The 576,716-nt window shown below is 38.8% G+C and overlaps 2 protein-coding genes across 2 annotated transcripts; one reads left to right on the top strand and one right to left on the bottom strand.

Moving 5' to 3' along the window:
- Positions 1–7,424: 7,424 nt before the first annotated feature.
- Positions 7,425–8,171, bottom strand: LOC131668551 (uncharacterized). Its single transcript, XM_058942836.1, has one exon. The coding sequence runs from the start codon at positions 8,169–8,171 to the stop codon at positions 7,425–7,427; it is 747 nt and encodes a 248-aa protein (XP_058798819.1).
- An 85,189-nt stretch (positions 8,172–93,360) lies between these two features.
- On the top strand, positions 93,361–531,764 carry LOC131668549 (low-density lipoprotein receptor-related protein 8-like). Its single transcript, XM_058942835.1, has 4 exons — positions 93,361–93,593; positions 276,329–276,620; positions 435,761–436,241; positions 531,499–531,764. Exons 1-4 carry the CDS (start codon positions 93,523–93,525, stop codon positions 531,762–531,764), a joined length of 1,110 nt encoding a protein of 369 aa, XP_058798818.1. The 5' UTR covers positions 93,361–93,522.
- The last annotated feature ends 44,952 nt before the right edge of the window (positions 531,765–576,716 follow it).

Raw genomic sequence — 576,716 nt, 5'->3', positions numbered from 1 at the left:
TTGCACGTTCTCACTTTTAATGAATCGCGTATTTATTGAGATCAAATAATATAGTTTGACAGGTAATAATTGAATAGTTAGCCAAATTGTCGAACAGGCTTGCAGGCGACTGTAGCGTCGATACGTAGAGTTTATTCGTCAATTGTCGAACTGACGTGTACGGAGTAACAATAAAAGATGACTGACTCTTTACAAGTGGTTTGTCTTATATACATAGATTTGTGCTCAATTAATCGCTGATGTTTCTGTGTAATTGGGTAATTTTTCCTTTTGAGTTCAATGTGTGTTGTGAAATGCTGAGTATGGTCTTTGTATTTTGCTGCCGTGTAGTTTTCTGGTGGATGTGTACATAGTTTTGATTTTACGAAATTCGGGATTGCACTTTTTAAAGAATGTGAATGAGTAAAGATATGTCTTGAGACGTAACACCTCGGGGCATAAGATATTGCAATTAATTTGTATTGATTGCAATGGTTGGTTTTCGGTGGAAAGGATTATTTCATTATATGCATTTCCGAGTTTCGGAAGTTTTGGAATTTGATTGCGTCGGTGGAATCATTTTTCTGCAAGATGTACAAATTATTTGGTATATAAAGGCTGCGTCGCTTCAATAGTTTACAAAGTGTTCTCTGCGCTTGTGACGAGAATATAGAATTTAACATGTATGGTTTCCCGAGAAAACGTCGTTCGATGGTTTGCGTAAGTATTTTGCTTATTTACAGTATGTATGTGTAAGCGTCTATAGTGTATATATATAATTTTGGTTTTTCTTTCCTTTAGTTTGAAGACTGGAAGTATACTCGTGCTGTCAGGCGTGCCAGGAGAGAGGATTTGTCCATGCCCGTTGCGCCGAAGCCTGGAACGAGGAACTATCGTAGGATAGAGGAAAGTGTTTCTATTTTCCAATTCTTGCTTGATTGTTGGTTTTATTCTGTTTTCTTGTTATTAGTTTCAGGATTGGACTGTTATCCGGGCCCTAAGGCAATGTGAGTGGCTGACACGTACTTCGTACTACCTTGGGGAGTATGGACCGGACGAGGACACTTGGGGTCTTCGTGATATGTTTTTTTATGAATTGCGTGTATATTGTAACGAATTTCGTAGAGTTTATAGAAGTGTTTGACGATGATTATAAGATTTTTATCGGGCCAAGTATATCGCATCGGTATGATTGTAACTGTATCTAGTATGTATGGCGAGTCATTATTCCCGTTTTCCTGGCTTTTTACGATTTGTATAAAAAGGATTATTTGTGTTTTATAAATACAAAAATCGAATTTGAAGAATTTTTTTTTTTTTATTGTCGTAAACCTATAGCGAATATTTCGCTTCCCTACCCGCTTAAAATTAGGGTACATTTGAGGAGTGTCATGTTTGTATTAGTTTAATTCTAGTGAAAACAAATGTTTATTTGTAGTTGAAAGAGTGGTTTGATTGTTGAAGGTAAAAGGTGGTCTGTTTGGTAGAGGAGGTGGCGTTATGCATCTAGGTGTTGAGATAGGCATTCTGGGATAATCTTAATTTCTTGCAGTTCTATGTGTTTTTCTTTGTCGTTGTCTATTCTGTATTTGCTTGGTTTCTCGAGTTTGATGAGGAGGTGTGTAATAGAGCTGAAGATGGCTCCGAGTAGGTGGAGCGACCAGCCGTAGATTGCGTGTAGTGTGTATCCTGTAATTATTGTATCTATTATTAATTTTATTGTGTTTATCAAGATCAATATCATAATTATTACTGAAAAGATTGATCCGCAAGTGATCATTTTGTTTATGATCATATTCCAGGTGTTGACTGCAATGTTTTTTATGGTATTTTCTGAGAAGATGCTTCCACTCGTTGTCACGTCTCCCGTTATTTCTCTTGCTATGTCATTGAGTATTGATGTTCTCTCCATAGGGAACATTATTTGTTGTTGTAGTTCGTCTAGTTCGTCTTGAGAATATATTCCACTTGTTGCTAATGAATTTATTGATTTGAAGTTCCATCCTATTTTTGTGTTAGGTCTAAGTGTGTTTGGTGCTGCACATGGTTGAGGTTTGGGTGTGAGTCTTACGGGCCATTCTTCTTCGAGTTTGTAGTATGTTGGGACGAGTGCGTTACAGTTTATTTGTTCCCCTTTCTTTTTGAGGATGTGTGTTTTTGGTGTCAGGAACTATGTTTCGTTTCCAGAGGTTACTGGGAGTTCGTTGTAACATTCTTCTAATTTAATTATTTTTACTGTTTTTGGTACACATTTTATTAAGTGTACTGCTTCTCCTGCAACTCTTGCGATGTATCCCGGTTTTTTCATGATGTCGTATGCAAATTCATCAGGGGAGAGGGTGGCAATGGATAGGGCATTTTGTATTACCTTTCTTTCAACTTCGCATCTTTCTGTTATTAAATTCAAGTATAGTTTGTTCAATTGACTCCTTAAATGTTTTTCTACGTATACGAATTTTGAATTGACATATGTAAATAGGTCTAGGTTTACGTTGCTTCTTGTGCTTACTAAGTCATTTTCTAGTTGGTATGCGTTTATGTAATTGTCTTTTTCTATGATAAATAGTTTCGGGTGTTCCGTTCTTACAAGTTCTCTGTTGCAGCGTTGTATTTTGTTTCTGGCGCTTAGAGCAAATGTTATTTCACTAGAATTTAATGCGTAAATTATTTCGTGATCGTAGTCGCTAGAATATTTCGTTGCTATGCCTTTAAATAGTACATCGAATTCATTTTTGAAGCATTCTTCTCCTGGTAAAATATCCCAGAAGGTATAGCCTGCTTCCATGTCTATACATGTTTTGTTAGAGAACTTGCATACGGTCCCTGTGTTTAGTCTTAATTTATCGTTATCTAAGTTTACTTTAGCTCTACTTTGTATTAGTGTTATTTTGATAAAGCCATGAACAAATACCTTATTCCATGATCCGAAGCTATCAGCGTAGGCTGCTCCATAGCAGGAGTTTCCTTCTGCGCTACCCGCGAAATCGATACTTTTTGAAGTAGTTGCGTTTATTTTTAGATTAACAATTTTATGAATATTGTCATATACGAAAGTTCCCGTTTCATGGATAAATTTACATTGTTCATGACTTATTTCGTAATTGTATTCCTGTTCTCCAGTTGGTGTGGGTATTAAGTGCCCGAATATTCCACATGTGGAGACAGTTCTATGTATTTCTATTTTACATTGTAGTACGGAAATTTCGCGGAATTCCGCGGTTTGTATTAATTCTATATATACATTTGATTTATTTACGGGAGTGTTGTGAAAGTCGCATTCTCCCGTGTCTACTAAGGAGTACGTCGTGATGTTTGGCGTTGTTGTCCTGCAGTCGTATCCAATGATGGCTGATGTTGTTTTGATAATTGTAATTATTATTAAGAATTATTGATACATATTGAAATGGTCCTAGAACATAAATTATTGTTAGATTTTTTTCTTATGCATAATTAATTTATTTGCATGCACTGTATTTGCTTTTCCACCTTTATTTATGATGACATTATTTTTGTCTGTAACCTTTAAGATTTCAAATGGTCCCAGGTTTTGGTTCTTTTCGAGTTTTCCTGGTTTAGGTTCTTTTATGAGCCAGACCTGGTCTCCAATTTTGAAATCTGTTGGGTTTATGAAGCGATCATAATACTTTTTTGATCTTTCCTTAGTAGTTATTAGGTTTTCTCTTGCAAAATTTGCAATATCTTTCATATTTGTGATTAAATGTGACAGGTAATTATTGAAAGTGGGTAATTGTTCTGAAGCTTTTCAAGTTTCACTTGAAGGTAATCGTGGTGGATAAGCAAAAACTAGTTCATGTGGTGTGAATCTGTGGGCGCTGTGTACGCTTGTGTTATAATGGAATTGTGCTAGTTCTAGTAATTCGTCCCATTCAATTTTTTTGGTTGAAAAATTTTTTAAGTATTCGCACAATGGGTGATGGGCTGTTTCTAATGAACCGTTTGATTGTGGCGAAAAGGCTGTTGTTTCTATTTTCGTGAATTTAAATCTGCGCGCTATGCATTTCAAGAGTTTGCTTGTAAAGTTTGCCCCTCTGTCTGTGAGCACGATTTTTGGTGAACTGAAAACACATATAAATTTTTTTATGAACGCGTCTGTGATTGATTCGGCAGTTTGATCGGGTAGAGGTATACTATTAGAAATTTTGATAATAAATCTTGAATGGAGAGGATGTATTTATTTTGATTTTTGGTAATATTTAGTGGACCTACTATATCCATAGCAATTTTGTCGAAAGTTTTAAACGGTGTTTCCGTCATAACCATTGGTTGTCTTGTCTTTACTCTTTTTAATTTATTTCTCTGGCAGTCTTCGCAATTTTTTATTCTTTGTTCTATGTCTGTTTTTAAATTTTCCCAATAATACTTGAGTTTGATGCGATTTAATGTTCTATTTACTCCTGAGTGTCCTCCTAAGGCGGATGAGTGGTTCAGATTGAATATTCTATATCGGTCTTCGATTTCGATATATTCTATATAGTTTAAGCAAATAACTATGTTAATTCCTGAGTTCTGAAAGGTTTTTGTGATTATTTCTTCTATTTCTTGCCAATGGATACTATTTATCTGTAGGTCTTTTGAAATGCTGAATCTATTTTCTTTTTGTTGTGTCATAATTTCTTTCATGGTTCCTAGGATGTGGGTGATATTTTGTTTTATTGTTATTGCTGATTGGCCTGAGTCTATGCATAGAATGAATAATTTTTTTGAATTTATTTTTATAATTTCGATTTCATTTGTGCTAAGGTCTTTATTGATATTGATTTTCTTTGACTTTATAAATTGTTCCATTTTTTTGTCTAATATTTGTCGTGATTGGTTTACAAATATTGCAACGTTGTCGTTCCGTGATTCTATGGATATTTTTGTGAAGACTACATGTTTCTGTTTTTCTAGATCTGCTTTGCTTGTCGTGATTTCTGGTGGGTAATCTTGAATGTTTACTATTGTTTTTTCCTTTGGGCTTGTTTTTTGTTTTCTTTTTTTCTTAATTGTTCTTTTTATTGTTGTATTGTTATTTTGTATGTCTGTTGTTTGTGTTTTTCCTGTTTCTTTAGCTTTTTGTGCTCTGGTTACGACTGTTACCATGGTATTTTCTACGGGATTTCTTGATAGTGCGTCTGCGTTTGTGTTTATCTTCCCAGGTTTGTAGATGATATCATAATCGTAATCCAGTAAGTTGAGTCTCCATTTTTGTACTCTGGAGTTATTGTCGGCAGATTTGAAAGATAGCAGTGGTTTGTGGTCACTTACTATTGTGAATTTATTTCCATATATGTAATTTCTGAATGTTTTTACGGCGAATACAATTCCTAATGCTTTGCGTTCATATGTGTGGTACTTCTTTTCTGCTGGTTTTAGCACTCGTGATGCAAATGCAATTGGTTTGTCCTCGCTTATTTTGCCTTGTGAGAGTACACACCCTAATGCGAAATTTGATGCGTCTGTTGTTATTATGAAGGGTTTTGTCATGTCTGGATATTGCAGTATTGGTACAGAGCATAAAGCTTTCTTTAAGTTTTCGAATGATTTTTGTCTCTCTGTATTCCAGACAAATTCTATGTCTTTTTGTAATAGCTGTATTAATGGTTTGGCTATATCTGAAAAGTTGTCTATAAAGCGTCTGTAATAGCTAGTAAGTCCCAAGAATTCTCTAATATGTTTAACTGTTTTAGGGATAGGAAATTTCTATATTGCTTCGATTTTCTTTGGGTCAGTTTTTACGCCTTCTTCATTTATGATATGTCCTAGAAATTCTACTTCTTTTTGAAAGAATTTGCATTTGCTGGTTTCTAATTTGAGTCCTGCTTCCCTTAGCTTTTGTGCTATGAGCTTGAATCTTGCGTTGTGTTCTTCTACCGTATTTGCCACAATGATTACGTCGTCAATGTATACATAGCAGAAGCCTTTTTCTCTTAAATCTCCGAGTACTGTTGTTAGTGCTCTTTGAAAAATTCTTGGCGAATTGATTAGTCCAAAAGGTAGCACTTTAAATTCGAAGCGTCCTAAGCCAGGTATGCTGAAGGCGATTTTGTGAATGTCTGATTCTTTCATTTTTATTTGATGGAATCCAGAAACCATGTCAATAGTTGTAAAAAATTTGTTTTTTCCTATACAATCAAAGATTTCTAATATGTTAGGTATCAGGTAAGGGTCTGGTATTGTTTTAGCGTTCAATTTTCTGTAATCTATGACTAATCTCCATTTTTTTTTCCCCTCTTTGGTGAGTCCTTTTTTTGGAACGACCCATACTGGTGCATTAAATGCGCTTGTTGAAGGTCTAACTAATTTGTTTGCGATTAGTTTTTTTGTTTCGTCTAATGCCACTTGTTTCAGTGTGTAGGGCAAAGGAAATTGTTTGATATATACTGGTTTTTCGTCTGTTAAGTTGATCTCGTGTTCTTCGATATTGCACATGCCGAGTTCATCTCCTTCTAGCCAGCATATATCTTCGAATGATATGATCAAGTTCTCTATTGCTCGTTTTTTATTGTGGGTTAAGTGATCTAGCTTTACTGTCTCAATCAGTCGGTTTCGTCTTTCTTTCGTGTCTTGAGTTTCTGGGGCTTTTTCTTGTGTGATTTCCTTTTGTATTTCTTTTTGTGTATCTATAGTTTCATTACCTGATAATTCTACTTCTTGTATATCTATATTTTGTTTTGTATTGTCCTCTATTTTTATTTTTTGTTCTAATATCGAACAAAAGGTATAATAATTGTCCATGATGTATTCTTCTTCTGTTTGCTCTTTTTTATTTTCGAGAGCTTCGTTTATATTTTCCATGAATTTTGCTAAATTTTCTTGATACGTTTATTTCGTTTACTGTCGTTAATATTTTTTCTAGATCTTGATATAATGATATGTCCTCATCTTTTGATGTAGTGTCATATTTTCCTGTAATTTCTTCTGTATTGTTGACTTCTTGGTTTGAAGTAACAATCGATTTTTCTTGTAGTGTAGTAATTGTGGGAGTTGTGTGTTTATCTTTTGTAGATTTTATGAGTATTTTTTCTCCATTGATTTCTAGGTATCCTTCATCTAGTCTCACCTTGTAGTCTAAGAAAATGTTTATTCCTAGAATTCCATCGTATGGAATAGAGAAAGTGTCCGGGGCTACATGGAAATCAAAGTATGTGTTTTGTATTGGTATCTTCGTAGATCCTAGGGTTTTGATAGACTTATCGGTTATTCCGGAGATCAATATCTGTTCATTGCTATTTATGTCTCGTTTTGAAATACTGTTATTTTGTATGATGTTTAGTTGAGCTCCGCTATCGATCAACAATTTGAGTTTCTTGTGTGAATATGGATCATCGACTTCAATATATTGCAGTAAATTTTCCATTTTCAATACGTATGTTTTTGCTTCTATGTTGACTGTGTTTTTGTATCTTTTTGTTGTGGGAGCGCTTTTTCGTTGTGTTCCCTTTCTAGGCGTTCCCACCAGAAAGGGCCTCGAAGTTTCCCGCTCTTCCTTTATTTCTAAAGCAATTCTGTGTTGTGTGACCGGCTATTTTACATTTTTCGCAGAATTCGCCGACTTGTTTTTGTCGTGACAAAATTATTTTGCATTCATCGATTACGTGGCCGTGTTTCTTGCAAAATTCGCATGTCTTTTGTTGATTTGTTGGTGTGTTGTTCATTAATGCGCTTAGTTTCCTACACTCGTTTATATTATGTCCTGGACTTTTACAGTAGGCACAGCCTTTCCTTTGGAATCCATTATGATTTGAATTATATGATAGGTGTTGGGTTTGCTGAACTTGCTGCGATTGCGTTTTTAGGAGTGGGCAATACTTAGCTGTGTGGCCTGTGTCTTCGCAATACTGGCACTTAAATTTCTGTTTAGCTTTGAATTCTGTGAACATGATTTTTACTTGGTCACAGGTGTCTTGTTCGTGGCCTACTTCTTCACAGATAGCACATATTTTGTATAGGGACTTTTTTATTTCTCCTGCTTTACAATCTTTTACAAGGTGGCCCATATTATTGCACTTTCTGCATATTACTTCGGGGCATTGTTGCATTGTATGTCCAATCTTGTCACAATTTTCACATTTGTTTTGTTTTGAAGTTTGGTCATTCTTACAATTTATTGGGTTGTGTCCTGTTTCGTTGCATTTCCAGCATGCTTCGTAGTTACTGATGTGTGGGCATTGATCTACTTCATGTCCCATTTCTTGACAATATTGGCAGTGTATATTTTGTCTTTTGTTTAAACGACAGGCACTTATTGGCTTGGTTGGCTACAGAATTTGCATATTAGATTAATTTTCTTTGGCACTTTCTTGCAACTATTCGAGAAATGATCTGTTCCTTTACAGTACACGCAGGCTGCCGTGCGACAAAATAGGGCTTCATGTGAAAATTCTCTGCATATTTAACATGTGAGAATTTTTGTTTCCTGAAATTCTTCTTTATTGTTCGAATATGTATAGTTTCTACTTGGTTTTGTTGTGTATTTCCTTTTTTCTATGTCGCTTTCGATGTCTATTGCCCTTGTCGACATTTCTTGTACTGTGGTTCCTGGGCCTATTTCATATCTAATTTCTGCTTTTAGTCCTTTCCTATAGCTTTTAGCTGCTTCTTTGTCTAGTGTAGCTTCGAATTGTGTTCGTTCTATTGCTGTAGTGTCTTCCCATTTATTTAGTTCTTTTATTCTCAATACTAATTGTCGTATTCTGTTAGTATAGTGTACAACTGATTCATCTTCTTCTTGTGATATCTGACGAACTTTTGCATATAATGCGTGTATGTCTTCTTTGATGGGGTATAGAGTTCTGATTGCATTGATTAGGTCTGTTATATTTTCCACTTTGCTTCCTCTTATGGCCTCTTTTACTTCACCTTTAATTTTTATTTTTAATAATTTTGTAAGATTTCTCTCATCGATGTCGTCTATAATATCCTTTACTTCTTTTAACATGGAGATGTATTCCATAGGTGATATGTTTTTGCAATCGAACTCCGCGACGAAGGCTTTCGATTGTAATTTCATTGGTTTTTCTTGGTTATCCATATTTGTAGGTAATTCATTAATTGTTGGCGTAGAATTTTCTCTAATGATTTTTGTTTTTTGCTTTGTGGTAGACGGGTCTTTGATGAGTGTGTCGATGTTTACTAATGCTAAAAAATCGCTTTTCCGTGGGTTTTCCTTCTGTAGATTATTTTCAAAATTTTTTTGAATTATGATTTCTTGTTTATCTTTTTCGGCAAATGTTTTTCCTTCCTCTTGACTTTGTAGTTCGAGATTTAATAATATATCTTTTGAAGTTCCTAAGATCAGGCTTTGTTCGTTGTAAATTCCTCCAAAGTCTGAGTATCGTTGATTTCTATCAAGGTCTATTGTGGTATTTATTGTTGAAAAGTTGTTTTCTTGTAAAACTGAAACTTGTTCTTCTGTTTGAGTTGCTGATGAATCTTCGGTTCTTGAAATTTCTGTTTGTGTTTCCTTGGTTTTCTTTGTAGGTGAGTATTGTATCTTGCTGCTTCTTCTGAATGCGTTTTTTTCTAACTCTTTATGTAGGAGGCTTTTCAGTTGGGGATTGCTGCGCGTTTGGGATCGCGTAAGTTTCTTTTCGTTTGAAATTATTCTGCTAGATGGGATAATTTTTTTACTCATTTGGGCATTTTATTCGAGAAAAGAAAAGGAAAAGTAAATGTATTGAATTTAGATTGTATTGAACATTATAAGAAAGTTCGAAAGAAAATAATGTGGACTTAAAAAAAAACTAAAAATCAATAGTTAAAATTTGTTCTGTTATTAGGAGGGAGTCACGAAAAATGATTCGTATATTGTTTGATTTATAATATTATGGCATTCATATAATTATATAAGCATGCATATATATATATATATAAGCATGCATATATATATATATATATATATATAAGTAACAAATTCGTATATGAGTAAGTAAGGAATTGTTGTTTTGACCTACTTTTTCTCTACTCTTTCCTTATTTCAATTCGAGTTTTCAAAAAAAATTTTTGCTGAGTTGTAGATTCTACCAAGTCATATACTCGCGATGATCAAGTTACTACACTGTTTTGGCTTATGAAATGACACAATTTGATATTATGTGTTTTCAGTTCAAGAGAAGACGATTGAAATGTAATTTGTTTGTAAGAAAAATTTTTTCAAAATTTGAAATTATTAATTTGTTGTTAATTAATGCCTTGAAGATTATATTGAAAAGTTTGAATTGGTAAGATAAAGTAATTTATTCCGATTTTGCACTTTGGATTGATAGAATAGAATGATTTTTCTAATTTTGTACCGGAACCAATTTGTTACGTCTCGTGCATAAACTACGAATAGCGAATGTGCGAAACGTACCAATATAGTACTAGTGGCTGATTGAGGCTCACAAGTAATGAGGAATATACGATATATGAATAAGAATGAATGTGTTTTATTATTTTGTTGTACTTACAGTTTCTAGAGTACTTTCAGTATCGTAGATCTCGGTATTTGGATAGGTTCAATAATGAAGTTGCACGTTCTCACTTTTAATGGATCGCGTATTTATTGAGATCAAATAATATAGTTTGACAGGTAATAATTGAATAGTTAGCCAAATTGTCGAACAGGCTTGCACGCGACTGTAGCGTCGATACGTAGAGTTTATTCGTCAATTGTCGAACTGACGTGTACGGAGTAACAAGAAAAGATGACTGACTCTTTACAAGTGGTTTGTCTTATATACATAGATTTGTGCTCAATTAATCGCTGATGTTCCTGTGTAATTGGGTAATTTTTCCTTTTGAGTTCAATGTGTGTTGTGAAATGCTGAGTATGGTCTTTGTATTTTGCTGCCGTGTAGTTTTCTGGTGGATGTGTACATAGTTTTGATTTTACGAAATTCGGGATTGCACTTTTTAAAGAATGTGAATGAGTAAAGATACATCTTGAGACGTAACAGTAGATCATTTGCGGGATTGCGGGTGTCTTTCCTTTACCAGTTGGGGTCATTTTGAGAAACTCTTCTTTTTTTATTACTAGCTTCATTAACTGGGTTACCATCTTATGACTATCTGTCCCGAATTTGGTAGCCACTTTTTCCAATTCTAACTTAACTACGTAAATGTTAGAACCTTCAACCAGTGGTATCTATGAAATTTTTTGATCATAAATAAATGTATTAACATGTGCATATGCTTGTAAACATACGTTTTAAGGATAGCACGAATAACTGCGGTGCATGTAAGTTCGTGCGTCTTTATATTACGCGTAGTGAAAGTGATGGGCGTATGCGTGTATGTGCCCGCGCGCGTGTGTGTGAGTGTGCGTGCGCGCGCGCGCTTGTATGTGTGTATTTATGTGTATGTCTTTATTTACGCGTACGTGCGTATCAACGTGTTTTTCATTGTATTTCTGTGAGTCTTTGTCCTTATGCGTCATGAATGTTTAGTATATACTTTTCCATCCCCTGCTTCGCAGGCTGCGACCTCCAGCCTCAATATGTCCTTTAAATCGTGTAATTTATCTTCTTTATAAAAGAATAAAGAGAGCCATAAGTATTTATAATTTAATATGAAAGATGAAATGATGCAAGTCGGACTGTTATATTTAATTCCGTTCAATGGTAAATTTTAAAGCTTCTTCCAAAGAGGAATTTCGGTGGGAAATAAAATAAAGATTAAATTTCTATGGCCCACACTCTTATCGGCATGATAGCGCTTCAAGACACATACGCGATGATGGGAGGATCCTATCAACACATGCTAATGGGACAAAGCAGGATAAAACATCGATTGTAAGGCCGGGTATACGCAGGCTTGGGCCACAATCCAGATTTACATAAACACCTTATTCTTGATCTGTTTTCATCATAGGAAAAAATAAAAAAACTCTCGACGAAGTCCCCCAAAAAGTCCTCCAAAAAGTCCTCTTATTATCAATTATTATTAATAAATTTCCGAAAATAGGTGTTTGTAGCAGTACTTAATTGCAATTCAACATTGTTACTTAAGACTAGGGAATCAATAATAAATTTATATGACACAAAAATACAGAAATCATATGATTAATTATTTGTGAACTCGTCTGATTTATTATGAAACTACTATGGCTGCTAAAACACTATTTAGTTTTTTTTTATTATATTAATTACAATATTTGTTTAGTTTTAAATACTATGATTTGATTCGGAGCTTAAAATGAATTATTTTAATAGACTTATTATTTTATTCATTTAACATTATTTTAATAGACTCATCTTAACGGCCGTAAAACGAAAATAAAAATTTTCCAGTATTTCGGGGAGAAATTTTCTCAGGAAAATTTACGCAACTCCAGGCTAGTCGAAAAATTAACCTGACACTCAGAACCCAACCCCAAGAACATCACTCTACAAGTGACGTAATTACATGATTGCAGTCTTGTAATTACCATAATCTTGGTGCGAATAATCACGTTGACGAATTTATCATTTAACAATCTGGCTTTTGGGCGCTGCTTTTCGCATGGATTAAAGCGTATGTAATACTATATTATTTACATGGTCTATGAAATAATTATATTTGGATTATTGATTTTGTCAATTAATCGTGCGTCCTCATAATTTTATATTATTGTCGATCAATCGATAGGACTCGATCTATAAAATGAATATGAGTCTATCGGCTTGGGGAGCTCATGTCGCGCATCAAGGTTGAGCATCGCTTCCATATAGCCGCGGCGCGTACTGGCTAGCCCCCCTAGCCGCTCCGCGCTCGCCCTAGTTTTTAAAGCCGCGCGCTGATTGGTCGATCTTTCAAGTTAATTATTTAATTACCTAATTGTCGGAAAAAAAACTAATAATGGCGTCTTAAATAACTTTTCAAGACGAATCTAACGGTATCCATATTTACATATGTTTTTGAATCACCCTGTATATATGTCATTATTTTTTATGCTTATAATCCAAAGAATTACGCCTGAAATCCGCACTTACAGTTAAGTACTGATCAAGTAATATTGTACCGTTATTGAGCTTAGTGTAACGGCGGCTCAGAAAAAAAAGAATAAGACAAAAAATACCGACACACACTTAGCTCGTAAATTACGATGAAAAACTGCGTACAGCTGAATAAAAACAATTTTTCCTGTGAACGGCAGTTTTCGGCTCGCGCATCTGGCAATTTAAGGATGCTGGAGACAATCAGAGCGATTTTACGATCGCGTCATCCGGAGTAGCCAGATTGCGAGCATCTTTAGAAAGTAGAGATCTGCAGCGCACATGTGCGTCCTGCCGATAGTACTATTATTTTATCTTAAATAATTTTTTCTCAATATCACTAATTTCTTTTAAATTAAAAGAAGCGCATTTGCTTGCAAGTCTCTTAAAAAAAATTGCGAAATTTATCTATTGTAAATAACTTTCGAGTAATCAACAAGGACTATTTTAATCAATAGTTTTTGTTTATTGCTCGGATGTATTTCAATTTTATACCTAAAAATAAATATGAGAATAATTCATTATCTTTCCGTATTTATTAGAATTTTCTGTTTATTACGAATTTTGTATGATTAATTATTGAATGCGCTCAACTTTGTTTTAGAAAATTTAAGAGTGGCTTGAACGAAAGTTAATGACTATATTTATTATAATTAACTCTGATTTTTCAGCATTTCTTAAGGCTTTTAATAGTTAATTAATAGTTAAAACTACAATGTCTTGGTTGTTTTCAGATGAATATAGTTATTGACTTTTGTTCTGTACTTTAGTTTTATTATAGATTAAGAAATATTTTTGTAAAATTAGAGTACCACACACACAATTGATTTTAAATAGAATTAGTTAAATAATTAAAGGTCAAAATAGTACATAGACGGCCATCTATGTGAAGAGGGCCCAAAGCGCTTAAATGAGGCCACTCCCGCACACTCCGCCCCCGACTAATTAGGGCCCGAATTTCACCCACGCTTGGGACACTCCCTAAATTTTCCAGCCAATTAAGCAAGGAAAATTTTAAGTTCCTCCTACCTAAAAAGATCAAAATTTAGGAGTGGGATCCTGGTGCGAAAGGGCATAAAAGGAAGCCCCCGTGAAAATTAGTCGAGTTCCACCCCAGTTATCCGAGGACAACAGTGGTCGAAGCCAAGAAGCCTAGATGCCAGCAATCCAGCAAGTCAAGAAGCCTAGAAGTCAGCAAGCCAATAACCCAAGAAGGATAACACCCAAAAACGGATCGTCGAGGGACTACCGGACGAATCCTACAGTGTGTGTGTGTGTGTGTGCGGTACTCAAGCGTGGATAAAGAAACAAGGAAAAATAAAGAAAAAGTAAGTTAAAATTCTTGGTTGCTGTCTCTCACTTTCTCTTATGTCCTTTACCAATAGTCAGAAGTTCATTAAGCGAGCGTCTGGTGAACTTCTCTACCCTTTTAAGAACACATTAAACGAGTGTCTGGTGTGATCGTGATAACACTTTGTTATCACAGTCCTGACAGGAGTTTTTCCCTCGTAACAATATTGCTCGTCCCGGCTTATGCGCTGTGCGCAAGCCAAATTAGAGCAACCTGAGAAACACGTCTTCCTTAGACGTACCTGAGAGTGACCCTGACGTCACATTAGTTTAACCTCAATAACGCCATTTCGGTCCAAAAATTGTGTTTATCAGATTCATTCAAAGAATCTTTTTTTCATCATTGACAAAAAATGAATTTCTACAAACAATGAAATGACAAAGAATGAATGTATAACACGAATGAAAATAATTGAAAAAAAATGTCATAATGAATATTTTGGGATTGTCAGATAAGAAATGTAGAAGTAATTGTTAATTCTCATGCGTCGCCATCTCAGTTGCACATCATTGAAGAAATAACCAAAGACATTGGGTTTTTAAAAAAAGAATTGAATAGAGTCCGAGACAGTGCCAACAAATATAAAAGGGAAAAACGAATAATTGATAAACAAAATGAAGTTCTAACACAAGAAATTAGCGATTTGATGACTGAGATTCAAAAGTTAAGACAACTTAATTACCATCTTTAGACAAAAATAATCGAGAGGTTTGAAGAGCAAAAACGTGAGTACATTTTTTTAATATGCAAGAGAGAATTTAATATTCTCAATGTGTTATGTGAACTACGAGGTGTGTTCAAAATATAACCGGAATTTTTAAATTTCGCGGGTCTGGAGAGTCCGATTGTCAAAATTTTTTTTTATTGTGTTGGTATACATGCCCCTGAAGTATAATAAAATTTTCAGCTATATTCACTGTTTACTTTGTCTGGGATAGTCGCTAAGGTTTGACGTGTTTTTATGAGCTCGGCGATTTTCGTTTTTTAAAAGAAATGGATTAAAGAATTTGTATTAAATTTTGCATAAAAAATGAAATAAAGTGTAACAAAGTGTGTGAAATGTTACAAAAAGCTTATGGTGACTCTGCTATGAAAAAAACAAGTGTTTACGAGTGGTATAAACGTTTCCAAGATGGCCGCGAACACGTTGAAGATGACGAACGCTCCGGTCGACCCAGCACGTCAACAATCGATGAAAATGTGAAAAAAGTGGAAAAAATGGTTCTGAATGATCGCCGAATCACAATTAGAGAAGTTGCTGATGAAGTTGGCATATCAATTGGCTCATGTCATAACATTTTTTCAAATGTTTTGGGCATGAAACGGATGGCAGCAAAATTCATACCAAAACTACTAAACTTTGACCAAAAAAAACAATCGCATGAACATCGCTCAGTAGCTGTTAAACGGCGTCAACGACGATCCAAGTTTGCTTGAAAGGGTCATAACTGGTGATAGAACATGGGTGTGCGGTTATGATGTCGAAACCAAAGCACAATCGTCCACCTGGAAGCATTCAACGTCACCAAGAGCGAAAAAAACACGTCAAGTTCGATCAAATGTGAAGGTTTTGCTTACACAATTTAATTCATTTTTTGACTGCAGGAGCGTGGTGCATCATGAGTTCTTATCACAAGGTCGTACGGTTAATAAGGAGTATCACCTTGAAGTTATGCGACGTTTGCGTGAAGCAATCCGAAAAAAACGCCCCAATTTATGGAAAAACAATTCATGGCTTTTGCATCACGATAACGCACCTGCTTACTCGTCGTTACTTGTTCGTAATTTTTTGGCCAAAAACAACACCGTAGTCGTGCCCCAACCTCCATATTCGCCAGATATGGATCCGTGTGACTTTTTCCTGTTCCCAAAGTTGAAGAGACCCATGAAAGGACGGCGTTTTTCCTCGATTAAAGAAATAAAGGCCGAATCGCTGAGAGTGCTCAGGGATATACCAAAAAGTGAATATCAAGAGTGCTTCGAAGATTGGAAAAAACGTTGGCATAAGTGTATTATATTTGGAGGGGATTACTTTGAAGGGTACCGCATTGATGTAAACGAATAAATAAATATTTTTTTGGAAAAACGATAATTCCGGGTACTTTTTGAACACACCTCGTATATTGCCGACAGTCATCAGTTTATACTTATAAGTTCGTTGAAATCGCAGCGTAGCGTTTAATTAATTTTTTATATTTTTTTAAAATTTTTAATAATATTTAACAAAATTTGTAGCTTTCAATAGATTTTAATCGTCTTTTAAAAATTCGGAATAGTTTTCATAACTTTTAAATCGATACGAATGTATTGGAACAGAATTCAATGGTTTATATTACATTTATAATACCTGTACTAAAGATAGACTCTAATATTATGATAAAATAATCGTTTTCCGTAATAGTTCATTTATTTTTATGCCGTAGTAATGAATTCAAAATAAAGAGAAAAACTCCTTGTTTACATGTACGAGACAAATTATCGCGCGAAGGAAAATTTACACGTAAAGACGGTACCTTGTTCGCTTATATATATATATATATATATATATATATAAGTTATTTATGTGCCTTGGTCGAGCCAAACGCGAATACACCGGGGAAGAATGTTTGTAGCGCTGGATAGCATACGGCTGAGATAGCGAGCGGAGCGAGTAAAACGGTTCGTGTTAGTGGCTAGCAACTTTAAGAATCATTGATTGTTATAATTTATTCATTAATATTTTAATTTATGTATGAGATTTTATGCATGAAATAGTAAAATCATAGAGAGCCGCGGTGACTCGGTGGATAGAATGCAGGACTGTCACGCGGGAGGCCTGGGTTCGATTTCCGGCGGGTACCAATGGTTTTTTTTTAAAAAAGTATATATGCCAAAATCAACGCCGCTGTTCTGTGTCGTTCGGATTCGACTCGTTAATAAACAGTAGGTTCAGTAATCGGGAACTGACAGGCCCGATTATCTATAGGGGGTAGTCGTTAAGTATAAAAGTCCGTGCAAAAATAAAAACTGCTTGATTTTTTTAATAAATTTTTTTTATTTTTCAACATAGTCTCCTTTTAGGCTTAAACACTTCATCCAACGCTGCTTTAGTTTGTTAATCCCTTCCAAATAATAGGATTTATCCAAGTCTGTAAAATAGGCATTCGTTTCTGCAATCACCTCCGCGTTTGAATAAAATCTTTTCCCCGCTAGCTATTTTTTAATATTAGGGAACAAATAGTAGTCCAACGGAGACAAGTCTGGATAATAAGGGGGATGTGAAACGAGTTGGAACCCTATCTCCATCAGTTTTGCGGCCAACTGCTGAGGCGTGAGCTAGGGCATTGTCGTGGTGGTAGAGGACTTTTTTGTGGGCCAATCGTGGACGTTTCTCTAGCAACTCGGTTTTCAAACGATCTAATAACGACGAATAATATTCGCCTGTAATGGTTTTATCCTTTTCCAGATAGTCGAAGAAGATTATTCCTTGCGAATCTCAAAAGACAGTCGCCATAACCTTCCCGGCTGAAGGAATTGTCATCGCCTTTTTCGGAGCAGATTCCCTCTTGGTAACCCATTGTTTAGACTGTTCTTTGATCTCAGAAGTGTAGTGATGTATCCATGTTTCATCTACAGTAATGAAACGATGCTTAAAGTCTTGCGGATTTTGCTGGAACAGCTGCAAACCATTCTTGCAACACTTCACACGATCTCGTTTTTGGTCAATCGTGAGCAATCGCGGCACCCATCTAGCGGATAGCTTTTTCATGTTCAAATGTTGGTGCAAAATATTATGTACCCGTTCGCTTGAGATGCTTACAGTACTAGCAATCTCACGCACCTTCACTCTTCTGTCAGCCATCACCATATGATGTATTTTTTCAATGATTTCTGAAGTGGTAACCTCAACAGGATGTCCAGAACGTTCAGCGTCTTTTGTGCTCATATGGCCACTCCGAAAATTTTGAAACCACTTATAGACCATTCTAATCGAAGGTGCACAATCACCATAATGATTATCAAGCTTCTGAGCTTTACACTCCTGAGGCGTTTTGCCTTTGAAAAAGTAATGTTTAATCAATACACGAAATTCTTTTTCGTCCATTTTTTTACAACCACACGATTTTTTTGATTGAATCGAATGTAAAACGCAAAGTAATTGGCCGATCTGGCTGAAACTTGGTGTGTGCTCTTCCAAGATATGCCACTAACTGAAAATAACCTTGATACGAACAGTAGCACCATATCTCTGACTTTGTACGGACTTTTCAAACGACCCTCGTACAATGTTGTAGCTTTCGTAGTACTAGTTGACTTATATATTATGAATCAAGTCAATTATATCAATAAAAAATCTAACATAAATCTTATTAAGAAAAAACAATTTTCGATATTTTCAGGTCAAGATGCTGAAGAAAATAGTATCGAACGAACATACTGCTACCGCGGAACGGTTTTAGTAAGACAATTTGTTTTGTGGATTATATATAGGTTATATTCACATCTTTTAGGGAGTGGTGTTTTTATCTGCATGTGTTGTCATTCATAAGCATTTTATTTTCATTTTATATTTATATAATCGATTTATGTGTGAAACTAAACTATCTAAATAAGGAAATTGTATTTCTTAACAAATTTAATGGAACAGCGCTAAATATTTTTATATCCACTGCATGCTGTTGTAGTGCTCTTTGATAGAATAAAGTATAGTATTAATGTGAAACTAAGAGAAGCATCAAGATTGTTGTATTAAGAAATCAAAAGCTTCGCAATAAGCAAAAGCTGAAATATAATGGTTTTGAAATGAAATATTTAGCACTAGCCATGTTAACTTGGTTTTGGATAAAATTATATAAATAACAATAATAGAAAGATTTAATATAGTAAGACATTATTTCACTATTTTGTTTGTAGTATCACGAGGAAGCTGTAGAAAAATTTACTCTTCGGTAAAAAACGTTATTTTCAAATAATCACAACTTTACAAGAAAAATTGAAGAACAGCCGTAGTCTTTGAATCATAAATTACCCGAAATAACCTTCAGTACTATGAGTTTGCGATAAAACTAAATATTTATCGCAAAGAATGAAATCTACGAAACATTTTTACGGAAGACTCTACAATAGCTAATTTCGTAACCATTGATTGCTATTGAATGTACAGTTTTGATCAATCACTGAAGTTAACGCGGATATACGACGAACACATATTTTCTTGTTGTTAATCAATTTGAGTAATGCTATATCCGACACAGGAAAAATATAAATATACTTCGGGCTTGTATGCTTGTAAACAGCTGATTCGCTTGTAACGGTCCTATATATGAGCTATTTATTAAATCACTGAATGACTGCAACTAGTCTAACGTATTTATCTGTTTAGTCAAAACAATACTTTAAGCGGCGCTACCTCACTGTTTACGCGACTGTATACAAATAAGAGTCAAATCAAAATAAACAGCGTGACGTCACAAAATAATAGACATAGATATAATGATTCATGATATTGAGAAAAATATGTTAATTATAGATAATTTGAATATAACAAAGTATCGATTATATAGATTTTAACATGTAGATTCATAATATCTCATTCAATTATAAATTAATAATGAATATCAATATGCAAAGTCAATTTATTTATTAACATATGAAATATTAGAAAAATATAAATAATTTATATGCAAAATGAATAAGCATAGAACATGAGTAAGAATTGGTTTCATTAATAACAGCTGAATGACAACTGTTATTAATAAATAAACAATTAATAATTTATTTAAACAATAAGCTATATATAGAACGAAAATATTAAGTTAATACTTGATAATGATAACTTTATGATTTTGAAATCTTAGATAATTAATCTAATAATCACATATTAAGATTAGAAAAAACCGTTACAAATATGAAAAATTAGTCATAATTCAAATGTTATTAATTAATTTAAATAATTAATTTTGGAAAATACTTCCAAAATTAATCAACTATAAAGTTATATAAAATTTTTATAATTTTCTATTGTAAATAATGTAATATCACGTTAATTAACTTTATTAGTTAATAACTTTTGACGACACTATTGGCGATAATTGTATATTGTATAAAATCAACAAATAACTAATTCTGTAAAGTTTACATGTGTTAAAAACTTAATATTAATGGTTATTTACTTGTAAATTAAGAAAAATCATTTCTCAAAATTCGCGAATGTCTCTCGAATTTTTGATGAAATCTCTCCTGCAAAAATAAGCGGGAAAATCTATGTATAAATAGGCCCACCTTTGCACAGGCTAGCATTCACTTCTAGCTTTGCAAGGTGAGCGCATGTGTCTGAATAATCTTGGATTAATACCTAAGTTCTTTCTCTCATTGTGATTAACTAAGCAAGACTATCCTTTCCTTATAATTTGAGCTCGACTTATAGAACATCTCGCGCTATAAGAAACTTGGGCCGAATTATATCCTATCAAAGAAAGACTTTAGCTCTGCTTATGGGACAATTCGCACCATAAGAAACTAGGGCATTGTCTGACTTTCCTCAATATATTGCACTTACTTATGTATATTTGATTTACTTATTTATTATATTTGATTCATTTATCTATTTTCTTGACAATTAGAGTAAAATCATTGGAAACAAATTCTTACTCATTAGCTAGATTACGAGAGTTCGAATTATTTTATTTATAAGTGATACGAACATCACACGCTAGTTGATTATTTTGTTTGATGCCCGGTAACGTCGGTAACATCGGTACCTATATAACCCTACAAATATATACACTTGAGACTCATACAGATCAGCTGTTCATTTTGTGCGTAGGAATTAGTTTTGATGATATATGTGTACATACATCTATGGAGTTTGTCTATGAATGTTTATGATCTTTGTACCGTGTGTGAAATCCCTCCCCCTCCAATATACCTTCCAGGTAAAACTGCCATATGAGTAGCTGCAGAGACTGTCTAGAAATCAGTGTGTAAGACGCAATCAACACGGCAAGTGTATAGAAATTAATTTCGATTATGCCTACGACGCGTCAGTGTCTTGTGAAATTGAAAATTAGCGCGATGTAGGTATAATCGAAATTAATTTCTATACACTTACTGTGTTGATTGCGTTTTATACACTGATTTGCAGACAGTCTCTGTAGCTTACTCGCATGGTAATTTTACCTGAAAGATATATATTAGAGGGGCGGGGGGTTTGATACGATATTCAATGAAAACCTGAAATGAATTGAGTATAATTATTTTTATCGATTTATAGTTTACGACCCGCTATGGCCTCCTCTTACATTAGAAAAATAGTAGTTTACGATACTAGTGCGCGAAAACCGATTTTCGTCTCATGTGATGAAAAGATCACACGAGACAAGAATTGTTTTCGTGAACATGTATCGTAGACTGCTTTTCGATACACCGCGTGTAAAGCGAGATTTTGAGCACGCTAGCTTTCCTGAGCGCGCACAAAGTCGTTTTCAATAAATGATAAGCCAGTTTAAAACAATGTTTACTTTCATTTTTAACATCTTTGTAGAGTACGTGTAAAATTTTTGTAGTTTCTCATCTCGATGCAGCTGAAGTATTTCCCTTACTTTACGTCACATGCTAATTTTTCAGGCTCTATGTTATTTTCACCAGGCACTGATATTCATACAGCACTTTTATAAATTTCATTTGCAAGTCTAATAATTAAACTATCTGCTCGCTTTATTACATTCTGGTTTGAAGAAAGATCTACTTGGACTTGGATGATACATTTATCACACATTTCTCCGAAACGGTTTTGAAAGCTTTTATGTAAAAAGTATATTTCCTTTGCTACAACAAGCTTATTTACCTTACTCTTTTTTTAATTCAGTAGTGTTTTAATTTAGTATTCATTAACAACGTACAAAATTTTTCTGCTAACAAAATAAGATAAAATCTTTCAATGTTTATTAAAAATATTTTTCATTATTTCTTTTCTTCCATTTGTAACTGTGACTGAAAACATTTATAAAAATAGTTACGGAATATAGATATTATTGACTGAAAATATAATCAATTTCTATTGCATTGTATTTTGTTACAAAAGGAATTCGAACATTGCTTATCTTCAATATTAATTTTTAAAATTTATGGCTGGTTTATGAGAGATTATGCGTGTCCTAACATTTATGACAAATTCACATGCATTGCCTTTCATAGTAAGAGTTGAGTTACATATATTTCATCAATATCAATGCATCATATATTTTATAATTTAATTTAGAATAGTTTATTCTCCTCTTTTGAGAATTTGTATTTTGAAACATAATTGTACAATTTTACAGTCACTGATGAACAAATCAAAGAGTCAGAAAGTGAACCGAGTGCAGATCCAAATAAATTGCCAATGGGTTATGGAAGAAAAAATAGAGATATAAGTATCTTGAACGCGAAAAATTTTTTTTGTGAATAGCAATTTTATTAAGGGGGCTCTAGCGTGGAGGGTATTGAAAAGTTTCGAGGTCAACTATAGCGGTTTCAATAGATGAAAATGCGCTTAATCAAACGATATCTTTAATTACCCTTGTATACGTGGAAAATTTTGAGATATTTTATCTCGAATTTTGCATATTTTTAGAGGTTATACACAGGCTCTGAGGGAGCGTAGCTAGAATATTTCAAAAATTATTAATTTACTAAGTGTTAATTGAGGAATTACGCATTAGGAAACTAATATTTTATAAATAAAAACTTGAACTTTCTGATGGTATCTTACAAAGTATAGCTAGCCATGAGTTTTTTTATTGTATCAACAAAGATGTTGCCAAAATCGCTACTGCGGCGTGGAATCGGTGCACTAATTTGTTTCTTTATTGTTTTCTTATGAATATTATGACTTCAAAATTAATGTACACATTTTGAGGATAATAATAAATAATGTTCTATTAAAAAAAAATTAGATTTTTAAAAATTTGAAACAGATTTTTATCGATCAAAGTGTCGTATTTTGTTATTTTTGGACGTTACAATTTTTTCTGAATAAACAATACAGAATATTCACTTTTTTTAAAAGCTACAGAAAATTAAATGATATAAGTAATATTTCCATTTTTTTACGTGGATTGTTTAATAATTATTGAAATGATAAAGAGTAGAAGACGAAAAGTGTTTTTTTTTAATGCGCGAAAACGGTATATACGAGGGTGGTCCGATAAGTACTTAGCCTACAAAAGAAAAACGAAAATTTTGGAAAAGTGGCGTTTTATTTTCCAACATAGTCTCCTTTTAGTTCGATACACTTGGCCCAGCGATGCTCCAACTTCTTTAACCCGTCTGAAAAATACGTTTCCTCGAGGTCTGAAAAGTAGGCTTCCGTGGCAGCGATTACCTCCTCAATCGACTCAAATTTCTGCCGGCGAGTGACTTTTTCAAGTTTGGAAACAAAAAGTCGCACGGGGCTAAATCTAGAGAATACGGTGGATGGGGCAGCAGTTGGTAGCCTAATTCGACCAATTTGGCCATGGCGACGACAGAGGTGTGAGCCGGTGCGTTGTCATGGCGGAAGAGCACTTTTTTCTTTGCCAAATAGGGCCGTTTTTTCTGCAATTCGACGTCGAATCGGCCCAATAATTCGGCATAGTACAGCCCTGTAACCGTTTTGCCCCTCTTCAGGTAGTCGATGTAGATCACACCTTGTGAATCCCAGAAAACGGTAGCCATCACCTTTCCGGCCGATGGGGCAGTCTTCGCCTTCTTCGGAACACTTTCGCCGGGTAAAGTCCACTGTTTGGACTGTTCCTTGGTCTCTGGTGTATACCAGTGGATCCATGTTTCGTCGACTGTCACGAAACGACGCAGAAACTCCTTTGGATTGCGCTTAAACAGCGTCAGACATTGCTCTGAAGTTGTCTCACGGTTGCGCTTGTTGTCCGAAGTGAGCAAACGCGGCACCAATCGCGCCGACAGCTTTCTCATGCCCAAAATTTCATGCAGGACATGATCCACGCGGACTTTTGAAATGCCTACGATCTTAGCTATCACGCGCACCTTCAATCGTCGATCTGCCAATAAGAGATCGTGAATTTTTGTTACGTTATCCTCCGTGGTAGCCGTTTTCGGAGCACCTGGACGTGGCTCTTCAAAAATCAACGTGCGACCAGGTTAAAACTCGTTAAACCAATTTTTGACGGTCGCCATCGAAGGAGAAGAGTCACTGTATACAACATCCAAGCGCTTTTTGATTTCGCTGCGCGATTTCTCTTCCAAAAACAAGAATCGAATCACCGACCGATACTGCTCTTTTTCTATTTTTCAAAAATCAACGGACACACTTGCTTTCACACGCTCTCAAAAATAAACTACAACTCCAATCCGGCTGAAATCTTGACAGTAACCTTCGAGAAGGTTGTACTACGTGATAGAATATTTCTTTTGCGAGAGTGGCGCCATCGGGCGGCGAGGCTAAGTATTTATCGGACCACCCTCGTACCGAGCACATAATGTAGTATATAAAACAGACGAAACTATATCACGACGCTGGAGCTTCGATTCCTTAAAGTATCGTTTTATTCATATGCAAAATAAAAATAAATTATTAAACAGGTACACCTTGGCAACAATATATTTATCAATGGAAAATCCCTCAGTAATGTATTGTGTAACTTTACAACTCCATCACAGTTCGTGGGAAATTTATTAACTTCTATGTTTTCAGAGAAAGTTTTAATGGTTAGCACATTGTCAGGAAGACCAAGCAATAAAACCATTGGAACTGCAAAAAAAAGTGGCATCAATGCCAATGACATTGATATGGATGATGATGCGAAAGAAAAGAAAGAATTCGCTTCCAAGTTAACCCCAAAACAATCGGATCAAACGATCGTTTCAGCGTGCAAGCGTAGGTTTCTCAAACAATACGAGAGAAATTGATGTTTTTCCGTAAAAATGTTTATGCAACGAAGTTCCTTACCTCGGGTTAGTCTCTTAAATTCATATTCTCATTCGCATGCTTGTTGTCTATCTCACTGGTACTTCCATTATAAATTGAGGAGGGAACACGTTCTTTTCTTAAATAAATAATAATATATACGTAATTCATGTATTTCATATCTTTTCAGTTTATTATCAGTTTTGACTTGATACACGTTACAAGCGTAGTTTAAAAGAATCAGCGAAAAAAATTTGACTCTTCCATAGAATTCAAAAAATGGAAGACTTACGGATCGACAAAAATTTCAAATCTTAAAAAGAATTCAGAAAAATCGATATTGAAAGGTAATCATAAATTATTTCAATTCTATATAAAGACAAAAAAAATTTTTCTGAACATACTAATTTTTTCTGTTGTACTTTGAATTTGTTATATTCTATTATATATTCGTGCATTATTTTTCCTAATAGGTACGAAGGGTGATAAAGATGTTGAGACAATCAATGGTGATTTAAAGGATTTAGACAATGAAGAGACTCAGTCGATTGATAATACTCTCTCATTTCTCTATACGGATTATAACAGCAGTGATGAGGAAGTCGATGAAGCGTAGTTAATCGAGGAAGATGCTGTTATAGGTCCTTTACAAATGGATGTGTCGCAAAAAGGTTTGAAAGAAAGACGATGAGTATAAAAAATCTGATGAAACGAATAATGACGAAGATTAGATTAGTTAACCCATTAAAGACGAATAATATCGATGGCTTTCGTAGCGTTAAACGGTTGAATGATTAAATTTAAGTGCTTTTTTAATGGTTAAATTTTTATCTTTTGAAGATTCATAATTTGATGTAATTTGAATGTACTAGCTGAAACAAAAGTTTTTGGTATTTTTGAAATAAAGATATAATAGAAGATATTTCAAAACTAATTTATTAAAATTATATACAGGTTTACAAAATAAAAAAAGAGTTGATGCCTATGTAACGGATAAAGTCAATTTAATGAATTTGAATAATAAATTCAACCCGATATTTATGTTAACTAATTATTTACAATGGGGAAGGGAGGCACGAATACTCCTAACACTAAATGATATGCATTTGTAATCTTATTTTTTAATTTTGTAATGTGTTAAAAGGGAGTTATTCTCCTGTACAAATAAAATGAAATGAAATGAAAATGAAAATATGCTGGGCGCTCATAGCAATCAACCTTGAGATAGAGACTCGGGAATATATGCAGGAAGAAAGGCAAATAAATTCACACATACTCTTTATTATTACCAAATTTGCAATCTTTATTGCAACGTCTCAGGTTAAATGTGTTTAATAGAACGGCGAATTAACCTTGAAATGACCTTGACCCCAACTCTATGGGGTTAAATACATTCCATGTTTGTATTTAGGATACAAAGATACATGATAGTATACGTGACAATCGCTATATACTATACTATGAATATATGAACAAATTGGTTTTATAGCATGATTTTTTTCCGTTCTTTCAATTATGATATATTACGTAAGTACCATAATATTACCACATTAAGTATTTCAAATAATTCGACATAGTATTTAATCGCATTCATTGAAAGTTATTCCAATATCACAAAATCTACAGAGAATAATTCAGTACCCGATCAACAGAGATTTTATAAAAACCTATTATCATTTATATATTGTATTGAGATTTTTACTATTGAATACCAATGAATTTCCAAAAAAATCGACTACCAATTATAATTATTTATATATGTATTTGACAGTGACTGCGGGTGATCAGATTCATGAACTTATTGATTCAAAGATTCCCGATAATATTGAGAACCATTTAATACGGTGTAAACGAAAACGGTACAACATATTATTAAAATCTATTCTTTTAAATGAGTTTCAAACTGCTCAATATCTTTGAAGTAGTAGGATTCAAAATATTTATTAAAAAATGTTTAAAAATATTCTCCACTTTTATAAGTACGTTATTGAAAATGATTAAAAATAATTCGAATTTCAAAGTATAAGATTATTACGTTAAATGCTGTTCGGTATAGATCCTACTTTTGACACGTTGAAACTATATTAAAACTATTCAATGAAAGTCAATTAGAAAACTATTTTTGTAAGAACGATTCGAATTTATTCAATATGATTGCATTAAATACGATTGAATACTACTCCCCTTCTGTTTACATTAAAATTGATAAAAAGCTGTCAAGTCCCATTGAATCATATTCATTCAGAGTCATTTTATTACTAAAAACTACCAATACTTTAAAGCGATTCGATATTCAATAAACAGTGATGTCATAAAAATCTACTCCCATCATTCAATAGAGTTTTCACCTGTTCAATACCATTCGAATACTGTAAAAAAAATATTTATTGACAAGTATTTGAATTTATTCATTAAAAATTATAATTGGTAATTGAATATTATTGAAAACGGTTCGAACTTCGTAGTGCAAAGTAACTGCTGAGTACCGTAGAAAATTATTTATTTAGACTATCTATTGGAAACAATCCTAGTGTTCAATAAATAAATATATATTAAAAACCCATTGATTTGTATTCGTTCAATCACGATTTCGACTATTGAATACTAATACTTATTGGTTTATAATTTGAATGAATTTTAATCCTCGATTGGAATCGCAGAAAGTATGATTCATAACGATTAAATAATATGTGAAATAAGAATTATTCAATCCCATTGTTACGATGGCTGCCCATTCTCGTGCGCGAGCTCCTTTTCTTTATGAGTCACCTTCCAAATAAAAAGTAATCTATTGGCCATATGATTTCTTTGAATGACCACTTACCATTATTAGCATTAGTATTATTATTATTCAGTATTAGTATTACCCTGATAAGCAATTTTACTATAATATAATCTAATACAATGTTATTATAATAAAATATAAAATGTTATATAATCCGCATAGTAGAAATTCCTACTATATACCGACATATGAAATGGATAATAGATATAAGGACACCAACTCGCCCTATTATTATCGTCAACTGTTTATAATTAATGACTAGAGAATTCATACGCACGCATACACCATTTCAGTAACAGAATCGTTTACATAACACATATATACTCGCACAGTAGCAACTCGTAGTATAAACGTCATTCCGCCAATTTGCATTCCGCGCTCACCTCAACAGAGACGACTCGGGTGCTACCAAATCCGTCTGGAAGATGAGCTTATCAAGTCTAGACGCTTCGCAAGCTCCACCTGCTTTGTTACCAAGGAGAAAATGCTGACCGCATCCAACCAAGGAATAGAGGAATCCTTGTCCGAGTCAACTCGGAGAGCAGTAAAAAGTCAGTCAGTACCCATCACTTGACTCGGTCGGACGTTCCCTTTAACTTTACATTCTTCGCTACTTGCGCGCGTATAGTTCTATTATCGTATATCTTTGTATCGTCCTCGTACCTTTTACTTGATTAAGATGTTCACGGAATAAAAGCGACATTGAATTCTATTTTTCGCGTTATTAATTTCGTGCGATACCTTCCTCATCGATCGAGTTATCGAGCGATTAGTACGAGAACCATCGACATCACTGCTGGGACTCCTGTCCAGCACCATCCAATAAACAGAAACGGTGACAGCGACATTCCAACCCGAACCTAGGACCCGAGTTTCGCAGAGGCAGTCTGCCCTACCTGAGCGATTAAGGACTACTTGGCGTCGACGAACTCCACCACGCCCTTTCGGATCAGCTAAGTCCCCCTTTCTACATTTTTCGTGAATTTTGACGTAACACCATTCAAAATGTTACGTTCAATAGTAGTTTCTTATTGGAAACCATTAGAATAGTATAGCAATGTATGTTCCATCAAACCTGCGGGGGGTCCGTAACCCTTTGGTCCGCCCCTGGCTTAACCTTTTCATGTTAATAATAATTGTTAATGTTAACAATTATTATTAACAATATTCGTGGGGGTCCCTGGTTTAACCCTTTGATTCCCTCGCCTAACCCTTCCCCGTTAAATATTATTAATGTTAATAATTGTTTATAAGGAATTGTTCTGAGGAAGGTTTCTAGGGCTCCTAGTCCCTAGGGACCCTATACCTAGTGCTTTCTGTCTAATTAAATTTAAATGTATTTTTTAAAAAGTTATAAATATATATTATTGAAAATTTACTTGCTACATTGAAAATGAAACGAATAGAAAATAGCGACGATTTTTGAAAAGAATGAAGAGTCAGACCGGAGAATCGAACCGGAGTCCTTTAGGTTGGCAGGCTAGCGCTCTACACTAGAGCCAATGCTACATGTACCTTAGAGGATGCATATTGTGTGTATTAGCTACACGCGCATACATTTGGTATAGGACCCGAGCGTGCGGAGGAGGGGGGACCGCATGCTGTCTACAGGGTGTCCAAAAAGTTCCGAGACACCCCAGTAAGTCCTGAGATATAACTATTTCCGAGGAGATTAAGGTCATTCCTTTAGTAACCTTGAACGAGGAATCCAGTGGTGACCTTGGTTTTGACCTTGAGCTTGAACTTCAAGGTCATTTCAAGGTCAACTTTTTTTTTCAAGTGGGAACCCCTATTTTTGACAACGGCAATCGAAAGAGCGGGAAATTTTACGTCCAAAACGGTATTTTAAAATTTTTTTTCATGGCCTTGAGAAGGTCGATTTAAGGTCAAATGCTTGAAAAACTGCCTAAAAGCGTTTTTTTAAAAATTTTTAAGATATCGAAAAATGACCTCTAGAAAATTTGTTCAGAACAAAGTGGGCCACTCAATGCACCAAAAACCTTTGACCTTCAACCTCATTTTGAAGGTCATTTCAAGGTCGAAGTGTTTTTTGTAATGGAAACCCCTCTTTTTGACACCGGATTCGCACATAGCGCGAAATCCGACGTTTGGATAAGGTATTATGTTGAGTTTCGATTGATCCACGACGTTCATCGCTAAGGTCATGTGAAATTCAGATCCAATATTATTCGCGAAACATTTACAAAATGTTTCGGGCTAAATTTATTAAATTCTACTGGGAGCATGTTACAGTGACATTATCTTTGACCTTCAAGATCATTTTAAGGTTATTTCAAGGTCACCTTTGATTGTTTGAATAATAAAGTAACGGGTATTCCAAACCGAAAGTCAAGTTGTTTTAAATGAGGAGCAAGCAGAGACATAGGTACAGTTTTTTTGCCGGATAAGTTTTTTCCAATCACTGTGTTTTGAATGTTTCTTTCTGATTTCGCGCTATGTGCGAATCCGGGGTCAAAAATAGGGGTTTCCATTACAAAAAACACTTCGACCTTGAAATGAGCTTCAAAATGAGGTTAACGGTCAAAGGTTTTTGGTGCATTGGGTGGCCCACTCTGGTCTGAACAAATTTTGTAGAGGTCATTTTTCGATATCTTAAAAATTTAAAAAAAAACGCTTTTAGGCAGTTTTTCAAGCATTTGACCTTAAATCGACCTTTCAAAAATTTTCAATTTTTGAAAGGTCGATTGAAAAGGAAAGTTTGAAAAGAAATTTGAAAAGAAAATTCTTTTCAAAAATTTCAAAATACCGTTTTGGACGTAAAATTTCCTGCTCTTTCGATTGCCGTTGTCAAAAATAGGGGTTCCCATTTGAAAAAAAAAGTTGACCTTGAAATGACCTTGAAGTTCAAGCTCAAGGTCAAAACCAAGGTCACCACTGGATTCCTCGTTCAAGGTTACTAAAGGAATGACCTTAATCTCCTCGGAAATAGTTATATCTCAGGACTTACTGGGGTGTCTCGGAACTTTTTGGACACCCTGTATAGTTCTAACTTGAGGATGCGTGCTCTCTCTCTCTCCTACGCTGTAGCTAAGCGTGGACCACGGTGCGCGCAGCGGGCATATGCTGTCTATAGTATATATATATATAATGCGTATATATAGTATATATATATAGTCTATATATATAATGCGTGCTCTCTCCACGAAGGGAACTTCACTTAATATCATAGCTGTTTTCGTGAGAATGCTAGAGACTACGAGTGCAGTCGCTCGACTGACACCTCCTTGAGATGTTCCTGCTAAACATCTCTGCTTGGAGAGAACCTTATTTCCATCCGTTCGCTCTTTCTTGCAATCGTTATGATTATTTTATTATTTAAATAAGTTCACATTTTATTATTTATTTAATATTTATTACTTTTTAATTATACATTGAGTAGAGTACACTTTGTCTATAATATTTATGTTCTGTCTCCGACATAGCTATTTTTAAATATTCAATTTTTATTTGAATTTTTATATGAATTATAGTCGTCTGTAAATCGTTCGACTGTATCGATCCCTTTTGATTTTGCTTTTTTTTGTCTTTCCATCATCCAATCCTGTATCTTTTGTGTATTTATCGCAGCACATACTATATTCTCGCAATTTTGACTATGATATATGCATGATGATTTAAATTTAAGACTTAAATCTTACAATCGCGGACATCTCATTTCAGTTTCTATATCTAAAATATTTCTGTAATTAAAAAAAAAAACTAATTAAATTCGAATTCAGAATTTTGTACTATTGTATATTATTTGAACCTTCTTTTCAAGAATAATTTTTTTGAGCCATTGCTTCTTTTGTAATCCTTTCACATAAATATTTCTACAATTATGTAAATAAGTGCGAATAGTACAATTTAAAAAATTATATGATAAAATACCATTTCTCCATAATATACTTATAAAATTGATTATATTAAATATTTCAAATAAAATCAATGTTAATTAGCGATGATAAAAAATAAATACCATGATGATGTAATTCCAACCACTTATTAACACCTTGATATTCAATAGGTAGTTTGAGCTAATGATATGAAGGTTTAAAAAGTAGTACTGTAGATGACGTATTAGAACAAACTGGTAAATAGGCAAACAAATAAAAATATTATTAAGACTCTGAAAGCCTTGTATATATAAAATATAGTCCCTCTTAGAGTATAAATCCCATTCTTCTCTATAATATGTGAGCTGAATCGTATCTCAAAGCAATAATGACTATATTTTTATTCTGAAGATCTATATATAAACCCTTTAATACTAAATTAATAAGTTAGAGGGTGCTACAGTCGGTTCACCTCCCCCCCCACTCTTTCGTTTTAGCTATCTCTTCCATATAATACCTACAGCGCCCTCAGTTTGTAGGTAGCGCCCTCAGTTTGCTGGCAGCACCCTCATTTAACCTTCAAAAACCGCTTCGACCTAGCAAAAGAGCGCAGTCTCTCGAGACAGCCTGCGAGCTAAGCTTGCCTTACCTTACTCCATTTGCAAGTAGTTCCTCAGTAGTTAGTTGAATCCTTATTGATTTGTTAAACAAATCAACGTTAAAGATATTATATTTAAACAAATCGAAGAATTTCAAGAATGAGACTCAGGCTGGTCGTTAAAAACTATTGTTGGTCTCACTATTAATATAAATAAGTATAATCCATTTAAACCATGCTCATATATACCATTATCGTCAAGCATAGATAATATAATAGCCTGTGTTAATGTTAAAAATGAAGACAATGAATGTTTTAAATGGGCTATACTTTCATGCAATCCAAGCAGAGTGATTAAGTACAAGCCCTATGAGAATGAACTGCATTTTGATGGTATAAGCTTCCCTGTAAAAACAAAAAGTATACCTAAATTTGAAAAGTTGAAAAATATAAGTGTAAATTTATATATACTTGAAAAATATGGATCGAAATATAAAGTTTCACCGTGCTATATAACGAAATTAAAACAAACTAAACATGTGAACTTTCTTTTAATACAAAACGAATATATTGATGAAAATAATACTAATAGACCTCGAATACCAATAGATGATGAAAAATTCAAATTAGAAAGTCACTTCGTATGGATTAAAACTTTATCTTCTCTTCTTCGTAGACAAATTACTCAACATACTGAAAAAATGTATCTTTATGAACGTTGCCTTCATTATTTTACTAACGAGGAAAATTTGTAATCTCATGAAGATGACTGTTCCAAAATAAATAAGTGTCGGATTAATTTACCTGACGATGCTACTTTAGAATTTAAAAATTTTAAGCATAAAGAGGAAGTTCCATTTATGATATACGCTTTTTCTGAATGTCTGTTAAAAAGTATAGAAGATCCGATTAGAAATCTCAATGTTAAGAGACATAGTTTCCAAGAACATGAAGCCTATAGTATTGGATTATATATAAACTGCGGTTATGATGATAGTAAGTCAATATATAAGTCATATAGAAAAAAATTAAATGAAGACGAATCACCAGCATTATGGTTTATAAAGCAATTGAAGTCCCTAGTGATTGAGTTAGAACAGATATATAATAATGCAATAAAAATGGATTTATCATTTATTAATGAACAGGCATTCAAAACGGCAAGAAGATGTCATATTTGCAACCGATATTTCCAAGATAACCAAAAACGAGTTCGAGATCATTATCATTTAACAGGAAAATTTAGAGGTACAGCTCACAATCATTGCAATTTGAATTATAAAAATGCTGCTTTCATACCAGTCGTATTTCATAACTTTACAGGGTATGACTCACATTTTATAACAGAAATTGCTACTAACTCAGAATTTGAAGGAAAGATCTATGTTCTTGCTGAAAACAAGGAGCGATATATATCCTTCACAAAAGAAGTTGCAAACAGTCGAATTAGCTTTCATTTCATTGATTCCTTTCGATTTATTACTGCACCTCTAGATAAATTAGCATATTATTTACCTCAGCGAGATATTGTACAGAGAGAATTTCAGAAAGATAATTACACTTTAGAACAGATTAATTTACTCAAAAGAAAAGGAGTTTTCTCATATGAATACATCCAAAATTTAAATAGACTAAGTAAGACAGAGTTACCATCGATTGAAAAATTTCATAGTCGATTGACCGATAGTGATATTCCTACTGAAGAATACAAGCATGCTCAAAACGTATGGAATATTTTCGGTAGTATTTGGAAGAAAATAGATTTAGGAATGTATTCTGATCTCTATATAAAAACTGATGTACTTTTACTATCTGATATTTTTGAGAATTTTCGATTTACCTCTAAGAATGCATATGATCTTGATCCTGCTCATTATTACACTACCCCGAATTAACGTGGGATACGATGTTATAATATACAAATATGAAGCTTGAACTATGAATAGATATAGATATGGTTTTATTCATTCAAAAATGTATTCGTGGAGGTATTAGTCAATGCTGCAATGGATTTTCAAAAGCTAACAATAAATATATGGGTGAAAAATTCAATAAGGATGAGCCAAACAAAATTTTAATGTATTATGACGTAAACAACCTTTATGGTTGGGCTATGACTCAATCACGACCTTTTGAGAGCTTTAAATGGGTTTCAAATGTAGATATGTCAAATTTTTATAATGTCTCTGATGATAGCGACGTAGGCTATATTTTAGAAGTAGATCTAGAGTATCCACAAGAGCTACATGATGATCACAAAGACCTACCTCTTTGTTCCGTACATACTAAACCACCTGGATCAGAACAGAAAAAACTTTTGACAACGCTTTTGATTGATAAAGAACGATACGTTATTCATTATAGAGCGTTAAAATAAACACTCAAATATGGACTAAAACTCAAAAAGATATATAGAGCGCTAGAATTCAAACAAAAACTATGGCTGAAACCATATGTTGATTTAAATCCTGAAAAAAGAAAGCAAGCTAAAAATGAGTTTAAAAAATTATTTTACAAGCTAATGATTAATGCAGTATATGGAAAAACGATGGAAGACGAAAGAAAACGAAAAGATGTCAAACTGATCAATCAATGGGGTGGTAGATATGGCGCTAAAGCTCGAATTGCCCAACCAAATTTCCATAGTAGTTCCATCTTCCATGAAAATTTAGCTGCTATTCAATTATTCTGGACAACTATCAGTATTAAAAAACCTATATACGCGTACACCGATCTATGTGTATTAGATCTTTCAATAACATTAGTCTATGACTTTCATTATGGTTACATGAAGCAACGAATTGGTGAAAAATATAAATTACTTTATACTGATGCTGACAGCCTCATTTATGAAATTCAAGATGTCGATATGTATATGAGATCATGAAAGTAGACATTGGTAAATTTGACACATCGGACTATCCTGCTGATAATCAATTTGGAATGCCTCTAGCTAATAAAAAAGTTCTTGGTGTTATGAAGAATGAGTGCAATGCTGCTATTATGAGAAAGTACATTGGGGTACAAAGTAAACTATGCAGTATTGAAAGAATAAATAAGGAGCCCTTGAAAAAAATAATAAGAGTGAAAAAACATACAGTAAAATATACAATCACTCACTCAAATTATCGAAAGTGTTTAAACGAAATAGAAATTATTGAACGTACCAAATGTAATATTCGATCTAAATTATATCAAGTAATAACAGAGAGAGAGGACAAGACAGCACTAAGCCCTCATGATGATAAACGTATTTTTGATAATAATCCGGACACACTTCCATGGGGGCATTATAAAACTCTCGAAATTGCTGAAATGAAAGAAAGAGTTGAACAGCTACGAAGAAAGAGGTATAGAGAAGAAGACGAAGTTATAGAAGAAAATAATTCTAGAGGGCAGCACTAGCGGAAGAATTGTACTCCTTCGACAGTTACTAGATGGCGCTGATGACTAGTATTGGAGAAGGAGAAACAATGGATACCTGAGTCTACAGAGTGGGTGAATGGTTTTAGATGAAGAATCATGAGAGAGGGGAGACTGAAAGAGAGGGAAGCGGCGACGGTGGCTTGAGCTTTAAGAGTGGGATTGCCACTTATAAAACTGAAAGCTCACTCTTGTTCGAAACAGTTGCTCAGCTCTCACTCAAGCAAGTCTAACCTCAACCTCTAATACATCTTCCACTTACCATTGAAACAAGTAAGATATTTAAATAATTTTAGTTTATTAATACCTTAGTAATAAATAAATAAATAATTAATTCTTTGATTTTTTATTTTACAGAATGGATTTCTCAGCAATAAATAAAATTTCCTAGACGACTTTCCTTCCTCGGAAGGCGATGTCCCAACTAACATCGAATACATTATATCAAGTTACTAAAGTTAGATCATTAACAACGAAATATGGATTTAGCGTTGTTATTACAATTGATGACGAATTTGATGTGTTCTTGCCTAAAGAGTTAATATAGTACTCGCAAAAGATGAAGAAATGTTGAAAAACCTACATCAGACTAGCGAGAAGGATGAGTTATTTATTTACCATATTGTCGGTTCAAACTTCGAATTTAAACATAATTGTATTTTCAACGAATAGTAATTAAATGTATTATAATACTAATGTAAATAGCTGCACTATGAATAATAAAAAAAATATATCTAATTGAATATTCTTTTTTTTCCTTTATTTAACTATCCTCTTATTTTCTTTTGTGGAGAGGTAAAAAAAAAGTTCATAATGTAGCCCTTTCCAATAAATTTTATCTCATTGTAAAGGTGACTCATGAGTGACGATTCGAAAGGAAGTACCTCACAGGTGAGAGCGAAAATTGAGGCTCTCACTATTCCTATAATTAACTTTAAGTTCCGATAGAGGGCAATCATTCGAGTTCTTATATATTTATAAGAAGGATACATAGCTTGCATTACCACCATTCAGTGAGAAGAAATAGCTATAGCAAGACTATCCTCTTGTGATTCATCGTGGCGCCTATTAGAAGAAACTAGAATAGCATTCGTGCTTCGAAGTATGTATGGTTCTCGGATAATATTCAAATTCATCATCTTCCTATTGAAGACAAAGACTCGAGGAAAGGAGTGTGGGAGCAGCTTGCACAAGACATGCAACTAAGTAGTATAATATCGCGAGCACTATTTAAAAAACGTATAATAATGGTGAATCATATTATTGAACCTATACTAAAAAATCATTGTATAGTATATACACTTAACAAACTAAAAATCTAAGTTGAGGTGGAAAAAGCAGCAAGTGGAGGGAGGCGGTCGTGGCGGCTAGAAAAAAAGTGTAGTAGTGGGGTAAAGGTCTTAAGAGAGAGAGAGAGAGAGAGAGAGAGAGAGAGAGAGAGAGAGAGAGAGAGAGAGAGAGAAGAATTCAAAAAACATCATTCTGTTAGAAGAATCATCACCAGTAGTATCCACTTCCTTCTCCACTATTCTCAAGTCTTCGATAGCAAGATGGATTTAGAAATGTTAAATAAAATAGCTATGAAGCCCTTTGATTCACTACAGTAGAAAAATCATTATGAACTTGGAGAAAATCATTGTTATTTAGTGACCAACATTAAGGATGAAGATAACAATCGAATCATTCTCGAGCTCGATGCTGAATTCCAACTCATTTTAATACATCAAATTTCAAGAGCCATCATGAAACACTATGACCTTTATATATTACTTTCAGATCTTGTACAAAAATATTGTTTACAGATTGAATATCATATAGAGCTTGTAGATTTCAATTTATTATTTAATGTAACAAAAATGTATCTTTATTTCAATAAAGCATGTACAATAAATTTATGATAAAATATATTGTGGAGAGGTAAATGAGTTACAGGTGTTTCTACTAAAGCAGGTTTCAACTTGTTCTAATGGACTCACAAGTGTTGATGCTCAAATGGAAGTACCTGACAGGTGAAAGTGAAAATTGGGGTTTTTACCATTAAAATGAAACAAAAATTATTTATTATTATTATGGTATTTATTTCAATAAAAGTTACTTTATATAAACGTCTTTATTCTTTCATACGTATAAAGTCTTATCTATCCATGAATTGTGCGAGTTGTCGAATCCCAACCATTTAACGTATACTTGATTACCACGTTTCCTTAAAACTTTTTCAATGAGATAAACATCAGGATACATAGTTTTCTGTAGTTCTTGCTCGTAAAAACCTCCAACAATTGGATTATCTTTGTAATCTCTTAAATGATAAGTGTTTTCGATTATTGTAAGATTTCAATAAATCAGCTAGAATGTCGATCCATTTGTAATTTCCTTGTAGACTGAATTTTTTCCAGATGACATTTTTTAGCGTGCGATTGAAACGTTCACAACTAAATGCCTTAAGTTAATAGATATCGAAAGCCTTTGTTCTCTCTCGAGTAGCCTTGCATCTCTACAAGATCAGTTTGCCATGTCTCATCTATTCCGCGTACATCAACTTTTCTACGGGGATAGTTTCGACGTGCTGGTTTATGTAACTCATCCACCACTCTTTGATGTTTCATTTCAATCTATTTTTTAAATTGATTAAAAAGTCAAACAATGCAATATTTCTTTCTTTCTTCTTATTATTATTATTAATAATATTATCTTCTTCCAACTATTTAATAACTACTCGATGCTTTACTAAATCTAATCTCATTGTATCCAATGATTTTATAAGATCATTTATTGTACTCGTAAGCGTAGTTACGTTAGCTTCACTAGTTCTTTGCAACGTTCGTAAGTTTACAGCATCGTTACTCTCCTGAGGATCGGCTATATAACAAATTCTTTTGTCATTCGCGTCGTATTGTCCGTCTTCAGTGATATTATACCCTATACCGGGAGGACCTCGATTACCCTCCTTTTTTTTATTCAATATACGTCCAAACACATCAACACTCATTTTATTACTGAGTAATATTTAGGATTCTCTTAATATATATAGCCAGCTTCACGTAATTCTTCAATAATTGAATGAATTTCATTAACCCATTAAAGCCCACGCTAAGACTGGTTGAGATAGCGACAAACAAACTGTGCTATCTTTTGCATAAGTGAAAAATAAAATATACGTATTTTTTTTTATGTTATTTTCAATTGTTTATAACAAATTATTTAAACAAATTACAAAAAAATTCATAATTATCAAAATCTAAATGCGGGAATCGATTCTGGAGGTGAAATCAAGACGAAAACCTATATAACACTTTTTTGTCAGAATTCAATTTGTTAGTGTAACGTAGGAATAAACAATTGCATGTTGGGGAGAAAAAGTGACCATGTCAAGTCCCAAGCAAAATCTATCTGGAATAGCAAAAAATAAACTGTGCTATCCTTTGCATAAGTGAAAAATAAAATATATATATTTTTTCTTATGTCATTTGCAATTGTTTATAACAAATTATTTAAACAAATTACAAAAAAATTCATAATTTTCAAAATCTGAATGCGGAAATCGATTCGGGGGATAAAATTGAGATGAAAACCTATATAACACTTTTTTGTCAGAGTTCAATTTGATATCTTTATGTAGAAATAAACTATTGACAAATAAGTGTTTTCATTCTCACACATGGTATCTGGAATCATATCAGTATTTTTTACTGATAAATTTTGAGATCTTATACTGTAATTGGATAAGTTTATTTCATTTCGTAAATCCTTCCGTGTTAGAGATCACGTTTGAGTGGCGGGCTAACGGTTGAAAACATTTATACATTGGATCTATTCTTTGAAATAATAATTTCGGAAAACTTTTAGTTTTTATTTTGTTCTAAATTGGTAACGTTACTGATAATGCCGAGACGGAGAATTAGCGATTTACCAAATTTAGTTGAAGATTCTGATAGTGATGAAGGTCAACATATTGATATAGCATTCATTCCTAATGAATATGAAAGTTCAGATGGAGATTCGGACGGTGATCCAAATGAAGATACATTATCAAATGAATTACCATCAGGTTCTTACGAACATGTTAAAAGTACATACACAAGTACTCAGAAATTGTTGGAACCGAATCATAAGTACAGTTGGAAAAATGATGCTTTGAATGATATTTCTCCGCATGTCGAGAGCAACTTCAATATTTCACCTATTTCATCATTGCAATCCAAAAATGCTTTTGAGTTGTTTGAGGTTTTCTTTTCGAAATCAATGAAAAACCATATCATTGAAGCCACTTCTGAAAATCATTTTGATTTATGTATGGATGATCTAGAAAAATTTATTACAATCATAATGATTACTATCTTCAATTCTAGAAAAAGTATTCGTGATAACTGGTCAAAAAAGCGAATACTTCAGTGTCCAGTAATTGCGGAACTTATGTCTAGAAATAATTTCGTTGCCATAAAAAAGAACATACGATTCTATAAACTTCAAGAAACTGATCAAAATGATAAAGTCTGGAAGGTTAGAACTCTGTATGATATGTTTCGTGAGAATTGTATGCAATTTGGTTTCTTTGACTATAATTTATCAATAGATGAGATAATGGTAAAATACTTTGGTAGGTTTGGTATCAAGCAATGTATAAGGAATAAACCCATTAGATTTGGAATAAAAGAATGGGCAGTCTGTTCTTCTGATGGGTATATATATGATCTTGATATTTACACTGGTAAATCAGGAATCGATGAACGAAATCCTTTAGTTGCCGTTGGTTTAGGGTCTAGAGTGGTGATAAAGTTACTTTCGAATTTATTAGAAAAAACACAGAGAGAAGAACTGAAAAAGTATCATATTTATTTTGACAACTTTTTCACAAACCCAGATCTTATGATTCATTTGAAAAAAAAATGGTTTATCGGCGACAGGAACTGTTCGGCATAATCGTGTGAAAGTGAAAGTCGAAATGCCAAAAAAAGCTAAAAGAGGATACACTATTTCAATGCATGAAGTGAATTCAAAATTGAATTATATTACAGTTATGGACTCAAAGCCAGTATCGATTCTCTCTTCGAAATATGGAAATGAACCAAAAGTTGAAATGCAGAGATGGCAGGAATCATCGAAAAAATCTATTCTTTTTCCTCATTGTTTCTCTATGTATAATGAACACATGGGTGGCGTCGATCTACATGATCAACACTGTAATGCTTTGATGCCTACAATTCGAAGTAAGAAATGGACATGGTGCCTTGTATTACGGCTCATCCAAGCATCCTTAGCAAACGCTACAGTGATTTACAATAAGTTACATCCAGACGAAAGAAAAGGTTCCAAAGATATTGTTCAAGAAGTTTGTGAATATTATATTGACAAGTTATCTTCCAAACGTCCCCCCAAACGACAGAAACAGAGTGAAACTTCATCCCAAGAACACGTGATGAAACATGGGAGTCTTAGGAAATGTGGAATTTCAACATGTCGGACAAGAACGGAATGGTATTGTGAGAAATGTTCTATGCCTGTTTGCAAAAGTCATAAAGAAGGACATGGCAATGAACAATAATTCAATCCCACCGATTATATTTACAATAATTCATGCCAATATTGATGGATAAATACAATAATTAGCTTCATTTTATACGATTTTTTGAAACACTCTCAGGAGGCCGAATGTTTCTTCCTTCATTACAATAACTAATTGGCCTCTGACAGAAAAGTGTTATATAGGTTTTCGTCTAAACTTTACCCCCAGAATCGATTTCCGCATTCAGATTTTGAAAATTATAAATTTTTTTATAATTTGTTTAAATAGTTTGTTATAAACAATTGCAAATGACATAAGAAAAAATATATATATTTTATTTTTCACTTATGCAAAGGATAGCACAGTTTATTTTTTGCTATTCCAGATAGATTTTGCTTGGGACTTGACATGGTCACTTTTTCTCCCCAACATGCAATTGTTTATTCCTACGTTACACTAACAAATTGAATTCTGACAAAAAAGTGTTATATAGGTTTTCGTCTTGATTTCACCTCCAGAATCGATTCCCGCATTTAGATTTTGATAATTATGAATTTTTTTGTAATTTGTTTAAATAATTTGTTATAAACAATTGAAAATAACATAAAAAAAAATACGTATATTTTATTTTTCACTTATGCAAAAGATAGCACAGTTTGTTTGTCGCTATCTCAACCAGTCTTAGCGTGGGCTTTAATGGGTTAACACGACTAGAATTACCGGCGGTTTGTTCGGCAATAAGAAATCTCAATCGATCAACGAGCTTGTTTGGATCAACCCAATATACATAATCAAATAATGTTCCTTTTCTAGCTATTTTATAGTTAGGAAAAAGACCTCTTCCATCAATAGCCGATTTTCACTTCTTAGCAATCTTAGCATTCTTAGCAAGATAGCTATTGCTCAAAGATAAATTTGGACCTATATACTTTTTGAATTTATTTACATGCTTATTGAGATATTCTCCATTTGTTTTGTATTTCTTTCGATGAGCGTTAGTGATTTCAAGAATATTTATAAATATGTTTCAATATCCGATGAACTGATTAATTTAGAATCAGGTTCTTTACGAAAGAGAAGTTCCATTAAACCAGGCGTCTTGCTGTATGCTTTATCATTCACAGTCACGTTATCGTTTTGGAAGGAAATTGGAGAATTGCCTATGACATATGTATTTTCATGCAAGCGAACAACAAATGTCTTGTCTAAATTACTTTTCTGGTGAGGTTCATGCAATAGTCGAACATAGTTTCCTACAATCGAATCCTCCAATAGCTGTTGTCTCTGTTCTGTAGTTACATTTGATACAACTACTTTTGTTCAAATTTATAACAGTTGTATCAAGTGATGATTCATCATCATCATCATCAATATAAATAGCAGACTCAAATATAGTATCAAGCGGTTGCAATGTAGAATTTAATTTATTAGCAGTACTATTGAAATATCTAGATTTGTAGGGAATGTCAGCTGCTAATTCTGACTTGAAAACATTATTGAACGCAATTTTCTTTTTCTTTTTCGTTGGCTGTTTAGCAGTAGTAGCGTTACTTTTATCAGTAGTTACCTCTACGAGTTTCTTCAATGTATAAACCATAGGTTTAAAAGTTTCAGGCAATGTCTTTTCTAAATCAGCTTTACCACGTTTTATTAGTTGATACTTGCGTCTTATGGCATCACGAGCCATAGATAATTGCTCGAGCACCTTCTTTTCTTTTTCAAAGTCAGCAATGTTTACGCTTGTAATTTCTAAAGTTAAATAATCTTCATCCACTCACTCCTTTATATTTAAAGCAAAAGAATCAAATCTCTTTCTATATCGTCCATGATTTATTGGTCTGTCTGTCGATAACCAAAAACCCATGATTATCGTTTCTCCAACATTTTGAACAAATTGTTTTAAACTTCTCAGAAGACATATCTGAGTTAACATGATCATTGTGAATATGCTTAATATTCACGTCGTCATCTTGTCGAAACAAAACAAGTAAATTCACATTATCTCAAATGAGATGCTTTGAAATGCGAGCGTATGATTGACAGAGATAGAAACTATCTACGTTTTTATGTCTACCCATACACAAGAATGCTCTTAGGTTATCTTGCTTCTCAGTGGCTATATCGTCAAAAATCATGATATAATTTGGTCGTGTTTTATCTGGTGAAACAACTGACTCATGCTCGCTGAAAACATGATATTTTATACCATTAATAGGCTCTAATAAATCTTTCAAAAATTTATATTTAGGCTAATTAAGGGATTTTGAGTAGACATATACGTTTTCAAATCTAAGACCATTAGGATGAGTAATTAATGTTAATAAACAATTAGTTTTTCCACAATTACTAGGTCCACAGAAAACGGCACGGATACTATTAGGCAATAGTTCGCCATGTCTTTTTTCTTGTTTTTTCGTCTCTACCGAAATTAATGACTTGAAGCTTAAGAGTCTGTTCTTTGAAATCCATTTTGTTTACTCATCATCGACACCTCAATGAATGAGTTTGTAAGGTATAAAAAGTCTGCTTGTATATCGTTTATTTCATTAACATGCTGTCTTTCGAAAAAGTATGATCACGTACTATAAAAGAAAGACTGGTGGTGATCTAGTGAACAAGATTATAAATAACTTGCTTATTGAAGCATACTTACCTGCATATCAGTATTGTATTCCTGATTCAAATTTGAACAAACGATTGGCAGATCCTGGTAAAAATCCACTAGACGTTGCTTGTAAAGAACACGATATTGCTTATGCGCAAAATCTAGAGGATATTGCGTCAAGAAATAAAGCTGACGAAATTCTAGCTAAAAAAGCTTAGGAAAGAGTGCAAGCTAAAGATAGCAGTTTTGGTGAGAAAGCAGCTGCCTTCACTGTAGCCAACATTATAAAAGTTAAAAGTAAGTTTGGTATGGGTGTTGATATGAAGAAAGATAGTAAAAAACCAGGTAGAGAATTCAAAAAACGCCAAGCGCGAAAGAATTGTAGAAAAATCAAAAAGCCATCAGTTATATTGAATAAATTTACTAAGGTGCCCTCAGTAGTGTGCCTAACAATGGAGCTCATGTAGTTATTCGTTCGGCTATAAGAGGAGCCAAAGAATTTGTGAAAAACGCTGGCGGGAGAAGTAAAATAAATATACTACGTATTTTAATAAAGTGTCTCTAATAGTTATAGACTGTTCCAAACAAAATGAAACATTAAAAAGCGCTTCAGTCGATGTTCGCCTAGAATTTGAAACTCGGACTGATTTTCCTGAAGATACTACAGGCTACTGCTTAATATTACACGATCGTATTGTACAATATAATCGAATTAGCGGTGATATTAAAAAATTAGTTTAAAATTAACAAGACATTATGTAATCAATATACACGATGCTTCTCAATAAAGAAAGAAAATAAAAGATATATATATTGTTAGAGTTTAATACAAACTACCTATAATCATAGAGAGAGAGAGAGAGAGAGAGAAGCATCCACACTATACGGTGTACGCACCTAGCAGCTAGAGACGCTACCCCTTTTCCGAGGGCCCAAACTTAGCCAGCATAAGCTTACTATGCTCCCTACTATAGAAGGAGAATGAGAGAGACCATCATATAGCTTACTAAATACCCTACCAACTTCTACAGCATCCTACCTTAAGAACCTCTATAGGTGGATGTGGGTGGGTGGGTGGGTGAGGGTAGGTAGGTGGCTGGGTGTGGGTGGGAGGAGTAGGTGAATGGGTGGTGGAGGCACTCTGTCGGAGGGCCCACTGGCAGATCCTAAGTAAATTAACACATTATTGATTTTTGAATTTAGTTTATTTTATTACTTTTTTTTTTATAAATTTTACAGTTTTTTTTTCTTTTTTTAATATTATTATTATTATTTAAATTTATTTGATCCAACGATCTTCGAGGGGCGAGTCGGTTTCCTCACTGTTGGTTGGGCTGGAATCAAAATAACTTTTCGTCGAACACACTCGACATTCTTCACCAACGGATTTTGGTTCTGTAAAAAACAATTCTTTAATTATCATTTTTAATTTATATTTATTAATTATTTCTATAATTTAAGTACTTACAGTAGCAGTCAAATCGAGTGGTACATCGACTTGTGCATCGTCTCTTTGACAGCCCGCGGATGTTGCTGTAGATGAGGTTGCTGTTGACGTCGCTGGTGATGTTGACCTTGACGTTGCTGATGATGATGATAATGTCACCGATGCTGGTGATGTTGAAATCCTCGAAGATGGTACATTATCTTGATTCACCATGGTGGTTGTTGATGGTGCAGCTCTCTCATTAATGTTGGAAAGCCTTCGTTTAACTTTCGAGCAAGTTCATCTTTCTCCGCTTTAGCTAAGTTCGCTTTCCGATTCCGCTCCAGTAGATAAGCAATGTATGTTCTGGGACACAAAGGAGCCGACAAAGGATGCCGCCAATGTATAAGGATACGTGTATGTTCTGGGACACAAAGGAGCCGCCCGATGAAGGTGTGAAGGTAGTGACACCTTTTAATTTATGGTCAGACCCCATGGTGAGTGTCTAAAAGGCATTTGATGTACCTTTGACACCTTCCGCGTGCCAGTGGGCCCCATGCTGAGTGTTAAGGGGCATTTGATGTTAGTTTGACACCTTGCGCGCGCCGTCAATGTATAAGGGATATGTGTATGTTCTGGGACACAAAGAAGCCGTCCGATGAAGGCGTGAGACCCCATGCTGAGTGTTGCATTTGATGTTCGTTCGACACCTCCCGCGTGCCAGTGGGCCCTTCGAGGGGGCCAGTCTTCCCCCCCCCCTCATTCGATAGTAGGACGCTTCACCCACCCACGCACCCACCCACAGAGGTTGTTAAGGTAGGATGCTGTAGAAGTCGGTAGGGTGTTTGGTAAACTATATGCTTATGCTGGCTGAGTGTGGACCCTCGGAGAGGGGATAGCGTCTCTAGCTTGCTAGACGCGTACGCCGTATAGTGCGGATGCTGTTCTCTCTCTCTCTCTCTCTCTCTATCCCTGTCTCTCGCTCTCCTTCGATAGTAGGGTGCTATGGGGCCCCTTCGACAGAGTGAGACCCCATGCTGAGTGTCTAAAAGGCATTTGATGTACCTTTGACACCTCCCGCTGAGTACCTAAAAGGTAATAATCGATGTAGCTTATGCATTGAAGATGCGCCGCCAATGCATAAGGTATATGCGTATGTCCTGAGACAGAAGCCAGTGGGCCCTTCGATAGTGCCCCCCCTCCAATTCACCCACTCTCCCACCCACCTACAGAGGTTGTTAAGGTAGGTTGCTGTAGAAGTCGTTGCTAAGAGTCTAAAGCATAACCGATGTTCCTTTTTAAATGAAGATGCGTTCTAGCAGCGTGAACTATCCTTTTTCAGGGTCACACATATAATTTAGGAAACTTTCGACCACCCATACCAGCTTGCACTTTCTTCAATAACGCTTTACCTCATGCTGAGGGTTAAAACGCATTCGATGTTCCTTTTTCAATGAAGATGCGATCGAAAGTATGTACTCCTTGGAGAGAGGGTAGCATATAGCTTGGTGAGCTATATGCTTCTCTCTCTCTCTCTCTTTCTCTAAGCAAGCGCTATAGTATTTTCATTAGATTTCGGGAACCTTTCAACCTCACAGTTGATTTTATTCGAATATTAATTAATAAAACTTATAGAATTTTCGTTTAATTATTAATTTATTGTTCATTCAACTATACATTGAATATAATACAGTCTGTCTATAATCTTTATTTTCAGTAGTTGACATCGCTATATTGAAATATTGAGTTGAATTTTTATATGTAATATTGTCCACTTCATCAATACCTTCCATTTCAGATTGCTTCAGTCTAGCTTTTATCCATGAAAACAATCTTTGTGCATTTGTAACGGCACATACAAAGTTAGCTGGTTTATTGTAATGATATGTACATATTGTTTCTAATGGGTAAGGTAATGCGCTCATTGGTAGACTCTCACCTCGCTTTCAAGTTCTAAAATTTTTATAAAAAAGGAAAAAAATTTTTAATTAATAATGATCTTAATTTCTAACAAAAAAATAAATAAATAAAAATACCTACTTTTCAGGTAAAATTTTTTGTAACCATTGTTTCTTTGTTAATCCTTTTACATAAATATTTCTAGAATTATTTAAATGATTGTTTAGTACACGTGCTAAATTTTTATATGGAATAAGACCGGATCTCCATAATAAACCATGATGACACGTTTCTAAGAAATGATTCACTTTTCGATACTTGATAGGAAGTTGAAACCAATGATATGGTGGTTCGAAGAAAAACACAGTTGGAACAGTATCTATATCTAATGGGAGATATGCGAGTTCTTTACAAACAAAAGTCTCGTTTAAACTTTGAAAGCCTTGAAAATCTATTACGAAATCCATTTGAAAAGATGCTGAAGTTAATGTGAACTCTACTAGTTCCCAAAACCGTTATGAGAGTAGAGGCACGTGTTTGTTCTATATAAAGCCTATACCTTACTATTTGAAAGTAGAGGGCGCCATAGTCACCATACCTCACCAATCGAAAGTATAGGGCGTCATAGACACTATATAGTATGGTTATAGGTAGTTTTTATTAAATTCCAACAATATATATAATTTATTTTCTTTTTTATTGAAAAGCATTGTATACATTGATTACATAATGTCTTGTTAATTTCAAACTAATTTTTTAACATCACCACTAATAGGGTTATATTGTACAATACGATCGTGTAATATTAAGCAGTAGGCTGCAGTATCTTCAGGAAAATCAGTCCGAGTTTCAAATTCTAGGCAAACATCAACTGGCGCGCTTTTTAATGTTTCATTTTGTTTGGAGCAGTCTATAACTATTAGCGGCACTTTATTAATGAAATCTTTATTATTGAGTAACGGCTCGTTTTCTTTACCATAATAAGGGTTTTGAAAATTAGTATACATATCGTAGAGAACAGCATATTGATTTTGATTGATATTCAAATTGAGATTACCATACGGATAGCATTGTGAATTGAGGAATAGCTTCACATTACTAATATTACAATGATCAAAATTACTAGAATTAACACTCGCTGAACTTTTACGTTTTGTTTGAAAAGCTAAAATAACAAAGCGAGGCTTTTCCAATTGATTGGAAGTCTTAACACTCCAAACATGCTTTGATGTACGTGGTAATTTTGGATACTCATACATTTCCCAAGTACGATAACTCATTGTAATTGCACGATCTCGTCCGATCTGATTGAGTAATTTGATTTTTTCTTTGTCTGCAACCAACACATATGGCATCAGCCATTCAACCTTAAATAAAGTAATTTTTGTTTTTTCTGAAGCAGCAGGATTCCCAATTAGAGCAGACAAAATAGCATTCAAATCATCTCTTGATTTTGTGAGAATAAGTTCATGCTTGACATTGACTACAATTTTCCGATAATCTTCAGCAAAGCCCATCAACATACTGAGAGGTATAGTCACATCAAAAAAACCTTGAGCGTTACATATTAAAACTTCATTGTTATCACAATTCCATCCGGCATTTTCAGCGATAGAGCTCTGACATGGATTGAGTGAAAGCCAATTTTTCATGAGAGTTGTTAAGCCTACATTTTTCACTTTATCAATTTCAATAGCATTTATTTCATATCGTACTTCCTCGAACAAATGACAGAGGGCGTTGTTGACTAATAAAGTGTTCTCCACTGGCGTAGTACCGTCCGGCTTGGTTAACCTACCACAAATATGAATCATACTGCGCGATGGAAGCAGAGATAAATCTTGATGTTTAATTGCTATATGAATTTCATCGCTATTATTGAAATATGATAATGAATAAGGCTGATGCGCATGAACTTCATAATGAGCTATAGACTCATCGAAAGCGACAGCTGAATGAATGTCTAGAATTCCCTCCATATTGTTGTTGTTGTTGTTGTTGTTTTATACAACACACTAATATGCACAATATTTTCTTCCACGATTTTCGACGACTTCTAGTCTCAAGCTTTTCAGGAATTGAATGTTCTGAGGTGTGAGCGGTCTGATAGCTCGCTGTTGACTGATTGCTGTTCGACATTTTTGTCTTTTAATATAGCCTCGGCCGCTCTTTATATTGTAAATGATACCCATTACTAAGATATGGTCTTTATATGCACTCGCACTGTGATGACTTCTCCTCGAAAGTTAACTAGGTTTCCGTCTTGATCAACTATACGAATTTGAAAATGATCAATGCTCCTCACAGCGACTGGAAGGTAAATGATGTGAGAGGGAACTTCTATAATCTTATATCCAGGTGGGACTGCTGGGAAAAATTCATGTATAGTATGTACTTTGCGATCGTTTATGTAAGAGCCTGTAGTAATATTACACTCTACACGTAAAGCATTGACTTTGAGTATAGTGACGGGTAAGTCAGAACTATGTGTTTCGTTTTCAACGAGCGTGCGTTTAGTGAAGCCTAAAATTGATCCAATAGAATCTTCTGGTTCAAAATGTATTTTTTGACTGCACCGAATGACACTACGTAAAGTATTATTATTTGGTTTTAGGCTAAACGATATACCTGTAGGTGCTAATTCATCTATGAGAAAGCTTTCAATATCTTCTATTTCGTAGCTACCAGTCGGTAAAGTGATAGCTTCTTGACCTTCAATGTAAAATTTATTACAACCAACGTCAATGTTTGGTATTGAATTAAATGTCAATAGCTCAACTAGACCAAGAACGTATTTTTTGTTTGCTATCAATTCGAACGGTGGAAAATAATATGATTCGAGTACGGATGATGTTCCCGAGAGACTCAATGTTAGTGTATTCTCCATGACAGATTCATATCAAATGACAGTCATTCTTTGAATGAGTATTTTATATACTAGTCGTCTTTTCTATAGTTTGCTTAAAAGAAATTTGAGACAAAGATGGCCGCAATTATATGTATTAAAATCTTGATATCTAATATAATTATACATGATTCTATTAACTTTGAGATAAAGCAATAGATCTATAGGCGGCTGTAGATTACCAAAACTATCAAAATACATAACCTCATCGCCTTTCTTTTTATATGCTACCCAATGAGTACCTGGCCACCGTTTATTATCTAAATTTACAATAGCTGCCTCTTTATATCGTGGTCCATCAGCTGGCAGAGCATTACGCATGAAAACACCTCGAAAATTTGCAATTTTTAGTATTTTAGCATATTTTCTTATATCATGATCTGTCAGTGCTCGATTAGGTAAAGTGTTTTCGAGCTTTTTTTTTTAAACCTTTTCCACTTGAATATGGTTTCAGATGAAGACCATAACCTTTACGATGTGGTTTCAAATAAAGTTCTTTACCAATAGCAATAGCTTCCATAGTTTTATTGTGTCTATGAGCTTCTTTCAATTCATTTTGAGCGGCCTTAGCACTGTTAACGGCTTTTGCTATTGAAGCAGCTCCTCCAGCTAAAGCTTCAGTGGCGCTCAAAGCGGCAAATAATGGAATTAAAAAAGGAAGAGCTCCACCCACTTTACTAGGAATTGGTAGAATACGAGGAATATTTATTTTTCTTCTTCCTCCAGCCTTCTTCACAGCTTCTTTAGCGCCTTTTATAGCCGAACGAATGACAAAGAGTGATTTATTACTAGGTACAACACTTCTCGAGGCAGCGTTAATAATTTTTTTCAATGCAATTGATAGATTTTTACTTTTTACATATGTCTTTCGTCGCTGTCGTTGTTGTTGGCGATTTTTTAATCCCTTACCTCGTTTCATTCCTCGTTTTAAAATTTTAACACCCATACCAAGTTTACTTTTAACTTTCATTATGTTGGCTACAGCAAATGCAGCAACTTTCTCACCAAAACTACTATCTTTCGCTTGCACTCTATCCCAGGCTTGTTTAGCTAGAATTTTGTCGGCTTCGTTTCTCGCCTCAATGTTCTCTCGATTTTGAGAATAAGCAATATCGTGATCTTTACAAGCAGCGTCTAGCGGATTTTTTCCAGAATCACCACAAGCAAGTCGTTTTTTCAATTTAGTTCCCGGTCCGCAATACTGATAACCAGGAAAATGAGCTTCGAATGGTAAGTTATTAATGATCTTATTCACTAAGCCAGCACCACCAGTCTTTCTTTTGTAACAAATGATCATACCTCATCAGAAGACAAAGTCTTAATGAAACTAAAAAAATATAAACAGTCTTTTTATAGTTAGTAGTCTCATTCGTCCTTCGATCGGTGATTAGAAAACAATATGGACTTCCAAGAGCAACCACTTAAGTTGCAAGTCATAAATTTTGATAATGTGGTTGAGACGGAAAAACGAGAAAAAAGACATGGTGAACTACTGCCTGACAGTATACGAGCAGTTTTCTGTGGTCCTAGTAACTGTGGGAAAACTAACTGTTTGCTAACACTAATCACACATCCTAATGGACTTAGATTTGAAAACATTTATGTTTATTCAAAGTCCCTCAATCAACCAAAGTATAAGTTTTTAAAAGATTTATTGGAACCGATTGATGGTATACAGTATTATGCATTCAGCGAGCATGAGGCAGTTGTTTCACCGGATAAAGCTAATCCAAATTCCATCATGATTTTTGAAGATATAGCCACTGAAAAGCAGGACAACGTGAGAGCATTCTTCTGTATGGGAAGACATAAAAAAGTAGATAGTTTCTATCTCTGTCAATCATACGCTCGCATACCGAAGCATCTCATTCGAGATAATGTGAATTTACTAGTTTTGTATCGACAAGATGACGTGAATATTAAACATATTTATAACGATCATGTTAACTCAGATATGACTTTTGAGAAGTTTAAAGCAATTTGTTCAAAATGTTGGAGAGACGATAATCATGGATTTATAGTTATTGATAGAGATAGACCAATCAATCATGGACGGTATAGAAAAGGATTCGATTCTTTTGCTATAAATATAACGGAGTGAACGAATGAAGATTATTTAACTTTAGAAATTGCAAGCGTCAACATGGCTAATTTTGAAAAAGAAAAGAAGATGCTCAAGCAATTATCTGAGGCTCGTGATGCCATCAGACGTAAGTATCAACTAATAAAACGTGACAAAGCTGATTTAGAAAATACATTGAATGAAACTTTCAAATCTATGGTTGATCCATTGAAGAAACTTGTGGAGGTAGCTATTGATAAAACTAACGATAATACTGAACAGGAAACGAACAAGGAGAAGAAAATTACGTTCGATAACGTTTTCAAGTCAAAAACAACAGCTGACACTCCCTATAAATCTCGATATTTCAATAGTACTGTTAATGACTTAAATTCAACATTACATCCGCTTGATTCTACATTTGAATCCGCTATGTCTATTACTGATGATGGTGATGAAGACGAATTTAGTAAGACTAGTGAATCAACACTTGATAGAACTGCAATAAATTTAGACAATGTTAGTTCAAAACAACAAAAAGAGCTATTGGATGACTCGATTGTAGGAAACTATATTCGACTATTGCATGAACCGCAACAGAAAAGTAATTTAGACAAGACATTTGGCGTTCGCTTGCATGAAAATACATATGTCATAAGCAATTCTCCAATTTCTTTCCAAAACGATAATGTGACTGTGAATGATAAAGCATTCAGCAAGACGCCTGGATTAATGGATCTTCTCTTTCGTAAAGAACCTAATTCTAAATTAATCAGTTCATCGGATATTGAAACATATTTATAAATATTCTTGAAATCACTAACGCTCATCGAAAGAAATACAAAACAAATGGAGAATATCTCAATAAGCATGTAAATAAATTCAAAAAGTATATAGGTCCAAATTTATCTTTGAGCAATAGCTATCTTATATATACGATATGGTATATATATCAACATCTTTAAATTCATATACGAGGCTATCTGTATCAGTATAAAGTAATTTTGCTTTATGAGGTAGTCTTTCTTTTATGTAGCCATAGTGGAAGTCATATACTAATGTTTTTGAGAGATCTAGCACACAAAGTCCAATATATATTGGTTTTTTAATACTAATAGACGTCCATGATAACTGTATTGCTACTAAATTTTCATCAAAGATTGAACTACTATGAAAGTTGGGTTGTGCGATCCGTGCTTCTGCTCCATATCTACCACTCCATGCACTAATTAATTTAACGTCTTTTCGTTTCCTTTCATCCTCCATAGTCATTTTGTATACTGCATTAATCTTGAGTTTATAGAATAACTTTTCAAATTCATTTTTAGCTTGTTTTCTATTTTCTGTATTCAAATCTTCATAAGTTTTAAGCCAAGGCTTTTGATTAAACAGAAGTGCTCTGTGTATTTGTTTTATTTTGAGTCCGTATTTAATAGCCTGCTTTAGCGCTCTATAATGAATGACATACCGTTCTTTATCATACAGTGTTGTTAAAAGTTTTTTTTGTCTTGATCCAGGTGGTGTGTTGTGTTCAGGACAAAGTGGAAGGTCCTTATGTTCGTCGTGTAGTTCTTTTGGATACTCTAGATCAACTTCTAAAATATATCCAACCTCATTGTTATCGGAAACATTGAAAAAATGAGGCTCATCAATGTTAGAGACCCACTTAAAATTTTTATATGGTAATGACTGCGTCATCGCCCATCCATATAAATTGTTAACGTCAAAGTACATCAAAGTCTTGCTAGGTTCTTTTTCATTATATTATGAGCCCATATATCGATTATTAGCTTTTGAGTATCTATTACAGCATTGAATACCATACCTCCTCGAACACCTTTTTGGATGAATAGAACCATGTCTATATCGGTTAAAAGTTCTAGCTCAATTTTTGTACACTTTAACATAGCATCCCATGTTAATCCAGGAGTAGTATAATAGTGTGCTGGGTCGAATTGATATGCGTCCATACACGTTTTACGAAAATTTTCAAAAATATCGGCCAAGAGTAATACGTCAGTTTTTAAATATAAATCAGAATACTGTCCTAAATCAATGATGTCAAATGCATTCCACACTTTTTGAGCATGCTCATAGTCAGCTTCAGAGATGTTGCTATCTATCAATTGACTATGAAAATCTTCGATAGGTGGTAATTGAGTCTGTTTTAATCTTTCAAAACTGTTAACATACTCATATGGAAAAACGCCTTTTCTCTTCAATAATTCTATTTGTGTTTTTGTATATTTATCTATCTTGAATTCATGCTCTACGATATTTAGTTTGGTTAAGTATGAAGACAGTTTTTCGAGAGATGATGGCATAAAACGAAACGAATCAATAAATCGAAAATTTATAGTACTACCGTCCACGTGTTTTATGAAAGCTATATATCTTTCCTTGTTTTCAGCTAAAACAGTCACATTTCCCTCAAGATCAGAGCTAGTAGCTATTTCTTTTATTATAAAATGAGAATCATATCCAGTAAGGTTATGGAAGACAACTGGTATAAAATAAGGATTCTTATAATTTAAATTACAGGATACGTGAGAAGCACCTCTAAATCGACCCAGTCAAATGACAATGATCTCTAACTCTTGTTTCATCAGGTTGAAAATATTTTCTACAAATATGACACATTTTGCTCATCTTGAAATCCATTTGATTACGCCACGAAAGATTCATTTCTATTGCATTCTTATATATTTAATTCATTTCATCTAACAAAATCTGAAATTGTTTGATAATCCATTGTGCGGGTGATTGTTCTTCATTCAGTTTTTTTCTATACATCTTAAAGACTGATTTGGAATCATCATAACTACATTTTATATAAAGCCCCACACTAAAGGCTTCATGATCTTGGAAGGATCGTCCGTTATTTACTGGTTTCAATAAGCACTCTAAATCAGCATAGATAATAAACGGAACCATTTCTTTTCGATCATAATGATTAAATTTCAGAAGAGGAAAATTAGGTAGATTAACTCTATATTTATTTAATTTTGAACAATCTGTCTCATGAATATTCAATTTATCTTTATTATTAAAATAGTGAAGACAGCGTTCACAGAGATAAATTTGTGCAGTATGTTTCGTTACTTGACTTCTAACAAGAGCAGATAAGTTTTTAATCCATACATAGTGGAATTTTAATTTGAAATTATCACTGTTATTTGATCTATTAGATTTTTCTGTTTCATTCTCATCAATATAATCGCTTTGTAGTAACAAAAGATTTACATGCTTATCTTGTTTTAAAGTTGATATATAATATGGTGAGACTTCGAATTTAAAACCGTATTTTTTTAGTATGTACAGATTTATTGAAATACTATTTAATTTTTCAAATTTAGGAATATTCTTTACCCTAACAGAAAAGTTTATATCATCGAATTTCAATTCATTCGCAAAGGTCATATAATTTTGAACTCTTTCGCTATGAAATCTAGCTGGATGAAGACAGGCAAGCACAGCCGATTTAAAACATTCATTATCTGTATTTTGAACGTTGATAATTGCTTTTTTATCTGCTATTTGTTTTGGTAGTTGAATATATGAGCCAGGTTTGAAAGGATTAAATTTATTTATATTAACAGTAATACCGATGATAGTTTTTAATGTCCAACCGGAATCTTTTTCTTGAAATTCTTCTAAATTTTTAAGTATAACATCTTCAATATTTTCTGTAAACCATAATTTAAGATCTGTCGTTTTATACATAGAAACATTTTCGGGGTTGAAATACTTTACTTGAATGTCCTCTACATTATCTTTTATTACGGTAAATTGAGCTGACATTTCTATATTTATTTTTAGAGCATTATGAATTGAAAGATATTTTGGTATTTGTAGTTGTAATAATTTATTTGCTGCTTTTAAGAATGACTTTATATCTCTATGTTCTTGATTGGCTATGAATGCAGTAATGATACGATTTTCAAATGCTGAATTTATTTCACGCCAAATAACTCCGTCCCCTTCAATGTGGTTTGGAATGACTCGTAATGAATTAATATTTCCTCCGACTTTTATGGAATTATTTAAATTAATTTCGATTGAATTCAAATGAGTAGCGCATGTTTGACATCTCTGTCGTATTGCTCTACTTAAGTTAGGCCGTAACATATATTCTTCAAGAGAATGCAAAGCGGTAATTATTATATTTTTCCATCTAATAAAATCATCCTTATTAGCGTCTGAGTTGTAATAGGCTTTCCATAAATCGCGTACTGTATTTTCAAAATAAGAAATAGAAGCCATTGTAATGAAAATGTACGTAGGATAACTAGTAATACTACTACTACTACTAGTACTACTACTACTACTACTACTACTGCTTGTCACTGCTAAGAAAGCTAGTGAAGCGGGCTGTCTCGAAAGACTGCGCTCTTTTCCAATCGAACACGGCTTTTAAGCACTATGGTGGCGCTGAAAGCAGCGGTTTCGGCGCTGTAGGATGAAGAGGGAGTAGTCAGACGAAAGGTAGGAGGTGGGTGGGTGGGTGGGTGGTGGCTGCGCCTAGCAAGCTAGAGACGCTACCCCCTCTCCGAGGGCCCACACTCAGCCAGCATAAGCTTACTAAGGAGAGCGAGAGAGAGAGAGAGAGAGAGAGAGAGAGAGAGAGAGAACGGCCCCACACTATACAGCGTACCCGCGTAGCAAGCTAGAGACGCTACCCTCTCTCCGAGGGCCCACACTCAGCCAGCATAAGCTTACTAAGGAGAGCGAGAGAGAGAGAACAGCATCCACACTATACGTCGTACGTGCCTAGCAAGCTAGAGACGCTACCCCCTCTCCGAGGTCCACACTCAGCCAGCATAAGTGCCCTACTATCGAAGGAGAGCGAGAGAGAGGGATAGAGAGAGAGAGAGAGAGAAAGAGTGAAAACAGCATCTGCACTATACAGCGTACGCGCCTAGCAAGCTAGAGACGCTACCCCGTCTCCGAGGGTCCACACTCAGCCAGCATAAGCATATAGTTTACCAAACACCCTACCGACTTCTACAGCATCCTACCTTAACAACCTCTGTGGTTGGGTGCGTGATGGGTAAAGCGTCTTACTATCGAAGGAGGGGGGGGGGAGATTGGCCCCCTCGAAGGGACCACTGGCACGCGGGAGGTGTCGAACGAACATCAAATGCAACACTCAGCTTGTGGTCTCACCTTATCGCGATTAAAAGGTGTCACTATCGCGACACCTTCATCGGGCGGCTTCTTTGTATCCCAGAACATACACATATCCCTTATACATTGGCAGCGCGCGCGAGGTGTCAAACCAACATCAAATGCCCCTTAACACTCAGCATGGGGCCCACTGGCACGCGGAAGGTGTCAAAGGTACATCAAATGCCTTTTAGACACTCACCATGGGGTCTGACCATAAATTAAAAGGTGTCACTACATTCGCACCTTCATCGGGCGGCTCCTTTGTGTCCCAGAACATACACGTATCCTTATACATTTGCGGCATCCTTTGTCCGCTCCTTTGTGTCCCAGAACATACATTGCTTATCTACTACTCGCTCCAATCGAGCGGATTCTTGCTGCTTCCTAATAGCGTCCGCACGTTTACGTTTTTCCAACTTATCTTTCACGCGATTATTGACAATCTTGTCAAATTGATACGCGACTTGGTGCGCCATCATTCTGGCTGCAATGAATTCCTCGATTCACTGAAAAATAGAAAAGACAATTAAATATTAATAAAAATGGATATAATTTTATAATAATACTTACTTGTTGGACAATCGCCTTTATTTGTTGGATTTGCAGTGCTTGAGGACTGCTCTCGTCTACAACTCGTTGTAACTGAAAAATAAATAATAATAAATAAATAAATAAATATATACTGAGAAAAAATACTTACAGATATTAATATTAAAATTAAGAGCCGATATAACGGCTCTCTTGCTACAGTCTGAACGGTAGGATTAGTAAGCTCAAATTGAGTAATAACATTATTATTAAAAAAAATTCTAAAATTTATTTAAATTATTTATAAATTATTTAAAAATTATACTTACATTTTCTAAAAATTCACACGCTCTGATGATATTGTCCATGTTTTTTTTTTATTAAATAAATTTATAAAATTATAAAAAACTTACTAAATGTTTAAATAATAATAAAGGATCACCACTTCACTGTGAACAGCTTGAATTTTCCCTTAAGACTGAACAACGAAAATCCTACCGAATGCACACACTATTATCAGGTATATTTTTCTACAATATACGTAACCCTACACACAAACGTAGACATTCTTTGAGTGAGATAGGACGTTTGGCGTGTCCTTTCCCTCCCCATGTGGGCTAGAAGGTTTGCCACTTTCTAAAAAACTTCATAAATCTTGAGCGACGTGCCGGTGACTTTATGGTCATCCGCAACAAACGCATTAAACGCAGATGGTCACGCGTCCGCGCTAATGAGCTTGTTTGATCATCCTTAAACTGTCTATGATCTGCATTTGTGATAGTTTGGTAATATAAGATAAGAGGGTAGGTAGTAAGCATAGATGCTCTCTCTTTCTGAAAGTAGTGGAGAAGCTTGATGATCACCCTCAAACCAGCTGTGATCTACATTTATGATAGACATAATCAACTTAAGATAAGAGGGTAGGTAGTGAATAACAACAAAACACTTTTAACAAAGTAAAAAGTTGCATGAATGGTTTCTTTTGAAATACATTATTTTATTATTTTATTTCATTTATTATTAATCTTATTTCAATACCATAAAAATGTCTACCAAGTAATGAATTACTTTAATGATTTAGCTCTATTAATTTTTTGTACTTTAACATTATTTTTTTTAGTTTTACTTCATGTTTTAATAACTGGTTGTATAGAATTTGTTTCAATATTGTTTTTAAAATTTTGAAAGTAGTGAAATCTATCTAAAAACGGCCCGAATACTGTAAATTACTTTTAGAGGCTTTACATAACTTATTAAATAGTAAGTTTACTTTATAGCATAGCAAATATTACATTAAAATAAATAATCTACTGTTCACAATCATTATACAAAATTGAATATAGTATCACAATTATGACAATTACAATTTTGAGATACGTATAGAGTTTCGGAAGTAATGATAGACTTCAAATAATAGTACAATGTTATAAGTAATTTATACGTTAAATGCTAGTCATGAAAAATTTATATAAATTTTAGATAACTTTCATTCTTGCCGGGCCTCTTGCCAGATTATAATATATCGATGGAAATTTGTCATCTGATGAGTATTAACAAAAATTTACTGTATTTAAATTGTTTTCCATAATATTAGACTATACCATAACATACATATTTATTTTAATTACATATCCAATAATTACTACATATTATATTATATGATTACTACATATCATATTATATTATATAAAATAATTTTTTTATATAGAATATAAAAATTAACTTCAACTCATTTTGCTGGGATAAATATTCTTAAAATGCTGTGTTATTATATTACTTATTTAGGATATTTCAAAACATTTTTAATCTAATACATTTATCTTATAAGGAAAGCTCAAGTTAGGTTTTTCGTTTATGAAATCTTTTTCGAAATAATAATGAACAATAACGTAAAGAAATTGAGAAGACGGTTAGAGCCCACGCATAGCGTGCTAAACACGTTATAAGTTTTAGTATAGAGTGGGATCAAAAAAACTTATAGAATAATATGTCTAAAATATTGGGCTTAATTTCGATGTTTATTCTTCTCACTTGCTGTTAATTTTTAGCTTTCTTGAAAGTTTTTTGGGGTTGGGTAATGAATTATTATCTTATTTTCTCAATAAATTATTTTATGTCTTTGGTAGCAACTGCGAATAATATGTATTCTTTGAAACTTAAATTTATACTCCTGGATCGAACCTGATGCTGTTGGCGAAGAGGCCCGGCAAGAATGAAAGTTATCTAAAATTTATATAAATTTTTCATGACTAGCATTTAACGTATAAATTACTTATAACATTGTACTATTATTTGAAGTCTATCATTACTTCCGAAACTCTATACGTATCTCAAAATTGTAATTGTCATAATTGTGATACTATATTCAATTTTGTATAATGATTGTGAACAGTAGATTATTTATTTTAATGTAATAATTGCTATGCTATAAAGTAAACTTACTATTTAATAAGTTATGTAAAGCCTGTAAAAGTAATTTACAGCATTCGGGCCGTTTTTAGATAGATTTCACTATTTTCAAAATTTTAAAAACAATATTGAAACAAATTCTTTACAACCAGTTATTAAAACATGAAGTAAAACTGAAAAAAATAATGTTAAAGTACAAAAAATTAATAGAGCTAAATCATTAAAGTAATTTATTACTTGGTAGACATTTTTATGGTATTGAAATAAGATTAATAATAAATGAAATAAAATAATAAAATAATGTATTTCAAAAGAAACCATTCATGCAACTTTTTACTTTGTTAAAAGTGTTTTGTTGTAGATTTCATTTATTTCAAAGTAAGCTATAGTTATTTTAATATTGCAAAAGTATTGATGCAACTTTTTACTTTCAACACTTCATTAGATAATAGTCACCTCTAATATATATTTATAATTTAATAAATTCTAATTTCATTTTTTAATTGCATTTTGTACATACAATAAGACAACTTACAGTTAGTCTACAATAAGAAACTTTTAAATACGCTTAATTTAATTTAATGTTTTATAAATACGTCGAGATATTTCTGAAATTCAAATTAAATTATATTACTTTTTCAAAATTTATCGTTTAGAACAATTTAGAATAATTGTGGATTGTTGGATCATAGAGAAAGAAATATATTAATGAATAAATAAAAACTATATTATAGGTCAATGTCTATTTTTAGACACTTTAACTTGTTCTAAAAATATTATACATATAAATATCTTTTGAGCCTTTAGGCCATGGTTTTTTAGCGATAGTAGAATTTGGAACATGAAACCAGTTAGTATTGTGGGGACTGCACAGTCGCGTCCGGATGACGCATCGCGGCAGCATCGGCGAAAGCAACAGCTAGCGCCACGGACGTGCTCGTCGTCGTTCAGTTCAAGCAAGATGGACGCAGCACTCGCCCACCTAGAACTTGCGTCCCGCTCGATTCTTCCGATAGATATACGATACTAAGTAGATTAATAAAATAATTATTTATTGCTACGCCGCTGGTTGTCGCCTTCATCATTTCCCCCGAACACGTCCCTAAAGTATGTTAGCGTAGTACATTGAAATACTCTCCATACTCAAAATTTCGTCCTGAATGAAAAATGGCATTTATTACTCTAAAACATTTTTTATCGTTAATAAGTTTCGTCTTTGGTACTTCATTAATTTTAAATCCAGTTAATTTATTTTTATCTGAAAACAGTGATAATTTAACTATCAAAATCTTTTCAGAATCAATACGTAGAGATACTTTTTCTTGTTTTTCATATTTACAATTATTATGACAATGTTCTTGTATATCTCGCCAAACAATATTTTCATCAAAAATTTGCTGCAAAGTACATGTTACATTGCTTTCTAAATTTAAGGACAAAGTTAAAATATAATTACGTGTTGTAATTGGATCAGGTCTAAAATCACATCCCGGGCATCTTATCCCAATTATGATTTCATGTTTTGTAAGTTTTCCTATTATTTCAAACTTCGTACGTATATCTGACAAATAATCTGCAGCATCTTTTTGAATAAATAATGTATATTTATCAGTATCAAGAAAATTTGAAAGCGGTACTAAATCAACCGAAGTTTTGTTAACATATTTGTTGAATATTTGTAAAAGTATATCTACTGTAGATGCTTACATTCAAGCAAACTTTTTCTGATTAAATGACAATGAAATAAACTATGTACGCACGATTTAGCGTAAGATAAGCTATTTTTGCAAAGTATCGGTTGAATGAAATCATTCAATAGACGTTCAAGAATATTATTATTATTATCAGCTTGAATCTGCAGTGTATAACGTGAAACAGACCATGTACTGTCAAATATTTTGTTATTTTTATATGTATCGTTATGTGGTATATTATTATAAATGTTAATATCTGAGCGATATTGTTTTCTTAATCTATTATATTCTCTTATAGCTGATTCATCAGCTTTTATACTAGAAGGATCAAAATTAACTAAATGCAAACCTTCTAATTTAGTAATTTTAGATAATGCTACATAAGTTTGACCACAAGTAAAAATGTTGTTTCCTGCTTCTACAACAGCATTGTCCAAACTTAAACCTTAACTTTTATGGATAGTGATAGCATAACTCAGGCAGAAAGGAAATTGTTGTCTTGTAATATATATCTGTTCCATTATTTGGAATTGGTATTCTAATCGTTTGATACAATATTCTTGTTGATTTGACTGAAGTTTAAGGGTAACGCTCTCTATACCGGTTTTTCCTTTGCTTACTGCAACGACTGTTGCTATAGTGCCATTAACTAATCCAATAGACACATCGATATTCCTTCGTATCATATTTTTGCAGCCTATTTTGATTGTAATAACTCGAGAAATACCACATGCATCGTCATCGTCATCATTTAAGATTTTCTAACCTCTTCGGGCATTTATAACAATCATTAGCAAACAGCTTTATCTCTTCCGACTCAAGTTTATTCAGCATGGTATTATTAAGTATTGTACACATATCTTTAGTTGGCATGAGACAAACTGTATTGCTTGGTAAATTATTGAAATATTCATATAATTCGTGAAGAGAGACTGACGGAGTATTAGTTGAAAAATGAATCTTTCTTTTTTGTAAAGCTTCTGTATCAGAATTGGTTAAATAACCTAACCTTATTCTTGTCAGAATGTCTGAATAAATGTTATCATTTTTTTGTCTCATATTTATAGTGAGTTCGTCGTAATTGAACATTGTCCATAAATTAAAATACATTATGCCTTTAATATATTTATCAATTTGTGATCTAGTCATTGCAACGAATGGAAAATCTTTCCATACAGGTGGTAGCTGTTGAAGTAAATCACCAAATACTACAATATGTATCTTCTTTGTCTGATGTACAAAATATTTCTGCAAGTCGTAAATGAATATACATGAGCGTTATATCTGATATCATGGAAATTTCATCAATGATGATAAAATCAACATCTTTTAAACTTTGCCGTATTCTTTTCAGCGAATTATCTGACAAAGGTTTATATTTTGCCGTGCCTCCTTGCTCTACAGGTAATTGCAACAATCTATGAATTGTAAGTCCCTGAATATTATATGCTGCAATACCAGTCGGAGCAGCCACAGCAGTATTTTTATTTCTCTTTACTTTGTTCCATAAAACCAAATTTTCAATCACGTAACTTTTACCCGTACCTCCAAATCCGCTTACAAACATTCTTAATACTTTATTGCTAGATATTGTACAAGTAATTGTATTGAATATTCGTAATTGATCGATATTGACATTTATAATAGATTGTTCTATGTCAATTTCGTTTTTGTTTTCCGTAACTTTTTCAATTAAATCTTGAACATCTTTAATAACTTGGATTGCATCAAGAGGATCAGCATTATTTAGATATTCTGATTGTTGGGTTAAGGTCTTAGCCAATTCTTGTTGCTCGATTAATTTACTGGCCTCATCCATAGCATCTTGAATCATTTGCAATTTATCATGATATTGAAGTGCTGCAGATAAATCATCTTCTATTTCAATAAAAGCATTATAATATGTATCTTGATTAGCTTTTAGTTCCTCAGTTTTTCTCCACGATTTAAATAATATAAGTATGGAAAAATAATACGCTTCAGGTTGCGTTTGAGGATTGTACTTCATATGAAGAATTAAATGAGCTCGTTTCCTTCTTTTGCAATATAAGTTTTCACCCATCTTGTAATATTCAGCTTTATGAATTGGCTTTTTTTTTCCATATATCGAAAAACCTCACAAAATCGTATAAACACATAATTTCTAATTCTTTAGGGCGCTTTGGATAATATGTATCCACTAAATTATCACAAAAGATTTCAGTTGAATCTGCAGGTAATTGCTTCATTTCATTGTATGATTTTAATTTTCTCTTTTTCTGAAAACCAACATCGACCTATAGAAAAGTAGTATTTGGATTAGTTTCATGAAGTGGGTGAGCCAATAAAGTATCGACAGCTTCAATAGCTCCACATTCTCTATGAGTAAGTCCGCGCATACCAATGGTCCAAAGTCTACTACAAAGAGACTTATTTAATGCTATTTCAGAAAGATCAAGATTACTTTTTTCACCTTTTGTTCCATAACATGTAACGTAATGCGTCAGAAGATATGTAGATTCACCAATAAATTAAGCATCGGTGTTTCCTTCCTATAAAACTATTATGGCAGGAATGATGTAATCATTTGTATACCGTTCATTAAAATCTCGAGGTAAATATCATAAAGCCTACTATTATTTTTCAATTTCCTGCGATTTGTTATAGCCGTAATAACAGTATGTAAAATAAAATCTTTTGTTACGTTTCGAGGAAATTCGAAACGACAAGCGCTTATAAAACCACTACATGTTTTTCTTTTACGCGTACAATAGTCATTATGTTTATGTTGTTGATATTCCATAACTTTACAATGTATATCAGGAGATGTATATTTATTCGGTGTGCGACACGTAATATATTGCAATATAAATTTTTTTACATCATTCGAAGATATACCATATACTGAAGCATCTTTTATCCAGAAAATACAATGAAAATGAGGCAATCCTGGATTTTTATATTCACGAACATAATAATAGTGATCAATTGTTCCTATAGGTTTTGCATCAGAATGAAAATAAGCCATCATTTAAATTTTTTTTCAATGAAAATTGCAGCTGGAACAGGATAGTCAACGATAAGTTGACTATTAAATCTACTATCGTTATCTAATGATTGATAATCTCGTATAAGTTCACCTAAATCTGGCCAGTTCCATTCTGCCGGACTCAACGTTACGAAAAATGTAACAGGGCCATATTCTTGCGCCATACAGTTCAGTTCTCGTCTTGGTCTTCGCCAATATGCTTCAGTTCCTCTTATACGAGAAAATATTGAATAAAGATTTGATTCCAAACCATTGTCATTTAATTGTTGTATATAATTTTCGGCAGTATATTTGTGACGTGTATCTAACACATGTAGCATGTGATAAATTCCTGCATTAAGGCTCCTCATATAGTTATCATGTAAGTAATAAAAAAGTAATTGTTTACTTTCTCTAAACTATGAATGTTTAGAAGTTAATATATGTTTAATAAAATCAGATTCTTTTAATTTGATTTCTCTGGGAACACGCTGGCCACATTCACCATAAGGAAAAATATCTCGAAAACATTTCAAATCCAAATCTTTCTCGTGATAAACCAGAGGAGTTTCATAAACTTTTTTCATTTGATACAATTTAGTATCCGATTCATTCTACAGTGCCGGCTGACCGGCACTGTAGATCCGAATAGCTGCCGAGATCGGTGATATTGAACGTTCTCCAAACCTCTTCCGGGTGAGCGTACTCCTCATCGCTGATATGCGAATCAGAAAAACTGCTGTAAAAGTCTTGTTTTTGTGGAAGAGATATCTCCTCGAGCTTCATCAATGACGACACATAGTCATAAGGAAAAACACCTTTTCTCTTTAATAAAGCGATCTGCTGCATGATGTATCTATCTTCTTGTTGGAAGTAGTACTCTAGAATATAGATGTTTTTCCAAGTACGATGGCAGTTTGTTGAGAGACAAAGCCAAAATCGGAATAAATCAACGATCAACGGATTTGAACGGATGAATCGTAGATTAATGTCACTACCTACCACATGTTTGATAAAAGATATATATTTTTCTTTCGTTTGAGGAAGAAGACTCACTCGATCTGAGAACTCATTCGCAATTTTTTTAATGAATAGGTGTGCATTGTATCCGCTGAGATTATGAAAAATTACAGGTATATGTAGTTCTTCGTTTATAATAAGCATTGTTACATGTGCTATTAGCAGATCCTCGATACCTTCCCGTAAAATGACAATGATCGCGAACTTTTGTATCCTTCTAATCGGTGTCGAAGGACTTGTTCCGTATGTGGCATTCTGTAGCATGAGGAAAATTGAATGCTTCGTCAAAAGTTAAATTTCTCATAGGCTTTGGATTTTTGTATAAATTCTGTAGGTACATAGCTAAGTCATAGAGATGATGTACGAACCACTTGGCTGGACTGATCTCATCGATAGTTTTCTGTCTGTAGCTTCGGTAATGTAAATTAGAGTTATCATAGCTACACATCACGAAAAAACCAACACTATACGGTTTGTGATGCTGATAGGCGCATGCATCATTAGACACCGGCTTCAAGACACTCTCGAAATCAGCATACACCACGTCCGGTACAGGACACACATTTTGAAATTGTTAAATTGTAAAACTTTGTTTTTCTCATCAGGAAGCACAATTTTACACATATTCACATTTTTACAGTCAATATCGTGTATTTTCTTCAGTTTGGAAATAGTGCAGACAACGATAACAAATATATGACTTGCATCTCCTGGATGATAATTGTCGACACATCAGTCGAGACAAGTCCTTTATCCATACATAGTGTACTTTATAAGGCATATAAGGATGCTGTATTTGATTTTCATTCTTTTGAGCATTTACATCAACGTAATAATTCTCCACTAGAAGAAGGTTCACGTGCTTTTTCTTTTTCTCAGCGGTCAAATGCCGAGGCAAAACTTTGTAACGGTCCTATATATGAGCTATTTATTAAATTATTAAATGACTGCAACTAGTCTAACGTACTTATCTGTTTAGTCAAAACAATACATTAAGCGGCGCTACCTCACTGTTTACGCGACTGTATACAAATAAGAGTCGAGTCAAAACAAATAGCGTGACGTCACAAATAATAGACATAGATATAATGATCCATAATGTTGAGAAAAATATGTTAATTATAGATAATTTGAATTTAACAAAGTATCGATTATATAGATTTTAACATACAGATTCACAATATCTCATTAAATTATAAATTAATAATGAATATCAATATGCAAAGTTAATTTATTTATTAACATATGAAATATTAGAAAAATATAAATAATTTATATGTAAAATGAATAAGCATAGAACATGAGTAAGAATTGGTTTCATTAATAACAGCTATATAACAACTGTTATTAATAAATAAACAATTAATAATTTATTTAAACAATAAACTATATATAGAACGATAATATTAAGTTAATACTTGATAATGACAATGTTATGATTTAGAAATCTTAGATAATTAATCAAATAATCGCATATTAAGATTAGAAGAAAACCGTTACAAATATGAAAAATTAGTCATAATTCAAATGTTATTAATTAATTTAAATAATTAATTTTGGAAAATACTTCCAAAATTAATTAACTATAACGTTATATGAAATTTTAATAATTTTCTATTGTAAATAATGTAATATCACGTTAATTAACTTTATTAGTTAATAACTTTTGACGACACTATTGGCGATAACTGTATATTGTATAAAATCAACAAATAACTAATTCTGTAAAATTTACATGTGTTATAAACTTAATATTAATGGTTATTTACTTGTCAATTAAGAAAAATCATTTCTCAAAATTCGCGAATGTCTCTCGAATTTTCGATGAAATCTCTCCTGCAATAATAAGCGGTAAAATCTGTGTATATATAGGCCCACCTTTGCACAGGCTAGATTTATTCACTTCTAGCCTTGCAAAGTGAGCGCATGAGTCTGAATAAACTTGGATTAACACCTAAGTTCTTTCTCTCATTGTGATTTACTAAGCAAGACTAACCTTTCCTTATAATTTGAGCTCAACTTATAGAACATCTCGCACCATAAGAAACTAGGGCATTGTCTGACTTTCCTTGATATATTGCAACTACTTATGTATATTTGATTTACTTATTTATTATATTTGTTTCATTTATCTATTTTCTTGACAATTAGAGTAAAATCATCGGAAACAAATTCTTACTCATTAGCTAGATTACGAGAGTTCGAATTATTTTTATTTATAAGTGATACGAACATTACAACTTCGTAGATGCTATTTTTCAAATTTAGAAAATACACATTTACTGAAACATCATTTTCCTTTTCAAATTTAACGACTTGCCTCGGATCCACGGGAAATGTAAGATTCCTAAAATTATACTTATGCTGATGCATAGTATATGCGCTGATACGATTTGGATTCATTGCAAACGGATGTAATGCCCATTTGAAACCCTCATCATCATAGTTTTGCACATTTAGACAGGCCCTCCTTTTTCTGATAGGTTCTGGCTATTTAATTTAAGAACCAGCCCTCATAGGATTGTATTAACTGATATTGACAGTTAAATTTTGTATAACGGGAAGAGACCACCCTGAATCTTGCACTTGGAATTTTTCCATACTAGTGCTAATAGGCTCGAGTACATTCTCAATATACCATTCGTTTATATTCGTAGTTATGTATATTGGCATCGTCTTAGTATTGAAATGCTTTACATCGAGTGTTTCCTCGTGATCCTTCGTAACTGCATACTCAGCATTCAATACAACATTCACTTTTATAGAATTATGTCGCTTCAAAGCTCCATCGATTTGAGCTTGAAACATTCATTTGGCATGTCTCAAAAACGTAGCCAAATCTAAATGCTTAAGATTGGTAATTACACCAGTTTTGATTCTATATTTGAAACCACTGTTAATGTCACTCCAACGAACTGTTGCATCTTCGGCTACATTTATCGTTGTACATACGAGCGCGCGTGGTGGCGAAATGTGAGCGGCAGCGAATAAGGCGACGACGCCACGCAGCGCGCCGATCTTGTCAGCGACTAAACAAGATCGGACAACGAATTCGCTTAAAGCGGCTCGAGGCAAGACGCAATGCCGAGCAAAACGACAGGGTACGTAAGTCGGGCGAAAAACTAAAGTGACAAATGCAGTTAGCAAGCAATAGGAGAGAGAGAGCCTTAGAGAGAGAGAGAATCGAGTAGGTACTTACAGTAGTTGTCGCCGATTATTAGAACGGCAGCAACGCACGAACAGTAGATCACGATCACGCTTACTCCTACCCTACACTCACGCGGGCGTTCTCGCTTTCTAGTCTTATAGCTGACGGAATTCCTGTCAACATCAGCTATGTGCCTTCGCTTATCGCTGGCGATCTTTGGACTCGTATAATCGCCACTGCGTACTCGCTTACTCCTTCGAGATCTCTCGTAACGCAAAAAGAAAAGACGTTACTGTCAAACTATGTTAGCGTCCGTACTTGTCTCTGCTCGCATGCCAACTGACTCATTGCGCGCTCTCCTTCTCTCTCCCCTTCGCGATCGCGGTCTCTCCGCGACATCCGCGCTAAGGACTATCAATAGTATAGATCATAGGACTCGACTCTTACCTTGTTCGCTGACATTTCAACTGCGCTACAAATTACAAATTTTTATAATGCATGGTAAAGTATAAATATGATTAATAAACAAACTGGCTGCAGGGAGAGAGAGACATAACGAGAATGCGACTCGTTATAGTATACGAGGTGTGTTCAAAAAGTAAGGTGACTTTGTATTTTTAAGAAAAAATATTTATTTATTTATCAATATTTATACTGTCCCCTTCAAAGTAATCTCCCTCAGATACAATACACTTATGCCAACGGTTTTTCCAATCCTCAAAGCACTTCTCATAAGCACTTTTCGGTATAGCCTTGAGCTCTTCCAGCGATGCAGTCTTTATCTCTTCAATTGTTGCAAATCTCCGTCCTTTCATAGGTCTCTTTAGTTTTGGGAACAAGAAAAAGTCACATGGGGCCAAATCCGGTGAATATGGTGGCTGAGGCATGATTGTGGTGTTGTTTTTGGCCAAAAAATCTCTCACAAGCAAAGATGAGTGAGCAGGGGCATTATCGTGATGCAAAAGCCATGAATTGTTTTTCCACAATTCTGGGCGTTTTCTTCGTATTGTTTCTCGCAAACGGCGCATAATTTCAAGATAATACTGTTTATTGACCGTACGTCCATATGGTAAGAACTCTTGATGCACCACGCCATGGTAATCGAAAAAAACAGTGAGCAAAACTTTGACATTTGATCGAACTCGGCGTGCTTTTTTCGCTCTTGGCTCATCTGGGCTCTTCCATTGGGATGATTGGACTTTGGTTTCGATAACATAAATATACCCATGATTCGTCACCAGTTATGACCCTTTTGAGTAAATCTAGGTCGTCGTTGACGTCATTCAATAATTCTTGAGCGATGCTCAAGAACTATTGGTCTTCGGTTCTTTTGGTCGAAATTTAGCAATTTCGGAACAAACTTCGCTGACATACGTGTCATGCTCAAAACGTTAGAAAAAATTTCATGGCACGAGCCAAGCGATATACCAACATGCTTAGCAACTTCTCTGATAGTGATTCGATAATTTTCCAGAACAATTTTCTTCACTGCTTGAACGTTTTCATCAGTTGTTGACGTGCTTGGGCGTCCAGAGTGAGGCTCGTCATTGGCATCTTCCCGGCCATCTTGGAAGAGTTTGTACCACTTGTAAACATTTTTTTTACTCACAACAGTTTCACCGTATGCCACCATCAACATTTCAAGTGTTTCGGAGCACTTTATTTAATTTTTTACACAAAATTTGATGCAAATCCTTTGATCCACATTTTTCGATAGCAAGAAATCGTCGAGCACGCAAAACACTTATAACCTTTACGCCTCTCACAACCAAACAAAAAATGCTATACACTTGAAACTTGGTACAGATGTTCGGGAAGAGTGTACCAACATAACAAAACAAAAAAATCGATAATCGAAAGTACGTTGCCCGTGAAATTTGAAAAGTCACCTTACTTTTTGAACACACTTCGTATGTAATTAGAATTTTTTATAAAAATAAGACAGACTTTTGACGAAACGGTAATTAAAAAATACATACCTACCTTATACTTACCTATTTTCTTTGCTAAAAACTGTATAGGAAAAAGAAATAGCGCATATAACTTAATTTAAAAAATACCTACCTTATACTTATCTATTGACTTTGCTGTAAATTGGATTGGGAAAAAGAAAAAACACTAGACAAAGTTTTTTATAATTTTTTTTGATTTAGCACTGAAAAGTGCCGTTTTATGGAAAATTTCATAAATTTTTCGTATATAATTCGTTTATTTATTGAACAAATATTTTTTCATATTTTTCATTTTTTCGCTGAAAAGTGCTGTTTTATATTTCAATTGAACGTTAGAATAACTGTGCGATCGTCTTGAAAAATGGTCCTCAAAAAAAGAGCCGTTTAAATCGTTGCAGCTATACCATCCATGGCCTGTTCGTTGATTTTTACGACTGCTCTGCTGTGTGTTTTCATTGAAAATACAAATAAAAATCAGCCGTTGAACTGACGTTTATGTCTTGCCTACTGCGTGAAAAGCGCACGCACGACTAAGTACACATATTAATATACCCAACCAAGCTACTCCGCACAAATCTCTTTAGACTTAGCTACTCCCACTACTATTTATATTCGACTTATGCGAGCGACAAAATCAGTGCTCTTGCATAACCCCGACCCTTGACTAGTGGACTAATGAATGATTGGAGATATTCCCCTTTTGAAAATATGAAATCAGTTACTTTGTGTCTTAATCATAATGGTAAATACGTAAGGACGTGCGTACATCAAAATGTCAAATTTATGAAAAAGTTTTACTTAAATGGTTGTTGCATGGATTGGGAAGAGAGCGATGAAATTATTGAAGGCTTTCTAGAAATATTCTTTTAATATAAATGACTTGTAGAAAATAATAATAAATTAATAATAATAAATTCATAATAATAAACTCATAATAAATTAATTAATAATAATAAATTCATAATAATAAACTCATAATAAATTAATTAATAATAAATAAATTATTAATATATAAAAATGCACTCACCAAGGTAGGCGTGAACGATGATGGTGTATCTCTTGGATAAGCACAGGCATTCGGGTTTGCAGTAAGTATCAATGTGTTGCACACACACACATACACACGATAACGCGTGATCTTAAAACACGTGCACACATACGGTAGAACTCGCCGCGGGGGGATGCCGTAGTCCAGTCACTTTTTGGTTATGTGTATCTATTATACGCAATAAGAGATACCAAGAGCTATAAGCAGCCGTGGCTCACTTGCTAGAGGCTACGGTCTATCAATCCGTAGGACGCGAGATCGATTCCCCGTGGTGTCTGCTCATTGTTTTCACTATATCTATGCATTACACGTAATTCAACTGCGTCAAATTAATTAAATTCAATTAAATACATAAATTTTTTTAATATTTAAAACGCATTTTATATTGGGTGGGGGGGGGGACTTTTGCGCATGATCTAACAGTGCTGATCTCATAGATCATGCAATTCAGATCACTGACTTGAGGCCTCCTCATGATCTGAGGCCCCCCTAATCTGTGACCAGCCTAGTTTATCTACTAATACTTTTAGAATTTATTTTCGTTGATATATATCTATATATTGACTCAAGTCAATTAGAACGAATTCTTACTCAGTAACACGAGAGACTACGGGAATACGAATATAATATAAATAATAGGTGATTTGTAACATCACAATATTGTGTAACTTGTAACGAGGATCTATAAATCCACCGTTTTAGCTCACCTTCCCCGTCTACGCGTCTTCATCATCGTGAGGGTGTATTTTTTTAAACAAACTTATGCTTGGTTTTCGTATATTTGAGGTGCCGAATTCTATACTGGTCTTTTTTGACGACGTAGGATCTGATGAAGCGGAGAATGACGTTCAAAAGAGAAGAAGACTTTTGTTTACAAATTTTTGTGATTTGTTATAAAGGCTTTGGACAAATAATCGTAATAACTCATATGAACGAATAAAATTTTTAATTTGTTTAATTCTTTCATATAGAAATACAATGAGCCCTATACATATAGTTTACTGTATACCGATTACAAAAATTAAAATCTTACCGCTCTTTTCTTAGTATAATTCAAAAATTAAACGTAGTAATGACCATCCTAATGCGAAATATAAGGATATTACGCTAAATAATATTATTCCAATACCTGCATCATATATCAACTTTGATATCAGAGCGTACAGTACACTGAGTTTTACTGAATTCGGACCATTTATCCTCCTGTCCATTGGCTACGGCCTTCATGACTTAATCAATATTTGTTTCTTCCCATAACAATCAAAGTTGTAGATTCGAGGAACAAATTAAAGTATATAATGAAAATTAGTATTTCAATTGAACAATCACACGTTGATTCGGACTTCGAACTAGAAGTTATAAGTACGTTATGTCGTAATTGATAAAGAGTTTTCGCCTTCAAAATCTCATCGATTTGAAACATTAGGTAGCTTAGAAGTTCGATCTACAGTTCTATAATTCTGAAAGAGTAAATTTAATGACTCACGGTAATTTTTACGGTAAACTACTCCGTTTTGGTGTCGAGACTTTTTCTAGCACTCTGTTGGTAGAGTACCTCACGATTTGAAGATTATTCATATTCCATTTAAAACAACATTATTTGCAGCAATTTGGGCAAAGCGATTAAGGGTATTTTGACTTATTGACCAAATTCATATAATGCTGCGTAGCTTGACACCAGAATAGAAAGACGGTGAGTTTTTCACCGAATTACATATTCATCTCAACGGTGAATGGATCAAATTACGATTTACACGTAAAATGGCAGTACACTTGTTGAAGTACTGATTGCAGCGATTAGCAATCAGACTATTACTATGAATATGAATATACATTTTTATTCACATGATCCTAGTTCCATTTCGTGGAATAACCCACAAACGTGGTTTTTACATCACGATGCAGCATTCAAGGAAAAAACACTCTTTTAAGAATTCGGCTACCGTGTTCATGTACCGAAAACAATTGTGTCCCATGCATTTTGCATTATCTGACATATTCCGTGCATCAACCACCGGGTATTAGTTACTGTGTATCGTGCATGTGCGCCATTTTCCGTGTACCGTATCGATCGTTCTTCACCAATACTTCAACCGCTTAAAGAGCTGGAGGAGTTGTAATCGTTTTCTTGAAAATAGTCATTGTCGATTTGCACGAGAATACTTTTCGATTGTTCGCGGCATCTGCGCTCTATGTGCGTAGCACGAGAGTAGAGAGCGATAATTTATAACATTTTTTTTGGTTGCTGTAAAAATGAAAGTCCATTCGGAGATGCAGTTCATTGTCGCTTAATTGGGTTTTTTTGCGGACGGGGAAAACCCAGAATACGAACACGTGCGGTGCGCGCACGATGCAATAAAAAAAGGGTATGGTTAACTGGTAATTGTCGCGCAGGTAAACGCTTGGCGGGGAATTCGGCATTATAATCCTTGCAGCTCTAATTGACCTCACGATCAGGCCCAATGTGTCAAGAAAACTCTCTGATCCTTCTCTGGAAGGAGAAAGTTGTCAGATGTTCTCAAGAACCCGATCCCTACACCTCGTTGCTCTTTCAGCACCTCGTTGCTCTCTCAATTAGCTCGTTGCTCTCTCAGTTAACTTGCTGCTTTTTTAGTTCTTTACTTCGTTGCGATCTCTGATGGTAATAGCTTTCACTGGTAACGCGTGTGCTGAATGTGAGTGCGAGTACCTGGCTTTACATCACGTTCTGTGGACAACAGTTGCGTGTGGGCATAGTGTCGTGCTTTTTTGTGTTAGTAACTTGGAGAACCTGCGATCGCAACAAGGGCTACCGGCACCCGTTGGCCTAGCTGAGAAGGTCGGTTTCAAGGTCAGAACTGCGTTGGTTGTTCTTCTCGGTGTTCGTGTCAAATTTATCCTATTCGTTTCCTATTTTGTAGTATTGGGGAATGATTGTGTTACAGTTTATTTCTGTTCCTGTTTTCATTAAGATGTGTGTTTTTGGTATGAGGTAAAATGTTTCGTTTCTTGAAATGACTGGAAGTTGCGAGAAACATTTGTCTGTATGAAGTAGTTGAACTTCTGTAGGCGTACGATGTATAATATGTACGGCTTCCCCTGCCAGGCGAGCTATGTACCCGGGCTTCTCCATGATGTTGTACGCAAATTCATCTGGTGAGAGGGACGCCAGGGATAAGGAGTTATATAGGACTTTCCTTTCCAATTCACATTTTTGTTGCAATATATCAATATAGAGGCTTTTTATTTCGACCCTGAAATGTTTCTCTACATACACAAATTTGCTATTGAAATACGTGAATAGATCATAGCTAAGTATCCCTTGCTTCGTTTGAATATCATTGTCGTACAAAATATTGAATTGGGTTCGTTCATATATAAACAGTTTTGGATGTTCAGTTGTGATTAAGATTCTGTTGCAAAAACTCATGTTGCCTCTAGTTAACAATGCAAAGGATACTTCGTTCGTACTTATGCTAAAAATCGTTTCATGATTGGGTGAGCTTATTTTAGTGACCGTTCGTCTATACAGTATATCGTATTGATTCTCGAAACAGTCCTCGTGCGGTAGTAATGATCAAAAGGTGTAACCCCCTTCCATATCGATACAATGTTGGTCCGAAAACTTACATACTGTACCCGAATTTAATCTTAATCTATCATTGTTTAATTCGACTGGTGCATAGCTTTCTAACAAGGTTATTTTTATAAGTCCCTGTACGAGAACATCGCTCCACGTACCAAATCGGTCGGCGTAGGCTGCCCCTGAACCAGTTTTTCCCTTAACGTTTCCTGCTAGATCTAAACCTACACTTTTTGTCGAGTTAATCCTTAGGTCGGCTATTGTGCGTGCGTTATCATATTTAAAAATACCCGTATCATGTATAGCTTTACAGTTGTCGTGTGATATTTCGTAAATGTATTCTTGAATTGCATTTTCGGTTGGGCCTAAATGACTAAACATACCGCAATGAAAAATTGTTCGCCTTATTTCTATTTTACATTGTATGATTTTCATTGATTTGAATTCCGTTTTTTGTAATAGTTCGATAGTGGCTATGCGATGGGTCTATCGTACCTTAATTCTCCCTGGGAAAGGACCGCGGCCAAACTATGATTCGATGCGTCTGTTCTAACGATGTAAGGTTTGTTAAATTGTGGATATTGTAGGATAGGTGCTTCGCATAGTAGTTTTTTACATTTATTTAAAGCTTCCTGTTGTTCATTGTTCCAGAAAAATTTTGCGTTTTTATGTAAGAGTATAGTTAATGGTTTTGTTACTTCTGCAAAATTTGAAATAAAACGTCTATAATAATTGTATAGCCCTAAGAACTCTCTAACGTTTTTCGTAATTGTCGGTGTTGGAAAAGCTTCAACAGCTTGTACTTTTTTTTTATCTGGTTTAATCCCATATTCACTGATAATATGTCCCAAAAAGGATACTTCTGTTTTGAGCCAATCGCATTTTTGAGGTTCAAGTTTTAGGTTAGCTTCTCTTAGTTTTTGAGCTATTTCAGAAAAACGTTTATTGACCTCATCCACTGTTTCTCCAAAGATGATTATATCGTCAATAAAAACAAAGCATGTATTGGCGATTAAGTCCCCCAAAATTGTATTAAGAATTCTTTAAAATGTTCTAGGCGAGTTTACTAATCCGAATGGTACAACGAGAAATTCAAATCTTCCTAATGGATGTATGCTAAACGCTGTTTTGAAAATATCTTTGGGGTGCATTGCTACCTGATGGAAGCCGGATTTTAGATCGATAACATGATAAAATTTTGCTTTCCCGAGTTGATTAAATATTTCTGTTATGTTTGGAATTAGATATGGATCAGGAACGGTTTTTTTATTCAATTTCCTGTAGTCAATTACTAATCGCCATCTAGCTTTCCCGTCTGCTAAGCTCTTTTTCTTCACTACCCGTGTTGGTGCATTGAAAGTACTTTTCGATTTCCTTATTAAATTATTAGATATTAATGATTTTACTTCTTCAATAGCAATATCTCGTAATTTGTGTGGCAAGGAAAATTGTTTGACGTAAACCGGTTTGTTGTCTGTTAAATTAATTTCATGTTGTTCTATATTACATGTACCTAATCTGTCGCCATCGGCCCAAAATACATCTTCGTTTTCCTCAATAAGTTCTTTCATTATCTTATAGTTGTTTCCGATTAAATCTCTCAAATTTATTTTTTCTTGTGACGAGAGCAGGCCGTTTGCCCGTCTCTCGTCCGCGTTTCTCCCTCCCCCACTCGGCTAAGCGTGGTGGCCAACGTTGGGCGCATTTAAGTATGCGCCTAACACTTGGTCTTTTGTTTCAGCGCTAAGGACGAGCCAGCGTAGTTGAGCGCAAGAAAAGTTGAAGAGCGCGGAGAGAGAGTGAGAGAAAGGGAGAGAGAGAAAGAGAGCATTAGGCCTATGCAGGGATTGGCAGGCGCGCAACGCGTGACCGATAAGCGACGCGTCGCGTGCCGCCTAACTAATAGGTCAAGGTAGGGAGAGGAGCGAGCGCAGCAGAGCGACTGCAAGAATGCGCGTAAGAATTAGTGCGTGAGAGAGTCGCAGCCGAGCCTTACGAGAGTGAGGGAGTCTACGCTTAGTCTTGCGAGAGTACGGAAGTCCGAGCGCTGCAGAGAGAGCAGTTGGGATAGCCGGAAGGAAGGACGACTAACCCTACCGGCAACGGCTTTGCCAGCAACAACAGCCAGCCCGCCTGCCAAAAGAGAGCCAACGCCTCCGACGGAGACCTGGTCAGCGACAGCGGGTAGCGACGATCTGACCAGTGACGCCCGGTACGTCCTGCGGCAGCACTTCGCCCAGGACTCTCAACGTTGCAAGGAACAAAGAAAAAAAAGGTCAAGTCTTCCTTTTCTTCTTTCTCTCTATACTCTCTCTCTCTCTCTGTTGATGCGACGACCGGTATGCGGTGAAAGAGATAGCCTGGCACTCACGTGCCGGCTATCTGAAGGTTCGCGCTAATATTAATTTGTAGTGATATAAGTTGCGACCAGTGAATTGTCCAGGCGCCCACGTGCCGGGCAATTTCCCGGTATTAATCCGCGTAGTTTTAAGGAAGTTTGTAATAGGTTAAGTATGCGATTTGTTATTAGTGAGATGCGAAATGTTCATTTGTGATTATCTTAAGTAGTTCATTGTTCGATTTTTAGTTTGTTAGTCGGTAATTGAGATTATGTTATGCGCGCGCGTTTGTTTAGTGTGAATGATTATTAATAATAATAGGTTATAAGTGAGATTTGATTCGTATCTGTATATAATTTATTATCAACCTCCCCTCATTCTCCCCTCTCAATTGTCATGAGCGAAAGCGCCTCACTTACCCCGCAAAAGAATTGGTAACAAGGATCAAGTTTTGTTACATTCTAATACTCTTACCTTGTGGCTTAATTGATTTCCTTCAATTTTATTTTGTTCCTCTCCTAAAAAGTTTATGCTACCCGCGTATACAATTTCATTTTCATTGACATCGAAATCTATATTTTCCGTTAGTTCAATACTGCTTGGAAAGTTTTCTAAGTCGAAAGATATATATTGATATGTTTGGATTTCTTCTGAAACAGTATTTTCCGAAGGGAATTCTATTCCTATATTTTCTTTTATAACCGATACAAATTGTTTATAATCATAAATCTCTGCATAATCATCCTTTGTGTTAGTCATTTTATCAGTACTCATTGCTACATTTATATCGTTAATTATGTGTTTTATTTTGGAAGGGTCTTTTTCTAATTCAGCTTCCAAGTTCATTATTCCCTTGAAAGAAAAAGGTATTAGTCATGAGTTTTTACAACTTTCGATCTCACGTTCTACTTTTAAATCCTTTACAGTCATTGTTTCGGTATTTATTTTATCCGTTGTTGTTGTGCAAGGAAATGTAACAGATTCGGGGTCCTCTAGTATATTTTCTCTTTCTAGTGGATAAAATTTGTTATTTTCCTCAAAGATTTTCAATTCTTCGTAGTGTTTTTCTTTTTCATTTTTTGTTTTATTTTCCTTATTAATGCCATGTAAAATTTGACTTAAAAATCCCTTTTGTTCTTCTGTTATCCTTGATTCCTCTTTCTTTTTGTTTTCGGTAAAAACGATTGAGTTCATTTGAGTCAACGGTATTGATACAAGTTTTATTTTCTTACTATTTATTTCCAAATAACCTTCATCTAATCTTAACTTATTTTCTTTCAGAACAGGTATGCCAAAAATGCCGTCATAAGGGATTGAAAATTCTCTTGGTACAATATGAAAATCAATTAACAACCCATTAATTGTTATTTTTATCAAACCTAAACAATGTTTGAATTGTTTTATCAGTAATACCGGATAATGAAATTTTTTCTGAGTCCAAAATAGCGTTTGATGGTATACAATCGCTTTTTATGATATTGATTTGAGCTCCGCTATCTATAAGTAAATTAAAATTAACACCCGAAAACGGATTCGGTACGTGTATGTATTGTAACAAATTTTTTAATTTTAGGAAATACATTGGCATTTTAGTTTCAATAATATTTGTAAGTTCTATATTGTCATTATATTCATTATAAAGTTTCTTTTGTTTATCATTTTGGAGGCATACTTTATTATTTTTTTCCGTTTTGGTTTGCGACTTATATTGTCCTATTAAATTTAATGCGTGAGTTTCATTTTGGTCATTAATGTCCATGTTTCGTGTTGTCGTTTTTTCGTCTCCTAATTCTGCAGCGAGTGACTTTTTATTTATTTCCTCCGTGCACTCATGTTCGGAAGAATCTATTCGTTTCCCTGATTATTACGTCTGAAACAAGTCAACTCTGTATGATCGGTACGTTTACAAATTGTACAAAATTTTTTTTGGTTATTTTCTAGTGATTTTATAATTGGACGTGATTCGACTTTATGACCTGATTCCTTGCAATAAGTACAAATACTAGTAGTTTTTGCGTTTCTTTCTAAAGCTCTCAATTTCAAACAATTGTCAATTACATGATTATTCATGTGGCAATAATCACACTTAGTGTTATTATTTCTTTTCCCAAAATTATTGAATCGTGAAGGTCTGTTATCGTGATTAAAATTTCGATTTCTGCGTTTATCGTCACTAGAATTTGTATTTGAACTGATTTTATTATCGCTATTCTATTGTTCTTACTATAGCTAACCAGGATTCTTGCCAATTCACAATTATTGGCTTCATGACCTTTTTCTTTACAGATTGTACACATTGCAAATCTACATTCTTTCGTTTCGTCCGCGTTTGGGCAATATTTTACTGAGTGACCGATTTCATTGCAATGCCTGCATGTCACATTCGGGCAATTGCGTATCGTATAGTCGCTACTGTCGCAAGCAGCGCAAAAATTCGTGATTTGAAAGATTTTGAACAGTTGTGCGGGGCGTGTCCGCTTTCCTTACATTTCCAACATACTTCAAATTCTATAATAAATGGGCATTGTGTAACCGTATGACCCATCACCTGACAATATTGACAATGATTTCCTTTGACTCTGTTAAATTTACAACCGTCTATAGAATGCCCTTGAGCATTACAGAATTTACATATTAATTCGATTTTTTTATTTACAATTTTACAATTGTTTGACAGGTGATCTTTGTTTTTACAATATACACAAGCTCCTTTGTAACAAAATAAGGCTTCATGGTTATAGTCCTGACAAATTTGACAATTATATATGTGAGTAACATTTGCTGAAGCAGTAACCGAGTCTATATTACTATGAAAAGGACTAGCGATATCACCCCTCAATAATCTTTGTTTTTTTAAGTTTGTTTCAATTTCATTAGCGTCTTGTAAAACAGTACCCAAATTAATGTGATTTCATAATTCTAAACGAATGTCTTGTTGTAAACCTTGTTTAAAAATTTTTAACGCGTCAGCATTTAATACTGTTTCGTACGTTTTGAAATCTTCGTCAGTTACGTCTGCTTCTAACTTTTTCATTTCTTTAATTTGCAAAACTATTTCCTGTAAACGGTTAGTATATGCTAAGACGGGTTCATTTGGTTTTTGGATGATTTCCGTAAATTTCCCATATAAACTATGAATGTTGTCAAAGGAGGGAAATAGCTGCCTTATCACTTTGATATAATCATTTATCTTATCTATTTTTATGTTTACTAATGCTTTGTAAACTTCTCCGCCCAATTTAATTTTCAGAATTGATATTAAACTTGGTTCATCTAACTCAGAAACAATTGTTTTTACGTGTTTCAATTTTTCAATATATTCATTAGTTGTCATATTTTTTCCATCGAACTTTGGAACTAAATCTGCAACGTATTTAAGCGGTAAACGTAACGGTTGCGTCATTTTGTTGCTTATTTCTACACCGTCGTTATCGACTTGTTCAAATTTATTTATTTGAATGATTGGATTATAGAGTACTACTTGTCTGTCCGTTCCGTTCGTATTTATTGTACGTTTCGCGTCTTTGCAAATACTCTCTTCGTTACAAATACCACCAATATCTGTGTATTCGTTATTATTAAATGAAAATTCCTAATTCTGATCAAGAGTAAAGTCCAAATCTAATAATGAATTTGAGTGTTCAAAATTTTGTGTTAATCATTTAAGTGGATTTTCTACAGAGTTGTTTACGTCCAACGTATTAAATACTTGAACTTCTTGTACCGTGCTTTCGTTAGGTGTTACTATATTATTTAATGTCTCTTCCGTATTTTCCCTACTAATTCCTTTAGGAGGAGAGTGTACCAATTTCCTTGATCGTTTGAAAGGATCTATAACGGATGTGCTCGGTTGCACTATATCACTTTCCAACTCTGGTTTATTTTTTACCTGAAGTCGCGTGAGTCGTTTTGCTTCAATAGGGCTAGAGAGGTTTTTGTTACTCATTAAAATGTGATTTCATCTAGAATGTTATTTTATATAAAACAAACACCCATTTAGTACCGGAACCAATTGTTATGTCGCGACTACGTAGCCGTGACGTATAGTTTTAGAATATGTATGATCATTCATTTATTAGAAATAATTATAGTGACAGGAACTTACCTGAGTTATTATTTCGAGTTAAATTGGCTGCTTAGCTCTATCTCGATGAAGTATATGTGAGGTCGGTCGGTAATGATGCACGAACACTCGATTCAAGTAATTATTTATTTATTCAAAGACAGAAATGATTTCTCAAAAAATAACAATAGGTAAATTGTACGTTATTCGGCCGTCGCGCGTCGCGAATCAGCTCGTAAGAACTTTAACAAATTTTAATGCTATTGAGTAGTCGCGCGTCGCGAATCCGCTGCCGAAAAGTCGAGTCTCTGTTTTTATATTGACTCTTCGGCCCGTATTAATGTGTTGAGTAATCAGAAAATCAAAAATGACCCCCCCCCCGTTCCAACCTGCACAATTTCTGAAAAATCGTGGGAAAAAATCAAAATTGATAGATTTTCATTTGCCCAATTCAAATATGCAATGGGATTTATTTGCCCACCACGAGTTCATTAAATAAAAATTATTAACTACCAATGACTATTCAACCAGCTCTCCAACCAACTCTATTTCATTTATTAACGAATATATTGATCTCACCAAAATTGTAAATAATTGCCCACGAACTAATTTAATTTGTCCAGCTAAAAAAGATCGTCAACAATAATTCCTTTCTTTTCTTTAATAATTTAAACTATTACTGGAGAGGTTTCACGATTGTGCGTCTACTGCGCATGCGCCGACAACGGAGCGGCCGTCCACTCATGATGATGTCGCGGATATATTCTCCATGCTCTACCTACAGTTAAAAATGCTATCTCATCACGACTACATCTTTCAGTAATTATTTATTTATCAAGTTGATCTTTATAACATACTGTACTTAGTTCACTTACACATGCCAGTACAGATTTCACAGCTTTACAAAAATATTTGTGTCTACTTTCATATTTTCAGCAGCAGAGCAGAGGCGTTTGGAGTTTTGTTTTGGGGTTTTTCCCCATTTTCATTTTGGAGCAAGAAAATAACGCCGCAACTTTTACAAACCATGAAATTATAAGTTGCATTTTATTTCAAGCTATTTTCATTTTACAGCTTTCTGATTTAAACATTACAATATTTGTGTCCACGTTAGAATTTATCTACTTCATAAGTAAAACGATGAAACAAAATGAAAGTTTACAAACTCAGCTATTTTTACTGACTAACTTAACCTATTTTAAAAGCAAAAATGGTAAATAAAACACTTCGTGAGTTCACCAACTCAGCTGTTTCTATTAATTAACTAAATGTTTGTGTTGGTGGTTCTATTACTAATTTATGTTTTTCATAGGTATACTCCAAATAAATGCAAATGGAACTGTATGGCAAATAAATGCAAATGCAACTAAAGTGGAGTTAGGTGTATGCTTTTTGCATAAAATAAGCTGCTCATCTTGATTGGCGGTATGTTAACAGGTAAAATTTTTTTGTATGTTACTACATCATTCCTTTCGGTCCAGTTAGTGTTAGTTAAGCAATAAGCTATATAGTGACCAACACCGTTTTCAATCAAAGGTGGTATGAACTTGACTATTCCACATAACACAAAGGTGTTATTTTTTACTGTAATGGTTCGAGGCACAATACGTATATCAGTAGCAAACTTTTCTGATTCTATTTGTAGTTCGTCTTTGGCATATGTGCTAGCTCGATATGCCTCATCAGTATCTATCCATAAATATGGCCCCATAGTATATGTAATAAATAAGTTCAATGTTTTACACTTCTTGCAATTCAAAATTTTGTCTTGGAAAAACATGTTTAATTCTTGCTCTAAACTTTGGTAGTTATCTACCCATGCAATACGTAAGTCTGGCAAAAAAGTTATTATTTTTTTAAAATCTTCTTTGAAACCACAGTTGTTGCAACTCAAATTTTCAAGTGTACAGTCATAGTTAATCATTAATGTTTGAAACAACTGAGTAATATTGGTGTTGCACTCAATATGACTGGTGTTTGTATGGAAAATATAGTAGAGAATGTGGGCACGGTTGGTGTAGAATATGCTAGCTACTCCCGTTAAAGAATAATCATACACTGTGTTGGCGTAACACAAGTATTGATTCGATTTCCTGTCATCAATACTTTTTTTAATAAAATCCTTGAAATCTATTACTTTAAAACAAGTACTACTTAATATTTCAGTGATTGTATCAAAGGCACAAGTATTTGATAATGTGATTCTGTCATTTTTCATACGCTTTCCTGGCTGCTTAGACCCATTGACAAGATTTCTTTTGCTTGCGCTATTTGAACGAGTGTGATGTTTTTGTTGCAGGTGCAGAGCAATATCAGGACAAGGCCGAACATGTATTCCTCGAATCTTTGGAGTTGAGTTGGGTTGAGCTGGATTGACTAAGGCTGGTATTGAGACTGGAGCTGAGACGTTGGCAACAGGTACGGTAGCAAATTCTAATTGTTCATCGATTATTAATGAAGATTGCTGGACTATATCATTTTTAAATTTGGCATATTTATGGTCCTGAAGTGAATGATCTAACTCCTGTACATTTAAACTGTCATTGTTATTCACAACTGATAATTCTATAATTTGGTCTGTATTTGGTAATTGTGCATCTGGAAATTGAAAAATGTATATTTTATGTTACCTATATAACAAAGTACAATACTTTAACTATAATTTGATAATTATACCTGAAAGATTTGATGCAGCAGTTTCCTTAAAAATATCGTCTTCATTAATGAGCAATTTATTGCACTTATTTCTCCATTTTTCTACTACTAGAAGATGTTCTTTATCATATTCCTCTATATTCTCATTAAACTTAATTTGCTTCTTATCTTTGATTATTCTATTTATTGCAGCTCTGGCCAGTAATATGTCAGAATGAATTTGCCGGCAATGCTTTACTAAGAACTTGTCAACCCTCATCACTGTGTTTTCCATTGAAGCCTTTATGTCGCCAATACATGCCTCAGCTCTAGCTGAGATTGCTACATCATGGGGATTATTGAAAAACTGTTGCATTACATTTGTCCAGTAAACAAAATCTTTGGCTAAATCTATCAATCTATTAGCAAAATCAGGTAAAAAATAATCATTCTTTTGAATTCCTAACGATAAGTCTATATCACCGTCCTTCTTGACTTTAGATAATGATTGATTCTTGATGATCTGAATGTATGTATATGTCAATGTCCATTTTTCATTACTTTTTTTGGAATTTTTACTGTGTTCTTCTTCATAACTATTTTTAATTTCACTCGGTTTTATTGTAGTGGAAGTATTCAAATCGAATTCATAAGTTGCAACTAATTTTGTTATATATTTCATAGCTTGTTGACATGTGTTATCAAAAAATGGACTATATGCAACAATAAAAACACATTTTATTACTTTTTCAAAGTGATGCAACTGAGAAATTGTGGATATATACCCAATGAATTTCACAAAAAGTTTTTTAACTTGGGGATTGTCTTTGGGGTAGCAGGGCCATTCGGCCACTGCATGCATAAGATGAGCAATATCAATCCTTGTCTGTGTACACAATTTCAAGAACATTGACTCTCCAAATATAATTAATAGGCAAACATCTTTGTATGTCTTGAATGTGATATTGTTAAAAGCTAAGCAAGAACCATTCTGAATAGCTTTTCCCCTATCCATATTAAGTTCTCTAGGGGCCTTTCCTCCAGATTGTATCCACGTTTGTAGCCAATTTACATAAAAAATCGTGTCATTCTTTTCAGATAGAGCTTGTGCAATTGGTACTATTTGATCTCCTATATGAGTGCACATTATGGATAAAAAAATGTCACTGGAATCTCCGTCAGGTCTATTGATTTTCAATGCTATCGATGATGTTGCATCAAGGGCCACTTTTCTCTGATGATAGATTTAGCTAATTGCTGTAATCTTATTTTCTTCGTATGAACAGTGCGTGAAGTATCGGTAGTGATAAAGTTGAATTTTACATCAACGTCATTACCGACGACTTCGTGGCATACCAAGATTATTCTTGCTTGGCATTCAGCTTCTGTGCAATGCCCTTCGATCTTAATATAAGCACTATCACTGCCAACGTAGTGTCGGTCGAAGCTGTACGCACAAGGCAGTTTTTGAGAATGCCAGATGCATCTTCTCATTACATCTGCCCAACCTTCTTGCAACACACTAGTTGAACGACCACTCTTGTATACTATACTTTTAGGGCTGATTAATGACCATTCATCACGTAGAATTATGATTTAAAATTTTAGATTTGATTTTTTAACGTTGCCATTTGATGGTAATATTTTTGTGTCATCAAGATCTGCTTCATAATTACTGACATGGAAATCAACATTTTCTACTTCATCTGTTATACCTACAATGATTTCTAAACCTTTTTGATCATTATAAAATGTTCTAAGCCCGTGTCTATTTTGCTGTACCATTTTGAACAGATTGAGAGGTTTGATTTTACTTCCAAAGAAATTGCAAATATTCACCCAAACTGGGTCATATCTATTTTTCAGTGTGTAGTCGGAGTTGTAGATTATTTCTGTTACAATTTTTTTTTTTACTTCTTCATGTGGAACAGCTGGCTTACGTCTTGGCATTTTGTTAGTAATTAATATTTTCTCTATAGACATGTTATGAAGAAATGAATATTAATAGAATTATATCATTTAATTAATTATACTAGTTGAAATTCTTAACTCACATGAATATATAATAATTTTCAAAGCATGAAATTTCTTGAGCTCTTCCGTTATGCAGTGCTATTGCATGTTTAAAGATAACTTCCATCTCTTCAACTAGGTAAAATATTATATCAATTAGGTGTTCAATGAATTTTACAATCGAATAAAATTAATGGTGATTGATCTTACCATTTAAACCTTCAATTCCTTTGTTGCCCAAACCTAACCATGACAAAAATATACAACTCGAAAAAATATTATATGGTATGACATTAGAATATTTTATTTCTCTTTCTTCACAGTCAAATTTGATGTTCGATGCAATTCTCTCTATAATTAGTTTATCCTTTCCTTGTTGTCTCTCACGTTGTGAAAAAAATTCCAGTGCCTCGTAATACTGATTTATTACGTTCATGATGTTCTATTGCGATTTATATATAAATATTATAATATTTAATTCCATTTGCAGGTACAAAAACAAACAAAGCCAACAAAATTGATGAACTGTTGAAGAATGACCGGAAATGTGCAACGACGACGGAAACCGGTGGAAAGCCTTTGACTCATAATGACGAGCATGGTATTTCTATTGGTTCTTTCCAACGACAGCGGCAAATATGGAAATTCAAACGTACGGATTGAAAAGAAATCTAAATTAACGTTGAGAAAATTATTGTACGACCACAATTATTTTCTGATCTCATTTACTTAGTACTCTCAAGTGATATATTTTGTATATGTAACGCAGTATGAAAAAAAAGCAGACTACAAATAAAATGAACCATCTTGAAAACTTAGTTTCTGTTATATTTCATTTACTTTAATTCAATTGATTTTATGCAACAAGATTTGTACATCCGCAGCTATAAGATTAAAATAAAAATGAACAAGGTCTAAAAAAAATATTGGGTCGCTGTATGATTAATAGAACCATTCTACCGTTCAAAATGGGTTTGAAAACGTATGTATGTATGTATACATAAATGTTGTTTTATTCATTTTTGTGTATATATTTTTGTTCTATCACTCAAATTGTAAGCCAAATAATTTCAGTAACTAACAATTAGTATCCGAGTAGGTATGGAATTTGAATTGTAGAGAAAACCCCGCTGACGCTGCGTTGCGCATGCGCGTTCAAGCTAGGTATGCGAGAATAGTTTATAATAGCTTTCAACAAATTACTATCCATTTTTGATAATGGTTCTCAACTGGGCAAATTGAATTGGTCTGTGGGCAATGATTTACCACTTTGGAGGGATTAATTTATTCATTAATAAATAAAATACAGCTGTTCGAATATTTATAGGTAATTAATAATTTTTATTTAATGAACATGTTGTGGGCAAATAAATCCATTTACATATTTGAATTGGGCAAATGAAAATCTATCGATTTTCATTTTTCCCCATAATTTTTTGGAAATTGTGCTGGCTGGAACGGGGGAGGTATCAAAATGTCGGGCGCCCCAAATTTTCGGACTACTTATCTTTTAATTTCGCTAAGTTTGTATTTCGTAAAAATGCCGTTCGTCGTTTATACATTATTTCGTTTTCAATCGATTGCTGATGAAATCAAAATGAAGAAATATTTACGTCTCAGGACGTAACACTTACATGAGACTTATAAATTCTTTCTTATAGGTGACTTGAATTTCTGTGCTGAATGTATTTAACTTGGAAATTTTACTAAAGTAATTGTCCAAATTGTTCATCGATGATCAATTATTGTCGTCTGCCATCTAGACCGATTGCGCTGCCTTTGCTATGAATTTAGAGAATCCGGATTGATGATGGTGTAAGAAATCTCGAAGCACTGCCACCTATCCCGTCAGGCGAGACAATCGTTGTCCGAGTCTACCAAGCTGGAGGTCTTGTTGATTCAAGAACCACGGCAATTGCCAAATCAAAATTTGTCGATCATTCTAGTATTAGCTGCGATCTAATTAAATACGAGGTGTGTTCAAAAAATACCCGGAATTTTTAAATTTCGCGGGTCTGGAGAGTCCGATTGTCAAAATTTTTTTTTATTGTGTTGGTATATATGCCCCTGAAGTATGATAAAATTTTCAGCTATATTCACTGTTTACTTTGTCTGCAGTAGTCGCTAAGGTTTGACGTGTTTTTATGAGCTCGGCGATTTTCGTTTTTTAAAAGAAATGGATCAAAGAATTTGTATTAAATTTTGCGTAAAAAATGAAATAAAGTGTAACAAAGTGTGTGAAATGTTACAAAAAGCTTATGGTGAGTCTGCTATGAAAAAAACAAGTGTTTACGAGTGGTATAAGCGTTTCCAAGATGGCCGCGAACACGTTGAAGATGACGAACGCTCCGGTCGACCCAGCGCGTCAACAATCGATGAAAATGTGAAAAAAGTGGAAAAAATGGTTCTGAATGATCACAATTAGAGAAGTTGCTGATGAAGTTGGCAATCAATTGGCTCATGTCATAACATTTTTTCAAATGGTTTGGGCATGAAACGAGTGGCTGCAAAATTCATTCCAAAACTACTGAACTTTAACCAAAAAAACAATCGCATGAACATCGCTCAGGAGCTGTTAAACGACGTCAACGACGATCCAAGTTTGCTTGAAAGGGTCATAACTGGTGATGAAACATGGGTGTACGGTTATGATGTCGAAACCAAAGCACAATCGTCGACCTGGAAGCATTTAACGTCTCCAAGAGCGAAAAAAGCACGTCAAGCTCGATCAAATGTGAAGGTTGTGATGATGCGTCATCACACGAAAATATTCACTCCCGGCACTATGCGGCAGAATAGCCACGACCGCATACACTCGCCCACTTACGTCCGGATCTCGCGAACTATGACCCCCAGAAGTCTCCCTGACCAATTCGCACGACCCTTACGCTCGCGTATAACCCCTCGCGCACTCACGACCCGATCCGACACTCCCCCGGGGAGCTGGAAGCCCTTAAAGTTTCCAGCCGCGATCAGCTGATCGCAAGCCCCCGTTAACTAAGGCAGACCTAGTTAGACTAAGGTAGGGGCGACCGAGCGCGTGATAGCGAGCGAGACCGCCGATACTAGACCGATCAGACGCGAGTGAGGGGAATCGGTTAGACCAGCGAGCAATGGATAGAAAAAGATAGACAAGCGACGCTAGTTGACCGGCCAATCGTTATCGGCTTAGGGGTGGTTAGGCTAATGAGACGAAACCGACGCTATCTCCGCGACCAGTAGGCAAATTGGGCGCGAAGAACCGACCAATGAATAAATTACGCGGGCTAGGAAGATCGGTATAGACGGCGCTGAGACCCGGCTTAGCAACAAGCCGACCAATCAACAAACAGTTAAGGAGAGGTAAGCTAGGAGAAGCGGCGCGTCGCCGAAAAACGGCGCGCCAGTACCCGTTGAGCCTTGCTGACGAGCGGTACCCGAGAAAGAAGCAGAGAGAAGCAGGATAGAAGCAGAGAGGAGCAGAATAGAAGCAGATAGAAGCAGAGAGAAGCAGGATATAGAAGCAGATAAAAGCAGAAAGAAGCAGGATATAGAAGCATATAGAAGCAGATGGAAGCAGAAAGAAGCAGAAAATAGAAGCAGAAATGCAGTGAAAGTAGTGAAAGTAGTGAGAAGTAGTGAGAGGTAGTGAAAAATAGTGAAAAGTAGTAGCAAGAGCAGTGATAGAAACAGTGATAGCAGCAGCGATAAAGATAGTGATAAGGAGATAGTGATAGAGGAGCGGAGTAACAGGGCAGCGGCGACAGCACCCGCAACAGTAGCAACAACGGCAACGCCAACGACAATTTTAGCGACCGCTACAGCGGCCTTGGCGGCAGTGGCCGCAACCGCAATCGTCCTCAAGTCCTATCGGAGTAAGTACGCTTTCCTCCCTTAATTCTTATACGACCGACAAACGCGAGATTGCCGCGTAATTGTTGACCGCCGCGTTTCGGGAGTGCCGCACGACCTTCGCGCGTTCGATGATGCGACATTCGTGCCTACTTATTGCCGACCTTTGAAAATCTCTTTGTCGAGCCGTGGTATTGCCTATTGTCCGGAAGACAAGTTGCCGTGTGATTGCCAAACGTACGCGGCACGGGAGTGTCGTACGACCTTCGCGCGCCTTACGCTTCACGAAAGACGAAATCGCCGCGTGATTGCCGAATGTCCGCGCGCGGGTATGTCGTATGACCTTCGCGCGCCCGTCGTCGTTGCTATGCGTGTTTTCGCCATCGACCTTCCGAGCATCGTCTTGTGCGTCGTTATACCGTTGCCATCCGAGAAACGAGTCTCCTAAGTGTGCACGTCTACGAATTCCTTTTCCGAGCCGATCGAAAACATTACGCGAGTCGTGCTAGACATTCGCTTGACCGGCAAAGTCTCGGACACATTGTCGTCTTTGTTTCGTTCGCGATCATCGCTACAAAGTACCAACAACACCGCGAGCAGTGACTAACCTTCGCGCGACCGACCGAATTCTTACGCGTATTTACCTCGAATGAGCTGGAACTTTCGCCGCGAGTAAACAACTTAAAATTGCGTAATCGTATCCGAAACCCGAAATTATTCACCCGAGCTATTGTCTGCCTAGATCGACTTCGCGTCGTAGTACGCCACTCGCGTCCCCCAGTAACCTAGACCAGGCTGACCATCGCGAGGGATAGATCACTGGGGTTGACCTGGGAAGTTTTGGCCTAATAAATCTGAGTTACCTTTAAATTTGATTTGTTATTGACTACACCCACTTGATCGCCTCATCCCCCGTAGCTTTCGCGACCGGTTTGAGATCGGTAGGCGCGTGCGCGAACGACCTGATTGTCATCTAGCCGATAGCCGCCGTCGCGGGAACCACGCTACCAGTCCAGGGAAGGAGCTATCCCCTAGTCTACTAGTTCGTCAGTCGGGGCGCCCCTGTGACGCCCCCTCGATGTACCCGCTTCTGAATTAAGAGCCGCCATGCCCCGAATTACACCTAGCTAGCCGAACGAGCCGCAGCCGTGGGTGGCCTTGTAAACCACCCGTTGCCCCCTTTCCCCTTTCGCTCGATGTGTCTCCCCGCTTCAGACTCGAACGAATTCTTAGCCTAGGACTTCGCGCTCCCACTTCATCCTTCACAGGTGATAGCCAGCCGCGCGCACAAGACCGACGGCGACGAGGAAGGAGGCAGCGGGGAAACCACCCGACCATCACAGCGATCAGCAAGACCACGCCGAACCAGCTAACGCTGCAGCGCTACCTGCTCTCCTAACGCGAGAGCACGGTAGCTGGCGCCCAACAAATTAAATAAAGCTGCACGCGTTATTCGGCTCCCTGTGCCGCTGGCGACAGTGCGAGACCGGAAAAATTGGTGTCATTTATTTTTCCCCTCCCTCTCCCTCGTCGCAAGGTTTTGCTTACAGTTTTCTTTGATTGCAGGGGCGTGGTGCATCACGAGTTCTTATCACAAGGTCGTACGGTTAATAAGGAGTATTACCTTGAAGTTATGCGACGTTTGCGTGAAGCAATCCGAAGAAAACGCCCCGATTTATGGAAAAACAATTCATGGCTTTTGCATCACGATAACGTACCTGCTCACTCGTCGTTGCTTGTTCGTAATTTTTTGTCCAAAAACAATACCGTAGTCGTGCCCCAACCTCCAAATTCACCAGATATGGCTCCGTGTGACTTTTTCCTGTTCCCAAAGTTGAAGAGACCCATGAAAGGACGGCGTTTTTCCTCGATTGAAGCAATAAAGGCCGAATCGCTGAGAGTGCTCAAGGACATACCAAAAAGTGAATATCAAGAGTGCTTCGAAGATTGGAAAAAACGCTGGCATAAGTGTATTATATCTGGGGGAGATTACTTTGAAGGGGACCACATTGATGTAAACGAATATATAAATATTTTTTTGGAAAAACGATAATTCCGGGTACTTTTTGAACACATCTCATAGTTGTAATAGAGTCGGTCGGCGTTGATCAACAATGCTCTTTCAATAAATTCAGTAATTATTTTAAAAGGGGAAAGATAAGGGAGGCAGTGTGTCGCTCCCAGCAGGGGCAAATAGGAAATGTGGATACAGTAGACGAGTATAGTTTATTAAACTCACTTTGTATTACATGCGCACTTTCCTAAATGCCGAAGGAACATACAAGCACACTTAACTTATTGACAATTGAGAATTATTCTAAGACAAGAAAACCGGCATTAAATATTTATGAAAAATTTAATATTTATAATTTAGTAACTTAATTAGTTCCCTATTTTTTGTATTTTTAACAATTGCAAGCAAAATTATAAGACAATTATAGTACGTAATTGTCAAGTTATTCGAAAAAACTACAAAAAAATTGTTATAATCTTATGTATTAATTATCATGGACTATGAATATTCTATGAATTAAAATGGTTGCCTTAAAAAATAAAGTCTAAAAAATTTTCTAGATTGCTTGGATATCACCTATTTTATTCACTATCATAAGACAAATAAACATAGTACTTACAATTTTGTAAAATGTTATATTATTATATATAGATATTGATGAATGTCAAATATATGGAAGCTGCTCCCACTATTGCAAAAATACCAATGGTACTTTCAAATGTAGTTGTGCCACAGGATATTTGAAGGATCCTCAAGATACTACACGTTGCAAAGCTGCTGAAGGCCATGCGAGTCTCATATTTACTAGGCGCCATGATATAAGGAAGTATGCACTGGATCGAAAAGAAATAACAGAACTTGTCAATGGCACTAGATTAGCGATGGCTTTTGATTTTGTTTTCAGAACGGGTATGTTATTTTGGAACGATGCAGGTGACCAAAAGATTTACAAGTATGTTTCTTGTTCTAGGGTGAAAAATTATAGTGGATTCTAATACTTCCTATGTATTTACTAAAATTTTATCATTTTGTTTTTGAATTTTATGATTGTAGCTTAACATCACATTATTCCAATATGTATATGAATCATACTATGAAAATTAGGTACAAAAGTTTCCATCCAAGTGCGTTAAAATTCTAACTTTTTCTTTCAAAATATACCTTTTTTCTTGCAAAATATAATATTGTTAGTTAAAAATAACTATTATGTCATTTTATAAGCAGCATATAAGGATGCATACATACGCGCTGTAATAATCAAATAAAATTAAAAAAGAGAGAGATAAAATCGAACTCGACCAAGAACACCTAACGATAGCCAAATTTTCGCGAATAATCACTAACCCGAAAATTGAAGACCTTGACGGATGTATGAAAAGAGAACTATAATAACTTTTGTCTCTCTTGCATGATTTGAGCCCATAATTCATGATATCGCCCATATTTTCGAATCTACGAAAGTCTATTATTGTATCTAATAAACTTGCTCATCCGAAACGTATAACTGATATCAAAATCTTCTTGAAATAACCGAAGCTCACAAATGAAATCAATAGACTAGACGTAGAACCAGACCAAGATCACTCTTTGACAAAGTTTCGAATGGCTTATGTAAGTAGGCTCAACTTCACTCTCTCAAGCGCGGAGTCTCGGTTAAAACTCTTAATTACAATAAGAGTCAAAAGCCTTACCTACATATAATGCAATAACTTATGAATTAATATCTCATTTATATAACTACAGTAGGTAAACTAGAGAGGCCTTAGCTCAGGGGGGTATCAGCTCAGTGAGCTGATGTCCTCCCTGAGCTGATGCCCGTGCATTTTGAATTTGGCACTGTCAACTCACCTCCCCGTCGGTTACTGAACTAATGCCTGTGCGTTCTGTGTTCTAAGCATTTATTTCATTGTATGTGAATTAAATTTTTAGATGTATTAAAGTAAATTTTATTGAAAAAATATGAACGGACACGTCGGAGGATCGAACTCGCGTTCTATGGATCCGCAGGCCGGTGCTTTACCGCTAGAACCAGTGCCACTAGTACCACGGACAATTCTTATTGTGTATATTGGCTACACGATTGGTATGGGACTCCAATCGTTAATATATATATATATAAATAATAATGCTATTTATATATATTTCTTATAATTAGTATTAATTAAATTTTTTTATATTATACACAAATTATAATAAATATTATATATATTTCTTATAATTAGTATATATTAAATTTTTTTATATTATACACAAATTATAATAAATATTATGTAAATTTATTAAAATTAGGTTATTTGGTTATTGTTTAATTAGTATATGATGAATTTTTTTTTGCAGTTCAACGCGCGTGTGTGTGTGTGTGTGAGTGTGTGTGTTACCTATAAAAAATGGTTTAATAAAGAGAAAATTCAAGTAAATATGAAGACTAAGAAAAAATATATAACACGAAATCTTGCTTACTATCTTTTATTTGAAGCCTTCGTGGTTTTAAGCTACTATAAACAGCACAAGAATCATCGAATCATTTATCAACCAGTATTCCAGTAAAATGGATCGCTATCCTAAAGTAAAGTACTCTCATCTTTCACAAGAAGACCCAGACAAAAAGAAGAACAAACAAACATCGACATGGAAACAAACTCTTTCTAAATTTCCGAGCAATACAATATAATTTTCTTAGATAAAAAGGCTACCGACAGTTCAATAACGAAAAGAAGAACTAATAATCATATGTACACATGTCATCATTGTACACCATCTCAACTACAATAAATAAATATTTTTTTTCATCTAAATTCTATGTTGTATAAATTTTTTTATTGATAAATATACAAAATTTGTTATAAAAAGTTGAACTGCTGCTGCTGCTGTCGTCGACAGAGTCAGAGAAAAATTTCGCTTTTTTGGATGATTTAATAAAAAATAAAAGAATATTTTTTTGTATCAATCAAAACATTTTTTTACTGATTAAAATATATCTTATTTTACATGTTTTAAAAAATACATGTTATTTTACATATTATCTTTTTAGGAACTTTTGGGAAAGCTTTTGCTTTCCGATGACGATTGATGAGTGGAGTTCACCGTGTTGACGTTTTCAATTCCTGTCGACGACTGATGGTGGATTTGCATTTTTCAGTGCTCATATAGCACTTACCACTCTTTGAATCGTAAATCATTCCTATCAAACGCTTTTGAGATGTAATCTAATGGTTATAACTTCACCAATAAAATTAATTAAATTTTCGTCTTGATCGACGATGCATAATTGTGCATAATCTACAGCCGTTTTTGTAACTGGAAAATAAATCATGTCAGAGGAATTTCAATAATTTTATATCCAAGCGGTACCGCTGGAAAAAATTCGTGAATATTGTGAACAGTATTTCCGTTCAAGTAAGCGCCAGCGGTTGTTACATGGAGTCTCACAACGTTCTCCTTAAAAATACTGATGGGAAGATCGGAGTTGTGAGAATTGTTTGCCTCTAATATACGTTGTGAAAAAACCCAACAATCGTACAATAGAATTCTGTAGATGAAAATATACAGGTTCAGAACACTTAATTGTACAATGCAAGGTGTTGTTGTTTCGTTTCAAATTTAATGTTATATTATTATCAATTCAGAGACGCTACAAAGCTCTTCGAAGAAATTTATCAATGTCGCTGATCTCGTAGGTCCCGACAGGTATGTTGATAACTTTATTTGTGACGTAAAATTTATTGTTATGTATGTCAATGTTAGGTGTCGTGTTGAACATTAGGAACTCGACAAAGCTATGGCGCCAGCTAGAGTACCAGTTGCACTCAAGCCTGCAAAAAGTGATATGGAAGGGCAAATTCACCTATCTTCGATGATATTGGCAGAATTCGTGAAACCTTGATGTTTGCTTTTCCACCAGCTTTTTAACGGTTGTACGAGCTTTCTTTAAAGCAGAACCAATAACTTTGCTAGCATATTTATCCTTGGACCACTTGAATGTTTCCGCTTTGATCACACTACTCAAATTAACTGACTTTTTAGTTTTTTTCGTCCTTTCAGCTTGGTCTTTTTCCTCTTCTTGAAACACATACCAAACTTTGATTTTAATTTCATGGCGTTAGATACAGCGTAAGAAGCTGCTTTTTCACCAAAACTAGAATCCTTAGCGAAGACCAGTGATGAGAATCGGATAATCCAATCAAAAATGTTATTTTTGAAAGTCGTGATGAATCTAGGTCTGTTTCATAAGCATGATCGATACTTCGTCACTGCTGTTCCGATTTCATGTCCCACAAATGATTTTAATTTATAAATAAGATTAGCTCACTACTTCAAAATATAATAGTTTTCAAACCTCGAAGATGGAGCAACAATAAATTCAGATAAGTTTGTGAAATAAAATATTATATATATATATATGATTTATCAATTCTAATAGTGAAATTCAAATACTTATAACGGGGTTGTTACTTGCCTGCGTTATTTCGCGAGAGAACGAAGAATATTATGTGTAGCTCGATGCGGGCATACAATAACCGCACGAGGCTATGCCCGGATGCCTAGTTATGCCTTAAGGCCCGCGGGAGCGTCCTGGATCAAGCAGCTAATCTTCGTATTAATTTATCGACGGGGGAACGTGGAAGACAGTAGAGTTAGGTGTAAATAAGAGGAAGGTACATATAAGATAAAACGGCGTTTATATAACATAAGGGTTTACAAGGACTGCAGTGCAGCGATAAAGAGAGAGAGAATAACAAGCTAGCTAGAGAGAGAGACAGAGGATACGAGAAGGTACTTACATAGGACGACTGGACCACGGATGAGCCCTACTTGACGCTCAAATACAGCGAACCTAGCGATAACCTAGCACTTGCTTAATCCCACGCACTCTTTCACACAGTACTCTCGATGCACAAATTACAATCGGTTGTCTCTCCTTTGAGCTGCCACAAGGCCAAGTTGAGAGTCGAAAAGGGTTGTCAATCTACAATGCGAAAGCCGGCCGGCGAGAACACGTGCGCTTTCGGACACGATCAACAAGCTAGTGCCGCGGAAGAGCTCCCCACTCTCTCCTTCTCTGCCGAACATATATCGGTTCTTATCGCGCAACAGTCTCTCCTCTCGCACATGAGCATACCTTCAGTTTAAGCCTACGCGAGTCTATCCTCCCTCTTGCTAGTTCGCGTTGCATTGTATGTATTCTCTCTCTCTCTTACCTTGTATTCTATTGCACGCTGCTGCTGCTACTTCTAGACATTGTACATAAGTTAATATTATTCCAAGTAAAGAATATAGATATATATAACTATATAGGTACATAAATAAATATGGTCGTCTGAGAAAGAGAGACATAACGAGTGATTTATCACACGTTATATACTTCGTGGAAATATAAATTTTATTATTTCAGATAACACACAATATAAACTTTTTAATAATAATTCAAGGTGAATGTGAAGGTGACTAATGCAATTTTCTATGCTATATTATGGAGAAAATTGAAGTAAAAGTATGTACATCATGTTTCTAGTTGCATATGAATTTGATATTAATAAGGTTAATTTATATAATTGCTTTATATATATATCGATACAGCCTACTTATTTTCTGAATAAACATCAAGCTACGGTCGAAACTCTTGCCTAGTATCTCTGGAAAAATCATGTGTTGGCAAGTAGAGATGGCTCAACAGGTAGAGAGAATGTCAATAGTAGATATTATTTTATTCAAACTTTTGTTTATTTGAAACAGAAATCCAAGACAAAGCAATAAATGAATAGTAGATTATAAATAGAGTCAAATAATAAAGTGGAGCCATTAAAAAAGATAGAAAGAAATTGAAAGAAAAATAAAATAAAAGAAAGATGATTAATATTTGCTTTGTTTCAAATGTCCTATATTTTAAAATTAGTTTTCTTCTAGATATAGCCAGTAGTAAAGACGAAGCAAACAAAGGAGATAAAAAGAAGCAGAAGAAAGGTACATCAGTTGTTTTGGCAGCGGGTGCTACAAATGGAAGTGATACATATTGTGTCTGCATTCAAGTTACATATGACGAAGTGATAAAGGTTGTGATAATCCTAATGTAAGTATAATTCATTTCTTCCAAATATTTTTCTTTTACGGAAATTGGTTATTATAATGAAAAATTATTTTCCAGTGTAATATTGAAAGGTTCATTTTGCCTGGTTCGAGTCATCCTAAAAAATACTTTTTAGGTGACGTGACTCAGTGATTACAAACATTCATGAACAACAAGAAAGTATTCCTGTAAATGATTAGATGAATTAAGAAAGGAGACGATAAAGCTATGAAAAATTTATCAAGATGAATTATCTTGGAAGTGGCTATAAATTTCCTTTTCTGGAATGATCTCTATTGAGAAAAAACATCAATCGTTTTCATTTTTATTATTGAAAGATATCTTTTGTTGTCTGTTGCATCCATATTATAAGCTAATTTTAAGGTGTTTGTCGACTATTTTAAACCTAATCATTGAATGAGAGTTACATATGATAACTGTCATAGGTTTAATATGAAGTACAATAAGTTGCAAGAAAATCTAGTCAACATAAAAAATTGCGAAGGAACAGCAATAATAGACGTTTTTTTCATAAACATTCATTAAATATGTATTTTTGTTTTAACAATGTTTTTAGATTACATTTCATAATATGCATACATTTTATATAATGTTTAGAAAAAATTGAATCGTAAAAGATCGATTTAAAAATCGAAGAACCATAGTTCAATGTTGTAAATAATTTTATATGATTGCTGATTTTCGCGTTCAGTTTTACAAAATTTCTGAGCGTTGGTAAGCAAAGTGCCATGTGTAAGATTCGTTTTTTTCATTGAATTCAATGTAGAAACCCGAAGATTTTTCAAAAGCTCAAGTACAAGTAATATTTTTATGTTAAATATATCTATTAAAAAGTGTTTTTGTTCTTTTGACTACACACAACTAAATTCTGCTGCATATGAATAATTCGATAAAATTTTTTCTTAACATTAGGAATTCTATTGATCGCATCTTAAATATCGATATCTTAATGTTTTGAAGAAAGAGATGTTTCAAAATAATTTTTACAATGTACAAAATACTTTTAATAATTTTCAACTCTTTTACGAAAAGACGATTCGATTTATCATATTTACATATTCATTGATGTAACTTCATACTATGTATAAATCTATAAATACTATTTTTCTTAGTTTTAAAATATTTATTTTATATAAATCAGAATGTTATTTTGTATTTTGTACGAGATATTATTGTAGCAATCAAAGGTAATTTAGTTTCAACCTTTGAGGAAAGGTACCCAACCCGAACTCACCGATTTTGATGATTTTGATACATATTGTAGGACATAAAAAAAATTTTTTTTTTATGGGCTAATTTTCACTTTTAAGGGGTAAAAACCTCCCCTAAAGTTAAAAGATTTTTTCTGATATCTCGGCTTAAAATTGATAATTTTCAGTGAAACAAATTGGAGTTTATTTCTTGCAAAAGAAGCAAGTATTTCATGGTGATTTGAAGAGTAAGGGTAGCATCCCCTACATTTTAGGGGTTGAAAACATATATTTTTTGGCATAATTTTATAATAAAAAAGTTTAAACCGACTAAAAAAAATTAGAAAAAATGTTTAAACATCCATAATAACAAACTTTAGTTGACGTCTTTCGTTGTTTTAATAAATATTACACCTAAGGGGGGTAAACCACCCCTAACACAAAATAACTATAAATATGTAATTCAATACATAATATTTCGTAGAAAGTTTGTATATAGAGGTTTTCGAGGACGCTGATTACAAATCTGATATCAGATTTTGAAAATTTAAAATGGAGGAACCAATGTGGTGTACGAAAGTGTCGAAAAAAATTTTAACTTTCATAAAAACTTGTTTATAAATGTATGATCTTTGTAGCCTGTACATATGAACTAAAGAGCCTTAAACCCTGAACCCCTAAACAACAAATAGGCTAAATGGTTGTGCTTTTTAACCAAACCACCTCAAAATTCCTAAATTTATAAACAAGAAAATTCTGTGTGTGAAACAGTTGCATAATTTCCGTAGAAATTGTTATCAGAATGTTATTGAAATTCCTTTATTGTAAATTGTTAAGCTTCTTGTGCGCATGTGCGCACACGTATACTACGCCACCTTCGCTGAGTTCAACTCCCGCGGAAACTAGCGCGGCATTCCAACCGTGATCATCTGTGGTGTTAGAGCTCCTGACATTTTTAGAGCATCATTAGAGTATTATCATTGTAAGAGAGATTCAAATAAAATAACTTAGTACTTTCCATTTTTAACTAAAAACTAGTGTGTGAATTAATTTACTTCGATCCAAAATTCCAACAGGTTATCGGCCCTGCAACGCTTCCGCTGCGCAACAAATAAAACTTATAGAGGTATGTCAATTGAATTATTAAAGTGTTGCAAAATAAAGAAAATCATTCGCTTAAGCTACATGAGCTCGCGACAAAGAACAACGAAACATTCTTCTTTGTATAGTAGCTGGAAGCTCTACAAACAAAATAAAGTAGAGAAACAATAGTGAAATACTAACACAGAATTAACACTGCAATGAAAAAGAGAATATAAGTTGCCGGAATCGCGATAGAGATAGAGATAGTAACAGTGAGTCAGCGTTACAGAACAAATAAAAATAATTAGAGAATAAACAGAAAAGTGCGGTTTTTCTGTCGCGTTCGTTTTTAAGAAATAAAGTGATAGAGAAAGTGAATAAAATTATACGTCAATTAATTAAGATTAGAAAAATGAAAATTAGATGCATTCCGTGAGTGACATAACATATTTCGCGAATTATAGGTGAATCAAATGTCGATGTCATGTGTGACAGTTAGTGTATGTGTGTTGTTCACACTTTTCCGCTTTGAGGGTGGCGCAGCGTAATCAAACATTACCACCGCTCTTTCTGGGCGCCAATAGGTTGGCATAGCCCTCTGTCTTTCACTCCTTCGCTTTCAAACACATTGGAGATCCGGAAGTCAAGTTTGCTACGACATCCCTGACGCAAACAGCGAGTCGGAACCTTTTTGATCTAAGGCGGCGACCTCCTCGAAAGGAGTACCGATCTTTTCACGGTTCAACGCTCAAGGAGAGCGGAACTAAAGGCTTGACCCTCGGTTTGGGCGCGACGGGACTCTAGTTGCCCCAACGTCTACTACGTCGGAAGCACGCAGCATACAAATTTTACAAGATTTGCTTGAACTGGTACGACTACCCAGCAGAGGCTAACCCAAATTGGGATGTCAGAAGAGAAACACAGCTAGGACAGCCAGAGGAAATTCCTAAGACCATCAACCAGCTAAGCCTCCCCTCCTGGGCTCGCGTTCGAAGAACATCCCACCCTGCGTACCTGTATTAAGGGGTTGCTCCCGCGACTCACAGGTCCATCGCTTTGACGTACCATGGCGCGTCTCCCCATTGCGTTTCGGTCATCCCCGCTCACGCTGGTGGGTATCCGTTATTCGAAAAGAAAGTTGTATCCTGATTTTCGCTTGAGTCTTGGTTTTCGCTTTCTATGGAAGGCTTTTATGACTCGCTGATATTGATGTCTGCTCTTTCGATTAATATTTTCTGACTTGGGTCAAGGGCGGGGTCTCACCTAGCCGACAAGGCGACTCCCCAGGCAGTTTTCAATATTCGTGCCAGTCATGCCACTCATTTGAATCAATTTCCGAGATCCAAGCTTAAATCAGGCGTTTTAGCGTTCGAAATTAGCGTTCAAATTCTGTTTTCCCACATAAAGGTGTTGGGCCTTACTCCAGGAGCTCGAGGCAAAGAACTTTGGGTGGCTGCTATGACCGCGGCCGCGACTCTTTAATCACAATAGTGGCACCTACCGATTGCCAGTCGATAGGGGGTAATTTATTATCTACCCGAATTAAATTCGGATTGCCGGGATTGGTCCTCTGCATCGGGATTGGTCCTCTGCAATAAGTTCTCGGAGCGGTCTCCCGTCCTCTAAGAGGGCGCGCGGTACCACAATCCCGATAGATTTACCCTCAAGTGACTCCCGGATTTTGGCTTTTCTGGGCTCGAGTTGAGTTCTTGAGGTGTGGTAGACTCCGCGTTGAATATTTGGGCGTTTTACGTGCTGTCATGGTCCGTGTTGTTTATTTTTGTTTGGCCGATTGGCCTTTTGCCCTAGGGGCAAGCATTGTGTGTTTTGCCTACTGTTTTTTTACAGAGACAGCGTTTTCAGCCCAACCACGTGAAGGTACACACATCCGCACTTGTGATTACAAGTCTTCATTCAAATACACATTGCATTCACTTCGGGTCGACTAGCATTGGTTGCTAGTAGTATAGCAATGTATGTTCCAGCACACCGGAAGTCACACCTGCGGGGGGGTATTGTTAATAATTGTTAATGTTAACAAATTGTTAAGGTTAACAATTATTATTAACAATATTCGTGGGGGGGTCCCTGGTTTAACCCTTTGATTCCCTGGCCTAACGCTTCAGTGTATATTATTATTAATGTTAATAATTGTTTATAATTTTTTGAGGAAGGTTTCTAGGGCTCCTAGTCACTAGGGCTTCTAGTCCCTAGGGACCCTATACCTAGCGCTTTCAGTCTAATTAAATTAAAAAATTTTTTTTTTTTTTAAAGTTATAAATATATATTATTGACAATTTACTTGCTTTATTGAAAATGAAACGAGTAGAAAATAGCGACGATTTTTGAAAAAAATGAAGAGACAGACGGGAGATTCGAACCGGAGTCCTCTGGGTTGGCAGGCTAGCGTTCTACCACTAAAGCCAATGCCACATGTACCTTAGAGGATGCATATTGTGTATATTAGCTACACACGCATACATTTTGTATAGGGCCTGAGCGTGCGGAGGAGGAGGGAAGCGCATGCTGTCTATAGTTTTGGCCTGATGGGGATGCGCTACTATAGTAGTAAACGTATGCTCTCTCTCCTTCGCTCTGACTCAGCGTGGACCACAGTGCCCGAAGGAGGAGGGGAGCGCATGCTGTCTATAGTTCTGGCCTGATGGAAATGCGCTACTAGTAGTAGTAAACGTGCGCTCTCTCTCTTTCGCTCTCTCTCTTTCTCTACGCTCTAGCTAAGTGTGCCTATAGTCAATACGTGCTCTCTCCACGAAGGGAACTGTTTTTTGTGAGAATGCTAGAGACTACGAATGCAGTCGCTCGACTGACACCTCCTTGAGATGTTCCTCCTAAACATCTCTGCTAGGGGAGAACCTTATTCCCATCCGTTCACCCTTTCTTACAATCGTTATGATTATTTTACTATTTAAATAAGCACACATTTATTATTTTTAATTATACATTGAATAGAGTACACTTTATCTATAATCTTTATGTTCAGTGTCTGACATAGCTATTTTTAAATATTCAGTTGAATTTTTATATGAATTATAGTCATCTGTATATCTTTCGACTGTGTCGATCCCTTTTGATTTTGCTTGTTTTTGTCTTTCCATCATCCAATCGTGTATCTTTTGTGTATTTACTGCAGCACATACTATATTTTCGCGATTTTGACTATGATATATGCGTGATGGTTTACATTTAAGACTTAAATCTTCCAATCGCGGACATCTCATTTCAGTTTCGATATCTAAAATATTTCTGTAATTAAAAAAAACTAATTAAATTCGAATTTAGAATTTTGTACTATTGTATATTATTCGAACCTACTTTTCAGGAATAATTTTTTTGAGCCATTGCTTCTTTTGTAATCCTTTCACATAAATATTTCTACAATTATGTAAATAACTACGTATAGTACAATTTAAAAAATTATATGGTAAAATACCATTCTCCATAATATACCTATAAAATTGATTATATTAAATATTTTAAATAAAATCATTATTAATTAACAATAATAAAAATAAATACCATGATGATGTAATTCCAACCACTTATTAACACTTTGATATTCAATAGACAGTTTGAGCCAATGATATGGAGGTTTAAAAAGTAGTACTTAGGTGAAGTATTAGAACATACTGGTAAATAGGCAAACTCCTTACAAATAAAAGTATTATTAGGACTCTGAAAGCCTTGAATATCTAAAATATAGTCCATCTTGGAGTATAAATCCCATTATTCTCTATGATATGTGAGCTGAATCGTATCTCAAAGCAATAATGACTATATTTTTATTCTGAAGATCTATATATAAACCCTTCAATACTATATTAATAAGTTAAATGGTGCTACAGTCGGTTCACCCCCACTCTTTCGTTTGAGCTAACCCTTCCATATACTGCCTACAGCGTCCACACTTTGTAGACAGCGCCCTCAGTTTGCTGGCAGCGCCCTCAGTTTGCTGGCAGCGCCCTCAGTTTGCTGACAGCGCCCTCACTTAACCTTTAAAAGCCGCTTTGGCCTAGCAAAAGAGCGCAGTCTCTCGAGACAGCCTGCGAGCTAAGCTTGCCTTACCTTACGCCATTTGCAAGTAGTTCCTCAGTAGTTAGTTGAATCCTTATTGATTTGTTAAACAAATCAATATTCATTACCAACTGAGAACAAGTTCATTTTAGAGCTGTTCACTACCTTTTCCATCCTTTCATCATAATAATCCTTTATACAACTATAGACAAGTGACTCTACAAGACAATAAAAACTAGATAACTAACAACCTGACTTCTATCGCCTATTTTGAAGAAACAATTAAAAATTTATGGAAAGCTTATAATCGTTCGAACGATTTAGATATAGACTATTGTATTAGATGGAAAAATCTAACAGTTAATGCTATAATTTCAATTAATGAATTTATGAAACGATCTGATTTAAGTAGAGCAATTCGACAAAGGTGTCAAACTTGTGCTTGTCATTTGAATTCTATTGAAGTCAATTTAAGTAAAACTATAAAAGTTGGTGGAAGTATACAACCATTAACAGCTATTCAGGATGAAATTCTAGGAGATGGAGTTGTTTCGAGACCAATTCATTCAACCTTTGAAAATCGAATTAGTACAGTCTGCATAGTTAATCAACATCATTTAGATATAAAAACATTTCTAGTTGCCGCAAATCAACTATTACAAATTAAAATACCTCAATTTCTTGCTATCCATAATAACTTAAAAATAAATACAGAAATGGCATCACAATTTATCATAAAGAAAAATCAAGAAGAAGATATTCAAATCAAGTATTTCAATACAGAAAATGTTTGCATTTATAAGACTACTGATCTTGATAGATGGTTTCAAAATAACGTTAAAGATATTATACATAAACAAATCGAAGAATTTCAAGAAAGAGACTCAGGCTGGTCGTTAAAAACTATTGTTGGTCTCACTATTAATATAAATAAGTATAACCCATTTAAACCATGCTCGTATACGAGGTGTGATCAAAAAGTAAGGTGAATTTTGAAATTTAGCGGGCTACGTCCGTTCGATCTTCGACTTTTTTATTTGGTTATGTCGGTACACTCGTCTAGAACATACGTTCCAAATTTCAGCTTTGTAGTATGTTTGGTTTGTTTGTGAGAAGCATCAAGGTTAGAAGTGTTTTGTGTGCTCCACGATTTGCTGCTGTCTAAAAACATGGATCAAAGAGTTTGCATTAAATTTTGTGTGAAAAATGGAATCAAATGTTCCAAAATACTTGAAATGTTGAAAGTGGCATACGGTGAGTCTACTTTAAGACAAAAAAATGTTTACAAGTGGTATAAACTCTTCCAAGAAGGCCGAGAAGACACCGACGACGAACCTCGTTCTGGACGCCCCAGCACATCAACAACTGATGAGAATGTTGAAGAAGTAAAGAAAATAGTGTTGGGAAATCGTCGAGTTACCATTAGAGAAATTGCTGATGATATTGGCATCTCATTTGGTTCGTGCCAATCAATTTTGACGAGTGTTTTAGACATGAGACGTGTGTCAGCGAAGTTTGTTCCGAAATTGCTCAATTTCGACCAAAAGAAACGTCGCATGAGCATCGCCCAAGAGCTAGTGCATGACGTCAACGATGATCCAGATTTACTCAACAAGGTTATAACAGGTGACGAAACATTGGTATACGGTTATGACGTCGAAACTAAGACTCAATCGTCCCAGTGGAGGCATTCTGGATCACCAAGACCAAAAAAAGCACGCCAAGTTCGTACAAATGTAAAGGTTTTCCTTACAGTTTTCTTTGACTGCAGGGGCGTGGTGCATCATGAGTTCTTGCCACAGGGTAGAACAGTAAATAAGGAATATTACCTGTAAGTTATGCGCAATTTGCGCGAAGCAATCCACCAGAAACGTCCGAATTTGTGGAAAAATAAAAATTGGCTTTTGCACCAAGATAACGCCCCTGCTCACACATCGTTGCTTGTGCGCGAATTTTTGGCTAAAATCAACACAGTAACGATGCTACAGGCACCCTATTCCCCAGATCTGGCCCCCTGTGACTTCTTCTTGTTCCCAAAACTGAAGAGGCCTACGAAAGGACGGCGTTTTGCCACGGTTGAGGAGATAAAGACGGCATCGCAGGATGAACTAAACAAGATCACAAAAAATGATTTTTTGAAATGCTTTGAGGATTGGAAAAAGCGTTGGCACAAGTGCATTATATCCGAGGGGGATTACTTTGAAGGAGATAAAATAAAAATTGATGAATAAATAAATATTTTTTGAGAAAAATAAAAATTCACCTTACTTTTTGATCACACCTCGTATACCATTACCGTCAAGCATAGATAATAAAAGAGCCTGTGTTAATGTTAAAAATGAAGACAATGAATGTTTTAAATGGGCTATACTTTCATGCCTTCATCTAGTTGAAAGAAATCCAAACAGAGTAATTAAGTACAAGCCCTATGAGAATGAACTGAATTTTGATGGTATAAGCTTCCCTGTAAAAATAAAAAGTATACCTAAATTTCAAAAGTTGAATAATATAAGTGTAAATTTATATATACTAAAAAAATATGGATCGAAATATGAAGTCTCACCGTGCTATATCACGAAATTAAAACAAACTAAACATGTGAACTTACTCTTAATACAAAACGAATATATTAATGAAAATGATACTAATAGACCACGAATATCAATAGATGATGAAAAATTCAAATTAGAAACTCACTACGTATGGATTAAAACTTTATATGCTCTCCTTCGTAGACAAGTTACTCAACATACTGAAAAAATTTATATTTGCGAACGTTGTCTTCATTATTTTACTAACGAGGAGAATTTGAAATCTCAGGAAGTTGACTGTTCCAAAATAAATAAGTGTCGGATTAATTTACCTGACGATGCTACTTTAGAATTTAAAACTTTTAAGCATAAAAAGGAAGTTCCATTTATTATATACGCTGGTTTTAAATGTCTGTTAAAACCTATAGAAGATTCGAATAGAAATCTCAATGTTAAAAGACATAGTTTCCAAGAACATGAAGCCTATAGCATTGTATTATATGTAAAATGCCGTTATGATGATAGTAAGTCGATATATAAGTCATATAGAAAAAAATTAAATGAAGACGCATCACCAGCATTATCGTTTATAAAGCAATTGAAGTCCCTAGTGATTGAGTTAGAAAAGATATATAATAATGCAATAAAAATGGATTTATCATTTATTAATGAACAGACATTTAAAACGGCAAGAAGATGTCATATTTGCAACCAATATTTTCAAGATAATCAAAAACGAGTTCGTGATCATTGTCATTTAACAGGAAAATTTAGAGGTGCAGCTCACAATCATTGCAATTTGAATTATAAAAATGCTGCTTTCATACCAGTCGTATTTCATAACTTTACAGGCTATGACTCACATTTTATTATAACAGAAATGCTACTAACTCAGAATTTGAAGGAAAGATCTCTGTTCTCGCTGAAAACAAGGAGCGATACATATCCTTCACAAAAGAAGTTGCAACAAGTCGAATTAGCTTTCGTTTTATTGATTCCTTCCGATTTATGCCTACATCTCTAGATAAATTAGCATATTATTTACCTTAGCTAGATATTGTACAGAGAGAATTTCAGAGAGATAATTACATTTTAGAACAGATTAATTTACTCAAAAGAAAAGGAGTTTTCCCATATGAATACATACAAAATTTAAATAGACTAACTAAGACAGAGTTACCATCTATTGAAAAATTTCATAGTTAATTGACAGATAGTGATATTCCTACTGAAGAATATAAGCATGCTCAAAACATATGGAATATTTTCGGTAGTATTTGAAAGAAAATAGGTTTACGAGTGTATTCTGATCTCTATCTGAAAACTGATGTACTTTTACTAGCTGATATTTTTGAGAATTTTTGATCAACCTGTAAGAATGCATATGATCTCGTTCCTGCTCATTATTACACTACCCCTGGATTAACATTGGACGCGATGTTAAAATACGAGGTGTGTTCAAAAAGTAACGAGAATTTTTAAATTTCTCGGGTTTGGAGAGTCCGCTTGTATAAAATTTTTTTTTATTATGTTGGTACACGTGCCCCTGAAGTACGATAAAATTTTCAGCAATATTCATTGCTTACTTTTTAAGTGGCAGCCGCTAACGTTAGACGTGTTTTTCGAGCTCGGCGATTTTCGTTTGTGAAAAAAAATGGATCAAAGAATTTGTATTAAATTTTGCGTAAAAAATGAAATAAAGTGTAGTAAAGTTTGTCAAATGTTAACAAAGGCATATAGTGAGTCTGCTATGAGTAAAGCAAGGATTTATGAGTGGTATAAACGTTTCCAAGATGGCCACGAAAACGTTGAAGATGACGAACGACCCGGACGCCCAAGCACATCAACAACCGATGAAAACGTGAAAAAAGTGAAAGAAATGGTTATGAACGATCGCCGAATCACAATCAAAGAAGTCGCTGATGATGTTGGCATATCAGTTGGCTCATGCCATCAAATTTTTTCGAATGTTTTGGGTATGAAACGTATGGCAGCAAAATTCGTTCCAAAATTGTTGAATTTCGAACAAAAACAGCGGCGAATGGAAGTTGCTCAGGAGTCGCTAAATGAAGTCAATAACGATGCAGAACTACTAAAACGTGTTATAACAGGTGACAAAACATGGGTTTATGGATATGATGTCGAAACTAAGGCTCAATCGTCCCAGTGGAGGCATTCTGGATCGCCAAGACCGAAAAAGGCTCGACAAGTACGGTCGAATGTGAAGGTTATGCTCACTGTGTTCTTGGATTTTAATGGCATAGTGCATTATGAATTCTTGCCACAAGGTCAAACAATCAATAAGCAGTACTACCTACAAGTTCAACGTCGTTTGCGTGAAGCAATCCGAAAAAAACGCCCGGATTTGTGGCAAAACAATTCATGGCTTTTGCACCACGATAATGCGCCTGCTCACACTTCATTGCTTGTTCGTGAATTTTTGGCCAAAAACGAAACTGTAACGATGCCTCAGCCTCCATATTCGCCAGATATGGCTCCATGTGACTTTTTTCTATTTCCAAAAATAAAGAGAACATTAAAAGGCCGTCGTTTTACAAGCATAGATGACATTAAAAGCGAATCGCTGAAAGAGCTAAAAGCTATTACAAAGATCGAGTTTCAAAAGTGTTTCGAGGATTGGAAAAAGCGTTGGCATAAGTGTATTGTATCCGAAGGTGACTACTTTGAAGGCGACAACATTAATGTAGATGAATAAATAAATATTTTTTTCATAAAACGAAAATTCTCGTTATTTTTTGAACACACCTCGTATATAAATATGAAACTTGAACTATTAACAGATATAGATATGGTTTTATTCATTCAAAAGGTATTCGTGGAGGTATTAGTCAATGCTGCAATAGATTTTCAAAAGTAAACAATAAATATATGGGTGAAAAATTCAATAAGGATGAGCCAAACAAATTTTTAATGTATTATGATGTAAACAACCTTTATGGTTGGGCTATGACTCAATCACTACCATTTGAGGGCTTCAAATGGGTTTCAAATGTGGATATGTCAAATTTTTTCAATATCTCTGATGATAGCGACGTAGGCTATATTTTAGAAGTAGATCTAGAGTATCCGCAAGAGCTGCATGATGATCATAAAGACCTACCTCTTTGTCCTGAACATACTAAACCACCCGGATCAAAACAGAAAAAACTTTTGACATCGCTTTATGATAAAGAACGATACGTTATTCATTATGGAGCGTTAAAATAAGCTCTCAAATATGGACTAAAACTCAAAAAGATATACAGAGCGCTAGAATTCAAACAAAAACAATGGCTGAAACCATATGTTACTTTAAATACTAAAAAAAGAAAGCAAGCTAAAAATGAGTTTGAAAAATTATTTTACAAGCTTATGATTAATGCAGTATATGGAAAAACGATGGAAGACGAAAGAAATCGAAAAGATGTCAAACTGATCAATCAATGGGGTGGTAGATATGGCGCTGAAGCTCGAATTGCCATAGTAGTTCCATCTTTCATGAAAATTTAGCTGCTATTCAATTATCCTGGACAACTATCAGTATTAAAAAACCTATATACATCGGTCTATGTATATTAGATCTTTCAAAAACATTAGTCTATGACTTTCATTATGGTTACATGAAGCAACGAATTGGTGAAAAATGTAAATTACTTTATACTGATACTGACAGCCTCATTTATGAAATTCAAGATGTCAATATGTATGAGATCATGAAAGTAGACATTGATAAATTTGACATATCGGTCTATCCTGCTGATAATCAATTTGGAATGCCTCTAGCTAACAAAAAAGTTCTTGGTGTTATGAAGGATGAGTGCAATGCTGCTATTATGAGGGAGTACATTGGGTTACGAAGTAAACTATACAGTATTGAAATAATAAATAAGGATCTCTTGAAAAAGGCAAAAGGAGTGAAAAAACATAAAGTAGCAAATACAATAACTCACTCAGATTATCGAAAGTGTTTAAACGAAATGGAAATTATTAAACCTACTCAATATAATATTCGAACTAAATTATATCAAGTAATAACAGAGAGAGAGAGAGAAAGGAAAAGACAGCACTAAGCCCTCATGATTATAAACGTTGTATTTTTTATAATAATCCGGACACACTTCCATGGGGGCATTATAAAACTCTCGAAATTGCTGAAATGAAAGAAAGAGTTGAACAGCTACGAAGAAAGAGGTATAGAGAAGAAGACGAAGTGATAGAACAAAATAGCAATATGAAAAGATTCAGAATTGAAGAAAATAATTATAGAGGGCAGCACTAGCGGAAGAATTCTACTCCTTCGACAGTTACTAGATGGCGCTGATGACTAGTAATGGAGAAGAAGAAACAATGGATACCTGAGTCTACAGAGTGGGAGAATGGTTTTATATGAAAAATCATGAGAGAGGGGAGACTGAAAGAGAGGGAAGCGGCGACGGCGGCTTGAGCTTTAAGAGTGGGGTTGCCACTTATAAAACTGAAAGCTCACTCTTGTTCGAAACAGTTGCTCAGCTCTCACTCAAGCAAGTCTTACCTCAACCTCTAACACATCTTCCATTAACTATTGAAACAAGTAAGATATTTGAATAATTTTAGTTTATTAATACCTTAGTAATATATAAATAAATAATTAATTCTTTGATTTTTTATTTTACAGAATGGATTTCTCAGCAATAAATAAAATTTCCTAGACGACTTTCCTTCCTCGGAAGGCGATGTCCCAACTAACATCGAATACATTATATCAAGTTACTAAAGTTAGATCATTAACAACGAAATATGGATTTAGCGTTGTTATTACAATTGATGACGAATTGGATGTGTTCTTGCCTAAAGAGTTAATATAGTACTCGCAAAAGATGAAGAAATGTTGAAAAACCTACATCAGACTAGCGAGAAGGATGAGTTATTTATTTACCATATTGTCGGTTCAAACTTCGAATTTAAACATAATTGTATTTTCAACGAATAGTAATTAAATGTATTATAATACTAATGTAAATAGCTGCACTATGAATAATAAAAAAAATATATCTAATTGAATAGTCTTTTATCCTTTATTTAACTATCCTCTTATTTCCTTTTGTGGAGAGGTAAAAAAAAAGTTCTTAATGTAGCCCTTTCCAATGAATTTTATCTCAATGTAAAGGTGACTCATGAGCGTTGATTCGAAAGGAAGTACCTCACAGGTGAGAGCGAAGGTTGGGGCTCTCACTATTCCTATAATTAACCTTAAGTTCCGATAGAGGGCAGTCATTCGAGTTCTAATATATTTATAAGAAAGATGCATATTTTGTTTTACCATCATTCAGTGAGAAGAAATAATATTGATTACCACGTTTCCTTAAAACTTTTTCAATGAGATATACATCAGGATACATAGCTTTCTGTAGTTCTTGCTCGTAAAAACCTCCAACAATTGGATTGCCTTTATAATCTCTTAAATTATAAGTGATAGGCTTTGTCTTCGCAACTTGTTGAATAGTAAAAATCTCAGTAGACCAGTTAGGAGTATATCTTTTTTCGAAAACGTGTTTAGACTTGCTCACACGTACTTTATCACCTACTTGGAATTTACGGCTCTTAACGAAAAGTCGTCGGTCGTAAGAGTCAACACCTGCATTTCATTCTCTTTAGTTACGTCTTTAGGCTTCACATCTATCGTATGATGTTTTCGATTATTGGAAGATTTCAATAAATCAGCTAGAATCTTGATCCATTTGTAATTTCCTTGAATACTGAATTTTTTCCACATGACATTTTTTAGCGTGCGATTGAAACGTTCACAAATAGTTGCCTTAAGATTGCTATAGGTTGAATATAGATTTATTTTATACTTTGTCATTAGTCTTTGAAAATTTGTATTGTAGAACTCTTTGCTTCTATCCACTTGGAGATTTTTAGAAATGCGTCCCTTTTTTCCATTGCGTTAGTGACATCTGTAGCAGTTTTTTGTTTTACTGGAACTCCCTAAGCATATTTAGAGAACGTATCTATAATAGTTAATAGATAGCGAAAACCTTTATTCTCTCTAGAATAGCTTTGCATCTCAACAAGATCAGCTTGCCACGTCTCATCTATTCCACGTATATCGACTTTTCGACGAGGATAGTTTCGACGTGCTGGTTTATGTAACTCATCCACCACTCTTTGATGTTTCATTTTTTCAATCTATTTGTTATAATTCAATGAATGAAAAGTCAGACGGCGTAATCCTTATTTCTTTCTCCTTATTATTATTATTATTATTTGTTTGTAAATATTGAATCGCTTCTCCATACGATCGTAATTGTGTTCTTATTATATTTAAAGATTTTTTAAGATTATTTATTGTAGTCGTAAGCGTATCGACGTTAGCTTCACTAGTTTGTTGCAGATTATTTATTGTAGTGGTAAGCGTAGCGATGTTAGCTTCACTAGTTTTTCGCAACGTTCGTAAGTTTACAACATCGTTACTCTCCTGAGGATCGGCTATATAACAAATTATTTTGTCATTCGCGTAGTATTGTCCGTCTTCAGTGATATTATACCCTATACCGGGAGGATCTCGATTACCCTCCTTTTTTTTATTCAATATACGTCCAAACACATCAACACTCATTTTATTACTGAGTAATATGTAGGATTCTCTTAATATATATAGCCAGCTTCACGTAATTCTTCAATAATTGAATGAATTTCATTAACATGACTAGAATTACCGGCGGTTTGTTCGGCAATAAGCAATCTCAATCGATCAACGAGCTCGTTTGGATCATTCCAATATACGTAATCAAATAACCTTCCTTTTCTAGCTATTTTATAGTTAGGAAAAAGACCTCTTCCATCAATAGTCGATTTTCGCTTCTTAGCGCTACTGCTCAAAGATAAATTTGGACCAATATACTTTTTGAATTTATTTACATGCTTATTGCCATATTCTCCATTTGTTTCGTATCTCTTTCGATGAGCGTTAGTGATTTCAAGAATTTTTATATAATTTTCAATATCCAATGAACTGATTAATTTAGAATCAGGTTCTTTACGAAAGAGAAGTTCCATTAAACCGAGCGTCTTGCTGTATGCTTTATCATTCACAGTCACGTTATCGTTTTGGAAGGAAATTGGAGAATTGCCTATGACATATGTATTTTCATGTAAGCGAACACCAAAAGTCTTGTCTAAATTACTTTTCTGCTGAGGTTCATGCAATAGTCGAACATAGTTTCCTACAATCGAATCATCCAATAGCTGTTGTCTCTGTTCCGTAGTTACATTTGAACTACTTTTGTTCAAATTTATAGCAGTTGTATCAAGTGATGATTCATCATGATCATCATCATTGTCATCAATAGAAACAGCAGACTCAAATCCAGTATCAAGCGGTTGTAATGTAGAATTTAATTCATTAGCAGTACTATTGAAATATCTAGATTTGTAGGGAGTGTCAGTTGCTACTTCTGACTTGAAAACATTATCGAACTCGATTTTCTTTTTCTTTTTCGTTGGCTGTTCAGCAGTACTAGCGTTACTTTTATCAGTAGTTGCCTCTACGAGTTTCTTCAATGGATCAACCATAGGTTTAAAAGTTTCATGCAATGTCTTTTCTAAATAAGCTTTACCGCGTTTTATTAGTTGATACTTGCGTCTTATGGCATCATGAGCCATGGATAATTGCTCGAGCACCTTCTTTTCTTTTTCAAAGTCAGCCATGTTTATGCTTCTAATTTCTGAAGTTAAATAATCTTCATCCACTCACTCATCTATATTTATAGCAAAAGAATCAAATCCCTTTCTATATCATCCATGATTTATTGGTCTGTCTCTGTCAATAACCAAAAACCCATGATTATCGTCTCTCCAACATTTTGAACAAATTGCTTTAAACTTCTCAAAAGACATATCTGAGTTAACATGATCATTGTAAATGTGCTTAATATTCACGCCATCTTGTCGAAACAAAACAAGTAAATTCACATTATCTCGAATGAGATACTTCGGAATGCGAGCGTACGATTGACAGAGATAGAAAATATCTACTGTTTTATGTCTACCCATACAGAAGAATGCTCTTACGTTATCTTGCTTCTCAGTGGCTATATCGTCAAAAATCATGATAGAATTTGATCGTGTTTTATCTGGTGAAACAACTGTCTCATGCTCGCTGAAAGCATGATACTCTATATCATTAATAGGCTCTAATAAATCTTTCAAAAATGTATATTTAGGCTGATTACGGGATTTTGAGTAGACATATACGTTTTCAAATCTAAGACCATTAGGATGAGTGATTAATGTTAATAAACAATTAGTTTTTCCACAATTACTAGGTCCGCAGAAAACGGCACGGATACTATCAGGCAATAGTTCACCATGTCTTTTTTCTTGTTTTTCTGTCTCCACCACTCTATCGAAATTAATGTCTTGAAGCTTAATTAGTTGTTCTTTGAAATCCATGTTGTTTACTCATCATCGACACCTCAATGAATGAGTTTGTTTGGTATAAAAAGTCTGCTTATATATCTTTTATTTGATTAACATGCTGTCTTTCGAAAAAGTATGATCACGTATTATAAAAGAAAGACTGGTGGTGATCTAGTGAACAAGATTATAAATAATTTGCTTATTGAAGCTCACTTACCTGGATATCAGTATTGTGGTCCTGGTACAAAATTGAACAAACGATTGGCACGTGGAGATCCTGGTAAAAATCCACTAGACGTTGCTTGTAAAGAACACGATATTGCTTATGCGCAAAATCTGGAGGATATTGCGACAAGAAATAAAGCTGACCAAATTCTAGCTAACAAAGCTTGGGAAAGAGTGCAAGCTAAAGATAGCAGTTTTGGTGAGAAAGCAGCTGCCTTCCATTGTAGCCAACATTATGAAAGTTAAAAGTAAGCTTGGTATAGGTGTTGCTATGAAGAAAGTTAGTAAGAAACGAGGTAGAGGATTTAAAAAACGCCAAGCATGAAACAAATGTAGAAAAATCAAAAAGCCGTCAGTTACATTGAATAAAATTATTAAGACGGTCTCGAAAAGTAGTGTGCCTAACAATAGAGCTCTTGTAGTTATTCGTTCGGTTATAAAAGGAGCCAAAGAAGCTGTGAAAAAGGCTGGCGGTAGAAGTAAAATAAATATACCCGGAATTTTACCTATTCCCAGTAAAGTTGGTGGAGCGCTTCCTTTTTTAATTCCATTATTTGCTGCTTTAAGCGCCACTGGAGCTCTAGCTGGAGGAGCTACTTCAATAGCAACATCCGTTAACAGTGCTAAGGCTGCTCAAAATTAATTGAAAGAAGCTCATAGACTATAACGAGTGAGATTGCCAACCCGTTATATCTCTCTCTCCCTAGTAATGACATGTAAATATAACATATTTCTCCGAACCTATCCTATATATTTATGAATTTATTATGCTTATATTCATTTATTATTAATATTTATATATGTAATTACCCTTCGGCTCGAATATAGGGTAAGAGAGTGAGAGAGACACGAGTACGCAGGGATACTTCCGCGCGCGACCGCGAGGCGCGGAGAGAGAGAGAGAGAAAGAGACATAGTCGCGCTTTAGCGAGTGACCGCGGGCACTAATCGACGAGAGGCAGAGCAGAACGAAATCGAGAGCCGAGCAAGTATCACGCTAAAGAGTTGCCATCGTGCGGATTGGTCAGCGGGCGAGTAGATTCTTTTGTCTCGACGACTTTCCCTGCTGAGATCTTGGCTGTGACCTGGTGTTTCCCTCTTCTGCAATCTCGGAGTTGTGGCCTTTATCCGGAGAGGAGTTGCCACGTCGCCCGGCCCCGCAGAAGATCTACGCTTGCGTGCTGTAGCTGTTAAAGCGAGAGTTCGTCAGGAGGAAACGAGCCGCGGAGTGCACGTGGTGCCCGATAACTTGTGCGTGTGCGTTTACGCAAACTGTGCGACTCGTTTGCGTACCTAGAGGACGAGTACCGTCATTGTAAGTACCTGCTAGTTGGTTTACTCTCTCTCTATCCGTTCTCTCAGCGTACTCTCTCCCTCCTTCCGACCGCTTTTGTTATCTTCTACTGATTAAAAATACTGTTTACTGTTAGTCTCTTTTATTTATTCGTACCCCGACGCCTTATTCAAACGCTCTGCCCTTTCGCGCCTACACCCGCTTCCGAATCTTCGGCTTTTGCGTTCTTCCGCCAACACTACGAACCTGCGCGGATTCGGCCGTCCTGTCACCGGCGTGACGAACACCGGACCTGAGAAGACGGACAGTCCAGGAGGCTCCAGACTTCGCTCGGATATTCCTCATTTAACTTTAATTAATTCCTTTTTTTTATATTTACGAGACTAACCGGGCTAAATCCCCGTTATAAGACATAATAAAACTATGGAAGCTATTGCTATTGGTAAAGGACTTTATTTGAAACTATATCATAAAGGTTATGGTCTTCATCTGAAACCATATTCAAGTGGAAAAGGTTTAAAAAAAAAAGCTCGAAATAACTTTACCTAATCGAGCACTGACAGATCATGATATAAGAAAATATGCTAAAATAATAAAAATAGCAAATTTTCGAGGTGTTTTCATGCGTAATGCTCTGCCAGCTGATGGACCACGTTATAAAGAGACAGCTATTGTAAATTTAGATGATAAACGTGGACCAGGTACTCATTGGGTGGCATACAAAAAGAAAGGTGATGAGGTTATGTATTTTGATAGTTTTGGTAATCTACAGCCACCTATAGATCTATTACTTTATCTCAAAGTTAATAGAATCATGTATAATTATATTAAATATCAAGATTTTAATAAATATAATTGCGGCCATCTTTGTCTCAAATTTCTTTTAAACAAACTATAGAAAAGACGACTAGTATATAAAATACTCATTCAAAGAATGACTATCATTTGACATGAATCTGTCATGGAGAATACACTGACATTGAGTCTCTCAGGACTCCGTACTCGAAACATATTATTTTCCACCTATTGAATTGATACCAAACAAAAAATACGTTTTTGGTCTAGTTGAGCTATTAACATTTAATTCAATACCTTACATTGACGTTGGTTATAATAAGTTTTACATTTAACGTCAAGAAGCTATCACTTTACCGACTGGTAGCTACGAAATAGAAGATACTGAAAGCTTTCTCAAAGAAGCATTAGCATCTAAAGGTATATCGTTTAGCCTGAAACCAAATAATAATAATTTACGTAGTGTTATTCAGTGCAGTCAAAAAATACATTTTGTACCAGAAGATTCTATTGGATCAATTTTAGGCTTCACTAGACGTGTGCTCGTTGAAAACGAAACACATAGTTCTGACTTACCCGTCGCTATTCTCAAAGTCAACGCTTTACGTGTAGAGTGTAATATTACTACAGGCTCTTACATAAACGATCGCAAAGTACGAGGTGTGTTCAAAAAATAACGAGAATTTTCGTTTTATGAAAAAAATATTTATTTATTCATCTACATTAATGTTGTCGCCTTCAAAGTAGTCCCCTTCGGATAAAATACACTTATGCCAACGCTTTTTCCAATCCTCGAAACACTTTTGAAACACGATCTTTGTAATAGCTTTTAACTCTTTCAGCGATTCGCTTTTAATGTCATCTATGCTTGTAAAACGACGGCCTTTTAATGTTCTCTTTATTTTTGGAAATAGAAAAAAGTCACATGGAGCCATATCTGGCGAATATGGAGGCTGAGGCATCGTTACAGTTTCGTTTTTGGCCAAAAATTCACGAACAAGCAATGAAGTGTGAGCAGGCGCATTATCGTGGTGCAAAAGCCATGAATTGTTTTGCCACAAATCCGGGCGTTTTTTTCGGATTGCTTCACGCAAACGACGTTGAACTTGTAGGTAGTACTGCTTATTGATTGTTTGACCTTGTGGCAAGAATTCATAATGCAGTATGCCATTAAAATCGAAGAACACAGTGAGCATAACCTTCACATTCGACCGCACTTGTCGAGCCTTTTTCGGTCTTGGCGATCCAGAATGCCTCCACTGGGACGATTGAGCCTTAGTTTCGACATCATATCCGTAAACCTATGTTTCGTTACCTGTTATAACACGTTTTAGTAGTTCTGCATCGTTATTGACTTCATTTAGCGACTCCTGAGCAACTTCCATTCGCCGCTGTTTTTGTTCGAAATTCAACAATTTTGGAACGAATTTTGCTGCCACACGTTTCATACCCAAAACATTCGAAAAAATTTGATGGCATGAGCCAACTGATATGCCAACATCATCAGCGACTTCTCTGATTGTGATTCGGCGATCGTTCATAACCATTTCTTTCACTTTTTTCACGTTTTCATCGGTTGTTGATGTGCTTGGGCGTCCGGGTCGTTCGTCATCTTCAACGTTTTCGTGGCCATCTTGGAAACGCTTATACCACTCATAAATCCTTGCTTTACTCATAGCAGACTCACTATATGCCTTTGTTAACATTTGACAAACTTTACTACACTTTATTTCATTTTTTACGCAAAATTTAATACAAATTCTTTGATCCATTTTTTTTCACAAACGAAAATCGCCAAGCTCGAAAAACACGTCTAACGTTAGCGGCTGCCACTTAAAAAGTAAGCAATGAATATTGCTGAAAATTTTATCGTACTTCAGGGGCACGTGTACCAACATAATAAAAAAAAATTTTATACAAGCGGACTCTCCAAACCCGCGAAATTTAAAAATTCTCGTTACTTTTTGAACACACCTCGTACATACTATACATGAATTTTTTCCAGCAGTCCCACCTGGATATAAGATTATAGAAGTTCCCTCTCAAGTCATTTACCTTCCAGTCGCTGTGAGGAGCATTGATCATTTTCAAATTCGTATAGTTGATCAAGACGGAAACATAGTTAACTTTCGAGGAAAAGTCATCACAGTGCGAGTACATATAAAGACCATATCTTAGTAATGGGTATCATTTACAATAGAAAGTCCGGTCGAGGCTATATTAAGAGACAAAAATGTCAATCAACAACCAGTCAACAGCGAGCTATCAGACCGCTCACACCTCAGAACAGACAATTCCTGAAAAGCTTGAGACTGAAAGTCGTCGAAAATCGTGGAAGTCAATATTGTGCATATTAGTGTGCTGTATAAAACAGCAACAACAATATGGAGGGAATTCTAGACATTTATTCAGGTGTCGCTTTCGATGAGTCTATAGCTCATTATGAAGTTCATACGCATCAGCCTTATTCATTATCATATTTAATTATTTAGTGTGTGATGTTCGTATCACTTATAAATAAAATAATTCGAACTCTCGTAATCTAGCTAATGAGTAAGAATTTGTTTCCAATGATTTTACTCTAATTGTCAAGAAAATAGATAAATAAATCAAATATAATAAATAAGTAAATCAAATATACATAAGTAAGTGCAATATATCGAGGAAAGTCAGACAATGCCCTAGTTTCTTATGGTGCGAATTGTCCCATAAGCAGAGCTAAAGTCTTTCTTTGATAGGATATAATTCGGCCCAAGTTTCTTATAGCGCGAGATGTTCTATAAGTCGAGCTCAAATTATAAGGAAAGGATAGTCTTGCTTAGTTAATCACAATGAGAGAAAGAACTTAGGTATTAATCCAAGTTTTTTCAGACTCATGCGCTCACCTTGCAAGGCTAGAAGTGAATGCTAGCCTGTGCAAAGGTGGGCCTATTTATACACAGATTTTTCCGCTTATTTTTGCAGGAGAGATTTCATCGAAAATTCGAGGGACATTCGCGAATTTTGAGAAATGAGTTTTCTTAATTTACAAGTAAATAACCATTAATATTAAGTTTTTAACACATGTAAACTTTACAGAATTTGTTATTTGTTGATTTTATACAATATACAATTATCGCTAATAGTGTCGTCAAAAGTTATTAACTAATAAAGTTATTTACGGGATATTACCATATTTACAATAGAAAATTATTAAATTTTCATATAACTTTATAGTTGATTAATTTTGGAAATATTCTCCAAAATTAATTATTTAAATTAATTAATAACATTTGAATTATGACTAATTTTTCATATTTGTAACGGTTTTTTCTAATCTTAATATGCAATTATTAGATTATTTATCTAAGATTTCTAAATCATAAAGTTATCATTATCAAGTATAAACTTAATATCTTCGTTCTATATATAGCTTATTGTTTAAATAAATTATTAATTGTTTATTTACTAATAACAGTTATTATTCAGCTGTTATTAATGAAACCAATTCTTACTCATGTTCTATGCTTATTCACTTTGCATATGAATTATTTACATTTTTCTAATATTTCATATGTTAACGTAATAAATAAATCAACTTTGCATATTGATATTCATTATTATTTCATAATTGAATGTGATTTTTGTTATATTATTATGAATCTACATGCTAAAATCTATATAATCAATACTTTGTTATATTAAAATTATCTCTAATTAACATATTTTTCTTAATATCCTAAATCATTATATCTATATCTATTACTTTGGGACGTCACGCTGTTTATTTTGATTCGACTCTTATTTGTATACTATCGCGTAAACAGTGAGGTAGCGCCGCTTAATATATTGTTTTGAATAAACAGATAGATACGTTAGACTAGTTGCAGTAATTCAGTGATTTAATAAATAGCTCATAAATAGGACCGTTACAAGTCATGAAATCCATATAGCAATTCAACATCAAGATTTATCTCTGCTTCCATCACGAAGTATGATTCATATTTGTGGTCGGTTGACCAAGCCGGACGGTACTACGCCAGTGGAGAACACTTTATTAGTCAACAACGCCCTCTGTCATTTGTTCGAGGAAATACGATATGAAATAAATGCTATTGAAATTGATAAAGTGAAAAATGTAGGCTTAACGAACCTCATGAAAAATTGGCTTTCACCCAATCCATGTCAAAGCTCTATCGCTGAAAATGCTGGATGGAATGGTGATAACAATGAAGTTTTAATATGTAACGCTCAAGGTTTTTTTGATGTGACTATCCCTCTCAGTATGTTGCTGGGCTTTGCTGAAGATTATCGGAAAATTGTAGTCAATATCAAGCATGAACTTATTCTCACAAGATCAAAAGATGATTTGAATGCTATTTTAAGTATTCCAGTAAGGAATCCTGATGCTTCAGAAAAATAAAAAATTACTTTAACTAAGGTTGAATGGTTGATGCCATATGTGATGGTCGCAGACAAAGAAAAAATCAAATTACTCAATCAGATTGGACGAGATCGTGCAATTACAATGAGTTATCGTACTTGGGAAATGTATGAGTATCCAAAATTACCTCGTACATCAAAGCATGTTTGGAGTGTTAAGACTTCCAATCAATTGGAAAAGTCTCGCTTTGTTATTTTAGCTTTTCAAACTAAACGTAAAAGTTCAGCAAGTGTTAATTCTAGTAATTTTGATCATTGTAATATTAGTAATCTGAAGCTATTCCTCAATTCACAATGCTATCCGTATGGAAATCTCAATTTAAATATCAATCAAAATCAGTTTGCTGTTCTCTATGATATGTATACTAATTTTCAAAACGCTTACTATGGTAAGGAAAACGAGCCGTCACTCAATAAAAAGGATTTCATTAATAAAGTGCAGTTAATAGTTATAGACTGCTCCAAACAAAATGAAACATTAAAAAGCGCTCCAGTCGATGTTCGCCTAGAATTTGAAACTCGGACCGATTTTCCTGAAGATACTGCAGCCTACTGCTTAATATTACATTAATATTAATATTAATATTAATATTAATATTAATATTAATATTACATCGTATTGTACAATATAATCCAATTAGTGGTGATGTTAAAAAATTAGTTTAAAATTAACAAGTCATTATATGATCAATGTACACAATGCTTTTCAATAAAAAAATAAAATTATATATATATACATATACACTATATATATTGTTAGAATTTAATACAAACTACCTATAATCATAGAGAGAGAGAGAGAGAGAGAGAGAGAGAAAGAGAACAGCTTCCACACTAAACGGCGTACGCACCTAGCAAGCTAGATACGCTACCTCCTGTCCGAGGGTCCAAACTTAGCCAGCATAAGCTTACTATGCTCCCTACTATAGAAGGAGAATTAGAGAAACCATCATATACCCTACCAACTTCTACAGCATCCTACCTTTATAATCTCTGTAGGTGGGTGTGGGTGGGTGGAGTAGGTGGATGGATATTTGCGGAAGGCACTCTGTCGGAGGGCCTACTGGCAGATCCAATCAGCGGTGATGTGAAGAAATTAGTTTATATAGTTTACTCTCTAAATAAATTGGAATTAATACAATTAAATATAAGCTAAATAAAATTAAATGTGTAATATACAGTACATCACGTTAAATTTTATGAATAAAAGCTGCAACGATTGCCGAAAATCGTTAGGACTCACGTAGACTGTCGAGCGTGGCTAAGTGTAATAGCCGTGATCGGCTTGGGTTAGAGAGAGAGAGAGGGCGTGTTAGGGGCAATGACCGGGAGGGGAGAGGTAGCGAGCAAGTATGACTGTGTCCTTTAGTCCGGCGACATCGCAACGTATTGCCTTTGAAGCAACGACGTGTGTTTTTCCTTCCGAGTGATAGACAGGGTGTTTGGGTGGATAATTGGAGAGTGGCGAGGCGAGTGCGCACACTGCAAAACATGTGCGGCCTCGGCAGCAGCGAGCTCAACCTCGGCAGCATCCACAGCAACGCAACAACATCGGCGAAGGGCAGCCGCAGAGGCAGTTCGTTATTCGTAGTGTAATCGTATACGGTTGGCCACCGTATCCTCATCGATTCAGCGGTAAGTGCGCTGCACTTTGTGTTACGTTTTGCGTGCGATCCCGCGCAGCGTGCGCGGTGAGTTTTAGGTAGCGTGCGTGCGATTAGTCCGCGACGTCCACGAAAACTACACTCTCTCTCCCCATTCGATTTATTGTGTCGATATAGTGTGCGTTTAGACTCTCGGCAAATCGTTCCTTGTACAGGTTAATTTCGTCAAATAAAGTGGTTGAACATCAATAAGAGACGATCTTATTATTTCGTCTCACCTTGTCCGGTGTCGGTGTTATTGTTTACATTTGATTCGAACGCGCCGGTAGTCCAACACAGATCGCGAATACTATAGAAGGGGCTGTTGGTCGAGCGAGGTGCCTGCAGTGGCGGACGGAGCGCTAGTAAGCTAGCGCACCAGCGCCCTCTTGCGCCCTCCCCAAGTTGGATCGCTGAGAAGACACGGCGCATGCGTACACCGGAGCAAGGTGAGTAAGTGTGCTTGGAGCATACAGCTAACTAAGCACCGTTTGGCCGTATTGATAACCACAATTACCCAGGGTTTGCGACTAAGCGGTAGCCTGTTACAAAGCATTTAATTTTAAATATAATAATAATTTAATTTTAAATATATAATACCTAATCATAACAGCATATGTAACTCTCCCTCTCTCCCTCTCTCTATCTCTCTACCACTAGTTCTCTCACTCTCTCACTTCATTCTCTCCCTCTGTCTAATTAAAAAAATTAAGCATTTAATTTATTTTAATTTATTTTATTCATAATTTATATTAATAATCACAAAAACAATATTATTTTATTTTATTTTGTCTTCTTTCTTCTTATACGTTACTACTAGCTTAAGGGGGCGAGTCGGCTTTCTCGTTGTCGGTTCAGCTGGAATCATTATTTGCAACGATTAGCGAAAATCGATCGACTCGCGCGAGGTTAATGAGCGGCTGATCGAGAAAAGCCGCGATCGGTTCACGAGAGAGAGAGGGCGCGTAGGGGCAATGACCGGGAGGGGAGCGTTCAACAGGCAGTATGACTGTGTCACTCAGTCCGCCTGTATCGTGCAGCTAACCTGTTCCCGAGCCGTTTTAAGTTTTCGTGTGGTGGTGCGAGGTCAAAGGTACGAACTTTGGTGCGGTGTGCTGGGTGCAGCAGCAGCAGCAATAGTAGCAGCAGTAATAGCAGCAGCAGCAATAGTAGCAACAGCAGTAGCAGCGACAGCAGCAACAACAACAGCAGCAACAGTAATCGCGGCGGTGCGGCGAGCAGCGAAGCGGCGTTTCAGCAGTTTGTTGTTCGGATACGGTTGGCCACCGTATCCTCATCGTTCTCGCGGTAGGTGCACCTTCCCCTTTTTATTATCGTTAATAGCGTGCGATCCCGCGCAGCGCGCGCGAGGAATTTAATTGTTACGTGCGAGCGGTTAGTTCGCGGTGATCGCGGTTTTCTCTCTGTCTCTCATACGGCGTGTATTGTCATTCGCGCAAGCGTGCGCAAGACTCTCGGCAGATCCCCCGTGTATTTGATTTTGTTGAATAAATCAGTCAATCGTCATTGTTCAATCAAGTAGTCGTTATTTTGTCTTTCCTTTGTCCGGAGGTCGCGTCTATATTTGTTTACATTCGATTCGAATTCGCCGGTAGCGTAGCACGGATCACGCGGATACCGGTAGGCAGGAATCGTCAACGGAGTTTCCAGCAGCGGCCGCGCGAGCGCCACTAAGCAAGGGCGACAGCGCCGCCAAGCGGCGAGTTGGGGGAACCCAACTCGGAATAGTGAAGAGACTCTGCGCAGGCGCACTCCGAGACAAGGTAGGTTGATGTGCTTTGAGCACATAGATAACTAGGCGTCGTTTAGTAATTATATAGATACGTTCCAGAGGTATTATAGACTAAACGGCAGCCTGTTACATGGCGTCCAATTAACATTAGGACTCACACACAAGGGAATTTGCACAAAAAGAGAGAGCGACGCGCGGGAGAGAGAGACGTTTGCGCGCGTGCGTAATAAGGTGCGAGCGGGTAAAATAACGCGTGGCTCGTTCGGTACGTGCTCTGCGGTAGGGAAAAGACGCCTCTCCAACCCAATAAAACCTGCTTTTGTGAGCCGAGAGGTATTATAGACTAAACGGCAGCCTGTTACATGGAGAGCACATTAACCCCAGGGGTCGAAGAGACGTCCGGAGTCGCTCTAACGCGAATAAAAGAGGTGACAACTCATATTTTGGTTTACTTTTTGCTTTTTAAGTGGTTATATACACGTTAAAGCATTTAAGTGGGGGTTAGTCACCGAGCGACAGTACCTGCAGAGCGCGCAATTGGGGTGTGTGTAGGGTTAGATTTACTAACCCGGTGGAGCTAGCAAACAGTTAGCCTCCACCTATAGGCAGGTAGTTGCGAAGTGGAAGTTCGTACTTCCTTAGAGTACGCGGCACCTGCACACACCCACAAGCCACGTGTATTGTTGCCTTGGAGTTAAAGGCGTGTTTGGGTAGTTGCCGATAAAAATCGCAACACCCCGCTCGTGCCTTAGGCGATAGGAGGCGGTAGTGGTCGACTAGGGAAGTTAACCTCAACCGTCACCTACGCCCCAGCGTAAGCGAAATGGAGGATACCGCCGACGCGATAACCCGGTGGGCTTCGGAACTGCCTTCGACACAGCTGGATAGATACCTGACGCAACTGGAGTTGCGTACAGACGGTCCCAAGCTGATGCAGGCAGTTCGACTAGCATATTGGTTGTTAGGCGAATATATCGACCTAGACTTCCAAGGAGCGGCGTTGGATAGGGAGGCGACACAACGCAGGCGAAGGAGCCGAGAAAGGTGGCTGGAGTCCAGGCGACAAGAATTAGAAGCAGCTGATGCCGAGGATCTTGTCGCCCACCCACTCATGCTGCTATATAGGGATGAGGTGGCAGAGGCGAACCTGACGCGGACTCTCGCGGTCTACGACAATCTAGAGGAGGAGAGTCAGAGCGAGACGGGGGAGCGAGAGCCCGCAGAGCAAGGGGTGACCGGCTAGGTCAAGGGGCCCTCGGAGGGGGTCAGTAGTGAGCACAAGGGCTCCACCGGATCGCCAGATAGGCGAAGAGCCCGACGCTTCGAAAATGAGGAGCTACGACCTCAAGAAGAAGAAGAGGAACGGTGCGTGACAGAACGATTAAAAGAAGAGATCGAGCGCAACCGTGTCGGGATTAACCGCATACTAGAGATGCTGGAAAGGCACGATCAGGTATGCGCGCGGTGGAGCGACCAGGTGAACGCCCTGCAGGTGGAAGTCCAGCAGCTGAGGAGCAGGGATCCCACCAATCGACGAACGGTCATACCAGAGCGGCCCAGGAGAACCGTGGACTTCCAGTCCACGTATACGTGCCACTACGACCCAGGAGTGCCGGGAAGTACCCCGGAACCCCAGAGGTCAACCCCTGGCGAACCTCGGGAGGTTCCTCAAAGGCAGGCGCCTTTACGGACGGAGCAGCCGCTACGCAGAGGACCAAGAGACGCCGACATGGGGAAAGAGCAAGCGATCCCTGAAGGATCCGCCTGGTATGACGCCAATGCGGCGTCAGGGTACTATGCGACTCGGGATGCGGGTAGGATAGTCCGTGGATGGAAGCTGCGATACTCAGGCACGGCTTCAGAGTGCGTGGACACCTTCCTATCAAGGCTGGAGTATCTACGCGCGGGCTCCGGGCTAGCGGACGGCGAGATCTTGTGCTCGGTATCAGAGCTCCTCGAAGGTGTTGCGAGGACCTGGTACGAGCTTAACAAGTTTAAGTGGAGGAGTTACGCCGACTTTGTGGCTGGCGCTAGACGTTGGTTTGGGTTGAGTGAGCTGCAGCAACAAAGATTGCTGCAAGAGGCCCAAGCACGGTACCAGGAGAAAGGAGAGCTGGTACGGGAATATGCCTACCACCTCCTCTTCATGCTGGCCCAGCTACGCCCGCCGTTACGAGCGACGACAATTAGATTTGCTGTACGCAAATCTTCTACCCGCCATCCGTATGCAGCTGCGGAGGAACGCGTTCTCCAACGTGGACGAATTCCACGCCCGGGCGACCGAAATCGAGACCGCTTTGCGGGACGACGAGCGCCCGAGGACCAGGCTGGAGCCTACGTCCACGTTATACCCCGAGCACATGGGGGTGTCAGCAAAGGCACCACCGCCCCGGGCAGGACCCCGAACGGCGGCCATGTCCAACAAGCCTCGGGGTAGGGAACAGCTGCAACCCGAGTCACCGGTTAAAGCCCATGCCAGGAAACCCGAGGACCGGCCCACCATCGCTGCAACGCAGGCGACAGACCGCATTGAAGACCTGTCGTCGCAGATTGCGACCCTGCGACGCGAGATGGACCGGTACTTCAAAGAGAGGAAGGCTAACTCTCCCAGGCGGCCGAGGGGTTGGCCGCAAGAGAAGGGGAGGAATAAAACCCCCCCTGGGTCTCCTGGCCAGCGACGAGAGGGTCAGCGGAGGAAAATAGATTACTCCCAACCAATCAAGTGCTCGTCTTGTGGCAAGCTGGGCTTTACCAGGAGGTACTGCCCGGATTGCAACAAGGGAAACGGGCAGGGAAACGGAGGACGGAGGTCCCCTCCGCGTCCCCAGTAAAGGTGACCTCTCGTCGCGGGTCGCTTGAACGTGGCAGGGGCCCGTCAGCGACCCCAGGGTTCAGGGAGGTCTCGCCAGGGCTATCGGACCCCACGAGACCTGGCAGTGCGGTGGCGTTGGAAGCGACAGCGACCGAGCAGATGCCTGATCTGGGTAACCGGGCGTTTTGTATCCTCGAAGGGTACGGAGGCCGGATTCAGGTGGTGGAGCAGGGGTTTGAATGGGTCGGAGAGGAGACCGTCAGACCCAAAAGCTCCAGGAGACCACCTGACTCTCCAGAGGATACACCGGCGACCCAGACACCAGCGGGTGAGAGCACGTCGACGCGAGTAGCGGCTGCCCAGGGCAAAAAGAGCCGCGAAAGCCTCCCGTCCACAGAGGAGAGAGGGACGGAGAAAGCTCCCCGTAGGTATAGACCCGAGGATGAGACCAGATGGTGGCTTCAGGTGGGGATAGGTGCCTACAAGTTGAGGGCACTCTACGATACCGGGGCCTCATCGACGGTAATGGGTCAACTCGGGCTTAGATTGGCATCGGACATGGGGCTGGGCCTGGACGTCACGCGTGCGGGAGAAGCGAAGCTCGCCGACGGTCGCCCATGTCCTATCTTGGGTCATGTGATTTTCCCCTTCACGGTAGGGGGAATCACAAAAGATGTAAGGGTCGCTATAACGCCACTGCTGTCTGATGACTGCTATGTCGGCGCGAATTTCGTAAGGGAATTCAGCGCCAACCTGAACCCTGACACGGACCAGTTGTACTTGGCGAAAGCCAAAGTGGCGGTACCGTTGGAAGTGGCAAGCGTCACTGGTACGTCGTGCCTCGCACCCGTAGGCCTGGTAGAAGCCACGGAAGCACAGCGTCAAGAAGTGGCTAGCCTCGTCGACGGATTAATTCCAGACTGAGGCGAGTGTTTGGGCTGTGCTGTGGGGGTCGAGCATGAGATAGACATCGGAGACGCTCGACCCTGTAAACAAAACCCTTCAGGAACAGCGCAGGGAAACTGAATGACTCGTTGATGAATAATATTTTGATTTAGTTGGTGATATATTTCAGAAATCAACATCACCTGGTGTATATGTGTTATAAATTATAAACAAATGTTCAAAAATCATAAGTCAAAAAAATTTCATAAATAGTTATCCACTACGATTTCATCAAATATTTATGCTGGACTCACTCACTCATGAACATGAAGAGTTAAAAGATCAATATGTAAATTCTCTATCAATAAAACCTGGTGTACAAATATATAATTACTAAATTTTGATAATTAACAGTTAATAATTACATTTGTAAGATTCCTTTTTTTTATTTTATAATATAATAAAGATATCTGTAATATTTTCAATAAAGGTAACAGTGATATTTTGAAACAAACTTTGAAATAAGTTAATTATCTAAAAAAGATTCTCATAAAATATTTACCAAGTCAATATTCATTTCCTCGTTGTTCAATAAATGATTGTCATCCTCTATATTGAAGTTTAAAAAATTATTATTTTCGATATATTCTTCATGCATATAACATAATAGTATGTCTTTGTTGTCCATGCACATTCGTTTATATAACTTCTGGAAATATAACTTCCTCAGTTTGTAGCCAACCATTTAAATCCTGAACTACTTCTAAAATGAAAATAAGGAATTGTATTGTGTGCCTCTTCCCCATGATCAAATACACTTGTAGTCCTCTCGACTTCAGATCGACCTGGCCTAATCCCACCATTTTTTAAAGCTTAAGGCTTTTAATTGAAAAAAGCGATAAGACGAGGCGCTAACAGCGCCTCCGTGGAGCGCCTTGCGCTCGTGCGACGCCGGCGAGAATTCGTGCTCGCTTCCCTCACTCTTTCGCTTTGTGCCGAACTGGCCGATTCGCAACAAAACGAGTTTCGTTGGTGTATTGTGAATGTCACAATGATTGGTTGGAAAAGACACAATTCTGACTCTAGTGAATACGGATCAGATGTAGAAGATCAACTGGTCTCAGTTCCGTTGTAAAAAAAGATCCGTTTTAAAAAAATAAGTTGTTAAAAAAGATTAGGAAAAAAGGCCGATCGAGAAGCAGATCATCATGCCGATCATCTCGCAGATCAAGATCATCGCGTGGATCATCACGTAGATCGAGATCACCTTCGAACAAATCTCAATGCTGTAAGTAGTTTACATTTCTTGGTTGTATTCAAGAAGTTCCATATAAACGTGGATGATGTAATAAACCTACACGTCGTTACGGGCATATAACTCAGCCCGTTAAGGGCGAAAGAAAATTTTTCTCTTTGTTTTTAGGCAGAAACAACAACTTGTCGTTCACCCGAACTAATTATTGTCGACTCTAATCGATAATTTGAGTTAAGGATATTCCTTCCTTGTCCGCATAAAGCATGCGTGAATCACAGGCGTCGCCGGCTCTAACCGGCGGCTGCCGTAATCCGAGAAATCGGACTATAAACATCTACGCATAGAAGGAATATCTCGGCATAGAGGTCACAATGAAAACATTTCGTTGCCTTCTCCATACTATTTCACGTAAAACTCTAAGTTTACGTTGAATTTCGATTTAATCGAAAATTATGGATACATGCATTATCCACGTTGAGCTTTAAGCTTACGTCGAATTCGATATAATCGAAAAAATAAAAAATGCAAGGTCGAGTTCAGAGAACTGACACAATTGAAATTTTTTGCAGCGAGAAGCAGCAATGGATTACCCAACGAAGAAAATCCAAGAAATGTACGTAGTAATTCTAGATCTCCCTCTGTTTCCGGTTCACGCTACCTCTCACGCACACGTTCAAACTCGCGCTTGCACCCCCATCCTCATTGTGGCAAGTCGACGAGTCCGACGAATTCTGAAGTACCCACAAAAGTAACTGACAATAGTTCTGAAAAATCCAAAACAGAACCAACTACCTTTAGAGATGAGGTATTAAAGAAGCTGGGTAAAGATGTCTGTCGAAAAGACATTCGAGCGCCGTCAATGAATTGATCACTCGCCGCTAGTCGGGCATTATTAAAAAAGGTCTTTCGGAACAAGAGCGCATTGACATCATCACACTTTACCCGACTCCAGAGAATAACCTTTTATAGGACCCCCCAAAGCTGAACACGGAGATAAAATCTTTTCTGCAAGACTCAGCGTCACAACGCGACTCGCGCATAAGCGCTACACAATCCAAAATCTCTGCTGCCTTGGCTATCATCGCCAGCTCAATGGAAGATCTCATGGGTCAAAAACCATCAGACTTCAACAATACTCTTTTAGGTCGCTTAGGTGATGCGGGAAGTCTTATCGCTGACCTCTAACACGACGAATCCTGTACCCGTAGGAGCCTCGTCTTTGCTAATGTTCGGAATCCGGGTACCAAGAAGATCCTAGTAGATTCAGAAATTGGTGAATTCCTATTTGGTGACAAACTTAACGAAGCTATCAAATCAGCTAGGTCAATAGCAGCGACGTCGGACGAACTACGTCTGCCCCAAATAAAAAATACTTCCAAGCACCAGCCAAAAACTCGAAGGGTCCGCCCCGCTGCTCGAGAAACAATCAGAGAACGTTAACGGGCGGACACCGGAATTACCATCGAGACTTACGCAATCAATTACAATACCGGAAACAAGGATCTCCACACCGCTCGTCGAAGAGAGAACATACCAAGAGAGATCATCATCACTACTCTCGTCGTCATAGGAGATAAGCCCTGTAAGTTCCATAGCTGGTAGGCTAAAAATTTTTCTGCAACATTGGCGCATAATAACCACAGACAAAACTGTTTTGTCATGAATAAAAGGTTATAAGATTCCGTTTATTTGTAAACCGGTTCAAAACTTTATAGCAGCACTACGCCGCTGGTCTCTGAACGATAAGAAAAATGTTGCCTCAGTACTCTTAGAACTACAGGACAAAGGTGCTATAGTAAAATGCAATCCTACCATAGGTCAATACGTTTCAGACATATTTCTTATCAAAAAACCTAACGGTAAAAATAGACTTATATTAAATTTGAAAGAATTGAATAAATTTTTATTACCGCAAGGTTTTAAACTAGAAGACAACCCAACTGTGAAAAAATCATTAAAACAAAATTGCTTTATGGCGACTCTTGACCTACAAGACGCCTACTATCTTGTTGCTATTCATAAGTACTGTCATAAATATTTACGTTTTATGTTTGACAATCAGCTGTATGAATTTATATGTCTTACTTTCGGTTTAAGAACAGCGTCTTATGTTTTTACAAAAATATTAAAACCAGCTGCGGCGTATCTACGAAAAATAGGCTTTCAATCGGTAGTTTATTTGAACGATTGGTTACTTATCGGAGACTCATTCACAGATTGTCTAAGAAACCTCAGAGAAACTCGTATACTTCTGTCCTTTTTAGATTTTATTTTCAATGACGTAAAAAGCTCACTAGAGCCCAGTCATCGATGTACGATCTCGTAAATTCCTCGGCTTTATTTATGACTCAATTCATATGTCAGCAGAGCTTCCAACGGAAAAGATAACACACATTAAATCCTGTTTAAAAAACCTCTATGTATCCAAACAAATTGAATTACTAGCGGCCTTCCTTGGGCTTTAAGCATTTGCAAAAGAATATAGTCATTGCCAAATACTCCTACATACCGACAACACAACTGCTATCGCTTATATAAACAAAATGGGCGGTGTACAGTCCGAAAACTTAAATGTTATTACTCGGAAAATTTGGTCTTGGTGCGAGAAAAGACTAATATGGATTTTTGCTACATACATATCTTCAAAGGATAATATCGAAGCTGATTTCGAGTCAAGAAAAACAGAATCAACAGCTGAAGTCGAATTGTTCAACCAAACATTCTATCGTATTGTCGAAAAATTTGGCACACCCCAAATTGATCTCTTTGCAACACGAGTAAATGCAAAATGTTCAAAATATGTGTCATGGAAAAGAGACCCAGAGTGCTTTGCTATCGACGCTTTTACATTAGGCTGGAAAAGATTCTTTTTCTACGCCTTTCCCCCTTGCTCGGTTATTTTAAAATGTTTGCAAAAAATTAGAGACGAGCGAGTACAAGGAATAATGGTCGTACCAGATTGGCCAACACAGCCGTGGTACCCATTGCTACAGCCTGCTTATTTCTAAACATTTTAAGATTAAAGCTAAAAATAACATATTTTTTGCTAACAGGGAAACGAATCAATTTTGGAACAATTTTACCCTGGTGGTCGGAATCTTGTTAGGAAAGCTTACGATACAAGGGGAACTCCACAGGCGGATCTAGATATCTTGCTCGTATCTATTTCTGAGTCTTCATATAAACAATACGAAATCTGCCTCAAAAAATGATGGATATTCTGCGTAAAAAATTATATTGATCCGTTTGCTATTTCAATCCCTCACTTATGAACTTTTTTATCATATCTTTTCGAGTGTAAACTCTCCGCATCAACCATAAATTGCTATAGATCAGCCATTTTCCTTCTTGTTGGTCGTGAAATAGCTCAGAATGACAGTGTAAAACGTTTTTTCCAGGATTTACAAAACTTAAGACCATCAGCCCTAAAATATGATACGACTTGGGACCCAAAAATTGTTCTTGACTATTTATCATCTCTACCTAATAATGCCGATTTATCCATACAAGAATTAGGTAGAAAACTTATCACCCTTCTTGCTCTCATTACAGGACACCGAATGCAAACTTTTTCCTTAATGGAAATAGAAAATATCGAACAAAATGAAGATGCAATTCATATAAAGATACCTATGCGTATCAAAACCTTAGGCCATAACAAAAAACAACCGACTTTGATTTTACCCTTCTATCGCGATAATGAAAAATTATGCGCAGCATCAACTTTAAAAACATACATAGAAAAAACAATTCAAAGGAGAAACAACCAAAAATTTCTTTTTTTAACTAATAAGAAACCGTTCATATCAGTAAAAGCTACAACCCTAGGTCATTGGGTTAGATATACTTTATCCAAGAGAGGTTTAGATACTAACATCTTTACTGTCCATTCGATACTATACGCATCAACTTCGGCAGCTAAAAGGAAAGGTGTTGACATAGATACCTTGCAAAAAACAGTCGGTTGGACAAAAACATCAAATACATTCACAAAATTCTACGATCACGAAGTTACTGTCACAAAAAACGCGTTTGCTAATGCTATTCTTAATAATTAAAAGTCTGTAAATTATTTTTCTTTCTTGTATCCTATTTTCTCTACCAAATAAAGTATTGATCATCAAGGACGTTTAATATACAATTCCGTCGCAACTGCTTCAAACAGCTACAAGTGTATTTCATCATGAGGAAGAGGCGCACAAAACAATTATATAATTAAACGAACTTACCTGTAAGTGAAGTTCTATTATAATTGTATGATCGCCTCTTCCGAAATGATCTAAGTCCCACCTCTTTCATATCCATTCATCTCGAAAATATATTCGTTATCCTACTAGTTTAGTTCTGACGGAGCTTGAAACTATTGAGGGAAGCGAGCACGAACTCTCGCCGGCGTCGCACGAGCGCGTGGCGTTCCGCGGAGGCGCTGGCAGCGCCTCGTCTTATCGCTTTTTGCAATTAAAAGCCTTAAGCTTTAAAAAATGGTGGGATTAGGCCAGATCGACCTGAAGTCGAGAGGACTACAATAGAACTTCACTTACAGGTAAGTTCGTTTAATTATATAATTATATGTAGCATAGAATTATTGGTGTCCTTAATTGTTGAAGAATTTGGATTTCTTGAGGATTATCTGGTTCGTCAGCTAATGCGGCTTCAATGACCATCATTTGATCTTTTATTCTTATAAGAGATGGGAGACCACCGTGAATCTACGAACCGCATGCACATTTAAGTTCAGTTATTAATTATATTATTAAGTAAATTAATTTAATTATTAATTATTAATTTTTATTATTAATTAAGTAAATAAATTCAAATTATTAATTAATCTTTGTCTGATCGAATTCCTTATTCCTGTCATGGTATTGCAACCGTCAGTACTCACAGATAAATAATTATTTCTTTAAAGGTGAGCTCTATTTTCATTCTCTGCCTGCTGCTATCCAAACAATGAATGAATGGTAAAATTGTAAAAAGATTCTGCTGTCGCATCACTATGTTCGTCATCTGCTCTATAAACAGGCATCGAATCCCAAAGTCTTATTTTACTTTTATACGATCTGTGATCCGCAAATCGTATAAGTAGACAACCAGATTTGTCTTTACATATTTCGGTGGATTCGTAAAAATAATGTTGAAAATTTCGTTCTTCGAATTTGTTTTGCCAACTGTTGCTTACGAGGGTAGTGCGATAAGTACTTAGCCTACAAAAGAAAAACGAAAATTTTGGAAAAGTGGCGTTTTATTTTTCAACATAGTCTCCTTTTAGTTCGATACACTTGGCCCAACGATGCTCCAACTTCTCTAACCAGTCTGAAAAATACGTTTCTTCGAGGTCTGAAAAGTAGGCTTCCGTGGCAGCGATTACCTCCTCATTCGACTCAAATTTCTGCCCGGCGAGTGACTTTTTAAGTTTGGAAACAAAAAGAAGTCGCACGGGGCTAAATCTGGAGAATATGGTGGATGGGGCAGCAGTTCGTAGCCTACTTCGACCAATTTGGCCATGGCGACGGCGGAGGTGTGAGCCGGTACGTTGTCATGGTGGAAGAGCACTTTTTTCTTCGCCAAATGGGGCCGTTTTTTTCTGCAATTCGACCTCGAATAAGCCCAATAATACGGCATAGTATAGCCCTGTGACCGTTTACCCCCTCTCCAGGTAGTCGATGTAGATCACACCTTGTGAATCCCAGAAAACGGTGGCCATCACCTTTCCGGCGGATGGGGCAGTCTTCGCCTTCTTCGGAGCACTTTCGCCGGGTAAAGTCCACTGTTTCGACTGTTCCTTGGTCTCTGGTGTATACCAGTGGATCCATGTTTTGTCGACTGTCACGAAACTACGCAGAAACTCCTTCGGATTGCGCTTAAACATCGTCAGACATTGCTCTGAAGTTGTCTCACTACGTGATAGAATATTTCTTTTGCGAGAGTGGCGCCATCGGGCGGTGAGGCTAAGTACTTATCGGACCACTCTCGTATGAACAGGAGCTATCACTTTATATTGATAATTCACTCCATATCTGTTCTTGACAGACGAACTGCCTGTAATGCACCTGGACTACGAGCAAGCCATTTTATTAATGGCAACAAGGTGTCAATTTTTGAATAAGCTATGCTTTCATCAGCAAAATAATTGCAGAGAAGTATTTTAATCGTGGCAACTTCGTTATCAAATTCTTTTCTATTTAAATGAGGATCATAAACACCATTAAGAGGTACAATTATATTTAACATATTCTTTTGATGTCTAAGACTCTGCTCATGACGATCAATATTGGTGATAGTTGCTCGCAAATAATTAATGTGACAGACAATACATCTTGCATACATATTAATAAAAATATTCATGCGCATCCAAACCTATCTATTATTTTCCGTTTCCCAATGATGCTGGTAATACTGGACATGTTCTTGTTGGTTATTACGACTATCACGATCAGGATTAGGTTCATATAACGATTGGCTCCTTGTAGACGATTAATATTGTGCAATCTAAACCGTCTGCGATATCCGCGAACCGCGGGTTGTCGAAAGTTCACATTAACGTTCATTATACATAATATATATAAATATACTTAGCATAAAAATATATATATATTTATCATAAAATAGTTGAAACGAAATTTTTAATAAAATTACACATATTATTGCACAAAAATATAAATTATTATGTTTTACACAGCTATCAATATAATAGCAATGAAGCTTGATTTAACTAGTAAATGTTGAATCTCATATTGAAAAGAGAAGAAATTGATAAAATTATATTATTTACACTTTCATATTTCTTTAATTAGTAGAGAGAAAAATAATGTCTATTGAAATCATAGATCTTTTGAAAAATTTATTAATTAATCACAAACACCTGTTTTAGCAGTAAAAAAACGTTATAATTATCTAAAAAATATACGTTAAAGCTGTATTTTTTTCTGTTTTTTATAACACTTTTAACAGCACAACTGAAATCAATTGTTTATACATCTGAATTTGCATTTGAGCGAACAAACCTCCGCCGGTGCATTGCATTTTATTCTCACGTATGCAAAACAAGATCCGATCAGTTATTACATGCTTATGTTGGTAGTGAAACTTTTGCTTAATGTACGATCTATATATATATTTCAGATTTCGACTTCGGATAAAAAAAAATGTTTATTTACCTTTGGACCTTCGTTCCTACTAGAATTTTCATAGAATATATTGTGACGGTAAACGTCAAATTAGCGTTAATTACCTAACCTAGTAGCTGCCTGCGGGGGCAGCACTTACCGGGAGACGAAAAATTCGGCACGCGAGCAGACGGAACGCGCGCGATTGAAAACGAACCAGTGAAGAACCAGCTGTCGGTGCGCAAGCCAGAAAAGTCGAGGTTCGCGAACCAATTGCCGATACGTGTACCAGAGTCCAGGATAATTGTCACCGAGCTACACGGCGTGCAGACCTGAGCCAGCTGAAAAAGCAGCATCGTTACCTGCGGCATCAAGAGTGTGTGTGTGAGGTTTCGCCATCGAGGGCGAAACCACGTGCGCGCGAACTCGCGATCCGCGACAAAAAGAACAAGCAGACTTTTCCGCAGTGCGAATTGTTCCCTTCGTCTTCGGGCGTCTACAAAATAAAGGTAAGCTGGTCAGCTTAATCTCGCGACCGCGATTGCATGCATGTTAATTAATCTTCCGTATTCGATGCGAAGCGTGCATGTAATAGCTCTGCCAACAAAGAGCGGCGAGCGATCTGACACTGCATGTTGTCGTCGTGCGAGCGCTACCGTAAACATAAACACGCGGGCCAATGCTAGTGTAGTATTATGAGAGGACAATAAAGAGTTTTCTCGTTCGTGATATTAACAAGTACTTTCGACGTAGTTATTCCGTATTGATTCCACTCCTGTAGATTCGTAGATTTGTTGGTTGACTGACACCTATTCCCTCTTGCTCTCCGACTTTCGTATTTGATATAGGCGATTACGCGCGCCCGTCTACACGATCGTCCGAATAAATGAATTAAACGGTAGCAACCCCGTTACAATATAAAAAATTTCCATATTTTCCAACAACCCTATATCGATCTCGTCCCTTTCAGGAAGCTTGCAGCATCCATAAAATTTTTCCTACTTTGATTATGGAAGAACATTTAATACTTTCGGGACAGATCGACACATTTCTAAATCTCTGCTACTCCTTTCGACAAATATGTTTGATCTTGCTAAGCGAGGAAAAGTCGGCGTAGAAGTGCGTGGAGGATGCAACAACTGACGAAGACTCATTAGGGTATACTCAGTAATGGAATTTATAATTAAATATACGTATATAAATATACCTCAACATACTGTACGCGAGAATGAGAGCTATGCAAATTTTCCTATTACGATCATGATTCGAAAAGTTGTATCTATCATAATTATTGCGATTTGCTTCATTTCTAGACCTTCCCGTCAAAAGAGCAGTTTCAGGTTGAGAGACATCATTATGTCTTCCACCACGTATAAGATTCATGTTTCTCAGGACTGCACGTTATGTTGACCTTGTTGCAGGTTGATTGCGAGGTTTAGAGCTTGACATTATGAGGATTTTTTACATATTTGACAATCGCCGGTAAAATGATAATGATTTCATTGTTCTAAAAGTTAATTTGACAAAAATGCCTAAATTTAAATTTAACTTATACTCACACCACAGTATACCTCTATTAATGATTATCGCTGTATATTATTTCACAGCGTTACAATGTCCCTCAAGCAACGCTTTCGTAAACAAACAGAACTATCGACTGATCCCTTTAGTACTCGTATTAAGTGTACCAGATAATGTAGATCACCATTTATAGAATTCATGTTTTTCAGGACTGCACGTTTTACAGTCATGTCAACTTTTTTCTCACTTGCGATGATGTATTTGATTTACTGATTTTCTGTAGAAAGAAAAAACAAAAACAAATTAGATTACTTTCAATGTAAACTTGATAAAATAATGTATACACTTTTACTTTTGAAATATTTACAGAACTTCCAATTTCATTGCCTTCACTGCCACTCTCGATAACGTGTTTCCATTTATTTGCTCTCTGAAATGAAGAACTTAATATTTATTTAATCAATGAAACTATATATTATCTACAATAACATTTATAAATATATATAGTTGACATCGTAATCATGTTTTGAGACTGAGGAACGTTAGATGAATTATTTTCAGATTCAGTCTGTTCACGTGTTGTATTTGCTGAGTTTCAGAACCAGATAACTATCGAACAACTTCTTGCACGTCGCTTGTATTGAATTTAGTAGTTTTCATCTTTTTTAAAAGGTTCATTTGTTTGAACCTGAGGATATCTAGATCTATAACGAAATTACGGACATGTAATGATATTAATCTATGAAAGTTTATAACGAAGATATCCAGCCGTTCCCATTCGGATAGCTGGCGACTGTGACATTTCGAAGTCAAATTTATTATTTTCTTCATCTATGCACAGGGATGATTGGGCAAGAGTAAGATTAAGATTATTAACCTAAAAACTCAAATAACCCAGTTTAACTTTCTTTCCAAAACCGAAATAAACAAATGAGATGTTTTGAGTAGCCGACTTGGTAGCCAGCCAAGTGAGGAAAACTTGTTAATAATAACGGAAACTTATTTTCCATTTTTTATCCATTTTTCAAGGCTTTATTAAAGGATTCGCTCAAGATTTATTGAAGATTACGTACAATTTTATTTCATTTAATTAACGAAAGCATATTTTCCATTTTTTATCTTAGGCGCCGTGTAAACTTCCTAATTGTTGACATTCTGTTATCTCTCGGAGCGATTTGTGGTCGACGTCTCTCTCTTCGTTCGATGATTCTGATTTCCACGTGGTTTGGGTACCAAAGCTTCCCTGGGTAATTTTGACGGTCAAGGCCGATATCGTGCTGCAGCAAGATATTACCGTCTAGTTATTGGGTTGGGGAGGCAAGATATTACCAGCAAGTTGTTGGGTTATTACAATTAATCTTATTATATCATCCCTGTGCATAGATGAAGTAAATAATAAATTTGACCCCTACATGATCTTACGCGGGGGGGGGGGGGGGATTTAACCGCACCCCACACATAATACCTAATACATAATACCTTATCTAAACGTAGAATTTCTCGCTCTTTCCGTATCCGGGATCAAAATTATAGGTTCCTATTAAAAAAATGATTTTGACATTCAAATGACCTTGAAAATAAATCCTAATGTTTAATCTGATATCTGGATAAGGTATCCCTCATTGTCCCAAACTACTTTTGTCTGAACAATTTTTTTGTAGAATGCCAACCGTAGAAAATTTCGGGGTGGTTCCTTTAAAATGGGACACCCTGTATAGTTCCTGATTAATTAACAGCAAAATCTTATTCTTCTGTTGAATAAAAATGTTACAATATGAAGCGACGATTGCATATCTTACATATGATATAACATATGAAAGTTTAGAAAGACTATTTATTTTCATAATCTTATCTTAATATAATATTGATAAATTCATACCTTTTTTCTAATTAATTGCATTTTTATTTTATATCATTTATGATACACTCGCTATATTCAACATATTTTTTTCCAAAAAAATTTTATTCTATATAATATTATGTAGTATATTACTACACGATTATACGTATAAATGAGTAATTTAATTATTATATACATGAATGAAATCGTAACGTCAAATAAAGTGAAATTTATTTTTTTGAAATATAAACATAACTACAACTATAGGAATACAATGTAACTTTCATTATTTACTTTAGATTACTTTCTGCATTGTATGTTCTATTCACATAACTTAAATAGAATATAAGCTACGTATGTCGTGGGACACAAGGGATGCTGTCAATGTATAAGGGATATATATATATGACCTGGGGCACAAAGGAAACCGCCAATGTATAAGGGATATATATATGTTCTGGGAGACAAAGAGACCACCCGATGAAAATGTCGCGGTATCGCGATGTGTTATGGCGATAAGGTGAGATCCCATGCTGAGCGTCGAAAAGGTAATCAATGTACCTTTTACATTGAAGATGCGTCGCCAATGCATAAGGGATATGTATATGTCCTGGTATAGAAAGAGGCCGCTCGATGAAGGTGTTGCCTTTTGGCGATAATTTAACAGCTTTTTGTCCGCCAGTGGGCTCTTCGACAGAGTTCACCCTCCCCCCCCCCATACAGGTTGTTAAGGTAGAAGTAAATAGGGTGTTTGGTAAGATATGTAGTGAGCGCACCGAGCATTCGAACCAACATTCGAACGTGGTTGAGAAACAAAAGTGTGAACATAGCAACGAACATTCATTTCATTTAATAAAAAAACATTTCTATAATCAGTCTGTCAATTGTATTCTTAATAAACAGACGGTTTAATATTAACCAATTGATTTATTACTAATAGGAGTAAACTACTCGAATAAATAGTCATTTATTCCTATATTGGTGACCCCGACGTGACGACACGCTTTCTGACATCACTAATGAAGTAACAAAATTTCATTATGTTGTTTCTCAATGCTGACGCTCGCATTGCATTGGAAGTCGAGGATGTTATTAAAAATCCTCCTCAATTAAACCCCTACATATATTTACGCACAAAAATAATTGAGCAATTATCTGCGTCTGAGGAACAACGTGTCCGACAACTCATTAGTGCGGAGGAGCTCGGCGATCGTAAGCCTTCCCAGTTTCTTCGGCATCTCCAATCCCTTGATGGTACAACTATTGTGCCGGATAACCTCTTACGTCGGTTTTGGTTTCAACGTCTTCCACAAAACGTCCAGGCTATCCTTACATCACAGTCTGAGTTGGCGATCGATAAACTTTCTGAGCTCGCCGATAAAATCATCGAAGTATCGCCTTGTCCTCCGAATTTCTCGGTCAACGCTGCATTGAACAACAAAGATACTGAAAACGATTTATTAAAAGCGGTTGTTTAACTGCAAAAACAAGTCGCTGAATTGGCTGCTTCTCGTTCGCGTTCTCGAAATCGTCACGGTTATCACAACAATTCTCGTAACTGAATTAAATCTCAAAACCGGGACGATTCTAACAAAAAAATAGACGAGGTTTGTTGGTATCGCAAAAAGTTTCAGCAAAATGCTAAAAAGTGCGTCAAGCCTTGCAAGTTTTCGGGAAACGACCAAAGCAGTCCGTAGGGACGGCATCTGACTGCTCTTCATCTAGTAGCCGTCTCATTGTTGTTGATAAAGTAACCAAAAATTGTTTCCTCGTCGATACAGGTACTGATTTATGCTGTTTTCCTCGTCGTTTATTACGAGACCGTCGTTCTCCTGTTAACTACGAGTTGTGTGCTGCAAACGGAACCAAAATAAAAATGTATGGTTTTCTAAACTTAAATCTTAACCTAGGACTTCGTCGTGGTTTTCCATGGAGATTCATCGTCGCTGACATCGATCTGCCGATAATTGGGTCTGATTTTCTCGCTCATTATCACCTTTTACCGGACTGTCATACAAAACGTATCGTCGACGTAACCACTGGTCTTCGAGTACAAGGTTTATCTCAGCCTTTTTCGCAGAGCAGTATCAAAGTGGTTCAAGATTTTTCACCATACGCTGCTCTTGTGTCTGAATTTTCTGAAATCACTCGTCCGCCGGGTTTACCTCGAAACATCAAACACGAAACCGTCCATCACATTCGTACTACTCCTGGACCACCGGTTACAAGTAAAGTTCGCCGATTATGTCCTGAAAAATTAAAAATCGCTCGCAAAAATTTGACTACATGTTATTAGCTGGCACAACTCGTCCTTCCGAAAGTTCTTGGTCTTCTTCACTGCATTTAGCACCAAAAAGTGACTCATCTTGGCGTTCCTGTGGTAACTTTCGAAAACTAAACGCTCGAACGATTCCGGATCGTTATCCGGTTCGTCATATCCACGATGCCACTTATTTTATCGATGGTTGCATCATCTTTTCTAAGATCGATCTTGTAAAAGCTTGTCAACAAATTCCAGTTGTCGAAGAAGATATCGGTAAAACTGCCATCATCACACCATTTGGTCTTTTTGAATTTCCATTCATGACGTTTGGACCATGCTGGCCAAACTTTTCAAAGGTTTATTGACGAAGTTTTGCGTGGTTTGGATTTTTGTTTCACCTATATGGACGACATTCTCGTTTTCTCTCGTTCTAAAGAACATGAGCGTCATCTTCGAATTATTTTCGAACGTCTTGCAAAGTACGGCCTAGTTATCAATCCACAGAAGTGCATCTTTGGAGTTCCCGAGGTTCCTTTCATTGGTTACACCATTTTTGCTACTGGCATTCGAGCCCCAGAAGAACGAGTAAAGGTGATTCAAAATTACCCTTTACCAAAAACAGCTCAAGATCTTCGCCGTTTCCTGGGAATGTTGAATTTCTACCGCAGATTCATACCTCATGCCTCTGAATATGAAGCTTCTCTGCACGGTGCAATCAGTAATCCATTATTGAAAGACGCTCAACCAATCACATGGACACCTGAACTTGAAGAAGCTTTCATAACCTGCAAGAACTGCATTTCATCTGCTTCACTTCTTGTTCACCCTCGCATTGGTACACCTCTTGGTTTATTTACAGATACCTCGAATCACTCTGTTGGAGCTTGTTTACAGCAGCTTGTTGGTGACGTATGGCAGCCTCTCGCTTTCTTCTCTAAGAAAATGTCAACAAAAGAATGTTCTTGGCCTGCTTATTATCGTGAACTTCTGGCTATCTACGCTGCGATCCAACACTTTCGCCATCTTCTGGAAGGGTACCAATTCACGATCTTCACAGACCACAAACCATTAATTTACGCCTTACAGCAAAAACGTGAAAAGCTCCCGCCAATTCAACTCAATCAACTTTCGTTCATCGCAGAATTTTCAACGGATATACAACATATCAAAGGTACCGATAATGTCGTTGCCGATACTCTTTCCCGGATCGAAGCCGTTTCTGCACCATTTGAATTTGAGTTGCTAGTTAAATCTCAAGAAAAAAACGAAGAACTCAAGAGAATTACTAAAAAAAACTCTTCTCTTAGCATTGAACGTGTGCCGATTCCTGGTACCTCACTTACGGTGTTTTGTGATACATCGACAGGATAACCTCGGCCTTTCATCACACAGCCTTTTCGTCGTGACATATTCAACCAACTACATACTTTGAGTCATCCCGGCGCAAACGCTTCACTCAAATTAATCAGCGATAGATTTGTTTGGCCTTCCATGAATAAAGATTGCTGAAATTGGGCTCGTATTTGCAGTGATTGTCAACGATCAAAAATTACTCGTCATGTTCACGCTCCACTTGGAAATTTCGAGACTCCAACGAAGAGATTTTCACACATCCACATCGATCTGATTGGCTCACTTCCACCTGCACGTACTTTTCGATATTGCTTGACTGTCATCGATCGTTTTACTCGATGACCCGAGGTTTATCCTTTAGAGAACATAACTGCAGACACTGTGACTCAAGCACTTTTAGATTGCTGGATATCTCGTTTTGGCTTTCCAGAAACTTTATCCTCAGATCGTGGTCCTCAATTTACCTCACACCTCTTCAAGAATTTTATCAAACTCTTCGGAATCCGACACAACTTCACTACAAGTTGGCATCCTGCTTCGAACGGTTTGATCGAACGCTTACACCGCCATTTAAAAGCTGCAATGATGGCTCATTCTGACATCAATTGGGTTCAAGCTTTGCCTCTGGTACTTCTTGGTATTCGTTCTGCTTTTAAAGAAGATATCAAGGCTACTTCAGCAGAGATGGTCTATTGAGGAACTCTTCATTTACCTTTTGAACTGCTATCTTCAAACCTTGAAAACAAGAATCTCGGCGATCCAAGCAGCTTCCTCTCAAGCTTACGAGAGTTCATGTCACGCTTACGCCCAACTCCAGCATCAAGACACTGTCAACCTGGCGTTTTCGTTTTCAAGGAGCTCTTCAAATGCAGTCATGCCTTTTTGAAACAAGGACCTTTTCTAAAGGCACTCCAACCACCATACACTGGCCCATACGAAATCATGGATTGAAACACAAAAACGATTACACTCAAGATCTGTAACAAACCTACCAAAGTCTCTATTGACCGAGTGAAACCTGCATTCATTTTGCAAGATGATGTCACACCTGTTCCTGTTTCTGTTCCTGATGCTGTACCTACAGTACCAATTCCTGTTCCTGTTTCTATTCCTGATTCTGTACCTACAGAACTAATACCAGTTCCTGTTCTTGATGTTGTGCCTACAGAGCCCACGCAAATTCCCGAACGTACTACGCGATTGTATTCACTACGTGAAGTGTATGAGCTATCAGATTAGCACTGTTAGATCATGCGCAAGAGTCCCCGCCTGCTCAATGTGAAATGCGTTTGAAATATTAAGATTTACTTATGTTTAATTGAATTTAATTAATTTGAAGCAATTGATTTACGTGTATACAGTGTAATGCATAGATTGAGCTCAGTGAAAAAAATGAGCAGACACCACGGAGAATCGATCTCCCGTCCAATGGATCGATAGACCGTAGCCTCTAGCAAGTGAGCTATGGCTGCTTATAGCTCTTGGTATCTTTTATTGCGTATATTCGGTGCACAACCAAAAAGCGACTAGACCCGCAACGAATTCATTCATATGTGTGCACGTGTTTTAAGATCACGCGTTATCGTGTTTGTGTGTGAGTGTATGTGTGTGTGTGTGTGTTTGATGGCATATATTCATATATATTGTTTTCATATATGCATATATATACTGATTATTAATTCATGAAATAGTAGAGTAGAGGGGGGTAATAGTAAATACAGAATTGTTTTTTCTTAAAGAAATTTTTTTTTATTGATAATAAATAAATCTTATTCTACAAATCATTCACATTAAAAGAATACTTATAGACATCCTTCAATAATTTCATCGCTCTCTTCCTAATCCATGCAGCAACCATTTTAGAAAAACTTTTTTTAAATTTGACATTTTGATGTGCGCACGTCGTTACGTATTTATCGTTATGATTAGGACACATAGTAACTGATTTCATATTTTCAAAAGGGGAATATTCCCAATTATTCAAGTCGAAATCTTTGAGGCCATATCGTTCTAACCACTCATTTTCAGATCTCCGGAAACAAAATTTTCGTAGCATCTTTGAGCGTGTCTTTGATGATGAATTTATGCTCTTCGTACTTGAAATCACCAAAGTCCCATTTGAATCCATGGTAGTAGAATTCCATCCAAAGATTATGACGCTTACATTTTTCAGTGAGTCTTCGCTATGGAAACGGCGGTTTGAATAATCGTACGAGTGGTTCTTCATCGTAGTTAAGCGGAGGTATCGCTAGCTCCTTTAAGGCATACGTATTGCTAGGTATCATGAAACCTTGCATATCTACTATGTATGCCATTCTGGCTGCTACTGAGCTGCTTGAGGGAAGAGTCATCTCTTTGATACATCGATCTCCACTACCTCAATAAGTTTCTTCACATCCCTATTTATTGGGTTATATTGAACGTTGCGATCATGTAAAATGAGACAATACGCTTATAACGAATTTAATTCATTCGTTATATCTCTCTCTTCCCACGCATGCATATACCTAATTTATATACTTATACTATATTTGGATTTACATTATATTATACAGCAGCCTGCAGCAGCCGACAACGCAGAAGTATAAGGTAAGAGAGAGAGAGAGCGCGCTAGGTCTATTAACGAGCCTATAAGCAGGGAGAGTCGCGTCCGCGTGTATGCGTGTAGTCGCGCTGCCGAAAAGCGCGATGAAAGAGTAGGGACGCCTCCCGGGGTAATTGACTGGCGGACGTAACACGGGCGACACGTGTTTGAGCGCGCGCTAAAGAGTTTGCCTTTTTTGCGTATTCGGACTTTCGGTTTGGCGTTGCCTTGAATTATTCGCGAGTGCGTGCAGTGGTGCGGCGTTTCGACAGGACAGTCTGCGTGTGCAAGGACCTAGCACTAGGTAGTCCTACGCTTCGTCACCACTGCAACCGGCGTCCGGGAACGCCGTTCAGCGAGCGAACGCTTATTGTACGGAGGGCCTGGCCATTGTCGCCTCATTGTAAGTACCGACTCGTTTAGCTCTCTCTTGCTCGCCTGCTCGCTTCTCTCTCTCTTTACCGATTTGTTACTCTGTACGCTTTCTCTTTGATGCTTTATATAAATTATTCTTATCCTTCTTATCCTCTGCGTTTCTTTGACTTTGCGCCCGACTCTCATTCCCACGCCTTGGCGAATTCTCTGCGCTCTTCACTACTTTTCGCGCTTTTCAGCCACTGCTACCTACGACGCTCTACGTGGGCCACGAGGCTGCTTGACGTCGTGGCTGGTTAAAAAGGCTTGGCCACACAGGTGCCAGTGCACCAGCCTCGTGGCATTAGCTGTTTATTAAGCCGAGCTGACAACTAATCCAACCTCTCGATTGTAACGGCGGGTTAGCCAAAACCCCGTTATATTGGCGCCCAACCTCTGATTTGGCAATTTTTCTTTGTGTGGCAGACAGTGCAACGAGAGGAAATCTTCGAGAGCGCGGACGTTTTTCGAGAATTCCAGCGCTTATGGAATTCGAAACTCGGCGCGGACAACAACAACGTGCGCGCCTTCCCCCCTTTGTTTACGTGCAAGAGTCAGGCCGCGCAAAGTAATATATACGCAGCGAAATATAAGCCGCGCTATACTCATAAGCTCCGAGCTTGGCCTTGAGGCATTTAGAAACAAAATTTCATATACTGAAAATTTCAGTTGTACGTTCTCAAGGCTTGGCCGAATTACGAGTAGAGTACGATAATCGACTCTACCGAATTTCGTTCGCCGGCCAGTCAATTCACGCAGCGTGCGCACGGTTATGTGTGTATATATATGCGTATACACACATAACAGGTATAGTTTGTAAGTTGCAGCGCTCAGCTTTTACAATAGTTAGACTTTTTTTTTTGTCCTTCTAAAAGTAACTTGTTGTCATTTTCTTTTTTTTTTCTCCTCTCCTTCGTTCTCTACTGTTGTTGTTGTTACGAGTGCGTTCAAGTATAAAATTTCTTGCGCGTTAGTTTTTTTTTTGTTACACTGACTGTACCGTGTAGTCTAGTTGTCTTATAAAATCCACGTTATTTTAGCATTGCCTTTTTCGTTCCTTTTTTTTTTCCTCGTTTCTTCTGTTTTGTTTTATTGTTGCAAATAGTATAACTCTATTCTATAATAATGGCTTCCAATTGGTCGCTGAGCGAATTAACAATATTTAAAGAACAAATTGACGAAAAAATTTGCAAGTGGATAAAAGACCTTTCTAGTACAGACGTGGGTTGTATGCTAACTCAACTGGAACTACACACGAACGGTACACTATTCGCACTATTGCCGTAGTCTAGAGTAGTGTCTGGATTCCCTTTCATCCAAACAGGGCTAGATTTCTTCGGTCCTATGTTAATCAAGGAACAGAAGGAACGAAATCGCAGTTTCCTCAAAGTTTACGGTTGCGTTTTTGTATGTATGGCTTCGAAGCTGTTCATATCGAGCTAGCGTCTGACCTCTCTACCGAAGGTTTCTTAGCGTGTCTTCGTCGGTTTATCGCGACCCATGGGAAACCACAAGTTATCAAATCCGATAACGGAACAAACTTTGTAGGCGCTAACAACGAGTTAAAGCGAATATACGATTTGCACTCAACGCAAGAGTTCCGGGACGCTAGTCAAGATTTTGCTGCGTCCGAACGTATTGAATGGCAGTTCAATCCGCCCCTCTCTCCACACTTCGGGGGATTATAGGAAGCCGCGGTTAAGAGCTTCAAACATCACTTGAATCGCGTTATTAAAGACCATAAATATACTTACGAACAGCTCGAAACCTTATTAGAGGAGATCGCGGCGATTCTGAATTCTCGTCCCCTCTACGCGATTTCCGCAGACCCTAATGATGGTCTAGCGATAACGCCCTCGCATATTTTAATCGGTCGCCCATTCAACTTCTTACCCGATTCCAACCTTGTTTCAGTTCCTGACAATCGCCTTACTCCATATCGGCTTGTCACCAAGGCCAGACAAGACTTTTGGGACAAATGAAGAAAGGAGTATCTCCACGAGCTTCAGACTCGCCAGAAATGGTTGACGTCTACCGCCACACTGACACCTGGTCAGGTGGTAATATCTATGGAGGACAACTCCACCTGTGCACGATGGCCGTTGGGTGTTGTGATCGAGGTCCACCCTGGGAGTGATGGCATTGCTCGAGTCGCGACGGTGAAGATGGCGTCGGGCACCTACAAGCGTAACATCACTCAACTCTGTGGTCCGCCATAACTGAGTTGGACCATGTCGTATTCTGTGTGTACGATTGAAGGCCTGGCCCGCGTGAACGGTGAGAACGGAGTTTTCACAGCCAGAGGTCGGCTGAGCCGAAACGCGACACCTGACCGGGTTCAGGTCCCTCCTTTGATGCGATGCTCGGAATTCTGGACCTCGGCGGGTCGCACTCGAGTGGTGTACTATCGCTTTGATTCGGATCGGTTTATGTAAAGCGAGTTCTAATTGTTCAACTTACTTATTCATTCGTTATATTAGAGTAATCTGTCTGCATGAAATAGCACTATGTGTTTATAGGTTGAGAATTATTTCTTCAAGGTTAATTCGTTCTCTTGTCTGTTTATATAGCGTTTCTAGTAGAGTAACTTGTTCTGTTTATTATTTCTTAATTAATATATTGTGATAACGATGCTAATCATCGGAGCAGTCTCTCCAACGGAAACTGACTCCACGTAAATCTAAATAAACAAAGATTTGGTCGAGATTCAAACGACTCGATGTAGCCTATTTGCTAATTACTTTCATATCATTAAGTTAAGTTTAACCTGCGCTATTATTAATAATGTAAATAATCTCGCAGCCGTGGCCGGCAGTATGTAGCGGTTTTTTATGCCTTTCGAGGCTTTTTCCCTAAATTGTACGAATATTATTTTCCTAACCATTTAAAATATCAACTTTAAATAAAAAAGCGCATTCATAAATATAATGAAAACTTAACATTAAAATTCAATAAAAAACAACAAATAATAAATTTCAAAAACTAGGGCAGTTTATTTCGCCTAATAAGCTGCTCAAGCTAGAATAGATCTGTTCCTTTATTTCAAAGGTAATAGAATCATGTATAATTATATTAGATATCAAGATTTTAATACATACAATTACGACCAACTTTGTTTCAAATTTCTTTTAAACAAACTATAGAAAAGACAACTAGTATAAAAAATACTCATTCAACGAATGACTATCATTTGATATCAATCTGTCATGGAAAATACATTGACATTGAGTCTCTCGGGAACATCATCCGTACTCGAATCATATTATTTTCCACCGATCGAATTGATACCAAACAAAAAATACGTTCTTGGTCTAGTTGAGCTATTAACGTTTAATTCAATACCAAACATTGACGTTGGTTATAATAAATTTTACATTGAAAGTCAAGAAGCTATCACTTTACCGACTGGTAGCTACGAAATAGAAGATATTGAAAGCTTTCTCAAAGATCCATTAGCGCCTAAAGGTATATCGTTTAGCCTGAAACCAAATAATAATACTTTACGTAGTGTCATTCAGTGCAGTCAAAAAATACATTTTGAACCAGAAGACTCTATTGGATCAATTTTAGGCTTCACTAAACGCACGCTCGTTGAAAACGAAACACATAGTTGTGACTTACCCGTCACTATACTCAAACTCGACGCTTTACGTGTAGAGTGTAATATTACTACAGGCTCTTACATAAACGATCACAAAGTACATACTATATATGAATTTTTCCCAGCAGTCCCACCTGGATATAAGATTATAGAAGTTCCCTCTCACGTCATTTACCTCCCAGTCGCTGTGAGGAGCATTGATCATTTTCAAATTCGTATAGTTGATCAAGACAGAGAGACCTAGTTAACTTTCGAGGAGAAGTCATCACAGTGCGAGTACATATAAAGACCATATCTTAGTAATGGGTATCATTTACAATATAAAGAGCGACCGAGGCTATATTAAAAGACAAAAATGTCAAACAGCAGCCAGTCAACAGCGAGCTGTCAGACCGCTCACACCTCAGAACATTCAATTCCTGAAAAGCTTCAGACTAAAAGTCGTAGAAAATCGTGGAAAAAATATTGTGCATATTATTGTGCTGTATACAACAACAAAATGGACGGAATCCTAGACATTCATTCAGGTGTCGTTTTCGATGAGTCTATAGCTCATTATCATGTTCATGCGCATCAGCCTTATTCATTATCATATTTCAATAACAGCGATGAAATCCATATAGCAATTCAACATCAAGATTCATCTCTGCTTCCATCACGCAGTATGATTCATATTTATAGTCGGTTAACCAAGCCAGACGGTACTACACCAGCGGAGAACACTTTATTAGTCAACAATGCCCTTTGTCATTTGTTCAAGGAAATACGATATGAAATAAATGCTATTTAAATTGATAAAGTGAAAAATGTAGGCTTAACGAGCCTCATGAAAAATTGGCTTTCACTCAATCCATGTCAGAGCTCTATCGCTGAAAATGCCGAATGGAATGGTGATAACAACGAAGTTTTAATATGTAATGCTTTAGGTTTTTGTGATGTGAGTATCCCTCTTAGTATGTTGATGGGCTTTGCTGAAGATTATCGGAAAATTATAGTCAATGTCATGCATGAACTTATTCTCACAAGATCAAGAGATGATCTGAATGCTATTTTAATTATTCCAGTAAGGAATCCTGATGCTTCAAAAAAATCAAAAATTACTTTATCTAAGGTTGAATGGTTGATGCCATATGTGATGATTGCAGACAAAGAAAAAATCAAATTACTCAATCAGATTGGACGAGATCGTGCAATTACAATGAGTTATCGTACTTGGGACATGTATGAGTATCCAAAATTACCACGTACATCAAAGCATGTTTGGAGTGTTAAGACTTCCAATCAATTGGAAAAGCCTCGCTTTGTTATTTTAGCTTTTCAAACTAAACGTAAAAGTTCAGCGAGTGTTCATTCTAGTAATTTTGATCATTGTAATATTAATAATGTGAAGCTATTCCTCAATTCACAATGCTATCCGTATGGAAATCTCAATTTGAATATCAATCAGAATCTGTATGCTGTTCTCTGCGATATGTATATTAATTTTCAAAACGCTTATTATGGTAAAGAGCATGAGCCGTTACTCAATAAAAAAGATTTCATTAATAAAGTGCCGCTAATAGTTATAGACTGCTCCAAACAAAATGAAACATTAAAAAGCGAGCCAGTCGATGTTCACTTAGAATTTGAAACTCGGACGGATTTTCCAGAAGATACTGCAGCCTACTGCTTAATATTACACGACCGTATTGTACAATATAACCCAATTAGTGGTGATATTAAAAAATTAGTTTGAAATTAACAAGACATTATGTAATCAATGTATTCAATGCTTTTAAATAAAAAAGAAAATAAATTATATATATTGTTGGAATTTAATAAAAACTATCTATATTCATACTATATAGTGACTATGACACCCTATACTTTCGGTTGGTGAGGTATGGTGACTATGGCGCCCTCTACTTTCGAATAGTGAGGTATAGGCTTTATATAGAACAAACACGTTCCTCTACTCTCCTAACGGTTTTGGGAACTAGTAGAGTTCGCATTAACTTCAGCACCTTTTCAAATGGATTTCGTAATAGATTTTCAAGGCTTTCAAAGTTTAAATGACTTTTGTTTGTAAAGAACTCGCATATCTACCATTAGATGTAGATACTGTTCCAACTGTGTTTTTCTTTGAACCACCGTATCATTGGTTTCAACTTCTTTTCAAGTATCGAAAAGTGAATCATTTCTTCGAAACGTGTCATCATGTTTTATTATGGAGATCCTGTCTTATTCCATATTAAAATTTAGCACGTGTACTAAACAATCATTTAAATAATTCTAGAAATATTTATGTAAAAGGATTAAAAAAGAAACAATGGTTACAAAAAATTTTACCTGAAAAGTATGTATTTTTTTTTTTTGTTAGAAATTAAAATCATTATTAATTAAAAATTTTTTTCCTTTTTTAGAAAAATTTTAGAACTTGAAAGCGAGATGAGATTTCCACCAATGAGCGCATTACCTTACCCATTAGAAACAATATGTACATATCATTACAATAAACCAGCTAACTTTGTATTTGCCGTCACAGATGCACAAAGATTGTGTTTATGGATAAAAGCTAGACGGAAGCAATCTGAAATGGAAGGTATTGATGAAGTTGACAATATTACATATAAAAATTCAAGTCAATATTTCAATATAGCGATGTCAACTATTGAAAATAAAGATTATAGACAGACTGTATTATATTTAATGTATAGTTGAATGAACAATAAATTAATAATTGAACGAAAATTCTATAAGTTTTATTAATTAATATTGAAATAAAATCAACTGTGAGGTTGTAAGGTTCCCGAAATCTAATGAAACTACTATAGCGCCTTGCTTAGAGAAAGAGAGAGAGAGCAGCATTCTCACTATATAGCTTATGCGTCTAGCAATCTAGAGACGCTACCCCCTCTCCAAGGGCTATACAATGCACGCTTCTAGCAAGCAGCTAGAAACGCTACCCCCTCTCCAAGGGCTATACGGCGCACGCTCCTAGCAAGCAGCTAGAGACGCTACCCCCTCTCCGTGAGCCTAGACTCAGCCAGCATAAGCTTACTAACGAAGCGCTCTACTATCGGAGGAGAGCGAGAGAGAGAGGCTCTTTTTATTATGTAATTTATTTATTTTTTATTTATTTATATAACGATTAAATATAATATTAATTATTACAATTATTTATTTATTTATTTACATAATGTTTTCTTTAATTTTTTTTTACCGTATGGTTTGGAAGGTTGTGTTGGCCTTCGAACCATTCTGGGATACATTATATTCACGGTTTCTATTTTCTTAAGTTTTATTTTCCGCTTGTTGGTGGCGGTGGTAATGGGGGTGGTGGTGGTGGTGGTGGCGGTGGCAGCAGTGGTGGTGGTGGTGATGGTGATGTTAGTGGTAGCGATGGCATTGGTGGTAGTAGTGGTGGTGGTGGTGTCAGCGGCAGTAGACTTTGCCCTGTGAAGGGCATTTTCAATACTGCATAAGGGCTCTCGAGCAACATCGTTTATCTGAAAAAAAATAATAATTTTGTAAATTTTAATTTTATAATTAATGATATGATTATTAAAAAATTATACCTTAAAAAAATTTTTTTTTGGTGGTAACGACGCGAAGGGATTCCTCCTTTTCCTCGCTGTTTCCACCAACACCTTTTCGGATGCAGGCTTTTCGACTGCAGGCTTTTCGGCTGCAGGCTTTTTGGCGGCAGCCTTTTCGATTGCAGCCTGTTCGGCTGCAGCTTTCTTGACTGCAGCCCTTTCAGCTGCAGCTTTTTCGGCTCCAGCCCTTTCGACTGCAGCCCTTTGAAAAGCGGCTCTTTGGGCATCAGCCCGCTGTCTTGCTAAGCGCTCAGCAAACTCCAATATCTGCTACAACTAAAAAACAAACAAATATTTATATATTTATATGAAGCAAATTATAAAAAGTAAAATTTCTTACCTCGATCACTCCCTGCAGCAGCTGGCCAATCCTCAGTTTTTGAGCAGGATCGACCATGATTGAATGAAGCTGAAAAATAAAATATATAAGACTATAATAATTAAAAATAAATATTTAATAAAATTACTTACGACTGATAAAATTGCTAGTAGTAGATGGTAAAATGATGCTGTCGGAATGCCCGCCAGCAGGTTTGGAGGAGTCTAAAAAAAAGATATATAAATTAAATTATAATATTAATATAACCCTTTGCGGCACAATGGGAATACGTATTCCCACCGTTTTTCATAGCATTTTTTGCAAATTTAGAATAGTTCTTGATGAATTTACCCTGAGTTTTTTGTTGTTTTACGATTATAGGATGATATACAATTGAAATTTACGTCAATTGGTGCCACAACTTTTATTAATTTGTTAATATTGTTAAACAAAGACGAAAAGACAGCCCTATTTATAAACAAAATTCATTATTGAAGAAATTTTCAGTTATAATTTTACAAAAATTTATACAAAGGAGTTTTTTGGATCGCTAATCACGATTCTGAACTCAGAATTTTAAAATTTAAAATGGCGGATCCAAGATGGCGGCATAAATTCAGTGTATATTTTTTATTTCATTGAAAATTTGTATACAAGGGTTTTTGGGATCGCTAATCTCGATTCTGAATCCAGAATTTCGAAATTTAAAATGGTGAATCCAAGATTAGATTGATTTTTTTTTATATTTTTGTTTTTTTTTGTTTTTTTTTCACTTTTATATTTTTATCTTCTCACCTTCAATTTTTTAATTATCTTAGCTTTCGAATTCATTTCAATCTTTCATGAATGATACTGTAACGTGGTTTTCGGAGACACGTTACACATCGACGAGCGGATAAGGAAGTGTCAGGAGCCGCGCACACTAGTGATAGGTAGCGCGACAAATGTAAGGACAGAGAGAGAGCTAAACACAAACGACGCGAGAGAAGAAGTAGCGCGACGCCGAAATCACGAGCGCGACCGCAAGGAAAACCGCTTTCCGGCTCCGGCTACGGGACGCATCGTACACGAACAGCGACGACCAACGTGTTCTAAGGGCGCCTGAGCAACTCTATAACCCAACGAGTAGCACGCGGAACAAACCCTTCCTGGCAGCGCACACGAGGAAGTAAAGCCCGGAGACGAGATCGAGATTCAGCGTAATTCGACGAGCGATGTGAGTCTGTTAGACCGATTACTCTCTCTCTCTCTCCCAAATATTAAAGCTGTAAATGCGCTGCTCGGCGGAGCAGCAGCGATTGTAATAATCCGCGGCGAAACGAGCGACCGACTGGCGCGAGACAATCTCAGATTTTGTATCATCACACTACAATAAAGATAATCGCTACCAAAATCTTCGTCATTGACGTCCGCTAATCTAAGCCACGGATCCCTCATCAGTCGACGCATCAGCAGGAGCTCTTCAGACCACGCCTCTCCGCGGAAAATCGCGTGCAGACGCGACTGCATACTATCTGAACGAGCCAGGCAAATATCCTCCTGCAGGGAGACTTTCGCGGATAATTCTAACACCGAATTATTAGGTTCTAGGGGATCCCGCACGCGAAAAGTACCTCCTCACAATACTTCAAAAAGAAATTTCTGTCTACTTGTAAAGATAATGGTACGTTGCACGTACTACATGACCATTTAGTTCGCACATCTTTTGTTTTTGTACTGCAGTGAGTGCATCTCCTATAATTATAAATTATAAATGGGTGTTGGAATATGAGCAGATAGAGAGCGTCTTTTTTCAACAGAAACTTGTGGTTTGTGAAGATTGGTTTGTGTAGGTTGTCGCTTTCTTCCTTTTTTAGTTAGAATTTTGCGAGAAACCAATCGATCCACTAAAAGTAGTCTGAACTTCTTCAATGTTATAGGATTATCAGCGTTTATTTTTGAAAATATGATGAATGAATTTGTAATAGTTAGATCAATAAAATGCCAGAATAATCTGTGCCACCACTTTTTGGACTTTCGATCTATTTTATATGTAGATAACAAACGATCAGCGTTATCGACAAATCCCATGTATTTGTTGTAATCAGAGCACATGACTGGACAATTTACCTGCACTCGTGTGCCATCTTTCTGTGTTCGATTTACTGTTGTCACGTCGGATGGATCATGGTAATTTGACAGGAAACAAACACCTTTCTTATCTATCCATTTTATCCAAGTAATACCAGTATCAGACGTTCGAAAATCGTATTGTCCATATTTCATTTGTTTGTCAAGCATTACAGATTTAGGTAACCCAGTACGATTGGAACGTACAGTTCCGCAAGCAAATATTTTGTCTTCTTTCAGTGAAATTAATAGATCGACACCAGTGAAGAAATTGTCAAAGTACACATGGTGATTTTTACCAACAAGTTCACGCGTCAAATCTTTGACAACTTGTGCTCCTAACTGTTTCTCAGAACTTTCGGTTTTGCTAGTATAAACTTGGAATTCACATACGTAACTGGACTCATCCGCACGAACCCAACATTTATATCCTCGTTTTATTGGTTTTGCTGGCAAGTATTGCTTCAGGCTACTTCGACCTTTGAATTTTATCATGGATTGATCGATAGATTGATATTTGCTTGGCTTCCAGCAAGTTTTGAATGTTTCTTGAAGTCTATCCAGCAATGGTCTCAATTTATACAATTTATCATAATTAGGCTCACCTTTTTTAGGTTCTGTGCTGTTGTCGGATATATGCAAATTACCTAATATGAATCCGAAACGAACAACCGGCATTAGCGAGCTTATATATGAATCCTTCAACTTTGGGTCACTCGACCAATAGTCGCGATAAGAAGGTAGTTTTTTTATTCCCATCAGAATATTAATTCCTAGAAAAATCAGTAACTCTTCTTTTTTGATCAATTGCTTTTTCTAAGTTTTCTCCTGTGTATATTTATTTGTTTGCTTAACTAGTAAATCCAGCATGTCGTCAGGAAAAAGACAAAAAAATATCTAGTGGAGATTTTGCGTTTTCGGGGATATTTGGTCCGAAATCAGCAGTGAATTGATCATCATCTCTATTTTTTCCTTTTTTCATCCATACTTCATTGCCAGAGCGTTCTCCTTGATCTTCATCTGAATCGCTGTCACCTTCATTCTCTTCAAGCTGATCTTCGGGTTTCTACATTTATAGCATCCTCCTCTTGGTCTAAATCAACAAGTCCATCTTCTGACTCCGTGTCGCTAGGAATATCAGTGATTTCCATTTTGTATGAGATACGTTAATATTTGTAATTATAAGAAAACTCGACTACTTGATAAAAAAAATTTTTAATGCTACAGGATTGGTACAAGTTCTTACGAAAATTGCAACTCACAACAGATTTTAGTGTATTATACTACAATGATCCGTACGAATCTATTTTATCGCTCTAAAATTGTTTTACCATCGGTCTCCAATAGATAACTTGAAATGTTCGATGTGCTATATAACTGAAAGAATTTTTAACACTCGCTATATTTTTACTCTTATGTATACGTTTATAATTTCACGATTATTGAAGTCAAGTAAGTTTGGTAATGATTTATCCTCTGATTTACTGAATTGGCATTGGATCTAATGGAGTACCAGCATACAGAAATTACAACATTTGTGACGGTGTAGGCCTGTCATGGCCTGCACCGTGTGCTTGCCTCCCTCTCCTTCCTAGGCAAAGGCGCACGGCCGGCATCAAGCGCACGTTGTTATCACGTGCCTGATGCCTGCCCTTTTATTTTTCAGCAACGCACGAGAGTGGAAGGAGAAGCCGTGGACGCGACGACGCGCTCGAGTATTGAGAGTGCGAGAGAGAGAGAGAGAGAGAGAAAAGCAATAGTTTGAGTGTTGGGCTTGGCGCGCGGCACTTGTCGCGACGGGCATTGCCGCGTGCCGCCGATTAGGCGAGTGGTGGGAGAAAGCGTGAGAAGCTGGCTCTCATGCACTCGCGACAGAGAGTTACGCGACGCGCGCGACAGTAATCAGTCGTACGAGAGTTACGCGACGCGCGCGACAGCAATCAGTCGTACCAGAGTTAGCTGGTGACCATCGCTGCCTGCCCTTTGTTCGGGAAGAAGTCAGCATTCCTCAGCAGATCGGCCGGACGGCACTTCCTCTGCCAGCGACGCAGAAGTTGCCCTGCAAGAAGCCGTCATCGAGGCAGAACCCGACAGCCTTTTCTGCCAGGTCGCCGGCCACGCAGCAGCGAGGAGTTTTCCAGCCTAGTCGCCGGTGGGACACCTTCGAGGCCGCCAGCAACAGCGACGTCCACCAGAATTTGGTCAGGTCACCGATTCCTCTCTCTCTATATTTCTTCCTTTCCTCGGCGATTCTCACGGTTCGCGTTGCTACGCCAGGCTTTTCCGAGCCGGCGTAGTTTTCGGCAGTGTGTAATTTAAGTAATTGTTTCAGCCGGTTAACGAGGTGACATGGCGCTAACGTGCCGGTCATCTCGTTTAGACTAAGTTTCGCGTGTTATTAGTGATAAGTGATTTGTACTCTCGTCGGCACTCTAGGTAGTGCGTTGTATTAAACGGTTTGTCAACGAGTTGAGTGTGTGAAATCATTAGCCCGCTGTTCTCCTTCCTGCTTTGCTTGGAGCGATACACCGCCTCCCTTGCCTTCCCCCTTTATAAATAATTGGTAATAGTAGTGAATATATCGGCGTTGCACGCCGACGCTATTACATGGCATCCCTTGTGGGGATGGGCAAAGCAGAATTGAGAACAGTGTTTGAATGTGTGTGCGCGAATAGTTAGTAAGTAGCATTAGTAATTACATTTTCTTTTTTTTTACGGTTAATTCGGTAGTATGGTTTGTGAAAGTGATTTTGTCGCGTTTTGTTAGCAAGGGCAAAGCGTGTTAAAAACAACGCGCCTTTGTTTGAGAGAAAACGTAGAAATTTGAAGCATCAGTATCAGGTCGCGACGCGCAAAGGTCGCTCGCGCCAACACGTGTTCGCTTCCGAGAATCTGAGCGTCCGAGTGTGTTTACGTTCGAACGCTGCATTCCTTTCTCGTTCTAGGCAAGGCGATAACTTGCCGGCCTAGCACATTTAAGGAACATAGTTTTTGTATTATTCTATTCGTTTATTGTTTATTTCTTTCTTTTTTTGGTTGGTTACATATAGTATAGTTTTCCCGTGTTAGCTGTCTGTTGGCAACTCGCTGGCGCGCGTCATTGGATTTGAAAATAGTTTTTTTTTAAATATTTATTTCATTTGAATTTTATTTTTTTTTAAGCTAACGATTCAATCGCACCATGCCGCTTGCATGTAAGGATCGCGTAACCATGCGTAGAATTCTCCGTGATACTCGCGTCAAGGAAGTCAAGCGCCGTATCGACTCAACAGAGCCGGTCGCATTGTTACGGTTAATGCGACATAGGAGACTTTCTTTACACGGCGAAATCGAAGAGTTGAGGGAACGCTACTTGCGCTTTACGCTTGCGATAGAAAGGCCAGAGTTAGGAGCGCCGCTTCAACCAAGCGATTTTAAAGAAGGTCGCGTGCCTGATCTTTCGCACCGCGAACCCACACACGCGGCGGTTAGCAGTGACGAAAGCCAGACTGGTCCGGTCGAATACATTAGAGTCACGTCACCAAGGGCAGTAGAGCCAGGCTTGCCAGGGCAAGCGACTTTGACACCACAAAGTGTTGCCGCTCTGCATCGGCCAGCTCAGCTGCAAGACGCTAGGCTTACGACTCCTGACCGCGGGGAGGTAATTTTGCCAGCAACTGGCGCTGTCAGTACGGCTCAGCCTCAGAGTGCTAGAGCGATGACGCCCATTCGCGAGGAGGTTATTTCGCCGGTAACCAGTCCAGTAAAAACTACCCCCCCAGAGCGAGGCGCGCGCGCGACGAATGCGTCCGACACAGAGAGACGTAGTGCCGGCACCTTGAGCCAGGTAAGGAATGCAATAACAGCTGTTCCGCGATGGATATACCGGCGGGAAGTGCAACAAGGCATCACTGACGGCACAAATACCGTGTATAGGGTAGAGAGAGAGGCAATGCAGGGTGGTGCGGATCAGGCTGCGCAACAGGCTCGACAGCCGTTGCAAGCCGATCCGACGACCGGCCGCGCGGCGCTCAACGTGCCAGCGGCCGCCAGCCCTGTTTACCAGGTTCACTCAGGTCAGGTCCTCTTTCCTGAGTGCCCACCATCGGACAGGGAGTCATGGATCTCTGAATGGGAAAGAGCTGTGCGAGCGCCCGTTAGCGTAGGCGCGCGAGTGTTTAGGCGAGAAAAAGGAGACTCGGACTCGGAGTCCAGAGCTTCAACGAGAGTGTCGGAGTGTAAGCCGGTCAAGGCGAAAACTTTGCCGGACCATGGCAGCACCGTAGACCTCTCGAGTTCCTCCGAGTCAGAGTTCGGAGAGCATAGGAAAGGCGCGTCGCGTAGAAGCGACAAGACGACGAAAGCTGAAAGGAAAAAGAAAAGTCCAAAGCACGTTAAATATATCAATGGCGTGCCAGCCGATGGTGTTAGTGCGCTAAATGCCTGGTCGCTTCGTTTTTCGGATGATGGTAATACGAGCGCGATTAGCTATTTATCAGGACTAGAGGACTGTCAGCGCTTTTATAGAATTCCGGATAAAGAGTTGCTAAACGCAGTAGGCACTAGTTTGCGTGGTAAGGCGCGTACTTGGTACGAGCTTAATCGAAAGCAATGGGCGACTTTATCGGAATTTAGAAAGAGTTTTTCAGCTAATTTTTGTCGTCGGCTTAGTAGGCAGCAGTTGTATAGGGAATTGATGCAGAGGTCGCAAGGAGAACGCGAACGCATCTCTAAATATGTAGCGGCCTTCCAGTCGATCTTGAGACGTTTTGATCCGCCGGTTTCGGACAAAAAGCAAGTAGCTATTATCGTGGAAGGGTTACATCCGCAGTATAGGCGATACCTTGAAACCAAAGCGTTTAAAGACCTGAGCCAATTAAAGGAAGCCGGCCTAGCGTTAGAAGATCGTATGATAGGTTGGAGAAGGTAGCAACGTCCACCGAGCGCGGACGTTACGTTCGTACCAGAGTCTGCTTATACCGAGCCTAAGAAATTGGCCGGAAAGAAAGCAGTCGTCGCGGTAGAACAGGTCGCGAGCGAATTAGACGAGGTTTTAACAGTAGAACCGGCTAAAGAAACGCGCGCTAGCAGAAAAAAGGCAAAGGCCAAGGCAAAGGGCCGAAGAGCGAAGTTGCCGCGGCTAATACCCAAGGCACGAAGCCGCAGGCGACGAACCGCTCTTCGCAGCAGGCTGCGCAACCGAATGTTGCAGCGCAACCGAATGTTGCAGCTCAGCAGAACGTTGCGGCGCAGCCGCCGGCCGCCCAGGTGCCGATGTTTTCTGCGCCGAGTTTGATTCCACAACAGCGTGGACAAGCTAATGGCGCTCAAACAGGTGCTGCGAGAGGACCACGTCCTTTTGCAGGCGCGTGTTTCGCGTGTGGTCTGGTTGGCCATCAAAGGTCTCAGTGCCCGGCTGCGCAGAATTCGCAGCCGATTGTTTGCTGTAAGTGCCGTCAACCGGGGCACTATGCGAACAATTGCCCGCCGAGACCGACGGAGGCCAAGCCCGAAGTGCCAGGTTTGCGGGACCGTTGGATTTGTCTTCCGAAATTGTCCGACTTGTAGTCAAGTAAGACAGAGAAACTCGGGTGCAGGAGCCGCCTACCGCTCAGCGACTCATGCTTAAAGCAAATCGAACGGGCGGTTTGGATAGACGAGTTGCTAAAAAGGATAAGCAACTCGGTTGTTGCGTCGGAAATAAGGAATTCCGATCGCATCATTAATGTAAGGTTAGAAATAGAATCGGATACAGGCGAAAGAAAGCAAGTCGTCTGTAAGCCGGTAGTTTTAGATATAGGTGAGAAGTTAGAATCGGATGCAAACGAAAGAAAGCAAGTCATCTGTAGACCGGTAGTATTTGATGTAGATGAAAAATTAGAGTCGGATGCAAACGAAAGTAAGCAAGTCGTTTGTAGGCCGGGTAGTGAGGTCGTTTACGATGTAGCTGATGAGAAGCTGGAGAGACCAGATCTCGTAGTTAGTGGAGAGTCTATTTCCTCGGCGTTGAACGGGCCCCTAAAGCCAGAGAACCAAAAATCTAGCATTTCGCGCGGCGGAAAAGCCTCGATTCAACGCGTTAGTGCTAGGGCCGGTCATGAACAACGGGACGAGGCGACAAGCGGAACTTTGTTTAAGTACAATGCGTGGGATGCGGTCGGAAAGAACAAAACTCAGCTGAACGTTGACTCTTCCACATCTGACGACACGGCCAGTTCAACAAATTCGCGCATAGATAATGCGCACATATTTGACGAACCCGCCAACTCCGTAGCTTTGAGCAAGCGTCCGGTTGTCTGTACAGACGCACCGTCCGTTTCGGTGAGGGGGGAGACTGAGGATAGCTCAGTACCTTTACTAAGAACGGAAGAGTCGGATCAAGCGTTAGTAGCCGTGACAGAAAATAGGTTTTTCTTGAAGGTGAAGATAGGCAATGAAGTCTATAACGCGCTGCTGGACTCAGGTGCTCAGGTGTCAGTTGTAGGACCGAGACTTGCACAAAGATACGAGGAACGTTTGAGGTCGCCAACTATATTCGTGCAAGGTATTTCAGGTGAAAAAGCGCGAACATTAGGCGATCTCAGACTGTGTGTTGAGATAGGTGGTAGAATCGCCTGGCTGACCGTGACGGCCGTGTCAACTTTAAAACACGACCTAATATTAGGCGCGGATTTCTGTAAGAACTGGCAAATCAACATTGATTTCGGGAATCGTGCTTGGCGGTCAGGTGATCAGAGTGATTGGTGTCAATTTGCCGACGAAGGTAGTGAAGCAGTTGACGTGTTTGTGGAATGCGCAGGTTTGAATAGGTACGAAGAGACTCAGCGCGAGACGATCATGGCGCTTGTTCGCCGGATCGTCCCCGAGTCTGGTGATTCACCGGCAGTCACTAACGTTATCGAACATATTATCGATGTAGGTGACGCGCGCCCGATTAAAACGCCAATGCGTCGAATGTCGCCGAAAATCTTGGCCTTCCTGCAGGAAGAAACGATGCGCCTGTGGAAGGCAAAGATAATCAGGCCGTCGAACAGTCAATGGTGTAGCGCGCCGGTAGTCGTACGTAAGCAAGACAGCGGTTATAGATTTTGTCTAGATTTTAGGCCGGTTAATAAAGTGACAAAGATTGACGCTTATCCAATGCCAAGCATGGACTCAATCTTAGACAGGTTGCGCGGCGCGGTCCATCTTTCGAAAATCGACTTAAAGTCAGCATTCTGGCAGATTCCGCTCTCGGAGATAAGTAAGCAATATACGGCTTTCGTAGTACCGGGGCTAGGTTTGTGGGAGTTCGAAAGAATGCCCTTTGGGTTGGTGAACGCGCCAGCAACGTTCATGAGGGTAATGGACGCACTTTTCGGGCCTGAATACGAACCGTACGTTTTTTGGTATCTGGATGATTTACTAGTGGTTAGCGCGGACTTTAAAAGTCAAGTCTTTTGGCTAGAAAAGGTGCTGGAAAGGTTAGCGAGCGTAGGTCTAGAAATCAATCTCGAGAAGTCGGATTTCTTCTGCACAGAAGTAACGTACTTGGGCTATCGCTTAGACAGTGAGGGTTTGCGTCCGGACGACAATAAGGTGCAACCGATCGTAGACTATCCGGCTCCGAGCAATGTAGCTCAGTTGCGTCGCTTTCTCGGGATGGTAGGCTGGTACGCTAGGTTTATCGAACACGAAAGTGATATTAAAGTTCCCCTAACAAAATTAATTCGTAAAGATCAACCGTGGGACTGGGGTGAAGCTCAGCAAGTCGCATTTGAAAGGTTGAAGCGCGCGTTGACTGAGGCGCCTGTTCTTGCGCGCCCGGACTTCGCGCGCCCTTTCTACTTGCACTGCGACGGTTCATCTTTTGCGGTAGGCGCGTGTTTAGTTCAAATATTCGACGATGGCGAGCATCCGATATGCTATGCCGGCCGAATGCTTAACACCCATGAGCGTAACTACACGGTTAGTGAAATAGAGTTTTTAGCCGTTCTATTCGCGGTAAAGAAATTTAGACCGTACATAGAAGGGTCACACTTTATTGTAGTTACTGATCATAGCGCGCTTACGAAAATTTTGAATAAGAGAGAACTTACAGGTTGGTTAGAGAGGTGGGTACTCGAGTTTCAGCAACACGATTGCGAGATAGTACATAGGAAAGGGGCATTACACCACGTGCCAGACGCGCTATCTAGGGAATTCGAAGATGAATATGAGGTATGCGCGTTTGAGGATACGAGCGATAAGTGGTATCTGCAACGAATACAGGATGTGTTGTCTAGGCCGAAAAAGTATAGGACGTGGAGAGTAGAAGGTAACATGCTCTATAAGTTTATGCAGAACTATTTGCTCGATCCGATCACTAATAGAGAAGAGTGTTGGCGCATGGTAGTGCCGGTCGAGCATAGGGAACGCGTGTTGCGCGACGCTCATTGCGAGCCCTCCTCTGGACATTTAGGCCGGGAAAAGACTTACGATAGGATAGCACGTGAGTACTACTGGCCGGGCGTTTGGTACGACGTTAGTACCTTCATTTCCAACTGCAAAAAGTGCCAGGAGTACAAAACTGTACAACAGGCGCCGCTCGGTCTGATGGGAAAGCGTTCAGTAGAACGCCCCTGGGCCGTAGTAGCCACAGACGTAGTCGAGCTACCGCGTAGCAAAAACAGGTTTCGGTATATGGTCGTGTTTCAAGATCTATTCACCAAGTGGATAGAACTGAAACCGCTTAGGTCGGCAGACAGGCCTGCTCTCGCCGCTGCCTTGGAAGAATTAATTCTATTTAGATAGGAAACGCCAGAGTACTTGATAAGTGACAATGCGAAAGCATACAAGAGCGTGATCTTCCAAGGTATGTTGCGAGAGCATGGCATCGAGCATGTTTTGTGCCCTGCCTATTACCAGCAGAGCGATCCGGTTGAACGCGTCAATAAGACGCTGAAAACCATGATTGCTATGTTCGTTGATAAAGACCACCGAAGCTGGGACCGTTATTTGCACGAGTTTAGGCACGCTTTAAATACCGCGACGCAGTCGTCGACTAAGGTATCACCGGCGTTCTTAAACTTTGGTAGAGATCCTCGGCCGGTTAAAAGTCTTAGAAGAGAGTTAGAAAAGAAGTTGCCTATCACGAAAATCGATACGCAAGCGTGGATGGATCGGCTAACGCGATTGAACGCGCTTCGAGACCTAGTGGCGAAACATATTGAAGAAGCTCAAGAAAAGCAAAAGCGTCAATATGACAGAGGTAGGAAGCAAGTACTTTTCCAAGTCGGAGACTTAGTCTGGCGGAAAGTCCATTCGCTCTCTAACGCTGCCGCGGGTAAGAACGCGAAATTAGATCCGAAGTACGACGGTCCGTTTAAGATTATTAGCGTAGTTTCACCCGAGATTTATGAGTTGCAAACAGATAGCAAACACCGTAGCACGAGAGTACATGTATCGGAACTGAAGCGATACATACCACCTCGTAGCGTTAAAGGTTGTGAGTAGACTGTATATCTGTTTATTTTAATTGTTTAACGTATGTACTGTTTTATTTTGTTTGTAGGTTTTATATTGTTAGTACTATGGAAGGTACGCCGATGGAGTCAGGAGCAGCCGCACCCGTCGAGCCTGATCGCTCTGCGCAATCCGTTGCCGCGATCGAGTTGAGCGCCGCGCTTCGCGCCGAACAGTCGATGGCGCTGGAGCAGGTGGATTCGAGCCAGGTTGAGAAACCTGCCGCTCTTCCTTCCCAGGAAGAGCAGGCGGCCTCTCAAGCCGAGGCTCAACCACTGCCTCCAAGTGCCTCGACTGTCCAGCTTGGCAGTGCCGGTTCGGGCCGCGACGTGCCGATTCCTCCCCCGTTGCCGGCGGGACCGGTCCCGGCCGAAGTGGGTAGCCAGGTACACCTCGCTAGGAAAGGCAAGGCTCCGTAAACGGTACTCCGTTTAGCTAAGCCGGTGCAGACCTGGTCGGAGGCAGTGAGGAAGTGCGCTTCCTTCCGACTCACAACTCTCGCGATACGCGAAGCAGCGGAGAAATCTCGTGTGATGTCCGCCTCGGCAGGTTTGTTCCAGCCACCGGCTGGAGAGGACTCCCGGAGTGATTCGTCGCCGGACCGACTCCCCGCGGCCAGTTGCGCCGTTAGACCGGTAATAGAGAGAGCCGCTAAGACGCACGCGAATTCGCGAACACGAGTTGGCCGTACGCCGTTGCCATCTCCGTCGGCACGTTCCACAGGCACCAACGGGGTACTCGAAATGCTCGACGACGACGGTGGTTCGGCCGAGAAGAGTGCGCGGGCCGCTGATGCGCCTAAGGTGGCGCCTCAGAGGCACGTACACGAACCACTGCCGTCGAAGCCTCTCGAGCTTCAGAGGCTCGACCCGGCCTACCAGTTCGTAAGAACTGGTGGCCCGGGTGGCTTCGCACCTGCTGGTTACTCGGCCGACGAGAGAAGGCGCGAACACGAGGAGCGCGTGAACGCGGGACGGAGGCGAAATCGAGGTCGGCTCAACCTATCCTCGTGCATTATAGAGTCGCCGCTGCACTCGCGGGACCCAATGCCGCCGTCTTCGGCTCGCCTGGTCGCGGACGTTGCGTCAATTGACCCCAACCAACGTACCGGGGCTTCGGCGAGTCGAGCGGCGAGTCACGTTGTGGCTCGAAGGCTTGGGCCCTGCGGGAGTGGTGTCGGCGCTATGGAGGTGGACGGGCCGTAGGTGCCCTCGCCGTCTCCTCTGTCACCGTTGCCGGTTCTCCCCGTGCCGACTGTTGAGCGCGCCTCGACATCATCAGAGGCGTGCCCACCAGTAAGGCGCGAGGGTGCACGCGCGGGAAGGTCGTTGCCGATGAATACGCCGGCTAGAGTAGGCGCCTCGACCCCTGAGGTCGGGCTTGCGAGGGGAGTCTTCCTCTGCGGGTTGGCTTCGGTGCCGTGGGATGATCAACTAGATCTCCCACCGTACCGGTGTTTCAACTGTCGGACGGGCTTCCACCGCAGGACTGACTGCACGAGGCCGCCACTCAGACGCGACTTTTGTCGGAATTGTGGCCGTTTGGACACGATTGTCGACAACTGTCCGCGTTGAAGCCAGGCGTATTCACGGGAGCAAGCACAGTTGCGAGCGATTCGGGACGCCCAGACCTCGGCCTCGAGTGAGCCGCTGGCGAGTGTGGTGTCTGTCCCACAAGACAGGCCCACGCCACAGCAGGCTCCTCGAGAGCCGGAGCCCCAAGTTTCGGTTCCATCGACAGTCGCGACGGCCACCTCGGGATTGGCTAGGAAGAAACGCCATCGTTCGGGAAAGGCGTACCGCGAAAGGTTGGCCTGAAAAAGCGCCCGGCAGCAGACGAGCGACGTTGAGTCTCGGTCGCCTAACGGGTCGAGCTCGCTCCCGGCGGAAGTTGCCCCGATGGAAACATCGGAGGCGAGCCCGCCGGTAGCAGCTGTCGCGAGCGGTCAACGGCTCAGTGGTGCTGGCTCCCTTACCCCAGTAGCGGAGGAATTAAGAGCTCTCCGCCTTAAGTATTTGGAGAGGAGAGATTAGTTTCCGAAAGAAAGGTATGGTATTCTTTATGAGGCGGATACGTGCGTGTGGCGTCCTAGTGCGCCGTTGATTCGATCGAGTTTTGCGTTAATTAAAAGCTCTTTTTTTTTGGATTCATTTTCTTTTAGAATAATCGTTTTGCTCTTGTGTTTGATGTTGTAAGACTTAGCGCGTATAGATCGGTCATTGATTTGAATCTTCGTTTAAATAATGAAACTTAGATTAAGCTAGTTTAAGTGTTATAAGTTTATGTATAAGCTATTTTTAGTTTGTAGCGTTTGACCGAGCCGTGAGCCATTTGCCGGAAAGAGAGAGAGAGCTTAAAGAGAGGTAAGGCCTTGTCTCCAAGGGAGAGCTTTGGCCTTCGGAGGGGCTGTGACGGTGTAGGCCTGTCATGGCCTGCACCGTGTGCTTGCCTCCCTCTTCTTCCTAGGCAAAGGCGCATGGCCGGCATCAAGCGCACGTTGTTATCACGTGCCTGATGCCTGCCCTTTTATTTTTCAGCAACGCACGAGATTGGAAGGAGAAGCCGTGGACGCGACGACGCGCTCGAGTATTGAGAGTGCGAGAGAGAGAGAGAAAGAGAGAGAAAAGCAATAGTTTGAGTGTTGGGCTTGGCGCGCGGCACTTGTCGCGACGGGCATTGCCGTGTGCCGCCGATTAGGCGAGTGGTGGGAGAAAGCGTGAGAAGCTGGCTCTCATGCACTCGCGACAGAGAGTTACGCGACGCGCGCGACAGCAATCAGTCGTACGAGAGTTACGCGACGCGCGCGACAGCAATCAGTCGTACGAGAGTTAGCTGGTGACCATCGCTGCCTGCCCTTTGTTCGGGAAGAAGTCAGCATTCCTCAGCAGATTGGCCGGACGGGACTTCCTTTGCCAGCGACGCAGCAGTTGCCCTGCAAGAAGCCGTCATCGAGGCAGAACCCGACAGCCTTTTCTGCCAGGTCGCCGGCCACGCAGCAGCGAGGGGTTTTCCAGCCTAGTCGCCGGTGGGACACCTTCGAGGCCGCCAGCAACAGCGACGTCCACCAGAATTTGGTCAGGTCACCGATTCCTCTCTCTCTATATCTCTTCCTTTCCTCGGCGATTCTCACGGTTCGCGTTGCTACGCCAGGCTTTTCCGAGCCGGCGTAGTTTTCGGCAGTGTGTAATTTAAGTAATTGTTTGAGCCGGTTAACGAGGTGACATGGCGCTAACGTGCCGTCATCTCGTTTAGACTAAGTTTCGCGTGTTATTAGTGATAAGTGATTTGTACTCTCGTCGGCACTCTAGGTAGTGCGTTGTAATAAACGGTTTGTCAACGAGTTGTGTGTGTGAAATCATTTGCCCGCTGTTCTCCTTCCTGCTTTGCTTGGAGCGATACACCGCCTCCCTTGCCTTCCCCCTTTATAAATAATTGGTAATAGTAGTGAATATATCGGCGTTGCACGCCGACGCTATTACACATTTGAACAGATGACGGTTTGTTACAGCCTCTATTGATGGAAGGAGTTGACTTTTAAAAATATGGAATTTCAGAACTTTCCGCAGAAAGAAAATTTTCGAAGAAATATGATCACCCATCCCGAAAACCTCTACATGCACATTTTCAGAAGAAATTCTGAAATATCAATATTTGCTGTCGTCTTGGATTCGTTATTACGAATTTCGGAAATTTGAGTTTAGATTCATAATTAGCGACCGCAAAAACCCTTGTATACCAACTTTCAATAAAATAAAAAATATACATTGAATTTACGCCGCCATCTTGGATCCGTCATTTTGACCGCCATTTTAAATTTCGGAATTATGAGTTCAGAATCGTGATCAGCGATCCCAAAAACCCTTTTATACCAACTTTCAATAAAATACAATATATACACCAAATTTTTGCTGCCATTTTTGATCCGCCATTTTTAATTTCAAAATTCTGAGTTCAGAACCGTAATCAGCGATTCCAAAAACCCTTGTATACAAATTTTCAATGAAATGAAAAATATACATTGAATTTACGCCGCCATCTTGGATCCGTCATTTTGACCGCCATTTTAAATTTCAGAATTCTGAGTTCAGAATCGTGATCAGCGATCCCAAAAACCCTTTTATACCAACTTTCAATAAAATAAAATATATACACCAAATTTTTGCCGCCATTTTGGATCCGCTATTTTGAATTTCGAAAATCTGAGTTCAGAATCGTGATCAGCGATCCCAAAAACCCTTGTAAATCAATTTATACGAAAACTGGTTTCTCTGAAAAATGTATGCCGCAAAGGGATAAAGATTGCTTTTTTTACTTACATTCGCCATGAATACGATCATAGCATTCATTGTTCTTATAATTTCGATTGGATTCATGATACGCTTTTTCTTTAATCACTTTACACACTTTTTAAGAAGTATTTTCTTGGAGACCTAGTCTACTAATGAAAGATTTTCTGAAAATGAAGACGGTTTTATTTCGTTCCTCCCAAAAGTTTCCTACTCTCGAATCTCCATTGAAAAATAGAGAAGGTATTGTTTTTAATGGAAGAGGTAATAAATTTAGTTTTAGTTGCTCAGTATGCGATTCGTAATTAAGATACAAGGTAACTTTAAAAGAAAAAGGTACAACGATTACGTCTTAAACCCTCAGCATGAAGTAAAACGCCGGCAGAGAGTGCATTCTGAGAAAACACATAAGCATGCGACTCTGAAAAACAAAAAAACAAAAAAAAAAAAAGGTGGGGGGGGGTGGGGGCTCTGTGGAAGGGGCCCACTGGCACGCGGGAGATGTCAAACGAAAAACAAATGCCTTTTAAACACTCAGCATGGGGTCTCACTACCGTGACACCTTTATTGGGCGGCCTCTTTGTGTCCCAGAACATACGTACACATATCCCTTATACATTGGCTTGTTTCCCAGAACATACACATATCCCTTATACACTGGCGGAACGCGGGAGGTGTCAAACGAACATCAAATGCCCTTTAAACACTCAACATGGGGCCCACTGGCACGTGGAAGGTGTCAAAGGTACATCAAATGCCTTTTAGACACTCAGCATGGGGTCTGACCATAAATTAAAAGGTGTCACTACCGTGACACCTTCATCAGGTGGCTCCTTTGTGTCCTAGAACATACACGTATCCCTTATACATTGGCGGCATCCTTTGTCGGCTCCTTTGTGTCCCAGAACATACATTGCTTATCTACTCTTATACAAGTTTATTTCGCTATACATGGTAAAATATTTGTATAAATTATATTATAAGTTAATTTATTACTTATAGTGTCACACTTAGATTTTAACGTTACAATCTTTAAGAAATGCGACAACATATTTACAACCTTGGATATGTGGCTTCGCTATGATAGATTCTATACAAAGAGAAGGAAAAAGCATAAGTTTCTGTAGGTTTATTAGTAATTTTTTCCTTTGTTTATCGTATAATGCGCATTGCCATAACACATGATTAATATTTTATTTTCCCGGCCGCATTGACAAAGAGGGCTACTTATAATTACAATTCTCGCTAAAGATTTAGCCATATGATAGTGGTTTGCTCTGGCTCTGTTAAATGAGACTATAAGATTTCTGGGAAACTTTTTATTTTTGTACCATGGATGGTTTTTTTCATCGAAGTCTAGTTCAAAGTAAATTTTCCCTTTGTTAGCCTCAAGAACCTTTATTTCATTGTTGGTATTTTGGATAGCGATCGAGTTTATTTCACCATAAAGGTCTGAGCATGAAATTTTATTTATTTGGGCGCACTGTTTTTTCATGGCTTTTTTCGCACGTTTATCAACATTTTCACTGCCCGAGATGCCCAAGTGAGAGGAAATCCAGTAAATCGTTAAATTGGAGGTAGGATATTTTTCTATAAATTTTTCATATTTTTGTTTAATAAGCAGGATATAACAGTTCGTCTTATTGTCGCAATTAAAACTAGATAGAGATTTGAATACGCTCTGAGAATCGGAAAAAATGAGAATGTTGGTTTCATAGTTTTCCAATGTTGTGTCTAAAGCTAGATTGAGGGCAATTGCTTCGGCAATAAAAATGGGTGCACTTTTATTAATGCTCTCATTTACCTCGATGCCCATATTCGGAGCTGAACAGGCTCCTCCAACGAGTCTATTGTCATTAAATTTTCTGCCATACGTATAAATGGCCATTCCCTGATGATTGTTCAGAAAAGAGTTAAAGAATTCATTTGACTTTTTGGACGTGTTATTTCTTTGGCCAAGTTCAAAGTCCATTGGGATAGTTGTCAGTGAAAGGTCGTAGTAAATATGGAAGACTAAAGACTGATGGATGTCAACAGACTTTATCCGAGGAGTCATGTTGGTTAGACGGGTAATCAATAGGCGCTCATTATTTTTATTATTCTTAGGTATGTGATAAATGGCATCTCTACATCTTAAGCTTCTTGTGCGCATGTGCGCGCACGCATACCACGCCACCTTCGCTGATTTCAACTGCCGCGGAAACTAGCACGGCATTCCAACAGTGAGCGCCTTTGGTGTTAGAGCTCTCGCAATAATTAGAGGATTACTATTATCATTATTATTAGAACATCATTAGAGTATAACTATTGTAATAGACTTTTAAAATAAAATAACTTTGTATTTTCTATTTTAACCTAAAGCTAGTGTTTAATTAATTCACTTCGATCCAAAATTCCAACAGGTTATCGGCCCTGCAACGCTTCCGCTGCGCAACAAATAAAACTTATAGAGGTATGTCAATTGAATTATTAAAGTGTTACAAAATAAAGAAAATCATTCGCTTAAGCTACATGAGCTCGCGACAAAGAACAACGAAACATTCTTCTTTGTATAGTAGCTGGAAGCTCTACAAACAATACAAAGTAGAGAAACAATAGTAAAATAGAATTAACACTGCAACGAAAAAGAGAATATAAGCTGCCGGAATCGCGATAGAGATAGAGATAGTAACAGTGAGTCAGCGTTACAGAACAAATAAAAATAATTAGAGAATAAACAGAAAAGTGCGGTTTTTCTGTCGCGTTCATTTTTAAAAAATAAAGTGATAGAGAAAGTGAATAAAATTATACGTCAATTAATTAAGATTAGAAAAATGAAAATTAGATGCATTCCGTGAGTGACACAACATATTTCGCGAATTATAGGTGAATCGAAAGTCGATGTCATGTGTGACAGTTGAACAAAAGATTCGACGCCATGACACCCGGCTAAACGTGAGCGAACAAGAAAGCACGCGACAAATATACCATTCCGCGCACGCGCCAAATAGAAAGAGAGAGAGAGTGCGCGCGCAACGAAACGTTAGAGAAAGGGAAGGAGAAAATATAGAGAGCGCGCACTACTAAGGTGTGTTCACAACGGTAATTGTGACACAACCTAAGGCTTACAATTCTGGAGCGACTCGTCAGACACTAAGTAGTGACCCGGTATGGGACTGCCTGTACGTATGACATGCATGCATTACAATTAAAATAAAAGGGATACTAAATAATGAAATATTTATAAACTCAATATCTATACTTCTGAACATAACATTAATATGTATAATAATAATAATATAAACATATATGTATATATAATTATAATTATGAATCTAGTTAAATCTTTTAGCAGAACGATATATTTTTTAGAGATACCCAGAGTCTAAACTAAAAATTATACATATATACTTTTTAATATCTCCTGATAAAGTTGAGGTTGTTGCGCTAAGTACAGTCAACACCTCTCGCGACTTTGACAGTTGGTTGGATGATTGGTTTGATGTTGCAAACGTGAGCGATCGCCTCTCCCTAGTTATTTGCGTCATGTATGGCCACTAGAAAAGGAGGGATCACGGGTGTAGTATCAGCCGATCAGATAACTAATTGTCGGCTTTCGGACTGTATCTGATGGATATACCTGACAGATAGAAGGAAGAAACCTATTGATAGCCAGCTTTTTACAAACAATTAGACGAAATATTCGGTCATTTTATTTTAGATGAACAGCAAGGCTAATCGGGAGATCGGGGCGGCAATGGAGGGGGACCGTGTCGTTGATCAAGAATCAGGGGCGGATGATACAGGTATATAAAATTTAACAAATACTATATGTTTAGAGTTTTAGAACAGCTATCGAACAATCACGGAGAAATAGAGTGCGGATCCGCGATTAATCAGAGTTTTTCTTTAACAAATCAGAGTTTAGCACCGAATGTTTTGTAACATGGGACAAGATCAGGCAGCGGTAGGCTAATTGACCGCTGCTGACTCTCTCATGCGCAATGAACACTATTGGCTCTCGCGACGTATTTGACAAAGTACAGGTCACACGATATTTTCATATTTTGTATTTATTTCATGTTTCCCTGAGTCAAGGCCATATGACGTCACACCACACTTACAACACACTTACCAAGTACACACAAACAATTACCAAGCCCACTCTCGGAAGCTAAGTACAACGAGATGAGGGGCAATGCTAGCAAAGACGGAGAAGAAAAGGAATTCGGCAGAGAGTTCTAGGCTGCGGTCAACACCGGACGTTCTAAACCCGCGCTTGTATTACTGCGCCGAGATAACGCTTTCTCCGGCATTCTAAATTGCATCACAAAGTCAGTCTTTGATTAGCTAAAGCGTGCCTCATTCAATCATAAGTGATCACGTTGCATTGTTTGCCGTTATCTTGTCTAACTGATCAACTACCGTCAAAGGTCTTGTTCCGTGTTAATCAGCGAGCTTGTATCAGTAAGTGGATTATCCGAGCTTTATAAGCAATTAAGGTAACAGTCATCTCAAGCTTATTAAATTGCTTCAATCGTTCATGTGTGTGACTCAAATCTTATTTTAAACGGAAACTTGACTAGCGGCGAATCAATTGTATCGTTAGCGATTGTAAGTGACCTCGCGCTATTAGAATATTTTGTTTTCCTCTATGCCTGGCTTGACTACTGTACGGTCAAGCCGAAGAGAGCCAAAGTCTCAAAATGGCAATCTTGAAATATTTAATTTAATTAGTCGTCGAGTTAGTCGAGTAAGTCGAAGCTCATTATCACGCTAGTACTCGTTCTAACTCCATATTAATTGCCTAATTTAATTAACGATTATTTGTTTGTTCAATTTATAATAAATCTTATATGTATCATTTATTTTAATTTTTATTATAAACATTTAATTGTATGCAATCCCCAGTTCCTTATCCCATTCTCTTTAGGTAAATTCACAGGAACCTGCTCCCGCTCTTCAATATTAGAGCTAGCCATATCTAAAGGAGAGGCACTGCTCCCTCACTTCCCCTCAGTGCCTGGCGCCCTTGCGCTAATCGCGTGAGTCACCGTACAGTTTTTGCCTTACCGTAAATACGCTGTTACAGTTTATATGAAGATATTGTTCCTTAGCACCTTCAACTATGGCCAGCGACACCACTATATAAAGTGTCGGATCATCCGCACCCGATACCGCTACGGACGACCGGGGCCCCGAATTCGTCGTGCCTTTAGGCCCCAATCAACACACGGCTGCCAACAATGCGAGGGCAAGAAACCCTCGCATGATAGTGCCCCTCAGGCCTCCCCAGAGAACTGGTGCAGTGAACGCACCACCCAGGGAAGACCTGAACACTGCTTACACCACCCGCCTCGAACACATAATGGAGTCTGCGGAGAAAGTGGCGGAGCTTCAGGCCAAAGCGTGGCCCCAAATAAATGAGGCAATCAGACAAGCCAGGATAATCCTGGATGCTTCTCTCGAATCAAAGCGACTCGAGATAAGAAGACTCGAGGTAGGGTCGAACTATAAAAATGCAAACACTAACACTAGCGCGATAACCTCTTCGCCACTTTAAAACGGTGGGAATCATCCATTCTCCATCGACAGCATTTTAGACCCTGAAAACAACACAACCTCCAATAACACTAGAGCCCCTGATATAACTGCTAGAGAAAACGAAATTAACCCTGATCTTGCATATACTGAGGTTAACTGAAATAATCTTACCAGCGACATTAGGAGTCAATTAAATTAAACCTTTGGTGCACTAGCTAAAACAATAGAGAGCACTAATTCCATGTCTAAAGCATCCTTTAAAAGGGATTATACCCTCACGTCAAAAGCTAATGTCAATGTATGGTTAGATCGGTTAAACTCAGAACTATCAGCAAAAGAATTATTAGATGTGATAGATTCAAACACTACACCTAAAAGAATTTTTGATATTGATGAAATTGATAAAAGAAATAGACTGGTTAGAGATATTATAATCATTCATCTAGATGAGAACTATCACAAGATGATTCTCAATATTAATGACCCCAAAGAAATATTGGCAAAGATTAGAGAATACAGAAGAATAGAGGCAAACACAGATGATGCTAAAGTGAGGGAAGAGCTGTACAGCATTAAGATCAATAAGAAAGATAAAGTCTCAGTATTCTTGGAAAAATTTGACTCCATTATTAGAGAGTATGAACACTGTGATACAGCTATTCCTCCCACTGACGCAGAGAAAACGTCTGCCTTTATGAAAGCTGTGAAAGACACGTACCCCCGAATTAGAGAAATGGAAATAATCACTAAACAAACAAAAGGCAAAGGAATGAATATAGAAGAGATGAAAAATTTTATTTGACAGCTGGAAGCTGACTCAAGGAGCTCTGGCATCTCGGAGGGAGCCTCTGCCAATGTCGCGAGAACTGGCGCAGCGGCCGCAGCCGGTACTGGTCCCAGCGGTGGGGGCAAGTGCTTCAGATGTGATCGACAGAATGTTGATCACATCTCGGACTCTTGCCCGCTGATCCAGTATGGGTTGTGGTTCTGCTATATTTGCAGAGACTTCGCGCACCACACGGGCAGAACCTGCCCTCGTGGAGATGGATCCCACCGCGGTGGAGGGTACGTTGCCAATAAAAATAATAATAGAGAGCTGAAAGAATCTAAAGAAAAAGGTACATATAGAGGTAACAGGGGAAATTTCAATAGAGGTAATGGTAATAACAAAAGAGGCAAAGGTTATTGCGAAAACAATAGAGATAACAAAAATCGAAACTCTAGAGGTCACAACAATGGTAGAGTAGGTAAACGGGGCGCAAGCAGAACTTATTACCCAAGCGGAGATAAAAAGAAACAGAAACTGGCGAACGCTGCAGTCGCACATATTGAAGGTAAGAATAACATTGATAAAGTAAACAATATGATAAGCTTCTTATTAGATTCCGGAGCGACGGAACATATTACAAATAAAGCGTTCATCTTGCAAAATTTTAAAAGAAGCTCAAGAACTTATATTAAGAGTGCGAACCAAAATAAATCGGCTGATATCGAGATAGATGGAAAAGGAGATCTGTACCTTAAAAGTTTAAATGAAGAAGGTCATACCATTAGACTATCTAACGTTATAGCTGCCCCTGATATATCCGAAAACCTAATGTCCCTTAGGAAATTTGTCGACGCCGGATTTAGTATATACTTAGATGACAAAAACTTAAAAATATTTGATAAAAATGATGGATCTATATTTCTAACCGGGTACTATAAGAAACCAAACTGGCTAATACAATTAGAAGTAAAGAACACAATCGAGAATCCGGACAAACAAACATACAATAAATATTCTTGTAGAGCACGATTAATAACATTAGAAGATTTTTCAAAAGACTCACAAAATATAGAGATAGAAAACAGTAAAAATATAGACTTAGAGATTGGGAGGGAGATTATTACGAATGAATCTATACCTATACTTAGCCAATACAGAGACTTTGAAAACTACTCACTAGATGACCTTAAAAACGAAAAACCAATGGATGATTTATTTACATCATTCGAACTCGAGAAAAGATACGCAGAGGAGTTAGATGAAGGGATGCTGTGGCATGTACGATTGGGACACCCATCATATGACTATTTAATAAAGTTACAAAAGACAAATAAAGAACTTAGCAATGTCAAATTCAATGAAAACATCCAAAACTGCGAAGTTTGTATAATGTCCAAAATGAGCAAACAACCATTTAAAGAAGTTAGAACTAGAGCCGATCATCCACTTCAACTAACTCATACTGATATAATAGGTCCCTTCAAAACAATTACTTATTCCGGTAGGAAAAGATACATAATAGTCTTTGTGGATGACTTCTCGAAATTTGCCAAAACATATGCTATTGTCAACAAATCCGAAGCAGGAGATTGTTTAGAAAACTATTTAAACACAATGAGAAACTTAGTTTGGAAGAATCTTAGAGCTTGCTATGTAAGAGCAGATAACGCCAGAGAATTTACAGAAGGAGAATTTTTAGAAGTTATGAAACGATAAAATTTAGAGTCAAACTTCTCTAATCCATAGACACCACCTCATAATGGTACAGCTGAAAGATTCAACAGAACAATATTAGAAAAACTAAGATCTCTGATGATAGAATATGGATTACCAAAATTGTTATAGAACTTAGCCCTGGAAGTAGCTGTAGATGTGTATGACAGAACTCCAAATTCGTCCATAGAGTACAAAACTCCTTTAAATATAATATCCCCTAACAAGAAAAGCCATTTAGAAAAGATCAGACGCTTTGGATGCATAGCTTATGCAAAGAAACCATTATCTGAAACCAAATTATCGCCTAAGGCCATAAAGGGAATTTTATTAGGACAAACCACCAATGGATATATACTATGGCACCCTCAATCCGGAAAATTAATTCTCACTAAACACGTAAAATTTAGAGAAAAGCTAACTTACAAAAACATTGATAAAAATGACGAAATAACTAAAGAATATAATAAATATTTGAGTTCTACTTCCGAAGAATACTAGAATGATACACTAGAGACAACTATAGATGTATTCGTAACAGATGGTTCTGAAAAACTAGATAAATTAACCGAATTAGAGCCTACAGAAAACAATACAAAGAAAATTAAAATTAGTAAAAGAAAATCAGAAAATAATAAAGAAACAGAGAGCCAATCTAGAGTACAACCTAAGCGCGTTAGTAAAATAAAATGAGATTATAAAGCGATGGCTGAAGGAAAAGCTAACTTGGTAGATAATAGTTTCGCGTTCTTGACCCGATGTAACGAAATTGAAGTTTTGGAAGAAAATGAAAAAGGATTTTGTTTAATGACTACCCTAAACTCAGACCCAACCAATTATAGAAAAGCTAAGGAAACTGAAGATAAAATGAGCTGGACTAAAGCAATAAACGATGAATTAGAGTCCATGCACGAAAACAACGTATGGAGTATAGTAGATAGACCTACGGTAACTCCGAAAGGCAATAAAGCCAACATAATAGATAGCAGGTGGGTACTCAAAAGAAAAATTGATTCAGACGGAAAAACAACCTTCAAAGCTAGATTAGTAGTTAGAGGATTTAAAGATACTAATGAGTACGAACTTAGAGAAACTTATGCACCTGCATCTAGACTTTCTATAATCAGAGCTGCATTTGCTATAATCAATAAATTAGATCTTGAAGTCTGTCAGTTGGATGTGAGAACTGCATTCCTAAATGGCGAACTAGAAGAAGAAATATATATAGAAATACCTGATGGAGTAATAGTAAATAAACACGCGAAAGAAAATAAAGTTTGTAAACTACATAATGGAATCAAAGGTTCTCAACAGAAGTAGAAAAATTAGGTTTACAAAGAGATATAAATGAACCCTGTTTATTTACATACAGAAAGAATGGCATAATGATCTTGCTTATTCTATCTGTAGATGATATACTTCTAGCTGGAAATAACTCTGATAAGATTAATGAAATCAAAAGACACTTAAGCTCAGTGTTTAAAATGAAAGAATTAGGAGAACCTAAAGAATATTTAAGTATTCAAATCACTAGAGATAGAAAAGCTAAAGAAATAATGCTGAGCCAAAGCAAATATACAGAAAAGATGCTAGAGAGATTAAAATGGATGAAAGTAAACCACAAAATACACCTATGATAACTAGACAAGTCAAAGTCAGAAATGATAAGAATATAGAGAAAGCGGAAAAACTTGGAAAACCAGAGGTTCCTTATAGAGAAGCTATAGGTAGCTTAATGTATCTTGCTAATGTCACAAGACCAGACATTGCATTTGCTGTAAATTTATTAGCCAGAAAACAATCGAACCCCACTATAGAAGATTGGATCGATGTAAAAAGGATCATGAGATATCTTAGAGGAAGTTCTGAACTAGGACTAACATATAGAGGTGTTACTGAAAACTTAGAAGTATTTACAGATGCAAACTTTAGAGACAATGCAAACTCATCCTCGACAAGTGGAATGGTTGCTCGATTATTCGGAGACTCCATTATGTGGAGAAGTCACAAACAAAGTGTAATCAACTTCTCGACCTGTCATGCGGATTATTACGCAATGAGCGAAGCATGTCAGGAAAAGATTTCATTAGATAAAGCTCTTAGAGACATGTTAGGAATAACTATGTATCCTATAATTATAAGATGCGATAATAAATCCTCAATCAGCTGTACACAAAAGGAAGGAAATCATAAATTAAAGAAATTTGATGATTCTATTGATGAAATTATTATTAACTTAGAGAATAGAGAGAAAACAGGAATTAAAAATAAGTTATCTAAAGTACATGGAGATTATATTAAGCAGTGCGTAACTGAAAGAAAAGTTAAATTGATTTGGGTACCATCTAAAGAAAACTTAGCAGATATATTTACAAAGCCTCTTCCATTCGATTCTTTTAGAACTCTTAGAGATAATATATTTAACCATTGAATATGCTCGAGATAATTTTTTTCAATTATTTACAGACGCGGAAACCAACGGATCTAACTAAACTGCTTGTGATTGCACGCATATGCACACAAGGGAGGGAGTGTTAAGCTTCTTGTGCGCATGTGCGCGGACGCATACCACGCCACCTTCGCTGAGTTCAACTGCCGCTGAAACTAGCGCGGCATTCCAACAGCGAGCGCCTTTGGTGTTAGAGCTCTCGCAATAATTAGAGGATTAGTATTATCATTATTATTAGAACATCATTAGAGTATAACTATTGTAATAGACTTTTAAAATAAAATAACTTTTTATTTTCTATTTTAACCTAAAACTAGTGTTTTATTAATTCACTTCGATCCAAAATTCCAACACTACACATAGGATTTTTTTTATTCGCTAGCATTTTGAGGGCATATCTGTATCCCAAGGTCTTTGCCCAATCTTGTATTAGCGGAAGTTTAGCTTCGGCGAGCAAGACATTGGTGGGCTTACTTATTTTGAGACCTAATATGGCTCTTAACGCTTGGAATTGTATTTGCTCTAACTTTTTAATAAACTTTTTTTGGTTGGGAAAGTAAATGAAACATCCATAGTCAATAGAGGAGCGAATATAGCTTTTATAGAGCGTAACTAAGATCTCCGGATCAACGCCCCGCCAAGTTCCGCATAATAATCGTATAATATTCATTAGTGAATTACATTTTTCTAAAATATTACTCATATTGGGAATAAATGACATGTCAAAAGTTATGCCTAGAAAACGAACGCATTCACTGGATATAATTTGATGGTCGTTAAAATTAATTGTTGTAGCGCCAGGTATAATTTTTTTCTTATTAAAATGTATGAATATTGTTTTCTTCTCCGACAAATTGAGACCGAGTGACAAGAGGTGAATACGTATAGACTCGATTGTTATTTCTAGAAGCTGGAGAGCGTCCGTCGTCGAGTGAGAAAGTGTGATAACCGCAATGTCATCCGCAAATTCTAGAATAGTAATCTTGTCATTTTCTCGTTGTTTAGAAATTTTTGACGTATAGATTATACGTCATAATACATATATACAGGAGCGGCGGAGGTTAAATTTCACTCGAGGGGAGTGTAGACGTGTCTTGGATGTGAGCGCGAGTTTTGGTGATAAAGTCAAAGAGGAAAAGTGTTTGAGGAGAGAAATAGAGGTGAAAAGAGCATGGAGGTGGTGGAGGAGTAGAGAGGAGAGAGAGAGGCCTGGAGAAGAGCAGGAAAAAGCAGAGAGAAAGGAATAAAGAAAAAAATAAAAGTTGAGGTTAAGAGAGAAAATCAGAAAGCGGAAAAGGCAGGCAGAGAGGAGGGGCGGTAAGAAGTAAAGGCAGAGACAGAAAAGGTAAGGCAGGGAATAAAGGTGGGATCACGGGTAGTTATAGAGCGTCGAATTAAGGCGTACGGGATAGGATGGAAAGATTTGTGACAACAGAAAAATTAAGAGATAAAGGTGGAACGTTGGATAAGAAAGGCCCAGAGGAGGAAAAGAAGAAAAGAGCAAAGGTGGTGAGGGGGAGAGAAAGCGGGGAGGGGTTGAGGGAGAATAATAGAGGAGAAATGAGAGAGGCAAAGAGATGCAAGAGTGAGAGCGAGGGAAGCGAGATGGATGGGGAGGGGGGAGAATTGGACAACACGTTAAGAGAAGTGGGAAAAAGTAGTGGTGCAGAAGAAATAATGGAAAAGATACAGACAGACATAAGGGAATTAAGAGAGGTATGGGAGGAGGAAAGGAAAGAATGGTCAGAAATGTTTAAAGAAATAAGGGGAAAAATGGAAAGAATGGAGGCAGAGGGGAGAAGAAGAGAAGAAAGGTGGGAGAAGGAAATAGGAAAAGTTAGAAAAGAACAAGAGAGAGAGAGAGAGAAGAAAGAAAGAAAGAGACGAAAGAAGAAAGGGAAAAAGCAGAACGTAGAGAAAAGAAACTGCAGGAAAAATGGGAAGAGAGGATGGACCAGTTGGAAGAGGATTGCGTGAAACTAAAAGAAAGCATAGAAGGAGGAAACAAGAAGCAAAGTGGAAAAGAAGGGAGAGGCAGAGGTCTGGTTAAGGGAGGTACTAGAAATGAAAGGAGAGATAGTGAATCTGAGAAGAATAGGAGGAATAGCGGAGAGAGATGATCGGAGAGAAAGAAGAAAAAACATGTGGCAAATTAGATGCGCGTCATGGGAACAAAAAGAAGGAATTATGAAGAAGAAAAAGAATCTGGCACAGAAAAAGATATACATAGATCAGGACTGGACGTGGAAGCAGAGAAAGATAAGAGAGGAAGTAAGAAGGAAAGCGAAAGAAATAAGAAGTAAAGGTAAAGATGTAAAAATGTGGCATAAGGGGGTGAAATCAGAGGAAGAAGAATGTTGGTGGAGCGAGAGAGAGGGAAAAATGGTAGGAAAGGGGGTGGAAGGGTTTCGAAAACAATAGGGATAAAAGAGAGAGAGAGAGAGAAGAGAAGGGAGAGAGAGGGCAGAAAGGCAGTAAAAATACTATTCTGGAACGTGGCAGGGGTGAGGAGCATGGAGGAAGACGACTGGGAATATGTTAGGGAATTCGACATAATAGGGCTAACGGAAACAGCATAGAGCATGAAAGGGTACAGCATAGAGTTGTGGGACTCAAGAAGAGAAGGAAGAAGGGGGAGAGAAATAGGGGGCAATAATGCCGGTAAGAGAGATGAAAGGGATGAATAAGGTAGAATGGAAGAAAGAAAGGACAAGTGAGGTAATAGTAGGAGAAATAAAGATCGGACGGAGGGAATACATGATCGCTTCGATGTATATGCAAGGAAAACTATGAATACCTAAGTGAAGAGATAGAGGAGAATAGAGGAAAAACAATTATAGGAGGAGACTTCAACGCAAGAACAGGAAACGAAGGAAGGGAATGGGAGACAGAAGAAAACCTAGAAGAAATTAAGGCCAAGGATAAAGTGTTAAATGCAGAGGGAGAAGAAATGATAAAATGTCTAAGAGAAATGGGCTTAGTGATAACGAATGGGAGAAAAGAAGGAGATGAAGAGGGAGAAATAACATATATAGGAGCGAAAGGAATGTCAACGATAGACTATGTAGTAGGTAACGGGGAAGGTGATGAGGCGATAAAAAAGGTTCAAATAAAGGAGAGGGTAAAGTTGGACCACTTACCAATAGAGGTGGAACTGGGAGACAAAATAGCGAAGAAAGAAAAGAAGAGGAAGAAAGAATGATAGACGACTGGAGTGAAGAAGGTATAAGGGAGTATCAGAGATGGTTAGACGTAATAGACGGAACAGATAAATGGAAAGATATAAAAAATAGAGTGAAGAACGTAGTTGTAAAAAAGAAGATAAGGAAAAAAAAAGGATAACAAAAAAGCTGGTGGAGAAAAGAATGTAAGGCAAAAAGGGATAGGGTGATGGCAGAGTTAAATAAGGTAAGAAAAGGGGAAAGAGACAGAGGAAAATACCTAGAAGCAAAGAGAGGAAATAAGAAAAGCAAAAGAAGGTGAAGGGAAAAGAGTGGCAGAAGAAATAAGAACAGATAAGACGAGAAGAAAATTCTGGGATAAAGTGAATGGCAATAGGAAGAAAAGAATTGGATTAGACGAAAATATAGGAAAAGAAGAATGGATAAAGCATTTCAAGGAACAATTGGGAGAGAAAGAACAGGAAGAAATTAAAGGGGAAGAAACCGAAGACAGCGAAGGAGCGGAAGGTGAAGAAATTAAAGAAAGAGAAGTAAAAGAGCTAATAAGAAAAATGAAAAAGAAAACGGCGACAGGAGAAGATGGTATAGCAAATGAAGCGTGGGTGGAAGGCACGGAAGGCTTGATAAAAGATATGACAAAATGCTTAAAAGGAATATGGAACGGAGAAGGATATCCGGAAGAATGGAGGAAGGGAATAATATTATAGTACCAATATATAAGAAAGGGAGGAAAGAAGAAGTAGGAAACTATAGAGGAATAACGCTGATGGATACCGGATATACAATATATGCGGAAATACTGAGAAAAAAGCTGGAAAGAGAACTAGAAGCTAAAGAAACGCTAAGTGATACGCAGATGGGATTTAGGAAGAAAAAAGGAACAATGGACGCGATATTTATATTAAAAACAATAATAGGAAAGGAAATAAGGGAAAAACGAGGAAAACTGTTCGTATTCTTTGCAGACATGAAGGCCGCTTTTGATAAAATAAAGATGAAGAAAATATGGGAAACAATGAAAGAGAAAGGGATTAATAGAAAAATTAGGATAAGAATAGAAGAAATATACAAGAAAACAGGGAGTAAGGTGTGACGGTGTAGGCCCGTCATGGCCTGCACCGTGTGCTTGCCTCCCTCTCCTTCTTAGGCAAAGGCGCACGGCCGGCATCAAGCGCACGTTATTATCACGTGCCTGATGCCTGCCCTTTTATTTTTCAGCTACGCACGAGAGCGGTGGAAGGAGAAGCCGTGGACGCGACGACGCGTTCGAGTATTGAGTGCGAGAGAGGGAGAAAGAGAGAGAAAAACTATAGTTTAAGTTGGGCTTGGCGCGCGGCACTTGTCGCGACGGGCATTGCCGCGTGCCGCCGATTAGGCGAGTGGTGGGAGAAAGCGTGAGAAGCCGGCTCTCATGCACTCGCGACAGAGAGTTACGCGACGCTAATGCAGGGGTCAGTGCCGCCCTGGCGCCTAAGTTTGCCTCCGACTGGTACGTCTCTGCGGTACTGTCACCAACGGTCGTACTTCTAACTAATGCAGCGGGTCGTAAGACCACCAAAGTCCACATCAAGGATCTTAAACCTTATGTTCGTCCACAGGTGGATACCTAGAGAATCACCCCGTCTACCTCAACCTCCTCAAGTGCCCCAGCAAAAACAAAATGAACCAGCCCCGAGAGCAGTAATAAACCTGCCAAGAGCGCCTATCGCTCTAAAAGACATTAAAATAATAAAAACCACAAAATGCTGGAATTGCCATGCATTGGGACATGGGTATCCTGAGTGCACCAAAGCCAGAAGAATATTCTGCTTCGGCTGTGGCAAACCGTACGCCACCCTCAAGACCTGCAATAATTGCCAGGAGCAGTATGGAGATGGCACAGGGGTGAGAGGTCCTTGCAACCCATTGGGAGAGAAGGACCAATGGCGCATTACGCAGCAAATCAGGAAACGCTAGGCGTGGAAAAACGACCAATGATTTTTTTTGTTTCTTTTGTTTTTATAAAATGCCTTATGGTCGCCACTACCTTTTTTTTTTTCCCTTTTTTTTCTCTTTCTTGCCTTTTTCCTTCTTTTTTTCTTTTCTCTTTTTTTTTCCACGATTCGCCATAAATGTAACAATTAGAATAAACAAATCTTAAAACATACATTTGCACGTCCGTTTAATTAAATAAAAGCATTATCGCGGCTCGAGTCGTTAATTTCCCCCCCTCGCCGCCACATATATATTTTTGCCTTTTCCTTATTTAAAACGTGGCATGGCTTGCGTCTTCGCCAAATGCCTGCTACCATTTACCCATCCTATGCACTCCCTTCCTAATCCGGAAACTGGTTGCATACAGTCTGATGGGAATCTCGTTTTTTTTAATTTTCTTTTTTTTGCTTTAATATAACATCATGATGTGATTTCGTTATATATCCTTTTTTTTTTCCCTCTTTCATTATTAGTATCTTTTTATGATTTTTTTTTTTTTTTGAATGCCTGCCTACTTTGTCAAACGTCCGCACGAGTTACAGAACACACAAACGGACCGAAATAAGGGTCATGTAGTTTTTTTTTTTCTCTTCTTCACGTTTGCCTTTGGCTGTGCTTCCTTTTTGCTTATACGAGCCCTGGTGATTCGCTTCCACCCCCAGGCCTCCGTCTGGCGGGGGGGAGTGTAACATGGGACAAGATCAGGCAGCGGTAGGCTAATTGACCGCTGCTGACTCTCTCATGCGCAATGAACACTATTGGCTCTCGCGACGTATTTGACAAAGTACAGGTCACACGATATTTTCATATTTTGTATTTATTTCATGTTTCCCTGAGTCAAGGCCATATGACGTCACACCACACTTACAACACACTTACCAAGTACACACAAACAATTACCAAGCCCACTCTCGGAAGCTAAGTACAACGAGATGAGGGGCAATGCTAGCAAAGACGGAGAAGAAAAGGAATTCGGCAGAGAGTTCTAGGCTGCGGTCAACACCGGACGTTCTAAACCCGCGCTTGTATTACTGCGCCGAGATAACGCTTTCTCCGGCATTCTAAATTGCATCACAAAGTCAGTCTTTGATTAGCTAAAGCGTGCCTCATTCAATCATAAGTGATCACGTTGCATTGTTTGCCGTTATCTTGTCTAACTGATCAACTACCGTCAAAGGTCTTGTTCCGTGTTAATCAGCGAGCTTGTATCAGTAAGTGGATTATCCGAGCTTTATAAGCAATTAAGGTAACAGTCATCTCAAGCTTATTAAATTGCTTCAATCGTTCATGTGTGTGACTCAAATCTTATTTTAAACGGAAACTTGACTAGCGGCGAATCAATTGTATCGTTAGCGATTGTAAGTGACCTCGCGCTATTAGAATATTTTGTTTTCCTCTATGCCTGGCTTGACTACTGTACGGTCAAGCCGAAGAGAGCCAAAGTCTCAAAATGGCAATCTTGAAATATTTAATTTAATTAGTCGTCGAGTTAGTCGAGTAAGTCGAAGCTCATTATCACGCTAGTACTCGTTCTAACTCCATATTAATTGCCTAATTTAATTAACGATTATTTGTTTGTTCAATTTATAATAAATCTTATATGTATCATTTATTTTAATTTTTATTATAAACATTTAATTGTATGCAATCCCCAGTTCCTTATCCCATTCTCTTTAGGTAAATTCACAGGAACCTGCTCCCGCTCTTCAATATTAGAGCTAGCCATATCTAAAGGAGAGGCACTGCTCCCTCACTTCCCCTCAGTGCCTGGCGCCCTTGCGCTAATCGCGTGAGTCACCGTACAGTTTTTGCCTTACCGTAAATACGCTGTTACAGTTTATATGAAGATATTGTTCCTTAGCACCTTCAACTATGGCCAGCGACACCACTATATAAAGTGTCGGATCATCCGCACCCGATACCGCTACGGACGACCGGGGCCCCGAATTCGTCGTGCCTTTAGGCCCCAATCAACACACGGCTGCCAACAATGCGAGGGCAAGAAACCCTCGCATGATAGTGCCCCTCAGGCCTCCCCAGAGAACTGGTGCAGTGAACGCACCACCCAGGGAAGACCTGAACACTGCTTACACCACCCGCCTCGAACACATAATGGAGTCTGCGGAGAAAGTGGCGGAGCTTCAGGCCAAAGCGTGGCCCCAAATAAATGAGGCAATCAGACAAGCCAGGATAATCCTGGATGCTTCTCTCGAATCAAAGCGACTCGAGATAAGAAGACTCGAGGTAGGGTCGAACTATAAAAATGCAAACACTAACACTAGCGCGATAACCTCTTCGCCACTTTAAAACGGTGGGAATCATCCATTCTCCATCGACAGCATTTTAGACCCTGAAAACAACACAACCTCCAATAACACTAGAGCCCCTGATATAACTGCTAGAGAAAACGAAATTAACCCTGATCTTGCATATACTGAGGTTAACTGAAATAATCTTACCAGCGACATTAGGAGTCAATTAAATTAAACCTTTGGTGCACTAGCTAAAACAATAGAGAGCACTAATTCCATGTCTAAAGCATCCTTTAAAAGGGATTATACCCTCACGTCAAAAGCTAATGTCAATGTATGGTTAGATCGGTTAAACTCAGAACTATCAGCAAAAGAATTATTAGATGTGATAGATTCAAACACTACACCTAAAAGAATTTTTGATATTGATGAAATTGATAAAAGAAATAGACTGGTTAGAGATATTATAATCATTCATCTAGATGAGAACTATCACAAGATGATTCTCAATATTAATGACCCCAAAGAAATATTGGCAAAGATTAGAGAATACAGAAGAATAGAGGCAAACACAGATGATGCTAAAGTGAGGGAAGAGCTGTACAGCATTAAGATCAATAAGAAAGATAAAGTCTCAGTATTCTTGGAAAAATTTGACTCCATTATTAGAGAGTATGAACACTGTGATACAGCTATTCCTCCCACTGACGCAGAGAAAACGTCTGCCTTTATGAAAGCTGTGAAAGACACGTACCCCCGAATTAGAGAAATGGAAATAATCACTAAACAAACAAAAGGCAAAGGAATGAATATAGAAGAGATGAAAAATTTTATTTGACAGCTGGAAGCTGACTCAAGGAGCTCTGGCATCTCGGAGGGAGCCTCTGCCAATGTCGCGAGAACTGGCGCAGCGGCCGCAGCCGGTACTGGTCCCAGCGGTGGGGGCAAGTGCTTCAGATGTGATCGACAGAATGTTGATCACATCTCGGACTCTTGCCCGCTGATCCAGTATGGGTTGTGGTTCTGCTATATTTGCAGAGACTTCGCGCACCACACGGGCAGAACCTGCCCTCGTGGAGATGGATCCCACCGCGGTGGAGGGTACGTTGCCAATAAAAATAATAATAGAGAGCTGAAAGAATCTAAAGAAAAAGGTACATATAGAGGTAACAGGGGAAATTTCAATAGAGGTAATGGTAATAACAAAAGAGGCAAAGGTTATTGCGAAAACAATAGAGATAACAAAAATCGAAACTCTAGAGGTCACAACAATGGTAGAGTAGGTAAACGGGGCGCAAGCAGAACTTATTACCCAAGCGGAGATAAAAAGAAACAGAAACTGGCGAACGCTGCAGTCGCACATATTGAAGGTAAGAATAACATTGATAAAGTAAACAATATGATAAGCTTCTTATTAGATTCCGGAGCGACGGAACATATTACAAATAAAGCGTTCATCTTGCAAAATTTTAAAAGAAGCTCAAGAACTTATATTAAGAGTGCGAACCAAAATAAATCGGCTGATATCGAGATAGATGGAAAAGGAGATCTGTACCTTAAAAGTTTAAATGAAGAAGGTCATACCATTAGACTATCTAACGTTATAGCTGCCCCTGATATATCCGAAAACCTAATGTCCCTTAGGAAATTTGTCGACGCCGGATTTAGTATATACTTAGATGACAAAAACTTAAAAATATTTGATAAAAATGATGGATCTATATTTCTAACCGGGTACTATAAGAAACCAAACTGGCTAATACAATTAGAAGTAAAGAACACAATCGAGAATCCGGACAAACAAACATACAATAAATATTCTTGTAGAGCACGATTAATAACATTAGAAGATTTTTCAAAAGACTCACAAAATATAGAGATAGAAAACAGTAAAAATATAGACTTAGAGATTGGGAGGGAGATTATTACGAATGAATCTATACCTATACTTAGCCAATACAGAGACTTTGAAAACTACTCACTAGATGACCTTAAAAACGAAAAACCAATGGATGATTTATTTACATCATTCGAACTCGAGAAAAGATACGCAGAGGAGTTAGATGAAGGGATGCTGTGGCATGTACGATTGGGACACCCATCATATGACTATTTAATAAAGTTACAAAAGACAAATAAAGAACTTAGCAATGTCAAATTCAATGAAAACATCCAAAACTGCGAAGTTTGTATAATGTCCAAAATGAGCAAACAACCATTTAAAGAAGTTAGAACTAGAGCCGATCATCCACTTCAACTAACTCATACTGATATAATAGGTCCCTTCAAAACAATTACTTATTCCGGTAGGAAAAGATACATAATAGTCTTTGTGGATGACTTCTCGAAATTTGCCAAAACATATGCTATTGTCAACAAATCCGAAGCAGGAGATTGTTTAGAAAACTATTTAAACACAATGAGAAACTTAGTTTGGAAGAATCTTAGAGCTTGCTATGTAAGAGCAGATAACGCCAGAGAATTTACAGAAGGAGAATTTTTAGAAGTTATGAAACGATAAAATTTAGAGTCAAACTTCTCTAATCCATAGACACCACCTCATAATGGTACAGCTGAAAGATTCAACAGAACAATATTAGAAAAACTAAGATCTCTGATGATAGAATATGGATTACCAAAATTGTTATAGAACTTAGCCCTGGAAGTAGCTGTAGATGTGTATGACAGAACTCCAAATTCGTCCATAGAGTACAAAACTCCTTTAAATATAATATCCCCTAACAAGAAAAGCCATTTAGAAAAGATCAGACGCTTTGGATGCATAGCTTATGCAAAGAAACCATTATCTGAAACCAAATTATCGCCTAAGGCCATAAAGGGAATTTTATTAGGACAAACCACCAATGGATATATACTATGGCACCCTCAATCCGGAAAATTAATTCTCACTAAACACGTAAAATTTAGAGAAAAGCTAACTTACAAAAACATTGATAAAAATGACGAAATAACTAAAGAATATAATAAATATTTGAGTTCTACTTCCGAAGAATACTAGAATGATACACTAGAGACAACTATAGATGTATTCGTAACAGATGGTTCTGAAAAACTAGATAAATTAACCGAATTAGAGCCTACAGAAAACAATACAAAGAAAATTAAAATTAGTAAAAGAAAATCAGAAAATAATAAAGAAACAGAGAGCCAATCTAGAGTACAACCTAAGCGCGTTAGTAAAATAAAATGAGATTATAAAGCGATGGCTGAAGGAAAAGCTAACTTGGTAGATAATAGTTTCGCGTTCTTGACCCGATGTAACGAAATTGAAGTTTTGGAAGAAAATGAAAAAGGATTTTGTTTAATGACTACCCTAAACTCAGACCCAACCAATTATAGAAAAGCTAAGGAAACTGAAGATAAAATGAGCTGGACTAAAGCAATAAACGATGAATTAGAGTCCATGCACGAAAACAACGTATGGAGTATAGTAGATAGACCTACGGTAACTCCGAAAGGCAATAAAGCCAACATAATAGATAGCAGGTGGGTACTCAAAAGAAAAATTGATTCAGACGGAAAAACAACCTTCAAAGCTAGATTAGTAGTTAGAGGATTTAAAGATACTAATGAGTACGAACTTAGAGAAACTTATGCACCTGCATCTAGACTTTCTATAATCAGAGCTGCATTTGCTATAATCAATAAATTAGATCTTGAAGTCTGTCAGTTGGATGTGAGAACTGCATTCCTAAATGGCGAACTAGAAGAAGAAATATATATAGAAATACCTGATGGAGTAATAGTAAATAAACACGCGAAAGAAAATAAAGTTTGTAAACTACATAATGGAATCAAAGGTTCTCAACAGAAGTAGAAAAATTAGGTTTACAAAGAGATATAAATGAACCCTGTTTATTTACATACAGAAAGAATGGCATAATGATCTTGCTTATTCTATCTGTAGATGATATACTTCTAGCTGGAAATAACTCTGATAAGATTAATGAAATCAAAAGACACTTAAGCTCAGTGTTTAAAATGAAAGAATTAGGAGAACCTAAAGAATATTTAAGTATTCAAATCACTAGAGATAGAAAAGCTAAAGAAATAATGCTGAGCCAAAGCAAATATACAGAAAAGATGCTAGAGAGATTAAAATGGATGAAAGTAAACCACAAAATACACCTATGATAACTAGACAAGTCAAAGTCAGAAATGATAAGAATATAGAGAAAGCGGAAAAACTTGGAAAACCAGAGGTTCCTTATAGAGAAGCTATAGGTAGCTTAATGTATCTTGCTAATGTCACAAGACCAGACATTGCATTTGCTGTAAATTTATTAGCCAGAAAACAATCGAACCCCACTATAGAAGATTGGATCGATGTAAAAAGGATCATGAGATATCTTAGAGGAAGTTCTGAACTAGGACTAACATATAGAGGTGTTACTGAAAACTTAGAAGTATTTACAGATGCAAACTTTAGAGACAATGCAAACTCATCCTCGACAAGTGGAATGGTTGCTCGATTATTCGGAGACTCCATTATGTGGAGAAGTCACAAACAAAGTGTAATCAACTTCTCGACCTGTCATGCGGATTATTACGCAATGAGCGAAGCATGTCAGGAAAAGATTTCATTAGATAAAGCTCTTAGAGACATGTTAGGAATAACTATGTATCCTATAATTATAAGATGCGATAATAAATCCTCAATCAGCTGTACACAAAAGGAAGGAAATCATAAATTAAAGAAATTTGATGATTCTATTGATGAAATTATTATTAACTTAGAGAATAGAGAGAAAACAGGAATTAAAAATAAGTTATCTAAAGTACATGGAGATTATATTAAGCAGTGCGTAACTGAAAGAAAAGTTAAATTGATTTGGGTACCATCTAAAGAAAACTTAGCAGATATATTTACAAAGCCTCTTCCATTCGATTCTTTTAGAACTCTTAGAGATAATATATTTAACCATTGAATATGCTCGAGATAATTTTTTTCAATTATTTACAGACGCGGAAACCAACGGATCTAACTAAACTGCTTGTGATTGCACGCATATGCACACAAGGGAGGGAGTGTTAAGCTTCTTGTGCGCATGTGCGCGGACGCATACCACGCCACCTTCGCTGAGTTCAACTGCCGCTGAAACTAGCGCGGCATTCCAACAGCGAGCGCCTTTGGTGTTAGAGCTCTCGCAATAATTAGAGGATTAGTATTATCATTATTATTAGAACATCATTAGAGTATAACTATTGTAATAGACTTTTAAAATAAAATAACTTTTTATTTTCTATTTTAACCTAAAACTAGTGTTTTATTAATTCACTTCGATCCAAAATTCCAACACTACACATAGGATTTTTTTTATTCGCTAGCATTTTGAGGGCATATCTGTATCCCAAGGTCTTTGCCCAATCTTGTATTAGCGGAAGTTTAGCTTCGGCGAGCAAGACATTGGTGGGCTTACTTATTTTGAGACCTAATATGGCTCTTAACGCTTGGAATTGTATTTGCTCTAACTTTTTAATAAACTTTTTTTGGTTGGGAAAGTAAATGAAACATCCATAGTCAATAGAGGAGCGAATATAGCTTTTATAGAGCGTAACTAAGATCTCCGGATCAACGCCCCGCCAAGTTCCGCATAATAATCGTATAATATTCATTAGTGAATTACATTTTTCTAAAATATTACTCATATTGGGAATAAATGACATGTCAAAAGTTATGCCTAGAAAACGAACGCATTCACTGGATATAATTTGATGGTCGTTAAAATTAATTGTTGTAGCGCCAGGTATAATTTTTTTCTTATTAAAATGTATGAATATTGTTTTCTTCTCCGACAAATTGAGACCGAGTGACAAGAGGTGAATACGTATAGACTCGATTGTTATTTCTAGAAGCTGGAGAGCGTCCGTCGTCGAGTGAGAAAGTGTGATAACCGCAATGTCATCCGCAAATTCTAGAATAGTAATCTTGTCATTTTCTCGTTGTTTAGAAATTTTTGACGTATAGATTATACGTCATAATACATATATACAGGAGCGGCGGAGGTTAAATTTCACTCGAGGGGAGTGTAGACGTGTCTTGGATGTGAGCGCGAGTTTTGGTGATAAAGTCAAAGAGGAAAAGTGTTTGAGGAGAGAAATAGAGGTGAAAAGAGCATGGAGGTGGTGGAGGAGTAGAGAGGAGAGAGAGAGGCCTGGAGAAGAGCAGGAAAAAGCAGAGAGAAAGGAATAAAGAAAAAAATAAAAGTTGAGGTTAAGAGAGAAAATCAGAAAGCGGAAAAGGCAGGCAGAGAGGAGGGGCGGTAAGAAGTAAAGGCAGAGACAGAAAAGGTAAGGCAGGGAATAAAGGTGGGATCACGGGTAGTTATAGAGCGTCGAATTAAGGCGTACGGGATAGGATGGAAAGATTTGTGACAACAGAAAAATTAAGAGATAAAGGTGGAACGTTGGATAAGAAAGGCCCAGAGGAGGAAAAGAAGAAAAGAGCAAAGGTGGTGAGGGGGAGAGAAAGCGGGGAGGGGTTGAGGGAGAATAATAGAGGAGAAATGAGAGAGGCAAAGAGATGCAAGAGTGAGAGCGAGGGAAGCGAGATGGATGGGGAGGGGGGAGAATTGGACAACACGTTAAGAGAAGTGGGAAAAAGTAGTGGTGCAGAAGAAATAATGGAAAAGATACAGACAGACATAAGGGAATTAAGAGAGGTATGGGAGGAGGAAAGGAAAGAATGGTCAGAAATGTTTAAAGAAATAAGGGGAAAAATGGAAAGAATGGAGGCAGAGGGGAGAAGAAGAGAAGAAAGGTGGGAGAAGGAAATAGGAAAAGTTAGAAAAGAACAAGAGAGAGAGAGAGAGAAGAAAGAAAGAAAGAGACGAAAGAAGAAAGGGAAAAAGCAGAACGTAGAGAAAAGAAACTGCAGGAAAAATGGGAAGAGAGGATGGACCAGTTGGAAGAGGATTGCGTGAAACTAAAAGAAAGCATAGAAGGAGGAAACAAGAAGCAAAGTGGAAAAGAAGGGAGAGGCAGAGGTCTGGTTAAGGGAGGTACTAGAAATGAAAGGAGAGATAGTGAATCTGAGAAGAATAGGAGGAATAGCGGAGAGAGATGATCGGAGAGAAAGAAGAAAAAACATGTGGCAAATTAGATGCGCGTCATGGGAACAAAAAGAAGGAATTATGAAGAAGAAAAAGAATCTGGCACAGAAAAAGATATACATAGATCAGGACTGGACGTGGAAGCAGAGAAAGATAAGAGAGGAAGTAAGAAGGAAAGCGAAAGAAATAAGAAGTAAAGGTAAAGATGTAAAAATGTGGCATAAGGGGGTGAAATCAGAGGAAGAAGAATGTTGGTGGAGCGAGAGAGAGGGAAAAATGGTAGGAAAGGGGGTGGAAGGGTTTCGAAAACAATAGGGATAAAAGAGAGAGAGAGAGAGAAGAGAAGGGAGAGAGAGGGCAGAAAGGCAGTAAAAATACTATTCTGGAACGTGGCAGGGGTGAGGAGCATGGAGGAAGACGACTGGGAATATGTTAGGGAATTCGACATAATAGGGCTAACGGAAACAGCATAGAGCATGAAAGGGTACAGCATAGAGTTGTGGGACTCAAGAAGAGAAGGAAGAAGGGGGAGAGAAATAGGGGGCAATAATGCCGGTAAGAGAGATGAAAGGGATGAATAAGGTAGAATGGAAGAAAGAAAGGACAAGTGAGGTAATAGTAGGAGAAATAAAGATCGGACGGAGGGAATACATGATCGCTTCGATGTATATGCAAGGAAAACTATGAATACCTAAGTGAAGAGATAGAGGAGAATAGAGGAAAAACAATTATAGGAGGAGACTTCAACGCAAGAACAGGAAACGAAGGAAGGGAATGGGAGACAGAAGAAAACCTAGAAGAAATTAAGGCCAAGGATAAAGTGTTAAATGCAGAGGGAGAAGAAATGATAAAATGTCTAAGAGAAATGGGCTTAGTGATAACGAATGGGAGAAAAGAAGGAGATGAAGAGGGAGAAATAACATATATAGGAGCGAAAGGAATGTCAACGATAGACTATGTAGTAGGTAACGGGGAAGGTGATGAGGCGATAAAAAAGGTTCAAATAAAGGAGAGGGTAAAGTTGGACCACTTACCAATAGAGGTGGAACTGGGAGACAAAATAGCGAAGAAAGAAAAGAAGAGGAAGAAAGAATGATAGACGACTGGAGTGAAGAAGGTATAAGGGAGTATCAGAGATGGTTAGACGTAATAGACGGAACAGATAAATGGAAAGATATAAAAAATAGAGTGAAGAACGTAGTTGTAAAAAAGAAGATAAGGAAAAAAAAAGGATAACAAAAAAGCTGGTGGAGAAAAGAATGTAAGGCAAAAAGGGATAGGGTGATGGCAGAGTTAAATAAGGTAAGAAAAGGGGAAAGAGACAGAGGAAAATACCTAGAAGCAAAGAGAGGAAATAAGAAAAGCAAAAGAAGGTGAAGGGAAAAGAGTGGCAGAAGAAATAAGAACAGATAAGACGAGAAGAAAATTCTGGGATAAAGTGAATGGCAATAGGAAGAAAAGAATTGGATTAGACGAAAATATAGGAAAAGAAGAATGGATAAAGCATTTCAAGGAACAATTGGGAGAGAAAGAACAGGAAGAAATTAAAGGGGAAGAAACCGAAGACAGCGAAGGAGCGGAAGGTGAAGAAATTAAAGAAAGAGAAGTAAAAGAGCTAATAAGAAAAATGAAAAAGAAAACGGCGACAGGAGAAGATGGTATAGCAAATGAAGCGTGGGTGGAAGGCACGGAAGGCTTGATAAAAGATATGACAAAATGCTTAAAAGGAATATGGAACGGAGAAGGATATCCGGAAGAATGGAGGAAGGGAATAATATTATAGTACCAATATATAAGAAAGGGAGGAAAGAAGAAGTAGGAAACTATAGAGGAATAACGCTGATGGATACCGGATATACAATATATGCGGAAATACTGAGAAAAAAGCTGGAAAGAGAACTAGAAGCTAAAGAAACGCTAAGTGATACGCAGATGGGATTTAGGAAGAAAAAAGGAACAATGGACGCGATATTTATATTAAAAACAATAATAGGAAAGGAAATAAGGGAAAAACGAGGAAAACTGTTCGTATTCTTTGCAGACATGAAGGCCGCTTTTGATAAAATAAAGATGAAGAAAATATGGGAAACAATGAAAGAGAAAGGGATTAATAGAAAAATTAGGATAAGAATAGAAGAAATATACAAGAAAACAGGGAGTAAGGTGTGACGGTGTAGGCCCGTCATGGCCTGCACCGTGTGCTTGCCTCCCTCTCCTTCTTAGGCAAAGGCGCACGGCCGGCATCAAGCGCACGTTATTATCACGTGCCTGATGCCTGCCCTTTTATTTTTCAGCTACGCACGAGAGCGGTGGAAGGAGAAGCCGTGGACGCGACGACGCGTTCGAGTATTGAGTGCGAGAGAGGGAGAAAGAGAGAGAAAAACTATAGTTTACGTTGGGCTTGGCGCGCGGCACTTGTCGCGACGGGCATTGCCGCGTGCCGCCGATTAGGCGAGTGGTGGGAGAAAGCGTGAGAAGCCGGCTCTCATGCACTCGCGACAGAGAGTTACGCGACGCGCGCGACAGCAATCAGTCGTACGAGAGTTAGCTGGTGACCATCGCTGTCTGCCCTTTGTTCGGGAAGAAGTCAGCATTCCTCAGCAGATTGGCCGGACGGGACTTCCTCTGCCAGCGACGCAGCAGTTGCCCTGCAAGAAGCCGTCATCGAGGCAGAACCCGACAGCCTTTTCTGCCAGGTCGCCGGCCACGCAGCAGCGAGGAGTTTTCCAGCCTAGTCGCCGGTGGGACACCTTCGAGGCCGCCAGCAACAGCGACGTCCACCAGAATTTGGTCAGGTCACCGAATCCTCTCTCTCTATATCTCTTCCTTTCCTCGGCGATTCTCACGGTTCGCGTTGCTACGCCAGGTTTTTCCGAGCCGGCGTATTTTTCGGCAGTGTGTAATTTAAGTAATTGTTTGAGCCGGTTAACGAGGTGACATGGCGCTAACGTGCCGGTCATCTCGTTTAGACTAAGTTTCGCGTGTTAGTAGTGATAAGTGATTTGTACTCTCGTCGGCACTCTAGGTAGTGCGTTGTAATAAACGGTTTGTCAACGAGTTGTGTGTGTGAAATCATTTGCCCGCTGTTCTCCTTACTGCTTTGCTTGGAGCGATACACCGCCTCCCTTGCCTTCCCCCTTTATAAATAATTGGTAATAGTAATGAATATATCGGCGTTGCACGCCGACGCTATTACAAAGGTAAAAGTTGGAGGAGAAATAATTGGGGAGTTTGAGACTTACAGAGAGAGAGAGGAATGGATGACCTGACCAATTTCGGCGGACGTCGCTGTCGCCGGCAATCTGGAAGATGTCCCACCGGCGGCCTGGCAGGAAAACCCTTGGCTGCTGTGCAGCCGGTGATCTGGCAGAAGAACCAGCCGGGTACCGTCCTGGTGGTGGCTTCTTGCGGGAAAACCTCCTGACTGCTGCTTCGCTGGCAGAGAGAATCCGTCCGGCTAATCTGGCGAGAACTGCCGACTTCTTTCCGAACAAAGGGGCAGGCTTCGCAGCGATGGTCACCAACTAACTAATGCGGCCGATTACTCTCGCGTGCGTCGCATAACTGTCGCGAGCGCATGAGAGCCGGCTTCTCACGCCTTCTCCCACCACTCGCCTCCTAATCGGCGGCACGCGGCAATGCCGGTCGCGACAAGTGCCGCGCGCCAAGCCCAACCACTAGACTATAGTTTCTCTCTCTCTCTCTCTCGCACTCTCAATATTCGAACGCGTCGTCGCGTCCCTGGCCTCGTCCTTCGCTTTCGTGCGTTGCTGAAAATAAAAACGGCAGGCATCAGGCAGGTGATAATAACGTGCGTTTGATGCCGGCCGTGCGCCTTTGCCTAGGAAGGAGAGGGAGATAAGCACACGGTGCAGGCCATGACAGACCTACGCCGTCACAATCAAATGCAGGAGAGGAGGAGGAAGGGGGAAGGCAGAAGAATTCGAATGGGAAGATAAGAAGATAGAGATGGAAAAAGAGTACAACTACTTAGGATATGTGATAAGCAGAAATAACGGAAATAAAAAGCAGATAAAGAAGGTAGAAGGGAAAATAAATATGGGACTCGGAAAGTTATGGGGGCTAGGAGAAAAGCTATTTAGAGAAAACTGGGAGCTAAGGATGAACCTGTTCGATGCTCTGGCGAAAAGCGTGATTATGTATGGAGCAGAAATCTGGGGATGGAAGAGATATGAGGAAATAGAGAGACTACAACTAAAATACGTAAAGTGGGTATTAGGATTAGATAGAAACACGCCGAGTTACCTAATACGATGGGAAACAGGAAGACAAGAAATGAAAGAAACAGCATTAGAAAGAGCAATGAAGTATGAAAACAAAATAAGAGAAGAAAGAGATGGCTCAATAAGAAAAGAAGCATGAAGAGAATTAAAGAAAAGGGAAAGAAATGAAAAAGATAAAAAGGGTAAGAAGGAGGAGAGAGAGGAAAGGCTGGAAAAAAGTAAAATATACAGAGAGAGAGAAGAGGGAGATGAAATGAGGGAAGAGTTTTGGGAAGAAATAAGAGATGAGCTGAAGAAAAAAAATGAAAAAGAATTAGAAGAAAAGCTAGAAAAATCAAGATACATAAACGAGTGGAAATAGCTGAAAGAAGAAATGAAAAGGTATAGGAGAGGAAAGAATAAAAGGCCTGCAAATAAGGGAAAGGTTTAGGTTGGGTAATGAAACGAGAGGAAGCAGGTATTGGGAAAAAGAAGAAAATAAGAGATGCAGAATGTGTATGAAAGAGGAAGAAAATTGGAAGCACATGGTAAAAAATGTGAAAAAACTAGAACGAAAGGGGAAGAATGGGAAAAAATAATAATAAGAAGCAAAGAAAAGATAGCGTGGATGATGGAGATAAAATGGAAAAGAAGAAGAAATGAAGAGAAGAAAGAAAAAGAAAAGCAAGAAGACGAAGCTACAAGACCCTAAGGAGAGACGGAAACAGAAGACAGAGAAACAAGACTCGCAGACACATCTACACACACATACATACACACACATACACACAAAACACAAACATACGTGCAAACATAAACATACACATGCACACACACACACACACACACACAAGACACAAGTAAAAGCAAATACACAAGCAAGAGGAAGCAGGTATTGGAGGATGGAGCAAAATGGAAAACAAGAAGAATCGAAGAAGAGAAAGAAAAAGGTAAACTAGAAGGCAAATCATAAGATACTAAGGAAAAATAAGTGAGGTTGAGGAAAGGAAAGGCAGAGAGAGCAATAGGAAACAAGAAAAAGGTGTCAAAGCCTTAACAAGAAGAAAGATAGATGAAATGATTAGCAAGAAGGAGAGCAAAAGCAAAGGAAAGGCAAAGGTGAAAAGGCAAAAGAAAGTAATAAAGGAAAAGCTGAAAAGAAAACAGAAAAGCGGAAAAGGCAGATCTTGGAGAGAGAAAGAGGAAGAGAAGATTAATTAGAAGAAAAATGAGAAGAAAAGAGGAACAGGCAGGCGCAGAAGACAGGGACACAAGAGTTGCAGACACACCTACAAAGGCACATATTTACACAACACATACACACACACATGCACGCGCGCACTCACACACACACACACACACATACACAAAACACATACATAATCAACTACACAAACTGGATACGAGACACAAATAGAAATTTAAGAAATGTAAACCAAATGTAACATATAAGTTGTTAATAAATAAACTAACTAACTATACAGGAGCTGCTTAGAACCCCTCGTTGGAGAACACCTTTGTTGACTATTGACTGTTCGTATCCTTCGACGTTAGTGTGTATAAATCTTTCGAAGGTCAAGAATTTCGTGAATCTGATCATTTTTTCGGAGCAATCGATTTTGGCAAGTTTGTCTAGAAGGGGTTCGAGTATTACATTTTTGAAAGCGTCAAATATATCGAGGAAGGAAGCAAAGGCTTCATTTTTATTGTCTAGAGCGTTGTCGATCAAAAGGGTACGTTGCGCCACATTGTCTTGGCATGACCTGCCCTTGCGGAAGCCCGATTGAGAAGCGGGAATGAGATCATTTGATTCTAAATACCATTCGAGTCTATCTTTTATTAGTGCTTCGAAAAGTTTACGTGTACAGGATGTTAATGCTATCGATCTGAAAACACCTTTGTCATGCTTGTCGATCATGTGAATAAAAAAGTGTTTCCATGCTTCGGGAAAGTCACTATCGCGATACATCGCGTTGAAATGTCAAGCATTTCTAATTTATACTTTATGGGTATTTTTTTTAGAATTTCATAATCAATCCCGTCAAGCCCCGGAGATGTAGAGTTACTTCGAGTGTCAAGTACTTTGTTAAATTCCGCAAAAGAAAAGAGATTGTCGAGAGTCACATTACCTCTACAAGTAGGGAAGCGATCGGGATCGTTGCCTACCCAAGGAGGGCTAAGTTTTTCTAGACAAGTAATGTCCATTTCTTTTTTTTTAATGCTGTCATTCTCATTGCTGCAATTAGTTCTGCACCAGATATTTTTTTAGAATTTTGCACTTGTTCCAGACAAAAGACCGATTAGTAGATAAAATGATGGTTTAAAAATAGAGTCTTTTCTTTTTTTATAGATTTTTTGTTGCGATAGGGTAGTTGTGAATACTCGTTATTCTACCTTTCGTAGTACGGCAATTGATAGTTTTATATATTTCCGTTAGTATCGGACAAAGTCCTTCAATATTATTTGTATTCAAATACGCAGTGTCAAGTACATTTTCACAGCCGCGGGTGCTTTCTAGGAATGAAACCATCTTGTCGAAATCAAAAGGCGAATTTCTGTTTTCGTGATTGATAATGCTTTGAGGTGACAACTCCATTTCGTTGTCTTCATGGGTAATCAATGCCTCAGTTGAGGTTGAAGGAGGACGTTTGAAAGTATTAGGAGGAACTTCTTTGTGCGAGTCAGCTTCGTTGAAAATTTCAGTGGGATGTTCTTGAGTGCTTTCAGGAGTCGATGTTTCTGATTGAGAGTTTTCAATAGTAGTATTGCGAGGGAAAAACTTCGCAAAATTCCCTTCTTCGTTGCATTGAAAACAGGTTATTTTCTCTGACGAAAAGTATATCCAATAGCTGATGTCCTCATGCGTGACCTTCAGCTTGCTAGGAATTTTTGCAGTGTCCTCGGGCTTTACGTACATCTGTTTGCGAAAGCTGAGCAGATGGCTGAGCTCAGGGATGTGCTTGCCAGCCTTGATAGTAGTAATTTGTGAAATAGGAAGAATTCCCATTTTACTGAGTTTATCTAAGATTATTGAGTTGGGTATGCATGGTTATACATTGGATATTGAAATCCTTTTTGCTTTGGAAGTTAGAGACCTTATTTGCAGTAATTCGTCGTCGATCTTTAGCTTGATTTTTCTTTCAATTAAGCTATCTACAGTTGCTGGTTTGTCGAGGTAGAAACAAACTCTGCTTTGACTGATTCTTGATACATACAGAATTGCTTTTGGTGGAATTACTTCGGCTAGGGCGACAACATATTGTTCAACAGTTTTTCCTTCGATGAAGTCAACAACGATAGCGTGATCACGGGAAATGACTCTTTCTTGCAAAACAATACTCGAAAAACTTTTCCTAGAGGTTGAGGGAACGTTTTTGTTTGACATTTTTTTAAACTGCTTGTGACTCTTCGCAGAGTCACTAGAACTTCCCTGTACAAACCAACCTTATCCTTATTCAGAAGTCACTTAAACTTAAACAGAAGAAATAAATACTTCAGTTAAGCCATATATAGGCATAGAATGCCTTGTAGATAGATGGTAAATACTACTAGGCGTGAGCGTGAATGTAACACGTCTGTATGATAACACGCCTGCCTGAAGACTGGAGATCATTCTCATCGAGAAAATGTTTCCTGCAACGATAAATAGTGAGCAGTAGCAGCATCAGCAGTCTTTCAATTTCATGCTTAGTCAACTTGCTCCAAGAAAATGAAAGGTACTGAAGGCTCGTTTTGTCGATAAAATTTAATAAAAAAAAAAAGTTTCTTGATTGAAATTACTCGAGGTAACTATGATTTAATGAATTTTTTTTTGTATTAAATCAACTGAGTTCAAATATAATTTTTTCTACAAATGGATTTTGCGCAGTTGAATAATATAGCTTGTCATCATTTCAAACCAACTAAGAAGATTCGTGAATTGGAGACAGAATCCATATACGTCTGTGATCAAACTGAAATGAATTGAAACACGATTCGGTGTAAAAGTAGTAGTTGATGTGAATGGCGAGTTCCAGTTGATTCTACCAAACAAGGTATCGATTGCATTGATCGTAAATGAAAAGCTGCTAAACGATATGGCAGATTACGCTATTAAACTTAAATTATTTCTAACTTATAAAAGTGATGGTTATATAAAATTTATTATGACATAAATATATATCAATGTACGCATAAGAAAAAAAAACACTTTTTTTATATTTTTCAAGTCAAATGCGTGTTTATTTGTAACGGTGCCGGTTGGTTTTGACCTGCACCGTGCGTCCCTTATCTCTCTGCCATCGGCAAGGGCTTATGGCGGACATCTGGCGCACAGTTTTACGTGCCTGATGCTAGCCTTTATTTTTCAGCATTGCTTTACCGCAGCAAGAAAGAAGAGGAAAGAGAGAGAGGCAGCGGTATTGCTCAACAAGAGTGCGCAGTAATATACGCTCTTGTAAGAGAGAAAAAGAGAGAGAGAAAAAAAGAGAGAGAAAAGAGAGAAAGAAAAGAATGCGGCTATAGTGCGGGTAGGCGTGTGACACTGGCCACGCTTGGCGGTACCGCGTGCCGCCGATTAGGTAAGTGAGTGGGGAGAGCGTGAGAGGCAGTTTCTCACGCATTCGGAAGTATACCCGCGAGGCAGTAAGAAAGTTGCCCGCAGCAGAGAAAGGTGTATAGACCCCCAGCAGTTAACAAGGAAAAGGCAAGGAAACCAAGACGGCAATAGTAACCTGCCCCGGTCCAGCCTACTACTTCCAGCGAGCCCTTCCAGCCACAGATTTGCCTACGGGACACCGTATCACCATTACCGGCACGGCGCTGTATCGGAAGGAATCTACATACATCAGGTCGTTCTCTAATCTCACTCTCTCTCTCTTAAATTTTTATCTAACGGCTACTCGCGGCTTGTGCGCTGTGCCAGGCTCTCACGGGCCGGCACAGCTAGTTTAAGTACAAAGGTAAGTTAGATTTATATCGAGTTGGTAGTGAGATGGCAAGGCGCTAACGTGCCGGCCATCTCCTTCAGCGATCAGAGATTGTTTGTATAGGTAGATAAGGCGCGCGATAGAGTGATCGAACTGTTAACGCTCAAGGTAACGTATTATAATAAATGGATTTACTGAGATAAAGAGAATAATCTTTGTGTTCACTCTTTCTCTTTACCTTGTTAGGAGCGACACACCGCCTCCCTTACCTTCCCCCTTTAAAAAAATTAGTAATAGCAGTGGATCTATCGGCATTGTAGGCCGACACTATTACATGGCATCCCTTGTGGGGAGGAAGGCAAGGTAAATCAGAAAGAGTGACTGAGAGTGTGCGTGCAAAATTTAGTTAGGTGTGTGCAGTGCAAAAGTGTTCGCGTTTCTTGTTAACAAGGGCAAAGCGCGAAGAACAACGTGTCTTTGTTCAGAGGTGTCGGGTCGCGGCGTGACGGGGTCGTTCGTGCTGTGGCGTGTTCTTGTTGTGGAATTCGGCTGGTTGAGGTGTTCAGTTACACCCGTGTGACGCATTCCTTTATGTTCTCGTGCGAGGCGATAACTTGCCAGCACATGACTCAAGGAAGGCGCGGCTAGTTCAGTTTACTGTGTTTACCATCATTTTTTCTTTTTCTTCTCTTTTTTTTGTATGTTGTTGAATTCCTAGCGTGTTAGTTACCGCGTTCCGCGCGTTTTCTTGATTGTCCGTTGCCAATGTATCTGCGCCGTTGAAAGAAAAAGAATAATTTTTTTTTTTGACAACATGCCGCTCGCGTCCAAAGATCGGCTTGCGATGCTTAGGTTGTTTCGCGATGTCCGCGTTAAGGAATTCAAGCGCCGCATTGATTCGACGGAGCCGGTTTCCCTATTTGAGTTAATGCGTTACCGTGGGTTAACGTTACACGACGACATGGACGAACTTAGGGAGAGGTACTTGCGCTTCACGATCGCTTCGGAGAGGCCAGAACTTGGGTCGCCCTTACAGCCGAGCGATTTTACGTCGGGTCGCGTGCCTGATATATCGCACGACGAGCCGATGCATACGGCAATTAATAGAGATGAGATCGAGAATAGGACGGTCGAATCGGTTAGGATTGCGCCGCCAAGGGCGGCAGAATGGCGATCACCAGGACAGGCGACGCGATCACCTGAACGTGTTGCCTTTCTGCCTGAGCCAATTCGGCCTCCGGGCGTCCACCAAGTGCAGACGTTACGCTTGTGCCGGAGTCTGCTTATACCGAGCCTAAGAAGCTGGCTGGAAAGAAAGCAGTCGTGACGGTAGAACAGGTCGCGAACGAATTAGATGAGGTTTTAACAGTAGAGCCGGCTAGCAGAAGAAAAACGAAGGTCAAGGGCAAAGGGCCGAAGAGCGAAGTTGCCGCGGCTAATGCCCAAGGCGCGAAGCCGCAGGCGACGAACCGCTCTTCGCAGCAGGCTGCGCAATCGAACGTTGCAGCGCAACCGAATATTGCAGCTCAGCCGAACATTGCGGCGCAGCCGCCGGCCGCCCAGGTGCCGATGTACTCCGCGCCGAGTTTGATTCCACAACAGCGTGGACAAGCTAATGGCGCTCAAACGGGTGCTGCGAGAGGACAACGCCCTTTTGTAGGCGCGTGTTTCGCGTACGGTTTACTGGGCCATCAGAGGTCTCAGTGCCCGGCTGCGTAGAATTCGCAACCGATTGTTTGCTATAAGTGCCGACAACCGGGGCACTATGCAAACAATTGCCCACTGAAACCAACGGAGGCCAAGCTGGAGTGTCAGGTTTGTGGGACCTTTGGGTTTGTCTTCCGAAACTGTCCGACTTGTAGTCAAGCAAGACAGGGAAACTCAGGTGCGGGAGCGCCGACCGCTCAGCGACTCCTGCTTAAAGCAAATCGGACGGGCGGTTTGGATGGACGAGTTGCTAAAAAGGAAAAGTAACTCGGTTGTTGCGTCAGAAATCAGGAATTTCGATCACAATATGGGGGTGAGATTAGAAGTAGAATCGGATGCAAACGAAAGTAAGCAAATCGTTTGCAGGCCAGTAGTATTTGGTGTAGACGAAGGGTTAGAATCGGGTATAAACGAAAGAAAGCAAGTCGTTTGTAGGCCGGGTAGCGAGGTCGTTTACGATGTAGCTGATGAGAAGCTGGAGAGACCAGATCTCGTAGTTAGTGGAGAGTTTATTTCCTCGGAATTGGACGGGCCCCTAAAGCCAGGAAACCAAAAATCGAGCATTTCGCACGGCGAAAAAACCTCGGTTCAACGTGTTAGTGCTAGGGTCGGTCATGAAAAGCGCACGGTGTTCTGTAGACAATTTAAATGAATCGGTCTCCCACCCCGCCGATTCTTGCGTCATTATGTTTCTTATATCATATACAATGAGAATTAAGTTGATTCAAAATCGCGAATGATACACTTTTTGAGAAAAACAAATAAAAGCGTTTCTTATGAAAAAAAAATGTAAAGTATCATTTTACGGATTCAAATTAATTAAAAAAAACATGCTTACAATGACATATGTAGGCGCATATTCATATAGATATGTACATCGTAAATACACAGACACGCACATATACACGCATACATACACATATATATGTGGGATATTGGATAGTGATAATATTTTTAGATTTAATGATATACGCTGTAGCAACAGAGCTTGTAATATGATCATGCTTGAAAATGCTTGGTTGGCTACCGGCGACTTTGTTTTGATTCTTTTGTGTACATTGAGATATATGTATACATGGATGAGGCGGACAGCTGGTGTAATATTTGGTCAATATCATAACACATTACAGAGACTTTTCGTAGCTTTCCCAATTAGTATTGATTAATAATTGTCAGGCACAAGATGCTTTTTATTCACTGTGTATGGAAATCAATGTATTTCCAATAATTACAACAAAATGCCACTTCCGGTTTCGAAAAAGTGTTACGTTTCACCATCTCATGAAGATAACAGGAAAAGACTCTGTTTATTATGTCTATCTTCAAGTAAGACATTGAAAACAATTCAAGGCAAGCTTCAAGTGAAAATTGAAGGCATAGTGGGCTTCAAAATTGATGCATCTGCGCCAACTGTAGTAGTTTGCACCACATGCTACACTAAAGTTTATAAAAAAGAGAAGATTATTCTGCCTGACTTTTCAAAAGTTAATTTTCGTTCTACGAGATCGAGTCATAGTGCGTGCAACTGTTTTCTTTGTGAAACAATTAGAAATCGAAAACATACCAAAGTTGAAAAAGCAAAAAAAAAGCAACAATCTGTGGAAAAAAGGTGTACAAGGTGCTTTTCAGTCATTCATAGAGGTGTTATACATAAATGTGTTGGTAAAGTGAAAAATATTTTGAAAGTAGCCCAAAAACTTGAAAACAAGGAATCAGATCATGTCGTTTCTTCGTTACTGACAGAAAAAATGAATCTTGTCGAAGAAAATACCAATGCAGATAGCAGAAGTATTTCTCTCTCGCAAACTTACGATAAACCGTTAAAAGTGTTGATAATACCGGTGAAAGCCAAAAATAAAACAATCTCTGTCGAAGATGTTTCAAATTTACAAAATACCTATAACTTCAGTTTGAGAACTACAAAAGGCGTTGTTTCGTTTTTCAAAAATGCCACAAGTGATAAAAAAATTTTTGAAACAGATGTCATAAATAAACTCATATCTAAAAATCACGATGTGGATAAATTTTTTCAAATGGAAAAAATTGAATTTATTCATTCGAAAGCGACAGTTGAAACTTCAGTAATGGAACCTTTGGTGTATTGTAATGACGTGATGGGCTTCATTGATCATATTAAAAAACAGCGACGAATTACCAACGAAAAAGTTCATCTTAAGATCGGTACAGACGGCGGTGGCGGTTTTTTTAAAGTGTGTTTATCAATTCAATTAATGAACAATACAGAAAAATGTAAAAAAGAAATATTTAAAGACTCAGGCGTAAAAAAAATATGTCTACTAGCTGTTGCACCTGTACAAGAAAATTATTGTAATTTAAATAAAATTTGGAATAAACTGAGCTTGAGTAAATTATTGGAAAATGATGCAACTATTTCCACTGATTTAAAACTAGCTAATTTGCTTTGTGGCATTGGAACGCATGCCAGTAAATTTCCTTGTACATGGTGTACAGCTGAAAAAAATAAATTACATTTGAAAGGTACGCAGAGAAAAATTAGTAACATAATAAATAATTATAAAAACTACTCTGCTGCCAGTTCGAATCCAAAAAAAGCTAAAGATTTTGAAAGTTGCATCAACATGCCTATTTTTCATGATATTTCTGATAAAAAAATTTTGGATGTATTACCTCCTCCCGAATTACATCTCATGCTAGGAGGTGTTAATAGTATCATTGATCATATTCATAATGATAAGCAATGCAAAAATGATATAGATGAATGGATGAAAGAATGTTTTGTAGAGAGAAAAGTCACTTATCATGGTTGTTCTTTAAAAGGAAATTCATGTAAAAAATTACTTACTTCACTTGACACTCTACGATCTAAAAAAAATATTTTTCTCATAAAGTATGTACAGATATTGCAAGATTTAAAAGATGTAATACATGACTGCTTCGGGAACGATTTTAAACCTACATTCGAAATAAGGATTAAAAAATTATTTATCGACAGGTTTATCTATTACACCAAAAATTCATGCGATATTTTTTCATGTTCTAGACTTTTGTAAAGATAATAATCGTAGCCTTGGATTTTATAGTGAACAGGCTGGCGAAAGCATTCACCACGATTTCAATAAAATATGGTCAAACTATTTAGTAAAAAATCGATAGAATCCTAGATATGCCAATTCTTTACTAAAAGCAATTCGGCAATTCAATGCTCGTCATTTGTGAAAGTACTCTTCCATTGTTATATAGTTGTTACATGTAAGAATAATGTATATACATTGATCGTAAATATAATCAAAGTTAATAGATTTATAACTTGTTATAATGGTTTCTATTTATAATTGTATTTTCATCTTTGCATGTATTTATATATATATGGGACGATCCATGTCAACCGGATCACTGCTGTGTCCAAAATTTGATGTGACCAAAAAAATCGCGCAACGACTCATTTTAAAGCTTAGGATATCTACTTTCTGATGCTGTGTGCGCCTTTGCAAAATCCAACATGGCGGCTCCAATATGGTGGCTACAAGAGACAAACTCGTAAACAAAAAATTTTATTTTTCAAATTTTTAGTAATAAATGTTAAAAAAATTAATATTTCATATTTTTTTATGAAAATCTGGCTCACTTCCTACAAAAAAGTAACAGAAACCATTTTCGCTAAAATGAAAAATAAAAAAGTTATAATTTTTTGAAAATTTTCAAAAATAAAAAACTTTGCGATTTTTTTACTCAGAAGGAAATGACTTTTGAAAAAAAATTTAAGGAACAAAATTGCTTGAAATTCATCAAAACACAAGTGTGAATTTTTTCGAATTCCTTTGAGCGATTTTTTGCTTTTTGGATTTATCGGATTGTTTGAAAAATTAAAAAACTTCACAAGATCTTTTACAAAAATTCAAAAAAATCGCTCAAAGGATTTCGAAAAAATTCACACTTGTGTTTTGATGAATTTCAAGCAATTTTGTTCCTTAAATTTTTTTTCCAAAGTCATTTCCTTCTGAGTAAAAAAATCGCAAATTTTCATTTTTGAAAATTTTCAAAAAATTATAACTTTTTTATTTATCATTTTAGCGAAAAATTGTCTCTGTTACTTTTTTGTGGGAAGTGAGCCAGATGTTCATAAAAAAATATGAAATATAAATTACATTTATTACTAAAAATTTGAAAAATAAATTTTTTTGTTTACGAGTTTGTCTCTTGTAGCCGCTATATTGGAGCCGCCATGTTGGATTTTGCAAAGGCGCACACAGCATCAGAAAGTAGATATCCTAAGCTTTAAAATGAGTCGTTGCACGATTTTTTTGGTCACATCAAATTTTGGACACAGCAGTGATCCGGTTGACATGGATCGTCCCATATATATCTATCTGTGTGTGTATGCGTAAATATGTGTACGATGTACATATCTATATGAATATGATGTAATATCTATATAAAATGATACTTTACATTTTTTTTTCATAAGAAACGCTTTTATTTGTTTTTCTCAAAAAGTGTATCATTCGCGATTTTGAATCAAATTAATTCTCATTGTATATGATATAAGAAACATAATGACGCAAGAATCGGCGGGGTGGGAGACCGATTCATTTAAATTGTCTACAGAATACCGTGAGCGGGACGAGGCGACAAGTAGAACACTGCTCAAGTACGATGCGTGGGATGCGGTCGGAACGAACAAAGTTCAGCTTAACGTGGACTCTTCTACATCTAACGACACGGCGGGCTCGACAAATTCGCGCATAGATAATTCGCACATATTTAATGAACCCGCCAACTCTGTAGCTTTGGGTAAGCGTCCGGTCGTCTGAACAGATGCACCGTCCGTTTCGGTGAGGGGGGAGACTGAGGATAGCTTAGTAGCTTTGCCAAGAACGGAAGTGTCGGATCAAACGTTAGTAGCCGTGACAGAAAATAGGATTTTTGGAGGTGAAGATAGGCAATGAAGTCTACAACGCCCTGTTAGACTCAGGTGCTCAGGCGTTAGTTGTAGGACCGAGGCTTGCACAAAGATACGAGGAACGTTTGAGGCCGCCAACTATATTCGTGCAAGGTATTTCAGGTGAAAAGGCGCGAACATTAGGCGATCTCAGACTGTGTGTTAAGATAGGTGGTAGAATCGCCTGGCTTACCGTGACGGCCGTGTCAACTTTAAAACACGACCTGATCTTAGGCGCGGACTTCTGTAAGAACTGGTAAATTAATATTGATTTCGGGAATCGTGCTTGGCGGTCAGGTGATCAGAGCAATTGGTGTCAATTTGCCGATGAAGGTAGCGAGGCAGTTGACGTGTTTGTGGAATGCGCAGGTTTGAATAGGTACGAAGAGACTCAGCGCGAGACGATCATGGCGCTCGTTCGCCGGATCGTCCCCGAGTCTGGTGAGTCACCGGCAGTCACTAACGTTATCGAGCATATTATCGATGTCAGTGACGCGCGCCCGATTAAAACGCCAATGCGTCGAATATCGCCGAAAATCTTGACTTTCCTACAGGAGGAAACAATGCGCCTGTGGAAAGCAAAGATAATCAGGCCGTCGAACAGTCAATGGTGTAGCGCGCCGGTAGTCGTACGAAAGCAAGACGACGGTTACAGATTCTGTCTAGATTTTAAGCTGGTTAATAAAGTGATAAAGATTGACGCTTATCCAATGCCAAGCATGGACTCAATCTTGGACAGGTTGCGTGGCGCGGTTTATCTTTCAAAAATCGATTTAAAATCAGCGTTCTAGCAAATTCCGCTCTCGGAAACTAGTAAGCAATACTACTGTGGGCAAAAAGTAAGGTGAATTTGTTTGTAAAATGAAAAATCTTTATTTATTCTTCTACATCAATGTCATCCCCTTCGAAGTAATTCCCTCCCGATAAAATACACTTATGCCAACGTTTTTTCCAATCCTCGAAACATGCCAAATAGTCCCTTTCCGGTATAACCATCAGCGCCTTCTTCGATTCAGCTCTTATCTCCTCAATCGACTCGAAACGCGTTCCCCGGAGTGGTCTCTTGAGTTTTGGGAATAGCCAGAAGTCACACGGAGCCAAATCAGGCGAATACGGTGGTTGCGAAACGATATGCGTCGAATTTTTGGCGAATTTTTTGCAAGAAATTGAGCGTTTTCGGTACCAAACGAGATTTGACTTTTTGTAGGCCCAAATGGTCTTTCAAAATTGTTTTCACAGATCCTTCTGATATTCCGATCATATCAGTAAGGTCTCTAACAGTCAACCGACGATTTTCCAGCACTAATTCCTTCACTTTATTGACGTGTTGGTCATCTGTTGACGTCGATGGTCGTCCGGAGCGCTCCAAGTCATCAACACGTTCTCGACCCTCTTTGAAGTCTTTGTACCACTTATAAACATTTTTCTGCGACATGGTAGAATCACCAAAGGCCTTCCGCAACATCCTCAACGTTTCCGCAGCCGAAATTTCATTCCGCAAACAAAATTTGATGGCTTTTCTTTGCTCAATTAAATCAGACATTGTAAAAATCGAAACATGCACTTTTGGTCGTTTGGTAAACACAAGCGTAAATATATTACTGATGATGACATTGACATGAAATTTGTCTCAGATGTCATTCGCAGTCCTACCAACTCAAGAAAAAAAGAACTAGCCCGAAATGTTAAGCCCGCGAAGTTTAAATTGAAAATTCACCTTACTTTTTGCCCACAGTAGTATATGGCTTTTGCAGTACCGGGACTAGGTTTGTGGGAGTTTGAAAGAATGCCCTTCGGTTTAGTAAACGCGCCAGCAACGTTCATGAGGGTAATGGACGCACTTTTTGGGCCTGAATACGAACTGCACGTTTTCTGGTATCTTGACGATTTATTAGTGGTTAGCGCGGACTTTGAAAGTCATGTCTTTTGGTTAGAAAAGGTATTAAAAAGGTTAGCGAGCGTAGGTCTAGAAATCAATCTCGAGAATTCGGATTTCTTCTGTACAGAAGTGACATACTTGGGCTATCGCTTAGACAGTGAGGGTTTGCGTCCGGACGACAATAAGGTGCAACCGATTGTAGACTATTCGGCTCCGAGCAACGTAGCTCAGTTGTGTCGCTTTCTCGGGATGGTAGGCTGGTACGCTAGGTTTATTGAACACGAAAGTGATATCAAAGTCCCTCTGACTAAGTTGATTAGGAAAGATCAACCATGGGAATGGGGCGAGGTTCAGCAAGTTGCATTTGAAAGGTTGAAGCGCGCGTTGACTCAGGCGCCTGTTCTTGCGCGCCCGGACTTCGCGTGCCCTTTCTACTTGCACTGTGACGGTTCATCTTTTGCGGTTGGCGCGTGTTTAGTTCAAATATTCGACAATGGCGAGCATCCGATATGCTATGCCAGCCGAATGCTTAACACTCATGAGCGTAACTACACGGTTAGTGAGATAGAGTTTTTAGCCGTTCTATTCGCGGTAAAGAAGTTTAGACCGTACATAGAAGGGACACACTTTATTGTAGTTACTGATCATAGCGCGCTTACGAAAATTTTGAATAAAAGAGAACTTACTGGTCGGTTAGAGAGGTAGGTACTTGAGTTTCAGCAGCACGACTGCGAGATAATACATAGGAATGGGGCAGTACACCATGTGCCAGACGCGTTATCCAGAGAATTCGAAGACGAATACGAGATATGCGCGTTTGAGGACACGAGCGATAAATGGTACTTGCAACGGATACAGGACGTGTTGTCTAGGCTGAAAAAGTATTGAACTTGGAGAGTAGAAGGTAGCACGCTCTATAAGTTTATGCAAAATCACTTGCTCGATCCGATTACGAACAGAGAAGAATGTTGGCGTATGGTAGTACCGGTTGAACATAGGGAACGCGTGTTACGCGACGCTCATTGTGAGCCTTCCTCTGGACATTTGGGCCGGGAAAAAACATATGATAGAGTAGCACGTGAGTACTACTGGCCGGGCGTTTGGTACGACGTTAGTACTTTCGTTTCCGAGTGTAAAAAGTGCCAGAAGTACAAGACTGTACAACAGGCGCCGCTCGGTTTAATGGGAAAACGTGCAGTAGAACGCTCCTGGGCCGTAGTAGTCACGGACGTAGTTGAGCTACCGCGCAGCAAAAACAGATTTCGGTATATGGTCGTGTTTCAAGATCTGTTCACTAAGTGGATAGAATTGAAACCGCTTAGTTCGGCAGACGGGCCTGCTCTCGCCGCTGCCTTGGAAGAAATAATTTTATTTAGATAGGAAACGCCAGAGTATTTGATAAGTGACAATACGAAAGCATACAAGAGCGTGATCTTCCAAGGTATGTTGCGAGAGCATGGCATCGAGCACGTGTTGTGCCCCGCATATCATCAGCAGAGCGATCCCGTTGAACGCGTCAATAAGACGCTGAAAACTATGATTGCTATGTTCGTTGATAAAGACCACAGAAGCTGGGACCGTTATTTGCACGAGTTTAGGCACGTTTTAAAAACCGCGACGCAGTCGTCAACTAAGGTATCACCGGCGTTCTTGAATTTTGGTAGAGATCCTCGGCCGGTTAAAAGTCTTAGGAGAGAGCTAAAAAAGAAATTGCCTATTATGAAAATTGATACGCAAGCGTGGACGGATTGGTTAACGCGATTGAACGCGCTTCGAGACCTAGTGGCGAAACATATTGAAGAAGCTCAAGAAAAGCAAAAGCGTCAATATGATAGAGATAGAAAGCAAGTACTTTTCCACGTCGGAGACTTAGTCTGGCGGAAAGTCCATTCGCTCTCTAACGCTGCCGTGGGTAAAAACGCGAAACTAGACCCTAAGTATAACGGTCCGTACGAAATCGTTAGAGTACTATCACCGGAAGTATACGATTTGCAAACGGACAGCAAACATCGTAGTGCGCGAGTGCATGTATCCGAATTAAAACGATACCTTGCACCTCGAAAGGTTAAAGGAGATTAGGCATAACGTTCACGCTGAAAGTATATAATGAGATATGTAGATATAGGTGTGATAACTTAAATGACTGTTGTTTCATTTGAAGGTGTCGATAACGACGATGCACAAAAGAACGATGGACCTGGCAGCCACAGCACCCTTTGAGCCTGACCGAGCCGCGTAGTTATCTACCGCGATTGGGATGAGCATCCCTGACGTGTCGCGGCAGTCGATGGAGTGGGAAGCTGGGGAGTTGAGCCGGACCGAGGGACTAGCCGCTTTTCCTTCACAGAAAAAGCGGGCGGCCGCTTTGGTCGAGGCTCCGCCACAGCTTCCTGGCACCTCTAGCGGAACGGTTGTTAGTACCAGTCCCGGGTCGTGGAGAGTGCCGACTCCTCCACCGTTACCAGTGAGTCCGGTCCCCTACGAGGCGTCAAGTATGGTGAGCCTTAAAAAGGGCAAGGCCACGTCTACGACGTTGCGCTTGGCCGCTCCAGTACGGTACTGGGGAGGGGCCGTACGCAAGTGCGCGTCGTATCGCCTCACGTCTCTCGCGATACGTGAAGCAGCGGAGAGATCGCGTGTGGCTTCCGCCGCAGAGGGCTTGTATCAGCCAGCGGTCGATGTTGATGCCCGCTTGGGACCGTCACCGGATCGACGACGTGTTTCGATCGGTCGGACGAGTCGGACGCCTTAGCTCTTCGCTGGGTTCTTTAGGTACCAACGGATTATTAGAAACATTGGACGAGGATGGCGATTCGGCGGGGGAGATTTCGCGGGCCTCTGGAGTACCTCGAGTGATGCCTCATAGGCACGTGCATGAACCCTTGCCATGGAAGCCTCTTGCGCTCCAGAGACTAGATCCATCAGTTCGTGAGAACTAGTAGACCGGGTGATTTTGCGCCTGCTGGTTACTCGGCTGATGAGCGAAGACGCGAGCACGATGAACGCGTTAACGCGGGAAGGAGGCGGCGGCGGGCACGGTTTGACATGTCCTCCTGCAACTTTGAGTCGCCGTTGCACTCGGGAAACCCGGTGCCCCCGCTATCGGCTCCCTTGGTTGCGGACGTTGCGTCATTAGAAATCGACCAACTTTCTGCGACCGGTGCGAGTCGAGCGGCAAGTCGACCTTTGACTCAAGAGCCTTGGCCCCGGGGGCGCGACGGCAGGCCGATGGAAGTGCGGGAGCCGTTGTTTCGCTAGTCGTCTTCTCCGATCTCGTTACCCGTCCTCCCCGTGCCGACAACTAGGCGTGCCTCAACATTACCCGAGGCCGCCCAGTCTGTAAGGCGCGGAAAAAGGCACTCAGCCGAGTAGGCCCCACCGAGTGTGCCAGATAGGGCTGGCGCTCCAGGTGCGGGGTTCGGGCTCGTGAGGGGAGCCTTCCTCCGAGGGTTGGCGCCTGTGCCGTGGGATGATCGTTTAGATCTCCCACCGTTTAGATGCTTCAATTGCCGAACGGGCTCCCATCGCAGGGCCGACTGCGCGGAGCCGCCGCTCAGGCGCAACTACTGCCGCAACTGCGGGCGGTTGGACACAGCCGTCAGTGATTGCCCGCGGTGTCGCCTGGCATACTCGCTGGAACAGGCAAAAATCAGCTCTAACCGGGATGCCCTGGCTCCGGCCTTGAGTGAGCCGCTGTCCAGTGGGCCGCCTGTCCCACAAGACAGACCGGCGCTACAGCAGGCTCCTCAAGGTCAGGAACCTGTAACGACGGGATGAACGGTCTCCCTGGTCACTACTCCGGAGGTCACGCGAAAGCCGCGCCATCGATCAGAAAAAGTATATCGGAAGAGGCTGGCACGCAAAAGCGCTCGTCAACGAACGAACGACGCGGAGTCGCGGTCGCGGGATGAGTCCGATTCGCTTTCGACGGGGATCGCCCCGATGGATACAACGGAGATAGTTCCGGTGGATACGTCGGAGGCGCCCCCGGCGACGGTCATCGGCTCAGCGGTGTTGGCGCTCTTACACCTGTGGCCGAGGAGCTTAGGGCCCTCAGGGTCAAGTACCTGGAGGGTAATAGATAGTCGTCGAACTTTAAGGTATAGTATTCCTTTTTTTTTGTTGCAACCTAGCTAACTTTAGGGGTGAATACGTGCATGGTTCGTCTTGGCGCGTTGTCGACCCGATGATTTAATTTATTTTCTTTAAACTATGTGGACTCCGCGTTTGCCCTTGTGATTAACCCTTGTAAATTTAGTCGTTGTTATTAAGCTAAACTTTAGTTTGTTCTTATGCTAACCTAGAATTAAGCTAGTCATAAGTTTATTAATTTACTATAAGCCAAGCTATTGTTGCACCAGGCCAAATCGTGAGTCTGTGCCGAGAGGATGAGAAAGAGAGTCTCGAGGTTGGAGTAAGGCCTTTTTAATTTTTCAAACAATCCGATAAATCCAAAAAGCAAAAAATCGCTCAAAGGAATTCGAAAAAATTCACACTTGTGTTTTGATGAATTTCAAGCAATTTTGTTCCTTAAATTTTTTTTCAAAAGTCATTTCCTTCTGAGTAAAAAAATCGCAAAGTTTTTTATTTTTGAAAATTTTCAAAAAATTATAACTTTTTTATTTTTCATTTTAGCGAAAATGGTTTCTGTTACTTTTTTGTAGGAAGTGAGCCAGATTTTCATAAAAAAATATGAAATATTAATTTTTTTAACATTTATTACTAAAAATTTGAAAAATAAAATTTTTTGTTTACGAGTTTGTCTCTTGTAGCCACCATATTGGAGCCGCCATGTTGGATTTTGCAAAGGCGCACACAGCATCAGAAAGTAGATATCCTAAGCTTTAAAATGAGTCGTTGCGCGATTTTTTTGGTCACATCAAATTTTGGACACAGCAGTGATCCGGTTGACATGGATCGTCCCATATATATATAAATACATGCAAAGATGAAAATACAATTATAAATAGAAACCATTATAACAAGTTATAAATCTATTAACTTTGATTATATTTACGATCAATGTATATACATTATTCTTACATGTAACAACTATATAACAATGGAAGAGTACTTTCACAAATGACGAGCATTGAATTGCCGAATTGCTTTTAGTAAAGAATTGGCATATCTAGGATTCTATCGATTTTTTACTAAATAGTTTGACCATATTTTATTGAAATCGTGGTGAATGCTTTCGCCAGCCTGTTCACTATAAAATCCAAGGCTACGATTATTATCTTTACAAAAGTCTAGAACATGAAAAAATATCGCATGAATTTTTGGTGTAATAGATAAACCTGTCGATAAATAATTTTTTAATCCTTATTTCGAATGTAGGTTTAAAATCGTTCCCGAAGCAGTCATGTATTACATCTTTTAAATCTTGCAATATCTGTACATACTTTATGAGAAAAATATTTTTTTTAGATCGTAGAGTGTCAAGTGAAGTAAGTAATTTTTTACATGAATTTCCTTTTAAAGAACAACCATGATAAGTGACTTTTCTCTCTACAAAACATTCTTTCATCCATTCATCTATATCATTTTTGCATTGCTTATCATTATGAATATGATCAATGATACTATTAACACCTCCTAGCATGAGATGTAATTCGGGAGGAGGTAATACATCCAAAATTTTTTTATCAGAAATATCATGAAAAATAGGCATGTTGATGCAACTTTCAAAATCTTTAGCTTTTTTTGGATTCGAACTGGCAGCAGAGTAGTTTTTATAATTATTTATTATGTTACTAATTTTTCTCTGCGTACCTTTCAAATGTAATTTATTTTTTTCAGCTGTACACCATGTACAAGGAAATTTACTGGCATGCGTTCCAATGCCACAAAGCAAATTAGCTAGTTTTAAATCAGTGGAAATAGTTGCATCATTTTCCAATAATTTACTCAAGCTCAGTTTATTCCAAATTTTATTTAAATTACAATAATTTTCTTGTACAGGTGCAACAGCTAGTAGACATATTTTTTTTACGCCTGAGTCTTTAAATATTTCTTTTTTACATTTTTCTGTATTGTTCATTAATTGAATTGATAAACACACTTTAAAAAAACCGCCACCGCCGTCTGTACCGATCTTAAGATGAACTTTTTCGTTGGTAATTCGTCGCTGTTTTTTAATATGATCAATGAAGCCCATCACGTCATTACAATACACCAAAGGTTCCATTACTGAAGTTTCAACTGTCGCTTTCGAATGAATAAATTCAATTTTTTCCATTTGAAAAAATTTATCCACATCGTGATTTTTAGATATGAGTTTATTTATGACATCTGTTTCAAAAATTTTTTTATCACTTGTGGCATTTTTGAAAAACGAAACAACGCCTTTTGTAGTTCTCAAACTGAAGTTATAGGTATTTTGTAAATTTGAAACATCTTCGACAGAGATTGTTTTATTTTTGGCTTTCACCGGTATTATCAACACTTTTAACGGTTTATCGTAAGTTTGCGAGAGAGAAATACTTCTGCTATCTGCATTGGTATTTTCTTCGACAAGATTCATTTTTTCTGTCAGTAACGAAGAAACGACATGATCTGATTCCTTGTTTTCAAGTTTTTGGGCTACTTTCAAAATATTTTTCACTTTACCAACACATTTATGTATAACACCTCTATGAATGACTGAAAAGCACCTTGTACACCTTTTTTCCACAGATTGTTGCTTTTTTTTTGCTTTTTCAACTTTGGTATGTTTTCGATTTCTAATTGTTTCACAAAGAAAACAGTTGCACGCACTATGACTCGATCTCGTAGAACGAAAATTAACTTTTGAAAAGTCAGGCAGAATAATCTTCTCTTTTTTATAAACTTTAGTGTAGCATGTGGTGCAAACTACTACAGTTGGCGCAGATGCATCAATTTTGAAGCCCACTATGCCTTCAATTTTCACTTGAAGCTTGCCTTGAATTGTTTTCAATGTCTTACTTGAAGATAGACATAATAAACAGAGTCTTTTCCTGTTATCTTCATGAGATGGTGAAACGTAACACTTTTTCGAAACCGGAAGTGGCATTTTGTTGTAATTATTGGAAATACATTGATTTCCATACACAGTGAATAAAAAGCATCTTGTGCCTGACAATTATTAATCAATACTAATTGGGAAAGCTACGAAAAGTCTCTGTAATGTGTTATGATATTGACCAAATATTACACCAGCTGTCCGCCTCATCCATGTATACATATATCTCAATGTACACAAAAGAATCAAAACAAAGTCGCCGGTAGCCAACCAAGCATTTTCAAGCATGATCATATTACAAGCTCTGTTGCTACAGCGTATATCATTAAATCTAAAAATATTATCACTATCCAATATCCCACATATATATGTGTATGTATGCGTGTATATGTGCGTGTCTGTGTATTTACGATGTACATATCTATATGAATATGCGCCTACATATGTCATTGTAAGCATGTTTTTTTTAATTAATTTGAATCCGTAAAATGATACTTTACATTTTTTTTTCATAAGAAACGCTTTTATTTGTTTTTCTCAAAAAGTGTATCATTCGCGATTTTGAATCAACTTAATTCTCATTGTATATGATATAAGAAACATAATGACGCAAGAATCGGCGGGGTGGGAGACCGATTCATTTAAATTGTCTACACTACACCGTGTAATAGGAATACCGCATACGGATTTATTTCAATATCGAGATTAATATTTTTATATGAATAGTATTGAGAATTGAAACATAGTTTTACATTACAGATATAACACTGATCAAATTTACTATCATCAGCAGAACTTTTTCGCTTAGTTTGAAAGGCTAAGATGACAATGCGAGGCATTTCCGAATTGAGCTTTTCACATTCTAAACATGCTTTGATGTGAGAGGTAATTTTGGATACTGTATGATTGAGTTGCTTGACTTTTTTCTTATCAGCCACTATTACATATGATATCAGCAATTCTACTTCAGTCAAATTATTATCAAATTATTAACAATTCAACTTTGACTGGGATTGAGCGAAAGCCATTTCTTCATAAGATTCGTCAAACCAACATGTTTGGCTTTATATATCTTAAATGCTTTAATTATATAACGTATTTCTTCAAATAAATGGCAGAGAGCATTACTGACAAACTCGGCCTTTGTTACTGCTGTATTCCCAACATTTTGCGTTAATCGACCACATATATAAATCATACTACGGGATACTAAGAAACATAAGTCCTAATGTTGAATTACAATATGAATTTCATTACTATTGTTGAATTGTAAGGATGAATAAGGCTGATGTGTATTGATTTGTGACGAGAGCAGGTCGTGCGCCGGTCTCTCGTCTGCATTTCTCCCTCTTCCACTCGGCAAGGCGTGTTGGCCAACGTTAGGCGCATTAAAGTATGCGCCTAACACATGGTCTTTTTGTTTCAGCGCCAAGGACGGGCCAGCGCAGTTGAGCGCAGGAAAGTTGAGGAGCGCGGAGAGAGTGAGAAAAAGAGAGAAAGAGAGAGAGAGTACTAGGCCCATGCAGGGATAGGCATGCGCGCGACGCGTGACCGATAAGCGGTGCGTCGCGTGCCGCCTAACTAATAGGTTAAGGTAGGGAGAGGAGCGAGCGCCGCTGAGCGGCTGCGAGACGAGCGCGAGAATAAGTGCGTGCGAAAGAGTCGAAGCCTAGTTCTGCTAGAGTGCAAAGAGTCGAAGCCTAGTCCTGCTAGAATGCAGAGAGTCCAAGCCTAGTCCTGCTAGAGTGCAGAGTGTGCAGTATTGGGATAGCTGAAAGGAAAGCCAATCCTACCGGCAACAGCTTATCTGCGACTACAGCCAGCCCCACCTGCAAGGAGAGTCAACGTCGCCTGCAGATACTTTGTCAGCGACAATAACCAGCAGCTAGCAACGATCTGACCAGCAGCGACGACCGGTACTTCCTGCAGCAGCTCATCGCTCGAAATTCTCGACGTTGCGAGGAGCAGTGGATAAAAAGGTTAAATCTTCTTTTCTTCTTTCTCTCTACACACTCTCTCTCTCTGGTGATGCGACGACCGGTACGCGTTGAATAAGATAGCCAGGCATTCACGTGCCGGTTATCTAAAGGTTCGCGCTTAAGTTTAATTTATGGTAGTGTAAGTCGCGACTGGCGAATTGTCCAGGCGCCCACGTGCCAGGGAATTCATTCGGTATTGGTTCGCGTAATTTTTAAGTAAGTTTGTAATAGGTTAAGTATGCGAATAGGTATTAGGACAAAATGCGAAATATTTATCTGTAATTATCTTAAGTAGTTTACCGTTCTATTTGTAGTTAGTTGGTCAATAATTTAGACTATGTTATGCGTGCGTATGTTAGTGTGAATAATGATTAATAATAATAGGTTGTAAGTTTAATTTAATTCATGTCATTGTATAATTTATTTATGACCCATCCTCTCTTTTCTTCCTCAATTACTTTGAGCGAAAGTGCCTCACTTACCCCGCAAAATAATTGGTGACAAAGGAAGTGATTCTTGTCACAGATTTTGTAATGAGCAATAGATTCATCGAAGGTGACACCTGTAAGAATATTTAGAATTTCGTACCTTTTGTTGTTGCACACTGTACGCTAATATGCCCAATATTTTCTTTCACAATTTTCGACGACTTTTAGTCTTGAGCTTTCCAGGAACTGAATGTTTCGAGGTATGAGCGGTCTGATAGCTTGCTGTTGACTGATCGCTGATTGATATTTTTGGTTTTTAATATACCCTGGACTGGTGTTTATATTGTAAATGATACCCATTAGTGTATGGTTTTTATATGTACTCGCACTGTGATGACTCCTTCTCTAAAGTTAACTAGGTTTCCATCTTGATCAACAATACGAATTTGAAAATGATCAATGCTCCTCATAGTAACTAGAAGATAAATAACGGAAGAGGATACTTCTATGATCTTATATACAGGTGAGACTGCTGAGAAAAATTCGCGTATAGTATGTACGTATGTATGATATTGAATGTTTGATATTGAATTAAATATTAATAGCTTAACAAGACCAAGAACGTCTTTTCTATAGGTTGTTCAGAAAAATTTTGAGACAAAGATGGGCACAATTGTACGTATTAAAATCATATCTAATATGATAATATTTAATTCTATTGATTTTAAGAGAAAGCAATAAGTCTATAGGCGGTTGAAGATTACCAAAACTATCAAAATACATAACCTCGTTACCTTTTTTTTATATGCTACTTGATAAGTACCTGGACCATTTTTATCATCTAAATTTACAATCGTTGTCGTTTGATGTCACGGTTCATCAACTGGTAGAGAGTTACGCATGAAAACACTTCGAAAATTTGCAAGTTTTAGTAATTGACCATATTTTTTTATATTGTGATCTATCAGAACTTGATTAGGTAAAGTTATTTCGAAATGTTTTTTTAAACCTTTTCCACTAAAATATGGTTTCACGTGAAGACCGTAACCTTTACAATGTGGTTTTAAGTAAATTTGTTCACCAGTAGCAATAACTTCCATAGTTTTATTGTGTCTGTGAGCCCCTTTTAATTCATTTTGAGAGGCCTTAGCACTGTTAACGGCTTTTGCTATTGAAGCAGCTGCTCCAGCTAGAGTTCAAGTGGCGCTCAAAGCGGCGCATAACGGAATTAAAAAGAGAGAGCTCCACATACTTTACTGAGAATTGGTAGAATACGATGTATATTTTTTTTTCTTCTACCTCTAACCTTCTTCGCATCTTCTTTAGCGCCTTTTATTGACGAACGAATAACGAAGAGTGACTTACTATTTATAAGTAAGGTTAGAGTGGATTATATTTATTTATATTAACTGTAAGCCTAACAATAGTCTTTAATGACCAACTAGAATCTCTTTCTTGAAATTCTTTTATATTCTTAAGTAAAACGTCTTTAATATTTTTTTCATACCATTCAATTAGATTACTACTTTTATAAATGCATTGACTTTTTATATTAAAGTATTTAATTGAAATATTCTCTTTATTAATCTTTTTAATAATAAACTGAGCTGAAAATTTTATATGTACCTTCAAGCATTGTGGATAGCTAGAAACTTTGGTATTTGTTTTTGTAAAAGTTTGTCCGCTTCAATAAAAAATGATTTTGCTAAATTGGATTCTAGAGAAATTAAGTGTGTAGCACAAGTTTGACCTCTTTGTAGTATTGTTCGAGATAAATTGTTCAGCTTCAAATATCGATTAAAAGCAAGGAAAGCAGAATTTTCTAAAATTTTTCCATCTAATAAAATCATCTACGTCGACTCCTTTGTCAAAAGATTTATAATAGGCTGATTACAAATCTGCGTATTTCATTGTAAAAAAATACTGATTTCTTTTGTGCTGCTACAAAAGTGCATAAATTGTATACTTGAATTAAAAAGACACAAAAGTAAGCTGAACCACAAGGAATCGACATAATAGATTCATTTGAAGATGATTATAATTTTTATAAAAATTCATCTGTACATTTTGAAATAGAGATCTATGTCAACTATAGAAAATAAAGATTATCAACAGAGTGTTTTCTAGTCTATTTATAATTGAAAAAGTAAATAAATGTATGCAATTAATTTCATTGTCTACATACTATTAATTTTATTGTCTACTTATACATTTAAAATAATAAATAAAAAAAAAAGATAATTGCTAATAATTACATTATCTGTTTACTGTAAATAAATATATTTAAGGGAGGTGGAAGAGTGTAAAGGAGAGTGAGTGGGTAGGAAAAGACTACTTTCCGAGCTGAGTGCGGACGCGGCACTGAGCTCTGTCTCTCAATAGAAGCTTGACGCTCGCCCTAGCAAGCATACCTCCTCCATATACATCCCAAGCTAGAGAAAGATGTTGAGCCAACATATAGCTTAGCGAGTGTATCTCAAGAGCTAGAGATGCTACCTCCTCTCCAAGGGTCCACGCCGAGCCAGCATATAGCATACCAAGCGCCCTACCAACTTCTACTTTAGCAATCTCTATAGGAGAAAACTAACTTGGCAGTTGATATATTAAAATTTATTATTTTATTATTTATTATTAAGGGGGTAGGTTTTGGGGGAGGGGATCGCGACTAAGTCAGTGAAAGACTCTGGGGTAACGTCGAGAGGTACCACCCACTCTCTGGTTACCCACGACGCGTGTCCAGCGCGCGTGTATGCGTAAGCCCCTATATATGTTTTAAGCAATCTGGATCTCCCACGAAGTGGCCTAGAACATAGACTGCTTATCTATTGACAAGTAATATGTAAGTCACTGAATTGCTGAACAAGTTAGTACACGAAGCACTAACTCTGAACTGCTGCAAAAGCATATGCAAGTCTTTTTATATCGTATGTATTACATTGATCATCTTCGAAATTTGGAGTTAGCATCACGCTGAAGTAGCATTTGCTTGCTACATCCAAGAAGTGTTTATTCGTGACAAAGATTTTAGGCAAGTCTAACAATTTTTGCAAACGCTCGCGTAAATTTGATCTTTCTTCAATTGTTACACATAGTTTTATTACCTCATTTTTAAATTATAGATCTAAATCTTCATTCATCAGTGTTACACTGTCGCTATAATATAGTACGTAATTTTTCAAAATTTTAAAACCATACACATCCAAAAGTTGAATTTTTTCAGTTGTATCTTTGGGAATCAATTTAACATTGACATTTTTATTTAGAGGGACTGTTTCCTTTATTGCATTACAACAATGTCCACTTCAAGAATTGATTAGTAAAATACTTAATTGTCTAACAATAGGGAAATACAAGTCTTTGAATTATTAATATATCTTAAAATGTTCGATAAACATTACAAAAATTGCTGTATTTTTATATTAAATGTTATAATAATAAGTTTAATATATCTGAAGTTAATTTGCCTAATTTGGAAGCCATTACGTAAAAATTTAGTGGTTTAAATAACGTACTTTTAATAATCCAGAAACAACAAGGTTCAAATTGTCCTTTTGTTTCTTTCAGTATAATAAACAAAGGCCAAAGTAGTTTCTCGTCATCTGATATTATAGGCTGAACAGTGTAGCTATGATCTGTAGAATTCACAGATTCTACAAGAAATTCGACTTGTTTTTGTTCTTCCATCGATAATGTTCTTCTTGAATACATTTCAAATTGAAATCCACTTTGATCGGAAGTGAAAATATTTTCTATACCATTATTTTTAGATATTTCTTCTACTTTGAAAAGAAAATTGTTAACTACCTATTGTAAGTATATCGATCCCTCCAAAATTTTCTTTCTTAAAAATTTGTTTATATTTCTGCTGACTATTCTATGAGCTTTTTTAAAATTATGTAACCAATTATTGGAAGCTTATATCTTTTTTCCTAATAATCTTTTGATCCTGTAAAGCTCATTTTTCAAATCACTATCATGTCCAGCGTCAATAGCTGCAATAAATAGAATATTCAATAATTTAGAAATTTTTGATATTTTGTTCTTATACATGCCTACTTTATTTAAAGTATGCACCTATCATTTCAATTGTATGATTAACTGAACTTTTTGGAATCTATGTTGTACAGTTTTTAGAGCAAGGTTTTTTGTAACAGTGTTTCTTCATTGTTCTATAGCTTTTGATGTATAATCCCACGTTAGACCTAGCGTATCCATTATACAAAGTTTTTTGCTTTCATCAATATCTACTCTCCATATTCTATCATTATCTTCAACTATATTCATCTCAACATTTTTGAAAGGCTCGTGAAATCTAAAGTTTCTTGTACAATTAATTCTGGTTTATGAAAGCCATTCATACAGTCAATTAATAAATTTGCTTTGTCGTTCTTCAATACGATTTCGTCCTTCGTAAGAGAACTTTATTTTATGTGCTGTGACGGTAAACGTACGGTTTGTGCTACCGTCTCGATCGCGTGGCTGCCTGCGAGGGCAGCACCTACCGGCCGGGGGAAGTTGAAAACGGGAACTTGGTCCGAAATGGGGCGGAACACGCGCGAAGAAAGAAGGAATAGTCGAGGAGTAACGCGAGATTGCGTAGCAGCGGAAGTCGATGAGTACCGCTGACTTTGTCAACAGCGCGCGAGAGTTGAGGAATAGCGCGAGATTAAATAGCTGCGAGAGTAGCAGAGTATCTTGAAAAACGTTAATAGCGTGCCACAGTGCAGGGGCATCTCGAGAATCAACAGCAACGAGAGTGAGAGAGTAACGCTAGTGTCGGCAACAGCGCGAGTGTAGTATCTGTATCCAGAAATCAAAATTGCGGATAAACGAACTCGCGGATTGCTAATAGTTGTTGTTGTTGCTGCTATCAATAAATCCATAATGTTGATCGGGTTGATCATTTTTCAAGTTGTCTGACTAAAAATAAATATTTATTAATAATATTAAATTTTTTAATATTAATTATTCAATATGATTACATAAACGAAATATTAGCTTTCATCAACTTGCACAATTGTTTTAAAATTATTTTCATTAAAGTAAATAAATAATTTTCATTCAGGTAAATAACGTATTTATAGGAAAAAGATCAACGCTCTGTTCTTTATAGTTACTACCCGGGTGATATGATTATGTTATTGTTAAATGTCAAGCCATCAAATTTAACCTGTCACCCTAGATACTATACGTTCACAATTTTATAGTACAAGAGATATAAATCCGCTCTTCGTATAAAGATGCAATTCCTGATTAAAATAAATAAACATATAAATAGGATAATCATGATAAAATTTGTTTATTTTTATATCAAGTGTGATTTCAATATGAAACATTTTTAAATATAATGAAGTTGGTAATCCGGGCGGTGAGAAGGGTGGTTCGGAGCAGGGAGGGGCCGCAGGCTTCCCGCACATGTAAAATAATGTATCGATAAATCAAAAATTCATAAAATAATTTATATAAAGAAACATATAAATAGAATGGATTATAAAAAATTTGGTTGAATTATTTAATTGATATGTGCAATCTGTTGGCATGTTTTTAAATATCCTATGTCACATATAGGCTATTTATTTATACCCTGTAAGGTCCCTTTTATGTTAACATTTTAATAGTTTTGAGCATAATTGTTTTTAAGTTACAATTAAAGACAATTGTTTTACGTTTCTATTTACATGGTGTAGTATAAAACAATTATAATATAATATATTGTTTTTTTTAATTTAACCTAAAAAATTAGTAAAGAGCATAGCCGGATAATATGGTAAAAAGTGCCCTATGCGTTATCGAAAAAATAAATATGGGGTGATGTTTGGCATAAAAAAATATGATGATTCTGAAATTTATAGCCCAAAATTTTAACTCTGAATTTCGGAAACCTCTAAAACGTGAAAAAATCATTCTTTCTTAATAACTCTCCCAATTTTAATCGTAGAGATTTTTTATTTCAAATGAAAGATTTTCTTTTATGCCCTATAAGATGGTGCAGGCAAAACATTTTTTGACGCTAAATTCGAATAGTTATATGCATTTAAAAATTTTAAAGTGGCATAAAAAAACTAAAATATATTCATCGTCAAAAAAATTATATATATTTTAAAACTAGTAGAACTAGCACTATGTACTTTAGCAGAAATTTAAAATTAATGAAACACTGTTGATAACGTAAAAAAATTGTTTTTTTATGATTTGTATCCATTTTTAGGGCTATTTTTGACTTTATAAAGAGCCTCACTAATAAAAAAAATTGTCGTTTTACGTGAAACAGTCGATTAGTATCGCAAAGGCCATTTACAATACGTCTGAAACAAACAATAATTCATTTATGTAGTTTTGGGTCCTGCAATGGTTCGGTCGGTAGAGCGACGGACTTGCACCCGGTAGGCTCGGGTTCGATTCCCAGTCCCTGCTAATTGATACAAGAACCACTGAAAAAAGTTTCATGTGCTTTGTCCTTAAATATATTACAAGCCTCCGTCGCTGATTAGCACTAATGCAGCATAAATAGACCGACGTTAAAAAAAAAATGTATGGAGATTTCATGCGAAAGATTGATCTTGCCAACTGCGATTTGGCCTTAAAAATTTATTTAAACATTTTGAACCTTGCTGATGTTACGATTTTTTGAACGTGCAAAGTCAACAAATTTTATTTTTCTGAAAGCTTGTATGACTTATAATCCCCAAAGTAACACGAGATTTTTAAAATTGGACAATGCAATTTAAAACGAAAAAAGAACGTTTCTTGCAATTTTTGTCAAATTTTAAAATTATTACCGAACTCAGCAAATTATGAAATATAGCGTTAATGATATTATAAAATTAATAACTATTCTCATTCCAATCATACTGGTTTAATTGAAAAAATTCAACTTTTTCAACGACTTCATGGATTGGTTGAATTGTCAATTTATATTTTTTCTATTATTATTTAGAATAAGATAGAATTTCAATAAGTTTTAGCGTATTTCAAAGAAAAACTTCCGTGACATCTTCTATGGTACATTTAGTAGTAAGTGCCTTCTGTAATTTCTTCAGGCTTGGGACTGACATGGTGTACTATTATGACTGCATTACACTCACGTACTGTGAGTGCTGGCGTAAAAATATGCTATTTGGATGTCTTTTTTAGACAGTTGGAAAAAGACACCGAAATTATACATTTCACACCTTCCCTTCACATACTTGGAGTAGATAATATAATTAAGCTATCGTACAATGTCTACAGTTTACGGGGCTCTCAATTGGTCACCAAACCAAGTACTAACCGCTTCAAACACTTTTCCGCTTTCTAAATAACTTGAACTATGAATTCAACCCCCCATAAATGATACGATAAAAAACCTGAAAGAAAAAAAACCTAAAAACATAAAATATATATTATCTCGAAACTTCGACTAATAATACACTATATTAATAGTCTTCTTCTATAACTGCTGATATTCCTTCTTTTTCAAAGTATTTTGTTAGTTTTTCTACTGGTGTCATCATTTTAAATACGAGGGGGGGTCAATAAATCTTTACAAAAAGAAGGAAAAAAAAGTTTTGCGTATGAAATTTTTTTTTTATTTTTCAAGATAATTTCCTTGAAGGTCGATATATTTTATTAAATGCTTTCCAGTTTTTTAAGCCATCAGAAAAATATGATTTCTGAAAACCCTCAAAATAGGCATTTGTTTCGGCGATGACTTCTTCATTCGACGTGAATCGTTGTCCGGCAGGTCAAGAAAAAGTCAATGGGAGCTAAATCAGGCGAATATGGTGGATGGTCAATTAATTCGAACTTTAAATTGTTAATTTTTGCCATCGAAACTGCACACGTGTAAACTCGAGCATTGTCTTGAAGAAAGAGGCATTTTTTTTATTCAAGTGAGGACGTTTTTCTCTGATTTTTTCTTTCAGCTAACCTAATAATGACGCATAATATTATCCAGTGATCGTCTGGCCCTTTTCCAAGTAGTCGATGTAGATGATTCCATACGCATCCCAGAATACCGTGGCCATAATCTTGCCAGCTGACTTTACTGTCTTTGCCTTCCTTGGGGTTGGTTCTCCTACGGTAATCCATTGTTTGGACTGTTCTTTGATTTCAGGAGTGTAGTGGTGTACCCATGTTTCGTCTACAGTTACGAGTTAACGCCAAAAGTCTTCCGGATTATGACGTATGCTTGCCAAAAGAGCCTCAGAGGTGACCACGCGGGTTCGTTTGTTTTCAACAGTGAGCAAACGCGGCACTCATCTTGCTGATATTTTTTTCATCCCCAATTTTTCATGCAAAATTAAAATGATTGTATCCTTTGATGTGTGGCCTCAATTAATTCTCGCAATTTTAATCTTCTATCACTCAATACCATATCGTGGATTTTGTTGACCATTTCGGGCGTACTCACTTCTACGGGGCGTCATGAACGAGGTTCATCTTTTGTTGTTGTACGGCTGCGTTTAAATTCATTTACCCAGTTATAAATAGTTATAAATATAGGGGCAGACTTGCCATGAATGGCGTTCAACTCAACTGTGATTTCTTTTGGTCTAAGGTCTTTCAAATGAAAATGTTTTATCACCGCTCGAAACTCTGTTTTTTCCATTTTTCAAATAGACCAATAACTGTTTGTTCACCCAACGCTCACAAAAAAATGACTTAATGAATCGAGCTGAAACTTTGTACGATATCTAGTTAGTAGTATTGCTTGCCAAATACATCATAATTTAAGCCTGACGAGTGCCATCTCTTGGATTTTGTAAAGACTTATTGACTCACCCTCGTAAATACCGTCCATGAGACAAATAGTAAACTACGACTGTTATGAGGGAGCAGCAATCAATTGTTCTCATGTTTTAAATTAATATTGTTTTGTTTTAAAGGTTCAAAAATTGTACATGCTTCTCTCCCTTTCAAGTCTTTTGCGCAACAGAGGCTAGACCTCGCTTACCAATTCGTCCGAAGGGGTGGAAGCAGTAGAATTCCCTATTGGAATGCTTAAAATAGCAGTCAAATCATCTCTTGATCTTCTAAGAATAAATGCATGCTTGACGTTGACTACAATTTTCCGATAATTAATCTTTAGCACAGTCCAGTAACATGCTAAGAAGTATAGTCACATCAAAATAACTTGTAACATTACATATAAGAACTTCGTTGTTATCACCATTTTCAGCATTTGCAGCGATAGAGCTTTGACTTGGATCGAGTGAAAGCCAATTTTTCATGGGACTTATTAAGCCGATATTTTTTACTTTATTAATTGCAATAGCATTTATTTCATATCGTATTCTTTGCAATAAATGATAGAAGGCGTTGTTGACTAATAACGTGTTATTCACTTGCGTAGTGCCGTTCGGCTTGGTCATTCGACTGCAAATATGGATCATACTACATGATGGAAACAGAGATAAATCTTGATGTTGAATTGCTATACGAATTTCATCGCTATTATTGAAATATATTAATGAATAAGGCTGTGGCGCATGAATTTCATAATATAGACTCATCGAAAGCGACACATGAGTGAATGCATTTTGTTATAAGCAACACACTAAAATGCAAGATACGAGGATAGGTCAATAAGTCCGTAGACAAAGATAGAAAAACAATTTTTTTTGGTAGATTTTTTTTATTTTATTACATAATCTCCATTTAGCTCAATACACCTCTCCAAACGTCCTTCAAGTTTTTTTAAGCCATTAGAAAAAAATGATTTTGAAGTTTCTCAAAATAGCCATTTGTTTGTGTTATGACCTTCTCATTCAAAATGAGAATGTTTCTCCTTTATTTTCTCGCTCAACCGGTCCAAAAATGACGCATAATACTCTCTGGTGATTGTTTGTCCTTTTCTCTAAATAGTGGACGAAGATAATATAATATAATATTATATTATAATATATATATATATCATAATTCCACGTGCATCCCAAAAAACAGTGGCTATAACCTTGCTGGCCGATTCCACTGTCTTCGCCTTCTTTGCAGCTGGTTGACCTTTCCACAATCCACTGGTTTGACTGTTTCTTCGTCTCAGCAGTGTAGTGGTGTACCCAAGTTTCGTCTACAGTTATGAATCGATGCAGAAAGTCGTCCGGATTACGGTGGATGTGCGCCAAGAGGGTCTGAGCGGCCACCACTTGACTGCGTCTCTTCTCGACTGAGAGCAAACGCGGCACCCATCTTGCCGAAATTTTTCTTATGTCCAATTTTTCATGCAAAATTGAAATGACTATACCTTTTGAAATTGCTGTGGCCTCAACTATTTCGTACAATTTTATTCTTCAGTCACTCAACACCATATCATGGATTTTATTGATCATTTTCGGAGTACTCACGTCTACAGAACGGCATGAGCGATGTTCATCTGCAGTCGATGTATGGTCACGTTTAAATTCATTTACTCAGTTGCAAACACAAGGGCAGATACACTATAAATTGCATCTAACTCATATTTGATTTCTTTCGGTGTAAGGCCTTTTAAATAGAAAAGTTTTATCACTGCTTGGAACTCACTTTTTCCATTGTTGACAAGAAACAAAAGTGGTTCACTTTGATCGACGATAAAAATGGAATTACTCGATGTATCTGGTTGAAACTTCGGCAACACTCACTTTAATAGTGACGCTTACTGATGCAACATAATTTGGGATGCTTTGAGCGCCATCTTTTGGATTTTTTAAGGACTTATTAACCCACCCTCGTACTTTCTACCACGAGGATGGTTTTCGATAACTGTTAGTTTTACTTTTAAATGTTTTAGGAACTGAATGTTGCGAAGTGTGAGCATTGGGATAGTTGGCAGTTGACAGACCACTGTCTGACATTCCGGTCTATTAATATATCCGAGTCCAATCTTAATACTCTTTTTGTTATTGTTATTGTTGTATACAATTCCCATTATGATATTATAGATTGTATATGTCATGAAATAGAATAGAATCAGCTTTGAAAAAATATTTAAGTCAAAAGCAAACAGTTCTAAGAGACATCCATACTTTAATAGCACTACAAGTAAGATTGATACTACTCTGTAGCCGTTAGATACGTACTACGTTTGAATCTCCTATTGATGCCAACGATGACACGATAAGTCTACTGATGATGAATCTATAGATACTACTATTATAAATGTAGACAAAACGTATTCATCGTAGCCGCTCAATATTTCAATTTCAGAAAGCTATATTAGACTCTTGCACAAGCCTGCTGTGAAAAGTAATCTAGATAAAACAATTGGTGTCCGTCTAAAGGAAAATGAGTACGTAATTGGTAATTCTCCTATTTATTTCGAAGGTGATAAAGTGATAGTGAACGATGAATGATACATCAATACTCTTGGTTTAACGGAACTTCTATTTTGTAAAGAATCCAATCCTAAATTAATTAGCTCACTGGATAAGGTAAATTATATGAAAATTCTTGGAAACATTAACGCTTATCGGAGGCGATTTGACTCAGATAATGGAGAATATCAAAATAAGCATGTAAAAAAATTCAAAACTTACAATGAGCCTGATTTATCTCTTAGCAGTACTCTCGGTAATACACAGAAATGCAAGTCTATTGGTGGAAATGGTCTTTTACCTCGTTACAAAGTTGCAAGAAAAGAAACATTGTTTGATTACTATATATCTACTGGGATGACCCGAATGAGCTTGTTGATCGACTAAGATTACTTATAGCTGAACAAACTGCTAGTCATATTAATAAAATTCACTCAACTATTAAAGAATTACCTGAAGCAAGATATACGAGGGTCGTTTGAGAAGTCCGTTCAAAGTCAGAGAGATGGCGCTACTAGTGCGTATCAAGGTTATTTTCAGTTAGTGGCATATCTTGGAATAGCACACATCAAGTTTCAGCCAGATCGGCCAATTACTTTGCGTTTTACATTCGTTTCAATCACAGAAATCGAGTGGTTGTAAAAAAATGGACGAAAAAGAATTTCGTGTATTGATTAAACATTACTTTTTCAAAGGCAAAACGCCTCAGGAGATTAAACAGAAGCTTGATAAACATTATAGTAATTGTGTACCTTCGATTAGAATGGTTTATAAGTGGTTTCAAAATTTTCGGAGTGGCCATATGAGCACAAAAGACGCTGAACGTTCTGGACGTCCTGTGTTGAGGTTATCACTTCAGAAATCATTGATAAAATCCATGATATGGTGATGGCTGACAGAAGAGTGAAGGTGCGTGAGATTGCTAGTACTGTACGCATCTCGAGCGAACGGGTACATAATATTTTGCACCAACATTTGGACATGAAAAAGCTATCCGCTAGATGGGTACCGCGATTGCTCACGATTGACCAAAAACGAGATTCTCTAGACCAAAAACTATTCTCCAGACTTAGCTCCGTCGGACTACTATTTGTTCCCTAATATGAAAAATGGCTGGCGGATAAAAGATTTTACTCAAACGAGCAGGTGATTGTAGAAACGAATGCCTATTTTACAGACTTGGACAAATCCTATTATTTAGAAGGGATTAACAAACTAGAGCAGCGTTGGATGAAGTGTATAGCCTAAAAGGAGACTATGTTGAAAAATAAAAATGATTTATTAAAAAAAATCAAGCAGTTTTTATTTTTATTTTTTTATATATATATTATATATACAGGGTGACCCATTTTAATCGCTATACCTGGATTTTTCGAATTCCAAGACAGATAGGAAAAAATGGTTCAGACAAAAGTTGTAGGGGACGAAAGGGGCCAAACAATGATTCTATCAAATTTGACCTTGAACTTGACCTTCAAGGTTTTTTCAAGGTCAAGTGGTTTTTTTGAATAGGAACACCTATTTTTGACCCCGGATTTGGAAAGAGCGGAAAATTTAACGTTCAAAACCATATTGAGACATTTTATTCACGGTCATTTCAAGGTCAAATCAATGTCAAACTCCGAAAAATCCATTTTAAGTCGTTTTTCCACGAGTCACAGGCTTAAGTGGCTCAAATTGATCGTTGATTTAAAACGGAAACTCATACACCCAAAACTTTCACATCCTAGTAAACAAAAATCGAACTTGCACATCCGAACCCCATTCTCTTCATAGCCTCACATGCTAAACTGTTACACCAGACATCCCCCAGTCCCACACATCTCTATCCCATGTATGATGTTTGTTTAACGGAAACTTCATGATCATTAAAGCTTCTGTTGTAAATGTGTCAACCTTACGTTTAGCGCTACCCAGAAACAACGACGTGGACGTAGTAAGGACTGTTTCCTTTGGGGTGCTTGAGTGAGTCCCCGTGCCTCTCACTGTTCAGGGGTGCTTAATTAAAGTGAGTCCCTTCGCCTCTCACTGTTCGGGGTGCTTAATTTAAGTGAGTCCCCGTGCCTCTCACTGTTCAGGGTGCTTGATTTAAGTGAGTCCTCGTGCCTCTCACTGTTCGGGGTGCTTGATTTAAGTGAGTCCCTTCGCCTCTCACTTATGTGTTCATCTAGCCTCGAAGCAAATGTTCGAAATTACGATCATTTGCTTCCAGGCACATAGTCAAACGCCTTTGGAAGTGTCGAACGGTGTTTAGCAAAGTTTGCCTTGGAATGGCATCGCAAGCTCGACGAATTCTGTCCATCATGTCTAATCTTGTGGTGGGCCTTCCCGCAAATAAATACTAATATTGATAATGTAATCATTAAAAGCACATTTACAAATAAATTCTGTTCAGTCAAAGATTCTTGTAATAATATCTGAACTGCTGACCGATTTTAATATTTTCCGCACATTTTTAATATAAAACTTTATTTTTGATAGTTTGATTCTAGAAAAAATAGCTTTGATGCTTTTGTAACAAAACTTAATCCTTTGTTACCAATTCTTTTGCGGGGTAAGTGAGGCACTTTCGCTCATGACAATTGAGCGAGAAGAACGAGGGGAGGTTGATAAATAAATTATGCACAGACAAGAATCAAACCTCATTTACAAGCTCTTATTATTATTAATTATCACACTGAACAAACGCGCGCATAACATAATCTAAATTACCGACTAACAAACTGCACATAGAACAATAAACTACTTAAGATAATCACAAATGAACATTTCGCATCTCATCTTAATACCTAATCGCGTACTTAACCTATTACAAACTTACTTAAATTACGCGAACCTATACCGGATGAACTGCCCGGCACGTGGGCGCCTGGACAATTCGCCTGTCACAACTTACTCTATTACAAATTAATCTTAGCGCGAACCTTCAGATAGCCGGCACGTGAGTGCCAGGCTATCTCTTTCACCGCGCACCGGTCGTTGCATCAACAGAGAGAGAGAGTGTAGAGAGAAAGAAGAAAAGGAAGGCTTGACCTTTGTTCTCCTGTTCCTCGCAACGTCGAGAATCCTGGGCGATGTGCTGCCGCAGGACGTACCGGGCGTCGTCGCTGGTCAGATCGTCGCTAACCGCTGTCGCTGACCAGGTCTCCGTCGGCGACGTTGACTCTCTTGGCAGGTGGGCTGGCTGCTGTCGCTGGCAAGGCCGTTGCCGGTAGGGTTGATCGTGCTTCCTTCCGGCTATCCCAAACTGCTCTCTCTGCTGGGCTCGGACTTCCGCACTGTAGTAGGACTAGGCTTCTACTCCCTCACTCTCGTAAGGCTCGGCTGCGACTCTCTCACGCACTAATTCTTGCGCGCATCTTGCAGTCGCTCTGCAGCGCTCGCTCCTCTCCCTACCTTGACCTATTAGTTAGGCGGCACGCGACGCGTCGCTTATCGGTCACGCGTTGCGCGCCTGCCAATCCCTGCATAGGCCTAATACTCTCTTTCTCTCTCTCTCTCTTTCTCACTCTCTCTCCGCGCTCTTCAACTTTTCTTGCGCTCAACTGCGCTGGCTCGTCCTTGGCGCTGAAACAAAAGACCAAGTGTTAGGCGCATACTTAAATGCGCCCAACGTTGGCTACCACGCTTAGCCGAGTGGGGGAGGGAGAAACGCGGACGAGAGACGGGCAAACGGCCTGCTCTCGTCACACTTTTTGTACAAAAAAGAAATGTTGCATATTTATTGTTTCGAAAGTTATGACTATTCTTTTTAAATAATCACATTATTTACAGCTTATATCTTCAATTTTCTCATAACTTTCGAAAAAATAAATAAAGATACATCATTTCTGTTTTTTACAAAAAGCATCAAATTAGTTTTTTATAAAATTTACAATTAATAAAGTGTGACGTTTTTCTTTTTTAGTCGCAACCACATACAGGCGAATATTATAATTATTAATATTTTTGATACCATTTTACTATTTAAATTTAATAGTAATTAATGGCTGGCTCTTAAATGGTTGACTACCAGCCTAAAAAGATTATTGACACGACGTCACTTTTAGGAGAAAACTGAAGTAATTATCGTGGTGCGACAATCGGAAATCAGTATTTCAAGGTAGGGGCGAAGGGACTCACTTAAATCAAGCACGCCGTACAGTGTGAGGCGAAGGGACTTACTTTAATTAAGTGATGTAACTAAATCTACGATCAGTTTGAACCACTTAAGCCTGTGACTCGTGGAAAAAACGACTTAAAATGGATTTTTCGGAGTTTGACCTTGATTTGACCTTGAAATGACCGTGAAAAAAATGTCTCAATATGGTTTTGAACGTGAAATTTTCCGCTCTTTTCGAATCCGGGGTCAAAAATAGGTGTTCCTATTCAAAAAAAACCACTTGACCTTGAAATAACCTTGAATGTCAAGTTCAAGGTCAAATTTGTTAGGACCATTGTTGGGTCCCCTTCGTCCCCTACAACTTTTGTCTGAACCATTTTTTCCTATCTGTCTTGGAAAAATCCAGGTGTAGCGATTAAAATGGGTCACCCTGTATATATATAATATATATATATATATTAGGAGAGCTTGATCGATCTATCAATATTAATACGAGCGTTGAAGTGTTTAGACATACTCGTCAATTAAACAAAGAAAGGGGCTCTCGCAGTCCCCCCGGTATTAGGTATAAAATCACTGTAGATAGTCACTTAGATACATACGGAAAAAAGGATCAGTTAGATTGCTCAGACTATACAAGCTGAAGACGCAGTAAATTTATACTTCGTATCTCGATTAATTGAAGCGGAGATTAGAAATATTAACAAAAAAGTTACTTAGGTACTACAGAAATTTGAGAAGGAGGTTGCAATAGTAAAGCATGTATTAGATCAACAGTTGGTACAATGTAATGAACTTCACAAAAAAAATAAAAAATAATATCTGAAAAAACACAATAAAATAATTAATAAGCAACAAAACATGAAACATCGAAGAGTCGTTGATGAGCTGCACAAACCAACACATCGTAATTATCCACGTCGAAAATTCGATAAACGCGGCATACATGGTACATGGCAAGCTGCTCTTATAAAGATGCAAGAATACTCGAGAGATAACATAGGCTTTCAATATCTATTAACTGTATTTGATATTTTTTCAAAGTACGCTTGGGCAGTTCCCGTGAAACAAAAAACTGGTGTAGATGTTGCTTATGCAATGAAGTCTATATTAAAAAAAGGACGCACTCCTAGAAATCTCCATGAGGACCACGGCAGAGTTCTATAATTCAAGTTGTAAAAATCTAATGACAAACTATAAAATAAATCTATATTAGGTCTATAGCAATCTTAAGGCATCTATTTATGAACGTTTCAATTATAGGCTAAAAAATGTCATGTGGAAAAAATTCAGTCTTACAAGGAAATTACAAATGGATCAACATTCTAGCTGATTCATTGAAATCTTACAATAATCGAAAACATTGTACAATAGATATAACGCCTAAAGACGTGATTAAAGAGAATAAAATGCAAGTGTTGAGACGATTCTCTTACGACCAACGTCTTTTCATCAAGAGCCCTAAATTTCGAGTAAGCGATAAAGTACGTGTGAATAAGTCTAAACACGTTTTTGAAAAACGATACACTTCTAATTGGTCTACGGAGATTTTTACTATTCAAAGAGTTGTGAAGACAAAGCCTGTCACTTATCATTTAAGAGATTATAAAGGCAATCCTTTTGTTGGAGGGTTTTACGAGCAAGAACTACAGAAAGCTGTGTACCCTGATGCTTATCTTATTGAAAAATTATATACTTGGTGGTCTCGAGTAATTCGTACCGGCCAATGATCTGATGATAAATCTAAGCATTATCACGCTTCAAAATAATTTTTGTTTATAATTTTTACTTTAACAAAGTCAATCAAATCCAGAAGCTTATAAATATCTGTAAGCCAGTATGTTACTTCTCCAGTGAATATCGGAATATAGTAATTTTATTGTTGTATTTCATAGAGTACTCTGACTGTTGGAGTTGATGAAATTAATCCCCACCACGGATGTTTTACATTATAATCGCTTCCTACTATAAAGCGATTTCCTAGTGTGCTGAAAAACTCAGTCCAGTTTTCTTTTGTAATTTCTTTGTTTGGAGAACAGTAAACAGCTGATATTGTTATCGATCCGTCTATATATTTGATAATAACACTAATTGCTTGTAGACTTTACTAATGTAAGTGTGGATGTAGTGGTTTATTTTTGTTTTGATTATAATGGCAGTACCTTTGTATGCTTTATTAAGACTTTCTGAGTAGGTGTCATGCAGTGAAGCTCTTCTCTCTTAATCAGAAGACCAATCAGTTTAGTTACCATCTTTTAGCTGCTGCTCTAAAATTTTGTGGTTATGTTGTCTACCTCAAATTTGATAATATAATCTGTAAAACTCTCACACAGATGTATCTATTAAAAAAAATATTTCTATCACTATTGAGTAAATATAAGTTGATATGAGTCTAAATAAATCTAATGAAATTCCATCAATCTAATTTATTTAACAACGAAGTACATCATGACTGAATTGAGGAATCAGTGTTATAGCTTATGAGATTCGAAGGTCTACTCCATAATATAACTAAAAGATTGCTTGTTGTTTAATAAATTGGATTGATGTAATGCCGTTATATTCATTCATACACATACAGTATCGGTCATAAAAATCTGAAAATTTTATGAAAGAAAAGCTATTCTTTAAACAAGAATATCTCCGATTCTCTTGATCGTAGAATAAAAATTAAAAAAAAGGCAAAATATTAACTTTCTATTTTTAAAGTCTTTTTTACTCTTTTTAAATTATCACTTTAAAAAGTGTCAATTTTCCTAAGTTTTTTTAATTTTGTCAATCACTACATTTTTAAAAATATCAGTGATAAGGAAAAATTTTAATAGAGGTTGAAAGACCTTCAAAAGATCTAAAATTTATTATCTACGATCTCCTTCGCTACGATGCTTTTTTAAAAAGTTACAAGCGATTGAATGTCACCATTGACGAAAAGTGATATGTCGATTTACCTTTTTTTAATGTACACACTGTCACTTGAATAACTCCTCTGGAACGGTAAAAGTCGGAAATATAGTCATTACAGGAGTTATAGGGTTCAGAGGGCGGTGTCTTATGATGAATTTGAATTCTTGAACTCAATCTTCAAGGTCATATAAAGGTCAACTTTTTTTTTAATAGAAACTCCTATTTTTGATTGCGAAAATGAAAAAAAAAAGAAAACTTTACGTTCAGCGTAATTCTACTAATTAGGGGTCCCAAGATCATTTCAAGGTCAAAAAACCAGTTTAAATAAATCCACTTTCATTAGGCCAAATCGGAAAAAATGGTCAATATAATGCAATATATTATATACAGTCAATATACAGTCAATATATTTCGAAAATAAACTACCCCTGAACCTATTAATACTATATAAATAGTTGCCGATCATCAATTTTCCTGATTTTTCATTTGCTATGACGCTTAAAAATTGATGTGAAAATTATACTGTTGTTGTGCTAGATAAGGAATTTGGGATCTGGAAACCACCCTCAAAAGCCACCCCCAAAACTATGTTACAGCAATATCTTCATATCCTCTGTTTGATCCCAACCGAATACCTTCTGATCAACTTCACCTCCTGATTAACCTCTGATATACATACACCCTGCATGGTGCATACACCCTGATCAAGCCCACTCGTATACCCTGTGAATAACTCCACTCGTTAAATTAACCCTCATAAACTTAAGCCCCCACTTAATCCCCTAGACAGTTTTACCTCTAGAAGGCTGAACCTAATGAATGGTTATCGGCCGGATTTACTCCAAGGTCGGTCAACTGCTTGACAAATATTTCTGTAGACAGTGTAACCTGCAGAAAAATTCACCCCTATTTAAGTTGACTCAGGACAAGTGATGTATATTTATTTATTTTATTAATACAATATTAGTACCTTTGATGGTATAATCATATTTTTCTTAAAATTCAATTAAATTTTGAAAGTTAATGATTGTATTGTACATAAGATCTGTCTTCTTGTCACTGTTGATATTGTGAGCAATAATAATAATCTATAAACAAATGCCGCAGACATAATAGTGTCTTGCACCATGCACATTTCATAATTGATATATTTTCACAAATCTTGCAGAAAGAATCTTGTTCAAGCAAAGCAATATTCTGCAGGATTATCGAATTTAGAATTATTTAAATACGTTTTAGAATTTCGATGAAGATAATTGATTACGTGTAATAGATTGTAATTTTATAATATTATTTCTTTCATGTAAAGACTATAGCAGGATAAGGATGTTAAAATTGCCCCTGCCTGTATTTTTATTTGAAGTTGGTTGTTCGAAAGGACATACTTGAAAACTTCTTCAGCCAAATTTTTAGCCCCTAGATGGTAATAAGACTCTACGATGTGTGATGGTAAACGTCTTGTTTGCGCTATCGTCTCAATCCCGTGACTGCCTACGAGGGCAGCACCTACCGGGCGGGTAAAACAAAAAACGTGAACTCGGTACAAGACGGGACGGAACGCGCGCGAAGGTAAAAGAACCAGTCGAAGATTAGCAATCCGAGTGTAAGCAGCGAAGAGCCAGATCAACCAGGACACAGTTACGAGGAATTAAGTGATAACCCAGCTTTTGTTTGTTTGTCGTGACTGTCTTGTCAAGTGCGTGGTGTCAGCGCCATCGTAGGCCAACCACGAGGCTGTGGAACCACCCCGCACGTTAATATAAACATTTTCGTGGAGAGAAGGTGACCTGAGATATCGAAAGTGGCAACGACCTGTTCCCCCTGATAGTGCGACCGTGTATTTAAGGTACGCTGGCCAGCTTTACATCGCGATTTCCGACAAACGACCGCGATTGATTACTCTCCCCACGTATCGGCGATTCTATAAAAATTGGTAGCGTACATGAGAATTAAAATTGCGATCAAAGAATTGTAAGCGAACTAGCGATGCATGTTATTGACGCGCGCGCGCCGTATAAATATAAACACGCGGGCCAAGCGTCTTGTAGAATTAACAGAAAATAAAATAACTCACATTTGCAACGGAAATTCATGGTCATCATTAGTAATAAGTTGGTTGACTGATTCCCGTTCCCTCTTGCTCTCCGGTTAGCAAACGCGAATATTTTGATTTCACCGCGCACATTCCGGTACGATTGCGTGTCGAGCGAAATAAAGAAACAAAAAAGGATTCTCACCTCGTTACAAATGATAAAAAAAGAGTTTTTTCGAGAATTATTTTTTTTTGCTTCACTGTTTGCACGGAAAAATCTGAAAAAATTCATGATAGTGTATACTATTGTACTAAAAGAGCCTGATTTTGTTCAGATTTTTTGGATCAAAAATGAAGTCAGAAAAATTTTTGAATTTTTCGATGAATTTTCTAATTATGAACAATATACTTGACTAACTTCTGAATATTACTTTTTTATGTATCTTTTCCCATTCTTTTAAATACCGGCATCAGAATCATCATTTTCCAACCGGAACTTACTTAAAATATGAAAAACCGATTTTTTTGGCATTTTTACCATGTTCTTGGCACATAACTTAAATAATAAATAATTATAAAATAATATGAACATATTAAATGTGCTATACTAACAGAAACGCGTTCACACACACATACAAATCGAAACATTGGTGACGCTTTCAGAATATATTTAACAATAAGTTCTCTTCTACAATTCTAGGCAATGTTTTGAAGCGTTATCGTTAGTTTCCTTATACATAAAAATATATGTATATATATATAAGAGTGAAAATATGGCAAAGGTATATATATATAATGTAACAGGGTGGATTAGCTGTTACAAAATGATTTATTAAAGAGCAAACTCCCACGATGCAGAGCTAACCATCACTCCGTTAAACACGTATGAGTATACGTGTATTCGCCTTTCCATTTGATACATTCGTTTCGATATCTTCTTTCCAACCGAGTTGAACTCACCTTCAGTCACCTGACTTGTGACATACGATCTATCTTAGGTGTGATTGACCTAATGTTTACTCAAACTATCCCAACCCCTGGATGAAATCGGTTGAAAAATTAACCGGTGACGGATCCGTTAAGCTAAAAGGAAATAAAATAACGTAATGTGGCGAATAAAATTAATATCGATTATCTCTAATAAACTATAGTCTTTGAGAGACCGGACGGTTTATTGACGTGAATAGGATTTACAATGTGTCATAATAATACGGGGGGGAGAGAGATAGAGAGGGAGAGAGAGAGAGAGAGAGAGAATTCAAAATTCTACCGCGAAAATTAACGCTCGGCGCGAATACAAAAACGGTTGCGGCTGTCAAAATACTATCTCCAGTATTTTGTTACGCAGAAAAAGGGAGGTGCACCTACCCTGCAGTGCAATAACGGTGATCAGACGTAATTGTTGAAGAAATTTATTGTAGGCCAACGAATTCCTCCCTAGAAAGGCTGCGTCGGTTCACCTCGCTACCAATCTACTGTTGCTGCACTTAATGCTGCTGCTCATTTACTGCTGCTGTGATTGTCTCATACGATCACTCGCGCACGTATCAAATATCCCAGGAAACAACTTTTGATTAGCAAAACGGTAGGAACACAATAGAAAAACTACTTGGCGGTATTTTAACGCAAAGCAGCTGAGGTTTAACTGAAACTTTGAAATCTCGTGCACCTCCTCTCTCTTAGACGTTCGATGTTACTTTTTAAATGAAGATGCGTTCTAGCAGCGTGCACTATCCTTTTTCAGGGTCACATTTAATTTAGGAAACTTTCGACCACTCACACCAGCTTGCACTCTCTCCAATAACGCTTTACCTCATGATGAGGGTTAAAACGCATTCGATGTTCCTTTTTCAATGAAGATGCGTTCGAAAGTATGTATTACGCAGCAGGTGATTGGAGATAGAGTAATCTTAATGACGAATTGTCTGATAGTCATTTTATTGCTTTTTGCCTTACAGAATAGGTTTTTGAGTTAGCCTTGTTTAGTTAACATCCCCCACTTGCTGAGCGTCTAAACCGAAATCAATGTTCTTCTTTCTTTAAAGATTTTTATCAATTTGACTAGAGTTTCTTTTGGAGAGTAGGAATCATCCTGATTTTTCCGAAAATCTTTTCCGGAGTCAATCGTTCGGTAGTGCTCAAGAAGAATACATCAACGAAGCATTTAGTATTTTTCAGTAACTGTTCTTTGGTTTTTATAAAAAAAATTAAAGAAATGGATAGTACACAAATAATTAGTACAATAAATGCCATGATTATTTTCTGAAGTATTTTATGTATAAATTCTATTAATTATTCAAGTTTTTATAATAATTTTTTTATTTTTTTAGACTCCGCCGATCCTGCTAGCTAGTTTACCGACTAACATATTTTATTATTTATTGATTGCGATTTTAAGAGTGGTAAGCATTTTTTATATAATATCAAATATATTTATTTTTAATCTTTTTATTTTTTCTTTTCAGCTAAATATAATCGTGACGGAGCAGTCGCATAGACGACATATTCAACATATATTAGAAGTAGTTATAAAGGTATGTATATATAAATAATTATATTTAAATAAGTATATTTAAATAAGTATATATATATTTTTTCTTAGTTACAGAGCGATGTTGAGAGAATAGAAAGGGCTGCGGCCGAAAGAGCTGCGGCCGAAAGAGCTGCGGTCGAAAGAGCTGCGGCTGAAAGAGCTGCGGCCGAAAGAACTGCAGCCGAAAGAGCTGCATCTGAAAAAGCTATAGCTGAAAGGGCCGCAAGCGAGAGGGCCGCTGAGCTCGAAAGGGCCGCGACTGAAATGACCGCAAAGGCTGCAAAATATACAGCTGAAAGGGCTAAAAGGGCTGCTGCGCCAAATGTGTTGACGACACGATAGTGACGAAAACTCAAAATGTCCCATGGAACTAAAATTTTCCCTTTTCCGACTTATTTCCACGGCTCTCGCTCGCTACTCCGCGAATTCGCCGAAAAGCACTGATCGGCCGAGACACCGCACTGTCCAAAACTTATCACCAAGGGAATTATTGCGATCACCTTTTCCCAACCAGAACAAAGTGATGCGAACAACGAAACCCGCCGAAATTAAACAAGGGATGCCATGCGAGAGGGGACAGCCACCGTGCGCCTTGGGCTGGTCTCTGCTAATTTTTCTGGGTTCTTTCTCGGTAAAGAAAGCCGGCGCTGACTTTCACAGGCCGAAGTTCGCTCTGGTTCGGGAGGTTGATACAAATAATCGAACAGTTTAATTCTCTTATATTACATATGGCGATCCCATTTATGCCTTTTCACAAATATCGCTACAAGATCTACTTAACCGCAGTGAGCGCGCTCGATCAACCTTTCCGCGACCAGAGTTCGCGGGATCACGCAAGCGAGATCGCTCAGCGTGCGCGATAAATTTCTCACAATACGCTAATGTCTGTAATCGAGCGAGAGCTGGCGCGAGAGAGATAACTGGCTTTAGACCCACCGGATGCCGACGGTCCGTCGGTAGAGAGGCGACGCCGGCGAAAGCGTAGACCCGCCGGAAACGGTGCCCTGGCGTCGGTCAAGGTTTCTGCAGGAAGGGCCGCAGCACAGCCTTTGCCTCGTGGACGGCGAATGGTCGCTGCTTGTCCGGGCTCGGCCTTGAACACCAGGTTCTCCTGACAAGTGGCAATCGCACTCCTGGCAGTAGTTCCTCTTCTGCCAGAATCTTGTCTCCACCAGTCTCTCCTTAGGCGGCCCTAATTACTCGATAGCTCGCGCCTAACTGCCCGTCCTCTCTTAATTTTCTAAGCCTCACGCCGCCGCGCTCCCACTTCTCTCGCCGTCAAAAATCACTCAAAATCGCTCTCTCTCTCTCTCGCTCTTCTCACTCTCACTCTCACTTACGGCGACACCTCGCCAATCGTCGCGCTCCTCTCTCCAGATCCTGCAACGACACAAGTATCTATTCGCTATATAGCGTACACTTGATCGCTGCGCTCGCGCGAGGAGAGTGCCGCACACGGGGCTTAGCGAACATCGCTATAACCCAGTCACATATTAATTTATTGTTCTTTCAACTATACATTGAATATAATACAGTCTGTGTATAATCTTTATTTTCAGTAGGTGACATCGCTCTTGTTCTACATTATTTTCTTCAATTTCGCTTGCATTATTTTTTAAATCATTTTCCTTGTCTAAGACTTAGATTTCAAACTCTTGCTGTGCTTCTTTTAATTTATATCTTTGTAAACTAATTTCTCGTTAAATTTAACATTTCTCGAGGTTAAAAATTGATTGGTAGTGGGTTCCCATAAAAGGTATCCTGTATTTGTAAAACCTACTAAAATTACTCTTATTGCTCTTTTTGAAAACTTACTTTCAATTTTTGGTAAATGTACATAACTTACACATCCAAATCTCTTTATATTCTCTAAATATGTTTTTAAATTTGGATTCAATTTATTTAAAGGGGTATCAAAATTTTATCTCTTATGTGGTGATCTATTATATACATTAACAGCTGCTTCAGCTGCTAATGCCCACATTGTCTCTGGTAAGCCTGAGTCAATCAGCAGGGCTCGTATTTTCTGCTGTATTGTTTTATTAAACCTCTCGGTTGTACCATTGAGTTCTGGGGTATAGGGTGGGGCATAATTACCTTCTATTTTCTCTTTCTCCATTACTTCTAAAAATTCGCCTCCTGTAAATTCTTTCGCATTATCTAACTTCAAATAGCAAATTTTCTCATTTTTACCTAATAAATTTCTCGTCGTAGCTATAAAGTTCTCTAGACTTTTTGCTGCTTCGCTTTTATTTTTTATTGAATATAACTTTGCGAATCTCGAAAATTCATCAATAAAAACTATTATATATTGAAAATTGCCAGGAAAGGATGTTGGTGTGATTTTACCCATAATGTCAGTATTTATAGTATGTAATGGTCTATCTGCTAAAGTTCTCGTCTCTTTATGTGGTAGCCTTTCCATTTTTGCAAATTTACAGGTTTCACAATCTAATATATTTTTATCAAAATTAATATTTCTTAAAATCTCGTTTTTTCTCTTTAAGTTATTCAGATATTGTAAATTTGGGTGACCTAATCTAATGTGCCAAAGCATGCCCATGTCTATTTTATCGAATTTCTCATTGTTGGGATTTAACTCTATCATTTTTATTTTTCTTAACTCCTCTGAGTGTTCTGGTAAATCTAAATTGCATATTTTTCTATTTAAAATTTGGGCATCTAGGTCAAAATCGGTAATTTCTGTATTCTCTATGATTTTACTACTCTCTTTCTCCCTCCCAACCTCAAATGGTGTCAAATCAGCTTGTAATTTCTTTTTTTCTCCCTCCGTATCTTTTTCATTTACATTTTTTGATACAGTTTGAGGTTGTGGTGTAAAATCATTTTCTGAAGTTATTTCTGCAATACAAGTGTATGCAGTGTATGTTGGGTCATTTTTCTCTATGTTTTTAACTTAAAAATTAATTCTCCAATTGGGTTTAACATATTCTCATGATAAATAGATTTCTTTAGTAATTTTATCAAAAATTTCTAGTTTCTCGTTATCAAGATAAATTCCTAGATCTAAATCAGCAAAACGTCTTAGTGATATTAAATTTTCTGAAATATTATCTGCTGCTAATACGTTAGTTAATTTTATTTTATTATTTCTTGTTTTTAAATATAATTCTCCGATACCGTGAATTTCATATCTGCTGAATGGTCTTTATTCGCGCTCTTAATTACTCCTTTAGTACTCTTTTCAAAATTACTTAAAATTAAGCTCTTATTTACAATGTGCTCTGTCGCTCCCGAATCCGCTAGGAAAGATATATTATTTAAATATTTTAAATTATTATTGACATTACCTTGTATCTGTGTTTTCCTTTCTCTTTCTTCCAGTGCTGCGTGTGCTGCTGCAAGTGCTACTTGTGCTAGTTTGTTGTTCTTAAAATTTCCCCTATTCTTCTTAAATAATCTACCTCTATAATTTCCTCTACCATTTCTCGTGTTATTATTTTTATTAAATTCTTTATTAGGTTTATAATTTCTCTTACCATGGCTACCTTTATTAAATTTATACCCTATCCCTCTACCGCTCCCTCTATCTATATTATTGATATTATTATTCTCATTATTATTTTGACCATACCATTTTCTTGTTACGTCTCGTGCATCAACTACGAATAGCTAATGAATGAGACGTTCCAATATGTTGACTAGTGGTCGGATATGTCTCACTTATAATAAATATATGTAGAAATGTATGTCTGATGATTGTACTACCTTGATAATTGTAGCTTTTAATTGTTGATAAAATGTAGCAGGCTCTAACTGCTTGTTGGATTGTATGAGTGTAGCAGGCTCTAACTGCTTGTTGAATTGAATAGGATAGGTTGTTGAATAATACTTGCACGATATTACTTTGTAACAGTCGTGAGTTTATTAAGTAAAATGATCACCAATTGTCGGACCAGTGTGTACGGAGTTGAGTCTTACAGGTACTTATTGACTGACTGACTACTGATCAACTGACTCGTAATGATGTTCATTGCTTTTTATATGTTAATTTTCAGGTCAGTATTGAATTGTGACATTTTGTTTTTTGCTGAATATACATTCTTGTGCTCGGTGGCTTTATTTCGGAGTGCTATTTGTTTTGCGTTTTGTCAGCTTTCTGCTGACGTGTGAATATTTTAGCAGTTTTGAATTTCCTGAATATGCATTTGTTACAAAAGAGGATGTGTCGCAAGGTGTAACAACTTTATTTCGAAGTGTCATTTACCTCGCGTTTCGTCAGCTTTCTGCTGACGTGCGAATAGTTTTAGAAGCTTTGAATTTCACGAGTGTGCAGTTGTTACAAAAAGGATGCGTCGTAAGACGTAACATTCTCGTTCGGCAATCAAGTCCCTTCTCGTGAATTTTGCTACAGCGGTAGCAGTACCGATTGTCTTCTGGTAAGTCGCAATCAGGCTCCCAGTGACCGTTCCTATGGCACCTGTTGCACGTTGATTTCGTGCGGTACTGTGCCACGTGGACTTTCTTGTCCTTCTCGTCTGCAGGTGGTACTGTGGCATTTCTCTTCGCCTCCAGCTGTAATGCAAAGCTCTTTATTTCTGCTAACGTTAATTCTCTTTGGCTAGATTGCAGATATGCGATACTATGTAGTGTTAATTCAGGTATCGCTATATCAAGAGCTGGCAATAGAGCTGATCTTTTTTCTTCATCTGTGAGTGGTATAGCTTTATCACAACATTCATATTCAGTAATTAAATTGTCAAACTTTTTACAAAAATCTCCAAATTTCTCATTTTTCCGCATTTTTATTTAATAAAGCTTTGTCCTCACCGATGTATGCGTTACATTATTGGCTACTCTAACACATTCTCCTAATTTTTCTAGCATTTCTTTTGGCTCTTTTAATGTTAAAACCTGTAAAATAAAATTGATCGTCAATATGACTAGTTATAATATTTCTCACTGCTAATTTTCTCTTTGTTTTTAAATTCTCATTAAGGTTTTCCGGTTCATTTACTCTTTGGTCAATAATGTCCAATAGATCTTGTGCTTCTAACTCTGACTTTAATTTATCTAGCCAAATTATTATATCAGATTTTGCGCTTAACGTATATTTTCTCGTATAGCTATTTAAATTATTCATTGCATTCGCGTATATATTATTCTCTAAAGTATTTTTGAAACTATTTAACGATTCCGACAGTTTATTTGAAACGTCATAATTTAATGTTAAATTCTCCCGATCGATTACCGAAATATTTGACTCGTTATTTAAAATATTTGCATTATGAGCAGTAGAGTTTAGAATATTTCGAGGTACCTTGGTTTTCAAGCTTTCAATTTCCTGGGTTCTCTTTTGAAGTTGCGTACGGAGGAGCTCGTTTTCATTTGTCTTTTCCTCCAGTTCTCTTTCTCTTTCTCGTTCTTTCCTTTCCACGTCTATTAGCATTCTCTTCAATCTTTCTATCTCTCTTTCCTCTTCCGTATCTTGGACTTCGTTTGACTCAATTTCCTCGTCTCCAGCTAGTCCTCCTATAGCTTCATCCATAGCATCGCACTCTAGCTTTTCGCCTCTATCCCTTCTTTTCTGCCTTTCTCTTTCGATTAGGGTATTGCGTAGCTCTGCTTCGTAGGCTTCAAGCGCATCTTTCTTTTCCTGGTTTTCAGGATAGCTTAATTGCGCTTGTCGCAATTGATTAAACTTCCTCGTCTCCGAGGGAGTTTTTGTACCCGGCTGTAATGCCGTCTTTAAAATGTCTTCGTCCGAGGTGCGTTTATCCATTTTGTTTTCGTAGCTAGTGAAAAATTTAATTTATTACTCTTTTAATTATTTCTCTTTTCTCTTTATATAAATATTTTTGAAATTCAAATATTTATATTTTTCTCATTTATGAATATCCAATATAAATTATGAAAAACACACTATACCTTTTGCCTAATGCTGTTCTTATATATTCTCCTCTTTCTTTGTAGTTTAGTATGTACTTCTCGTTTGACGTTATTCTCTTTGAAAATATCTATACAGCATAGAAAAAAAATAAAATCTATTTAATTTAGGCTTTTGACAAAATATTTTTAACAAATTTTTAAATCGCACCGAAAATCTAAAATTTTCGCGTTAAAAGTCTGATGAAGATACCACATGCCCGATATATCCAACACGCACACTCCCCCACGCCTGGTTTTCAAGCACCGCTAACGAAAATCTTTCGGGGAGAGGCGTACGCGCACGTGCTATACACACCCATAGCTTGCTCGAAAATTCACCCGACGCCGAATGAATGTTATCCCTGTACCACAGATTTTCGCACGAATTCGACATATTCTGTCAATGGTATTTCAATTTTCACTTTTCTCCCCTTCTAGTTTACTATTATTTACTTTTCTTAATAATAGCCTCTTTTCTCTATTTTTAAAAAAATTTATTTTCTCGTTCTCATTACGTACTACTTCGATTAGAAATAGAAACTATCTCGTTTTGGCACTCTTTTATCATAAAAAAAAACGTGATTATTAAATCGTCTTATTTTTGAATCTTTTTTTTTAAGTAAACTCGTTCAATTTATTCTCATTTTCTAAAAATTTAACTCGTTATCTTACTTTAGTCTTCAAAAAAAATACTCGTTATATTTTCTCTCGTAAGATCCCGAAAATTCTCTGTTTTATTCTTTATTATTTGTTCTATATTATTTAATCTAAAACTTCTCTTCTCGGAATCCGCCGACCATTGTGTGTTTACGTTGTGTAGCTTATACAGCATGAGCGTGTATAGCTATATCTCTATTTATTGCGCGCCAGTTTCGACCTGCACGTTGGTCGTCGCTTTGTCTTAAAAAAAAAACACGCAACGAGTTTCCTCAAAATTTTACGGCTTTCTCGAATAATCCTGTTTTCTCGTTTGATCCATTTATCCTATTTTCCCTTGTAATTCACTTTTTAATCGCTATTTACCTATTTACCTAATCTTTTTATTCACTTACACTATATATTTCTCTTTGTTTCACACTTTTTCTCATTTGTCCATTTTTACGCTTCCCCTATTAAAATTTTACTATTCTAAGCACTTTTCGCACTGCACTTTTAACACACACTTTCTCTTATATTCAGCATTTTACTTACTTGGAAAACAGCTTTTCTCGTAACTAACATCCACCAAATGCGCGGGCTGGTCCGTAACCTATTGTAATGTTAGGCTCGTGGAGATTATTTGCAGGATATTTAAATGAAAACACTTTTGTTTTATCAAACTGAACTCTTAATCTTTATTTCTACTCTAAGAATAATTCTCTTTATATTCTCTTTTTAATAAAAATTCTTAATAGAAAAGGCTAATGCACGCTGTTCAGCACAAGCTACTCTCTCTGTTCTAAACAAGTCCGTTACCAGAGACAGAAAACTCATAAAGAGAGAGAGAGGCAGCGCTGACTAATAGGTGGCGTCCTCTATCGCTCCTATTTCAAGCCCTTCATTCTAACACTTTGTAAAATGGCTTGGCTTTGATAATACTCACAATTCTTGGATAAATAAAGAGACTATATAACACTGAATTACAAATATAAATTTATATGTATCTACCTTGTATTTAAATAAATAATTGTTTTCATTTATAAATATTACATTGTTTTTTTTTATTTTAAGGATAAGAGCCCCAACCTTCGCTCTTACCTGTGAGGTACTTCCATTTTTTATATTCGACACTAGTGAGTCCATTAAGACAAGTCGAAACCTGCTTTAATAGAAACACTAATGACTCATTTACCTCTTCAGAAAATAAATTTATATAATACAATATTTATTGAGATTTAATAAGATATACAAATACATTTAATTAATATTAAATTGAAATCGATCACATCCATGATATTGAATAAATAATGCATATTTTTGTACTCTATCAGAAAGATAAATAATAAGATCCAAATGATGAATACTCTTGACATTTAGTCCAGTAGAACAATTTCGAACTCACAACCGAGTTCAAGAATAATTCGAGATTCATCTTGTCTCATGAATGTTATTAGATAATTCTCATCTTCATGCAATTCATAATGACTTTTTTCAGGAAGTATATCGAAAAGCTTCATTCCAATGTTATTCAACATTTCAAAATTCATCTTGCTGTAGGTAAAGAGATCTAGAATGTTTCGTATTCTTCTTCTAATACTACTTCTACTACTACTTCTACTATTGCTCTCATTGTTGTTTGTACTGATGCTGCTGCTGCTGCTGCTACTACTACTACTCGATTCTTGAGGCAGAATGAAGCTCTTCGAGGCTCACAGCTCTTTTAAAACCTTTCCCCACTACTTTGGTTTTCGAGCCGCCACAACTGCCTCCCTCTACTTTAAATTAGATTTCCATTTTATTTAACATATATGTAGTGTGATGATTTTCTAATATAGGACCAAGCGTTCTATTCATCATCAATATACGTTTCTTAAGTAATACTCGTGATATAAATTTATTCAATTCAGCAATACGTCTTTGGAAACGTTCGTGATCTCGTGCTAACTGCTCCCAAATACCTTTTCTAGATTCTTTTTCTTCGTATGGAAGATGATGTATTTTAACTTTCTTCGCAAACCATACATGCTTAGAAGAGGAGTGAGATCTCCTGTTGTCTCTTATAGGTGGCATGGCTAAGCTTCTACTACTACTTCTTCTTCTTACCACTGCTTCGAACAGAATGGTATTTCTATTAACATCTTATCGCTATTTTAGAATATAACCCAACTACTTCGCTTTTCGAGCCGCCGAAATGGCTCTCTTCTCTCTTTCTTATTTTTTTGTTAGGGAATGGTGAGAGCCCCAACCATCGCTCTTACCTGTGAGGTGCTTCACTACTAACATTGTTTATGAGACCTTTACACTAAGCCAAAACTCGGCAGAAAGAACGCATAAGTAATTACTTCAACCTATCCAAAAAAAAAATAAAAGGATTTGAAGGAATAATTAAATTAGGATTAAAGACATAATTAAAATTTTAAATATAAATTTATTTACTATGTATCCATTTACACATTATACTAGATTAATTTTTAAATTCAAAATTCGAGCCTTCTCGATGGTAAATAAACAACTCCTTTTTCTCCATAGTTTCGAATAATTTCTTCAACATATCTTCGTCTTTTTCTAACGCTGAGCTTACTCGCTTAGGTAGAAAAATTTCAAATTCGTCGTCTACGGTTATAACAACACAGAATCCATAACGAGTATTCAGCCATCTTAATTTCGTTATCATATAGGTGCAGTTATTTTCTAATTGCGACATTGTTTTTCTAGGTAAGAATGCCGATTTGGTTATTTTGTTAATTGATGAAAAATCCGTTCTACAATAAAAAAATCAATCAATAATTAATACTACTAAGATATAGTTAGAGAGCTACTCGTATACAAGAAACTTACTTTTAAGAGAAAATCTAGAAGTCGAATAGGAGAACTAGGAAGACACGGCGGTCCTGAAGTAGGTTTAAATCGAAGGTCCTTGCACTCTCAAAATTCCAACGGGGTATCTTTTTAGGATGTTTCCTGAGCAGTTTGAGCTCAAAACGAAAATCGATTATTGGGCCGTTTTTGAAAAAACTATTTTTTAAGTTTTCAATGCAAAAATAATTCATTTTTTTATGAATATGTGAAATTTATCTATTGAAATACAAATGTATGCCTTCCTATATTGAATTATCGTCTCTTTTCATTAATGTGCGTTCATAGATAAAAAATGTGTTCATGCAAAAAAAAAATTTCAATTATAATTAATATATGAAATTTAATTTATTCTTATAAATAATGAGTTATTACGTTTTGATATATTTTACTTGACAAAGGGATTAATATTATTTGCTTCCAAATTTAATTCAATTTCTGAATACAGATTTGACTTCGACGCATTATACATGGGTTGTTTGTAAACAGAGCGCGAAACCTCGATAGTTCACACGTACGGTTTTCTTGGAATTTTCAGTATTGACTCGATCTGAAAATTTGCGAGGACAATATTATTATAACAGTCGTAAGAAGTCAATCTACGAAATAACATTCGGTTAGTGATATTCTTTCGCGCTACGATGTTGCATAAAAGTAAATAGCATTTGCGCTCACACCAAGAAAATCGTGATATGGTCTGTTTATTATGCTTTGACAAGAAAAATGTGATGGTGAATATTACGACTGTGATACAAAAAAAAATAGAAAATTTGTTCGATAATTACGATTCTACAAATGAATGCCTCCCGCATGTGATTTGTGCCAGTTGCAAGAGAAATCTTTACCGCTTTGACTCAAAGCAACAAGTTGAGCAAATTGTTTTTCCAAAGTTCGACATCAGGGACAGTACTAAATCTCGTGAAAATAAAATATGTCAATGTGAATATTGCACAGTAGGTAGAATGAATGGGAATGAGTGGAGATGGAATGCTCCTATTCGAAAGGTTTTTCAAATCAATCCAAAATCATCTGATGTAAAAAAGAATACATGTACTCAGAAGAAATGTTCAAAGTATTTCGGAGTAATTGCAAAAGGCAAAAGTCATGTCTGTAAGAAATCTAATCGTAAACCTAATTTGAGTAATTTCATCAAAGAGTCGTGTAATTCACAGGAAAAGGAACAACTTACTGGGCTAATTTTGGAAAATATTGAAAGTGATAAAAGTAAATCGAGTGATAAATCAAAAGAATGTGTAGTGTTATTATCTCAAAGACGAGGGAAAAAACTTCAAGTGGCTATAGAAAAAAATAACAATATAGCAAAGTTCGAGAAACAAAAAAAACAGTGTATATTGAGTGCTGAGGATTTTCTTAAAATTCAAACTAATTACAATATCAGTTACAAAACTGTATGTGGTATCGCCTCTTGTATTCGGATTGCTTTGAAAGATCGTAAAATCATCGAACCTAATTTGAAAAATAGGCTGCTATTGAATAATCACTCCGTAGATGACTATTTTGATGCAAAAAAGTTCGAATTTGTTAAGAATAAAGGTGATGAAGTTTCTGAAAAGTTTGAATCTGTGGTATATTGTAATAATGTAAAAAAATTGATTGAACATGTCAAAGAATCACGCGAAGTTGACGATGTACTTTTAAAATTTGGTATTGATGGAGGACGCGGATTTTTGAAAGTTTGTCTTTCCGTTCAGTCGAAATCCCAATCAGCGGCACAGACGTCCGAGAACAAAAATACTCGTCAATCTTACAAAGATGGCATTGCCGCTAAAAAATTTAAGGACTCAAGTGTAAAAAAAATATTTATACTTGCATTGGCGCCTTACACGCAAGAAAACTATGCTAATATTTATCAGTTGTGGTCTGAGTTGAAGATTAATAATTTTGAGGGAACGATAGCAACAGATCTTAAACTTGCTAATATTATTGTTGGAATAATGACGCATGCAAGTAAGTTTCCATGTACATGGTGCTATGCAGAAAAAAATAAATTGGATGAAATTGGAATTCATAGAACTATAGGGAATATTTTTGAAAATTATGCAAATTGGATAAAATCAGGGGGTAAGAAAAAAAGCAAAAGAGTACAAGAACTGCACGAATGTTCCTATTATACAAACTAAAGAAGATAAACTGGTTTTAGAAGTGATACCACTTCCAGAATTGCATTTAATGTTAGGGGTAGTGAATACTTTGTATGATCATATGCTTAAGCAATTTGAAAATGATGCTGAGAAATGGGCCAAGTCATGTCATGTGGAACGTGAAATAACGCAAGGAAACTCAGGTTTCAAAGGCAATTCATGTAAAATCTTACTAAGTAAAGTAGATGTTCTAAGATCGCTTTGCAGTATAGGGTGTCTCAAATTCGTTAAGGCGTTTCAAACATTCAATAATGTTGTAGAAGCCTGTTTTGGCGTGCATTTACAACCTGAATTTGAAAAATGTATTTCTGATTTTTAACAGAGTTATTTAGATGTATATATCCCAGTGACACCAAAAATTCATGCAGTTTTTTTTCATGTGCGCGATTTTTGTGTAAAAATGCAAAAGGGTTTGGGTTATTACAGTGAACAGGCCATGGAGACTGTGCATTTTGACTTTTCTAAGACCTGGGACAAGTACAAGGTTTCAAATAGAGCAACCCGAATTATGAAAAACAATTGTTGAGAGCTGTATGTGAATACAATTCACATCATGTATGATTTTTTTGTGAATATTAATTTTTCCTATTGTTGAGAAATAAATTCTTTTTCATAAAATTATTTATTATAGCCTTATTAATTATAAATCCGAAATTCTAGTGACCTATACTAATAATATAATTTAAAGTAGCATGAATTGTGTATTTGAATAGATACTGATAAAAAATGAATTATTTTTGCATTGAAAATTTCAAAAATGGTTTTTTCAAAAACGGCCCAATCATCGATTTTCGTTTTGAGCTCAAACTGCTCGGGAAACATCCTAAAAAGATACCCCGTTGGAATTTTGAGAGTGCAAGGACCTTCGATTTAAACCTACTTCAGGACCGCCGTGAAGAGAGACTACTGCTGTTGCTTCAACCTACTGCTGAATAACTGCGACGGACTGAGGTGTGTTCTCCGTTTTGTACCTTGCGTCCCCGCTCTGAGAACTCGAGCCGCCGTAATTTTTCTCTCTTTTCGCCTTATCCCCACTTGAGTAATTTCTCATATGATTTCATTACCCATACTCCTTCGACTTCAGTCGCCATGTCTGCCGTTGTCCCCCACTCTACCGTTATCCCCACTCTCTCACTATTCTATCCTTAGTCTTTTCCTAACTAAGCCTTCTTCTTCCCCACTATTACTACTCTATTCTGAGCGACTTCTATCGGAGGTTGGAAGAAGCTTACAACTTTCTGGAGGATTTTCTTCCATTTCTATGATCTTTCCTTTCCTGCAATGTTCCGCACTCTTGATTTTAAGCTTTGACGTTTCAATAGTTTTGTAATAACCCCATGGAAGTGTATCAGGATTTTTATCGAATATACACCGTTTATCATCATGGACTTAGTGCTACTTTCTGCACTCTTTCTGTTCTTACTTGGTGCAATACACTTCGTATATTGTATTGTTCACGTCTAATAATTTTTAAATCCAATAAACAGTTTAGAAAATCTTCATGATCTATTGTTTTTATGACAGTATGTGTTTTTACGCCTTTTGCTTTCTTTATTGCTTGATGGTTTTCTGTTAGTATACTATACATTTTACTTCGAAGTCCAATGAATTCTCTCATAATATTACCATTGCATTCATCTTCCATTATACCGAGAACTTTTTTATTAACTAACGGCATATTAAACTGATTATTTTCTGAGTAATCTGATGTATCAAATTTATTGATATCTTCTTTCATTATTTCATATATATCAACATCTTGAAATTCATATATGAGGCTATCTATATCAGTATAAAGTAATTTTGCTTTATGAGGTAGTCTTTCTTTTATGTAGCCATAGTGGAAGTCATATACTAATGTTTTTGAGAGATCTAGCACACAAAGTCCAATATATATTGGTTTTTTAATACTAATAGACGTCCATGATAACTATATTGCTACTAAATTTTCATCAAAGATTGAACTATTATGAAAGTTGGGTTGCGCGATCCATGCTTCTGCTCCATATCTGCCACTCCATGCACTAATTAATTTAACGTCTTTTCGTTTCCTGTCATCCTCCATAGTCTTTCCGTATACTGCATTAATCATGAGTTTATAGAATAACTTTTCAAATTCATTTTTAGCTTGTTTTCTTTTTTCTGTATTCAAATCTACATAAGTTTTAAGCCACGGCTTTTGATTAAACTGACGTGCTCTGTGTATTTGTTTTATTTTGAGTCCGTATTTAATAGCCTACTTTTGCACTCTATAATGAATGACATACCGTTCTTTATTATACAGTGTTGTTAAAAGTCTTTTTTGTCTTGATCCGGGTGGTGTGTTATGTTCAGGACAAAATGGAAGGTCCTTATGTTCGTCGTGTAGTTCTTTTGGATACTCTAGATCAACTTCTAAAATATATCCAACCTCATTATTATCGGAAACATTGAAAAAATGAGGCTCATCGATGTTAGAGACCCACTTAAAATTTTTGTATGGTAATGATTGCGTCATCGCCCATCCATATAAATTGTTAACATCAAAGTACATCAATGTCTTGCTAGATTCTTTTTCATTATATTCTGAGCCCATATATCGATTATTAGCTTTTGAATATATATTACAGTATTCACTAATACCTCCTCGAATACCTTTTTGGATGAATATGACCATGTCTATATCGGTTAAAAGTACTAGCTCAATTTTTGTACACTTTAACATAGCATTCCATGTTAATCCAGGAGTATTATAATAGTGTGTTTGGTCGAATTGATACGCATCCATACAAGTTTTACGAAAATTTTCAAAAATATCGGCCAAGAGTAATACGTCAGTTTTTAAATATAAATCAGAATACTGTCCTAAATCAATGATGTCAAATGCATTCCACACTTTTTGAGCATGCTTATAGTCAGCTTCAGAGATGTTGCTATCTATCAATTAACTATGAAAATCTTCGATAGGTGGTAATTGAGTCTGTTTTAATCTTTCAAAACTGTTAACATACCCATATGGAAAAACGCCTTTTCTCTTCAATAATTCTATTTGTATTTTTGTATATTTATCTATCTTGAATTCATGCTCTACGATATTTAGTTTGGTTAAATATGAAGCCAGTTTTTCGAGAGATGATGGCATAAAACGAAACGCATCAATAAATCGAAAATTTATAGTACTACCGTCCACGTGTTTTGTGAAAGCTATATATCTTTCCTTGTTTTCAGCTAACATAGTCACATTTCCCTCAAGATCAGAACTAGTAGCTATTTCTTTTATTATAAAATGAGAATCATATCCAGTAAGGTAATGGAAGACGACTGGTACAAAATAAGGATTCTTATAATTTAAATTACAGGATGCGTGAGCAGCACCTCTAAATCGGCCCGTCCAATTTCAATGATCTCTAACTCTTGTTTCATCACGTTGAAAATATTTTCTACAAATATGACACACTTTGCTCATCTTGTAATCCATTTCAGTACGCCATGAAAGATTCATTTCTATTGCATTCTTATATATTTGATTCATTTCATTTAACAAAATCTGAAATTGTTTCATAATCGGGTGAATGTTCTTCATTCAGTTTTTTTCTATACATCTCAAAGACTGATTTGGAATCATCATAACTACATTTTATATAAAGCCCTACACTAAAGGCTTCATGATCTTGGAAGGATCGTCCATTATTTACTGGTTTCAATAAACACTCTAAATCAGCATAGATAATAAACGGAACCATTTCTTTTCGATCATAATGATTAAATTTCAGAAAGAGGAAAATAATTATTAAAATAGTGGAGACAGCGTTCACATAGATAAATTTGTGCAGTATGTTTCGTTACTTGACTTCTAACAAGAGCAGATAAGTTTTTAATCCATACGTAGTGGAATTTTAATTTGAAATTATCATTCTTATTTGATCTATTAGATTTTTCTGTTTCATTCTCATCAATATAATCGCTTTGTAGTAACAAAAGATTTACATGCTTATCTTGTTTTAAAGTTGATATATAATATGGTGAGACTTCGAATTTAAAACCGTATTTTTTTAGTATGTATAGATTTATTGAAATACTATTTAATTTTTCAAATTTAGGAATATTCTTTACCTCAACAGGAAAGTTTATATCATCGAATTTTAATTCATTCGCAACGGGCATATAATTTTAAACTCTTTCGCTATGAAATCTAGCTGGATGAAGACAGGCAAGCACAGCCCATTTAAAACATTCATTATCGGTATTTTGAACGTTGATAATTGCTTTTTTATCTGCTATTTGTTTTGAAAGTTGAATATATGAGCCAGGTTTGAAAGGATTAAATTTATTTATATTAACAATAATACTGATGATAGTTTTTAATATCCAACCGGAATCTTTTTCTTGAAATTCTTCTAAATTTTTAAGTATAACATCTTCAATATTTTCTGTAAACCATAATTTAAGATCTGTTGTTCTATAAATAGAAACATTATCGGTGTTGAAATACTTTACTTGAATGTCCTCTACATTATCTTTTATTACGGTAAATTGAACTGACATTTCTATATTTATTTTTAGAGCATTATGAATTGAAAGATATTTTGGTATTTTTAGTTGTAATAGTTTATTTGCTGCTTTTAAGAATGACTTTATATCTATATGTTCTTGATTGGCTATGAATACAGTAATGATTCGTTTTTCAAATGCTGAATTTATTTCACGCCAAATAACTCCGTCCCCTTCAATTTGGTTTGGAATGACTCGTAATGAATTAACATTTCCTCCGACTTTTATGGAATTATTTAAATTAATTTCGATTGAATTCAAATGAGTAGCGCATGTTTGACATCTCTGTCTTATTGCTCTACTTAAGTTAGGCCGTAACATATATTCTTCAAGAGAATTCAAAGCGGTAAGTATTATATTTTTCCATCTAATAACATCATCCTTATTAGCGTCTGAGTTGTAATAGGCTTTCCGTAAATCTCGTACTGTATTTTCAAAATAATAAATAGAAGCCATTGTAATGAAAATGTGCGTAGGATAACTAGCAATACTACTACTAGTACTACTACTACTACTACTGCTTGTCACTGCTAAGAAAGCTAGTGAAACGGGCTGTCTCGAAAGACTGCGCTCTTTTCCAATCGAGCACGGCTTTTAAGCACTATGGTGGCGCTGAAAGCAGCGGTTTCAGCGCTGTAGGTTGAAGAGGGGGTAGTCAGACGAAAGGTAGGAGGTGGGTGGGTGGGTGGTGGCTGCGCCTAGCCTATCAGCTAGCATAAGCTTACTAACCGCCCTATTATCGAAGGAGAGCGAGAGAGAGAGAGAGAACGGCATCCACACTATACGACGTACGCGTCTAGCAAGCTAGAGATGCTACCCGCTCTCCGAGGGCCCAGACTCAGCCAGCATAATCTTACTAAGGAGAGTGAGAGAGAGAGAGAACAGCATCCACACTATACGGCGTACGCGCCTAGTAAGCTAGCGACGCTACCCCCTCTCCGAGGGTCCACAATCAGCCAGCATAAGCGCCCTACTATCGAAGGAGAGCGAGAGAGAGGGATAGAGAGAGAGAGAGAGAGAAAACAGCATCCGCACTATACGGTGTACGCGCCTAGCAAGCTAGAGGCGCTATCCCCTCTCCGAGGTTCCACGCCCAGCCATCATAAGCGTCGTACTATCGGAGGGGAGAGAGAGAAAAAGAGAGAGAGACCGTCATATAGTTTACCAAACACCCTACCGACTTCTACAGCATCCTACCTTAACAACCTCTTAGGTGGGTGGGTGGGTGGGGGATGGGGGGCTCTGTGGAAGAGGCCCACTGGCACGCGGGAGGTGTCAAACGAACATCAAATACCCTTTAAACACTCACCATGGGGTCTCGCCTTAAATTAAAAGGTATCACTACCGTGACACCTTCATCGGGCGGCCTCTTTGTGTCCCAGAACATAGACTTATCCCTTATACATTGACGGCACGCAAGAGGTGTCAAACGAACATCAAATGCCCTTTAAACACTCAGCATGGTGGCCCACTGGCACGCGGAAGGTGTCAAAGGTACATAAAATGCCTTTTAGACACTCAGCATGGGGTCTGATCAGAAATTAAAACGTGTCACTACCGTGACACCTTCATCGGGCGGCTCCTTTGTGTCCCAGAACATACACGTATCCCTTATACATTGGCGGCATCCTTTGTCGGCTCCTTTGTCTCCCAGAACATACATTGCTTATTTACTACTTAGTGCACGCTACAACTTTCGCAGGATCAGCCAGCAGCACGGGTGGATGCAGTAACGCCGATTAGTTGTGACAGGTTATGTTAACATTTCATTGCATTGTTTAAAATCCAAAATAAGTGGTTCAAAATGTTACCAAGATCGACATATTTTGGTGACGAACCAGGTGTTTTAAAGTCACAAACAAAATAAACTTGGAAATATTTAGCAGCCATCGATATAACAAACAGCGGAATTGATAGTTTGTCAGATATTGAAAAATTAAAAAGATATATCATGTTTCCAAACGAATAAGCAGCGATTTTTAATAAAGTAGCAAAGATTGTTTCACTGAACGAATGTCCCGAAACAGAATTGTCATTTTATCATATGCTCGACGAAAAAGCGCTGGAAAAATTAGCTGAATCTACATGGTTAAAGTTATGGAGAAGATTTGAGTTTTAGCTCAGTAAGCGCAGGCATTATTTTCGTAATTATGTTTTTTCGCTTGATAAAGTTTATATTTGATACAATTATTCATGGGTACGCGGTCTACTTGTTTTTCAGATGGTCTAATCAAATAATAGGTGCAGTATGGTATTCACTGACGAATTTACTTGTTCATCTAGCTCGGACTATTATGAAAGAACGGGAACCAGATAAGAATCATAACAATATCGAGCAGAGATTAGTGGCCAACAGAAACAAACCAATCTCCCCTCCAAATTTCCCAACTTCTCCGAGTTCCCCGTACGCACCATCGCTGAAAGCGAAACTTATCGAGTGTATCTTTAAACCTAACACGTAGTATGTAGAAAATCGCTTGGTGGATACTAGACTTTATTACTAGGTACTTTAGTGCTTTATTACTAATAATAGACTTTATTACTAATACTAGGTAAATTTTCAACCCCTTACTTCTTTTTTTCAACAAAAAAAAATTTTTTTCTCGTGTAATAATAAAAAAAAAACAAAAGAGGGTCTTGAAATTATGAATACCCACAAAAAATACTACAAGTAGCGAAACGTGTCAAAAGTAAACCAAACGATATTCAAAGAAAAAGGCTATAAATATGTAATGTCTGTGTTGCGTTATATCAAAATATTTATCGATCCTTTAAATCGTTACATAAAGAAAAGAAATTTACATATGATTAACTGTAAACAAGATGTGTTAAATCGATTATGTAAAATTTGTAAAAGAATATTGCTTACTTACGAAAATTATAACAAGTGTGAAAAATGTTTCGCAGCAATACACGATTTAAGTTAAGCAGGGATTAAACGATGGTGTAATTGATCTTAATGATCCTATAGTCTTGTAGCAGTAGTATAAGTTTTTGAATAATAATTGTAACTTATATCGTATTACGATATAAGTTACAATTATTTATAGACGAAGACTATGCCGAATTATTGGGCCGATTCGACGTCGAATTGCAGAAAAAACGGCCCCATTTGACGAAGAAAAAAGTGCTCGTCCACCATGACAATGCACCGGCTCATACCTCCACCGTCGCCATGGCCAAATTGGTCGAAGTAGGCTAGGAACTGCTGCCCCATCCACCGTATTCTTTAGATTTAGCGCCGTGCGACTTCTTTTTGTTTCCAAACTTGAAAAAGTCACTCGCCGGGCAGAAATTTGAGTCGAATGAGGAGGTAATCGCTGCCATGGAAGCCTACTTTTCAGACCTCGAGGAAACGTATTTTTCAGACGGGTTAAAGAATTTGGAGCATCGCTGAGCCAAGTGTATCGAACTAAAAGGAGACTATGTTGAAAAATAAAACGCCACTTTTCCAAAATTTTCGTTTTTCTTTTGTAGACTAAGTACTTATCGTACCACCCTCGGATCCGGCTGAAATCTTGACAGTAACGATCGAGAAGGTTATACTAGGTGATAGAATATTTCTTTTGCGAGAGTGGCGCCATCGGGCGGTGAGGCTAAGTACTTATCGGACCACCCTCGTATGTAGCTTCGAGATAATAGAAAATACTAAAGCATCTTGCAAGTTCAACATGTTAATAAAGCCAAAAATCAAAACTTTATATCAATGTAATGTTAAATTGAGTTAAGATGAAGATTATTTTTTAATCAAACCTGCTAGCAGACATCTCTGGTTAATTTTCATACGAGAATACGATTCATTAAAAATTAAATGCACAAACAAATTAAAATCAATTCCAAAGCTTATAACGAGTGCGTTATCACTCGTTATGTCTCTCTCTCCTCTACATAACAATAAATGTATCGTTCGGTTACATAATTTATCCCATTATCATGTGACCCTACTTTCAGCAGCCAGGAGCAGGTAAGTGGGACAGAGAGCGCGAGCTAAGAAGCCCGCGAGGAAGAAAGGGAGAGAGAGAGCTACGCGCCCCCCGCGCGTCATTGGCCAATCACGCATCGCGACATCTCGCGGCACGCGCGAGGGCGCGAGAGAGCGCTTACCGGCCGAAAAGCCGACAGAACAGAGAGCGACCTTCCGAGTGAGCGCACGTGCCTGCCTCGGTCAAGAGAGGACTTCGCCGACGCGCAACCGATCGCCTCTCGACCATGCCGTTACGCTCCCCCGCGACCGAAACCGGGCTTGTGCTCGCACGTGTGTGTGTGGACGGTGACCGTGACTGTTGCTGCGGGCCAGCTTTTGCTGCCCGCTTCCCGCCGGCGCCGCGCGCCCCAGAGCGAACGCCTCCTGAGTCTGCCGAGCCGTCGCACCTGCCGCCGATCGAGCCAAAGCCACCGAGCAACGGTTCAACTTGTAAGTGCTAGCTCGTACCTCTCTCTCTCTCTTGTGCTCGCTGAACGCTTCTCTCTCTCTCACTTGCGCTGCGCTGCGCCTTTTTGTATTCTACTACTATTCGTTCATTAAAGCTTGTATTATTTGACGCGACGACTTTCCTTCCAGCTAAAACCTAGCCCTCAGCCTTTCCCACATACTCCCTCTGCACGCCGCGGGGAACTTTCGCGCTTTCAGCCCGGTCGTACCCACGACACCGCCGCGGGCCCATCGGCCTTGACGCCGAGTAAGCGGCAGAAACTGCGCTATCGGGCCGGGCTTCGCACAGCCCTCAAGCAGCCCGCAACTTGCTGCTCGTTGCCGAAAGGTTATTCGCACGCCCTCTTCCTTGTTGAACGGGGAAATCGCGAAGGCGCATACAAATCCCCGTTATAAGCTTTCTTCTGGCATAGTTGAACTTCCAATGTCATGCAATATATGGGCCGACGGAAAAATTTTATAGAGGCGCGGTACGTAGTAAAGTAATAAGAAATCTAATTATTCCGCCTATTCAACTCTTTTAAAAGTAGACGTTAGCGTTTTTAGCGAGTTGTTAGCGAGTAGCACGAAGGTTGACATGAAACCAATCAGTACCTTAGCAACAAAGGTAGAAAAAAAAATAATTGACTTATAACCTTGGAACATTATATTTGTCGGCGTTGTAAGTTTATGTTTAACGACAAGCTCTCTAATTGTATTGATTATATACCGTTATTCCAACAAAAAACAAAGTAGAAAAAGCACTGCGGTGAGTGAAAAATATATACCAATGTCACGATTAGATACCGAATTTAGATACGATTTTTCAGGGCTACCGTTTTACAAGATACCTCGAATGCCTGCTAAGAAAGTCCATGTTTACGAACATATGTTATCAACTCTATCAGAAACAGCCAAAGAAGTAGAAGTAGCTGAAGATTCAACACAACAATTATGTATTGAAAGTTCTGAATCGATAATTAACAAAGAATAAGCACTAACCTTAAAAAAATAGGTATGTTTGTTGTCAAAGGAGACCACTGGCTAGTTGCAGTTTTTGTCATAGTATTAATGATTAGCATTTGTTAGAAGCTTAATAACGCAGAAAAATTTTTAATTCTCCAGATGTGACAGGGCTATAGCGATGCTCGCTGGCCCTGTGTACGGCACTCTCCTCGCGTGAACGCAGCGACCAAGTGTACGCTATATAGCGACTACATACTTGTGTCGTTGCAGGATCTGGAGAGAGGAGCGCGACGATCGGCGAGGTGTCGCCGTGAGTGCGAGTGAGAGCGAGAAGAGCGAGAGAGAGAGAGCGATTTTTACTGATTTTTGACGGCGAGAGAAGTGGGAGCGCAGCGGCGCGAGGCTGAGAAATTAAGAGAGAAGAAGGGCAGTTAGGCGCGAGCTCTCGAGTAATTAGGGCCGCCTAAGGAGAGACTGGACGAGACGACATTTTCGGCCAGAGAGGAACTACTGCCAGGAGTGTGAGTGCCACTTGCCAGGAGAGCCAGGAGTCCCAAGCCGAGCCCGGACAAGCAGCGACCGATCGCCGTCCCCGGGGCAAAGGCCGTGTCGCGGCCTCTCCTGCAGCAGTCTCGGTCATCGCCAGGGCGCCGTTTCCAGCGGGCCTACGCTTTCGCCGGCGTCGCCTTTCTGTCGACGGACCGTCGGCATCCGGTGGGTCTAATGCCTGTTTGTCTCTCTCGCGCCAGCTCTCGCTCGATTACGGACATTTGCGTATTTTGATTTATCGCGCACGCTGAGCGATTTCGCTCGCGTGATGCCGCGAACTCTTGTCGCGGAAAGGCTGAGCGAGCGCGCTCGCCGCGGCGAAGTTAATCTTGTAGCGATATTTGTGAAAAGGCGTCAATAAATGAGATCGCCATATGTAATATCATTGAATTAGAGTGTCCGATTCTTTGTATCAACCTTCCCCAACCATCGCGAACTTCGGCCTGTGAAAGTCAGCGCCGGCTTTCTTTACCGAGAAAGAACCCAGAAAAATTAGCAGAGACCAGCCCAAGGCGCACGGTGGCTGTCCCCTCTCGCATGGCATCCCTTGTTTAATTTCGGCGGGTTTCGTTGTTCGCATCACTTTGTTCTGGTTGGGAAAAGGTGATCGCAATAATTCCCTTGGTGATAAGTTTTGGACAGTGCGGTGTCTCGGCCGATCAGTGCTTTTCGGCGAATTCGCGGAGTAGCGAGCGAGAGCCGTGGAAATAAGTCGGAAAAGGGAAAATTTTAGTTCCATGGGACATTTTGAGTTTTCGTCACTATCGTGTCGTCAACACATTTGGCGCAGCAGCCCTTTTAGCCCTTTCAGCTGTATATTTTGCAGCCTTTGCGGTCATTTCAGCCGCGGCCCTTTCGAGCTCAGCGGCCCTCTCGCTTGCGGCCCTTTCAGCTATAGCTTTTTCAGATGCAGCTCTTTCGGCTGCAGTTCTTTCGGCCGCAGCTCTTTCAGCCGCAGCTCTTTCGACCGCAGCTCTTTCGGCCGCAGCTCTTTCGGCCGCAGCCCTTTCTATTCTCTCAACATCGCTCTGTAACTAAGAAAAAATATATATATACTAATTAAATATACTTATTTAAATATAATTATTTATATATACATACCTTTATAACTACTTCTAATATATGTTGAATATGTCGTCTATGCGACTGCTCCGTCACGATTATATTTAGCTGAAAAGAAAAAATAAAAAGATTAAAAACGAAATTGTTGGTAAATATGCGTATAAAATACAACAGTTCCAGTCGACCAATATTTATGAAATGATCAAGGAACTTCTGTACTTAAACTCGCCGGAGTTCTAAGAACTGTCCGAAAAGGGTGCAATGAAGATAGGGTACCACCTCCTAGGTCCAATAATACCCGGACTCAAGTGGGGCAACAATGAGTCAGAGGAAGACCCTTCGTGTTAAAAAGTAATAACGAACTTTTACAACATCCAGAATATACCACAGTACCGAAAAGGAGTACATACCAGAATCGAGAAGAGTGGACGATAGAAAGGGAGCGCTGGAACCAAGATTTACTTTACTGTTCATCTCAAGCAGTTACAGAACGTACTAACACATTCATTCTGCATCTGTTCAAGATCGACTACGAGAGCTTTAATCGGGAAGATCGAATCACCTTTGGATACTGCGCTCTTTCATCAAGGTGGTATGGAATTAATCGAGGCAAGGACTAGAGAGGTGGACGAGTTATACCGGGAAACGGTAGCTATTTTGGCAGATATTTAGTATAAAAAATTTTTTTATGTATTATTCTCACTTAAATTGCTCTGGATCCTCTATTAATTAATTAATTGCTGCAACAAACCGATAAAGCTCCTGCAAAAACAAGTATCGACGGTAGCAATGGCTGAACACATGGTTCTCGAATAAATTAGCTAGTCATATAAAGTTATCTAGCAGTAGGAAAGAACTGAAAGTAAAATTTTTATGGCGAGATTAATGATTAACCTCCTGATATGAAAAGTGAGCCAGAATAAGAAAAGAGCTAATTGTCAGTGAGACGTCGTAGTGTCAGCTAGTTCATTCGTGAATAGAAGTGCAGGTCACAGTTCAACATGTTCGTGCGAAAGGTTTTACATTAGAAAAGTTAGAATCGACCCTCGGAAAAGAGTATGTATTTGTCATCACGGAAGAAGGAATATTAAGTGATCCATTAAATTTATATAGTCATAGCACTGAACTCTACGAAGGTGTAATGTTGCCGGAGAGGTATCGGCGTGGTATTGTAATGTGGCTGATCAGCGAAGCAGTTAGGATGGGGCGGCCGTCCAGAATAGGGAACTCGGCAAATCAAGGTCAGATTAGTTATAAAAACTGTGCGAACTATCGAAGAGCATCGGAACTTTCTGCCCGAATGATGGGCTACAATCTTCTTCTGCTGTTAACTCCTGGAACAGAAGTACAAAATAAACACCTGAGAATCTTTATGAAAAGATAAGAGTTGAGAAAATAAAACGACCAACAACAGCATGTAGAGTTTGTTCCACGATCGCACGAAGGAAGCATTCGAGCGGATAGACAGAAGTAGCTGGATTATACGGTGTTATATTTTTATATGTCGGACCGTCGAACGTCAAGAAAAGAAGATCAGAAGGTTGCCAAGCAGTTGTTGTTGTCGTAAAGTTAGTTAGTTGTCGGGTAGCCTTAAATCGTGTCACTAGGGTTATATAGTAAATAAAGTTACATCCTTTTTTTTTATAATTATTTCGTGTTATTTCTTATACGGGAGTTGGTGATCGTTACAATATTACGAGGGAGAAGAAGTTGGCCGTGGAAAAACATGAATCAAAAGCTATAGAAGTAAATCTTGTTTACGATAATAGAAGAAAATCCAGACTTCTTAAACTATATATCACATTAAGAAATCGATACGTAGAAGCATGGAAAAAAAGGTATAGTCTGTTTGACAAATCTGACTTTTCTCCATTTTACTGTATAGTGTTGCGGTCGATCAGCAGTCGTCGTGGCCACTTCGTACTTATTCGCCTACGATTCTCGACCGCGACCCCTGATATTAGGCTCATTGATTTGCCGTGATGATGTTAATATGTAACAGTTTTGACGCGCTGCTACCTTTTTTTAAAGGGAAAGGTAAGAGAGGCGCTTTCGCTCTAAGTGCAATCTGAAGAGTAGGCGGAAAAATAAACCAATTTTATTAATACCCAATGACAAATCTTTTAATACCTTATAATTCAAACAAACGCTCGCTTAAACTAATAAAAAATCTAAACACCTTAATCGTATATCTACAACATTATACACCTTAACCAAATAACAAACGCGACTTATTCTAACACAAAGAAACTTGTAGAGTAGCCGGTGAGTGATCGCCTGGCTACCGCGCAGTTACAACTAAACGAAACACGCATTATAAATTATTGACAAAGAGGAATTAACCCATTAAGGCCCAGGCTAAACCTGGGAAAGATAGCGCCAAACTAACTATGCCAATCGTAGCTAAATCGTCAAAAAAAATACCCGTGTTTTTTCTTTTGCCATTTTCAATTGTTTATAAAAAATTATTTAAACAAATTATCAAAAAGTTATTATTTTCAAAAAACTGATAGCGGCAATCGATTCTACGGGAAAAAACATGACAGAAATGTATATAACGTTTTTTTGTCAGACGTCAATTTGTTAGTGTAAAATGGCTATAAACAATTGCAAGTCTGTCAGGTAACTGTGTATACGCCAAATCCCAAGCAAAATCTATTGCCGATAGCGCCAAACTAACTATGCCAATCGTAGCTAAATCGAAAAAAAAAATACCCCTGTTTTTTCTTTTGCCGTTTTCAATTGTTTATAAAAAATTATTTAAACAAATTATCAAAAAGTTATTATTTTCAAAAAACTGATAGCGGCAATCGATTCTACGGGAAAAAACATGAAAGAAATGTATATAACGTTTTTTTGTCAAATGTCAATTTGTTTAAGAAAATAGGACAGAAAGCTTTGAATTTGGATGAAGCTTCATACTATAGAAATTTGAATGTATTATAGAAAATCGCTATTTTACAGTTATTTGTTTTTGGAACAAATTGACATTTGACAAAAAAACGTTATATACATTTCTTTCATGTTTTTTCCCGTAGAATCAATTGCTGCTATCAGTTTTTTAAAAATAATACCTTTTTGATAATTTGTTTAAATAATTACTTATAAACAATTGCAAACGGCAAAAGAAAAAACAGGGGTATTTTTTTTTTCGATTTAGCTACGATTGGCATAGTTAGTTTGGCGCTATTGGCAATAGATTTTGCTTGGGATTTGGCTTATACACATGTACCTGACAGACTTGCAATTGTTTATAGCCGTTTTACACTAACAAATTGACGTCTGACAAAAAAACGTTATATACTTTGTAACAGGCTGTCATTTAGTCGGAAATCACCTGAAAGTACCCGTACTCTAACTATATGAAGCCTTGTTATCTATGCGCTCGATGCGCATTAACCTACCTTGCCTAGGAGTGCGCCTGCGCAGAGTCTCTTCAAAGTTCCGAGTTGGGTTCTCCCAACTCGCCACTTGGTGGCGCTGTCGCTGCTTGTTGGTAGCGCTCGTGCGGCCGCTATAGGAACCTAAATTGAGGATTCCCGCCTAACGTCTCGCACACTTCGTGCTGCGTTACCGGCGAATTCGAATGCCAACGTAAACAATGCGAGGCGCGACCTTCGGGCAAGGGAATAACAAAATAACGACTAATGAACTCGTTTAAACGAAACAAAGGGTGATTTATTTACTCCAATAAATTACACGGAGGGTATGCCGAGAGTCTCACGCACGCACGCGTGAATGGCAACACACGCTTTTTGAGAGAGAGAGAGATAAAACCGCGATGCCGCGAACTACCTGCTCGCACGCAAAACAATACACTCTTCGCGCTCGCTGCGCGGATCCGCACGCAAAATCAACAACAATTAATACGGGGAGAAAGAAGGTGCACCTACCGCAACGACGGCGTGGATACGGTGGCCAACCGTATCCAAATAGCACGTAGATCTTAACTGCCCCGCTACTCTGCCTCTAACGCGGTTGCTGCTGTTGTTGTTGCCGCTGCTGTTGCTGCTGTTATTGCTGTCGCTGCTGCCGATGCTGCTGTCGCAGTTATCGCTGCTGCTCCCGCTGCTGCTGCTAACGCACCCACGCACTCGCTCGCGATGTCACCAGGGAAAACCAAAAAAACAACAACGAACGGCACGGAGAATACGGAGGTTAGGCGCACGGATCGACTGAGTAGCACAGTCATACTGGCGCTCGGAGCCTCCCCTCCCGGTCGTTGCCCCTTACGCGCTCTCTCTCTCTCGCGAACCGAACGCGGCTCACCTCGCTTAACCGCTAATTCCATCGCGCGAGTCAAACGATTTTCGGTAATCGTTGCAACTTTTCTGTCATGTTTTTTTCCGTAGAATCGATTGCCGTTATCAGTTTTTTGAAAATAATAACTTTTTGATAATTTGTTTAAATAATTTTTTATAAACAATTGAAAATGGCAAAAGAAAAAACACGGGTATTTTTTTTTCGATTTAGCTACGATTGGCATAGTTAGTTTGGCGCTATCTTTCCCAGGTTTGGCATGGGCCTTAATGGGTTAAATTAAGGTAGCCGACAAGTGATCGTCTGGCTACTTAATAATTCGCGCGGCTACATATCACTGCGAGAGAGAGAACAACCGAAAGACAGAGATGACCTAACCTTTGTATTCTCTTCGATGATCTCTGGGAGACGAGGGTGGCAACTGCAGGGCAGGCCGATTGTCCATCTATTAGCCCATTTTTAGGTAGTGTGTGACAAAACGCTAATTGCAGTCTCTTTCTCTCTCTCTTTTTCTAGTTCTCTCTGTCTCTCTCTCTTTCTTCAACTACAGCGTCTTCTTACGTTTTCCTTCTGCAACGATTTGTGTCGCTCTCTTTAGGCTATCTCAGCCGGGTCTGGTAATTTATGGCAACTGAAAAAGAGGTACAGTATCAAGCGTATAGAAAAAGTGAGCTCAATATTGACCATTGAGCCTTGCTGAAGGCAAAGGGGAAAGGCAGAGAGACCAACAAGAAACAGGCAACTGCCTATTTTCGTCACAAATAAAAAATTCATACAATCTTACTCAATTTATGTAAGCCGTTTATAAATGAAAATAGTATCCGTACCGTTATAAGATTGATTTTACTACATTCAAAAATTTTTTTTAAATAAATAAAACGCAATTGAAATACATAGTGAGATAAGTAAGAATTAGCGATGATTCAAATAGAGATTTGATAAAAGTAGTACAGTAAGTAATAAAGCAACTATTTACGCAATATTTGGTTTGCAAGATTTGTTATAGTGATATTTAAATAAGATTGATACAAAAATAGTGTATTTGAAAGAATAGTAATAATAGAAAAAAATAAAAAATATAATATAATTATAATTTTTGTTATAGTAAAAAAGCTTTCGAGTAACTTTTTACTTTGTCAAAAGTTTTTTTTTAGATTTCACTTGTTTCAATGTAATCCAAAATAATAATAAAATACGAATTAAAAAAATTCAGTTAGTCACCATATGCAAATCATTCACATAGAATAGTTGTTAAATTACATAAGTAGTTTTTTTATTTTTTTATTTGAAGACTTTTGAATGGATAATAATTTTTCTTTATAGATATATTATAGGTTATTGTCTTTTTTGAGGGGCATCAGTTTGTTATAAAAATATTATATAATTATCTTTCTACCCTTTCGCCCATGCCTTTTTAACGATTTTCGAATTAGAAACATGAAACCAGTTAGTGTCTTCGCATAGTTTAATATTAATTGAAAGAACTGAATAATGTGGAAACTCAAGCTGAAAGCCGGCTAACAAGCTCCATACTTATCAAGTACTTGATCCAGCATGCGCAATAGAAAGTGTTGAATAAATTTTTAGACGGATATTATTCATTTTTCATTTAAAAATCACATATAGTAGAAATAAACACATTCGATTCACAGAAACTGACATACCTTGATACCTTGCACCTTTTGTTGAAAACTTTATCTTATTTGAGGGAACTATTTTAAGTAATTTGTACGCATAATTTGAAATGAAAACAATAAATAATAATTTTAGTCTGGGTGCAATCCACAGTTCTCATTCCACTATTTCCCTTAAATCTAGAACTTTGGTAATTTTCGATTTCGGTCTTTCAAGAACAGTTATTCATATGGATCACTGTAAATTAGATATTGCACCTTAAAATGACATTGTATTTGGTAAAATATTATACTGTATTCAATTTGTTAAAGTTGAAATGAGAAAAATTCATTAGTAACATAAATTTAAATGAAAATAGAAAACAATCAACGCATACGAATGAAACAGAAAAAAAACTTCAAATGCAAAATTGAATTAACTAGACGTAATGTCAGTGTTCGAATTCAAAATTAAACAACTACAAATTACTCAAGTCTATTGATAAAGATTTTTTCGGATTTCGTTCTTAATTTGATTTCGGTATCTTTCTTAATTTCATTCTTAATTTGGTTTCGATCGTAAAATTTCCAGCTCTTTTCAAATCCAATAAGGGTTCTCATTAAAAACAACTTTGACTTTCAAATGACCTAGAAATCGAAGCTTAATATTAACACTGAAATGACATGTAGATGATCCCACTGTCCTAAACAACTTTCGTCTAAAAATTTTTTTTATCACGTCAACTTTTCGAGATATTCAGATTCGTCATTCAAAATAGGATACCTTGTATAGATATTATATATACACACATACGTAGTTCTTGAAGTCACAATAATAAAACGTAATCGTAAAAAGTAATCGTACCACCAAATACTATTTTATAAGTGATTATATATATATATATATATATATGTGTGTGTGTGTGTGTGTGTGTGTGTGTGTGTGTGTGTGTGTGTGTGTGTGTGTGTGTGTGTGTGTGTGTGTGTGTGTGTGTGTGTGTGTGATAATAGTTTTTGAGTGGAGAAACAGTGTCAGAAATTAATATTTTCAATGTATAATGTAAAATTTTAAGTTCCATTTTAATGATTATTTGTATTTTTCAGATCTCCTATCGATGAAGGCAATGATAAATCAATAGTTATTGATGAAGACCTAACTATATGCGATGGCTTAGCTATTGATTGGATTTACAATCACGTATACTGGAGCGATGTAGGAAAAAAAACTATTTCGCTAACTGATTTTGATGGTAACATGAAAAAAACTCTGGTTACTGAGTACATTGAGGAACCTCGAGCTTTAGCACTTAATCCATTAGACGGTTGGATGTTTTGGAGCGACTGGGGTGAAACTGCTCGAATAGAAAGATCTGGAATGGATGGTTCTCACAGATCAGTAAGTTATTTTTTTATATTGTAGAGTTTCATGAAAAAAAACATAGAAACTATTTTTATTCTGATATCCTCCGGGATACAATTATAGGATAAGGAAATATAATGAATGAATGAAAGATAAGTAATGGAAAGAGAGATAACTATGACTTCATAATTATGGGATAAGAAAATGTAATGAATGAATGAATGAATGAATGATGAATAATGGAAAGAGACAGAACTTTAGATTTTACTGAATTCCTTAATTTTTTACATCGCAAAGTGAAGCTATTAAAAAAATTTCATATAGCCAACAATTATTTTTACTGTGTAAAAGTTGTCTCTATTCTAATAAAACTTTCTTCTCGTAAGATCTTTGTAAGTGATTACATATTGCTCATTTTTCCAAATACTTCCTGCTTTTAGACATTACGCATAATTTAGAATTTTGAAAAATCTATGTGTTTATTTCGTATGTCAATTATACAACGATCTTAACTTGTCGAGAGATTTGGTCGCGTGCAACGATGTAAACAAATACTTGATTACGTCTACTGAACACAATAGAGAGAAAGAGAGAGAGAGAGAGAGAGAGAGAGAGAGAGAAAGAATCAAAATAAATACCGTTTTTTCTCCGTGAACTACATAAATGAATTTATAGCATTCATTCCGTTCTATGATTTAACTAAATAAATAAGTCTTCAATCTTTTATTCATCTTAATAATTAAAATAAAATGAAAATTTATATCACACTTCTAATGTACACGACTTATCCAATATTCTGCCGTCGAGCACTCGCTAACGTCCACGCGCCGTGCCGAACTGAGCGTGTGTGCACACTCATAGTTGTTTGTATGTTTTGAAGTCCAACGCAAGGACTGGCGAGGCAGAGAGGATCACAGCAGAAGAAAGAATGAGACAGCTAAGAGAGAAGAAGCGCGGCGAAGAAAGAAGAACACGGTGATAGAGAGAGAGAGAGAGGGAGAGAGAGAGACAGACAGACGGAGAAGGAACCCTAGTCACCGAGTTTCGGTAGTATCTGCTAAGTATTAACAGAGGCCGTCAAGCTAGCTGACTTCTGCGTTCTTTTTCGAATTTTTTCCACGACCTCGCCGATAAGTTCTTAAGGATACACGCCTGGTATGCGGACGGGATTCATGATGCACGCTTGAATTTCTATTACTACCGGCAGTACAACCGAGCAACCGCAACAGTAGTAGTGAGGGCAGCAGCAACAGCAACAAGGACAGCGAGAAACGGAGGACGGCGAGGCAACGAGAGGAGTCACTAGTAGTTTTGCCACCAACGACCAGGAAAACAACGGGCGAGGACGGTACCGTATTTTTTTCTTCTCTATCTCTCGTATACTCTGGGCGCTGGCTAACGGCATGTAGCGTGGTAGACCTGCCAGCTACATCATCAGCCGCGGACATTGAGCGTAGTGTATGAACGAGTATTGTGTTAGATTTAAAGCTAATTTGGACAATCGGTGGTCAGATCTTTCTCTTATCCACTTCCGCAATCACGTTTTGCTGTTCGTACGTAATTTAGACCAGCGTTTGATCATCGGAAGTATACAAATCTGTCGTTATCGAGTAAAGGCCTTAAATTTAAATCACTGTCATGTAGGTTATTGCCTGAGTCACTACTCATCCCGAATCCTGCCCCATAAATAGATAAATTAGAGAGACCACAGATCAGAGGGGCCTTAGATCAGTTCGAGCCTCAGACCAGTTATCTGAAGTGCATGAGCTATCAGATCAGCAATCTTAGATTACGCGCGAGAGCCCTAGACTCACCTCCCACCCCACCCAATCTGAAATGCGTTTAACTATTAAAATTTAATTAATATAATTAAATATAATTTATCTATATGATATAAAATATTTATATAAGTTAATTATGTTTATATCTAACATAATTCAGATTAAGCTCAGCGAAAAAAATGAGAGGAATAGTGAGGGTGTGACCCAGCAGACAGGAGTGAGCGCCCAAATAAGAAGACTGCATTTTTTCCTACTGAAGTTAAGTCTATAATTGGAAATATAAGAGTTTGAGAATATATGAGTTTGAAAATATAAGAATTTAAGAATATAAGAGTTTGAGAATATAAGAGTTTGAGGTTTAATAGAATATTAACAGTGTCGAATACAATCATTTCAATAATTTTTTTATAAATGAAAATTATAAGAATTATCATTTTATTGTGTGCTATTACATTATTGGTAAAAAAAGGATATATTGGACCAGTAAATCTGACCAGATTCAAAGAAAGTCATTACCCACAAAACGAACTTAATAATATTTCGGACCAATTTATATTTACCATATTAATAGGAAGTGAGTACCATTTTTTTTATGTCATAAAAAAATAATAAACAACTCAAGGCGGAAATTATGCGTCTAAATATATATATATATATGTATTTCTCTCTATCTCTTCTTCTATTTCGCTTAACTATTTTATGTTGTAAAACTGACTCGAATAAATATTATAAATATAAATGCCTAGGAGCAATCTTATTATTGCCCTATCTGGAATTCATCAAGCAAAATGAGGTGACCCACACAACCAAGAGTAAACTCCACACGGGGTCTGCAGCCTTCGGGGAGCAAGCTCGGCGAATCTGAAAATTTTGGCTTCACGGCCACGTAACGCATCCTGCGCTCGTGCACGTCCATGGGTCGAGTTTGATCTCCGAGTGCAGTACCGCTGACTCATTCGGGGGTTCGCGACAAGCCGTCCCGGTATACATCATCGCAACATTCGTTATCATCTATTTTCTCACACTCTACATTGACGATCACACTCATACGTCTACTCCTCTCTCGCGATCGATTACAATAAATTTGTCGTAAACCGTTCGACCCTAGATTCGCTACAACTTATCCTCTAACCGCAAGCTAAAACTAATCAGTTACTCCACTGTGGATTCATTTTCATAATTGTCGTGTCGCGTGATGGTGCCCAGACCCGAGAGCAGCAGTTAATTTTTTATTACGTGTCTTCGAATTTCGACCTAAGGTTCGAAGTCGAGCAGTGTGTACACACTTCTCGTGAACGCGCATGCCTCATCTCACGCGACCCATTTCCTCCATTCTTTTGACTTTTAATGCCTAGCGATATTTTGAGTACCTATCAGCTATTTGAATTCTCCGTATTTCCTAGCTTGCGTCTTATTTAATTTAACGGGCTCATTTTACTAAACCAATACTTCCCGTTCGCGTCTCTCGCGTGGTGTCATACTCGTCGCTCTGAACTGTTCCCGAAAATAAGACCGTTTCCCTGACGTCTTTTACAATTATTTCATATATTATATATTATTTTATTTCCGTACAATATCTATGATAATTTGTATTTAATTATAATCATGATTAAATATATATATGATTTATGATTAAGTACTTTTGTGTAAAAAAAAATTACGATTATTTCTTCCCGTGTATTACACGATACGGCTGAGTGAGACGCTCATCTCTAGGCGGGCTAAAGTCACGCCAGAGACGAAAATTGTTTTTCTCGTTCACATGTTCGAGCGCATAGGAAATCGGCGGAGGTTCATTTTTCGGCGACGGTCGAGTAAACGTAATTAGACCTTTCGCTTATAAGATCGGGTGGATTTTCTTGCGGTCCCATATTTTCTGCCTACTCGGCTGAGTGGAGTTGGCAACGTGATTTTTTTTTAATATTCGAAATTAAACACAGCTTAACAAAAACTGAGTATTAATTTACATATGACATGAGCATCTGAAATTCGATGTGTGCGCTTGCAAATGTTCCTTTTTGCGAGATAGTCAGAATGTTTTTTTTTTCCTTCTTCGTTGCTTTGTGTCCGCCGCATTAAATGATTAATACTTTTATATTATATTATATTATTCTTTGTTGAAATATTCTTCGACTATTTCTATTTTTATTATCTTCATTTGATATACAATACGGTATAAATTATTAAGTATAATTGGTATCTCGTCAGTAATTATTTAAGGAATTTAGAAAAAATTTAAAATTTTTTCGGATATTATTATTATTATTTACTTTATTTTTATTGCCGACGATACATTTTTATATTGTCGTCCCAACGTTTTTTTTTTATTATCCCAAAAGGGACCCTGGGCCATAAGTTATCCGTGAAGCGCTGCCGGAGAAAGTTTAGTGAGGCTCTGTATTAAAAGAAATTAAATACGAGTGTACGTTAGCCTATAAGTGAAATGGCGATTGGAGCGGCTATTTTACAGCTACTGACTAGCATGACAGCCAGCTTTACCTTACAGAATATTGTACAGGGAATTACTGAATTCGATGGAAAAAATGTGCCGCTTAAGGATTTCATTCAAGACATTCGTAATTGAAGGGCACTGATATCGGATGGACAGGAACAGAATGGTGTTCATTTAATTATCGCTAAATTACGAGGACCCGCACGCAATTGCATTTACGGAAAATCTATCAAAGCAGTCGATGATTTGATCAAGATATTGAAAGAGCGCTTCGCACCCTGCAAGGACTTTGCGTACTATGATTCTAAAATTCATAGTTTACGCATGAAGCAAGGAGACTCGGTTGGTGATTTCCATTGGTAGAATCAACATTTTGATAAATTGCGCGCAGAATGCGCTGAAGGAAGAGCACGGGGAAAACTTCACCGAGACAATGATGACTCCGATGCGGAATTCAACTATAAAAATCTTTATAGATGGACTGCCAAAGGAAATCGGGCATCTAGTGGATATTAAGCAGCCTAAAACCCAGGAGGATGCGTATAAAGAAACACTTCGCATAGAAACAAGGAATAAATCGAGGGCAAGGCATGGCGAGCCAAACCCTAATAAACGGACGAGTTTACTACGCAGTCTTAACATAAATTTTGTACAAGATCAACAAAACGACCAAGAAGAGCAATACGGAGATGAGTGGGATGAATTATCCGCGGAAATTCAACAGTTGTTCATGCAGCGAAATAATGGACAACAATCATACATAAATAATCAGAATAACCAAGGATAACAGCAGAATCGACCTCAAGGGCAGAGGCAGTATCAGAATAGTAACTGGAAACCTCGCTATAAGAATTATCAGGAGAATAGACCGCGAGCATGGCGTTTATATAATCCTGATACGGACTCATATCACCACCCCTCCGGAAAGTGCTATGGAACAATAGCGTATGACCAGCAACAAAAGGGTGAGCTTAGACTCAATCCAAGATACCAGCAACAGAGTAATACAGATAATTTAAACTCAGGTGGGGCTCGCCCAGCAATAAATGGAGCGAGACACTGTCAGACGTGCCGCCAGAATCAGAACAAGACCCAACATCAGCAACAGAATGCGAAGACAATGTTGACGAAAATTCAAGAAGTACCGACGACCGAGAAACCAGGAGTATTTCCGGCAAAAGTGATGACAATGTTAAGGAACTTATTGAATCAGATATCGCAGTTGCCTCGAATTGGGGACTTGGCACAAGAAATCATCGAATCTATGCGTTAACAAGAGTAAGATTTCGTATACCAGAGACCAGCAAAAAATGGATCGTGTTTATGGTCGATAATGCATCAGCTGTGAACCTAATTAAGTTTAGTGCATTCATGAGGTTTGATCCTAGGGAAGATACTACCTTGAGTGGTATTACGGCACACACCGTTCAAACCATAGGTATGGCGATACTGACTATAAATGGAAAGATTGCAAAATTTCACATAGTATAGAATAATTTTCCTATCGAAGAGGACACAATGTCATCAACGATCATGAAACCTGTAAGATTATGGTTATTAACACCCATAATGAGAGGGAAGTAACGATAGAAGTGGACCCGAAGGAAATTATTCCATTTGAATATTATAAATCGGAATTCTCTAGCTATATAAATTCAGACCAGAAAGGTAGTCTTCAGGGACCAGCACAGGGTCCCTTAAGGATCCCATATTGGATCAATCCAATAAACGATGTGATTGTTGCAACTGATAAGAACAGGACACCTTAGCTCGCATGAACTCAAGAGTGTTAAACGTTTATTGAAAAGATATCCGAATGTGTTCCTACTTCCTGGAGAACCCTTACCGTGTACTAATTTAATAGAACACGAAATATACTTGGAGAATAGAGTACCAGTCAATACCAAGCTATATAGGCATTCACCCGTGCACCGGAAATTTATATAGGACCAAATCAAGAAACGTCTAAGGGAAGGAATAATCGAAGAATCTAACTCATCCTATAATTCACCGCTCTGGATTGTTCCTAAAAGCCCGGCGAGCGATAGCACACCATGATGGAGGATGGTTATTGACTTTAGGGAATTATTAGAATAAAAGACCATTGGTGATGCCTACCCTTTACCCAATATTGATGATATTCTAGATCAGTTGGCAGGTTCGATGTACCTCTCGACGTTCGATTTAATTAGTGAATTTCAACAAATTCCCTTAAGGGTTGAGGACAGAGAGAAGACGGCATTCTCGACCTTTGATGGACACTTTCATTATATCAGAATGCCAGAAGGACTAATTAATGCGCTAGCGACTTTTCAACGAATGATGAATGCGTTGTTGCGAGGACTATTAAATGTAGAAATGTTAGTGTACCTAGATGACGTGATAGTTTACGCTAAAAATTTACACGATCATGAAGTTAAGGTAGGAAAATTATTTGAAAGACTTTCTAACGCAGGGTTAGTCTTACAACCGGACAAAGTAAATTTTCTACGTTGATAAGTAAAATTCTTGAGATACATTGTTAGTACTCGAGGAGTCGAGCCAGATCCTAAATTGGTTGAAGCTGTAAAGAAATTTCCGACGCCTAAGGGAGTAAAAAGTGTTATATCTTTTCTTGGACACTCCGGATATTACAGACGCGGTAATATCCGTAATATCTCGAAATAATATATTGAAATATATATTCAAGAGCACTCAAAGATAGCCAAGCCTCTTAGTGATTTAACAAAGAAGGACCAAGTATATAACTGGGGACCGCCGCAAGAAGATGCTTTTGAAAATCTCATGCAGATGCTTTATGAGGCCCCTACTATTTTGAGAAGACCTTTGCCTTGACTACAGATGCTTCGAACTATGCAATAGGAGTGGTTTTATGAACAAAGCAGAAAGAAATTATACTACGACAGAAAAGGAGTGTGTTGCAGTTTTATATGCGATGAATTAGTTTAGACCCTATCTCTTATGCAAGAAGTTTACTCTGATTGCTAACCATGAGCCTCTGAATGTTATGCATAATCGCAAGGACCGAGAACAAAGGCTCATGAGATGAATGTTTAAGTTTACATAATACCAATACACATTTGAGTATAAGCCCGGAAAATTGAACTACAATGCAGGCGTACTGCCCAGAAACTCAATTAATTTACAGGAACATTTAGATGAAAAGGTTCAGAAAGAGAAAGAGCTGAATGAAAATATTCCAAAAATTTAGGTAATGATGTTAAGATATATAACTGAAGGAAAAAAAACGAATGAATCCACGGTAGGAAAACGGGATTCAAGTAGTAAGGGTAAGAGGGCTCATACGATCTCAGATGAACCAAGGCCAAAAGAGGGCCAATCAGGGCCAAAATGAATAAGGAAAAACTGAATTTAGATCATAGTTCTATCGCTGAAAGGACTAGAAGTAAGAAATCTGTGATAACGACAGATAAAACCTTCCAACTACCGAATGAACTTAGATCCGGCACTTATAGACTTGGATCGGAAGTCGGGAAAGGGGACAAGATGAACAAGAACAAGCCCTTACTCAAGCGACTGCAGATATTGCGAAAGACTACATCGGACGCTGCGACAGATGACTCCGGATTGAAACCTAGTGAACTGGACGAAGAAGCCTCGCCTAAAGCTACAAGGCAGGAGGAAGTAACGCTGACTGATGAATCTACTATCAAAGTTGCCATGAAAGGCGTTGATAACAACAAGTCTGCAAAAGACTCGTCTTTATATGCTGAGTGGTCGACACAAACGAGTGCAAGACATCTTAGATCGACTGGAGAGGGAAAGCATGAGTATCAGTGTTTCGGACTCGGATAGCGAGATTGGCGTGAAACGGGCGAGTTCCTCTCGGCGATCCTTATTATCCTCAACTAGAATGGAGGATAAAGATCCGAAAAACGTCTAAGACAGTACAGATGACAGAGCTCCGATAGAGGACCCGTGACGTAGTGGGCTAAGAAAAGGGACCGAAACGGAACAAGGAAAAAACGCAAGTGATGAGGTTCAGAGTGATAAATTAGAATCTACTGAGTGAACGGAGTTAGAAGTAACTGAACCTCAAACTAGTAGGAGTTCCGGAAAAGATGATGTGTTAGCAGGAAACAAAAGTGCAACTAAAAGATGTAAGGAACGAGCCCCGGCACAGGAGTTTATTGGCGAATGGAGTGTGGAGATCGGCAGAAAAAGTCGAAGCCAGTTTGCGACGGCATAAGAGTTTGGTTAATGAGACATACTGCTGGGATGACATGAGCCTTGTACGAGACAAGTGAACTATAGAAATACCTTCTCACTTCTCAGATAGGGACGAGCCCCCGCCAAAACTACAAGAGATACTATGGAACCTTGATCCATATGATGAAATAAACGATTCTGATGAAGTAATAGCGAATAGTATAACGAAGTTAGTTTTCATTAGAGCCTGCGAGATATATTCTGCAAAATAATGTAAGCAAGAGCCAACTATGCTTAACCTATCAACGAGATAATATTGTACATTTTATATCTCGAGACTTCAACGATCAAACCGCTATTCCAAAGCTATTAAGTAAAATTGGGGCTATATATCTACGCAACTTGGAAACCTTGAAACCGAAAGTCGGGCAAATCGTAACGACTAAATATAAAAACCGTAATATTTTCTCTGTTGTTATAAAGGACAAATATAATGACTCTATTACTATAGAAGCTATGAAAGTCGGACTTATAAATTTGAAAAGAATATTGATTAAGAGAAACGTAGTAAGTTTCCGGATTGCTAGATGAGGGGATTATACCGATGATCTTGGACCTGGACTATTAACAGCAATACTAATAAAAACTTTTGAAAAGAGCCCTATAAAGGTGATTATATGTTATGGGAAGACAATTCTTCCACCGCCAGAACAACGGACGAAAATAATTAAGATTCTACATGACAGCCTAGGGGGTGGTCATAAGGGTGTTAATCAGACGTATCAGAAAATTCGAGCGCGATATCATTGACCAGGATTACGAAAAGATGTATTAAAGATGTATTAAATCATGTACGGAAATGCCCAAGTTGTCTCGAGAAGAAAATTGATCGCCACAAGACTAAAGAACCGATGCAAATCACGGATACACCAATTGAGGCATTCGACAAGGTATCAAAGGACATTGTAAGGAAATTCCGGACCACTAGTTGTGGAAATTGTCATCTGCAGACCATGCAATGTAATCTGACAAAATACTTAATCATAGTACCAATAACGGATATTAGAGCAACCACTATTGCTGATGCGTTGGTTAGACATTTAATATGCCAATTTGGAGCCGGAGAGCAATATTGTCAGATCGTGGGACGATCTTTCTTTCAGAGATTGTGGAATCGTTATTACACTTGTTTAAAATTCACCATTTAACGACTTCCGGATATAGACCTCAGACTAATGGCTCTCTCGAGAGAAGACATGCGCCCTTGATCGATTTCTTACTAATATATTCGGATCGATTCGACGACTGAGACCGATTAATCCCCTTTGCCGTTTTTACATATAATACGAGTATACATAATGGAACTAATTACACCTCCTTTGAGCTAGTTTATAAACGAATCATTCGTTTCGCTATGAAAACTTAATAAATACGTACGCGATCTAGTCTTACGCTTGACAGAGCTAAAGACAGCGGTGGGTGAGAATTAAATCCGTGAAAAGGAAAAGTCTAAAGACCGATACGACAAACACGCTAGACCCTTTAAAGGAAAAGTCGGCGATTATGCCTGAATATTGAACGAACCTCGGGTAGGAAAAGCCGATAACTGTTATAAGAAACCCTTAAAAATTGTTGAAATTTTAAATGATATAAACGTCTTGTTAGAATTATTCAATGGAATAATAATACGCAACCATATCGATAAACTTAAGCTTCAGGCGTAACTATATAAATTAAAATATTCATATATTTTATCTATTCTACACTCTTCATCTATACTATTTACTTTGTTCTATTCTTTTATATACTATTCATCTTTTACATTTAATATGTACCTGATTTTACTTTCTTTGCTCTTCGTATTCGCCCCGTCTACTACTGTGGGCAAAAAGTAAGGTGAATTTGTTTGTAAAATGAAAAATCTTTATTTATTCTTCTACATCAATGTCATCCCCTTCGAAGTAATCCCCTCCCGATAAAATACACTTATGCCAACGTTTTTTCCAATCCTCGAAACATGCCAAATAGTCCCTTTCCGGTATAGCCATCAGCGCCTTCTTCGATTCAGCTCTTATCTCCTCAATCGACTCGAAACGCGTTCCCCGGAGTGGTCTCTTGAGTTTTGGGAATAGCCAAAAGTCACACGGAGCCAAATCAGGCGAATACGGTGATTGCGGAACGATATGCGTCGAATTTTTGGCGAAATGGTCACGAAGAACGAGTGCAGTGTGAGATGGTGCATTATTGTGATGCAAAAACCAAGAGTTGTTGGCCCATAATTCTGGTCTTTTTAGACGAATTGCTTCACGCAAACGACGCATAACGCTCAAATAATATTCCTTATTAACAGTTTGGCCGGGTGGAAGGAATTCATAGTGCACCACACCACGAAAATCGAAGAAAACTGTCATCATGACCTTGATTTTTGAACGACTTTGACGTGCTCTTTTCGGTCTGGCCTCGCCTTTAGCACGATATTCGCTTGATTCGTCGGTTGTTTCAGGGTCGTAAGCATAAATCCAAGTCTTATCTCCCGTAATCATGCATTTGAGCTTGTCCTGATAGTCAGAAAGCATTGTTTCACACTCATCAACGCGGCGACTTTTTTGCAAGAAATTGAGCGTTTTCGGTACCAAACGAGATTTGACTTTTCGTAGGCCCAAATGGTCTTTCAAAATTGTTTTCACAGATCCTTCTGATAATCCGATCATATCAGTAAGGTCTCTAACAGTCAACCGACGATTTTCGAGCACTAATTCCTTCACTTTATTGACGTGTTGGTCATCTGTTGACGTCGATGGTCGTCCGGAGCGCTCCAAGTCATCAACACGTTTTCGACCCTCTTTGAAGTCTTTGTACCACTTATAAACATTTTTCTGCGACATGGTAGAATCACCAAAGGCCTTCCGCAACATCCTCAACGTTTCCGCAGCCGAAATTTCATTCCGCAAACAAAATTTGATGGCACTTCTTTGCTCAATTAAATCAGACATTGTAAAAATCGAAACATGCACTCTTGGTCGTTTGGTAAACACAAGCGTAAATATATTACTGATGATGACATTGACGTGAAATTTGTCCCAGATGTCATTCGCAGTCCTACCAACTCAAGAAAAAAAGAACTAGCCCGAAATGTTAAGCCCGCGAAGTTTAAATTGAAAATTCACCTTACTTTTTGCCCACAGTAGTATTATGGACCCCCGAGATTATATTATAGAAAAGCTAGACAGCAATCCAGGAATATACTATGAAAGAATAGATCCAATGAGAATAAATAGGGCAGACTGCAAACTATACATATCTATCGATACCAACTTATTCCTGGCAATGACCACTACTATAATTGACCTTCGCTCGCTATTACGAAATTGTACTGGGCATCTCAATGAGGAAACATGCAATAATATAATTGGCAAAGATTATATTGACCTGAAGATAATCGCTCTTGAGCAAGTACAAACGAACATCAAAGGAGCTATCGAGAACATGGGATATATATTCAATCCCCCGATATTCAAGGACCTAAAAATATCAGGTCAAAAAGATTGGTACCTTTTGGAGGGATAGGAAAGCTAAGTCATAGTTTATTTGAATTGGCAACTATTGACGAGACTGATAAAAGAAAAACCAATATAAATCAACAGTATGCAGACCAAAAGGATATCATTATTAAAAAACAGCGACGAATTACCAACGAAAAAGTTCATCTTAAGATAGGTACAGACGGCGGTGGCGGCTTTTTAAAAGAGTTTTTGTCAATTCAATTAATGAACAATACAGAAAAATGTAAAAAAGAAATATTTAAAGACTCGGGCGTAAAAAAATGTGTCTACTAACTGTTGCACCTGTACAAGAAAATTATTGTAATTTAAATAAAATTTGGAATAAACTGAGCTTGAGTAAATTATTGGAAAATGATGCAACTATTTCCACTGATTTAAAACTAGCTAATTTGCTTTGTGGCATTGGAACGCATGTCAGTAAATTTCCTTGTACATGGTGTACAGCTGAAAAAAATAAATTATATTTGAAAGGTACGCAGAGAAAAATTAGTAACATAATAAATAATTATAAAAACTACTCTGCTGCCGGTTCGAATCCAAAAAAAGCTAAAGATTTTGAAAGTTGCATCAACATGCCTATTTTTCATGATATTTCTGATAAAAAAATTTTGGATGTATTACCTCCTCCCGAATTACATCTCATGCTAGGACAGGTTAATAGTATCATCGATCATATTCATAATGATAAGCAATGCAAAAATGATATAGATGAATGGATGAAAGAATGTTTTGTAGAGAGAAAAGTGACTTATCATGGTTGTTCTTTAGAAGGAAATTCATGTAAAAAATTACTTACTTCACTTGACACTCTACGATCTAAAAAAAATATTTTTCTCATAAAGTATGTACAAATATTGCAAGATTTAAAAGATGTAATACATGACTGCTTCGGGAACGATTTGAAACCTACATTCGAAATAAGTATTAAAAAATTCCAAAAAAATTATTTATTGACAGGTTTATCTATTACACCAAAAATTCATGCGATATTTTTTCATGTTCTAGACTTTTGTAAAGATAATAATCGTAGCCTTGGATTTTATAGTGAACAGGCTGTCGAAAGCATTCACCACGATTTCAATAAAATATGGTCAAACTATTTAGTAAAAAATCGACAGAATCCTAGATTTGCCAATTCTTTACTAAAAGCAATTCGACAATTCAATGCTCGTCATTTGTGAAAGTACTCTTCCATTGTTATATAGTTGTTACATGTAAGAATAATGTATATACATTGATCGTAAATATAATCAAAGTTAATAGATTTATAACTTGTTATAATGGTTTCCATTTATAATTTGCAACGATTACCGAAAATCGTTAGACTCGCGCGAGGTTAACGAGCGGCTAAGCGAGAGGAGCCGCGTTCGGTTCGCGAGAGAGAGAGAGCGCGTAGGGGCAATGACCGGGAGGGGAGGCTCCGACCGGCAGTATGACTGTGTTACTCAGTCTGTCAGCGTCGCGCTAACCTCCAATTCTTCGTGAGTTTCTCGTTTTCCTGGTGACTTTGCGAACTTGAGTGCGTGGGTGCAGTAGCAGCAGCAATAGCAGCAGAAGTAGCAGTAACAGCAGCAGGAGAAACAGCAGAAGTAGCAGCGACAGCAGCAACAACAACAGCAGCAACAGCAATCGAGGCGGTGCAGCAAGCAGCGGAGCAGTTTATTAACAGCGTGTTAATCGGATACGGTTGGCCACCGTATCCTCGTCGTTCTTGCGGTAGGTGCACCTTTTCCCCCTTTTCATTTGTTGTTAATTTGCGTGCGAATCCGCGCAGCGAGCGCGAAGAATTTATTTGTTGCGTGCGAGCAGGTAGTTCGCGGTAATCGCGGTTTTCTCTCTCTCTCAATCTGTGTGTCTTGTCATTCACGCGAGCGTGCGTAAGTCTCTCGGCCAGACCCTCGTGTAAATTAGTCGCATGAATAAAGTGCATTTTAATCGTTATTTTTGAATCAAATAGTCGTTATTGAGTCTTTCCTTTGTCCGGAGGTCGCGTCAGTGTTTATTTACAGTGGATTCGAATTCGCCGGTTGCGTAGCACGAATCGTGCGAATACCGATAGACGCGAATCGACAACCTAGGTTCCAGCGGCGGCCGCACGAGCACTACTAGCAAGGGGCGACAGCGCCGCCAAGCGGTGAGTTAGGGGAACCCAACTCGGAGTAGTAAGGAGACTCTGCGCAGGCGCACTCCGAGGCAAGGTAGGTTACTGTGCTTTGAGCACATAGATAACAAGGCTTCGTCTAGTCGTAATAAAGGGCACTTTCAAGAGATTATCGACTAAGCGGCAGCCTGTTACAAATTGTATTTTAATCTTTGCATGTATATATATATATATATATATACAGGGTGATTCAGAAGGATTATAGTTCCCGAAAATGGGCTGTAGAACAAAATTTTGCCGTTTTCAAAAAATCTTTATCATCAATACTTTTCGAGAAAATTAATTTCAAAAATTAATAATTTCGACCAATCAGAGTGCCGTTTCGGTCGACGACCAAATATCTCCTCTTTTGCGGTTTTCCCCTCCACTTGGCCGTAGCAACCGAAGCGGTGATTGAGACGACGCGGTAACTAATATTGCAAAATATCATTGACTGCTTAACAACGCATCGAAGAAAGAACCGCCTTGTAAAGACGCCATTTTCTTAGAATAAACCGTCTAACAATGTCTTATAATTTATTTTTTTTATAACTTTATAATAAACATATAAATTTAAAGTAATTTTTCTAATCAATAGAAAAGTGACTCTTTTAGATATTTTTAGAAATACAAATTATGAGCATTTAAGTAAAAATTTAATACTAAGACTTTTTATTGAGTGATATTAATTGTTTCTCGCTCACAATTCAGTATTACTGACGGTGACATTACTATTCGTAAAACTTTTGCAGACACTTTTATCGACACTCGGAAAAGCCTCTCACGTTAGCTACATAACAGGGGAAATACGCGCGGACAAGCGTACGAAAGTACGCGACTTCGATGTCGATCTTGGCAACATTTTGCCACTTTTATTCAAATGAAACCTTTTGCATTTGAAAGGTCATGATAAGATGTGTCCACCAATCTTTTTCCGACGCTCGGAAAAGCCTTCGACATTAGCTACAGAGGAGAGGGTGAATGGCGCGCGGACAAGCGTACGAAAGAACGCGACTTCGATGTCGGTTTAGGCAATGCTTTGCCATTTCTATCGGAATGAAACTTTTCATTCGAAAGATCATTAAATTGAAAATTTATGCTACATAGCGTTAAATATACTATGCTATTTACTTTAATCATATTGAAAAATATCATATTGAAGTATATTGAATCATATTGAAAAATTATTTTTTCTTTTATTGTTGGGAATATTCGAACAAATCGATGTCCTAGTAACTGTTAAATGTTTATAACCAAATTGCTGATAGCGAAGTGGTTAGTTAGCAATTGTATTTTCTTTGGCTATGGCGGAAAATAAGTATATTTTGGTTCTGTGGAAAGGTGACCCGAAAGAGTATAGTGTTGTGCAAAGCAAAAACGTGAGACAGAATAGGAATAGAATCGAAGTAAAATTTGGGAAGAAATGGTTTGAAGCGGAAATAATAGAAAGTAGTAGTGAGTAATTAAAGTTATTATTTTATTACATAAAATTATGCTGAAACTGGAGATTTATGCTTTTTGTGGCGCAGTATGTACAAGTTACTTGGTTTAATATGGTATCTTCTGCATCGTATAAAAAATAACAATTATATTATTATTTGGTGACATTATTCGTATAAAAATATTCACTCTGCCCTACGAACTAGCAGATGACCCGACAATTGCTTCGCTGTCGCGATTCACCCGAGAATACCGAGCCCATGTCGCAATAATGGTCGCAATAACTGCTAGTGTTCGCGCGTGAGCGAGAGAGAGAGAGAGAGAGAGAGAGCGAAGGGGCTCACCGTAGTTGAGGCTGTTAATACTGTTGTTGCTAAGCTGTTGCTGAGTTTTTGTTGCTTAGCTGCGGCACTCAGGTCTAGTTGCCCTCTCAAATGTATCGCCCACGATACTTCGTCGTCGTCGTACACAAATCTTGTGTTGTTCGCTTGTTGCTGCGGAATGCGTCTGCTTGCCACTACCGCCGGATGGAGAAGAACATCTCCGCTCGCGGCGCGGACACACGTAAAGTCGCTCTCAACGCGCGGACCCCGCTGCGTGCGCGTGCACCACACATGCTTTTCTCTTTTTTTCTCACGTCTTGGCTTTGCCATCCTCGTCGCCGTTGTCGTTGCCGTTGGTCCGTCGCATCTCCAAAATGAATACACAACGCATCAGCAAGAATTCTCCTTGCTCATGACCTTGTGGCGACGGATAGGCACGGTGGAGCGAGAAACTGGGTAAGCTCGTGAGCGAGCATTCCCCGTTACATACTTTATAACTTAGATGTATATGAGATCAAACCCGATCAGCGCTTTGATGATTTTACGTCTTTGCAATCTGTAAATTTTACTTGCTATTAGACTCGATTATCACAAAGCAAGTCGACGCCAGAGAGTGCGCGGTGACGGGATTTAAAGTCAATTATAAAAGATAGTCAGCGAGCACTTTTCTTTTCGAACTTGAATTTTATTTCGGCAAACAAAACATTTCGTTTCTCGTTTTCATTAAAATCGTGTGACAATTATATTAATCTTGGAGTCGAGTCTTTATCATCATATTCGGATTTCCGTGGCGCATTAATTCGCAAACATTGCTAATTTACAGACCTTATTAAAACCCCGTATCGGAAAGGCGATTTGATGCTTACATGGCATGAAGATGTTGAGTCCTCTGTTACCTAAGTTAATCGGGTTCGCTGCGTTTCTGGTGATAATGCGATGTTTCAGATGTTGATAAGGGAAACGGTCTTCGTCCGATGTACGTCTTTTGACATAGCTTGCCAATAGTAATACCGTTTCAGGTAGCATGTTATTTTATAAATACCGGGGTGTTCTAGTTGCAAATGCCTTATCTCTATTAAATCTTTTTCTAATTCGTTTGGGACTATTATGCGCCAACATTTGTTTTTATTCTCTTTTATAAGTGGTTTGACATTGTACTCGTTGTATAACTGCAAACAGTTATTTCCATTTCCTTTACTTTCTATTATCTCTAGAATCTTTTGACGGGTAACATCATTTTTTTGCATTTTGCCGATGATTTTTATGATTAGTTTGCTGTAATTATGTAGCGATGAAATAACGATTGTTTCCTTGGTGTGTTCATGTAATGTAATTTTACGTCGGAGTTTCTACTAAAAAAATCAATTATTGTGTTATCCTTTCCCCAGGAATGTACAATTGTGTATGTAAATTGTTGAAGGCAAACGACTACCTGATCAAACGAGAATTGTGAAAAATCGTAGAATTCAAAAATTCCAATGATTTGTGATCGGTCACGATTTCAAAGTTCTGTCCGATCAGATACATATTAAATTTTGATATACTGTAAATGATTGCTAAAAGCTCCAGCTCTGTGGTCGTACACCTTGTTTTTGTATCTGTCAAACATCTACTCGCGAGGGAAACTATGCATCTATCCCCGTTTTCGTCAATCTGAAAGAAGACTTCCAACTACACATTCGGCATGACATGACTCAAACAAACGGCGTTATAAAGTTTTACTTGAAAACGTCAAATGCGTTGTTATGCTCCTTTGTACAAAACCAGCCATTATCATCCTTCAATAGATCACGAAAAGGGATAATAAAGTCGTTATATCTTATCGCAAAACGTCTGTAGTAGTTGCATACGCCAAAAATATGTTGCAGCCGTTGTTTGTTTCTTGAAATTAAAAAATTTACTATTACCTGAATACGATCCGGGTTAGCTTTGATCCCGTGAAATCATAAAACGAAACTGAGAAAAAGGATTTTGCTTGATAAGAATTGACATTTTTTTAAATTAATAGTAAATCCGCTTACCAATAGTTTCAAGAAAATCATTGCAGGACTAATATTTGATGGTTGAAAGTTTGCGTTCCGATCGCACAGTCATCAACGTATGTGGTTGATTCTTTGTAAATATTTATATCCTTGGGGCTAACAATGTCTTTCTGGTCTTTATTAACATAACTCTATAACTCCGGATGTATTTCAAAGATATCGATTATTTTTACTTCTTTAAGTAGCGACAAGGAAAAAGCGCGAAAACAAGCGCTGCCCGCAGTACTCATTCCAAAAAGGACGCGAATCAATTAGTACATTCTACCTTTTAAAACGAACGCTGTAAGGGGACGTGATTGTTCGTCAAGCAGAATCTTCCTATAGCCCATTGTTATATCTACCTTCAAGAAAAATTTATATCTGTAAAAAAATTGCATTTTGTCATCTACGATAGGTTGGGCCTCATGATCAGCTTCTAAGTATTTGTTCAGATTTCAAGTGTCAAGACGGATTCGCACTGTGTCATCGTCCTTGCGAACGATTCGGAGCGGATTACAGTACGGACTTACTGCTGGTTCGATAATTTTTGCTTCCATCATTTTGTTTAGGCACGCCTCGACTTTGTCACGCAGAGCATACAACACAGGATACTTTTGCTTTAATGTAGGATTTTGATTTTTTTATCTCAGTTTGTGTGTAATTATTTACGCATCCAGGTTTGTCGGAAAACAGATACTCAAACTGTCTTAACATGGTGAAAAAAATCTGTTTTTGTCTTTCGTCAATATTTGAAAAATTTTTCGTGACTGAATCAAGTTGTTTAGAAAGGCTGGTTCGCTCTTCACTTTTCCGCGTGCATGTATTTATTCCAACTTTCTTTGTATTCATTATCCTGTCTATTCCATTTATATATTCATCAAGTTCAATTGCTTTATTTCCTTGGATAATTCACCATTATGCTCTTCATTATTTATATCATTTAGTTGCAAAGTTTCATCCTTTTCACTTCTTTCTTTTTCTGATATTTTTTCATTTTCGATGATTTCTCTATCGCAAATAATTTTGTATATGAGTGTTTTATCTTTTTCCTTTATTATGCATACCCTCTCTGACACGTCTGGTTCAAACAAAGTCGACGAATTTGGTAATGTTTTATTTTTTATGTGTATTGACATATGCCAGCAATTTATGAGCAAGCCTATCGACGTGTGAATATTATTTCCTAATATGATTTAACTTGTTAAGAATACAACAACCAAAAAGATAAATTCATAAATGGATGAATTGGATTTTCAGTTGTGTTTGCTTTTTTATTGTAGTTTATTTCTTTCTTAAAGCCACTGAAACTTGTATGCCTGTTACTGGAAGCTCTAAACATTTCCTTATTTTACTAATTTTCTTATAAAATTCTTCAGAAATAACGCTGATTTATAAAAATAAATAAATAATAGTTATTTTTAAATAACTCCCCGTATAGATAAGCGACCATACCGATATTTCATTTACTTTGTACAATAAGTGCGGTGAAAGTAGTATTGTTTTTTTCGGCGTTCCATCAAAGGGGTCCTTATCGTTTATTCCCATATGTATTTCGGAAACAACATCATTGTGAAATTGACGCGCTGACGGACCGCACCTAAACGTGCGTATTTTGCGTTTAAATTATTTTGTTGTGTTTGGACATTACTGGCTGTGTGATGATTTGTATTGTTATGTATTGGAGGCGGAAAACGAGTGCTGGGTATTAGTGAAGATAATGGCGTGCGTTAATTGAACTGATGGCTTGTGTATGTTTGAGTCGGATAGTTATGGCTTAGAGGGATCTGATTAAAAACGTTTTCAATCGACAAATTTCGATGATAAAAGTTTCGATTGTATGAACCACGTGGCCTACCACGTGTCCAAAGTCTGTTATAATTTTGTCTACCTCTATAATTTGAATTATAATGCTTTTTTAATGATAAACTGGCTAATTTGAATATTTTCTTGCTTATTATATCTACATCTATCTTGCCCGAATTCATAGTTTCTTATTCTTTCTGTAAACAAATTGTCTAAATTTATCATTGACTTTATTAGATCATTTGAATTATTGCAGTCGATAAGAACTAAACTTCTTCTGACTAATATAGGGAGTTGCCTGATTATAGTTATATTCTTTTCTTATAACGTCCATACCGGCCTTAGGAAATTAGCTTGTTTCAATTGTCTATAGTTTTTGAGGACTAATTTGAGGACTTTTTTGAGGACTTTTTTGAGGACTAATTTGAGGACTTTTTTGAGGACTAATTTGAGGACTTTTTTGAGGACTTTTCTGACGACTATTTTGAGGACTTTTTTGAGGACTAATTTGAGGACTTTTTTGAGGACTATTTTGAGGACTATTTTGAGGACTTTTTCGAGGACTTTTCTGAGGATTTTTTGAGGACTTTTTTGACAATTTGATTTCATTTGTTTATTTATAATTAATAAATACTAATAATTTTTTGTCATAATAATAAATTAGATATAATTTTGTAATTGTTCGCGGCATCTGCGCTCCATGTGCGTAGCACGAAAGTAGAGAGTAATAATTTATAACATTTTTTTTGGTTGTAAAAGTGAAAGTTTATTTGGAGATGCGGTCCTTTGTTGCTTAATGTTTTTTTTTTTTTTGCGGATGGAGAAAACCCAGAATATGAACATGTGCGGCATTTCCAACGGTGCGCGCGCGATGCAAAAAAAAAAGGGTATGGTCGTCCAGTAATTGTCGCGCAGATAAATGTTTGGAGGGAAATTCGGCACTATAACCGTGGCATCTCTAATTGGCCCTACGAACAGGCCCAATGCTGGAGAAAATTCTCTGATCCTTCTTCAGGAAGGAGGAAGCAGTCAGTAGTTCTCGAGATCTCGATCCTTGCACCTCGCATCTCTCTCTCTCTCGGCACCTCGTTGCACTCTCTTTCAGTCACCTAGTTGCTCCTAGCTGAGGATATGCGTGATATCCTCTGAGGCGTCTCTGACCCTAGGTAGCTCAAACAGCAGCAACTCGGCCCTACTCTTAGGGGTAGTATAGTGCGGGCTGTGCCCGTGACCAAGACGTTGGCACTGTGCTGCTCTAGGAGACGACCTTCCTTCTCGTACAAGGTGCAATTAACGTCGTGTGGTAAGCGAGTAGTTTTAACTTGAATGGCCATTCACAGGCAAAGCGAGCCTACCGAAATCTATTAATTGTAAATAAGTAGTATAACTCTTTGTACATTTGTCGATTGTATTTGCTCATATTTAGATGGCTTTTCCCTACTTATGACTAGGGTTTTTATGCCGGATAAATACGAGCCTAATATACTTGATAAAAATATAATAAAATTAAATCCATATCCTTTATTTATTCAAGATTCACGCACCATATCCGTATTAATTTTCAAAGAACTTGATATACATGAGACGTATAAATTCTTTCTTATAGGTAATTCGAATTTCTGTGTTGATTATATTTAATTTGGAATTTCTACTAAAGAATTGTCCAATTTGTTCAGTAATGATTGTTTTTATTTACACTACGCTTATCGCGAACAAAGGTCGAAAAACCAAATATATACAATTCCTTGAGTATGCTGATCTGAAATAATACGACACGTTTATAATCTCAAATTTGTTATTATATTACTTTGAAAATTATAATAACTAACTTAGAGACAGTTTTCAAATTGTCGTCCTCCGTTTTCAATGCAGCACTGCAGCCGGCGTACAAAATTTCGTCTTACTGCATCTAACATTTCAGGCTTTACGCTTTCAAACGCCATTGTTATTTTGTTTTCCAGATCTTCTAAATTTTCTATCTCTGTTCCGTATATACAATCTTTAAAATAACCCCATAAAAAAAATCAAGTGGGTTTAAATCCGGTGATCGTGGAGGCCAATGGATTTCTCCACCTTGGCCAATCCATCTGTTCGGAAACATATGGTTCAGCAGATTAATCACTCCAGCAGCTCGATGTGCGGGAGCTCCATCATGCTGATACCATATGTTTTGCCGATCTTCATTAGGTAAATAGCGCAACAATCTCGGAAGCTGATTGTGCAGGAAGTCTATGTAGTTATCAACGCCCAAATAATTGGGCATTTGTACTGGACCAATCTGAATGTGAATATAATAAAAAAATTGTATTTTCAATATACTTGAGATACAGAGACTGATTTAAAAAAAATTGTATATACATCAAACGTAATAACATTTAAGTTTAATTATTATTATTCATTATTGTATTTATTTACCAGGCTGATTTACAAGTGCTACACAAAAGCCCAGTAAACACTCCAACAATAATAACACAAATAAACTTGAACATATCATGCAGCAGCTGATGCAAAGAATGAACACTATACTCAATCCCTTAACCGTATTAGTAAACAAACTATCAAAATGAGTAGTTTAAAACTCGATATCTGTAACGCAAGTGGTCTAATGCAAAGGTACTTGGAATTAAAATCGTTCTTAAACTATGAAAATATAAACATCATGTTGATATCAGAAACACACTTTACAAGCAAGAACTATCTCAGTATACCAAACTACACCTTATATAAAACGAATCATCCACTCAATAAAGCATACGGAGGAAATGCAATAAGAATCAAAACAAAAATAATCCAATTTACCTTCAAGCAATCAATGTAATAATCGAGGATAAACAAAGTACTATACGAAATATTACAATTAAACAAATACATTTCAACATCCACTGGAGAACCAACATATTAGCCAACGGACATGTTCAGGAAACCAGATTTGATTGACTTCGCAATAGTTGAAGGTATGAATAAAACACATATGTAAGCTTCCTCATGCATTGACCTTACATTAGATCATTCACCGTTAATAGTCACTCTAAACTCTACCGTGCACAAAACTGTAAACAACCTCACAATAACAGACTGGAAAAAATATACAAGCTTCCTAGAGGAACGTATAAATGTAATGTACCTCTCAAATCAACTACTGTCATAGAAAACAGTATACAAACATTAAACTCATTCCTAACTGTAGCTATTAACCAATGCTCCACTACTGTAATGAAGACAGAATATCAACAAATCATCTTTATAGTTGTAGTAGAACAAAAAATCAAAGAAACACGACTACTGAGAAAAAGGTATTAGATTACAAGATTGAGCCAAGATAAAACGAATCTAGAATAGAGCTTTTTATTTGCTGAACAAAATGGAGAGTGCTAAGAATAACATAACTAGAATAGAGCAGTTAAAGAACTGAAGAAAGTATTGTTCCTACAGAAAAATGCAGAAATACAGAAGAAGCACTTTGTCCAATCGAAGTAACGGATTACTCACTATGAAAAGCGACAAAAAGATTAAATAGACCAACCTCATTTCTTCCACCCATACGTAAAAACTGTGGAAAATGGGCCAGATCGGACGAGGAAAAAATGGCAACTTTTGCAAATCATCTAAGCGAAGTGTTCAAACCACATCAGCGTATAATCACTGAACAAGAAAAAGAAATCTTACTAGAAGATCATAATGCACAGGATAACACTCCATCGAAACCAGTTAAACTAAAGGAAGTACTCAAAATCATTAATAACATAAATAATAAAAAAGCCCTCGGTTATGATATCGTTACAGGAAAAATGATTAAAAAGCTTCCCACGATAGCAATTCGATATATAACAATAATATTTAATGCATGCTTCCGTCATTGCTATTTACCTTCTCAATGGAAAGTAGCAGAGATTATCTTAATACCTAGACCTGGTAAAGAAAATGAACTTGTGACCTCATACAGATCAATTAGTCTACTGCCTGTACTCTGAAAAGTCTATGAAAAAAATATACCAACAAGAATAAATCAAATCGTAATAGATAGAAAACTTATCCCGGACCACCAATTCGGATTCAGAAGTCATCATTCCACGATCGAACAAGTGAAAAGAATAGTATCAACAGCAAGGAAATCCATAGAAAACAAACTGTACTATACAGGCATATTTCTCAACATAGGGGGATTTTTTCCCAAATGTTACAGTGATTTACTACAATCTTACCTGCAAGACAGAACATTTCAGGTAAAAATCAATAAAAAAGTATCAATATGGCAAATAATAAAAGCAGGTGTACAACAGGGCAGTGTTTTAGGATCAACGCTATACCTGCTATACACATCGGACCCATCGGACCTACCAAAGTCTCCAAATATTCTGACAGTAACATATGCAGACGATACAGCAATATTAACAACACATCAAGAAACAGCAATAGAATGGGAAACACTATAAAATTACGTTAATAACTATCTCCAAAACTGGCTAAATACGTGGAGAATAATAGTAAACGAGAGTAAATCAATTCACACCACATTTACTCTCCGTAAAAATACATGTCCACATATTACGTTGAATGACAAATACATACGCAGAAAGACCATGTCAAATCCTTAGGTATACATCTGGATAGAAGGTTGACATGAAAAGAACATATATTCACAAAGAGGAAACAACTAGGATTGAAATGGAGGAAAATGTACTAGCTTATTGAGGAAAAATCGGAGCTAACAATTGAAAATAAACTTCTGCTATATAAAGCAGTATTCAAGTCAGTCTGGACCTATGCCATTCAACTATGGGGAGCCGCTTCAAACTCGAACATTAAAATCCTAGAAAGATTCCAATCGAAAGTCCTACACAGCATAACACACGCGCCGTGGTTCGTTCCAAACGAAATTATTCCAAATGATGTACAGATCGCAACAGAGAAAGAAGAAATTCAAACTTTATTCGCAAAATACTACACAAAACTAGGAAACCATTCAAACAAACGTATTAGCAAACTTCTTTCGGAATCGATTACTAATACAGGACTTAAGAAACGTAAAATAAAGAAGACACAATATAACTTCAGATAAAAAGCAGTACCTTCGCATTACAAGATCATTAAGTTTGACGGATTGTAAATAAATTTTGTAAATAAATAAAAAATATATAGTTTTGTGTAGAAATATATTTGTATGTACGTACAACTTCATTTTTCACGATTCCACACCAATAATTTAAGGAAAATCGATTCTGGTGTCTATTTACAATAGCTAATCTTGGATTTTCTACAGCATAATAATGGTTATTATGCATGTTGAACGTTCCGTCTCTCCCAAACGTCGATTCATCGGTAAATAAAATATTTTCTAAAAAATTTTCATCGTTTTCGATTCTACGTAATAACCTTTGGCAAAATTCAACCCGCACATGGTAATCTGCTTCGTTCAGTTGTTGAAGTTTGCGAAAGTGATACGTATGGAGGAAGTTGTCCTTAATGATCCGTTGTACCTAAGTCAAAAATATAGAATAGTGATTAGATATAAATTATCGAATATAAATTAGATTAATCTAACGACAAATAAAACATGTTTTGTGGATTTACATTTACTGCTATTACTAATGTATTACAAATGAAACCATTTAACGATGATACTGTAAATGTAATACACAAAGGCTCTACACATAAAATTATTTGAGCAGCCGGCCACTTTCTCTTAATTGTTTTATTCTAAGTTTCTCGTTGGACATTGGAAAAACTACTAAACAGAATAGCCAAAGAAAACTCTTTTGAAAATATTGGGACAAAACAAAATAAATATGCAACCAACAGCATCTGAAAAATATCTACCAATAATAAATGGATGAAAAGAAAAAAAAACATAACAGCGTAAAGAATAGAAAGGATTTCAAGTGATATTGAGAAGTCTATGCATCCGTCAGTCATCATTGACGATTTGAAATCTGCCATACGGAACGTAGATATAAAGTCTTAAGCATTCGGAATATTCGGCATCGCATAACAACCATACCACTACCATTATTCACTGAGTAAATTGAAGATGAATACGTTTTCTCCCACACCTCTCTGGTTAATGTCAGAGGCTTTTCCGAGCATCGGCAAAAGTTTCACGAATACTTTATGTCCGAATGAAGACGGTGCCATTCCAATAAAAGTGTCACATCTTTGCCAAAAACGCCATCGAATTCGCGTAATTTCGTATTCTCGGCTGCGCGCTTTCCCTTCTATGTTGCAAGGGACAGAGGCTTTTCCGAACGTTGGCAAAAGTTTTGCAGCCTCTTACAACTATGATCATTCGAATGAAAAAGGTTTCTTTCTGGTAAAAGTGGCAAAACATTGCCAAAATCAACATCGAAGTCGCGTAACTACGTATTCTCGGCCGCGCGCTTTCCCTTCTATGTTGCAAGGGACAGAGTCTTTTCCGAGCACCAGCAAAAGTTTTACAGCCTCTTTCCACTATGATCTTTGGAACGAAAAAGATTTCATTGCAACAAAAGTGGCAAATCATTGCCAAAAATGCTATCGCAGTCGTGTACTCCGATATCGTCAGAGAGCGAACTAGACTCTTAGGGTTAGTTATTTCAGGGCTGTTATTAAGGGTTATTATTGATTAATATGTAGTTTTATATCACTACTAAGGTCACACGAGTCGACTAAAATAGTTAAAAATTAATTTAAATATAATGTTTTACGTGCAAATTAATGTTACGAACTTCACATTCATAATTTGTTCCGGACGTTCCAAATATCGAGCAAGGGATTATGCAGACGAGAAAGAGTTTTTGAGTTGTACACGTGGTGTGCAGGACGGACCTTTGAAAATGAAAGCTTAGCACATTGGGAAATAGGGAAATTAACGCGCCCGAGCGGGTTAGGCACACGTGTAAGGGTTGTGTTCACTTTCGTCTGTTTTTTTTTTTAAGAGAAAGTATAAGGATTGTATTAGCTATCACCTGTTTTTTTTAAAGAGAAAGCGCAAGGGTTGTGTTCGTTGTCGCCTGTTTCCTCAAAAGAGAAATTGCTTCAAAGACACCGAAGAACAATTTAGGAAATTAATAACACTTGTAAAAAACATCGAGGAAGGCATTAAAAATCAAAGAATGGACGAAACGGGTCGCGTGAGATGAGACATGAACGTTTACGAGAAGTGTGAATCATAGTCACCGCACACACTGCTCGACTTCGAACCTTCGGCCGAAATCCGAAGACGCGCCATAAAAAGTTAACTGCTGCTCTCGAGTCTGGGTATTATCACGCGGCCCGACAAGTAGGAAAATGAATCCACGACTGAATAATTGATAAGTTACTTTAATTATGATAGTTAGTTTAACTTGCGGTTAGAGGATAAGTCTGTAACGAACTCAGGATCGAGCGGCTTACGACAATTTCTTGTAATCGTTTGCTTGATAGGAATGGACGTACGAGTGCGATCGTTGATGTTGAGTGTGAAATGATAAACGAGAACGAATGTCGCAAGGATGTACACCGGGGCGGCTTGTTGCGAACCTGCGATCGAGCCAGCGGTACTGTTCTCGAAGCTCAAACTCGACCCATGGACTTGCACGAGCGCGGGATGCATTACGTGTCCGTGAAGCCAGAATTTTCAGATTCGCGGATCTTGCTCCCCGAAGGCTGCAGACCCCATTTGGAGTTTTACTCTTGGTTGTGTGGGTCACTTCATCTTATTTGATGAATTTTACGGATAGGGCAATGTTGAGATTGCTCCTAGGACCGGCAGGCTGGCGAGTGAGAGCGAGCGAGAGAGTCGGAGGGCAAGAGAGCGGGAACGCGATAAGCGTGCCAGAGTGCCAAAGCGCTCCTGCAAGGCCCAAAAAAAAATATCTGCACGCGGCGCGGCAGCGTTGACGGCGAGGCTGGCGAGAAAATTCGGCAATATACGACGTGAAACTGAGATGCGAGTCACTTTACGTCCAGATTCTAACGAGGCGAGTTGTGCCTCTCTTTGGACTCGTGCGCGTTAACTCGATCCTAGTTGAGATCTTTAATTTGTAAAATAGCGGCTTTTTCCTCACACGGTGAGGTTTTTTACGCCGACTATTTAGTTGTAATTTAATTGTAACTTAGTTTATTAAAAAGAAAAGAAATATTAAACTAAGTGTACTCCTTTATTCAATCTCTCCCGCACAATTGCTCACCCCTAACAAATTGGTGTCCCGGGTGAGGAACATCGTTTAAATTGTGCGAAGTCGAGATTGCTGCTATAGTGGTTTGTTGTGCGGTTTCTGGCGTTCGTGAAGTTCATCTGTGTCTCTACGATGATGATGAGAAAACGACGCGCGTCGGCCAACAAGCAGGGGCCACCTGCGAAGCAAGTCCAGCGAGATGTTGTCGCAGTTATGCCAGCAGCTGCACCTGCAACTCCTGTAGCAGCTCCGCCAAGGGAAGTCACCCGCACGAGGTCAGGACGCGGTGGTGCGCAAAGGGCACCAAGGCCCACCCGCCGTCAACGGAAGCGAACAACCGAGCCATCTGTAGTGTCACCGACAGAATCGACTCCATCTGATGAACGGCAACGACCACAGCTGAGTCCTTCGCTCGAGCCGGAGGTCAACGTCACTAGTACAGCGTCTTCAACAGCAGCATCAACGAGTTACGTGGTCACCAGCGAGGCGAATCGTTAACTTCACGATCAAGGTAGCGCAAGCGTTAGCGATTTTCAAGGCGTAAATTTACTTGAAAGAGCGGTATCATTGTTATCCGGTAGTTTAATCAGTACAGCCAATGTCATCCGCGAGAGCGCAGCAAATAACGTTCTGGCGAGCGATCAATTAGATTATGACAGCCGATTACCGGAGTTTTCCGGAAAGCCTCTGCAATGCATTCATTTTCATAGGACGTACGCCGAGTCCACGAGTAATTTTAGCGATCGTCGTAACATCGGGCGCTTGGAAAGAGCGTTGAAAGGACGAGCCTACGACCTCGTGAAGACACTTTTGGCAACAACCGAGGATCCGGAAGATGACATAACCGAGTTAGAAAAACACTTCGGGAACAGGTTTATGATAGCTGAGGATTTCGCTCGTGACCTGTATGCGCTGCCGTGTCTGAAATCTGGCAAAGGCAAATTGGTTTCGTTCGCGACTCAGCTGAAATGCAGTATTGACGGGCTGAAGTTGCTGAAACTGAACGAATATTTGCATAGCATGGATTTGCTATTAAGCGTGGCTAGTAAGATCCCGGACGAATTGAAATCGACATACTATCGATACGTCGAAAATGCGAGCGACTTGCTGTCCGACCCACCGTCTCTGGAAAAGCTCACGAAATTTATGAGCAGGGAGACGGATATGGCAGTGTGTGCTTGGATATTCGACATCCAGATCGCGTCATGAAGGGGCAGCGACGGTTCAGCGAGGAGGCCGAGAGCTGCCGTGATATGCGCTGTAGCGGAGGGACAAGGGGACGATAAGAAAGACCACCTGCGGGGAACAGATGTCTGCATTGTCGCCGCGAGAACCATGAATTGAGAAACTGCCGCGAGTTTAAAAACGAAAGTACTAGGCGCAGGTGGTTTTTGGTCAAGCAGTGGCGACTCTGCTTCAAGTGTCTGGGCGACAAGCATTCGCGAAGGGACTGCGACGCGAAGGAAACTTGTGAAACTTGCCGTAAACACCATCACACTCTTTTGCATTCTTTCAGTAGCCACGACCGCCGGAATAATTCTGACCGCGGAGGCCGACGTGATAATGCTGATCGAAGGGAAGATCGCGACAAGAGGGGTCGCGACAATGAGAGAGACCGTGGCGACAAGAGAGACCGCGATGAGAGAAGGCGTCGCGACGAATCACGCACCCGAGATCGCAAGTCAACTTCTCGAAGAAATTGACTAGCGGCTCGCACGGGCCTTTTACGCACCGTACCGCTAAACATCGACGAGCCAAAAAGGAAAGCGACGACGTGCGCATTGTTGGACTGTGGAGCAACGGCTACGCTAATCGACAGGGGATTCGCGGATCATATCGGTTTGACGGGGGAGCCCTTTAGGACAAGCATACGCGGCTTGTATGATATGAGTGTGGTTCGTTGCGAGAGAGTTAGTTTTTAAGTCAGCGGGCCGTTTGGCCAAGAAAAGATCGCTCGTACGCTAATTGTACCAAAGCTAGATCTGTCTCTGCAATCGTTGTCGATAGAGCTCGTACAGGACGTTAAAAAGGAACACGATATCCCGTTATACCCGTACAAAGACGCTAAGTTGAGCATCTTGATAGGACAGGACTTTTGGCCGTTGATTATGTGTGATGAATCGCGGCGGATTGGGGATAGCGGACTCGTTGTTTCACACACGCGATTGGGCTGGTCGGTACACGAATACATCGAAAACAGGCAGAATTCGAACAGAGATTCGCAAATACTCGCGAAATGTTTTATCGCTACCGAGGAGGAGATGACGGAACAACAAAAGCTCGCGGAATTAGAAAAATTAGTTCATGACTATATAGAAATGGAAAATTTCGGAGTAGTTAAAACCGAATCGAGAGACAAAAACAACGAACGGGCTTTAGTGATTTTGGAGGCGACTTCGCATAAATTTAGCGAGGGATGGCCGTACACCTTCCAGACGTTTTATGGATCTTTTCTCTATTTCGCGATTTTTGAGTAATTCAAAGTTTGCGTATTTTGTTGCATAAGCGTTCTTTTTGTTTTTATATCTGTAATATTCTCGTAGTTTTAAATTGCTTGTTTTTTGTAATATTCATCGTCAAACGGTTCCTTGTATTTGTGAAATTAAATAAATCTAGAGTGTTATAAAAATTGAATCATGATTCGATTACTTTCACCCACCTCACCTGAACATAATTTATGTTACTTACCGTAGAGTAGGTTAGATTCAGCATGCCTGCCACGTTTCTAATGCTCCTAGTCGGATCCTCTTCTAAACACTCTAAAACATTTTCTTCATTTTCCACGTTGCGTACAACACGTGGAGCACCGACTACTTCTTGTCCAGCACCTCGATGAGCAAGGGGAATGAGGTTATCGTCCTCTCGACCACGATGTACCGCTCCCAAAATGACATTTGCATCCGGACGTCTTCTGAAATCAGGCGGTTTCCTGCGGTCCAACGCAGCCGCGTACAAACGCGCGGCTTCGTTAGCATTGCGCCCGGCCTCGCCGTAAAAAATGACCATCTCCGTATACTCGGCTCCCGTATACGGTGCACCACGACCGATAGGCCTTCCTCGGCCACCCGCACGACCTCCAGCTCGACCTCCACCTCTACCGCCACGACCCCCGTGATCACCCATAATTAATGCCAGAATGTTGTTTAGAAATTTCCACTTTTATTCGCACCGAACGCAACTTAAACAAAATTGGTTGCATACTATGATGAAACTTATTGTAAAGGATAGCGCCACCACATGTTTGTAAAAAAAAAACTTTGACAACAAAAACGCATCAAATTTATCAATAAACATGTTCTGATATTTAATTTTAAATACAAAAGTTTCCGTAAAATTTAAGATTTTAATTTATGAAGTTTGTTTTTTTTTTGTACTTTGAATTTTTAAAAATAAAAAATTGTTGAATAATTGATTCAAAATATTTTTTATAAACAACAGCGAATGATAAAGAAAAAAAGTTTTATTCCGATAGAAATGGCAAAAATTTCCAAAATCGACATCGAAGTCGCGTACTTTCGTACGCTTGTCCGCGCGCTTGTCCCTTCTCCTCTGTAGCTAATGTGAGAGGCTTTTCCGAGTGTCGGCAAAAGTTTCACGGATAGTAATGTCACCGTCAGTAATACCGAACGGTGAGCGAGATACAATTAATCTCACTCAATAAGCAATAATTGAAAATAAAAAGTCTCAGTATTAAATTTTTACTTAAATGCTCTTTATTTGTATTTCTAGTAATAACTAAAAGAATTACTTTTGATTTGATTAGAAAAATTACTGTAAATTTATGATTGTTATAAAGTTATTAACAAAAATTAATTATAAAACTTTCCCTCTCTCCTCTCTGATTAATGTCAGAGGCTTTTCCGAGCGCCGGCAAAATTTTACAGCCTCTCTCCTCTATGATCATTCGAATGAAATAGATTTCATTTGAATAACAGTGGCAAAACATTGCAGAAAACGCCATCGAAGGTGGATACTCACGAGGATGCGGCTGCGCGGCTTTCTTCCTCTCCTCTCCGGTTAATGTCAGAGGCTTTTCCGAGCGCTAAGAAAATTTTACAGCCTCTCTCCTCTATGATCATTCGAATAAAATAGATTTCATTCGAATAAAAGTGGCAAAACATTGCCAAAAACGCGATTGAAGGTGGATACTCACGAGTGTGCGGCCGCACGGCTTTCTCCCTCTCTTCTCCGGTTAATGTCAGAGGCTTTTCCGAGCGTCAGAAAAAGATTCGTGAACACATCTTATCATAACCTTTTGAATGAAAAAGGTTTCATTCGAATTAAAGTGGCAAAATATTGCCAAGATCGACATCGAAGTCGCGTACTTTCGTACGCTTATTACGTAAAATTATTATAAAATTACGTAAAATTACTTTAAATGTATATGTTTGTTATAAAGTTATAAAAAAAAATAAATTATAAGACATTATTAGACCATTTATTCTAAGAAAATGACGTCTTTACAAGGCGGTTCTTTCTTCGATGCGCTGCTCAGCAACCAATGATATTTTGCAATGTTAGTTACCGCGTCGTCTCAATCACCGCTTCGGTTGCTACGGCCAAGTGGAGGGGAAAACAGCAAAAGAGGAGAAATTTGGTAGTCGACCGAAACGGCGCTCTGATTGGTCGAAATTATTAATTTTTGAAATTAATTTTCTCGGAAAGTATTGATGATAAAAATTTTTTGAAAACGGCAATCGATTCAGAAAATTTTGTTCTACAGCCCATTTTCGGGAACTATAATCCTTCTGAATAACTCTGTATATATATTATAATGGGGTTTTGGCTAACCCGCCGTTATAATCGAGAGGATAGATTAATTGACAGCTCGGCTTAATAAGGTACTAATGCCACGGCGCTAGTACGCTGGTGCATGTGTGGCCAAGCCTTTCAATCAGCCACAATATCAAGCAGCCTCGTGGCCCGCGTAGAGCGTCGCAGGTAGCAGTGGCTGAAAAGCGCGAAAAGTAGTGACGAGCACAGAGAATTCGCCAAGGATTGGGAGTGGGAGTCGGGCGTAAAGTCAAAGAAACGCAGAGAATGCGGAGGATAAAGATAATTTATATAAATTAGTAAAGAGAAAGCGTACAGAGTAGTAAATCGGTAAAGAGAGAGAGAGAGAAGCGAGCAAGCAAGCGAGAGAGAGCTAATCGAGTCGGTACTTACAATGAGGCGACAATGGCCAGGCCCTCCGCACAGTAAACACTCGCTCGCTGGACAGCGTTCCCGGACACCGGTTGCAGTGGTGCCGGTTGCAGTGGGCTACCTAGCACTATATCCACGCACGCACCGTCGTGTCAAAGTGCCGCACCACTGCACGCACCCGCGAACAAGCTAAGGCAATGCCAGGTCGAAAGTCCGAATCCGCAAAAAGGCAAATCCTTTAGCGCGCGCTCAAACACGTGTCGCCCGTGTTACGTCCGCCAGTCAATTACCGCGGGAGGCGTCCCCACTCTTTCATCGCGCTTTTCGGCAGCACGATCACACGCATACACGCATACACGCGGACGCGACTCTCCCCGCTTAAAGGCTCGTTAGTAGACATGCCGGGCTCTCTCTCTTACCTTACACTTCGACATTGTCGGCTGCTGCAGGCTGCTGTATAATATAATGTGAATTCAAATATAGTATAAGTATATGAATTGTGTACATGCATGCGTGGGAACAGAGAGACATAACGAATGAATTAAATTCGTTATTATATATATATATATATATATATATATATATATATATATATATATATAAGTATGTGGAAGAGCGCTTCAGACGACTTTTTATAGATTAAAATAAAAAGTATATAGATTAGTATAGATTCATTACTGCTATTAATCTATAAAGGTTTTAAGCTATTTCAAGCAAAAAAAGGGTTCCGTAAAATAAGCGCTATAGAGGAACTTAACCTATAAATCCTTTAGAGCGTTCAATTATAAGAAAATAAATATATGAAAAATAATGTTAGTATAATCAAGTCCACGTCACAAATAAAAACCTGAAAGAAAGTTGAAATATTGATGTTATTATGAGCTCTTTAATTAAAATCATAAATTATATTATATTTACTGTATCAGAACATTTAGCCTACACTATGAAAGGAACTGAGAATTTCTGCTTAAGATTAAGATAGTTTAATAATAATTTGAAAACGTCGAGTTCCAGCGAATTTTGCCAAGTCAACTGAAGCATCTACAAGGTAAATACACTCATACTCATACTAAATACGAAATACTGACAATTAATTGTTTAGGTAAGCATAATGCTGTAGTAATATTTTTATGCAGGCTGCATAACATTAGCTATAAATTCGGATTGCAAAGAACGATTATAAGAGACGATGGATTTTCATATAGTATGTACAAAAATTTTTCCCCCAATAAATGCTTGAAAACTTTGCACATTTAAAACCATCTCAAAGTCGTCTGAAGCACCTTCATGTCAGATATAGATTCAGTATTATTCTATACAAATCGATTATAATCAGTTGATTCAGTAGGCATAATGATATACGATTGTTGTTTTTACGCCAATAAATAATATTAACGGAATCGATACGTATGAACAAATTTAATTAGATTGAAAACATTCCACATTTTAAATCATCTTAAGGTCATCTGAAGCACCTTCGTGTCAGATATAGATTCATTATTTTTCTATACAAATCGTTTACAATCAGTTTGGAAGGTAGGTATGATTGTACAAAAATTTTTTCGTCAATAGATGATTGAAAACCTTTCACATTTTAAACCATATCAAATTCGTCTTAAGCACCTTCGTGTCAGATATAGATTCAGTGATATTGGATACGAAGCGTTCATAATTAACAGGTAATGTAGGTCATATGTGGTACAATGTAGTGTCATGAGTGAATAATATACGTGGAACTGTTTTGTGGTTTCAGAGAAAAATTAACCTATTGAACAGAATGCATTACTTAGTGCACATTGAAAATTTGAAAGAGCTGGGAGTATGATAGAACTGATAATGAATATTGCAATGAAGTTTTCATGATACTTTAAAATACTTCATATCGCCTATCACTATCCTGGTACTGAGTAGTGACGTGAAATAGATTTTAGCCAATTATCTGTTCTTGAAATTTCTTAAGTCGTCTGAAGCACCTTCGTGTCAGATATAGATTCAGAATTTTTCTATACAAATCGTTTACAATCAGTTGGTTAAGTAGGCACAATGATGTACGATTCTTGATTTTACACCAATGAATAATATTCACGGAATCGATACGTATGAACAAATATACTTCGATTGAAAACATTCCACATTTTAAATCATCTTAAAGTCGTCTGAAGCACCTTCGTGTCAGATATAGATTCAGAATTTTTCTATATACTATAACGGGGGATCGTGCCAGTTGATCCCCGCGGTTATTTATCAAAGGGTTGGCGACGAGAGGAATTGGGAACGACACGGTGCGGGCCTCGTCGAGAACTACTCGAAGTTCTGCCCGGTATCAGCAGCCTCGTCGTCCGTTGATCAGCGTGCTCGTCTCCGGGGTTCAGTGTGTGGAAAGCCCTTTTGGCTTTGTTGAGTCGGCGTGTTATTCGCGAGGGAAACGCGCAGGGAAAGGTAGAGGGCTGGGCGTGTGAGAAATAAGGCGTGAATTAGAGAAAAGCAAAGTTTATATAAGCTGAGGTTTGAGATAACAAAGAAGCAGCGTAAGCGCGAGAGAGAATGCGGTGGCAAAAGCTGGGTGAGAGAGAGAGAATACGGGCTAGCACTTACAGGTAGGTCGCAGGCCCTGGAATCGCTCTCGGAGAAGCTGCGCTCGTCGCTCAAGGTCACGGTAGCCGGAGATCGCGGGATCGCACAAACTGACACAGTCCACGTTGGCACGAAGGTAACCGACGCGAGTGAAAAGCAAGAAGCAGGATGGAGTCGGTTGCGGAAAAGTCGAGTCCTCGCGGAGGGCTAACGGCCTAACGAAGCGCGCAGTACGGCTGTCCGGCAGCAATTAATATTCGACGTCGGCGGCGGCTTTCTCTCTCTCTCCTCGAATCTCGGCAAAAGTCAAGCACGCGGTGCGTAGCTAGTCTCTCTCTCTCTTTGTATATGTGCGACTCTCTGTCGCGCTTACCGCTATAGGAAGAAATACATAGTAATAAATATATATATGTATATGTGGTTATAATAGTTTGTAATGAAGGGAGAGAGAGAAATAACGTTGGCTATGCACACGTTATATGCCCCTCCCCCAGACGCTGGTTAGCCAGAGCGTGCCAGCTCGAAAATTCGTCTCTCTCTCATAAATAAAAATAAATTTTAGTAGACAAGTTTTTTATGGGAGTTTTTTCTACATAGGAAAAGAGAAACAAAAAACGTACTTTTCTAAGTATGAAAAAATAAATTAAATTGGTATCAAAAAGAACATCTCAAGTAGAATCACTTTACGGTTGAGGAAAAAGTAGGTAGTATCAAAATGTACGCATATTCGCGACCGCCTCTCTCTCTTTAACAATGAGTAACAATACTTATGTGACTAAGCGTGTTTGCATCGGGCTAATTTAAATAGAACTAATGATGGCAGTGGTGCCTAATTACAAAAAAGAACATGCCCATTATCTTGATGCGAAACGCGCGTAATGCTAACGCGAAGGAACATTAAGAGGAAAAGAAAATCGGAAGCGAAACGCAAGTCTTCTTTCTTGAAGCTTCGAATTTGGTCTAGACGAGGAATAGTAGCGAGAACAGCAGGATCGTTGTAGTTGAAGGTCTCGAAGCTGTCGTCGCGGAAGTATAGCTGACTAAGTGTCGCGCTTGGCGCGTGATGGATTTTTCGACCTCAATCGTCGAGGAGATAGGCTTACAGGCGGAGGCGCAGCTTTTTTGGAGCCGAGCGGTCGACCTCGCCTTCTTGGTGCAGCAGCAGCTGGGGCCTCGACTAATGGCATCGGTGGCGAAACGTTCGCTGTAGGCGCGAGCCGTTCGCGTGATGCGCCAATAGGCTGCGACGGAAGCGCGGGAGCATTGCTTCGATCGTGTCTTGCGGATGTAAAAAGATCCGCAATCAGCTGTTCTTCCTCACTTTCGACGTCAAAATTTGAGTCGGCGGGATCGTTATCGGGGAATTGGTCTTCGTCTCTGCACGGACGTAAGTCGCCCAGTGCAACCTTGCCAATGTCAGTTCCGTTTTCGGATTGAAGGCGATAGGAATTTGTTCCTATTCGCGCTGTCACGATAAACGGTCCCGCGAATTTAGGGCTTAGTTTAGCCGCTATTTGCTTGGCTGCATTCGAAAGGATGCGGTTCCTCGCCCAAACTTTATCGCCGACGTCATAGCGCACGTCGCGATGTTTTGCATTGAAATACTTTTCTTGACGGTCTTGGGCGGCACGAGAGTTCTCCTTGGCTCTTTCTCGGAAGCCTTCCATTTTTTCCATGCGTGTTCGCCAATTGCTCACTGCCTCTGACTGTAGTTCGGCAGTAGCCTCGAGTTCTTGCTCTCGTCTTGTAGAATTGGGCGAAACGGGGTGAAAGCCATAGTTGAGAAAAGCGGGAGAAGTATTTATGCCCTCGTGAATTGCTGTGTTATATGCGAAAGTCAACTCGGAGATGTGGTCACTCCACGTGTTGTGTTTTTCGTCGATGAAGGCAGTGAACATCGTCTTAAACGTGCGATTCACTCTTTCGGTAGGATTAGTTTTTGCGCAATAAGGGGCGCAAGTCGCATGAACGACTCCGTGCGATCGGAGAAAATCCTCCACGAGCTTATTTTTGAAGGGTGTGCCATTATCTGACAAAAATCTGTCGGGCAAACCGAATCGCAGAAAAACACGCTCATTAAGCTCGCGCTTAATAGTTTTTGAGTTGGCTTTGCGCACTGGAATACATTCGATCCATCGCGTGAATAGATCGAGAAAAACGAGTAAATACTCGAAGCCTTGGGGCGACTTAGGAAACGGACCCATTAAATCTCCGGATACTATTTCCCAAGGTCGCTCGACGATATATTTACCCATGACGCCGGCAGGGGCGAGTTGCTCAACTTTAATTTGTTGGCAAATTTGGCAGTTACGCACGAAGTGCGCAACATCGCGGTATATGCCGGGCCAAGCATAGCGTTGGATCACTCTTCCGTGAGTCTTGTGTCTGCCGAGGTGGCCAGCAGTGGGCTCTTCGTGGCATTCCGCAAGCACCTTTGCGCGTTGCTCGCGGGGCACGACGAGCTTCCAAGCGTCGTAGTCCGCGCCTAGAATGTCGTCGACAACTTCGTCGGGCCTGTAATTGTAGAGGCGTCCTCCCACCAGTTTCCAGTAGGGGTGCTCGCTCGGAGCCTCGGATACCTGTTGTGCCTTTTTGCGATACCAGCGATCACGGATCGAGTCGTCGATGCGCAGCGAGGAGAGCGCGAGCTCTTCTTCGTCTTCTTCCGTCTCGAACATGCGAGAGAGCGCATCGGGCACCACGTTGTCTTTACCTCTGCGATGTACGACGTCGAAGTCGTACGACTGTAGTTGAAGGGACCACCGTCCTAGCTTGCCATTCGGATTTTTAAGATTTTTAAGCCAGATTAGGCTATGGTGGTCGGTAACCACTGTAAAGTGATATCCTTCGACATAAGGCCGAAACTTGTCGATTGAAAACAATACAGCAAGGCACTCGCGCTCGGTTGTCGATAATTTTCTCTCGGCTTTCGTCAACACACGGCTCGCGAAAGAGATTACTCTGTCTTCGCCATCGATGTTTTGTATTAGAACGCTACCCAAGCCGGTATTGCTTGCGTCGCATTCAATGACGAAAGGAACATCGAAGTCTGGTCTGGCCAAAACGGGCGCAGTCGCTATGAGAGCTTTAGCTCGCTCAAAAGCGTTTTCCTGCGGCTCTCCCCATACATACGGAGTTTGTTCGTCAGAGAGCGACGTAAGGGGCTCTACCAAGGTCGCGTAGTCCTCGAGAAACTTGCGGTACCAAGAGCACATCCCAAGAAACGGCGCAGTTGCTTGCGAGTTCTTGGGGCTGGATACTCAATGATCGGCTGTATCTTGTCGGGATCAGGGCGAGTACCATCTCGGTTCACTAACACGCCGAGATAACGAACCTCGGTCATGCAGATCCTCGATTTTTTTAGATTGATGGTCAAGCCCGCTGCATGGATCCGTTTGAGAATTATCGTGAGCCATTTTATATGCTCCTCGAGAGTATCCGTGGCGATTATTAGATCGTCTAGGTATGCAAAGGCATACGGCTGCATTTTGTGCGGAATTAGCTTATCAGCGAGCATTTGGAACGTAGCCGGAGCTCCAGCACAGCCGTAGGGCATCCTAACGAATTCGAATAAACCCATGCCAGGCACAGTAAATGCTGTAATCGGAATCGATCTTTCAGTGAGGGGTACCTCCCAAAAAGCGTTAGAAAGGTCGATTGCACTGACATTTTTCGCATGCTGAATTTTGCGCAGAATATCGTCCATGAAAGGGAGCGGATATGCGCATACGCGAGTTACAGCATTGACTTTTCTAAAGTCGATACAAAATCGATACGAGCCGTCGGCTTTCTTAGTCATCACGACGGGGCTCGCCCATTCGCTTTTCGACTTGCGAATGACGCCCATGCGCAACATTTTGTGCACATGCTCATGCATTTCTTGCTCGACCTTATGCGAGACAGGGTAATATTTTTGCTTAATAGGGCGTGCACTACCAACGTCTATGTCGTGGTGGATCCAGCCCGTGCAACCTAACTTTTCACAAGTAGGTTCTGGCGCGAGCTCGCGCATCAGCTGGTCGATCTCTTTGCGCTGGCTCTCTGATATTTCCTCGATACCGAGGGAGGCGAGAGTCATCAGCTCGTCAGCCCGCATGGACGACAGGACAGCTGGTACGGGTTCCTTTCCGCCTTTTACTTTTAGCAAGTTTGTTTCCGGATCCAAACTGGCTAAGAAAGCGAGCTTAAAATCGGCACCTAAGGTGCATCGAGTATCGGCCTCGTTAATAATAAGCGCGTCGATCACATGCCTCACTCCGGCCACTTCGAACGGCAATTTTACACTGCCGACGATGGGCACGTTGTGTCCGTCGATCGCCTTGGCTCCAGGTCCGACATACTTGTTCACACGAACATTCAGCGCAGAAGCTATCTGCAAGCCAATCGGACCGAGCACGGTGCGCGACGACCCTGTGTCGTATAAGGCACGAAAAGTGAAAGACCCGACGTGAACGTCGAGCCACCACCGGGGATGCTTACTGACATTGGCACTAGCCGCAATCTCCCCATCGCAAGGCGACGACGCTGCACCATGATCGCTCAAAGCTAGCATTGATGAGTCGATCTCTGCAACAGACGGCGCCGGCGCGGAGTCCGCGACGACCTTAGTCTCGAAGCCCTCGGTGAATTGAGGGGAGGAGGGAGTAACGGCTTCTATTACTCGCCTCCTCCGTCGTTTTTTGATTTCTTCGAGCACTCGGGACACGTGAACTTAGTGTACCCCGGCCAACTGCAGTCCCAACACGTCAATTTTGGGTCAGGGCCGCACTCTTTGCCCTTATTGTGCAAGGACTTGATCGTGATAGTTTTGGCCAGTTCTTCTTTTTGGCCACTCGTAGGGCTACCACGGCCTCGTCCTCGCCCTCTACCCCGGTTGCCTCCGCCAGATCGGTGCGGGGTTTGGGCTGGTGCGTTATCGCTGGCAGGACTTTGAGCGCTAGAGCCTGTATCGACTGCAGCGGCGGATGCATTTGCAGCCGTGGAATTCGACTTGCTCGAAGAAATTTCTTTCCACTTTTTCTCGAAGAAGGAATTCACGAACTTCTCCATATTAAAGTTCGGTTGCGCAGGTTGTTCGCTCATCGACGAGAATCTCGTTTTTGATTTTTGCGGTTGCGCTTTGGGTTTGTAGGCCGATTCGGGAAGCATACTCAACTCCGGAGCCGGTGGCATTTGCCACCAAGAGTCGGACTCATCGTCCTCTATCTCTTGCGCTGTAGCCAGCAGTTGGTGTACACTCGTGCACGCCAGGCTCTCTTTTTTGATTTTGCCCTTGAATTTTGGGAGCATATTGTCGATCATTAAGTCGACTTGCTCTTTCAACGACCACGGAGGATCGAATCGGGCGAGGATGGCGAGAACTGCTGTGATGTAGTCTCGCACAGGCTCGTCAGGGCCTTGGGTGCGGCGTAGCGCTTCCATGTACAGAGATCTCTTGCTTCGACGAGATCTACTGTACGACTGCATGGCAGCGAGCTTGAACTCTTGATACGAGCTCCATTCTTTGCGGCAAGCGCGGTACCAAAGTAGCGCGGAGCCCTTGAACAAGGTCACCAAAGAATCCAGTAACTCGACGTCGTTCAATCGATCGACTCGACGATTTTCTTCGACCTGCTCCAAAAATTCCTCGATGCTGGTCTCGATGCTTCTCCGGAAAATTAAATTTTCCACTCTCTCATCGTTTTTCCGAGGGGTTTACTAGAAGCGTTTGAGCGAAGATTCGTCGTACTATCAGCATGAGTATGGCACGATGCTGCTGTTGTCGTCGGAGTGAGCGTGTCTTCCGGCTGCGAGCACGCAGATGTCGGAGCTTGCGAAACCCCCCTCCCCCAGGCCGATGCAGCCGGGTAGTAGCGAGGGTACGATAGAGAAGGAACGGCAGGAACAGCCGTGGCGGGCGTATTTGTTGGAAGCGGTCTTTTGGCGCTCGTCGAGTGCCACCACTGTGATATCACATTATGTGATCGAGCTTGTGTTGTTGGTATGGCCTTTGCCGTTGAGTGGAACAAGGGCGCTTGCGCGTTGAGCGGCTGCTTCTCTAATCGAAGCTGCGAAATTTCGGTATTATCCGTTGTTTCGTCGTAAATCACGCTATGCGTGTCTTGAAACTGAACGCTTCTGCCGGTGCGGGCGGCATCCATCCGATATATCGCCTCTGCTGCACTTTTGTTTGCGGCATCAAGTGCAGCTTGTGCTTGGCTTCGAAGCTCTGCGTTCAAGCGAGTCAGTTGATCGTTAGCAGACAGTATGACGGTGGTATATGCCTCTTGTTCTGCTAACTGTTCAGCAAGCTCTTTCTTTGAGAGAAGCGCTTCCTTTAGCTCATTCCACACTAGCTGTGGCACATGGACTTTTGTGCCATTGGGCAGTAAACCCCACACCAAAACATCGCCGGTAGCGCTATATTTCGGCTCGCGATATTCTGTTCGCGACACAGCACTTGCCGGAGGTCTAGTGTTCGACGGAAAATTCGTCGGAGGCTGTGTGTACTTGGGGTATGCGCCGGCTGTAGAAGCGGCGGCGGCGCATGTGGCATTAAAAGCCGTGTGCGATACTTGCGCTTGTGTGTATGACGGTGTTGTTATTGTTAAGGTGTGCGACGTCGTTGTCGGAGGCGGAAAATCGTATGGCCCTCGAGTTCGATCGTGGCGGCTGAGCGATCAGCTGTTGGTGTTGCGTTGTCGCGTTTGTCACGTCTCTATGTGTGATCGCATTGAGTGTGTCTGCGGTAGTCGTCAGGGACATGTCGATGTGCTGGTTAGGTGAGCTTGCCTCGAATTGGATATCTTGCTCGTCTGAGATGTCGCTTTCATTTTGCATTACATCTCTGTGCATCGTTTCTACCATTTTATCTCGGACAGTCTCCGGCATGTCCTGAACCATAAATGTGGCACATAGGTCGTTACGTCGCAACCTTGTCTCGTTTGCGTAGGGATTTTGAGTCTGCACAAAATCTCCTGCTGTGTAGTCGCCTTGCAGACGTGTGTATAAGCGATTCGCGCGAACGAGAAACGAACCGTCGCAATGGAGCTCGAGTTTACTTAAAAGTACGTTTAAGTCATTACTAGGAATTGTTTTAATCCATTTCGATACATCGTCATCTATCGATGCTTTAAGAATTTCAAAGTCCATATCAGCAAATTCGCTTCCGTAAGTCATTTTGTAAAAAATAAGAAAAACGACTTTCGAGAGAAAAAAAAATTAAATGCATGAAAATGAAAAAAAATGATCGATTTGAAACAAAATTCAAAATTTTCTTGAAATGAACAAGCAAAAAAAACAATTTCAAAATCGTAAAAAAATTAATTTGTTGACGACTTAAATGTCAATTAACGAAAACTCAGTGTTATCGCATAAACCACGTTTATGCACGCTTGCATACACACAATCGTAAACGCAAAAAAGTACAAAAAGAAGAAAATGAGTAACGCGAACGCGACACTCATACAAACAGTCAGCTGTGAGCGGAACGAAGCAGTCGACGCTCTCGTAGCTAAGACGTATATACATAGATGAATTGCTGGCCGGGCCGTGAGTTACCGCGCGAGTATATTTCGTCGGTAAAGGTGGACCCAATGCCACCTGCGAATCGCGCGAGAATAATTTTGTCGGAGACCGTTTGTCTCTTTCTATCTCATGTGTGAAATTTTCGAACTTAGTAAGGCGCTTTTCGTATATGTCGCGCGCTGCCGAGCTCTCTCGCAAGTATAAACACGCGCGCAACTATAAACATGCGCTCGCTCTTACACACAAATTCCGATACTCGTAGAAGTCCACGAACCACACATTCGGCACACAAAGAAAACTCGCAAAAGTTTCCACACGAACCTAACACGAGTTGGGCGCCAATATAACGTCGTGCGAGTTGATCCCCGCGGTTATATATCAAAGGGTTGGCGACGAGAGAAATTGGGAACGACACGGTGCGGGCCTCGTCGAGAACAACTCGAAGTTCTGCCCGGTATCAGCAGCCTCGTCGTCCGTTGGTCAGCGTGCTCGTCGCCGGGGTTCAGTGTGTGGAAAGCCCTTTTGGCTTTGTTGAGTCGGCGTGTTATTCGCGAGGGAAACGCGCAGGGAAAGGTAGAGGGCTGGGCGTGTGAGAAATAAGGCGTGAATTAGAGAAAAGCAAAGTTTATATAAGCTGAGGTTTGAGATAACAAAGAAGCAGCGTAAGCGCGAGAGAGAATGCGGTGGCAAAAGCTGGGTGAGAGAGAGAGAATACGTGCTAGCACTTACAGGTAGGTCGCAGGCCCTGGAATCGATCTCGGAGAAGCTGCGCTCGTCGCTCAAGGTCACAGTAGCCGGAGATCGCGGGATCGCACAAACTCACACAGTCCACGTTGGCACGAAGGTGACCGACGCGAGTGAAAAGCAGGAAGCAGGACGGAGTCGGTTGCGGAAAAGTCGAGTCGTCGCAGAGGGCTAACGGCCTAACAAAGCGCGCAGTACGGCTGTCCGGCAGCAATTAATATTCGACGTCGGCGGCGGCTTTCTCTCTCTCTCCACGAATCTCGGCAAAAGTCAAGCACGCGGTGCGTAGCTAGTCTCTCTCTCTTTGTATATGTGCGACTCTCTGTCGCGCTTACCGCTATAGGAAGAAATACATAGTAATAAATATATATATATGTATATGTGGTTATAATAGTTTGTAATGAAGGGAGAGAGAGACATAACGTTGGCTATGTACACGTTATAACACATCGTTTACAATCAGTTGGTTTAGTAGGCACAATGATGTATGATTCTTGATTTTACACCAATGAATAATATTCACGGAATCGATACGTATGAACAAATATAATTCGATTGAAAACATTCCACATTTTAAATCATCTTAAAGTCGTCTGAAGCACCTTCGTGTCAGATATAGATTCAGTGATATTGGATGCGAAGCGTTCATAATTAACAGGTAATGTAGGTGATATGTGGTACAATGTAGTGTCGTGAGTGAATAATATACGTGGAACTGTTTTGTGGTTTCAGAGAAAAATTAACCTATTGAACAGAATGCATTGCTTAGTGCACATTGCAAATGTGAAAGAGCTGGGAGTATGATAGAACTGATAATGAATATTGCAATGAAGTTTTCATGATACTATAAAATACTTCATATCTTCTATCATTATCCAGGTACTGAGCAGTGACGTGAAATAGATTTTAACAAATTAATCTGTTCTTAAAATTTCTTAAGTCGTCTGAAGCACCTTCGTGTCAGATATAGATTCAGAATTTTTCTATACAAATCGTTTACAATCAGTTGGTTTAGTAGGCACAATGATGTATGATTCTTGATTTTACACCAATGAATATTATTCACGGAATCGATAAGTATGATCAAATATAATTAGATTGCAAATATTCCACATTTTGAACCATCTCAAAGTCGTCTGAAGCACCTTCGTGTCAGATATAGATTCAGTGATATTGGATGCGAAGCGTTCATAATTAACAGGTAATGTAGGTGATATGTGGTACAATATGGAGTCGTGAGTAAATAATATACGTGGAACTGTTTTGTGGTTTCAGAGAAAAATTAACCTATTGAACAGAATGCATTACTTAGTGCACATTGCAAATGTGAAAGAGCTGGGAGTATGATAGAACTGATAATGAATATTGCAATGAAGTTTTCATGATACTATAAAATACTTCATATCGTCTATCATTATCCAGGTACTGAGCAGTGACGTGACATAGATTTTAACAAATTAATCTGTTCTTAAAATTTCTTAAGTCGTCTGAAGCACCTTCGTGTCAGATATAGATTCAGAATTTTCTATACAAATCGTTTACAATCAGTTGGTTTAGTAGGCACAATGATGTATGATTCTTGATTTTACACCAATGAATATTATTCACGGAATCGATAGGTATGATCAAATATAATTAGATTGCAAATATTCCACATTTTGAACCATCTCAAAGTTGTCTGAAGCACCTTCGTGTCAGATATATATTCAGTGATATTGGATGCGAAGCGTTCATAATTAACAGGTAATGTAGGTGATATGTGGTACAATATGGAGTCGTGAGTAAATAATATACGTGGAACTGTTTTGTGGTTTCAGAGAAAAATTAACCTATTGAACAGAATGCATTGCTTAGTGCACATTGCAAATGTGAAAGAGCTGGGAGTATGATAGAACTGATATTGAATATTGCAATGAAGTTTTCATGATACTATAAAATACTTCATATCTTCTATCATTATCCAGGTACTGAGCAGTGACGTGAAATAGATTTTAACAAATTAATCTGTTCTTAAAATTTCTTAAGTCGTCTGAAGCACCTTCGTGTCAGATATAGATTCAGAATTTTTCTATACAAATCGTTTACAATCAGTTGGTTTAGTAGGCACAATGATGTATGATTCTTGATTTTACACCAATGAATATTATTCACGGAATCGATAAGTATGATCAAATATAATTAGATTGCAAATATTCCACATTTTGAACCATCTCAAAGTCGTCTGAAGCACCTTCGTGTCAGATATAGATTCAGTGATATTGGATGCGAAGCGTTCATAATTAACAGGTAATGTAGGTGATATGTGGTACAATATGGAGTCGTGAGTAAATAATATACGTGGAACTGTTTTGTGGTTTCAGAGAAAAATTAACCTATTGAACAGAATGCATTACTTAGTGCACATTGCAAATGTGAAAGAGCTGGGAGTATGATAGAACTGATAATGAATATTGCAATGAAGTTTTCATGATACTATAAAATACTTCATATCGTCTATCATTATCCAGGTACTGAGCAGTGACGTGACATAGATTTTAACAAATTAATCTGTTCTTAAAATTTCTTAAGTCGTCTGAAGCACCTTCGTGTCAGATATAGATTCAGAATTTTTCTATACAAATCGTTTACAATCATTTGGTTTAGTAGGCACAATGATGTATGATTCTTGATTTTACACCAATGAATATTATTCACGGAATCGATAAGTATGATCAAATATAATTAGATTGCAAATATTCCACATTTTGAACCATCTCAAAGTTGTCTGAAGCACCTTCGTGTCAGATATAGATTCAGTGATATTGGATGCGAAGCGTTCATAATTAACAGGTAATGTAGGTGATATGTGGTACAATGTAGTGTCGTGAGTGAATAATATACGTGGAACTGTTTTGTGGTTTCAGAGAAAAATTAACCTATTGAACAGAATGCATTGCTTAGTGCACATTGCAAATGTGAAAGAGCTGGGAGTATGATAGAACTGATATTGAATATTGCAATGAAGTTTTCATGATACTATAAAATACTTCATATCTTCTATCATTATCCAGGTACTGAGCAGTGACGTGAAATAGATTTTAACAAATTAATCTGTTCTTAAAATTTCTTAAGTCGTCTGAAGCACCTTCGTGTCAGATATAGATTCAGAATTTTTCTATACAAATCGTTTACAATCAGTTGGTTTAGTAGGCACAATGATGTATGATTCTTGATTTTACACCAATGAATATTTATCACGGAATCGATAAGTATGATCAAATATAATTAGATTGCAAATATTCCACATTTTGAACCATCTCAAAGTCGCCTGAAGCACCTTCGTGTCAGATATAGATTCAGTGATATTGGATGCGAAGCGTTCATAATTAACAGGTAATGTAGGTGATATGTGGTACAATATGGAGTCGTGAGTAAATAATATACGTGGAACTGTTTTGTGGTTTCAGAGAAAAATTAACCTATTGAACAGAATGCATTGCTTAGTGCACATTGCAAATGTGAAAGAGCTGGGAGTATGATAGAACTGATATTGAATATTGCAATGAAGTTTTCATGATACTATAAAATACTTCATATCGTCTATCATTATCCAGGTACTGAGCAGTGACGTGACATAGATTTTAACAAATTAATCTGTTCTTAAAATTTCTTAAGTCGTCTGAAGCACCTTCGTGTCAGATATAGATTCAGAATTTTTCTATACAAATCGTTTACAATCATTTGGTTTAGTAGGCACAATGATGTATGATTCTTGATTTTACACCAATGAATATTATTCACGGAATCGATGGGTATGATCAAATATAATTAGATTGGAAATATTCCACATTTTGAACCATCTCAAAGTTGTCTGAAGCACCTTCGTGTCAGATATATATTCAGTGATATTGGATGCGAAGCGTTCATAATTAACAGGTAATGTAGGTGATATGTGGTACAATATGGAGTCGTGAGTAAATAATATACGTGGAACTGTTTTGTGGTTTCAGAGAAAAATTAACCTATTGAACAGAATGCATTGCTTAGTGCACATTGCAAATGTGAAAGAGCTGGGAGTATGATAGAACTGATATTGAATATTGCAATGAAGTTTTCATGATACTATAAAATACTTCATATCTTCTATCATTATCCAGGTACTGAGCAGTGACGTGAAATAGATTTTAACAAATTAATCTGTTCTTAAAATTTCTTAAGTCGTCTGAAGCACCTTCGTGTCAGATATAGATTCAGAATTTTTCTATACAAATCGTTTACAATCAGTTGGTTTAGTAGGCACAATGATGTATGATTCTTGATTTTACACCAATGAATATTATTCACGGAATCGATAAGTATGATCAAATATAATTAGATTGCAAATATTCCACATTTTGAACCATCTCAAAGTCGTCTGAAGCACCTTCGTGTCAGATATAGATTCAGTGATATTGGATGCGAAGCGTTCATAATTAACAGGTAATGTAGGTGATATGTGGTACAATATGGAGTCGTGAGTAAATAATATACGTGGAACTGTTTTGTGGTTTCAGAGAAAAATTAACCTATTGAACAGAATGCATTACTTAGTGCACATTGCAAATGTGAAAGAGCTGGGAGTATGATAGAACTGATAATGAATATTGCAATGAAGTTTTCATGATACTATAAAATACTTCATATCGTCTATCATTATCCAGGTACTGAGCAGTGACGTGACATAGATTTTAACAAATTAATCTGTTCTTAAAATTTCTTAAGTCGTCTGAAGCACCTTCGTGTCAGATATAGATTCAGAATTTTTCTATACAAATCGTTTACAATCAGTTGGTTTAGTAGGCACAATGATGTATGATTCTTGATTTTACACCAATGAATATTATTCACGGAACAGATAAGTATGATCAAATATAATTAGATTGCAAATATTCCACATTTTGAACCATCTCAAAGTTGTCTGAAGCACCTTCGTGTCAGATATAGATTCAGTGATATTGGATGCGAAGCGTTCATAATTAACAGGTAATGTAGGTGATATGTGGTACAATGTAGTGTCGTGAGTGAATAATATACGTGGAACTGTTTTGTGGTTTCAGAGAAAAATTAACCTATTGAACAGAATGCATTGCTTAGTGCACATTGCAAATGTGAAAGAGCTGGGAGTATGATAGAACTGATATTGAATATTGCAATGAAGTTTTCATGATACTATAAAATACTTCATATCGTCTATCATTATCCAGGTACTGAGCAGTGACGTGACATAGATTTTAACAAATTAATCTGTTCTTAAAATTTCTTAAGTCGTCTGAAGCACCTTCGTGTCAGATATAGATTCAGAATTTTCTATACAAATCGTTTACAATCAGTTGGTTTAGTAGGCACAATGATGTATGATTCTTGATTTTACACCAATGAATATTATTCACGGAATCGATAGGTATGATCAAATATAATTAGATTGCAAATATTCCACATTTTGAACCATCTCAAAGTTGTCTGAAGCACCTTCGTGTCAGATATATATTCAGTGATATTGGATGCGAAGCGTTCATAATTAACAGGTAATGTAGGTGATATGTGGTACAATATGGAGTCGTGAGTAAATAATATACGTGGAACTGTTTTGTGGTTTCAGAGAAAAATTAACCTATTGAACAGAATGCATTGCTTAGTGCACATTGCAAATGTGAAAGAGCTGGGAGTATGATAGAACTGATAATGAATATTGCAATGAAGTTTTCATGATACTATAAAATACTTCATATCGTCTATCATTATCCAGGTACTGAGCAGTGACGTGACATAGATTTTAACAAATTAATCTGTTCTTAAAATTTCTTAAGTCGTCTGAAGCACCTTCGTGTCAGATATAGATTCAGAATTTTTCTATACAAATCGTTTACAATCAGTTGGTTTAGTAGGCACAATGATGTATGATTCTTGATTTTACACCAATGAATATTATTCACGGAATCGATAAGTATGATCAAATATAATTAGATTGCAAATATTCCACATTTTGAACCATCTCAAAGTCGTCTGAAGCACCTTCGTGTCAGATATAGATTCAGTGATATTGGATGCGAAGCGTTCATAATTAACAGGTAATGTAGGTGATATGTGGTACAATATGGAGTCGTGAGTAAATAATATACGTGGAACTGTTTTGTGGTTTCAGAGAAAAATTAACCTATTGAACAGAATGCATTACTTAGTGCACATTGCAAATGTGAAAGAGCTGGGAGTATGATAGAACTGATAATGAATATTGCAATGAAGTTTTCATGATACTATAAAATACTTCATATCGTCTATCATTATCCAGGTACTGAGCAGTGACGTGACATAGATTTTAACAAATTAATCTGTTCTTAAAATTTCTTAAGTCGTCTGAAGCACCTTCGTGTCAGATATAGATTCAGAATTTTCTATACAAATCGTTTACAATCAGTTGGTTTAGTAGGCACAATGATGTATGATTCTTGATTTTACACCAATGAATATTATTCACGGAATCGATAGGTATGATCAAATATAATTAGATTGCAAATATTCCACATTTTGAACCATCTCAAAGTTGTCTGAAGCACCTTCGTGTCAGATATATATTCAGTGATATTGGATGCGAAGCGTTCATAATTAACAGGTAATGTAGGTGATATGTGGTACAATATGGAGTCGTGAGTAAATAATATACGTGGAACTGTTTTGTGGTTTCAGAGAAAAATTAACCTATTGAACAGAATGCATTGCTTAGTGCACATTGCAAATGTGAAAGAGCTGGGAGTATGATAGAACTGATATTGAATATTGCAATGAAGTTTTCATGATACTATAAAATACTTCATATCTTCTATCATTATCCAGGTACTGAGCAGTGACGTGAAATAGATTTTAACAAATTAATCTGTTCTTAAAATTTCTTAAGTCGTCTGAAGCACCTTCGTGTCAGATATAGATTCAGAATTTTTCTATACAAATCGTTTACAATCAGTTGGTTTAGTAGGCACAATGATGTATGATTCTTGATTTTACACCAATGAATATTATTCACGGAATCGATAAGTATGATCAAATATAATTAGATTGCAAATATTCCACATTTTGAACCATCTCAAAGTCGTCTGAAGCACCTTCGTGTCAGATATAGATTCAGTGATATTGGATGCGAAGCGTTCATAATTAACAGGTAATGTAGGTGATATGTGGTACAATATGGAGTCGTGAGTAAATAATATACGTGGAACTGTTTTGTGGTTTCAGAGAAAAATTAACCTATTGAACAGAATGCATTACTTAGTGCACATTGCAAATGTGAAAGAGCTGGGAGTATGATAGAACTGATAATGAATATTGCAATGAAGTTTTCATGATACTATAAAATACTTCATATCGTCTATCATTATCCAGGTACTGAGCAGTGACGTGACATAGATTTTAACAAATTAATCTGTTCTTAAAATTTCTTAAGTCGTCTGAAGCACCTTCGTGTCAGATATAGATTCAGAATTTTTCTATACAAATCGTTTACAATCAGTTGGTTTAGTAGGCACAATGATGTATGATTCTTGATTTTACACCAATGAATATTATTCACGGAACAGATAAGTATGATCAAATATAATTAGATTGCAAATATTCCACATTTTGAACCATCTCAAAGTTGTCTGAAGCACCTTCGTGTCAGATATAGATTCAGTGATATTGGATGCGAAGCGTTCATAATTAACAGGTAATGTAGGTGATATGTGGTACAATGTAGTGTCGTGAGTGAATAATATACGTGGAACTGTTTTGTGGTTTCAGAGAAAAATTAACCTATTGAACAGAATGCATTGCTTAGTGCACATTGCAAATGTGAAAGAGCTGGGAGTATGATAGAACTGATATTGAATATTGCAATGAAGTTTTCATGATACTATAAAATACTTCATATCTTCTATCATTATCCAGGTACTGAGCAGTGACGTGAAATAGATTTTAACAAATTAATCTGTTCTTAAAATTTCTTAAGTCGTCTGAAGCACCTTCGTGTCAGATATAGATTCAGAATTTTTCTATACAAATCGTTTACAATCAGTTGGTTTAGTAGGCACAATGATGTATGATTCTTGATTTTACACCAATGAATATTTATCACGGAATCGATAAGTATGATCAAATATAATTAGATTGCAAATATTCCACATTTTGAACCATCTCAAAGTCGTCTGAAGCACCTTCGTGTCAGATATAGATTCAGTGATATTGGATGCGAAGCGTTCATAATTAACAGGTAATGTAGGTGATATGTGGTACAATATGGAGTCGTGAGTAAATAATATACGTGGAACTGTTTTGTGGTTTCAGAGAAAAATTAACCTATTGAACAGAATGCATTACTTAGTGCACATTGCAAATGTGAAAGAGCTGGGAGTATGATAGAACTGATAATGAATATTGCAATGAAGTTTTCATGATACTATAAAATACTTCATATCGTCTATCATTATCCAGGTACTGAGCAGTGACGTGACATAGATTTTAACAAATTAATCTGTTCTTAAAATTTCTTAAGTCGTCTGAAGCACCTTCGTGTCAGATATAGATTCAGAATTTTTCTATACAAATCGTTTACAATCAGTTGGTTTAGTAGGCACAATGATGTATGATTCTTGATTTTACACCAATGAATATTTATCACGGAATCGATAAGTATGATCAAATATAATTAGATTGCAAATATTCCACATTTTGAACCATCTCAAAGTCGCCTGAAGCACCTTCGTGTCAGATATAGATTCAGTGATATTGGATGCGAAGCGTTCATAATTAACAGGTAATGTAGGTGATATGTGGTACAATATGGAGTCGTGAGTAAATAATATACGTGGAACTGTTTTGTGGTTTCAGAGAAAAATTAACCTATTGAACAGAATGCATTGCTTAGTGCACATTGCAAATGTGAAAGAGCTGGGAGTATGATAGAACTGATATTGAATATTGCAATGAAGTTTTCATGATACTATAAAATACTTCATATCGTCTATCATTATCCAGGTACTGAGCAGTGACGTGACATAGATTTTAACAAATTAATCTGTTCTTAAAATTTCTTAAGTCGTCTGAAGCACCTTCGTGTCAGATATAGATTCAGAATTTTTCTATACAAATCGTTTACAATCATTTGGTTTAGTAGGCACAATGATGTATGATTCTTGATTTTACACCAATGAATATTATTCACGGAATCGATGGGTATGATCAAATATAATTAGATTGGAAATATTCCACATTTTGAACCATCTCAAAGTTGTCTGAAGCACCTTCGTGTCAGATATATATTCAGTGATATTGGATGCGAAGCGTTCATAATTAACAGGTAATGTAGGTGATATGTGGTACAATATGGAGTCGTGAGTAAATAATATACGTGGAACTGTTTTGTGGTTTCAGAGAAAAATTAACCTATTGAACAGAATGCATTGCTTAGTGCACATTGCAAATGTGAAAGAGCTGGGAGTATGATAGAACTGATATTGAATATTGCAATGAAGTTTTCATGATACTATAAAATACTTCATATCTTCTATCATTATCCAGGTACTGAGCAGTGACGTGAAATAGATTTTAACAAATTAATCTGTTCTTAAAATTTCTTAAGTCGTCTGAAGCACCTTCGTGTCAGATATAGATTCAGAATTTTTCTATACAAATCGTTTACAATCAGTTGGTTTAGTAGGCACAATGATGTATGATTCTTGATTTTACACCAATGAATATTATTCACGGAATCGATAAGTATGATCAAATATAATTAGATTGCAAATATTCCACATTTTGAACCATCTCAAAGTCGTCTGAAGCACCTTCGTGTCAGATATAGATTCAGTGATATTGGATGCGAAGCGTTCATAATTAACAGGTAATGTAGGTGATATGTGGTACAATATGGAGTCGTGAGTAAATAATATACGTGGAACTGTTTTGTGGTTTCAGAGAAAAATTAACCTATTGAACAGAATGCATTACTTAGTGCACATTGCAAATGTGAAAGAGCTGGGAGTATGATAGAACTGATAATGAATATTGCAATGAAGTTTTCATGATACTATAAAATACTTCATATCGTCTATCATTATCCAGGTACTGAGCAGTGACGTGACATAGATTTTAACAAATTAATCTGTTCTTAAAATTTCTTAAGTCGTCTGAAGCACCTTCGTGTCAGATATAGATTCAGAATTTTTCTATACAAATCGTTTACAATCAGTTGGTTTAGTAGGCACAATGATGTATGATTCTTGATTTTACACCAATGAATATTATTCACGGAACAGATAAGTATGATCAAATATAATTAGATTGCAAATATTCCACATTTTGAACCATCTCAAAGTTGTCTGAAGCACCTTCGTGTCAGATATAGATTCAGTGATATTGGATGCGAAGCGTTCATAATTAACAGGTAATGTAGGTGATATGTGGTACAATGTAGTGTCGTGAGTGAATAATATACGTGGAACTGTTTTGTGGTTTCAGAGAAAAATTAACCTATTGAACAGAATGCATTGCTTAGTGCACATTGCAAATGTGAAAGAGCTGGGAGTATGATAGAACTGATATTGAATATTGCAATGAAGTTTTCATGATACTATAAAATACTTCATATCGTCTATCATTATCCAGGTACTGAGCAGTGACGTGACATAGATTTTAACAAATTAATCTGTTCTTAAAATTTCTTAAGTCGTCTGAAGCACCTTCGTGTCAGATATAGATTCAGAATTTTCTATACAAATCGTTTACAATCAGTTGGTTTAGTAGGCACAATGATGTATGATTCTTGATTTTACACCAATGAATATTATTCACGGAATCGATAGGTATGATCAAATATAATTAGATTGCAAATATTCCACATTTTGAACCATCTCAAAGTTGTCTGAAGCACCTTCGTGTCAGATATATATTCAGTGATATTGGATGCGAAGCGTTCATAATTAACAGGTAATGTAGGTGATATGTGGTACAATATGGAGTCGTGAGTAAATAATATACGTGGAACTGTTTTGTGGTTTCAGAGAAAAATTAACCTATTGAACAGAATGCATTGCTTAGTGCACATTGCAAATGTGAAAGAGCTGGGAGTATGATAGAACTGATAATGAATATTGCAATGAAGTTTTCATGATACTATAAAATACTTCATATCGTCTATCATTATCCAGGTACTGAGCAGTGACGTGACATAGATTTTAACAAATTAATCTGTTCTTAAAATTTCTTAAGTCGTCTGAAGCACCTTCGTGTCAGATATAGATTCAGAATTTTTCTATACAAATCGTTTACAATCAGTTGGTTTAGTAGGCACAATGATGTATGATTCTTGATTTTACACCAATGAATATTATTCACGGAATCGATAAGTATGATCAAATATAATTAGATTGCAAATATTCCACATTTTGAACCATCTCAAAGTCGTCTGAAGCACCTTCGTGTCAGATATAGATTCAGTGATATTGGATGCGAAGCGTTCATAATTAACAGGTAATGTAGGTGATATGTGGTACAATATGGAGTCGTGAGTAAATAATATACGTGGAACTGTTTTGTGGTTTCAGAGAAAAATTAACCTATTGAACAGAATGCATTACTTAGTGCACATTGCAAATGTGAAAGAGCTGGGAGTATGATAGAACTGATAATGAATATTGCAATGAAGTTTTCATGATACTATAAAATACTTCATATCGTCTATCATTATCCAGGTACTGAGCAGTGACGTGACATAGATTTTAACAAATTAATCTGTTCTTAAAATTTCTTAAGTCGTCTGAAGCACCTTCGTGTCAGATATAGATTCAGAATTTTCTATACAAATCGTTTACAATCAGTTGGTTTAGTAGGCACAATGATGTATGATTCTTGATTTTACACCAATGAATATTATTCACGGAATCGATAGGTATGATCAAATATAATTAGATTGCAAATATTCCACATTTTGAACCATCTCAAAGTTGTCTGAAGCACCTTCGTGTCAGATATATATTCAGTGATATTGGATGCGAAGCGTTCATAATTAACAGGTAATGTAGGTGATATGTGGTACAATATGGAGTCGTGAGTAAATAATATACGTGGAACTGTTTTGTGGTTTCAGAGAAAAATTAACCTATTGAACAGAATGCATTGCTTAGTGCACATTGCAAATGTGAAAGAGCTGGGAGTATGATAGAACTGATATTGAATATTGCAATGAAGTTTTCATGATACTATAAAATACTTCATATCTTCTATCATTATCCAGGTACTGAGCAGTGACGTGAAATAGATTTTAACAAATTAATCTGTTCTTAAAATTTCTTAAGTCGTCTGAAGCACCTTCGTGTCAGATATAGATTCAGAATTTTTCTATACAAATCGTTTACAATCAGTTGGTTTAGTAGGCACAATGATGTATGATTCTTGATTTTACACCAATGAATATTATTCACGGAATCGATAAGTATGATCAAATATAATTAGATTGCAAATATTCCACATTTTGAACCATCTCAAAGTCGTCTGAAGCACCTTCGTGTCAGATATAGATTCAGTGATATTGGATGCGAAGCGTTCATAATTAACAGGTAATGTAGGTGATATGTGGTACAATATGGAGTCGTGAGTAAATAATATACGTGGAACTGTTTTGTGGTTTCAGAGAAAAATTAACCTATTGAACAGAATGCATTACTTAGTGCACATTGCAAATGTGAAAGAGCTGGGAGTATGATAGAACTGATAATGAATATTGCAATGAAGTTTTCATGATACTATAAAATACTTCATATCGTCTATCATTATCCAGGTACTGAGCAGTGACGTGACATAGATTTTAACAAATTAATCTGTTCTTAAAATTTCTTAAGTCGTCTGAAGCACCTTCGTGTCAGATATAGATTCAGAATTTTTCTATACAAATCGTTTACAATCAGTTGGTTTAGTAGGCACAATGATGTATGATTCTTGATTTTACACCAATGAATATTATTCACGGAACAGATAAGTATGATCAAATATAATTAGATTGCAAATATTCCACATTTTGAACCATCTCAAAGTTGTCTGAAGCACCTTCGTGTCAGATATAGATTCAGTGATATTGGATGCGAAGCGTTCATAATTAACAGGTAATGTAGGTGATATGTGGTACAATGTAGTGTCGTGAGTGAATAATATACGTGGAACTGTTTTGTGGTTTCAGAGAAAAATTAACCTATTGAACAGAATGCATTGCTTAGTGCACATTGCAAATGTGAAAGAGCTGGGAGTATGATAGAACTGATATTGAATATTGCAATGAAGTTTTCATGATACTATAAAATACTTCATATCTTCTATCATTATCCAGGTACTGAGCAGTGACGTGAAATAGATTTTAACAAATTAATCTGTTCTTAAAATTTCTTAAGTCGTCTGAAGCACCTTCGTGTCAGATATAGATTCAGAATTTTTCTATACAAATCGTTTACAATCAGTTGGTTTAGTAGGCACAATGATGTATGATTCTTGATTTTACACCAATGAATATTTATCACGGAATCGATAAGTATGATCAAATATAATTAGATTGCAAATATTCCACATTTTGAACCATCTCAAAGTCGTCTGAAGCACCTTCGTGTCAGATATAGATTCAGTGATATTGGATGCGAAGCGTTCATAATTAACAGGTAATGTAGGTGATATGTGGTACAATATGGAGTCGTGAGTAAATAATATACGTGGAACTGTTTTGTGGTTTCAGAGAAAAATTAACCTATTGAACAGAATGCATTACTTAGTGCACATTGCAAATGTGAAAGAGCTGGGAGTATGATAGAACTGATAATGAATATTGCAATGAAGTTTTCATGATACTATAAAATACTTCATATCGTCTATCATTATCCAGGTACTGAGCAGTGACGTGACATAGATTTTAACAAATTAATCTGTTCTTAAAATTTCTTAAGTCGTCTGAAGCACCTTCGTGTCAGATATAGATTCAGAATTTTTCTATACAAATCGTTTACAATCATTTGGTTTAGTAGGCACAATGATGTATGATTCTTGATTTTACACCAATGAATATTATTCACGGAATCGATAAGTATGATCAAATATAATTAGATTGCAAATATTCCACATTTTGAACCATCTCAAAGTTGTCTGAAGCACCTTCGTGTCAGATATAGATTCAGTGATATTGGATGCGAAGCGTTCATAATTAACAGGTAATGTAGGTGATATGTGGTACAATGTAGTGTCGTGAGTGAATAATATACGTGGAACTGTTTTGTGGTTTCAGAGAAAAATTAACCTATTGAACAGAATGCATTGCTTAGTGCACATTGCAAATGTGAAAGAGCTGGGAGTATGATAGAACTGATATTGAATATTGCAATGAAGTTTTCATGATACTATAAAATACTTCATATCTTCTATCATTATCCAGGTACTGAGCAGTGACGTGAAATAGATTTTAACAAATTAATCTGTTCTTAAAATTTCTTAAGTCGTCTGAAGCACCTTCGTGTCAGATATAGATTCAGAATTTTTCTATACAAATCGTTTACAATCAGTTGGTTTAGTAGGCACAATGATGTATGATTCTTGATTTTACACCAATGAATATTATTCACGGAATCGATAGGTATGATCAAATATAATTAGATTGCAAATATTCCACATTTTGAACCATCTCAAAGTTGTCTGAAGCACCTTCGTGTCAGATATATATTCAGTGATATTGGATGCGAAGCGTTCATAATTAACAGGTAATGTAGGTGATATGTGGTACAATATGGAGTCGTGAGTAAATAATATACGTGGAACTGTATTGTGGTTTCAGAGAAAAATTAACCTATTGAACAGAATGCATTACTTAGTGCACATTGCAAATGTGAAAGAGCTGGGAGTATGATAGAACTGATAATGAATATTGCAATGAAGTTTTCATGATACTATAAAATACTTCATATCGTCTATCATTATCCAGGTACTGAGCAGTGACGTGAAATAGATTTTAACAAATCAATCTGTTCTTAAAATTTCTTAAGTCGTCTGAAGCACCTTCGTGTCAGATATAGATTCAGAATTTTTCTATACAAATCGGTTACAATCAGTTTGGTGGGTAGGTATGATTATGTTCAAATATTATTCCGCCAATAAATGATTGAAAACATTCCACATTTTAAATCATCTTAAAGTCGTCTGAAGCACCTTCGTGTCAGATGTAGTTTCGGAAGTGTTGGATACAAAGCGTTTACATATAGTTGGTTAAGTAGACATAATGATGTACTAATTATTTTTGCCAATAAATAATATTGACGGAATCTATATCTATTAACAAATATTAATATGATTGAAAACTTTCCACATTTTTAACGGTCATAAAGTCGTCTGAAGCACCTTTTTGATAAATGTGTTGAAGATTTCTTAGGTTTCAAGAGACTATCAAAAGTAAGTAGTCCGTTGAAACTATTGCTCACTGAAAAATTTTTCCTCTTTCCGATTCCTTTCGTGATGTACCATGTTCTTTAATTCTTTAATTGCAAGATCTTCTCTTTCTTTGTCTCACCATGTGAAGAGAATTTTCACTCCTGTATATTTATCTTGTTTGTTTGACTCATCCTAGGAGCCTTTTACGAGAAAAAAAAATGATTAAAGTGTCGATATTAAAGGTTTGGCAATTAGGCGCATAAACAAAAATAATAATGTTCAACGTTCTGTGTTCTACCCTCAATCATACATTCAGAACCTCGAACATAGAGGTGCTATTTGTTAGAATTATTCAAACAAAGGAAGTATTCTCAGCATTCGCATCACTGTAAATGGTATATGGTGACTCGGAATTACTGATTTAATATTGAGATAGATAAATAATTCCCGTTTATTAACGATCGTGACATGCGTTAGCAGGAAACTGGTGTATAGTAACCTGAAATAATCAGCTAGATATAGAAATAAGCAATGCATTTTCATCATTGTTATCATTCATTGACGGTCATTATAGTACCAATACTGTATTAGATTCAACCATTGCACTCGTACAAAGATGAAGTAGAAACTCACGTACCTCTTGAATCTATCATACTTATTATGGTCAAGAGCGGTAGACGTACTCGGCATTGCGTAGCGTAGTAAAATATTAAAAATGCATGTAGTAGTTGTTAGGGACTAGTTTATCAAAAATGCAGCTGAGAATATATTAAAAAAATGTACTTTTTCGAATAATATTGGGGAAATATTCTTAGCATTCGCATTACACCATACTAGAAAATTAATTTAAGAGAGCTGAACGACATTCTTACTTTCTAGAATCGGTTTAAAACTTCGAACTCACAGGAATTATTTTTGTTCATGCGGTTTTCAACCTAACCTTCATAAGATTGAATTCAACGAACAAGATAAACGTACACAAGTTAAAATTATATTATTCCGAAAATTCCAGAGAAAATTTACCCATAATTAGTATGCGGGGTCCTTTGGCGAAATTCACATACATATTTTCGTATGTACTAAAACACAAATCTTCTTTCGTACGCCGATTGCGTTAAAATAGAATTTAACGTGGGCTTTCCTTGAACATTTCGGATTTTCCTTTTTCTCTAAACGTTACAGAATACATTAATTTTTACTTTGTGTACATACTTAATTCATTTTGCCATCTTTTTTTAAACAATTTTTTTTGTTCGTTTATTTATTATTTTATCGCAATTAATATTATTGTTTATTCTTTTGAAATCGAATTAAACCGGATCGTTTATTATTTTTATTTATTCAGAATTTTTTTTTTCTTCTATTATATCATGATAATAAATAAAAATGACAAATTAACAAAACTTATGCAATATAGACGATTTATCGATTTTCAAGGAAGAAGTTGACAAAAGAGTGGCAGAATGGATCAAAGATCTATTAAGCGATGAACTCGACAGCGTTTTGGCCCGTCTCGAATTAATTAGATGGATTTATATACCAACGAATGAATCTATTATATAAGCGCTATACTTCTCACCCTGCAGCTAAACCTTACGTGAGAAGAGGATCGTTGGCGAACGCATGGAATGCTTCACCTTTGCTAGCTGTTCAACCGGACACGGCACTGAGCGCATCAGCCCACTACCAAGGCTGATGGAAGTCGCAAATGAACCAGTGTAGTTTTGATTTATCGCGAAAGTTACGCCACGAAACACTTGGGTAAGACTGTTAGGGACTAAAAGCTTTAATTCTCTGGCGAGTCTGGCACAAGTATAAAAGTTTCTAAAACGAGTAGAGGAACATGGCCATTAGACCATGTTGGTGGAGATGAGCTTTTAGGCTCTTTGTGCTTGTTATTTAAAAGACCAGTGCTTTTGTGATATCGCATGACTAGCCCCATGTGGACGATTTACGCGGAGTTTAAGGTAGTTGAGCTAGAGGCGTAGAGAAAGTTGCGGAAATATAAGCGCAACCTTTCAGTTAAGGCACTCCTCCATACGCAAGGTGCCGACGAATCTTTAAAGGAAGGACGAAGTAAAGGACTACTTTTCAGCTCTGCATATGATTTTCTTTCATGTTTAGAGCCTTGTACAACACAGGAGCGTTGCGCACCGTTCTAGATCCTATAGGAATACAGATTGCCACAGCTTGCAACATTCTGCTATTGAAGACTGTTGATGGCCATTACGTGCATATCGTTGGTAATATAAAGTTACCATTTTGAATTTGGGGAGTTGAGCACATTCTAGACATGCTGATCTTGAGGGATGCAGATATAGCATGCACCCTGGACGATTTCATCCGTATTTTCTCGTCTGACTGAGACATCAAAATAAATACGCTGAGAATCGAGAATAGCGAGGAGATTATTCCTGCGATACTCCATTCCGTGCGAACCAACGAACTGATGGCGCTTGCCTCGCTCGGCATAGAAAAACCAACTAAGGAGGAACGCCAGATGATAGAACATTTGATGCATGATCTTCTACTAAAATCCACAAGTGATCAGATAGGCTGCAATAATTGCATAGAACACGGTATCGACATTGGCAGCAAGTATTTTCCTGTGTCGCACAGAGTTGAGCAGGAAATGCACAAGTAATAAATGCTTCATATGGGCATAATTTGCAGGTCGAAAAGCTAGTGGTCTAATCATGTCGTGATGGCGCTTAAGTTAAACGAGACATATCGCTTTGAAGTGGACTAAAGGAAGGTGAATGCGTTGACTCACATATATTCCTATCCTTCGCGGAACATAGATATTATCACACTAGATATAGGACGTCCGAAATGGAATCTTACGTTTTTACTTACCTCGACGATTTAATTACAGCCACGGAGACTTTCGAGGACCACGTGAGATGGGTTAAATTTGTCTTTGGGCGCATCAATGAAACTAAATTGACAGGACAGTTAACGCCAAGGAGTCGAAGATCTACATGCTATAAGTACGCTACCTCGGTCTCAGAGCCACGAGCACTTGCTAATTTTGCTCATGTAGCGGGGTTCATTTTCTGCGCATAACAACACCATCCACGAGGCTTCCAAATGTTGTCCGGCCTTCCTCAACTATGGATGTAACCCCGAGCTGCCATACTCCCTTAAGCGAGAAGAGGAGCGCTCTTCTGCGCAACTACTTGAGAAAGAGGTGAGCGGAAGGTTAGAAGTCACATATGAAAAAGTTTGACGATCTACGGGTTAAAACCTTAGATTAATTCCGAGGCCGCGCACGTAAGGCAAGAAAAGTTCTACAACCGTCAGCACCGCGCGGCAAATTATAAAGTTATCGATAAAGTATGGGACAAAAACTTAGTGCTTTCAAACTTTGCACTTGCGATAGCCCGCTCAATAAAAACCGAAATACGCGGGACTGTTTATTACAACAGCTAGACTGGGTATGAATACCTACCAGATACAAAACCAAAGGCACTAATATTAACAAGTTCCCCTTATTCGACCTCAAGCCGTGCCACAAAGTGAAGCGGATTCAAGAGGATGCTCAACTGGATACTTCATCGGGACAACAGGAAGAAAAAGAGCCGGGATTCCATCCTGCCAAGAATTCAAGTTGAGTGGGAGCAGTTGGAGGCGCCAGTCAAGGAGTTAGCCGCACCAGGCTGTCAGCAACGCGGGCCGAGGCCAAAGCTTATGCCGACGGGTTGGCTTTTATTAACAGACACGGAGGCCGCGCATTAACATTGGTGGGCGACTTTCTAGACAAAGTCCAAAGTGCCGTTAAACTGAATCAGGTTCTGGACCGCGCCACGGAGCAGTGTCAGCAAGATCAGGCGTGAGCTAAAGGCCATTGAACGACATCTCGCGAAACTCGTCTGAAGGCAGAATCGCTTGAAGCGAGAGACTGCCAAACCAGTCGGGCAAATCACCGCGCGACAACAAGAGTCGTTTTCGGCTTGAAAGGAGTACTAGGGTCGACCGACTGTCCAAGCCACGCCATCCACTGGATGTGCATTGAAGACCTCGAGGGAAAGCGCATAAGCGACCACACTAACGATTGTACATCATCGCGTCGCTCTTTAATCACTGGTACTGACGTCCATTGAATTACCTGTTTTTTTCCTTGTTTACCGAGTGATGCTCTATTTTTGTACTTTTGTATTCTGCTTCTTATTTATAATTTAGTTTGTAAGAGAGAAAAAGAACGAGACCGTGGTAAGCCCCGCGTGGAATAAAAATAACTATTGCTTCTTAATATATCTTTGTTTATTACTCTTTTCCTTTTTCTTTACCTATAACCTAGAGAAGTTATTGTAGGCAAAAGTCATCAAAAGGAGAGCGATACGTTACGGTTACCTGGTGTCTGGAGGAGGGGTATCTAACGAGGGTGATTGACCCTCTCATGATGTCTCTCTCTCTCTCTCTTCTCCTAGCACTTCGATATATTATGTAATTATTAATGCTATTTAAAATACAGGGTGCCCATTTTAAAGGAACCACCCCGAAATTTTCTATGGTTGGCGTTCTACAAAAAAATTGTTCAGATAAAAGTTGTTTGTGACAATGGGGGACACCTTTCCCAGAAATCAGATTTGACCTTGAGATTTATTTTCAAGGTCATTTGTAGGTCAAAGTCATTTTTTGAATAGGAACCTATAATTTTGATCCCGAATTCGGTAAGAGCCAAAAATTCTACGTTCAGATAAGGTATTATGTGTGGGGTGCGGTCAACCCCCCCCTGCGTAAAGTCATGTAGGGGTCAAATTTATTATTTTCTTCATCTATGCACAGGGATGATCGGGCAAGGGTAAGATTAATTATAATAACCCAATAAGTTTCTCGTAATATCTTGCCCCCCAACCCAATAACTGGACGGTAATATCTTGCTGCAGCACGATATCGGCCTTGACCGTGAAAATTACCCAGGGAGGCTTCGGTACCCAAACCACGTGAGAATCGGAATTATTGAATGAAGAGAGAGACATCGAAAACCGCACCCTTGCCCCCGGCGGGATAGGAGGGGGGGAGTTCACCGTACTCCACACATAATACCTTATCTGAACGTAGGATTTTCCGCTCTTTCCGAATCCATGATAAAAAATGGGGGTTCTTATTAAAAAAATTATTTGGTTATTGGAGTTATTGGGGTTAGTTTAGTAGAGTTAGTTTAATAGAATACTAATTTCTGTATATTTCTAACAGAATACTTATTGTAGAATGACGATTCCATAGCCTTCAAACACTCTTTTTCCGTTGGTACAGTTTTTTTCTTTATATGACTTTCGAATGTCTGGTATATTTTGGATGGAATCGTATTTCTGGAGGTAGAGTTATTTTTAATTTCATCTCCTTCTACCACTTTTTTTCTTAACGCATGTATACAAGCTCGTGTACACGCAACATCTCTGTTTCTAAATACATGCTCATTTTTCTTCAGCATATCCGATATTTTATTTCCATTAATTTTTAATGATTTATCATCAATTTCGGATGAAAAATATTCCTTTATGAGGTTCAGTTCGGCTTTTGTCCACTTACGTTTTGTGGTTCCTGAAATGAGATAATAAAATAAATACTATATAAAATACTCTACAATACTACAAAAAACACTACATTAATACGAAATAAATCACTCAGAAATTAAAGCTCATGGAGGCACTGTAATCATAGTCAAATCAACAACCAAGCCATCACACCAATTTAAATTACCAAACTAGAAACCAGCAAGCCATTACTAAAACAATACCGGACTAGACTGGAACGATAATACTTTCCTTGATTTACTGTTCTCCTAACTACACCATAACCAAAACCCGTTTTATTCATTTTGTAATACCTTAGAACACCGATTTTTTAATGGAGAACTGAAAGAAAATGGTTATGTAATCAATGTAACGTTATACAGAAGAGCAAGAAACTCGCACCAAAAACAGTTTTTTGAAGTCAACTGAGAAAAAGAAGGGAAATTCGTTAACGTCTAAGCTGTCAAGAGTTTAGGTACAATCGCAATTACTACAGCAAGACTCCAGTGTGTGTCAAGTGTACTCCTGAACATCACAGCAATCAAAAATGCCCGCTAAAGGAAAAACAATCAATATTATCTATGATTATATTAAATTCACTCTCTCTCTCTCTCTCTCTCTCTTTCTCTACGTATAAATCATAATTGCAGTTTAAACTTGGAGTTTATTATTTAATTTAAAAAATCAAAAATGGACAACTCTCAAATTTGAAATTGCAATTATGATTTATACACAAAAAATATAATCTATGGTTATTGTAAAAGCAAATATTCCGCCAATTTAAGAGACTGTTCAGCATAAATGCAATTTCAATGAAAGCTGTGCCCCTTCCCCAGGGTTGAGAAGTGTAAAATCTATATCGCATTGCCCTAGCAATACGAAAAATAACTGAATTAACAAGACAATTACCCGAACAGTAAATCTTGAATTTACATATGCTCGAGCTGGGGCTGGTACGCAAAGAATAATGTTCAATTATTTACCACAACCAAGAAATCATTACCGCTTACTAAGCCAGTACCAAACGAAGGAAATCATGACAGAAAACTAAAAGTAATGAATGAAAAATTCACGAATAGAATGAACACAATGTTGAATCTATTGACAAAACTGATTAACTAAATAGCAAAATAAATAATGAATTGAAAATAGTTAATTAGAACTGTAAGAAAAAAAGTGATACAAACTATAAATTGAAAATATTCTCTCTCGTATATTACTTCAATATTCCAAACTATACTGTTTATCAATGTGATTATTCAGACAATCAAGCTAATTGAGGCACTGCTATCATTGTTCAGTCATCGATCATTAGTCAATTGTTAATCCCCAAACGTTAAGCATGCAAGCTATAAACATCATAATGTAACTTAATAATAAAGGACTAAATTGGACTGAGCATACATCAGCAACATACTGATCACCTTACCACTTAATTGGTAAAAATGTTTTCTCTCCCTCTTACAGTACCCAAGACCAGTATATAACTGGCAATACTTTGAACGCCAAGCACCGTTAGTAGGGCTCCAGGTCATCTACACCTACTTGAAGAGGAAAACTGTATATGGCATGATGAAAAACAGCTGCATTTCCATATCCACCAGGAACCTGGCCAATATATCGGACCTTATTGATTCAACTGAGAAATTAAAAAATATATCGGATCATGAACGTAATAGGAAAATGAAAAAATTCCCAAGTAAACTTTCATTTACAATCTCCATAGACTATTTACTTTGGAAAGCCACTCAAAATCTTAAGAACTAACTACAGTTTATCCCACTTATCAGTTGATCCGGTGGCAGTTGGGTGAAGAAGAACAAAGAACAACAAAGCTATCGCCTTCGTGAGTCACCTTAACAATATATATGTACGTCGATGGCGACTAACTATTGAAAACAAACTTCTTATGTACAAATCAATCCTCAAACCAGTATGGGGCATATGGGATTCAACTTTAGGGGATGGCTTCAAAACTTAGCTTACAAACTTCAGCAAGGATCGAATCTAAGTCAGTATGGATCCTAGTTAAAATATCTTGATTCATCTCTAACGAAATTATTAGAAATGTCCTTTGAATACCAACAGTGAAAGTAGAAATATCATCATACTTCAAGAAATAAAATTTCAGGTCATAAGCCCATACCAACCAGCTGGCAACTCGTATTCAACAGGGAAATAATTGAAACTCACCCCTAAAGAAATGCAAAATAATTATCTAGATTACACGATAATATTAATTGATTTTGATTAATGGTTTAACAAAGTAACCCTGGACTATGTTCCACTGGAAAACTTACCTATTTATGAACGCTAAATTGTATTAGCTTAAAAAACATAATGAATGTTATGAAGCAGATTGTAAATAAAAATATCAAATAAATGAAAACATATAATTGATAACGTAGCAGTTTACGATAGTTCAAAAACAGTATATTATGAGTAATCATATTTATTTAATTAAATACCTGTATTTAAAATAGCCTTTACAGGTTTAGCAGGTTGGAGATTCAAAGCCTCGGTTGATTGCGAAGTATGCAATACTGATGAATCGTCAGAAATGGACTTATTTGCTAAGCAAGAATCAGATTCCTTGATGTCTTTTATTACTTGTCTGACATCGGCTAATTCATTAGTGGCAATATCCTCTGTCTCTTCCGATTCCTCTGATCCTTGGGCGTTCTCTGATTCCTTATCCACGTCTATTTCGTTTTATAAAGAAATGTTATATAATAAATTGTATGATTTATTTTGAGCATTTTAATATCTTATCAGAAGTTTTATTTTGGTACTTTACGAGCGCTATGCTTCTAAAGAACCACGTAACTCTTTAATATCATAACTACGACTAGATAACCTCAAGGAGAATCCCTAAAATTAATATAAACCTTATTTCTCCGATTTCTATAACCATTTACATGTACTGACTAAGGCAAAATTCGATAAATAGATCTCTAACCCAACCCTTGCTATATTGGTTCAGATGTGGGAGTTGGTGTTGCAAAGTACTGGATTCTGGAGAGCTTACACTTGAGGTTAACTTGTCGCGGAAGTCATGCATATAGAGTACACGGGGTTACGGGGTTCTGATTGGTTTATGTGACATTTATTCACTTATTAACTAAGATTCTAGTTGAATATGTATAAGATCTTAAAAAAAGTATTTACCTTCGGGATTCATCATTCCTTTTTGCAAGAGTTTCGAGATCTGTGTAATGACGTGGACAATTTGTGGTCTCCTATATACATCTTTATGAATATCTAAACGATGGCCTAGAAACTTTGCTAGTTCCTCGTACTCTCTCTCCGTTAAATTAAGTAGCGCACATAAAGTCGCAATGTGCTTTCTCATTGCAGTCCCTCTTAGAGATTCCGGGTGTTCTGCACCACATAACTGAGAATACTTACGTATTATTGCACACGGTTCTGTTACCTTAAAGTCTTCAGGTTTATTACTACTTAGCAAACCAAAAATATATGGGTTTGCTTTCGGCACTCCAGCGATTTCTCTGAATGAATAAAACAGATCGTAACACTCTTCATCTTTTATGGAGAGCAGCAAGGATACTATTCGCGATCGTTTAGCTAACGTATAAACATGCTTATACATTTTTCCTAATTTTTGGCCTTCTGCGTCCAGTTTGCCATATACTTCTGGCATCGTTTCTGCGATGGATTTTCTTTGGTCATAATACTGCCGTTCAAAATAAGCCATATCGCCAATTCGCTTACGATTGAAAATCAAAGAAATTAGCAATTGGCTTTCACCTAGTTGTTCCCAGGCTCTTTTAGCAAACCCGTTCGTTTGCAAAAAGTTTCGAGCTTCTGCCCTTAATCGCAAAGCGTATTTGTAGAACACAGTTATGTCTTTTGAACTGGTTTCGACGACTTTTTTAACTGCCACTTTTCTCACTGATGATTGTGAGGCTTTCTTAGTTAACGCTTTTCTTATGTTAACATCAAACCGGTTTTGAAAAGACAAACACTTTTCTTTTTTCTTGAGTAAAATTTTCGAAATCTCTTCGTCGTGTTCATTCATTTCTATTTCTTCGTTAAGAAAGTCTAATTGTAGTTTGATCATATCATCCGTGTATGTGGCAAGCTGAGTAGCATTTGACGGGTGATTATATATGCCGGAGGTGGTTTTTCCGGCTGTAGCTTCCACAGCAACCTCAAACTTTCCAGAATTTGCCAACGTGAATGCATCTGACAACTCTTTTATATCCTCGCTTAATAAAAATAGCTCTTCTGTCATTTTGCCTATTAGTCTAGCTTCTTGCTTAATCTGGTTAAGCATCGATCTTTTTCTGATCGCATTTTCATATTTTTTAAGTCTCATATTGACATATAAAATAATTAAGCGATCTTTTAAGATTATTTGCCAATTGAGTCAGATCTTAACGTGCAAAGAAGCTTAGCAGTATCGTTAGTCGCGCAAGAATGAATTTTTATATTGGTTCCCTTTACTAGCGCTTTTAAATTTATACTTCCTTTAATTTTTTGCGTACTGGTACATTTTTTGACGTGCTTCGCTAACCTCCTTCGAAGGTAGGCTCCCCGGCAATTAGGGCAAGTATCGTATTCATCAGGGTTAACGTTTTTCTTCATTACACATTTTTCAGTTGCTTCTTCTTGGTTATTTTTTTCATTTGCATCTTCTTCCTTTTTTTTTCTTTGCGATACTTTTTTCCCCATTGTCGGTAATTTGCAAATTTCGATCGTCTCAGACTCCTCATTTCTCATATCTCTCCCTCGATTTAATAGTCGCTTTAATGCCCAGAAACGCTCTGACGATCTAGGAGGCATGCTCTTTATAGATTCTACTTCCGGTTCTTTACCGTGAATAGCTATCAAGTGTGGTGGCAATTTTCGAAAATTTTTTTGGCAAAATGGACATGTATATGTCCCTGAATTTTGCCTGACTTCTTTTTTTTGCATTGATTGATTACTCAAACTTTTGCGTCTTAAAACTTTTGATAAGTTTAAATCAACCGCTGAAAATTATATGTTCTTTTAATTACATTGGATATTTAAATAACTTTTTCATGATAATTATAATTATATTTACTTATTATTAAACAGATAATTGTAAAAAATATTTATAGTTATAAAAATTTCAAGAGACCAATAATTGTACAGCCAGAGACATTTGAAAGTTAAGAACAAAAAATCAGATTAAGTTTACAGGGTGTTTTAAAACCATATCCAAACTTTGCTATCATTTGGATTGTCTCACAAAATTATATAAGATACGACTATTAAAAAATGTTTATTTCAATTACTTAAATGGATTCACAATCTCTTGTAAGATTCAGTACTGAGCGGACGTATTTACATCTGATCTAGTATGAGAGAAACTAATAGATTAAGAAACGTTAAAATGATACACAAATAAATAAGAGTATTAGTCACAGAGCAAATCGGATTATCTATTGTTCGCTTTCTGTGTGTAACTGATCGCAAGCAAATCAAGAATCGAGGTTCAAATCAAATGATAAGTATACTACAAAGCCAAAATGAAGTTGAAATGGATCTCACGCTATCATAAAATTGAAAAGAAAGCTAGAAACAAGTAAACAATAAATAGCTGAGGCATAGTTCAGAAAATTTTACTCAATAAAATAAACCTCCTGTCTGTACGCTGGACAATTTGGTAATTGTCAAAATGATCAAAACTGCTATGAACCAACAACAACTACAACAACCAATTTGAACCGTTAAGTTTAGAAAACAAGAAAGAAATCAATGAAGAAGCCGTAGTATACATTCAAATCCATACTTCTATGCAGAGAACGTGGAAAATATTGAACCTTTAGACAAATGAATGAATAGTAAAACTGAGAATAGTTATACTATTAAAGTACTAAATAACAAGGTTAGAATACAGCTTAATGATTCCGGAAAACATTTGCCAAGAGTAAGTGTATTAAAAACAGAAAAACTTAAATCTGTCTATATTAATATAAGAATTAAAAAGGCACCAAGCCTCTTTTTATAATTATGCTGGTAATTTCCATCAACAACAAGAAAAACTGCAAAGTAAACCGACAGAAAGAGAAGAGAGATTCCACAATTTCTAAACTGTCAAGAGTTTGGGCACATAAAGAATTACAGCAGTAAGGTTCCAGTGTTGGTGACGCAAAGAATAGATTCCATTAAAATACCACAACCAGAAACCACAGCCGCTCACCAGCTAGTATCAAACGAAGTGAATCATGACAAACAGCTATAAGTAATGATTGATCAACTTATGAATAGAATGGACAAGATATTGAATTTACTGACAGCTCTGGTAAGCAAGATATCAAAATAAATGACAAATCGAAAATAGTTATTTAGAACGCTAACGGATAAAAGAAACTAGAACTTGAAAACTTTTTGACTTGTGAAGAAATAGATGTCATCATGATCATAGAAATTCATTTTATACGTAAGCATTACTTCACAATAGCCGACTTTAGCGAATGGGGATCAGAAAGAGGGAGCCACATACACGTGTCCAGGCTAAATGGCACCGAGCTTAACCTTTGATATAAAGCCCATTAGTAACAGCATCTTGTATTAGTTGATTACAAATGTGTCACACAAATCTTGAGTCGTAATGATCAAATTCAGTACTTTTTTGAGATTTTTCCATTTAAAAAAAATTTAAGCTATTGAAAATATAAAAATATTTAATAACACGTTACAAAATACCAAAAAGATTTTAAAAAATATAACTACTTATCGATGTGTTATAATTGCGAATAATTGTTTTTAAAACTATTTATCCAACTACTTAAAAAACTACTTGATTACTTGCTCATCTAACTATTCCAAAAAATTCTTGATCTATTGTTAATATAAATGCTTAAATACCTCACTGCACTATTGGAATAACTGTTCATAGTACTACTCTTAAAACTCTTCGGAAAACTGCTCCAAAATAAATGTCAATTTCTCAAATAACTGCTCACTAAACGCCCCAACTAATGCTCACCTAACTACACGAATAATTTTTCACTTAATTGCTCGAATAACTGGTCACTTTAGTATGGAATACCCACTCATCTAACTGTTAGAAAAACTGCTTGAATAATTGTTCAAATTACTGCTCGAATTACTGATTAAATAACAGTTCAAATAACTGCTCGGATTACTGCACAGACGTCGAATAATTTACAGAATTACTTTTCAAACAATTGTTCGAATATTGGTTCGAAAAACTGCTCGAAAAAATGCCTAAGTAATTACGTCCTTGACTGCTCAAAAAATTGCTCGCATAAATTATCCAATGCATGACTGCTGTAATATCGCTAATCTTCTGATTTCCGGTGAATATGATTTTGATAATTAATTATTTGTGTATTATTCATAATTCGCTCAAAATCCAATTAGTAAATTATGCATTATCTTACAACCGAATTATTCGGGTTATGATTCATGATATATATAAAATATTTAAAATCGTATAATATACAGAAATACCGCTAATGAGCTCTTTATTAAAGATTTCATGTAGCCGCGGTGGGTGGATGCGCCTCCCCATTCTCTGTACTCTGAAACCAGCTGCTAATTGACCATCACTTAATCGTATTTATCTATTAACGTAAATAAATAAAAAATTTTTACTAATCGCAATTTCTCTTTCTCTTTTTCTCTGTGTTTTTTAAAGACGAATCCAACAATATCACAGTTTACACATCCCATGAAATACATATTCAAATGAAATTTTGAAATTATGAATATCTTAATAAGAATTCTACATTTTTTATTACTAAAGCTTGATCACCAAAATCATAAACATTGAATATATAAATCCAAATCCGAAATCCTTTATCGTAATTTCAGTATTTCGAGTTAATAGTTTACAGCAATAATAATTGGGATCATAACTAGATAAAATAATTGGGTTAACTATAGTTCAAATCCTTGATGTTTCAATTTCCTGATAAAAAAATACAGTCTTTCACAGAATAGTGACCATGACAAGGAAAATTGATTGGAGAATTTACGGATCTAAATTCGAAAGACTTGGCATTTTAGGCTTTGGTGCTTAAGATTTAAGTATTTGTAATATTGAAGATTAAGAGCTTCAGATTGAAATGCTTTTTGTTTAAAATTCTACATATAAAAGTATTAGTGTTCGTAGCTTTGTAGTTACAGGGCTTATAACATCAACTATCCGATTTTATAAAATTATTTTACGAGATTCCTTCTACGAAGAATAAAGATCATGTTCGCTATTGAGAATCTGCCATTGTGAACTTTCAAAGAGTAGATACGATAATAAACTTCTGCAATTTTCTGGTCTAACGTTTTACTGATTATTATAGTTGTTATTAAGATTCACATTTCTAATATTTTAATAGATAATGTCTTTGCCGAAAAAAATGGAAACTAAAAAATGTAGTATTGTTTGCTAAAAAATAGATATTCTAACAGGTTTAGTAAAAAAAATAATTCCATAATGTAAATAAAGTTTTAGTATATCAAAATGTATTATTGGGACGTTCAAGCTAGACAACCTCAAAATAAGAAAACAAGTACGATATAGTTATTCTAAAGTAAAATAAAGATTCGAAGTTTAGATCTCTCTTTCTAGACTTTCACATAACACATCGTTGGCATGTATTATTGATCAATTTTAAAGTTTTTATTGCAATGGTCATAATTCTCCATTAGTTATTGCACTAAGAATGATTAACTTTGAAAAATAAAAATTGTAATACTATTTTTTAAACAATAAAAAGTAAAGACTATTTTACCTATTGGCGGAGTCGGAATTGGAACATCGTCTACATTCATAGGTGAATTTTGATTACCATTTATGTCATCTTCATCATTGGAATTAATGTCAGCTTCATTCTCATCATCTTGATCTTGATCTTCATCAACATCTGAAACTCAAAAATAGCAATAGCTCGTAACTTATGTAACACGTACGTTAATGTTTTAAGCCCGAACAACGTTGCGTCACAAATTATTTAAGGGGGAAAGGCTCGGAAGGCACATTCGCTTCGTCGCGAAAATTTAACGAGGGCTATATCGTCCGGCAATATCGATAATCGCAATTTAATCAATTACAGAGAGACAGGTTTAACAGAATGAACTCATCAATTCTAATATTTTTCTCTTTATTACAACGATTTTATACATTCGGCCTTGACGTGTGCGTCGGCCGAGCCCGGGTTACGTTCGCTCCGTGCGAGTGAACGCACAGGAAACAGAACGTCACCTTACAATTCGTCCCGCGAATTCCGCGAGGGCGATGCGAATTTACGCATCTAACCACTCGTCCGCGTCCGGCCTATGTGATGCTCGGAGAGAGAGAAATCGAGGCGCGCACCGATAAACTAAAAAGGGTACCTGACCTTGAGAGGGAGCGCTGTTGCGGAAGTCCACGTCCACTGGGCGAGCGATGTAGTCTTCGCAAGGCAGGATTCTCAATGTAGCCGATCTTCCCTCTTGCTGATGGTCTCCAAACAGCACTTAACCGCACAAAAACCCGTTATCGTCGCGAAGTTCTAATAGCTGGCAATTAATTGCCGGTCAGAACTATACTGCCCGCGGTCTCGCGGCTTCCGCGCTTTCTTACGCGCCCCTCCCTATAGGTACTCAACGGCCGAGCGCCGCCGGCTACGCACACATGTGCGGCTCATGCCGGCGACACTATTTCTCTCTCTCCTCCTCTGCTCTCCGCCTATGCCTATCCCTCCAGCGCCAGGCATCTCCGCCGATCAGGAATCAGACCTGTAACAAAGCCACATCGTGCGTCGATACTCGGTTTTACTCAACCAAGACCGATGTGGCAGCGGCTCAGGGGAAGGCACGCGGAAGAGAGAGAGAGGCGAACAGGGCGATCGAATCTAATGATCGATTCGCCCGTCACACTTATATAAAAATATTGATAAATATATAAAAATAAAACGACAGTACCTGAAGGCTCATACGATCGATCTAATTGATCTAAAAATTGATATATGAATAGTAGTTATTTCTAATGGAATTATCAAATTAGTTAATAAATAACTCATTTTGGATATTTTTTCTTACCATCCCCATCATCTTCATCTTCAATCAGAATTCTTTTTCTCTTGGATCTTTTAGAGTTCACTGAAGTATTTGAAAGACTCGAAGATTGGGACTGGTCTACAGAATCTACATCATCATCCAAATTATAGACTTTTTTAGCAATGATCACACGATTTTTATCAGCACCTAAATGAGAATGGTCATATTTCTTTAAAACATTATTTGAATACAATACAGAATACTTCAGTTGTTGAGTTTTTAAACCTATCAAGTGCTGAACATAGTATTTCGAAAAATATGTTTAATGTAATTGAAATTTTCATGATTCATAATCCGGAAGTGATAGAAATCAACATGATTTTCATTAGTATAAATTGATTGTATTATCCATACACAAAATAGATATAATCAAAAAAGATCAAACTATGAACATTATTTAGAAGGAGTTAATTTTTAAATTGGAATAATTATTTTTAAAGGGAATAAATTTCCAATTGCATAGAAACTTGCTGAATATGTAGATAGAAGTATATATTTCGTGTACAAATAAATATATATTTCACATTTTTGGGACTTTGCATATAAGAAATCTTAAACTAAATTCTCGATATGTATAAAAATATCTTACATTTTCGCTTGCATTCTTCTGGTCGATTATGATCTTGATTTTTTGGTCTATTCAATGAACCTAGATTTTCTTGCAAATCAACATCGTTTGTTGCAGAAGCTTGGATTGGAGTCAAGTTCAAGTTATAGTCATGAAATTGTAGAACTGAAATCGTATTGAAGATCATTCGTTACGTGTTTTTGACAAAAAAGAGATATGTTTTGTTTTATAATTTGGTAAAATGTAATTTTTATAAGCTAAAGATTACTAGGTCAATACTGATGTAATTTAAGTTAAAAGAAATCACACTAGATTCCTATCCGAAGGAATTTTTCGGACTAAGTGGAAGAGTCAATAGCTGATATTCATATCTAAGGACGGAGCCAACTTTATCGCCAACCCCTCGTTTTGTTTTACATACCGTTGGGAATAGTCACGATAAAAAAGCTGTATGAAAAATCGATTATTAATGGGATAGAAAGAGCAATTAAAGACAAAGGAAATGAGGAAACCTTAACGAGTTAATTCGAATTTTGCAAAGGGATGTCCATTCAACATCCCCCCAAAGAAGGTGCAAAAAAAAGCATCGTTCTTCGGGTTTGCGGATGATCTATTGTTAACACTTGTAGTCGATACAATATAGTTAGTATAAATAATTGCTACTAAGGCCCTAAAACTAATTACCGAATGATAGACTACCAGATTTCTGTAATTAACGGTGAATAAATGCAAGGCAATTTTTTATCGATTTTATCGTAATTTATATTTAACTTCACTTAAAATGGTGACATGACGAAGACTCTTCGATCTTACCCAGTTTGTAATAAATAAGGAAATAATATTTATAAAGAGTAGGATAAAGTATCTCAGAGTATGGCTGGACAGTAAGTAATCATTTAAAGCACCATGTCAAAAATGAGGAACGAATGTATCAAGAGTCTGCACGTCATTATCAAGACTCATACAAAATACATGAGGGACATTGCTAGCACCGGCGTAAGAAACTTAAATTTTGTTAATAATAATCGACAATCACATGGGTGCAGTGCAGTACAAGATGAGTCAGCAAATAATAACTGTCAAGAGACTGACGTTTTAGGGGTACCCTCATTAAATTTACAAGTTCTTAAAGGATAGAAACATGGACCCATCAAAAAAAGTGCTGATGGAGACAGGGAGAGCAGACCAATGAAAAGATGAAGCGTGCTGGACCAAAACAAGAGAGACATTATTCAAGTGTTGTTAAGAGTAATGAAACTCTTTAAAGGATGGAAGATGGTCGTACACCCTCATACTGAAAGTTAGAATGGGTACTCCAGGAACACGGTAAGATGGAATACATAATAATGCAAGAATTTATCAACCACGGGTGCTTCGGGATTTATCTAGCTAAGAAAGGGCATAGGCTTAACAGCAACCATTTATGCGGCGATGAAAAGGATGATGAAGAACACTCTTTGAGTACCCCACACGCGACTGTTTCACTGAGAAACTGAGTTATTCTCTCATCCGAAAAATTACGTATATGGAATGACATTGCAGGTACAACCACGAACGCGTAAATAGTAGGGTATAATAGAGTGGAGATAAAACTACAACGTTACCAACATAAATACATAAAAAAAATTTTTTGCGAAACCCAAGCTTGCTTTCCAAAGAAGCAAAATATCATAATTTTTAAAAGAATGACCTAGTATCAAACCAACTAAAAAACAAAATTAACAATTATTCAGATAAAATTTAAGTAAAATATACTATCTTACCATTTTCCTCAGCTGTCGAATGCGAAATGTTTTTATTCACTTGATCTTTAATCGTACAATTTCCAGGATAGACTGAATTTTCTATTATTTCAGGAATAGGCGCATCTTCATCATTACAGTTAAAATCTGTTTTATCTCCATTATCTTCACTTACAATTTTTATTCTTTTGAATCTTTTAGAGTTCAATGAAGTATTTGAAATAGTCGAAGATTCGGATTGGTCAATAGCGACAATATCATCATCCGGACTATACAATTTTTTGGCAATTATCACACATTTTTTATCAGTACCTATATGATAATAGCATATTTCTTTATAAAATACAAAAATTAATACTTTTTTAAACTTAATTTGAATACAATAAAAAATAATATGTCATTTCATCAGAAAGGTCAGCCCATAAAATTATATAATCGATCAATCTTTATAAGAATATTCAACGTTTCGCTGACCTCATGAAAAAATCCGTTTTGACTTAATATTATCAATATTAATTTTTATTAATTTGTAATTAATTTTAATAAACAGTTCTTGAAGAGGCTGAATGAGCTGAATGAGATCAGAGAAACCTTAAATCTTCTTATGAAGATTAATTGATTATTTAATATTTTTGGGCTAACCTTTTCGTCGAAATTACACTATGATAGGTGATAAATAAAATTAATTTAGACAATAAAAAATACTTGAGGTGTTTAGTTTTTAAACCTATCAATTGCAGAATATGATATTTCAAAAAACATGCTACATTCAATTGAAATTAAAATTTTTCATGATTCATAATGCGGAAGTAATAGAAATTAACATAATTTTCATTCGTATAACTTAATTATATCATCCACACACAAGAAAGATATCATCAAAAAAGATGAAAACTTAAACTAAATTTTTGATATATATAAAAATATCTTACGTTTTCGCTTACGTTCTTCTGCTCGATTAATATCAATCTCTTGATCTCTGGTGGATGGTCTATTCAATGAATCTAGAGTTTTTTGCATATTATCATCATGAAGCTGTAGTACTGAAACCGTAAAAGATCATCCGTTATATATTTTTGGCAAACAAAACATATTTTTTATTTTATAAATTGATATGGAACAGAATGTAGATAAAAAAAGGAGGTTATAAAAAAAACGCAAAAAATAAATGATTTCAATTAAATGACGGACAATCAACAGCCGGCTTTGGCAAGCGGGGAGCATAATGATGATTTTGAAATAAGTTATTTAAAATATATTTTTAAATTGCAACGATTACCGAAAATCGTAAGACTCGCGCGAGGTTAACGAGCGGCTAAGCGAGAGGAGCCGCGTTCGGTTCGCGAGAGAGAGAGAGCGCGTAAGGGGCAATGACCGGGAGGGGAGGCTCCGACCGGCAGTATGACTGTGCTACTCAGTCCGTTCATATCGTGCGCCTAACCTATCACCGAGCCCTTCGAAGTTTTCGCGTGTTTTGCCATTGACATTGCGAACCTGAGTGCGTGGGAGGGTGTGCTAGCAGCAGTAGCAGAAGTAGCAGTAGCAGCGACTGCAGTAGCAGCAACAGCAGCAGCAGCAATAGCAGCAACATCAGTGGCAACAACAACAACAGCAGCAACAGCAATTGAAGCGGTGCAGCAAGCAGCGGATCGGTCTATTAACGGCGTGTTAGTCGGATACGGTTGGCCACCGTATCCTCATCGATATTGCTGTAGGTGCACCTTCTCCCCCTTTTCAATTGTTAATATAATTTGCGTGCGAATCCGCGCAGCGAGCGCGAAGTATTCATTTGTTGCGTGCGAGCAGGTAGTTCGCGGTAATCGCGGTTTTTTTTCTCTCTCTCTCAATTTGCGTGTGTTGTCATTCACGCGTGCGTGCGTTAGACTCTCGGCAGATTCCCCGTGTCATTGATTTAATTGAATAAATCAATCATTATTTTCATTTAAACGAGTTTCCGTTATTGTGTTTTTTCCTTTGTCCGGAGGTCGCGTCAGTGTTTACGTTTGATTCGAATTCGCCGGTTGCGTAGCACGAACCGTGTGAATTCCGATAGACGCGAGTCGACTACTTAGGTTCCGGCGGCGGCCGCACGAGCGCTACTAGCAAGGGGCGACAGCGCCGCCAAGCGGTGAGTTGGGGGAACCCAACTCGGAACAGTGAAGAGACTCTGGGCAGGCGCACTCCGAGGCAAGGTAGGTTACTGTGCTTTGAGCACATAGATAACAAGGCTTCGTCTAGTTATAATAAGGGCAATTTTAGAGATTATCGACTGAACGACAGCCTGTTACAAAATGTAGGTTCTAATTTATATAAAATGTCATACCTTCGAGTTCTGATATAGAGACTTCAATTACTGGTTGGGTTGGAATAATAAAACTGTTTTCATCCGAAAGGCTAGAAATAGAATCCTTGACATAAGATTCAGATGAAAAATTTTCCTTGCGTGGTTTCTTTTGCTCTCCATCACTAAAACTGGTACTTCTGTGTTCTACAAAAATTAATATCATGCTCAAGTATTTTATAAAACATTAAACTATAATATTACAGAAAACGTATTCGGATAATTTAGACGACAATAAACGCCTTTTTTTTTAAAGAAACTTCAAATAAACCAATCCTGTATTAATAACTTTCTATGAATCCAAGTTATCAGTTATAGGCAAAATTTTTGTATATTTTGTAAAATCTCCAGCTTTCTTAAAATGAATAGCTGCTAATAAGATAAAAATCACAGGTATGAGCGTGTATATTATAAATTATGTTAAGAAAATAGTAAGTTTAGATCTTAAATATATTTTTCAAGATTCATGAAAGTTTTCTAAATGTCAAATCTTCAGAGTATTGCATAAGTATAAAAAAGAATGGCTTCTTTTTTGGATTGCTGAACATAAATCTTTCGGTGGGAATGCTTTATAACCCCATTTTTTTAATAATAAAAAAAAGTGAAAGATCTAAATAGTATCAGCGTTTTCTTACGATTAAAGAAAAATTGAAAGTGATTGAAAAAACATAGTCACAAGATTTGGATTTAGTATTCCAAAATACATAAAGATATATGTATGTATTTTACATAACAGATTACTTTAATTTTTTTATGCATGGATATATACAGTTACTATAGGATTATCTCTCTGAATGAGATTTAAAAATGATAAAGGTGTATTATAATAAAGATATAATCGATAAATCAGAAAAAATCATTAAGTGGAGGTGCTAAAATTCAGCTCATAAGCAAATTTTCATGTAGTGACGATATGGGACTATTTTGTTTCATTTAATGAAGTATGTTATACAAGCGGAATAATTGAGAAAATACTACTTTGGAGAAAATCTATACTATCAATCTATAGTGTATTTATTTTGAGACTGATCTATTTGAATATAGACAAATAAAAATATTCTTTAGTTTCTGACTTAGACATAAATAATACCATACCTTCAGATGTGGAAATTGCACTCAAATTAACTGTAGGTTGACCAATATTACAATGATTGCAATTCTTAATTGGACTAGTTAAAGATTGTCGAATTGTATGAAGACAATCACAATTTTTTCCTGACGAACTTGTAAAATTATTTTTCTTGGAATACTTTTTTTTCTTCAAATCAAAATCATAGGTGTTTATGTTTTTCCTTTCAGATTCTAGAACAATGTCAACCAATAATTAACTATGTTAAAAAATAATCCATACATCTAACTAGCAATTTTTTTAAAAACATCGTTAAAACGAAAAGTTATATATTTGACAGAAGGCTAGTCTTTGTGTGTAACTTAAATAATCTATTAAAATAATTGTCAATCAAAGAATATGCTAATAATATATCAATTTTTGCAAGAACTATGAATGGCGAACTAACAATAAACTTAGAAATAAATTGAAAAGTAAAATTAAAAATTATTTTTGAATCACGAATAGTAAGACTATGAAACTCAAGTTTTTTTAATGTGTTTTATTTTCAAATCAATGCTTTTTTCATTAAACTCTCCTGGATGAACAAAACTGATAAAAATCTTGATGTCTTGAAAAACAAATCAAGATATAATAGATTTTATAATAGATTTAGCTTACTGGAATTGAGCTTTAGTAGCTTCATAGCTATATAGCTTCATTTACGTATGCAATTATTTGTTAATGAAAATGATTGAAATGATTCAAAATTAGAATGCAATAAGTATATATGTAATAAACAGGTAGGTACCCTAATTCGCAATTCATTTTATTCATGCAGGAAGAATATATATAATAAATAATAAATTATAATAAATCGGTAATATCCATACTTTTTGTCCTGGAGAGCCACTTATTTTTTTTAAGAATAGATTTTCGTGTCTCGTTATAATCAAACGTGAGCTCTTCTCCTGGCTCTATAATTCTTGATGCCAGAAAAACAAGACGGGCTGTATTATCTACAACTAATTTTTTCACACATAAGTTACCACTGAGGTTATGATTAATAAGCCTTCCAAGGTAGAAAGTTTCTTCAGTAGCATCAACACTACAACAACAAAAAACAGTCAATTTCAAACCTATTAATATAGCGCTGTCAAATGCAAATGTATTATACAGGGTGTCCCATTTTAATTTACCACCCCCTAAAACAGGTTAATAATTTGCTCTAAGAAAAAAATGTTTGAAATAAAATTTGTTGGGTTCGAAGGGGGGCATCTTTTGGTTATTTCAGCTGCGACCTTGAACATGACCTTCAAGGTCATTTAAAAGTCAAGACCAAATTGTCATATGAAATGTGCATATTTTATGGCGGATTCGGATTCTACTAAAAAAGAAAAACACTTTTTGTATGAATCCTTTTTTGAAAAAATCCCATTTTTGTTGTAAACGGCTTTAAAAAAGTAGAAAAAATCACTATCTCTACCTTAAACTGAGGTTAGAATTTTTCCCACAGTTAAGAATGATTTTGATGAATGTTACTAGATTCAATGAGGGACATACTGTAGTGACCTTCACCACAAACTTGATTAAGAGCCATCAATGTCATTTGAAGGTCATCAAGATTTTTTGAAGGTCAAATGTTTATTTACAGGTAACCATTACATTTTATCCGAGGAATTAGAATATTAGAATTAGAATATTTTTCTTGTAAATGCTTTATTTCTCGCTAAAAGACATTTTTTGCTTCGTTATTGTTCTATTGGTAAGGCTTGTAAATTCTTACAGCTCCTCAAAGCTTCTCATCATTAGGTTTTCATTGACTTTCTGAATTTCAGATTAAATAAAAATTAAATTATTAATTTAAGATTAAATATTCCCTAAAAAATCTACCTACAACAGATAATGGCTGACAACACGCCAGTAGAGATAGTCAACATGATCAAGATTCTGGGAGAATGTCACGACAATTACAAGGCTGCAGCGAGGCTGTACGCTGAAAGGTATCCGGACGCTCGTCATCCTACTAGGAGGAATATTAAACTTCTAACGATAAGAGCTCAAGGAGGTAACTTAAGAAGGAAGAGGCGACGGACGGGCCCAAGAGAGCATATTGCGCTTGGGGTTCGTGCTGTAATTGCCGAGGATCCTCATATTTCGACGCGACAAATTTAGCGAATGCATGGAGCACCCAGATCAACAGTTTCCCGTGTATTGCGTCATTTTAGATTTCATTCATATCACTTGCACCTTACACATGCCATTGAGCCTGGTGATCCTGCCAAGCGACTTAGATTCTGTCAATGGGCGGAAACACGAATGCGCATAGATCCATTTTTTTTTGGAAAACGCAAAGTTCGACAATATGGGAGGAGTTAATCTTTATAACGTGCATTATTATGCAGAAGAAAATCAACATTGGCAGCGAGATCACCGTACACAAAGACGGTGGTCAATTAATGTTTGGGCGGGCATAGTTAGGGAATTCGTTGTTGGTCTAATTTTTTATGACCGTAATTTAAACGTCGAGCTTTATTTAGATATTCTCGAGAACCAAATTCCACCTCTTCTAGAAAACATTCCGCTAGAAATAAGGCGAGACATGTGGTTTCAGCAAGATGGTGCTCCCGCTCATCGTCGACTACTTGTCAGGAGATTTCTGAACGCGACATACCCAAATAGTTGGATTGGAATTGGTAGTCCAATCTGTGAATTCCCTGCGCGATCGCCAGATTTGACCCTATTGGACTTCTTTCTGTGGGGGGCCGTGAAGCAGAGAGTTTACGCGGAAGCCCCGACGACGGCACAAAATATGATGGAGAGAATTGTTGCAGCATTCCAGGCGTTAACCCCACAAACATTAATAGATGTCCAAAGAAGTTTTCGGCAGAGAATACAAATATGCATTCAACAAAATGGGCAATTGATAGAGCACTTGAGACATTGAAATTTCCGTGACTAGCTGAACGAAGGGTTCTTGCCTTAAGTGGTTGGACGTGAAGGTCTTGCCTTAAGTGATCCAAAGGATACCTCTGTCTTTGTTTGAAGCTAGTAACATTCATCTAAAACATCTTATTTCTAGAACAAATTCTCTTTTCAGTTAAAGGGAGAGCTACCTACCTATTGATGATCAAAAAATGATTCAGACAAAAAGTGTTTTTCTTTTTTAGTAGAATCCGAATCCGCCATAAAATATGTACATTTCATATGAAAATTTGGTCTTGACTTTCAAATGACCTTGAAGGTCATGTTCAAGGTTGCAGCTAAAATAGCCAAAAGATGCCCCCCTTCGAACCCAACAAATTTTATTTGAAACATTTTTTTCTCAGAGCAAATTATTAACCTATTTTAGGGGGTGGTAAATTAAAATGGGACACCCTGTATTCAAATTAAAAGGTTATTGAACAATTATGAAAATAAATTTTGATAAGACAAATTCTGCTATAACTTGGATGTTGACAATATTTAAACCATTTCCCGTTGAAAGGAACCACTAAAGTCTCATAAAAGGCGCTGTAGAACATAAAAAATACAAGGTAAAGCTGTAGCATGGAAAAAAATCCAAGAAACCTGTATCCTTATAACATTTTATTTACATTATGCTAACCCTTAAACCCAACATCCCAAGAACCTTTTATCTGCAAGTGATACTTCATTACAGATTAACTTTATATGCATATCATTAAAAATCCTGTGATCTTTTAAAATCTAACCAAAGTCACGTTAACCTAGAATGCAAACCATCATGAGTTTTTTAACATTATAACATAAATTCTAAACAGTTTGATTTGATTTATAAACCCTCAAAAACTCTGCAACCTGATAACAATATTACCTACGACAACTTATTTTGAGTGCAAACCCACCACAAGAATCATTATATCACTATAATATCACATCTGTAATGGGGAATGTTCGCTCTCGAGCCCATTTCATCGTATCACTATCATACCCCTTTAACCGTTGCTTCAAGGTGGAGAACATGCGTGAGCATTAACTTATACATGTATTTCTCTTACACTAAAGTCGTAAGTGGCAACATAGCTGCGTATGGAACGACCGCAAAAGAGAAGAAACAACAAAAAAAGAGTGCGGGAGAATAAGAGATAAGATTAAGTTGCATGACCATAGGGACCGCGAAAGATGCGGAGTACCACTTGCCATGCGTTAGTGAACTATAATATATAATAAAGGCTATTTCTATCTCTAGTCTTCAGACAACTTTTCAAACTATGTACGACTCATTATCGCAACATATTTTATTGAAAATCGCTGAAAATGGAGTCCAATACTACATTTCTATGCTGAGGTACATTACAATTTTCAAAATGGTCACAGATACGTCTGCTATAATTTTAAATAGAAATCTTATTTCATTCCGAAGTCAACAGACAACTTTCCGAACTATGTGCAACTGATTATCGCCACATATTTTATTGAAAATCTCTGAAAATGGAGTCCAGTGCTCCATGTCTATGCTGAGATACTTTACAATTTTCAAATTAGTCACAGATACGTCTGATATAATTTTAAATAGAAATCTTATTTCATTCCGAAGTCAACAGACAAATTTCCGAACAATATATGTCTGAGTATCGGTACGTAATTTATTGAAAATCGCTAGAAATAACGTCCAGTACTCCATTTCTATGCTGAGATACTACCGAGAAAACAACATTATCCTGTTTTTCCGAAAATGAAGGACGAGATACATGAGCAAGTGTGCAAGATGCTAGAATCAGGCATAATTCGGAAATCGAAAAGTGACTGGTCCAGCCTGGTAGTCATGGTACGTAGGTTAGATAGTTCGTACAGGTTTTGTATTGTATTATATTAAAGTGAATGCACTATCACGCATCAGTGCATATCCATTGCCGAATTTGGATATCATTTTGCGCAAGTTTCAGCACGTGAATTATGTCATGGCTTTCGATTTCTCGGGTACATTTTAGCAGATTCCTCTGACCCAGCAATCGATCCCGATTACAGCGTTTACCGTTCCTGGCATGGGATTATTTGAGTTCGTCAGGATACCTTATGGACTCACAGGTGGTCCTGTAACCTACCAATCGCTCGCAGACTTAGAAGTTATCACTCCGGAGATGGAGCCTTATGCGTTTATGTACTTGGATGATTTGATTATCACGATGAAATATTTTCAGTCCACGTTATACGGCTCAAGGTGATTCTGTGTAGAATCAAGGAAGTCGGTCTGGCTATAAATCGCAAGAAGTCATGGATAAGCATGTCTGAGATACGCCATCTCGACGTGCTAGTTAATTGAGAAGGTTGGCGTCCTGATCCTGAAAAAACTTGCCCCACTTTCAAATACTCTGCGCCACAAAATCTTAAGAAATTTCGTAGATTTCTTTGAATAACTGCATGATATAGGAAGTCCTTAGGTGACTACGCAACGACCTGTGAACCTCTTACTGCGCTTATATGTAAAGACGCCAAGTCGGACTGCCGAGTTAATCAGTGGATAGCTTTTGAGCGAATTAAGGCACTTTTTGTGACGGCGTCTGTATTAGCTCGCCCAAATTATAAGGCCTCATTTATCATCGAATTGGATGCCAGCAACACGGGTCTTAGAAGCATTTTGTTACAGCGCATCAATAAACAGTTGCCTTGGAACGAAAGTTATCAGCTGCCGAATGTTTAAACTATACTTAGAAGGCTAATATTTTACTGTTATGACTGGCCATCATAGCCTGGCTTAGCGATGTAACTTGAAAAACCCTAATGGTAAACTAGATCGCTGGTTTTTACGCCTACAATCATACGACTTCAATATCGTATACAGAAAAAGGAAGGACAATATCGTACCAGACGCATTGCACCGTAAATATGAGAACGAGGAGAATTTGATAGTCTTAAAGGTTAACGAGAGCGTCAAAGATGGTACCGAAGGAAAGTACAAAAAGTCCTTGAAAGTTTCAGGGAATACCCATATTGAAAAGTCGACGATGATAGATTCTACACACCTATTCTACGTACCTGCCGAAGCTAGCGGTCGTTGACACATTCGGTGATGATTGTGATGCATGGAAGTTCATGATACCTCGAGATCAGCGTGAATGCATCCTCGACGAATATTACGACGAGTCCACAGCTGGACACTTGAAACATTACAAGACCCATCCACGTGCGATTACGCAGTACATCTGGTCTAAATTCTATAAATTGCACCATTTGCAAACAAGTGAAGATTGAGCAGAAAGCGTCTGCAAGACACATGAAATGACATATAGCTCATAACTTGTAGGAAATAGTTTCGAGAGACACGATAGAACAGTTCCCTCGATCGACTCGAGGCCACGAATATTTGATCGATTTTGTTGATCTCTTCACAAGACTATCAAGTGTATACCGATTAAGACGACTAACGCTATATTCGAACGTGTATTCTTTCGTTATGGTATTCCAGAGAAGTTCTGATCAGATAACAGGATACCGCTTAAGAACAAGCTTGTCTACAGCTTTCTCAAGCCCCATGGGGTAATTCATGCAACGTGAGCGCCTTAGTCACCGATGTCAAACCCGACGCTAATGTGACCATCAAGTCTATAATAGCTGAATCCATTGAACAAAGGCACAATACATGTGATATTCACTCAGCGGAGTTCGCCTTCGCATATAATACCGCGGTGCAGGATGTTATTCACTCTAGCCCTGCCTTCGTAAACTATTGAAGGAGCCCACAGTTGCCAAATTTCGCTGAGAGGGACGAAGAAAGAAGAGCTGTCGAGGAGCTACCGCGAGTAGCGCGAAAAGACTGGCATATGCACACGGAAACGCTCGGAGAATACCGAACCGAAGTATCAGAACATTCGAGAGCCGCCCGAAATCGACAAGAGATTATTATAATAAGAAACACGGCGATTTGACTTATAACTGAACCAGTCAGTGACGCCTAAGAAGAGAGGACCCCCGGGGATCTGACAAGACCTCAAAATTACCTGTAGTGGCATCGCTCTGGGTCTACAGCCGAGAGACCTCCAAGAGATATAAAATTTCCTGTTTTCGCTCCTACTTCTTTTTGAATGCTTAGGCTTTTGCTTCGAACACTACTTCTGCTATTTATTTCTTGCTTCTGTCAACTTTAGACATAATAAAAGTGACCCCTTAGAGATAATTGTACTGGTAAAATAAGATAAGAAGCAGGAAAAGAGAATAATTCATCAGCGCCGCTGATGCAAAATCGGGTCTCGATGGCAATCACCGCAACCGTATCAATTCTTGTGGAGGCGTTCGAGCGGTTCCATGCGGCCCTCGAGGACCTGTAGACCAAATGGGAGAAGATCCTGGCTTGGGCTAAGGAATACCGTAGGATCCGAATGAAGGCGGTCCTAGAAGAACAAAGAGCATACCAGAAAGCTGCAAGAACTGTACGCTCTTAGAGCCCAACTCGCAGTGTTGGAAGAGGATAAAATTAACCATCCTTCTCTGGCTCACTGTCATCAGTATCACAGCAAGCCGGCCAGAGGTGAGCCTGGCTCCCATGTAAAGCAGGGATCTTCGGTAGGTCAATCATGCGGGAGGTGGGACAATTCCCGTCTGTGCCTCCGGCTAATAAAATTTTGCAATAGTTGTGACCTCACCGGAGTATCCAAAAGCCAAAACTATCCCAATCATGTCTAGCAATAGAAGTGGGCCCAAGGACTCCTGGCTCAGTACTCCTACGATGTCTCGGAGTACTGCTTACCCTGTATCGACGCATTTGTGACTGCTGATCAGGATGCGGAAACGCCCCCCCGCCAACTAAGCTATGTTTTATTTTGTAAGGCGATCGACAATCCGGAGAACCACCCGCGTTTTTATATTAGTTTGTAAGAGAGATTATGCGTCGATGTCTTGTTCTATATATATTTATGTTTTTACCTACATATTTATATTTCAAAATAAATAATACCAACGTATTATAATAATAATGCAACGTACCAACGAAACACTAGTGTAATCTAAATGAAGTTTTGCTGATTGATTTATTTATTTACTTTCCCATGGGCTGGCTCTCAAAATTGGAAAAACAGTTATTATCAAAATAAATAATATTTTTTATTTTAATAAAATAAGGAGTCCTTTTTATTACCGAGAAAAAGAATTACTTTTGGTGCTGGTATATTTCTTTACTAACATATGGGGGTAGGGAATTTAACGACTAAGATTGCAAAAATATAACACATTAATTACAGCCGCCATTGAAATATACGATAGAATACGGAAAACTCACCAGTATTGCTTTCCATCATGAATGAAATAAAATTGGTACTCAGACTCTTTTTTCTGAGAAGCTAATTTGGCAGATAATAATTCACCAATATACTCAACGACAAAGTCGCCGTTTAAAAAGGTTTTTGTTGCTCGAATTCCTCGTCCTTTCCCGGTATATTGTTTTATAACAAGTCCATCTTGGCAATTATTTCTTATTTTATCTTCAATATTCTTTATAACAAATTTCTCATATACTTTCTTATCTTTGCGGTTAAGTGATATACAAGAAACTAAAATGAAGATGTATACCTATTAAAAAACAATTATAGTAATATTCATTTTCGATGTAAAGGAACTTACCGTCTAAGTTTTCAAGGTTACAACGAAGTTCTGGTAATGCCATATTTTCCGGTTAATGTTGTAAAATTTTATCTAGTAAGTGGATTTAAAATTCCGTAAAAGATTGAACAACCTGAAAACAATTAAAAAAGTTTCGATGCAAAATACAAATAAAAAAAAGGTAAACAACTATAAAAATTATAATTATAAAATGTTCTTGTTTATATGCATTCTTTTAAGCAATCCTGAACCAAATGATTCATATGGTAGAATATTATTTTTAGCAATAAAAGAATATAATACAGCTGTGGGTATATTTTATTCTATAAATTGAAAGTCAATAGGTCCCGGAAAATATTGATTTTTTATACCTTTGCATATTCACTTATCAAAAATATGTCTTCATTAGTGAATAAAATATAATAAATAGTTTTAATTGCAAGATTACAAAATAAACCACATAGAAATCATTTGATCCAGTTTTGTTTAAAAAAAACATTTTTTAGCAATGTCTTTCAGAAAAATATAATGCATACACTAATACTTAAAAAAATAAAAAATAGATAAAAAAATAATAGAATTTAAATAAGTATAAGTATACTGAAATTTGTAATAATTGAAAATCATTTGCAATATATTCATTATTCATGTTTCTGACACTATACATTAGTTGTTAATGAATTAAGTGATATTCAAGTACTACCTAGTATGTTAATTCTTAAGTAATAGCAAATAAGAGCATTTGTAACGATTTAATTTTTCCAATCTCTACCTGAAGGTAGCCTATTATACATACATAGTCGGATCAATTGATTATCAAATCATAAGAGCCATATTATGACTACATAAACTTGTGAACTAATTTGTGACTATATGAGGATTGTATTTTATCATATAAATATAGCATGTATTCGAACATTTGTACAAACATAAATTAACTAGAACAGTAACAAAGTAATTATAAATAATAGCATCGATTAAACAATCAAAATATTATATCGTAGTGCCTTATAAATAATACATTTTTTTATTTACCTACGCATACAATAAGTATATATCTACTTGTGCCTACGAAATAACTTCATGTTTGGGACTCATATATGCACGTAGCAGCTGAGTTTTAAATCCCACTGATAACAGCTTTCTACAGTGCTAGCCATCAACATGTGTTAACTCGCGCGGCAACTTGCCACTTCCAATAAGTTCAACATCAAAAATACCCAACGTGTGGGTTCCCTCGCGAACTTCAACCAACTAAGTTGCATCGTATATTTTGCAAATATCGATCATTCTTAATGCAACAAATATTCTCATTCCAGTGAATCTATCTATCGTTTTGTATTAGTAATATAGTTTCTTTGTGCATTTTTTATATTGTTTAGCGGCACGTGGCTTGTGCATGCGTATTAATCACTCAAAGTTTTGCATTTTTTCAAATTATTCATTTCAGTGTACTTTTAAGATAAAACGGTTTATGCTTTTACCAATAAACAAATTTTTACATACTAAATTATATCGAAGTTTTTATATTTTATTTAGGTTAACTGTTGATCTACTTATGGCAAAGCAGGTCACGATTATTCAAAAATAGCTAAATTTTTTAATAATAAATCAATTCAAGTTAACTTAATCAATTAATTGGAAAAGGCTCAATTATTCATTAAATAAACATGTGACGGAGAATTAAGTTTTGTCACCGATTCCCTTCGCTTCTAGCTCCCTCTAGCTAATTCGTTTAGTGACACGCAGTCATAAGCATGTGTGGGTTCTTAAGTACGTTACTCATGCCCGGTTTTCTATTAGTTTGAGCTGACCGTTCTTGCTGATTGGAGGAACATCGCGATGCAAACTGTATCATTGCGCCGCTGACAGCGAAGAAAAAACAATGCATAGGGGAAAGGATAGAGTGAGTGAAAAGGAATAAGAATTTGACATAGCTGCGCTGCTGGTGAGTATGAGTACGGAAAAGAGTGCGATTTAATGGGACAACACCCGATGTATCAAATATAACTGATGAATCCCTTTAATATTTTTGTAATGATAATTTAACTTAAAAAATTGTAATTCTGTTTGTCTACTTTGACGTATACCTACATGCGTGTACCGTAGAGACATCATAAATGAATTTGAAGCGAGCCATTTTGTAGATTTTTCTAAATTTTATTAACGCTTACTAACTATTTCAATTCTTCAAATACAACACGCACAATGATCTTTACAAAACCACTTTTTTCAATATGAAACATCACGGTATATTCAAGAGATAAACAAGTATTTTACATTTTTTCTCAAAAAAATTTGTTTACTTTTTACATTATATCATGTATGGCGGTCGCAATACGCAGGTGGGTAGGCCTGTATTGGTCTACATGCGACACTATATACAAAAAGATAACGATTTCCGTCATCTATAAGTATTTTTATGATGTCTTTATTTCCATAATTTATTGATATTTCTAGAAGAATCAAATGTTTTTATTCTCATTCTTGTACCTATCGAAGAATATATAATAATTTTTTGTGTAATTTTGCAGCAAACTAGAGAAAATTATAAAATTAATTTTTTTCAGAACTGGCAAGTGAACTATTTTTCTGTAGATAATATGAACGTTCAAGAGCAAACATCATCAATACTACTCATCGAGCCCATTATGTAAATTATTCAAATTAAAGAAATTGAATCAAACAAAAAAATATATATGTAATTTCGTTTGAATAATTTTCATATCGGACTCTACGAGTAGTCTCAATGATGTTCTTCAGTGCTAATTACTTGCGGTATTTTCGCTGCTTTCACAAATATTAGCTTTGGTTTTTTAGAAACTTGCTAACACAATGCTCCGGACGTTATCAGGAAAAGTCTCGACACTGACCACCATTTAGTTTACGTAAAAGAGTAAAATCAATTCGTCAGGCTAATTTATTGTGACTAGATCTTAAAAATGGTATTTGAATTAATATAATTGTGGAATTAAATAAATATATTATTATCGTGTCGAATTTCAAGTGTACACATACATTTATTATCGATCTTGTCAACCGCATTAAGGAAACGAATAGTGTCGAATAAGTTAGCTGAACAAGCAGAGCAGTGCAGTAATCAACGACCCAAGTAAGATTTGCTAGTAAATCATTCCTGTCGAATAAATTACACGAATAACCGAAGGGTAATTGAATACTTAGAGTGAGAAAATAATATTTGTTGAATAATTAGAATTCAAGTCTTAACCATCAAAAAAGATTCGGTAGGTCGTAAAAAAGCATTCTTTTTATAAAAGTAATGGTTTTCGATCAATACCAACTTCTCTGCAAATACTGCGGATTATTCTGTCAACAGATCCATCACTAACAACACGGGAACAAAGATACTGTTTGATATGTGAAATGTAAAGAAGCCATTTTTTGGTCAGATGCGATCTTTTAGAAGATCGAATACAGACATGTTGATCAAGACTTTTGTAAGAAGTGGGACGACAAAGCTGACAAGTATACTTCATTGCCTAAAACAGGAACACGTACAACTTCATGGTGTTTAATCTGGAAATATCGATGGAAAGAAGGGCGGTCAATCAAACCCCAACTATAAGTAAGTGTAACTGATCACCGAGATCTCAAATTACAGGTAAAAATAAATGGACTTTTTTCTATAACGATTTGTTGTCTGGTATATTGACATCCCGATAGTTCCGATTCCTTACGCAGTTCCACGTTCCGTGTACAAATTTTTAAACTACCGTCTCATATTTTTACATCGTGCAGTTGACAAAATATAAAAACAAAGTCGTGTCCATGTTCCTTGTCTAAAGGAATTATATTCAGTTAGTATATCAAACAAACGAATATGGAAAGTAGAACTCGAAGTTAAAGAAGAGAGGAAATAGAGAGGAATGTAAACAAAACTTTTAGCATAAAACAAATGATTGTTTATTTAGTCACTAAGCGTAAAATCACGCTTTATATGACAAGGAACGCAGTCAAAATATCATCCCAACTAAATAAAAAGAAACAAATTCTAGAAATGATATAAATAAATCACGAGAGAAAGGTTGACATGAGGTAATTCAAGAAAACGTGAATAACGAAGAAAAAAATAAGAGCTTATGTTCAAGATTTAGCACCACCCTCTAAGATAGAAACATAGAAATAACCAACGATGAAAATGAAAATGAAAAGCACAAATCCAGAGAGGCCTCAATAAAGAGTGGTATGAATCTGGAATGGAAATAATCAAGTTATAGTATGCCAGGTTGGGATGTGCATCTTTGGAATACTTAAAGAACAAACAAAATCAATTTCCTGTTATAAGAGAATGAGAAAATGTAGTCTTTGACCAGAAAATACTTGATTCTGAGATATACTTAGTAGCTCAAATCAACAAACTACCATTTAAAACTATGGAGGCAATAAGCCACAGAATCATTTGAAATATAATAAACGCGTGCTCCATGGAAGCCATTAGTCCACAAATGTATTCTAAAAGATAAAAATATATTGCAGTATTTATAATCGATTAATAATACATAACGACGTAATAATATATATCCATTAATCTCATTACATTCATAGCTCACAATAATCATAAACTTCTTTTATCTACCAGGTTATGCTTTTTAATATTTAGAATAAAATATAAGAATAATGTATTATATAATGATATTATATAATTATAATAAATAATTATTCATTATATTATCCACTGAGGAATGTTTTATAAGATGGAAAAAAAATTTCATTATAAAGTAAATCCATTTGATCGGTGCAAGTTGCTGAATAATTGAAAAACTTAATAAAATCTAATTAAAATTTTCAATGACTTCAAAACTAATCTTACTTTAAAGTATTTCATAAGTATGATAAATCTATACATGCAATATACATGTTATAAGATATTAAGAATATCAGTATAAAATAAGCTCACAAATATTCATAAACTTGTCTTCTCTCTGCCAGGTTATGATTTTTAATATTTAGAATAAAACAAAGGATAATGTATTATATAATTATGTTATATAATTATAATAAATAATTATTCATTATATTATCCACTCAGGGAATAACTCAAAAGATGATAAAAAAAATTTCATTATAAAGTAAATCCATTTGATCGGTGCAAGTTGCTGAATAATTGAATAAATTAATACATTCTAATTAAAATTTTCAATGACTTCAAAACTAATCTTACTTTAAAGTATTTCATAAGTATAATAAATCTATACATACAATATACATGTTATAAGATATTAAGAATATCAGTATAAAGTAAGCTCACAAATATTCATAAACTTGTCTTCTCTCTGCCAGGTTATGCTTTTTAATATTTAGAGTAGGTAAACTAGAGGGGCATCAACTCAGAGGGATACTAGCTCACTGAGTTGAAGCGTGTGAGTTGAGGTGTGTGCATGTTCACCTCACCCCCCCCCCCTCCCGATCGGCCCGTGCGCTGTCGACTCACCTCCCCCCCCCTCCTACTGAGTTATACAGATGCGTTCTACGCACTCCCCCCCTCCCCTACTAAGTTGATCTGATGTGGCGTGCGTTCTTCCCCCTCTCCTACTGATTTGATTCCTACGCGCGCATCACCTCCTCCCCCTCCTCCTACTGAGTTATACCGGTGCGTTCTACGCACTTCCCCTCCCCTACTGAGTTGATCTGATGTGGCTTGATCTGATGTGGTGTGCGCGTTCTCTGCAGCATTTCCCCCTCTCCCACTGATTTGATTCCTATGCGCGCATCACCTCCTCCCCCTCCTCCTACTGAGTTATACCAGTGCGTTCTACGCACTCCCCCCCCCTACTGAGTTGATCTGATGTGGCTTGATCTGATGTGGCGTGCGCGTTCTCTGCAGCACTTCCCCCTCTCCCACTGATTTGATTTCCTATGCACTGCGCGCGCGCGCGCGCGCGTTCTGTGTTTCGTGTTTTGATTTTCTTATTGTGTGTGTGTGTGTGTGTGTGTGTGTGTGTGTGTGTGTGTGTGTGCGCGCGTGTGCGCGCGTGTGTTAAAAATTTTTAGATTTATCTGAAAAAAAACGGACGGATCGGGGGATCGAACGCGCGTCCTCCGGATCCGCAGGCCGATGCTCTACCGCTAGAGCTACAGCCACTGTTACCACGGGCAATACCGTATTGTGTATACTGGCTACACACGCGATTGATATGTGGGGGGGGGGCGGCGCCGGCGGCTGCTGCTGCTGCTGGGGAGGGCCCAAGCGCTAATACATACAAATGATAATAAAGTTTAATAAATATACTAATTATAATAAATATTATACATAAATATTTATTATAATTGGTATATAACGAATAATAATTTTTTTATGTTCGATGTGTGCGCGCGGGCGCGCGCGCGTGTGTGTGTGTGCGTGCATGCGTGTCTTATCTACCGAAGATGGTTTAATAGAAAAAACGTGCAAGTACCTGCTTACTTTCTTTTATTTGTAGACTTCGTGGTTGTAAGCTACTATAAATAGCACAGCGTAAGAATTATCGAATCTTTCATCAACCAGCATTCACATAAAATGGATCGCTACTCTAAAGTAAAGTACTCTCGTCTTCCACAGGAAGACCCGGACGAAAAGAAGAACAAAGAATCATCGACATGGAAACAAAGTATTTCGAAATTTTCGAGCAATACTAAAAATTTTCCTGAACAAAAAGGCTATCAGCAGTTCAATAACGAAAAGAAGAAATAATCATATTTATACATGTCATCATTGTACACCACCTCAACTAATAAATAAACATTTTTTTGTCTAAATTCTATGTTGTATAAATTGTTTTTGTTGATAAAAAAATACAAAATTTATTATAAAAAGATGAACTGCTGCTACTGCTGCTGTCATCGTCAGAGTCAGCGAGGAATTTCGCTTTTTTTTTTTGGATGGTTTAATAAAAAATAAAAGAATATTTTTTTTGTATCTATTGAAACAAAAATTTTTTTTATTGATAAAAAATATATCTTATTCTACATGTTCTTAAAAAAATACATATTATTCTACAAAGTATTTACTTAAAAAACAAAATCACTATAGAAATCCTTCAACGACTTCATCGCTCTCTTCCCAATCCATACAACAGCCATCGATATAAAACTTTTTCATTATTTTAACGTTTTGATGTGCACATGTCGTTACGTATTTGCCGTTATGATTAGGGCATACGGTAACTAATTTTAATTTTTCGAAAGGCGAATAGCCCCAATCATTCAAATCGAAAACTTTGAGGCCATATCGTTCTAAACACTCTTTTTTCAAATCTCCGGAAACAAAAATTTTTGTGGCATCTTTGAGTGTATCTGTGATGATGAATTTATGCTCTTCGTATTTATAATCGCCAGAGTTCCATGTTAATCCATGATAGTAGAGTTCTAACCAGAGATTTTCTCGCTTATATTTCTCCGTTAGCCTTCGCCATGGAAAGGGAGGTTTGAACAAGCGTACGAGCGGTTCTTCGTTGTAGTTAAGTGGGAGTATCGCTAACTCTTTCACGGCATAAGTTTTGCCAGGCATCATGAAGCCTTGCATATCCACTACGTACTCCATTGCGATAGAAAGCTACTACTGAGCTGCTTAAGGAAAGAGTCAATTCTTTAATACCCCCCCCCCCCCCGCCCCCCCTCTCCTAAATAAGTTTCTTCACATCTCCATTTATCGGATTATACTGAACGATGCGATCGTGTAGAATAAGACAATACGCTGTAGTTCCTTCGGGAATATTTTCTCTGGTTTCGAACTCCAAGCGAACATCTGCTGGAGCAGTCTTTAATGATTCGTTTTGTTTCGAACAGTCAATCACTACGAGTGGCATGTAATTTTTATATTCGAGTTTTTTGAGCATCGGTTCGGCATCCTTACCGTAGTATACGTTTTGAAAATTGGCATACATATCGTACAACATTGCGTACTGGTTTTTACTGAAATCAATGTTGAGATTACCGTATGGATAGCACTGAGAGTTGAGGTACAGTTTTACATTTCTGATGTTACAATGATCAAATATACTAGCGTTAGAGTTTGGTTCATTTTTTCGATTGATTTGGAAGGCTAAGATGACGTAGCGTGGTTTCTCCAACTGATTTGTCGTTTTAACTGTCCAGACGTGATTTGTGTTTGCAGGCAGCGCTGGATATTCGTACAGTTCCCAACTACGAAAACTCATTGAAATACTTCGTTCGCTTTTTAGAAAGTCGAGTAGACGTATTTTCTTTGCATTCGATGCAGTCACATAGGGCATAAGCCATTCGAGACGTGTTACATTAATCTTGAATTCTTCGTAAGCTTCAACGTTAGCCACGGTCTTCTTCGTTTGATAAACTGCATTTAAATCAGTACTCGATCTTACGAGAATTAATTCATGTTTCATATTCACTAGCACTTTGCGATAGTCCTCAGCGAATCCAAGTATGAAGCTCAGAGGAATCAAAATGTCAAAGTCGCCATTCGCATTAGTTATTTTACGGTCCTCTTGTTCTAAGGTATTTATCCGTCCGGCATTTTCGGCAATCAAGGTTTGACTTGGAGTGAGAGATAACCAGTTCTTCATAATGGTTATCAGACCAACGTTCTTACATTTATCTATTTCTATAGCATTCAGCTCATACCTAATTTCTTCAAACATGTGACAAATGGCATTATTAACAAAATCAGTATTCGTTAACAAAGTGTTATTGTTGCTGCGTAATCGTCCACAAATGTGTAACGAGCTGCGAGATGGTAAAAGGCACAAGTCTTGATGTTGAATTGATATACGAATCTCGTCACTATTTTTGAACGATGAATTGGTGTAAGGTTGATGAGCGTGGATCTCGTAATGAGCCAAAGATTCATCGAAGACGACAGGTGACTGTATTTCGAGAATGTTCTCCATTGTTTCGTTGAAAGCAGAAGCAGCAAAAAGAAAAAATTAGGCAATTTATTTTCCACCTGGAACTACTCTTAACCCAAGACTTTTTAGGAACTTTATGCTTTGACGTGTTAAAGCTTTCGCTTTCCGATGACGATTGATGACTGGAGTTCGTCGTGTTGACGTTTTCAATTTCAGTCGACGACTGATGATGGGTTTGCATTTTTCAATGCTTATATAGTCCCTACCACTCTTTGAATCGTAAACAATTCCCATTATACGCTTTTGAGGTGTAATCTGATGGTTATGACTTCACCGCGAAAATTAATTAAATTTCCGTCTTGATCGACGATGCGTAATTGTAAATAATCTATAGACTTTTTCGTAACTGGAAGATAAATCACGCGAGAGGGAATTTCAATAATTTTATATCCAGGCGGTACTGCTGGAAAAAATTCGTGAATATCGTGAACGGTGTTTCCGTTCAAGTAAGCTCCAGCGGTTATATTACACTCGACTCTCACAGCGTTCACTCTGAGAATACTAACGGGAAGATCAGAGTTGTGAGAAACGTTTGCCTCTAATGTACGTTGTGAAAAACCCAACAATCGTCCGATAGAATTCTGCGGACGAAAATCGATAGGTTCGGAACACTTGATTGTACAATGCAAGGTGTTGTTGTTTGGTTTCAAACTAAATATTATATTATTATTATTATCAGTACGGAGAGGCTGCACAGCTTTGCGAAGAAATTTATCAATGTCGTCGATCTCGTAGGTCCCGACAGGTATGTCGATAATTTGATTTGCGACGTAAAATTTATTATTATGTACTTTGATATTAGGTATCGAGTTGAACGTTAGAAAGCCCAACTTGTAATGTTTATGCTGTGATAGTTCGATTGGTGGGAAATAGTGCGCTTCCAACAGTGAAGAATTACCCGAGAGCGTCAGAGTTAACGAATCCTCCATGACTGTGTGAACATGACTAGCGATATTTTCACGTTGCCTTTACTTTTATACCCTCGCACAAAAACTGTAAGCAAAGATGACCGCATACGTGAGAATTGAAATCTTGATATCCTTTCGTATTATATTTGATCTCGATATCGCCAAGATACATCATTAAATCAATAGGTGGTCTAAGATCTCCAAAGCTATCGAAATATGTGACGTTTTTTCCGATTTTGCGATAAGCCACCCAGTGCGTTCCTGTTCCTTCGACGCCGTCAAGATTGACTATAGCTGATTCGTGATAATATGGTCCAGAACTCGGTAAGTCATTTCTCATGAAGACTCCGCGAAAATTTGGTATATTCAAAACTTTTGCATACTTCATCAAGTCGGCATTTGTGAGGGCTCTATCCGGTAAATTTATTTCGAACTTTTTTTTTTTTTCAAACCTGATCCCAGATAAGGTTTGAGATAAAGTCCATAGCCTTTTTTATAAGGTTTGAGATACAGGCCTTTTCCCAGAGTAATGGTCTCCATCGTTTTGTTGTGTCTCTTGTTCTCTTCCAATTGCTGTTTTGCAGACTTTGCATCGTTCACGGCTTTTGCGATTCCCGCGGCGCCACCAGCTAGAGCGCCAGTTGCACTCAAGCCTGCAAAAAGTGGTATGAGGAAGGGCAAAGCTCCACCCATCTTAGTTGATATTGGCAGAATTCGTGGAACATTGATGTTTGCTTTTCCACCAGCTATTTTAACGGTTGTACGAGCTTTTTTCAAAGTAGAACCGATGACTTTGCGCGCACATTTACCCTTGGACCATTTGAATGTGGCCGCTTTGATCACGCTTTTCAAATTAACTAACTTTTTCGTTTTCTTGCGTCCTTTCGTCTTGGTTTTCTTTCTTCTCTTCGCGAGACCCATACCAAACTTTGATTTTAATTTCATGGCGTTAGATATAGCGTAAGCAGCTGCTTTCTCATCAAAACTAGAATCCTTAGCGAAGATTCTTTTGATCGCTTTTTCAGCTAAAATGTTGTCTGCGATATTTCTAGCCTGGATATTTTCTCGATTTTTCGAGTACGCTATATCGTGTTGCTTGCAAGCTGCGTCGAGAGGATTGATTCCTGGATCACCGCGAGCTAAACGTGTCTGTAACTTAGTTCCTGGTCCGCAATATTGATAGCCTGGAATATGGAGTTCAAACGGAAGTTTATTAATGATATTATTGACGAATCCTTGTCCTTTCTTTGCTCTTTGACGTTTGCATATGATCATCCCTCGACCAAGTCCAACACACGACTAACGTTTTAAACTATAAAAACAGGTATATATATAGCCATGTGGTCAGTTATCGTTCGAAATCTGTCTCGTGAGTATGAATTTCAAGAAACAAACTGTGAAACTTCCCGTAGAAAATTTTGACGTCATCGTGCGGGAGGATAAGCAACCAAAGCGTCACGGAGATTTACTGCCGAATAGCATCAGAGCTATTTTTTGTGGTTCGTCCAACTGTGGCAAGACCAACAGTCTTTTGGCGCTTATCACTCACCCCAATGGCGTTAGATTCGAAAATGTTTACGTGTACTCGAAATCGCTCGATCAGCCAAAAGTATAAATTATTGTAAGAGATGTTAAAGCCGATAGACGGAGTGAAGTATTTTCCGTTCAAGGAGTACGAATCCGTGATCGATCCCGAGCATGCATTGCCTAATTCAATTATGATATTCGACGACATCGCCTGTGAGAAACAGGACAATGTACGCGCTTTCTTTTGTATGGACAGACATAGGAGCGTCCACTGTTTCTATCTCTCGCAAACGTACGCGCGTATTCTTAAGCATCTCGTGAGAGATAACGTCAATATATTGGCAATTTTTCGACAAGACGAAGCAAATATAAAACATATATACGACGATCATGTGAATTCAGATATGACTTACAATCAATTTAAAGAACTTTGTGCAAAATGCTGGTTGGATAATAAATATGGGTTTTTAGTGATCGACAAAGACAGAGCTATAAACTGTGGAAGATATCGAAAGGGCTTTGATTGTTTTGTTATAAATATATCACGATAGTAATGCGGTACACAGTCTCTCGATGATCGTCGAAGCGTTAACATGGCTGATCATCAAAGGGAAAAACATGTGCTTTCTCAACTCGTAAAAGCGCAAGACGCGATAAGACGAAAATATAGTTTATTGAAGCATAACCGAGAGTATACCGACGAAGTCTTGAATAAAACATTCAAACCAATAGTCGATCCTCTTAAAGTCATAATAAGTGAGAAGGAAAAACAAAAAATCTTTCCCCCGAAACTCTCGTTACAGTTATTAAAAAGCCGAAATTTCTAAACAAAAACAATTAAAATACGAAATAAATTCGGCTGATAATATTGACAAGTATGAAACCGCTCAGTCTAGTGGCGGAGATAGCGATGCTACTGTCACGCACAATACTACACAGTTTTATAACAGTTTATCCGACGAGCCGAGCGAGGATAAGCATTTAGCTGGCGACAAGTACACGAATGCATTAGATAAAATTGATTCGAATTTTGTGGACTTGATTTATGGAGTACGTAAAGAACGAAACCGATCATACACGCTTGGTAAATCTACGGTAATTTTTGACAAAGATAACGTAGACGTCGATGATTTCAAGTACCCAAAAACACAGGGTTTGATGGAGTTACTGGTTGCAAAGCAACCTGATCAAAGTTTAATCACTTCCAATGATCTCAAGAGCTACAAAGAAATCTTGGAGATTTCTAATATTCATAGGAAGAAAAATAATCCAAACGAGGCTATACGAGCGCACAATAGTAATAAATTCAATAACATAATTGGTCCGTTATTTGGTTTGACTAAAAAAAATACGAAAGGAGGCGAGGGGCTGCTACAGACGACTGATACGTCTTTGCCTACCTACAAGATTGCTCGAAACAATACTTCTATGGATTACATATACTGGGATGATCCGAATGAGCTCGTTGATCGTCTTCGATTGTTATTGGCTGAGCAATCAGCTGGTAACAATAATCACATCAACGAAATTCATTCGATAATCGAAGAATTACGCGAGGGTGGATATATATATATATACTAAGAGCACACCTATCGTTCGAGCATTATCAAAATGAACGTCGACGTATTCGGACGTAAATATAAAGAGCAAGGAGTTCCCGGTCTTCGCGGTCCGCCTGGTATTGGGTTCAAGCTCACGAGCGAGTACCATTACGATCTAGAGAATAAAAGATTGGAAAATCTTGCTCCTCCGCGGAAGGCTAAAGATGCTATAAATTGGGAAACTGCGGAAAACATCGTTCAGATGGCAATCAAATCTACGAGAGACGTGATCGCACGATTAAGGAGTGATCTTGAGGATTTGGATGCAATTATCAAAGAGGAATTACCACGAATAAAGTCAAGTGTTGAAAATTTAGAAAACAGTCGATTAGATGGAAGCGGTGGTGGAGGAGTTGCACAAACCAACGAGACGTAATTATCCAAGACGAAAGTACGACGTTCGAGGTATCGATGAGACGTGGCAAGCCGATCTCGTCGATATGCAGGCCTATTCTAGACGAAATCGCGGCTATAATTGGCTTCTCACGATAATTGATAATTTTTCCAAGCACGCGTGGACTGTGCCAGTGAAAAGGAAAACCGGTCGCGATGTGACAGCGGCCATGAAATCTATTTTAGCGAAAGGTAGACGGCCAAAGAATCTTCATACGGATAGAGGCAAGGAATTCTACAATACAGATTTTCAAGCTCTCGTGAAAAAATATAATATCAATCTGTATTCTACCAATAGTTCGCTCAAAGCTTCGATATGCGAACGATTTAATCGCACGTTGAAGAACGCTATGTGGAAAAAGTTTAGTCTCCGTGGGAACTACAAATGGTTCGACGTACTACCGGAGCTCACAGCTGCTTACAATAATCGCAAACACAAAACTATTGGTATAAAACCTATCCAAGTTACAGCGGCGAATCAAGCTCAAGTATTAAAAAAATTTATACAATACGTGGGAAGAAGAAAGCCAAAGTTCAAAGTTGGCGACAAAGTCAAAGTGAGCAAAGCGAAGCAAGTATTTGAAAAGGGATATACACCAAATTGGTCAACGGAAATATTTACAATTGTGCGCGTGGCACCAACAAATCCAACTACTTATCATTTGAAAGATTATCAAAATAAGCCTATCCTAGGTGGCTTCTACGAACAGGAACTTCAGAAAACCTAATATCCCGACATCTATCTAGTGGAAAAGGTTATTAAGAGGCGTGGTAATCGAGTTTTCGTAAAGTGGTTAGGATTTGATGATTCGCACAATAGTTGGATAAATAGAACCGTATTGTAGAGAAAAAAAAGAAAAACTATGTAGATTGAAGAATTAATAAATAAACACACACACACACATATTTTGATTTGAAAAAAATATAAAGGAAGTTTATTCTCTTCTTTTTTTTTTCTTGTTATGCGTACATTGATATATATATATATTTATGCAGTTGTAAATTCTATACAACCATTACCCTTATGGCTGAGAAATAATTTAAGTTTATTAGCGTAATCCGACATATCGTTGTACAGCTTTTCATTCACGATCAGCGCACTCGATACCTTGTTTGGTAGAAACAGCTGAAACTCCTCGTTCACTTCGGCTACGATTTTTGCACCGTATCGTCTTTCAACTTGTTTGAGTCTGGTGATCATATACTTGGATTCTGTGTCCAATTCACGAATCTTCATAGTGGGTTTGAATTGATTACAAGCTAAATTATTCAGCTGCGCGAGATCCATCTGTAGAAAAAAAAAACAATGATATTTAAACTCAGTCGACTTGAAACAAAACACACACACACACACAAAATCACAATTACCTCGTGTAATTTTTTTATTTTTTTCTAATTTTATCGACGAACCGAGCTTCCAGTAACTTTCTTTTCCTCGGTGCAAGTTGACTAAGAATGAAATTCGAAGACTGCTGCTCGCTACTCGTCGTCGTCAACGTTGCTGGTAACTTTGTCTCGATGAGAATGAGCTGCGAAGCCTCGGGCGTCGATTGATATAACCCGTCCCCCACTCCGCTCTTTTTCGGCGGTCGGCGGCTCGACGGCGGCGGTTGGTGGCTCGACGGCGTCGGCCGGCGGCTCGATGGTGGCGGCGGCGGCGGCGGCAGCAGCGACCGTTGGCTCGACTGCGATCATTCCCAACGCCTCTATCCGCCCCTCCCTCTCCACCAACGGAATGCCGTAATGGCCCCAAGGAAGCGTATCGGTGGTTCCGGGCAGCAAGAAGCGTTTATCGTCGTGCGCGCTGAGCGCGATCTTTGTTTGTCTCTCGCTGTACAATTGATGATGACGCGATCTGATGAACTTTTGCTGTCGGCTCAAAATCACATTTTCTCGGAGACATTTGACGTAGTCGGCGAACGTAATCGTGGTATTCAGCACCGAATTCTTGATCCCCTTTGCCTTCTTTATCGCATCTCTATTCCGAACTCTCACGCTGTACATTTTGCTTCTGAGTCCCACGAACTCGAGCATGAGCATTCCGGCGTTCTCGTCCTTCATCTTGCCGACCACCTTCTTATTGGCTCTGGGAATCGCGAAGCGATTCGGCTCTGGAAAATCCGACGTATCGAATTCGTGAATATCACGACGCATGACCTCGTACATGTCTACATTGGTGATCTCGTACACGAGACTGTCCGTGTCGGTGTACAGAAGCTTGCAACGCTCCTCGCCAATGGCGGCACCGAGCATGTAGTCGTAGTGGAATCGATATACGAGCGTCTTGGACAAGTCGAGAACAGCGAGACCTATGTAAATGGGTTTTCTCACGGTAATTTCCGTACGCAACAGTTGAATCGCCACCAGTTCGTCGTCGAAAATGTCGCTACTGTGGAAATTTGGTCGAGCTATCAGAGCCTCGGCACCGTATCGCCCCTCCCACTTGTTCACCAACTTCACGTCGATGTGTTTCTTCTCGTTTTCCATGGTCTTGCCGTACACCGCATTGATGAACAGTTTGTACAGCATTTTTTCGAATTCGTTTGCTGCTCGCTTACGCAACTCGCTATTCAAATCGATGTACGTCTTGAGCCATGGGCTCTGCTTAAACTTTAAAACCCGATGTATCTTCGCGAGGTGCAAGCCATGCCCTATTGCTTGTTTCAGAGCTCTGTAGTGGATTACGTAACGCTCCTTATCATGGAGAGTCGTCATGAGCTTTTTCTGCTTGGATCCCGGAGCGGCTTTGTGCTCCGGACAAAATGGCATATCTCTGTGCGCATCGTGAATTTCTTCTGGATACTCCAAATCCACCTCGAGTATGTAACCGAAGGCTGAGTCATCGGGAATATCGAAGGAAAAGTTGGCGGTGGCGTCAATGTCGCACCATTCGAAATCACCGAGTGGAAGTGGCTCGGTCATACTCCAACCGTAAAGGTTATTGACGTCAAAATACATCAAATATTTGTCATCTTTCTGTGGATCGTAGTTGTCGTCGTCGTCGTCGTCCATGTATGGATTGTTCGCGGCAGCGTACCTATTACAACACTGGCTAACTCCACCGCGAATGCCGCGCTCGACAAACATGAGCATGTCGATATCCGTCAAGAGCTCAAACCTTACACCCGTATACTTCAACATGGCGTCCCAACTCAGTCCGGGCGTCGTATAGTAGTGGGCCGGATCCAAATGATACGCCGTTCGACACTTGGCTCTGAAATTTTCAAAAACTTCGGCCAACAAGAGAACGTCCGTCTTGAGATACAAATCCGAATAGTGGCCGAGATCGGCGATGTCGAACGTTCTCCAAACGTTCTCCGCGTGACTGTACTCCTCGTCGCTGATATCCGAATCGTACAGACTGCTGTAAAAATCTTGCTTTCGTGGAAGCGTCGTCGTGTCCTCGAGTTTTGTAAACGACGACACATAGTCATACGGAAATACACCTTTTCTCTTGAGTAGGGCAATCTGCGGCAGTGTGTATCCGTCATCTTGCTGAAAATGTCGCTCTAGAATATCGTGTTTTTCCAAGTACGACGATAGTTTGTCGAGCGAAGACGCCATAAATCGAAACGAATCGACGAAACGCAGCTTTATATCGGTACCTTCCACGTACTTCGTAAAAGATATGTATTTTTCCTTGGTTTGAGGAATGAGGCTCACTCGACCGGGAAATTCGTTCGCGATTTCCCGGATAAATAGATGCGCATCGTATCCGCTGAGATTGTGAAAAAAAACGGGTATAGTTCGCGATTCTTGATAATCAATGTTACACGTGCTGTGAGTAGCTCCACGATACTTTCCCGTAAAGTGACAATGATCGCGAACTTTTCTGTCTTTTTTTTTTTCATTCTCGACAAAAGGCCTATTACATATATGACATAGCGTAGCACGAAGAAAGCTAATTGCCTCTTGGAACGTTAAATTTTCCATAGGCTGCGGGCTTCTGTACAACTCTTGCAGATACTTGGCCAAATCGTGAAGATTGCGAACGAACCACTTGGCCGGACCAACGTCATTGACGGTTTTCTGTCTGTAGCTTCGATAACGCAAAAGAGAGTCATCGTAGCTACACTTGACGAAAAAGCCAACGCTGTACGGTTTGTGACGTTGATAGATCCGCTCGTCGTTGGACACCGCTTCCAAGAGACTCTCAAAATCGGCGTACACGACGAACGGTACCGCGCACTCATTTTTAAAGTTTTCAAATTGTAAATATTTATCCTTGACACTGGGAAGCACAATTTTACACATATTCACATTTTTACAGTCGATCTCGTGCGTTTTCAATCTCTCTTCAGTTAGAAAATAGTGCAAGCAACGATCGCATATATACGACTTACATTTGCGAAATGACAACTGTCGATACATCAATCGAGATAAGTCTTTTATCCAAACGTAGTGCACTTTGTATGGTATACCGGGACGTTCCATTTGCTGCTGCTGCTTTTCGTTTACATCGATATAATAATTTTCCACTAGAAGAAGATTCACATGCCTGTCTTTTTTCTCATCGGTCAAATGTTGCGGCAACATATCGTAGGATCCATTATTCAAATTTAAAAAGTACACGTTCACTGAAACGTTGTTTTGCTTTTCAAATTTCACGATTTCTTTCGGGTGTACCGGAAATGATAGATTTTTGAAATTATATTTATCTTGATGAGCAGTATAGGCAGTGACACGGCATGCATTCCTTGCGACTGGACGTAACGCCGAAAGGATGGCCCATTTGAAGCATTCGTTATCGTTGTTCCGCACGTTCACACAGGCTTTCTTATTTTTAACAGGCTTGGGCAATTCAACGTCAGAACCAACTCTCATAGGATTGTACTTGCTGATATTTACGGTTAAGTTTAATATAACGCGAAGAGACCAGCCTGAGTCTTGCTCTTGAAATTCTTCCATGCTCTTACTAATTGGTTGTAAAACGTTTTCGACGAACCACTCGTCTATGTCTGTGGTTAGGTATATCGGCGCCATCTTCGTATTGAAATGCTTCACATCGAGCTTCTCATCGCAATTATTCTTTTCGACTGCATACTCGGCATCCAGTACGGCATTAACTTTTAAAGAACTATGTTTCTTCAAGGTCTCCTTAATTTGAGCATGGAATAATGGTTTGGCATGCCTCAAAAACGCATTCAAATCCAGATGTTTCAGATTGGTTATCACACCAGTCTTTATTCTGCCTTTGAACGCACTATTGATGTCGTTCCAGTGAACTGTTGAGTCTTGAGCTGGATTAACAACAGCCGGTGTAGTGGTAGTAGTAGAAGTAGTAGTAGTAGTAGTAGTAGTAGTAGTAGTAGAAGTAGTAGTAGTAGTAGTAGTAGTAGTAGTAGTAGTAGTAGTAGTAGTAGTAGTAGTAGTAGTACTAGCCGGTTCGAGACCTTCACCAACTACATCTAAAATAACGAGAGGTTCGGATATGGATTGTTCGCTATGCTTGCTCACCACAGGTTCGGCAATCGATGAGGTGGCAATGGGGGGCTGTGCCAACAGCCTACTCTTGTATTCGTTTAGCAGATGTAAAACGCTTCTAATCATGCACATAGCTGCCTGCAGCTTCTGTTTGCCAGACACGATCAAGCTAGGCGAACGAGAAAGCTCATCGGCTTTGCGCAAAGCCAATGAACCCAGTGTCAACCATCTTTCGATGTCTTTGACACTAGCATGACCAGCATTCACCAGACGATGTGCGCGCAAGAGCAACAAAGCTGTGTTCTTGAAATACTCAGCCATGATGCTAGTTACTCAACTGAGCAGATTTGACAAATCCATCGCGTTATATTCATTACTCGTCAATGCTGATTGGTTGGAAAAAGTATAGAGGGGGGGGGGGTGAACGATTGTGATTGATCGAAAAATTATAGTGGGGCATCAACAAGTGCAAGCTCAGTATAAAAAGACATTCATTCGTCTGTATTGACGCAGTCGTCGACGTCGATTCCTCAGTTACTACGATGGATTTTGTTGTAGACGTACAGGGCTTCAAAACTAGCTTAAACGAATTCGTATTCAAGGAGATTGCTGTTTGTCCTCTGGAAGAAGATCCAACTCCATCGGTGCTTCTGTTTAAACCACCATGGGAGTGGTTATTAAAGAAAAATCAGTGTGAAAACCGGTGGTTAACGAGAAATTTTCATGGTATTCCGTGGGAATCTGGCGATTTACCGTACGACGATCTTGGAAAAATAATCAAAAAAACACTTTTTGGAGCAACTATTTTTGTCAAAGGTCTTGAAAAAACAAAATGGCTGAGAAATTTGTTGACCAATGCACAGTAAGTGTCTTTTCGTCGCGTATCATCTTGAAGAGAAAAAAATGATATCTAATGATTTTTTTTACAGAACGACTGTGGTTAACGTTGAAGATTTGGGTTGTCCATCACTCAAGAATATTTCAAACGATAGCATTTCCGTATGCAGTAACCACAACGCGTATCTATCAAATCCACCGTGTGCCTTTAAAAACGCGCTGGCTATCAGTAGATGGATGCTCGCTCGCAAAAGTCGTGATATGTAATTTGATTTTTTATATCTAAGTTTGAAAATAAATTTTTAAAATTAACGTGTCGATCAATCCTTGTTTTTACTCACTTATAATATATATATTAAATTTTAGAAACAAAAAAAATATTAGATTAAAAGAAAAAAAGTACACAAACATTTTTTAAAAATAATAGGAACTTTATTAAAACCAAACAAGAACTAATTTACGCAAAATAAGCACGAACGCGTTTGCTAATAGTTTGACGACATATTGGACAATCGTCAATTTTTGATGCACATTCCATGCATACAGTGATATGTCCACAAGGTAAAAAAAGTACAGCGACTCTAGCATCCAAACATATCTTACATCTGGTAATTTCAAGTTGACGCAAAATATTGCCTATATCTCGCTGAGACTTTTCAACCCTTTCGCGAATTTTATTCATTTTTTTCATTTTGTTTATAGATACTCTTCTTATAACCGCGTACAAATTCTTCGCAAACAGATACCATACCAACAGTTGCATTTGCTATGGTTTTTGAAGCACATTTCTCCGTCAAATGTAAATCGGAAAAAAGCTTTGTAACAAGACTCTCAATCGATAACGATAACGCAGGCTCGTCTGTACTTGAAAGTGGGCTAGTTGTTGCGCACGCTGTTGCTGCCCGATACTCGAGCTTATACGTCCACAAACATCTTTACTTTTTCTTTGAGGAGGAGGTACCGGTACGGGGCTCAATCCGATCGGCACATTGCCGCAACTTCTGTTACGAATGAAAAGGCAGCCGCCATCCCAGCGCTTATGTTCCGTCATAGGGTCGTCACCTTCTTCCCAACGACAGACTTCCCTACCACATTCAAAACAGCGTACTTGATCGATCTGCTCCGTATAATAAAAGCCGGCCGCAGCAAGATCTGCTGGTCGTACGTGTGCGCATGTCCATTGAGACGTGAAGCTATCCCGCCTCGCTTGCTCAAATCTGCACAAATAAAAAAAATATTTAAAAAATATATAAAGTATGTTCTATAAACAATAAAACAAATAATTACCTACAGTCAATCTCGTTGGAGCTCATTGTAGAATGTTCGTATAACCTTTTCTCTTTCACACTTTACACTAGTTCACTCTGGATGCGAATGCGACTGCTGATGAGATGCAGCTCATTTTTATAACGGACGATTAAGATTTCCCCCCTCCATCCTCCATTAAAAAAAATTCCATACATGCCATACATTCCATTCATTCCATACATACCATACATTCCATAAAAAAAAAAAATTCATTTAATTTTTATGAGTTATACATACACGTGCGCGCGCGCATGCGTGTATGTGTATGTAAAGCATACAACTTGTGGGGAATTGACTCAACGGCCTATGCGAGTGACGTCATTTAAAACTGTCGCATATACGCACTGATTTTTTAGAGACATTTGTTGTTGTTGTTTTTAATAATTAATTGTCTACATCTAATACTCTATAAGAAAAAATTAGTAACATTATTTATCGAATTTTTTTTCTCGTAATAATCTTTCGGTAATAGACATACAGGAGAATCGAACCTAGCCTCCTTTGCATCTATACGACAGTGGTCTACCGTCTGAGTCATTGTCGCTCTTTCTAAAGATAGTGCATACTAACTGTATATTACTTTATGATTTAGGAAAAAATTATCATTTTTTTAATATTATTTTGTACACTGATTTAAACGAACTATTTTTTAATTTTGTATATTTTAAATATTATATTGATTAACTAATTAAAAAAATACTTTTAACTAATTAAAAAAATAATTAAAAACTAATTTTTAACTAATTAAAAAAATACTTACCTTATACTTACCTGCTCGTTTCGCTGAAAATGGAGGGGGTAAGAATAAAAAAAAACACAAGGTTAAATTTATTCGTAATTTCAAATTGTTATTGTTTTTAGTACTTACCTTTGCGGCTACGATATATTTGCACATACGTTTGAATAGCACTTAAAAGTGCTGATTTATTAAAAAAATTATATAAGTTTTTTATTAAACAAATAGTTAGTCTATGTTATATTTAACCATACGTTTGAATAGCACTTAAAAGTGCTGATTTATAGAAAAATAATATAAGTTTTTTATTGAAAATTTAGCACTAATATATTTGCACATACGTTTGAATAGCACTTAAAAGTGCTGTTTTAAATTTATCTGATCTGATCATGATATCGATTAACTGTCAGGATTGTACAGCTCCGTCAACTTGAAAAAAAAGTGGCCCAGAAAAGGGCCGAATTTAGCTTAATTGCCGCCTGTGAGGGCAGCACCTGCCGGGGGGACAAAATAGGTAACGAAGGAATTCGGCACGCGAGCAGACGGAATGCGCGCGACAGAATTTGAACCAGTGAAGCATAGACCATTGTCGTGTCCGCCCGCTTTCGCTACCGCATCTGCCGATTCTCGTGCCCTTGATAGCTACGCACATCAAAACAGCAGCAGCCAGTGATCCAGGATTGCAGCCGTCAAGGTGTTATCCATCCGACAGCTCGAGACCAGGACGAGAGAGAGAGTGTGTGAGGTTTCGCCATCGAGGGCGAAACCAGTGTGTGCGCGCATTCGCGACCCGCGAGCAAAACAATATAAAAACTGTTACGTGCTGTGCGAGTTGTCGCCGTTTTCTCCGATCGTCTGCAAATATAAGGTAAGCTGGCCAGCTTAATCTCGCGAGCGCGGTTACCCGATTAACAAATAAATCATTAGTTTCGATGCGTGCATGTAATAGCGTTTCTATTAACAAAGAACAGCGAGCGTACCGGCAAAGCGTGTTGCCGACGAGCGAGCGTTCATGTAAACAAACGCGCGGACCGACCTTCTGTAGAGTATAAGGAATAATAAAAGATCTAGTTCATTTTACTAACAAGTGTTTTCTTTTGATTCGCTTATATCTCGTAGCTTCCACTCACTCCCGATTGATTATAGGTTATTTACACCTTTCTCGATAAGACGAATTACTGGTTGACTGGCGACTATCTTTACATGCTCTCCGTTTCGTATACTGAGCATAATTAATTACGCGTGTCCCTTTAATGTGATTGCGCGATTTAATTAATTAAACGGTCTTACCCCGTTACAGTATATTACTATTTTGAATATAATCAAATTAATATTGAAATATATTTCTCTCAATCTGACAGTTTTACATTTAACAAATGTCTTTGCCACTATTGATAATATAATATTGAATAAAACTGAGTATTACCCCACCTTTTCATTTTGGAGTAATAAATGTAATAGCAAATGTTAAGCTAGAAAATATAATTTATAATGAAATGTATAATATCATGAACTTACTGAGAAAGATTAAACAAATCTTGATTTTTTAATAATTTTGCAGGAAAACCAACTTACAAAAATAAAAAAAAAATAAAAAAAAATAATGAAACATGAATATAATGGCATGAATTTTTTAATTAGACTAAGCTTGTTTTTGTATAATACTGTAACTGCATTCATTAATAATCTGTCTATAATTAAAATTATAAAGCATCACGTTTGTCGACGACTACTTCACTGATTTTATTTTACTCTTTAAAAATGTTATAAAAAACGCATAGATCAATGTCTAATACATAAAAACTAGTAAATTTTCAGACTCCTTATTATAGAGAGTATATAATTAATGGATATCTAATTGACTATTTCGATAATTAATTAATCTATCTATAAATATTATAGAGCACCGTGTGCATCGGACAAATACCGCACTGATTCTGTTCTACCGATTAAAAATTTTATACGTTAGACCAAGGTCTACAAATACAAATTTTTTAAAAAGTTTAGACCACGGGGTCTACCGGTATAATTTTGAAATATAATAAAGTATATAAATCATATAAAAGAAATAGGAGAATTATATCTTTTTATAAAATCTACATTTTAACTATAATTAAATTAATTGAATCAAATTTAATTAATTTTCTTCTATAATCCAATTAATTGATAATCATGATGTCAAATAGGTCCTTAATTACCAAATAATGAAATAAAAAATTTTTGTTCTAACATTCTTTTTTTTTTCCTTATCAATTAATTTCTTAAATGAATACAATATAAATATTTTAGTACTATTATCCCAAAAATTGTGCTATTTATATTTTTAAGATATTTCGACATATATTTATAAATTAGTTCATATAAAAATTTTAGATATATATATTTGTATACTCTGAAAAGATATCTAACGTTACTCCAAATTTTTTTCTTTTATTAAGGAAAGCATTTTATATTTAAAAGATTGGAAAGATGAATGAAAGTAAATTATATTTCTTATTCGTTTGACAATCAAGGGTCGCGGCAGCGATCTGAAATAAAATATTCAATCCCTATTTCAAAGCTTTACCACCACCGTTTGTATTCGATTACGCATGCGCAGTGTATAAGTCATGCAAAAGCTTACGCATGCGTACTGGCATATCGGCATCTCAGCTTGAGATCCACTGCCATCTACAATACTAACTAAGTCATGTAAAACAGCAAGTTTACGCATGCGTGCTAGCATATCGGCATCTCAGTGAGAGATCTACTGCCATCTACAATATGAAGTTATGTAAATGATTCTCTATAAATCTTTTTTAATGTTTTTTTATAAACTATTGAAAATTACATTTATAGTCTTTGAGCATAAAAATTCAGTATACAGATAATTAATTGCGACTTAGCATATTTAAAAATTTTATGTAATACAAAATATGTTGATAGTAGAAATTGGTAGTAATAAAATCTTATAATTATAAATTTTTTGTAAAAAATGTAGAATTAGGCAAGTTATTTAATAAAATGGTTGAATTAGACAAAAAAAGATCTTTCAATTTATATATTTGTTTTTTATTTATTATTGATTAAACAGACTTAGATAAGGAAGGACCTGGCTCTCTCCTACTCAGCTTGTACAATTAATAAAAAAATAAAATGAAATTAATATATAGGTTTTTATTTGCGTAACACAATTATATGACCAGATTCATTTGCCTAACTTTAGTTTAAAAAAAAGTCAATAGCTATTAAATTTTACGTCATTTCAAAAAAATGTATTTCTTTTAATAAGCACTGTTTGTAAATAAAAAAAATTATTTCTCAATTCACTCGTTGCTAAATATTATCAAATTTGCAATAAATTTATATTTAATGTAGAAAACAAAGTCAAAATTATTGACTACAATATTCGCACACTGCGCATGTGCGCTTTAGTGTGTTTTCTCAAAAAATTACAACTGTGTAATTAAGTAAAAGTTGAAATAATAACTGTTTTTCCAATTTTGAGAGCCAACCCATGGGTAAAAGTTGTCTTACAATAGTGGCAACAAAAAAGTTTGCTATTCATAATCCAAAAGCAGTATGAACGAGAAAAAATTATTGATTATTATTCTGAATGTTAGCGTTGTGATATATACAGGATGTCACAAAAATCCCGGTAGGGCTCTGTATTTGATTGAGAAACGTATTTTTCAAATAGATTAAGGTCAAGTTCTTAGTAACATTGAGCGAGGTATTCGGTAGTGATCTTGGATTTTTTCTTGAACCTTATTTTTAAAATCATTTCAAGGTCAACTTTGGCTTTTCAAATCGAAACTCCCCTTTTTGAAAATTTCGCATTCAACTATATATCCAAGTGTCAAGTGAAGTCAAGTGAAGTGAAGGTCAAATGTCTGATGCTGCGTAAACTTCTAGAATATCGCAGGGTTGGTAACTGAAATAATTGTAAAAATCAGGTCCGCAGTAACTTTCAGTGACGGACAAGACGATGACCTTGGATTTGACCTTGAACCTCATTTTCAAAATCATTTCAATGTTAACTTTGGCTTTTTAAATAAATACTCTCATTTTTTACTTCGGAAATCGAAAGAACAGAAGAGTGAAGAATAGTGAAGCTTGTAAGCGAAATTCCTATTTAATATGATATCCGTACTCAAAAGCGATAAATGACTTTTGGCTTCTTAAAAAAACAGAAAAATATCCAGACCTACGACAATTCTCAGTAGAATTACACTTTTTAACTTAAACTTTCTTCTTGCTGCTATCGAGAGATAAGCTTAATTTTACTTTACACTAATTTACTTATGGGTCTCTAGTTGAGACTCTGATAAGCCAAAACGCACAAGTGAATGACAACCCTCACTTTGATGCTTTTGCGCAGTGCGCGAATAATGTAAGCAATAATTTCCATAATAGTGTTTTACATTTAACATGAAATTATTGGACATTTTATAATTATCAATCACGGTAAGAAACTCTCGGGCACAATTGAAGCAAAATTGAAACAAATGTTTCATGTAATCAATATTTTACATAGTTCTTCGGACTTACTCTCATCGTCCTACTACCGCAACTTGATAAATAATTAACTTTTTATCATGTTCATATTTATTTGCTTCTCACTATACTAAATCTTATTAATTATAGATCAATCGATATAAATTTGTGTTTTATAATCAATATTTCTAGATTAACTACTTTATCGTATTTTAAATTTATTGATTTTCATTTAGATGAATGTTTGAATAAAAAATATATCTATATCGTGAATTATGGCAATATCACCCCTTCCCATATAGTCACAAAATAGTTCAAGCGTATACAAATAAACAATAAACCCTATTGATTAATATTTATTTGATTTAATTATATATGTATGATAGGGTTGCCTAAGGGCAGACAGCGACAAAATTGGATAGAACTGTAACAGCGTAAATAAAAAATTGTTTTATTGTTTATGAATTTCATAAAATAAAATTCAAGACCTCGCTAAAAAAATTGAAATTATAGAAGCACAGAGTGTTTATCATAAAATAATTTACTTTAGTTAGTGTTAAGATCACAGCAAATAAAGCAATCCCTTAAAAAATATTTTCATTCACTTTGATTTTCTGAAAATGAACGGTACTAATTTTGTTTCATAAAAAAGACATTACATAAACATGCATTTATTGTGATATATAATTAATATATAAGTTATATATATATATATATAAATTATAAATTAAATATTTCTAAAATTAATATGCAAAATACTTACTGAATCGAAAATGCCAAGTAATCATTGGATTTTTAATATCTTGCTTTTCTCTATTAAATGTAATAAATTTATTTCAAATATAATGATAACATATTTATAATAATTAAAAAAAATATTGTATAAATAACATACCATTTTTCAAATTTTATTGGTTACTGTTACGTAATCTGTGCCGCATGAAAACTACAAATCAACTTATCAATTTTTAGTTTGAGAACGAAATTACCTTTGCTGACGTTTCCCATATAAGCAGTAATATAGTTGTAATTCTACCAAATATATCTGTATCATCTAGAACTCAATTGCATTATTGTTTTCATAATTGAATATTCAAAAATTTGAAGATCAAAACATGATCACCATATGAACGTTGGACCAGGCCATCCCTATATGTTTTTGAGGTGGTTTAATCCACATTCGGGGTTAAATAAACTATATTACATTATGTTCAAGGTAATTTTATGGTTGAATATAGGTCATCACATGTACAATTTTCTCTACAATTAACATGATTTATCGAAGAATTGGAGGAACATAAATATGAAGTTATAGAGATCTCTGTATAGCTTATTGTTATTCTGATGCTCAAATCAAAGAACCTGATTGGGTATACCCAACCGGAAATAAAATATTTTTTGCCAATTTGAGTAATTTTGTGTTGGAACAAGTTTATTTTATATAAACTAGTATTTGCGCTTGCTCGCGCATTAATATCTCACTGTGCATTATTATATGCATGCGAATGAATGATGAATCCCAAAACTGACTAAGGTGGTAATACTATCCATGCATGCCAAATTCAGCCATGTATCAATTTCTTTTGGCTAATCTGACATTCATCCGTGATATTTCATTATATGAAATGAGTTTGGTGGATATGAGACTTAAGAAGAGCGAAGTAACTGGGGGAGTTGAGACGGTTGATAAACTATCAATAATGTGACCGACGATAAAGGAAGTAGAAGGCGGTTGATAATCCTGATTTGGCTGGCATCATAAAACAGAGTTGGGTTGGGTTGGGATTTGGCACCGTTTCGGTATTTTGGGTGGGGAATTTAGAGACCATGGGACTGAAGGAACTTTGAGTAATAACAACCCCGTTTCTCAATGCGTATCGGGATGCCCGCTATCAACGCAACGCTTGAAAGTGGAACAGGTGGGGCAGGGTGCAGGCCGGAAGTTAGCGACCTGCAGCTATCAAGATCACGCTCTGATGTTATAGAGATGAGGGTGGTACGGGTGTCCTCGCGCATGCCGGAGACTATAGAACACACGATATTCCACTAGCGATTACGCGCCAGCACCTTCACGAATAAATCGTGAAGAGGCTGGGGCAACAGCTACCGAATATATACAAGGTTTAGGGAGCACACCCGAATATGTCCCTGGCCGTCTTTCCGGCGAGCCTTGCAGAGCGCTCAAGAACGATATCGCGCGACACGGCAGAGTCGATATGTGCGACGAACGCAAACGTCGCGAGGGGCGCCTGGCCTTGCTGGGCATCACCTGTTCGATTTGGAGGTGGGCGAGTGGCAGTCCATTTTCTAGTTCAGGTTATGCGTCCCCGAATAGCCAATCGCCTCAAATAGCATGCCAGTAGCTCCCTCCAGTGAACCTTCAAACTCCCACGGCAGGCTAAGAACAAGAAACTCAGAGCTGTCTTTGAGACCTACCACTAGTTTTAGGCTCTTTACCTTGTCAGCAACGTGCTCAAATTAGGCGTGGACAGAAGCCTTGATCGGTCTGATTTCGTTTCGGATATGCGTGAACTCGTTGCTGGCGAAACTAGAGAACTAAGTTGAAGGTTGTTCGCCCATGGTGGAAGCTATACTGTCGATCGGGAGGGACCGGTCAGTGATAAGAGGCGAAGCGGCAGACAAAGAAGGGGCGAAAAAAAACATGGTATCATTTACAGAATAACGGAACAAAAGAATATAAACTTAAGATAATAACAAGATAACATCCAAATAACTAATGCACTAAAAAAGAAACACGCGAAAATGAAAAAATGAGGAAAATGATAAATGATTAATGAATTAACGAATGCAACCTTACATTTAACATAATAAAAATTTATTAACAGATCAAATCACGATTTAACATAATTAACAGGAGTAAAAATGAATTTGCTAGCGTATAAAGTGCGCTAGCAATTTAATAGATAGTTAAACTGTCACTATTGCAAATAAATAAACAGGCGCAAGATGATTAAAATATAACAACTAAATAGTTTGATAGTTTGATGTGACGTGATGTAGTGAAAAACCATCGATAGTAAAAAGTTTCTCCATATAGACTGCCAAGTATGAGTTTGAAATTGACATATAAGATTTACAATCCAGGTACTGAGCAGCAAAGATTTAGTTTGTTGGCGATAAGTATTAGGTGAGAAACGTGCCGCGGTGCTGGATCCAGTAGCTGCGTTGGTATTATTATTGCTTTATGTTTCTGTAGCTTAATCTCATTGAAGTTGGTGAAAATTGATGAAATTTGTACAGGTTATGTTGTGACTAGGTAATTAAAATAATTCATCCAGTAGCCAAAAAATTTACGAAGAAACCAAAATTATAGCTGAGAACGCAACTGCCAACTGGATAAAACTCATCTATAAAAATTTGACTCTCAGAGCAGTGGCAAGCGCCACAAAATATTAGTTAAATGACTAGCGTTTTCAAAAATAATACACCATTACTCTCCTAGAAAGAGAGGAAGAGAGCAAAGAAGCAAGCTTATCCGTATTAGGATATGTTGCCGGCTTCGCTAGAGCAAACGAATGGGGGAAGAACGTCCATAAACAGGCATCTGTGCGTGAGTATTAGCCGAGCGCTTTGCTAAACGATCAGACATAGCCAGAGGTTGAAAGACACATCAACATAATTTACGATGTAAACGACGATTCTGCAATCAAACAGCAACATTAAGATACAAGGAATATAACAGCAGCAGTGAGATCCAGATAACGGCCTGCAGCTTGTTGAGTAGAAAATCGGTCGGTTAATATTTCTTCGGCCGACGTCTGCCAACTGGTTTCCGGATGCTTTTCCCGACTTGTTTTCGGGCGCCAGATTGCCGTGGGACTGCAATCGTCGGGAAAAGTCAGCAAATATCCACAATTTTAACGGTGACGACGCAGCGCACAAAATGGCCGCGCTTCCAAATTGCCTTAATCCTTGGTTCTTTGCCCGCTAGCTCAATTTAGGCACTCTTCCTCAAGGTTGGGTTGTCGGCCGGTCTGAAATTCGTGAAACTTGATTTCGGCGCGAAACGAATGTAATGGTGGTATTTGCCGGTCAGCTCTCCAACTCCGTTGACAAATCCTGGTCGCGGCTGAAAAGCGCAAAACAGGATTGGAAAGAGTGAGACCGGTTTTTAAATGACGACACACACAAAATACACTTAATCTTCAATTTATTAATTAACGTCGGCTGGAACTACACTTGCTCACCTCCATCTGTAAAAGAAGAAGAGGGGAGTTAAGGGATGTCTCAGGTTTAGCCCTTAACCTAACCGTCGCTGCGTCACACTCGACGCTACTGTTTACGAGGACGTCCCGGTCCCCTGCGCTTTCCTCGCGAATATGGCCCATTTGCGGGGGTAGCTGGCAGGACCACCTTCCGCACGTGCTGAGTGGTTCTACGGGGGCTGCCTCTTCCCCTTGCCGCATTGCCCTTCAGGTCATCTCCACCTGGTGCCTGAGATTCACACGCAGGGTTCTTGCGCGGCCTACCACGGCCTCACTTAGCCGGCGCCTCGATCGGTATCTTTGGAGCCGCCACGGATTCCTCACACTCGTTCGCGGGGGCTGCAATCGCGACGCGCTCGCATATCGGATCCTCGCTGGATTCCTCAACCTTCGCTGGCGGGTCGCCTACGTCCTCCTCTTCCTCCAACGGTGTTGAGTCCCCTCCTCCTGGCTCCTCGTTGTCCTGATCCGAGAATGGACCGAAATAGGGCTTGAGATCCTTGGCGTGGATCAGCTCGGGCAACTCTTCCTGCTGGTTACCGAGGCGGTAGGTCTTAGTCCCACATACCTCCTGAATGACATATGGACCAGCATACTTCGGCGCCAACTTCGCCGAAACGCCCTGAGCTGCGGAAGACAAGATACGGTTCCGCTTCCACACCCATTCCCCAACCCTAAAGTCGGCCTGGCGTCTCCTCCGGTTGTAGTAGACCGCCTGACGATCAGTCTCCTCCCTGGACTTAGAGCCAGCGCGTTCCCATAAATTGGGTAACTGGCGCATGTGCTCACCCCATTCGGTCAGTTCTTGGCCATCAGAAGCTTCCCGAGCCAACTGATCCTGGGCTCTCCTAACGGTCGAGGGGGGATTGGGCTGTCTACCGAAGACCAGCATAGCCGGGCTATAACCTGTCGCGCTATGAGTTGCCGAGTTCAACGCGAAGTTGAACTCTGGCAGGTGCTCATCCCAGCTCTTATGGTCCCGCTCCACGTACGACATGAGCATGGCCTTGAGGGTTTTATTCACTCGCTCTGTAGGGTTTGCCTGTGGGTGGTAAATTGGAGTAAGGGCGCGCCGGATGCCGTTCCTCGACAAGTAGGCATCGACCTCCTGGTTTTTAAATTCGGTCCCGTTGTCCGAAAGAAATATCTCGGGCGCGCCGAACCTGGTTACCACCCTCTCGTGAAATTCCCGTACGATGGTCCTTCCATTGGCCTTACGTACGGGTACGCACTCCACCCACCGAGTGAACAGGTCTAAGGAGACCAAAATATACTCGAACCCTCTCGAGCTCTTTGGGAAAGGGCCAGTAATATCACTGGCTACCACCTGCCAGGGTCGCGAGACCTCTCGACGACCCATCAGCCCGCAAGGCGGCCTCTGTTCCGCCTTGCACTGCTGACATACCGGGCAACTCCTCACGTACTCCCTGACCTGCTCGTACATCTTTGGCCAGAAGTACAGGTGTCTAGCCCGGGAGAACGTTCGTTCTCTCCCCTGGTGTCCTGCTGCTGGCGCATCGTGTACCTCTTCGAGTACCTGATGCCTCTTCTCGGCAGGAACTACTAGCTTCCAGGCTTCCTCATTGTCGATTGACCCTTCGCTATCCTCAGTCGGATTGTAGTGATACAATCTCCCTCCAACCACCTTCCAGGTAGGCTGAGAATGTGGATCCTGGCATACTTCTCTATACTTTTGGAGGTACCAGGCATCGGCAGTTTCCGGCTGATGGGTCATGGCACCCACTTCTACCACCCCCTCCTCATAGGCCCTAGATAAAGCGTCTGGCACCACGTTGAGGTCTCCCTTTCGATACTCTATATCGAAAACATGCCCTTGTAGTGCTAACGCCCAACGCGCTAGCCTTCCTGTAGGATTCCTCATACTGTGGAGCCACCTAAGGCAACTATGATCGGTGATGACTTTGAAGTGGTGCCCCTCAACATAAGGCCGGAACTTCCCGATAGCCCATACTACTGCCAGGCACTCTCGTTCGGAGACTGTATAGTTCCTTTCCGCACTGTTTAACCCTTTGAAGCACAGTGTCCATCCTGATGGACACATTGATTTATTGCTTCTTTTGCCATTTTAGAACAACATTATGGATTTCAACAGGGTCTTTTGCATTCTTTCAGTTCATTAATAGTTCAAAAACATAATTTTGCAATTGAAATCAATATATTGGGTTATTTTTTAATATTTTTAAATGAACAAAGAAGAAAAAAATTGAATTTTTGGGGAGAAATTCATTATTGACGCGAATAATGAGAGTATCCCTTTCAAATTTGGTATACAAAGGTTTTTGGGGTCGCTGAATAATAATTTGACATCAGATTTCAAAAATTGTGTATCCAAGATGGCGGATCTAAAATGGCGGGCAAGAAGATTTCCTATATTGATACCAATACTCTAAAATTCATATCTAAAGGGTTTTAGGGGTCGCAGATAACGATTCTGATATCAGGTTTCCGAAATAATGCTTTCAAAATGGCGGATATGTATATTTTTATATTGGCTTGAATACTCTCAAACTCATATCTAAAGTGCCTCAATCTCAGTGATAATCAATATCATACTAGTTTTCTGAAATTCTGCAGCCAAGATGGCCAAAGGATATGATTGATGTACATGCTTATTTGCATGACTTGAAAGTATAATATCTCAGAATAGTGGATACTTCTTTCACTCATTCTCGGCATTACCCGGAGCTTACGACGAGGACGTGATGAGTTCAAGCTCCATTTACGTTTTTTTTTGTATTTTTCATATTTTATATTTTTTTGTATTTTTTATATTTTATATATTTTTTTTATTTTTTATATTTTATATTATTTTTTATTTTTTATATATTATTTTCTGCATTTTTTATGTTTTATTTTAGTCAATGAGTGTCAACAAATATATGGATGACTCCAGAAGCAAAGAGCCGATCTTTATTTATTTTTCGTAGGTCGGGGGTTGAGGGCCTTTTGGCGATTTGTATGAGCACCAAACACTTTGTATTGAATGTACTCTCCATGGGTCTGAGGGCCATATATATATATATATATTTTTGTTTTTTTGAGAGATTCATTCACCTAATCAGAAAACAAAATACTAGAATATTTGAAACAGAATACTAAATTATATTATTAGATTTGTTATCAGCACGACCGAAAACCCTTAGAAATTACGTTTCATGGAAATGAAGTCCCTAAAAATGAAATTTGATATCCGAATTTTTGGATCCGCCATTTTGGATATATTATTTCGGAAATCTGATATCAGATTCGTTATCAGCGAGCCCTAAAAGCCCTTACATTGAATTTTGAAGTATTCAGGCCAATATAGAAAATAAATGCCTGTCCGCCATTTTGAATTCGCCATTTTGGATACATCATTTAGGAAACCTGATATCAGATTCGTTATCAGTGACCCCTAAAACTCATTAGTTATGGATTTTAAAGTTTTCAAGCGAATATAGAAAAAAATCTATGTCCGCCATTCTGAATCCGCCATCTTAGATGCAAAATTCGAACAATCTAATGTCAGATTCACGATCAGCGACCTCAATAACCCCTATATATAAATTTTCATCTAAATATCCTGGAGAGAAAAATGTATGCTTCAAAGCATACATACCTGTCCATCGATTTCTTGCGTCAACACCGCGCCTTTCCCACTATCGCTCGCGTCCGTTTGTAACACGAACTGCGCGCTGGAATCTGGCGACTGTAAGATTGGTGCCGAGACCATTGCGTCTCGTAACCTTTCGAGAGCCTGCTCCTGTTCCTGCTGTCAAGCAAACGGGATGTTCTTCTTCGTCAGGCGGTTTATCGGCTCAGCGATTGTCGCGAAGTCGGGTATAAAGCGACGATACCACGACATCATCCCCATGAATCGCTTCACCTGTCTGATCGTCCGTGGTACTGGGTACTCCATGATGGGCTTAATCTTCTCTGGATCTGGCCTTACCCCTTCACGGTTTACTAGGACCCCCAGCTATTTGACTTCCGACTTACAGAAGTGGCTTTTGGTCTTATTCACAGTGAGGCCCGCACCCAGGATTCGTTGTAAAACCAATCCCAGGTGTCGCTTATGCTTCTCAAAGGACGGCGAGATAATAATCACGTCGTCGAGGTAAGCAAAAGCGAAAGGATCTAAATCCGGGCCAATCACTCTGTCCATCAACCTCTGGAAGGTCGCGCCGGCGTAGGACAATCCGAAGGGCATTCTCTTGAACTGAAAATGCCCCAGGCCGGGGACTGTGAACGCCGTAATGGGGCGCGTCTCCTTTTTAAGAGGAATCTGGTGATACGCGCTACTCAAGTCCAGCGTCGAGATGAACTTAGCATCCCTGATCCTTCGCAGGATGTCGCTCATGAAGGGCAATGGATAGGCGTCCGGCTTGGTTACCGCGTTTACCTTCTGGTAATTTACGCAGAACCGATATTTGCCATCTGCCTTCTTAACCATCACCACTGGACTTGACCACCCGCTGGTTGCTGGTTCAATGACGTCGTTGTCCAGCATGGCCTTGACCAGCGCGTGTATTTCGTCTCGCACCCTGTCGGAGACCGGGTAGTATTTCTGTTTACAGGGTCGAGCGTCTCCGATGTCTATCTCATGCTCGACCCCCACAGCACAGCCTAAACACTCGCCTCCGTCTGGAATTAATTGGTTGGGAGAAATCTATTTTTCTCCTCTGACCCTCTCGTCGCTAGCCAGGAGACCCAGGGGGGGTTTTATTCCTCCCCTTTTCTTGCGGCCGACCCCTCGGCGCCTGGGAGAGTTAGCCTTCCTCTCCTTAAAGTACCGCTCCATCTCGCGTCGCAGGGTCGCAATCTGCGACGACAGATCTTCAATGCGGTCTGTCGTCTGTGCTGCGGCGATTGTGGGCCGGTCCTCGGGTTTCCTGGCCTGGGTTTTAACCGGTGACTCGGGTTGCAGCTGTTCCCTACCCCGAGGCTTGTTGGACATGGCCGCCGTTCGGGGCCTGCCCGGGGCGGTGGTGCTTTTGCTGACACCCCCATGTGCTCGGGGTATAACGTGGACGTAGGCTCCAGCCTGGTCCTCGGGCGCTCGTCGTCCCGCAAAGCGGTCTCGATTTCGGTCGCCCGGGCGTGGAATTCGTCCACGTTGGAGAACGCGTTCCTTCGCAGCTGCATACGGATGGCGGGTAGGAGATTTGCGTACAACAAATCTAACTGCCGCTGCTCTGGTAATGGCGGGCGTAGTTGGGCTAACATGAAGAGGAGGTGGCAGGCATATTCTCGCACCAGCTGTCCTTTCTCCTGGTACCGGGCTTGGGCCTCTTGCAGCAATCTTTGTTGCTGCAACTTACTCGACCCAAACCAACGTCGAGCGCTAGCCACGAAGTCGGCGTAACTTCTCCACTTGAACTTGTTAAGCTCATACCAGGTCCTCGCAACACCTTCGAGGAGCTCTGATACCGAGCACAAGATTTCGCCGTCCGTTAGCCCGGAGCCCGCGCGTAGATCCTCCAGCTTTGACAGGAAGGTGTCCACGCACTCTGAAGCCGTGCCTGAGTATCGCAGCTTCCATCCTCGGACTATCCTACCCGCATCCCGAGTCGCATAGTACCCTGACGCCACATTGGCGTCATACCAGGCGGATCCTTCCGGGATCGCCTGCTCGTCACCGATGTCGGCGTCTCTTGGTCCTCTTCTTGGTGGCTGTTCCGTCCGTAAAGGCACCTGCCTTTGGGGAGCCTCTCGAGGTTCGCCAGGGGTCGGTCGCTGGGGTTCCGGGGTGCTTCCTGGTACCCTCAGGTCGTAGTGACACGTGTACGTGGATTGGAAGTCCACGGTTCTTCTGGGCCGCTCTGGTATGACCGTTCGTCGATTGGTGGGGTCCCTGTTCCTTAACTTCTGGACCTCCACCTGCAGGGCGGTCACCTGGTCACTCCACCGCGCGCATACCTGGTCGTGTCTTTCCAGCATCTCTAATATGCGGTTTATCCCGACTCGGTTGCGCTCGATCTCTTCCTTTAGTCGTTCGGTCACGCACCGCTCTTCCTCTTCTTCTTGAAGATGTAGCTCCGCGTTCTCGAAACGACGAGCTCTTCGCCTGTCTGGCGATCCGGTGGAGCCCTTGTGCTCACTACTGACCCCCTCCGAGGGCCCCTTGATCTCGCCGGTCACCCCTTTCTCTACGGGCTCTCGCTCCCCCGTCTCGCTCTGACTCTCCTCCTCTAGGTTGTCGTAGACCGCGAGAGTCCGCGTCAGGTTCGCCTCTACAACCTCATCCCTGTATAGCAGCATGAGTGGGTGGGCGACAAGATCCTCAGCGTCGGCTGCTTCTAGTTCCTGTCGCCTGGACTCCAGCCACCTCTCTCGGCTCCTTCGCCTGCGTTGTGTCGCCTCCCTATCCAACGCCGCTCCTTGGAAGTCTAGGTCGATATATTCGCCTAACAACCAATACGCTAGTCGAACTGCCTGAATCAGCTTGGCACCGTCTGTACGCAACTCCAGTTGCGTCAGGTATCTATTCAGCTGTGTCGAAGGCAGTTCCGAAGCCCACCGGGTTATCGCGTCGACGGTATCCTCCATATCGCTTACGCTGGGGCGTAGGTGACGGTTGAGGTTAATTTACCTAGTCGACCACTACCGCCTCCTATCCCCCAAGGCGCAAGCGGGGTGTTGCGATTTTTATCGGCAACTACCCAAATACGCCTTTAATTCCAAGGCAACAATACACGTGGCTTGTGGGTGTGTGCAGGTGCCGCGTACTCTAAGGAAGTACGAACTTCCACTTCGCAACTACCTGCCTATAGGTGGAGGCTAACTGTTTGCTAGCTCCACCGGGTTATTAAATCTAACCCTACACACACCCCAATTGCGCGCTCTGCAGGTACTGTCGCTCGGTGACTAACCCCCACTTAAATACTTTAACGTGTATATAACCACTCGAAAAAGCAAAAAGTAAATCAAAACACAATTTGTCACCTCTTTTATTCGCGTTAGAGCGACTCCAGACGTCTCTTCGACCCCTGGGGTTAGTGCGCTCTCGGCTCACAAAAGCAGGTGTTATTGGGTCGGAGAGGCGTCTTTCCCCTGCCGCAGAGCACGTACCGAACGAGCCACGCGTTATTTTACCCGCTCGCACCTTATTACGCACGCGCGCAAACGTCTCTCTCTCCCGCGCGTCGCTCTCTCTTTTTGTGCAAATTCCCTAGTGTGTGAGTCCTAATTTTAGTTGGGCGCCATGTAACAGGCTACCGTTTAGTCTATAATAACTCTTGATCGTACCTATATAATGACCAAACGACGCCTAGTTATCTATGTGCTCAAAGCACATCAACCTACCTTGTCTTGGAGTGCGCCTGCGCAGAGTCTCTTCGCTACTCCGAGTTGGGTTCCCCCAACTCGCCGCTTGGCGGTGCTGTCGCACTTGCTTAATAGCACTCGCGCAGCCGCTGCTGGAAACTATGTTTGCAGGGCGTCTCTAATCTCCTCCGCGCGATCCGTGACAGACTACCGGCTAAATCGAATAAAATGTAAACAGACGCGACCTCCAGACAAAGGAAAGACAAAATAACGATGACTAGATTAGGTAAAGACTAACGTTCACTTTATTCATGCAATTCGATTACACGGGGGATTTGCCGAGAGTCTTGCGCACGCTAGCGCGAATGACAATATACGCTGTATGTGAGAGAGAGAGAGAAAACCCGTTCGCCGCGAATTAACCGCTCGCACGCAACAACTAATCTCTTCGCGCACGCTGCGCGGGATCGCACGCTATTAACAATAATGAGAAGGTGCATCTACCGCGAGATAGTAGAGGATACGGTGGCCAACCGTATCCGATCGACAAGCCGCTGAAATGCTGCTTCGCTGCTCGCTGCACCGCCGCGATTACTGTTGTTGTGATTGCTGCCGCTGCGGATGTTACTGTTGCTGTTGCTGCTGTCGCTGCTACTGCTGTTGCTGCTATTGCTGCTGCTGCTATTGCTGCTGCTACCCACGCATTCAAGTTCACGCTGTCCGATTTAGCACCACCACAAGAAACGCGTTGAAGGCACGGAAAAGGGTTAGCTCTACGATACAGGCGGACTGAGTGACACAGTCATACTGCCTGTTGAACGCTCCCCTCCCGGTCATTGCCCCTACGCGCCCTCTCTCTCTCTCGCGAACCGATCGCGGCTTCTCTCGTTCAGCCCCTTATTAACCTCGCGAGAGTCGAACGATTTTCGGTAATCGTTGCAAGGTATAAGTCCAATGCATTCTCGTTCGTTATCTAATCACGATTGTTAAATTAGTATCTAGATAAGAAAAATTATACAAACGCTACTATTCTGAAATAAGCTTTTACCGTAGTTCTTTACTTCTGTTGAAATATATCGATGCAGTCATATTGAATAAAAAATTTGTCATAATGAAAGATATTCCCTATGTGCGTTCCAAGTGAAGAATAATTTGAAATCCATCTTGTGTTTTCAGAACATATATCATTCGGACGGTTAGCTATTTGAGTCTTAATTCAAGCAAAGGTGCATATATAACGGAGCCGGGAACGCTTTGGACGACCTGTTTATTTACGAAATGTTTTTGTTTCCTTCTTTGAATCAGTCGTCTTACGACTCCGATCGCAACTGCTGTGGTGACAAACTTTCCTATGTTCTTTGTAAATTAATATTATTTTAGATTCTCCATAACAAGGCGTCTGAAGCGCTTGCCTGTCACATATAGCAAACGTCTATTAAGCAGGTTCTATAATTACTATAAATCCTTTACGAGAGTTGGAGCTATAAGGTCAATGCATTCTCGTTCATTATCTAATCACGAATGTTAAATTAATAACTAGATAAGAAAAATTATAAAAATGCTACTATTCGATAAATGAGCCTTTACCAATGAAATTCACTTCTGTTGAGATTTATCGATGCAGTCATATTCAATAATAAATATATTATAATGAAAGATATTCCCTATGTGCGTTCCAAGTGAAGAATAATTTGATATCCATCTTGTGTTTTAAGATAATATATCATTAGAACGGTTTGCTCTTTGAGTCTTAATTCAAGCAAAGGTGCATATATAACGGAGCCAGGAACGCTTTGGACGACCTGTTTATTTACGAAATGTTTTTGTTTCCTTCTTTGAATCAGTCGTCTTACGACTCCGATCGCAACTGCTGTGGTGACAAACTTTTCTATGTTCTTTGTAAATTAATATTATTTTAGATTCTCCATAACAAGGCGTCTGAAGCGCTTGCCTGTCACATATAGCAAACGTCTATTAAGCAGGTTCTATAATTACTATAATTTCTTTACGAGAGTTGGAGCTATAAGGTCAATGCATTCTCGTTCATTATCTAATCCGAATGGTAAATTAATAACTAGAGAAGAAAAATTATAAAAATGCTACTATTCTATAAATGAGCCTTTACCAATGATATTCACTTCTGTTCAGATTTATCGATGCAGTCATATTCAATAATAAATATATTATAATGAAAGATATTCCCTATGTGCGTTCCAAGTGAAGAATAATTTGATATCCATCTTGTGTTTTAAGATAATATATCATTAGAACGGTTTGCTGTTTGAGTCTTAATTCAAACATAGTTGTATATATAACGGAGCCGGAAACGCTTTGGACGACATGTTTATTTACGAAATGTTTTTGTTTCCTTCTTTGAATCAGTCGTCTTACGACTCCGATCGCAACTGCTGTGGTGACAAACTTTCGTATGATCTTTATAAATTAATACTATTTTAGTTTCTTCATAACAAGGCCTCTGAAGCGCCTGCCTGTCACATATAGCAAACGTCTATTAAGTACGTTCTACAATTACTATAAATTCTTTACGAGAGTTGGAGCTATAAGGTCAATGCATTCTCGTTCATTATCTAATCACGAATGTTAAATTAATAACTAGATAAGAAAAATTATAAAAATGCTACTATTCTATAAATGAGCTTTTACCGTAGTTCTTTACTTTTGTTGAGATATATCGATGCAGTCATATTAAATAAAAAATATGTTATAATGAAGGATATTCCCAAGGTGCGTTCCAAGTGAAGAATAATTGGAAATCCATCTTTTGTTTTAAGATCATATATCATTCGAACGGTATGCTTTTTCAGTTTTAATTCAAACATAGTTGTATATATAACGGAGCCGGGAACGCTTTGGACGACCAGTTTATTTACGAAATGTTTTTGTTTCCTTCTTTGAATCAGTCGTCTTACGACTCCGATCGCAACTGCTGTGGTGACAAACTTTCCTATGGTTTTTATAAATTAATATTATTTTAATTTTTCCATAACAAGGCCTCTCAAGCGCCTGCCTGTCACATATAGCAAACGTCTATTAAATACAACTAACTTTTATTATATTTTCTTCACGAGACTTGGATGTATAATGTCATTGCATTTTCGTACCTGATCTTATCATTAATGTTAAATTAATAACTAGATAAGAAAAATTATAAATATGCTACTATTCTATAATAAGCTTTTACCGTAGTTCTTTTCTTCTGCTGAGATTTATCGATGCAGTCATATTAAATAAAAAATATGTCATAATGAAAGATAGTCCCTATGTGCGTTCCAAGTGAAGAATAATTTGAAATCCATCTTGTGTTTTAAGATCATATATCATTCGAACGGTTTGCTGTTTGAGTCTGAATTCAAGCAAAGGTGCATATATAACGGAGCCGGGAACGCTCTGGACGACTTGTTTATTTACGAAATGTTTTTGTTTCCTTCTTTGAATCAGTCGTCTTACGACTCCGATCGCAACTGCTGTGGTGACAAACATTCCTATGTTCTTTGTAAATTAATAATACTTTAGTTTCTCCATATCAAGGCGACTGAAGCGCCTGCCTGTCTCATATAGTAAACGTCTATTAAGTACATTTTACTTTTACTATGATTTCTAACGGAGCCGGGAACGCTTTGGACGACTTGTTTATTTACGGAATGTTTTTTTTCCTTCTTCGAATCAGTTGTCTCATGTTTGCGATGCCGGTGTGTATTTGATCAAATGTCTTGTATTGTTGATAAATTATTAAATTTTTTTTTAATCAAAAGGTCGTAAGCAACACCTCTCTGTTTCTTATAGAAGGCGACTATTACAAATATTTTACTTTGAAAATCAACGCTTCAGGTGAGTTGGATGTAGGAAGTGAATTCGTTTTCATTTAGTTAATATTTACGATATTTTAATAAATTCCTAATGAATCTAGTTGAATAAATATTACAGTATTTCAAATATCTGCTTTTCTTCTCATTCACTTGGTCATGAAATCGTCTGAAGCGACTTTTTTTCAAAAGTCGTCTAAAGGTAAATGTCGTTCATAGCGCTTATCTTTGTCAAGTCGTCTGAAGCGTCTACTATATGTTTCATGAATATATATATATATATATCTGTGTGTGTATGCGTAAATATGTGTACGATGTACATATCTATATGAATATGCGCCTACATTTGTCATTGTAAGCATGTTTTTTTTAATTAATTTGAATCCGTAAAATGATACTTTATATTTTTTTTGATAAAAAACGCTTTTATTTGTTTTTCTCAAAAAGTGTATCATTCGCGATTTTGAATCAACTTAATTCTTATTGTATATGATATAAGAAACATAATGATAACAAAATAATGATTCGATTATTTTCACCCACCTCACCTGAACATAATTTATGTTACTTACCGTAGAGTAGGTTAGATTCAGCATGCCTGCCACGTTTCTAATGCTCCTAGTCGGATCCTCTTCTAAACACTTACAACATTTTCTTCATTTTCCACGTTGCGTACAACACGTGGAGCACCGACTACTTCTTGTCCAGCACCTCGATGAGCAAGGGGAATGAGGTTACCGTCCTCTCGACCACGATATACCGCTCCCAAAATGACATTTGCATCCGGACGTCTTCTTAAATCAGGCGGTTTCCTGCGGTCCAACGCAGCCGCGTACAAACGCGCGGCTTCATTAGCATTGCGCCCGGCCTCGCCGTAAAACATGACCATCTCCGTATACTCGGCTCCCGTATACGGTGCACCACGACCGATAGGCCTTCCTCGGCCACCCGCACGCCCTCCAGCTCGACCTCCACCTCTACCGCCACGACCCCCGCGATCACCCATAATTAATGCCAGAATGTTGTTTAGAAATTTCCACTTTTATTCGCACCGAACGCAACTTAAACAAAATTGGTTGCACACTATGATGAAACTTATTGTAAAGGATAGCGCCACCACATGTTTGTAAAAAAAAAACTTTGACAACAAAAACGCATCAAATTTATCAATAAACATGTTCTGATATTTAATTTTAAATACAAAAGTTTCCGTCAAATTTAAGATTTTAATTTATGAAGTTTTTTTTTTTCGTACTTTGAATTTTTAAAAATAAAAAATTGTTGAATAATTGATTCAAAATATTTTTTATAAACAACAGCGAATGATAAAGAAAAAAAGGTTTATTCCGATAGAAATGGCAAAAATTTCCAAAATCGACATCGAAGTCGCGTACTTTCCTACGCTTGTCCGCGCGCTTGTCCCTTCTCCTCTGTAGCTAATGTGAGAGGCTTTTCCGAGTGTCGGCAAAAGTTTCACGGATAGTAATGTCACCGTCAGTAATACCGAATGGTGAGCGAGATACAATTAATCTCACTCAATAAGCAATAATTGAAAATAAAAAGTCTCAGTATTAAATTTTTACTTAAATGCTCTTTATTTGTATTTCTAGTAATAACTAAAAGAATTACTTTTGATTTGATTAGAAAAATTACTGTAAATTTATGAATGTTATAAAGTTATTAACAAAAATAAATTATAAAACTTTCCCTCTCTCCTCTCTGATTAATGTCAGAGGCTTTTCCGAGCACCGGCAAAATTTTACAGCCTCTCTCCTCTATGATCATTCGAATGAAATAGATTTCATTTGAATAACAGTGGCAAAACATTGCAGAAAACGCCATCGAAGGTGGATACTCACGAGGATGCGGCTGCGCGGCTTTCTTCCTCTCCTCTCCGGTTAATGTCAGAGGCTTTTCCGAGCGCTAGGAAAATTTTACAGCCTCTCTCCTCTATGATCATTCGAATAAAATAGATTTCATTCGAATAAAAGTGGCAAAACATTGCCAAAAACGCGATTGAAGGTGGATACTCACGAGTGTGCGGCCGCACGGCTTTCTCCCTCTCTCCTCTCTGATTAATGTCAGAGGCTTTTCCGAGCACCGGCAAAATTTTACAGCCTCTCTCCTCTATGATCATTCGAATGAAATAGATTTCATTTGAATAACAGTGGCAAAACATTGCAGAAAACGCCATCGAAGGTGGATACTCACGAGGATGCGGCTGCGCGGCTTTCTTCCTCTCCTCTCCGGTTAATGTCAGAGGCTTTTCCGAGCGCTAGGAAAATTTTACAGCCTCTCTCCTCTATGATCATTCGAATAAAATAGAATTCATTCGAATAAAAGTGGCAAAACATTGCCAAAAACGCGATTGAAGGTGGATACTCACGAGTGTGCGGCCGCACGGCTTTCTCCCTCTCTTCTCCGGTTAATGTCAGAGGCTTTTCCGAGCGTCAGAAAAAGATTCGTGAACACATCTTATCATGACCTTTTGAATGAAAAAGGTTTCATTCGAATTAAAGTGGCAAAATATTGCCAAGATCGACATCGAAGTCGCGTACTTTCGTACGCTTATTACGTAAAATTATTATAAAATTACGTAAAATTACTTTAAATGTATATGTTTGTTATAAAGTTATAAAAAAAATAAATTATAAGACATTATTAGACCGTTTATTCTAAGAAAATGACGTCTTTACAAGGCGGTTCTTTCTTCGATGCGCTGCTCAGCAACCAATGATATTTTGCAATGTTAGTTACCGCGTCGTCTCAATCACCGCTTCGGTTGCTACGGCCAAGTGGAGGGGAAAACAGCAAAAGAGGAGAAATTTGGTAGTCGACCGAAACAGCGCTCTGATTGGTCGAAATTATTAATTTTTGAAATTAATTTTCTCGGAAAGTATTGATGATAAAAATTTTTTGAAAACGGCAATCGATTCAGAAAATTTTGTTCTACAGCCCATTTTCGGGAACTATAATCCATTTGAATAACCCTGTATATATATTATAACGGGGTTTTGGCTAACCCGGCGCTATAATCGAGAGGATAGATTAATTGACAGCTCGGCTTAATAAGGTACTAATGCCACGGCGCTAGTACGCTGGTGCATGTGTGGCCAAGCCTTTCAACCAGCCACAATATCAAGCAGCCTCGTGGCCCGCGTAGAGCGTCGCAGGTAGCAGTGGCTGAAAAGCGCGAAAAGTAGTGACGAGCGCAGAGAATTCGCCAAGGATTGGGAGTGATTGAATTGAATCGACTACCGTTGCAGCCCCTCCAAGTCCTGAATACCCGGACAGGACGAATACCCGCGATTCGCTGCCATCAGGAACCTGAAAGTAATAAAGAAGGAAAGGAAACAAAATAAACACTCCCTTCCTTATCTCGGTAATTTATTTGCCCTCCAGGGCCTACATCATTGTTTGGCTACACCTGGCGCGCGATTTTTCGGGTAGCGCCAGTGTGTAGCCTTCTTCGGGCACCGCTGGGAGTTGGCCACCCCAGGCTCTCCACAGATGTAGTAGCCCCTCAGCTACGACCGAGATTGAGCATCCTCCCGACCTTGTGATGGCTGCTCAGCAGCCAGAGGGGACTGCTGGGCACTGACTCCCTGTGAGGCGGTGATGGTCACGCCTCCCACCGTGGCGGTCGCACGTCCATCCTGCGACCTGACCACGATGGTGGTATCAGGAGCCATGCGCCCGTCCACATGGACCGTGAGCGTCGGTCCAGCGTCAGTAGCTCCCGGGGCTCTTTTCTCTTGAGCCGGCGCCAGGAGCGCTGCGGAGGACTCTTGTCCTTTATCCACCCGCAGCAGGGCCTCTCCATAGGCCCTCTGACGCTGAGCCATCCCTGCCCACTCCCCGAGCAACTCTTCTGCGCCCTGGCGGCTCAAAAAGCGTCTCAGGTGCTCCTGCACCTGAGACTGGAGTTCTTGAGCGAACCGCCAGGCACTCCCCACCTCGTTGATCCCCAGACGCACGTGTCTGAAGTCGAGGAGGAGAGTAGGCTGCTCAGGGATCCGGGGATGATTGCAGACCCAGTGCGAGGCCCCACAGGTTTCCCTGGGTCCTGGGCATTGACTCGCACTGTCCGACGTCTGGGGTACGCCGGACTTGAGGGTCTGCACCCCCTGATCCACGGTGGACTTGGAACGTTCGACACTGTCCTGGTCCTCGGTCTGTGTCGAAGCGTCCCGAGAAGCCTTCTTCGGGGCGACCCACGACAAATCCCGGAGAACCTCTGCCACCGAGGCATTGCGCCGATCCCTTCGGGTGGTCCCTTCTAACTGGACCCTGGCGAAGCTCCGCAGATCTTCAATTAGCTGCGTCGCATCAGGGCCCAGTTGCAGATCTAACAACATCTGCGTGACCACCTCGAAAGGTCTCCTCTTCGACGATGATTCTCCGGTCCATCTGAAACATCCAAAAAACAACAAATTTCGGATGAATCTCCCTGCGCGAAGAAATAATCCTAATAATAGCCGCATCCCACCGAGTTATACGCTCCCTCGCGATTCTTTGTGGGAACGTCCTGGCCCTCGTCTGTTACCGCTCGGTTTTATCGGCCTAACCGTCCTTTGTACGACGGGCACGGTCCTTCGAGGCCTACCTCTCCCTCTATTCGCCTTCACGGGAGAGTTGTTGCCCCTCGCTGGACCGGTGACCGTCTCTGGAACCTTTCGAGGTCGACCTCGACCTCTCTTAGTTGGGGCAGATAGCGGTAAATCCGACGTCTCGGTGGGAACTTTATCGACGACCGTGGGGGCTGCTAACTGGACCCGCTTGCTATCTGATAAATCCCCTCCCGGATTTTCGCGCGCATTCGCGGAATCGCTCGCATCCTCCGACGGCAGTTCTTCTGGCGGCTCGCGAGGTTCGATGACCTCCTCGCTTTCCTCATCCTCACCCGGACCGTAATATGGTTTAAGGTCTTTGGCATGGAAGAGTTCAGACAGGATCTCCAGCTGATTGCCTAGCCTGTACGTGTTGGAACCACAAACCTCTTCAATCACGTACGGACCGGCATATTTCGGCGCTAATTTAGCTGAAATACCTTGAGCAGCTGAAGATAGAATCCTGTTCCTCTTCCAAACCCAATCTCCGACCTTAAACTCGGGTTGCCGTCTCTTCCGGTCATAATAAGCCGCCTGACGCGCAGCTCCTCCTTTGACTTGGAGTTAGCTCTCTCCCACAAATTAGGAAGCTTCTCCATATGTTCGGCCCAATCTTCTACAGCCTCACCCTCCGAACATTCAAGGGCCTGCTGATCTTGGGTTCTTCTGAACGTCAAAGGAGGTACCGGCTGACGCCCAAACATGAGCATCGCAGGACTATATCCGGTGGCGCTATGAGTTGCCGAGTTCAACGCGAAGTTGAACTTTGACAGGTGTTCATCCCAGCTCTTATGATCACGGCTTACGTAAGACGTGATCATGGTCTTGAGTGTCCTGTTTACTCGCTCTGTGGGATTCGCTTGGGGATGATACACGGGAGTCAAAGCGCGCTGGATGCCGTTCATCTGCAGGTATGAATCGACTTCCTGATTCTTAAATTCGGTTCCATTATCCGACAAGAATATCTCTGGCGCACCAAACCTAGTGACGATCCTCTCGTGTAATTCTCTTGCGATTGTCTTCCCATTGGCCTTGAGTATCGCAACACACTCTACCCAGCGAGTAAACAAGTCTACAAACACTAAGATATACTCAAAACCTCGAGAGCTTTTGGGAAATGGACCAATGATATCACCGGCCACCACCAGCCAGGGTCGTGATACTTGTCTATGACCCATCAGCCCGCAAGGTGCTCTTTGTTCCACCTTGCATTGCTGACATACCGGGCAACTCTTTACGTACTCCCTGACCTGATCATACATTTTAGGCCAGTAGTACAAGCGCCTAGCCCTGGAGAACGTACGCTCTCGTCCTTGATGTCCTGCAGTAGGAGCATCATGGACTTCCTGGAGCACCTGGTACCTTTTCTCCCTAGGTACCGCAAGCTTCCACGCTTCATCGTTGTCGAAGGACCCTTCACCATCCTCATCAGGCTGATAATGATACAGTCTCCCACCTACCACCTTCCAAGTGGGGTGAGAGTGTGGGTTCTGGCATACTTCCTGGTATTGTTGCAAATACCAGGCGTCAGTGGTCTCCGGCCGACTATTTATAGCACTCACTTCAATCCCCTCCTCCTCATAGACCCTAGATAAAGCGTCTGGCACCACATTGAGATCCCCTCTTCGATATTCGATATCGAAGACATTGCCTTGCAACGCTAGCGCCCATCGCGCTAATCTTCCCGTGGGATTTCTCATATTGTGGAGCCATTTCAGGCAACTATGATCAGTGATGACCTTGAAGTGATGCCCTTCAATATAGGGCCGGAACTTCCCAATGGCCCATACCACTGCCAAGCACTCTTTCTCGGAGACCGTATAATTTCTCTCAGCACTGTTGAGTGATCGGCTGGCGTATTCTATTACACGCTCCTCTCCATCGACATCCTGTGCGAGAACTGCCCCGATCCCACTGTCACTAGCATCAGTTTGCAGTACAAACTGACCGTTCGGATCGGGTGATTGCAGTATTGGGGCGGAAGTCATCGCCTCCTGCAATCTCGTGAAAGCTCGCTCTTGCTCCTCCTCCCAAGAGAAACGTACATTCTTCTTTGTCAGGCGGTTTATAGGTTCAGCGATCATGGCAAAGTCGGGTATAAAACGTCTATACCACGAGGTCATTCCCATGAACCGCTTCACCTGTTTGACAGTCCGGGGTGTTGGATATTCTAATATCGGGCGTATTTTCTCGGGATCTGGTCTTACTCCGTCCTGATTGACAAGAACTCCCAAGTACCTGACTTACGTCTTACAGAAGTGACTTTTATCTTTGTTGATGGTTAGGCCCGCACCTAGAATTCTTTTTAATACCCTTTTTAGGTGCCGCTTATGCTCCTCAAAGGACGACGAAACCACAATTACGTCGTCAAGGTAAGCAAAAGCGAATGGATCCATATCCGGGCCTATCACCTTGTCCATCAACCTCTGGAAGGTCGCTCCTGCGTATGACAGTCCGAAGGGCATTCTCTTAAATTGAAAGTGCCCTAATCCAGGAACTGTAAACGCTGATATTGGACGCGATTCTTCCTTTAAGGGAATTTGATGGTACGCACTGCTCAAGTCCAAAGTAGATATGAACTTTGCATCCCTTATTCGTCTTAAGATGTCGTTCATATATGGTAAAGGATAGGCATCAGGTTTGGTAATTGCATTTACCTTTTGATAATTCACACAACACCTATATTTTCCATCTGCCTTCTTTACCATTACTACTGGACTTGACCATCCGCTGGTCGCTGGTTCGATAACATCCTTTTCCAGCATATCTTTGACCAGCGTGTGCATTTCCTCTCGCACTCTATTTGAGACTGGGTAGTACTTCTGTTTGATGGGTCGAGCATTTCCAACATCTATTTCATGCTCAACCCCCACGGCACAACCTAAAGCCTGACCCCCGTCAGGAATCAATCTTCTGACGAGGTCTTCAATTTCTTCAAGCTGTGACTCCGTGGCTTCCCATAGTCCTACCGGTGCGAGAAATGCCGTACCATCAATTCCAGCCACTTCCATTGGTACTTTCACTTGGGCGCTCTTAAGCCATAATTCATCCTTATCGGGATTCAAAATTGCGCGGAACTATCTTATAAAGTTCGCGCCTACATAGCAGTCATCTGTGAGCAGCGGCGTATGGCGACTCTGATTATCTTTGTGATTCCCCCTACTTTAAAAGGGAACATCACGTGACCAATTATAGGGCACGGGCGTCCGTCAGCAAGCCTTGCATTGCCCGCCCTGGTCACATTCAACCCGAGTCCCATTACCGATGCCAATCTCAACCCTAATTGACCCATGACCGTGGATGAGGCGCCGGTATCATAGAGTGCTCTAATTTTAAAGTCACCTATGTCTACCCGCAACCACCACCTGGTCTCATCCTCTGGGTCATATCCACGAGTCCCATCTTCGCCTCCTTTCATCGTGCTTTTCAGCGGCTTTTTTCCTTCCGCGGCCGCGACGACGGTGGGCTGGCTTCTACTCGTGGATCCCTTCGGCAGAGGAGCTTTTTGTGTGGAGGGGCTCTCCCTGGAGTCTCCCCCCTCCTCCACAACCTGTATGTGGCCATCTGGTCCTTTCAGGATAACCACACCCCTATTCTGCCGAGGGCTGACATCGGGTTCAATTGCCTTCCGCTCTAATATACTGCTATGTCCTGGGCTCTCTTGATGCTCTCCCAGGACTTGTTTGGATCCCTGGGTCGCCGACAACTTGCTGTTTCCCATCGGCGACCCGCAGCGAGAGGTCAAATTTATTGGAGGCACGAAGATGACCTCTTCTCTTCGCTCTCCTTGTCGTTTCCCCTGTTGCAATCTGGGCAGAACTTGCGGCTAAAACCCAGTTTGCCACAAGCGGAACACTGGAGAGGCTTAGTAAAGTCTATCTTCCGCCTCTGCCCTTCTCGCCGCTCGCCAGGAGACCTGAAAGAAGGAGAATTTTTCCTTCCTCCACGCCATCGGCTCTTACGCTGTTCTGGAGGGCTGGCTTGCTTGTCAGCGGCCAACTTGCGCAATATCCGCTCGATGCCCTCCAGACGTTCTTCCAACTTCTTATCAGAAGTGGAAGCTTGCGTAGCCGATACCGATGCTTGTTCGGTAGGCCTCCTGACGGGGTTCTCCACACCCAGTCCGCGCTGCGGATCTCCCTCCTTCTTCGCACGCGCCTTCCCTTCGCTTGCCATTGCAGCGGTTTGGGATTTACTACCAGCCGTTCTTTTGCTCGGCTGGTAGGCATGCTGAGGGAAGATCGTCGAGTTGGGGTCAGCAAATACACGTGGACGGCGACCATAAGATAAGGTGTTCTGTACCTCGGTGCCCTCCTGTTGAATTCGCGTATCGACTTCATCTCGCTCCGACGCAGCTGGATTTGGATGTTTGGAAGGAGGTTTGCATGGAGTAGGTCTAATAACCTCTCCAAGGGCATGGGCGGTTCTAGTCTATTGACAAGAGCCACCAGGTTGGACACGTAGTCTCGCACTAGTTCGTTCTCACCCTGGTACCGGTTCTGGGCTTCCTGCAACAGCCTTTGTTGCTGTTGCGTACTTGTGCCAAACCAATCCCGGGCGTCCGCGACGAACTCGTCATAACTGATCCACTGGTACTTGTTGTTATCGTACCAGGTCCTCGCGTTACCTTCGAGGATCTCTGATACGGAACAAAGCACTTCGTCGTCAGTTAGTCCTGCACCTACGCGCAGATCCTCCAACCTCGACAGAAACGTATCTACGCTCTGTGCCCTACTGCCCGCAAACCTCAATTTCCATCCGCGGACAATTTTCCCAACATCTCGGGTTGTGGAGAGCCCTGAGAATATCTGATGTCCGGTGCCAGATGATCCGCTTCGACTTCTCTGTCGAACGGGTGCGGATCTCCCATAAACTTCCAAATCCTCTTCACCTCCTCTTCGTTGGAGGACTTCCGGTGTGGTGACGTCCCTTCTCCTTGGTATTGGTCTTGGAGGAGCCGATGTACTCCCCGGAATCCCCGAGTCGTAGTGACAGGTGTATGTGTCCTGAAAGTCCACATTACGTCCGGAGCGCGGTTGAACCGAGTCACGCTGAGAAGAACGGTTAGCACTGGCCATGTCATGCATTGCGTCTTCCAGCTCTCGAATTCGTATGCACATGTCCTGCGCCTCGCGCTCTGCACACACCTGTAATCCCTGCAGAGTCTGAAGGGTTTCTAGGATTCGACCTACTAACTTTTGGTTATGGTCTATTCCCTCCTTCAGATACTCTATCTCTCGGAAGGCTTCACTCAAGGATAATTCTTCCTGAGGTTCCTTCCGAGTGCAGGATTCCTGCGACCTGGGGTCCGGATTGCTCCGTCTCCTCTCCTCCTTCTCCTGCTCTTGCGTGCTGAGGGCCTTCTGGATCAGTTCATCCTCTTCTTGGCGGCTGGCTTCACCCCCAGAGTCCTCATCCGGGCAGGTGAATGTCCTTGACATATCAGTCAATGATATTCCCCCCCTATTGATGATCCTGAGGGGATGGTCGCTGTTATCATCCGCGTTGGAGTTTTCCAACTCGTCACAGACTGTGTCGAGCCACGCTTGTCGGGATCGCCTCCTGCGCCCCGCTACCTCTTTGCTGTGCGTGGACTCTTGAAAATCTGTGGCGGTGTACTCACTCAGCAACCATCTCCCAAGCCTAGCCGCCTGTTGGATGACACTTCCATCCTTGCGCAGTTCCAAATCCGCTAAATAGCTTTCGCGCTGTGCGGAGGTCAGGTCTAATGCCCAATTGTCGATTTGAGCTGACAACAGAGCCATCTTGCCTCCGTACGGGTGTAGGATGCGGTTGAGGTTTAAAATTTCGGCCTAATCGACCACTACCGCTTCCTATCACCCAAGGTATGAGCGGGGTGTACACTATTTAGTGTCACTACTTTTAATACCTCCTTTTATAAGGCCTTTTAAAAGGAGATTATGAGCGCGTGCAGTCTCCGCAAACTTTCTATAAATATTATAAAAATATCCTACCTAAGGTCGGAGCCTGCTGTTTGCTTGCTCCGCCTGGCTAATATTTGGACTGCACGCTTGGGTCGCGCTCTCTGCTTTATCGTTGATCAGGTGCTACCAACCCCCCTTTATCCACCAAACTGTGGCTGAAATGGGTTAACACCTGATTATCCCGTACGATCTGAAATCACTTCGACCTACCAATAATTATCGCTTTCGGCCCTTTTTACAATAATCTTAACAATTTTTAACCAAAGGTTCGAAGTGGTTTCGTTTTTTCCCCAGCAGAGGGCGTACCGCTCACGATCTCGCTCTACCACCCGCTCAAACCTTCCTAAGCGCTCGCGCAATCGTCTCTCTCTCTCGTGCGTCGATTACCTTCGACGCACAATCCTATTCGCACGACACGGGTCTTAATACCAGTTGGGCGCCATGTAAGGGGGGGATAAATCTGCAAAATGAGAAATTTATTTAAGAGCAAACTTCCACGATGCAGAGCAAACCGCCACTCCGTTAACACGTATGTTAATACGTGTATTCGCCTTAACGTCAGCTGACTTAACCTAGTTGTCATCGATCAAGCAGAGTTGAACTCACCTTAAGTCACGTGCCTTGTGACACACGATAAGTTTCAAGTGTAAGCGACTTTACTCCAAATCCACTTAATCCCCTAGCTATAATAGGATTAAAACCTAAGCTTTTTCTAATTGTTTAAACTTCTAGGAAAAATCATATGACGAAATCGGCGAATAATTTTAATAGATTTTATTAATAAAAATTACTACAGTCTTTGTCGGGCCGAAAGACTGACGCACGCGAATAGGATTCACAATTAAATAACTTTCGGTGAGAAAGAGAGAGAGAGAAGATACGAAAATTGGCGCGATCTAACGCTCGGCGCGAATACAAAATTATCAACGCTAACGCGGTTGAACAAAATAATAAATGTATTTTGTCACGCGATAATTAAGGGAGGTGCACCTACCCTGCGGTGCAATTACGGTGATCAGCCGTAACTGTTGATGTCAGGGAAATATCAACTGCCCCTGTCCTAGGTTATCAGCTGTGCTGCCTCGTACCGCCTATCAGCTGCAAATCTGCTGCTACCGAAACGCTGTAATCCGTAGATCACGTTGTTGCACTCACGCGCGTAATTATTCTGGACAAGAAACTATTAGTCGGCGAGAAAAACAGTGCAAATAAACTTCGGCGATATCTACTCGTAACAACAGCTGAGACGTAACTGCTAATTTAAAAGATCGCGCGCCCCCTCTCTCTCAATACTTAGAATTAACGCGCGAAAATCAGAATCGCGAACGGTTCGATTAATTGAATCGACTACCGTTGCAATATATATATATCTGTGTGTGTATGCGTAAATATGTGTACGATGTACATATCTATATGAATATGCGCCTACATTTGTCATTGTAAGCATGTTTTTTTTAATTAATTTGAATCCGTAAAATGATACTTTACATTTTTTTTGATAAAAAACGCTTTTATTTGTTTTTCTCAAAAAGTGTATCATTCGCGATTTTGAATCAACTTAATTCTCATTGTATATGATATAAGAAACATAATGACGCAAGAATCAGCGGAATGGGAGACCGATTCATTTAAATTGTCTACAGAATACCGTGTAAAGCTACAAACGATGCAAACCAGTAAAACGAGAATTAAAAGATAATCAAAGGCACAACAAAATCATGGAAGCAATTGTCATAGGAAAAGGATTATATCTACCATAAGACCTTACAAAGTAGGTTATATACTTTATCTCAGACCGTTCAAGTTCAGGTTCAAAAAAAAAGATCGAAGTAAGCTTGCCTGATAGAGCTCTCACAAATGTTGACTTGATAAAGTTTTCTAACGTTTTAAACATACCAAATTTCCGCGGTGTATTTATGAGAAACGACTTGCCAATTTCTGGACCACACTATCGTGAATCAACCATAATAAATCTTGATAACGGTAATGAATTTCAAACACTGCGGGTTACTTATCAGAAAATTAGAAATAATATCACATACTTTGATAGTTTTGGCCACCTTAAACCTCCTCGACTTGATGATATATCTTGGAGTTAGTAAGATCAAGTACAATACTAAGAGATATCAAAATTTTGATACCTATGATTGTGGTCATCTCTATATGCAGTTTCTATCTGGAAGTATATAAGTAAAAACATTACACTATGAGTGCCTTTCGTATTCGAATAGTCGTGGAGAATTCTTTCACTTTGACTCTTACGTGTACATCATCAGTTCTAGAAGCGCATTATTCTCCGTCAATTGAGCTTTTATTGCACCAAAATTACGTTTTAGGTTTAGTTGAATCTTTAATATTCAACTCAATACCTAATATTGACGAAAACCACAATAAATTTGATGTTGGTAAAGAAATTATCACAATACCTACAGACAGCTACGTGCTTGACAGCATTAATAAATTTATTCAGAAAACTGAAGAAACATTATATTGCAGTAAATTTGAAATCAAACAATAATACGTTATATAATTGAAAGTTCTGAGCCTACTGATCTTCATCCAGAAGATTCCATCGGCCATCTACTAGAATTCAGCCCGCGTCTACTAGCAGACACGACCGTTTCTCACAAGTCGGATCTTCCAGTTTTTTTAAAGTGAACGCATTGAAAGTCTTGTGTATCATCACCAGTGGAGCATATTTGAATGAAATAAAAAGTTACGATATTCACGAATTTTAATCTTTAATTTATCTTTCAATCACTACACAGTGTATGGATCATTTATAGTTCTGGATCGTGGATCAGGCCGGAAATTTGATAAACTTTCGCGGTGAAGTTATAATCAGGTGACATATCAAAAGTATATGCTAGGAATCGTTTACAATTCAGAGAGAAGTGTGAACTATTTAAAAGATAAAATATGCCTACCATATATTATTCTTTCCATATCATTTAGACGGGCCGGACAAGTGACTCCAACCGCACATGTTACCCTATAGTGTGGGGTCATACTTTGATATTCTATAATGATAGTGCAATTGTAAGTGGATGTGATTACCACATCATCTACAACTATTAGATCTTTGAGTTTTGGTTGAAATTTTAGTGAGTAAACTGAGTTAGTGAAAGTTTGTGTTCCTTGAGTTACTCTATCAAAATAGAGAATAGCTTTGTTGTTTCCTAGACAGGTGATATCTCTGTAGGTTATCCTGATATAGTTTGCAAACTGTAATGGTTTCCCAGGGGCTCGTAGTGCCTTTTTAATGAAAATCTTGTTAGTGTTTCCAACAGCTATGTTATCAACAGTGTCAGAAACAGTTTCGATGGGTTCGTATTTTACCTAATGATTGGATGCTTCAATTGCTGTTTTTGAAATTATGGCTTTCAGAAATTGTATATATTTGATACCCTTATTGCAGAGGTTTATGTGTAATTTTACATCGATGTTCACATTGTCTGGTAAGTTAGTCCGTAATTCTAAAAATGTATTAGTTAAGTCTGTTATAACTTTTAGAACTTTATCACTTTGTTGTTATATTTTAGTGTAGTTGTACAAAGTTAATCTATTATAGGCTTTATTGTATAAGTTGGAGTGAACATTTGGTCACTCGATAGATCGAGTGTCATAAGTCAGGTGACTTAAGGTGAATTCAACTCTGTTAAAAAGGAGACATCGGAACGATAGTATCAAACGTAAAGGCGAATAGATGTATACTCATACGTGTTTAACGGAGCGGCGGTTAACTCTGCATCGTGGGAGTTTGTTCTTTAATAAACCCTATTTGTACCAGCTAATCCACCCCGTTACATTGTATACTATTATATCTAGTTATTTTATCTTTTACACTATACAACTATAATAATATTATTATTAATATTATTATTATTATTATTATTACTATATAATATTATTATTTTATCAGATACAACTTCATAGTGGAATAATAATAATTCTAAAGTTTGGTAAATATGTAATGGCTGTTTCTCCATTATGAAATAGTTTTGGTCAACTATCCTCAGTAATCTAGTTGTAGCTTCTGGAATCCTTTAATTGATTCTGAAAAAGCTCCTCCCCATGAAATTATCCTATAGAAGCAAATACTGTAAAATAGTGTATAGCAAAGTATCCTTAGTATATTGCAATTTATTATTCTTGATAATTTGTAAAAGACAAATGTTAAATATTTGGTCCTTTTATAGATATTTTGCAAGGGAAGTTTCCACTTCGTGTAACAATCAAAAATCACTCCTAGATACTTAATGTATTCAACTCTATGTATTGTCATACCTTGTATTCTTATTTCCATAATTTAGATGTAGTTACCGAATTCAATATAAACTCTTTTATTAATATTGAGTTACAGCTGACTAAGGACTAATTATTTTTCTACGATTTCTACTTGATTGTTTATGTTTATTTCTGTTTCTTTTCAATTTTTACCAATTGGGATGACTGCCATACGGCAAAAGAGACAATTATATTATCTGACAAGAGTTATAAGTTGTTATTTATATAAATTATAAAAACCAGTGGTCCTAGGATTGTACCTTGAGAAACTCCTATCTGAACTTCCTCAGTGTTACTGAGTAAATTGTTGATTTTGACTTCTTGTTTTTGTTTGCTTAGATAGATTTTAATTATATTGTAGATACTTCCTCTTATACCATAATTATATAATTTATCAAGTAAAATTTTATATTTAATCATGTCGAGAGCTTTGGCTAGATAGAGAAAGGTAAGAACTATGGCATCACTAGAGTCAAATTGTTTATAAATCAAATTTGATATATACTGGAGAGCATCTTTGGTTCTTTTCTTTTTTTGAAAACCATATTGTTTGCTAGTACTCAATATTCCAAGTTTTTGAGTATATGATATACTAGGTTTATTATTCAGAGTGTTAATACTAGGTAGTAGTTTGTTGTAATTGGCATTAATATTTCTAATATTAATGTATACTACAGTTTCTTTTTCTTGTTCTGAATAGTTATTTTAATAGCATGTATCATCAGAAATTGTTTCATTATATTAATATTTACTTTAACACTTTCCATTTTTGTTCCTGTTAATTGGTGTACTATTTGATGAATTTTGTAAGGACAATGGTGGACAATAATGTTAGTCTTAATTATCAGTCTGTAATCTGCTGTAGGCTTGTTATCTGTTGATGATTGATAGTGCGATCTGTCTTACCAAAGTAGCGCTGGTAATCAGATTGTACTGGGTAGCCAGTCAATTTGATGTATTGTTTTATGTGGTTTTTCAGTACTTAACACACCTGACTAGAAAAAAATCAAAATTTAGGGCCGTTCGAGATCATTAATAAAACTACTAATAACAACATCACTATAATTAAAGGTGGAAAACCATGCACGGTGAATGCAAACAAATTAATTATGCATAAGAAAAATATTAATTCCTTACTATGTTTTAGGTAATTTTTATCATGACGATGATATTATTGCTATTAACTACAATGTTTAAAGTAAACTACGCACTCATCGGATACCACTGCGGACTAACAACAACAAATATCACCAGCTTCTCCCGTCTGGACTCTGGAGAATGTGATTTCCACAACACACACCCAACTCAACAATATTAGATATTCAACTAATTCAAGCAGCCGAATTCCGATTAGTACACGTAACTCGATGTAAAATAGAAATTCACCAGTATATAAACTAAGCAGGCCACAGATCAGGGGGCCTCAGATCATGGGGAGGCCTCAGATCACTTATCTGAAATGCATGATCTATGAGATCAGCACTCTTAGATTAGGTTAAAACCCTCTCCTTCTGCGATCTACTGCACTCTTACAACGGAACCATCCCAACCCGATTTTGAATGATTTTGAGATATGTTGTAGGACTTGAAAAAAAATTAGATACGTGTTTTTTTTATCGGCCCATAAGGACTTTTAAGGGGTGAAATCCACCCTGAATTTCAACCCTTAAAATCAGTTTTTTTAATATTTCTCAGCATCAAATGAATATTTTTCAGTAAACTCAACGTTAAAAAATTTCTTATAAAAAGGCGCTTTTAAGGACATAACATTTATACCGAAGGGTTGCAATCCCCTTTTTAATAGGGGTAAATACACTATTTCTTTTACTGTTTTACGACATGTAATATAGTAAACAGCTCGAGTGATTTAAAAATCGCACTGATAATAAGAAAATACCCAAATTAACTTGACGTGTTTCCGTATTTAAAAAAATATATATTTATGGGATGTTTCACCCCCTAGAAACGACCCCCGTCAAAACTATCAGCAGGTTAATCCATCTAACTCTGAGATAAACAAGTTTATTCGTTTGTTATTTCTTGAAATAATTTAATCCTCTGCATGAGCGAGCTACCTCAACTAACCAACCTGCCTCTAACCCATTAAACACCCATAAACCACCCTTACCCAACCAAATGTAGGCTAATAGACCTTACTTTGGAAGAATTGAGTTTATCAGTTGCTTTTTCTTAAAATAATTGATTTTAACACCGTACGAAAGGTATCCCATTTTTTTTTGATAAAATATATCTGTAGCTGAAATATAATTTATGGCAAATAAAAATATGTTTAATACTTATCCTCCTATTTAACCTGTCCTCAACCTCCCCCTTTTCTGTCCCCTCGTTCATTTCTCCCTTCTGGTTCGCGCTTCCTTTCTCATTCTCGCTCCCCCTCTCGGTCATGTTTCCCTTCTTGTTCTGGTTCCTCCTCCCTATCCCTGTTGCTCTTAGTAAATTCTTAAAGTGTTCTGTTCATTTCTCTTTTTTAATTGTTTCGTCCTATCTGCTTCTCTTTGGCCCTTCTTTATTTACTATCCTCCAAAATTGCCCCATGTCCCTGCTCGATGCCTGAACTTCGATCTTTTTTTCGTTTTCCTTTCGTACTTTTCTCGGTATCATCTTTTTTAAGTTGTCTTTCTCTCTTTTCCATAACTCTCTTCTCCACCGTTCTGTCTTCTCTTCATAGATTCAACTCTTCCCATACTCTCTTTTTTTGCATCCTTATTTCTCTATCATTGTTTCTACTCGACCTCCCCCCCCTTTCGCTACATTTCATTTTCAATTCATCAGCTGTTACTTTTATTTTCATTACCAAATTATTATTATCCTGCAGTGATTTGCCCGTCAGTTCTTCTATACTTCATTTTTTCCCCATCGAAACCTCATATTCCTCTGCCTTTTCTTTCTTCCATATAAGTCTTTCTCTAGCCTCTCCTTCCCCTTCCTCCTCCCTTTTTTCACTTTTTTCCAACTCGAAAATTACTGATAGGTGGTCAGATTCTATCCGTCTTACTATTTCTATCCCCGTACTATCTTTGTTAGTCCAATTCCTCCTTCTATTACCAAATCGAGAACTGATGAGCCCGCATCCCCCATTAAAGTAATTCTCCCCCTTTCGTCTCCTTTACTACATCCGTTTTTTATTTCCGCGTTACAGTATTTCAGGCTTTCTATTAATTTTAATCCCTCCCGCGTCGTTTTTTCGTCCTCCGAATTCCTATTTCTGTCCTTACTTATCTGTTCGCTTCCCACCCTTACATTAAAATCTTCTGCTATAATAAATTTCTTCCCTTCAACTAAACTCACCTCTATTACCTCTTTCAGTTTGCTGATCATTCTGCTCGTTTTCGCGTTGTTGTAAATCGTTATAACATCAATTTTTTCGTTCCCAATCCAAATAATTCTTATTACTATTCCATATTCCCATTCTTCTGTCTCCGCGTTTTTACCTATCTCTCTCTTAAGCCCTACCACAACCCCCCCCCCCCCGCCTAGCTCTCCCTCTCGCTTTCACTTTGATCGCTGCCTTCCATTCCCACCTATATTTTTGTTCAATTTTTTAGTTAAATTTATTTCGTAATTTTTTTCTACCCACGCGTTCTGTAATAAAATAATGTCAAACATGTTTAAAAAATCTTTGCATTTTAATATATTTTTACTCCCCGCTACATTCCATGATACGCATTAATAACCTACCCCTCAATGTTCGTCGATCTCTACTTGTCATTGCTTCTCTCATTGTCTCCTCCGTCGATTTGTCCTGGATCTCCAAGCTGTCGCTTTTCTCTTTTTCGATTGCTGCTTCTTCATTCGTTCTGAAACCTGTCGTAGAAATGTTCCGTGATTGCCCGCCGTGGTATCCCTCTCCATTCCCGCTGCTCCTTTTCTTGTCTTCTGCCGTGAAAAAACATTCTCTCTTTTGCCTCTACGAGACCCCCTTTTCTTTCGTCCCATAAGCTCATTTTCCTGTTGATTCTTATTTTTAGGTAGCCCACTTGCACTTGTTTTTGTATTTTTCTTTCTTGATCTGCTACCATCTCAATCCATTTTTGCACTTCTACTTCTTTGTATGTTCTATCTTCCTCTACACTTATTCCTATTTTTTCAAAAATCTCCGCTTGTTCTATAAACACCATTTTTTCTCAAAAATTTTCAAATGTCAAAAACATTCCTCTTCTCATTGGCCGGATCTTCTTTATTCTGAAGTGTCTTCTTGTAATTTCCACTATTATTCCTTCTCCTTCTTCTTTCCATCTTCTTCCCGACGTCCTCACTCCTCTGATAAATACATTATTCTTCCTATCTCTCCTCTCTTTCATCACAAACTTGTATTCTGATTTTTTCATCGCGTCCGGCTTATTCATTTCCAGCTCTTTCTGTTCCTCCACGCCGTTCTTGTCCACGTTTACTTGTTGCTCTTCGTCTGCTCGTTTTGCCGCCTCCTCTTCTTGCCTTTCTCTGCTCTTGTCTTCTGCTCTCTCGTTTGCCTGCTCTCCTTCCTCCCTCCTACACTTGCCACATCTAACTATTTTTCCAATTCCTCCTCCAACCTCTCTTTTTGTTTTCTCTCCTTTTCTCCTATTTGTTTTATCAATTCTGACATTTTTCTATCCAACTTCTCCACTGCTATTGTTATCGTTTCTTTCGCTATTTATACTGCTTGCGCATCAATTCTTCTTTGCTCTTCCATCTCCTTCATTCTAACCTGTAGTTTCTTCAATATCTCTCCTACTCTGTTTTTCTTATTTTCGCTTGTGTCCGTGCTTTTTTCTGGGTTTATATCCGTCTCTCGCTCTTCTATTCTCCTTGCTTCATTTTCTTTCATATCGGCCTTACCTACTTTACCATTCAGCTCCTGTGCGTCTTTTATCTCCTGCACCTTCCATATTTTCTCACCTTTTCTTTCTTCGAATTCTCTTCTTGCTTTTCCTCATCATCCTTCTCCTTCCCCAACTCATCTTGTTCGTTTTCCTTTGCTACCTCGTCATCGTCGTCCTCTATTTCCTTTATCTGCTCAATTATTTCACTATGGTTTTTCCCTACGTTACTGTATGACCTTTCATCTGGCTTCCTCTGTGGTGTATGCACTAATTTGACACTTTTTGCGAACCCTATTTCCTTGCTATCTTTCTCCTTTTGCATGAACTTTCTTATATCCTTGTCCCCACTGTTCTCCTTCTTCTTGTTTCCTACTTTCTTTGGTCTGCTCCGGCCTTTCTTTGTCCACTCTTGCTCTCCGTCTCTTCCTTTCTTCCTTCCTGCTCGCTGCCGCCATATCCACACTTTTGCCGATCTTCGTACTTTCACTCATTTTCTTCTCACTCGTCCTTATCTTTGACTTCTTTAACACTCCTTCGCAACCTACCCTTACACTCATCCTGCTAGTTCACTTTTCGATTGTTTATTCTCTCTTTATCCTAATATCACGACCTAAATTGCTATCTTACACTGCACACGTCTATCCCGTCCGAGCTCTCGACCGGAAGTCCTTTTTATAAGTATTTGTTTGCTCTTTAGAACTCATAAGCCATACCTGTATAACTTTTTCACTGGAGACCGTCAAAGTCAGGAGATCAAACATAAATAAATCATACAATAGTTAAATTTTAGTAAAATATTTTCATATTTGATAGAATAAATTGAAATACTATCAACTGCTCAAGTTGGAAGCACAATTCGAATTGAAAAAAAATCATAATCACAAAGTATACCTACTTATTAAATCTGTACTATACATTTATCAAGTTTATAAATAAATCGCAATGAAAATGTTCTACAACTATTTCGCGATCGTCAAATCATAAACATTTATACGTCCTTATAATTATTTATGAGCTGTATATGTATTTTTGATAATTTTTGGTTTATTATCATTTCATTATTAATTATATTTTCATTGATAATGTAAACATAATAATAAGAATACTGACGGCTCACATATTTTCTATTAATAAAAGATCAATTGATGAAATCACAGGCATCAGAAGATATATCGAAAAATTATTAGAGATGCTGTACACGATAAAGAGAGTTTTTTTCTTGAGTTGTACAAATGTTATTATTTACTTCAAAATTATGACAGCATGACTAAATTTTTTTGTTTTAGTATCAACAATAAATATCAACTATCAACTTTTCAGGTTACTGAAGGCCGCCATCATCAAATTACAATATATCGATAAATTGTCAATTTTAGATAAAGTTATTCACTGCATTGACGTGCTGCAATGAAATAATGAGCATAATGAAATTACGCATATCAACGTAATTTATATTACTATTTCTTTTTGTGACCAACAACCCATTAAGTATATAATTAATGCGCTACGTTAGAGATTGCTAATAGAACACAGAAATTAAAAAAATATTTGGTTTATTTCAAGATTTTTCAAGTGATAATCTTGTTTCCTTGTATATATATATATATACAGGGTGTCCAAAAAGTAACGATACACCTGAGAAATTTTCTAAGCCGGTTATTTTTTTAACCGGGTGAAGGTTGTTCTTGAAGTAACTTTTTACGAGGAATCCGATGGTGACCTTGGATTTGACCTTGAACCTCATTTTCAAGGTTATTTTGAGGTCAACCTCATTTTTTTAAATGAAAACCCCTATTTTTTATGGCGGAATCGGAAAGAGCGGAAAATTTTACGTCCAGATATGTATTGAGGTATGAGGTTGAGGTAACCCCTAGAGGTCAACTGGAGGTCAAATTATGAATTCTTAAAAATCTCGCGAATTCAGTGGTTAAACAAAACAAACAAAAGGATAACCCCAGGTAACTTTCAACGGTGCTCTTTAATTTGTCCTTGAACCTCATTTTCAAGGTTATTTTGAGGTCAACCTCATTTTTTTTAATGGGTACCCCTATTTTTTATGGCGGAATCGAAAAAAGTGAAGACTCTCACGTATGGATGAGTTGAGGTTTGAGGTTAATGTGACCTCTAGGGGTCAGATGAAGGTCAAACTGTAGTACCGGGATTTTAGTGGTACAAGGAAGCAAATAAAGGTCATGGAAACCCCCATTTTCGACAGCGGCAATCGAAAGAGCGGAAAATTTCACATCCAAATATCTACTTAGATCATAAGTCAAGGGCGAACTTAAAGTTTAAGGTCAGTCGAAGGTCATCCAAACTTAAAGATGCCCTAAAATTTTTTAAAGTTTTTTTCATAATGGAGAAGGGTATTTATTTAGTAATTGCCCATCGGAGATCCGTAACCTTGAATTTAACCTTCAACCTCATTATCAAGGTTTTTTCAAGATCAATTTTTTTTACTTTTAGCGTTACCCAGGAACAACGACGTGGACGTAGTAAAATCTGTCCCCTTGGGGTGCTTTATTTTCGTGAGTTCCCCTCGCCTCTCACGATCGGGGTGCTTTATTTTCGTGAGTTCCCCTGGCCTCTCACATATGATTTATCTTACATCAGCACATCTTATTTTAAGAACTCGAATTGTTCACCGTTCACTTCTTGACAGTAAGCTAATCGGTGGTAAAAAGCATCAACAGCATTTTGGATCATTTCAGTGGGAATGAGAGCTGATTCGTCTATGATCCTTTGACGTAATTCGTCCAAGTTTTGGGGTTTAGTTTTGTATACCCGATCCTTTAGATAACCCCAATAGAAATAATCTAAAGGCGTCAAATCGGGGGACCTAGCTGGCCATTCAATTGTGCCTCTCCTTCCTATCCACCGATTATCAAACACCTCATCTAAGTAAATTCGAACGTCTCGTCCATAGTGAGCGCAGCACCATCCTGCTGATACCATGTATTTTCGAAGTTGTCTCCGACTATTTCTCTAATTGCTGGAACTATTTAATTACGCAGCATCTCTTCATAATTTTGAGCGTTTAACTTACCATCAATAAAGAATGGCCCTATGATTCGATTATTCACTATTCCAGCCCAAACATTCAACTTCTGCGGATATTGCGATTTATCTTCTCGCATCTAGTGTGGATTTTCCGCAGCCCAGTACCTGCAATTATGTCGATTTAATGTTCCGTCAAGTTGAAAAGTTGCTTCATCAGAGAAAACTATGTTTGATGGAAGATTTGGATTTTCAATTATGCGTGCCATCATATCTTCACAAAACTCAACACGACGATCGAAATCATCTTTATTCAACTTGTGAACCAGGTGTACTTTAAACGGATGGAATTTTGCTGTTTTTTAAATGATATGTACGGACGATGTACTTATGTCATGCTCTTGAGCAACTCTGCGGATGGAATTATGTGGATTTTCAGTGAATGATAATAGAACATTTAATAAATTCTCTTCATTTGTTGCTGAGCGTGGTCTGCCTGACTTAGGTAGATTTCTGACATGGCCAAAATTTACAAACCTTGAAATAATATTCTGAACAGTAGACACAGCAATTGGAGTTCTATTAACCCGAAATGTCTCATTAAAAAGATTTCTCACTGCCCTGTAAGATCTTTCTACTCCACCCCAGCCTCTCATCATAAGAAGTGCTATTCTTTCTCGTTCAGTGAGGCGTTCCATTTTAAGTCAGCGAATCGAAATTTACTCAAAAATCAATCAGAATTAAAAACAAAAAGTTTGCAACCCAAATAAATGTTTTCAAAAAATGAAAATTATAATTTGAGTACTTTTACAAAAAAGTTCTACTACAGTCCGACTAATGCACTAATGCTTTATGGAGATTTTCGAATGGTAAAATCTTTTCAAATATGTTGCTTTTTTAAATATTAATTTTTGAAAATGCAATTGTCCCGAAGAATAAGCTCAAAACGATAAAGCTAGGCATAGTACATTTCCTAAGGATAGAACTAAGTGAAATTGTTAGTGGATTTTCAATGAATAAGTATGGGATAGTAACCTTAAAAAGTTTAACCGGCTAATCAAGTTATTAAGAAAATAAGCGTAAAAAATCATTGTTGATAGGCGAGGGGAACTCACGAAAATCAAGCATCCCGATATGTGAGAGGCGAGGGGAACTCACGAAAATAAAGCACCCCAAAGGGACAGATTTTACTACGTCCACGTCGTTGTTCCTGGGTAACGCTAAAAGTAAAAAAAATTGATCTTGAAAAAACCTTGATAATGAGGTTGAAGGTTAAATTCAAGGTCACGGATCTCCGATGGGCAATTACTAAATAAATATCCTTCTCCATTATGAAAAAAACTTTAAAAAATTTTAGGGCGTCTTTAAGTTTGGATGACCATCGACTGACCTTAAACTTTAAGTTCGCCCTTGACTTATGATCTAAGTAGATATTTGGATGTGAAATTTTCCGCTCTTTCGATTGCCGCTGTCGAAAATGGGTGTTTCCATGACCTTTATTTACTTCCTTGTACCACTAAAATCCCGGTACTATTACAAAGCCACAGTTCGACCTTCATCTGACCCCTAGAGGTCACATTAACCTCAAACCTCAACTCATCCATACGTGAGAGTCTTCACTTTTTTCGATTGCGCCATAAAAAATAGGGGTACCCATTAAAAAAAATGAGGTTGACCTCAAAATAACCTTGAAAATGAGGTTCAAGGACAAATTAAAGAGCACCGTTGAAAGTTACCTGGGGTTATCCTTTTGTTTGTTTTGTTTAACCACTGAATTCGCGAGATTTTTAAGAATTCATACTTTGACCTCCAGTTGACCTCTAGGGGTTACCTCAACCTCATACCTCAATACATATCTGGACGTAAAATTTTCCGCTCTTTCCGATTCCGCCATAAAAAATAGGGGTTTTCATTTAAAAAAATGAGGTTGACCTCAAAATAACCTTGAAAATGAGGTTCAAGGTCAAATCCAAGGTCACCATCGGATTCCTCGTAAAAAGTTACTTCAAGAACAACCTTCACCCGGTTAAAAAAATAACCGGCTTAGAAAATTTCTCAGATGTATCGTTACTTTTTGGACACCCTGTATAAGTACTAGGACACTGAAAATTTTTTGTGAGTTGTAAAGTTTTTGTAAGTGAAAATTGTAAGTTTGAAATGTTATACAAATGTAATTATCATCGACTTATACGTATTACGCAAAAGTTAAAGGTTCGGTCGATTTGCCCATATATATATTCATCAGTACGTAGCTTCGTTTGATTATATCTTATTATAACGAGTATTGTTCCTACTTGTTATGTCTTTCTCTCCTGTGTCAACTTTATATTATATATTATACGAATTATATTATTATTATAACATTTATTTTGTTCCCGAGAGCTGGCATAAGGTAAGCGAGAGAGAGAGAGAGAGAGAGTTGGCTAGACAGAGATACACATGATTTTTCGAAGCCCGGACCGCGTAAACATACAAACACACAGAATTCCTTTTTAGCGGGCTAGAATTCATTCGACCACAGACGCGAGCACATGTCCCTTCTAAAATTACACCGCATGAGACGACTCGACTACCCGATTGTTTACAGTTGTTGTGCTGGTTTTTTTGTGCTCGCTTTTGAGCTGTGCATACTGATCTGTTGCCACCCGCACTTCTTGACGAGAAAGAGTTTGGTTATCTGTGCGCCTGCAGCGAGACCGTTCATCGTCGATCAGAGCTGCGAACTGGAAGTATCGGCCATGGTTTATCTTTCTTCCAGCTTTCATGGTGTACTTGTCACTCTCTCTATCTTGCTGCTTCTTGCATCTAACTCGCTTGCAGTACATAAATGCTATTATACTTCGACCTTGCTTTATTATTTTGCCTTTTTCCGCTGATTTTTACATTTACGCAGTGATGCGATTTAATCTCTACAGGTCTAGATCTTTACGTTGAACCACACGGCGCTCCAGCTGACTATGTAGACAGGAGTATCAAAAAATAGCTCAGCTGTCCGAATTAGGCGAGCTTGCGTGTACGTAATTGCATTACGTCTCGCCTTAAATATAGCTTAATCTTAAATTTTATGTTGATGAACTGCGATCAAGAGACGTTACATTATATAATTTATCCGTTCAGTAATTATTTTAACTTTCATATCGACAGTATACTGATTAAATAAATTAAAAAAAATGCAGATAGTTCATAGTTTTTACACTGATTATAAATCTATAAGCGTAAAACGGTATGCAAGAAATATTTTGAGTAATATGTGACTGTTTGATTATACTCATTTCGTCCTGTAGAAAAAATAAGAGGTTATTGAAGAGCATCATACGAATGATGAAATTTTGAAACGTATCTCGGTAGCGTAAACTAACATCTCTGAGACCTTTATAATTTACCAGTAGTACAGCAACTTTATTAATAATTAATTTGAGCATTGTAACAGCTTCGAAACTGATTTATAGGAATGCAAGTTTAAAATCATCATTAGTATCAGACATATTTTGTAAATTATATAAAATATAATTAAGACAACATGTAAAACTTTTAATAAGATTGTGGCGCGAAATTTCGGGGTGTCTTAGTCGCGCACTTGAAGTAGTTCCGCCATAAGGCCTGATTGGACCGTTTTCCCCTGATTACTTATGAGGGTGCCAGACTGCCGTTCCTAATTTACGGCGATCGTCGGGGATAGGGTCGGAAAATCGCACCGTTGGTCTATTTGCCCACTGTGCGACTCTGCAGAGTAGGCAGGTTGGTGACCTCACGGCTATATCCTTTCCTCAGGCCGATGGTACCAACCAATCGTTGATTTTCTCCGTTCTCTCACGTCCTGAAAGTGCCAGCAGCTCGGGATACGACTCTTTGTCTCCGGTCGGAGATTCGTTCGATCTAACGCGTAGGTCAATTAACGCTCGGAACGAGTAATGAAAAAAAAGAATCCTTGCTACAGATCGACTGCGGCTGAAAATAAAATCAGCATGCAGGGAGGGAAGGGTCAACGAAGCGGAAATAATAAAGATCGGTTACACTTCACTTTTCTTTATTCGATGGCTAGGGTACAATTCGATCAGAATGGCGGATGGTCAGCGCGGCCCGACGCGATTTAATACGTTGCGGAAACGGATTCACGCGTATCGGCAAATCCAACATGCGACGAATTATACGCTCGATATCCAATTCGTGATGATGATTCGAACTTCATCTAGATATCTAAATTCCTCACACTTCTTACACTCAAGCTAGATCGAGAAATGGCGGTTGGTCAGCGTGACTCGGTCAGAACACTATATTCCCGGCGTTGACGGATCCATGCGTCACGACGGGTTTATTGACACGAAAAATCATGCACAGTACTTCGCAACTATCACTACTGTGTAGCACTTTTCCTACTTACAGATTACAGCTGAAGACTCACTCGACAAAACACAAAGTCCTTTGATGGTCTCAGTTAATTCAGGAATTGCTTCTAGAAGCGTTAGCGATCAGCGACAAAATGGACGAGAAACGGCTCTTCGCGGTAAAAGATCCTTTTACTTCTCCTCTTTCCGAGAAAAAATCATTTTTGGTCAGTATTGATTGATGAGAAAGATTTACCCTTATACCTATTTATTTTTCGTTGCGGACGGAATCAAATGTTATTCTAATTCGCTTATTGGTCGTGACGTCACCGGCAAGTTTTGTCAGAGGTTTCCAATTTTTCATTTTGAAAAAGAAAAAAACATTTTGTTAAATAACAATTAATTAGATACAATATTTGAGTGTAGTCATGATTAATTAGCATTCGAAATAAAGAATATTTGTAAAATTAAATGATTCTTATTATGCAAAGGAAAAAAAATGCCTCTACTGTGGTAGACATTACCTTAATTTTTCAATATTGGCATAAAATTATCTTCAACAACTTCTTTAGCACCATAAGTGGTCATTTATAATAATGTATTATATTTTCTAGCATTATCAAGAAAATTTTTGATAAGATATGCAATCCCAAAATCTATTTTTTTAAAGGTTCAGGTGATTTATCAAATTGTGACAAAGAAATTTTACCTCCTGCACAACATATTTCAGGTGCTTCATCTTTCCAATTTTTTAGCGTTTCAACGTTAGCAAATTTTATCTATTAAGTCAATTTATACTTGTATTGAATTGATATAGTCTAAATGAGTTTCTTCACATGTAGCTCTTAGCGTGGCAGCGTGCTTATTATGATTAGAACGAATACCCTGTTACTCAAAGCTTTTATTTTGTCGAACTATTTCCTTACGTCTGGCATTCAGTATTTTTTTAGACAAATGACATCTTGGAAATATAAAACAAAATATTTTAACTTTATAGTAGACACAATTTTTGATTAATGTTAACACATTAAATACAGTTTCCGCTCTTTTCATTACCAAAATAAAATATAGGGTTTGCCATTTAAAAAAAACTTTAACCCCAAGGTTATTAAAGTTAAAGTCATCAATTATTTCTTTGGTCCAACCTTTATAACTGTTTCTTGAACAGTTTTCTCGGAAAATAAGATCCTGGCAAATTTTTTCCAGGTTTACAATTATTTTTGATACACATGTACAATAGTAATACAATTTGAAGTTTATGGACTAAAAAGGATACAATATGATTTGAGTTGTCTGAGAAGGCGTATTGACGTTAATGACGAAAAGGAGTAGCCAACTCTATGATGAAATGTAAGTTAGAAGAAACCGATTATGGTTTTGTACAAAAAACATTAGTTATTTTACCTATTTTTGGAAGAAAAGCAAGAAAAGTTGGATATTCTCACGTTGAATATCAATCCCGTCATGATATGCAACTATCGAGATGTAATATAATTTTTGGTCCTTTATAAATTTCATTGAAATCATATATTTATACTTAAGGTATCTTGCTTGTATTTATGTATACATAAGCATGTATTATGTTACGACTATTTATGATTTACAACAATATGCATCGGATTCTTTTTATATACATATCTATCATTATAAAGACATACTATACAAAGTGGCAAATTAGATTTCAAAATAATATTCAGCTTTATTATAATGAAATTACCTTATTGATTATAGGTAATTATCGAAAAAGATATTAAATGGCCCAACGGATTAGCGCTTGATCTTATAGCCAGACGAATATTTTGGGTTGATGCGAAATTACATATTATTACATCTAGTGACTACGATGGAATGCATCGACGTACAATTTTATTTTCAACTGAATTTCTGCGACATCCATTCAGTATTACAGTATTTGAAGACTTCATTTATTGGTCGGATTGGACTAAGCAATCTATATTTAGAGCAAATAAATTTACTGGTAAAGAAGTTCAATTAATCGTATCGAATCAGTCAATACAACATCCTATGGTTCTACATATTTACCATCCATATAAGCAGCCTGATGGTATAAATCAATGTGAAGCTGTCAATGGTCGTTGTAGTCATTTATGTTTACCGTCTCCAAAGATCAATTCCGAGTCTCCACTAATAAGTTGCGCATGTCCTGATAACTTAATTTTAACATCTGATGGCCTTTTATGCTCCAAACCAGGTGAATTCTATAGCTAATACAGTTGTATAAAAAGTATTTTTAGTTTCATTATGCGTTAATATTTTAATATTGTAATGTCAAACCTTACATAGATCATTTTTACCCTAGCATTTTCTGTTTTTTTTCATATTTTTCATATTTTTGTGGATGTATTAGTATTGCGATAGAAAAGCCTGATATAAAAACCCTTATGAGCACAAAATTGCTCAGGCTACTTATTCATTAATTATTATTTAAGAATGGATTCATAATCCACTAATATAATTTCATTATAAAAGATGAATGAAGCAAAATATGTACAATATTTATTAACAATGACATAGAGGTAAACTTAGTTTCTATTAGTAATCTAATATTACAAAAACAAAACGGTTATCAACCGAACGTGAACAATAACAAATGGCAAAATATCTTAGATGAAACCAGCCCGAGAATCGACAAATACTTTTCAAGAATCTTTCCTCTTTGTTGACCATACATAGCGCAAGAACCTCTACTTTAAGAAGTTTAGCATTTTATTTTTAGTTTACTTCAATATATTTATTTAATTATATTTTGAGTGTTTATTTTCTAAAACTAAGACACTTCTCTTCAAAGTAGAATATTCTTTTTCTCTATACGAGATCTGTTCAAAAAGTATCGCAAATTTTGAATTTTCGCGGGTTACGTAAATTTGATATTTGATTTTTTTTATACCGTTATGTTGGTACTCGTGTCCCTTACTTATGCTGACAAGATCGATCATTTTGAATGTTTAGTTAATTTTTGACAGCTATTTTGCTTGGATGTGTTTTGGCTCGTCTTCGATTTTTGCCTATTCTGAAAAATGGATCAAAGAATCTGTACCAAATTTTGTGTGAAAAGCAAAATAAAGTGCGCGGACGCATTCCGAATGTTGACTGTAATATATGGTAAAGTTACCTTGAACCAAAGCAACATTTATCGGTGGTACAAAATGTTCTCAGAGGACCGAGAAGATGTGAACGACGAATAACGTGCCGAATTCCAGAGCACGTCAACAACAGACGAAAACATTGCAAGAGTGGTCAGCCTCCGTGCGCCATGGGCTGGTCTCTGCTAATTTTTCTGGGTTCTTTCTCGGTAAAGAAAGCCGGCGCTGACTTTCACAGGACGAAGTTCGCGCTGGCTGGGGAAGGTTGACACAAAGAAACGGACACTCTAATTCAATGATATTGCATATGGCGATCTCATTTATTGACGCCTTTTCACAAATATCGCTATAAGATTCACTTCGCCGCGGCGAGCGCGCTCGCTCAGCCTTTCCGCGACAAGAGTTCGCGAGATCACGCGAGCGAGATCGCTCAGCGTGCGCGATAAAATCAAAATACGCAAATGTCCGTAATCGAGCGAGAGCTGGCGCGAGAGAGATAAACAGGTTTTTGACCCACCGGATGCCGACGGTCCGTCGACAGAGAGACGACGCCGGCGAAAGCGCAGGCCCGCTGGAAACGGCGCCCTGGCGATGACTGGGACTGCTGCAGGAGAAGCCGCAGCACGGCCTTTGCCCCGGGGACGGCGAATGGTCGCTGTTAGTCCGGGCTCGGCTCGGAACACCTGGTTCTCCTGGCAAGTAGCAGTCGCACTCCTCCGGCAGTCGTTCCTCTCTGGCTGAAAATGTCCTCTCGTCCAGTCTCTTCTTAGGCGGCCCTAATTACTCGAGAGCTCGCGCCTAACTGCCCTTCTTCTCTCTTAATTTTCCAAGCCTCGCGCCGCTGCGCTCCCACTTCTCTCGCCGTCAAAAATCAGTCAAAATCGCTCTCTCTCTCTCTCTCGCTCTTCTCGCTCTCACTCGCACTCACGGCGACACCTCGCCGATCGTTGCGCTCCTCTCTCCAGATCCTGCAACGACACAAGTATGTAGTCGCTATATAGCGTACACTTGGTCGCTGCGTTCACGCGAGGAGAGTGCCGCACACAGGGCCAGCGAGCATCGCTATAGCCCTGTCACAACATTGATAAAGTGAAGAAAATAGTATTGGCAAATCGTCGAATCACCGATAGAGAAGGTTCTGAGGATCTAAAGATATCGATTGGCTTATGCCATTTGAGTTTAACCAATGATTTGGGCATGGGTCGGGTCGCCGCGAAATTCGTACAAAGACTGCTCAATTTCGACCAAAAACAGCATTGCGTTAACATTGCTCAAGAGATGTCGCTCTCGGTCCGTGACGTCCCAATTGTGCTTCAGAGCATCATAACTGATGATGAATCATGGGTTTTTGGTTATGATGTGGAAACCAAAGCTCAATCATCTCAATAGAAGCTGCCGCATAAGCCAAGTCCGAAAAAGCGCGCCGAGTTCGGTCGAACATGAAGGTTTTTGCCACAGGGTAGTACGGTAAATAAGGAATATTACCTGCAAGTTATGCGCAATTTGCGCGAAGGAATCCGCCAAAAACGTCCGAATTTGTCGAAGAACAAAAACTGGCTTTTGCACCATGATAACGCCTCTGCTCACACATCGTTGCTTGTGCGCAAATATTTGGTCAAAAACAACACAGTAGTGTACCGCAGCCACTATATTCCCCAGACCTGACCCCTGTGACTTTTTCCTGTTCCCAAAACTGAAAAGGCCCATGAAAAGACGACGCTACACCACGATTGAGGAGATAAAGATGGCATCGAAGGAGGAGGTGAACAAGATCACAAAAAATGATTTTTTTAAGTGCTTCTACGATTGGGAAAAACGTTTGCACAAGTGCATTATATCCGAGGGGGATTACTTTGAAGGAGATAAAATAAATATTCATGAATAAATAAATAATTTTTGAAAACATACAAAATTTGCAATACTTTTCCAACAGACCTCGTATACAGAATATTATTCATTATTTTTATTATTAAATTAAACACATATATCTATAAATTTATACTCGTATATTTTATATATGTATATAATATAATTTCTATCATTTAATTTTAATTTGCTGCCTATGTATACATCCTATAAACATGCGTAAAAAGTATTTGCCTGCAAGCCTTTTCAATAGAGCGGGCAGTCTCTCCGCACTTTTATTCGTGCTCTCTTTTTGTCACATTCGACTTCTGCACTCTACTGCTATCTCTTATTAACTTATTCAACTCGTTCACTCTATTCGCGTACTTTTTTTAACTCTATCGAAAGCGGTAATAGGAATCCAATGACGCTAGAAAAATGTTTTTTTTCATATAGTCATAGCGCATCTAGTCAATCGTACAAGCATCGCTGGGCATAGTTATACGAATGATCTAGATGCGCTACGATTATACGAGAAAAACTTTTTCAGCGTCATCCTCATCACTAATATAAAGCATTTACCACGCGTACTCTACTCGCGCATTCTATCTGTCTTTATCTAAAATATTTGCCACGCTAAACATTTACTTTAAAACACTTGCATTTGGATCTTTCCTGGTATTAGTATTCGTCTAATATCACCGAATCTATTTCCTTTGCGTGCTTGCATCAACCTAATGGGGTTAATAATGAAATGGATAACCACACGCCGAGCACGTGATCACGCCAGCGAACAACAAACCCTTGGTCAACTACAAGGGAGGTTGGTCGTATTGTCCAGGGATGGAAACTCAAGTTTTCCGGAGAGGGTAACGCGAGTGGGGATACCTTCCTGTCAAGGCTCGATAATTTGAAGAACGGTGTCGGACTCACGGAAGAGGAAATGCTATTATCAGTATCGGAGCTGCTCGTTGGTCCCGCCCTTACCTCGTACGAGGTAATGATGGAAGAATGTCTCACCTACCCTGAGTTCGAAGCAGACACAGGGGAATGGTTTGGAACCTGCGTGTAACAGCGACCGATGATGGAAGTGCAAATCCGATATCAAGGCCGAGATGAACCGGTTAACGTATACATCACCAACATGATGGGCCTAATGTGTGGGAAGACTGAATCCACCGATGGCATATGAACGCCAATTGGATCTATTACACGCCAACTTCCTCATCGATATTTAGAGCCAGGTGCGTAGGGCAGAAATAAATTTTATACGCGTTCTGATACGTTAGCTTCGGCGGCATAGAACACCTTGAATCAAAGAAATGTAGAACGCGTGATACCTGACCCCTAGTCGACCCTGTATCCGGAGTTAGCATACCATCCTCACACCGATGGAAGTAAGAGCCGCAAGAGTAAGATAGCAGCGATATCCAACAATAAGCCGGAGGTTAGTGATCGATTGGATCGTATGTAGAAAGTACTCGAAAAGGTTACGCACGAGATCGTCTGTACACTGATGCCATCGGAGACAACGCATGGTCGGAGTATTGAAGCGGTTGATAGCGATAAGAAAGCTCCGCAAGTTCATTTATTGGATCAAATGCTGTTATCCCTCAAAGAATATTGAATATTGGAGAGGATGAAACATAACTTTGCTAGGCCAAACTCGACCCCGAAGGACCGCGCTAAGAGACAAGAATGTCCTCGAAAGTGGGAAAGAGATTTCTCCAAATCACTCAAATGTATCGAGTGTGGATTACTGGGGTACAGTAAAAGGTACGGTACCCAATGTAATAAGGAAAACGAGGAAAGAAATGGTTAGGAAGGGTTGACCCCACTCCTTTGTCCCCTGAAACGAACCCCGTAAATGAAACCTCGTCACCCTCGCCAGCACAATCGGTATTGATAGTAACGAGTGCGTTGAGCAATGAGAGCGAGGATTGCCCTGATAATGCTAACAAAAAGAACGTCTGTAACGCCCAAAGTGAACGCGGAGAAGGGGGTGTTGACGATAGTAAAGCCCAGAACCAGACTGAGGTGATGGAGAGTAAATTTCCCATGCCCTCGGAAGCGCCGGTAACGGCAGATAAACCGTCAGGTTATACTCCCGTAGGGCTTCCAATAGTCCGAACCGAGGTGGTTCGAACGAATGTTGACGTCACTCTACTGCGCGAGAACATAGTAACTAGAGCTATGGTATGCCAAGAGCGAGCCCGTGGAGCCACTGAATCAGTTTCGGTATATTCCCCGGAACAGGAAATGCGCTGGTGGCTACCGGTGAGAATAGGAGACTTCAAAATAAGGGCTCTCTATGATCCGGGAGCTTCCACCATAGCAATAGAAAGCAATGCTCTTCAGATAGCGTCGGCCCTGGACATCACGTTGAATACCACCCACGCGGGTACGGCAGGACTGCCAGACGGACGAAAGTTGACAGTCGTCGGTCATGTCGTGTTACTATTCACCGTGGGTGATATAACGATGCCAACGAGGGTAGCCATACTCCCAACCCTCATTGATGACTGTATTTTAGGAGTAAATTTTATCAGATTATTTAGAGTGGTTTTTGATCCTGACGATGATACGTTGTTGCTCAAGAAATCGCAAACCAAGATGAAACTAGAAGTAGCTAGTTGAGAGGCTGATCCGAGATTAGCTACTATCGGACTGGTCGAGGTCACAGCCTCACAACAGGCAGTATTGCAGAAAACCATCAACGAGACCTTATTGCAGGCCCCTCCGCGGGACTGAGATGTGTGGCAGGAATTAAGCACGAGATTCGAGTCGGTGATACAAAATCGATCAAACAGCGCTATTATCTAGTGTCACACAAGGTCGAGCAAGAAATGCATAAATTGGTAAGGGAAATTTTGGCCCAAGTCGTGATTGAGCCTGTGAATAGCGGCTGGTCAAGCCCGGTGGTGATGATCCGCAAAAAGGATGGCTCGTATCGATTTTGTATAGACTTTCGGAAGGTCAACAAAGTCACCGAGCCGCACGCATATCACTTACCATTCATGCAGGGTATATTGAGATAATTGCAAAATGCGCGCTACATCCCCACGCTTGATTTTAGTAGCGCGTATCACCAAATACCACTCAAATCCGAATATCGACCTATCACTGCCTTTACCGTGCCCGGGTTGGGGCACTTCCAGTTCGCGTGAATGCCGTTCAGTCTCTTGTATGCCGGCGCCACCTTCCAATGGTTGATAGACAGCGTAATCGGACCAGAGCTTGACAATTTTGCCTTCGCCTATTTGGATGATATCATCTTAGTGTCGTCCAGATTGGCTGCGCCGGCATCTGCACGACGGGAACAGGTGGTGACAGCAGTGGCACCGGTGATCACGGAGGCGATCGACGGTCCCCGGGCCGGCCGGGTCGCGGTATCGCAACCGTCGTCTCCGAAGGTCGACTTTTTCGACGCCATCTTCGCCATCATCCGCAAGAACTCCGGCAGGACTCACGGTAGAAGAAACGCGGGCAGGACTCACCGGCCTTCTCGAGTGCAGCGGCGTCTCGATATTATACGAGGAGAGGTTTATGCCACGCCCCCGCCTTTTCCGACGCCGACTCGTGCCGTCTCGCTCTTCTTGCTCCTGACGACACCTCTCCACGCCGTAGTCCGCCGGGGGAATACCAATACCTGACTCTTCTTGGCGATACTGGTATAACAGATCGGCCAATTGGAGGACCAATGGTTACCACGGTAGCTTCGCATGGATGTGTTTCTACGGTACTACCCGGGGTGGCTCTTGTTGAACTGGGCCACTCGCCGTCATGTCCCCCTCTATCACCTCGAGAAGGCCGTTTGTAAAACCATGGCCTCCCCGGGCAACGGTTTGGCCGTTACCTTCGTCGCGGATTTACCGCTGCTGATGGTGTTGCAGTGGGCGTCCTCCGGTCCAGCTGCTGAACGCTCTGACCAGCAGAGTTCATCGTAGAAAGCTCCTCTTCCTCTCTTTTTTTTCTCGTCAACAAGTGGATGTGGAGAGTGGCCAGCCTGTACGAGGCACACTTCTGAATGGCCTGCATCCAGGTCGCCGTCGGCTCCCTCAATCTCAACAAGGTGGGACGAGGTGCTTCGCGAAGACGCAGCTTAACGCCTCGGTTGCCATCGTCGCACACCTTGGGGCCCTCGGGCAGGGGCGGAGGTGTTGGTATATCCGGTTTCCCTGCTCAGGGCTCACACAAGGTTGTAACACCTCCGCGCCCCCTCCACTGGCTCTCTCGAGAAACCTCGAGCTTTTCAGAAAGGGCCGGCGGAGTAACCCCGCGGGCCTCTACCTCGAACTCGAGAATCTCCGCAGTCTTCGTCTTCGCCGGCTCCTTGGCAACGACCAATGGTGTTGTCGATGCCAACGGAACCGAAGTGGATGGATCGCTCTCAGTCTTGCGGCCGCCGACTAGCTCCCGAAGCGGACTTGACGACTTCCGTCAGTCAGGTCCGGTAACTCACCGTCACTCACGCCGACGCCCGCCGTGAGGACGATGAGCTGAGCAATCTTGTCCTCCATTTTCGACCTGTAACAAACAAATATAATTGACCCTCCGCCCAATCACCATCATGCATAATCAAACATTTACAAATATACATTCATACTACATTTACCCACTCACGATCACATCTACTTATTTACATTAACAGTGCAGCGCCGCGGGGTGTATATTTTCAACTGAGACACATGCACCACCGCGGTCTGGCGCTTATTATCCGTTTCCAACTCATAAATCTCGGGGGAGATGACTTTCAGCACACGGTATAGGCTAACGAATTTGGGTTCAAGCCTCGCATTCCTTCTCGCGGCCGCGTTCGAAAGCGAATGCAACTTCCGCAGCACCAAGTCGCTAACCTGAAACGTCGCGCTCCTTCGATGTTTGTCGTAGTGACGCTTCTGCTTTTCTTGCTCCGCCTCGATATGTTTCACGACCAAATCGCGCAGTGCGTTCAATCGCAGCAGACAGTCCTTCCAGACTTTTGGATCCATTTTCAGGATCGGCGCAGGCTTTCCTACTTCTCGGCGCAAGCTTTTCACGGGCCTCAGATGGCGACCGAAGCTTAAAAACGCAGGCGAAACCTTCGGCGTCAATTGTATCGCGGTATTGATCGCATGTCTAAACTCGTGGAGGTGTTGATCCCATGTACGATGATCATTCTCAACAAAAATCGCGATCATAGTCAGAAATGTACATAGAAATGTACAGCAAGACAATATGAATAATTCCAGCGAAATGCGTCACCAAGACAACACGCGTAGGAGCGTAGCATTCCAGGATACCTTCACCTACCATTACGACACCAGGTTACCTCAAAGTACTTCAGCTGGACCGGCCGAGGTGGTGGCGAATGGATCGCACACGTCCTCGGGGGCGCGGGTAGCGGCAGATAAACCATCGAAAGGTAACCTTATGGAAACTCCGATCGTTCGAACCGAGGTGGTTCGAACGACAAGTGACGTCACTTTACCACATGAGAGCACAGTAGCTAGCGCTATGGTGTGCAAAGAGCAGAGCTGTGGAGCCGCCGAATCTGTTTCCCAATATTCCCCGGAACAGGAAACGCGCTGGTGGCTACTGGTGAAAATAGGAGACTTCCAGATACGGGCTCTCTATGATCCGGGAGCTTCCACCACAGCAATGGGTAGTAATGCTCTGCAGATAGCGTCTGTGCTAGGCGTCAGGTTAGATACCACCCACGCGGGTACGGCGGGACTACCCGATGGTCGTAAATTGACGATCGTTAGCCATGCCAGGTTGCCGTTCACCATAGGGGAGATGACGATGCCGACGAGGGTAGCTATCCTCCCAACCCTCGTCGAGGAATGTATCCTGGGAGTGAATTTTGTCAGGTTGTTTACAGCGGTACTTGACCCCGACGATAATACGTTGCTGTTCAAGAAATCACAAACCAAAATGACGCTAGAGGTAGCTAGCTTAGAGGCTGGTCCGAGATTAGATACGATCGGACTAGCCGAGGTGACAGCCTCTCAACAGGCGATATTGCAGAGGACCATCGGAGAGGCCTTATCGCAGGCCCCCGTGGGCTTCGGATGCGCGGCAGGAATTGAACACGAGATTCGGGTCGGTGATACGAAGCCAATCAAACAGCGTTACTACCCGGTATCGCACAAGGTCGAGCAGGAGATGCATAGACTGGAAGGGGAAATGTTAACCCAAGGGATAATCGAGCCAGCGGACAGTGGCTGGTCGAGCCCCGTAGTTATGATACGCAAGAAGGATGGCTCGTATCGTTTCTGTATAGACTTCAGGAAGGTCAACAAGGTCACCGAGCCAAATGCGTATCCCCTACCGTTTATGCAAGATATATTGAGGCGCTTACGAAACGCACGCTATATCTCCACGGTCGACCTCAGTAGCGCGTATCACCAAATACCACTCAAGACCGAATCTTGACCTATCACTGCGTTTACCGTGCTCGGACTGGGACATTTCCAGTTCGTGCGAATGCCATTCGGTCTCTCTTACGCCGGCGCCACCTTCCAACGGTTGATAGATAGCGTGATCGGACCCGAGCTTGGTGATTTCGCCTTCGCCTATTTGTACGATATCATCGTAGTATCGTCCAAATTTGAAGATCACCTACAACATCTCAAAACCGTGTTGGATAGGTTGTGTACAGCTGGCCTCTCGATTAATCGAGAGAAGAGCGTCTTCTGCAAGCCTGAGGCCAAATACCTGGGCTTGTTAATTAACTGCGAGGGTATCAGGCCCAACCCTGAAAAGGTACGCTCTATCGTGGAGTACCCACTACCAGGAAACGTGCGACAGTTGCGCACCTTCCAGGGGGTTGCTTCATAGTACCGCCGATTCTTGAGTGACTTCACCGCACACACTCAGCAGTAGACAAAATTGACGGGGAAAAAGAGCGAATATGTGTGGGGAGCGGATCAAGAACAAGCCTTCGCTAAACTTAAGGCACTCATGATATCCGCACCATGCCTCGGGTTACCGGAACCCGACTGGCAGTACTTGCTGGAGACAGATGCTAGCGCTACGGGAATAGGTGCCGTCCTAATTCAAAGAGTAGTAGACGGAGACCGGATCATCGAGTACGCTAGCAGAGTCCTTAACCCAGCGGAGCAAAATTACTCTGCCACGGAGCGCGAGTGTTTGGCGGTCGTATGGTCCATACAGAAGTTCCGCCCATACATAGAGGCGTACCGATTCAAGGTGGTAACGGACCATAACAGTCTGAAGTGACTGTACAATCTGAAGAACCCGATTGGACGTCTAGCTCGATGAGCCTTGCAACTCCAAGGCGATACTTTCGAGATCGAATATCGGAAGGGGGCAGACAAAATGTTGCTCGACGCGTTATCACGCGCTTTTGTGCCCACGAAGGCTTAGGTTGGCGCAATGGACCAACCGAAGTCAGCGGACGGCGCCTGGTACGCGGATCAGTTCCGGCGCGTCGAGGACCACCCGGAAGACTACGCGGACTGGAAAGTAGTTGGCAAGGTGATGAATCACCAAAAGCCAAGCTGTGACCACCAAGGTGGAGATGGATACGGGGACACTTGGAAGCTGGTCGTACCGTCGGAAGACCGAAAGATGGTCTTGTTCGAGAGCCACGACCTTGAGATTGCGGGACATTTGGGACGCGCGAAGACCTTCGCCCGTGTCGCCCAGTCATACTATTGGCCAGGGATATACGCGGACGTCAAGGGTTACGTCCAAAAGTGTCAAGTTTATCAGCAGTGTAAGGTCGAACAACGACTGCCGCGCGGGCTCATGCAGGATCGGATGTTGTCCACGTCTTGGCAAGTGATAGCGGCGACATCGACGGACCCTTTCCGAGGAGCCCTCGAGGGCACGAATACGTTGGTATTCATCGATTTATTCACACGATGGGTCGAGTGCTTACCTATATGTAGTGCCAACGGCAAGACGATCGCGACGGAACTCCGGGAACGAGTAATCCTGCGCTTCAGTGCGCCGAAGATCTTCCTGTCCGATAATGACACAGAGTTCCGCAACCAGCTGGTAGACGGGTACCTGAGAGACCAAGGGATAAAACAGACCTTTACCCCGACCTATACCCCGCAGGCTAACCCTACGGAAAAGGTTAAGTAATGGGAAACGAAAATAATGGGAGTCAACTCATACCGCCTTGCCAACCAGTAGGAAGAGGTCACGGAACTGGCCCACGCCAAGGACCTCAAGCCCTACTATGGACAGGAGGACGACTTACCGGAAGATGGAACCCGACGACGAGATGACGACGATATCTCTATCACCAAGGGAGCCGAGGCGACGAGCATCCCGCCTACTGCGAGCGATGCGACGATACACGGAAACGGGCCCACCGACACTACGAATAACACACTCCGGAATAATAACGCGACAACTTCGAGCTCACCTCGTCACGCCCTTTCCGATACCTCCAACAAGATCCCAATACCCACCCCCTCAACTAATGTAGTGAAGCACCCACGAGGGAGACCTCGCAAGAATGTACTAACCACACACACTACACCGCATCGACAGAATCCACGTATCTCCCCTCCCATTGTCGGGAAAAGGAAGAGAGGTAGACGCCGAGAACACCGACCGTGGATGCATGAGGCCCTGCGAACGAAGGACCTGGGAGACCGACGCCAAGGACCCCACCTTCAACCCCGACGACGAAGGTCCTGGGCAGCCGAACAGGCGCCCACCTTCGATACCCGAGGAAAATATTATGAATACTGATGTGTGGGACAGTTACACAATGCAGATCACGCTCGAGTAATTCGAGCAGGCGGCAGCCGCCCTCATCGGGCTATATTTGGCCCCGCCGTAGAAGGGCTGGTCCACGCCGCCCTACACCTCCTCAGCACCAGGAAGGAGGAGGAGGAGCAAGCATGGGTGCGAGCTCACGAGAGCTCGCCATCCGTGCTAATAGAGGAGCTCCCCATTGACGGGACTGCCACACGCGCGTCGACGACGCCCGGAACCTCGCGCACAGAGACCACACTGCTACCTGGACCTCCAGCAAAAGCCATCCCGCTGAAGGCCCCACCAACCTCCGTCGGCAACCAAACGGAAGGGGGCTTCGCCGACACGACCTGGCGCCCCAGGTTCACTAGCCAGGCATCCTCGCCTGGTGAACGAACCTGGGAAGAGATAGTGGAAGGTTTGAGGGAGGTCGAGCAAGGATGGACGACCCTCAACACCCTCCAACGAGCCGTATATGCGGAGTACGACGCATACACGGCTGCGTGACACCACCCCAGTGATATGGATTACTGGAGTAAGGTGGTGTCCCGCCGGCGCCAATTCGCACAGGCACTAAAGGATGTCAAGCGCCGTCACCGCAAGGCCCTCGGGGGCCTGGTGGGTGACACACCTGTGGGCCTCTCCCAGCCTCCAGTCATCGGAGCCAGACCAGCGGCTCCGGAGGCCAAGTCGGAGGCCACGACACATCGGGGCCCGCGGACGTGCGGGGTAAGCCTGGTGGTCAATGTGGACAGCAACAATGGGGGTCAAGCAACGGGATCCATCCACATAAATCTTGTGGTAGGGTCCACGGGTGAGGACCCCACGGTCGAAAGGCCGTTGTGGTCCGCCCCGAACCGGCGGGACGGGTTGCCACTGACCCCCAGAGAGCGAAGCCTCCCGCGTGGCACCCTCTCCCGCGCCCAGTGGGAAGGGTGCAACGTATGCCACTACCATGGGGTGACCCGCACGGATCGTTGTCCCCGTGTCAGACAGCACGTAGACCTGGTCCAGGAGAGGCTGGGATGGGAGGCACACGGGCGCCCCCCGTTGGACGGAAAAGGCCGGCAGGAACCGACAAGACCAGCCAGGTGAACGATCCCTGCCCCCGTGGGCAGGGCCACACACACACCCGCAATAAAATGGCTTAGAATATCACAGAGAATACGACCTTTTATTATCCCTTCCCCTCCTCACCTCAAAAGGAACAGCGCTAATAATATTATCGTTGAGGACCCCACAGGTCCAGACTAGAAGGGGGCTGTGACGGTAAACGTCATATTAGCGCTATCAGCCCAACCATGCGGCTGCCGGCGAGGGCAGCACCTGCCGGTTGGGGCTAAATGTATTGAGGGAATTCGGCACGAGACGTAAAGGAATGCGCGCGTACGAATATGAACCAGTACAGGATTAGCTACCGGCACGTTTAGCCAAGAGGGAAAGATTAGAGCCCGCACACTTAGCCGCTACCAAGAAGAACGAGAGTTTTCCCGAGTTTCCCGGAACGCAGAGATAACGAGAGACGACCTGTGCCATAGCCTGACAGAGCTGAGTGCGTGCTAGCGTGCGTGAGTGAGCAGTTTCGCCATCGAGAGCGAAACTGAAAACGCATATAAACGTTCGTCGAAAGACTAGTGTGTGCCGCAAGAGCCTCCTTCTTCGTATCACTTGTTCCCGTGCGAGAATTAATAAGGTAAGCTGGCTAGCTTGATTTCGCGATCGCGACAGAATTGCTAAATAAATAATCTCTCGACTCGATAGAAAACGTGCATATATTATCTCGACAAACAAAGAGCGGCGAGCGATCCGACACTGCATGTTGTTGTCGCGCGAGCGTATTGTAAACATAAACACGCGGGCCGAATACAGTGTACAGTTTAGTGAAAATAAACGATCTCGCATGTGATATTGATTAGAATTTCATCGTATTTATTTCAATAGTAGATAGTTGGTTGACTGATACCCGTTCCCTCCTGCTCTCCGGTTTTCGTGTTTGAACGTATAGGTAATCACACGCGCTCTTCGATACGATCGTGCGCATTAAAATTAAATAAACGGTATCAACCCCGTTACAAGACAACCAAATTAATGAAAAAAATTGAATAATCTTTAACATTTTTCAAAGATTTGTATAAGATTATATATTATTATTATTGAGTGGAAATATTTATACAAAGGACCTATCGTAAAATAATAATTTGTGGAATTTTATTGGCACTTTCTACGAATAATCACTGATTTTCGTAAGTAAATAAAATATTTTCTTATACCAATTAAAATTACGAAATAAAAATGACGATGATAAAAAGTGAAAATTTCCATCGTTCATTAAGCGGCCAATTTCATTAGCTTGTGGAAATCGTTTTGCATATTTTATTAAATTCAAAAATGCTAATTCAATTATTTCGACGTCACCGATGAAATACATTTTTGATTATTTTTAGAAACATACACATTTTTTCTTATCCTAGTTGGTAATGAGACGAGGCATCTTATTTATAAAATTAAAAATAGTTAAGGAGACCAAATTCAGTTAAAAAGTAGAAATTGATAATCTTAATTATTACCCTATCGAAATTGCTTTAATGAAGATATCGATGCGAAACTTTCTGTACCTCAAATTCTCCGTGAACGCTTTCATTTTCTTTGCCATAAATTTAAAAATCTTATGATTGCACTCTATAAAGTCAGTATTTGCGTACTATCGTAAATATTGAGAAATTGACTTTACCACGCGTTTCTAAAACTTAGAATTAACAAAAATCATTTTGAAGGGACTCATTTTCTTTCTCAAGATCTTCGTTATGGATTAAGTGGAGCCGGTTTTTAAAAAAGTTATTTTTTCATGCTACAAAACCAGTTTTTTGAATTCAGTTTTTTGAAGATCAGAAAGAAGAAAACTTTAATTTCGGAATAACCGGATTTGCGGCATGAATCTTCATTAAGGCAATTTCTATAGGTCAATAATTAAGATTGTCAATAACCCTTTTTTAACTCCATTTAGCCCCCTCAATTTTCAACAAAACTTTTAATAACAAAATAAAAAATATATAAAAATTTTTTTACTTAATTAATCATAATATTGATCAACTCTATTATTTTGTGCTAATTATTTCATGTCAAGGCATATCATGGCAGCTTCGTACATGAGAACAAGATCAAAAACCACAGGTGGTGAAGACCCCGTAAAAAAAGTGCCAAAGCTGTTAACGGTATCAGGAAACGTATACCTGTAAAAGCAGCTTCTATTTCAACTAAGAGGAGGAGAGCTGCCGAACTTGCTCTAAGTGTTGATTACGACGTGTCTTTGCTAGAATTAGCTTTACACATAGCAAAAAAAAAGACAAGGTATCGATAAAAAAGTTGAGCGTCATGGTAAATTTGAAAAGAATGATCGATTTGAAAAACACGACAATGATTCAGCATTAGGGATTTTTATGGAATATGGTTATTCTAAACATGGATACAATGGATTAGTATCAGACTCGCGGTCAAGAGGATGCTCAATATACCCGTCTTATAACAACATTAGAAAGTCTAAAAAAGAATGTAGCGTGAAAACGATATTTTCTACTGATAGTGAAATTTATGTCCCATTGCAAGTTATGCTTGATAAAACTTCTGAACGCCTATGTGGTGCTGTAGCAAATGATTAGAGTGAAAACTGTCTTCGAAACTTGGAACTAACCATGAATTTAGGTTTTGATAGTTCATCAGGCCATTTAGATCCTCATCAAAGATCTGAAGAATCAAAGACACTCATAGAAGATATAGTTTTGAATGCTCAACAATCACTTTTCGTGACATCAATTAACGTCATTCAACTTGAAAGCTGCTGCGATGAAGAATCGAGGAAGAAACATATTTGGGTCAATCCAACACCCCAAAGCATTCGGTTCACACGACCTCTAAGACTGTCATTTGAAAAAGAAACTAATGATGTAATTGAAACAGAACACAAGAGATTGACCGACGAAATAAAACATCTTAAAGTACATCGATTCAAAATGGAAAATAATAAGCTAGTACAAGTCGAATATATTATAACAAAGACCTTATTTGATGGGAAATGCGTGAATACGCTTGTTGGCAATACAGCAACATGTAGGTGTCCCATGTGATTGCGAACATCGTATCAGTTTGGCAACTTAAATGATGATTTCCAACCAAATGATTCTTCATTATATTTGGACTGAGTCTTTTACATGCTGAAATAAAAACTTTTGAACGTTTATTACATCTGTCATATCGCTTAGAACTGAAGGTTTGGGATATTCGTAAAAATATAGTTGGTAAACAACACTTACAATGAACATCTGTTTACTAATATTTATAAATATCATAGCACAATTTAGGTATTTATTTTCAGATAAATTCAATGAAAGAAAATTGAAAGTTCAAAAAAATATTTACAATTAAAGTGTGAGGAAAGAGTGAAAACTGATTTAGTCTTACAAGAACATGGAACAAACAATACTGGTAACACGGCACGGAGATGTTTTAGCAAGCCGACGTTATTTGTAAAATGTATAGAAATTAATGTTGCACTTGTCGAAAAATTAACAACCATTATCCTGGCATTTAAAAGCAAGGACAAATTAGATATAGACGAATTGGAGCGTTTCTGCTTTGAAACATAAAAACTATATTATCAGTTATATCCATGGAGTAGATTGAATCCGTCTACTCATAAATTGTTGAGACATGGTTGTCAGATCGCGCGAAAATTTCCATTACCAATTGCATTTTACTCTGATGGCACAAGTTGTACTGGAAAAATATGATAGAACATGCGCGACAAATAAGTAAGAAAGCAAGATTGCTCGACGTATTCAATAGAGCAATTTATTTGTCAGATCCTAAGATATCTCTATTATTTATTAAAAAACGCATGAAATTGCACAAGATATAAGAAACAGCCCCTGAAATTGCTCATCTTTGTCAAATCAGGTAAGAAACATGTCCTATTTTATTGTGTACTATATAATAGTCCAAAAAGATTTATAAAGTTTAATTGTTATCTAGCCTGATTATCGAGGAAGATGGTGATGAGGTAGAAACGGTCCCAATGAATCCTCACGTCAAATTAGTTAAGGGTCCTATAAAAATTAATGGAACAGAAAGTTATATATGGTTTTAGAAAACAACATATCATATATTCGACACGGATATCAAGTACAAGTATTGTGACGGTAAACGTCAAGTTAGCGCTAACTACTTAACCTTATCGTTGTCCGTGAGGGCAGCACCTTCCGGAGGGACAAAAATATGTAATAAAGGAATTCGGCACGCGAGCAGACGGAACGCGCGCGAACGAATTTGAACCAGTGGAGCCGAGACCATCCTGGAGTCCGCCCGCTATCGTTACTATCGTCGCTAATTCCCGTGTCCTCGCCATACACACGCTTTAAAAAACAGCTGAAACTAGTGATTCAGGAGTGTTGCCGCTAAGGGGCTGCCCAGCTGCGAGCCAGGGACGAGAACGAGAGAGAGAGTGCGAACGGTTTCGCCATCGAGGGCGAAACCAGTGCGTGCGTGCGTCCGCGACTCGCGAACACCAAAAAAAAACAATAACAGAACTGTGTCGTGTTGTGCGGAGTATCCGTTGTTTCTCCTCGATCGCCTGCAAGTAAAAGGTAAGCTGGCCAGCTTAATTACGCGATCGGAATTGCATGTCGGATAAATAATAATTCGATCTTAACATTTAATGCGTGCGTGTAATGGCTCTCGTAACGAAGAGCGGCGAGCGTACCGGCGAAGCATGTTGTCGATGAGCGAGCGTGCGTGTAAACAAACGCGCGGGCCGACCTTTGTGAGTTAGAAAGATAATAAAGCATACGATCTATAATACTAACAAGTGTTTTCGTTGATTCTCTCCTCACATAGCTTCCACTCAATTTAGTTAGGTTATAAACGATAATCGGTTGACCGGCGTATGTTTCCTCATGCTCTCCCATATTAATAGCAGTGAGCTTTGACAATTTCGCGTGTCTTTTCCAGGTAATCGCGCGACATAATTTATTAAACGGTCATACCCCGTTACAGTATATGTAACCAAACTAGTGAGTTGATTTTATTATTATTAATAGTGTTTTACGACGTGAGTTTGTTGATCGTATGTTTAAGCGGTATATTTAAACTATAATGAACTTGTATTTATTTTTTATCAAACATCATTTGTGTTTCAATTCAAATAGCTGCCTGTAATTCATACGCAAAGAACAAGATTTAAAAAGTGAAAAATGTTGTGAAAATTTAACTTAATTTAAACTTCATTAATTTGATATCATTTTCATAATAATAGTATCAAACGTGATTTTATTAGCTTGTTTATTGCCCAATAGCATCCGTTCCCAGCGAGCAGAAATTTGTCGATTCCCATTTTAATGACCAATATTATTTATCAAAATTATAATGACGGATTAGGATTCCTCGTTCGAAATCCTATGGAAATACATTTTTTTTTACAATATAAGATGATTTCCGCAGTTCGCAGTTCGGAAAACTACCAAATTGAGGCAAAATCAAGCTTTTCTCGACTTTAAGGGTGTTTTTCCCAATGACTAATATACTTTATCGAAATTCTAATGACGGATTTGGATTCCTCGTTCAAAATACTACAAAAATACGTTACGTCATTGTCAAAAAATTGAATATTTGAAGTGAAGAAATAGAAAAAACTGCAATTTTTCGGAAAAAGTATAAATTTGACCTTGAATTTAAGGGGGAAAGGGTCAAATGATTAATTCCAGGATAGTTTTTTCCTATTCTACATTAGTTAAGCTATAAAATCCCGTTGAGTTTGTCTTGCTATCTATATTCCTTCATGAGATATCCGTTTTTGAACAAAATTTTTTTAAAAAGTCCCACTGTGAGCCGTTGTGCTTCCCGGAATCCCAGGGTCGTAGTGGCAGGTGAATGTGTCCCAAAAGTCCACATTACATCTGGAGTGCGGTTGAACAAGTCACGCTGGGAAAACGGGCTGCGTCGGGTATTTCATGCATTCCGTCCTCCAGCTCTTGAATTCTTTGACGCTTGTCCTTTGCCTTCCGCTCCGCACGCACCTGTATGCCCTGGAGAGTCTGAAGGGTCGCTAGGATCCTGCCGACCAGCTTACGGTTGCGGTCGACTTCCTCCTTCAGGTACTCTATTTTTCGAAAGGTTTCACCCAAAGATAGTTCTCCTTGGGGCTCCTTCCGGGTCAAGGACTCCTGCGATCTCAGATCCAGGTTGCTCCGTCTTCTCTCCCTCTTCTCCTGTTCCTGGGCGTAGAGGACTCTGTGAATAACGTCATCCTCTTCTTGACGACTAGCTTCTACCTCCGAGTCCTCATCCAGGCAGGCAAATGTCCTGTACCTTTTTGTCAAGACTATACCCTCCCTATTGTTGAGTCTCAGAGGATTGTCGCTGTGCTCCTCTACGCTGAGGTTTTCTAACTCATCGTAGATTTTATTGAGCCACTCCTGTCTGGTGCGTTTCTAGCGCCCCGCCACCTACTTACTAAGCATGGTCTGCTCAAAATCTGAGACGCTGTACTCATCCAGAAACTACCTCCTTAGCCTAGCCGTCTGCTGGATGACGCTTCCGTCCCTGCGCAGTTCCAATTCTGTCAGGTAGCGTTCGCGCTATGCGGAGGTCAGCTCTAATGTCCACGTGTTGATTTGGGATGACAACAGAGCCATCTTGCCTCCGCACGGGTGTAGGATGCGGTCGTGGTTGAAAATATCGGCCTATTCGACCACTATCGCTTCCTCTCCCCCAAGGTATAAGCGGGGTACACACTAATTAGTGTTACTACACATTATTGCCTTCTATTCAAAACGCAAACTCGCGAGATTATGAGCGCGTTCAGTCTCCGCAAATTATCTAATGATCAGATAACAATATCCTATCTACGGTCGGATCCTGCTGTTTGCTTGCTCCGCCTGGCTAATATGTTCTGGGCTGCACGCTCGGTTCGATGTCTGCTCTTATCTTTGCTCAGATGCTTCTAAGCCACCTTTTCCACTAAACTATGACTCAGACGGGCTAGCACCTGTTAATCAACAACGATTTGAAATCGCTTCGACCTATTGCTTATTACCGCTATCGGCCCTTATTTACAATAAATATTACAATTTACACAAAATAGGTCGAAGTGATTTCTTTTTCCCCTTCAGAGTGTACATTGCTTTAAATCTCATGCTAACACCCCCTCAATCCTTCCTATGCGCTTGCGCAATCGTCTCTCTCTTTCGTGCGTCGATTACCTTCGTCGCACAATCCTATCCGCATAAAACGGGTCTTACTACAAGTTGGGCGCTATGTAACGGGGTAAATTAGCTTGTACAAAATTGATTTATTAAAGAACAAATTCGCCCGATGCAGAGCTAATCAACGCTCCGTTAAGTACGTATGAGTGTACGTGTATTCACCTTTATGTTTGATACTTTCGTCCGGATGTCTTCTTTCCATCAAAGTTGAACTCACCTTAAGTTACCTGACTTGTAACACTCGATCTATCTTAGGTATGAGTGACCTAATGTTTATTTCAACTATTCCCTAGATGAAATCGGTATAAAATTTAACCGGTGACAGATCCGTTAAACTAAAAGGAAACGAAATAACTTAATGCGATGAATAAAATCAAAATCGTTTATTACTAGAAAACTATAGTTTTTGATGGGCCGAAAGACTTTCGTGTATCAGTCCAGTCTGAATTGTCCCTTTTTTCCCTCTGGAAAATAGCAACCTGTCGTGCACGGTAAAATCAAAGAAAAGCAGTAATTGAGCGAAGGCGCTCTTCTCACATATATGTAAATATGTTAGGGCAATTCAGCGAAAACCAGACCATATAAGAAGCATGAGTCACGACCGTGGAAAATTTATTGTTTACAATGCAAAATCGACAATTGCAAAGTTTTTCAAATGAACAAAAGCATTTTTTTAGTTAAGTTTGATGCGCTGATCTTGAATTTCATGTTGTTATAGTTCTCGAATCTGTATTTATTAGTTTAATTTAATTTACAAGTTAATAGTGTTAGTTATTTTGCCATAAATAATTATATTGTAAATTCGAATATGCTATTGCGTTCGTAACGTATTGAAACAGAGAAGCAAGAATTTGACTCTTTGTTAACTAATTTTTCACTGAGTTATCAATAAATAAAAAACTTATAATTTATTTAAACAATTAAAATTGCATTGTAGATAGTGATTCGATTGTACTCGTATATATCTGTAAAATTAATGATAATGATTGTTACTAATTTGCTGATTTTTAAATGGCTAAAAAAGAAATTTGCAAATTAGTTTTATAATTATTATTCAAAATTGAATAGCTATATTAATCGTTTTTAATTTAGATAATGTCCCACTAAGCACAAGCGATTTTTTGATGTAAAAATTTTCCGTAAATTTATTGTAAAATTGGGGCTATTTGCTTATCAAATTGTATTACTTACAACTCTAAAAGGCGAGTTTTCCTCGAGAAACGATTTATGTTAAAAAATTCGTTATTTCATATTTAATTTTTTAAGTCATCAAATTGCAATTTCGATCGAGCCATTTTGCAAAGTTTATATTAATTTCAAAAATGGCGTTGTAGGGGCTACCAATCTTAGAAAGGAGCCGATTTCGCAAGTATAAATTCGGTCGTCGCTGCGGCAAGAGGATTCACTTCCTACCTTGCTTAGCACGCGAGTATTGATTGGAAAGAAAGGTTCAGCAATTTCCTGAGACCAATTTCTTTATTCAGTGGTTAGCCTGCTAATTCCTTTCCTTTCGATACCTAAGCGCTCAACTCATAAGACTATCTCTCTTATGAGAAAAAAGTAGCCTTAGATATCTCCTCTCTTCAAATTTATTAACTGTTAAGAAATTGAATTGAGTATTGGTTGCGGCGCTTTCGGGCTTCTCCCCGATATATGTAATCACACTCAATCGTATTTCAAAACGATTCATCGAAATAGAAAACTTTGCGTTTGCTATTCGATGAATTTTGATATCTCATTTTTTGTAGAATATATACGTGTCAACTTCTTGCTACTCTCGGAAACGCGATTACAAATACAATAGAAAGAGTCCGAACTATTTATTTGATAACGCCAGATAGATTCAAACGTTACATTCGCATGCGAATAGGATTTACAATGAGTAACAATAATACGGGGAAAGAGAGAGAGAGAATCGAAATTTGGCCACAAAAACTAACGCTCAGCGCAAACACACAAACGGTCGCATTAGACAAAATTTTCTCTTCAATATTTTGTCTCGCAGAAAAATGGAGGCGCACCTACCCTACAATGCAATTACGGTGATCAGCCGTAATTGTTGAAGAAATTTATTGAAGGCCAACGAATTCCTCCTTGAAAAGACTATGCCGGTTCACCTCACTACCAATCTGCTGTTGCTGCACTTAATGCTGCTATCCACTTGCTGCTGCTGTGATTGTCTCTACTATCACTCACGCACGTATCAAAGAATCCAAGATAAAACTTTAGATCAGCAAAACTGTAAAATAGAGTGAAAAAACTAATTGGCGGTACTTTCGCAAGCAACAGCCAAGGCTTAACTGAAATTTTGAACTGTCGCGCGCCCCCAATCTCTAGCATCGTGAGTGCTACCGAATCGCGAATGTATCGATTGATCGAATCGATTAGCGTTGTAGTGTATAATTTAATTGCACTTGAAAGTCAGTCGATTCCCGAATCTTGAAATTCAATATGGCGACTAGAAAATGGCTACTGAAGCGCCAAATTTTTGTCAGATATTCACGAAATTTTTCCTTGGAAATAATACATCTGATAAAAAAATGAATAAGAACAAAAAGTGCGTAGAATCATCCAAAGCATACGTCTGAAATTTTGCAGCGAGTTTTGAGCATCTTTTTTACTTTTGTACATTCTGTGGTCAATCTTGAACAAATTTAATTGTAATTAGTGTCCGATTATCTGTCACATTTCAGAAAATATGATATTTTCATTGAAGAATTTTCATTTCTTAGCCATTATTGTACTACGTTGCCCAACACTTACCGCGTGCAGGTGAATAAGTCATTTTGCTTTATCTTTTTATTTTTTTTTTTGTATTTTTGGAACAGGAATGGGATATTTACGCGTACGAGAAGTAGGTCTTGTAACAGATTGTATGTTTGCATATTAATAGTGTATTTATTTTTGCTATTGATGGAAAAAGATTGGTTTACCACGATAGCATAAACAAATATAACAATCATCAATGTGATTTTCTTGTTCTCGCTATACTGTGGGAGTGCTCAATGGCATACACTTTCTTCTTCTACTTTTCCAGCGTGTTAGATCTACTCTGCATGTATCACAAATCATGGTACGAACCCAAGTTCTATTTAAATTGGTCAATTCATCATTAAAATATTCTTTATAAAATAATTTAATAGACGTTATTATGAACTTACGTTATTGAGTTGGGTTTATTGAGGTTTATTGAGGTTATTGGGTTGGCGTTATTGAGTTTTAGATAATAAAATTTCTACAGATCATTCACACACTGTTGTGAAGACATTTTTTATGAAAATTTAAGGTTTTGACTTAAAATTATATCTAAAAAGCTTTTTAATACGAAATGCTAAGAAAATGTTTTGATTACGTTAATGTTATCTGAAAACTTTTAATTTATTGTATTGATAGGAACAGTGCTAGTATTTTCAGTTTTCAAACTTAATATAAATAATGAAGGTCTGCCGTTCACAAAGATACAAGAATTTGATGTAACGAAAAATACAAGGATGAAGATTTCCAATTTGATTGAAAATAATATTCTAATTGAATAATAGAAACTTTACTACTTTATGGGGTGAACATAAATAAGAAGTAAAAATAAGTAAAGATAAATAAATAAGAAAAAAAAATGAAAAATAAATAAACTTAATTAAGTAAGATACAGAAATACTAAATAAATAAACACTTGGTATGTACTGTAAGACACAAATAATTGACTTTATCTTTGCAAGGAGTTCTCGATATTTTGAATACTTTGATAAGTATCTGCACTGCTAGTATCACGTGAGAACTATTCGTTCGACTGCATCCCTTAAGCTTTCCAGTGAAGTAAAGCAAACTCTGTTATTCCAGTAGAGAAAGATGATAGCCGCCTAGTGGATGAAAGGTGAACTTATTAGAATAGCACCTGTCTCGAAATTACCGGGCTCATGGGTCACCGAAATTAGGTTGAAAAAGTCTCTTGCACTGCTTTAGGTTAAAGTGTTCATTGTTGAACCGACGTCTGATCAAATGCCTACGATATCAGTAGTTATAGGTTAGGTATTTAAAGGTGTCCAGTAATACTTTATCCTATAACAAATACTATTTCAATCATCGACACTAGCTTTATATCTGTAGGAAAAACGTCTCATAGGGGTCCATATAAAAAGAAGCCATTTTTGCAAGTATAAATTCGCTCGTCGCTGCGGCAAGAGGACTGACAATCTTGCCTTACCTAGCAGCGCGATAACTATTTGAAATAAAGACTCAGCTATTTCCTGAGATCGAATTTCATTATTCAGTGGTTATCCTGCTATTCCTTTTCTATAATAATTTAAGCGTTTAACTCACAAGACTCTCTCTTGTGAGAAAAAAGCAGCCTTAGACTATCTGCTCTTTCAAAATTAATATTAAGTATTCATTGCGGCGCTGTCGGGCTTTTCCTCGATAGATGCAACAGTACTTAGTTGTACTCGTATTTCAGACGGCCGATCGAGATCACATTTACAGCTAAAGATAAAATAATAATATATGACAGAGAATTCTTCAAAACAGAACACCTAAAAATATTTATCGCCACAAAAAGCAATTATTTAAATAAGGACAAGTATACGTATAGGTGTAAGTACAAGTTCGAAAATGGTATCATAAGCAGTTGAGATAGCGTAAACTTAGATCTTTTTACATAAATCAATTTGAAATTTATATACGTACGAAAACATTTCACGATCACAACTGAACAACCTATACCTAGACCTTATAACAGGTAAATGTGAAATCGAAAAGAAAACAATCCAAAATTCCCTATCTATTGCTATTCTTTCACCAGATGAATTTGCACATAACATTTTGAAAAACCAGGATACATGGTAATAATTTCAGGGGAGTAGTACACATAATAAAATACATACCTACAACAGTCAAGATAACATTACCTGTAGCACCTCAAAGAGTGCTACAGCGAACTATCTGTCCTCTCGGAAAATGAAACCTGAAGAATTAGATCAACTAAGAAGAATTAGATCAACTACAAAATCAGATAATGTTTCCAATAGAAAAAGCATCACTTTTAAACATCATAGCCAGAGAAATGGCTGAAGAATAAGCATTAGAAATCATCATCACAGAAAACTCCCTAAAAAAATTTGCCGAAAGCACCTGGAATCGGTTCATTGATAAACTTATCACATGTGAACTAATTACGTCAACAATCATCATGATACTTATAATCTTGCACATAGGAAAACTAGTAATTGACACCGTTATTAGAAAATAAATCCTGCATAAAATCTATATTGGTCCCTACGCCTTTTCGCCGCAATTTTTCGGTCAATAACACATCTACTTATAACTCTATAAACATCAAACCATCACAAAAAGACATCGAACTCCAAAACATGGTTATATACTCGCTACCACCAAATCTCAAATTATTATCTTCACCTATCCCAAATAAACCACCTCCCCTTCAAAAAACGATAATTAATATCTCAAATATTAAATCAATAAATGGATTATTTTCTCTAGACACATAATAAACAAAATCTTAACAATCCTTATTTTGTCATATGGAATAACAAAGAAAACAGAAAAGAAAGGACATATTATATTAACAACAAGGGTTTTAACAAATACTAAAATTCATTTGATTTTCATATTACACTGCCTTTACTTCCGCGCGACACACTTCGCCGCCGAGGAATGCATTCGAAAAGCTATAAGGATACAACAATACACAAGTAACTTATACACATTCAAATACAATTACATGCATAACGATGCACTATAACCGATAACCACATTATAATAATCACAAGATACCTCCATATAAATCAGCCGAAATCCCTTCCAGTACACCTGCAGCTCATAAAAGAATAGGCTCCTAAGACCCCAAGTAGTCTTGACTGGCTCATACTCTCCTATATAAAACAATTCTCGACACAGGCGATCACACTGTTTCAAAGTTCGCACAGTAATCCAATCCTGAAACTAACAAGAAAAGATAAAAAACTTATATAACCCAACAATCTAACAACACCAACACACTAAACTGCATAATTACGCATATTCACTGATCCGTTTGTATCTCTACTTTCAGCTTAGCAGGATCAGGCAAGCCGTTTCTTTTAGCCTTTTTCACAGCACAATCGTTCTGCCAATCCTCAAACTATAAATGAAATTCATATACATATATATATAATACATTCATAAATATATACATAAACTCACGCTAAGAATTAAATATCTTTTTCTCTCGAATTCAATTATCATTTTTTATATACACTCACGGAGGATAGAAATAAATTGCGTAAAACTGACCTCACACATGTTTTATGTACTGAAAATATGTCCACAAAGCGAAATCAAAAATCAACAGAAATACTCGTAAACTTGACACTCGCTGAATTGTAATATTTAGGAGTCTGAACGCTAGGAACTACTTAAAACTGCAAATATAAAAAAATTACTGAATTTCGGCAGCTATAAAAACCGCGTAAGTGGCGGGCAGTTTATAAAAGTTCAAGTCAAATACTGCATCTCAGGCCTCCGTACTACACAAATACGTAAAACTTGGTATAATTAAATACATATTTGGTAGTCACAGCTGTAAACGTATATAAAACCATTTTATTAAACCTTCAATAAACATTTCTTGGTCAAAAAAAAAAACTAGACTATTTCAGTATTTCTCAACCTAATCTACGAGATATCTCAACAATAAGATCCCAGGTATTGTAGCACCCATTTATTTATCTTTCTACTTCCTCCTTTTTGAACTATACTAAAATATATCCGTGAAATATAAGTAAGCCTTATCCACTAGATTTCATATTGGTATGTTTTAAACGTTAGGTTTTAACAGATAATTAACACCCAAGACGTAATACCTGAACCATCGCTCTCTCGTGTGAGGTATGTCAATTTCTAACATCGCTTATGAGACCTTTACACTAAGTTGAAACTCCGCGGAAAGAACGCATAAGTAATTACTTCTACATCTCCAAAAAAAAGAGGACTTAAAAGAATAATTAAATTAGGATTAAAGACTGGTTAAAATTAAAAAATATAAAACTTATTACTTATTAACTATAAGTATACATTTATTCATTATTCTAAATTAAGTTGTAATCTTAAGTTAGAGACTTCTTGATGAAGTAGAATCAATCCCTTCTTCTCAGGGGCCCCGTAAGCTTCTATAGCATATTTTCATCTTTTTCTAATGCTAAGCTTACTTGCTCCAGTAGAAATACTTCAAAATCATCATCTACTATCACTGCAATACTAAATTCATAGCGAGTGTTTAATCATCTTAAATTGGTTACCCTATTATTGGTATACCCTAACATTGGTTGTCTAATTGTGACATGGTCATTCTAGGTAAGTAGGCTGTCTTCGCAATCTTATTAATATGATAAAAAAAATCATTCTATAAACAAAAAAAATTATTGAATAAATACTTTTTTGTTACTACAACTAAAGTTGAACTTGGAGATCTATACATGAAATTGAATTCTATTAAATTTATTGGAGATCTCCTAATGTACGAAGAGGAGGATTAGGAAGAGACTATTGCTTGAAGCGAATGCTGAACAATTGCGTTCGACTGGAGCATTTGTTCCGTTTTATAACCAGCATTGCCTCTCTCAGAGCTCGTCATTTTCCTCTCTTTTCATCCACTACGATGTTCTGAGCGACATATATACAGTTTTCTTCTCTTCCAATTTTTTTATTTTCATACTAGGTCCTTCTTCTCCACTACTAGCTTCTTCGCAACTACTACGTTCTACTCCTTAACATCTATTGGCTACTCAAGTAAAATTTTCATACTGTCATTTATAAACATTTTTTTTATTTTCCATTTCTTTTACACCTTTCTTTCGGCGCGGCGCTGCAACTCTATCGTGCAATGACGAGATTTCTAACGTTTTGTATTATTCCAATGGAAGCGTATCAAGATTCACCATTGAGTATACATCTTTTATCATCAAAAGGACTGAAATCTATCGTCTGCTCCTTTTTAGTTCGTACTCGATGCAACTTATTTCGAATATTACACTGTTCTTGAGTTTATAACGAGTTTGATGTCAACTCGTTATGTCTCTCTCTCTCTCTATACAGCGATAATATTAAGAAATCATATATCTATAATGTTACATTATTTGAATTATATTTCTCCTTAGCAGCAGCAGATGATGACTGCGAAGAAGGTAAGAGAGAGAGAGCCGGCAGAGAGAGACCGCGTATGCGTGTAGGCATAGCGATATGTATGACGAATCGTGCTCCACGCGCATCGCAACGAAGGGCCGGCAATTAACCGATAGCTGGCGAGCCGTGCAGAGGCATTCGGTCGTGCGTGCGCTTGTATTAGCTTTTCTTTGTGAATCGCCTCGTGGCAAGAGAGTGACTTTTGACTGTGACTAGTTAGTGAGGTGCAACTGTGCGTACAATACCTCCTCTACCTCGCGACAAGCGACTGTACAGTTAGGCGAATTCTGCAATCTTACCGAGTCGTAATTGAGAGGCTTCGATTAATGTAAGTACCGACCGTTCCTTGGATCTCTTTCTCGCTTTGCCTATCTCACCGCTCTCTCTGAACCGCCCTGTATACTGACACGTACATAAACTATATATATTTGTATACTACTAAAACTGCATGGCTTTTCTTTCGGACTAACTTTCCTTTCTATTGCTTTCCTCAATCTTCGCGATTTAAGCTGTGTAAGCCACGACGCTCTCCGCGGGCCAGTTGGTAATCTGACCTACCGAACCGGTCTTGCGTAGCAGGGCGCAGTGACGCGAAGAGGTGCATTTATGCCAGCCACTACTCAATCTCGGTTTAATTGATATATTTTAGCGATCGAAATCTCCGTTACATTTTGGCGCCCAAACGTTATGGTGCTGGCGTGCGCAGCGAAAGTTTTACCGAGACAAAAGTTTTGGAATATCGTATTCTTGGAAGGACAAGGAATGCGCGTTTGTAAACAAAAAGCGTGTTGTTTGTAAACACGAGCCGCGCGGCAAGCTACATATGCGACGTTCGCTATCGAATACCAAAGTATAAACGAGTATAATTTCGTCGCTACAAAAACGTATATTCTCGAAGCTATTGCTTGTGTTGAGAATCGAGCATATTTTAGAAATTACCAATTAGCTCGAAAGTCATAAATACCAATAAATTTACGTGTTGGTATGCCACAGCACGACTTACTGTCCTAGTCAATATACAGATAGAAATTTATAATTTCTTCTATATATTCCTGATATAAACATTGCGTAAGCTATGCCTTAATGCGATTCATTATATTGTAAGTTGATTTGTGAGCAGCGAGCTATCAGTTAATTCACCCCTGCGTTTACTCGTAACGCATAATAAACATTATAAAAATCATTAAATGTTCTCTTCTGTTGACAATCTTACAGCTTGCGATATAAATAATTAGTATATAATTATTTAAATAACAATTGTATGTTTAACTTAGTAACTTTTATTAACATAATTAATTAATTAATTGACAATTGTTTTATATATTTTATTTTGAATTGATAATCGTACTTTTCACTTTTCGCTTTAATTAAACAAGACGTTCGATTGTCTCGTAGGTAAATTGTCAATCTGAGTACGTACAATATGGCGACAAATTGGTAACTAAGTGACTTATCAATTTTCAAAGAAGATATTGATAACAAAATTATCAAACTGGGTATGAGCTAGCAAACCGATTATTTCGTAGGTTAAATGACGACTACTCAGCTCAGGACTTTATAATAACAGGTGATCTAGATGAAGAAATTGCAAAAGAAAGAAGTGACAACCTTAGTTGTTTATTTTTTATCTCAAAAGCTTTACCATCGGAAATCCGGAAAGGTTTGCAAACTACCATAGAGGCAGAAAAAGCCCTCAACGCCATAGGGCATCCGAATTTAGAGGATAAGGAACATATAACTACGAGCTCGCCACATAGCAGAGCCGTTGAATAACCAGAGACCCTGGTAGATAACGATAGATGGTTGCTAAGACCTCGATAGTTAACTTTACAAAATACCTGATTAAAACAAGACGCTGCTACTGCTAAGCATTCAACAGAAACAACGACTAGCATCACGTCAACAAAAGTAGCAACTTCGAATTATGGTTCTACAGCAACTTATACAGCCACAGCTAAAATGAATAACGTACAAATAGTGATGCCAGACGGTAAGACGTACTTCGTGCCTTACGCCGTGGTACACGAACTTCGAAAGCTCTGGCAAGTGGAAATTGATGCACTATTGGCACATAAATACTTTCTGATTTATACGTCGGCCTTGAAAAAGGAAATTGAAAACATGCCAGCGAAAATGGCACAGTTGAACGGATAATAACTCAAGAACGAGCTAACTCCACCAAAATACAGCAAGATTTGCATGACTAATTAAAATCAGTTGTATCGACTGCTCAACATCAAGCAAAACGGAGCAGCATGCCTAGACGCCACGCGAAACAGAAATGTTTATTTTGCAGATAGTTTCGAAATGAACTATTATAACCATCCAAGCCAATTTAGTAATACAACGCATTCTCATATGCCATCTTCACGCAATCCGCAAGCGCCGTTGTTCCATTCGACAACACAACCCTCCGCAATGCTCTCACAAGGACCCTTGCCATTGTCGCTAGCGATGACTACGTCATCCTTGTCTACATTGCATCCTCCTGCATCCTCGCACTGGGAGAAGCATACGCCGTCCAGTACTTCTTTATTGCCCGGCTCCGTGACTTCCTCCGCGTGCTCGTTCACCCCCGTGTACTCGAGCTGGGGGAGGGGGTTCTACCCAGTACTTCGGCAGGAGTCACACCGCAGCAGGAAACACTTAGTGCACCAACAGGAAGCCAAACTTCTAGCTCACAGCAAGCAACCACACTGAATACGACGTCATCCGGATACTTTCCTAAGACTAAACCTCTAGAAAAAACGGTAAGAGAGTGGAAAATAAAGTTATCTGGAGACGAAGGGCTAAGCATTGAGAAATTTTTGGAGAGAGTTAAAGAAAACAGACTGTTAGACAAAGTGTCAGACGAAGAGTTGTTAAACTCTATGACTTTCTTATTCGAAAAGTCAGCACTCTTTTGGTATCGCACTGTAAGGCCCTCGTGGACTACTTTCCGCGAATTCAAAGAGGCCGCTCTCGCAATCTACAGTAAATTAAGGAGGAATAAAAGAATTATGACAATAGAGGCACATTTGTGTACGCAAGGCGCTGACGAGCCCGTAGTTGAATATGCTGTCTCATTATTCACAATTATGAAAAGGCTTGATCCGCCTTGGAGTATGCAGGACCAAATTAACCTAGTTATAGACAATATGTTGCCTAAGCTCCAAAAGAAACTTAAGCCATTTAAGGACAACCTCATGGACATACAGGTGCTCTTCAACAAAGTTAGACAGGCCGAAGACGATGAAGAGGAACAGTGGAAGCTACCTCCACCTATTGAACATGCTGCTTGGCTTGAAACAGCCTATAAGTCACGCACCAAAACCACTAAGGCTAAGCCTTCTGGTTTGTCCTCTGTAAGTGAGAAAACACAGCCAATTGACGATGCAGAGCATGAAAACGTACTTATGAAGTTCCTCGAGAAGAAAAACATAAAGTTTAAAGCTTCTAAGACCTCTGTTTTGCCACAGAAGAAAGGAGGTTCTAGTCAGAAGCCCAAGACAACTCCGAAGGCAAATTCTAATAGATCCAAGGGAGACTCACCTCGCAGTAATGGACGAGGACGTGGAGGCCGAAGAAGTTGGGGACGCCCCGAAGGCAAACACGTTACTGCGGTTACTCCTGTGTCCAACAGAAATCAAAATAAAGAACCTAGCCCTGATGGCAACCAACTCCTCTGCTAGAACTGTAGCTGGCCTGGTTACACCAAGGTTACATGCCCAGATTGCTCTTCCAAACAGAAGAAGAATGAGGATTCAAGAAAAGAGAGAGGGAGCAAGTAGACCAGGTCCCTACTGCTCCCCTAATCACCAGGACCTTTAAGATTAGCGACGTAATGTTAGATCCTAAATCTAGCAGGCTGACATATGATGGCTGCGACGAAGGCGTGTCTGCAGTTCTCTCCTCTGAGAAAACTGAAGAGGCAACGGCCCTAGCATGTCTGGGGATTGAAGATCTCACAGATGAGCAGAGAGAAGAAATTGAAAAAGTCATGCGAGAGTTGCTCCCTGATCCCTCTTCCGAACAGATAGGCTGTATAACTTGGATTCGCACATGACGTAGACCTCAACTGCCCGAGTCCAATTAAACAAAGATATTACCCGGTATCTAAGAGGATAGAGGACGAAATTCACGAGCAAGTGCGGAAGATGTTACGATTAAGAATAATCCGGAAGTCCCAGAGCGAATGGTTAAGCCCAGTTGTTATGATTTTGAAACCTGATGGTACGTTTCGATTTTACGTCGACTACCGTAAAATTAATGCGGTGTCGAAAGTTCCGGCATATCCATTGCCCTATATGGATGTGATCTTGCGTAAAATCCAGCACGCCAAGTATATAAGTGCTCTAGATTGTTCTGGAGCCTTCTGGCAGATACCTCTCACGGAGAGATCAATACCAGTCACTGTTTTCACAGCAGTCCCGGGTATGGGCTTGTACAAATTTGTTCGTATGTCTTATGGCCTGGCGGGTAGCCTGGCTACATTTCAAATGCTGGCGGATAAAATTATCACGCCTGAAATGGAGCCCCATGCTATTGCCTATTTAGATGACCTGATCAACGCGACTGACACATTCGCAGATCACGTGAAATGGCTCACGATGATTCTCGAAAGAATTAACGAAGCGGGCCTCATGATCAATAGGAAAAAATCCAAGATTTGTATGTCCGAAATTCGTTATCTCGGCGTGTTAGTTATTCGTGACGGATGCCGGCCAGACCCTGAAAGAGTGCGACCAATCTTAGAATACTCCGCACCAAGAACTCTACGATAATTACGACGTTTTCTTGGTATGGCCTAGTGATACCGCAAATTCTTGCAGGATTTTACTACACTGGCTGCGCCTCTTACGTCTCTCACTAAAAAGGACACCAAGTACGTATGGACGAAAGAGCACCATACCGCTTTTACACAGATAAAAGCACTTCTTGCTACGGCCTGTGTCTTAGCAAGACCTGACTTCTCTGCACCGTTCATTTTGGAGTGTGATACGAGCCTTGGCAGTGTCTTACTTCGGAAGACAGAAGAAGGGGACCGCGTCCTATGTTTCGCTAGTCGCATCCTCATGCCCACAGAACGCCGACTATTGGTCACTGAACGTGAATGCCTTACATTCATATGGTCTATAGAAAAATTCAGGCCATACATTAAGGGATATCACTTCATAGTGGTGACTAATCATCACAGCCTTGTATGGCTCCAAAATCTTTGGAGCCGAAATGGTAAGTTTGGTCGATGGTCTTTGCACCTCTAGGCGTACGATTTTAACATCGTACATCGCAAGGACAAGGATAACGTCGTGCCCGATGCACTTTCTCGTATGTACGAGACAGATGAAGACGTAGTGGCTTCGCTAGCGACTTTCACGGTTGCAAAAGATACAAAGGACCCGTGTTACCGGCTTAAGTTTCTGCAGGTCGAACGCGATCTAAAAGCACACCCTTACTGGAAAATTCTTGGCGGTCGTTTGTATCTGTATCGACCCAACCCTGTGATCGACGATCTCATGGAAGACGACGACGCCTGGAAGCTCGTTGTTCCAAAAGAACACCGCGAGCAGGTTCTCATGGAATGTCATGAGGAACCTACAGCTGGCCATTTAGGCCGATACAAAACTTACCGGAGGGTGGTGCTAAGTTATTACTGGCCAATTGTCTACAAAGATACCGCACACTTTGTGTGTAACTGTCAAGTGTGCCAGCAAATTAAAGTCGTATAACGAGCCCCTACTGGACTGATGGGAAAACACGTTGTTTCCCGTCCATGGACCCCTTTCCGAGATCGCCTCAAGGAAACGAACACTTACTCATCTTCATGGATATCTTCACGAGATGGATAGAGTGTGTTCTGATCCGCAAGGCTATTGCCAAAACGTTCAAGAGAGAGATTAATCATCGCAACTTTTTATGTTTTGTAATCCCCGATAGATTTCTATCAGACAATGGCGCGCCCTTTAAAAACTCGTTAGTCGACTCTTTCTTAGATGTACACGGCGTCTCTCACGGCAGATACGCTCCTTATTCTCCCAAATCGAACCCGACCGAGCGAGTAAACTACACCGTCAAAACTATGATCGCAGCATTTATTGCGGATAAACATAATAAGTGGGACAAACATATTGGCGAGTTTGCCTTTGCCTACAACACAGCTATCCACGAGATTACTCGCTCCAGTTCAGCCTTCTTAAATTACGGACGGAATCCAGAACCACCATACGTTCGACGCAGGGAAGAGTGCGCTGCTCTACAGCAGCTAGAAACTACGGCCCATGAAGAATGGTACTCTCGCATGCAAAAGCTTGACGAATTACGAGCCGATACCCACGAGAGGAGTGAAGCTGCTCATCTGCGACAAGAGAAGTACGACAATCGGAAACACCTCGATATTAACTATGACGTCGGCGATAAAGTTTGAGTAAAGAACCGAGTACTCTCCTCTGCAGCTAAAGCCATATCAGCTAAACTCTGCTTTAAATATACGCTGGCCCATTTGTTGTAATATCTCGCCTTGGCATGAATTTTTATCAACTTCAGAACGAGAATGGAGTCGATATAGAAAAAGTCGCTGTCTGCAACATGAAGCCCTGTTTCGATGCCGAGCAGCTTCCCTCGAACGCATACGAGATGAGGGTGACGTTCTGTACAGGGAAGACTTAAAGCTTTGCATTGATGAAAGCGCCCGCGCAGATGCTCTACCAGTGAAGGAGGAATCAACGGTAACAGCTTCTTCTGTGCCAGTGAATGATGATGCAAAAACTCAGTTGAGTCGAAGCCCAGCTTCTCTGGTACCAAGGATCATTGCTCATTGAAAAAGAGGCCTAACACGTGGCTCCAAGAAAGCTATACCGTTATTGGCAACGACCTCGCCCCGGAGGTTGCGCCCTAGAGGCATGCTTGATGCTTAACATCACTCTATCATAATGTGCCTACACTACACGACACCATAACAACACTAAGCTCTTCAAGACCTTCTACAGTCACTTCTGCCCTTGGCTTGCTTACTGCCCTGCATCTGCTTATGCTTCACCGCTTTCAATTTCTTTTCTTTGTTAGCCCTTATTAATTTAGATGAATCCTTTATAGAGAATATTACCCGTCAAGAAAGACCGTGAAGTTCCAGACATGGTCTAGGTGACCATTCCCCAAAGCTTGCTGGCCCAATACGGGGAGGTCGCCTCTGAAATGGTTAGAGCGCAGGCTCCGCACCCGCCGGAAGTCAAGCCAGAATTACTCTCGATCAAGGAGCAGGCTAGGCGCTGGACAGAGCGTAACGCTACCAAGCGCAGAGAAGAATAAGAGAAGCGATATCTGCGTGCTTAACGGGTTCTTCCCGCTCCAGACAACCAAGACGAGAGGCAACGGCCATACTCATAGCCGCTTCGATCCTCCGTGCGCCTGACCGACGTCACAGATAAAGAGCCGACACCGACCCAAACCCACGAAGAAAGGTGGGCCGACGCAGAAGCAACAGTGCGATCGTATCATTCTGCGTGTATCAGGGCACAAGAAGAGGAACGTCGGGCCTATGCTGCCATTATGGCGTTCACAGAGCATCATGACGCTCGTATCCGAGAGGCCGCATCCCCCGGCTTTGTTCCGAAGGTTCGGGATGAAATGGAGCGCCAGACCTTTCTCACCCAAGCTGCAGAACACTGGAATGAGGCCAAGGCCATCCAGAAGGAGCGCGAACGCCTTCTGGCACAGCAGGAGCAAAAGCGGCAGGAAATTTTGGAGCTCCAACGCCAACTGGCTGGACTAAATGTCTAGTATGCATGGGCTTCTGCCGCGACAGTAAGCGCTGCTTTCCCTGGTCCGTCCCCGAACCACATACCAGGTCCAACTAGTTCGGATCCTCGCCTGTTCACCCATAAAGAGCGTTGCGAAATTGCAAGGCAGGCCGAAAGGCTGCTTGGCAGATTTTGCCTGGGAAACGATATAATAAAAGATAAATGTAATGGAAACATTGAAGGAATTCAATGGCTTCCCTTCAATAATCTGCGCTCCTCCACCAAGATGCCACAAGCCAGTACCCATGCCATGTACGCCGGGCGTATGGCTAGTACGATGGTCCAGCCCCGGAGAAGAGGGGCATTCGGTTCTGCTACATCTGCAACTTGACGGCAGTCAGTAAGACCGAAAACTGCCCTAACTTCTTTCTAAATTGGAAGTTTGAGCAGGGGCTGGAGCCGCGATACGCCTACGGCGACGAGTTTGGTGAGCGCCATCACCATTGAGCTACCATCAAAACGGCCACCTCTCTTCAAGTCTTCTGCCTCAAGGCCTCGACATCGAAGAAAGAAGAAAGAAAAGCGAAAATTAAAACCTAAGATCATTCGCCTCTTGGCCTACGATCCATTCAAATTTTGCGCCGTTGCGTCTATAATATAAAGTTTTACCTTGCCCTTTTATTTTCCTAATCATGGCATTAACGCCACTTTAATTTGTTTTCTTTAATTGGCACGGTCCCTATGTCGCAGAGAGAGCGCGATAGGGAAAATAACTCTTATTTCTTTTTTTTGTTAATAATAAATTACTTATCTTAACTATTCCCTGTAGTTTTCTTTACGAGAGAGACCTGAGGTTCGAGTTGGTACCGCCCTCGTTACCAACGTCTGGGAATGGGGGATATAACGATTTTAATGTCAACTCGTTATGTCTCTCTCTTTACGGCGATAATATTAAGAATATTATATATCTATAATGTTACATTATTTGAATTATATTTCTCCTTAACAGCAGCAGACGACGACTGCGGAGAAGGTAAGAGAGAGCGCCGGCAGAGAGAGACCGCGTGTGCGTGTAGGCATAGCGATATGTATGACGAGCCGCGCGCCGCGCGCATCGCAACGAAGGGCCGGCAATTAACCGATAGCTCGCGAGCCGTGCAGAGGCATTCGGTCTTGCGTGCGCTTGTATTAGATTTTCTTTGTGAATCGCCTCGTGGCAAGAGAGTGACTTTTGACTGTGACTAATTAGTGAGGTGCAACTGTACGTACAATACCTCCTCTACCTTGCAACAAGCGACTGTACAGTTAAACGAATTCTGCAATCTTATCGAGTCGTAATTGAGAGGCTTCGATTAATGTAAGTACCGACCGTTCCTTGGATCTCTCTCTCGCTTTGCCTATCTCACCGCTCTTTCTGAACCGCCCTGTATACTGACACTTACATAAACTATATATATATTTGTATACTACTAAAACTGCATGGCTTTTCTTTCGGACTAACTTTCCTTTCTATTGCGTTTCTCAACTTCCACGATTTAAGCTGTGTAACCCACGACGCTCTCCGCGGGCCAGTTGGTGATCTGACCTACCGGACCGGTCTTTCGTAGCAGAACGGAATCCCTGCATTTGTGCCAGCTACTACTTGATCTCGTTTTAATTAATATATTGTAGCAGTCTAAATCCCCGTTACAAGTTATAATTTGCAAATCAATTAAACAAATGCGGTAATCGTCATGTGATATTGTTTCCTTAACTGAATGTCTTTTGACTCCTTTCACCTTTTTCATCTTTATTTGATTCTCTACTTGAATACTATTCATTTTACTCCTGAAGCCATTGAATTCCTTCATAATGTTTTCATTACATTCATCTTTTATTATATCGAAAACTTTCTTGTTAGCTAGAGGTATACCAAATCGATTGCTAATTGGATAGTCAGATGTGTCAAATTTATCAACATCTTCTTTCATGATTCTATTACATATCAAGATCATATATAAAACTGTCAGTATCAGTATAAAGCGAACTAAATTTTTGACCGATTTCATACTTCTCTTATCCATAGTGAAACTGATAGACACATGTTTTTGAAAGGCCCAGCATACGAAGACCAATGTAAATGGGTTTTCTAATGTGAATAGTCGTCCAAAATACGTCTATTGCAACTAAATTTTTGTGTAATATAGAGCTACTATAAAAATTAGGTTGGGCAATTTGCGTTTCTGCACCATACCGACCAAATCATTTAGTAATTTAACTAACTTTAATTTTAGTAACTGATTGAATGTCCTTTTGTTTTCTCTCGTCTTCTATTGTCTTCTCCTAAACAAAATAATTTTTGAAACTTCTTTGTTGCTCGTTTCTTTTTTTCTATATTTAAATCCACGTAAAGTTTAAGTCAAAATTTATAACTAAATTTTAGCGCTCTATGAATTTATTGGAGTTTTAGTCTAAATTTGTTTTAACGTTCTATAATGAATATCATTACACTCTTTATCATAGAGCGTGGTAAAAAGTTTTTTGTGAGTCGAACCAGGTAGTTGACTATGCTCAGGATAAAGAAAGATCCTTATGTTCTTCATGTAACTCTTTCGAATACTTTAAATCAACTTCTAATACTCGTATATATCCTATCTCACAATCATCTTCAATATTGAAAAAATTAAAATCGCTGATATTTGAAATCCACTCAAATTTCTCATATGGTAAATGTTGTGTCAACTGCATAAATTATTTATATTAAAATGTATCAAAATCATGTTATGTTCATTCTCATCGAACTCTGCATCATATACTTATTATTTGCTTTTGAATGCCTGTTAGAATATTGGGTTATGAGTCCACGAATGTCTTTCTGAAGAAATAAGACTACATAAATATCACTCAACAGTTCGAGTTCCGTATTTGTACACCTTATATATCATCCCATGTTAAATATGGAGTTGTAAAATAATGTGTTGGGTCAAAGTTAAGTGCATACATACAGGTTATACGGAAATTTTCGAAAACATCAGCTAATAGTAAAACGTCTGTTTTTAGATAAAGATCAGAATACTATTTTAAATCTTTAATTTGAAAAGTATTCCAAATGTTTTGCGCGTAGATTTGCAATAGGTATATCACTGTCTGTTAATTGACTATGAAATCCTTTAATAGAGTGCAATTGATTTTCTGTCAGATTATTTAAACTTTTAGGTATTTGTATGGGAAGACACCTTCCCTTTTAAGTAAATCAATTTGTCTTGCAATGAAATAATCTTTCTCAAATTCAATTTTTACAGTATCTAGCTTAGGTAAATATCATACTAATTTATCTAGACATGAAGGTATAAAACGAAACAAATCAATGAAATGTAAACTAATGATATAACCCTGAACGTTTTTAATAAAAGATATTTTTCCCTCAAAATCTAGATAAGTAACAATTTCTGTTATGATAAAATGAGAGTCATAGACTGTGAAATTGTAAAACACAACTGGAATGAAATGGACCTGTTTATAATTCAAATTATAATGATTATGAGCACTCTTCCAAATATACCAGTTAAATGGCAATGATCTCTAACTTTTTTATTTTATTCATTAAAAGTTTTATTGCAAATGTGACATTTCTTACCCCATTCAAATATATACTCATTCATAAAGGAAAGATTCATTGCTAAAGCATTTTTATATACTTCTTCTAACTAACCAAGTAATACTTTAAATTGTTTTATAAGCCATTGAGCAGGCGTCTCATTTTCAAGTGTTTGTTTTCTATAAGACTTATACTCTGACTTACTATCATCATATCTACATTTTATACATAATCCAACGCTCAGAGCTTCGTGTTCTTGAAAAGCGCCGCTATTGTTGACTGATTTTAACAAATATTCGAAGTCAGTATATATAACATAAGGAAACACTTCTTTAGGTTTCGAATGTTTGAATTTCAGAATTGTATAATTAGGCAGATTGATTCTACACTTATTAATTTTTAAACAACGAATATCACGAGCTATCAAATGGTGGAGACATATTCACAAAAATAGATTTTTTCAGTATGTGAAGTTATTTGAATTCTAACAAGAGCAGACAAATTTTTAATCCAAACATGGTGAAACTCGTTGAAAATTGGTTCTTCATTGTGAATTTTTTGACTTTTGTCATCATATTCATCAATATACTCTTTTTAAATTAAAAGAAGATTAACATGTTTAGATTTTTTTGAACTAGTTACATGACATGGTGACACTTTAAATTGTTTTCAATATTTTTTAAGAATGTAAACGTTTATAGATATGAGAGTCATTTTTTCAAATTGTGTATACTTTTTACTTCTACAGGAAACGTTATACCATTAAATTTCAATTCTTTTTCAAAGTGCGCATAATTACTGGTTCAATAACTATTGTTTATATAACTATCGGTAGGATAAAGCCAAGATAGTACAGCCCATTTGAAACATTCATTGTCGGTATTTCTGAGATTAATACAAGCTTTTCTTATTTCTATGGCCTTAGGTATATATTAGCAAGATTTGAGTGTGTGACGAAAGCATACAGTAGCCTGCTTCTCGTTAGTCTCTTTGCCTCTCCCCTCTACCCCCGATCAGGTGCAGTGGTTAGTACTGTGCGCACTATTTTTCCGTGCGCCTAATGCTTTACCTCTTTTTTCATCCGCCATAGATTGTCGAGCCTAACCGAGATAGCCCGAAGAAAGAGAAAAGGAACGCTGCAATGGAAGAAAGTGAGAGCGAGTTAGAAAGGGAGAGAGAGAGAGAGAGAGTGTAGGTACGTACTAAGCAGGTACGAAGGCAGGTGAATGATGCACGACCAAGTAGCGTTTTGTCGCACGCCGCCTGAAAATTAGGCTAAATGGGGATAACACACGAGAGCGTGATCACTAGCCGCGCAGAATTATTTCGTTGCGTCATTCAGCATTAGCTAGTTATCTAGGCCAGCCGACTCGAAAATTCGCTCGCGCCTTGGTTCCAATCATCTTTGTGGTTTCTGCAATGAGAGGTTTTTACTGTCTTCCATCCTGTGCAGCCCTATGCCTTCACCGTTCGTCGTCGTGCGCACCACCTACGCCGGCAGCAACATCAATGGCGAGAAATCCGACAATCGGCTTATTGTGCCACTACCACCTTTGTCTCACGGAAATCATCGAAGAGAAAATGAAAGGTCAGGTCATCTCTCTCTTTCGGATTTTCTCTCTCTCGCAGTGATGTGCAACCGCATGAACGATGGGTAGTCTGGCGTAAACTTGACTTAACTTCGATCTTTCGCCGTTCTTAATTGTATGTGAGGTTAATTGTAGATACACTGTAGCCAGGCATTCACTAGTCGGCCACTGTGCGAGGTTTTCTTCGTTAAATTAGAATAAGTCGTGTGCATTTTTCGTCAAAGGTAATGTATTAGGCTAAGCGATCTTTATTATTTTTTTGTAAGTAATAAAAGGTTTTGTCGTTTTGCTAAGTAATTAAGTGTAGTTTATCTACTCGTCTTGCTCCCGATTATATCTAGAACGAAAGTTTCTCTTATCCTTCTCCTTTAAAATAGGTAGCAACATCGAATCTCTTACAAGTGGATTATATTTATTTATATTAACTGCAAGCCTAACAATAGTCTTTAATGATCTACCAGAATCTTTTTCTTGAAATTCTTCTATATTCTTGAGTAAAACATCTTTAATATTGTTTTCAAACCATTCAATTAGATCACTACTTTTATAAATGCATTGATTTTCAGTCCTAAAATATTTAATTTGAGTATCCTCTTCTTTATTTTTTTTTATAATAAACTGACCGGAAAATTACAATTTTATCTTCAATGCATTGTGGATAGTTAGAAACTTCAGTATTTTCTTTTTTAACACTAGGTTTACGGGCGTTTCTTATATACCTATCGCTACGAGCATCCGTCAAATTGACGGGGGGATGAAAATACGTATTTATTTTAAAAAAATCAATTTATTCAAACTAAATCTGACTTTAACAATATAAGGCTTCTCGTAAAAATAAAATACTAATAAGTCAAATTTTTTGTTAAGTTATTACGAAAATGATAACAATAATATAAAGGCTACATAATCATATTTATCGAGGACATTTTTTACATACGTATTGAATTTCTTTTGTGCATTTTCCGCATACGATATTTTTACAATACATCCAGCAATTACTGCTTCTATTTTTATTACAGTAGCCCACTTGGCAATTTTTTCGCACTCCCGATGTTGAAGGTGACCGATCTGAAACGTCTGAACTGTGACGAACGTTCTCCTTGTTTTTTCCAGCTAATTCATCGGCTAAAGAAAATATAAACTCCTTTCTGGATATTTTCGATCCGGTACACTCTTTGTACAATATCCACGCGTTTATCGCTGCCAAATCTAAAATATTATAAAAAACTTGGAGAGGCCATCGAAAACACCCTGCTTTCACACTATATTTGCGTGCCATCTGGTCCGCGACATCGACACCAAACTTTGTTTTGTTATAAAATGTAATAGTTTCTGGAACACATTTTCTATTGTTTTCTATCTGTATATTTCTATGCTTGGTGCTTAGAAGAAGAACTTTTATTTTCGGTTTACTTTTATATACAGTAAGCGTGCAGTTGTCTGATTTATATAAATTTGATGAAAATAACGGCATTTTGTCCTTTGTTTCTTTCGCTGGTTTTGGTAGTTCTCTCTTGTTCGAGCGGATGGTCCCAACCAAAATTGTCTTTAGTTCAAGCAATTTTTTGGCCAGCGGGATGCTTGTAAAAAAATTGTCGGTCGTGATATTTCTTCCTCGATGTAAATACGGTTCGGCTAATTTCAACGTTACAAACTGGCCCAACGAATTTGAGCATCAAGTGTCATCTTTTCCCAAGTAAGGGAAACCATTCAAAATATATTTTGATTTAACGTCAACCGCTAACCAAAACTTAATGCCAAATTTATACGGCTTATTTGGCATGTATTGTGTAAATCTGCAACGGGCTTTAGTTGGAAACAGTTGTTCATTCACTGTGATATTTTGATGTGGTTTATAACAAGCCTGGCTGTTACTTATAAATCTGTTCCATACTTCAGAGATGAGTGCAAATTTATCGGTTTGTAACCTTTCGGATCGTTCGATTCTTTTATCAAAGCGTATAAATCTTAGAATTTGCATAAATCTATCTCTGGTCATTGTATCTCGGAAAAAAGAAGGTCCCCATTTTTTAGACCATAGATAAGATACTTTCAATGCTCTTACTTCGTACGCGCCCCGGGCATATAGTATTGCTAGAAAACTACGTAATTCGGAAACTGTAATTCTCCAGTCGACCTTCAAAACTCGACGTGCCTCGGTTTCGGTGCAGTCTTTTATATGTTTCATAATGTGAGCGTCAATTATCAATTCAAAAGCACTAGTTACACAACCCGACATAATATTTCTTTTTGTGTAACCAGTAGGCCCTACGATATCCTTGAATATAGTATGAACGGACTACCTACCCCTAGATTTCCCTGCTTTCAGTCTCACCCACCGTGTCCCGTCAACAGCAATTTCAATTTCTTCCATTACATCTCTGGATGTACTTGGAATTCTCGTCCTCTCATCCTCGGTGTCAGAACTAGAAATAATCCGCCTCCTTTCCTTGTTACGACGTATATTTGTTTGCTTTCACGATGAATGATGATCCACACGATCCAGACAATCCACATGATATTGATTTACTCTAACTATGGTATAGTATTAATACTAGTTTCGAAAGCAGAATGAAATGGTCTCCAAACAATACCATCTCCTTGAATTTCATCTATATTTAACTATGATGTCTTAATTGTTCCACCGACTTTTATGAAATTATTAAATTGCGTTTCTAGGGAAAATAAGTGTGTAGTACAAGTTCGACCTCATTGTAATATTGCTTGAGATAAATTACTTAGCTTTAAATATCGATTAAGAGCAATGAAAGCAGAATGTGCTAAATTTTTCCGTCTAATAAAATCATTTACGTCAACTCCTTTCTTAAGAGATTTATAATATGCTGACCACAGATCTTTTACAGTTTGTTCAAAGTTTGAAATTGAAGACATTTTTATTGAGGTCCTTAGTAAATTACTTTGCAAATTAATAGTTGTCCTTAAGTTACTTTAGGAATTATACAGGTTATCTAAGCTACTTTTTCTAAGTACTAGTAGTCTCTATAGACTATAGTTGACTACTAACTATGACTACAGATAGTCTTACCAGACTGTCCTCTTTCAGGTGACGGATTAACTTTTAAAGGCAGGCGGTAGCGCTGTTCACAGCGGCGTCGGCGTTGTGAGCTATGAAAGGAATAGGTTCTGATAGAAAAGAGGGGAGGCGATTGTAGCGACACTGAACTAGTATACGCAGCGCTGTGATCTATGGAAGGGGTAGCTTATACTGAAAAGTAGGGAGGTGACTGTAGAGACATCTAACTAAATATATATATATATTCAATTCTAACACTCTCACTTTCTCATTTCTAGGCTAGCTATCGTATTGTTCGAATATATCTGCTAGGGTCTAGCTTATGAAGCATTAATCTAGTGATTCTAATTTAAATGTTTTGTGCTTTAAATCTCTATATTACTGGCTTAATCTTCCTAATATTAAAACGTATGTAAATAGATGGAATGAATTATATTATCATAGAATATTATGAGAACCAGGTATAATACCATATAAATTGTTATCAGAAGTTCTACAAAATTCTTTGTCAAATTCTAAAAATATATATGTTAAAGGAAAGAATAATGACTTCAAAGTATACTGCCTGAAAAGTAAGTTTCAGTAATGTGTGTTTGAATATTTAGTCTATGTAGATAATTCTTAAGTATATTTTTATTTATAGAAAAATTTTAGATCTTGAAAGCGATATGGGATGTCCTCCGTTAGCAGAATTATCAAATCCATTAAGAGCGTCAAGCGTATTTTATTGTAAAAAAGATACTGCTTTCGTTTGTGCTGCTACAAATATACAAAAATCGTATGCTAGGATTAATGAAGAGACAAAAACAAGCTGAGCCACAAGGAACCGATATAATAGATTCATTTGAAGATGATTATAATTTTTATAACAATTCATCTGCATATTTTGAAATAGTTATGTACTCGTATATTAGCATAATATAGCAGCTCCTCAGCTGCGAGCGGGACGGACCAGCTCTTGGATTCTGAACGATCCATCCAATAGACTGAGGAGATTGCTGGGCGCTGGCTGCCGGAGAAGGAGTGATTGTCACGCCTCACACTGTGGCGGTCGTACATCTCTCATGTAACCGTACCACAATCGTGGTATTAGGAGCTACGCACTCGTTCACATGGACCGTGAGCGTAGATACGGCGCCAGATGCTTCCGGAGATTTCTTCGTCGGAGCATGCTCCGGGAGCCCGCGGGAGTCAAGGTACGCTGGATGCCGTTCCTCTGGAGGTATAATTCGACTTCCTCATTCTTGAATTCGGTTCCGTTATTAAACAAAAATACCTCTGACATGCCAAATCTTATGACAATGCACTTGTGTAACTCCCTCCTAAAGTAAAAAAGTCTACAAAGACAAGGACTTATTGAAAACATTTTGACCTTTTCGGGAATGGTGCAGTGATATTGCTTGTTAGCACCTGCCAGGGTCGCGACACCTGTCGACGACCCATCAGTTCGCAAGGTCCTCTTTACTCTACCTTGCATTACTGACGTACTAGGTAACTCTTAACGTACTCCCTGACCGAATTATACATTTTAGGCCAGTAGTACAATCGCCTAGGCCGGGATAATGTTCGCTCTCGTCCTTAATGTCCTGCTGTCGGAGTATCGTAAATTTCCTCGAACACTTGGTGTCTCTTCTCTTTAAGCACCGCGAGCTTCCATTCTTCCTCATTGAAGACGGACTCTTCACCGTTCTCACCAAGGCAGACAGTGATACAGCCTCCCCCCAATTACTTTCCATGTTGGATGTGAGTGTGGGTCCTGATATTATTGTAAATACCAGGCATTAGTGGTCTCCGGTTGACTATTTATGGCACTCACTTTAGTCCCCTCCTCCTCACAGGCCCTAGACCAGGCGTCTGGCACCACACTGAGATGTCCCCTTCGATATTCAATCGAAAACATTGCCTTACAATGCTAAAGCACAACGCGCTAGCCTTCCCGTGGGATTTTTCATACTGTGAAGCCATTTCAGGCAACTATGATCTGTGATGACCTTGAAATGATGCCCTTGATGTCCTCGTTGTCAATGGATCCTGCGCCATCCTCATTAGGCTCGTAATGATGCAGTCTTCCTTCAACTACCTTCCATGCGGGATGGGAGTCGGATCTTGACATACTTCCTGGTATTGCTGCAAGTACCTGGTATCCGTAGTTTCCAGCTGGCAGTCACTTCAGTCCTGTCCTTCTCAAAGGTTTTAGATAAAGCGTCTATCGGAGACGTATAATTCTTTTCAGCGCTGTTTAGTGATCGACAGGCGTACTGATATGCAATTTTTTTTCCGGGGGGAGGGCAGTTGTGATGTATACAAATATCGAGATCAGATACAATGATCTACCGATTAAAGGATTAATAAGACTAGGGAAGCTGGTATTGATAGGCTTAGTAATAGGATTAAGTATAAAACTTACGTGTTTTGTACTTCTGCAGAAGAAAATAATTTCCGCACAGGACTTACAGATAAACCATTTGCTGTACAAAGTTCTACAGTTCGTATTTGCCCATTGGCACGTGGAAACACTTTTGTTACCATCCTCTTTTTCCATTGGTTTCTACTGATATTCTCATCTAAGATTAGTACAATACTACCTACTTTCAATGGTGTATCGCTTGTTCGGTATTTTTTACGTGGTAACAAATTTGGTAAATATTTGCGCAACTATCGATTCAAAAAAAAGTCAGCTATTCTTTGACATTTTTTTCCATTCTTTTCGTAAACAAGTTCTCTGGTATTCGCAGTTACCAAATCAAAGTGCGCTCGAAGAGGTCTCGTTGAAAAAATGATTTGGTGTTAGTGCTTCTTTGTTTCTCAGATCTAATGTAATGATATATCAATAAGTGGCCACGAGTTTACCATTTGTTCGATTTATATTAATATAGTTAATAAAATCTCGTCTTTGGATGATTAGAGATTTAATACTTAACAAAGTGCAGTTTTTACGGATCGAATCATTCGCGCTCAAGTGCCTCCCATATAAAGTGCAGCCGGCGGAATAAAAGTCTATTCAATATTTTTCATTGTTGCAAATTAAGTGATTTCATTATCTTTATTCTTGTTCATTTCTTAGTTCTCTACGAGCACTCTTGAAATTTGTACCTTTGTCGCAATATATTACATGAGGAGTGCCCCTTTATGCAAGGAATCGTTTTAGAGCCATTATTGACCAGTTCGAACTTCAAGAATGTGCTGTCTCTACATGAATTGTCCTTGTTGTTAATCATGTAAACAATACCCCCAGCGTTTATCTCTTAACTTTATCGTGATTTTGACTTTAAGTGGACCAAAATAATCGAGGCCACAGTGAATGAACGGTCTGAGTAAGCCAAACGAGTAACAGAAAATCCAGCTATTAAAGGCTGAGGTGGATTTGCACGTAATGATTTATGTTTGCTATAATTAGTGACATACGTTCGAAGGTTTTGACATAGACCGACTATCCAAAATTTTTGACATATTTAATGCGATTAGGCATTGTACCGAGCCTGAATGCGAAGGATGAATGTATCAGCGATAATTTTAATCTCGCGAGTCCTAATACATTGTACGCAATCGTTTGCGCCAAATATCGAACGAACGGGTAATTAGTAATTTAAATTAATAATTTAGATTAATTTCTCTTTCTTCCTCGAGCTCGAGCTCAGCCCACGGGCGTAGATGAGCGCATCGCGAGTTATCGTCGCCGTAGTAGCCACGATCTATCAACGCTGCGAGGTTTGCACTCCGACGGTTGTTCGACCTCACGGGGAAAACCCGAGTTTTCTCAGGTTTTGAAGGTCAGATTCGTTACGGAAGAGGGAGTTGCAATTCGCCCCTGAACCGGTAGTCTGGTGAGTGATGAAAGTCTGAGAGAGAGAGATAGAGAGAGAGAGGGTAGCTAGGCGGGAAAGAATAGGGCTACGCGTCAGGAAGGCCCGTAGGTGATTAACAAGTGAACGAAGGAGGAGCGTGAGTTAATACGTTAGCACTACTGTCTCGCTTGGGCAGTTCTCCTTTCCCTTCTGTATGGCTCAGACCTACCTGGCGATCTCGATTAAGAAGTAATAAATTGTGTTGCAAAACATTGATTAATAAATTCATTATTTCCTCAACCTCGACACTTTCAACAATATTCAATATTGTACAATATGTATGCCAATCTGAAAACTCATACTATGGTAAAAAATCTGAACCAATGCTGAAAAGAGAGGAATTTAAAAAAACATATCACAGTTACGATTGCTTCAAGCAAAATGAGTCTCTGAAACATGCTCCTGTAAACGTGTGTTTGGAGTTTGAAACAAAGTAAAATATTCCAGCATATACTACAGCTTACTATCTCATTCTACATAAATATATCGTTCAGTAGAAGCCAATAAGTGGAGATGTGAAAAAACTTATTTGAATATGGATATAAACAGAAAAAGATTGTAAATTAGGCTATGTTTTGAATAGAAAATAAATAAAAGTACACATTCTGTGCTTTACTTCTTGATATCTGAATTACTTGTTTCTTAGTATTATATTAAACAATATTATTTTTCAATGATATCATTCGATATCTATTTATTTTGAGAATATATGCATTATAATGAATTTGCAAGACAGGTCCAAGTAGCCCAGAGAACATAAAATATTTCAAAGAAATGTTTCAGAAAGATATTTAAAATATTTTATGATATATTTCTGAAACATTATCAAAAATATATTTAAAATGTTTCCATGAAATTTTATTTTGTTTTCATTAGAATTACTCTATCACATCAAGTTTTTTCAATATCCTAACCTAACAGTACAAAAAATTCTGTTTTTCGCTGTATTTGAGGTACAATAACATTTTGACAAATTTTTTTTTGGAAAATTGAGTACGCTATTTCAAAAGAACACTCTTACCCTCTAAAACCTTTTTTTTTAATTTGGAATATCTTTTGTCCTGTCCAAGATATCGTCACTTGAAGTTTACTGTTATAGCAATTTCATTAAAGCCTGAAAATAGAGTGAGTTATGTAAAAAATCAATGTATTATATTTTATTGTCATTGAATTACCGAATCGATATTCATTATCGAAGCTACACCAGAACCTCAGAATCCCTATTACGGACGTTGAGACGTTTTTTCTACAGATACAAAGCTAATGTAGATGATTGAAATAGTATATGTTATATGACAAAGCATTACTGGACACGTTTAAATACCTAACCTATATCCACTGATACCGTAGGCATTTGAGCAGATGTCGGTTTAACAACGAACACTTCAACCTAAAGCGGCGTAAGGGACTATTACAACCCAATTTCCTTGACCCATGAGTAACTTGCTGGTTTTCAACATCGAGATCCTCTCAACCCAATTTTCTCAACCCTCGAGCCCGATAACCCGCTGGTTTTGAATTCATGATTCTTACGATAACAAGAATACATTAACCAATTTTTGTCCACTGGAAAAAATTACAACCCACACACAGGTTGTCAAAATACAGTATGACTGAAAGCAATTGTACTAAACTCTAATTACATTGTTTTTCAACAAAAAATTTTACATAATTTATATTCGGTAATATTCATAGTAATGATAAGAAACCATTTACCAAATTTATCGTTCGATAAACTTCATGACCCTCTTAAGAGGGATGAGAATACAGTGAAAACACGATTTTTCACACAACACTTAATCTACGAACCCTAAACTCCCTAATTCCAAGTTTACAACCCTCAAATTATAAACATATATTTGATTTTTTTATATTTCACTAGTATTATTATTTTTAAAGTTATAAATAATATCCTGTTAGTATTACGTACAATTGTTGTAATTTTGCTGTACTTAATACTTTAGTGAAAAGTTACTATTTAAAAAAATCAGTATCTTATATTTTTATATAGGCAGAAATCTAAGTTTACTAGTCTGTCATTTATACACAGTTATTACATAATAACGTTCACGTAATCAACAGTAGTCAGTAATCATGACAGATTCTCATAGTCATTTGACGATAACCCGCGTGAGTTGCTGTATCGGCTGCTCATTGTCCTTTTAAACGCAGTAAGTTTTTTTATATTATTTAGTATGTAATATTTAAATATTTATTTATTTATTTTCAGTTACTCAGGTGTGTAGGCAACATACAGCACGTTGCCCAATTCACATAGATGATTACAGTTGTTCATGAAGTAAGTTTATTATTATTATTTTTTTTTTTTTTTTTTTACAAGGAGTTGCGGAATCCTTTTTGCGGATTCCCCTTAGTCTTTCTGACTGAGGGGTTATGTGGGACTCCCCGAAAAAAAATAGGCCTACCGACTAAACCGCTATCTCCTTGGTGTTCTTTCCCCCAGCCAGGGACTATATTGATATTACTTCTGTCTGTGTTCGTCCGTTCGTCTCATTCCTCCGTATCTCGTTACGTCGCGTCACTTCGTCTGCTCAGTCATCTGTCAGGCAGCCGTCCGCGTTCTTAAGTCTGAGTATAGTTTCCGTATAGGTAGTGACTAAGCGAGACCATTCAGGTTCATGCAGCATGAGAGCCACGATGTTATCGGGGATGATGCTGCCGACCGTTTCTTCCAGTTCCTGTCTGAGTCTTGTCCAGCGGTCACACGCGAAAAACGTGTGTTCCGCGTCGTCTCGTTTGTGTCCACAGTACTTACAATTGGGTGTTCCTAGTCTGTTCATATTGTAGAGGTACCGTTGGAAGTACCCGTGGCCCGTCAAGAGCTGGGTGACGTAGAAATTTACATCACCAAATTTCCTTCCGAGCCACAGCCTCAAGTCCCGTATCAATCGTCTCGTCCAGTTACCACCTCGTTCCTCTGTCCATCGGCCTTGCCAAATATCAATTGTCCTGTAGCGCTCTTTCGTCCTATGTCCGCGCTGCTCCCGTAGATCCTTTTGCGTTCAAAGGCCAGAAGATCCACGGGTATTACGCCAGCCACCACCAAAACAGCCTACGCAGAGACTGTTCAGTAGGAGCAAGCGATTCGCAGTGCGCCCTGTCTCTGTACCATCATCATCGTCTTACAGTATTTTTTTGTCTTCAGGGAGTCTGCTCATATTTCCGCGCCGTATAGAAGGATCGAGTGAGCTGTCGCCATTAACAGTCGTCGTTTTCCCGATCTCGGTCCCATCGTATTTGCCATCAAGCGACTCATGGATGCTATCCTCTCTGCCGCTTTCCGGATTGTTTTCTGTATATGAGGCCAGAAGGTCATCTTCGTATCGAGGGCTACCCCAAGGTACTTGACTTCCCTCTTGGTCTCTATTTCGCATGTCCCCACCCTCATGTGCAGTATCGTCTGTATGCGTCTTCTCGTGAGAAACATCAGTTCCGTTTTTTCCGTTGCGAGTTGTAGTCCGTGGTCTGTCATCCATCGTCTGACTCGTCTCATGGTCTGGTTCAATGCCAGCTGCGCCAGCTCGGGGGACCTCTCCGTAACCACCGCCGCCATGTCATCAGCGTAGGCGACGAGGGTCACTCCGAGCGGCATCCCAAGCCGTAACAAGCTATCGTATAGGCCATTCCAGAAGTCAGGTCACAGTATCGACCCCCGTGCCACCCCAGCGGTGACCTGTCTCTTTACTTGTCCCACGATCGTCTCGTACGTTATCCGTCTGTTTGTTAGGTAATCCTTCACAACTCGAAGCAAGTATGGCTGGATCCCGAAGTTGCTTTTCAGCGCCTCCAAGATATCCTTCCAACTAGCCGAATTGAAAGCATTCCTAATGTCGAGCGTCGCCAGCAACACTATAGGTCGCGCTGCGTGGCAGTGTCTATCTAGTTCCAGGAAAGAGTCGACCACCTTTTGGATCGCTCCATTCGTCGATCGACCCCTCCTGAAACCGAACTGCAAATCTGATAAACCTCCTCCGGTCTGTATCGCATCCATTAGTCTCGGTCTCAGTAGTTGTTCAAAGAGTTTACCAGTCGTGTCAAGTAAACTCAACGGTCGGTAAGCCGAAAGCGTACCAGGATCGCCCCTACCTTTTGGGATAAGAACGAGCCTTGCCACCTTCCACCGGTTGCTGAACGTTCCTGTCGTCAAACACGTGTTGTACAGGTCGAGGAGTATCTCCGGCCGTAGACGAGCCACAAGTCGGAGGATCTCGGATGGTACTCCGTCCGGTCCCGGTGCCTTACCCGTCTTCATCGCATTCGTTGCTCTGATGAGCTCCTCAGCGGCAAAAGTGGGGGGCATTTGTGCGTCCACGTCATCCATCACGTTTGTCCTAATCGGGTGCGTCGGAAATAATCCGTCAACAATCCGTCCTGCTGTTTCGGCATCTTTAAGTTCCGGTGAGACTCGGGCCCCTAGTTTCCCGGTCACAATCTTGTAGCCGGTTCCCCAGGGATCCTCGTTCACCTCCTCGCAGAGCTTCCTCCAGCATCGCGTCTTACTGTCCCGTATTGCTTTCGTCAGCGTCTTCCGTGCTGTTTTGTATATGGCTTGGAGGTTTTCCCTTTCGGGTCCGCCCCCTTCCCTTGTCATTCGTCGCCGATTTGTCAGGCATATCCTGCGTAACTCGGCTATGTCGTTCGTCCACCAATATTGCGGTTGTCTCTGTTGTATCTGTCGACGTTTCGGCATTGTACCTCTACACAAGCTGTCTATTAATTTTGCTGTCACGTCTGTCAGTCTTTCCGCTCTTTGCCGGCCCGTCAGTTCTGGGGGAATTCTTTCCCCCGGAGCCGGTGCAGCCATTAGCTCTTTCGAAAATTTTCGTCCGTCGAGTTTACGTAGGTTCCACCGCGGGGGTTGATGGGTTCTCGTTCGTCTCGTTCCCGTCCGACCCACCACTTCAAAGAAGATGTATTGGTGATCGCTGGCTGTGTAGTCTTCGATCACCCGCCATCCTCTCAGCCGTGGCAGAATTCTGTCCGATGTCATCGTGACGTCGGGGATAAAGTCACCAACACCTGGCCGTCTATACGTCGGCGTATGTCCCGTATTTACCACTGCTAGATCGAGCCTTGCGGCCATTTCCAGCAGTAGTCGTCCGTGTCGATTCGTATCGTTCATTCCCCACTCGGTCGCCCTCGCGTTAAAATCCCCCGCAACGATGACATCCCCGGACAGGTCCCTGATCCCGTCTTCTAGGAGTGCCACCTTCCTTTCGAACTCCATTGCGGTGCAGTTGGATGTCAGATAAACGCTGAGATAAGTGACAGCGCCAACTGTGACCCAGACGTAGTCGTCCCCGACACCGCGATTGGAGACTCTAGATTGGGTGCCGCCCCGTACCCAGATAGGAGTGGTCCCTGTCTCCTTTGTAATGTATGTCTGGATCGTCCTTCTCCTGTATGGTTCACTCAGAATCAGGATGTCCGCGTCATATTCGTCGGCCATCTAAGGTAGGAGAATGTCTGCAGTCCTACTTCGATTCAGGTTTCCCTGAATTATTTTGTCCGTCCTCTGATCCGCCCTGCACTCCTCCAGTGCGGCCCGGAACACGGCACACCTGCCGCCTCCGGTGAGGTGCGCGACGTCTCCGTGCCCGGCCTCGGAGCACAGTCGTCAGACCGGCTTGTTTTGGCATTCCGTCGCGTAGTGTCCGGATGTGCCACACTTGCGGCAGCATTTCGTCCTGTCCTTGCCTGTGCATTCAGCTTTTACATGGCCGAAGCCCAGGCATCTGTAACATTTTGTCACCGTCAGTCGTTTCCGAACGCGGCAATGCACCCAGCCAATTCCGATCCGACCACGCCGAAGCAATGCATCGGCTTCCCGCGATTCTAATTCGCAGACCGCCATTACTGCTCAGCGCGGTTTGGACCGAAAATGTGGACTCGAAAGTCTAAGCGCGTCCGTCACGTCTTTCGGAGTCGCAACGCAGTCCAGATGGCCCTGACACTGCCCGTATCCACGATCGTGTCTTGGATCTGTCGTCCAAACATCTCACGTCCGTCCGGCTTGTCTGCGTCTACCTGTAGCTTCAGAAGACATAAGCCGTTCTTCGTCTTCCTCAGGGTTGTCACCTGCACGTGGCTCTCCTTTGGGTCGATCGTCGTCTGTATTTTCCGTACTATGTCAGAGTACGTCGCGTCCGTGTCCGGCCTGATCAGGACAGCCAGACCCCCTCGGTCAGGCCGATTCTTTACGTCCGTTTTCTTTTTTGTCTTGTCTGATTGTTTTCGTGTTACCGTCTGCCAGTCCTTGGTCGGTTCGATCGTCGGTGGCCTCTTTTGTGAGGGCTCCGGCGTGGTTCCAACCGGCGAACGTTTTCGTTTCGTCCGTGGCGTTTCTTCGTTATTCGCCGCTGTCCTGTCTGTATTGTTGTTGTCTTGGAAACGTCTTTCCGAAACTGTGTCCGATCGCTTGTGCAGCGCGATGTCCACAGTCTCAAGAATTGTCTTAATTCCTGTCTTCACTGTCATGTTCATGTTCTTTTGTATGTTTGCTGCCTTGGCCATTTTCGTCGCCGTCTCTTGTATGAGCCACAGTAGTTCCCTCACGTCTCGTGTATCGTTTGTTATTGTCGGTGTTCGTCCTGTCGTTGGTTCTTGGCTGTCAGCGGCAGAGGCGTAATTCACCCCGCTGTTGCCGCTTGACACACTGTCCGTCCTTTGTCGTCTCGGTAAGTTCAGTAGGTTCGTGTCGTTTTTTCGTATCTTTCTCCCCATTCCCGTACACAAAGTGCAGCCCTCAAAATCCTTGCCGCTGCCCGTGGCCACCGTGGCTTTCACCCGATCGGGACTCAGGGTGGATTCCTCCTGAGAAGGAGTTACCACTTGAGATGCATTAGTGCTTTCATTGTGCATATTCATATTTATTGTTTTGTCCCGTTGTGCTGAAGGTCCCTCGTAGTCGCGACTCCGCGAACCGCGCTGGGACAACGCGCGGCCCTTGAGGTCCCCCCCCTGTATGTTTACCCTGTGTGTTCAGTGTTCCCCCCTGTGGTGTGTGCGTGTATGTAAGTACCCATAGGCAAAACCGGGCTTCGTTCACGGGGAGAGCCCATTTACAGAGATTCCCTTCACTCGCTTTCGGGCGGCTCCGTTTATAGGAGTGCCCTACCATTCGCTTTTCGGTAAGACCCGTTTATAGGGTCGCCGAGCATTCACTTCCTCGGTTTTCCAGAAGGCGTGTGTGTGTGAGTGTTTGCGTAGTGTGTGTGTGTGTGTACGTGTATAAGTGATTAATGGTTGGACACATCGGCAGAATACCATTATCTTTTGCGTCATTTGTGAGCCATATCTTCCTCTTGGCCGTGTCCGTTATGGCGTTGCTGCTCAGAGCATTGACGCGACGGACAACGTTTCCACCGGGCACGTCGTGGACGTTGGAAGCTAGCATTTGCCCAGTGAGGTGTTACCACTCACTGGACCAGCCCGGCATTATTATTATTATTATTATTATTATTATTATTATTATTATTAATTCTGTACTATTACTTATACAGATTTTTCATTTTCCAGTAGATCATAGAATCATTGACCGAAAGGCTGGTCGTACAGCAATTAGCCTATCAAATTGAAAAAAACCGTAGATGATCAAGTGAGGGCGTAGCTTTGTCGCCAGAAGCGCTTGCAAATCATGAAAAAAAAACAAGAATTCTCACGATTAAAGCGGAAGAGAAAACCCGAGGTGGCTAAGATGGAGCAGGATGAATAGTGGACAAAATAAAAAAAAAGATAGTTCCAGCAAAATCGTTCTCATCAGCGTCGCCCTCATCAACATCATCATCATCTTCAGGATCGGTGGCGTTGTCATCGTCGGCTACTTCGTCTGCGTCTGCGATGTCTGCGTTCTCTACGACGTCTGCGATATATACGTCTGCGTCTGCGTCTGCCACATCTGCCACATCTACGTCTGCGACATCATCGATGCCTTCGCTAGCAATTTTACAAGATCAGGCAATGGATTTGTCTACTAAGGTAAGAAAACACTTCTATTTATTGTATAATTTATATATTTTATACGTTTATTTTAATTAAAATTAATTAATATTTTTATATTTTACAGAGAACTGTGCCAAAGAAGCCACTAATTAAAAGCAGAGAGGCTGTTTAGCCTAAAATAATTGTGATTCCAGCTGAACCAACAACGAGAAAGCCAACTCGCCCCCTCAAGGTAGTAGGAACGCATCAGAAGAAAAAAGACAAAATCAAATAAAATAATATTGTTTTTGTAACAATTCATGTATCTTTGAAATAAAATAAAAATAAAAATAAAATGCTTTATTTTTTTTTTTCAATTATAGAGAGGGAGAGAAAGAAGTGAGAGAGTGAGAGAGTGACAGAAAGAGACAGAGAGAGAGAGATAGAGATAGAGAGCACGCATTTACTACTGTAGTATCGCATCCCTAAGCTAGAACTATAGACAACATGCGCACTGTGGATCACGCTGAACCAGAGCTAGCGAGAGAGAGATAGAGAGAGTTACATATGCTGTTATAATTAGGTATTAAGTAAAGACATATATTGACAATTAAATGCATTTATTTATAAAATTTAACGTGATGTACAGTATGTTTTACATTTTAATTTATTTAGCTTATATTTAATTGTTAGTTTATTTATTTACAACTTATATGTTACATTTGGTTTTCATTTCTTACATTACTATTTGTGTCTCGTATCCAGTTTGTGTAGTTGATAATGTATGTGTTGTAGGTGTGTATGTGAGTGTGTGTGTGCGTGCGTGTGTGTGTGTGCGTGCGTGTGTGTGTGTGTGTGTGTGTGTGTGTGTTGTGGATATATGTACACATGTAGGTGTGTCTGCAACTCTTGCGTCTCTGTCTTCTGCGCCTGTCCTTTCAGCTTTTCTTTCCATGTTTTCTATTAATTAATCTTCTCTTCCTCTCTCTCTCTCTCTCTCTCTCTCTCCGAAATCTGCCTTTTCCGCTCTTCTGTTTTTCTCTTTCTTGCATATTTTCTTTTCAACTTTTTCCTTTGTTACTTTCTTTTACCTTTTCACCTTTGCCTTTCCTTTGCTTTTGCTCTCATTCTTGCTAATCACTTCATCTATCTTTCTCCTTATTAGGGGTTTGACACCTTTTTCTTATTTCCTATTGCTCCCTCTGCCTTTCCTTTCCTCAACCTCACTTATTTTTCCTTAGTATCTTATAATTTATCTTCTAATTTACCTTTTTCTTTCTCTTCTTCGATTCTTCTTCTTTTCCATTTTGCTCCATCCTCCAATACCTGCTTCCTCTCGCTTGTGTAGTTGCTAGTACTTGTGTTTTGTGTGTGTGTGTGTGTGTGCATGTGTATGTTTATGTTTGCGCGTGTGTGCGTGTTTTGTGTGTATGTGTGTGTATGTGTGTGTATGTAGATGTGTCGGCGAGTCTTGCTTCTCTGTCTTCTGTTTCCGTCTCTCCTTAGGGTCTTGCAGTTTCGTCTTCTTGTTTTTCTTTTTCTTTCTTCTCTTCATTTTTTCTTCTTTTCCATTTTATCTCCATCATCCACGCTATCTTTTCTTTGCTTCCTATTATTATTTTTTCCCATTCTTCCACTTCCATTTTGCTTTTTTCATATTTTTCTACTATGTGTTTCCAATTTTCTTCCTCTTTCATACACATTCTGCATCTCTTATTTTCTTCTTTTTCCCAATACCTGCTTCCTCTCGTTTCATTACCTAACCTAAACCTTTCCCTTATTTGTAGGCCTTTTATTCTTCCCTCTCCTTGAATTTCCTTCAACCTATACCTTTTTATTTCTTCTTTCAGTTCTTTCCACTCGTTTATGTATCTTGATTTTTCTAGTTTTTCTTCTAGTTCTTTTTCTTTTTTTTCTTTAGCTCATCTCTTATTTCTTCCCAAAACTCTTCACTCGTTTCATCTCCCTCTTTCCTCTCTCAGTATATTTTACTTCTTTCTAGCCTTTCCTCTCTCTCCTCCTTCTTAACCTTTTTATCTTTTTCATTTCGTTCCCTTTTCTTTACTTCTCTCCATGCTTCTTTTTTTATTGAGCCATCTCTTTCTTCTCTTATTTTGTTTTCATACCTCATTGCTCAATGTAATGCTATTTCTTTCATTTCTTGTCTTCCTGTTTCCCATCGTATCAAGTATTTTCCTTTCAACCTTCTTTATCTGCTTTTTATTTCCGTTATTTCTGCTTATCACATATCCCAAGTAGTTGTACTCTTGAACCATCTCTATCTACTCACCTTCCCATTTGAATTCTTCTTCCTTCCCCCTTCCTCCTCCTCCCCTGCATTTCATCATCTTTGATTTTCCTACATTTAACTCTAATCCCCTTTCTTCCAGGTTTGTTTTAAATTTTTTCAGCATTCCTTTCATTCCACTTTCGCTCTTTGCCATCATCACTATATCATCTGCATATCCTAATGTCCATATTTTCTTCCTTCCTATCACTACCCCTCCTTCCTGCACCTGCTTGATCTTCACTTCCAGGTCGGCAAAGGCAAGATTAAATAGCGTGGTGCTCAAAGCGCACCCTTGCCTTGCGCATTTGTAAGTCTCAAACTCCCCAATTATTTCTTCTCCAACTTTTACCTTACTCCCTGTTTTCCTGTATCATTCTTCTATTATTTTCCTAATTTTTCTATTTATCCTTTCATTGTTTTCTGTTTTCTCTTTCATTGTTTCCCATATTTTCTTCCTCTTTATCTTGTCAAAAGCGGCCTTCATGTCGGCAAAGAATACAAACAGTTTTTCTCCTTTTTCCCTTATTTCCTTCCCTATTATTGTTTTTAATATATATATTGCGTCCATTGTTCCTCTTTTCTTTCTAAATCCCATCTGCGTATCGCTTAGCGTTTCTTTAGCTTCTAGTTCTCTTTCCAGCTTTTTCCTCAGTATTTCCGCATATATTTTATATCTCGTGTCCATCAGCGTTATTCCTCTATAGTTTTCTACTTCTTCTTTTCTCCCTTTCTTATATATTGGTACTATTATTCCCTGCCTCCATTCTTCCGGATATCCTTGTCCGTTCCATATTCCGTTTAAGCATTTTGTCATATCTTTTATCAAGCCTTCCGTGCCTTCCATCCACGCTTCATTTGCTATACCATCTTCTTGTCGCCTTTTTCTTTTTCATTTTTCGTATTACCTCTTTTACTTTTCTTTCTTTCATTTCTTCACCTTCTTCTCCTTCGCTATCTTCGAATTCTTACCCTTTGTTTTCTTCCTTTTCTTTCTCTCCCAGTTGTTCCTTGAAGTGCTTTAACCATTCTTCTTTTCCTATATTTTCATGTAACGCAATTGTTTTCTTCCTATTGCCATTCACTTTATCCCAGAATTTTCTTCTCGTTTTATCTTTTCTTATTTCTTCTGCTACTCGTTTCCCCTCATCTTCTTTTGCTTTTCTTATTTTCTCTCTGTATTCTCTCTTTGCTTCTAGGTATTTGCCTCTGTCTCCTTCCCCTTTTCTTACCTTATTTAACTCTGCCATCACCCTAGCCCTTTTTATCTTGCATTCTTTTCTCCACCAGTTTTTTTCGATCCTTTTTTTTTCTTATCTTCTTTTTTACAACTACGTTCTTCACTCTATTTTTTATCTCTTTCCATTTTTCTGTTCCCTCTATTACGTCTATCCATCTCTGATACTCTCTTATACTTTCTTTGCTGCAGTCGTCTGTCATTCTTTCTTCCTCTTCTTTTCTTTCTTCCGCTATTTTGTCTCCCAATTCCATCTCTATTGGTAAGTGGTCCGACTTTACCCTCTCTTTTATTTAAACCCTTTTTATTGCCTCATCACCTTCCTCGTTACCTACTGTGACGAGAGCAAGCAGTACGCTTGCTCCTCGTCTGCCCTCCTTCTCTCTCTCCCTCTTATCGCTCGGCATGGCGACGTGGTCAGCGTTCGGCGCATATATTTATTGCGCCTAACCACTGGCCTTTATGTTTTTCCAGCCGCCGAAGATTGTCGAGCAAGATTGAGAGCGCCCGAAGAAGCAAGAGCGCAGTGACTATGAGGTAGAGAGAGACAGAGAGAGACAGAGAGAGAGAGAGAGTTAGCGAGCATGCTAGAGTGCGCGTCTATGCACGCACTATGCAGGTTTGGGCCGGCGTGTGACGCGCGACCAATTAGCGGTTTTGTCGCACGCCGCCTAATGAGTGGGCTTGGTGGGAGAGCCCGGCCAGAGCGCGAATGTTGACCATGCATCAAGTTGTGTGAGGCAGTTCCCGGAAGAAAGTTAAGGAGAGAAGTTGGAAGTAGCAGCGCAAAGAGAGAAGAAGAAGTACACGTGCAGGAGTGACCAGACCAGGGCGAGCCGAGGCAACGTGTGGCGGCAACACCTGCAGCAGGGCATTCAGTATCGCCCTCGCCGCCATGCACGGCATGACTTCCAGTGGGTTCACCACGGGCTACGCCGAGGAAGACGTCCAGCCAGCGGCCAGGTCAACTCCCCGTTGCCGGCTCATCGCCAAGGACAAAGGTCAGGTTATCTCTCTCTCCCGGTATTTCTCTCTCTCATGGTGATACGCGGCCGCGTAGGAACGATAGGTAGCCGGGCGATCACTTGCCGGCTACGCTCATCGTAATGCGGTAGAGAGGTTTCGACATATTCTTTCCTTTGTGAGGAGGCAAATGGCCAAGGCGATTTAGTCGCCGGGCCATTCGTCCTCCCGCGTTAGTTTAAGTTGTTCTGTATATGTGCGCGTGATGTAAACTTTATTGTAACCGATTTTGTATTTGTTTGTCTGAATAGATTTAAGTTGTATGTTCCAAGTAAAGAAAATTATTTATTCGTTTGACCTATCCTCTCGTTCGCCGATTGTTAAAGAGCGAAAGTGCCTCTCTTACTCTCCCCTTAATAAATTGGTGACGTCAGTGCCGAATAAGGCGCTGCCCCCGTTACACTACTACATAGTCTATCGTTGACATTCCTCTCGTTCCTATATATGTTATTTCTCCCTCTTCATCTCCTTCTTTTCTCCCATTCGTTATCACTAAGCCCCTTTCTCCTAGCCATTTTATCATTTCTTCTCCCTCTACATTTAACACTTTATCCTTGGCCTTTATTTCTTTTAGGCTTTCTTCTGTCTCCCATTCTCTCCCTTCATTTTCTGTTCTTGCGTTGAAGTCTCCTCCTATAATTATTGTTTTTCCTCTGTTCTCCTCTATCTCTTCGCTTAGGTATTCATAGTTTTCCTTCTTCTCGTGTTGCATATAATTCGATGCTATCATGTATTTCCTCCCTCCGATCTTTATTTCTCCTACTATTACCTCATTTGTCCTTTCTTTTTTCCATTCAACCTTACTCATCCTTTCCTCTCTCTTACCGCCATTATTCCTCCCCCTATTTCTCTCCCCCTTCTTCCTTCCTTTCTTGAGTCTCTCCACTCTATGTTATACCCTTTCAGTTGTTTCTCCACACCAGTTATTGACCCTTGCCTCTTTATCCAGGTTTCCGTTAGCCCTATTATGTCGAATTCCCTAACATATTCCCAGTCGTCTTCCTCCATGCTCCTCATCCCCGCCACGTTCCAGAGTAGTATCTTTATTGCCTTTCATCCCTCTCTCTCCCTTCCCTCCTCTCTCTCTCTTTTATCCCTATTGTTTTCGAAACCATTCCGCCCCCTTTCCTACCATTTTTCCCTCTCTCTCGCTCCACCACCAGTCTTCTTCCTCTGACTTCACCCGGTTATGCCACATCTTTACCTCTTTATCTTTACTTTTTATTTCTCTCGCTTTCCTTCTTACTTTCTTTCTTATCTTCCACTGCTTCCACGTCCAGTCCTGATCTATGTATATCTTTTTCTGTCCCAGCTTCTTTTTCTTCTTCATAATTCTTTCTTTTTGTTCCCATGAAGCGCATCTAATTTGCCACATATTTTTTCCTCTTTCTCTCTGATCATCTCTCCCCGCTGTCCCTCCTATTCTTCTCAGATTTACTATCTCTCCTTTTATTTCTAGTTCCTCCCTTACAAAATACTCTGCCTCTCCCTTTTTTTCCCATCTTAACTCTCCCTCTAAGTCTGTCACTATGATATTGTTTATCCTACTTTCTCTATCCATTTTTTCTCTCATATACTCTAATTCTTCCTTATTGCCTATTTCTGTTCCTCTTTGCTTCTTGTTTCCTCCTTCTATACTTTCTTTTAATTTCACGCACTCCTCTTCCAACTAGTTCATCATCTCTCCCCACTTTTTCTGCAGTTTCTTTTCTCTACTTTCTGCTTTTTCCCTTTCTTCATTCGTCTCTTTCTTTCTTTCTTCTTTCGTCTCTTTCTTTCTTTCTTCTCTCTCTCTCTCTCTTGTTCTCTCCTAACTTTTCCTATTTCTTTCTCCTATCTTTCTTCTCTTCTTTTCCCCTCTGCCTCCATTCTTTCCTTTCATCCTCCCATGCCTCTCTTAAATCCCTTATATCTGCCCGTATCTTTTATTATATCTTCTGCACAACTACTTTTTCCCACTTCTCTTATCGTGTAGTCGAATCCTTCTCCCCCCTCCCCTTCCATCTCGCTCCTCTCGCTTTCACTCTTGCATCTCTTTGCCTCTCTCATTTCTCCTCTATTATTCTCCCTCAGCCCCTCTCCGCTCTCTCTCCCCCTCACCACCTTAACTCTTTTCTTGTTTTCTTCCTCTGGGACTTTCTTATCCATCCTTCCACCTTTATCTCTTAATTTTTCTGTTGTCACAAATTTTTCCATCACTATCCCGTACGCCTTAATTCGACTCTCTAATTCTACCCGTGATCCCACCTTTATCCCCTGTCTTACCTTTTCTGTCTCCGCCTTTACTTCATACCGCCCCTCCTCTCTACCTGCCTTTCCCGCTTCCTGATTTTCTCTCTTAACCTCAACTTTTCTTTTTTCTTTATTCCTCTCTCTCTGCTTTTTCCTGCTCTTCTTCAAGCCTCTCTCTCTACTCCACTCCTCTTCCGCCTCCACTCTCTTTTCACCTCTATTTCTCTCCTCAGACACTTTTCCTCTTTAACTTTCTCACCACAACTCGCACTCATATTCAAGACACGTCCACACTCTTCCACCGGCCTTCCTCTCCTCCTATATTTAATTATATTAATTACATTTTATTTAGAGAGTAAACTATATTTAACTAATTTTTTTACATCACCGTTAATTTGATTATACTCTATTCAATCGTGTAGAATTAAACAATTGGCTGCAGTATTATCAGGTAAATCTCTCATATCAAACTCTAGGCCAACGTCTACAGGAGCTTTTTTGATAGATTCATTTGTTTTCGAACAATCTATCACAATTAACGGTAATTTTTCAATAAAATTTATTTTATTAAGCAATGTTTTATTTTTTTTCCATAATATGCGCTTTGAAAATTAGCGTACATATCATAATGTATTGCATACTGGGTTTGATTAATGTTTAAATTAAGATTTCTATATGGATAGTATTGAGAGTTTAGAAATAATTTAACATCACAAATGATAAAATGGTCAATGTGACTAGCAGAAGCAGCTACTTCATTTTTTCGTTGTGTTTGAAAAGCTAAAATAATGAAACAATGTTTTTACAATTGGTTTGATGTCTTCACACTCCAAACATGTTTAGATATGCTAGGTAATTTTGGATACTCGTATAACTTCCAAGTGCGATAACTCACAGTAATCGCTGTATCACGATTAATTTGATTAAGTAATTTGTCAGTTAATCAGCTACTACTATATATGACATTAACCATTCAATTTTATTCAAAGTAATTTTAATTTTTTCATAAGTAATTACTCCATTTGTATTGGAATGCGTAGTTACGGTAGCATTCAAATCATATCTCGACATTGTAATAATAAGCTCACGTTGAACATTTACTAAAATTTTTCTATAAACTTCAGCAAATTCAAGTAGCATATTGAGGGATATAGTAACATCGAAATAACCTTCGTCATATGTAAGTGATACTTCTTTATCACTAATCCAACCTGGATTTTCAGCTATTAAATTTTGACTCGGATTGAACGATAGCCAGTTCATCATAAGACTTGTCAAGTTAAGGTTTTTTACTTTATCTATTTCAATAGCATTTATCTAGTATTGTATCTCTTCGAACAAATAACATATAGCATTATTAACTAACTTAGTTTTAACTGCTACATTTCCATTTTCCTGAGTTAATCTACTGCAAACATGAATCGTACTGCGAGATGAAAGTATGGATAAATCTTGATGTTGAATTGAGTTAAGAACTTCATCATTATTATTGAAATGTGATAATGAATAAGGTTGATGCGCATGAACTTCGTAACGAGCTATCGACTCATTGAAAGCGATGCCTGAATGAATATTTAGAATGTCGTCCATTTTGTTGTAAGCAATACACTAATATACGCAATACTTTACGCCAGCTGATGTATTTTCTATTACTTTTAGTCCTAGACTTTTTAAGAACTGAATGTTCTGACGTGTGAGCGCTGCGGTAGCTCGCGGTCGACTGATCGCTGACTTACATTGCAGTCTATTCATATATCCTCGTTTAATTTTATTGTTGTTAAATATGATTTCCATCACAATATTGCTTTAATGTGAACACGTACTATGATTACTTCTCCTCGAAAATTAACTAGGTTTCTGTCTTGATCAACAATACGTATTTCAAAATGATCAATGCTTCTAATGGCGACTGGTAAATACATTACGAGTATATGTGAAGGTACTTTAATGATTTTATATCCTGATGGTACTGCTGGAAAAAATTCACATATAGTATGCACTTTACGTTCGAGATATAAGAACCTGCAGTAATATTACACTCAAGCGTTCACTTTGAGTATGGTTACAGGTAAATCAGAGCTATGAGTTTCGTTTGCAGATAGCTCTCGTCTAGTAAAGCCTAAAATTGAACCAATAGAATCTTTTAGTTTGAAATTTGTTTATGACTACACTGAATAACACTACGTAGAGTATTATTGTTTGGATTTAAACTAATTTGTGACAGGGCTATAGCGATGCTCGCTGGCCCAGTGTGCGGCACACTCCTCGCGTGAACACAGCGACCAAGTGTACGCTATATAGCGACTACATACTTGTGTCGTTGCAGGATTTGGAGGGAGGAGCGCGACGATCGGCGAGGTGTCGCCGTGAGTGCGAGTGAGAGCGAGAGAGAGAGAGCGATTTTGACTGATTTTTGACGGCGAGAGAAGTGGGAGCGCAGCGGCGCGAGGCTGAGAAATTAAGAGAGAAGAAGGGCAGTTAGGCGCGAGCTCTCGAGTAATTAGGGCCGTCTAAGGAGAGACTGGACGAGACGACATTTTCGGCCAGAGAGGAACGACTGCCAGGAGTGCGACTGCTATTTGCGAGGAGAGCCAGAAGTTCCATGCCGAGCCCGGACAAGCAGCGACCATTCGCCGTCTACGGGGCAAAGGCCGTGTTGCGGCCTCTCCTGCAGCAGTCTCGGTCATCGCCAGGGCGCCGTTTCCAGCGGGCCTGCGCTTCCGCCGGTGTCGCCTCTCTGTCGACGGACCGTCGGCATCCGGTGGGTCTAACGCCTGTTTGTCTCTCTCGCGCCAGCTCTCGCTCGATTACGGACATTTGCGTACTTCGATTCTATCGCGCACGCTGAGCGATCTCGCTCGCGTGATCCCGCGAACTCTTGTCGCGGAAAGGCTGAGCGAGCGCGCTCGCCGCGGCGAAGTTAATCTTGTAGTGATATTTGTGAAAAGGCGTCAATTAATGAGATCGCCATATGTAATATCATTGAATTAGAGTGTCCGTTTCTTTGTATCAACCTTCCCCAGCCAGCGCGAACTTCGGCCTGTGAAAGTCAGCGCCGGCTTTCTTTACCGAGAAAGAACCCAGAAAAATTAGCAGAGACCAGCCCATTGCGCACGGAGGCTGACCACTCTTGCATGGCATCCCTTGTTTAATCTCGGCGGGTTTTCGTTGTTCGCATCGCTTTGTTCTGGTTGGAAAAAGGTGATCGCGATAATTCCCTTTGTGATAAGTTTTGAACAGTGCGGTGTCTCGGCCGATCAGCGCTTTTCGGCGAATTCTTGGAGTAGCGAGCGAGAGCCGTGGAAATAAGTTGGAAAAGGGAAAATTTTAGTTGCATGGGACATTTTGAGTTTCGTCATTATTGTGTCGTCAACGCATTTGGCTCGAGTTACGCGGAAGCCCGGAGCTAATGAAACGGGCTGAGGCGAGTATCGCGGTGTTGTGATTAAGCGATTACGCTGTAAATTTGTGTGTTGTTGTTACGCAGATTGCGATTGCTCGAGCCGGGTGTTTTGGCTAGTTAAATTTGTACGTTTGAATGTGTTTCTGAATTTGAAAGTTGCGAGAATCGCAACGATCATTCTCGGATTTTTGGATTGTTTGGATTGTTGCTGAGCGTGAGCTCAAGGTTAGACGTGTTTATAGGCTGAGTAAGGTCTTTGTGTTGCGTACTCGCACCATGGGCATGCCGGCTTGTGCATGTTGAGCTGTTCTCGAAAACAAAGAGGATAAACACGCTTAGGCCGAGTGAAGGCAAAATAGGTCGAGGAAAGCTTGGGTCTGTTTTGGTGCCTGTTTGTTTACCGCGCGGGGTCGCGTGAAATACGATGCCGGTGACGAGATCGCCCAAGCATCGGAGAGCTGCGGAATCGCGGCCGCGGCCAGAAGCGTTTAGAAGGCGGGTTATGAGAATTCCTGTAGTAAAGTCAATATGGGAGCACATTCAGGCAATGCAAATTCAGGAATTGCTGACATGGATGACGTCGAACGGATTAGTTACGGACGGCACGACCGCGATCGTGCAAGACAGGGCATTTCGCGCATTTTTATATGGCGTGCGTCATTAACCGGCACCGCCTGTGAGCGCCGACGATTTTCTATCAGGGGAAATACTGACTGTCGTTGATGCGAGAAGCGCATCATCGGCGCGGGTTGGATCACTGTTGGAAACTTTGAAGGCGGAGGTGAACGCAGCGGTAAGCGCTCGACGAGAGCGGAGTGACGTCACGCGGGAGACGCGTGCGTTGCCATCGGAGACGCGAGTTCGCGCCACAGATGGTGCGATTGCACGTGAAGAGGTGCGCGGAAGGAAAGAAAGAGCGGGCTTGCATTGTTCGGTGCCGACGGACTTCGCGCCAGCTCTGGGTATTGCGAACACACAAACAGAGATTGTGCGAGCGCGCGCGGAGCGGCGACCGGAGAGTTTCCATGGTCGGGAGCCATCGATGTGGCAGCGCGCAGTAAAAACGTTTTGTCCGGCGTAGCTGACTTCGGCAGCATCTAGGGTAAATAATGCTGAGAGCCGGGGCGAACGCAGGTAGCAATGCGTGGAAGTACGAGTACGCCGGTGCGTGATGGCGCGCAGCTGGGGACGAGGGACCGACCTTGTGAGATGAATTACGATCAGAAGCGCGTGAATGACACCGCGGGTGCGCGGTTAGGCAAGCATGAGGCCGGTAGAGAGCCTGATGAAACAGAGGACACGGACTACGATTCGGCGCTCGATGACGACGAAACGTGGCTAGAGAGCGCGTCAGAGGAAGAGCGCGCGAGCAAACCGAGGGGCCGATTTCTGTATGGGCAACAAGCAGACGCGGTCACGGCGGTAAGAAGGTGGTCTTTAGCATTCTAGAAGAAGGGCGGACTGTCAGTGAAATGGCTTTATGGTGGGAAACGAATCGCCCGGGCTGGAACACATTGCAGGATTTTAAAGATGAATTCCAGCGCCAGTTTTGTCCGCGGCAATCGCGCGAGGATGTTTACGACGCGCTACGCCACCGAACTCAAGGCGAAGATGAGCCATTAGGTGAATTTCTCACGGCCTTCCTGTATATTGCGAGTAGGTTAGAACCGAAGCTTTCGGAACGTAGACAGCTTGAGTTGATTAAAAACAACTTATACTCGAAACTTCGCAATTATATCAGGGCGAAGAAGGCTCAAACGCTCAGAGATCTTCGCGTGTACGGGGAGAGATTTGAACGCAGACGGGACATCGAGAATCGCTATCGCCCGCCGCCAGCGCCGCAGGAGTCGTTGATGCCAGAAGTTGCTTACCGCGGAGATTTGTCAAAAAGAACCGTGAAGACTAGCAGCGGTGCGAATTTTGCGATGGGCGAACGAGTTTATGCGGTCGGGAACGAGAATAGTAAGGATCGCCAAGGAAAGAAAAATAATTCGGCAACAAAACCCGTAGGCAGTAGCTGCAATCCGGATAGTGAAGGTGTAGCTCAACGGAAGGAAGCGGATTCGTCAAAAGAATTGCCGAGAGATGTAGCGGCCGTGTTATCCCAGCTAGCTCATTCGCAGAGGGGCCCGCCCAGGGGAAATGCGAGCCCTGCTGCGAGGAACGCTGCAGGGTGCGTGACCTTTCAGAGCGTATGCCATAAATGCGGGGGGCTGGGACATCGGAAGTCCGAGTGCCCAAGCCCGGAGAACTTGAAGTCGACGCGAACAAGTTCGGAGCCGTTGGGAGCTGAAGGCACGAGTGGCAGAGGGGTTTCTGATCGAAGTGCGAGTCGCAATCGGGGAAAGAACCCAGTGCGCTGCTACAAATGCCAACAGCTAGGACATTACGCGAACCGGTGTTCACAAGGAAGTAGAGCGGGGCTAACGTGCCAAGGCTGCGGTAAAGAAAATAAGACGTTGGAAACATGTCCGCAGTGCCAGGTGTGGCTCAAAGCTCTGGAAAACTTAAAAGCGGGACCCAGTTGCCCGACGGATTCCGCGTAGTTGTGCGTAATAGGGCACCCAACGGGGCAAAAGTCGTATTCATGAGGCTGTTTTATAGCAAGTTCTCAGAGTTTCAACAGCAGGTTGAGCGAAATGAAGCTAGACTGGACGCGAATAACGCGAAAACAGAGGCCTCTATGCAACGCGAGGGCGCGAAAGATAGAATCAAGGAGAGTTCGAGGAAAGAGTTCGACTGGATCGAATTCAACGAACGATGGACAAGAACGCGTGAAGCAGGGCCCGAGCGTGAGCGAGGAAAGCGAGCGTTGGAGTCGGGAGAAATGCTGGATGCACGCGAATCAGAGCGAAATCGAGGAGATGGCCAAGGGAGTCCGACGCTCGGGCGTGGGTCGAGAGGTAAATCGACGAGAACGCCCGAGGAGGATCAGCCGGACATGAACTCGGTGGAAACTGCAGAGACCGCGCGGTCTTCGAGAGGTCCAGAGGGGAAAGCGGCGCGTGCGCGGCCGGTTCCGGAACAAACTCGGACTGAGAGATCGCCTCAGCAGGCTGGAAACTCAGAAACTGACGACCTCGACGGTGTAGACGAGACGTCGTCGCGATCCGTCATCTCGTTCAGGGAGTTTATGGTGCTGAGTGGAGAGGTAGCAGTTAGGGCAACACCGATCGCATCGGGTTTGGAAGCGTCGGATGGCGCAGGATGCGAGTCGACACGCAAAGATTCGAGGGATAGTCGGCAGAACGAGAAGCGAGGCGAGTCATCGAGAACCGGTGTAGGTTTCTCGCGCCTCTGTGTTCGTATTTGCGTGGGCGAACCAAAAGTGGACGCGGTGGAAAATCGCGAGTTGCTGGTAGTCCATATCGCGGGGAAGCCATACAGTGCGCTGTACGATTCAGGAGCGATGGTGACTATCGTGGGCCCGCGGATACGCGGCGACTTTGCGGACAAGATTGAGCCGTGCGACTTCGCGTTGTTCGGGTTTTCGGGAGCGAAAACCGGGATCGTGGGAAAACTTCGGCTCAGGGTTGAGATCGACGGAGTGTCACGAATAATCGAAGCGCGAGTCGTAGATGTGCCAGTGCAATACGACATGATAATCGGGATGGACTTCATTCAGGAGTTCGGCATTGGCACGGATCATGCGAATGGGAAATGGCATATAGAGGATGGCCCTTGGCACTGGTTCGCGGAGCTGAAGCGCGAAAGAGTGGAGTTCCCGAGTGAGCCTGGACTCGCGCGTGTTCGCGTTAGAGCCGAGGTCGCAGGGCTCTCCGAGTTGCGATCTTCGCAACGCGAATTAGTGGAACGTCTGGTGCGGCGGGTGGTACCCGAGAAGTCACCTTCACCAAGGAAATGGCTGGAATCGGGGCTAATCAGAAAATCGACAAGCGATTGGAGTAGCGCGCCGGTTATAGTCAGAAAACAGGATGGCACGAATCGAATGTGTATAGATTTAAGGTCAGTGAATAAGGCGACGAAAACAGATGCATATCCGATGCCGAGCATTGACTCAGTTTTCAATCGACTGCGTTGGGCGCGTTATATTTCTAAGATCGACTTGAAGAATGCGTACTTGCAAGTACCGCTAAGCGAGGAGAGCAAGAGATATACGGCATTCGCGGACCCGGGATTAGGGTTATTCGAATGTAATTACATGATCTTCGGATTAGTAAATGCTCCGGCAACGTTCATGCGACTGATGGATACGCTTTTCGGACCGGAATTTGAGCCATATGTTTTCAAATATTTAGACGACGTAATCGTGGTAACCGGAACTTTCGATGAGCATTTGACTTGGCTTGAGCGAGCTCTGCAGAAGCTGGTAAATGCGGGACTCGAAGTAAACGTGTCGAAGTGTGAATTCGGGTGCTCCGAGGTGACGTTCTTGGGATACCGATTGGATAGTCAAGGGTTGCGACCTGATCCGGATCGGATTAAGCCGGTGATTGACTTCCCGCAGCTCCGAAACGTTAAGCAGTTGCGACGTTTTCTCGGTATGTGCGGTTGGTATGCGCGATTTATTGAGCATGAGAGCGAGATGAAAGTACCGCTCACGAAGCATACGCGCAAGAGCGAACGTTGGCACTGGGAGCAGCAGCAAGCCGAAGCTTTCGTAAAGCTAAAGAAAGCGCTGACGGAGGCGCCGGTTTTGGCGAGACCCGATTTTGCGAGGACTTTCTTTATTCATTGCGACGCATCGTCGTATGCGTTAGGTGCGTGTCTAATTCAGAAGGATGAGGATGGGTTTGAACATCCTATATGCTACGCGAGTAGAATGTTGAATGTGCATGAGCGTAATTATACTGTGTCGGAGTTGGAATGCGCGGCTGTGATAATGGGGATTAAAAAGTTCCGTCCTTACATCGAGGGAGTGCATTTCGTGGTAGTCACGGATCATACGGTACTTAATTGGCTACGCAATAAGAAGGAACCTACGGGTCGGTTGGCGCGGTGGGTTCTAGAACTCCAACAGTACGATTTTGAAATCGTGTACAGAAAAGGTCGCCTGCATCATACGCCGGACGCGTTATCGCGCGCGTATGAGGACGGCGAAGAAGTAGCAGCTTTCGCGACGATCAAGGACCCTGAATACTTGCAGTGCATGAAGGACGTGCTTGCGAGACCGGATAAATTTCGGAATTGGCGAGTGGAGGACGGAATGCTGTACAGATTCTCGTCTGATAGGTTACTTGATCCGGTTACAAACCGTGAGCAGTGTTGGCGCTTGGTGGTACTGATAGAACACCGAGCTCGAGTGATGCGAGACGCACACTGCGAGCCTTCGGCAGGACATTTCGGAAGGGATAAGACCTACGATAGAGTCGCGAGGGAGTATTCATGGCCTGGAATGTATTATGACATCACGGAATTCGTGCAATCGTGCGAGAAATGCCAACGGTATAAAATAGAACAACAATTTCCGATGGGCCTCATGAGCAAGCGCGTAGTTGAGCAACCGTGGTTGGTGATAGCGGCAGACGTGATTGAACTTCCGAGGAGTAAGAATAGGTTCAGTTACTTAGTCGTGTTTCAGGACTTGTTCACGAAATACGTGGAGTTAAACCTCTGGTGTCAGCTACGGGGAAGGCTCTCGCGCAGGCTCTTGAAGAGCTTATTTTGTATCGATGGGAGATACCGGGGTATATTGTCACGGACAATGGTAAGAATTTCTGTGGGAATGAGTTTCGAGCGACGCTAGACGAGTACAAGATTGAGCACGTACTTTGTCCGCCGTACCATCAGCAGGCGAATTTCGCCGAGCGAGCGATTAAGACGCTGAAGCTGATGGTGGCGATGTTCGTCGATCAGGATCACAGGAATTAGGATAAGTATTTGCATGAATTCAGGCAGGCGCTGAATACGACGATACAGGCGAGCACAAAGGTCTCGCCGGCGTTCTTGAATTTTGGCCGCGAACCGCAGCAGGCTAAAAGCCTGCGTCGTAAGGTAGAAACGCGAATGCCGATCATCCGCTCGTCGATCGAGGATTGGAGCGAGCATATGGCGAGACTTGATGCGTTACGCGATCTTGTGATTAGACATATCGAAGAAGCACAGAACCGTCAGAAGAAACATTATGATAGAAAACGTCGAGACGTAGAGTTTTCGGTCGGCGATCTAGTCTTGAGGCGAGCACACACTCTGTCAAGCGCGAGTGCGGGGAAAAACGCAAAACTGGATCCGCGATATACCGGTCCGTATAAGATTTTGCGAGTAGTTTCTCCGGGAATTTATATGCTAACCACGAATAACAACAAGCAGGTACTAATGGCTCATGTATCTGAGCTCAAAAGATACGTGCCTCCTCGAGGTACGAGGAAAGGTAGCAGCCGAGAGTGATTTGTTTGTTGTGTGATGTTTGTGTGAGTGTGATGTTTGTATTGTTTATTTTATTTCTTTTATTTTTTCGGACGAGTTAGGAGGAGACAGAACCGTGATTATCTAGTCAGCGGACTGGATGTTAGATGAGGTAGCAAGGCTAATACATGCATGGTTTATTACAGGAGAAGTAGTTATGCTGGAGGAAACGCCAGGCTTCTCTGGCGAGTACGCCGAGATGCCAGGAGTGGTGGAGGAAGGCCAGCAGGGGCAATCGGCGTTAGAACTGCCTACCGTACCGCGGGGCGCGTGTGACCTTGTTGATGTGGGCGCGGCTACGGGGCAGAACCAAGGCGAGAACGCTGGTTCTGTTCCCGAGGGGGGCGCCGAAGGCGAGGTAATCGCGGACAGGGTCTTAGAGGTAGCGGTAGCGAGACCATTTGAGAGGCGCACGGAGCGAGGTACGCTTCGTGTCTCTACTCGCCCATCAAGTCGGAGCGCGGTGGTTGCCGCTGCTGCTGCGGCCGCTGAAGCGAGGGCAAGGGTCGCCGAATGGCCACACGATTTGCCGGTGGGCGCCGTAAAACCGTCACCGAGACGAGGATTCGAGAATCAAGTGGCGATGGCTGAGCCTACTGGGAGTTGGCTGCCGGTGGAGGTACAACCATCCACTTCGTGGGCAAGCTTGTCGGACGAGTGGGACAACAGCAGGGTTGTCTCACCGTTGTTGATAGCTGAGCTTCGTCGGGGTGTGTGGACTCCGGAGCGAAGGCAGGAATTGATTGGGAGGTTTGGCCCGATCGTGGATGAATTAATGAGGCCGGAGGATCTGCTGCCGGAGCGTCCTTTGCCTTTTAGCGCACCGGATCCATCATCTGTATCGGAGCGTCCGCGACCTCGTAGGTTGCCGCCGGTAAGCGCGACGTGGCGCGCGAGTACGGATGGAGTTCCACCGGAATACCTAAGAGAACTTCGAGAAGAGGAAGACGCGGCTAGATATGGAACGTCGAGAAGACGCCGTAAGAACCGGAAAACACCGAACTTCAATGACTACGAGCCGTCGTTTGCAGGTGCTGCACAGATAGCACAAGACAATAGAACGGTTCAGGTCGAATTTGGGGAGGCGCGAGAGGAGCCGCAGCGAGAAACGCAGCGTGCTCTACCTGCCGCAGAGCCACCGATCATGGCGAGTTCGCTAGATTCGGTACTTGCGACGCAGGAGGCACCGGTAGCTATGGATGTTGAGGCGGAAAGCGTGGATGCTCGGATGGCTGTTTTGACTGGGGCTGACGAATCGGAATCGACGCGACAGTTAGGTGAAAGCGGGGCTGATGTGACGTTATCGCATCAAGCTGCCGATAGACCAGCTAAACCGTATAACGTAGGTAGTGGAAGGGATAGGTATCGCGTGTTCCCCGATGGGACACGCATTCCAGCACCAAGAGCGGGGGTGAAGGTTCGTCGCCGTAGGGAAAACCAGCAGGCGAGAGCTGCGGAGGCCAAGGTAGCGAGATCGCAGCCACAGCCTCAAATCGCAGACTAGAGTCAGCTCGGGGTAACGCATTCGCAACAAAAAAGTGTAGCGGGGGAAGGTGTGAGCCGCGATCCGGTAGCAGCAATATTGTTAGAGTTAGCGGGAAGAAGTGACCAGGATCCAACGCCAGGTATGTGAACTTGCTGCCAGGGCGATTGGCAAGGGCGCAGCCCCAGATAAAGCATGAGAAGGCTGAGGTACCAAATCTGTTCACTTTAAAAGGGTTTTATGTTGTTTTGATTTATTTTATTTTATTTTCTATTTTGTCTGTGTATGGTATGTTTATTTCTGTTTGTTTATTTATTTTATTTTTATTGATTTTGAAGGTTTTGGCGAGCTGAATTATTGAAGTTTTTATGATTTTGATTTTGTAATATAGTTTTAAGTCGTTTTCTCGCTGGTCCTGTGTTCGAGCGAGGAGGGTTGCGTTGGGTAACCCGCGGATGCCTGCGGCTTCCGCGGCTTAGCGGGGGGCTGTGACAGGGCTATAGCGATGCTCGCTGGCCCTGCGTGCGGCACTCTCCTCGCGTGAACGCAGCGACCAAGTGTACGCTATATAGCGACTACATACTTATGTCGTTGCAGGATCTGGAGAGAGGAGCGCGACGATCGGCGAGGTGTCGCCGTGAGTGCGAGTGAGAGCGAGAAGAGCGAGAGAGAGAGAGAGAGTGATTTTGACTGATTTTTGACGGCGAGAGAAGTGGGAGCGTGGCGGCGCGAGGCTGAGAAATTAAGAGAGAAGAAGGGCAGTTAGGCGCGAGCTCTCGAGTAATTAGGGCCGTCTAAGGAGAGACTGGACGAGACGACATTTTCGGCCAGAGAGGAACGACTGCCAGGAGTGCGACTGCTATTTGCGAGGAGAGCCAGAAGTTCCATGCCGAGCCCGGACAAGCAGCGACCATTTGCCGTCTACGGGGCAAAGGCCGTGTTGCGGCCTCTCCTGCAGCAGTCTCGGTCATCGCCAGGGCGCCGTTTCCAGCGGGCCTGCGCTTCCGCCGGCGTCGCCTCTCTGTCGACGGACCGTCGGCATCCGGTGGGTCTAACGCCTGTTTGTCTCTCTCGCGCCAGCTCTCGCTCGATTACGGACATTTGCGTACTTCGATTCTATCGCGCACGCTGAGCGATCTCGCTCGCGTGATCCCGCGAACTCTTGTCGCGGAAAGGCTGAGCGAGCACGCTCGCCGCGGCGAAGTTAATCTTGTAGCGATATTTGTGAAAAGGCGTCAATTAATGAGATCGCCATATGTAATATCATTGAATTAGAGTGTCCGTTTCTTTGTATCAACCTTCCCTAGCCAGCGCGAACTTCGGCCTGTGAAAGTCAGCGCCGGCTTTCTTTACCGAGAAAGAACCCAGAAAAATTAGCAGAGACCAGCCCATGGCGCACGGAGGCTGACCACTCTTGCAAATTGATAATTGATTAAGCGTTAGCGTTTCTTGTAGAAAACTCTTAATATCTTCTATCTCATAGCTACCTATCGGTAAAATGATTTCGTCTTCACCAACCTTAAAATTTATTATTACCTAGATCAATATTTGGTATTGAATTGAATGTCATTAGCTCCACTAAGCCTAGTACTCATTTTTTCTAGGCGACAGCTCTACTGGTGGAAAATAATTTGCTTCAAGAACTAATGAATTTTCTGACAGACTCAACGTTAGTGCGTTCTCCATCAGAGCTTTTTATTAAATGACTGTTTACTCATTCATTACATCTATTTATAGTTTATTCGATAAAAATTTTAGGCAATGATGTCCGGAGTTATAGGTATTGAAATTTTGATATATTACATAGTTGAATTTGACTCTTTTAAATTTGAGATAGAGTAAGAAATCTATAGGAAATTTAAGAAATTTAACCAAAACTATCAAAGTATATAACTTCATCACGTTTCTTTTTAAATGCTACCCAGTGCGTATCTGATCCATTTTTGTCATCTAAATTGATACTGAGGTTCGTCAGATGCTAAATCGTTACGCATGAAAATACCTCAAAAATTTGCAATTTTCAGTATTTTAGCATATTTTCTATTTCTAAATCAGTTTGAGTGAATTTAGCAAAACTATTTTAAAGTTTTTTTTTATTCTTAAACATTGACCCCTCACATGTGATTTGAGGTGGAGACCATAACCTTTACTATGAGGCTTCAGATAAAGACCTTTACCTATAGCAATAGCTTCCATAGTTTTGGTATGTCTTTAAGCCTCTTTCAGCTCATTTTGAGCAGCGTTAGCGCTGTTCACAGCTTTCGTTATTGAATCAGCTCCTCCGGCTAAAACTCCAGTGGTGCTTAAAGTAGCAAATAATGGAATTAAAATTGATAAATTTTTACTTTTGACATGTGTCTTCCGTCGCTATCGTTGTTGTTTTTGGTGATTTTTTAATCCCTTGCCTCGTTTCTTTTCCCGTTTTAACATTTTAACACCGATACCAAACTTATTTTTAATTTTTATAATGTTGGCTACAGTGAAGGCAGCTGCTTTCTCACCAAGACTACTATCTTTAGCTAGCACTCTTTCCCAAGCTTTTTTAGCTAAAATTTCGTCAGCTTTATTTCTTGTCGCAATATCCTCTCGATTTTGCGAAAAAGCGATATCGTGTTCTTTACAAGCAACGTCTAGCGGATTTTTTGCAGAATCTCCACGCACCAATCGTTTGTTCAATTTTGTACCATAACTACAATATCTAGGTAAGTGAGCTTCAATAGGCAAGTTATTTATAATCATGTTCACTAGATGACCACCAGTCTTTCTTTTATAGTACGTGATCATACTTCTTCGAAAGATAACATGTTAATGAAATAAAAAATATATTAGTAGTCTTTTTATATCTAAAAAACTCATTCATTGAGTTATCGGTGAAAGAACAGCCTCTTAAGCTTTAAGTTGTTAATTTCGATGGAGTGGTAGAGACGGAAAAACAATAAAAAATATATTATGAACTATTGCCTAACGGTATCCGTGCCGTTTTCTGCAGATTTAGCAACTGCGGAAAAACTAATTGTTTATTAACATTAATCACTCATCCTAATGGTCTTAGATTTTAAAACGTATATGCCTACTCAAAATCCCTTAATCAGCACAAAGATAAATTTTTGAAAGATTTATTAGAGCCTATTAATAGTATAGAGTATCATGCTTTCAACAAGCATGAGACAGTTGTTTCACCAGATAAAACATGACCAAACTCTATCACGCTTTTTACGATATAGCCACTGAAAAGCAAGATAACGTAAGAGCATTCTTCTCTATGGGAAGACATAAAAAAGTAAATATTTTCTATCTCTGTCAATCATACGCTCGCATTCCGAAACATCTCATTCCAGATAATGTGTATTTACTTGTTTCGTTTCTACAAGATGACGTAAATATTAAGCACATTTACAATGATCACGTTAACTCAGATATATCTTTTGAGAAGTTTAAAGCAATTTGTTCTGAATTTTGAAGAGACGATAGTCATGGGTATTTGGTTATCGACAGAAACAGACCAATAAATCACGGAAGATATGGAAAGGGATTTGATTCTTTTGCTATAAATATAGCGGAGTGAGGGGATGAAGATTATTTTACTTTAGAAATTACTAGCGTAAATATGGCTGACTTTGAAATAGATAAGAAGATGTTCGAGCAATGATCCGAGGCTGGTGATGTCATAAAACACAAGTATCAACTAATTAAACGAGTCAGAGCTGATTTAGAAAAGACATTGAATGAAACTTTTAAACCTATGGCTGATCCATTGAAGAAACTTGTGGAGGTAGCTATTAATAAAACTAACGCTACTACTGAGTATAAAACAAACAAGGAGAAGAAAATTACGTTCGATAAAATTTTCAAGTCAAAAACAACAGCTGACACTCCCTATAAATCTCGATATTTTAATAGTACTGTTAATGAACTAAATTCTACATTGCAACCGCTTGATACTACATTTGAATCCGCTATTTCTATTGATGATGATGATGATGATAATGAATTTGATAAGACTGATGAATCATCACTTGATACAACTGCAATAAATTCAGCAAAGTTAGTTAAAATATAACTACAAAACAACAAAAACAGCTATTGGATGATTCAATTGTAAGAAACTATATTTGATTATTGCATGAACGTCAACAAAAAAGTAATTTAGACAAGACATTTGGTGTTCGCTTGCATGAAAATATATATGTCATAGGAAGTTCTTCAATTTCCTTCCAAAACGATAACGTGACTGTAAATGATAAAGCATACAGCAAGCCGCCTGGTTTAATGGAATTGCTCTTTCGTAAAGAACCTGATTAACAAGGAGGGTAATTGAGGTCCTCCTAGTGTAGGGTATAAAATCACTAAAGACGGACAGCCAGACGCGAATGACAAAAGAATTTGTAATATAGCTGATCCTCAGGAGAGTAACGATGCGGTAAACTTATAAACGTTGCGAAAAACTAGTGAAGCTAACGTTACTGCACTTACGACTGCGATAAATAATCTTAGAAAATCCTTGAATACAATAAGATCAGAATTACTAGTGTATCGAGAAGCGATTAAACATTTACAAGAAAATAATAATAACAATAATAATAATAAGGACAAAGACTTAAAGATTATACCGTTTGACTTTATGCATCAATTTTACAAATATATAGAAAATGAAACATCAAAGAGTGGTGAATAAGTTACACAAACTAGCACGTCGAAACTATCCTCGTCGAAAAGTCGATGTACGTGAAATAGATGAGACATGATAAGCTGATCTTATAGAGATACAAGGCTACTCGAGAGAGAACAAAGGCTTTCGATATCTATTAACTGTCATTAATATATTTTCAAAGTATGATTGGGAAGTTCCTGTAAAACAAAAAACTGGTGCAGATGTTGCTTGTGTAATTAATTCTATTGTAATATTAAGAGTCTATATTAAAAAAAGGACGCACTCCTAGAAATCTCCAAGTGGACCGTACCAAAGAGTTCTACAATTAAAATTTTCAAAAACTCATGACAAAGTATAAAATAAATCTATATTCGATCTATAGCAATCTTAAGACATCTATTTATGAACCTTTAAATCGCACGGAAAAAAATGTCATGTGGAAAAAAATGCAGTCTACAAGGAAATTACAAATGGATCAACATTCTAGCTGATTTATTGAAATCTTACAATAATCGAAAACATCGTACAATAGATGTGAAGCCCAAAGACGTGACTAAGGAGAATGAAATGCATGAGAATCGTCTCAATACCTGTTGAGAGAATTCTCTCAACGTCTTTTCGTCAAGAGCCCTGAATTCCCAGTAGACGATAAAGTACGTGTGAGCAATTAACATTGAATTTAACATCTCAACCAAATATTTTCTGCCAATTTCCAAGCAGGCTAACCTATATAATCCTACATTTAGCGTTACCCAGGAACAACGACGGGGACGTAGAAGGTTATTGTTCCCTTTGGGGTGCTAGATTAACGTGAGTCCCCTCGCCTCTCACGATCGGGGTGCTAGATTAACATGAGTCCCCTCGCCTCTCACGAATGATAGATTTCCGTGAATTCCCTAGCTTTTCACGTATTTCTTGCAATAATGAGGACGATTCTTGTCAGTGATAGAGTAAAAATGTTGTATGCACAGAGGATTAGTACACCAGGCGCATTTTATTATTGCAATAGTATTACATACTTTACAGTAAGCGTCAACATTTTTAAAACAAAACTCAACAGGAGTTTGAACCTTTTCTGGTTTTTCTGTAATGTACCCACTTTTCCACCATGCATACTTAAACATATTTACAAATCGCGGTGATGAAAATTGGTTGTGGATTAGCGATTGAATTTTAAGGATATTATTTCTTAAATGTAAGTTTATGTCATATCTATTTAAAAGAACTAGATCTGAAAAGTGTTTTAAGAAGTTTTTCCATGGTCTGAATCCATACACGTCTAGTGATTGTGAAAATCCTGTGGCTCCAGCTGGTATCGTACACACTTTTACTTTTTTAGTCCCTTTGTTAGAATTAGTGAATAATTTTGCTTTATGTCCAGTCCATGAATCTAGGCACAGCGTACTTTCATTTCCTGTAATTCGTAAAAAAATATTTGTCAAACCATTTGACAGTTAAATTTGATGTTGATTTTCCTGAATTCGAAGTATATGCAACAATATTTTCAGCTTTATATATTATTTTTTCTATCATTGGACCAACTTGGCCGTCTTTTTCTTGCAAAATTATTAGTAAAGGTGATTTTAGGGTACCATCGGCAGAAATGATTGGCTGTATTGTATAGCTATGAGTCAATGAATTCAAAGATTGAGCAAGACATTCAATTTCCAAAGTACCTGTAATAGCGAGTGTACGACTAGTGTGGGATTCAAGATTGAATCCTGACTGATCCGAATGATAAACGTTGCTTGGTCCTATTCGAGAAATTTCTAATTTGACTTGTTCAACAAAACTTGATGATGTTTGTAATAATTCTGCTTTATTTGATATTTGCGCTTGAGTAACAAATTTATTTATTTTTCTCGAAACTATACCATTCTTTTTTTTTTAAGTTACGAATCCATTTAACCGAACCTGTAAATAATTTAGCGGATGATCCTATTTCTTCTCTAGCTTCCAAAGCCCATCTTTTCAAATCTATATCATGAATAGGAAATCATTGATCTGTTGCTCTTTGAAAATGTTGAAAAACCTTATTAGAAATAAACTGTAACTTCTCTATTCTTTCGCCATTATTACTTATTCGTTATTCTCATCTGTACAATTGTTTTAAATCTTTCACTTTCCTGTATTTGCTCTGAACACTGCCTAAACTTCTTCGCGCCTTGGTTGACGAACGCCAAAAGTTAACAGCATTCATTTTGTACTCTATATCAATATTTTCAGTAACTTCATTCTCTTCTTCAAATATCTCATCAAATTCATCTTCCACTTCGTCATTTCCGATCATTAAAGCCTCATAGCAATTACACTATTTTCATTTAAACATAAAGTATCATAAGTCTCTAAAAATACATCATTATCAATAGCATCTTTTATAATATCAACTATATTTGCTGCAAAAGTGGTTTCTTCATCAGTAATTTTTGACTCTATGTTGTACATTGGATGTTGAAAAGCAAAGTTTAATAGTTTCAAAATATTTTTTGGATTCATAGTAATCCTTATTAACAGCTAAAAACTTATTCAAAATTTTTTAAATAAATTAAAACAAGATAAGCTTCAATTGTCTATACGATTAGTAAATTTAAAAAACAATAGGTGTAAATAATTTCATAAACGCTTACATATTATCATAAAATTAATGAATAGAATACAAATTAAAAAAAAAATTTTAATATTTCCGTATATATTACATCGTTTAAAAGAAAAAAAATTATAGGGCACACTAAAGCAAAATATTATTTTAGACACTGTTAGTTTTCTATGTAATGCGTCACTTTCATATTACTTACAAAGAATAATGTTACATATTACTCCGACAACGAAATCTTAAGTTGTTGAAGAACGTTAATTATAATACTGATTTCTCTGCTGACAAAATTATGAAAAATATAAATTTCATAATAATTGGCAAATCATTAAATAATCTTTCTTTATGATTCAACGGTTACAAGGAAATCAAAAATATTTAGCCTTATATGACAACTCTTACAAACGAACTCAATATGTGAACAAAAATCTATTACGTCCTCGTCGTTGTCCTGGATAACACTAACAATAGCTTGAAAAAGATGGATTGCATATAGCTTTGGGAGATAAAGTAATTATAAGATGATGGTGCAAGCAGATTAAGCTATTTAGAGCTTACGAACTCATTTTCTAATACAAAAATAATTGATTAAACTTACTCCACCTAGAGTTAAGTGGGTTAGCCTGCTTAGGGGTTCGTAGAGATGGTTTATTACGGTTGTGAGGGTTTGTTGAGGTAAAGTATATCAGGGTTAAGATGGATTCGCCTATTTATGGTTAAGATCTTAAATTCTTTCAAAAAACAGTCGATTGAATTCGCTCTACCCAGGGTTAGCTGGGTAAGCCCGCTTAGGGGTTGTTAGGGGTGGTTTATAGGGGTTGTGAGGGTTTGTGGGGATGTGGTGTATCAAGGTTAAGGTGGATTAACCTGTCTGCAGTTAAAATCCTAAGTTTTTTATTGAAAACAGTTGATTGAACTTGCTCTATCTAGGGTAAGGTGGGTTATCCCGCATAGGGTTTGGTAGGGGTGGTTTCTACCCCTAAAAAGTGGATTCCGCAAAAATAAAAAAACACGGGTTCAATATTTTTTAGTGTTCTAACAATGTGACAAGTTTGGTTGAAATCGGTGAGTGGCACTTGGGTAGTGTTACTTATTCGTCACATCTATGAGCCTTTATTAAGATCGATGAGGAAGGGATAATAGATAAAGAGTATATATATGGGTTGAAATACTTGATTTCTCACTTCATTATAACTTGACTATGCTACAAGCTATTCGTTTTAGCCTATAATAATTTGACTATGAGAGAAATCAGGTATACACATGTAGGAGCGCGAGAGTCGTTGCTCGTCTCGGAGCGATTGTAGCGCCGCGGTGACGAGGGGGAGGAGGTTTTGATAGGCCTTATAAGTGGAAACGCGACGGGAAATAAAGAGTTTAGCGCGGGGGGGGGGCGCTCAATGACGAAGAGCGCCGATCTGTATCCGTCTGTACTCAATAAAAGTGTTCCATGAGATTAATTCCGACTGAAATCTTTGCTCATTCCCCAATCATACACCCCCAATTTCCTACAATGTGGGGGCTCGTCCGGGATCGAGCAATAACCAGTTGGTTTATGAGACGTGACGTGGCAGGAGTGCAAGGACCGGACACTTGCAAGAGTCGAACAAGGACGGAAGGGACGCTAAGCCAGCGTGTATCTTAATTTTACACGGAGAAATTGCCTCTTACCCGTCGGACGGTGTAAGCAAAGTAGCGAACGTTCTAGAAGGTGGAAACGCGTTACTTGAAAGTCGAAGGAAGAGAGTTTTTTTTCAAAGACAGTAACGCCGAAGGGCTATCTAAGAGAACTCGACGACGTTTGGTAAGGTAGAGAGAGTTTCGACGCGGATTTAATATGTCTATTGTGCCAAAATATACGACAAAGACGCTAAAAGAGGCGTTATCATCTTTGGGCTTGCCAACAGCCGGCAACAAGAGCGAGCTGCTGCTGAGGCTGAGTCAAGCCGCGGAATTCTACATGGCGACGCTGGATAGGACGATGGAAAGTACAGAACGAAGCGGTGATGATGCGCAGGATGAAGCCACGTCGACGCAACGAATGATAGACATATATAGGCGTGAAAAGGAACTTGTAGAGCGAGAGCTTGCGTTGATACGAGGAGAACTTGAAGTGGCAAGGAGTGCGCGGCCAAGCGCTGAAACACAAAGAGGAGAACGCGTTGCGAACCAACCAGCAACGCCGACCGAGAATGCGTCTCAAGCACCAATGCGTATAGGTGTAGCGAAGGTGGCCGATCTCTTATGTACGTTTAACGGAAGCGCTGATACATACGAAATCTGGGAAAAGCAAGCGAGGTTTCTAAAAGAGATATATAAGTTATCCAAAGACGAAATGAAGATCCTGATTGGAATGAGAATAAAAGAGAAAGCGCTCGAGTAGTTTCATTCAAAACCCGAGCATATCCTAATGGCAACGGAACATATGCTGAATGCGCTGAGAGCAATGTTTTGTCGCCGAACCGACAAAATCACGCTACGAAAACGTTTCGAGGAGCGAGGGTGGAAGAGGAGCGAGGGTGGAAGAGGAGCGAGAGTTTTAGCGAATACTTGCACGAAAAAGTGATAATGGGAAATCGCATATCCCTGCCGGAGACGAGACGTTATAACACGTCATCGAAGGTATTCCAGACGCGAGTCTACGCGATGCAGCTCGAATCCATGGATACGTGACGAGGGAGTCCCTATTGCAGGTGTTCGAGGCTATTTCATTGCGAGGACCTGGTGAAACAACGAAACAGAATGGAAAGAGGCGCACTTCTGTCGATAGTGATTCTCGTTCCGGCCGACCTTCGACGACAAAAACCGCAGATAATATTGAGCGGGTGCGACTTGAAATCGAACAAGATCGTCATATGACTGTGCGAGAACTAGAAGAAGACCTTGGAATACCAAAAACTATCATTTCAGAAATTTTAACCGAAAATTTAGGAATGAAATGCGTGTGTGCGAAATTCATCCCAAAATTGCTCACAGCAGAGCAGAAGAACATTCGCTTAGAAATCGCTCTGGACAATCTGAAAATGGTCAATAATGATGATAATGTGCGTAGAAAAGTTAATACAGGTGATGAATCATGGGTTTATGGTTATGATTCTGAAACAAAACAACAATCTTCACAGTGGAAGCATTCTGAATCGCCAAGATGAAAAAAAGCACGTCAAAGTCGGAGCAATGTTAAGTCAATGTTGATTGTTTTTTTCGATTGTGAAGGTGTTGAACATCACGAATATGCACCAACAGGTAACACAATCAATAAAGAATACTACGTTCAAATTTTGAAACGTTTGCGTGATGCAGTAAGAATAAAACGGCCGCTTTTTTGGGAAAGTGGTGACTGACTTCTCCATCACGATAATGCGCCAGCGCATTCATTCAATCTTGTGCAGCAGTTTTTGAGCAAACACAATATCGCATTGCTTCGACAACCTCCATACAGTCCCGACATAGCCACTTGTGACTTTTGGCTGTTTCCAAAACTAAAAAAACCACTCAAAGGACACCGATTCGATGACAAAACAACGGTTGAAAAAAATGAGACGAGTGTACTTAAGGCTATCACTAAAAGTGAGTTCCAGGACAGTTTTGAAAAGTGGAAACGTCGATGGGATCGTGTTATTCAATCAAGTGTGGATTACTTTCAAAGATGCCACCCACCAGATGATAAAGAATAACGCTAGCACGAAAATATAAATGTAGGCCCGATACTTTACGGACAGACCTCGTATAATCACGAAGTAAAAAGCTCTTAGTCTCCAATTGCTCATCCTGGATTAGGCGTATGCACGCAAACCGAAAAGAGCACACGAGATAACGTCCGTCTCAAACGTTCCTAAGAAAGTGACTCGGACGTCACACATTTCTAAGAATTTAATCACTTTACTTCACATGATAGGAAAGTTAAACTAAAGATGTTACGGTTCAAAGAAAAGCACAGTTGGAAAATTATCAATATATAAAATTAAATAGACGAGTTCTTTACATACAAAAGACTCGTTGGAACCTTGAAAGCCTTGAATATATAATAAGTAATTCATTTGAAAAGATGAAGAAATTAATGTGAACTCTACGAGATGCCAAAGCCATTATGAGAGTACATGCATGTGTTTGTTCTATATAAGGCCTATACCTCACCATTCGAAAGTAGAGGGCGTCATAGTCACCCCCCCCCCCGAGTTATATAGTATGATTATAGGTAGGTTGTCTTAAATTCCAACAATGTACGAGGGTGGTCCGATAAGTACTTAGCCTAACAAAAGAAAAGCGAAAATTTTGGAAAAGTGGCATTTTATTTTTCAACATAGTCTCCTTTTAGTTCGATACACTTGGCCCAGCGATGCTCCAACTTCTTTAACCCGTCTGAAAAATACGTTTTCTCGAGGTCTGAAAAGTAGGCTTCCGTGGCAGCGATTACCTCCTCAAATTTCTGCCCGGCGAATGACTTTTTCAAGTTTGGAAACAAAAAGAAGTTGCACAGGGCTAAATCTGGAGAATATGGTGGATGGGGCAGCAGTTCGTAGCCTAATTGGACCAATTTGGCCATGGCGATGGCGGAGGTGTGAGCCGGTGCGTTTTCATGGTGGAAAGGCGCTTTTTTCTTCGCCAAATGGGGCCGTTTTTTCTGCAATTCAACGTCGAATCGGCCCAATAATTCGGCATAGTACAGCTCTATGACCGTTTTGCCCCTCTACAGGTAGTCGATGTAGATCACACCTTGTGAATCCCAGAAAACGGTGGCAATCACCTCTCCGGCCGATGGGGCAGTCTTCGCCTTCTTCGGATCACTTTCGCCGGGTAAAGTCCACTGTTTCGACTGTTCCTTGGTCTCTGGTATATACCAGTGGATCCATGTTTCGTCGACTGTCACGAAACGATGCAGAAACTCCTTCGGATTGCGCTTAAACAGCGTCAGACTATGCTCTGAAGTTGTCTCACGGTTGCGCTTGTTGTCCGGAGTGAGCAAACGCGGCACCCATCGCGCCGACAGCTTTCTCATGCACAAAATTTCATGCAGGATATGACCCACGCGGTCTTTTGAGATGCCTACGGTCTTAGCTATCTCGCGCACCTTCAATCGTCGATCTGCCAATACAAGATCGTGAATTTTTGTCACGTTATCCTCCGTGGTAGCCGTTTTCGGAGCACCTGGACGTGGCTCTTCAAAAATCGACGTGCGACCACGTTGAAACTCGTTAAACCAATTTTTGAGGGTTGTCATCGAAGGAGAAGAGTCACCGTACACAGCATCCAAGCACTTTTTGCTCTCGCGTTAGGAGAGCAGGTAGCGCTGCAGCGTTGGCTGGTTCGGCGTGGTCCTGCTGGTCGCTGTGAGGGTCGGGTGGTTTCTCCGCTGCCTCCCTCCTCGTCGCCGTCGGTGCTCTGCGCGCGTGGCTATCACCTGTGAAGGATGAAGTGGGAGCGCGAAGTCCTAGGCCACGAATTCGTTCGAGTCTGAAACGGGGAGACGCATCGAGCGAAAGGGGGGAAGGGGGGCAACGGGTGGTTTACAAGGCCACCCACGCGGCTCGTTCGGCTAGCTAGGTGTGATTCGGGACATGGCGGCTCTCAATCCAGAAGCGGGTACATGGAGGGGGGGCGTCACAGGGGCGCCCCGACTGACGGGCTAGTAGTTTGGGGGATAGCTCCTTCCGTGGACTGGTAGCGTGGTTCCCACGACGGCGGCTATTGGCTAGGTGACAATCAGATTATTCGCGCACGCGCCTACCGATCTCAGACCGATCGCGAAAGCTACGGGGGATGAGGCGATCAAGTGGGTGCAGTCAATAACAAATCAGATTTAAAGGTACTTCAGATTTATTAGGCAAAAACTTCCCAGGTCAATCCCAGTGATATATCCCTCGCGATGGTCAGCCTGGTCTAGGTTACTGGGGGATGCGAGTGGCGTACTACGACGCGAAGTCGATCTAGGCAGACAATAGCTCGGATAAATAATTTCGGGTTTCGGACACGGTTAAGCAATGTCGATTTGTTTATTCGCGGCGATAATTCCAGCTCGTTCGAGGTAAATACGCGTAGGAATTCGGTCGGTCGCGCGAAGGTTAGTCGCTGCTCGCGGTGTTGTTGGCACTTTGTAGCGACGATCGCGAACAAAATAAAGACGACTATGTATATCCGAACTTTGCCGGTCAAGCGAAGGTCTAGCACGACTCGCGTAATGTTTTCGATCGGCTCGGGAAAGGAATTCGTAGACGCGCACACTTAGGTAACTCGTTTCTCGGATGACAACAGTACAACGACGCGCAAGACGATGCTCGGAAGGTCGGTGGCGAAAACATGCACAGCAACGGCAACGGGCGCGCGAAGGTCATACGGCATACCCGCGCGCGGACATTCGGCAATCATGCGGCGATTTCGTCTTTCGGATACGGGACAATGAAACGACGTGACAAAGGAAAAGCTCGGAGAAACAACGGCAAACATAGATGATCGCGAGGCGTAATGCGCGCGAAGGTCATACGGCACTCCCGTACCGCGGGCGTTCGGTAATCACGCGACAACTTTGTCTTGCGGATAATAGACAACACAACGGCTCGACAAAGAGATTTTCAAAGGTCAGCAATGAGTAGGCGCGAATGTCACATCATCGAACGCGCGAAGGTCGTACGGCACTCCCGAAACGCGGCGGTCAACAATTACACGACAATCTCGCGTTTGTCGGTTATATAAGAATTAAGGGGAGGAAGCGTACTTACTCCGATAGAATTTGAGGACAATTGCGGTTGCGGCCACCGCCGCCAAGGCCGCTGTAGCGGTCGTTAGAATTGTCGTTGGTGTCGCCGTTATTGCTATTGCTGCGGGTGCTGTCGCCGCTGCTCCGTCACTTCGCTACTCTATCACTATCTCTATCGCTGCTCTTGTCACTATTTTCTTTATTCTTCACTACCTCTCACTACTTCTCACTACTCGCACTACTCCTCACTATTCTCACTACTCTCACTACTTCTCACTATTCTCACTACTCTCACTACTTTTTTCTGTTTCTATTTTCTTCTCTCTGCTTCCACTTGCTTCTATATGCTTCTCTCTGCTGTATCTGCTCTATCTGCTCTATCTGAAATTATTTTATAATCCATTGTGCTGGTGATTGTTCTTAATTATATTTTTTTCTATATATCTTAAAGATTGGTTTAGAATCATCGTAACTACATTTTATATAAATTCCTACACTAAAGGCTTCATGATTTTGGAAGGATCGTCCGTTAGTTACTTTTTCCATAAGCATTCTAAATCAGCGTATATAATAAATGGAACCATTTCTTTTCGATCGTAATGTTTAAATTTGAGAAGAGGAAAATTAGGTAGATTAACTCTATATTTATTAAATTTTGAACAATCTGTCTCATAAATATTCAAAAATAGTAGAGACAGCGTTCACATAGATAAATTTGTGAAGTATGTTTTGTTACTTGACAATTTACAATCTTCTAGCAGGAGCAGATAATTTTTTAATCCATACATAGTGGAATTTTAATTTGAAATTGTCATTGTTATTTGAACTATTAGATTTTTCTGTTTCATTATGATCAATATAATCACTTTGTAGTAACAAAATATTGACACGCTTATCTTCTTTTAAAGTTGATATTATAACGAGTGAAACTGATGACTCGTTATGTCTCTCTCTCCCTAGTAGCGATAAAGAAATGTAATCTATTTCTCCGAACCTATTCTATGTATTCACAAATTTATTGTATTTATATTTGTAACGAGGGCAGCGCCTTATTCGGCACTAACGTCACCAATTTATTAAGGGGAGAGTAAGAAAGGCACTTTCGCTCTTTAACAATCGGGGAACGAGAGGATAGGTAGAACGAATAAATAATTTTCCTTAATTAGAACATACAACTTAAATCTATTCAGACAAACAAATACAAAATCGGATATAATAAAAGTTTACATCACGCGTACATGAAAAGAACGACTTAAACTAACGCGGGAGGATGAATTGCCCGGCGGCTAAATCGCCTTGACCATTCGCCTCCTTACAAATGAAAGAATATGTCGAAACCTCTCTACCGCATTACGATGAGCGTAGCAGGCAAGTGATCGCCTGGCTACCTATCGTTTCTACGCGGCCGCGCATCACCATGAGAGAGAAATACTGGGAGAGAGAGATAACCTGACCTTTGTCCTTGGCGATGAGCCGGCAACGGGAAGTTGACCTGGCCGCTGGCTGGACGTCTTCTTCGGCGTAGCCCGCGGTGAACCCACTGGAAGTCGTGCCGTGCACGGTGACGAGGGAGGCACCGAATGCCCTGCTGCAGGTGTTGCCACACGTAGCCTTATCTCGCCCTGGTCTGGTCACTGCTGCACTTGTGTTTCTTTCTCTCTTTGCGTTGCTTTCCTTAACCTTTTTTTGGAAACTGACGCACGCCTCTTGACGCATCGTCCGCGTTCGCACTCTCGCCGGGCTCTCCCCACCAAGCCCACTCATTAGGCGGCGTGCGACAAAAGCGCTAATTGGTCGCGCGTCACACGCCGGCCCAAACCTGCATAGTGCTTGCATAGGCGCGCACTCTAGCATGCTCGCTAACTCTCTCTCGCTCTCTCTCTCTGTCTCTCTCTCTCTCTCTGTCTCTCTCTGTCTCTCTCTGTCTCATAGTCGCTGCGCTCTTGCTTCTTCGGGCGCTCTCAATCTTGCTCGGCAATCTTCGGCGGCTGGAAAACATAAAGGCCAGTGGTTAGGCGCAATAAATATATGCGCCCAACGCTGACCACGTCGCCATGCCGAGCGATAAAAGAGAGAGAGAGAAGGAGGGCAGACGAGGAGCAAGCGTACTGCTTGCTCTCGTCACATATTTATTCACTGTATATCTACATATGTAGTTAGACCCCTGTTCTAATACAAGGTAAGTGAAGTGATAGAGAGAGATGCGAATATGCAGGGACACATCCGTGCACGGCAGCAAGGCGCGGAGGGAGAGAGACAGATATGGTCGCGCCTTAGCGAGTGACCGCACGCACTGATTGGCTTACTGAGACGGAATCACGAAGTTGAGCCCGCGACACGAGTAGTAGCTGTTTCGACACGTCAGTGAGCAGATGGAGTCCCATGGACTGTTTTCTTCTACCGAATCTCAGCTTTGTCGTTCTGCCCTTTTCTTCGCCTCCGAAGTTACGTGGGAGACGTTTGGTGTCCGATCGAGCACGAGCTCTCTCTTTGCGAGCGTCTCCACTAGTGGAGCGGGTTGCGACGTCGCGTGACTCCTCGAACAGACTGAATACGTGAGCTGCGGTTGGTAGTGCAGAAAATAAGACTACCGGTGCACGAGGGACTGCTTCTGCCGAGGGAACTAGAGCTGTGTGGTGCACGCGGCGACTCATCGATTGTGTGCGTGCGTCAACGCAGACATTTACAGAATCAGTCAACGAACATAGGATTTAGGCATTCGTTTTGTAAGTACGGACTTGATGGTTTGCTTTCTCTCTTTACTCGTTTGCTCAGCGTGCTCTCTCCCTCCCTCCGACCGCCTTTGTTAATTATTTGCCATTAAAGATTCTTGTAAACGTTATAATATCAAAAGTTATTAACAATTAAAGAAAAATGATAAAAAAATTTCAAACGGCTATATTTAAAAACTAATAAAGATATCGATAAAATAAAGAGATAAAATAAAGAGATTTTTTTCAAAATACTTATTATGCCTTAAATGTTCGAAATAATTACAACAATAAACAATAAAACATTTTTTTCGAAAGTTATTAACTTTTGTTTAAACAATTGCTAATATCTGAAAAAGTATTTTTTTTTTTTTTGAAAAATTCTTGCTCCTGCATGTTCCTGAAGATTTTTACTATCGAAATCAGTCATAAAATTCAAAGACCCGACATATCGGAAGGCGTAGCCCTAGTCAAAAGAAGATGCCTCGGTGTACGTCGCAACGGCAGCGGGATGTCTTCGTGGTCTTATGCTTAGGCGTTTTCTTCTAATTAGGGCTACACCTTCCGATATGTCGGGCCCTTGAATTTTATGATTGATTTAGATAGCAAAAATCCTCAGGAATACGCAGGAGCAAGAATTTTTCAAAAAAAAATATACTTTTTGAGATATTAGCAATTTTTTAAACGAAAAGTTAATAACTTTTCGTTCCTAAGGGTAACCTAAGGGTTACAAGTCAATCGAAATAGCCAAGATTTACCCATATACTACTTTTCGGTACTATGGTATATTCTGGATATTGCAAAAGCTCGTTATTACGTCTTAACACGAAGCGTCTTCCTCTGGCTCGTTGTTGCGCCACTATGAGTCCGGGTATTACAGGACCTAACAGGTGGTAACCTATCTTCATTGTACCCTTTTCGCCTCTCTTATCTTTCCCTTACTTTAGTTAAGTTGAGTTACTAATTTCAGATGTACGAATTTCAGGTTTCAAATTTTAACATCGCCATTCTTTTCTGGCTCAATTTCAAAATTACAAATTTCAAATTGTTTATTTCCAAATTAACAGTTTTCGAATTTTCGCAAATTTACTCCAATTTTATTTGAAAGGTTGTTTTCAGAATCACTCCCAGTAACTTGATTAACATTATTTTTACCAGCCTCAAGACCTGTCTCTATATCTTCATTGCTTTCTCTATCATTGGTAGCTGTTCTCGCAAGTCTATCAAAACTGTTACAAATCCTGACTTAATTTTTGACTATTTTAGCGTAAGTTTTGCAATTTATTGTTGATTTAGAACAACTATTACTACCTTGCGATGTCATAATTTGATTATCGGTATTTGTATTGTTGATTAAGAAAAAATATTATCAGCATTTTTCAGAGTATTGCTTTTATAATCTATTCTAGCGTTAAGCTTACACAAACATTCACTACCAATTAGTCCATCTTCTTCAATAGGAAAATCATCGGGTACCATATGAAATTCGAATTAAAAATCTTCTATTTCAATATTTATTTCCTCTAATGTTGCTACGCTGTTATGTGTAATGTCTCGTAACTCTAAAATGTTTAATTTGTTTAGATATGCTTCCGCAGGTTTCTTAGACCATTCGAGTAGAGATTGTCCAGTATCAGTATCGAGCATTATAGAAAGACTAATATTTTGACTTTTATCTCCTAAAATGAAAGTTGGTGACTTACTATTCAAGTTCAACAACACCAATCTTTTCGTTACTTCTAATTTCTTTGTATTCCTACTTATGCTCGGCACTCTGTCTGGTCGCTCGATTCCCTGGTCGCGCCCGTCACCTGAAAACCACTGGCGTTTTCCTGTTGTTATTTTTGTTCGTTGGAAATTGTTTTGTTATGTCTAATTTTCCAGTGATCTTTAATACCGCAATAATTACAGGCTGTCAGGTCTCTGTTTGGGTTTCCTAGTTTGCGATTATTAGAATTAAAATTTCCCTGGTATTGATTTTTTGGTGCGGAGTTCTCACTTGCTTGGGGCAGGGCTACTTGCTGAATAACTCTATTGGCTGAGTTTTGACTATCCATTTGCTTTGCCCTTCGTTACTAACAAATCTTTCGTTTCTGGATTTTATACAGCCGTTGTTACGGTAAAAACAAGTATCTGCTGAATGATTTGTTAACTTACAAATTTGACATGCTTGTGTGTTATCTGTTTTTACTACTTTTACACTTTTTATGTTTGCTAGTTATTTTTTTGCTTCTGCAAGTACTTTTACTATCTAGGTAAGATCGTTGGGTTCTTATGTTGCGAAATCGCGTTCCATCTCTACCGCTTTTACTGTTGCTTCTTCAAGATTTTTCGCCTGTCCCATTCGTGTTCAATCAGCCAGTGTAAGCCGTGGATGAAAAAAATTTGACTTTATCCTTTTTTAGCTGGTTTAAACATCCTACGTTATATCTTTTTTCACGCACTGCTATGCTTACTAATTCTCGCACTACTGTTTTAACTCTCTCTGAAAATTTTACTACGTTTTCCGAGACTCTTGGCTTGAACATAGTCAGCTCATCCGACAGTAGATTGAAGGTTTTGTCTGATTCGAATAGATGATCTTAGTATATTTCAATTTCACTAATTATTTCAAAATATTTTTCTCGCATACTTTTTAATGCATCCCCGTACAATATCATTTTAACTAATCTTGCCAGATCTTCTTCGTTTCCGTGTGGAATAACATTATAGGCTTTCCAACAGCTGTCTAAAAAATCATGTAGCGGAATACAGAATCCGTCGTATTTAGGAATGAAATCTACAGTATCTTTCAAATCTACATTTATCATAGGGCTAATTGTAGAATTTTGCACTGTATGCGTTGAATGTTGTGGTGTTGAATGATAAATCGGTCTTGTATTCGCAAATGTTCTGAATGTCGACTTGGGTGTAAAATATTCTGTATAACTACTTTTCTCGTTTTGATTAATTACTCGATCACTGTTTTCGTTAAGATTTGGCATTGAAAATTTTACATTTTCTGATTCATACCAGGTATTTCGTTTCGTATTTTATTTATCTCGTCGTCATTATCATCGTCAATTGTCAAGTTTGCCAGAGATTGGAATAATTCTCTTGAGTCGTCATCTGTTATTTCCGCGGTTAACACAACTATTGGTTCAAACTTATTTTCAAATTGTACTACTTTTTCAGTGTGAAATTTTAGAAGCAGTGCTTCTAAAATTTCTTTCGGGCTTATATTGCGTTTCGTTAACTCTTCTACAATAAGCTGTAAAAGTGGATCTTGACATATATTTTTTATTAACTTTCCATCTATATAATGTTCTAAAATTTTTATTAATTTATCTAGTTTTTGTTGTTGATTGCCTTCTATTTCTTAACCTACATCCTGACGAGCGTGCAGAAATTTTATAGCTTCCAATAATGTTGTTTCTTTACCGGTAATTTGTATCTACTTTTCTTATGCAGTTTTTTAAAACTATTAGTGCTTTCGCGTTTTGTTTGCCTTATGTATCAGCCACCATAGCCATGTCGATTTTGAAAAAAAAAATTTTGCTTAATCCTACTTGTGTTAGTAATAAAAACCTGAAAGGGTCCCTAACTGTTACGTATTATACAACAGCCGCGGATTGAAAATAATTACTCAATCACGACTGTCTCTTCGATCAACGCGTAAGCGTTTTACTACGGGTATGAGACTAAGCAAGAACAAGCTGGAAATAAAACTAACGCGGCGACTAGAAAAAAGTAACGATTAATATAAATAGATTTACCTGTAGGTTGATTCATTGTATAACTCGTACTGTAGAATCCAGGGATGGATTGTAGTTATTAAGTAGGCGCAAGACCTTTTTTAATTTAGAATAAATGACAAGTGGTATTTTACTTTTAAATTTATTAATGAGTACAAGTGATACAGAGACTTCTGGAGTCTTCCGTAGTGTAGTACTAAGTAAATTTAACAGGCGCTCTCTTACCTCTTTTATAGGGGAAAACATAAATTTAACATATAAAGGGTTACACCCATAAGGAGAGCGCGCATCACCAAGAACAAGGTTTTAATTATGCATTACTCCGATTGAAGGAATTACCCCTCCACAAAAATTAAAATTTTCCGCTTTTATATCGCCTGACCTGTTTCCGACGTCACATCCCTGTGACCTTAACTATTTCGCGCAATTTTATTTTTCGGTCACTGAACACCATATCGTGGATTCTATTGATCATCTCCGTAGTGCTTACATCAACAGAACGGTCAGTACGATGTTTATCTGCAGTCGATGTATGGCCACGTTTAAATTCATTTACCCAATTGTAAACAGTTGCAAACACAGGGATAGATACACCATGAACTGTGTCTAACTCAGCTTTAATTTCTATCGGTGTTAGGCCTTATGAATAGAAATATTTTATCACTGCTCGGAACTCACTTTTTTTCATTCTTAACAAAAAACAGAAGTTGTTCACTCTGATTGACGATAAGAACGGAACTACTGGATGGATTTGGCTTAAACTTTGGCAGCACTCTATTTAATTGTACACTTTTTGGTGGAACATAAGTTGGGATACTTTGAGTGTCAATGAAGATTCATTTCGTTTACTTTTCTGTTTTTGCTCCCCTGCTCTATCTTTTTTGTCGTCAAACGCTCAATTCCATTTCTGTATTTTTATAAACAAAATTTATATCTAAAGACATGGTATAGATAAACATATTTCTAGACATCAATTTATAAACAATAAAATTATAGTTTTAAATTTAATGAAGCTATACAAAAACATTATTTTCCAGGCATTAAAATTGTTTTTGTTTAATATTATTCCGTTTGAATGCCATTACCCTTAGTTATTAATTATTATGACTCTAGTTTCATGGAATATTTGAATCATGTTCTACTTTACTTTTATTAGATCATGGTTCAGAATACTCATAGAAAACTTTTAGTGCATGTTACATTAATGAGCATCAAAACATTATATTAAGCAATACAAAATTAAACTGTTCAATAATTTTGCAGTGCAGTATACGCTATATGATCCTGATGACTTGAAATTGGGAGTTCATGAAGTTAGACTCACGACTGGAACCATTCTAAGTATTTTCTTGTTTAGTATTATCCTGTTTATGACAATCTTGGCCACTTGTTACAAGTATAGTTTGAGAAATAAGTTGAAAAGTATCAGTTTTTATAATCCAGTCTACAAAAAAAAATCAGTAGATTTGTTTAAACTGGACAAGAGACAGTATTTATTTATTACAAGTATTCAAGAAGAAATCAAATGAAATTTTCACGGTTTCTTTGAATATGGGTATACATAAAACATAAAAATTTCAGTCATATCTTAAATATATTAAAGTTAGGAATGAATTCATTGAAATTTTACTTGTATTTGGAAACGTACAGGATTAGAACTGTCATTCAACTAATGAAAGACTTGAGATACCATATACGATCATTGCTAATAAAGACATATCTAAGACAAAATGTTAATTATTCATTAATTCCAATGAAATATTTTATTAATAAAATCGCCTAATTATAAGCATACTTCTATTAGCGAGATTCTTAAAACCCAAACCACACATGTTTATTATTTAAATAAAAGAGCTAGGAAAAAGGGAGATTATGAAATTTTTCATGTTTTGAAAAAGCGATTAACATATTAATTCTTTCATTACTTATCCAACTCATAACATTAAAAAAAAATAATGTTAACCGTACTGTGTTGATACATGTTGATACAATGTTAATAATGTACTGACAATTTAATTTAATACAGCATCAATAAATAATATTAAACGTTTTATTAACAATTATCCTGCAAATAAAAAACAAATCACCAATATAAATACATCAATCATTCTGACTTCAAGTTTTGACTTTTTAGTTTGCCTAGCATAATCCATTTTCAGAAACATTATTGCAATCAAGCTTATAATGAGAATTAGCTCATTATGTCTCTCTCTCTCCTCAGTATCATTACTATTGTTATATTATTACTATTTCCTATTCTACATATGTATAGCGCAGCAGCAGCAGCAGTATCAGATGAAAGGTAATAGAGAGACACATTGACGATAAGGAGAGAGAGGCTCGCGAGTATGCGTATGGGTATGTGTGAGGTCCGCGCGACGAAGAGTAGAAGGGACATAAGGAACAGCAATTAGCTGGCGGTCTCTCAACGAGAGAGTACGTGTTGCACACCTTGTGGCTTTCTTTTTTTATTTGTGTGATCCTTCTGACGGTTTCTTGGTGTGCTCTATTGTGCGGCCTTACCTCATCACACTTCCGAGCATCTTACCGAACTGTGGGGGTGTGATAGGTGATTTCTTTCGTAATTGTTACAAGTGCTATTAGTGCAATTGTGCAAAGCCACTGCCACGATCGTTGTTGCGACGACCAAGAGGCTTGAAAGTACCAAGCAAGCGGCAACACGCATCTGCGTCTTTTTGAAGGCTGGACCAGAGTATCATTTCAAAGTATCTGTTCGATCTTTTCTCTCTCTCGCTTGCCTGTCTTTCTCTCTCTGCCACCACTATATACACTTCGTTTTTTTTCAGTTTCTGCATAAACATATTTTATTTACACTACTTTTTATTTTTGATTCACGTCTGACTCATCCTTGATATTATAAGATGAGTTCCTGTTACGAAATCCACGACGCTGATCGCGGGCATGGAGTCATTTTCACGATATTACTGCAGATCACCGAGCAAGGCCTCATTCGATCTTTGCACGCTCGCAACGAGCTGCTATTTTTCATTTGTTCTCTCGCTTTTCTAATAACGGAATAATAAACCATTATAAACTCATATATCTGTATTATAATTATAATTAGTTTCAGTATGTGACAATAAAAAGATATAAAACTTGATTAATTTACCCTTTTTGTTCATATAGCATGAAATCCATGTAACTTTAATCTTTTTTGAAACTCTATTTCACCTAAAAAAAGAAAAAAAAGTCTGCATAAAGAAAAAAATCTCTAGAAAACATTGAAAATTGAAAAACCACGAAATTTACGCTTTTTTCAAGCGTGATGTCACGGGTGCGACACCCGAGATCCTGTAGAGATGCTATTCTTGGTTTTGAGCTTTTTGATCACACCTCGTATGTGGAACAATAGTAGGAAAAGATAAGTTCCTTGACGAAGATGTTATTATTGATGATAAACGCAATACTAGGAATATTTTAAGAATACTCGCCAATGATGATCAGATAAGAGAAGAAAAAAATATTTAAAGAGCTTGATCGTACCATATTAGAGAAGGCAAAACAAGTGAAAAAATAAGTTACATTAAGCGATTAATTAGGTAACACATGTTTTTGGCCCACATGACTTCGGGTTGCCAAATAAACCGCTCAAAGCGACACATCTTGTCACCCACAAAATAGTCATTATTGGTGACAAACCAATAAAAGTAAAACGGCATTGACACCCTCCTGCTATGAAAGAAATTATGCAGAATGAAATTTAGAAATTACAGGAGACAGATATTAACAGCCATCCCATTATCCATACAATTTTCGTATGTATATAGTACCAAAATAGCTAGATCTAAATAGTCAGAAAAAGTGGCGAACAGTGATGTATTTTCGCCAACTAAACAAAATACTGATTAGAGATGCCCATAATTACAGATATAATTAAGAATGTTGCGTTAGCTTAATTAATATCGCTTGTTGATTCTTTCAAATTTTCATGGTCTACATCCTGGAGATACAAGATAAACAGGATTCTCGAATCCACATGATCACTTTAAATACAAGCGAATAGGCATGAATCTAAAAAATGTCCTAAGTACTTTTTAGCGAATGATGGATTTCATATTCGCGGGATTACAAGGTCAAGAATTACATGTTTACCTTGATGATTTTATAGTCATGTCTCGCGATTTGAGAGAACATGAAATATGCTTTAATAGGCTATTGGCGAAACTAGATGAAGCCAATTTGATGATTGAAACAAAAAAGTGCCAATTTTTGATGAGAGAAGCAACAGTCTTATGACACATTGCAAATAACGGGACGAATAAATCCGATTCTAGGAAAATTGAATACGTGAAAGTTTATCCTGTGCCTACTAAAAACAAAAAGGTAAAACAATTTTTTATAGTTTACATCATACTATAGAAAATTTGTGAAGGACTACGCAAAAATAGCTAAGCCATTGACGACGCTGATTAATCAAAAATGCAAATTGAAATGGCAAAAGGATAAATAAAAAACTTGCGACGTGTTCAAAAATAAACTTATTAGTGAGCCAGTTTTGATAGCACCCGCTTTGACATAAAATTTCATTGTCATCTGTGACGCATTAGACTTTGCAGTAGGAACAATTTTAAGTCAAAGTAAGATAGGTTCAGTACGCATATACCTCCCAATGTTAAGCAGTCTCGAATTAAGATATTCGACGTATGATAGGAAGTTAACAGCTATCATATTTGCGACAGAACAATTTAGGCACTTTTTTCATGGGTGAAAATTTACCGTCATCAGCGACCATGAACCAGTCAAACATGTTCAGACGATGAAAAAGCCTGATTTACAGTTCAATCGTCTCAAAGCAAAACTTTAAGGTTTCAAGTTGGAGATCATATATTATTAGGTACGAAGAAATGAACATGCGAACGCACTCTCATGGAATCCGGTTATACCGAAAGGCGAAGACAACCCGAAACACCACCAGCCGAATTACATGAACTCGCCGATAAATAGAAGAAACAAAAATCATGCCCACCACTAGCACGATTATAATACATAACAAGAGCGAAAAAGAGAGCACGCAAAAAGGTATTAAATAGTACTCAAACAATGACCGATGGAGACAGGAAACGGAAAGTCCGAAAAAAACGAACTGATGATACTAGCAAAGAGGAGAAAGCGAGGCCTTGCAGAATGGGTACAGTCATATACTTTGATTTCGAAAGCTCAAGTTCGGAAGAGATTTTAGTAAGAACACCTCGAAAGCGATACTTAAAGAAGCGACTGACAGGTCAGAAATTTCCACCCACTCAACCAAAGCAGAGATCAAGGGCATCATCCATTATTAGTCCGGGAAGTTTAAATCGACCACTATAAAGCCGATGCAAAGAGGACAATATTAAGTCTACAAGCAGGTAGCATAATATCACACCGCTTATTAAGGTAAATAAAACAAAATCTAGTGCTAAAGCAACGCACATTGATGAGAACCAAGCCTCAATTTAGTAATATGACGGAAGCAGGAAGCAAAAATAGTGCGAATTTAAATAACTCAACGGAGAAAGAAAAAGAGTTGACCACGGAAATTTCTGTTTTGGCAGTTGAAAATGAGCAATTAATAGTCGACGAACCACAAGATGAGCAAAGTATCACACAACAAGCAAAACAATTTAAAAAAAAATGTAACATAGAACGACGAAATGACGAGCCAATGGAGGCAGGCGATAGACATACGAGTAGTTTGATTTATTAAAATTTATGAAAAACTCAGTCAAGATAGTTTAACATAAAGAAAATAATAATATAAATAAAAGCTCGATACATAGTGGACGTGAAAGAAAAGCAATATGAGAAAAACCCTGCTTTTTAAATCAATATAAGGAAAACGATATTCCCAATGAATTAACATCAGATAATATGGGTAACTTTAAAAAGCAATGAATCCGATTCTCGGCACAGCAAATTATCCGAACTATAATTTGAAGGAAAAACACGTGTCAACGTCGACAAATCGAATAAATGAAATAAGAAGGAAGGTAGCAAACAAATTTATGCCAACAACAAGGAAGAGCTGAATATATACTATTAACTTCTCGATAGTCCACCATATTACGTGAATGAAACAAATTTAACATTAAGTCTGAGGCTAGCGAATGTTGTTCACCACACACAACATACAAAATGTGCGTATCCACGAATGAAATTTTAGTGCGACACATGCATTAAGGAGGAGGGAAACTGTCTATTTCTGTCATTATTGCGCGCATTGAAACTGATATATATACATAATGCTTAATCGATTACGGAAGACTTTGTTATCCAATGATAGTGACTGCGTACACATATTCTCAAAAATGATGTAAACGAAAATAACGACTTTCTGTATTTATATTTAGAGGGAACATATTACACACCTCTCATATCAAACAACTTTGAAGTGGAAGAAATGATTAAAATGTAGAAACAAAATAGGGAAAAGGTTACAAAAGACGCGCAAGTTCAGCCAAATAATGAAAAGAAGGAAACTCAAGTGAACAAAAACAGACGCGAAAGGACAAGTCATTGAGCATAATAAAAGAAGCGGAATAACATTCTCACCATGAAATGGGACACTCAACTCCAGTGAAAAAATAGTATAGAAATAAATTATGAAGATGGATTGCAACAGGATCTGACCAACCAGCACAAGACAAACGTGGAGGAAGTGATACTTGAAGTTAATGAATCCGAAGAAGACAATTCACATGACGAGCAGTTCGATGTACATAAGCCCATCATCTCACGTGTTTGAGTTTTTTCTTGAGAACGTACAGACTTAGATGGTTTTTTTTCTGGTTCAATCAGAAATTAAACAACACTGATTAAGACTAATTATGCATCTGTTCCATGATTATATTTCAAAAAATACTAATATGTTTTTTTTTTTGACTCACCTAATTATATAATGTCCATGTGCTAGAGTGTCAGTACTGTTAGGTAATAGATATCTCTTGTCATCATAAGTATTCAATACAATTTTTCTATGTTAAATAATTTCAACATCGTGCAATTTACATCTCATCGTACATTGCTGTCTTTTATGAATATGTAAATTTTGTAAACAGTCCAAATAATAATCAAATTCTATAGTATTCTTCACACCTTTAATTTTTTTCACAGCATCAATATCATTGACACGAGTACAGTAAATTTTACTCCTCAAACTAATAAATTCTAGTAATTTGTAAAGTTAAATAATCTTTATTCGCTCATTCCACTATATTTATAGCAAAAGAATCAAATCCCTTTCTATACCACCCTTTCTATACCCATGATTGATTGGTCTATCTCTATCAATAACTAAAAATCCATGATCTTCCTTTAAAGATTATTCTCTCCAACATTTTAAACAAATTGCCTTAAACTTTTCAAAAGTCATATCTAAATTAACATGATCATTGTAAATATGTTTCATGTTCAGGTCATCTTGTCGAAACAAAACTATTAAATTCACATTATCTCGAATAAGATGCTATGGTATGCGAGAATATGATTGACAGAGATAGACACTATCTACTTTTTTATGTCTTCTTATATAGAAGAATGCTTTCACGTTGTCCTGCTTTTCACTGGCTATATCGTCAAAAATCATAATGGAATTCGGACGATCTTTTTCTGGTAAAATAACTGTCCCATGCTCTCTGAATGCATGATACTGTATACCATCAACCGGTTCGAATATAAATCTTTTAAAAATTTATACTTTGGTTGATTCAGAGACCTTGACTAAACATAAATGTAAAGCCACATAAGCCACCATCACCAGTCTTTCTTTCATGACGAATAACCATACTTTTTTAGAAGACAAAGTCTTAATGAAACTAAAAGTATATAAGCAGTCTTTTTATAGTCAGTAGACTCATTCGTTCTTGAATCGGTGACTTGAAAGCAATATGAACTTCAAGGAGCAACCATTTAAATTGCAAGTCATAAATTTTGATAGTGTGGTGGAGACGGATAAATGAGAAAAAAGATATGGCGAACTACTACCTTACAGTATACGAGCAGTTTTCTATGGTCCTAGTAATTGTGGTAAAACTAACTGTTAGCTAACAATAATCACACAACCTAATGGACTTAGATTCGAAAATATTTATAATTAGTCAAAGTCTCTGAATCAACTAAAGTATAAATTTTTAAAAGTGTAAATTTTTAATATTCGAACCGATTGATGGTATACAGTATCATGCATTCAGAGAGCATGAGACAGTTATTTTTCCAGATAAAAATCGTCCGAATTCCATTATGATTTTTGACGATATAGCCAGTGAAAAGCAGGACAACTTCAAAGCATTCTTCTATATGAGAAGACATAAAAAAGTAGATAGTGTCTATCTCTGTCAATCATATGCTCGCATACCATAGCATCTTATTCGAGATAATGTGAATTTACTAGTTTTGTTTCGACAAGATGACCTGAACATGAATTATATTTACAATGATCATGTTAATTCAGATATGACTTTTGAAAAGTTTAAAGCATTTTGTTCAAAATGGTAGAGAGAATAATCTTGGCACGATGATCATGGATTTTTAGTTATCGATAGAGATAGACCAATCAATCATGGGTGGTATAGAAAGGGATTTGATTCTTTTGCTATAAATATAGTGGAATGAGCAAATGAAGATTATTTAACTTTATAAATTACAAGCGTCAACATGGCTGATTTTGAAAGAGAAACGAAGATGCTCGAGCAATTATCTGAGGCTCATCAAACGTAAGAATCAACTAATAGAACGTGAAAAAGCTGATTTAAAAAATACATTGAATGAAACTTTTAAACTTATGGTTGATCTATTGAAGAAACTTGTGGAGATAGCTAGTGATAAAACTAACGCTACTACTGAGTATAAAACAAACAAGGAGAAGAAAATTACGTTCAATAAAATTTTTAAGTCAAAAACAACAGCTGACACTCCCTATAAATCTCGATATTTCAATAGTACTGTTAATGAACTAAAATCTACATTGCAAGCGCTTGATACTACATTTCAATCCGCTATTTCTATTGATGATGATATTGATGAACACGAATTTAGTAAGACTACTGAATCATAACTTGATACATCTGCAATAAATTCAGACAAAGTTAGTTACAAATGTAACTACAAAACAACAAAAGCTATTGGATGATTCGATTGTAGGATTATTCGATTATTGCATGAACATCAACAAAAATTAATTTAGACAAGACATTTGGTGTTTGCTTGCAAGAAAATACATGTCATAGGCAATTCTCGAATTTCCTTCGAAAACGATAACGTGACTGTGAATGATAAAGCATACAGCAAGACGCCTAGTTTAATGCAACTTCTGTTTTGTAAAGAATCTGATTCTAAATTAATCAGTTCATCGAATAATGAAATTTTCATAAAAATTCTTGAAATCACTAACGCTTATCGTAAGAGATACAAAATAAATGAAGAATATCGCAATAAGAGTGATAGCTAAAAATGAGTTTCAAGAAAATCTTTTGATATTCATGAATAAGAGTATACGTATATGGTAAAACTGTGGACAACGTTCGCAAATATCTTGATATAAATTTTTTAACAAAGTAGGATGATCGATATGGTATGAAAGCTGTCGTTTCAAAGTCTAACTTCCATAGTAGAGCTATTTTTTATGAAAACTTGGTAGTTGTTCAGTTGCTTAAAACTCAGGTATATTCGAATAAACCTATTTATGATAATCTTACAGTATTCGATGTATCCAAATTCTTAATTTACTACTTCCATAATGATTACATGAAAAAAAGTTTAAGCTTCTCTATACAGAGAGTAATAGTTTCATATACTCCGTAAAGTATCAAGACATTTATGCTGGTATAAAAGCTAACATAAATTATTTTGACAGTTCTGGGTATGCTGATGATAACGTATTAGACATGACGAAGGTAAATAAGAAGATTGTTGATTTATGGACGAGTCCAATGGTAATATACTAACAGAATTTATTAGTTTGAGGAGTAAAATTTACTGTGCTCGTGTCAATGGTATTGATGCTGTGAAAAAAATTAAAGGTGTGAAGAAAACTATAGAATTTGATCATTATTTGGACTGTTTACAAAATTTACATATTCATAAAAGACAGCAATGTACGATGAGATCTAAATCGCACGATGTTGAACCTATTTAACATAGAAAAATTGTATTAAATCCTTATGATGACAAGAGATATCTACGTATTACCCAGCAGTACTGACACTCGAGCACATGGACATTACAAAATTAGGTGAGTCAAAAAAAAAAACATATTAATATTTTTTGAAATCTAATCATGGAACAGATGCGTAATTAGTCTTAATCAGTGTTGTTTAATTTCTGATTGAACCAGAAAAAAAACCATCTAAGTCTGTACGTTCTCAAGAAAAAACTCAAATACGTTAGATGATTACATGGGCTTATGCACATCGAACTGCTCGTCATGGAGAATGGATGTAGATCGCTCCTGATAGAAAACGGTTTAAAATGAGAATCAATCGTTTGAGTGAAATTATTACACCTGTACTTATGAAAGGATGTATAGAAATAAAAAAATAAAAAAAAACATAGAATATATTTTATCATTTTATTTATTTAATACCTTTTACATACCACCTTAATGAACATAACTATTATGTGATGCGTCAAATCCTAACCATTTTATATAATAATGATAACCATGTTTTTTTACAACTTTTTGTTTCAAAGAAATATTCTTCTTTTTTTTCAATCGCAAAAGTTTTTCATTCAATAGCATTGATTCAGCAATAAAATGTTCTTGTTGATAATTAACTATTTTTGTTCGATAGCAGTTTATAACAACTAATTGTTTAAACTTATTTCATCAACTTCTCGCTTCTGAGCACAAATAATGATGGAAATTTTTTCTAACTCGTCACTAATAACTTTTCGTAAAACTTTAAGATTGATAGGGTCTTGTATGTCTGCAGCATCAGCAACTATGCAGTCTCTTATTTTCTATATTACACTGATTACACAGGCCGACAAAATTTGACCAAACTCCAGAACCTGAGACCGGACCTAGTGTATCCGAAGTATTTTGTTGCGCTGAAAACGAATCCGAGCTCAGAATTTAGCCTATACGTCTGAGTTCCGAGATATTCTAACCTAAAAGTGCAAAAAATACCGTTTTTTGCTCATTTTGAGGTTACATAGCATCTTGAATAAATTTTTTTTTCCAAAACGAGGAAAAGCATCACAAAGGAGCACTCTTGTCCTTTGAAATCCATTTTTTAGATTCAAGATGGCTTTTTTTTTCATCGAGATATCATTGATTGAAGTTAAATATTTTCGCAGTTTTGTAACAACGTTGAAACAGCCTATGTAGCATATGTGAGGCTATAAGCCCAATTTATAAGTGATCGTATTCGATCGAAAAAATCTATATATGGGTTTTTGAGGTTGCTGTTAAAGAATATAAGGACAGATTTTGAAAATTCAAAACGGCGGATCCAATATGGCTGACCTAAAATTTTATAAGTGATCTCATTCGACCGAAAAAATGTGCACATGGGTTTTCGGGGTTGCCGATTACGACCATATGGTCAGATTTTGAAAAATCAAAATGGCGTTTTTGGGTGTTTTGGTGTTTTTGGGTGTTTTTGGTGTTTTTGGGGTCACTGATCACGAATACGTAGTCAGATTTTGAAACTAAGGCAATCCTAAACCCTGTAACCTGCGAGGCTATAACCCCAAACCCTCTAACCCCAAGTTCCTTAACCCCCGAACCCTGTAACGTGCGAGGCTATAACCCCAAACCCTCTAACCCCAATTTTCTTAACCCCTGAACCCTGTACCCTGCGACCCAATAACCCCATGACGCTGCACCCCCACTTACTAACCCCACAAACCCTGTACCCTGCGACCGAATAACCCCGAGACGCTACACCCCCACTTACTCAACCCACAAACCCTGTACCCTGCGACTCAACAATCCATTGACGCTACCCACAAACCCTGTACCCTGAGACCCCATGACGCTACACCCCCACTTACTCAACCCACAAACCCTGTACCCTGCGACCCAATAACCCAATGACGCTACCCTCAATTACCTAACCCACAAACCCTGTACCCTGAGATCCAATAACCCCAATTACCTAACCCATAAACCCGGCGAGGCTATAACCCTATCCCGCTATATCTCAATTGCTTCACCCTTCATAATTTGTACCTACCGAGGCAATAACCTTGGACAGCTACATCTTAACTTCTTCAACATTCGAGTCGAAGTGTCTGCTATGTTGAATCTTTAAAAGTTTATTCTCAACGTTCTTAAGTAGCATATTACTCATCACATTCTACAAATTAATCTTTTTCATAAACGATTTTCCCGGCTATTTCAAAATTATTTTTTATGGTATCTCTCGCGTTTAGTATCAAAGGACCTTTGGAGAGATTTTCGCTTATGGCTTTCTGGGTTGTCTTCTCGTTTTAGTGACCAGCAATAGTCAGCTAACATATGTTCATCCCACCGACCTTGGTAGTGCATTTCTTGTTGATACAAATCCTGGTGAAATCTTTCGCCCATCTCTTCGCTGTACGCTCTAAGATTTTCAGGGAAATAGTCCAAGTGACATTTGAGAAAATGTAATTTGAGACTCATATTGCATTGCAATATTCGATAGTGTTCTAGCATATCAGACACAATTTTTTTATAATGAGGATCCTTCTTGTTTCCTAAAAATCCTTGCACTGTATTCTTAAAACCTAACCAAGCATTTTTTTCAATGGGCGTCATTGTTTTTATAAATTCATCATCGTTTATGAGCTTTCTAATATCAGGACCCACAAAAATACCTTCCGATACTTTTGCATCACTCAAATTAGGAAATGTAGACCTAATGTACTTAAAACAGTCACCTTCTTGATTTAACTTTTTCACAAACTGCTTTATGAGACCTAATTTGATATGCAATGGTGGTAATAATATATTGTTTCTGTCAATAAGAGATTTTTCAACCATATTGTACTCCCTAACTTTCCACTCACGTCTTTTTGGCCACTTCTCTTGTTTCCACTGCAGTTCCTGTTTTGCACGGCTATCCCAAAGGCAAAGAAAGCAAGGGTATTTAACGTTACCCGACTTCAAACCTACTATAAGGTTGATCATTTTAAAGTCACCACAAAGAAGCCAATCGTGATCATTATACTTTATTTTTTTCAAAAGTAATTGGAAATTCATGTAAGATTCCTTGAGTACAGTAGAGTGGCCTACCGGAAGTGCAGCATATGTATTTCCATTATTCAACAGAACTGCTTTCAGGCTTTTCACTGAGGAATCTATGAAAAGACGCAAATCTTCTGGCTTATATATACCACTTTGATATAAATTCATAAGTTCTCTAATGTCATTACAAAAAACTATTCCATCTTCTTTTGAAAAAAATTTAAGAAACTCTTTTTCTCTTTTTCTGTAAACAGTAACTTTAGTACCGGATGACAGTAGGTTCCTTTCTTTAAGCCTGGAGGCAAGAAGCTCAGCTTTGTCTTTCGGTAGGTTTAGATCGCGAATAAGATCATTCAATGCATTTTGGTCAAACAATTTAGGACTTTCATCATCCGAACTAGATTCAAAAGGAAATTCTCCAGTCTCATCTGTTTCCTCGGTATCCATTGATACCGGGTCAGATTCATCGACTCTTTTCTCAGAACCTCTCATAGTTCCTACTTCTGCTGGTGTTATGCTGTTTACAAAAGGATATTCTATTTTGTACAAATATTGTTTTTTGAAACCTGTTGTATCGCATAAACAAAAGTAGCAATCTGTTGTATGATCTCTTGGCTCGCGCCATATAGCTGGCCGAATGACGACATCTGTCATTGTATCTTTTCCATTCCATTTCATCAAAAATTGTCTACACGTATTGCAAATTGACTTAGGTACCCATGTTTTATCTAAACTCGTCATCTGTTGCCCGTAGCAATTATTGTATAATGTCTGTATAGATGTAGTTATTGGTCTACGGTATTTTTCCGTATCATATTTTCCACATATATAACAAAATGTGTTTACTTTATTAAAACAAGAAACTCGCGAACTCATTGTAAATAGTAAATTAAATAATAACATAATAATTAAATGTATCTTTCGGTAATTTGTCTTACGGAATGATGAACTTTGACAGTTACCATTCACACAGAATCAACAAGTTAGCCGGATCTCCAACACGAGAAAATATATTGGACTAACTACCTATTCAAAGAGACCTTTTCCACAATTTTTAATCACACACTCGCACTTATAAATAAATTTCTAATGAAGAGAAAATGCTAGTAAAAAACTATACCAATATCAATCTCACGTATGCATCCAACCGTTAGCCCGCCACTCAAACGTGATCTCTAACACGGAAGGGACTAAAAAAACATAAAATTTCTTTAGCCTAGCATTTCGGAGTAACTTCGAAGTTGAAAAGTCTTCCAAAAGGTATTCAAACCGGTGGCTGTAAATTTTAGCCTGTACCTCAAACGTGATATCTTGTAAATCGAGTATTCAAATCAATCGCGTAGTTAAAATATTCTAGAGGCGAAACTCCTTCTACTCATCACCGTAGGTGTATCGCGGCTCCAGCCCCTGCTCGAACTTCTAATGTTGGAAGAAGTTGGGGCAGTTTTCAGTCCTACTGACTGCCGTCAAGTTGCAGACGTAGCGGCGGAAGCCCATGCGTACTGGACATTTAGTCCAGCTAGTTGGCGTTGGAGCTCCAAAATTTTCTGTCGCTTTTGCTCTTGCTGTGCCAGAAGGCATTCGCGCTCCTTCTGGATGGCCTTGGCCTCATTCCAGCCTTCTGTAGCTTGGATAAGAAAGGCCTGACGCTCTATTTCATCCCGGACTTTCTGAAAAAAGCCGGGGGATACGACAGCTCTAATACGAACGTCAGGGTGCTCTGTGAATGCCGTAACGGCAGCTTAGGCCTGGCGTTCCTCTTCTTGCGCCCTGATACGCACAGAGCTACATGATCGCGCCGTAGCTTCTGCGTCGGCTCACTTTTTTTCGTGGGTTTGGGCCGGTGTTGGCTCTTCCTCTGTGACGTCGGTCAGGCGCACGGAGGATCGAGGCGGCTCAGAGTACGGCCATTGCTTCTCGTTTTGGTGGTCTGGAGCGGGGAGAGTCTGTTGGGTACGCAGACGTCGCTCCTCTTCTTCTTCTCTGCGCTTGGTAGCGTTACGCTCTGTCCAGTACCTAGCCTGCTCCTCCTCTTCTCGGTGCTTGGCGGCGTATCGTTCCGCCCAGCGCAGAACCAGCTCCTTGATCGAGGGTTTCTTCGGCTTAACCTCTGGCGGGAGCGGAGACTGCACTCTAGACATTTCAGAGGCAACCTCCCCGAATTGGGCCAGCAGGCTTCGGGGAATGGTCACCTGGACCACATCTGGCTCTTCACGGGCTTTCTTGACGCGTAACATTCTCTGTAAAAGATTCATCTAAATTAATAAGGGCTAACAAAGAAAAGAAATTGAAAGTGATGAAGCGTAAGCGGAAGCAGGGCAGTAAGCGAGCCAACGGCAAAAGTGACTGTGGAACGTCTTGAAGAGTATAGCGTGGGCTTAGTGTTGTTATGGTATCGTGTAGTGCAGGTACGCTGTGTAGAGGGATGTTAAGCGTCAAATTTGCCTTTAAGGCGCAGCCGCCGGGGCGAGGTCGTTACCAGTAGTGGTATGGCTTTCTTAAAGCCACGTGGTCGGCCTCTTTTCCGTTGAGCAATGACCTTTGGTACCAGAGGAAGCTTTAACTCTTCTCCGTACAGACCGTCACCCTCATTCCGTGTCGCGTCCGAGGGGAATTTCTCGGCATCAAAACAGGGCTTCATGTCACAGACAGCGACTTTTCTTATATCAACTCCATTCTCGTTCCGAAGCTGATAAGAATTCGTGCCAAGGCAACATATGACAACAGGCCAGCGTATATTTAGAGCAGAGTTTAGCTGATATGGCTTTAGCTACAGAGGAGAGTACTCGGTTCTTTACCCAAACTTTATCGCCGATGTTGTGCTAATATCGCGATGTTTCCGATTGTAGTACTTCTCTTATCGCAAATGAGCAGCTTCACTCCTTTCACGGGTATCAGCTCATAATTCGTCAAGTTTTTGCATGCGTGAGTACCATTCTTCATGGGCCGTAGTTTCTAGCTGCTGTAGAGCAGCGCGCTCTTCCCTGCGTCGAACGTTATATGGTGGTTCAGGATTCCATCCGTAATTTAAGAAGGCAGGAATGAAGCGAGTAATCAACTGGGTAGCAGTGTTGTAGGCAAAGGCGAATTCGCCAATATGCTCGTCACACTTATTATGTTTATCCGCAATAAATGCCGCAATCATAGTTTCGACGGTGCGGTTTACTCGCTCAGTCGGGTTCGATTTGGCGGAATAAGGAGCGCATGTGCCGTAAAAGACGCCATGTGCATCTAAGAAAGAGTCGTCTAACGAGTTTTTAAAGGGAGTACCATTATCCGATAGAAATCTATCAGGGATTCTAAAACGTAAGAAGATGCGATGATTAATCTCTTTCTTGATCGTTTTGGCATTGGCCTTGCGGATTGGAATACGTGAAGATATCCATGAAGATGAGTAAGTGTTCGTTTCCTTGAGACGATCTCGGAAAGGGGCCCATCATATCACCACAGACGATTTCCCATGGACGGGAAACAACATATTTTCCCATCCGTCCAGGAGGGGCTCGTTGTTCGTCTTTAATTTGCTGGCACACTTGACAGTTACGTACAAAGTGTGCGGTATCTTTGTAGACACCTAGCCAGTAGTAACGCAGCACCACCCTCTTGTGAGTTTTATGTAGGCCTAAATGGCCAGCTGTGGGTTCCTCATGACATTACATGAGAACTGTTCTCTTGGAACGACGAGCTTCTAGGCGTCGTCGTCTCCCATGAGATCGTCGATCACAAGGTCCGGTCGATACAGAAACAAACGACCGCCAACAATCTTCCCGTAAGGGTGCGCTTTTGGACCCTGTTCAACCTGCAGAATCTTACGCCGGTACCACGGATCCTTTATATCCTTTGCAACCGTGAAAGACGCTAGCGAAGCTGCTACGTCTTCGTCTGTCTCGTACATACGAGAAAGTGCATTTGGCACGACATTATCCTTGCCCTTGCGGTGTACGATGTTAAAATCGTATGCCTGGAGGCGCAAAGACCATTGGCCTAACTTACCATTGGGGCTCCGCAAATTTTGGAGCCATACTAGGCTGTGGTGATCAGTCACTACTGTGAAGCGATATCCCTCAATGTATGGCCTGAATTTTTCTATAGACCATATGACTGCAAGGCATTCACGCTCAGTAACCGATAGTCGGCGTTCCGAAGGCGTGAGGATGCGACTAGCAAAACATAGGACGCGGTCCCTTCTTCTGTCTTCTGAAGTAAAACACTGCCGAGGCCCGTATCACTGGCAACACACTCCAGAATGAACGGCACAGAGAAGTCAGGTCTTGCTAAGACACAGGCCGTAGCAAGAAGTGCTTTTATCTGTGTAAAAGCGGTATGGTGCTCTTTCGTCCATACGTACTTGGTGTCCTTTTTAGTGAGAGACGTAAGAGGGGCAGCCAGTGTAGTAAAATCCTGCAAGAATTTGCGGTATCACTAGGCCATACCAAGAAAACGTCGCAATTATCGTAGATTTCTTGGCGCGGGATACTCTAAGATTGGTCTCACTCTTTCAGGGTCTGGCCGGCAGCCTTCACGATTAACTAACACGCCAGGATGAAGAAATTTCAGACATGCAAAACTCGGACTTTTTCCTATTGATGGTTAGGCCCGCTTCATTAATTCTTTCCAGAATCATCGTGAGCCATTTCACGTGATGTGCGAATGTGTCAGTCGCGATGATCAGTTCATCTAAATAGGCAATAGCATGGGGCTCCATTTCAGGCGTGATAATTTTATCTGCCAGCATTTGAAATAGAGTCGGGCCGCCCGCCATGCCGTAAGGCATACGAACGAATTTGTACAAGCCCATACCCGGCACAGTGAAAGCCGTGACTGGTATTGATCTCTCTGTGAAAGGTATCTGCCAGAAGGCTCCAGAACAATCTAGAGCACATATATACATGGCGTGCTGGATTTTGTGCAAGATCACATCCATATAGGGTAATGGATATGCCGGAACTTCGCATTAACTTTATGGTAGCCGACGATAGGTACCATCAGGTTTCAAAATCATAACTACTAGGCTCGACCAGTTACTCTGGGACTTCCAGATTATTCCTAATTGTAACATCTTACGCACTTGCTCGTGCATTTCGTCCTCTATCATCTTAGATACCAGGTAATGTCTTTGCTTAATTGGACTCGGGCAGTTGAGGTCTATGTCATGTGCGATCCAACTTGTACAACCTATCTGTTCGCAAGAGGGATCGGGGAGTAACTCCCGCATGACTTTTTCAATTTCATCACTCTGCTCATCTGTGAGATCGTTAATCCCTAGAGAGGCTAAGGTCGTTGCCTCTTCAGTTTTCTCAGAGGAGAGAAATGCAGGCTCGCCTTCGTTGCAGCCATCATATGTCAATCTGTTAGATTTAGGATCTAGCATGGCTGAAAAGGCGCGTTTGAAATCGGCACCTAAAGTGCACTCAGTGTTGACTTCAGCTAAAATCAAAGACAATCGTACGCGTTACCCCTCTCAAAGTAAAAGGTAACTCTACGCTACCTATAATAGGTACGTAGTGGCCATTAACTGCCTTTGCCCCGGGGCCCATATATGATCGCACGCGCCGATTGAATGCGGCAGCGATAGAGATGGCGATGGGGCCGAAGATAGTAGGAGAACCTCTGTTGTCCCAGAGTCTTTGAAAAATATAATTGCTGACATCAACAGTCAGCCATCACCTGGGGAACTTATCGACTAGGGCGCTTATAACGGTACCTCCATCGCTGGTAGATGCACGTCGGAAGGGCTGACTTTGGCTAGCATTGAATCACCCACCGTGTTGTACGGCACCTGCGCTACTCCCATTACGTCGCTAATCTCAAAGATCCTGGTGACTAGGGGAGTAGTAGGGACCTGGTCTACTTGCTCTCTCTCTCTTTTTTTGAATCCTCATTTTTCTTCTTTTGGGAAGAGCAATCTGGGCATGTAGCCTTAGTGTAACCAGGCCAGCTACAGTTCCAGGACAGGAGTTGTTTGCCATCAGGGCCAGGTTCTTTATCCTGATTTCTGTTGGACACAGGAGTAACCGCAGTAACGCGATTGCTTCCGGGGCGTCCTCAACTTCTCCTGCCTCCACATCCTCGTCCATCACTACGAGGTGAGTCTCTCTTGGAACTATTAGAGTTTATTTTCGAGTTGTCTCTGGCTTCTGACTAGAACCTCCTTTCTCCTGTGGCAAAATAGAGGTCTAAGAAGCTTTAAACTCTAAGATTTTCTTCTCAAGGAACTTCATAAGTACGTTTTCCAGCTCAGAATCGTCTATTGGCTGTGTTTTCTCGCTTAGAGAGGACGATCAAAAAGGCTTAGCCTTAGTGGTTTTGGTGCATGACTCATAGGCTGTTTCAGGCCAAGCAGCATGTTCAATAGGTGGAAGTGGCTTCCACTGCCTCTCTTCATGGTCTTCAGCCTGTCTGGTTTTGTTGAGGAGCACCTGTACATCTGTGAGGTTTTTCTTAAATGGCTTAAGTTTCTTTTGGAGCTTAGGCAACATATTTTCTATAACTAAGTTAATTTGGTCCTGCATACTTCAAGGCGGATCGAGCCTTTTCATAATAATGAATAATGAGACAGCATATTCAACTACGGGCTCGTCAGGGCCTTGCGTAATCAAATGTGCCTCTATTGTCATAATTCTTTAATTCCTCCTTAATTTACTGTATGTTGCAAGAGCGGCCTCTTTGAATTCGCGGAAAGTAGTCCACGAGGATCTTACAGTACGATACCAAAAGAATGCTGACTTCTCGAACAAGGGAGTCATAAAATTTACCAGCTCTTCGTCTGATACTTTATCTAATAGTCGGTTTTCTTCGACTCGCTCCAAAAATTTCTCAATGCTCAGCCCTTCGTTTCCGGAAAACTTTATTTTCCACTCTTTTACCTTTTTTCCTAGAGGTTTAGTCTTGGGAAAGTATCCGGAAGACTTATTCAGTGGTTTCTTGCTGTGAGCTAACAGTTTGGCTTCCTGTTGGTGCACTAAGTGTTTGCCTGCTGCGGTGTGTCTCCTGCCAAAGTACTGGGTAGAACCCCCATCCCCTAGGGGAGGTAAACGGGGGTAAGGTACACGGGGGTAAACGAGCACGCGAGGGAAGTCACGGGGCCAAGCGATAAAGAAGTACTGGAAGGCGTATGCTTCTCTCAGTGAGTGGATGCAGAAGGATGCAATGCAGAGAAGGATGACGTAGTTATCGCTAGCGACAATGGAAGAATTACTTGCGAGAGCATGACGGAGGGCTGTGTTGTCGAATGGAACAACGATGCTTGCGGATTGAGTGAGGATGGCGTATGAGAATGCGTTGTATTACCAAATTGGCTTGGATGATTATAATAGTTCAGTTCGAAAAAGTCTGCAAATTGAACATTTCTATTTCGCGTGGCCTCTAGGCGTGCCTGCTCCGTAGCTTGGTGTTGAGCAGTAGATACAAATGATTTTAATTGCTCGTGCAAATCTTCCTGTATTTTGGTGGAGTTAGCTCGTTCTTGACTTATTATCCATTCATACGGTGCTATTTTTGCTGGTATGTCTTCAATTTCCTTTTATAAGGCCGACGTATGAATCAAAAAGTGTTTTTGGGCCAATAACGCGTTAATTTCTACTTGCCAGAGCCTCCGAAGTTCGTGTGCTACGGCGTAAGGCACAAACTGCGTCTTACCGTCTGACATCACTATTTGCACGTTGTTCGTTTGAGCTGTGGCTGTATAACTTGCTGTAGAACCATAGTTCGAAGTTGATACTTTTATTGACGTGATGTTGGTCGTTGTTGCTGTTGAAGCTATGTGCTTAGCAGTAGCAGCGTCTTGATTTAATCCGGTATTTTGTGAAGTTAACTGTCGAGGTCTTAGCAACCATCTATCGTTTATACTTTGGTATTCGATAGCGAACATCGCACATGTGGCTTGCCACGCGGCTCGTGTTTACAAACAACACGCTATGAGCAAACGCGCATTCCTTGTCCTACCTAGAATCCAACATTCCAAAACTTTTGACTCGGTAAGATTTTCGCTGCGCATGCCAGCACCATAACGTTTGGGCGCCAAAATGTAACGGAGATTTAGATCGCTAAAATATATCAATTAAACCGACATTAAGTAGTGGCTTGCGTAAATGCAGCTCTTCGCGTCACTGCGTTCTGCTACGCAAGACCGTTCCGGTAGGTCAGATCGCCAACTGGCTCGTGGAGAGCGTCGTGGGTCACGCAGCTTAAATCGCGAAAGTTGAGGGAAAGGATAGGAAGGAATGGTAGTACGAAAGAATAGCTATGCAGTTTTAATATTATACGAATATATAAAGTTTATGTACGAGTCAGTGTACAGAGCGGTTCAGAGAGAGCGGCGAGATAGGCAAAGATAGAGAGAGATCTATGGAAAGGTCGGTACTTACATTAATCCTCAATTACGATTCGACACGAATGCAGAATTCGCCAAACTACGCTGTCGCTTGTCGCGAAGGAGGAGAGATATTGCACGCGCAGTAGCACCTCACTAACACGTCACTGTTAAAAGTCTCTCTGTTGCCACGAGGCGATTCACAAAGAAAAGCTAATATAAACGCTCACACGAATGAACGCCGCTGCACGGCTCGCGAGCTATCGGCTAATTTCCAGCCCTTCGTCACGCGGCGCGCGGCGCGCGATTCGACATACATGTCGATAAGCCTATACGCGCACGCGGTCTCTCTCTGTCAGCGCTCTCTCTTACCTTCGCCGCAGTCGTCGTCTGCTGCTACTAAGGAGAAATATAATTTAAGTAATATAACATTTATATATATATGATATTCTTAATATTATGATCATATAGAGAGAGAGACATAACGAGCACTTGGTTTAACCTGCCTGGGGTTTAACGTTTGTAGGTTATTGTACACTTGGGTTGACCTGTCTAGAATTTAACGTTTGCAAATTACGCGTTTCTAAGTTCCATGTCAAAATAATAGAGATTAATACCGATTGTTCTGCATACTATCATTGGTTTTTCAGTTTTAGGTTAGAAAATCTGAAACGACATTTTGAAGTATTAGAGTGTTAGTTTTAGAGATCATTATTAGTTTTTAGAACAAAAATTTTTTCGTATTGCAATATATGCTCAAACATAGCAAAAAATCGTGTTTTTTGCACTTTTAAGTTAGGATATCTGGGAAACCTCGGATATAAAAGTAATTCTGACGCTGGCATCGGATTCAGCTCATAAAAAACCTTTTGGCTAGTGTTGTCTGGTTTTTGGATGTGAAAATTGTTGCCCTGTGATCAATGCCAACAATTTTGTCTGTAAGTACAAAATAAACGCTTTCGATTAATGCACATTTATTTGTTTAAATAAATTATTAATTTTTTATTTATTGATAACAATAGTAACTCAGTTGCTATCAATAAAGTATTCGCTTTATTACAATATTTGTAAAGTTATAAATAGATTAAGTTTGTATTAAGTTTGTACATTAAAAATCAATAATATTCAATAGTTAAAAGTATTTAAAAATATGATCATTTTAATCTATGCCCTAAAATTTACATAAACAATACTTTGCTTTATTGAAATTACTCTTAATAACGCATTTTAAATGAACAATAATAATTGGCATATCTATATCTATAAGTAGAGTGACATCACGCTCCTTATATGATCATGAATTTTGACTCTTGCTCTAATACAAGCTGGCACCGTTTAATGTACTTATTGATTGAATAGATTTGTAATTTTAGCGGGTTGCCGTAATACAGTGAAAATGAGAATGTAGTCTAGAAATTCATAGATAGGACCGTTACAAACTTACCTTATTAGGAGGTCATTTTAGACGAATTCCGCCTGTAATAAAAAATAGTTATAGATCGTAAATTGTACAAAATATAATTAAATATTCTATTTTATCAGATTTTTTTAAAAATTTATAAGTTAAGAGAAAATCGGTGATGTAGTAATGAAAGATTTTCATCTTTTTTTTGAAAATATGCGAAAGTGAGTATGATTATTTTTCGATACCAGATTCCTGGCTGACAAATGATATTTGTTTTAAAATATATGGATATGTAGACTAATTTATGGAATAATAGAGTTATATTATGTCCATATAACAATGATGTTAATATTCTTAATAGACGCGTATTGAAACTGCTTGATTGGGAAACTTTACATATAGTAATGCATAAAGGTCAAACGAACGATGATATTTATTAAAATAATCCTATTGAGATATTCAATAATTGGTGTTAAGATCTTTCTCTGCATAAATTAGAATCGAACGTAGGCGCTTCGATAATGTTGATTCGTAATTTAAGTTCAAGTGATGGATTATGTAATAGGACTGGATGAAAGATAAAATCATTATATGAGTATGATATTGAAGTTGAAATTTTAGCTATTAAAATAAGAATTCGGAGAAGCAGTGTAAGTTTTAACGTGGTTTCATTCGGAGTATATGGTATATCTGTTCTTAATGAAGTTTACTTGTTAGAATGAAAATTTTTACGTTCTTAAAAATAAAAATAACATCGGGAATATCATCCTCAAGATTAATGCAATTGTTTCATAAATTAAATTAACATATTCAAACCCTAATTCAACACTTTCCCTTGTGAATTTGTACAACAACAGTCAAATGCATTTTTACATCCATAAGTTATGTTAAGCCCATTTTATCACATAATATTTGCAATCGAATCGGACCCAAAGATTTCGTCATAATATCTGCAAGCTGGTTCTCCGTAAATATTTGTTTACTGCTAATTTATCTTCGGTTACTTTTTCTCTCATGAAGAAGTGCTTTATTGCAATATATTTTGTTCGTCGATGGAACTCCGGATTTTGATTTAACCTTACTGCTGCCGAATTATCTATTTCAAGAATTGGAACCTGTTTTAAAATTACAATATTTTTTAATAATCTGGAGAGCCAAATGACTTCTTTAGCCGCTTCATTTGCCGCAATGATTTCAGTTTCGATAGTAGAAGTAGCCACTGTAGGTTATCTTTGAGTCAACCATGAAATGATTTCTCCTGCGTATTTGACAATAACACAAGAAGTTAAGCGACTAGTTTTTGTGCATACGCCAAAATCAGCATCACTGTAAGATTCAAAAATACCTCTCTTTACATTACAACAATAGGTTATTTTTTTAGTAAGTATGCCTGCTATGTAACGAAAAACTCGTTTAACTCGAGATACGTCTTCTAATGACGGATTTTCAAGTGATCTCGATAAAAGTATCCGACACTGTGGGCTATATCAGGTCGCGTTCCCAACATCAAATATATTAGTGCTCCGACAGCTTGTCTGTAAGGAAAATTGTGTTCCTCGGAGCTTTCTTTCCCTGGTTGCATAACTTCAGAAACTTTCAACTTCGGTGTAGAAATTTATCTGTAATTTAAGAACATAAAGCGTTCTAAAATCTTTTTAGCAAAAGCTTGTTTATTGATAGTTATGTGATTGTTTTTTTGTACGATTTTCAATTCTAAAAAGTACGATGCGTCCTGATAAATGATCTTGAATTCTTTGCAGCTACTATTCCATCGACTAGAAACGATGACTTTATGTTGCTCCTTTATGTAGATTCTATATCTTTCATCTCCATCGTAGACAATCAAATAGCCTTTGATTGCTTTTTCATCCATCTTTTGCCTCTTTTCTTTCTGTATATATACATAACACGTTGATGAAATGATATGCAAGTGTAAGTATTAACATGGTTTTTTTTCGGAGTATATGATATATCTGTTCTCAATGACGTTTACTCGTAGAATGCAAATTTGTATGTTCTTAAAAATAAAAATAACATCACGAATATCATCGTCAAGATTAATGCCATTGCTTCATAAAACAAATTAACATATTCGAATCCTACTTCAACAATAACCGGAGATAAAATTAGTAATATAGTTTTTATCTCAAGACTTACGTTGAATACAGGAGATTCTTCATCTTTACCTTTTAAATTATATGGAAAACAATTCCCTATAGTGCTTGCATTTTGTATAACTATGAATAAATCTCAAGGTCAAAGCTTTGATTGTATTAGATTGAACATTGATTACTTATTGTTTTCTCATGGTCAATTATACGCTGTACTATCTCAAAGCAAAACTATAAAAGAAATTTTCATACAAAATAATAATATGAATAATGAAATAACAAACGTTGTTCAAAGAAAGGTTTTTGAAGTAAAAAATTGTTAAATTTGTATTTTTTTTTTAGCAAAACGTAAATCCGATAAGAAAACACAGGTAAATTGCGGCTTTTTTCATTTGGAACGATTTTTTTATTGTTATGAAAACTATAATACGATATAAGTTACAATTATTATTCAATAACTTATACTACAGCTGCAAGACTATAGGATCACTAAGATCAATTACACTATCGTTAATCCCTGCTTGACTTCGATCGTGTATTGCTGTGAAACATTTTTCACACTTATTATAATTTTCATAAGTAAGCAATACTGTTTCATAAATTTTACATAATGGATCTAACACATTTTGTTTATAGTTAATCATATGTAAATTTATTTTTTTATGTAACAATTAAAAGGATCGATAAATATTTTGATATAACACGACACACTGTGACGGTAAACGTCCGGTTTGCGCTACCGTCTCGATCGCGTGGCTACCTGCGAGGGTAGCACTTACCGGCCCGTGGAAGTTGAAAACGGGAACTCGGTCCGGAATGAGAAGGAACGAGCGTGAAGAGAAAAGGAACCGTGGCAGAGCGCCTTTGACACCGGTAACAACGTACAGGAGTCGAGGAATAACGCGAAGTCGAGGAATACCACCGGCTTTATCAACAGCGTACAACGTGTGAGAGTCTAGGAGTACCTCTAGCATCGGCAACGGCGTGCGTGCATGTGAACGTCGCAAGGAGCGTGAACATTAGGCGGCCAATAGTTTTTGTTGTTGCTGTGATTTCAAGTGGTTAGCCGAGGCACCATCGGAGGCAAACCACGAGGCCGCTGGATCTGTCCGACAGAAACAGCAGGACGACAGAGAGAGCTTCGTGTTTAATTTGGAAAAGTGATAACCTGAGCCACGTGTTAAGAGACGACGTCGAATTGCTCCCCCTAACAGCGCGACTAATCGCATAAGGTAAGCTGGCCAGCTTCGCTTTATGGTTTTCGATAAGGGACCGCGCGTAATATCAGATCTCCCCTCACATCTACGAACACAAGGAAATCGGTAGCGAGCATGTAAACGAGTAACGTAAACGAACGATTGTAAACGAAATGATGGCACGTTAGATTGTTGGGCACATCGTATAAGCATAAATGCGCGGGCCGTAGGCGTGTAGGTTATATAATGAATAAACTAGCCCATGTATGATTGAAACATAAATTTACTGTTGTCTTTTGCTATTTGTAAGTTGGTTGACTTATACCTGTCCTTCCCCACTCCTCGGTTAGTTAACAAAAATTGAGTATTTCGATCTCGTCGTGCGCATTTTGGTACGACTGCGCATCGGGCGAGACAAAGAAATTAAAATGGATTCGTACCCCGTCACAACACACATTACATATTTACTTAGCCTTTTTTTCATGAATATAATATCGTTTGGTTTACTTGTGACATATCTTGCTACTTGTACTATTTTTTCGAGGGTACTCATGATTTAAAACCTCTCTCTCTTTTTTTTTACCTGAGAAAAAGAAGCAACGGATTGAAAATTTATCTTAAATGATTAATCGTTAATTGTATTATGTTTGCCAGATTTTATAATTCTCTTGGATTATTGCTAATCTGTTCAGCATGCATAGCTGCCTGCTGTAATGAACTATAAAATTTGTATCGACATATATATCTCTTTATGACATTGTTTAGGTATTCTACAAAACACATTGTTGCTAATTGTTCTCTTTCTTCCATAGTGTCTGTTACTTTGTCTAATTGTAACTCAGCTAAATGGCCTGCAGCTTTGTATGATTTTAATAAGATTATAGCCCTTTTTCCAAATTTATAAGTTGATAGGTTACTCCTTTGAACCATACTTATTAATTTTGTCTTTATGCAAAATAAAATCTCTAATAATTCAATTTTTTCTGTATTATTCATAATGAAATGTGTTCACGCAATAAATTGAAGATAATTATTTATTAACAGGTATATGCTTGTTATAAGATTGTAAAAAAAAATCGTCTAATTTTTATATTAACCTGTTAACCGGGGAAATCCCTTTCTAATTACGCAACATATAACAGGCGCGTCCTTTCCCACTAAGACGTGTATGAATGACGTATTACCATAATAGTAGTAAAATATACGTCCCGCCCGTTCCAGGGCGCAATATAAATATCGAGGACGTATTCATATGTCTTACCTGTACTTATTGTTGTTTACTTTGGACGTATTTATACGTCCCGCTCGATTAACAGGTTAATCTTGTAACGGTCCTATCTGTGATCTCTTCTCTTATTTTCACTGGATTACTGCAACCCGCTAAACTCATCAATCTACTTACATCAATTAGCATATTAAACCGCGCCAATTCATATATTATATGATTGTCTTAGTACCAGAATCAAATTTCATGGCCATATAAGGACCATGACTTAAATAGATATAGATATAATAGGTTTTGATGTTTCATTGAAATATGTCAATCAAGAGTAATTTCAATGAAACAAAGCATTTTTTATATCGATTTTAGGGTATAGATTGTAACGGGGTTAAACCGTTTAATAAATATTTCGCGTGATTATACTAAAGGGACACGCGTGAATCGTTAATGCTCACTGCTTATCCGGGAGAGCACGAGAAAGCATACGCCGGTCAACCGATTATCGTCTATAACCTAAATTAAATTGAGTGGAAGCTATGTGAATCGAGAGAATAAACGAAAACACTTGTTAATAGTATGAATCGGATCTTTTATTGTTCCTCAAAGTTCACACGGAGTCGGCCCGCGCGTTTGTTTACACGCACGCTCGCTCATCGGCAACATGCTTTGCCGGTACGCTCGCCGCTCTCTGACATTAGAGCCTTACATACACGTATCGAATACTGAAAATTATTTACCCGACATGCAATTCCGATCGCGTAATTAAGCTGGCCAGCTTACCTTTTACTCGCAGACGATCGAAGAGAACAACGAACACTACGCACAGCACGTAACAGTTTTATTGTTGTTTATAGTGTTCGCGAGTCGCGGGCGCGCACACGCACTGGTTTCGCCCTCGATGGCGAAACCTCTCACACTTTCTCTCTTCCTCGCAGTGGCCTCCGACAGATGCTTGTTGGCTCCTTGACGGCAGCACTCCTGGATTCGCTAATCTCGGCTGTTTTCAAAGTGTGTGGGTGGCAAGGGCACGGTAATTGGCGGCGATAACAGCGATAGCGGGCGGACTCTCGGATGGTCTCGGCTCCACTAGTTCGAATCTTGTCGCGCGCGTTCCGTCTGCTCGCGTGCCGAATTCCTTCGTTACATGTTTTTGTCCCCCCCGGGAGGTGCTGCCCTCACGGACAACAATAAGGTTAAGTGACTAGCGCTAACTTGACGATTACCGTCACAGCCCCCTTCCAGTCTGGGCCTATAGGGTCCTTGACGATGATCCCGTTAGCGCCATACTTTCCGAGGAGGAGGTGAGGAAGGATAATAAAGGATCATAATCCGAGTAATGTCAAATCTATATTTTATTGGACGACAGGGCGACGTGTCGATGGTCCTGCCCACGGGGGCAGGACATCATCACCTAGCTGGCCTTGGTGATATCTCCTGGCCCTGGTCGTCCAATGGAGGTCTGCCGCGTGCCTCTTACCCCAGTCTCTCCTGGACCAGGTCGGCGTGTTGCCGCACGCGTGGGCAGCGGTCCGTACGGGTCACCCCGGGGTAGTGGCACACGTTGCACCCCTCCCACTGAGCGCGGGAGAGGGTGCCCCTTGGGAGCCCTCGCTCACGGGGGGTCAGAGGCAACCCGTTCCTACGGTTCGGGGCGGACCACAATGGTCTTTCGACCGTGGAATCCGCACCCGAGGGGCCCAGGACCACATTAATGTGGATGGGCCCCGTTGCCTGACCGCTTTGGCTCCCGTCCACGTTGACCACCAGGGTTACCCCGCCTTCTTGCGAGCCCTGGTGCGGCGTCATCTCCGACCTGGTTTCCGGAGCCGTTGTTCTGGTCCCGGCGGCCGGAGACTGGGGGAGGTTGTTGGTGTCGCCACTCGCCGGGCCCTCGATGGCCTGGCGGAGGCGCTGCTGCACGCCCCTGATCGCCGACGCGAACTGGCGACGGCGGGACACCACCTTCTCCCAGTAGTCCAAGTCTTCCGGGTGGTGTCCCGCGGCTGTGTACGCATCGAACTCTGCGTACACAGACCGTTGGAGGATGTTGAGGGTCGTCCAGCCACGCTCGACTTCCCTCAACCCCTCGACGATGTCTCCCCAAGTCCGCCCGCCAGACGGGGGTGTCTGACTGGTGAACCTGGGGCGCCAGGTCGCGTCGGTGGCACCCTCCTCCGTCTGGGTGCCGATGGTCGCGGTCGGGGCTTTCCGGGGAATTGGTCCTCCCCGGGGTCCGGACAGCGGTGTGGCGTCATCTCGTGCGATGCCGTGAGTCTTCGACGGCATCGCGGTCGAATCGTCGGCCGGGAGCTCTTCAATGAGCACGGATGACGAGCTCTCGTGAGCTCGCACCCGTGCTCGCTCCTCTTCCTCCTTCCTTTGGCCAAGCAGGTGGAGCGCGGCATGCACCACCCCCTCGACGGCGGGACCTAAGTCCAAGCCGATGAGGGCGGCTGCCGCTTGCTCGAACTGATCGAGAGTAATCTGCATCCTGTAAATGTCCGGCGAGTTAGTATCCTACAAACAACTTTGAATATCGAAGGTGGGCGCCTGTTCGGCTGCCCAGGGCCTTCGTCGCCGGAATCGAAGGTGGGGTCCTTGGCGTCGGCCTCCCAGGTCCTTCGTTCGCCGTGTATCATGCATCCACGGTTGTCGCTTTCGGTGGTCTGCCCCTCTTCCTCTTCACGATGATGGGAGGAGGGGCTCGTGTCGTTTGTCGATGTTGTGTGGTGTGTGTTGTTAGCGCGGACTTACGAGGTCTTCCTCGTGGGCGCTTCGTCGGGTTAGTAGGAGGGATGTGTAGCGGGACTCGGCTGGGGGGATTACGGCGAGTACGGCGAGGTGAGTTCGGGATTGTCGCGTCGTCATTTCGGAGTGTATTATCTGAAGTGTTGGCGCTCCCGTTTCCGTGTACCGATGTATCGCTCGCATTAGGCGGGACGTTCATCGCCTCGGCTCCCTCGGTGGTTGAGGTCTCGTCGTCATCTCGCGTTCGAGGCCCATTTGCCGGTATGTTGTCGTCTCGTCCATAATAGGGTTTGAGGTCCTTAGCATGTACTAGCTCTGTGACCTCTTTCTGTTGGTTGGCGAGGCGATATGAGTTGGCGCCGAGTACCTTTGTGACGATAAAGGGGCCGATGAACTTGGGTGCTAACTTCGCGGAAATGCCCTGTGCCGCGCAGGACAGTATGCGGTTCTTTTTCCACACCCAGTCACCTTCTTCGAACCTGTGGTCCCTGTGTTTGGCATTGTAGTACTTAGCCTGCCTCAGGGACTCATCCGAGGCGCTCTCGTGAGCTCGCTGAATGGCGGAACGGCTCTTCTGCATGTGCTCGTTCCATTGTCCGATTCGAAGCAAACTCTCTTCCTGTTCGGCGAGCTCGTCCATCCGTTTCCGGAGAGTATTCGGGGCTCCCGGTTGTCTGCCGTAATTGAGCATGGCCGGACTAACCCCGGTGGAACTATGAACGGCCGTATTCAGCGCGAACATGAGTTCGGGTAGCGCTCGGTCCCATTCCCTATGATTCCCCCGCAGATACGACGTTATCATCGTCTTCAGGGTGCGGTTAACCCTTTCCGTAGGGTTAGCCTGTGGGGCATAGGTTGGGGTGAAGGTCCGTTTTATCCCCTGGTCTCTCAGGTATCCGTCCACCAACTGATTGCGGAACTCGGTGCCGTTGTCGGACAAGAAGATCTTGGGTGCGCCGAAACGTAGGATTATTCGTTCCCGAAGTTCCTTCACGATCGTCTTGCCGTTAGCACTACGAATGGGTATGCATTCGACCCATCGTGTGAATACGTCGATGAATACCAAGACGTATTCGTGCCCTCGTGGGCTCTTTGGGAAGGGTCCGGCGATGTCGCCCGCAACCACTTGCCAAGGCGTAGACCATGTTCGGTCCTGCATGAGCCCGCGCGGTGGCCGTTGCTCGACCTTGCACTGTTGGCAGACCTGGCACTTCTGGACGTATCCCTTCACGTCCGAGTACATTCCCGGCCAGTAATAGGACTGGGCGACTCGGGCGAAGGTCTTCTCGCGTCCTAAGTGTCCTGCTGTCTCTAGGTCGTGATTTTCGAACAGCACCGCTTTGCGTTCTTCTGGGGGCACGACGAGTTTCCATTCTTCGCCATACTGATCTCCTCCTGGATGGTCATAATTCGGCTTTCGGTGATACATCACCCGGCCGACCACCTTCCAATCCGGGTATCGCTCTGGTTGACCCTCGACGCGTCGGAATTGATCCGTGTACCAGGCGCTGTCCCTTGGCTTCGGCTGGTCCATCGCGCCAACCTCTGCCTTCGTGGGCTCGAAAGCGCGTGATAAGGCGTCGGGCAATACGTTGTCTACCCCCTTTCGGTATTCAATCTCGAAAGTATGGCCTTGAAGTTGTAAGGCCCATCGGGCAAGACGTCCAATTGGATTCTTCAGGTTGTATAGCCATTTCAGGCTATTGTGGTCAGTTACCACCCTGAACGGGTACGCTTCTATGTATGGGCGAAACTTTTGGATGGCCCACACGACCGCCAAGCATTCGCGCTCCGTAGCTGAGTAGTTTTGCTCAGCCGGATTAAGGACTCTGCTAGCGTACTCTATGATTCGGTCGCCGTCTCCTGCCTTTTGTAACAGGACGGCCCCGATTCCGGTGGCGCTAGCATCTGTCTCCAGCACGTACTGCCCATCTGGTTCTGGTAATCCCAGGCATGGTGCGGACATCATGAGTGCCTTAATTTTGGCGAAGGCTTGTTCCTGTTCCTCTCCCCACACATATTCGCTCTTTTTTCCTGTTAACCTCGTTAACGGTTGAGCGTGTGTGGCGAAGTCGGTCAAGAATCTGCGATACCACGAAGCTACCCCAAGGAAGGTGCGCAGCTGTCGCACATTTCCTGGTCTTGGGTACTCCATGATCGAGCGCACCTTTTCAGGGTCCGGTCTGATCCCTTCGCGGTTGATCAGCAGGCCGAGGTATTTGGCTTCAGACTTACAGAAGACGCTTTTCTCTCGATTGATCGAGAGACCGGCTTCGCACACCCTGTCCAACACGGTTTTTAAATGTCGTAGGTGATCCTCGAAACTGGACGATACCACTATGATATCGTCCAAATAGGCGAAGGCGAATTCGCCTAGTTCGGGACCGATCACACTATCGATCAACCGCTGGAAGGTGGCACCGGCGTACGAGAGGCCGAACGGCATTCGTACGAACTGGTAATGTCCCAGTCCAGGTACGGTAAATGCCGTAATCGGCCGAGATTCGATCTTGAGCGGGATCTGGTGATACGCGCTACTGAGGTCGAGCGTAGATATATAGCGCGCATTTCGCAAGCGTCTTAATATATCTTGCATAAACGGTAAGGGATACGCATTCGGCTCTGTGACTTTATTGACCTTTCGGAAGTCAATACAAAATCGGTATGAGCCGTCCTTCTTGCGTATCATGACCACTGGGCTCGACCAGCCACTGTCGGCTGGTTCGATTACCCCTTGGGTCAACATTTCCCTTACCAGTTTATGCATCTCTTGCTCGACTCTGTGCGATACTGGGTAATAACGCTGTTTAATCGGCTTCGTATCGCCGACCCGAATCTCGTGCTCGATGCCTGCCGCACATCCCAAGCCCAACGGGGCTCGGGATAGGGCCTCGTCAATGGTCTTCTGCAGTATGGTCTGTTGTGTAGCCGAAACCTCGGCTAGTCCGATTGTGGCTAATCTCGGACCAGCCTCCAAGCTAGCTACCTCCAGCTCCATTTTGGCCTGCGATCCCTTGAACAGCAGCGTGTTATCGTCTGGATCAAGTACCGCTCTGAACAACCTGATGAAGTTCACTCCTAAAATACATTCCTCGGCGAGAGTAGGGAGGATGGCTACTCTCGTCGGCATTGTTAACCCTCCCACGGTGAACGGTAGCAGGGCGTGACCAACGATCGTTACTTTGCGACCGTCTGGTAGTCCCGCTGTACCCGCGTGGGTGGTGTTCAATCTGACGCCCAGCACAGACGCTATTTGCAAGGCATTACTTCCCATGGCTGTGGTGGAAGCTCCCGGATCATAGAGGGCCCGTATTTGGAATTCCCCTATTTTTACCGGTAGCCACCAACGCGTCTCCTGTTCCGGTGAATATCGGGAAACAGTTTCGACAGCTCCACAACCTTGCCCCTTGTTCATTTTAGCGCTAGCCATTGTGCTGTCGCATGGCCGAGTGACGTCACTCGTCGTCCAAGCTTCCTTGGTTCGGACGGTCGGAGTTTTCTTGGGGCTCCCTTTCGACGGCTTGTGCGCCTTTACCCGTATCCTCGGGGGCGTGTGCGATTCTTTCGCCATCGCCTCGGTCGGTCTAGGGTCCCTGGCTTTACTAGCGTCGATGCCCTCATCCTCCATGCGCACTCCACTGCCACGCTTATCTTTGGCGTCATTAATGGAGTTCTCGTCCTCGACGCCCAACACGCTCGCTACTAACGGCATGGGTTGTGTTGGCGGAGGCCTCGAGATCTCTTCGGCGGGGTTTGGGCTAATGGAATGAGGAGTGTGATCAACCCCATCTATCCACTCCTTTGCTCGTTTCCCTTATTACATTGGGGACAGAACTTCCTATAATAGCCCAGTAGGCCGCACTCGTGGCATTTGATCGGCCCCGAGAACTCTCTTCCTCGTTTACGGGGAGTCTCTGACCTTTTACTTCGGTCCTCGGAAGTCGAGCTTTTATCGGTGCGGTTACTCTTCATTTCCGCCGATATTTCCTTAAGGGATAACAGGATTTGGTTGAACGCGTCGTTGGGTGGGACTTTCTTTTCACCCTCGACGGCTTCCAGACTCGGGTTAGGTGCTGCCCCCGGGGGCGTCGGTGTGTAGACGACCTGGTGCGTCACCTTCTCGAGTACCTTCTCCATGCGTTCCAATCTATCGCTGACTTCCGGTTTATCACCGGACATGGAAGCCACTTTCCCTTTACGAGCCTTGCCCGCGTCGGTGCGGGGATGGTATGCCATCTCAGGATACAAGGTCGACTGAGGGTCTGGTATCATCCGCTCCGTCCTCCGCTGATGCAAGTTATTTTGGGCCGTCATGGCCAGGTCGTTTAGGGTCCGTACAGAGTCAATTTCTGATCTCCGTATCTGGCTCTGTATTTCCGGTAAGAGGTTGGCATGTAGTAGGTCCAGCTGGCTTTCATGCGTCATCCTGGGGTTCAGACGGCTCATTAGACCCATTAAGTTCGCGATATACACATTCGCGGGTTCGTCTGGGCCCTGGTATCGGCCTTGGACCTCCTTGGTTAGGCGCTGCTGTTGTTGCCTGCTGGTCCCAAACCATGCTCTGGCGTCTGCCTCGAAATCCGCGTAGGAGAGCCATTCGTTACGCATAGCTTCGTACCAAACGAGGGCGGGACCGGCGAGTAGCTCGGATACTGCCAAGAGCATCTCGTCTTCCGTAAGTCCCGCGCTGCTCCTCGAGCTGTCCAGCCTTGATAGGAAGGTGTCAATGCTCGCATTGCCTTCTCCGGAGAATCTGAGCTTCCATCCCCTGACGATGCGGCCAACGTCTCTTGTAGTCGACCATGGGTTTGTCGTCTGATGGGATGACCACATGCTCGGCGGGTGGCTATCTACTTCAACATTAACTCCACCGAGTTGATGCTGTCCACCCTCTCCGAAATGGGGCGTCCGGTGGGGGTTCCTACCGGCGGCCCCCGTGGGCCTCAGTCCGGGTCCGGCTGGAGTGCTCTGGGGTAGTCTTGCGTCGTAATGGCATGTGAAAGTGTCCTGGAATGTGACACTTCTACGCGTGTTTTCCGGTCGAGGTTCCTCGCTGGAGCTGTGCGAATCGTCACGCCGCGTAGTTTTGCTTCCTGCATTTTCCAGTTCCGTGATCCTGGTTGCGAGGGTGTCCATGTGTTCCTGCACCCTGATGTTGGTCTGGACGATTTCTTGCATCACTTGGGTTAGGTCAGACGCATTTCTGTTTCGCGATTCTTGTACTTCCCATTTCTTTTCATGTTCTCTGCATCGGAAGATGAGGTCCTGTATCATAATTGCAAATGCCGGCGGGAGTTTAAACTGGTATCCTTCGTCAGTTGTTATAGTAATCTCTTTATTACTATTACTATTTTCTCCGCTGTCCAGGGCATTCGCGATGTTTATCGCGGTTTTCTGAACTCGCGATATCACGTCCGCACTCTGTAGTAATTGGGCTAGCGGATGTTCTCCCTCTTGCTCGGATGCTGTGTGTTCCTGGCATATGGATACTATTAGCTCCGAGCGTAGGGCGGCTCTTTTGGTTGAGCTGCTGTTCTGGTTGTCGGTTTCCGCGAAGTCCGCTGCGGAATAGTCCCCGAGTAACCAGCTTTGTAAACGTGCAGTTCTCGAGAGCTTGGTTCCGCCAGTTTTGAGCTCCAGGTGTTCGAGGTACTCTTCGATTTCCTCCTCCTGGAGCGTCAACACCCAATTTTCTATTTCACTCTGAGTGCGGTCCATGATTTTCTGTTAGGTTACTTGCGTTGGATTTGTTTGTAAAAAAAAATACAGGTATTATACGCGCGTGCGAGTGTTATATTAAAATTCGTGCGCCGAATTGAAAAATAAAAAAAAATTTTTATTTGCCAACACTGGGCTTGATCAAGGGCGCTTAATGAATTAACTGCCGAAAGATTCTTTGCTCGTAAATACGCAATTTAACGATCCTACCTATCAGACGTACTAACTGTTTGTTAGCACGGCTGTGTGAGTTAGTATCTAAAATGTTGCAATGAGCGTTGTGCGTAAACACCAATAACCGCTTTTAATAATATAAAAAAAAACTTTTATGTTACGACAATGACAAATAAAATTATTCGATTAAATTAATTCCGTTTGAAAATTGCCGTTGTTAGTTTTCCCCGGGCCAACGGGTATAATATTATTTACGGCAACTTTCAAAATTCGTTGGTGTTTACGCTCGAGAATCTTTCGGTCGCACTCGCACGCGTTCACAGGTTTGTTTACAAATTTTCGCCGCGGCGGGCCTTCGCAAGCTAGCTAACAGGTATTGTTTACACTTGTGGCTTTCGGTGTCGAGTGCGCACAACAACACTTGACTGCCACCTGAGCTATTGGTTGACCGAGCGCGAGGTTAATATAAAGAACCGGTGTTTTGCACAATCAAAAACACCGTAGGTTCTTTAACGTTGGGCGCCATGTAACGGGGTTAAACCGTTTAATAAATATTTCGCGTGATTATACTAAAGGGACACGCGTGAATCGTTAATGCTCACTGCTTATCCGGGAGAGCACGAGAAAGCATACGCCGGTCAACCGATTATCGTCTATAACCTAAATTAAATTGAGTGGAAGCTATGTGAATCGAGAGAATAAACGAAAACACTTGTTAATAGTATGAATCGGATCTTTTATTGTTCCTCAAAGTTCACACGGAGTCGGCCCGCGCGTTTGTTTACACGCACGCTCGCTCATCGGCAACATGCTTTGCCGGTACGCTCGCCGCTCTCTGACATTAGAGCCTTACATACACGTATCGAATACTGAAAATTATTTACCCGACATGCAATTCCGATCGCGTAATTAAGCTGGCCAGCTTACCTTTTACTCGCAGACGATCGAAGAGAACAACGAACACTACGCACAGCACGTAACAGTTTTATTGTTGTTTATAGTGTTCGCGAGTCGCGGGCGCGCACACGCACTGGTTTCGCCCTCGATGGCGAAACCTCTCACACTTTCTCTCTTCCTCGCAGTGGCCTCCGACAGATGCTTGTTGGCTCCTTGACGGCAGCACTCCTGGATTCGCTAATCTCGGCTGTTTTCAAAGTGTGTGGGTGGCAAGGGCACGGTAATTGGCGGCGATAACAGCGATAGCGGGCGGACTCTCGGATGGTCTCGGCTCCACTAGTTCGAATCTTGTCGCGCGCGTTCCGTCTGCTCGCGTGCCGAATTCCTTCGTTACATGTTTTTGTCCCCCCCGGGAGGTGCTGCCCTCACGGACAACAATAAGGTTAAGTGACTAGCGCTAACTTGACGATTACCGTCACAAGATTTAGATTATAATAGTTTTAATTGCTCTTAACTACTAAATTATATTGAATTTTAATGTGCAAATTTAATTTATTTATTACATTGTAAATATTAATTATTAAAATAATGCGGATACTCAAAATTCGAGATGATTATCTAAGAAACATGAGTAAGAGTTCGTTTCATTCATAACAGCTTAGTTATTATTGTTATCAATAAACAAACAATTAATAATGTATCTAATTAAATAATTGTATATAGATTGAAAGCTTTCATTTTGTACAGAGTTTAAGTCTGTCTTATAAAAGGATGCAATTTAGCCCAAGTTTCTCATATCTCGAAGTGTCCTCTGAGTCGAGCGTTAATTACAATTGGAAAGAAAGGATTTGCTCAGTTAATCACTTGAGAGAACTTAGGTATAAGCCAAGTTCATTCGATCTCGAGCGCTCATTTTGCAAGGCTAGAAGTGAAAGCTAACCTGTGCAAAAATCAACGTATTTATACACAGATTTTCCCGCCTATTTTTGCAGGACAGCCCTCATCAAGTTGTTTACGCTATTGTGTGAAATTATTTTTTCTAATTTACAAGAGAATAGCCAGTATTAATGAAATACTAAAATACGTAAAATTTACAGAAGTAGATATAGATCATTTAAGTATAATTTACAATTATCGTAAAAAGTATAGCCAAAAGTTATTAACTAATAAAGTTAGTTAATGTAACAGCGCAATACTTACAATAAAATAATGATAAAATTTTATAAAAATTGCAATAGTTTATCACTAGTAGAAGTAATTCGTAAAAGAATTACTTAAATAAGTTAATAACATTTGAATTATAATTAATATTTCTAACGGTTTTTTGTAAAATCTTATAATGAAAATAAGAAATCAGTGAAGATTAAGAAATTATAAAATTGTCATTGTTATGTAGAGAATTAACGCTTCCGATCTATATACAATTATATGTTTAAATAAATTATTAAATGTTTATTCATTGTGCAACGGTAGTCAATTCGATTAATCGATCCGTTTGCGATTCGGTAGCACTCGCGATACTAGAGCGAACGACTATGAGAGATAGAGGGCGCGCAAGAGTTTAAAAGTTCAGTTAAGCCTCAGCTCTTATTTGGATAGTACCACCAAATTGTTTTCTACTGTGTTTCATCGTTTTTGCCAATAAAAAGTTTTCTGGGATTTTGGACGTGCACGAGTTATTAGAAGAAGCAGCATCACAGCAGTAGCAAATAAAGCAGCAGCAAAGCAACAACAAATTTGGAAGCGAACGAGGCAGCGCAGCTCATTCGAGGAGCACCTTTAATTTGCTTCCACAATTACGGCTGATCATCGTAATTGCACTGCAGAGTAGGTGCACATCCCTTGTTCTGCGTGAAAAAATATTCACGAGAATATTTTGTCTATCGCGACCGTTAAATTTAGATTCGCGCCGAGCGTTAGTTTTCGCGGCAAAGTTTCGAATTCTCTCTCTCTCTCTCTCCCCGTATTATCGTTAATTATTATAAAATCCTATTTGCGTGTGTTAGTCTTTCGGCCCGTAAGCGACTGTAATTTATTTGAATTAAACGTTATTAATTTTATTCGCCGCATTACGTCATTTCGTTTCGTATTAGTTTAACGTATCCATTACGGATTAAATTTTAAATCGATTTCATCTAGGGGATTAGGTGGAATAAGCATTAGGTTACTCATACCAGGATAGATGGAGTGTCACAAGTTAGGTGACTTAAGGTGAGTTCAGCTCAGTTGGAAAGAAGACACTGTCATACGTGTTTAACGGAGTGTTGTACTTTAATAAATTCCTATTTTACTAGCTAATCTACCCCGTTACAATAGCAATAATTTCATTTGATTTTTCTAAATTTGATTCTAAGTTTTTTATTATTTTGTCTTGCTTAATAATCTTATTTGTCAATCTATCCACTTTATTATTAAGATTATTTTTTGTTTCTGAAATAGTTTTTAAATCGTTTGGCGATTTGAATTAATCAGTATGAAATGTTTTTAACTCATCTACTATGGCCCTTTCCCATTCGTGCTTTCTTTTTTATTGCACAGTCAAATTCTTGTCAATTAATAAATCACTAAGTTCCTTTAGAATTGTTTCGGGAGTGTATAACGGGGATTTAGCCCGATTAGCCCCGTAAATATAATAAAAGAGATAACAAATGTTAAATGAGGAATGTCCGAGTGAAGTCTGGAGCCTCCTGGACTGTTCGTCTTCTCAGGTCCGGTGTTCGTCACGCCGGTGACAGGACAGCCGGATCCGCGCAGATTCGTAGTGTTGGCCGAAGAACGCAAAAGTCGAAGATTCGAAATCGGGTGTAGGCGCGGAAGGGGGGGAGCGTTTGAATAAGGCGGCGGAATACGATTAAATAAAAGAAACTCACGGTAAACAGTATTTTTAATCAGTAGAAGTTAACAAAAGTGGTCGGAAGGAGGGAGAGAGTACGCTGAGAGAACGGATAGAGAGAGAGTAAACCAACCAGCCGGTACTTACAATGACGGTGCTCGTCCTCTAAATACGCAAACAAGTCGCACAGTTTACGTCGACGCACACGCACAAATTATCAGGCACCACGCGCGCTCCGCGGCTCGTTTCCTCCTAACGAAATCCTGCTCTACCAGCTACAACACGCGAGCGTAGATCCTCTACTGGGCCAGGCGACGTCGCAATTCTTCTCTGGATGAAGGCCCCAGCTCCGAGCTCGAAGAAGAGGGAAGCACCAGGTCACAACGAAGATCTGAGCAGGGAAAGTCGTCGAGACAAAGGAATCTACCCGCCCGCTGACAAATCCGCACGATAGTAACTCTCTAGCGTGTTGCCTGCTCGGCTCTCGATTTCGTTCTGCTCTGTGTCTAGTCGATTAGTACCCGCGGTCACTCGCTAAGGCGCGACTGTGTCTCTCTCTCTCCCTCCGCGCCTCGCGGTCGCGCACGGAAGTATCCCTGCGTACTCGCATCTCTCTCTCTTACCTTATATTCGAACCGAAGGGTAATTACATATACAGATATTAATAATAAATGAATATAAACATAATAAATTCATAAATATATAGGATAAGTTCGGAGAAATATGTTATATTTACATATCATTTCTAGGGAGAGAGAGATATAACGGGTTGGCAATCTCACTCGTTATAAGTGTACTCCGTAGTCAAACGTCGGATAACTAATATTAATTCTAAACTTTATTCTTACTTATATTACGAATAAAGCGCATCAAATTCTACAAAATTTGGAACACTATTGAAAAGCGAAAATACGTTTGAAAGTTTCTCTTCTCAAGATTTCTTCAGATTCCTAGAGAAGACAAGCTGATCAAATAGCCTGGAATTTGAAAATAGCTACACAGAAAAAATCTAGTACTTCGTAACACGGGTCCATGTGTCCTTGCACTCATTATATGGAGTCCTGACACCTAAACCCCATGCGGAGCGTAGAGAGAAAAAAAAAGAAATAAAACTCTTCTCACGCATTTCTCTTAGAGTTTTCACTTTTCCATTTAGCATTATATAAAAGTTTACAATAACAAAATTATGAATTTGTTTATTTAGATGAATTCATTCTATAGATAAAATTAGTCGTATTAATAAAGTTAGAAAATTATTTTTATCCAATGTATAGTTTTGCGTAATTAGATAAAATTAAGTTGTAAAATTTTAAGTTTTAAGTCACTTTCCGTTTAAGAAACGATTGCCATTAAGCAATTGTGACGTCCGGGTCACTCTCAGGAACGACTGAGGCGGAGATTTTTTCAGGTGCTCTGTTTGGTTTGCGTGTGCGACGCCTGAACCGGAACGAGCAAATTGGTGAGGAAGGCTTCTACTAACGCGTGACAAGAACGCGGTAAAATTAAGTTTTTTTATTCTAATGTAAGAGCTCTAACGAATATCTTAATTCACTGGAGTCGGCTCTTATGTATGTCTATCATTAACCATGCCGAAATAGCCACAGAAAATTTAACAATTAGTGAATACGTCGCGAGTGTCTTGTCGAAAAATATTCCAACCATATCCGTCTATTTTTCAAAGACAAAAGAAAACGTGGACGAAGCTAAATTGAAGTTGAAAAGGAGAGGAAAGTGTAAAAAAATGTTTCTTTTGACTTACTTTGGTGATACTTAATGTTAACTCCTCAGCGGTAGACTGCAAGACTTTTAGACTGACTTTTCCCGCTCGCGTACGCCCTTTAATGACTGAAGGTGGTTGGGAGAAAAATCCCTTAAATTGAAAAGAGTGGATATACCAGCAGTTTTTTAATTGGTTGGCTAAATCCTTTCCACTTTTCTCTTTTATTTTTTCGGGCCCTAGTTGGTGCGGGGGCGTGAAAATAAAACCGGGGTCATGAATCAAAAATTCGAGCCTTAACTCGAAAGATAGTTCTCTAAGTATCATTTTCTTATATTCTACTAAATTAGTATTAATTTTTGTTGGGATTATATATGAGATAGTGCGTCTCCTATGTGTGTGTGGCTTGCGTGCCGCGCTGCGTAGTGGCGCCGCCCCACGCCCGCGCCGAGCGAACTCACTGCGTGCTCAGACTCGCTGCCGTGCGGACGTGTTTCTCGAGGCTCTCTCACGGTGTTCAATAAACTGTTCTTCTTTACTCTCAACTCTACATATTTATTTGCTGCTGCCTTGCCTACCCTTTATCCCATCAGGTTATGGGCCCAGTACGCTTCCACTGCGCGAGTGTTATTCAGGCTAAAAGTGTTTGTCATTTTTTTCATTTGTCGGCACGCTGCGACGAGTTTCTTCTGAACAAAGGCTTTACTAATTTCAAGCAAGATGGAGGCTGGTTTTTCAAAATCTGCAGGTGTTGGCGACAAGACACTGGAACTACGTAAGTACTACATTACAAAATGATTTAACTAAAACGGCGAAAGTGCGCGCGAGACTCACACCGAAATAACCGCCTTCTTTTAACGTTTTAACTAATCGTCTAGTAGTCTATCATTCGGGAGTGCCGCAATTAAATCGGGCATCTTAAATAAAAGAAAAAGGCTAAGATTTTCATACATTTTTTGTTGTTGTTCGGGGCATGCAGGCACGCGCGTGTAGTACAGGCAACAACCTGTTTGCGCCAGCGACTTGTTGCAACAGACAAAAATGGCGCGCAAAACAGACTAGCAAACGGAAACAAGATATGCGTGTATGGGTAAACGACTCACCTTTCAAACATTCTCTTTGTCGTTTGACTTTATCTTTTCACTGAATTAATTTACTTTTCGGCTTTTACCAAAAGTAAAATTGATTGTTAAAAAGTTAATTTTCACTAGATTATAACAAATTAAATCTAATTTGTTCATAAATATAAATCTGAATTATTTATTTTTCGGCTCGAAAGACTATATATTTCTCTCTGATTTAATAAAATCATTACAGCTCCCAGGCTACAGGAAATAAAGGAGATACTCTGGGGAAAATACGATTTGGACAACCAATTTCCCCAAGAAGGCGTCTATATCACTAACTACTCAGGCTCATCCTCAGGCTACATACTGATGTTTTCTAATCATGAAAGCATCACCGTAGGTGAGTACATGTGTCTATAAATATGTAGTGTCTGAGGCTTAAGGCTCAAGGAAAGGTCAGTCATTCGAACTGCCTTTTCGACAGGCTACAGTGCGCACTGGCATCCTGCTATGCTGGATGTTCAGGCTGTACCCATGGTACAAGGCACAGTTGCTGAGGGTCGTTTGCCTATGATCAGAAAAATGTTATCATGTAATGACACGGTACTCGACTACGGCTAAGTGAAAAGCTCGGAAGTTATCGGAAGAGCTGGAAACTTAGCCCGTTACAACAAGAGTGCAGTTATCTGCAACTTGTTTAGTAGCACTAAAACCTCCAACTTACAACAATTGAACAATTGTTTGGGGCTTCAGGCTTAATCTTTCCTTTTCTTTTCAGATAAAGGAGTATTACCAGATGTCAACCTGGGTTAGCTCGAGTACGCCCTGGGCGGAAAAGGCTCCAACAAACACCTGGCTTTGAGATCAAAGGCCAGACCCTCGGTGTCCAAGACTGCTGATGCAGTCTCCAGCATCGACAGGCTGCTCACACAAGGCTCGTGCAACGAGAAAAAACTCGACGAACTGAAAAGCGGACAGGACGTCACCAACGAGCTGCTGAGCGAAATGCTCAACTTGATGAGGGCCAGCTCTCAAGGAAACCAGGCTCCGCACACACCTGACACTGGCTCTCAACAAGTCAGTCCGAAAACCCAAACTGTGGTGGCCACAGTTCATCGGGCCGGGACAACCAAGCCGAAGATCACCGACAACAGGCTCCTAAAGGCTGGCCGTTCGTCGGGCGCTGTCCCTGCGTCGGAGGCTGACGCGATCGAGAGTGTCAGCTCACCTCAGGCACCGACCGTCAACGTCGCTGAAGCGGCAGCCTCGACCCAGCCACGGACCCCTAGAACTTCAACCAGATTGGTGGAGGACTGGGACAGCACAACCGGCTTCAAGGAAGTAGAGGTCGAAGACGGAGAAATAGTCAACGACACCACCGGAAACGAGCCAGGCTTTGGGGCTACATCGACCCCGGCTGTACAGGTACGCGCAAAGAGGGTCCATTTCCCAAGCATTAGTAAAATTGTGAACGTAGGCTCATTAACAAATCAAATAGTGAGACAATTAAAAGATTCTTTACAGGAAAGTTTAGGCCGAAATTGTAGTATTGCTTCACACAACAATGATAGTAAGATTAGCATAGAAGTGTTGTTTGGAACAAGGGCGCATCCAGCGCCCTGTTGCTACCGACGTTCGACAGGACCGATCGCTGACGCCTTAGAGAGAGGCCGACAGGGAGCGCTCGACGGTGACCTCTTCCGACAGGAGCCTGTTTCCCGAGCTTTTCTTTTGTCCTTTTCGCTTTCGTCTGTCTGACGAGCTGTGCTCCCAGAACGCGTCACGCTTGTTCGGAGTGTAATACGATTTCAGTTAAGCGCAATAAATAGAATCAGAATACCCCGCCTTTTCTTTCACCTTCTGCGCATCATTGGTCCTTCGAGCCGGATTCCAGCCAAGGGAGGAAATTCACGGTGAGTAAACTCAAGCTGTCCGAGTGCAATGGCGGACGCCCATCACGTCCTCAAGACTCTCTGGTGCGGGCAGAGAGGAAGCCATCTGTGCAGCGTTGCGCAGGGCTCAACAGAGAACCGGATCACGGGTCATTCGTTGATGAATGCGGGCGTCACGGCGGGCGGCTGCCGTCGACGAGCTCCTGGGTTGCGCGAGGGTGTTCAATAAACTGTTCTTCTTTAGTCTCAACTCTGCATATTTATTTACTGCTGCCTTGCCTACCCTTTATCCCATCAATTTTTTTTAACTATGTAAAAAAAACAATAAAAACTTTGTCTTTTATTAGTTCTAATTAATTCCTATGAATAAATTTCAAAATCTAAGTATTGTGGCTAGTTATTTAATTACAGTTTTAATTAATATTTCTTTTGGTATTAATGATGCAAATAAATGGTATATATTATGATTATAGTTTATGCTAAAACCATTCACATAGATGTTGATATTTGTTCAATTTTAATTTAATATTTAGCAAGATACAGCGTTTGTTTAAATTATTGTTGATAATTGGCGTTTTTGAATCTTTTTTCTCTAGGACAAGTTTTGCGCAAAATTTGAAAAGTTTTGTATAATAAGTTATTGTCTTTATTGAGTTTACCGTCTTATTTGATTAAAAACTTTTAAAAATTCGTGGGTATTTTTATAATTTGCACCAAAACTATCCTCCTAAAGGATAAAATAAATAAATAAATATATAAGAGGTTTCCGAAATGTAAAATTTTTTTTATATTTTTGTATATTTTTTTTCCTTATATCATTAAATCCTATGTTAAGTTTTTAGCTTTTAAAAGTGGAAACCTTCGGGAGAATTCGTGTGGATGTAGTTAGAATTCCGTGGCTCCTTTACTCTATTAAAAGTTGAAAAGCTCGCGATAAAGAACCACCTGCCTTCACCTTTTTTTTTGTTTCAGCTGAATGCTCTTCTTATTCTCATTCCCAGAATTAAAATCTAAGTAATATATTAAACGCACACAAAAAAAAACATTTTCGCTAATATTAAACGGGCCAACGTTACACAATAGCATTTTGATTTTATATATTTACTTCTGTTACTAAAATTAAGCGAAATTAAAGACGAAAACAAATCAATTTGAAGTTAGATTTTAAGATTATAAATAAATAATATTTGAAAGTTAAAAATATTTCTCAAGTTGTTATTTATATATTAAATAATAAAAATAAATAATAGTTAGGTCATAAATAATCTTTTGTTATTTTGTATACGATTTGGCACGAGTAACTTCAACTGTGTTGGAAAACTCGAGAGAAAAGTGCACTCAACAGTGTCTTTCACTCTTGAGGGAAAATTTCCACCAATCACTTTTGGAGTTTTCATTCCCAAATCTTTCAGGGCCTCTTGCGGCCTTATTTTGAAAAAGAGCGAATCCCGAGGGATTGTGTTAAGTAATGAGCGAACTGTTTGCCACTGCTACGTCATCCACAGTCAGGACTGTCACGCTACTCAGACCTCCTCTCTCTCAGTAGCAAGAACTACTTTTTTTGAGACAAAGATAATTTAATTCTTTTCAAAATTGTGAGCGTGCAAGGTTCAATTTTTAAAGTTTTTATTTTTATTTCGAATTGTGAGGAAAGATTTCAATTTTAATAAAAGTAAGTTGAAATTTAATTTATAAAACATATAATTTTCTATTAGTAACCTTTCTTAAAATCGATTTTCCCAATTCCGTATCGCTCGATCCTCTTGTTGCAAAACAAGTTGGATAAAATTGATACTTACGAGGGGCGGTCAATAAGTCTTTACAAAAAGAAGGAAAAAAAGTTTTGTGTATGTAATTTTTTTTTATTTTTCAACATAATCTCCATGAAGGTCGATACATTTTATTAAACGGCCTTCCAGTTTTTTTAAGCCATCAGAAAAATATGATTTCTGAAAACCCTCAAAATAGGCATTTGTTTCGGCGATGACTTCTTCATTCGACGTGAATCGTTGTTCAGCAAACCAT

This window comes from Phymastichus coffea, unplaced genomic scaffold (assembly GCF_024137745.1).
Source record: "Phymastichus coffea isolate CEN01 unplaced genomic scaffold, Cenicafe_Pcof_1.1 PCOF00079, whole genome shotgun sequence".
NCBI classification, from domain to species: domain Eukaryota; kingdom Metazoa; phylum Arthropoda; class Insecta; order Hymenoptera; family Eulophidae; genus Phymastichus; species Phymastichus coffea.
Note: the sequence above shows the minus strand (reverse complement) of the source record. Positions and strands in the feature narration are given on the sequence as shown.

Bases quoted from the DNA above. Each gene is read 5' to 3' on its own strand.
- LOC131668551 (XM_058942836.1), bottom strand. From the start codon at position 8,171: ATGGGACATGAAGTAGATCAATGCCCACACATCAGTAACTACGAAGCA.
- LOC131668549 (XM_058942835.1), top strand. From the start codon at position 93,523: ATGGCTTTTGATTTTGTTTTCAGAACGGGTATGTTATTTTGGAACGAT. The intron at 276,621-435,760 runs GTAAGTTATTTT...TATTGATTATAG, and splicing joins TGGATGGTTCTCACAGATCA to GTAATTATCGAAAAAGATAT. The intron at 436,242-531,498 runs GTGAATTCTATA...ATAATTTTGCAG, and splicing joins CCTTTTATGCTCCAAACCAG to TGCAGTATACGCTATATGAT.